Here is a 576,716-nt window from a genome sequence, read left to right as displayed (position 1 = left end):
TTAGTTCTTTTTCTGGAGTTTTATTCTGTTGTTTTATTTGGGCCCTGTGTCTTTGTCTCCTCATTTGGTAGCTTCCCTGTGTTTGTTTCTATGTATTAAGTACAGCTGCTATGATGCTCTGTCTTGGTGGTGTGGCCTAATGTAGTAGGTGTTCTGTAGTGTCCAGTAGCACAGCCTCCCCTATCACCCAAGCTGGGTACTAGAGGGGCACTTTTCACGTGGGCTGAGCATACTCTCCTCTTGTAGTTGAGAATTGATTGCTATTGGCAGGTCAGTGGGAAAGAGTTACCCAGGCCAGTCAGCTGCAAGGACTAGCTGTGACCACTGACCACCAACCTCCATCCTCCATGGAGGATTAGCTGTGCAAGGGTGGACAGTCATGCTCTGAAGTGGTCTATATCTGTCCACTGGGTGTGCATGCTGTGGAGTTTCCTGGGTGGTGCATGCCAAGGTCAGCTCTCTCCTGTGTTTTGTCTGGGGCCACCCTGCTTGAGCTATAAAGCAATCTGAGATGGCTACTACTTGTGCTGGGCTTGGAAATTCCCAGGCAAAGCTAAGCTGTGAATCTAGGCTGGTTGATGCCAGTGCCGTATCTGTGGCCATTTAGCAGGAGGTACCGGGGCTGGGGGCTCAGTGGGGCTAGCTGTTACTTGTTTGAAAGGATTTAGGAAGTTGTGAAGTATGAGATAAGACCACCCATTTATATGGAAAAGAAACTTGGATGAACCCATAAGTTGGGTGGGATAGAGTCTCTGGGGATTACTGAGGTGGGGCAAACCGTTAGCCAGGTTGATGGAGTCTCAAATATGGATCTGTCCTGCTGGTTCTGTGGCTCTGTGGGAGGAAGGTTCAGAAAAGTGACAATGGTTTCTGTCTGCCTTTCTGTCTGGGAGAAAGCCATACCACAGCTCTCACCTTGATGCCAGACACTTCAGTTTCTCCTTGTGTGCCAATGGTGCTTTTCAAGCTGCTACCCTGGTGCTGGAGCTCAGAGTGAGTGAATCTGAGTAAGTCTGTGTGTGTCTTTAAGAGGAACTGCTTGGGACTCCATAAGTTTCTTCCACAGATTCAATCCCCATTGGTTTTTGCAGCCAGAAGTTATGGAGACATATCTTCCTGGCACTGGAACCCTGGACTGGGATCCTGGTGTGAGGCTGGGACTCCTCACTCCAGAGATATCCTTCCTGAATTTTTAAAAAAGATTTTATCTATTTTTAAAGAGAGGAGAAAGGAGAGTGAAACGGAAACATCAATGTGTGGTTGCCTCTCATGCGCCCCCGCCCCCCAACTGGGGACCTGGCCTGCAACCCAGGCATGTGCCCTGACTGAGAATTGAACCAGAGACCCTTTGATTCACAAGCCAGCGCTCAGTCCACTGAGCCGCACCAGCCAGGGCTCCTTCCCAAATTTTTATCTATCACATGTGGATGTGGGACCAGCCCATTCCATGTCCCCCCCCTTCCTACCAGTCTGGATGGATGTGGTTTCTTTAATTCCATAGTAGTCAGACTTCCATTCAACGCAATTTCTGGTGGTGTTGAGTGATGGTTGCTCTATATTTTAGTTTTAATTAGGTGAGCCATGTTTACCTGCTTCTGTCTTGACTGGAAGTCACATTAGCTTTTTAAAATTTACAAATGGTAAAATTTCCTTTGTTCTTAGCTTTATTGTAGTACGACTAAGGAATCTGGTTTGCAGTATTTCTATTTCAAAATGCATTTGAATATGATCTCACACAAATTTGCATGTCTTCATTGCTAAAGAGCCAGGCTACCTTTTGTTTTCCCCCTGACACATTCTAATATAAGTAAAAATGAGGAGCTACTTGCCTTGTTCTAAATTGTTACTTGTAATTTACCATGGGTTAGGACACCAGAAAATATAGGGTAGGATATGTGGATTTCCTATAGAGAAAGTGCTTCAGCATTATTTCAAGTACTTTATGGCAAAAAATGTTGGATGTTCAGAGGCCAATTGTTTCTTTGGTTCATGTTATTGTTTCTGAGTTCCCTAAGATCAACACTTCCCAATATATCTTTAGAGACATTTTGTTTGAATAGTGGATCAACCAAGATCTCCAGGCTTACTTCCCACCAAGACACGGTATTGGGGTTTCTGGGATCTGGTAACACTCCACAGCTGACTAATTGTTTGACTATAGACACACTTGTCTGTGCATCAGCATCTTTCTCTTTACATGGGGGCAGAAGTGTTCTGAGTCTGATGGTCTGTGTGAACATTCTAGCTCTGACTAGGTGAGGCTAGAATGATGGTCAAAGCAAAAGGTACATGGAGAGGATCAGTGGTATAGAAGCAAGTAAGGGGATCAATAAAAGGGGGTGATCCATTTGATCAGTCTCTTCCTTTCAGTTCTGCACTGAGAGCACGTATATATGCATGCTTTATAGGTCTGCAGGTCATGGATGAGACAGGTAAATAGTCAAAGGTTTGGGTCATTTCTTTAAGATTTAAAACCTAAGCTGAGGACAAACTTGAATGCCCGAGAAACCAGTTACACCTTGCATGCTTTGCTGATATGTTTATTGATATATTTCCCCTTTCAAGTGATGCTGACAAAAAGCAGATGGAACCTCTACCCCCTCCCAATAAAATAGAGACACAGATTTCATTCAGCATATACAAGCATTGGGGCATGTCCAAATTCACCTCACTGGGTTACTAGAGCCAGGAGAAGTTGGATCTTGGGGGCAGTCGGAGCATCTGAGGTCCAGGAATCGAGTGAGCCAATGCTGAACAGAGGTTGCTACTCTGGGTCCTGCCACTGGGGTGCCAGCAGGAGCTATAGAATTGAATCATGGTAAACATAGATGCCTAACCCTGTCATGTAGTCTAGAGAGTGACAGTGGGCTCCTGGGTAGTTTCCAGTGAGTTCCACAGTCCCACAGAAATCTATGCCTCAGGGTTCTCATCTGCAAAACAGGGATAAGAATCCTTTGTAAAAGGTAAAGCTCTATACAAATTTAAGGGAATTCAATTGATTGATTGTGATTGTGAGAGTGCCCCAGGGATGAGTGGACTGGCTCATGGGTGCAGGGGTCAAGAAGGTGGAAGAATTCCTCTGGCGTGCTTTAAGTAGGCACCAATCAATGCAGGTAATGCCCATTGCAAAGCAGAGCTCCCTTAGTTCCTTGGCCTAGCACCTGGGTTGGGGCTTGGAAAGTCATTGGGGAAGTTACAGTAAGAGTCACAGGGGTCAAGGAGGGAGAAGGTGGCATATAAAGCAGGGATTATTACTATTACCACACACAAAAATAGAAACCCACTGGATGCAAGGTATTGAATTGGTAGTGCAGATGAGGGATGGAGGCTGGCATGGATTAGGGGAGAGAGAGGCATCACAGCAGCAGAAGGAGGGATATTGCTCCAAAGAGGCTCAAGTGCTATCTCTCCTCCTAAAGGGATAATACCAGTATCTATCTGCAGGGGAAGGGTGGGCTGGGAAATAGAACCAAGAATGTAATAATCTCACCTAAGGATGGCATAATCCCCCTCTCTTCATCATACTGCTGCCCAACATCTTAAGGAGATGTCAGAAAGAGGGAATCAGCTGATCTGTGCACTTTGAGGCTAAGGCCAAGCTGGGCCTAGAGGACCACAAAGGCAGTGTTAGGATTCTTGAAAAAAGCAGTGATTGTCAGAAATGCTGAGAGATAGCTTATCTGCTCATACATGGGCATAGTTGTAGGGATCTGGACACTGAAAGCCTAAGATTTTTAAGTCTGAGCATCAACAATGCCCCTTGGGGAATAGAGAGGCAGACCATTCTACTTGAAATGGACTGACAAAGTGATTCAGTGAAAGGGCCAGGCACAGAAAAAAAAAGATACTTTTAATTGCTCCTGCTGCTACTGGTGCTTTCTCCCAACTCCCTTGGCAAGGGGTGTGGGACCTCCTGGGGAAGTTGGGAGGCTGGCTTACAAGGTACCAGATAGTACCTACAAGTTAAGGCAAACAAGCCAGTAGAGCACATTGAAGAAGAAGGTCACTGGGAAAATAACTTGTGAATAGTTATCCAAGCGGTAGATGTGGATGAAAAGGTGGCCCTTCTGCCAGGTACTGCCCTCACAATTGGGGACCATACACAGGTACTTGCAGAACCTGCAGCAGCCAACAGGGCTCTGGGTGAGACTTGGGTGGAGGGACTGCTGAGCTGAGCAAGATGGGCCTTCCTCTTCCTCACTTTCTTCCTCAGTATCCTCGATCTCACACACAAAAGCATCCTGCTGCTGCTTATAGGCACAGACACGGGAAGCAGTAAGGACATGGGCACAGGTACAAGGCTGAAATGAACAAGGAAGGGGAAAAAATTCAAGGAAAGGTAAAACAAACCTAGGTGTCACTTCAGGAGTTTCTGGAGAATCTGTCTTTGGCACACAGTTTTAGCACCCCAGAATTCCCACCTTCATGTCAGAAAGTTTATTTAAATCCCCACAACATTCCAGGTTACCCCAACCACTCAGTGAGCTGGCCACCCATGGCCATGAATTCTAGTGCATGAATCCTCACTTGCATTTCTGAATATTCCAAAGTCTTGCTACCACTCCCATATCCAGCTCATACATGGCGAAGTCTCGGAGAACCATGGGTTTTCATGTGGTGGTAGGTCAGGAAGTTGAGCGTAGCAAACTCTATTAGAGCACAGAAGCAGAAGATGAAGCAAATGGCAATGTAGAAATCCAAGGCTGTAATATAGGAGACACGTGGGAAATTCTTCTGGGAATAGGAGCCCAATATGGACATGGTGAGTACAGAGGTGATTCCTGTGAAAGCACAGGAGTGGAAGCGGGCTCAGCTACTGATCCATATATCACACTCCTGAAAGGATCCCTGAGAAGGCAATTCTGTGCCCAGGTGGATGCCCACTGTACCCACTTACCTAAAGGGGTCATGGCTGGAGTAGAGTCTTTCTTGATCCAAAAGGAAATCCAGGAGATGATCGTGGTCACAGAAGAAGGGACATAGTTTTGAAAGATATTAAAGCGAAATTCCCTGCTCACATTGAAGAAAAGAGTTATGACCATGAAATCACCTGGAAGACATAAAATAATACCATTTCATTACAGCAATGATGTAAGGGTATCCCTCAGACAGGACATGCATATTAAAAGTCTCATTGTTTAGCTCATGGGATCCTTACCACAGTCTTAAGATAGAGGCATATTATTCCAGTACCACACACAGAAAATCAGAAGCACAGAAAGGAGACACCCTGAAAAAGCCATGGTCAGTTAAGAGCTAAGCCAGGACCAGAACCTTAATTGCTTCTTTCTCAGCTCACTGTCCTATACACTATGGATGTCCTTCCAGGGTATCAGAAGAGTCAGTTGACAGCGAAAAAAAATCAGCTAGCCTTCTAGATACCAGGACCACACAGGACTAATGTCCAGATGGCTGACTGGGGCCCTTACGTCCATTAAGTTACCACATCTAATCTGCAAAATCACAGCTTTACACATGCACTGCTCTCTCTTAAAATGAATGTTCTCTGGAAATAAGCCAAGGGTGGCGTGTGCTGTGGTGGAGGAAGCACAGAATCCATTAGGTCTCTTTCACATACATTCATATGCTATTGAAATGCCTTAACACTGCTCCATTGATGGCCAAAAGAAATCACTCGCCTACCCCAAACCCGTGGTTATCCCTGCTCCAGGAGAGCTACAGAATCAAGCCTACACTTTGTAATTTGACACTAAAGGACCACCATGGTCTGAGTCCTACAGATATCTGACACACATGTGCACACACCACCTTACCCTAAGCTAATTCTAACTATTCACAGATTCCCTGAAAAGCTTGCATATTTATACCAATATTCCAACCCTGGACACCCTGTTCTTAATCTATTATCCTAACACAAATTGAGTGTTCTGAAAAAACAGAAAAATAATCTGAAATTAAACATTTTTTATTTTTAAGAAGCCGATTTTTAAAATTTTTTAAAAATCATGTTTATTCTATGACAGTTGTCTCAACTTTTCCCCCTTTACTCCCGTCCACCCATTCTACCACCCCTCTCCAAGCCGACAGTCATTTCCCACGCTGCTGTCCATGGGTCATTCATACATATTCTTTGTCTAGTCCCATCCCCTTCTTTCTACCATTGTCCTCCTTGCCCCCATTGTCCTCCTTCCCCATCCCCTCTGGTCCCTTTCAGTCCGCTCCATGTTTCCTTGCCTGTGGTTTATTTTGTTCGTTAGTTTATTATATTCAATATGTTCCACTTATAGGTGAGATCATGTGGTATTTGTCTTTCGCTGACTTATTTCACTTAGCATAATATTCTCGTTTCATCCATGTGATCAAAAAAGGTAGGAGTTCCTGCCATCTTTCTTTTTTTTAAAACACAGATTGATTTTATTTATTTTTTAACAGTCAAAATCTATTATAAAATATTGAAAAATTTAAATCCATCATAAAGTCTCAGCAATTAAAACATGACACCAGCAGACAAATAATCAAGTAGATCAATGAAATATAATGAGCATTCTAGAAACAAATGTATATAAATCTCTAACAATATAATGTATGATTAAATCGATATTTCAAATCAATGGGGAACATAAGGCTCATTCAACAAATAAGGTACATGAGCCACTATTACTTGAAATAAAACAAATATAAAGCCCTATTTCATATTATATAAAAAATATTTGAGTTAAAATCAATATGTAAACTCTAAGAAGTTTTAGGAGAAAATACAAACTAATATTTTTCTTACCATGAAGTAAAATATACAAACCAAGAAGTTATGAAGTAAAATATTGACAATATGACTATATCAAACACTTAAGACTATACAGTAATATATATATTTAAAAAGTTAAAGGACAAGTAATAGAATAGGAAAGTATTTGGAACACATCTAAAAAAGGGTTAATAATTTTTTTTAGGGAAAAAATTCTACAAACATTTAATCAAAAATGGATGAAGACTACAAAAATCTCATTCGAAGCTTTCTAAAAGTAATAGAAATAGACAAGAAATATACAGAAACAGGTTTAGTTTCAACAAATAATAAAGTAACAATCAAATACATCATTGCCACACTCAGATTAAGAAGTATTAAAAATATTAGTAATATCAAGTATTGGTGACTGTGAAAGGAACTGGGTATTATTCATAGACTCTTTTTCTTCATCTTCCTAAAGCAGTCCCTTTAGCATATTTTGCAATATTGGTTTGTTGGAGGTGTATTCTTTTAGCCTTCTTTTGTCTCAGAAACTCCTTATTTAGCCTTCCATTTAACTAGAGGGCCTTGCTGGGTAGAGCAGTCTTGGTTGCAGGCATTGCTTTTCATGACTTGGAATATTTCTTGCCATTCCCTTCTGGCTTGTACTGTTTCTGTTGAGAAGCAACCTGCTAGCTGTATCAGGGCTCCCTTATATGTTACTACCTCTTTCTCCCTTGCTTCCTTTAGGATTCTGTTTTTCTTTGCTATTTGCCATTAAATTATTACATGTCTTGGAGTGGGCCTCATTGCACTCCTCTTGAATAGGACCCTATGCCTTCCTAGACTTGCGTGACTTTTTCTCTCCTCTAATTAGGAAAGTTTCCCATCATTACTTTTTCAAACAGGTTCTCTATCCCTTGCTCCTCTTCTCCTTCTGGTATCCCTATTATATGGATATTATTATGTTTCAGGTTGTCCTGCATTTCCCTAAATGTGTCTTCATTCTTTTTCCTTTTTCTTGCTTTATCTGGGAGCTTTTTTCTAGCTTATACTCAAGCTCTCAGATTTGATCATCTCCTTCATCTAGCCTGCTTTGATTCCTTCTACTGTGTTCTTCAATTCAGAAATTGAAATCTTCATTTCCTCTTGTCTCTTATGGGTAGTTTCTGTGTCCTTTTTCATGTTGATATAGTTAGTAGTAAGTTCCTCATAGTTTCCCTGTAGTTTTTAGTAATTCTCTCTGAGGTCACTAAGCTAATTGACCTTGCTTAGAACCTTTGTTGTTGTTTTCGGTTTTTTTGAACATTTTGTCCTCATTTATTTTCTTTTTTTTTTTTTAACTTTTACTGTTCAAATATATTTGTCTCCATTTTCTCGACACCATTTTCCTGTGCCCCACCCACCCCACTACCCACTCTCAATCCTTCCCCACTTTGGCTTTGTCATTGGGTCTTTTATACATGTTCATTGATTTGAAACTTCCCCTTCTTTTCCTTGTCACCCCCCTCTTTCCTTCCCTCTCGTTACTGTTGCTTTCTTCTTTCATTCAATGTTGCTGATTATATTTTCCTTCCTTGTTTTGTTGATTAGGGTGCACTTGTAGGGGAGATAATATTGTATTTGTCTTTCACTCCCTGGCTCATTTCACTTAGTACAATGCTCTCCAATTCCATCGATGCTGTCATGAAGGGTAGTTGCTCTTTCTTTCTGTTGTGTAGTATTCCATTGTGTAAATGTACCATAGTTTTTTGATCCACTCATCTGCTGATGGGCACCTAGGTTGCTTCCAGCACTTGGCTATTGTAAACTGTGCTGCTATGAACATGGGGTGTATAGGTTCTTTTCAATTGGTCTTTTCGGATCCTGAGGGTATATTCCCAGCAGTGGAATCACTGGGTCAAAAGGCAGTTTCATTTTTACCTTTTTGAGGAAATTCCAAATGGTGTTCCACAGTGGTGGCACCAGTCTGTATTCCCACCAACAGTGCACTAGGGTCTCTTTGCTCCACAGCCTCACTAGCACACATTATTTGTTGATTTGTTTATAATGGACATTCTGATCAGGATGAACTGGTATCTCATTGTGGTTTTAATTTGCCTCTCTCTGATGGCTGGAGATGCTGAGCATCCTTTTATATGTCTCTGGGCTCTATTTATGTCCCCCTTGGAGAAGTGTCTCTTCAAGTAGTTTGCCAACTTTTTAATTCAACTGTTCATCTTCCTGGAGTGGACTCATGTGATTTCTTCATATATTTTAGAGATCAAACCCCTGTCCAAGGTATGATTGGCAAATATATTTTCTGATATGGTTGGTTCCCTTTTCATGTTTCTGCTATTTTCTTTTGCAGTGCAGAAGCTACTTATTTTTATGAAGTCCTGTTTCTTTATTCTTTCCTTTATGTCCCTTGCTCTAGGAGACCTATCACTGAAAATATTGCTGCATGAAATATCTGAGAGTTTCCAGCCTATGTTCACCTCTAGGACTTTCATGGTGTCACGACTTATATTTAAGACTTTTCTCCATCTTGAGTTTATTTTTCTCTAAGGTGTCAGTGGTGGTCAAATTTCAATTTTTTGCAGGTAGCTGTCAAGTTCTCCCACCACCATTTGTTGAAGAGGCTATTTTTACTCCATTTTATGCTTCTTACCCCTTTGTTGCATATTACTTGACCAAAGTGACAAGGGTTTATTTCTGGGCTCTATTCTGTTCCATTGATCTATGTTGTTATGGCAGTACCGGACTGTTTTGATTACAGTGGCCTTGTAATATAGTTTGATGTTAGGGATTGTGATTCCTCATAGTTTATTCTTCTTTCTCAAAAGTTCTGTGGCTATTTGGAGTCATTCATGGTACCATGTAAATTTATTAAGTGTTTGTTCTATGTCTGTGAAATACGTCATTGGTATTTTAATAGGGATTGTGTTGAATCTATAAATTGGTCTGGGTATTACGGATATTTGATGATGTTAATTCCTCCAATCCATGAACACGGCATATGCTTCCAGTTTTTGTGTTTACATTAATTTGTTTCATCAGTGTTTTATAGTTTTCTGTGTACAGTTCTTTTACCTCCTTGGCTAAGTTTATTGCTAGGTACTTCATTTTTCTTGTTTCTATAGCAAATGGGATATTCTTCCTGATTTCTGATTCTGATATTTCATTGTTGGCCTACAAAAATGCCATAGATTTCAGATTATTGATTTCATATCCCACTGTTTTGCCAAATTCACTTATTAGGTTGAGTAGTTCTTTTGGTGAAATCTTTGGGGTTATTTATGTACACAATTATGTCATCTGCAAACAATGATAGTATTAATTCCTCCTTTCCAACTTGGATGCCTTTTATTTCTTTTTCTTGTCTGATTGCTGTGGCTAGGACTTCAAATACTATGTTGAATAGAATTGGCAAAAGCAGACAACCTTTTCTTGTTCCCACCCTTAGTGGGAATGCTTTTACTTTATCCTTGTTGACTATGATGTTGGTTGCAGGTTTTTCATATATGGCCTTTATTATATTGAGGTATGACTCCTTTATTCCTACTTTGCTGAGTGTTTTTGTCATAAATGGCTGCTGTAATGTATCAAATGCTTTTTCTGCAACTATTGATATTATCATGTGATTTTGGTCTTTCCTTTTGTTTATGTGATTTATTATGTTTCTTGATTTGGGAATATTGAACCATCCTTGCATCCCTGGGATGAATTCCACTTGATCATGATTAATAATCTTTTTCTTTTTTTAAGTGTATTCACAATATTTTTTTAAATAAGATTTTATCTATTTTTTAATTTAAAAATCATGTTTATTCTATTACAGTTGTTTCAATTTTTAACCCTTTACCCCCATCCACCCTTCCCACCCCCACCCCCCACTCCCACATGTTCTATTTTCCATGTTCATGGGCCACTCATACATGTTCTTTGTCTAGTTCTTTCCCCTTCTTTTCACCATTGTCCTCTTTCCACATCCCCTCTGGTCACTTTCACTCTGCTCCATGTTTCCGTGCCTGTGGTTTATTTTGCTCATGCATTTATTTTGTTGAATAGAGTCCAATTATAGTTCAGATCATATGGTATTTATCTTACATCAACTGGCTTATTTCACTTAGCTTAATACTCTCCAGTTCCATCCATGTCATCGCAAAAGGTAGTTCTTTCTCTCTCTCTTTCTTTCTTAAATGCAGATTGATTTTATTTATTGTTTTAGATGTCAAATTATAAAATATTAAAAAAATTTGAAACCATTATAAAGTCTCAGCAATAAAACCAACATGACATCAGCACAGAAATAATCAAGTAGATCAATGAAATATAGCGAGCATTCTAGAGACAAACATATATATCTAACAATATAATATATGATTAAGTTGATATTTCAAGTCAATGGGTAAAATAAGGCTTATTCAACAAATAAGGTACATGGACCACTATTACTTGAAATTAATCACATATACAACACTATTTCACACATTATACAAGAAATATTCAGGTGAGTTAAAAATCAATACATAGGGAAAATCAAGATGGCTGAGGAGTGAGTGGAAGTCACACTGACCTCCTCCCAGGACCAAACTGGAATTACAATTAAACTGGGGAGAAATAACCAAAACAAACAACAATAGCTAGAGAGGAGCCTTGTAACTTCAGAGACAGAAGAATTGGCATTAGCAGAAACTAACCAGTAAGGAGTGTGGTAGAGACCTGAGAAGGTGGGTGGGGTGCTCACAGGCAGTAGCACCAGAAGGGAATTGAAACGGCCAGCTGTATCCCCCTGAGAAGAGCGAGGTCTAAACCAAAAGCAAAGATCTCTAGCCCACAGCACCAGAGACCAAAAAGTACACAAAAAACAGCCAGCTGCAAAAAGTGGCAGGGTTGCTCTCTGCCAGAGACAGGCAGCTAGAGACGCAAAGAACTGTTTTTAAGGACCAATGCATAAATTTTCATTTGCAGCCAATTAACCCTGCTCTGGCAAGGTGGGGCAGAGTGGGCTAGAGACACATGAGGAGACACTGGGGAAGGGGGCTTTGGGGAGAAAACTAAGAATAGCCCGCGGGATCTCAGTGCTGACTCATTGCCCATGCAGCAGCAGCCATTTTCATCAGGCAGAGACCAAACCCTCCAGTGGCACCAGCATCAAAGGACCCAATAACCCCACCCCCAGGTGAGATTCCACTCCACCCTGGGCTCTCTAAGCTGCCTGCTGAGTGCAGAGTGGCAGCCACAGACAGTTGATCCCTGGCTAAAGGGGGTGCAGAGAGGAATGGTGACACATGAGGAGAGACTGGGGACAGAGGCTTTGGCGAGAGAATGCAAAGAGTATCCAGTGGGATCCCAGTGTGGACTCCTCCCCCTACAGCAGCAACATGAGAGGACCAAATAACCCAACCACCAGGAATGACTCCGCCCCACTGTGAGCTGTCTAAGGCGCCCTGGTGAGTGCAGAGTGAATTAATTAACAGCTGAAGGAGACAGACAGTAGACTCCTGGAAGTCTCAAACAGACTGCCTAAGGTCAGATAGGGAATACTTGATATTACCAATATTTTTAACACTTATTATTCTGATTGTGACAATGATGTTAATTGTTCCTTTACTATTTGTTGAAACTAAACCTTAGTATATTTCTTGCCTATTTCTATTTTTTTAAGAAAAAACTTTAAATGACTTTTCGGTATTCTTTATCCATTTATTGATTAAAGGTTTGTAGAACTATTTTCCCTAAAAACACACACACACACACACACACACACACACACACACACACAAACCCCACAAAAAACAAACAAAAGAAAAACAACCAATTAACCATGTTTTAGATGTGTTGCAAATACTTTTCTCTTCTATTCCTTGTCTTTTAAGTTTTTTTATATGTATATTACTATATAGTTAAATGTTCAATATACTCATATTGTCAATATTTACTTTATAGCTTCTGGGTTTGAATATTTTACTTCAGGTCATGAAAACAATTAGTTCTATTTTCCTCTAAAACCCCTTAAATTCTACATATTGATTTTTAACTCACCTGAATATTTCTTGTATAATGTGTGAAATAGGGCTCTCTCTATATTTTTTATTTCAAGTAATGGTGGTCCATGCACCTTATTTGTTGAATAAGCCTTATTTTACCCATTGATTTGAAATACCAACTTAATCATATATTATATTGTTATACAGATATGTACGTTTGTCTCTAGAATGCTCAGTATATTTCATTGATCTACTTGATTATTTCTGTGCTGATGTCATGTTGGTTTTATTGCTGGGACTTTATAATAGTTTTACATTTTTAAAATATTTTGTAATTAACTTTGACATCTAAAACAATAAATAAAATCAATCTGCATTTTAGAAAGGAGAGAGAGATGGAACTCTTACTTTTTGCGACAACATGGATGGAACTGGAGAATATTAAGCTAAGTGAAATAAGCCAGTTGATGGAAGACAAATACCATATGATCTGAACTATAATTTGACTCTATTCAACAAAATAAACTCAGGAGCAAAATAAAACACTGGCACAGAAACATGGAGCAGAGTGAAAGTGACCAGAGGGGATGTGGAAAGAGGACAATGGTGGAAAGAAGGGGAAGGAACTAGACAAAGAACATGTATGAATGACCCATGAACATGGACAACAGATTGGGAATTGACTGTGAGAGAGGGGGCTGGGGGTGGAATTGGTGGATGGGGGTAAAGGGGTAAAAGTTGTGATAATTATAATAAAATAAACATGATTTATAAATAAAATAAAGAAATAATAAATGTATAAAAATACCAAAAAGTCATTGAAAATTAAAAAAAAATAGAAATAGGCAAAAAATTATACAAAACAGGCTTAGTTTCAACAAAGTAAAGGAACAATTAAAATAATATTGTCACAGTCAAATAAATAAGTATTAAAAATACTGGTAATATCAAGTATTGGCAACTCTGAAAGGAACTGGGTATTCATAGAAACTTTTTCTTCATCTTAAAGCAGTCCTTTTAGCATATTTTGCAGTGCCATTTTGTTGGAGGTGTATTCTTTTAGCTTTCTTTTGTCTGGGATACTCGTTCTTTTGCCTTCCATTTTAGTTGAGAGACTTGCTGGCTAGAGCAGGCTTGGTTAGAGGCCTTTGCTTTTCATGACTTGGACTATTTCTTGCCATTCCCTTCTGGCTGCAGTGTTTCTGTTGAGAAGTCAGATGCTGGCCCTATAGGGGCTCCCTTATATATTATTACCTGTTTCTCCCTGGCTTCCCTTAGGATTCTCTATTTACCTTCGAAATTTGCCATTTTAATGATGATGTGTCTTGGAGTGGGCCTCATTGGATTCCTCTTGAATGAGACCCTCTGTGCTTCCTGGACTCCTGTGCCTTTTTCTCTCCTCCAATTGGAGAAGTTTTCCATCATTACTTTTTCAAACAGGTTCTCTATCCCTTGCTCCTCTTCTTCTCCTTCTGGTATCCCTATTATATGGATATTATTTTGTTTCAGGTTGTCCTGCATATCTCTAAATGCCTCTTCATTCTTTTTGAGTCTTTTCCTTTTCTTGCTCTTTCTGAGAGCTTTTTTCTACCTTCTCCTCCAGCTTGCTGATTCAGTCCTCAGCTTCATGTAGTCTGCTTTGGATTCCTTCTACTGTGTTCTTCAACTCAGAAATTGTATTCTTCATTTCCTCTTGTCTCTTAATGATGGTTTCTATGTCTTTTTTCATGCTGATATAATTTGCAGTAGGTTCCTCATAATTTCCCTGTAGTTTTGGTAATTCTCTCTGAGCTCACTGATATGTCATTGAGCTTCCTTAGAACTGTTTTTTGCAACTCAATACCTGACAGTTTACTTGCCTCTATTTATTTAAGTTTTCTTTCTGGGGATTGCTCCTTTCCCTTCGAGTGGGGCATATTTTTTTGTCTTCCCATTATTTGTGAGACTCTTCTCTTTTGCTTCTGATCCTTAAGTTGATCTGTCTTGGTCTCCTGGCTTTGTCATGTGAAATTCTATGATTGGAGACCGCTGTTTTTACTTTCTGGATCTGCCTCTGATGATCTCAGATGTTGATGCTCTTTTACTTAGACAGTCTGTTCAAGACTTCCAGTAATCTGCTGTTTGTGGCTTTCTCCTTCAACTGTTAATCTATTCACTCTGCACTCACCAGGGCTCCTTAGACAGCTATGGTCAGGGACGAGTCCTTCCTAGTGGTGGGGTTATTCGATCCTTTCCCACTGCTGCCGTATTGGGGAGGAGTCCACACTGGGATCCTGACTGCTACTCTCTCCGTTCTCTCCCCAAAAGCCTCCATCCCCAGTCTCTCCTCAAGTGTTACCAGATGTCTCTGCGCCCCATTTAGCCAGGGATCTACTGTCTGTGGCTGCCACTCTGTACTCAGAAGGCAGTTTAGACAGCACAGGGCAGGGGGAATCCCACATGGGGGTGGAGCTATTGGGTCCTTTGATGCTTGTACCACTCAGGGGGAGCAGTCCCTGCCTGAGCAAGATGGCTGCTGCCACAATGAGGGATGAGTCAGCACATAGATCCCGCCAGCTACTCTTTCAGTTCTTTCCCTAAAGCCTCCTTCCCCAGTCTCTCCTCAGGTGTCTCAAGCCCACTTTGCCCCAGCCTGTTCCAGAGACCAGGGTAAGTGGCTGCAAATAAAAATTTTGCGTTGGCCCTTTAAACAGTTCTTTGGGTCTCCAGCCGCCTGTCTGGCAGAGAGCAACCCTGACGCTCTTCGCAGCTGGCTTTTTTCTGTGTACTTTTTGGTCTTTGGTACTGTTGGCTAGAGAATCTGCTTTTGGTTTAGACCCTGCTCTTCTCAGGGGGATCCAACTGGCCATTTCAATATCCTTCTGATGCTGCCGGCCATAGGTGCCCCGCCTGCCTTCTCAGGTCTGCACCACACTCCTTACCAATTAGATTGCGCTAAAGCTGATTTTTCTGTTTCTGAGTTTTCAAGTCCTCTCTAGCTTTTGTTCAGTTGTTTGTTCCAGGTGATTTCTCCCCAATTTAGTTGTAATTCCAGGTTGGTCCTGGGAGGAGGTCAGTGTGACTTCCACTCACTCCTCCGCCATCTTCATTCTCCTTGATGATCTTTTTAACGTATTGCTGGATGCTGTTTGCCCATATTTTGTCGAGGATTTTAGCATCTATTTTCATCAGCAATATTGGCCTGTTTCCTTTCTTTGTTGTGTCCTTATCTGGTTTTGGGATTAGGATGATGCTGGCCTTATAAAAAGAGTTTATGATTCTTCCCTCATCTTGGATTTTTTTGATATAGTCTGAGGACAGGGGTTAGCTCTTCCTTAAGTGTTTTTTAAAAAAATCTCCTGTGAAAATGTGCTTTCCAGGGCTTCTGTGAGCCAGTAGTGTTTTGCTTACTGCTTCAATTTTAACAGCTGTTATCAGGCTGTTCAGATTCTGTGCTTCTTCTTCATTCAGTGTTGGAAGTTTACATTTTTCTAGAAATATGTCCATTTCATCCAGGTTTTCAAATTTTTCAGCATATTATTGTTCATAGTAATTTCTTACACTCATTTGTTTTGCTGTGATATCAGCTTTTGTTTCTCCTCTTTCATTTCTGATATTATTTATTTGGTTCCCCTGCTTTTTTTCTTGAGTCTGCTAAATGGCTTGTTGATATTGTTTACCTTTTCAAAGAAACAGCTCCTGGATTTCTTGATCCCTCGACTTGTTCTTTTAGCCTCTATGTCATTCAATTATCCTCTCATCTTCATTTTTTCCTTCCGTTTACTTGCTGTGGACTTTGGTTGTTGTTGTTTCTCCAGTTCCTGAAGTTGTAGGATTAGGTCATTTATATGAAATGTTTCTTTGTTTTTTAGGTAGGTTGTATTACTCCGAATTTCCCCCTCAACACTGCCTTTGCTGTGTCTCATAGATTTTTGACTGTCATGTGTTCATTTTCATTTCTTTCCAGAAACTTTTTGATTTCCTCTTTGATCTGATTATTGATCCATTCATTGTTTAATAGTATTGTGTTCAGTCTCCATGAGTTGATTGTTTTTGAGATTTTTCCTTGAGGCTGGTTTCTAGTTTCAAGCCCCTGTAATCCGAGAAAATTCTTGTTATGATTTCCATTTTTCTTGAATTTGTTGAGGCTTCTTTTGTGTCCTATAATGTGGTCTATCCTTGAAAAACTTCCATGTGCATTTGAAAAGAATGTGTATTTTGCTTCTCTGGGATGAAAGTTCCTATATATGTCTGTTAAGTCCATTGATCTAATGTGTTGTTCAGTTCTACCACATCCTTGTTTATGTTTTGTTTGGAAGATCTATCCATTTTTGATAGCACGGTGTTAAAATCACCTACAATCAGTGTGTTGCTGCCTATATCTTTCTTGAAGTCCTCCAAGATTTTCCTTATATATTTTGGTCCTCTTATGTTTGGTGCATATAGGTTTACAATGTTTATGTATTCTTGATAGATTCTTCCTTTGAGTATTATGAAGTGTCCTTCTGTGTTTCTTTTTATGGCCTTTGTTTGAAATCTATTTTGTTGGATATAAGTATTGCTACCTCTCCTTTTTTTCCCTGTCCAAGTACTTCAAATATTTTTTTCCATCCCTTTACTTTCAATCAGTGTAGGTTGTTTGTTCTGAGGTGGGCCTCTTGGAGTCAGCGTATGTGTGCATCATATTTTCTTATCCATTCAGCTATCTTATGTCTTTTTGTCCGGGCATTTAATCCACTTACATTTAAACTTATTATTCAGAAGTACTTATTCAATTTCCCCCATTTTCCCAGTGTTTCTCTCTTTCTCACGCTTTTTCTTCATCTTCTTAAAGAAGTCCCTTTAGCATATCTTGTAGTTCTGGTTTGGTGGAGGTGTATACTTTTAGTCTTTTTACTTTTCTGGGAATCTCGTTATTTTTCTTTCCATTTTAATTGAGAACCTTGCTGGGTAGAGCTGTCTTGGTTGCATGCTTTGCTTTTCATTACCTAGAATATTTCTCGCCATTCCCTTCTGGTTTCTAGTGTTTCTGTTGAGGAGTCAGCTGCTAGCCTTATTCGGGCTCCCTTCTTGCATTTAAGATCTCTTTGTCTTTGATATTTGACATTTTAATTATGATGTATTTTTCAGTGGGCCTCATTGTGTTCCTCCTGAATGGGACCCTCTGTGGTTCCTGGACTTGTGTGACTTTTTCTCTCCTCAAATTAGAAAAGTTTTCCATCATTATTTTTTCTAACAGTTTCTCCATCCCTTGCTCCTCTTCCTCTCCTTCTGATATGCCTATTATATGGACATGTTCATATTTCAGGTTGTCCTGCCTTTCCTTCAAGGCCTCTTTATTCCTGTTGAGTCTTTTTTTCTTTTTCTTGCTCTTTCTGGGAGCTTTCTTTCTACCTTGTCCTCCAGCTCGTTGATTTGATCTTCTGCTTCTTCTAGCCTGCTTTTTATTCCTTCTACTGCATTTTTCAATTCAGAAACTGTATTCTTTTCCTTTTGCCTCTTGTTGATAGTTTCTATGTCTTTTTCATGCTGATATAGTTTGCAGTAAGTTCCTCATAGTTTCCCTTTAGTTTTTGATAATTCTCTCTGAGCTCACTGAGCTAATTGAACTTTCTTAGGACCATTGTTTTGAACTCAGTATCTGATAGTTTGCTTTCCTCTAATTAATTTACTTCTCTTTGTGGAGTTTCCTTCTTTCCCTTTGATTGCAGGGTGATTCTTTTCTTCACATTATCTGTGAGACTCTTCTTTTTTGCTTCTGCTTCTTCAGTTGATCGGTCTTAACTTCCTGAGTTTGTTGTGCGAACTTCTATGGTAAGAGACTTCTGTTTTTTTTTTTTTTTTTTCTTTCTGTATCTGCCCCCGATGATGCCAGATACTGACCTTTTCTGACCTTAAACAATCTGTTTGAGACTTCCAGGAATCTACTGTCTGTGCCTGTCTCCTTTTGTTAATCCAGTCACTCTACACTCAGCAGTCAAGCTAAGCACCACTGGGCAAGGCAGAGTCCCTTTTGAGGAAGAGGTTATGGGTCCTCTCATGCTGCTGCTGCTCAAGATAGTGTTCTGCCTAAGTCAGATGACTGCTCCTATATGAGGGAGGAGTCAGCCCTGGGAAACTGCTAGCTACTCTCTCCATTCTCTCCACAAAGCCTCCATCTACATTCTCTCCTCAAGCATCTCTGGACCACTCTCCACACCTTTGTGAGGGGGTCTGCTATTTGTGGATGCCCTTCTGTACTCAGCGGTCATGCTTTAGGACCACTGGGCGAGGGATAGACCCTCCTGTGGGCAGTGCTATTTTGTCTTTTGACGCTATTGTCATTAAGGGGATGATCTGCCTAAGCAAGATGGCTGCTGCAGCATGGGGGATGAGTCAGCACCAGGATTCTGCTGGCTACTGTCTCAGTTCTTTCTCCAAAGCCTACTTCCTCAATCTCTACTTAGGCGTCACAAGCCCACTCTGGTCCTGCCTTTGCCAGATATCAGGGTAGGTGGCTGCAAATAAAAATTTATGCGTTGGTCCTTTAAACAGTTCTTTGCATGTCCAGATTCCCATCTCTTCCAGAGAGCATTTCTGCCTATTTTTGAAGCTGGCTATTATCTGTGGACTTCTTGGGTTTTGGTGCTGTAGGCTGGAGATCCCAGTTTATGGTTTAGACCCCGCTCTTCTCAAGGGGATCCAACTGGCTGTTTCAATATTCCTCTCTCACTGCTGTCCATGGGCACTGCACCTGCTTTCTCGAGTCTCTACCACACTCCTCACCAGTGAAGTTTTGCTAATGCTGATTCTTCTATCTGTCGGAAGTTATAAGGTTTCTGTCTTGCTATTGTTCAGTTGTTTATTTCAGGTGATTTCTCCACAATTTAGTTGTAATTCCAGATTGGTCCTGGGAGGAGGTTAGTGTGATTTCCATTCACTCTTCTGCCATCTTGATTTCTCCCAAAACTAAACAATTTATTCAATCCTCTAGATGTCAGTCTGCAGGGTATACACTCACCAGTGGCTTAGGTCTTCACATTCAATTGAGTATTATCTTCTTGATGTTGTATTTTTCCCTAGATGGTGATAGTTTCCATATGACATGACGACAACCTACCTTTCCACCTGGTATCTTCTGTTGTATACTCCATGATGCCTTATACTATGACATACTCAAACACCCTACAAGCCCATCATAACTCGAGGAATTTGAGGGGCTTCTGTGTGCTCAAAAGAGTCCTTTCAACTCTCAACATTACATGGAATGTGTAGTAGCTCAAATGTTGGCTCCTTAGTGACACTAAGCGCAAACTCCCACCTCAGTGATGTTGTAAAATTCCTTGGCCTTGAAACCCCTTTTAAACCCCTTGAGAGAAGGCTCATGTGAGTCCTGTGGTTTGACTCCCGCTCATCTAAGCCTGGCACAACCTGGAACCTAGCACAAGCTCAGCTAGTCTTGATGCTACCTTGCAATGCTTTGTGCAGCAGACTAGAATGCTAACCTGGACATATGTCCTGTTTTGGAAAGTAGATCACCTGTCACCAGGTCTGGGTATGCTGGAGATGAATGAAAACAGGAGCCTTTCCTACTGATCTTGGCAGCACTGACATTCAATGTATAAGCCTTCACAGAATATTTTGGAAAAAGGCAAGGAAGTGTTCCAGGTGTTAGTGGAATACCAGTGTCTAAAGTAGTATTTTGGGGTAGGGAACATTTCATCTTGGGTTGCTTCAGGGAGCACTCACACTTCCTTACTGCTCAGGATGTATTTAACAAGTTCGCTCTAACTTGCCTTGGAGTCTTGACTAAAATGTAAGACATTCTTATTTAGGTATAGCCACTCCCCACAAAACTTTGCTGAGTTTATGTATTCTCATTGCAAAAAGATTTATTATCTTACTGCCTCTATTTTTATTTTATTTATTTTAGCCAAAGAAGAACCTTTTCCACTTGTCAAAAAATATATATTTCTCTTTGAAGACTGATAGAAGGATACTATCACATAATACTTTCTTATTTCTGAGGAATGCAGGACCAGGGGTAAGGCAGAACAAAAAGGGAGAAACACATGGGATTAAGAAGCAAAAAATAATAAAGCTAAATATGTTTTCTGATCTTATTTACTTTGGCCAGACCCCAGTTGCTCATTGCACTGTCCGGGGAACACAATTAAAAAGACTGTGTCCATGGACTCCTCCCATAGAAGTTCACACCACAAAGCCAGGAAGTCATGACAGATCAATTTAAGAAGCAGAAGCAAAAAAGAAGAGTCTCACAAATAACAGAAAGAAAAGAAACACCCCCAAGTTGAACAGAAAGGAGAAATCCCCAAAAAGAGAAATCAATGAAATAGAGGCAAATAAAATATCAGATACTGAGTTCAAAATAATGGTCCTAAGGAAGTTCAATGAGCTCAGTGAGCTCAGAGAGAATTACCAAAAACTACAGGGAAACTATGAGAAACTTACTGAAAACTATATCAGCATGAAAAAGGATATAGAAACTACCAATTAGAGGCAAGAGGAAATGAGGAATACAATTTCTGAATTGAAGAACACAGTAGAAGGAATCAAAAGCATGCAGATGAAGCAGAGGATCAAATCAGTGAGCTGGAGAACAAGGTAGACAAAAGCTCTCAGATAGAGCAAGAAAATGAAAAGAGACTCAAAAAGAATGAAGAGGTGTTTGGGGAAATGCAGGACAATCTGAAATGTAATAATATCTGTATAATAGCAATATCAGAAGGAGAAGAGGAGGAGCATGGATAGAACCAGTTAGAAAATGTAATGATTGAAAACTTCCCCAATTTGAGGAGAGAAAAAGTCACACAAGTCCAGGAAGCACAGAGGGTCCCATTCAATAGGAACCCCAACAAGCCCAATCCAAAACACATCATAATTAAAGTGGCAAATATCAAAGACAAACAGAGAACCCTAAAGCAGCAAAGAGGAAATAGGTAGTAATACACAAGGGGGCCTGTTAACCTGATACAGTTAACAGGTGACTTCTGAAAAGAAACACTACAAGCCAAAGGAGTATGGTAAGAAATAATACAAGTAATGTAAAGCAAAGCATGCAAAGAAGGCTGTTCTACCCAGCAAGGCTCTCAATTACAATGGAAGGTGAAAGGAGGAGTTTCTCAGACAAAAGAAGGCTAAAAGAATACACTTCTACCAAACTAGCAGTGTAAGATATGCTAAAGGGACTGCTTGAAGTAGGTGAATAAAAAGAGTAAGAAAGCGAGAAACACGGGTACAAAGGGGAAAAATGAATAAGTACCTATCAATAATAAATTTAAATATGAACAGATTAAATGCTCCAATCAAAAGATATAGGGCAGCTGAATGGATAAGAAAACATGACCTGCACATATGCTGCCTACAGGAGACCCAGCTCAGAACAAAGGACCTACACAGAGTGAAAGCAGAGGGATGGGAAAATTATTTCAAGCAAATGAATGGGAAAAAAACCAGGGGTAGCAATACTTATATCAGACAAAATAGATTTCAAAACAAAGTCCATATAAAGAGATCCAGGAGGACACTGCATAATCCTCAAATTAAGAATCTATCAAGAAGGCATAAACACTGTAAAAGTATATGCACCCAACATAGGAACACCCAAATATATAAGGGAAATCTTGGAGGGCATGAAGAAAGATACAGACAGCAGAAACCTTATAGTAGGGGATTTTAACACCCCACTGTCAGGGTACTCCCTGACATCTTCTAGACAAACCATCAACAAGGATATGGTGTAACTGAACAATGCATTAGATCAAATGGACTTAACTGATATATATAGGACTTTTCATCCCAAAGAAGCAACATACACATTCTTTTCAAATGCACATGGAACTTTTTCAAAGGTACACCATGTGATAGGACACAAAACAAGCCTCCACAATTTCAAGAAAATGGAAATTATAACAAGTATTTTCTTGAACCACAAGGACTTGAAACGAGAAACCAACCTCAAAGAAACAATCCAAAAACATCCCAACTCCTGAAGACTGAGTAGCATGCTATTAAATAATGAATGGGTCAGTAATGAGGTTAAAGAAGAAATCAAAAAGTTTCTGGAGACAAATGAAAATGAACACACAACAGTTCAAAGCCGATGGGATACAGCGAACACATTCCTGAGAGGAAGTTCATAGCAATACTGACCTACCTAAAGAAGGTAAAAACATTTCAAATAAACAACCAAACACTACAGCTTCAAGAACTGGAGAAAAACCAAAAAGAAGGCCCAGAATGAGGAGAAGGAAGGAAATGACCATGATCAGAGAAGAATTGAATGATATAGAGACTTAAAGAACAATTGAAAGTATCAATAAATCCAGGAGGAGGTCCTTTGAGAAGATAAAATCGACAAGCCATTAAGCAGACTCATAACGATAAACTGGGAGACGACTCAAATAATTAATATCAGAAATGAAAGAGGAGAAATAAATACTGCAACCACAGAAATACAAAGTATTGTAAGAAATTACTATGAGCAATTATATGCCAAGAAATTTGAAAACCTCGATGAAATGGACAACTTTCTAGAAATATATAACTTTCTAACAGTGAATGAAGAAGAAGCAGAAAGCCTGAACACACCAATAACATGGGAGAAAGTGAAGCAGTAATCAAAAAACTCCTGGCACATAAAAGCCCTGGACTGGACAGTTTCACAGGAGAATTTTACAAAACACTTAAGGAAGAGCTAACCCCTATCCTTCTCAGACTATTCCAAAATATCTAAGTAGAAGGAAGACTCCCAAACTCTTTTTATGAGGCCAGCATCATCCTAATATCCAAACCAGATAAAGACACAACAAAGAAAGAAAACTACAGGCCAATATTGCTGGTGAACATAGATGCTAAATCTTCAACAAAATATTGGCACACCACATCCAAGCATACACTACAAAGATAATCCACCATGATCAAGTGCGATTCATCCCAGGGATGCAAAGATAGTTCAATATTCATAAATCCAGAAACTTAATATATCACATAAACAAAAGGAAAGACAAAAACCACGTGATCATATCAATAGATGAGGAAAAAGCATTTGATAAGGTTCAGCATCCATTTATGATAAAAAAAAAACACTCAGTAAAGTGGGAATGAAGGTGGTATACCTCCACAAAATAAAGCCCATATATGAAAAATCTATAGCCAACATCATACTCAATGGGCAAAATCTAAAATCTTTCTAAAATTGGGAAAAAGACAAGGTTGACATCTTTAAACACTTCTATTCAAGATAGTATTGGAAGTCCTAGCCACAGTCATCAGAGAAGAAAAAGAAATAAAAGGCATCCAAATTATAATATGGAAGTAAAACTTTCATTGTCTATAGACGACATGATAGCATACATAGAAAATTACATAGACTCCACCAAAAAAGTATTGAATCAGTAAGTGACTTGGTGAAACACCAGGATACAAAGACAATATTCAGAAATTGAAGGCAATTTTGTACACCAACAAAATATCAGAATCAGAAATCAGGGGTAAAATCCCATTTGCTATAGCAACAAGAAATATAAAGTACCTAGGAATAAACTTAACCAAGGAGGTAGAAGACCTGTATATAGAAAACTATACAACACTGAAGAAAGAAATTAAGGAAGACACAAATAATTGGAAGCATATGCCATTTTAACGGATTGGAAGAATTAACATCATCTAAATGTCCACACTACCCAAATCAATTTACAGATTCAACGCAATCCCTATTAAAATACCAGGGAAGGATTTCACAGCTATAGATCAAACATTTCAAAAATTTACATGGATGGAACTATAAACAACCCTGAATTGGTTCAGCAGTTTTGAGAAAGAAGAACAAAGTAGGAGGGATCACAATGCCTGAAACTCATGTATATTACAAGGCCACTGTAATCAAAACAGTCTGCTACCGGCATAAGAACAGACCCATAGACCAATGGAAGAGAATAGAGAGCCCAGAAATTAACCCATGTTTCTGTGCTCAGTTAATACTTGACAAAGAGTGCAGAAGTATAAAATGGAATAAAAATTGTCTCTTCAACAAATGGTGTTTGGAGATTTGGACAGCTACATGAAAAAAATGAAATTTGACCACCAACTTACACCATTCACAAAAATAAACTCAAGATGGATAAATGCCCTCAAGGAGAACATAAGCAGGAAACTCTCTGATATTCCATGCAAAAATATTTTCACAGATATGTCTCCTAGAGCAAGGGACATAAAAGAATAAATAAATGGGACTTCATCAACATAAGAAGCTTCTACACAGCTAAAGAAACCATCAGCCAAAATGAAAAGTGAACCAACCATATGGGAAAATATATTTGCCAATGATACCTTGGACCGGGGTTTGATCTCCAGAATATATAAAGAACTCATACGACTCCATTGCAAGAAGACAAACAATCCAATTAAAAAATGGGCAAAGACCTGAACAGACACTTCTCCAAGGAGGACATACACAGGGCCCGGAGACATATGAAAGGATGCTCATCATCACTAGGCATCAGAGAAATGCAAATTAAAACCACTAGGAGATACCACTTCACACCGGTCAGCATGGCCATCATAAACAAATCAATAAACAAATGCTGGCAAGGTTGTGGAGAAAAAGAAACCCTAGTACACTGTTGATCGGAATGCAGACTGGTGCATCCACTGTGGAACAGAGTTTGGAATTTCCTCAAAAAGCTCAAAATGGAACTGCCTTTTGACCCAGTGATTCCAGTGCTGGGATTATACCTTAAGGATCCCGAGACACCAATTCAAAAGAACCTATGCACCCCAATATTCATAGCAGCAAAATTTACAATAGCCAAGTGCTGGAAGAAACCTAAGTGGCCATCAGTAAATGAGTGGATTAAAAAACGATGGTACATTTTCACAATGGAATGCTGTGTAGCAGAAAGTTAAAAAGAGCTACTACCCTTTGCTACAGAATTGGTGGAACTGGAGAGCATCATGCTAAGTGAAATGAGCCAGGGAGTGAAAGACAAATACCATATTATCTCACCTATAATTGGAACCAAATCACGAAAACAAACAGGCAAGAAAAATATAACCAGCAACATTGAAAGAAAGAAAAAACCGACAGTAATGAGAGGGAAGGATGGCAGGCAGTAACAGAGAAAAAGGGGAAGGGTCAAATCAAGGAACATGTATAAAGGACCCATGGATAAAGCCAGAGTGGGGAAGGGTTGGGGCAGGGGAAAGTGGTGTGGGAAAATGGATAGAAATGTATTTGAACAATACAAAATAATTTATAAAAAAGACTGTGTCCAGAGGACTTGGAATAGTAGAATGAGCAGACCCAAACTTTTTATTAACAAGGGAACAAACATAAACTAGGGCTGTATAGCATATAACTCAATATGACTTTAAGGCTGGGAACATGATACTGGTTCTTTAATCTTGACACTGTGGAAAAGTGACTGGACTTACTGTACGTTCTATAGTTTTAGGGAGAAAAATACTTGGTCTGGTGGGTTGAAGATCCAATGACTCCAATTTCAGATGAACAGGGAGAGTTTTATGATAGATAGAATTGTCTACAGAAGGAAGGAACTCCATTTCAAGAAAGTGATGTCTTAATTACAGGAAAAATTCCATCAGAGGCTCAACATCCATCAGTGAAAGCGGCACTCTCTGAGAGACTTCTGAATCAGAAATTCTTGGGGTATAGGCCCAAGGTAGACAGAGTAGTGAGCTATGACTGCATTCTAAACCTTTAGGAGCTTAGTTCAGAAGTTTGCTACTTATGTAGAGAACTGCCTTTGTGCTGTTTGAAAGAGGAAGAGTTTGAGATCAGTCCAAAAGATAACGGATCCTGGGGAAACTGTGATTCCAGAACAACTAGTTTCTACCAGAAAATAAACAACCCTCCTTTTTTCTCCCCAAGAAGCTTCCTCTCTCCTATGGATGGCTGGTGCTTACCTACTGTCACTGTTTTGGTGATTATGCTGGCTCTGAGGCTTTGTGGTCACTAGGGTACAATTTTGAAACAATGCCCAACTATCTAGTAATTGGAACAATTAGTGACTTGAAAGCCCCTAGGCCTAGTCTCCTCTGCCACATTTGGTGATGGGTCTTATCTGTTTGGGGAAACTGAGGTGCAGAAAGGCAAGAGGCAGGTGATTATTTAGTTGGTAGAAGATCAAGGGTCCCAAGTCAAAGGTACCAAAACGGTTTACCCAGAATCCCCACAAAAAGAAAAGCATTTGTAAAGCAGACCTCTCCACATGCCTACTACTGTGCAATCAAAGCTCTAGCCAAATACAAATGTCAAAGACAAAGAGAGAATCCTCAAGGCAGCAAGGGAGAAGGAGAAAGTAACATACAAGGGGGCCCCAACACGCCTAGGAGCTGACTTCTCAACAGAAACACTACAAGCCAGAAGGGAATGGCAACAAATATTCCAAGCCATGAAAAAGCAAGGGCCTACAGCCAAGGCCGCTCTACCCACCTAGGCTCTCTATTAAAATATAAGGGGAAATATGGAGTTTCCCAGACAAGAGAAGACTAAAAGAATACATCTCTACCAAACCAGCACTCCAAGATATGCTAAGGGGACTGGTTTAAGAAGAAGAAGGAAAAGAATGAGAGAGAGAGGAAAACAAGTACAAAGAGAAAAGATGAGCAAGTTTCTATCAGTAATATCTCTCAGTGTGAATGGACTAAATGCCCCAATCAAAAGACACAGGGTAGCTGAATGGAAAAGAAAAAATGACCCACACATATGCTGCCTACAAGAGACCCACCTCAGAGCAAGAGACCTACACAGATAAAGTAAAGGGACGGAAAAAAAAATATTCCAAGCAAATGGGCATGAGAAAAAGGCTGGCGTTGCCATACTTGTATCAGACAAAGTAGATTTCAAAACAAAGGCCATAAAGAGAGACCCAGAGGGGCACTTTATCATACTTAAAGGAAGAATCTATCAAGAAGACATCAACATTGTAAACTTATACGCTCCCAATATAGGGGCCCCCAAGTTTATTAGGAAATTGTTGGATGACTTCAAAAAAGATATAGACAGCAACACATTGATAGTAGGGGATTTCAACACCCCACTGTCAAAAATGGACAGATCTTCCAAACAAAACATTAATAAACATACTATGGCGTTGAATGACACACTGAATCAAAGAGACTTAACTGAGATATATAGAACCTTACATCCCAAAGAAGAAAAATACACATTCTTTTCAAATGCTCATGGCAGTTTTTCAAAGAGAGACCACATGATAGGACACAAAGCAACCCTCAGAAAATTCAGGAAAATTGAAATAATACCATACTTTTTCTCGGACCACAAGGGATTGAAACTGGAAATCAACCTCAAAGAGAAACTTCAAAAACTTATAAACTCATGGAGACTGAACAGTAGACTATTAAACAATGAATGGGTCAATAATGAGATAAGAGAAGAAATCAAAAAATTTCTGGAAACAAATGAAAATGAACAGACAACAGTGCAAAACCTATGGGACACAGCAAAGGCGGTCCTGAGAGGGAAGTTCATAGCAATACAGGCTTACCTAAAAAAGGTAGAAACATTTCAATTAAAAGACCTAACACTACAACTTCAAGAACTGGAGAAACAACAACAAATAAATCCCAGAGCAAGTAGAAGGAAGGAAATAGTCAAGATCAGAGCAGAACTGAATGACATAGAGACAAAAAGAACAATTCAGAGGATCAACAAATCCAGAAGCTGGTTCTTTGAAAAGATAAATAAAATTGACAAGCCTTTAAGCAGACTCATCAAGAAAGAAAGGGAGAGGACCCAAATTAATAATATCAGAAATGAAAGAGGAGAAATAACAACGGATACCACAGAAATACAAAATATCATCAGAAACTATTATGAACAATTATATGCCAAAAAATTTGAAAATCTCATGAAATGGACAAATTTTTAGAAAAGTATAATCTTTCAACACTGAAGGAGGAAGAAAAGAAAGCATGAACAGACCGATAACAGCTGGGGAAATTGAAGCAGTCCTCAAGAAACTCCCAGCACACAAAAGCCTAGGGCCAGACGGTTTCCCAGGAGAATTTTACAAAACATTTAAGGAAGAGCTATCCCCTGTCCTTCTCAGACTATTCCAAAATATCCAAGAGGAGGGAAGACTCCCAGACTCTTTCTATGAGGCCAGCATTACCCTGATCCCCAAACCAGATGAAGACCCTACAAAGAAAGAAAACTACAGGCCAATTTCGCCGATGAACATAGATGCTAAACTCTTCAACAAAATATTGGCAAACCGCATCCAGCAATACATTAAGATTACCCACCATGATCAAGTGGGATTCATCCCAGGGATGCAGGGAAGGTTCAATAAACGCAAATCAGTAAACGTGATACATCACGTAAATAAAAGAAAAGACAAAAACCACATGATCATCTCGATAGATGCAGAAAAAGCATTCGATAAGGTAAAGCACCCATTTATGATCAAAATACTCAGCAAAATGGGAATAAATGGGGCATTCCTCAACGTAATAAAGGCCATATATGAAAAACGTACAGCCAATATCATACTCAATGGGCAAAAACTGAAAGCTTTCCCACTAAGATTGGGAACACGACAAGGATGTCCATTCTCACGGCTTCATTTCAACATCATATTGGAAGTCCTAGCCACAGCGGTCAGATAAGAGAAAGAGATAAAAGGCATCCAAATAGGGAAGGAGGAAGTAAAGCTATCATTGTTTGCAGATGACATGATAGTGTACATAGAGAACCCTGTAGACTCTACAAAAAAACTCCTCTACCTAATAAGTGAATTTGGCAAAACAGCAGGATACAAAGTCAACATTCAGAAATCAAAGGCATTTTTGTACACCAGCAATGCAATAGAGGAAGAAGAAATCAGAAAAACAATACCATTCGATATAGGAAGAAGAAACATAAAGTACCTAGCATAAATTTAACCAAAGACATAAAAGACCTGTATGCAGAAAACTACACAACATTGAAGAAAGAAATTAAGGAGGACACAAGTAAATGGAAGCATATACCGTGTTCTTGGATTGGAGGAATTAATATCATCAAAATGTCCATACTACCCAAAGCAATTTATAGATTCAACGCAATCCCTATTAAAATACCAATGACGTATTTCACAGAAATAGAACAGACATTTCAAAAACTTATATGGAACCATAAACGACCCCGAATAGCCGCAGCAATTTTGAGAAAGAAACACAAAGTAGGAGGGATCACAATACCGGACATCAAACTCTACTACAAAGCCACTATACTCAAAACAATCTGGTACTCGCACAAGAACAGACCCATAGATGAGTGGAAAAGAATAGAAAGCCCAGAAATAAGCCCAGGTCTTCATGGACATCTAATATTTGACCAAGGGGGCAGAAGCATAAAATGTAGCCATAATAGCCTCTTCAACAAATGGTGTTGGGAGAGGTGGACAGCTACATGCAAAAAATTGAAATTGGATCATCAGCTGACACCATACATAAAAATAAACTCAAGATGGATAAAAGACTTAAATATAAGTAGCAACACCATAAAAGTCCTAGAGGAGAACATTGGCAAGAAACTCTCAGATATCCCCCGCAACAATTTTTTCACTGATATGTCTGTTAAAGCAAGGGACATAAAGGAAGAAATAAACAAGTGGGACCTCAGCCAAATAAGAAGCTTCTGCACAGCAACAGAAAACTTCAGCAAAATGAAAAGGGATCCAACCCTATGGGAAAAGATATTCGCTAATGATACATCAGATAGAAGTTTGATCTTCAAGATATATAAAGAACTCACTCACCTCCACTCCAAGTAGAGAAACAATCCAATCAAAAAATGGGTAAAGGACCTGGGCAGACGCTTTTCCAAGGTGTAGATACAGAGGTCCCAGAGATATTTGAAAGGATGCTCAGCATCACTAGCCATCAGAGAAGTGCAGATCAAAACCACCATGAGGTGCCACCTCACGCCGGTCAGAATGGCCATCATAAACAGATCTACAAACAACAGGTGCTGGCGAGGCTGTGGAAAAAAGGGAACCCAGTGCACTGTTGGTGGGAATGCAGACTGGTGCAGCCACTGTGGAAAGCAGTGTGGAATTTCCTCAAAAAGCTGAAATTGGAACTGCCTTTTGATGCAGTGATTCCCCTTCTGGGAGTATACCCTAAGAACACCACAACGCCAATACAAAAGAACCTATGCACCCCAATGTTCATAGCAGCACAATTTACAATAGCCAAGTGTTGGAAGCAGCCTAAATGCCCATCAGTAGATGATTGGATCAAAAAATAATGGTACATATACACAATGGAATACTATGGAGCAAAAAGAAAAAAAGAACTACTAAACTTCGCGACAGCATGGATGGAACTGGAGAGCATATGCTAAGCGAAATGAGTCAGGGGGAGAAAGACAGATACCATATGATCTCACCTATAAGTGGAAACTAACGAACAATACAAAGATGCAAGGAAAATAAGATCTGCAACACTGAAAGGAAAAGAAGTCAACAGAGACAAGAAGGAAGGAGGGTGGGGGGCGGGGAAAAGGAAGGGAAGGGGCAAGTCAAGGAACATATAGCAAGGACTCAGGGACAAAACCAAAGGGGAAGAGCTGAGGGAGGGAAGGTGGGAGGGGGCAAGGGAAAGAGGTGGGGGGAAGGCAGAGACAAATGTATTTAAAAAGTAAATAAATTAATTAAAAAAATAAAAAAATAAAGTGAACTGTAGGGTATGTGAATTATTAAAAAAAATAAAAAAAAATAAAATGCTTAAAACCCTCTAAAAAAAAAAAAGAAAAAAAAGCTCTAGCCAAATAAACATGAGCTATCGCTCACCCAGTGACCAACTAAGCAAGTAAAGCAGGCTATCTGCCTAGCCTCATGGAAACAAAGCATGATGCCTCTCATCATACATGTCTGGTTGGGTGAGTGGCTCCATCTACATACTGCAAATGATGAGGGCAGTGCCTCTGCTGCCCTGACTTGGTCAGAATGTGCGAAGAGGCTTTCCATGGTTGCTTTGGAAAAAACCTTGAGTAGGTCCCTCGGCTCCTCATTCAAATCACCAAGGACAACAAGCAAAGATGCTCACATCTAGTTGGGAACTAAAGTTTAAGAGACCCAGGACCCTCCCTCTAGTCCCTTTTATACACTAGATCAGAAAACCAGTGGTCACAATGTATGCATATTGAATTTACCCTGAAGTCTTTGACAGTAATCTGCTTGTCAAGGCTGCTCCTTTCAAATAAATGATGCAGCAATCATTGTAGCTGCTGAAACCTCTTCCATATTACCCCAGCCCTTATCTAGCTGACATTAGAACTCTAGCCTACACCCACTGTTAGGAGACACTTTGCTTCCCACTCAGCCAACCTGGATTGGTTCTGGGTATAGAGAACTAACATGAGCTTCATTCCCCAAAGTCATTGTAGGAGGTCAGTGGTAACAGACTTGAAACTGAAGGGTCTTCATGAAAAAGCTGGTTGCAAATCCTGACAACAATATACTAGAAAGAACCCCGCAAAACCTTGAACTATCTTCTGGAGGGCAGGTCCCTTTCAGTACAAGCTTCCCACTACATGAGTGTTCTAGGAACCCATCTGTATCAGTGTACCAGATGACATTGTTGTGAGAGGATGTATTTGGCTTCAGTGAATTTTTTGAAGACTCTTTCAGCACATTTGCCCATTTCACAGTGGGTCATTTACAAATGCACCTGTCCACATTTTGCTGAGTGTTCAGCAGTTTTTGACCAAAAACAGCATGATCCCCATGCCACACCCTCCCTATTCACCTGATCTTGCCCTGAGTGACTTTTTTTTTGTTACCCTGGATGAAAAAATGTTCTCAAAGGGAAACATTTTGCTGATATGGAAGAGCTGAAACAAATGTTAAGAAGCGCTAAAAGGCATCAAAATTGATGAGTTCAAAAACTGTTTTGAGCAGTGGAAAAAAAAAAACATCTTGATAGGTGTATTGCATCAAATGGAGAGGTCTTTGAAGGTGGCTGAAATTTAAACATATAAGAATAAATACACAATTTTTTAATAATAAATTCTGTTTTTTGAGATGTGCCCTCCTTGTAACTTTATCTACTTACCTATCCTCTAGTTACAAAGTCTCTGTTTCCTCTGCAAACAGTTTTAAGTGCCTAGCATTAAAAAGACAGGAACCATGTTCTTCAATATGTCCATGGGATGATTACATAGCATTTGTATGTATGGATGACCAGCTCCACTCATCCCTACCACCCTCCAAAGCCTAGACTTGGTTCCAAAGAGTCACTAACCAGCTATGGTAGAGATAGTTCCAGTCTCATTGCTTACTCCTGTAAAATCAAACTGGAAGAGCTTCCAGGAATTACTCTTACTGATTTCAATCTTGAAATCTTTCCACTTGTATATCATCTCATTCTCAGGATAAGAAACTGTAAAGCAATGTGGGAAGGAGGGTGATATGAGACTGGGAAGCCCTGGAGAGGTCCTCATTAGCATGGAGTCTGAGAAATGCTTTAGAGTCATGACTCTGGCCTCACCAGTGTGGTATGTTGCCTCTCTTACTTCATTGTTGAAATCCATTCAATTAGTGTATTTATTGAGCATCCCCTCAGTACCAGGTCCTGTGCTGGAAATTCAGAGATGAACAAGGCAGGGACCTTGCCTGCAAGTATTCACATTTTATTGAGTAAGACAATGAGTATACATCTGTAATTCTTGCAATTGCTCTGGGAAACCTCTGCTATTGGAACAATAGGGAAACAGGGGAGGAAAGGTCACTTGGTGACATACCCAGAAAATACTTCATAAAGATGGTGACATTTCCAGTAAATTTTAAAGTTGAGGCAGTTTTCTCTATCTGGATGAGGCTGAAGGGGTGAGGAAGGTGTTGTATGCACAGAAAGATGAACATGTCTGATGTATTGTGGAAATGCTAAAAGTTCAGGGTGGCTGGCTCACAGAGGTTAAATGGCGTATGCAAGAGTAGGTAGAGGGGCCAATTTATGAAGGACCTTGAGGGACATTATAATGATTTAGAATTGATACATGAGAGTTAAGGAAAGACTAAGAAGTGACCTGGTCTAAATTGTTCTTCAGCTAGGTCACACTGGTCATAATATGAAGATGGCCTATTGACAGGGACACCAGTTATGGGAGGCCAGTGCAGTAATCCATGCATAATAAAAATAATGAAGGCAGGATTCAAAGCTGTGTCTGTGAAAATGCAGAGGAACAGACAGGATCAATAGAGATTTGGCAGGGAATACCAACATGATGTAATTGATTAGATGTAGCAGGTGAAGGAGAAGGAAGCATCCAAGTTCTTGGCTTAAACAACTGAGTTGGTAGTGATACCTTTCTTCAATGATATAGGTAGGGACACAGACACAAAACATTTGTTTTTGGGGTAGAGGTTAGGAGTAGACAACGTATTTAGTTTTGGACATGTTCAGTTTCAAAGTGAAGATATTGCAAAAGTCCAAGTGGAAGATGACAAAGACATAAACCAAGGTAGTAACAGTGAAGATGGAGAGAAACATACATATATGAGGTGTACTTCAGAGATGGGAGACAAGCTGGAGGTGGAGTGAAAGTGAGGAGGAACCCAACATGAGGCCCAGTTTGAGCAATACAGTGTTGTCAGCAGGAAAGGAGATGAACATGGAATAGAGGGTCATGGCCCACCTTGGCACCAATTTAAGAGAAATGTAAAGGGTAGGATGAGAAAAAGAAGGGGCCCAGAATGAATCTTGGGTACCAGAAACCTAAGAAGGTACTCACAGCTAGGAAAAGACAGAGGGCAAGAGTGGGAATCCATTGGAAATTTGAGCATATGTAGTGAACATCCAGCATCAATGGTCATCCTGGAAGGAACAAAGAAGCCTTATTAGGCTGACCTTGAACACTTAAGTATGTGCCTAACTTGTGCCTGGACACCACCAATGAGTGGTAACAGTGGGATTTGTGACAAAGAGCTCAAAGGAAAGACAAAAAGAGACGAAGAACAGCATGGAAATATCTGGCTGCTCTGGTCTCCATTATCAGAGAACTGTAGGGGCTGACTTAGATAGACTTTTGTTTATTGCCCATCCCAGCTTCCAGGACCTGTCATCACTCTCCCACTCTCTACCACCTCCCCAGCCTCACCCCACTCATTCACAACCTTTCTCTGCCATACATTCGGGTATCCAGCCTGGTATTTGCTACCTTCCCAATCGCTGTATTACTGCTCCAACTAGATAATTCTGCTACTGTGAATGTGTTTTTACATCTAGTGCCCACTTGGGCTGGAACTGTCCAGGAAATGCAGTTATACTGATACATTCTAGTGGAGTAGCTCTGGACTTGGAGCCAAGTAACTGGGTACCAGTCCCAGCTCTGCCACAAACTTGGTGTGTGGCCTTAAGCAATATCTTTTGATTTTGAGACCTTAGTGTCTGTGTCTGTACATAAAGGGGTTGTGTTCATGGTCTAATAAAGTTTGAAGAGACCCTTAGAAGTATCATCCATGATGAAATATCTGCCCATGTTTCTTTGGTGAAAATTCTCAGAAGGGGAGGAAAAGTCCCAAGAGATAAGACTCCAGAGGTTTGACATACCTAACTGTGTACAACACCTTGCCATCCTTGTGGATGCGGATCATCTGGTTGGGCATGGTGACTGCATACACTTGAGTCCTTTTGGAATACCTAAAAAAAGGTGTCTGGGATCCATAACTGGCTCACCATGTTGCCATTCAGAATAAAGCTGTCAAAGCTGCCATTGTGACGGAAGCGTTCATCATACCAAGTCTGGCAGAAGGTGATATCAATGGAGTATTCCTGGTGGAAAAAATAAAACATAGCACTTGGGACTGTGCAGTAAACATTCTTATGGCATCCTGTGACAGGCCTATGAAGCTGATAGGAACCCATTTTGCTTTGCATGGAGGAAAGCAGAGTGAGTTTGGCTGTAGGAGTTTTCTATTCCCAGGTATTCCAAAAGGAAAGGAATATTCCTAAATGGATGACAGTTTGGAAAGACATATTTCGTGTAGAAACAGACAATGGTGGCTTAATTGCATAGGCCGGGCTCATCACATCACCACTCCCTTCTAGGGATGTGGTGCTACTCCAGCCAGGTCAACACCCTCTCAGTCCCCATAGTTTCATGGCAAATAAAAAATCTCAGCTCAAAATCATTTCAAACATTCACAAACACACACAACTTTGATTATGTACATCAAAGTTTCCCCTTTCAGCTTTTATTTGGGGAATGCATGTGTTAATTTACCTAAATCCTTCACCCTCCTGAATTACATTAAAAAATGAAGTGCTCTGAGTCATGAGAGAAATGTCTATTTAGTCTCATTTTTTAAAATTATTTTTTGTTTTTCCTTTTAAACAAGGGCAACTAACCTCTGAATGGGGGGAGGGGCATGTGTGTGTGCACAGATTATATATATATATATATATATATATATATATATATATATATATAATTATTTGGTCTCCAGATATTGTCTATTCCATAAACTGTCTGTTAAACATCAAGATGGATGTTTAATAAGAAGAAGCATAAGCAGATAGAAATTTGCACTGGCATCGAAGGGAGAAAAACAAAAGGACTTAATAGAACTGCCAGCAGCTTGAACAACAAGTACCAGAACTAGACCAAGGTAGAAGAACTTCGAGGGCTGGCCCAACCATGTCCCAACTGAGGCTCAGACAGAAAGGGACCTGTCCAAAGTCACACAAATAGTTATTGACAGCACACTGATACTCAGAACACCCTTACCATAGCCTTGTCCTGGGACAACCCTCATGAATCTTCCTTTCTAGTGTTTACTTCACTTGCACCAACAATCCCATTGGGTACCAAGATCCAGTTTCCCTCTGCAGAACCCCTAGGTCTTTACCCTTAGTTATCCTTCATCAAACAATGAACACCAACCAGATACCCACCAACCTGGAGGCCAGTAGAGCCTGCAGGGGGATGGTCAAGACAATCCTTGCTTATCTTTGCTGCCTAGGCCAAATGGCAGTGACAACTGCTGCCAAATTGCTGGGATCCTGCCTCCCAGACTGAGAATGTTTCCTGGAGTAGTCCAAAGAGGCAGACAGAAAAAAAGTGGCAGGGCCTGCCTACCACTCACACGGGAGCCCTCAGCCCTGCCCCACCTGGCCTCTCCAGCCTTTATTAGTGGCCTTTGGAGTGTTTCTACAGTCCCAAGTGGCTGGCAGTTCCAACTTGGTCTGCAGAGCCTCCTTTGTTCTCAGCCATGTGAAGTGTTCCATAGTCAGGAGAAGCCTTCTCCTCCACAATCCATGCTGTGCTCATGCTCTATGTTACAGTGTTTCAAACAAGCATTTAATTTCCATTTAAGAAGATACCAAATGTAAGTTTACTACACATCAACTGAGAGTTAACAGTTCAATTTTTCCCTAGTTTGACAAGGGAGCTTGGGATGTCCTCTCTATTCACTCAGCTAAAAATAGAAATTCAGTGTCAGGAAACTGGCTTAATTAGAATAATTTGTAATAATTACCACAACAAGAAGCAACTTTATCAACTGTTAATATTGTGATGAGAAGTCATTCCCAGACTGGTCACTGTCTTCTATGCTCAGCCAGTGCAGGAGACTGGTAGAAACATCTGATTTAAATCCACATGCTGGATTAAGAAGGCGGAAGAGTGAATGGGAGTCACGATCACCTCCTCCTCCCAAGACCAAACTGGAATTGCAACTAAATAGTGGAGTAATCACCTGAAAAACAATGGAACAATAGTGGGAGAGGAGTCTTGGAGCCCCGGACAGACAGTGGATTCGACTCTCATGCATCCCAACGGGTGAGAAGAGCAGTGGAAGCTTGAGAGGGTGGGCTGGGTGCCCACAGGCACTAGCACCAGAGGGACATTGAAACGACCAGTTAGCTCCCCCCGAGAAGAACGGGGTCTGAATCATAAGCAGGGACCTCTAAACTACAGGAACTAAAACCAGGAAAATACAGATGAAATGCAACCCCGAAAAGCTTAGGGGCGCTCTGCCAGAGACAGGTGGCTGGGGATGCAAAGAGACATTTAAAGGGCCAACGCAAAAGTTGCAGTGACAGCCACCCTCCTTGACCTCTGGGTAGAGGCGGCAGCAGGGTGGGCTGGTGCCTGGGAAAAGACTGGTGAGGAAAACTTTGTGAAGAGAACTGAGACGGCGGCCGGTGGAGCCGGGTGATAACACACTTCCCACTCTGCAGCTACCATCTCGCTCGGGCATAAGGGAATCAATTAACTTGCCTTTTGTGCACTCCGCACACAGCTTGTGCATGTGAGCTGGGGGGCCGGGTGCAGACTGGCTGGGAGAGCCTTGAGGAGAGACTGGAGACGGAGGCATTGTGGAAAGAACGGGAGGATGAACGGGGGAGTCCCAACTCCCTCCCCATTCTGTAGTGTCCATTGTGGGCTGGAAAGGTGTGCCCCCAAAGAGGCAGAAGAGGGGAATGCACTAACAGACTGCCCGCGATTGAAACGCAGTCCGCACAGGTGGTGGATCCTTGGCCGAAGGGGTCACAGAACTGCCCAGAGACCCCTGAGGAGAGACTGGAAAAGGAAGCATTGGGGAAAGAACGGCAGGAGAAACAAGGGAGTCCCGACTCCTTCTCCTTTCCGTAGTGTCCATTGTGCGAGAAGAGGTCACACCCCCAAAGAGCCAAAAGCTGAAAAGCACACACAGACACCTCAAAACCACCCAGTGTAGGCGCACACAGTTGCGTCGAGTGGCCGGGGAGGGTTGGCGAGCATCTGTGTGGACCCATGTGGGCTGGCGAGGGCTCACATGGGCTGGCAAGGGGTCCCACAGATTGGCCCCGATATAGCCTGTGAGGCAGTGCGCGGAGCGGTAAGGGCAGGAGTAAATTGACCCCGTGGCCGGCGATTGCGGAGTGGCTCACTGAGTTAGTAGATCCTGGGCTGAAGGGGTCAGAGAGCTGCTGAGAGTCCCTGGAGGAGAGACCAGAGACAGGATTAACCTGAGAGTCATGGAGCTGACTTCCTCCCATTTCCGTAGTCTCCATTTGGTGAGGGACAGCAATACATCCAAAGAGCCAAAAGCAGGGAAAACACACAATAGAAGACCCTAAACTGACCAGTGCCGGGGTGCCTGCTGGCCAGGAGGGCCAGACGAGTACGCGAGGTCGCAACTAATCCCCCTGGTCTGGGGCAAGTAGGCGCACACCCAGGCGGGCGAGGGATCCTGCCGCGCCGCCTAGCGCACTCAAGGAGCCAAAGTGAGAGTGCAGAGAGATCCAAAGAAATAGTGGATCCCTGAGCAAAGGGGTCACAGAGCTGCCCCAAGCAGGAGTCAGACACAGACAGTAGACTCCTGGAAGGCTCAAACAAATGACCCAAGGTCATATAGGGTCAACAACTGACATCATCAGAGTCAGGCCAAGAAAGAAAAGTAAAGGGAAAAATAAATAAATAAATAAATAAATAAATAAATAAAAAGACCCACCTACTACCATAGAAGTTTAATCCACAAAGACAGGAAATCTAGACAGCCCAATTGAATCAGAAGCAAAAATAACTAAATAAGTAAATAAACTACTTAACAGACTCTCAAAAAAAGGGAAGAAAAAGAAGTTCCACCCCCCAACTGAGTGGAGAAGGGAAATCCCTACAGAGATTGCTAAATGAAATAGAGGCAAGGGGACTATCAGATATTGAATTCAAAAGAATGTCTCTAAGGAAGCTCAATGAGCTCAGCCAGCTCAAAGATAACTATGAGAAACTGCAGAGAAACTATCAGGATCTTACAACAAACTATCCCAGAAAAGGACATAGAAACTATCAAGAAGACACAAGAGGATATGAAGAATTCCATTTCTGAATTGAAGAACACAGTAGAAGGAATCCAAAGCAGGATGGATGAAGCCGAGGATCGATCAGTGAGATGGAGGATAAGGTAGAAAGAAGCTCCCAGACAGAACAAGAAACGGAAAAAAGACTCAAAAAGAATGAAGAGGCATTTAGGCAAATGCAGGACAACCTGAAACACAATAATATCTGCATAATAGGGATACCAGAAGGAGAAGAGGAGCAAGGGATAGAGAACCTCCTCGAAAAAGTAATGATGGAAAATTTCCTTAATTTGAGGAGAGAAAGGCTCTTATGGATCCCGGAGGCACAGAGGACCCCACTCAAGAGGGACTCAAGGAGGTCCACTCCAAGACACATCATCATTAAAATGGCAATTATCAAAGACAAAGAGAGAATCCTCAAGGCAGCAAGGGAGAAGGAGAAAGTAACATACAAGGGAGCCTCAATAGGGCTAGGAGATGACTTCTCAACCTAAACACTACAAGCCAGAAGATAATGGCGACAAATATTCCAAGTTATGAAAAGCAAGGGCCTACAACCAAGACTGCTCAACCCAGCAAGGCTCTCAATTACAATAGAAGGGGAAATTAAGAGTTTCCCAAAGATGGCTAAAAGAATACATCTCTACCAAACCAGCACTCCAAGATATGCTAAGGGGACTGGTTTAAGAAGATGAAGGAAAAGAATGAGAGAGAGAGAGGAACACAGGTACAAAGAGAAAAGATGAGCAAGATTTATCAGTAATATCTCTCAATGTGAGTGGACTAAATGTCCCAATTAAAAGACACAGGGTAGCTGAATGGATAAGAAAACATGGCCCACACATATGCTGCCTACAAGAGACCCACCTCAGAGCAAGAGACCTACACAGATTTAAAGTAAAGGGATGGAAAAAAATATTCCAAGTAAAAGGGCAAGAGAAAAAGGTCAGGGTTGCCATACTTGTATCAGACAAAGTAGATTTCAAAACAAAAGCTATAAAAAGAGACCCAGAGGGGAACTTTATGATACTTAAAGGAAGAATCTATCAAGAAGACATCAACATTGTAAACTTATATGCTCCCAATATAGGGGCCCCCAAGTATATAAGGAAATTGTAGGATGACAAAAAAGATATAGACAGCAACACACTGATAGTAGGGGATTTCAACACCCCACTATCAAAAATGGACAGATCTTCCAAACAAAACATTAATAATGATATTGTGGCATTGAATGATACACTGAATCAAAGAGACTTAACTGACATATATAGAACCTTACATCCCAAAGAAGAAAAATACACAGTCTTTTCAAATGCTCATGGCAGTTTTTCAATGATAGACCATATGAAAGGACACAAAACAAACCTCAGCAAATTCAGGAATATTGAAATAATACCAAACTTTTTCTCGGACCTCGAGGGCTTGAAACTGGAGGCTTGAATCAACCTCAAAGAGAAACTTCAAAAACTTGCAAACACAACGAGTCTGAACAGTAGACTATTAAACAATGAATGGGTTAATAATGAGATAAGAGAAGAAATCAAAAAATTTCTGGAAACAAATGAAAATGAACAGACAACAGTGCAAAACCTATGGGACACAGCAAAGGCAGTCCTGAGAGGGATGTTCATAGCAATACAGGCTTATCTAAAAAATATAGAAACATTTCAAATAAAAGACCTAACACTAAAACTTGAAGAACTGGAGAAACAACAACAAATAAATCCCAGAGCAAGTAGAAGGAAGGAAATAGTCAAGATCAGAGTAGAACTGAATGACATAGAGACAAAAAGAACAATTCAGGGGATCAACAAATCCAGAAGCTGCTTCTTTGAAAACATAAATAAAATTGACAAGCCTTTAAGCAGACTCATCAAGAAAAAAAGGGAGAGGACCTAAATTAATAATATCAGAAATAAAAGAGGAGAAATAACAACGGATACCACAGAAATACAAATGATCGTCAGAAACTATTATGAACAATTATATGCCAAGAAATTGGAAAACCTTGATGAAATGGACAAATTTTTAGAAAAGTATAATCTTCCAACACTGAAGGAGGAAGAAACAGAAAGCTTGAACAGACCGATAACAGCTGGGGAAATTGAAGCAGTCATCAAGAAACTCCCAGCACACAAAAGCCCAGGGCCAGATGGTTTCAGAGGAGAATTTTACAAAACATTTAAGGAAGAGCTAACCCCTGTCCTTCTCAGACTATTCCAAAGAATCTAAGAGGAGGGAAGACTCCCAGATGCTTTTTAGGAGGCCAACATCACCCTAATCCCAAAACCATATAAAGACCCTACAAAGAAAGAAAACTATAGGCGAATTTCGCTGATGTACATAGATGCTAAAATCCTCAACAAAATATTGGCAAAGCGCTTCCAGCAATACATTAAAAAGATTATCCACCATGATCAAGCGGGATTCATCCCAGGGATGCAGGGATGGTTCAATATAAGCAACTCGATAAACGTGATACATCACATAAATAAAAGACAAAAATGACATGATCATCTTGATAGATGCAGAAAAAGCATTTGATAAGGTACAGCACCCATTTATGATCAAAACACTCAGCAAAATGGGAATAAATGGGGCATTCCTCAACATAAGAAGGCCATATATGAAAAACCTACAGCCAACATCATACTCAATGGGCAAAAACTGAAAGCTTTCCCATTAGAATCGGGAACACGATAAGGATGTCTGCTTTCACCACTTCTTTTCAAAGATTGGAAGTCCTATCTTTGGACATCATATTGGAAGTCCTAGCCACAGTGGTCAGACATGAGAAAGAGATAAAAGGCATCCAAATAGGAAAGGAAGAAGTAAAGCTATCATTTTTTGCAGATGACATGATAGTGTACATAGAGAACCCTGTAGACTCTACGAAAATACTCCTCAACCTAATAAGTGAATTTGGCAAAACAGCAGGATACAAAGTCAACATTCAGAAATGAAAGGTATTTTTGTACACCAGCAATGAAATAGAAGAAGAAATCAGAAAAAATACCATTCAATATACCAAGAATCAAAATAAAGTACCTAGGAATAAATTTAACCAAAGAGGTAAAAGAAGTGTACGCAGAATAGTATACAACATTGAAGAAAGGAATTAAGGAAGACACAAATAAATGGAAGCATATACCGTGCTCAAGGACTGGAAGAATGAATATCATCACAATGTTCATACTACCCAAAGCAATTTATAGATTCAATGCAATCCCTATTAAGATACCAATGTCATATTTCACAGAAATAGAACAGACATTTCAAAAATTTATATGGAACCATAAACGTCCCCGAATAGCCGCAGCAATTTTGAGAAAGAAACACAAAGTAGGAGGGATCACAATACCAGACATCAAACTCTCCTACAAAGCCACTATACTCAAAACAATCTGGTATTGACACAAGAACAGATCCATAGACCAGTGGAACAGAATAGAAAGCACAGACATAAGCCCAGGTCTTCATGGACATCTAATATTTGACCAAGGGGACAGAAGCATAAAATGTAGCCATAATAGCCTCTTCAACAAATGGTGTTGGGAGAGGTGGACAGCTACATGCAAAAAATTGAAATTGGATCATCAGCTGACACCATACACAAAAATAAATTCAAGATGGATAAAAGACTTAAGCATAAGTAGCAACACCATAAAAGTCCTAGAGGAGAACATTGGCAGGAAACTCTCAGATATCCCACGCGGCAATTTTTTCACTGATATGTCTCCTAAAGCAAGGGACATAAAGGAAGGAATAAACAAGTGAGACCTCAGCAAAATAAGGAGCTTCTGCACGGCAAAAGAAAATATCAGCAAAATGAAAAGGGAGCCAACCCTATGGGAAAAGATATTCGCTAATGATACATCAGATAGTGGTTTGATCTCCAAGATGTATAAAGAACTCACTCAACTCCACTCCAAGAAGACAAATGATCCAATCAAAAAATGGGCAAAGGGCCTGGGCAGACGGTTTTCCAAGGAGGAGATACAGAGGTCCCAGAGATATTTGAAAGGATGCTCAGCATCACTAGCCATCAGAGAAATGCAGATCAAAACCACCATGAGGTACCACCTCACACCGGTCAGAATGGCCATCATAAACAGATCTACAAACAACAGGTGCTGGTGAGGCTGTGGAGAAAAGGGAACCCGGGTACACTGCTGGCGGGAATGCAGACTAGTGCAGCCATTGTGGAAATTAGTGTGGAATTTCCTCAAAAAGATGAAAATGGAACTACCTTTTGATCCAGTGTTTCCCCTCCTTGAACTCTACCCTAAGAATACCAGAACGCCAATTCAATAGAACCTATGCACCCCAATGTTAATAGCAGCACAATTTACAATAGCCAAGTGTTGGAAGCAGCCTAAATGCCCATCAGTAGATGATTGATTAAAAAAATTTTGGTACATTTACACAATGGAATACTACGCAGCAGAAATTAAAAAAGAACTACTATACTCTGCGACAGCATGGACGGAACTGGAGTGCATTATGCTAAGCGAAATAAGCCAGGGAGTGAAAGACAAATACGGTGTGATCTCTCCTATAAGTGGAACCTAACCAACAATACAAAGATGCAAGGAAAATAAGACCAGCAACACCAAAAGGAAATGAAATAAACAGAGACAAGAGGGAAGGAGGGAGGGGGGGTGGGGAAAAGGAAGAGAAGGGTCAAGTCAAGGAACATATAGCAAGGACTCATGGACAAAACCAAAGGGGAAGAGCTGAGGGAGGGCAGGATGGAGGTGGCAAGGGAAAGTGGTGGGAGGTGGGCAGAGACAAATGTATTTGAAAAAAATAAATTAAAATAAATCTAACATTTATTAAGAAAATAATAAAAAAAATAAATCCACATGCTGCGGGGTCAGATTTCTTTACTGAGGACAATTCCTGTCCTCTATATAACATCTGACTGAAGGGTGTCGTAACTCAAACAACCCTCAAACAGCCACTCCTACTATGTAACAGAATGCTAGGTACTCACAACCTTTCTGAGAGACTCAGTTGTCTCAAACTTAAAGCGAGGATTCCAGTGGCAACCTTGTCCACCACACAGGCTGTCATGAGGATCCAAGGATATAATTTATGCTGTTTATCAGCAAGGGGTGTGGCTATGTGAGAGCCACACCAACTAGTACTCTATAGTTTCTTCAAGGAAAAGTAGGCTGTATAACAACTGGGACCTTCCAAAGCTTGAAAGAGCAATTTGGAACTATGTAGAAGGCCAGACATCTCAGGAACTATAATACAACATAAGTTTTTAGAATCTTCTAAAGGCACATGGCTACAGCACCACCTTACTGGCCAAAGAAAATCAGGTTGTTAGCTCCTGTTTGGACCAGTTCTGTGCTAGATGCCAGAGGTGACTGCTTAGTTTAGACTGTATCACTTGGGGTTATCAGGTATCAGCACTTTCTGGTACTTCAGGTGAGGCCAATGCTACTACCAATATTAATAGGGCCAGAGCAAGAAAAGCTAGGACTTTCAGCTACTATGAGTGGAGCTAGTCCTCTACTGCCACAAGGGCTCTTGCAGATGATAGAAATTAGTTTCCTAAGTTTATATCTTACACATATCACAAGGAGGTTGTAGCCACAAAATTTCCACTATTCAGGCCACTTTCTCCATCCTCACATTAATAACCTGAGAGATCCATTTTCTGTTAAAAGTAAACAGTGACCTTAATGGTGGGACCACAAGATCTCGACCTCTGGGTCGTGCTCATAACCCAGTATTTCTTAGTATTCCAACAGCTTAAACTAATAGCTAAATTCATACTCATTTAGTGGTAAGCACATTGATAACAACTAAAAAGTAAATCTGACATCAAGCAAAGGGAAATAAACTTTAAAATGTCAACAGAAACTCGAAAAGATCTGTCTGCTCTCACACTTCTCTTCTTCCCTGTTATTTCCCAGAATTCCATTCTAGTTGGTATAGGCCTTTACTTGATCATGGCCATGTGTAGTAGGCAGACTCTAAGAAAGCCTCCAATGATCTTTACCTTCTAGTGTTCATGCCCTTGTGTAATACTCTCCACTTGACTGTGGGCTGGACTTAATGACTTGCTTCTAATGAACAGAACACCAAAGAAATAATGAGATGTCACACCCAAAATTAGATTACAAGTTTGTGACTTCCATTTTGAACACCTTTTCACATGCTCTTGTTCACTCTGACGGAAGCCACCTCTATGTTTTTAGCTATCCTGTGGAGAGGCCTACATGGCAAGGACTGTGGGAGACCTCCAGACAACAGCCAGAATGGACTGAATCCTGCCAACAAATATATGAAGGCTTGAAAATGGTTCTTCCCTCAGTTAAGCCTTAAGATGAGATGTCAGCCTCAATTGACACCTTACCTCTGCCTTGTGAAACCCTGAAACAGAGGACCCAGCTAAATCATGCCTGGATTCTCAACCCACATGAGCTGTGAGCTAATGACTATTTGTTATTTTAAGAGCTTGTGTTTTTTGGACCTGGCCAGTGTGGCTCAGTTGGTAGGAGTGTTATCTTGTGGGCCTAAGAGTTGTGGGTTCAACTCCAAGTCAGGGCACATGCCTGGGTTGTGAGTTTGATCTCCAGTCAGTGCATGCAAGAGGCATCTGATTGATGTTTCTCTCTCACACCCATGTTTTCCTCCCTTTTTCTTTCTCTCCCCCACCCCGCCATTTCCCTCTCTCTAACATCAATAAATATGTCCTCCGGTGAGGATAAAAAAATAAAATCCTGTGTTTTGGGGTAATTTTTTACATAGCAATACATAAGTGCACCATGCCTCAAGAACCTGGCAGCCAAACAAAGCATCACAGTGGGGAACATCATTCTTCTGCTCAGTTTATACAATTACCTTGATATACCATAAATTCTTACTGACCTTTGAGTGTCTATTTGCAAATCCCATCTCAGAACCTAGACTCTCAGCTCACCCAGTGATGCTTGCTGTATACCAGACACACTAAAACTGTGTCTGACCTGGACCAAGCCAAGATTATGGCTACAATGAAGTTGGTTACCACAGCTTTTTTCATTACCAGGCTAGGTAGATGAAAGTGACTTTCATAGAATATCTTTCATAATTCATTTGTTCAGCTAACATACACTGAGTCCTTGACATTAAGGAATACATAGTCAAGGGAGCAAGGCAGACATAGAGCACATAGCTACAATAAAATGAGGTGAGGACGATCAAGTGAACAACTGGGATATAAGCTGGAAAGATTTGAGTGCCAAAGAGAGGAGTATGATGTAAGAGAGGAGCAATAAATAGCTGTGGAGATCAGGGATAATGCCATGAAAAAGATGTTATGTGAGCTAGTAACTAAAGGATAAGGCTTATGACAAGTAGAAAACAGGAGCAATGGCATACCAAATAATAAATAGCTTGAACAATGACTCAGAGGCACAAGATAGTTTGGGAATGCCCATAGTCTAGTGTGAGTAGAACTTGTGGACTCTAAAGGGGTTAAAAGAAATAAAACCAGGTTCCTGAGTTGGTTCCAGCCATGAAGGACTTTGACTGCTAGACTATGGGATTAAACTTCATGCTTTAGGCAGGGTCAGAATTGCAGGAGGCATATCACTCAAGGGGCTGGGTTTGTAGGTTGACAGGTGTAGGCAGAAACCTTGAATTCTGTGCATTTCAAATGGTAGATAATGAAGGCTAACTGGGGGCAGTACTGACACATGAATGATAGCAGTGGAAAAAAAAGAGGGAACGAGGGAAAAATGAGAAAAACAGTCTTAGAGCAATAGTTGGTAACTCTAAATTTAAGTGCTTAAAAATCATTATCAGAAGAAATGAGCCATTCCATTGTGATATATGAAGTTGCTTTATTATTTTTATTGAATGAAAGACTGGAAGATGTAATCAGGATTCTGAAGGTCCTCTTCTGGTAGTGAGGAAACAAGTTACCTCTCCCATCTTCCTTTTCAAATCAATGTTGGTTAAAATATCTCCCCCTACACCAAACTTGTGTTACAGATGTACACAGCCCCCAAAAGCAAGTATTTAAAAGGCTTAATGGATCAGTTCCCTGGGTTAGGAGATACTATATCAAAGCTCAGTACTCACCTTGTCCAGGATAGAGATAGGACCAAGGTTGTTGACAGAGAACTCAACAGTGACCACAGTGGGCTTCTCTGTAAAGGATGCAGAAGTGGCAGATGTAAGTGTTCAACAGGGGCATAGGGCAGGGAAGGGTATGGTCAGAGGGGAGAAAAAGGGAGATGGATAAGGGTTAGATTATATGGTTTCAACAACCAATCTTATTTCTTTCTTTGTTCTTTCATGGCAAGAGCCATTTCATAGACTTATGTTAAGAGCCAGACATTCTTCAGAGGTCATATCAACTAGTCCAGCCACCTCATTTTATAGCTGGAAAAAGTGGGGCTGAGAGAAGGAAAAAGTCTATATCAAGGTCAACAGCATTGCTGAGACTATAGTCTACCTCTTTTACTTGACAGGTGAACAACATATATTCCTGCCCACATCATGGCACTCTCACCTATACCCTAGGCTAACTCTCCATTCTTATGCCCTTAAACACCCTACCTTCTCGGTGGGAAGAACTATGTTCTGTTACTCACTGCCAATACTAGGGTGCAGTTTGTAATCATACTTATTCAGGATACTGTCCAGGATTTGAGTGGCTGCTGGCAGTTTTCCAAGTCTGTGATGGGCATCAACAGTGGTGGGCTTTATTTCTTCAGGGGGGAGCTTCTTTTCGGGACCCTGGGGTTTGGGGCCAGAAACATCATCATGATGGACAGAAGGTCCCTTTTCAGATTCAACATGAGGTCCTTCAATCCTAGAACATAAAAACAAAAAAATGAAGCTCTGTCTTCCACTGTGTAGGGGCCTCAGTTGGTGCCTCTTGAGACAGAAGCAAACCAAAATAATCTGCAACCCAATGCACAAAGGGTGACTAGCAACAGTAAATTATGAGCCAGTAACAAATTATACTTATTTATTTCTTCTAAATCTTGCTGTTCTTTGGGAAGTTTCTATGCTTTCCCTTTTTTATGATTTTTTTAATTTAAAAAAATCAATAACAAAACTGAGCCCAATATTTTAAAATATTTTTTTCTGTAAAATGATGAAGGCATCAATGTATGAGTTCTGGCTAATCAACTTCAGTTATTAGGCATGGTATTTAATCTGCCTGACTAGCATCACAGGGGAGCAAAGGGGCTGGCACAGGGCCAGGACTGCTGAGGAATGTTCAAGAAAGCTAGAGAAGTCTCTCCCAGAGAGAGCTGGAACACTGTGGGAATATTCTGCATTTCTTTGCTTTTGTGATGCTCACTGCATTGGAGTTGGAGGCTGGGGGTTGGGGGAGAGCTCTAAGTGCAAAGAAAATGCAAGAGTCCTTCACCCAGAGACTGTTGTCCAGGAAATAGATGGTCAACAGAAATCCAACCTGAGAGCCACAGCCATGCACCACAGCCGAAGAAAGAAAAGAAGAAGAAGGAGAAGGAGAAGAAGAATAAGAAGGAGGAGGAGGAGGAGGAAGAGGAGGAGGGGGGGAGGAGGAGGAGGAGGGGGAGGGGGAGGAGGAGGAGGAGGAGGAGGAGGAAGAAGAAGAAGAAGAAGAAGAAAATGAAGAAGAAGAAGAAGAAGGAGAAGGAGAAGAAGAATAAGAAGGAGGAGGAGGAGGAGGAAGAGGAGGAGGAGGTGGAGGAAGAGGAGGAGGGGGAGGAAGAGGAGGAATAAGAAGAAGAAGGAGGAGGAGAAGGAGGAGGAGGAGAAGGAGAAGAAGAAGGAAGAAGAAGAAGAAGAAGAAGAAGAAGAAGAAGAAGAAGAAGAAGAAGAAGAAGAATTAAATTAAGTAAAACAAAAATTTTAGAAGCTACCTGCCAATGTATTTAGTAATGGTTGTGCTACCTTTGCTGTTAGGCACTGGGGAAGTGCGTGTCAGGGGGCTTCTGAGGTTCTTGTTGTGTTCTAGTTTCTAATGTGGGTGCCTTGATATCAGTGCAGTAATTTTCTGACAATTCATCAGCTGTACAGTTATAATTTGAGCACTTTTATGAATATATGTTCTGATGCAATAAGAAGTATTTTGAAAAATAAAAATGTTAATATATGGACCTTATTCAGACACTAATTTTAAAAGGCAGACTAAAAAACAAAACAGAACAAAACAAAAAATATTTATGACACAATAGGAGAGTTCTGGACACTGACTAGATAGTTTTTTCGGCATGAGGGAATTAATCTCAAATTTATTTTTGGTGTTAATAGTGGTATTTTATTATTGTTTTGAAGTACTTATGACTAGAAATACATGCTATAATAATTACACATAAAATTAATGTTTGAGATATGTTTTAAAATAATTTAATATGGAAATGGAGAATGTGCTGGGTACAGAGAAAACAAGAGTGGCCATGAGTTGATAATTAATGAGGCTGTTGATAGGTACAAGGAGATTCACTATATTGTTCCTTTTACTTTTATATATCTTAATTTTTTTTAAAAAAGCAACTAAAAAACTGCTCTGTGATACTGGAAGGCAGGAGAGTGGTTTCATTTGGGGAAGAGTGGATTGGGAGGGGGCATGTGGTGAGGTTTGTAGGAGGTAGGGATGAAAGTGACTAGAATGTCCTATTCCCTGCTCTAGTAGGGGTTACATGGGAATGTTTACTTTGTGAAAATCCACTGAGCTGTTCACTCAAAGTTCTATACTTTTATATTTGTATATTACACATACAAAATGATTATTTTTCATAAAGCCACCTGAAAACTAGTTTCCTAAAATAAGAGGTTCTCAGGGCAGGAGATATGGACATGGCCTCTGTACTACAGACCAAGAGACTGCGAACTGGAGCAGCAAAATGCATTTTCCTGTACTATTTCAAGCTTTTGGAATGCTTAACTGACATAGAGATGTGCTAAATCTATGCCATTTCTCATGTCCAAAGAGGCTAATTCCCATTGTGGGCAAGGAGAGAACTGGGTTTAGGAAAAGCAGTTTCCATTTCCAAATACTACATGCAGAGATGTTGTCTTTCCCTGAAGCTTTCCCCCCAGTCCCCTGAATAGATCATACCAACCACTTTCGGAAAGGAGGAGGGAGATGAGGGGCCTGAGACCCCCGGAAAATGAGTGACATGGCTGGAAGTATGGAACACCCAGGACTGGCAATGCCAGACAAGACATCCAAGAAACTGCAGCAGCCCCTCCCAGATGTCTTAAGCCAAATACAAAAATCCTGAGGTTCAAGAGGCAAATAAGTAAAAGCCTGGGATCACCCTCCTCCTAGACTAGTCTGCAATGAAAAATAGTATCAGAGGGTCTTGAGGTTTCCATAACCCTACAATTAGCTTTTTTCAGTAAAAAGCAAACAACAAAAACACTCTCATCCTGGTATCCTTGGGATTAAGGAGTTGCTACAATGCATACTTTCCTTCAGCCAGCCAGTAAGCCCACTTTCTGGGCAAGAAATAACAAAAGCTTGAAAAACACTCATGCAGTGGACTAGTGGGATCATTCCATGGGAGCTTTTCAGGCACCCACATCCCCCCTTTAGATGTGATGCTCTAAAATGAAGTTGAATTTCTGCACCCCTTGGCTGGGAGGATAGAAGGACCACTGGATTGTTGTTTTTTCAAATCAGCTCCCTTTTCCACCTTACAGATGGAGAAACTGAGGCACAGATGGGGGAAGGGCTATGCCCAAAGTCACAATTGATTCGAGGCTGAACCTGGACCAGAGCAAGTATTCCTAGTTTGATGTGGCCCCTGTTAGCACAACCCACTACCCCCTCCTCAGATTTTGGTTGACATCATAGGTTGTTATGTTGACAGTGTTTGAACATCAGTTACTGCAGCACTTCCTCCTGGCTAGGAAAGCAGTTTCCATCTCAACAGCCCATCTTCTTTGTTTCCCCCTCTGCTCCCCCTCTCTGCTTCTGCCCCCTTTCCAAACCTCTTTTATCCTAGCCAGTTATCATGTTAGCTCTCGCAACCAGTCTATTTCACATTTAGATAGATGTGGATAACTAGAAATTCTTAGCATTAATTCAAAAATATTTACTAAGCTTCTGCTGAAGCGATCCCCCTCTCCAAGTTAGGGCACCAGCAAGCCAGCAGGGAGCCATACAGCCCCTCCCTTGAGGAACTAAATCATTCTAAGGTGGTGAGAGAAGCCATCTTCCCTCACCCCAACACAGATAAGCCCCACACAAGCCCAGTGCCATGGAGACTTCGAGAATGCTCCACAGATGAGGAAGCTAGGAACACTCGACAGTTTGCAGTCAGTGGGAAACCCTCTCAAAAATTTGAAGCAGTCATCTTCCACCCTAAAAAAATCCAGAAATGCAGAGAACAACATTCTTAGCAAGGTCCCAGGGCCAGAAGAAGGTGCAAGGGAAGCTGGCTGTTCAAGGGAAACTTGCCGATAGCCTTTGGAAAAGTGAGGAGAGACTGAAATCCAGGACCCAAACCGCAGAGCATAACATTCCAGGCCTCTGGCTCCAGGCGGCTAAAGACCAGCAGGGTGCTTTGAGGGGCGGTTGAGGTGGGGTGAAAGAATTTTGAGGAACAAAGCAGGAGGCTGGCAGTGCAGGAGATGAGGTGGATGGCTTGGGTGGGAATCAAACCAGGGCTTGTGCCTGGGCCTGGCACCGGCACCAAGAGGAATTGAGGGAAGGGAAGCAAGCAAAGTGAGAGTTGATACTCTGTTGGAGATCAAGAAAAAAAAACTGAAGAAGGTAGACTAGTCACTCAAATACTTTAAGCACAGTTTTGCTCCCACAGCCCGCGCGCCTTTCCCAAAACCACCCCAACAACAGCAGCCCCAATGCTCAGAAGCACGAGCCTGCCCTGGCCGATTGCCCTGTGGGCCACTCTCCTCTTCCCACGGGAGACTCAGAGAGAGCGAGAGAGTGTGTGTGCTGGCTCTTGGCCGCCGCACGGGTTTGGAGAGGGGGGACTCCGGTGATAGGAGCTGCCAGGGGACATGCGCCCCCTTCCTGGGCGCCCTATCAGTGGTTCAGCGCGCCCGTCCTAGAGAAAGCGGTGTGAAGACTGGCCGCACAAAGGCTGAGGGTAAGGTGGGCTCGAGGATCCCGGGAGGTGGCTTCACTCCGGGGAGATGGCACAACCGGCTCCTGGGTTCCAGGATGGAGACTCACCTAGACAGGAGGATTATAGACATGCCCAGGAGTATGAGGAGAACTTTGGTCAACATCGTGGCAAGGACCTGCGCGACCACCTGTGCAATTGTCTGTGCGCACGGTCTAGCCGCACCAAACTTGATGTGCAGGGTTTTGTCGGGCTCCAACTTTCACTCCTCCCACTCGCCCCGCCCTGCGCTCCCCACCCTGACCCCGCCTCCTGAGCCTGTTGGAAATCTCCGATGCTGTGTTTGCTACTGCAGCTGAGTGGATGGGGGAGGTCGGCGAGGGCCACACGAGAAGGAGGAAATAGAGGGGGAGGGAGTCCCGTCGCCAAGGTACCCGCTTCCCTTGGCCGCTACCACTGTGACGCTGTCAGACAACCAGGGGTGGGGGACGGGAGAGGAAGGAGGAGGAGGGGAGCCAGCGGTGCACGGGAGCCTAGCGGGAGAACAGCGGTCCAAGGCTTTGGCTGCGAGGGCAGCCGAAGACTGGCCCCAGCAGGAACAAGATGAGTGCGCTGGATGGGCTGCTTCTTCTTCTATGACCCCCTTCAGCCCATCGACACGCCTCCAGCCATTGGCTCCCCACCACCACCTGTTGCACCCCATCGCTTCCCCAAGTCACTTGGCCTCTGAGATTTTTCCCCACCTTCACTCCACACCTTCCAATCCTTCAGAGCACATATCTTGGCATCAGAAAGAAACTGGGTAACTTAGCACCTTCCTTGGCACAGGAGAAGAAGAGAGACTTTGGGGTCCCTAGCAAGCTCTGATATGAGATACTTACACAGGCCAGTTTCCCAGGTATTTGGGGGCAGGAAAGGACCTGTCACAGCCAGGCTGAGGCAGTCACTGGCGGACTTGGACCGACACACTAACACAGTTGGCTCCTGGTTCAACCTCGGGGCCTGCCTGTGAGATGGACCACATGGGGTGGAAGGACCTTGGAAATCACCTCTGCAAAGTCAGCTGGTCAAATCTTTCTGGAGAATTGGCTCTCAGTGATGCCAGAAGAAGTGAGAAAGTACTGGGGATGGGGATGGGGGTCAGTGTTCCCATTCACAGGGGACATCTCAAGAGTCTCAAATATCCTTGGACTTCATCTTTCTTGCCTAGACCCTAGTGATTCACCTCAGAGAGGGAAGAATTGCAGAGATTTGCATATGAAGCTGATGCTGAACACTAACAGCATGCTCACCTGTTGCTCCAGAAGAGGCTGTGTGAATCCCAGCTCATCTGGTGACTCTTTGGAGAGGCTTTGCTGTACCACGCTAGTCTAATACACCCTTTTAATCACCCAACCCCATCTCATCACTCTGCTTTGTCATCTTCACAACACTGCTCAATAACTAATAATTTTCTTGGACAATTCTTTGTGAGTTTGCTTATGGTGGGTTCCCCCTACTGGAGTAAGCTCAATGACAAAAACAAAGCAAAACAAAACAAAAATGTGTCTGTTTGGTTTTTCACCACATCTCTGAAACTTAGATGAGTTATGGGCACACAGTAGACACTCAACAAATATTTGGTACTAGCCTTTGTGCAGCTGTGTGTCCTAGTGCCACTAAGTTCACTGAGATCTGGGCTCCCTTCAGACTCTATGTAAGAGAGAAGACTTCAGGACACATTCAGCTCTCCTGTGTGTATGCTTCCTAACCCTGTGACAGGGCCAGCTTCATGGACATAAGAACTGTGCAATCCCACAGAGTCCTGCACACAGAAGAACTACATGCTTTGTTTAATGCTTAGCTGTTGCCCTTTTGAAATTCTTAATAATTTTTGAAGAAGTGGCCTTGCATTTTCATTTTTTCCCTAAGCCATGCAGATTACGTAGGCATTCTTGCCCTGGGGATATATCCTTCAGATCAGGAAACAGACAAACATTACTGAGCCTCCAGACAGAGAAAGCTGTCTGGCCATCTGCCTGCCTTTCTGTCCAGCATCAGACTGCTGTGGAGACGGGCAATTCTGCATTTATTGTAGCCAGCCTTGTACTTGAAGTATCTTATATGCATGTCCCTTCCTCCAGTGACACTGGAACTCCAGGAGATGGAGGTTTGCCTGATGTACTTGTCTTCCGCTGGTTGAGCGCAGTGCTCTGATGACTGGTATTAGTTACATTTGCTGAATTAGCAACTAAATTCCAGGCAGCTAAGAAGCAAGTGGTTACAGATTCCTAATTGGAGGAGGCAGCCAGGGCACTTTTCTTTAAGGGATTTGATTATTCAGACTTTGTGGTTCTCCAAGTATGGTTGGCTAAAAAGTCTGTATTTAATTTTTTTTACTGTTTTCTAAATTAATTAATTTATTTTTTCAAATACATTTGTCTCTGCCTACCCCCCACCACTTTCCCTTGCCCCCTCCCTCAATCCTTCACCACTTTGGCTTTGTCCATGAGTCCTTGCTATATGTTCCGTGATTTTCCCCTTCCATTCATTTCCCCCCGGCCCCCCTTCCCTCTTGTCTCTGTTGGTTTCTTTTCCTTTCAGTGTTGCTGGTCTTATTTTCCTTGAATCTTTGTATTATTGGTTAGGTTACACTTATAGGTGAGATCATACGGTATTTGTCTTTTGCCCCCTGGTTTATTTGACTTAGCATAATGCTCTCCAGTTCCATGCATGCTGTTACGAGGTGTAGTAGTTCTTTTTTTCTTTCTCCTGCATAGTATTCCATTGTGTAAATGTACCAAAATTTTTTTGATCCAGTCATCTACTGGTTGGCATTTAGGTTGCTTCCAACACTTGGCTATTGTAAATTGTGCTGCTATGAACATTGGGATGCATAGGTTCTTTTGAATTGGCGTTTTGGGATTCTTAGGGTATAGTCCCAACAGGGGAATCACTGGATCAAAAGGCAGTTCCATTTTCAGCTTTTTGAGGAAATTCCACACTGCTTTCCACAATGGCTGCCCCAGTCTGCATTCCTACGAACAGTGTACCCGGGTTCCCTTTTCTCCACAGCCTCGCCAGCACCTGTTGTTTGTGGATCTGTTTATGATGGCCATTCTGACCGGTGTGAGGTGGTACCTCATGGTGGTTTTGATATGCATTTCTCTGATGGCTAGTGATGCTGAGCATCCTTTCAAATATCTCTGAGACCTCTGTATCTCCTCCTTGGAAAACCGTCTGCCCAGGCCCTTTGCCCATTTTTTGATTGGATCGTTTGTCTTCTTGGAGTGGAGTCGAGTGAGTTCTTTATATATCTTGGAGATCAAACCTCTATCTGATGTATCATTAGCGAATATCATTTCCTATAGGGTTGGCTCCCTTTACATTTTGCTGATATTTTCTTTTGCCGTGCAGAAGCTTCCTATTTGGATGAGGTCCCACTTGTTTATTCTCTCATTTATGTCCCTTGCTTTAGCAGACATATCAGTGAAAAAATTGCTGCGTGGGATATCTGAGAGTTTCCTGCCAATGTTCTCCTCTAGGACTTTTATGGTGTTGCTACTTATGCTTAAGTCTTTTATCCATCTTGAGTTTATTTTTATGTATGGTGTCAGCTGATGATCCAATTTCAATTTTTTGCATGTAGCTGTCCACCTCTCCCAACACCATATGTTGAAGAGGCTATTATTGCTACATTTTATGCTTCTGCCCCCTTGGTCAAATATTAGATGTCCATGAAGACCTGGGCTTATTTCTGTGCTTTCTATTCTGTTCCACTGGTCTATGGATCTGTTCTTGTGCCAATACCAGATTGTTTTGAGTATAGTGGCTTTGTAGGAGAGTTTGATGTCTGGTATTGTGATCCCTCCTACTTTGTGTTTCTTTCTCAAAATTGCTGTGGCTATTCGGGGACGTTTATGGTTCCATATAAATTTTTGAAATGTCTGTTCTATTTCTGTGAAATATGTCATTGGTATCTTAATAAGGATAGCGCTGAATATATAAATTGCTTTGGGTAGTATGAACATTGTGATGATATTCATTCTTCCAGTCCTTGAGCACGGTATATGCTTCCATTTATTTGTGTCTTCCTTAATTCCTTTCTTCAATGTTGTATACTTTTTTGCGTACAGTTCTTTTACCTCTTTGGTTAAATTTATTCCTAGGTACTTTATTTTTATTCTTGGTATATCGAATGGTATTTTTTCTGATTTCTTCTTCTATTTCATTGCTGGTGTACAAAAATGCCTTTGATTTCTGAATGTTGACTTTGTATCCTGCTGTTTTGCCAAATTCACTTATTAGGTTGAGGAGTTTTTTGGTAGAGTCTATAGGGTTCTCTATGTACAATATCATGTCATTAGCAAACAATGATAGCTTTACTTCCTGCTTTGCTATTTGGATGCCTTTTATCTGTTTTTCTTGTCTGACTGCTATGGCAAGAACTTCCAATACGATGTTGAAAAGACGTGGTTAAAGCGGACATCCTTGTCGTTTTCCCGATCTTAGTGGGAAAGCTTTTAATTTTTGCCCATTGATTATGATGTTGGCTGTAGATTTTTCATATATGGCCTTCATTACCTTGAGGAATGCCCCATTTATTCCTATTTTGCTGAGTGTTTTGATCATAAATGGGTGCTGTACCTTATCAAATGCTTTTTCTCCATCTATCGAGATGATCGTGTCGTTTTTGTCTTCTCCTTTATTTATGTGATGTATTACATTTATTGGCTTGCGTATATTGAACCATCCCTGCATCCCTGGGATGAATCCCCCTTGATCGCGGTGGATAATCTTTTTAATGTATTGCTGGAAGTGCTTTGCCAATATTTTGTTGAGGATTTTAGCATCTATGTACATCAGCAAAATTCACCTGTAGTTTTCTTTCTTTTTAGGGTCTTTATATCTTTTTGGGATTAGGGTGATTCTGGCCTCCTAAAAAGAGTCTGGGAGTCCTCTCTCCTCTTGGATTTTCTGGGATAGTCTGAGAAGGACAGGAGTTAGCTCTTCCTTAAATGTTCTGTAAAATTCTCCTGTGAAACCGTCTGGCCCTGTGCTTTTGTGTGCCGGAAGTTTCTTGATGACTGCTTCAATTTCCCCAGCTGTTATCGGTCTGTTCAAGCTTTCTATTTCTTCCTCATTCAGTGTTGGAAGATTATAGTTTTCTAAAAATTTGTCCATTTCATCAAGGTTTTCCAATTTCTTGGCATATAATTGTTCATAGTAGTTTCTTACAATCCTTTGCATTTCTGTGGTATTAGTTGTTATTTCTCCTCTTTCATTTCTGATATTATTAATTTAGGTCCTCTCCCTTTTTTCCTTGATGAGTCTGCTTAAAGGCTTGTCAATTTTATTTATATTTTCAAAGAACCAGTTTCTGGATTGGTTGATCCCCTGAATTGTTCTTTTCATCTCTATGTCATTCAGTTCTGCTCTGATCTTGACTATTTCCTTCCTTCTCCTTGCTCTGGGATTTATTTGTTGTTGTTTCTCCAGTTTTTGAAGTTGTAGTGTTCGGTCTTTTATTTGAAATATTTCCCTCTTTTTTCGGTAAGCTTGTATTGCTATGAACGTCCCTCTCAGGACTACCTTTGCTGTGTCCCATAGGTTATGGACTGTCGTTTGTTCATTTTCATTTGTTTCCAGAAATTTTTTGATTTCTTCTCTTATCTCATTATTAACCCATTCATTGTTTAATAGTCTACTGTTCAGACTCGTTGTGTTTGCAAGTTTTTGAAGTTTCTCTTTGAGGTTGATTTCCAGTTTCAAGCCCTCGAGGTCCGAGAAAAAGTTTGGTATTATTTCAATATTCCTGAATTTGCTGAGGTTTGTTTTGTGTCCTTTCATGTAGTCTATCATTGAAAAACTGCCATGAACATTTGAGAAGAATGTGTATTTTGCATCTTTGGGATGTAAGGTTCTATATATGTCAGTTAAGTCTCTTTTATTCAGTGTGTCATTCAACGCCACAATATCCTTATTAATATTTTGTTTGGAAGATCTGTCCATTTTTGACAGTGGGATGTTGAAATCCCCTACTATCAGTGTGTTGCTGTCTATATCTTCTTTGAAGTCATCCAACAATTTTCCTTATAAACTGTGGGCTCCTATATTGAGTGCATATAAGTTTACAATGTTGATGTCTTCTTGATAGATTCTTCCTTTAAGTATTATAAAGGGCCCCTCTGGGTCTCTTTTTATAGCTTTTGTTTTGAAATCTACTTTGTATGATACAAGAATGGCAACCCCGGCCTTTTTCACTTGCCCATTTGTTTGGAATATTTTTTTCCATCCATTTACTTTGAATCTCTGTAGGTCCCTTGCACTGAGGTGGGTCTCTTGTAGGCAGTATATGTGTGGGCCATGTTTTCTTATCCATTCAGCTACCCTGTGTCTTTTGGTTGGGGCATTTAGTCCATTTAAATAAGAATATTACCGGTAGAAACTTAGTCATTTTTTCTCTTTGTATCTGTGTTTTTCTCTTTCTCACTCTTTTCCTTCATCTTCTAAAACCAGTCCCTTGAGCATATCTGGAGTGCTGGTTTGGTAGAGATGTTTTCTTTTAGCCTTCTTTCGTCTGGGAAACTTCTTATTTCCCCTTCTATTTTAATTGAGAGCCTTGCTGGATAGAGCAGCCTTGGCTGTAGGCCCTTGCTTTTCATGACTTGGAATATTTGTTGCCATTCCCTTCTGGCTTGTAGGGTTTCTGTTGAGAAGTCAGCTCCTAGCCATATCAGGGCCCCCTTTTATGTTACTTTCTCCTTGTCCCTTGCTGCCTTGAGGATTCTCTGTCTTTGATAGTTACCATTTTAATAATGATGTTTCTTGGAGTGGTCCTCCTTGAGTCCATCTTGAGTGGGGTCGTCTGTGACTCCTGGATCTATGAGAGCCTTTCTCTCCTCAAATTAGGGAAATTTTCCATCATTACTTTTTCGAGGAGGTTCTCTATCCCTTGCTCCTCTTCTTCTACTTTTGGTATCCCTATTATGCAGATATTATTGCATTTCAGGTTGTCCTTTATTTCCCTAAATGCCTCTTCATTCTTTTTGAGTCTTTTTTCCATTTCTTGTTCTTTCTGGGAGCTTCTTTCTACCTTATCCTCCAGCTCACTGATTTGATCCTCAGCTTCTTCCAGCCTGCTTTGGATTCCTTCTACTGTGTTCTTCAATTCAGAAATGCTATTCTTCATATCCTCTTGTGTCTTCTTGATAGTTTCTATGTCCTTTTCCAGGTTGATATAGTTTGCTGTATGATCCTGATAGTTTCTCTGCAGTTTTTCATAGTTCTCTTTGAACTGGCTAAGCTCACTGAGCTTCCTTAGAACCATTGTTTTGCATTCAATATCTGATAGTCCCCTTGCCTCTATTTCATTTAGCGCTCTCTGTGGGGATTTCCCTTCTCCACTCAGTTCGGGGGTCGAACTTCTTTTCTTCGCATTTTTCTGAGAGTCTATTAAGTAATTTATTTATTGATTGATTTAATTTTGCTTCTGCTTTAATTGGGCCGTCTAGATTTCCTGACTGTGTGGAATAAATTTCTATGGTAGTAGGCGGGTCTTTTATTTATTTATTTATTTTTTTCCTTTATTTTTCCTTCCAGGCCTGCCTCTGATGATGTCAGTTTTTGACCCTATATGGCCTTGGGTCGTTTGTTTTAGCCTTGCAGGTGTCTACTGTCTGTGACTGACTCCTGCTTTGGGCTGCTGTGTGACCCCTTCCTCCAGGGATCCACTATTTCCGTGACTCGCTCTGCACTCTCAGGCCTCCTTGATTATGCTCCCCGCTCGGCAGGATCCTCTACTCCCCTGGGTTCGCGCATGTTTGCCCCAGTCCAGGGAGCTTCTGCACAGCCTCGTGTACTCGTCTGGACCCCATGCCAGCGGGCACCCCGGTACTGGTCCGTTTAGCGCCTTCTATTGAGTGCTTTCCCTGCTTTTGGCTCTTTGGATGCGTTGCCTGCCCTCGCCAAATGGAGACTATGGAAATGGGAGGAAGTCAGCTCCAGGACTCTCTGGTTAATCCTGTCTCAAGTCTCTCCTCCAGGGACTCTGGGCAGCTCTGTGACCCCTTGCACCCGGGATCCTCTATTTCTGAGGCCTGCTCTGCACTTGCAGGCCTGCGCAGGTCAATTTACATCTGCCCTCGCCGATCTGCGTACTCCCTCGCAGGTCCCATCGGTGCCAACCTGTGAGAGGCCTTGCCAGCCCGCTCAAGCCCTCACCAGCCCCTGCGGGTCCACACACACGCTCACCAACCCTCGCTGGCTACTTGGTGCAAGTGTGCGCGCCTGCACTGGGTGGTTTTGGGCTCTCTATTTTGTGTTTTTTGGCTTTTGGCTCTTTTGGGGTGTGTCCTTTTCCCGCACAGTGGAGACTAGGGAAAGGACAAGGAGTCGGGACTCCCCAGTTCCTCCTCCCATTCTTTCCCCAATGCCTTCGTTTCCAGTCTCTCTTCAGAGGTCTGCGGGAAGTTCTGTGACCACTTCAGCCAAGGATCCACCCCCTGTGTGGACTGCATTTCAATCGCAGGCAGTCTGGTTCATGCGTGCCCTGCTTCTGCCTCTTTGGTGCCGCGCCTTTCCAGCCCACAGTGGAGACTACAGAATGGGGAGGGAGTCAGGACTCCCCGATTCCTCCTCTCATTCTTTCCACAACGCTTCCGTCTCCAGTCTCTCCTCAAGGCTCTTCCAGCCAGTCTGCACTCGGCCCCCCAGCTCACATGCACAAGCTGTGTGTGGAGTGCACAAAAGGCAGGTTAATTGATTCCCTTATGCCTGATCGAGATGGTAGCTGCAGAGTGGGAGGTGCATTATCACCGGGGCTCCACCGGCCGCCCTCTCAGTTCTCTTCACAAAGTTTTCCTCACCAGTCTTTTCCCAGGCACCAGCCCACCCTGCTGCCACCTCTACCCAGAGGTCAAGGAGGGTGGTTGCCACTGTAATTTTTGCGTTGGCCCTTTAAATGTCTCTTTGCATCCCCAGCCTCCTGTCTCTGGCAGAGCGCCCCTAAGCTTTTCGGGGTTGCGTTTCGTCTGTATTTTCCTGGTTTTAGCTGTTGTAGTTTAGAGGTCCCTGTTCATGATTCAGACCCCGTTCTTCTCGGGGGAAGCTAACTGGCTCTTTCAATGTCCCTCTGGTGCTAGTGCCTGTGGGCACCCAGCCCACCCTCTCGAGCCTCCACCACACTTCTCACCTGATGGTATGCATGAGATTTGAATCCACTGTCTGTCCGCGGCTCCAAGGCTCCTCTCCCACCATAGTCCCATTGTTTTCCAGGTGATTACTCCACTATTTAGTCACAATTCCAGTTTGGTCTTGGGAGGAGGAGGTGAGCGTGACTCCCATTCACTCCTCCCCCATCTTTTCCTCATAAATACCTTTTCATAGTCTGTATTTCTTTCTGTAAAATAAAAGGCACATTTTTCATTTTCAACAATAACTTTGCTGATTTGGACATTTTGAGTATGTCAGCTGTCTTCCACGTGGCATAATATTGATTGTTCTCAATTAATGTCTTGATTTGATCACTATCAATGTCAACTGGTCTACTGGAGTGAGAAATCTCTGGCACAAAACTTCGCAAGCCACTTTTGACGCCCTCGATCAGTCACAGCATCTTCTCAATACACTGCACAAATCTTTTTTTCTGTTTCAGTTGTGTTTTTACCTTTCTTGAAATAATAAAGCATAATATGCTGAAAATGTTACATATTTTCTTCCATCTTTAATATAAAAATGACTTCAGAAAATTCACCTATTTTGCTATTTTTTATAATACACTCTGATATAACAGCCGTCACAATACAATCTAACAAAATTGTTTCAAATGAAGTTAAAGACAACCAAGCACTACTAGAGGTACCTTACAGGAAAAAAACATCAACAAATTTTTGGCACCAGTGTTTCACATGCGCCTTTCCTGTGCTGGTCCCTGGACTTGGTGATGGAGGAACATACAGCAGGGCCTTGGACATCGTCTAGGCTCTCACATATATGATACAAGAGTGGAGAGGGACCTTCTCTCAAAAATTATTATTAACACAAGTCACAATTGCCCTGCCATTCTCAGGGAGATGGGACTGTTTCTAACTGTGCATTCCTGGAATCTGCATACAGGCTGGAAGAAGGTTTACTTTGTATGGATTTGAGCTTGGCAGCAATAGCTAGGTCTCACAAACACAGGTACAGAGATAGGCATTACAGAGAGCCAGTCAAGGTGTTGAAATCAGAAATGTGTGGTGCTTGATAGAGAACAAGGAGGAATTTGCAGGGAGAATTTGAGTGAAGAGGTGCTATGGGAGATAAAACTGGGTCTTGTATGCCAGTCAAGAACTTTCACTTTATCTTGTAGGCAAAGGGGCAGTTACAGAAGAGTTTTGAACACAGACATTGCATGTCAGACAAGAATCGTTGCAGGAAAGAGAGACTGCAATCTCTTATATCCCGGAAAAGGAGTTATAACAACCTGAATTAAAGCACATTCACAAGAGTGGCTGGAAAGAAGGGGGCAATCTGGGGGAAGTTTAATTGATTCAATTGATGGCTACTTACATGGAGTGGAGGAGGAGGTGAAGTGGGGAGGGTTGCTGGAGAAGACATGGGGTCTTCCTCAGGTAACCATGGTGGCATAAGAGAAATATAGAAGGCAAGATGAGAGGGAGGAGCTTTTAGTCAAAGTTAAGAGAAATAGTCTTTTGCATTTTGCACTTCTCTTTCTAACGTTCCAAGAATCTTCACATTTACTCTCTACATATGTGTGTGTGTGCATGCGTCTGTCCACATCTCTATCCTGAGCCATTTGTACTTCAAATACATCTCTCTTCAAGATGATATTCAAGCTGGACATAAGGATAAGCCAGGAGCTGAAGTGAATGAAAGGACCAGCAGGGGAAAACCAGGCTTCAGAGCAGATAGACTGACAGTGGAGGCTGAGGCAGCTAGCACAGGGTAGTGATTATGCCTCTGTGTTTCACTACAGGCAGGGCTGGGTTTAAATTTCAGATCCTCCACTAGATACCAGCAAAATGGTCATGAGCCAGTTACTTAAAGCCACTTGAGTTTCATGTTTCTCATGTGTAAAATGGGAGTGATAATGCTTTCTACCTTGCATTTGTGATGATTCAATGGCATAGTCTATGTAAAGCATTTAGCACCGTGTCTGGCACGTGGTCAGTATGTAACAAAACTTATGTGCTGTTCTTAACATTACTATTATTAGATGACAACTGATAAATAACAGTGCATACACACTTGGTCTCCCTGAGGTTTTGAATAGCACCTAGGAAGTATCTGACCAAGGCTCAAGAGCCCATCCTCAGATATACATTGAAGAGCAAGGCTTCTATGCCAAGATAGTGGAAATGGAGTGGACAAAACAGGACTCCTGACTTCAGTGAACTGGATCACTGAGCGAGCTCCCCAGGCTGATGGCATTCAGGTCCAATCTACAAGGGAGGAGAGAGTCATGGCTGGGGATGGAGATTGAGAGTTACTAGCACATGGGTGCTATTCAAAGCCATTAGACTGGATCTGGTCGCTCACAGAAAGAACAGTCCTGAGAGGGCTATAACAGCAGCCAATAGAAGACAGGGACATTTCTATTAAGATGGTGAGAATTATCAACAATGTTTTGTTAAGATTAAGATTGAATAGTGCCCACTGGGTTTATCATCAAAGAGTTCATTGGTAAGCTTTGTACCAGCTGTTACAGTGGAGCAGTTGGGTTGGGGGACCAGTTCACAAAGGGTTGAGGAGTACAAGAGAGGGGTAGTGAGAGAAAGGAGAATGTGAATGTACACAGCTTATCTGATAAGTCTGGTTAGAAAGCAGGGAGAACTGTCACTGTCTCTGAGACCAAATGTGGGGAGGGCAGCGGGGCTTAGTGCAGAGGCCATATCTGATTCTTCTCTGTGATGGTGGAAGTAGTATATACCAAGAGGTGGGAAGGTGGAGGCATCTGTCTAATAGAGCAACATGCCAATGGGTTAGTGGGAGGTTTTGAAGGTGTGGAGAAAGTGCCAGAGTGGTGGGGTTCAATGGAAACTGCAGAAGCACAGAGTAGTGCAGGGATGAGTGTGGTAGAGAGCAATGAGCACAAAAGCTTATGGTAGAGAACTGGGGTTTGGGGTATGGTGGGTCTTGTTGGGGTATGAGTGAAATTATTACCTGCACCACTATCTTCTCTCCTCCAAATTCAGAGTAATTTAAAAATAAGATTCAGGGGTTTGACAGATGCCCTATATCCCCTAACAAAGGGGATGGAGGGTCCAAACTGGTTTCCAGAAATGCCACTCCATTCCTTACATTGGCCTAAAATTAAACTTAGCTATACTTCCAGAGGACAGGGAGCTGCAAAAGGCAGTTGATGTTCCTGTGTACCACAGAAGCCTGGCCCAGAAAAACCAAGTAACCGGGATCACTGAGTTTTCTTTGTTCTGTCTTACTAATTGTGTAAACCGCCACTTCTCCTCAGGGAGGAGTAAGACGAAGAACAAAAGTAACTGTTCTCTCGTATGGAAAGCAACAGATGTTTCCTATTATGTGGGCAAAGTGGAGAAACTAAATAAGAGAAGAATAATTTCTCTTTCAATCTCCAGGTTTTCATTCCTTTTAACTCCTTAAGCTTAATGATGAAGTCTAAGATTAACCAGAGATGAAGCTGTGATCCTCACGTGTGTAGCAGGGGATGGTGGAAATGAATCAATATATCAAAAGCCCCTGGTTACAGAGACCTGTTCTCCCCTTTATGGAAATCTACCCCATTACCAACACCTGCCCCCTTTATGTAGTGAAGGGGTAACACTTACAGTCTCCCCTTCCCTTTCTCCAAGATGCTGTTTTAGATGCTGGGGATACAGTGAAAAGCCAGAATAAGTCCTGCCTTCACACAGCTTATATTCTTATGCAAGGAAACATGCAATACACAGATAAGGAAATCTGATAATTTCCAGTATGAAGTGCCATTAAACAGTTAAAACTGATATTGTAGCCAAGAATGTCTACAGGAGAAGGATAGGGGATTGCCAGTCTGGCCAGAGGAGAAGAAATGTCCTGAGCTCCTCCTGGGCTTTCTGATCAGCTTGGAAATTCAGGAAAATCATCTCTGAAATCACTTTTGCCATCTCTAATTCTAATGTGGAATAAAGGGAGCGGGATGTAGGCAAAATGACAAGGTTATCAATGTATGAGATACTGCCAAGCCATTATCGTTTATTTCAAGTGGTGGTAAAAGCAGATGACTCATCCTTCAGAGCTGCAGGACTTTGCACCAAACAGTACAGTTTGTCTATTTTCCTGAGCCTGAATTTCAGAGGACAGGGCTTCTGAGCATGAAAAATCCTGAGGACCTGCATTGCTTCTCCCCAGTAGTCAAAGTTCTCAAGGGAACAAACACAGGCTTCAGTAATGACTGGGAACAGAGTGGTTTCCCAGTAGAGATGGAAAAAAGCAGTTACATTGAAGAGTCTATGTTTTCCTTGCACTCCCTCAGCCTTGTGTAGGTTAAGAAGAAAAAGAGGGAGTCTTTTGTTGGAATTCCCGGGAAGAACATCTTCTACCTGGTGCTCTGGGCAAGTGTGGTCAATTTATATGAAACACATTGCTCCTCCCAAGACTGTGGAAAACCAGTTGGTGAGTTAATAATGCCTGCTGGGCCCAGTTGTCAATCATCTGTAATAACTGGAGTGTTGAGTTTGGTCAAGTACTTCAAAAGGCTCCTTGGATGGAAGGTCTGCCATTGATTCTGCAATGTGAAGCAGTCTGTTCTACAAAAGAGATTTGCTTCAACATATTGGGAGGTGAATTCATCAAGGAAGTAGGCAGTATCAAAGTAAAAATGTCTTTGTAAAGAGCAGGTGCTCTCTTTTTTTCTGATGCATCATCAATAATATCATTGCTTGGGCCTAAGTTCCAAAATTTTTAGGGCTAGTACTCTTGTATAAAATATAAAGGGATTTGTGGTAAACTAAATAAATTTGAGACATTCTATTTCTATAGAAAACTTTGACAAGAAAAAAGACAGAATAGATGTTCATCTCTAAGAAGCTAGTATGATGGACTATAAGAGGAATCAGGATTTGGAAGAAACTGTAAAGGATTCTATGTAGCTGGTCCTAACTTCCTCATGAAGTAGGAATCTCTTTTATAATAAAATCCCCCTCACAAATAGGGCATTCAGCCTTAGATTGAACCAGGTATAGGGAGTCTACTACTCATAGGGAAGCCTATGTCACTTTTAGACTAGCTCTACAGCAGAGATGTCCTTTGACATGATAAATAAAGAATTTCTTGAGAGAAAGAAGAGTGGCCAATTAGACTCTCCTTGCTTTCAATTCTAAGTTGGCCAAGAAAAAAACATTTAAACTAGGACTTAGAGAGCCTGTCCCTACCACTCTTTTGCCTTGCCCATGAAATCCTACAGGCATGGTTTAAGCATCCACTGTGTGACAATCAGATGATTTGACTTTGGGGGGGGGTAGACACGCAATGCAATATACAGATCAAATTTCATAGAAATATACACTTGAAATCTATATGATCCTATTAGCCAATGTCACCACAATAAATTTAAAAAATGTATAGGAGACACATTATTTGAATACTTCTGGTATGATATGGATCAAAGATTAGCCAAGAATATAGAGACATCACCCTCATCTGGACATCCTAAAGTCAACACTAGGGCTTCTGCCATTTTTTCATAGGCAAGCCCTTAGGACTTCAATCAGAGCCTGTTTACACTTAGTCTATATACAATTCTAAACACCTTGCAGAAATCTGGTTACCCATCCCACAGCAGCTTAACAATTAAGAGGAAACAGGACTTATCCACTTGATAATCAAGGCTGAAAATAGTTTTATGTGTTTCCATAATAATGCAATTAGCCATATAATTTTCCATGTGTTCTTGAGAAAATTGCTTTTATTCTCAGAGCCTCAGTTTCTACTTTTGTTTGATTGATGTGAGAAAGATGCTAGTTCCCTATGCATACTTCATAGACTTGTTTTATTTCTCATCAGTTATTGTGTTGCATCATTTGTAGAGCTGTTACCTAAAAGTAATGAAAATCTTTACTTAGATTTATTGAGACAACACAAACATTTATAACAGGATATCTAAAGGTATGCAGGCTGCTGGGCTGCTTTACTCAACAGCTCAGCTATGTCACTAAGGACCATTTGGAGGACAACACAATGTATTTGTCTCTTTTCTTTAGTGGCAGAACTTGAACTAGAACAAGAACTGGACTTAAAGTCATCTAACAATTAATTCAACATTCTGTCTATCGCTTGTTCTCTTTTAGGATTGTGGATATTCCAAAGACACCAATTGCATTTTTTGTAAGGCTATATTGGGAAACAAATCACTGGAAGTTGAAGAAAGCTATCTTAGGGGAACTCTTGCTGTCCAATTGACTATAAAGTTCCATAAACCCATGAAGGATATAATTACATGTTCGGTTCAAAGTATATCAAAATTAATAAGGATCAAGAAAGTTGGGTAAAACAAACTGTTTAGGATGCTTCTGGTTAGGAATGGTGAGAATGTTGGATACTTAGAGGGATAGAGTGGGAAGTGAAACTGGCATGTATCGCTAGTGCCAAGGCACTAAGACTGTTTTTTTTTTCTTTTAAAAGATTTTACATGATTCAAGTAAAGGAGTTTGACATGGTCATATTTATGGTTTTGAAAAACTATTATGACTGTGATGCCGAGCATGGATTTGAGGAGGTGGGGCATGAGACCAGAAGTTGCTTTTTTTTTTAAGGTGTTGTTCCAATATTCCAGAACAAAAATACTGTGAATCTGACTTAAGTCAGGGCAAAAGGGATAGAGAAAAAGGGCTCAGAGTCCTTCAGGTATTAGTCTTTCCAGTAACTGGTGACAGATTTGACATGGTCAGTGAGGGAATGTTCAGCATATGGGGATCTTGAAGTTTCAGTTGTGGCTCCCCGGTATCTCTAGTGCCCTTCCCTGAGATAGGCTCCAGAGGAGAGACAGGATGCCTTGCAATAGAAGTTAAGAGTTTGGTAGTTTAAGATGTATTGACTCATAGGTATCTATGGGATGTACAAGTGAAAATTTCCAGGAGGAAGTTGAATATATAAGGATGGAACTTAGGAAAGAAGTTTAGGTTAGAGATGGACATTAATATTATGAATGATATTGTATAGTACTTAGTGTTATACAAAGCATCTTCATCTTCATGATTTTATTTAATCCTTACCCCAATTCTGTGAGGTAGACATTACTTTTTCTACTTCCAAGCTGAGGCAACTGAGTCCCAGAGAAATTAGTTGACTTGCCTAAGATCACACACTCAGTAAGTAATAGAGCTAGGGCTAGAATGCATGCCCTCTAATGCCAAATGTCACATGTTTCCCAATATTCTTCAAATAGCAAAGTCAGCTTCACAGAGATGGTGGGAGAAGCCATGGGAATTGCTGAGGTCACTCATAAAGCTTACAGAGAGTAAGAAGAGAGTTGGGCAGAAGATGGAACCCTGGAGTTTTCATGAAAGTAGATATGAGCTGCCTGCATCTGGGCCTGAAGAATTCTGATCAATGGGAGGTTATGACTCCACTTGCCTGTGGACCTTGCCTGGGCTCTTTGCCCTATGGATGCTGCAATTTTGTCTTCTCTGCTTTCTCCCATACCCACTTTATCCCCCTCCTGCCTGTACTTCTACTAAAGTCACTCAGTTTGTAGTTTGGATCTTGGCTCTGTTAACAATTACTTGAGGTTCTGAACCCAGGTTGCATCCCTAGATTGTTGACTCACAGGACACACCCCACACCTCCCTCTTTTGTTCTTGGACTTTGTTCAGGGCTTATGCTGGCTGAGTTTCTGCTTCTAGATGCCAAGTCCCAGTGAGTGTTACAGGGGAGGAATGAATTCAGACATACATCTTCATCCCCTCTCAGGCTTGCTTTCTTGCCCAGGAGATCATAAAGGAATGGCTGTGATTTGCTTGATTGGCAAACAATCCCCAGTGAAAGTTCACATGGAAGGTTAGTTAGCAATGAAGGCTTTGTAAACTGGAGAAAAATTCTCCAGATGGACCTTGTAGGGAAGCAATGAGAAAAATCCAAAAGGCAACTTTCAACTTGGGGGTAAGTTGGGGAAGGAGGGTGGCAAGGAAGACAACAGAACCTCTCATTCCTGTCTTCAGGGAAATTGGAGGCAATTTATTCCTGCCATCAAGTCAGGAGAAACTGAACAGGGAAACTATGCCAAGAAAAACTGTACTTTTACATCACATTTTCCAACCTGGGGAGTGAAGGATCTATATGTAGGTGTCCAAAGAAAGTTCAGCACTTCGAGCATCAGGGGTTTTAGAAAATAGTTTTCCCACTGCCCCAGCCTTGGGGCCCTCCTGCCTGTTGGCGGGGTAACAGTTACTGAAACTAGACAGAGCATTTCCCCACACAATAGGTTTTGTTTGTTTGTTTGTTTGTTTTTTGGGAAAGAAATCTACAAACATTTAATCAAAAATTGGATAAAGAATACCAATAAGTCATTTAAAGCTTTTTAAAAAAATAATAGAAATAGGCAAGAAATATACAAAAGCAGATTTAGTTTCAACAAATAGTAAAGGAACAATTAAAATATCATCATTGTCACAATCAGACTAATGAGTATTAAAATGATTGGTAATAACAAGTATTGGCAACTCTGAAAGGAACTGGGTATTATTCATAGACTCTTTTTCTTCATCTTAAAGCAGTCCCTTTAGCATACAGTGCTGGTTTGGTGGAGGTGTATTCTTTTAGCTTTTTGTCTCGGAAACTCCTTATTTCACCTTCCATTGAAATTGAGATCCTTGCTGGCTAGAGCAGTCTTGGTTGCAGGCCTTTGCTTTTCAATACTTGGAATATTTCTTGTCATTTCCTACCGGCTTGCAGTGTTTTTGTTGAGAAGTCAGATGCTAGCTATATTGGGGCTCCCTTATATGGTACTATCTCTTTCTCCCTCACCTCCTTTAGGATTCTCTGTTTATCTTTGATAATTGCCCTTTTAATGATGATGTGTCTTGGAGTGGGCCTCATTGGATTCCTCTTGAATGGGATTCTCTGTGCTTCCTGGACTTGTGTGCCTTTTGCTCTCCTCCAACTAGGGAAGTTTTCCATCATTACTTTTCAACCACTTCTCTATCCCCTCATCCTCTTCTCCTTCTGGTATCCCTATTATGCGGATATTATTTCGTTTCAGGTTGTCCTGCATTTCTCTAAATGCCTCTTCATTCTTTTTGAGTCTTTTCATTTTCTTGCTCTTTCTGGGAGCTTTTTTCTTCCTTGTCCTCCAGCTTACTGATTTGGTCCTCAGTTTTGTCTAGCCTGCTTTCGATTCCTTTTTACTGTGTTCTTCAATTCAGAAATTGTATTCTTCATTTCCTCTTGTCTCTTATTGATGGTTTCTATGTCCTTTTTCATGCTGATATAGTTTGCAGTAGGTTCTTCGTAGTTTCCCTGCAGTTTTTGGTAATTCTCTCTGAGCTCACTGAGGTCATTGAGCTTCCTTAGAACTGTTTTTTTTTGGAACTCAATACCTGATAGTTTACTTGCCTCTATTTCATTTAGTTCTTTCTGGGGATTGCTCCTTTCCCTTTGAGTGGGGCATATTTCTTTGTCTTCCCAGTATTTGATAGAGACTCTTCTCCCTTGCTTCTGTTTCTTAAGTTGATCTGTCTTGATTTCCTGACTTTGCAGTATGTACTTCTATGGTTGGAGATTGCTGTTTTTTTTTTTTGTTTTGTTTTGTTTTTTTACTTTCTGGATCTGCCTCTGATGATGTCAGATGCTGACCCTGTCTGACCTTAGCCATTCTGTTTGAGACTTCCAGTAATTTATTGTTTGTGGCTGTCTCCTTCAGCTATTAATCTATTCACTCTGCACTCAGCAGGCTGCCTTAGACAGCTCAGGGTGGGGCAGAGTCCCTCCTGGGGATGGGACGCTGGTGCTGCTCATGGGGAGTGGTCTCTGCCTGAGCAAGATGGCTGCTGACACATGGGAGATGAGTAAGCACCAAGATCCCTCCAGCTACTCTCTCAGTTTTCTCCCCAAAGCTTCCTTAGCCAGTCTCTCCTTAGGCGTCTCTAGCCCACTCTGCCCCCGTCTTTGCTGGAAACCAGGCTAAGTGGCTGCACATGAAAATTTACGCATTGGCCCTTTAAACAGTTCTTTGCTTCTTCAGCCACCTTTCTGTGGTAGAGAGCAACCCTGCTGCTTTTCTCAGCTGGCTTTTTTATGTGTACTTTTTGGGCTCTGGTGCTGTGGCCTAGAGATCCCTGCTTTTGGTTTAGATTCCACTCTTCTCAGGGAAATCCAACTGGCCATTTCAATATCCTTCTGGTGCTGCTGCCTGTGGGTGCCCTGCCTGCCTTCTCAGGTCTGTACCACACTCCTTACCAGTTAGATTGCGCTGAAGCTGATTCTTCTGTCTCCAAAGATACAAGGCTCCTCTCTCACTCTTGTTCAGTTGTTTGTTCCAGGTGATTTCCCCACAATTTAGTTGTAATTCCAGGTTGGTCCTGGGAGGAGGTCAGTGTGACTTCCACTCACTCCTCCGCCATCTTGATTCTCTATATTTCATTGATCTACTTGATTATTTCTGTGCTAGTGTCATGTTGGTTTAATTGCTGAGACTTTATAATGGTTTTAAATTTTTTAATATTTTATAATTAACTTTGACATTTAAAAAATAGATAAAATAAATCTGCATTAAAGAAAGAAAGAAAAAGAAAGAGAGAGAGAAATGGAACTCCTGCCTTTTATGACATCATGGATGGAACTGGAGAATATTAAGGTAAGTGAAATAAGCCAGTTGATGAAAGACAAATACCATATGATCTCACCTATAAGTGGACTTTACTCAACAAAATAAAATAATGAAGAAAATAAACCACAGGCATGGAAACATGTAGCAGACTGAAAGGGACCAGAGTGTATGGGGAAAGAGGACAATGGTGGAAAGAGGGGGAAAGGACTAGACAGAGAACATGTATGAATGACCCATGGACATGGACAACAGAGTGGAAATTGACTGTGGGAGTGGGGGGAGGGGTGGGATAGGTGGAGGGGGGTAAAGGGGGAAATAGAAACAACTCTAATAGAACAAACATGATTTATACATTTAAAAATCTATAACAAATAAATAAAATATTGAAAAATAAATAAGTAAACCACATATTAAGAGGGAAAACCCCCCCACAAATACCTGGAAAATGGCACATTTTTCTACCTTAGCAAAGCAAAGCATACCAGGTATACAAAACCTCTTTTTAATGGCTTCTGGTTCTTATTGTGAACTTTACATCATGTCCTTGGCCGTGACACTTATTTCCTTGGTTGCTGCTTAGATGTAGTGACTTTACTCCCATGGAAAATGACCCCAGATGGATTTTTTTGAGCCAGTTAATCTCTTTTTATAGAGTTTCTTTTCTTCATTCACTGTCAATCTGTCAACTGCCACTTCTCAGTTTTGTAAGAAAGCCTACTTATCACATAAAATCACTTTCTCATGCTTTTTCCCATTTGTTTTAAGATTGGAATTTAGATGCTTTAGATGAACTTTATGTAAACTAAAGTTTTTGGGCTCTGACTAAATTCCTGAGCCACTCCCCATAAAAAAGGTATGGGGCTTGGGACTTCATGATGACCATTTCAGTTGTTCTGAGTCTTTCTTTTTTTCCCTCCTCTCAGTTGTATTCTCATATAGCAGAGCTTATTCATTATTTTAGATAATATTTTCTGACATATTTCTACAATATGTCAGATTCCTTTAGAGGCTGAGGATACATAAGTAAGCAAAATAGAAAATGCCCCTGGCCTCATGGAGCTTGCATTTCAAGGGAGGAGACACTTTAAAAACTACATATATTACATATCATAAGATTTAAAACCCTATGAAGAGAAATAAAGCAAAGTGGGCAATGATATAATGCTGAGGATGCAGCTTATTATTTTAAATAGGATGCTGTGATTGATAAGGGGATTAAATGGAGGGACTGAACCATATGGATATCTGAGAGGAAAGCATTCCATGCAGAGGGGGAGGAGGAGGCCCTGAGGTGGATGGGTGTATGCATGTCTAATGTGCTGGAGAGATGGCAATGGGGCTAGTGTGACTTAAAGAGAGTGGGCAAGGGGAGAGTGGTAGAAGGATGAGGTCAGGGAGTTGTTGTGGGCTGGATCCTAAAATATCTTCAGGACCATTGAAAGGACATTGGTTTTTATTTTGAAATGGGGGATTATTAAAGAGATTTTGGGAAGAAAATTGGTGTTATGGACTGAATGTGTCCCTCCCAATTCATATGTTGATGTCCTAGCACACAGTATCTCGGAAAGTGATTGTTCTTGGAGATAGGATCTTTAAAAAGGTAATTAGGGTTCAATGAGGTCAGGTCAATAAAGTGGGGCCCTAATCCAGTATGATTGATATCTTTATAAGAAGAGGAGATTAGGACATAGACATGTACAGAGAGAAGCCCATGTGAAGACATGGACAAGATGGTCATCTGCAAGTGAAGGAGTTCTCAGAAGAAAATCCTGGCACTTCCAGTCAAGATGGGGGCATAGGTAAACACATCTCGCCTCCTCATACAACTATAGCAAAAATTACAACTAGACTAAAACAAATCATCCAGAATTGTCAGAAAATCAAACTGTATGGAAGTCTGACAACCAAAGATTTAAAGAAGCCACATGCATCCGGATGGGTAGGAGGAGCAGAGACACAGATGTGCATGGGGAGGCATGGAGAAGTGGAGAGGCGCCAAGAGGTATGGAGGGGTGGAAAGGCATGGAGAGATGCGGAGACATGGAGTGGGCTATCCCAATCCAAGTGTGGTAGATAAAAATCAGGAGGGATACCTCAGGAGCGAGGGATCTGAGACCCAAACCAGACCACCCAGCCCAGGGTTCCAGCACCAGAAACATAAATCCCCATAACTACTGGCTGTAAAAACCACTGAGGGTTTGGACAGCCATAGAAACTGTGGGATTCTCAAGAGATTCCTCTTAAATGGCCCACAGTGGACTTAGGGCACACACAGATCCAACCCTTCTGGGTTTCAACACCTGAGCAACAGCTGGAATGGCACCAGTGGCACACAGGGAGAAAGTGAAGTGACTGGTAACAGGGTGAGTGCCAGGAGACAGCTTCCTGATCTGAGAATCAGATCCATGATTTGGAACACAAGGAAGAAAAAACATTAAATCAGAACAGCAGGAAGATAAAAAGAGTTCAAGAAAATGAGGATAAGCTAAGGAGCCTCTGGGACATCTTTAAATATATCAACATCCAAATAATAGGGGTGCCAGAAGGAAAAGAGGAAGAGCAAGAAATTGAAATTTATTTGAAAAAATAATGAAGGAAAACTTCCTTAATTTGGTGAAGAAAAGAGATACACAAATCCATAAGCACAGAGAGTCCCAATAATGGTGGACGCAAAGAGGACCTCACCAAGACACATCATAATTAAAATGCCAAAGGTTAACCCTGGCTGGTGTGGCTCAGTGGATTAAGTGACAGCCTGCGAGCCAAAGGGTCGCCAGTTAGTTTCCTAGTCAGGGCATATGACTGGGTTGTGGACCAGGTCCCTGGTAGGAGGCATGCGAGAGGCAACCACACATTGTTTCTCTTCCTCTCTTTCTCCCTCCCTTCACCTCTCTCTAAAAATAAATAAAATCTAAAAAAAAAATAAGTAGCAAAGGTTAAAGAGAAAGAGAATCTTAAAATCAACAAGAGAAGACCAGAGAGTTACTTACAAATGAGTTCCTTTAAGACTCTCAGCTGATTTCTCAAAAGAAACTTTACAGGCTAGAAGGGACTGGCAAGAAATACTCAAAGTGATGAAAGGCAAGGACCTACGACCTAGATTACTCTGTCCAGCAAAGCTGTCATTTAGAATGGAAGGGCAAATAAAGTGCTTCCCAGACAAGGTAAAACTAGAAGAGTTCATCATCCTCTAGCATATGAAATGCTAAAGAGAATCATATAAGAGAAAGAGGAAAATCAAAACAATGAACATTAAAATGGCAATTCACAATTATCAATAATTGAATCCAATTATCAAACTAAACAAACAAGCAGAACAGGAACAGAATCATAGGTATGGAGATCATTTGAAGGATTATCAGTTGGAAAGGGAGAGAATGGAGAAAAAGGCGAAGGGATTAAGAAGCACAAATTGGGTGTAACTGGCGTGGCTCAGTGGATTGAGTGCCAGCCTGAGAACCAAGGGGTCACCAGTTCGATTCCCAGTGTAGGGATCATGCCTGGGTTACGGACTGGGTCCCCAGTGGGGGGCACACGAGATGCAGCCACACATTGATGTTTCTCTCCCTCTCTTTCTCCTTCCCTTATCTAAAAATAAAATAAATAAAATTTTAAAAAGAAGCACAAATTGTAGGTACAAAATAGGCAGGGGGAAGTTAAGAATAGTACAGGAAATGGAGAAGCCAAAGGACTTATATGTGCGCACTTATATAGGACACATCGATGTGAGCTAAGGGGGGGAAGTGCTGGAGGGAATGAAGGTATTGGGTGGAAGGGGGTAAAGGAGGAAAATTGAGACAACTGTAATAGCATAATCAATAAAATATATTTAAAATATAAATTAATCCTGCTGGCACCTTGATCTTGGACTTATAGCCTTCAAGATTGTGAGAAAATGAAAGTTTGTTGTTTAAACCACTCATTTTGTGGTACTTCAGTAATACAAGTGGTATGATCAGACTTAACTTTAAAAATAACACTCTGGCCTTGTGTGAAGAAGAAACTTTAGAACTATTGAAGCACAAGGGTGGCCACATAAGTGGCCTGCAGATCTGCATATTGAGGAAGCATAGTGAATGTTGTTTAGAAGTAGATATTGGACCCAGAGTTGAAGGTATTGGTAAATAAAGGCTTTAACAGAGTAGAATGGAGGGTATGCCAGGGAGTGTGAGCAACACGAGCAAAGTGATTGAGAACCTGTTTTAAGCAATAGTGGAAAAGACACAAAGCATCTTGGTCTTCCTATGCCTAGGAATCCCCATTGGGAACGCATACCATTGATCTGCCAAAATAAAGAAGGTTGTATCTTTGTGGGGCTTTAGCCATGTTCTGAGGAGTATTAGGAAGTCACATTAGACAAATCAGAAATGGAGTGGAGGTGAGTAGCTAAAAACTATATAACAAATAGTTATTATAAAGGAGGAAAGATAGAATACAGGATAGTAAAACAACTTATAGGTGCTTGGAGTTGGAAGACAGGGGTTAAGATCTCAGGTTTACCACCTGTGGGGCAGATAACTTATTCTTTGAGCTTTGCTGTATTTCTACTTCCATTGGAGCCCAAAATTTACATCTTGCCTTCCTCACAGTGCTATTGGGAAGGTCAAGTGTGATAAAGACTGTGGAAGTTCTGGTGTCTTTCCCCTAGCTCCTGTTGGTGGAGTGCTCGCAACAACATCCAGTTTGGCAGTGACTGATTTGAATAGATTTTTACTCAACTAACCTCTTAAAAATTTTAATATGCCTTAGTTTATCTTTTAACAGCTCTATTATTAGTCCTTTCTTTACTAGCTTAAGTTTATCATAACAAGAGATAAAGGTCTTCATTTTTTAAAAAGATTTTATTTATTTATTTTTTGAGAGAGGAAGGGAGGGAGGGAGGGAGAAAAATATCAATGTGTGATTGCATCTAGCGTGCCTCCTACAAGGGACCTGGCCTGCAACCCAGGCATGTGTCCTGTACTGGGAATCAAACTGATGACCCTTTGGTTAGTAGGCCAGCAATCAATACACTGAGCCACACCAGCCAGGGCAATGTCTTCATTTTTTTATGTTCTCTCTCAGCCACCAATCTGGAATTTGGATACTCACACTTAACCAACCTCACGGAAGAAGCAACCAATTCCTCAAGATTTATCGTCATCAACTTTTTAGCTGGCCTCATTCATAAAAATGTGCCTATGTGGAGCACTTTCTCTCATGCCAATAATTGGAAGCTGGCCTTCAAGGAAAGTCACTCTTACAGAAAGGCTCCAAGGACAGGAAACAACACTATGCAGAAAGGATTCATCTAACTTTGAGTCTGGGGTACTCACTGCAAGCCTGAAAGCTATCTTCCAGGCTTCCAGCTTTCTTGACTTCCCTGAGGTTGCTAAAGGCTTTGTATCCTTCAAAGTCTATGCTCAGGATAGCTCAGGCTTGGAAGTAGGGAAAACATATTCTTTCACTTATATGAAAACAATTATTTGGTGGTAGGAACACCCCAAGATGAAGACTACCTCCAAATTCCTCAGGCTGCTTTATATTTTCCAGGAACATTATGCTTTATTTATAGCTCCCTAAGCAGAAATATAGCAAAGCTCAAAGAATTTTATTTGCCCCACAAGTGGGTTTGAGGAGTTGGGGCCCATCCAACTCCTCCAGAAACAGGTATTCTCTTTAGTAAGACCATCTGAAAATCCAAGTAATAAAGAGAAATAATCCTCAAAGCTAGGGAAATTCCATATATGGGAAGAGAGGTGAAGGAGGTCTTGAATTTTTATGGCCATCAGAACCACTTGTTAAAATTCAGATTCCTGGACCTTGCCCTGGACATTTTGATACAGTATATATGGGAAAGTTAATTCTGTTGCTGGTGGTTCAAGGGAGGACTACGTGTTGGTAATTGGTCTCAATTATCAAAGTCTCACTTGAACCAGGATCAGGTGAGCTGGAAGATTCTTCTTTCCATTTCCAAATGCATATAGTTACTCCAGTTGGCCAGTTAATCTTTAGTCAATGTGCTACCTGAATCTGTGAATAATACCCTCTGATACAGACAATCTGTTTCTAAAATGTCTCCTGGCCATACATTAATCTGATCTTCATGTTAACCCTTGGTAGAGCTGACATACTGGCATGAGTATCTCATTTTACAGACCCAAGGCTTCATAGCCATAGTTGCCAAGATGTGATTCAGATGCTCTGCCAACCTGTAACATGTTCAACCGAGAGGCATCAAGCTTCTGATTTTATTGAACTACCAAAGATGTTTCAAAGATTTTGCCATTTATTCTAATCCCTCAAGGTATGTGAAAAAATGACTTAGAAAAGTTAGACTCATGGGTGTTTTTGGCAGTGAGAACTGTGCAGCAAAGGCTATATCTCAAGAAAATAGTCCTTTGTCACCAGTCTGCCAGTCCCCCTCTCATTACCTGAGGTCCAATATAGACCTCTGCCATCCTTCTTCATCACATGTCTTAGACCCCTACAAGGCTGTTCTCTCTGAACAATGCACCGTCTCCCACACCTACCCTTCTTTTTCTCCATCAAAGAATACTGTGCTGGGCTGCGTATCGTATCCCTATATCACCTGGTTTCTTAAAAAAATATTTATTTATTTTTAGAGAGAGAGGAAGGGAGGGAGAAAGAGAGGGAGAGAAACATCAGTGTGTGGTTGCTGCTCATATGCCCTCAGCTGGGGACCTGGTCCACAACCCAGTCATGTGACCTGACCAGAATTCAAATCGGTGACCCTTTGGTTCACAGGCCAGCACTCAGTCCACTGAGCCTCACCAGCCAGGGCTAATTCATCAGGTTTAGTGGTTTACACTAGTTTACTGAGATCATGGAAACCCAGGAGGCTTTGCTTAAAGCCCAGACTAGTCCTTAAAGAGTGCTTTTTTTTTCCATGTCTGCCAATCATCTTTCTTAAAGTTATAATCCAAATCCATATTTTAAGATATTGGCCTCCAAGATGGGCTTCAGAGTAGGTCTAGTCTCTCCCCTCAAACCCCTTTCTGAGCTCTGGGAAATTAAAGGCTTTCCTGTCCTTTCTCATTCAGAATGTCCAATTGGCTTATGGGAAAAGACTTTGGGGCTTATTTGGAGCCACTGGACATTTGTACAGAAGCTCAAATGATGTCACACTCATCAGATATGAGAAGACAGTTTGCCAATTGACCTCTCACATTCCTCTCTCCAAGATCTTCATTACATCATGTAGATTATTCCTTTGTTCAACAATTTTTTTTATTGAATCTAATATATCTCTTCCGAGTACTGTATCAATCTCTGGCAACACAGCAGTGAACAAAACAAAGGGAGATAAATGGTAATGGAAAAAAAAACAGTAAAAAATAAAATTATTTTTCACCCTGGCTGGTGTGACTCTGTGGATTGAGTGCTGGCCTGCATACCAAAGGTTTGCCAATTCAATTCCCAGTCGAGGCACATGCTGAGATTGTGGGCCAGGTATTCAGTTGTGGGTGTGTGAAAGGCAGCCAATCGATGTACCTCTCACACATCAATGTTTCTCTCACTCTCTTTCTTTCTCCCTTCTGCTCTCTCAAAAAATAAACAAATAAAATATTTAAAAATAAAGAACAAACACATAGACCAGTGGAACAGAATAGAGAGCCAAGAAATAAATCATGTCAATATGGTCAGTTAATATTTGACAAAGGGGGCAGGAATATAAAATGGAGTAAAAATAGCCTCTTTAATAAATGGTGTTGGGAGATCTAGACAAGTACATACAAAAAAAATGAAACTAGACCACCAACTTACACCATACACCAAAATAAACTCAAGGTTGATAAAAGACTTAAATATAAGTCATGACACCATAAAAGTCCTAGAGGAAATAATAGTCAGGAAAATTTCAGATATCCCATGCAGCAATATTTTCACTGATATATCCCCTAGGGCAACGGATATAAACATAAGAATAAACAAGTGGGACTTCATCAAAATAAGAAGCTTCTGCACAGCTAAAGAAAACATCAGCAAAATGAAAAGGGAACCAACCATATGGGAAAACATATTGGCCAATGATACCTCAGACAAGGGTTTGATCTCCAGAATATATGAAGAACTCACATGACTCCACACCAGGAAGACAAACAATCCAAATAAAAAATGGGCAAAGGACCTGAACAGACACTTCTCCAAGGAGGACATACACAGGGCCCATAGAATCATGAAAAAATGCTCAACGTCACTAGCCATTAGAGACATGCAAATTAAAACCACTCTGAGACACTACTTCACACCGGTCAGAATGGCCATCATAAATAAATCAACAAATAACACTTGGTGGCAAGGTTGTGCAGAAAAGGGAACCCTAGTGCACTGTTGGTGGGAATGCAGACTGGTGCTGTCACTGTGGAAAACAGTATGGAATTTCCTCAAAAAACTAAATATGGAGCTGCCTTTCAATCCATTGATCCCACTGCTGAGACTATACACTAAGGATCCTGAATCACAAATTCAAAAGAACCTATGCACCCCAATGTTCATTGCAGCATTATTTACAATAACCAAGTGCTGCAAACAGCTTAAGTGCCCATCCATAAATGAGTGGATCAAAAAACTGGTACATTTATACAATGGAATACTACACAGCATAAAGAAAGAAGGAATTCCTACCCTTCGTTATAGGATGGATGGAATTGGAGAGCATTATGCTCAGTGGAATAAACCAGGTGGTGTAAGACAAATACCATATGATCGATCTCACCTATAAGTGGAACCTAATCAACAGAACAAACAGATAAGCAAAATGGAACCAAAGACTTGGAAATAAAAAACAAAGGGACAGTGACCAGAGTGGAGGGGAAGAGGGGGTTAACAGTGGGAAGAAGGGGAAAGGGCAAGCAAAGGAACATGAATAGAGGACTCATGGACACAGACAATGGTGGGGGGGGATTGACTGTGGGAGTTGGGAGCACAAGGTCGGGGAAGAAGGTGGGAAAGCTGTAACTGAACAACAATACATTTTTAAAAAGTACATACATAGATAAAAAATCAACTGAGATTTTGTCTTTTTCTTATTGAGTTATAGTTGTCTTTTGTTTTTTTTTTATATTTACTCTGAATAACAGTCTTTTGAATAATATATGTTCGGGGCACACTTTCCATCTGTGACTTGCCATTAACTTTATTAATGTTGTCTTATTTTGAACAGAAGTTTGAATTTGACCTCGCCTATTTTATTAATTTTTGCTTGTGTTTATCTTTTATGTGGCCTAAGGAGTTTCTGCCTATACCCAATTCTTAAAGAACACTCTTCTTCATTTGGGGGAGGGTAGGCATTTTTATTTCTTTTGGTATTTTATTCTTGTTTATTCTATTGCAGTTGACCCTACTTTTCCCCTTTGCCCTCCTCTGCTCAGCCCACTCCTGTTCTCTTTACATTCAGCACACCATTGTCCAAGTCCATGGGTCATTCATACATGTTTTTTAATTAATATCTTTCCCTTCTTTTCACCATTCTTCCCTCTCTAACCTCCTCTGGTAGCTGTCAGTCTGTTCTGTGTTTCCATATTCTGGTTCTGTTTTGCTTGTTAGTTTATTTTGTTCATTAGATTCCTCTTATAAGTGAGATCATATGGAATTTTTCTTTCACTGACTGGCTTTTTTTCACTTAGCATACTAGTCTCTAGTTCCAACCATGCTGTCACAAAAGTAGGAGTCCCTTCTTTCTTTCTACTGCAGAGTATTCTGTTGTGTAAATGTACCACAGTTTTTTAACCTAATCTTGTTCTGGTGGGCACTTAGGCTGTTTCTAGAGCTTAGCTATTGTAAGTAACACTGCCGTGAACGTGGGGGTGAATAAGTTCTTTTGAATTGGTGTTTTGGGATTTTAGGGTACATTCCCAGTGATGGAACCACTGGATCAAAAGGTAGTTTTATTATTAATTTTTATAGGAATTACATACTGTTTTCCACAGTGGTTGCATGAGTCTGCATTCCTACCAACAGTGTACTAAGGTTTCCTTGCCAGCTCTTGTTTGTTGATTTATTAATCATGGCCATTCTGACCGATGTGAGGTGATATCTCATTCTGGTTTTAATTTGCATCTCTCTGATGGCTAGTGATGTTGAACATCTTTTTATATGTCTCTGGGTTATCTGTATGTCCTCCTGAATGGTCCTTTGCCCATTTTTATTGGATTATTTGTTTTCCTGGTGTTGGGCCTGTGAGTTCTTTATATATTTTGGAGATTAAACCCTTGTCCAATATATCATTGGCAAATACGTTCTTCCATAAAATTTCTTCCCTTTACATTTTGATGATGGAATCTTTGGCTGTGCAGTAGCTTTTTAATTGAATGTAGTCCCATTTGTTTATTTTTTCCCTTTATTTCCCTTGCCCTAGAAGATATATGGGCAAAAATATTGCTGTATGCAATATCTGAAATTTTACTGCCTATATTTTCCACTTGTACTTTTATAGTATCACAACATATATTTAAGTCTTTTATCCATTTTGAGTTTATTCTGATGTGTAGGGTAAGATGGTCGTCTAGTTTCATTTTTTTTGCATGTACACATCTAGTTCTCCAAATATCATTTATTGAAGAGTCTATTTTTATTCCATTGTATGTTCTTGCACCCTTTGTCAAATATTAATTGACCATAGAGACATGTGTTTATTTCTGGACTCTATCCTATTCCATTGATCTATGTGTCTGTTCTTATGCCAGTATACGACTGTTTTGATTACCATGGAGTTATAGTGTAGTTTGATATTAGGTATTGTGATCCCTCCAACTTTGTTCTTCTCCCTCAAGATTGCTGAGGCTATTTGGAGTATTTTTGATTACAATGCCAGTATTATCTGAATTCTAAATCCTAGTAAAGACATAAAAAACAAAAAAATGTACAGGCCAGTATCTCTGATGAACAGAAATGCTAAAATCCCCAACAAAATATTGACAATCTGGATCCAGCAATGCATTGAAAACATCATACACCATGATAAGTGGAATTTATTTCCAGGATGAAAGGATGGTACAATACTTGCAAATCAATAGATGTAATACACAGCTGGACAAGATAGAGGCATAGGTAGACATGCTTCGCCTACTTTCACAACCAAAAGAAGGATAATGACCAATTTAAAGACAAAAAACAACCAGAGCTGCCAAAATGTCTAACTTCTTGGAAGTCTGACAACCAAGGAGTTAAAGAAAAAACATCCAGACTGGTAGAAGGGTTGGAGATTGGCAGCCAGGACAGAGAGGCAGTGGCTGGCAGATTAGGTGGTCCTATATTAGCGTGTGGATAAAAACCTGGAGGAACAGCTGGGGAGTGAGCAATCCCAGCCCAAGACAGAAAGTACAATCCAGGGTTCCAGCAACTGGAAATTAAAGCCTCATAATCTCTGGCTGTAAAAACTTATGTGTGTTGCGGCAGCAGAAGAAATTGCCAGTCTCTCAGGGAAGTCTGTTTGAGGGTCCCATGGAGTCCTAGAATGTACAAAAGCCCACCCACCCCAGAATCAACACAAGGGCAGCACCTAGAAGGGTGTCATTCACTTGCAGAGAGTGGGGGGAACTGACTGAAAGTGGGGCAACAGCTGAGCAAGCAGCATTGTTCCTTCTCTGACGCCTCCCCCACAAACAGCACCACAATTTATTGAAACATGTTGCCCCACCCTGGTGAATACCTTAGGTTCTGTCCCTTACAACATAACAGGTACACTGAAACAAGAATTTTGACCTGTAGGGGAAACAGAGTCAGTCAGTCTCCCTCACCAGACTGGATAAGCAGTATTCTCATAGCCTTGAGAATGGGCTTGCATGTCCAGAATCAAGGTTTGTTATACAATATCTTGGCACCCCACTGGTTTTGTGTGCATTAAGTATATAAGGGAGTTGGGACTCCCTGCTGGCACAACACATAGCACAACATGTGGTACTACATGTGGTGAGAAATGCGGTGCAACGCACAGCTTGTGGTGGGCATGGATCACCCCACCCTTGAATAAAGGCACATCAGACATTCCCATAACTCTGAGAATATTCTTGAGTCTGCCTAAATCCCAAGTGAACCTGTCCAGCCTTGAACAGTTGCAACACAATTGGCGTAGTTGGCAGGATTTGTCACAGAATGGTATGGAGCCAACTCCACCAAAAGGGGGCTTGGTGGAGTGGTCGGCCACTGGCATGTAGTATTCAGTAGCAGCGCTCCTGGCAGCTTGGCCTCCCCCTAGGACTGGCCCAATGTTGGTGGCACACCCGACACAGTAGAGATGGCCCTGCAGATGGTAGGAGAGACTCTGTAGGTGCGAGCCCATGGGGGCTGTGGCCTGAGTGTTTCTTTCAGCATTGCAAGCTGAGACGGAGACTACACTTCACAATGCGGTGAAGTTACCTGAACTTGGAGGCAGAAAGGAAGCCTTGAAGGCTCAAATGTGCACCCTGGAGGAAGACCTCTAACAACAAAGCTGTGGCAATCCCCCTCCCCAAGTAGTGAATGATTCAGAGGGAATTGCCACTTCTCTACCCCCTTCCCTGACCCCACACCAAACAGATGTGGAACAAAGTTGCCAAGAGTGCCTGGGCCAGAGTACTGTGGCCCAGGTTGGGTGCTGTGGCTGTGGTGGCACTTGCACCTGGAAAGCCCTGCTCTGAGTACACTGATTGGAGAAGACAGCAGTGACAGAGCAGATGGTGGTGGTGGAGCAGACAGCAGTGGCCTGAGCCGCAGAGGTAGAAATGGCAGCAGGGAGGCCCATGGAAAAGTAGCAGCAGTTGGGAGGAACAGTGCCTTAAGCTCCCTCTGTCTCACAGTTAAAGAACAACCCCGTGTGGTTGCAAGCTAAACAACATTTTCTGTGGCCCCAGAAGAAAAAGGCGGTGAAGAAAAAACCCAGGGATGTGCCCTGAGAGGCCCATCCTGTGCGTCTGGAGTACCATATGGCTGTGACAACCTCCCAAGGAAAAGGAGGAAATATGTTTTAGAAATTTGAATAGGGGGAAGGCCAAAGAACCCATCTACAGGGGATGGGTGAGGACCAGAAAAGATGAAGGCATGTGTCTTTCCCTGGGTACTGGGCAACTGTCCCCCTGTGAGTATACTGTTCAGGTCTCCCCCATTCCTGAGTGGCCCAGGCTCTTTGCAGAAATATACTGAGCACCGTCCCCCTTTCAGTTGCCATCCCCATGAAGGGTGACAGTGGTTAAACAGACACTAGGTCAGAGTAGCCAGTGGGAAGAACTGCTACTCTGTGTGTGGCTCATGGCTGCCAATGAAGCACTGCTCTGACTACATGTACAGATAGTTGGGTGGTGTACCATGGGATAACATTATGGATCTCTACATAGTATGTGAATAAATGGATTGTTATACATAGGCAGTTATAGGGACAGGCCTTGTGGCAAGTCTTATGGAAGTGAGGCCACCAGAAACAAATCACGGTATATATCATGTGACTGGACATGCACCCCTTGCTTCCCCGGGGAATGATGAGGCTGATATACTAGCCAAGGTACAATGGCTGGAAGCTGTGCCTGCTGGCCCATCAGGAACAGAAGTAGCCCAGTGGCTATGCCATTGCCTCTTACATGCTGGACAGAAAACCACGTAGTCTACTATAAAAACTTTGTGGTTACATGTCATCTTAGCAGAGGTGCAGGAAACTTGTGAGACCTGTGTTGTCTGTTCATGAGAGCATCCCTGGAGGCCTGTGGGCACTACATGGCAGGTGGTGTTGGAATGGGTACCACTGACCTGGTGGCAGGTGGATGTAATTGGACCCCTACATAGTTCTGAGGGGTCTAAGTATGCAATCACATGGGTGGATATGGCTACTGGACTTTTAGCTGCTTACCCTACACAGCACTGGAATCAAAGGGTGGTGGCCACTGTGCTGGAGTGCCTGTGCACTGCCTACAGGTGACCCTTAATCATTGAAAGTGGTCAAGGGACACGTTTTGCTGAAACCAGTCATGGGAAAACAAGAAAATATTCTTTTGCCTGCCCCTGAGGGCCTGGAATGAAAGGCAACTTGGATGAGGCCTTGGGAAATAAAAGCCCCCTACATGTGTTGGATGGCTCTTGTTGCCCCTTCGGGACAAGGGGTAGAGAGAAGCTTGCAAATTGTGCCCTGGGTGATTGAGGCTTGGCCCCCAGTCTTAAAGGTGACATAACCAGGGCCAGAAGACCATGAAATTCTTCTTCGTGGCACCTTTGTGATTTCCTTATGGCCCATTATGAGTTCTCCACTGTTGCAAGTAGATGCTGAACCCCTAGTGAAGGTGTTCAAAGTATGGTATTCGTGCCCAGGAAGATCTCCTCTGCCAAACACTCTTATCGGCTGACCAATAACTTGCTTTTATCTTACCTGATGGTAGAAATTTGCCATTGTTAGTGCCTATAACTGCTTTGTTTCTTCTCTACCCCTAGGGTGCAAAGTAACACCTTAGTGGACTGGGCACATATCTCTATGCACCGTGGTTAACCAATCAGCATGCTGGGTCTACACTGAAATCCCCCTGAGCATGTCCACCAGCCTCCCATGACATATCTCTCCAGTGTCTGTCTCACATTTGACTTTGTTATAGCACCAGTGGAACAGTGCACATCCCTTATGGAACACGACCTGGACTGGCATCTACACTGGGGAGGAGCAGTGGTGTGACCAGCCTTGGCCACTGGTCGGCTGCTGCATGTGGGGTGGTTTGCAGTTGGCACATGCCTGGGGCTGTAGCATTGGCTGAGCCAGCCCCCCTCTGTATTGAGAACATCAAAGGACAAGCCCAGGTGGGCTGAACCGCAGGTCTGTGTCAGAGACATGCTCTTGGGCATTGCTGGGAAGCACAGAATGATGCTTGGATTGCAATTTCCACTGGGGCCCTCTGGGTGTATAGTTCACATGGGTGACCTTGCATGGGAATTGGACTGGATGCTATACTTAGGGGTGGTCCTATTTGTTGCTTGCTGCTGCAACTTGTACTGCTGCTGTGGCAGCTGGATGCAGGGTTTTGCCCTCCTCACCAAGGGACCATCATGGAAGAAACTCATGTAAATAGTAGTGAGGAAACCTGAAGGGGTGAGTTATACAGCAAAATTAGTCAGTCAGGCTCCATCACCCAGATGTCTGGGCAACTAAGATAAGCATCATTCCCATAGCCTTGAAAATGGGCTCATAGGCACTGAATTGCACTTTGTTATATAATATCTTGGCACCCTGAAGGCTTTGTGTACATTTAGTATATAAGGGAGTTGGGACTCCCTGCCAGTGCAACATGTGGTACATGAGGAGACATGTGGTGCGACACATGGCTTGTGGCATGCATGGATCACCACAACCTGAATAAAGGTATGTCAAACATTCCCATGGCTTTGCGAATATTCTTCAGTTTGCCTGAATCCCAAGGGAACTTGTCTGGCCTTGAATGGTTGCAATGCATACCTCAAATGAAAGAACAGACCAAAACTCCAGAAAAAGAACTAACCAATGAGAAGATAGCCAACTTATCAAATGCAGAGTTCAAAACACTGGTAATTGGTATGCTCAGAGAAATGATTGAGTACAGCCACAGAGTAAAGGAAGATGTGAAGGCTATACTAAGTGAAATAAAGAAAAATATACAGGGAACCTACATTGAAAGGAAGGAAACCAGACCTCAATATAAGAGGAATAAGAGGAAGAAATAAACTTTCAACTGGAACGGAATGAAGAAACAAGAACGCAAAAAAATGAGGAGAGCCCAGGCTGGTGTGGCTCAGTGGATTGAGTGCCAGGCTGTGAACCGGAGGGTTGCTGGTTCAATTCCTAGTCAGTGTACATGCCTGGGTTGTGGGCCAGGTCCCCAGTGGGGGGTGTGCAAGGGGCAACAACACATTGATGTTTCTCTTTCTCTTATTCTCCCTCCCTTCCCCACTGTCTAAAAACAAATAAATAAAATCTTAAAAAATAAAAGAATAAAAAGACCTAAAAAAAATCTACAAGTCCTTTAAAAAAAAATGAGGAGAGGCTTAGGGACCTCTGGGACAACTTTAAATTTTTCCACATAGGAATCATAGGGGTGCCACGAGGAGAAGAGGAAGAGCAAGAAATTAAAAACTCATTTGAAAAAATAATGGAAGAAAACTTCCCCAATCTGGTGAAGGAAATAGACATACAAGTACTGGAAGCTCAGAGAGTCTCAAAAAAGTTGGACCCATAGAGGGCCACACCGAGGCACATCACAATTAAAATGCCAAATAATAAAGATAGAGAGCCTTAAAAACAGCAAGAGAAAAGAAGAGCATTCCCTAAAAAGGAGTTCCCATAAGACTATCAGCAGATTTCTCAAAGGAAACCTTGCAGGCAAGAAGGGGTTGGCAAGAAAGTCAAAAGTCATGAAAAACAGGACCTACATACAAGATTACTCTATCCAGCAAAGCTATCATTTAGAATGGAAGATCAGATAAAGTGCTTCATAGATAAGGTAAAGTTAAAGAAGTTCATAATCATCAAGCCATTATTATATGAAATCTTAAAAGGACTTATCTAAGAAGAAGATAAAAAAAACTATGAATAGTAAAATGACAACAAAGTCACAACTATCAACAACTGAATCTAATAAAACAAAAAATTAAACTAAGCAAACAACAAGAACAGGAACAGAATCACAGAAAAGGAGATCACACAGAGGGTTATCATTGGAGAGGGGGAGGAGGAGAATGGAGGAAAGAGGTACAGGGAATAAGAAGCCTAATTGGTAGATACAAAATAGGCAGGGGAGGTTAAGAGTAGTATAGGAAATGGAGAAGCAAAAGAACTCATATGTGCAACCTGTGGGCATGAACTAAGGGGAGGGGTGGAGTAGTGGAGGAGAGCAGGGCAGCAGGTGATAAAGGGGAGAAAAATGGGACAACTCTAATAGGATAACCAATAGCATTTACTTTAAAAAATATAAATATACAATTGTTGCAGTACCATTTGTTGGAAAGTCTTTTATTGCCCAGTTGGATTACTTCCAAACCTTTGTAAAAAATCAAATGCCTTTGTAATCATGCTTATATTTCTGGGCTCTGATTTCTGTTCCATTGATCTGTGTCAATAATTATGGAATTTCTACACTGCATTGATTACTGTAGGTTCATAGTACATCTTGAAATCTTGGGGGAATCAAGATGGCGGAGGAGTGAGTGGAAGTCACACTGACCTACTCCCAGGACCAATCGGGAAATACAACTAAATTGGGGAGAAGTCACCTGGGACAAACAACTGAACAAGAGAGAGAGAGGAGCCTTGTAAACTCAGAGACAGAAGAATCGGCTTTAGTGCAATCTAGCTGGTAAGGAGTGCGGTACAGACCCGAGAAGGCCGGTGGGGCGCCCATGGTCAGCAGCACCAGAAGGATATTGAAAGAGCCAGTTGGATCCACCTGAGAAGAGCGGGGTCTAAAACAAAAGTGGGGATCTCTAGCCCACAGCACCAGAGCCCAAAAAGTACACAGAAAACAGCCAGCTACAAAAAGCGGCAGGGTTGCTCTATGACAGAGACAGTCAGCTGGAGATGCAAAGAACTGTTTAAAGCTCAACGCAAATTTTTTATTTGCGGCCACTTACCCTGGTCTCTGGCAAAGGCTGGGGCAGAGTGGGCTAGAGATGCCTGAGGAGGGACTGGAGAAGGAGGCTTTGGAGAGAGAACTGAGATAGTAGGTGGCGGGATCTCGGTGCTGATTCATCCCCCATGCGGCAGCAGCCATCTTGCTCAGGCAGAGACCACTTGCTCTGAGTGGCACCAGCGTCAAAAACCCAATAGCCCTGCCCCCAGGAAGGACTCTGCCCCACCCTGAGCTGTGTAAGGGGGCTTGCAGAATACAGAGTGAATGGATTAACAGCTGAAGGAGATAGACACAAACAGTAGATTACCAGAAGTCTCGAACAGACTGCCTAAGGTCAGACCGGGTCAGCATCTCACATCATCAGAGGCAGATCCAGAAAGTAAAAAAACAGTGGTCTCCAACCATAGAAGTTCACACCACAAAGTCAGGAAATCAAGAAAGATCAACAACTTAAGAATCAGAAGCAAAAGAGGAGTCTCACAAATAATGGGAAGACAAAGAAATATGTCCCACTTGAAGGGAAAGGGAGAATCCTCAGAAAGAGAAATAAATGAAATAGAGGCAAGTAAACTGTCAGGTATTGAGTTCCAAAAAACAATTCTAAGGAAGCTCAATAACATCAGTGAGCTCAGAGAGAATTACCAAAAACTACAGGGAAACTACGAAGAACCTACTGCAAACTATATCAGCATTAAAAAGGACATAGAAACCATCAATAAGAGAGAAGAGAAAATGAAGAATAAAATTTCTGAATTGAAGAACACAGTAGAAGGAATCCAAATCATGCTAGATGAAGCTGAGGACCGAATCAGCAAGCTGGAGGACAAGGTAGAAAAAAGCTCTCAGAAAGAGCAAGAACATGAAAAAGGACTCAAAAAGAATGAAGAGGCATTTAGAGAAATGCAGGACAACCTGAAACATAATAATATCCATATAATAGGGATACCAGAAGAGGAGAAGGAAGGGATAGAGAACCTGTTTGAAAAAGTAATGATGGAAAACTTCCCTAGTTGGAGGAGAGTGAAAGTCACACAAGTCCAGGAAGCACAGAGGGTCCCATTCAAGAGGAACCCAATGAGGCCCACTCCAAGACACATCATCATTAAAATGGCAAATATCAAAGACAAACAGAGAATCCTAAAGGCAGCAAGGTAGAAAGAAATAACAACATATAAGGGAGCCCCAATATGGCTAGCATCTGACTTCTTAACAGAAACACTGCAAGCCAGAAGGGAATAGCAAGAAATATTCCAAGTCATGAAAATCAAAGGCTTGCAACCAAGACTACTCCACCCAGCAAGGCTCTCAGTTAAAATGTAAGGCAAAATTAGGAGTTTCCCAGACTAAAGGAGGCTGAAAGAATACACCTCCACCAAAACAGCATGGCAAAATATGCTAAAGGGACTGTTTTATGATGAATAAAAAGTTTCTATGAATACCCAGTTCCTTTCAGAGTTGCCAATACTTGATATTACCAATATTTTAATACTTATTAATCTGTGAAAATGATGCATGATTTAATTTTCCCTTTATTATATGTTGAAACTATACTCATTTCTGTGTATTTCTTGCCTATTTCTGTTATTTTTAGAAAGCTTTAAATTACTTTTTGGTATTCTTTATCCATTTTTTGACTAAATGTTTGTAGAAATTTTTTCCCTAAGAAAAAACAAACAAACAATTAACCCTTTTTTAGATGCGTGGCAAATACTTTCCCATTCTAGTCCTTGTTCTTTAACTTTTTTAACATGTATATTACTATATAGTTAAATGTTTAATATAGTCATATTGTCAATATTTTACTTTATAGCTTCTGGATTTGAATATTGACCTTCAGGTTAAGAAAAATATTCTTTTGTATTTTCTCCTAAAATTCCTTAGATTTTACAGATTGATTTTTAAGTCACTTGAATATTTCTTGTATAATGTGTGAAATAGGGCTCTCTATTTGTTTTATTTCAAGTAATAGTGGTCCATGCACCTTATTTGTTGAATAAGCCTTATTTTACCCATTAATTTGAAATATCAGTTTAATCATATATTACATTGTTAGACAAATATATACATTTGTTTCTAGAATGTTCATTATGTTTCCTTGATCTACTTGATTATTTCTGTGCTGGTGTCATGTTGTTTTAATTGCTGAGAATTTATAATGGATTTAAATTTTTTATCATGTTATAGTGGATCTTGACATTAAAAAATAAATAAAATCAATCTGCATTAAAAAGACAGAAAGTAAGTAAGAAAGACAGAAAGAAAGAACTCCTACCTTTTGTGATAACATGGATAGAACTGGAGAATATTATGTTAAGTGAAGTAAGCCAGTCAGTGAAAGATGAATACTATGTGATCTTACTTATAAATGGAATCTATTCAACAAAATAAACAAACAAAATAAACCAAAGACAAGGGAACATGGAACAGACTGAAAGTGAATGATCAAAACCCACTTGCTTCCAGAGAGCCAACATAAATGGCATAAAGGGCATCCAAAGACGAGCAAATTCAGGAGATCAAGGATACTACACTACTGAATCTCACAGGTCTCCCACTGTAGAAGGTCACATCACAAAGCCAGGAAGTGAAGACAGATCAATTAAAGAAACAGAAGCAAAAAGGAAGAGTCTCACAAATAATGGGAAATCTAAGAAACATCCCCCAGTCAAAGAGAAAGGAAGAACCCTACAAAGAGAACTAAATGAAATAGAGGCAAGTAAACTATCAGATTTTGAGTTCAAAATAATGGCTCTAAGGAAGCTCAATGAAATCAGTGAACACATAGAATTACCAAAAACTACAAGGAAACTACAAGGAATTTACTGCAAACTCTATCACCATGAAAAACGATATAGAACTATCAAGAGGCAAAAGCTAATGAAGAATACAGTTTCTGAATTGAAGAACACAGTAGAAGGAATCAAAAGCATGCAGATGAAGCAGAGGATAGAATCAGTGAGCTGGAGGGCAAGATAGCAAAAAGCTCCCAGAAAGAGCAAGAAAATGAAGAACAAACAATCAAACAAACAAATAAACAAACAAAAAACCAAGAAAGAATTAAGAGGCATTTAGGGAAATGCAGGACAACCTGAAACGTAATTATATCCATATAATAGGCATTCCAGAAGGAGAAGAAGAGGGGGAAGGGATAGAGAACTTGCTAGAAAAAGTAATGATGGAAAACTTCCCTAATTGGAGGAGAGCAAAAGTCACCCAAGTCCAAGAAGCACAGAGGATCCCATTCAAGAGGAATTCCATGAGGCCCACTCCAAGGCACATCATAATTAAAATGGCAAATATCAGACAAGGAGAGAATCTTAAAGGCAGCAAGGGAGATACAAGTACACACAAGGGTGCCCCGATATGGTTAGCAACTGATTCTCAACAGAAACACTGCAATCCAGAAGACAGTGGCAAGAAATATTCCAAGTCATGAAAACCAGAAGACTGCAGCCAAGACTAGTTTATCCAGCAAGACTCTCAATTGAAATGGAGGGCAAAATAAGGAGTTTCCCAGCAAAAGGAGGCTAGAAGGATACACCTCCACCAAACCAGCACTGCAAGATATGCTAAAGGGACTGCTTTAAGAAGAGGAAGGAAAAGAGTGAGAGAGAAACACAGGTACAAAGGGGAAAATGAATAAGTACCTATCAATAATAACTTTAAATATAAATGGATTAAATGCTCCAATCAAAAGACATAAGGTAGCTTAATGGATTAGAAAACATGACCTGCACATATGCTGCCTGCAAATGACCAACCTCAGAACAAAGGAGTTATACAGACTGAAAGAAAAGGGATGGAAAAAATATTCCAAGAAAATTTATAGGGCAAAAAGAGCCATGGTAACAATATTTATATTAGAAAAAATTTATTACAAAACAAAGGACATAAAAAGGGATATGTCATCGTACTCAGGGGAAGAATACATCAAGAAGACATAAACACTGTCAACCTATATGCACCCAACATAGGAGCACCAAAATATATAAAGAAAATCTTGTAGGACTTCAGGAAAGATATAGATAGCAGCACATCAACAATAGGGGATTTTAATACTACACTGTCAAGAATGGATAGAACTTCCAAACAAAATATCAATAAGGATATTGTGGAACTGAACGACGCATGATATCAAATGTACTTAACTGACATATATAGAACATTTCATCCCAAAGAAGCAAAATATGCATTGTTTTCAAATGTACATGGAACACTTTCAAAGGTACACCACATGATAAAACACAAAACAACTCCCAGCAAACTGAAGAAAATTGAAATCATAACAAGCATCCTCTTGGACCACAAGGGCTTGAAACTAGAAACTAACCTCAAGGAAAAAACATATATATATAAAAAAAAAAACTCATGGACACTGAACAGTATGCTATTAAACAATGAATGGGTCAATAATGAGATCAAAGAAGAAATCTAAAAATTTCTGGAAATATACGAAAATGAACACACAGCAGTCCAAACCCTATGGGACACAGCGAAGGTATTCCTGAGAGGGAAGTTGATAGCAATACAGGCCTACCTAAAAGAGATGGAAATGTTTCATATAAGTGACCTATCCCTACATCTTCAAGAGCTGGAGAAGCAACAAAAAATACAGCCGTGAGTGAGTAGAAGGAAGGAAATAATCAAGATCAGAGCAGAATTTAATAACATAGAGACTAAAAGATAATATTGAAGGATCAAAAATTCCAGGGGCTGGTTCTTTGAAAAGATAAACAAAACCGACAAGCCCTCAAGTAGACTCAAAAAGAAAAAAAGTGAGAGGACCCAAATAAATAATATCATAAATGAAAGAGGAAAAATAACAACTGATATCACAAAAATACAAAGGATTGACAGAAATTACTATGAACAATTATATGCCAACAAGTTTGAAAACTTACGTGAAATGAACAAATTTCTAGAAAAATATAACCTTCCAATATTCAATGAAGAAGAAGCAGAAAGGCTGAACAGACCAATAACAGCTGATGAAAATGAAATAGTAATAAAAAAAACTCCCGGCACACAAAAGCCCTGGACCAGATGGTTTCACAGGAGAATTTTACAAAACATTTAAGGAAGAGCTAACCCCTGTCCTTCTCAGACTATTCAAAAAAAATCCAAAAGAGGGAGGACTCCCAAACTCTTTTTATGAGGCCAGCATCACCCTAATCCCAAAACCAGATAAAGATCTACCAAGAAAGAAAACTATAGGCCAATATCACTGCTGAACATAGCCACTAAAATCCTCAACAAAATATTGGCAAACCACATTCAGTAATACATTAAAAAGATCATCCCCTACAATCAATTGGGATTCATCCTCATTATACAAGGATGGTTCAATATTCCCAAATCAAGAAATGTAATACATCAAGTAAACAAAAGGAAAGACCAAAATCACATGATCATATCTCACTAGATGCAGAAAAGCATTTGCTAAGATACAGCATCCATTTATGATAAAAACACTCAGTAAAGTGGTAGTAAACCAGGCATACTTTCATGTAATAAAGGTTATATATGGAAAACCTACAGTCATCCTCATAGTCAATGGATAAAAGCTAAAAGCTTTCTTACTAAGATCAGGTAAAAGACAAGGTTGTCTGCTTTAACCACTTATATTCAACATATTGTTGGAAGTCCTAGCCACAGCAATCAGACAAGAAAAAGAAAGAGAAGGCATCCAAGTTGGAAAGGAGGAAGTAAAACTGTCATTGTTTGCAGATGACATGATAGTGCACATAGAAAGCCCCATAGACTCCACCGAAAAACTAAATGACCTAAGAAGTCAATTTGGCAAAACAGCAGGATACAAAGTCAATATTCAGAAGTTGAAGGCATTTTTGTACACCAACAATGAAATATCAGAATCAGAAACATGAAAAAAAATCCTGTTTCCTATAGCAAGAAGAAAAATAAAGTACCTAGGAAGAAACCTAACCAGAGAGGTAAAAAACCTGTACTCAGAAAACTACACAACACTGAAGAAATCAATTATGGAAGACAGAAATAAATGGAAACATATACCGTGCTCATGGATTTGAAGAATTAATATCATCAAAATGTCCATACTACCCAAAGCAATTTATAGATTCAACGCAATCCTTATTAAAATACCAATGACGTATTTCACAGAAATAGAACAGACATTTCAAAAATGTATATAGAATGATAAGTGATCCTGAGTAGCTGCAAGAACTTTGAGAAAGAACAAAATAAGAGGGATCACAATACTTGACATCAAACTATATTACAAGGCCACTGTATTCAAAACAGTCTGGTACTGGCATAAGAACGGACACTTAAATTAATGGATCAGAATAGAGAGCCCAGAAATAAACCCATGTCTCTATGGTCAATTAATGTTTGACACAGCATGCAAAAGCATAAAATAAAATAAAAACTACCAGTTCAGCAAATGGTGTTGGGAGCTCTGAACAGATACATGAAAAAAATGAAATTTGACCACCAACTTACACCATACACAAAAATAAACTCGAGATGGGAAAAGACTTAAATATAAGTTGCAACATATTAAAGTCCTAGAGGAGAACATAGGCAGGAAACTCTCAGATATTCCATGCAGCAATATTTTCTCTGATATGTTTCCTAGAACAAGGGAATAAAGGATGGAATAAACAAATGGGACTTCATCAAAATAAGAAACTTCTGCATGCTGAAGAAAACTTCAGCAAAATGAAAAGGGAACGAACCGTATAGGAAAATATATTTGCCAATGACACCTCAGACAGGGATTTGATCTCCAAAATATATAAATAACTCACATGACTCCACTCTAGAAAGACAAATAATCCAATGAAAAAATGAGCAAAGGACTTGAATAGACACTTCTCCAAGGAGGACATACACAGGACCCAGAGACATATGAAAGGATGCTCATCATCACTAGCCATCAGAGAAATGCAAATTAAAACCACAATGAGATACCACTTTACACCATTCAGAATGGCCATCATAAACAAATAAACAAACAACATTTGCTGTCGAGCTTGTGGAGAAACGGCAACCCTAGTGCACTGATGGTGGGGGTGAAGCTACTGTGGAAAATTATTCGGAGTTTCCTTAACAAGCTAAAAATGGAACTATCTTTTGACCCAGTAATTCCACTGCTGTGATTATATCCTAAGGATCCACTGGGGAGGAGGTAGTGGAGCAGGGGATAGTGGTGGTGGGTAAATGGAGACAAATGTATTTTTTAAATTTTTAAAAAAGAAATAAATAATCATTTAATGATCAAAAAATGGATAAAGAATACTAAGAGTCAATCGAAGCATATACCATGCTCATGGATTGGAAGAACTAATATCATCAAAAATCCATACTACCCAAAGCAATTTATAGATTCAATGCAATCCCTATTAAGATACCAATGACATATTTCACAGAAATAGAACAGACATTTCAAAAATTTATATGGAACCATAAACGACCCTGAATAGCCACAGCAATTTTGAGAAAGAAACACAAAGTAGGAGGGATCACAATACCAGACATCAAACTCTACTACAAAGCCACTATACTCAAAACAATCTGGTACTGGCACAAGAACAGACCTATAGACCAGTGGAACAGAATAGAAAGCCCAGAAATAAGCCCAGGTCTCTATGGACATCTAATATTTGACAAAGGGGGCAGAAGCATAAAATGAAGCAATAATAGCCTCTTCAACAAATGGTGTTGGGAGAGCTGGACGGCTACATGCAATAAATTTATTTTTATTTAAAAATATTTTATTTATTTATTTTTAGACAGAAGGGAAGGTAGGGAGAAAGAGAGGGAGAGAAACATCAATATGTGGTTGCCTCTCGCGTGCCCACTACCAGGGACCTGGCCCAAAACCAGGCATGGGTCCTGAATGGGAATTGAACCAGCAACCCTTTGGTTTGTGGGCTGGCGCTCAATCCACTGAGCCACACCAGCCAGGGCTGTTTTTTTATTTTATTTTTTAATTATTTCTTTTATTGTTCAAATAAATTTGTCTCCATTTTCCCTGCCACTATTTTCCCCTGCCCCACCTACCACCACCGCCCACCCTTAATCCTTCCCCACTTTGGCTTTGTCCATGTGTCCTTCATACATGTTCCTTCACTTGACCCTTCCCCTTTTCCCCATTACTACCTTCCCTCCTCCCCTCTGGTTACTGTTTTGTTTTGTTTTTTTTTCTTTCAATATTGCTGGTTATATTTTTTTTGCTTGTTTGTTTTGTTTGGTTAGGTTTCACTTACAGGTGAGATCATATGGTATTTGTCTTTCACCCCTGGCATATTTTGCTTAGCACAATGCTGTACCAGACTGTTTTGATTAGAGTGGCCTTGTAATATAATATAGTTTGATACCAGGTATTGTGATCCCTCCAACCTTGTTCTACTTTCTCAACATTGCTAAGGCTACTTGCGGTCTTTTTTGTTTACATATAAATTTTTGGAATATTTGTTCTAGATCTGTGAAATAAGCCATTGAAATTTTAATGAAACTTGCAATTAATCTATAGATTGTTTTTGTAGTATACATACTTTAATGATGTTAATTCTTCTGCTTATTTTTTTCTTCCTTAATTTCTTTCTTCAGTGTCCTCCAATTTTCTGAGTGCAGGACTTTTACCTCCTTGGTTAAGTTTATTTCTAGGTACTTTATTATTTTTGTGTTGTTATAGTAAATGGGATTGTTTTCTTAATTTCTCTTTCTTATAGTTAATCATTGGTGTATAAAAATGTCATTGATTTTTGAATATTAGCTTTGTATCTTTCTACTTTGCCAACTTCATTTATTAGGTCAAGTAGTTTTTTGGTGGAGACTATAGGGTTTTCTACATACACTGTCATGTTGTCTGCCAATAATGACAGTTTTACTTCCTCCTTTCCAATTTTGATGTCTTTTATTTCTTCTTTTTATCTGTTCGTTGTGGCTAAGACTTTCTTTACTATGCTGAATAAGAGTGGTTAAAGCAGACACCCTTGTTTTGTTCCTGATCTTAAGGGAAAAGTTTTTAGTTTTTGCCAATTGAGTATGAGGCAGACAGTAGATTTTTCATATATGGTTTTTATTATGTTGAGGTACGCTTCTTTTACTCCCACTTTGCTGAGTGTTTTTAAATCATAAATAGGTGCTGGATTTTATCAAATGCTTTCTCAGCATCTGTTGATATGATCAAGTGATTTTTGTTTTACATTTTCTTTACATAATGTATTACATTTATTGACTTGTGAATATTGTACCAACCTTGCATCCCTGTAATATGTCACATTTGATCATGGTGTATAATGTTTTTAATGTATTTCTGGATCTATTTTGTTGATATTTTGTTGATTTTAGCATCTATGTTCATCAGGGATATTGGCTTGTAATTTCCTTTCTCAGTTGTGCCTTGACCTTGTTTTGGAGTTACAATAATACTGGTATTATAAAAAGAGTTTGGAAGTATTCCCTCTTCTTGAATCTTTTGGAATAGTTTGAGAAAGATAGGTGTTAGTTCTTATTTGAATGATTGCTAAAATTCACCTGTGAGGCCATCTGGTCCAGGACTTTTCATTGCTGGGAATTTTTTGATTACTGCTTAAATTTCATTAGTTGGTATCAGTCTATTCAGGTTTCCTGCCTCTTTCTGATTCAGTTTTGGAAGATTTTATATTTCTAGAAATTTAATCATTTCATCCAGGTTGTCCACTTCCTGGGCATATAATTGTTCACATTAATTTCTTAGAATCCTTTGTATTTCTGTGGCATCAATTGTTACTTCTCCTTCATTTCTGATTTTATTTATTTTGGCCCTATCTCTTTTGTTGATTAATCTGGTTAAAGATTCAGCAATTTTGTTTATCTTTACAAAGAAGCAGCTCCTGGATTCATTGATCTTTTGAATTGTTTTTTTTTTTTCCTATCTCTATGTCATTTATTTCTCTTCTGATCTTGATTATTTCATTTCTTCTACTCACTCTGGGCTTTGTTTGTTGTTGTTTTTCTAATTCTTTTAAGGGTAGGGTTAGGTTGTTTCTTTGAGATTTTTATATCTTCTTAAGGTAGGCCTGTATTTCTATGAAATTCCCTCTCAGAACTGGTTTCACTGTGTCCCATAGGTTTCTGTGCTCATTTTCACTTGTTTCCATGCATTTTTTTATTTCTTCCTTGAACTAATTATTGACCCATTTATTATTTTATAACACGTTATTTAGCCTCCATGTATTTGCGGTTTTTTATTGAGGTTTTTTTTTTCTATTTTGAAACCATTATGATCCAAGAAAATGTTCAATATGATTTCAATTTTCTTGAATTTGTTAAGACATATTTTGTGTCCTACCATGTGGTCTATCTTTGAGAATGATGCACATGCACTTGAGAAGAATGTTTATTCTGTTGTTTTGGGATGAAACCTCTGTAAATGTTAGTTAAACCCATTGATCTAGCGTGTTGTTTAAGGTATCTGTTTCATTGTTGATTTCTTTTGTCTGGAAGATATATCCATTGGTAACAATGGGGTTTTAAAATCCCCTACAATGACTATATTTTTGTTGATCTCTTACTTAAAGTCCTCCGAGATTTTCTTTACATATTTAGGTGCTCCAGTATTGGGTGCTTATATGTTGATAAGGGTTATAGCCTCTTGTCAGATCGATCCCTTTAGTATTATGCCATGGCCTTTGTCTCTTGTTATGGCCTATATTTTGAAGTCTATTTTGTCAGATATAAATATTGCACCCTAGCTTTTTTGCCATCTCCATTTTCATGGATTTTTTTTTCCATCCTTCACTTTCGACCTATATAAATCTTTCATTCTGTTGGTCTCTTGTAGAAAACTAATGTATGGGTCATGTTTTCTTATCCATTCAGCTATACTATGTCTTTTGATTGGAGCATTTAGCTCATTTACATTTTATGGTTATTATTTTTAGGTACTTATTCATTTACATTTTTCCCCTTTCAACCTGTGTTCCTCTCTCTTTATTTCTTCTTTTTTTCTTAAAGCAGCCCCTTTAGCATCTATCGCAATGCTGGTCTTTAGCCTGTTTCTTTTTTTGGTCTGGGAATCTTGTTATTTCACCTTCATTTTAAATGAAAGCTTTGCTGGGTAGAGTAGTCTTGATTGTAGTACCCTGCTTTTTATTACTTTGAATACTTCATGCCAACACCTTGTGGCCTGTTGTGTTTCTGTTGAAAAATCAGCTGACAATCAAAACAGAGCTCACTTGTAGGTAACTAAATTTTTCTTGTTCCCTGTAAGATTCTTTCTTTGTCTTTAAACTTTGCCATTTTAATGGTGATGTGTCTTAGTTTGAGTCTCTTTGGATTTGTCTTGTTTGGGACTCTGTGCTTCCTGAACTTGTGTGACTATTTCCTTCACCAGTTTAGGGAATTTTTCTGTCATTATTTCTTCAAACAGTTTTTCTAGCCCTTGCTCTCTTTTCTCTCTTTCTGGTATTCCTATGAAGCAAATATTGTTGTGTTTCATGCTGTCCCAAAGCTCCCTTAAAGCATCCTCATTATTCTTGTTTCTTTTATTTTTGTTTTCTGACAGGATGTTTTTTACTTCCTTGTCTTCCATATAGCTTATTTCATCCTCTGCTCATGTATCCTGCCTTTTAATTCCTTCTAGTGTATTATTCATATTAGATATTGCATTCTTCATTTCCAAACAATTCTTATCCATAGTTTCTATGTCCTTTTTCATACAGATGTTGTTCTCCCTAAATTCCTTGAAGATCCTTATAACCATTACTTTGAACTCAGTGTCTGATCATTTGTTTGCCTCAGTATTTAGCTCTTTTTATGGGGATTCATCTTTTAATTTTGTTTGGAGGTTGTTTCTTTGTCTCTTCATTTTAGCTGTCTTTTTTTTTCTTTCTATGTATTTGATAGATATGTGTTGACTCCCTGTCTTTGTGGGATGGCCTTATGTGGTATGAGTCTTGTGTGAGGCCCAGTGGTAGTACAGTATACTTGGTCTCTTGAGCTGGATGCTCTAGGAATCCTTGGTGTGGCTTATGTGAGCTCTCCTGTTTTATTTAGGGCCTGATTGTTGTTGAGCCATTCATTGGTGGGATCTCCCCTCTATCTGGCTCTCTGAGATGCTCCATCCAACCACATCTTCTACTCTGTTGTACAGGTGCTGACAAAGCAAAGCAAAACAACACAAAAAAACAAAAGCAAAACAACACAAAAAAACAAAAACAAAACAAGAAAAACCTCCCCCCAACCGCAATAGCAAAGTAAATGACAAAAGCACAAAGAATAATAAAAGTGGAAAAACAAATAGAATAGTAGAAAAAGAGAAGAAGAAAGAATAAGAGAAGACCAAAGGAAAGAGAAGTGATTATGAGAAGACAAAAGGAAGAGAACTTATATGAGTAATGAAAAGAAAGAGGAAAATGGGAAAAAGGGACAAAGAAAGAAAAAATAACAAAAATAAGAAAAAGAAAGAAGGAAAAATGGAGTAAGCAAAAATAAGCAAAGGTAAAATAAGATATGAAAGAAAAAACAGAGCAATTAAAATGGAAGAAAATGTTTTAAATAAAAATAAGGTTATGAAAAAGAAAAAATAATGAACGTAATGAAGAAAAAACAAATTTGTTTTATCAGAGTTTAGTACTTGCCTGCTGGGTTCTTCCTTTGGATACACCTCTGATGTTGTCTGAGGCTGGTATAAGTCAGTGTCAGGTGCTGTCCACATATAGCCCTTGGTAGCCTTTTTCAAGCTACAAGTGATCCACAGTTTGTGGCTATTTCTTCCAGGCCTGGCCATGCATAGAATGGGCCAGACTGTGCTGAAAAGCTGACTTTTAACAGCTCTGGGTCCAGGGAAGGGTCAGCAAACATCCCAAGGCAATGAAAGATCCACCCCTGCCTGTCTCTGACTGCTGTCAATCTTAGACTAGTTGCTGACCTGATTGTTTCTGAGAAGGCTTCTGGATGAATCAAGGGGATAGTACTCCTGGATCTCCTGTGGGAGTTGCCTTTCAGACTTCAGGGACAATGGTGGGTGTGTTATCCCACCCCCAAACCACTCTCAGAGTCTGTCCAAGATTATTTCCCTGAACTGAATAGGGTAGAGCCCCTAGTAGGCTAGTGAGCTGGGCCTCCAGACCCCAGATGTTGGGTCTTCTGGAAACCAGGAGGGTTTTTCCATGGCTCTCCCATGAGGAGGAAGCACCAGTCTCGTTCTTGGGAAATGTATGGAATGGCTGCACCCTACGAGCTGTCTCTGACACACCCTGAGTCTGTATTTTGCTGTCTCCTTAGCAGGGATTAAGATGCAGGATGAGAGAAAGAAAAGAAGAAAAATAAAAAAGCAAAAAAAAAAAAAAACAACACAAAAAGAGATGGAGGTTAGGGTGATCAGGATTCCAGAGGGTGGCTTGAGTGGGAATCCACAGGGTGGGGCAAACAGGATTCCAGAGGGTGGAGCAAGCAGTATCCCACAGGGTAAGGTAATTGCTTTTCCTATGGGAAAGGCTTTCTCTTCTCAAGGAAGGAGACTGTTGCAGTTAAATTATATCCAGACACAGAAATCTCCACAGCCACTCCCCCACATCTCTTCCCAGTGCCTCCCACTCCAGGATCTCTTCATGCAACTCCAGCCCACACCATCTTCCCTTCCCCAAGTCCAAAGTAAATGGCTATAAACAAAAAAAATCTGTGTTTTGGTCCCTTTAAGAAAATGAAATAGTGGCTTTGTGTCTAGCGTGGTCTTTCTCTCTCCAACATACAAAAAACCCAAGGCCTTTCACAACTGGATGCCATGTAAATGGCTGATCCTGGCACTGGTGCTGCTCCATGCTTGGGAGCTAGTCTGGGGCCTAGGCTTCTCTCCTTTCAAGGGGAAGCTCCCACAACGGTGTCATAAACTTGGCCTGCCACCCATGGGAACAGAGCCATCCCCTTTCGCATTCCTGCACTACCTACTGGCCTCTAGTTGGTTTCTGGCTGTCCTTGGTTAAAAGTCTCTTTTTTAGGTTGCCTTCAGTTATTTATTTTAGGTGGCTGTTTTGCTCTTTAATTTTACTTCCAGTTTGGTTGTGGGACAAGATGTGTGATATATCCCCTTTTTTTTCTTTCTTTTAAGCTGTGAGTGTCTTAATTTTGTTTATAACCTTTTTCTAAATTTACAAATCATGTTTATACTATTACAGTTGTCTCAATTTTTACCCCTTTACCCACCTCCACCCATCCCACCCCCATCTCCACTCCCACAGTCAATTCCCACTCTGTTGTCCATGTCCATGAGTCCTTCATACATCTTCTTTGTCTAGTCCCTTTTCCTTCTTTCCACCATTGTCCTCTTGCCCCATCCCTTCCGTTCACTTTCAGTCTGCTCCATGTCTCTGTGCCTGTGGTTTCTTTTGTTCATTAGTTTATTTTGTTGAATAGAGTCCACTTATAGGTGATATCATATGATGAGGTATTTGTCTTTCATCAACTGGCTTATTTCACTTAGCTTAATATTCTCCAGTTCCATCCATGTTGTCACAAAAGGAAGGAGTTCCATCTCTCTCTCTCTTTCTTTATCTTTCCTTCTTTAATGCAGATTTATTTTATTTATTTTTTAAATGTCAAAGTTAATGATAAAATATTTAAAAAATGTAAAACCATTATAAAGTCTCAGCAATTAAACGAACATAACACCTGCACAGAAATAATAAAGTAGATCAATGAAATATAATGAGCATCCTAGAGACAAACATATATATCTGTCTAAAAATGTAATATATGATTAAGTTGATATTTCAAATCAATGGGTACAATAAGGCTTATTCAACAAATAAGGTGCATGGACCACTATTACTTGAAATAAAACAAATATAGAGCCCTATTTCACACATTATACAAGAAATATTCAGGAGAGTTAAAAATCAATATGTAGAATCTAAGGGGTTTTAGAGGAATATAGAACTAATATTTTTCATGACCTGAAGTAAAATATTCAACCCCAGAAGCTATAAAGTAAACACGGACAATATGACTATATTAAACATTTAACTATATAGTAATATACATATAAAAAAAGTAAAAGGACAAGGAATAGAATAGAAAAGTATTTGCAACACATCTAAAACATAGTTAATAGGTTGTTTTTTGTTTGTTTGCTTTCTTAGGGAAAAAAGTTCTACAAACCTTTAATCAATAAATGGATAAAGAATACCAAAAAGTCATTTAAAGCTTTTTTTAAAAAAATAGAAATAGGCAAGAAATATACTAAAACAGGTTTAGTTTCAACAAATAGTAAAGGAACAATTAAAATAACATCATTGTCACAGTCAGATTAATGAGTATTAAAAATATTGGTAATATTAGGTACTGGCAACTCTGAAAGGAACTGAGTATTCATAGAAACTTTTTCTTCATCTTGAAGCAGTCCCTTTAGCATATTTTGCAGTGCCATTTTGGTGGAGGTGTATTCTTTTAGCCTTCTTTTATCTGGGAAACTCCTTATTTTGCCTTCCATTTTAATTGAGAAACTTGCTGGGTAGAGCAGTCATGGTTGCAGGCCTTTGCTTTTCAATACTTGGAATATTTCTTGCCATTTCCTTCTGGCTTGCAGTGTTTCTGTTGAGAAGTCAGAAGCTAGCTGTACTGGGGCTCCCTTGTATGTTACTGTCTCTTTCTCCCTTGCTGCCTTTAGGATTCTCTGTTTGTCTTTGATATTTGCCATTTTAATGATGATGTGTCTTGGAGTGGGCCTCATTGGGTTCCTCTTGAATGGGACCCTCTGTGCTTCCTGGACTTGTGTGACTTTTTCTCTCCTCCAACTAGGGATGTTTTCCATCATTACTTTTACAAACAGGTTCTCTATCCCTTCCTTCTCCTCTTCTGGTATCCCTATTATATGGATATTATTATGTTTCAGATTGTCCTGCATTTCTCTAAATGCCTTTTCATTCTTTTTGAGTCCTTTTTCATTTTCTTGCTCTTTCTGGGAGCTTTTTTCTACCTTGTCCTCCAGCTTGCTGATTTGGTCCTCAGCTTCATCTAGCATGATTTGGATTCCTTCTACTGTGTTCTTCAATTCAGAAATTTTATTCTTCATTTTCTCTTCTCTCTTATTGATGGTTTCTATGTCCTTTTTAATGCTGATATAGTTTACAATAGATTCTTCGTAGTTTCCCTGTAGTTTTTGGTAATTCTCTCTGAGCTCACCAAGCTCATTGAGCTTCCTTAGAACCATTGTTTGGAACTCAATACTTGATAGTTTACTTCTGTTTCATTTAGTTCTCTTTGTGGGGATTCCTCCTTTCCCTTTGAGTTGGGCATATTTCGTCGTCTTCCCATTATTTGTGAGACTCTTCTCTTTTGCTTCTGATTCTTAAGTTGATCTGTCTTGATTTCCTGACTTTGTGGTGTGAACTTCTATGGTTGGAGACTACTGTTTTTACTTTCTGGATCTGCCTCTGATGATGTCATGTGGTCCCTCTCTGACCTTAGGCAGAATCTCCTGTCTGTGGCTGTCTCCTTCAGCTGTTAATCTATTCGCTCCGCACTCAGCAGGCCACCTTAGACAGCTCAGGGCAGGGCGGAGTCCCTACTGGGGGTGGGGTTATTGCGTCCTCTCACGGTGCTGCCATATGGAGGAGGAGTCTGCACTGGGATACCACTGGCTACTCTCTCCATTCTCTCCCCAAAGCCTCCATCCCCAGTCTCTCCACAAGTGTCGCCAGACCTCTCTGTGCCCCCTTTAGCCAGGGACCTACTGTCAGTGACTGCCATTGTGCACCTAGCAGGCAGCTTAGACAGCACAGAGTGGGGTGCAATCCCACCTGGGGATGGGGCTATTGGGTCCTTTGATGCTGGTGCTGCTTAGTGGGTGTGGTCTCTGGCTGAGCAAGATTGCTGCTGCCACATGGGGGATGAGTGAGCACCGAGATCTCGTTGGCTACTCTCAGTTCTCTCCCCAAAGCCTCCTTCCCCAGTCTCTCCTCTGGTCTGGCTAGATCACTTTGCCCCCACTTTTGCTGTAGACCAGGGTAAGTGGCTTCAAATAAAAATGTATGCATTGGCCCTTTAAACAGTTCTCTGTGTCTCCAGCTGCCTGTCTCTTGCAGAGAGCAACCCTGCTGCTTTTCCCAGCTGGCTGTTTTCTGTGTGCTTTTTGAGCTCTGGTGCTGTGGACTAGAGATCCCCGCTTTTGGTTTAGACCCCGCTCTTCTCAAGGGGATCCAACTGGCCATTTCAATATCCTTCTGGTGCTGCCACCTGTGGACACTCCAAATGCCTTCTCGGGTCTCTACTGCACTCCTTCCCAGTTAGATTGCGCTAAAGCCAATCCTTCTGTTTCCAAAGTTACAAGGTTCCTTTCTCACTATTGTTCAGTTTTTTTGTTCCAGGTGATTTCTCCCCAATTTAGTTGTAATTCCAGTTTTGTCCTGGGAGGAGGTCAGTGTGACTTCCACTAACTCCTCCACCATCTTGATTCTCCTTCTGATACATTCTCTTACTCTGCTGCCATTGTGTGACCTTCGTTTTTTCCTCATTGTCATCATTATCATATTTATTGAGCATGTACTATATGCAGGCACTATACTATTTAATATGCATTATGTCACTTCATCTTCATAATCAGTCTCTGAAATAGTTATCAATATTCTTATTTTTCAGAAATGAATCAAGTACAGAATGGCCAAATAACTTGTTCAGAGTGAATCATTTAGTAATGGGTTCACTTAGGACATAAGTCCAGGTCTGTCCTTTAAAACAGTAATCTTCACACTTTTGTCATTACCCATCCCATTAGTTAAATATTTTCAATCATCTAACCCCAATATATGAATATTTATTTAAAACTTATGTACATGTACCACTAGACAATCTTTATATTATAAAGATATTGTACATCTATATTATAAAACATTTAAATTTAGAATTTTGAGAAGGATAATATAAATATGAGCTAATACCTGTACATATTGTATAAATTCTGATGGCTTTATTCTGCAATTTGCAAATTTCTCAAAAACAATGAATATATTTAATGCAAGTTTCATCATTAATAATAGTCATGCCATATCATATTTCATATTGTCTTGATAATTTAAACTTTTTGCCAGTTTTTTTGTCACATATGATTGACTTGTCATGTATCTTATAAAGGGTTTGTTCCCAGATTTGTTGAAGTGTCAGTGGTGCCATTTTCTTGTTACTCATTTATGCATATATTGTTAGTGTTATTTCCAATGGGCTGTTCCTTTGCAGAAAACTTTTTAAAGGACTAATATACTTTGTGAGAGTTGCTTAGTTAAAATTAGGTGGTGTCTTTGTGATTTTAGTCATTCTGATGTGTGTGATTTAGTACCTTGTTGTGGGTTTGATTTGTACTTCCCTAATACCTAAAGTTGATAAGCATCTTTTCATGTGCTTTTTGTTTATCACCTTTGGAGAAATGTCTACTCAGATATTTTGCTCACTTTGTAGTTAGGTCATTTGTCTTTTTTGCATTGTAAAAGTTATTTTTATGTTGTAGATTAGTCCTATATCAAACACATATTTTCTAAATGTTTTCTCTCATTCTGTGTGTTGGAAAGGATGTGAAAAGATTAGATTCCCTCATACATTGCTGATAGGATTGCAAATTGTTCAGCCATTTTGGAAAATAGCTGACAGTTAATCAAAAATGTAAAAATAGCTTGCATTTGACCCTGCAATTATACTATTTGGTGTTTACCAAGAGAAATGAAAGAATAAATCTACACAAATACTTGTACACAAATGTTCATAACACTGTTACTCCTGATTGTCAAACAGTGGAAAAAACTCAGATGTTCATTAATAAATGAATGGATAAAGAAAATGAATGGATAAAAGAAAAATATCATACAATCTAATATTTGTCCATAAAAAGGAATGAAGTACTGATACATGCTACAATGAAGGGAAAACATTATATGAAGAGAAAGAAGTCAGACACAAAATGACATATATTGTATGAGTCTGTTTATATGAAACACTCCAAATAGGCAAATCTATAGAGATAGAAAGTAGTTTAGGGGACAGTTGAGGAGAAATAAGGAGTGACTGCTAATGGGTATGGAATCACTATTTAGGGTGATGAAACTGTTCTGTAATTAGATAATGGTGATGATAGTACAACTTTGTGAATATACTACAACCCACTAAAGTCTATAGGGGATACAATTTTATTGTATTAAAGGGTTGAATTTTATGGAAAGTTAATTACAAGGTCTGCCCAAAAGGTATCCAGCCATTTCATATGGAAAATAGAGGCATTTATTGAAGAAGATACAAGATTCAAGAAACATTGTACATAGGACAATGACAACTCAGTCTCCTTTAAAATAGACAACTTGGGACCTCACACAGTTCTCCCAATTGCAATAAGCCTCGCAATTGTTTTTTTTTTGGATATCATCGATGATCTGAGCTCTCTTCCCTTTCAAAAGTGACTTTGGTTTTGGGAAAAGCCTGAAGTTGCAGGGTGGCAAATCTGGGCTATAGGAGGGCTGGGTTATTAAGTGCTTCACCAAAAAACTCTGCATAAGACGTGATCCATGAGCAGATGTATTATCATGATGAAGCTGCCCATCACCAGTTGCCCATAGCTGTGGCCTTCTGAGTCATCTGAATAGCTTCCACGAAGGAATATTCAAGCTTCATGCAAAGTTTGATGCAGATTTGTTGCTCTACTCATTCAGTCATTTTGAATGCAATGGCCACACAGTACACATGCTCACTCAATGGCACCTACTGCCTCCGTGACTAGTACAGTGAAGTCGTCATTGTTCATGCATGCACATTCCAGCCCACTCTCCTTAGCTGTCAAGTTACATGATGTCATGCAAACTGTTCTCATTATATTGACAATGGCTGGACTTTTTCCGGACATATCTTCAAATACTTTTTACTTCAGGGTACTACTCCCATTACACAGGACTCAGGAATGTCTGGCACATGATTGACACAATGGGAAGATAAATTTCTGTCTCACTTTTTAAATTTGAAAACATAGAAGCAAGTTGTAGCATCTTCTTTCACACACCACAATAGATTTTTCCCTTGCACCTCATATTGGAGACCACTGTTATAAACACCATGTTTTAAAAGTACACTGAATTTGTTTCAAGTAAAAGTCAGTTACACAAAACAGCCTGACAAAGTCAGCAGAAGCCCAGCTCTGCCATTACTCATATTCCAGACAAAAGATAACAGTTGAACATGCACAAAAATAGAAGGGATAATTGATAGGGTAAAGCTATGAGAAGTTGAGACTAAGTGTGATCTAAACCAAGGGGGTCGGGATTCAAGTAAGATAGAGAAGTAGTCACCTTCTCTAACATAAATAAATGAAATAGGTAAAGAAGGGTGTTCACAAGGTAGTTCTGTAAGTTTGATATATGTAGCATAGGAAAAGTTCCTTCTATTGGCTTCTATTTTGTGTATGTGTGTGAATTGGGAAGTGAGGTCCTAGGTTGAGAGCAAGGGAGAGTTAGGGGAGAAAATTAGTTGTTTGAAGATAGTAGATAACATTTTAAAACAGTTATTGTGGATAAATATGAGGGTAAGTTGACCAGAAGCTTGTGGTAGAATTGCCAGGAAGTGCTGGAGGATTGTTTGAAGTTGATAACCGTGCATTTAGAATGAAATCAACCATGCTTAAGTGCAACCTTCTCCAGCATAATTCAGCTGCTGAGATTCAAACACAGAGAAAACATTGTTATGTTCATTCTGAGGTGGAGTTAACAAAAAAAAAAAAAACAGAGTCAAGAGAGTTTAGGCAAGATTTTGGCAAGAGTGGAACTAATGACCCATTCCATCCTAATAGGATAAGGAATCAAGCAGAGAGAAGGAAGGACAAAATATTGGGAGAGACAAGAATCAATGATTTGTGTGCCCCAAAATGATGAAGAACGGTCATGGTGGAACTTGTGGTCAGAGTGTAGGGTGCTTGAAACACTGGTTTGAGAGGTTGGAAAATAATAGGAAACAACAAGTTCTATTGCGTGACTGCAGAAGTGGGTGTCTAAACTAAAATGAGGAAAAGGTCTTTGGAAATAGTTTAAGGAACTGGGAAGTTGGGGACTTGTATGGATTCATAACATATATTGATGCTGAAGTCATTTATAATGGTAGAACTTAGGATGCAAAGGAACAGTGTGAGCAGGTACCAAGTCCTCAATAAGTGACTAAGAGATTCGCAAATTAGATAAGTAAGGAAAGAGTGTAGTATATCTAAATGACAAAGGACTCAAATAAATGGAAGTTTCTTTTTAAAAATTTTGTTACAAGAACATGGAAGAGTCATGATCTGACAAACATTGGAGGGAGGAACAGCAAAGGATAGGCAAAGAAACTGTAGCAAATAGTCATGAGAAATACAAAATGCATTATAAATTATGAACATTTTGAGCAGGGACAAGTATCACACTTCCAGAGCTTCTATATTGCAGTCAATGAATATCACACACTGTAGGCCATATACTGCAGGTTCTATTTGCTGCCCAAAATGTAGTGTAGGAATCATCACCACTATAGAGATTTTTTAAAAAGTAAGGCCAAAAGAGGAAAATGGACTTATCCAATGTTCCTAAAAGGGTCAATGTCAGATTTACAGAGCAAGAATTTTTTTTTCATATAGTGAGCCGCCACCGTTGTGTCCTTTCCAATGGTGTTTGAAGGATGCCATAAGAATTAGTCACAACTTTCATTTATTTTTCTGGTCACCAGGAAATGCAATGCGGACAGCTGTACCAACCAGGTTGGTTTATACTCTGTAGTCCTGTTATTCTGGTTTCCAAGAGCAGGCTCCTTGTAGTGAACCAACTTCTAGTTCAGCTTATTTGACTTTTGATCCACAAAGTAGAGAGAGCCAAGATCCAGGCAAGCTTTCCATGCCTGTTTTTTTTTCCTGGTAATCCATCTGTAGAAGTTTTAAAACATAGCTTAAAATTCTTTACACATTTATCATTGAGAGATAAGGTCTATACATCACTGTCCCACTTGAATCTGGGTTAGCCTGTGACTTCTAAAACCAATAGAGTACTGGAGAAATGATGCTATACCACTCCTGATGCTGGGCCGTAAAAAGCCATTCATCTTCTTCCTGGGTCATTGAAACACTAATTTTTGAAGCCTTGAGCAGCCACTTGAGAACTCCATGTGCTGGACCCCTGTGCTGATAAGGCCATGTGTAAGTGCTCTGGTCAACAGGCCCAGCTTAGCCTAGCATTCAAGACATTTCTGCCAAGGCACCAGATATGTAAGTGAAGCTGTGTTGGACATCACCAGCTGAATACCGCTGGGAGAGCTCTGAGAAGAATCACCCAGCTGAGCCCTACCTGGATTCTTAACTCATTGGATTGTGAGATATAATAAAATGACTGTTGTTTTAAGCCACTAAGATTTGAGACAGTTTTTTTGTACAATAACTAATCAGAACACAGGACCAGAAGATAAAAACACTCAGTTCCATCCCCCTGTTAATCTCATCCCCTGCCATATACCTTGTACTACTGGCTCTTCACTGAGCTTACCTTTCACTCTCCTGCCACTGTGACTTTGGTCTTGCTGTTCCATCCATTTGAACTTCCCTTCTCATCTCCCCAGCTGGACTCACACTAAGCACTCAGGGACCTGCTTCAAGGTCAGCTGCTTTATCCTTCCTTTATTGATTCCCTTGAGAGGTACAATAGCTCTTTTTGCTATGCATGGTTCCCTTTTGTTTACCCCTCAATGTATCACCTTATCTGGATTCACAATATTTTGTGGTCTGCCTGTATCCATTCCTAGACTGTGAGCTACATGAGGCCAAAGGGCTAGGTCTTGTTCTTTTTGGCATCATCTTCAGTACCAAACATGTTGACTAAGTGGATTTCCAGAATGTATTATGGATATGTAAGAAGTCTTGATAACACAAGCATCCATTTCTTAGAGGGAAGACAGCTTAGATAAGGGGAAATGGAAGTTATGGTATGATGAAATCAGGTTTATTTGTGTTTATTTACAGGAATAGTGGGCCATCTGTGTACAGGGTCCATTCTCATGACTAATGAATATGAATACCTTTTAAGGATTGTGTACAGATCAGGGATCATGGAGGCTCCTGAAGAAATAGACTCCTCAGAAAATAATCTACCATTTTTGTCATGTGGTTTACAGAGTTTTACCTGGTAGGAGATTGGCATCTCAGAGCTGATACATCAGAACAATTGGGCAGCTGTGGGAATATGCCACCATGTACCACTGGGTATTTAGAAGTTTGAAATGGTCTTTCACACATGTCCCCACCTTGTATGCCTGGAATGAGCCCTCAGGCTTGAACATATAGGTCTGTAAATCCTGGCATGAAGTTTATGGACTAAGGGAAGAGAGAGAGAGAGAGAGAGAGAGAGAGAGAGAGAGGAAATGAGAATAGGATAGAAACTACTGTTGTACTATTTATTGTACTGGCTCAATACCGCTAGTTAGTTTTTTCAATCTTGGGAACTTGATTTACAGTTTGGCATGGATTCTGACTTCTCCAAGAAATTCCCACTTCTAGCCCAGGATGCATTAAGGAACTATCAAACCTTCTGCCTGATTCCCAAGACATGACAGCTTGATTTGTTCACATGCTCAATAAGTCAGAATCTTGGTTTTTCTACCTGTAAAATGTGGGGCCTTGGCTGGCTGGTATCTTAGGGTTCCTTCTTTCCTGCCTCCATCAGCAGTAGCTTGAACTGACATGGAGCTTGTGACCTCTACTTCTAAGGGGGCTCTGGCTCCGGGTAACCCCTATGGAACTAGGCATTGGCAGGTTTCCAAGGACATATCAGGACTCCTGTACTTGGCAAAGTGGGGAGCAGGGAGACAATTAACAGTAGGTTAATTACAGTCTAAGATGCCCACTCTACTTATTTACTGAGTCATTACTTGATAAAGCCAATGATTAACTTTTAGATGAACTTTTAATTCCTGTGAGGCATCCACAATGTGAAGGTTACAATGTGCAATTAACAAGGTAACAAGTGATAAAAGGCAATGACCTTATAAGGAGAAGTAAGTCCTGTCTTCAACTTCTTTCTTCCATACACAGAGAAAGCATTTTGAGAAAGTCAGAAGTGGGGATAGAGAAAATGCCAAAAGAGAACATCACTTTCTTAACCTCATTATGACTGATGCAGCTTTAGAAAATCCAAACTTTTTTCATCTTTGTGGCATTATTAAGAAATAGAGCATGGAGACCAAGGAACTATCCAGTGTGCCCATTATGTTGAAAGCAATCAGACTCCTCCAGTCACTGTTTCTCAGAGAGATCCAAGGGTCAATCTGGAGCCTGTGCTGTGGGTATTTGAGGGGAGTACTGTGATACTAACATCTAGCTCACAGGGATTGGTGCCAAGGCAGCTCAAGTTTAGGGAGAACCAAGAACCTCCTCAGAAAGGTAATGCAAGGAGACAACTGAGAGGCTCCTAGTCTTAGAGCTCAGGATGCCCATGGCTTAGATTTTCTACTCCTCTTCTGGACTCCACTGAAAGCAGTGTCCTGGCTGTTCTGTTGATGGCAGCAAGTCTGGTGGGCTTGCCTGCCTTGCAATCTGAGAGTATTGCATGTGTGAGACAGCAGTTGTCAAGTCAGGCTCCAGGGGCAGAGTAGCTTAGGAGGCTTCTTATAGAAAGGTCACTAACCAGGCAAGCCACCATGAGGTCATTCAATTGGGGAGAGCCGGCTTGCATTTTGCCAATGACCACATATCTGTGCCTTAGTCCATCATAGCCTAACAGCTCCTAATCTGTGCCTAAGACCAGTTGGTTATACATATGCCTCAGACTAAATCCCAGGTAGGGGTATACGTCGTTTAACCTTTCTAGAAATTTGTTGCCAGATATTAATGAAAAAGCAGTTTCAGGAATTCCAAAATGAACCAGGTTAGTTTGACAAATTTGTGATAAAGAAATGCTAGATTTGCAGTGCATGTCACACTATAAAGTGCCTGTAAATCCCCTGAAGAATCTTGTTTAAATGCAGATTCTGAGTGAGAGGGTCTGGGATATACCTGAGATGCTGTACTTTCAACCAGCTCCCAAGTGACGCTGCTGCCAGTGGTCCCAGGCCACAGCTGGAACAGCCAAGGATAAACAAGTTCCAAGCCAAACCCTAGATGGCCCAGGCCAGGGCAGCTACCTGGTTCCTGATGAGAAATGCCCAGGTGGGTGTACCATCCTTGTGCACCAGGAAAATAATGGTCATGATAATGATCACAGTACTGGCTTCAGAGGTGTGACTCCAGGGGCCCAATCTATAGCATCTCCCTTCCTTTATGGAGTTCTGGACTGAAGAGGAAGACATCTGAGTCAGGCAGGTAGAGGTGGAAATAACAGTTCCACTGTTGGTAAAACCTGAATGAGAGCCCTTGGCTTAAGTGAGCAGTCATGATAGGCTTGCCAATCTCTCTCCCAATTGTGCAGATGAGCCCACCCAGACATTGACACAGCTGGACAATCCCTGATTTCTCCTGAGGGCCAGGTCCCTTTCTGCTTGGCAGACAGCAGATGATTAAAGCTTCACTGCATCCTGAATACTTTAAAATGTAATGTCCTCTTTCCTGAACAGGGCCCTAAAATAGTGAGGCAAGAGGGGCGTGCTCAGGAGAGAGGACATTACATTTTAAAGTTTTTACCATGCTTATCTGCCTGTCAACTGCATATACTCACTCCTCCCTACATGCACTAAATGGTAAGCTTTAAATGGTAAGGGTAGGGACTTAATCTTCCTTGTTCACCACAGTAGTTTCTGCTACACTATTGTCCGATGCCTAGTAAATGCTCAAATATATTTGATGAATGAACATAACCCCTATACAATTCTATAAAGTAGATATTTTATCCCCATTTTTCTGAAAGGAAACAGAGGAACAAAGTGGTGAAGCAACATGCAAAACAACCTGCCTTCTCCCAGCCTCTCAACCAAACAATCACATTGTTCTTTCTTTATAGCTTTCCAACTGCCACCACCTGAAAATGTCTGCTCAATAGATAAAACTCAGTATACATTCCCCCTTTCTTCCTTTATAACAACAACCTAAATTTTATTTATGTCCATTCCTTCTACATTGAGCACATGTGCCTTGAGTGAACTTGATGCTTTTTAAGAACCTGAGAGATACTTGATTAGTCTGAAGTAATACATGCCCCTCTGTCCTTAATTAATTCAGAAATGGATATAAGAAAAAAACATGGCTAAGGGATTCCAGGAGAGTTCTTGTGAATTCTTTTGGCAAAATTTTCACCAGTGATGTTCTCCCTTCTTCTTAACATAAGTAAAAAAGCAAGAAACACCATTTGATGATGTAACCTGTCCTATAATCCAACAGGAGCTGCAGTGGGATGAAGCCTATGGATTGAAGAGAGGAAAGAACTTGAACCACTGATGACATCAGTAAACCACTGGATTAACCAGTCCTAAAGCCCACCCTACCTATGCATTATGTAATTCAATTAACTTCCTTTTTTTTTGAGCTAGCTTAATTCAATTATTCTTTTATCTGAAGTCAAATGCATAGTAAATGATATGCAATGACCTTATTTCTGTCCCTTCCTAAAGGAGGAGGGTGAGGGAGGAACAGAATCTTACATACCATCCATGATTCATTCATGTCCCTCCATTTGTTGGGTTCCTCTACCAACACATATAATTCTGTCATCTAGAATTATAGGGTGACAAAAACTATCCTCTTAGACTTTTTAAAGAAACCTGCAGTCACTGAAAATAGATCTGGATGATGGAAAGGATGGTCAAAATCTCTCCAGCTTTATATGTCCATCGACCACCTGCTAAAATGTTTTAGGGGACTTCACCTTCAAGATACCTCATTAATAACTCATGTTTACCTCTCTTCCATCCCAAAATCTCATTGAAGTTGTGAAAAAATGTAAAAATAAGAATAATACCACAGCAGCATTATAAAACAGAGTGCCATGGATAATTTAGAACATAAAAAAAATTTTGGTAGCTAGAATTCAAATGGGATAAAATTAATGGTGGATCTTAACAGAACTAAATAAATTAAAATTTCATATAGGTGAAAAAGAGATCTCTAAAGTCAGGAATGCCAAAAATGTTAGAGGCAGCTATATGTGATTGTGGGAAAAGGTTAAAGAGAGATTCTTCACAGTAATTAAAAATGAGGGAGCATCTTCATTTGATAATCTGCTCTCATATCAACTAACTATGCTATTTTATTCAGTTAAAGCTGCTGTGGGAGAGTTCTGCAGTTATCTTCAAGGTGCACAGAGGATATAGAGCTACTGCAATGCTTGCCACCAACCCCAACATAGGATGCTGGAATCAGGATCCGGAGTCAGTGCATAGGGAATAGGAAATTTTACTAATTTTGTGGTAATACACACAGTTATTAATATTGATCAGTATAGATCAGTGATTCTCTATATTGGCTGCATATTGTAAGCACTTGCATAGCTTTAAATACTGACACTGAACAGTGGTTACCGTTGGGAAGATATGAACTGAAAGTGGCTAGTGCTTGGGTGCCACCTCCAGATAGTCTTATTTAATTGTTCTACAGTGTGGTCTGTACATCAGGATTTTTTAAAGCTCCCAAGGCAATCTAGTGAGCAAACAAGGTTGAAAACCACAGTCAGATCCTAATTTATATAAACAGACAAAGAAGGATCACCAAATATTTAAAGAAAACTTATCATATGCATGCAAGACACACACACAAAAAGAACTAAACCCTAAAGAAACAGTTAAAAAGAAAACAAAGAGAACTTGAAAATAAATTCATTATTATTCTCTAAAAATTTATGAAGACAACACATCCACTAAACAAGAATAGTCAGTTTTGAAAAAGAACTAATTACAGAAACCAGTTATTTTGAACTAATAATCATTATTGTCAAAAATCTCAGTAGAATGATTAAATAACAGAAAGATAATATATGTATCATAAATTATTAAACTGAAAGATGAATTGGTGGCATTCTTCCCAGAGCTGATGCCAAAGAAAAGGATAAGATTATAGCACCAGAGTTATGAGATTCAGGGGACAGATCTAAAAAGAGCAAAAGTCTATCTAATAGGAGTCCCAGAAGGAGGAAACAGAGAGAATGGAGAAAATGAAATAACAGTGAAAAAAATAATAGTGAACTAAATTTCCTTAAATTAGAGAAAGACTTGTCTTAAGATAGAAAGTTTCCACCTAATTAGATAATGTTGATTTGAGGGTAATACATCTATTGAGGAGAAAAACTGGAAAGGTTTGATTAATAAAACTAGAATGTTTTAAATTGGCAGATCAAAAGAAATCTACAGAGACAGATAAGGGCTGAAATGTGTCCTTATTCCTGTGACCAAGACAAGCCAAGAGCACAGTTGGACTTCAACTTGAGTGTCTATGCGAGACATCACAGCCAGGTGTTCTGATTTTAGGCTCATTTTTATGTGAATTATATTACAGTGAGAAGAGCCATGTGTAAGTAAAATAACAATAACTAGAGGATGAAAAACCATGTGATCTATATAGCTTCCCCTTAGAGGAAGGTTATGGCAAGAGGTATGGAGGAAATGGTGCAGTAGAGAGAGGATAAAATAATATATGTATATTTTGGGGCTAAATATAAAAGATTTACTGGGCCTGAGTGGGCCTATAGAGAAATAGTTTCTGTTTTTACACAGTTAGGGTTTCGTGAGATAATCTTACTGAGACTTAGAACCTGGGATAAAAGGGCAGCCTTTTAAGGTAATTTACAACTGTATAGATAGTGAAAGGACTCCAGAGGGAGTTATCATCAGATGTATATGTTATTTCATTTTTCAATTGTAAAACTGTAGACAATGGTCTTGTCTTTCCCATAGTGATATTTATTTACGTTCCAAACGGTTATAGTAAGAACACCAGATTCCTCCAAAGAAAGGATTTTCTCCCTCCTTTCAACAGGGACAGGGCTCTCTCTCTTCTATATAATTGTCCATATTTACATCTGCATTCCTTACAGACAATATAAATTCAGTTTGTGCAGGGTGACATCCCACTCTCATCTTGTCATCTGAAGGGTAAGAAATTGAGGTACAGGAAAACTACAAAGTTATTTGCTTGAAAGTAAGCACTTATTAATCTACTCTGCCCCCAGAAATCTTGTATGTGCATTCAGGATAATATTAATAAATAGGGATATTAAAACCTTAGCTTGCAAACTCTGGACTTTATTCACCTCTCATTTAATGGTTACAGTGAGTATAAATAGATCAGATGTTTGTTCACCAATATTATATTACTTCATGTATTTTGCCAATTGTTTTGTTACACAGGAGGAAATCTCAGACATAGAAGACAAAAGATATGGGGGATCTCATGAGATATCCTCCTCCTCCTAGCTTTTGTGGAATGCCTTCTATAAATAACAATTGTGGCACCTTTCTGTCTTGATCACTTAACATGTTCCTGACTGCCACTAAGGATAACTATGCTTACCTAGAGCAAAATGGGTAGAATGGCCAAGAGACAGTGCAGCAAAAATGAAAGAGCATATTGAAGAGAGAACAAGGTCCAAATTGTATTGGTCAGGCTAGTTTCTGCTATGTTGTGGTAGTAAAGAATCTGCAACCATAGAGCATAACCCAACAAAGGTTTATTTCCTTTTCAAACTATGTGTCCACTGCAGGTCAACAGAGGGACTTTGTTCATTATAATCACTCAGGGACCCACAGTGGTGGAGAGTTCATCACAGTACCTAATTACATGATTGCGCATTGGCTCTAAAAACTTGTCTTTGTGTGAAACATATAACCTTGGTTCGCATTTATTGGGCAAAACAGATCACATGGCAACACCTAAATTCAAAGGGTAGGGGAGAGTAATCCTATAGCAGAGTGAAATTCTCATTGCTCTACCTTAATTCTAGCCTTTATTTCTTCCATGGCCTTCAGTCTAATAGCTCCTACCTCATATAAGCTAATTAAATAGAGTAATTCTGCTTGATGTTTGAGCAGTCCTTTTTCAGAGGGTGCCTTTCCCTGAAGATGCAGGGAAATATGCACAAAGTAATGACTGTTTTTCAAAGGTTACAGGAGTCTCCAGAACCAGACTCAGATTAGTGGGGGTCAACAAACCTATTGGAAACAAAAGGATTTAGAAATTTTGTGCTCTTCCTTGGATCTTTTTCAGATGCCTAGCTGTCTAACTATCTGCAGCCCTCACCGACTTCTTGCCTCACCCTTCCATGCCTTAACATAAAGGATGCCTGAATTCCATAATCCCTTAAAATAAATTGGTGGAAACCATAAGGTACCCCCATCTTGGGCTTTGCAAATAAATAAACCTTTGCTGACTCCAAACTCCGACGTATTCAATATCGGCCTTTCTTTTGAAGCATGGTAGGTTTGTGAGTACAGGACGGCCAGGTGAAACAAAGCTTTGCCCAGTCCGGGGTTACATCAGTTAAGACTGTTGTATGAGATACATTATTGACTATTTTCCTTAAGTCATGATGTTTCAGATTATCTTTGTTACAAGAACTTGGGTTTAATATAGTTACATGATAGAGAGAGAAATAATATTTAGATATATAAAAATAGAAAAAGCTTTGTAACAAAATGACACAAAATATATCCTTTTCAAATGTTCATGAGACATTTGCAAAAGTTGATGATGTACTAGAGCACAAAAATTACCCAATTTTCCCAAATAAAAACATACAAGCCATATTCTTGCACAATAATGGACAGCAAAACTGGTACTAAGGTGGATGGATGGATTACAGATAAGGGATAGGTGGATAATTGATAAATAAATAAATAAATAGGTAGATAAATAAATTGACAATACCACTATCCTTTTAAATAACTCATGAGAAAGGGGAAATAAAAAATAAAATACCTGAATATGTGAGTATGGAAGATGATGATATCATGGCATATGAATACTTTCAAATGCATGTAAATAATAACATTCAGAGAAAATTTATACCCTTAAATACATTGGCTAGAAATTATTTATACTGCATGAAACACTGAAATTTAATAAATTAAGTATTTAATTTGAGAAGCTGGATAAAGGACAACAATACTAACCAAAAAACATAGGACAAAGGAAACAATCAATGTAATATCAAACACTAATTAAACACAATATATGCATACAAGAAAAAAAACTTGATAATAAATGCAAACATCAAAGTAGTTCTTTAAAATAATAAGACAAACCTCTGGCAAATCTTGAGAAATAAAACTCAAATAGACATGAAAAAGAAAAAGTGGCATACAGAAATGTACTAGAAAATTTAAATCTAAAGATAATACACTGGACAACCACATAAACATTGCAACTAAAATATAGAACAACCATCACTCTGAACCATCAGAAATTGAGTTGAATAGAAGTGTGACAACTATGAGTGCTGATTCCTCCCCCATACAGCAGCAGCCCTCTTGCTCAGGCACACAACTTCCCTGAGCAGCAGCAGCCAGACAACCCAATAATACCCTCCCAGGAGGGACTCTGCCCCACCCTGGGCTGTCTTACCTGGCCTGCTGAGTGCAGGGTAACTAGATTAACAGCTGAAGGAGACAGCCACAGACCTGGAAGCATATACCTGGAAGTCTCAACTAGACTGCCTAAGGGCAGACAGGATTAACATCTGACACCATTAGAGGCAGATCCAGAAAGAAAAAACACCCCTCTCCTAACGTAGAAGTTCACACCATAAAGTTAGGAAATCAAGACAAATCAACTTAAGAATCAGAAGCAAAAGAGAAGAGTCTCACAAATAATGGAAGACAAAGAAATATATCCCACTCAAAAAGAAAGGAGGAATCCCAGGAAAGAGAACTAAATGAAATAGTGGTAAGTAACCTATCAGATATTTAATTCCAAACAACGGTTCTAAGGAAGCTCAATGAACTTGGTGAGCTCAGAGAGAATTACAAAAAACTAGAGAGAATCTAGGAGAAACTTACTACAAACTATATTAGCATGAAAAAGGATATAGAAACTATCAATAAGAGACAAGAGGAAATGAAGAATACAATTTCTGAATTGAAGAACACAGTAGACAGAATCCAAAGCAGGCTAGATGAAGCTGAGGACTGAATCAGCGAGCTGGAGGATAAGGTAGAAAAAAACTCCCAGAAAGAGCAAGAAAATGAAAATGACTCGAAAAGAATGAAGAGGCATTTAGAGAAATGCAGAACAACCTGAAACGAAATAATATCTGTATAATAGGGATACCAGAAGGAGAGGCAGATGACGAAGGAATAGATAACCTGTTTGAAAAAGTAATGATGGAAAACTTCCCTAACTGGAGGAGAGAAAAAGTCACACAAATCCAGGAAGCACAGAGGGCCCCACTTGAGAGGAACCCAATGAGGCCCACTCCAAGACACATCATCATTAAAATGGCAAATTTCAAAGAGAATCCTAAAGCAAGCAAGAGAGAACAAGGTGGTAACCTATAAGGGAGCTCCCATCAGCTGGCATTGGACTTCTGAACAGAAACACTGCAGGCCAGAATGGAATGGCAAAAAATATTCCAAGTCATGAAAAGCAAAAGACTGCAACCAAGACTGCTCTACCCAGCAAGGCTCTCAATTAAAATGGAAGGCAAAATAAGGAGGTTCCCAGACAAATGAAGGCTAGAAGAATACACCTCCAACAAACTAGCACTGCAAAATATGCTAAAGGGACTGCTTCAAGATGAAGAAAAAGTTTCTATGAATACCTAGTTCCTTTCAGAGTTGCCAGTACCTAATATTACCAATATTTTTAATACTCATTAATCTGACTGTGACAATGATGTTATTTTCATTGTTCCTTTACTATTTGTTGAAACTAAACCTGTTTTAGTATATTTCTTACCTATTTCTATTTTTTAAAAGAGTTTTAAATGACTTTTTTAGTATTCTTTACTCATTTATTGATTAAAGTTTGTAGAACTTTATTCCCTAAAAAAACAAAACAAAATAAAAAACAAAAAATCCCCCAAGAAACAAAAAACCTATTAAACATGTTTTAGATGTGTTGCAAATACTTTTCTATTCTATTCCTTGTCCTTTAACTTTTTTTAATATGTATATTACTATATAGTTAAATGTTTAATATAGTCATATTGTCCGTGTTTACTTTATAGCTTCTGGGGTTGAATATTTTACTTCAGGTCATGAAAAATATTAGTTCTATTTTCCTCTAAAACCCCTTAGAATCTACATACTGATTTTTAACGCACCCGAATATTTCTTGTATAATGTGTGAAATAGGGCTCTATATTTGTTTTATTTCAAGTAATAGTGGTCCATGCACCTTATTTGTTGAATAAGCCTTATATTACCCTTTGATTTGAAATATCAACTGAATCATACATATATTAATCAGATATATACATTTGTCTCTAGAATGTTCATTATATTTCATTGATCTACTTGATTATTTTTGTGCTGGTGTCATGTTGGTTTAATTGCTGAGACTTTATAATGGTTTTAATTTTTTTTAATATTTTATAATTAACTTTGACATTTAAAAAAATAAATAAAATCAATCTACATTTAAGAAAGAAAGAAAGAGAGAGAGAGAGATGGAACTCCTTCTTTTTGTGACAACATGGATAGAACTGGAGAATATTAAGCTAAGTGAAATAAGCCAGTTGATGAAAGACAATTACCATATGATTTCACTTATAAGTGGACTCTGTTCAACAAAATAAACCACAGGCATGGAAACATGGAGCAGAGTGAAAGTGACCATAGGGGAGGAGGAAAGAGGACTATGGTGGAAAGAAGGGGTAGGGACTAGACAAAGAAGATGTATGAAGGACCCATGGACATGGACAACAGAGTGGCAATTAAATGTGAGAGTGAGGGATGGGGTAGGATGGGTGGAGGTGGGTAAAGTGGCAAAAATTGAGACAATTGCAATAGAATTAACATGATTTATAAGTAAAAAAATAATAAAAATTAAAAAAATACAACTCAATAAAAAACAAACAACCCAATAAAAAATTTGGACAAGAGATGTGAGCAAACATGGATGGCAAATAAGCATATGAAGCATATTAAAAGATGATCATCATTATTAGTCATTAGGAAAATAAAAATTAAAACTACAAATACCGTGATACACCTATTGAATGGCTAACATTATAACGACTGACCATACCAAGTGTTGACAAGGAGGCACAGAAACTTGAACACTTATATACTTCTGGTGGAAATATAAAATGGTACTACCACCTTGTAAACAGTTTGTCAGTTTCTTAAAATGTTATATGATCAAGATACTCACTCTTAGGTATTTACCTAAAAGAAAATAAAGCATATATCTATATAGACTTGTACATGAATGTTCATAGCATCTTCATTTGTAATCACCCCAAACTGTAAACAACCCAAATGTCCATCTATAGGTGAATGAATAAACAGACTGTGGTATGTGTACCCAATGAAACATTCCCTTCAAGTAAAAAAGAATGAACTATTGATACATTCAACAAGATAGATGAATTCCCAAATAATTATGGTGAGCAAAAAAGTGAGACCAAAAAAAGAGTGTGTACTGCCTGAGTTTATTTATATAACATCCTAGAAAATTCAAACTAATGTATACTAATAAAAAACAAATTGGTGTTTTTTTCTGGTGGATAAGAAGATGGGAAGATACAAGAAAAAGAGATTACAAAGGGCACAAAGGAACTTTGAGGTTTATGGATATTTAAACTATCTTGATTGTCATAATGATTTCATGGGTATATACATGTGTCAAAACATCAAAATTGTACACTTCAATCACCTGTTATTATTGTAAGTCAAATATACCTCATTAAAAATTAAAGTTAAAAAATGGATTTAAATTTTTAATATTTTATACTGGATTTTACATTAAAAAATAAATAAAATCAATCTTGAAAGAAAGAAAGGAAGAAAGGAAGAACCCCTACCTTTTGCGACAACATGGATGGAACTGGAGAATTTTATGCTAAGTGAAATAAGCCAGTTGGTGAAAGACAAATACCATATGATCTCACCTGTAAGTGGAACCTATTCAACAAAATAAATTAACAAACAAAATAAACCTCAGGCATGGAAACATGGAGCAGACTGAAAGTGACCAGAGAGGATGGGGAAAGAAGACAATAGTGGAAAGAAGGGGAAGGGACTAAACAAAGAACATGTATGAATGACACATGGATGTGGAAACAGAGTGGGAATTCACTTTGGGAGAGGGGGTGGGGGTAAGATGGGTGGAGGAGGTCAAAGGTGGAAAAACTGAGACAACTGTAATAGAATAAACATGATTTAAAAATTAAAATTAAATTAAATTAAAAGTGTGACAACTATGGAATTAAAGAAACCACATCAATTCAGACTGGTAGAAGGGTCAGAGACACAGAACAGGCTGGCCCCAGTTAAAAATTTAGGAGGGATATCTTGAGAATGAGGAGCCCCAACCCTACACTAGGCCCCCAAACCTAAAGTTCCAGTGCTAGGAAGAGACATCCCCATAACTTCTGGCTGCAAAAACCAGGAGTTATGAATTAGTGGAAGAGACTCCTGGAGTCCCAAGTAGTTCCTCTTAAAAAATCCACACATTGACTTATTCAGACTCACTCCCTCTGAGGTTCAGCACTGGGGTAGCAGCTTTAATGGCACCAGAGACATACAGAAAGGAAATGAAGTGTCTGCAATCCATCTGGGAGCTTGGAGACAGCTTTCTCCCAGACAGAAAGCCAGGCACAATCCATTGTCTCATTTCTGAGCCCCCCCCCCACACACAGAGCCACATAGCCAGTAAGTGAGTACCATATCTGAGATTCCATCAACCTGGCTAACACTGTTTTCCCTGTCCTGGAGATCCCCTGAGACTCCATCCCACTCAGCTTATGGACCCACCCAAGCTGTTAATCATGACTTTTACATATGAATGGCTGGTCTTGGCTTATGCTTCACAACTTCTTAAACCTTATCAGACAAGCAACAGCTGGCCTCAGTCAGTCCCCAACCCCCATACTTCTTGCTAATTGGCCCCAGACCTGGCACTCGCAGAAGCCAGCCTAGATTCAGAGCTTGGCTTCGTCTGGGAATCTCCAAGCCCAGCATAAGTAGCAGCCATCTCAGATGGCTTTATAGCTCAGGCAGAGTGACCACGGAGAGAACACAGGTGGGAGCTGACCTTGTCCTGCATCACTGAGGAAACCCTAGGGTCTGCACACCCAGTGGACAGCTACAGACCATGGTGAAGCCCCACAACCCTGCTGCTGCATAGCTGATCCTCCATGGAGGATGAGGTTCATGGTCAGTGGTCACAGTGAGTCCTTGCAGCTGACTGGCCTGAGTAAATCTCTTCCATTAACCTGACAACAGCAATCAAGTTTCAACTACAAGATGAGGGTGTACTCAGCCCACACAGAGGGCATACCTCGAGTACCCAGGTTGGTTGATCAGGGAGGCTGTGCCACTGGACACTACAGAACACCTACTACATTGGGCCACACTACCAAGACAGGGAGTCATGGCAGTTCTACCTAATACATAGAAACAAACACAGGGAGGATGCTAAAATGACAAGATAGGACACATGGACCAAATGGAAGAACAGAACAAAACTCCAGAAAAAGAACTCAACTAAAGAGAAATAAGCAATCTATCAAATGCAGAAATCAAAACACTGGTTATAAGGATGCCCGAGGAACTTAGTGAGGATATCAGCAGCATAAAAAAGACCCAGTCAGAAAAGAAGGATACACTAATTGAAATAAAGAACAATTTACAAGGAAACAACAGTAGAGTGGATGAAGCTGAGAATTAAATCAATGATTTGGAATATAAGCAAGCAAGCAAACAAACAAACAAACAATAAGAACAACAACAGGAAAAAGAATCCAAGGAAATGAAGATAGTATAAGCAGCCTATAGGACAACTTCAAGAAGCCAAATAGCTCATCATAGGGGTGCCAGAAGGAGAAGAGAAAGAGCAAGAAATTGGAAATCTATTTGAAAAAATAATGAAAGAAAGCTTCCTTAATTTAGTGAAGGAAACAGACATGCAAGTCCAGGAAGCACAGAGAGTCCCAAACAAGATGGACACAAAGAGGAGAACACCAAGACACATCGTAATTAAAATGCCAAAATTTAGAGATAAAGAGAGAATTTTAAAGCAGCAGGAGAAAAACAGTTAGTTACCTAGAGGGGAGTACCCTTAAGACTGTCAGCTGGTTTCTCAAAAATAGACTTTGCAGGCTAGAAGGGATTGGCAAAAAACAGTGAAAGTCATCAAAAGCAGGGACCTAGAGCTTAGATTGTTTTACCCAGCAAAGGTACCACTTAGAATTGAAAGGCAGATAAGGAACTTTCCAAGCAAGAAAAAACTGAAGGAGTTCATGTTCACCAAACCATTATTATATGAAATGTTCAAGGGATTTATTTAGGACTGGCAAGATGGCAGAGGAGTGAATGGAAGTCACACTGACCATATCCCAGGACCAATCTGGAATTATATCTAAATTGTGGAGAAATCACCTGGAATAAATAAATAAACAATAGCAAGAGAGGAGTCTTATAACATCGGACAGACAGGAGAATCGGCTTTAGCACAACCTGACTGGTAAGGAATGCGATAGAGGCCTGAGAAGGCAGGCTGTGTGCCAGAATGATATTTAAGCAGCCAGTTGGATCCCCCTGAGAAGAGCTGGGTCTAAACCATAAGTAGAGATCCCTAGCCTACGGCAACAGACCCAAAAAGGACACAGATAGCAGCCACCTACGAAAAGTGTCAGAGTTGCTCTCTACCAGAGACGAGACTGGAGATGCAAAGAGCCATTTAAAGGGCCAACGCATACATTTTTATTTGCAGCCACTTACCCTGGGCACTGGCAAATGAAGGGGAGGAGTGGCTAGAGATGTCTGAGGAGATACTGGGAAAGGAGGCTTTTGGGAGAGAACTGAGGAAATAACGAGTGTGATCCCAGTGCTGACTCATTCCCCACAAGGAGGCAGCCATCATGCCCAGGCAGACCAATCCACTGAGCGGCAGCAGCATGAGAGGACACAATACCCCTGCCCCTAGGAGGTTCTTCCATGGCCCGGTGATATGCAAGCCAGACGGTTGAGTACAGAGGGGCGGTGACATATGGTAGTTCCCTGGATAAAGGGGCTGTAGAGTGATCTAGAGATACTTGAAGACACTGTGGAGACGGAGGCGTTCAGGAGAAAACTGAGAGCAACCGGCAGGATCCTGATCCTGACTCCCCCATACGGCAGCAACCATCTTGCTCAGGCAGACAACTCCACTGAGCTTCAGCAGCCTCAGGGGACACAATATTCCTGCCCCCAGGGAGGACTTTGCCCCACCATGTGGTAAATAAGCCTGACTGGTGAGGGCAGAGTGACTAGATGAACAACTGAAGGAGACAGCCACAGACAGTAGATTCCTGGAAGTCTTGAACAGTCTGCCTAAGGACAGACAGGGATGACATCTGACATCATCAGAGGCAGATCCAGACAGAAAAAACAGCAGTCTCCTAACATAAAAGTTCACATCACAAATTCAAGAAGTCAAGACAGATCAATTTAAGAAGGAAGAGCAAAAAAGAAGAGTCTCTCAAGTAACATGAAGACAAAGAAACAACCCCTAATCAAAGGGAAAGGAGGAATCCCCAGAAGGAGAAATAAATGAAGTCAAGTCAAGTAAACTATCAGATATTGAGTTCCAAACAATCAAAAGGAAGCTCAATGAGCTCAGTGAGCTCAAACAGAATTACAAAAAACTACAGGGAAACTATGAAGAACTTACTGCAAATTCTGTCAGCATGAAAAGGGATATAGAAACTATCAATAAGACACAAGAGGAAATGAAGAATACAATTTCTGAATTGAAGAACACAGTAGAAGGAATCAAAAGCAGGCTTGATGAAGCTGAGGACCGAATCAGCGAGCTGGAGGACAAGATAGAAAAAAACTCCCAGAAAGAGCAAGAAAATGAAAAGGACTCGAAAGGAATGAAGAGGCATTTAGAGAAATGCAGGACAACCTGAAATGTAATAATATCCATATAATAGGGATACCAGAAGGAGAGGCGGATGAAGAAGGAATAGATAACCTGTTTGAAAAAGTAATGATGGAAAACTTCCCTAATTGGAGGAGAGAAAAAGTCACACAAGTCCAGGAAGCACAGAGGGTCCCATTCAAGAGGAACCCAATGAGGCCCACTCCAAGACACATCATCATTAAAATGGCAAATTTCAAAGAGAAACAGAGAATTCTAAAGGCAGCAAGGGGGAAAGAGGTAGTAACATATAAGGGAGCCCCGATATGGCTGGCGACTGACTTCTCAACAGAAACTCTCCAAGCTAGAAGGTAGTGGCAAGACATATTCCAAGTAATGAAAGACAAAGGCCTGCAACCAAGACTGTTCTACCCAGCAAGGCTTTCAATTAAAATGAAAGGCAAGATAAGGAATTCCCCAGACAAAAGAACGCTAAAAGAATACACCTCCACAAAAGCAGCATTACAAGATATGCAAAAGGGACCACTTTAAGAAGATGAAGAAAATAATTGAAAGACAGTAACAGGATCAAAGGGAAAACATGAATAAATACCTATCAATAATAAATAGGAAACATATTAAATGCTTCAATCAAAAGACATAGGGTAGATGAATAGAGAAGAAAATATGACCTGCACATATACTTCCTACAAGAGACCCTCCTCTGAACAAAAGATCTACACAGACTGAAAATGAAGGGATGGAAAAAAATATTCCAAGTAAATGAACAGAAAAAAGAAAAACAGGGGTAGCAATATTTATATCAGCCAAAATAGATTTCAAACAAAGGCCATATAAGGAGACAAGGAAGGACACTTCATAATACTCAAAGGAAGAATCCATCAGGAAGATATAAGCATTGTAAACATATATATACCTAACATAAGAGCACCCAAATATATAAGGAATACTTCGAGGACTTCAAGCAAGATATAGACAACCATACATTGATAGGAAGGGATTTTAACACCCCGGTGTCAATAATGGATAGATATGCCAAAGAAAACATCAACAAGGATATTGTGGAACTGAACAAGTCATTACATCAAATGGACTTGGCGACATATATATAGAACCTTTGATCCTAAAGAACCAAAACACGCATTCTTCTCCAATGCACATGGAATATGTGTTTTTTTTTATTTTTTTAAATTTTAAAATCATGTTTATTCCAATACAGTTGTCTCAATTTTTGCCCCTTTACCCCCTCAACCCATCCCACCTCAAACCCCTGCTTCCACAGTCAATTCCCACTCTATTGTCCATGTCTATGGGTAAGTCATACATGCTCTTTTCTTAGTCCCTTCCCTTTCTTTCTTCCATTGTCTTTTCCCCCATCTCCTGTGGGCATTTTCAGTATGCTCCATGTTTCCATGCCTATGGATTATATTGTTCATTAGTTTATTTTGTTGAATAAATTCCACTTATAGGTGAGATTATATGGTATTTGTCTTTCACCAACTGCCTTATCTCCCTTAGCATAATATTCTTTAGTTCCATCCATGTTGTTGAAAAAGGTAGGATTTCTTCTTTCCTTCCTTCCTTCCTTCCTCCCTCCCTCCCTCCCTTCCTTCCTTCCTTCCTTCCTTCCTTCCTTCCTTCCTTCCTTCCTTCCTTCCTTCCCTCCTTCCTTTCTTTTCTTTTCTTTCCTTCCTTTCTTCTTCTTTCTTTCATTTCCTTCTTTCTTCTTTCTTTTTTAAATGCAGAATGATTTTATTTATTTTTTAAATGAAAAATTCAATTATGAAATACTAAAAAAATTAAATCCATCATAAAGTCTCAGCAATTAAAACAACATGACACCAGCACAGAAATAATCAAGCAGATCAATGAAATATTCTGAGAATTATAGGAACAAATGTATATATCTATCAAACAATGTAATATATGATTAAATTGATATTTCAAATCAATGGGAAAAATAAGGCTTATTCAACAAATAAGGTGCATGGACCAATATTACTTGAAATAAAATAAATATAGAGCCCTATTTTTTACATCATACAAGAAATATTCAGGTGACTTAAAAATCATATGTAGAGTCTAGGGAGTTTTAGGAGAAAATACAAACTATATTTTTCTTACCCTGAAGTAAAATATTCAAACCCAGAAGTTATACAGTAAAATATTGACAATATGACTATATGATACATTTAAGACTATATAGTAATATACATATAAAAATGTTAAAGGACAACAAATAGAATGGGAAAGTATTTGCAAAACATCTGAAAAAGGGTAAACAGTTTTCTTTTTTTTTTTTAGGAAAAAAACTTCACAAACCTTTACTCAATAAATGGATAATAAATAGCAAAAAGTCATTTAAAGCTTTTAAAAAATAATAGAAATAGACAAGAAATATACAAAAACAGGTTTAGTTTCAACAAATAATAAAGGAACAATTGAAACAACACATCAGTGTCACAATCAAATTAATATATATTAAAATTACTGGTAATATCAAGTATTGGCAACTCTGAAAGGAACTGGGTATTCATAGTCTCCTTTCCTTCGTCTTAAAGCAGTCCCTTTACCATACTTTGCAGTGCTGGTTTGGTAGAGGTGTATTTTTTTAGCCTTCTTTTGTCTCGGAAACTCCTTATTTTGCATTCCATTTTACTTGATAGCCTTGGTAGGTAGAACAGTCTTGGTTGCAAGCCTTTGATTTTCATGACTTGGAATATTTCTTGCCACTACCTTCTAGCTTGGAGAGTTTCTGTTGAGAAGTCAGCCACCAGCCATATCGGGGCTCCCTTATATGTTACTACCTCTTTCTCCCTTGCTGCCTTTAGAATTCTCTGTTTCTCTTTGAAATTTGCCATTTTAATGATGATGTGTCTTGGAGTGGGCCTCATTGGGTTCCTCTTGAATGGGGCCCTCTGTGCTTCCTGGATTTGTGTGACTTTTTCTCTCCTCCAATTAGGGAAGTTTTCCATCATTACTTTTTCAAATAGGTTCTCTATTTCTTCTTCATCCGCCTCTCCTTCTGGTATCCCTATTGTACTGATATTATTACACTTCAGGTTGTCCTGCATTTCCCTAAATGTCTCTTCATTTTTTTTTTTAGTCTTTTTTTCATTTTCTTGCTCTTTCTGGGAGTTTTTTTCTATCTTGTCCTCCAGCTCACTGATTCGGTCCTCACCTTCATCGAGCCAGCTTTTGATTCTTTCCACTGTGTTCTTCAATTCAGAAATTGTATTCTTCATTTCCTCTTGTGTCTTGTTGATAGTTTCTATGTCCTTTTTCATGCTGATATATTTTGCAGCACATTCCTTGTAGTTTCCCTGTAGTTTTTTGTAATTCTGTTTAAGCTCACTGAGCTCATTGAGCTTCCTTTTAATGATTGTTTGGAACTGAATATATGATAATTTACTTGCCTTTATGTTATTTATTTCTCTTTCTCAGGATTCCTCCTTTCTCTTCAAGTAGGGGCGTATTTCTTTGTATTCCCATTATTTGTGAGACTCTTCTTTTTGCTTCTTCTTCTTTATTTGATCTGTGTTGATTTCCTGAATTTGTGCGTGTGAACTTTTATGTTAGGAGATCTCTGCTTTTTTTCTTTCTGGATCTGCCTCTGATGATGTCAGATGTTGTCCCTCTCTGCCCTCATGCAGTCTGTTTGAGACTTGTAGGATTCTGCTGTCTGTGGCTGTCTCATTCAGCTTATAGTCTAGTCACTCTGCACTCGGCAGGCTGGCTTAGAGAGCTCAGGGTGGGGCAGATTCCCTCCTGGGGATGGGGTAATTGGATTCTCTCATGTTGTTGCTGCTCAGGCGAGTGTTCTCTGCCTAATCAAGATGACTGTTGCTGTGTAGGGGAGGAGGCAGTACTGGGATCCCTCCACTACTGTCTCCATGATCTCCCCAAGGACTCCATCCCCAGTCTCTCCTCAAGTGTCTACAGAGCACTCTGCCCCTCCTTTATCCAGGGGTCTATAATCTGTGGCTGCCACTCTTCACCCAGCAAGGAGATCCGTCAGCTCAGGATGGGATGGAATCCTACCTCAGGGCAGGGTTATTGGGTCCTCTGATGATAGTGCCACTCAGGGGGAGTGGTCTCTGCATGAGCAAGATGTCTGCTGCTGCATGGGGAATGAGTCAGCACTGAGATTTTGCTAGCTACACTCTCAGTTCTCTCTCCAAAGCCTCCTTCCCCAGTGTCTCCTCAGGCATCTCTAGGCCACTCTGGCCCTGCCCTTGACTGAGATCAGGGTAAGTAGCTGCAAATAAAATTTATGCATTTGCCCTTTAAACTGCTCTCTGCATTCCGAGGTGCCCTTCTCAGGGAGTGAGCAACCATGCCACTTTTTGCAGCTGGTTTTTTTCTATGTACTTTTTTGGCTCTGGTGCTGTAGGCTGGAGGTCCCTGCTTTTGGTTTAGACCTCTCTCTTCTCAGGGGGATCCAACTTGCCTTTTCAATATCCTTCTGGTGCTGCCTCCTGTGGGCACCCTGCCTGCCTTCTTGAGTCTCTACAGCACTTCTTACCAGTTAGCTTGTGCAAACCTGATTCTTCTGTCTCTGAGGTTATATGGCTCCTCTCTCACTATTGTTCAGTTGTTTGTTCAAGATGATTTCTCCACAATTTCATTTTAATTCCAGTTTCATCCTGGGAGGAGTTCTGTGTGGCTTCCACTCACCCTTCCACCATCTTGATTCCATGTCTCCAAATGCACATGGAATATTTTCAAAGATACACCATGTGATTGGAAACAAAACAAAACTCAAAAAAATCAAGAAAATCGAAATCATAACAAGCATTTTCTCAGGCCAAAAGGGATGGGAATTAAAAATTATCTCAAGGAAAAAACTCAAAAACATTCAAATTCATCGAGACTAAATAGCATGCTATTAAACAATGAATGGGTCAATAATGAGATCAAGAAGAAATCAAAAAGTTTCTGGAAACAAATCAGAATGAACATATCACAGACACATGGGACACAGTGAAGGATGTCCTGAGAGGGAAGTTCATAGCAATACAGGCCCACCTAAAAGAGATGGACACATTTAAAATAAACAACTAAATCCTACAGTATCAAGAACTGGAGAAACAACAAAAAACAAAGTGCAGAGAAAGTAGAAGACAGGAAATAATCAAGATCAGAACAGAACTGAATAACATAGACACTGAAAGAACAATTCAAAGGATTAACCAATCCAGGAGCTGATTCTTTGTAAAGTTAAACAAAATCAACAAGTCTTTAAGGAGACTCATGGAGAAAAAAGAGAGAGGACCCAAATAAAAAAATATCATAAATGAAAGAGGAGTAATTACAACTGATACCACAGAAATATGAAGGATTTAAAGAATTATAAGAAATTCCTATGAACAATTATATGTCAACAACTTTGAAAACCTCAATGAAATGGAAAAATTTCTAGAAAAATATAACCTTTCAACACTGATTGAAGAAGAAGCAGAAAGCCTGAATGGACTGATAACAGCTAGTGAAATTAAAGCAGTAATAAAAAAAAATCCTTACACAAAGAAACCTTGTACTGAATGGCCTCAACAGGGAATTTTAAAAAAAATACTTAAGGAAGAGCTAACCCCTGTCCTTCTCATAGAGTTTTCCAGAACATCCAAGAACAGGGAATACTCCCAAACACTTTTCATGAGATCAGCATCATTCTAATATGAAAACCAGATAAAGACACAACAAAGAAAGAAAATATCAGGCCAATATTGATGATGAACATAGACACTAAAATCCTCAACAAAATATTAGCAAACCACATCCAACAATACATTAAAAAGATTATCAACCATAATCAAGTGGGATTCATCCCAGGGATGCAAGAATAGTCCAATATTCATAAATCAATAAATGTAATACCTCACATAAACAAAAGGGAAAACAAAAATCACATGATCATATCCATAGATGTGAAAAAAGTATTTGAAATGGTACAGTGTCCATTTATGATGGAAACACTCAGCAAAGTGGGAATAAAGGGGGCATACCTCAACATAATAAAGGCCATATATGAAGAACCTATAGACAACATAGTACTTAATGGGCAAAATGTAAAAGTTTTCCCACTGAGATCGTGAACAAGACAAGGATGTCTGCTTTCACCACTTCTCTTCAACATAGTACTGGAAGTCCTATCCACAGTGATATTACAGGAAAAATAAATAAAAGGCAATCAAATTGGAAAGGAGAAAGTAAAACTGTCAGTGTTTGCAGATGACATGATAGTGTACAAGGAAACCCCATTGACACCTCCAAAAAACTATTTGACCTAAGAAGTGAATTTGGCAAAACAGCAGGATACAAAGTCAATATTCAGAAATCAAAGGCATTTTTGTACACCAATAATGAAATACCAGAATCAGAAATCAGGAAAAAAATCCCATTTGCTATCGCAACAAGAAAAATAAAGTACCTAGGAATAAACTTAACTAAGGGGGTAAAATACCTATACTCAAATAACTACCCAAAACTGAAAAAAGAAAATAAGGAAGACACAAATAAATTGAAGCATATTCTGTGTTTATGAATTGGAAGAATAAACATCATCAAAATGTCCATACTACCCAAAGCAATTTATAGATTTAATGCAATCCTTATTAAAATACCATTAACATACTTCACAAATGTAGAACAAACATTTCAAAAGTCTATATGGAATGATAAAGGACTCCAAATAGCTGCAACAATTTTGAGAAAGAAGAATAAAATAGGTCGGATCACAATACTTGACATCAAACTAAATTACAAGGCGACTGTAATCAAAACAGTTTGGTACTGGCATAAGAACAGACGCAAAGATCAATGGAACAGATTTGAGAGCCTGGAAATAAACTCATGTCTCTATGGTCAATTAGTATTCGATAAAAGGGGAAAAAGCACAAAGTGGAGTAAAAACAGCCTCTTCAACAAATGGTGTTAGGAGAGCTGAACAGCTATATTAAAAAAAAAAATTGAAATTCGACCACCAACTTACACCATACACAAAAATAAACTCAAAATGGATAAAATACTTAAATATACTTCACTACACTATATAAGTCCTAGAGGAGAACTTAAGCAGGAAACTCCCAGAGATTCCATGCAGCAATATTTTCATTAATATGTCCCCTAAGGCAGGGTACATAAAGGAAAGAAGAAACAAATGGGACTTCTTCAAAATAAGAAACTTCTGCACTGCTGAATGAAACATCAGCAAAATGAAAAGGGAACCAACCATATGAGAAAATGTATTTGCCAATGATACATTGAAAAAGGGTTTGACTTCCAAAATATATAAAGAACTCACAGGACCCCGTTCCTGGAAGATAAACAATCCAATTTAAAAATGAGTAAAGAACCTGAACAAATACTTCTCCAGGCAGGAGATACACAGTGCCCAGAGACATATGAAAAGATACTCAGCATCACTAGCCATTAGAAAGATATAAACTAAAACCACATTGAGATACTACTTCACACCAGTCAGAATGGCCATCATTAATAAATCAACAGACAAGTGCTGGCGAGGTTGTGGAGAAAAGAGAACCCTAATACAGTGTAGGTGGGAATGCAACTGGTGTAGCCTCTGTGGAAAAGTTTAGAATTTCCTCAAAAAGCTAAAAATGGAACTGCCTTTTGACCCTGTGATTACACTGCTGGGATTATACCCTTAGAATCCCAAAACACCAATTCAAAAGAACCTATGGACCCCATTGTTCATAGCAGCACAATATACAATAGCTAAGTGCTGGAAGCAAAGTAGGTTCCCATCAATAAATGAGTGGAGCAAGTAACTATGATACATTTACACAATGGAATACTATGCAGCAGAAAGAAAGAAAGAGGTACTATCCTTCGCGGCAGCATGGATGGATCTGGAGAGCATTATGCAAAGCTAAATAATCCAGGAGGTGAAAGTCAAATATCATATGAACTCACCTCTAAGTGGTATCTAATCAACAAAACAAACAAGCAAGGAAAATATAACCAACAACATTGAAAGAAAAAACAAACCGGCAATAACGACAAGGTAGAACCTAACCAACAATACAAAGATGCAAGGAAAATAAGACCAGCAACACTGAAAGGAAAAGAAATCAACAGAGACAATAGGGAAGGAGGGAGGGAGGGTGGGGAAAAGGAAGGGAAGGGGCAAGTCAAGGAACATATAGCAAGGACTCATGGACAAAACCAAAGGGGAAGAGCTGAGGGAGGGAAGGAGGGAGGGGGCAAGGGAAAGTGGTGGGGGGTAGGCAGAGACAAATGTATTTGCAAAAATAAAATAAAATTTAAAAAAAAGAAAGAAGGAAGAAGATAATGGGGTAAAGAAGGGGAAGGGTCACATCAAGGAACACGTAAAAAGGACCCATGGACAAAGCCAAAGTAAGGAAGGATTGAGGGTGAGAGGTTGGGGTGGGTTGTTCAGGTGAAAGTGTTGGCAGGAAGATGGAGACACATGTATTTGAACAATAAAAGTTTTTTTTTTTAAGTGGGATTTATTTAAGAAAAAGAAGAAGATCAATACTATGACAATAAAATGGCAGTAAATACATATCTATCAACAACTGAATTTAAAAAAAGAAACTAAGGAAAGAAGAACAGTGACAGAATCATGCATACAAAGAGCATTTTGATTGTTGCCATATGAGGAGGCTTTGGGGGAATGTTTGAAGAGGTGATGGGATTAAGAAGTATAAATAGGTAGTTACAAAATAGCCATGGGGTTGTAAAGTACAGTATAAGAAATGGAGTAGCCAAAGAACTTGTACGCATGACCCATGGACATGAACAATGGCAATTGTGTGAAGATTGCTTGAAGGAGTGGGGAGTACTGGGTGGAGGGCGGAAAAAGGGGAAAAAATTGGAACAACCGTAATAGCATAATCAATAAAATGTAATTTAAAAAAGAATGTGTAAAATAGAAATAAAATATAATAATTGAAAGTGAAAAGAAAGATAATACAATGAACAATCTGTAACCAGAAGGCTTGACATTTTATATTACATAGATAATATTTTATGAAATCAATAATATATAACCAAAGTTGACTGAAGAGAAAATGAACATATCCTCTGATTTAGAAACATCCCACTACTATGAATTCTAAAGATGTACTCACATATATGTAAAATAACATGCATGCAAGGCTACTGGTAGTGCCAGAGTTCATAGCAGCAAAAGAATAGAAATAACTTAATGACCAATGGAGGCCATAACTTCCTCCTTGATAACACTGGGCCTCTCTAAGTTCAGACCCAAAAAGTTTTCAATAGAGTGACTGGACTGAGAATCCAATCTCAGCTCCTCAACTTAAACCAGAAACTGTGGTTATAACAATCTGTTCCAAATAAAAAATCTGGTAGTGGGTGCACAGGTGTGTGTATAATAATCTTGTACCTATTTTTAAAATTTGTCAAAATATTTTACCTGTTTATTAAAAATGTGATAGACTTTCCATTCCAGCTGTCACATGAGAAGTGCTTAAAAGTTTTCACTTTCATAATTACAGTAAGAAAAATGCTAAATAAACTGAAAATTAATGACTTATCTTGGACTCATCAGAGAATTGAGGTTGCATATAAAACTGCCACTCCAAAATTGGGAAAGACAGTTAAATAAAGAAAAGCACAGATAAGACCAGCTTACCAGTAGTGGAAGTTGGAACTATACACTGGTAAGAACATTTAAATCATGTTACATTAATTTGACAAGGAGGCCTTTAGCATCAGGTGGCTCTAATAACATGGTGGCCTTTATCAGCAATCCAAAATCTAAGCCTATAAATGCCTCATGGTTACACAATTGAAACCTATGGACAACCAATCACACACATCCAAATAGGCTTTAAAGTATAGCCAATCAACAATTTCCTTAGTCTGCTTCTGCCTTTTCTCTATTAAAAAAAAAAACCCAGATATGACAGAGATGTTGAAATTAGCAGACAAAGAATTTAAAATAATTATATGTGAAGAGATGACATAATAGAAAAGGTAGACAATATGCAAGACAGATATGCAGATGTAAGTCGAGATATGGAAACTCTAAGAAAATTTTGAAAGAAAGCTCTAGAAATTAAAAAAATGTAACAAAATAAAAGTGCTTTTGATGAGCTCAACAATAAACTAGACATAGCTAAGGAATGATTAATGAGCTTGAAAATATATCACTAGAAATCACCCAAATTGAAATGAAAGGGAAAGAAGGGTGAAAAAAAAGACAGAGCAGAATATTCAAGAACTGTGGGACAATTTCAGAAGGTAGAACAATTTAAATAATTGGAATACCAGAATAAAAAGGAGTAATTTAATTTGTAAATTAAACAACACACTTCCAAATATCTCTGGGTCATGGATAGAAGTCCCAATATAAATTTTAAAATATTTTGAATTAATTTAAAATAAAAATTATAAAAAAATTTGTGTAGCAAATGCAGTACTTAGGGGTGAACTGATAGCACTAAGTTTATTGGAGGAAAAAAATATCTAAAATCAAAACCTAAGATTACACCTTAGGATTCTAAGAAAGAAGAGCAAATTAAGCTTAAGGCACTCAAAAAGAAAAGAAACAAGAAAAAATCTGCAGAAATCAACAAAATTAAAAACAGGAAAACAATACAGAAAATCAGTGAAATCAAAACTAGATTTTGAAAACATCAACAATATTAATAATCTTCTAACAACATTAATTTAAGAAAAAAAGTTATAACACAAATTACCAATACCACACATGAGAAAGAAATCATTACAACTGATCTCATGGGCATTAAATAAATAATGAAGGAGTTGAAGGAATACTATGACAACTTTATGTTCACAAATGTAATAAATAAGATAAAATTATCTTCAGTGATGCAAACTCCAAAAATTCATACAAGGATAAAAAGATAACCTGAATAAACATAGATCCACTAAATAAATTAGATCAATAATTAACATCCTTCCAAAACACAAATCAATAGACCCAAATGGTTCCACTGGAGAATTCTATCAAACACTTAAAGAATTAATAGCAATGTGCACAAGCCCTTTAAAAAAATAAGGTGCAGGGAATTCTCCTAACTCATTCTATGAGATCATTACCATAACATTAAAACCAGTTACAGATATTACAAGAAAGAAAAATTACATGCCAATATCTCTCATGAACATAGAGGCAATGATATTTTTATTTATTTATTTATTTATCCTCACCAGAGGATATATTAATTGATTTGAAAGAGAGAGACATCGATGTGTCAGAAAAACATCAATCAGTTTCCTCCTGTACGTGCCCTGACTGGGATCGAACCCACAACCTAGGTATGTGCCCTGACAGGGGATTGAACCCACAACCCTCTGGTGTATGGGATGATCCTCCAACCAAATGAGCCACCCATCAAGAGCTAGGTCTAATGATCTTTAATAAAATATAACCAAATTAATTCAACATATATAAAATAATTATACACTATAACAAAGTGAGATTCATTCCAGGTATCCAAAAGTGTTTTAACATTCAAAAATCTATTAATTAAATCAATGGCATCAACGAGCCAATGGAAAATACCATATTAGCATATCAATTAATGGAAAAAATCATTTGATAAATCCAACACACATTCACAATAAATAAATTAATCTCAGTAAACTAGGAAAAGAAGGAAAGTTTCTCAATGCTTTCCTCCTAAGATCAGGAAAAAGTCAAGGACGTTTTCTCTGACAACTCCTATTCAACATTGTACTGGAGTTCCTAGCTAGTACAATAAGAATAGAAAAGGAAGTAAAATATGTACAGCTGGGGAAGGAAAAACATGGTTCCCTTTGTTCATCAATGAAATATTTGCCTATGTAGAAAAATCACATAGAATTATTGTTAACAACAAAATGCTCTTGAAACTAAAAAGTGATTATAGCAAGGTCACAGAAAATAGGGTTAATATTTTGAAAGGTGAATTGCTTTTATATATACTGCCAAAGAATAAATCCAATTTTAAATTAAATATACCATTTACAATACTTCCCCCAAAATGAAATACCAAAGTATAAAGCTAAGAAAAGCTAGGTATAAACCAAAATAAAATGTTACACCTTTGACAAAAATTAAACGAAAATAGCTTGTGAACCAAAGTGTAAAGTGAAGAAACTATTAAGTATCTAGAAGTAAACATAGAAGAGAAATTATATGGCATTGGGATTGGTGATGTGTTTTTAAATACAGTACCAAAGTTATCATACATAAAAGAAAAATTGGTAAACTGTATTATATTAAAAAATGTTTAAATGTGTACTCTGTGGAAGACACTATTAAGAGAACAAAAAGGGAAGCCATAGAAAGGGAGAAAATAGTTGCAAAACACCTTTCTGAAAAAGACTTGAATACAAAATACAAAGAGCTTAAAATTAACCATTGGAAAACAACTCACTTTTTTATTTATTTATTTATTTATTTATTTATTTATTTATTTATTTTCCTTTTCAAAGGCGATTTTATTTATTTTTTTTAATTTTATTTTAATTTATTTTTTTCAAATACATTTGTCTCTGCCTACCCCCCACCACTTTCCCTTGCCCCCTCCCTCCTTCCCTCCATCAGCTCTTCCCTTTTGGTTTTGTCCATGAGTCCTACTGAAAGGAAAAGAAATCAACAGAGACAAGAGGAAGGAGGGAGGGGGGCGGGGAAAAGGAAGGGAAGGGGAAAGTCAAGGAACAACTCACTTTTTTAAATTAAAAAAAAGCTAAGGTTTTATTTATTTATATTTAGGGAGAGAGGAAGGGAGGGAGAAAGAGAGAGAGAAACATCAATGTGTGGTTGACTCTTGAGGGCCCCCTACTGAGGAAACTGGCCTGCAACCCAGGCATGTGCCCTGACTGGGATCAAACCAGCAACCCTCTGGTTCACAGGTCAGCACTGAACACACTGAGCCACACCAGCGAGGCTACAAACAATTTACTTTAAAACTAGACTCAAGATTTAAGCAGATACCTCAAAATATACAGGTGGCAAATAAGCATAGGAGAAGATGTTGAACACAATTTGTTACTGGGGAATAGCAAATGAAACAAGAAGATACCTCTGTACACCTATTGGAATGTCTAAAATTGAAAAAAAAAACTTACAAGTCCAATGGCTGATGAGAATGCAGAGTAACTGGAGAGCATTATGCTAAGCGAAATAAGCCAGGAGGTGAAAGACAAATACCATATAATCTCACATGTAAGTGGAACCTAACCAACAATACAAAGATGCAAGGAAAAGAAGACCAGCAACACTTAAAGGAAAAGAAATCAACAGAGACAAGAGGGAAAGAGGGAGGGGGATGGGAAAAAGAAAGGAAGGGGCAAGTCAAGGAACATATAGCAAGGACTCATGGACAAAACCAAAGGGGAAGAGGTGAGGGAGGGAAGGAGGGAGGGGCAAGGGAAAGTGGTGGGCAGTAGGCAGAGACAAATGTATTTGAAAAAATAAATTAAAGTAAAATAAAAAAAAAGAAAACAGATAAAATAAAAATACAGAAAAATATATTTCTAAAATTTAATCAGGAAGAAAAAATCATTGAAAGATTAACATTAATGACATTAAATAAATAATAAAATAAAAAAGGAACTTTCATTTATTTATGGTAGAAATGAAAAATGGTACATCTGCTTTGGAAGACAGTTTGTAATTTCAAAAGTAACTGAACATATTCTCACCATAAGGTCTAGCAAGCACACTCCTAGATATTTATCTAACTAATTAAAAAACTTAGGTCCACATAAAAATGTACACATGAACATCTATCACTGTTTATTTGATAACTGCCAAAAACTGGAAACAACCAAGATGTTTCTTCAATAGATGAATGGGTAAACAAATTGTAGCACAACCTTACAATGCAACACAATTCATAAATTTTTAAAAATGACCTACAAGATGTGCAATGACATGTATGAATTTTAAATGCGTATTGCTAAGTGAAAGATGTCAGTTGGAAAAGGCTATATATAGAGTGTAAGATTCCATTTACATGACATTTTTGAAAGGGAAAAAATCATAGAGATGGTAAACATAGAAAAAGTTTTGAGTAGTTTAAGCATACGGGATTTATTAGGGCACTGAAGCTGTTTTGAATGATATAGTAATAGTGCATACATGACAGAATGTATTTGCCAGGTTGTATTGAAGATTGTTAATGTTGAATGTCAGGTATACTGGGTTCATTGAAGGCATACCTCAGAGATATTGCTGGTACAGTTCAGGTCCACTGTAATAAAGCAAGTAAGTATCTCAGTCAAGTGAGTTGTAATCTTTTTGCTGGTATAGAGGCTTGACTTCCATTTAAAAAAAGGTAGTATTTGTAAAGCACAATAAAGCAAAGAGCAACAAAACAAAGTATGCTTGTATGCTGTTCTCTTTACTGTTGTATATATTTAATAATTTCTGTAATAAAAAGTTCTTATTATAAATCATGCCATTGAATTTGAAATTCAAAGTGAAACTGACCACTTAAAAGTTAATCAAATGATACAATCTGAACTGTATTTAAAACTCAAGCCACCATCAGCTGTTTCATAACAAGGCAGTTTTAGAGGCTAGTTCTACAAAATAGGGAAAAACAAGTTACCAACTTATGTAAAGTCTTCTGATGCACACAAAAATGGGCAGTTATTCAATGCATTTTGCCAGGTTAGTGCTCCTTGATCCAAAAACCAGATGAAAACATCTTATAAAAAGAACACTTCAGTTAAACTCACTCACATAGCAACAAATATGCTAAATAATTTAATAGCATAGTTAATATAGCAGTGAATTAAATGAACAAACAGTTCATGTCTGAAGAATACAAATATGATTTAACATTATAAAAATCATTTAATTATAATTCCCTGTAAAAATAAGGAGAAAAAGCACAAAAGAAATTCAATTCAAGTTCATGATAAAATACACACACATAAACACACAAACAAGGTATATCTGGAAAAAAGTCCAGCCATTGTTAATATAAGGAGAACAGTTTGAATGATATTGATGTAATCTGGTGGCTAAGTAGAGTGGACTGGAATGCACATGCATGAACAATGAAGACTTCACCATACTAGTCAGTGGGGGCAGTAGATGCCATTGAATGAGCATGTGTGCTATGTGGTCCTCACATTCAAAGTGGCTGAGTGAGCAGAGCAATGAATCTGCATCAAATTTTGCATGAAACTTGAACATTCCTCTGTGGACACTATTTGAATGATTCAGAAGGCCACAGCTATGGGCAACCAGTGATTGGCAGCTTCATCATGACAATGGGCTCCCTCATTCATCACATCTCTTGCAAAGTTTTTTGAGGAATCATCAGATCACTCAGGTGACTCAGCCCCCCTACAGCCCAGATTTGGCGCTCAGCAACCTCTGGTTTTCTTAAAATTAAAATCACCTTAGAAAGGGAAGAGAATTCAGACCATCGATAAGATTCAGGAAAATACAATGGGGCAGCTGATGGCAATTGGAAGAACTGTGTGAGGTCCCAAAGTGCCTACTTTGAAAGGGACTGAGGAGTTGTTGTCCTATGTACAATGTTTCCTGTATCTTATACCTTATTCAATAAATGTCTCTATTTTTCATATTACATGGTTGGATACCCTCTGGACAGACCTTGTACATATTATATATTATGTATATATTATATATATGTAACATTAGAAGTCTATAACAAACACTTAAATGTGAAATGTTAGAAGAATTCCCATTAAAGCCATGGACAGACAAGAAAAAAAAAGTATGATCTCTCCTTTATTGTTCAAAACTGCACTGGAACACATAGGGCTATGAATGTCAAAATAAATAAGAGATCTGAATATTGAAAAAGATAATTATTTGATGACATAATATATAAAATATTTTTACCTATAATGTATTCTATATTGAAAGGAATAGGTATGTGAAATATCAAATGAGTAATGGATTTCAAAAAAATGTTATATAGCTCATCATAACAAAATCGAGTCTTGACACCTAAACCAATAACTAATTATTACATGTAAAATATCCCATTCACATGGCAACAAAGCCCAAGAATCATCTAAAAGGGATCTTAACAAAAACATACAAGATATAAATTGAGGCAAATATAAAAGTTTGCTGATAGATTAAGCTAAAAGAATTCCTAAATAAACAGAGCAGTAAAACCTTTTTTATTAATGGGTAGCAGGATATTATAAAGATGTAAATGCTCTTTAAATTATTTACAGATTCAGTTCTTTACCTGTGGATGCCAAGATGACTACAGTTCAGACTGCTGATTTCTTTTCCCAAAATCAACCCTCAATAACTATAGAGTTGTGTGAGGAGAATCAGCAACAAGCTCAGAACAACAAAATATAAGAAAGCCCTGGAGGAGACTAAAGACTGTGGTGAGCTGGAACTTGTGTTTGGGGTCAGGGTGTGGAAAAATAAGGAAATTTGGAGGGACTGCAGGATGCGTAGATGCAGGTGACAGGAAGAAAAGTTTAAACTTCTCTACCACTTCTTGTAGAAATCTGAGAAAGGCCCTCAGACTACACTTGCCAGTAGCCCTGGGATAATATAAGCATACCCCAGAGACATTGTGGGTTTGGTTCCAAATGACCATAATAAAGCAAATGTCTCAATGAAGCAAATTGAAATGTTTTTGCTGGTGGAGGGTTTTGTCTTCAATTTGTAAAGGAAAAAAGAAGCAGCATCTGTGAAGCACAATAAAGCAAAGTGCAATAAAGCAAAGTATGCCTGTATCAGGAGAGCATGAAAGTTGGAATGATTGAGGTAGGAAAGCCCCATAGTCTGTGCTAATAATCACCTGGAACAATTTTAGTGTGTTAAAAACTGTAAGACCAGCCTTGAAAATTTGGAACAGACAATACCAGCTTAGTCATATAAACAAAGCATAATTAAGCTTATTTTGCAAGACTAACTTGACTTGGGTCATTTCTTGCTTATGCTTTTGGAAATCATAAGGAAAACTTAAAATATTTCCAAAAATTGATTTGAGGTAACCCCTAACCAATTCCATATCATTTAAGAAAATTCTAATATTATAACAAATTTCTATGAAGAATAATCACTGCCTTCTCATTATATAAGCTGCTTTTTAATAATATACCCCTGAGTCTCATTTCATGTTTGGTTTGAATGCTTCTGGATCACAAACTGCCTTTTTGGTGTGTGTACAATAAACTTTTACTAATTACTATTTTAGTGATTCATTGGTTTTACTTCTATTGTTCCTGAACTTTTGACAATTGGGTGAGGACTGGCCTTTAAAAAATTATTTTAATAGAAGATAAAGATTGGAAATAGAAGTATCAGAGTGACCCACGCATAGTAAGTGTAGACATTCTTTCATGAAATTGCATGTATTATATATACTAAATCTATATCTATATATTATATATACTAAATATACACTTGGTAGAGATGTAAAATATATCTTTTACTAAGAATGGGGGTTAAGAAAATGAAAACCAAAATGATAAGCTTGAAACAGAAGGCGCTCCCCAAGTCCTGTTTCTCAGCCTCTGTGTAGAAAATACATCTTTTAGAACAGAATGTTTCCGAAGTCTGCTGGCTGGTGAAGAGACCCTTTTGGAAGGTATACTTCCTCTCTGATTCTGCTCTACAGTTACGGACACTGCAGCTCTCCATTTCGCACCTATTCTGGGACCCGGGGTCATTCTTTGCAATGGTTGCAGCTGGAAAAATGCTGAGCTGACAGGGAGGGGGCATTTATTTCAGGGGCCAGTAAACAAGATGAGGACCAACATGAATAGGGACTGAGGGACCCACGCTCCCCAGGAGGCCCAGAGATTTCTGCTCCACTCCCTAGGAGACCCGTGAGACCTGAGAGATCCCAGTGGAAAAACAGGTGGAGGGCCTACCTTATTTATGTCTGGGAAGGAGTGTCTCAGAGCAATGGTGGCCTTGGATGGAACTAGAGGGACTCGGGTCAGCAGAAAAAAAGTTTCAGGCCATGTCAGGTTTCATGGTGAGAATCTTCAAAAAGTATTGAGGGAACCTCCTAAACCAGAAAAGAGGGGTTCCAGCTACACCTTCTTCCTACAGTCAGTTCCTGGAGGCCCCTGACTTCCTCTCGGGGATACAGATCTCAGAGAAATGAAGCTTGAAAAGAGGGATGCATCTTCAGATCAGCAAAGAAATGAGTCCCAGTACCTGCCAAGAGTCAAGGTAAGGACCCTGACAAAGGACTGAAGAGACTGGACATTCAGTATAAGGATCAGGACCTCAGATCTGTAGAGGGAGAGCCCAGGACATGGAAAAGTCAAAATGAAGACCCTGAGGGAGGAACCAGGGATCGTGGAACCTAGAACACAGGCAGTCCTGGGAATCCTGGGCAGAGGGGTGGGAATTACTTGCACAAGAGATTGCATCTCCTGAGTTCTTTACTCTGGTCTTAGAGAGTCTGTGGTATTCGTGTGAGGAACAGGATCTCAGATATGTAGATGTTGGGAACAGAACCGGCCAGAAACAAGGCGAGGCCCCTGAATCCCACAGCAGAGGGAAACCCACAGAAGCCCACCTCTGCTCTCAGCCATGGGAGGCCCCATAACAGATGACCACGTGCAACATGTCCTGACTTCCACAGTGGGTCTTAAGACCGGGACACAGATAGAGAGTAGGGTTTCTGGTTTGCAGAGGGGAGGGCAGAAAAGCTGTCTAGAGTCAAGATGAGGACGCTGAGGAAGACTGACAGAACCTGGACCCCACAACAGTGTCAATCCATCAAGCCTCACGAGAGGATGACCATTGGGAGTGTTTTTACTTCCGCATCTGGGTCTCAGAAACTCTCAGGGTTTGATACAAGGAGTAGGACCCCAGATCAGTAGAGGGTGGGCCCAGAACTTGCCAGAGTCAAGGTGAGAACCTTGAAGGAGGATGGAGGAACCCTGGGCCTCAGAACAGAGGCAATCCTAAGAGTCCTTAGGGCAGGAGAACCACATGTGAAGTCTCTTCACTTGTGCATTAAGTATGAGAGAATCTCAGAGTTTGGCATAAGGATTAAGACCTCAGATCGGCAGAGGGCAGGCCCAGCACCTGCCAGAGTCAATCTGACAGGCTTGACGGGAGGATGACCACAGGGGGCGTTTTTTACTTCCGCATCCGGGTCTCAGAGACGCTGGGAGTTTGGTATAAGGAGTAGGACCCCGGATCGGCAGAGGGCAAGGCCAGGCGTTGTCAGCGTCAAGGTGAGGACCCTGAGGGAATACTGAGGGACCGTAGACCTGGAAACTAGAACAGATTCAGTCCTGGGAGTCCCGGGTGGGGGGCGAATTACCGCACAAGGCAGCGTCTCCCTACTTCTTTATCCTAGTCTTACAGACGGTGAGGGCTTCCTGTGAGGAGCGCAGCCTTAGTTCTACAGAGGGACCTCAGTTTGGCAGAGGGTGGAGTCAAGACCTTCCAGAAACAAGGTGAGGTCCCTGGATCCCACAACAGAGGAAAGCTCACAGAAACCCACCCCTGCTCTCAGCCGTGGGAGGCCCCATAACAGATGACCACGTGCAACGTGTCCTGATTTCCACAGTGGGTCTTAGACTGGGGACGTGGGTAAAGAGTAGGGATTCGGGTTTGCAGAGGGGAGGGCAGAAAAGCTGCCCAGAGTCAAGGGCACGGAGGAAGACCGAAGGAACCTGGACCCCCTACAAGAGTCAATCCATCAAGCCTCACAGGCGGCGTTTTTTACTTCCGCATTTGGGTCTCAGACTCCGGGAGTTTGGTATAAGGAGTAGGACTCCAGGTTGACAGAGTGTGGGCCCAGCACTTGCCAGAGGCAAGGTGAAGACCTTGAGGGATGGAGGGACCCTGGGCCCCAGAACAGAGGCAATCCTGGGAATCCCCAGGGCGGGGGACTGCACACGGAGTCTCCTCCCTTGTCCATCGAGTCATAATCTCAGGGTTTGGCATAAGGGTTAAGATGCCAGATTAGCAGAGGGAAGGCCTAGGATCTACCAGAGTCAATCCAGCAGGTCTCACGGGAGGCTGACCACACGAAGTGTTTCCTTCCTTCCATATATCTGGGTCTCAGAGAACCTGAGGGTTTGGTATAAGGAACGGGACCTTAGATTTCAAGAGGGCGGGTCCAGCTTTTGCCAGAGTCAAAGTGAGGACCCTGAGGAAGGACTGAGGGACCCTGGGCTCCGGAACAGAATCAATCTAACAAGACTCATGGGAGAATGACCAAACATGGGGTTTTCTTACTTCTGCATCTAGGTCTGAGAGAATCTCAGGGTTTGGCATAAGAATTAGGACCCCAGATCAGCAGGGCACAGGCCCAGGAACTGAGAGTTAATCAGACAGGCCTCACAGGAGGATGACCACAGGGAGTATTTTTTACTTCTGCATCCAAGGTCTCAGAGACTCTTGGGGTTTGTACAATATAAGCAGTGGGACTTCAGATTCTCAGGGGATGGGTCTAGCACCTGCCACAGTCAAGGTAGGGCCCTAAGGTAGGACTGAGGGGACCTTGGACCCCACAATAGTGAGGACCCCACAGAAACCCACAGTTGCTTTCATCCCAGGGATTTCCAGAATAGCTTTTCCATCAAGACTACCATTTTATTTGCTCTTGGGAATTTGACAGTGATAGAGTCTTATACTTAAGGGTGTGGCATATGGCCAGCAGAGCAAGGGCACTCAGGTACTACATTGAGTCAAACCATTGACCATGAGGTATAAATGAGGGTGAATTCTACTCCAGAACAAATTTGTTCCTCACAGAAATCTGTCCCACTTCCACTTTCAGCTCTGAGAGACACAAGACAGAACTGTTATACTGAGAGCATCCTCATTTTGGCTGGAGTGGTAGGCCTCAGGTAGGTGAGAGACTTGGACTGAGGGGGACCACATTTAAGTCAGAAAAGGGAGAAATCCCAGGCCGTGACTCCTTTTAAGGTGTGGACTCAGAGAGAAGACAAAAGTAATCCTGATGCCCAGAACATAGGGAGCCCAGATTTTCCCCTGCTCCTGAATCTTACTCCCTCATAAGACTCAGAATGAAGATTGAGGGAACATCTCACATCAGAACAGATGGAATGCCAGCCCTGCTTTGCCACTTCTGTAAGCCATGAGAGGAAGTGGAACATGGTGGCTAGCTATATTGTCCCTCGCTTCCTCCTTCAGTGTCTCATGAATGTGAGATTTTAGTCTAAAGGAAAGTGCCTAGTCAGTAGAGGGAGTAATCCTAGACCCTGTCAGATCAAAGTTAGGACTGAAGGAACTCCCCATCCCAGGACTGACCGATCCCAGAGTTCAGCCATGTTTTTCTATCCCTCGTGAGAGGTTCTTGGCAGGTGTGACTAGGTGTGGGCCCCTCTCACTCTCTTCTGTTAAGTCTCAGGGGTAGGTAGCCTTGTTCTGAGAGTTTTGTCTCATAGAAGCAAAGGGGAGGTCCCAGACCCTGCCAGGGAAAATGTTAGGACCCTTAGTGAGCACAGGGGAGACCACCTATTCCAGAGCAGTAGGGACCTCACAGAGTTTGAGCCTCTCTTTTGTCAGCACTGGAGGCCTGTGCTGTGAATGCCCTTTGGACACTGAAGCACTCCCTTGTTTCCTGTTACAGGGGCTCTGGGAACCAGAAGGTAAAGGCCTCTGTCTGAGGCACGGGAACATAGGTCACAGAGCTGAGAAGATCCAGACAGTGCCAGCAGTCAAGGTGAGATGCCTTCCCTGAATGTATCCCTAGAGTTTCCTCCATGCCAGAATAGGGGAGACCCCATAACACCTGACCCCACCCCACTGTCAGCCACAGAACTTAAGGCTGTGCCAAATGCACCCTGAAGAATCATCTGACTTCCTCCTTCAGGATCACAGGGGATAGTCCACTTAGGAGGAGAGACCCTGGTGAGGCCCAAAAACACCCCTAAAGAGGATACCTTTAGGTCACCTTTGTCAGAGCTGCCAAGGGTGTGCATCTCAGCTGAGGCGACTTACACTTCCTATCTCTCCCAGGCCTGTGGATCTTCATCACACACCTGCTGCTCACACTGCTGTGGCTGCCTGACACGAAGTCATTATGCCTCGAGCTCCAAAACGACAACGCTACATGCTTGAGGAACTTCCATCCCAAAGGGAGGCACAGGGTCTTGTGGATGCACAGATTCCCGAGGCTGAGGATGAGGATACTTCCTCATCTTCCACCTGCTCCTCCTCTTTCCCCTCCTCTTTCTCCTCCACTTCTTCTTCCTCTTGCTATCCTCTGATTTCAAGTACCCCTAGCACCCCAGAGAAAGTTCATGCTCTTGCTGGGACACCAAGTCCTTCCCAGAGCCCTCCTAGTGCCTGCCCCTCCACCACTTCCATGGCCACTGCCACTGCCACCCCATTGAGCCAATCCAGCAGCCAAAAAGAGGAGGGTCCAAGTACCTCTCAGGCCTTGCCACACATAGAGGTTTTGCCCAGATATGTGATTGATGATAAGGTAGCTGATCTGGTTGGGTTCCTTCTCCTGAAGTATCGCAAAAAGGAGCTGACCTCAAAGGCAGAAATACTGAGTAGCATAATCAGAGAGTACCAAAATCACTCTGCTGTGATCTTCAGTGAAGCCTTCGAGTGCATGACGCTGGTTTATGGCATTGATGTGAAGGAAGTGGACCCCACCAACCACTCCTATGCCCTAGTCACTAAACTGGGTCTCACCTATGATGGGATGGTGAGCAATGAGCATAGTATGCCCAAGACTGGCCTTCTGATATTTATCCTTAGTATAATCTATGTGGAGGGTGATTGTGTACCTGAAGAGAAGATATGGGAAGCACTGAATGTAATGGGGGTGCATGCCGGAAGGGAACATCGCATCTATGGGGAGCCCAGGGAGCTAATCACCAAAGATTGGGTGCAGGAACAGTATCTGGAGTACCGGCAAGTGCCTAACAGCCATCCTGCATGCTATGAGTTCCTGTGGGGTTCCAGGGCCCACGCTGAAACCAGCAAAATGAAAGTCCTGGAGTTTTTGGCCCAGATCAATGGGAGTGACCCCAGATCCTTCCCACACTGGTATGAGGAGGCTTTGAGAGATGAGGAACAGAGAAACAAGGCCAGAATTGACACCACAGATAATACTACTGCCATGGCCAGTTCAAGTTCTTGTGCCATGTCCAGTAGCTTCTCCTGCCCTGAGTGAAGTCCAAAGCAGAATATTTTGTATTTTAAGAGAGAAGTCAATGATATAAGTAGTGGAGGGCAAGACTGGGGTTGAAGGAATCACAGTGAAGAATATATTTGTGTTTCTGTTCCATTGGGGTGACTTAGAAATGTATCTTCTATTTTGGGTATTTTAAAATTTACTTTAAGTAGAATGTTTATTAGCTTCAGAATCTAAGTTTACACGTGACACAAGTCACACGTTTATTTATTTATCCAAGCTAAGAGAATTTTGTTATTCTGTAAAACAAATTGGGTAAACTTAAATTTTATTTGTAGTCTGTAATGAGGTAATATGGCATTGGAATAGGATTTTTTTAAATGTGAAAGAATAAAACAGAAACATATTAAATAGGTAATTTTTGAATTCTTGTATCATTTTAAGTCTTTCTGTAAAAAACACACACACACACACGTACACACACATACCTGGATTTTCTTAGCTTATTCAAGAATGTAGAAAAATAAACAGTAATATATAAAATCTATTCTCACTGACTCATTTATACCCTAAATCAGAGGTCCCAAACCTTTCTGGCACCAGGGACCGGTTTCATGGAAGACAATTTTTCCACAGATGGGGAGGAGGGGAAGGAGCCAGGTGGTAATGCCAGTGATGCTTTGCTTGCTCACCTCCTGCTTTGAGGCCTGGTTTCTAACAGGCAGTGGACTGGCACCAGTCCACAACCCAGTGGTTGGAGGCCCCTGCCCTAAACATTCACTAAGCCTTTGTCCTCTGGATGGCCCTGTGTTAGCAGTGGGGACAGACACTAGGATAAGCATGACACACCAACCCAAAGAATGACAGTGTAAGAGTCACAGTCATATAAGGAAAGCGGTGAGGTGTCCCCCAAGTCCTACGGAACAAGTAAAAGAAGGGGAGAGGTAGTGGGGTGCCAAGGGAGCACACTGAAGTGTATATGGCTTGAGCCAAGGCAGTTTGGAGTTTTGGGAAACTGCAAATCCCTCTGTGGGGGTTGATTGTAATGAAGCTGGGTAGTAGCAGTGGCAGATGATGTGTCTTGAGAATGAGAAGAAACCTGAAATGAAAAATTGCTCTGAAGTTCTTAATGGATAATGGATAAACCAGAGCGAAATCTCCACCTGGTTATGAAGAATGGGTTTCCTGCACACAGTCCCAGTGTCATTGGACAGTACAAAGACTAGGACTTTTATACCTATCATTTCCACAGATTTCTGCAGAAATATGGTTACTGAGCATTGAGTAACTGGATGGGCACTCTTTTTCTGGCCTGGGAGACTCAAATTCCACAGCACAGTTAAGTTTGAATGTTAATGATCTTGAATGTAATTTGACCAATTATTATCAAGGGCTAGATTTTGGGTGTGGGTGAATAAATGAAAGGATTTCTTTGCATGGAAGAGCAGCTTAGAGGGAGGAAAGGTGTTGTTCTTTGACTCTTTCTAACAGCTTTGTATTGCATCCAGCTGGGAAGATTCCCCCACACCTGAATTTGATCAGGCATTCTTTAATTGAGAAAATTTACTGAGTGTTATTTAGGGAACATCCTTTTTTGCCAATTGGGTATTCTATGCCCTATTGAGCTGCATATTCTCTAATATGACCTGGATAACTGACAGCTAAACGTAGTGCCAGAGGAGAAAGTGGAAGGGACTGGGATCAAAACAATATTAGAAATAACTGGCATTTATTGAAGTTTCAATATACACCAGGCACTGAGTGAGGTGCTTACAAACTCTCCATACATTCTTCAGTCTTACAAGACAGGGCTCATCAAACCCACTTACTTCACAGATGAAAAATCTGTTGCTAACAGGGCCTGGTAATATTCCCAGGATCACATAGCTAGTTGTGGCAGGGTGGAGACTAGACTCCTTGCCTTAACTAATCTAGAATCCATGATATCTCCACCCATCCCACCCTTGGCTCATCTTCTACCTTGCAATTCATTTCTCTTCTCAGTACTATATGAATGATGTCTTTCAGATGACAAATAGTAGGACCTTGAGACTAACATAATAAAAACAGGCATAAGCAAGGAAGGTGGCAATGAGAATCAAACACAATTTGGGGATTGTCTGAGGTTTGTTGAGAGCTGAGTTTGCCAGGTGCCTGCATTTCTGCCCAGTCCCAGCACTTTCCGCATGACAGCACCTTCCCCTGGTCTTCCCCTGTGTGCCCTCCTGACCAACACTGGAACCTGGTATGCTGACCTGCTCATCACTGCTGTCTCCTCTGAAGGCTGCACAGAATCTCCTGCCCTCGTCCTGACACAGAGGCTTCCTACTCCCTGCAGCAGTCCCTTGCTCTCCCATAGCTCACCCTCGATCCAGTCTGATAGCCACAGCCCTTTAACTGGAAAGTGGTACTTTAGGCCCTGATGTTTAGACACCTAGTCATCTCTCCTTGGGAGTCTTCCAACGCACTCTCTGTTTTCCAGCTGGGGGTGAGTAAAATCTGATTGTGCCTATAACCTACTGGGCCTTGTGATAGAACCTGAAGATACACGGAGGACTTATGAAGCCACCGTGGTGCTTGCAGCAGGACTGTAATGGGATTCTTATTTGAAGCTGGGAACGGAACACATGCACGGATTAAAGACCTTATACAGCTGGTCAGAAATTAATGCCTCAAAATAAATGATAGATAACGACTAAAGCCAAATTTCTTTAAAAAAACAATTTAAACCCTTCCTAGAGTTCTTGTAGGAGGTGAGAAATGGTTGCTTGGTGGACATGTTAGGTGAAATTTAAAAAGAAAAAAATAATAATTAGCCACCCTCCCTCGGTCTCTTTTCTGGTCCCTGCCCCACAGGGAAGACCTGGCTTTCAGTGAGTCTAAATGCATCTGTGCAGACATTCAGGCAAGTTCAGTCATATGGAGGGAAGCAGAGATTCACAGGTTAAACATTTACACATGCATCCAAAGGGAGGAGAACATTCTCAGCCTACTCACATTATAGACAGTATTGCATAGGGAAGTGCAGAAAGGTGCTGTTGAGTGAAGAAGGGGAACCCTCCCTGAGGAGATTTACATGACCCTCTTACAGTTAGATGTGGTTCTGTATTTGAAGGCACCTGACACATAGTAGGCACTTAAAAGTTCAGAGAATTTCAAGAGAAATCTGACCAAAGGAAGTCCTCCAAGCAGTGAAGATGGCTGTCATCACAACCAATTATGGTGGTTGCTTTCTTATGAGCACCTACAATGTAATGGTGCATGGAAGGGACTTCAGTGCCCACCTGTTTCTTCTCTTGCTCTCCTTCCTGGACACGGTGCACACTACATTGCCAGTCCACTTGTAGTTAGGAAGGGTCATGTGACAACCTTTTGCCACTGAGACATGAGCAGAAGCATTGGTTATCACATCTGCACATTTGAGAGCCAATATGCCAATTGCATGACATCTCCCTCAGTTTGCCAGCAAATACGGTGACTCCGTGTTGAGATGGGGGAACCACAAGATGGAAGCAGCCTAGATCCCTGGTCACCTAGAGCACAGGTCCCCCGCCAAACCGCATCAGAATTTATTTCTATTCTACTATTTCCCTTATTAGGTTTATATAAATATTTTAATATAAAGATTACTATATATTGCATATATTTTTATTCCCAAAAAACTCTAATGCCACAGATAAATCACAATTTCTCCCTTTTCAAAATTCCTGCCAAATTCAGCCCCCTCCTCAGAGGTCACCACAAATGACATATTGGTATATATGATTTCAAAGCTTATGCTAGCTCTTTTTCATACACAGATGTGCTCTGAAACATGGGGCATTACCCATGATGTACACATTGATCTGCCACGTGCCTTTACCACTTAATAATTTGAATACAGGATATTCCCAAGACAGCACACATAGACCTACCTCACTTTTGCAAGAAAAACAATCAACTCTATTCAAAAGTGGGCAATGGAACTGAACAGACATATCTCCAAAGAAGATATTCACATGGCAATAGGAAAATGAAAAGGTGTTCCACATCACTAATCCAAACAAGAAAACAAACAAATAAACAGGAAATCACAAGTGCTAGCAAAGATTGGGAGAAAGTGGACCCTTATGCGCTGTTGGTAGGACTGTAAAATGACAAAGGCACTGTGGAAAACAGTATGGTGGTGTTTCCTCAAAAAGGAAAAACAGCTACCATATGATCCAGCAATCCTACTTCTGAGTATATACACCCCAAATTGAAATCTGGGTCTCAAAATGAGATTTGTACGCCCATGTTCATGGCCGTATAGTTCATAATAGCTAAAATGCGAAAGCAGACCAAACATCTATCAATAGACAAATGGATAAGCGCAATGTGATTTAATGGAATACTATTCAGCCTCCAAAAGGAAGAGAATCCTGACACGTGCTGCAACACAGATGAGCCTCGAGGACATCATGCTAAGGGGAAGAAGACACACACACACACACACACACACACACACACACACACACACACAAATGCTGTACGAGTCCCCTGATAGGGGGTACTTTGAGTAGTCAGATTCCTAGAGATGGAAAGTAGAAAGGTAGGTGCCAGGGACTGAGGAGAAGGGGCAATGCGGAGTTATGGTTTAATAGGTATAGAGTTCCAGTATTGCAGGAGGAAAAGAATTCTGGAGATGGGCCGTGGTGATGGTTGCACAACAAAAAGAGTTGTACTTAATACCACTGTACTGTACATTTAAAAATGGTTAGGAGGGCAAGTTTTATGCTCTGTGTATTTTAGCACCATAAGAAAATATATTTTATTTACAAATCACACAATGTGACAGAAATGAACAGCAGCTTTTGTCAGCTCATCAATGGACTGGGCACAGCTGGGGACATGATGCGCAAGCTTGAAGAAGTGTCAACAGAAACTTCCAAAACTGAAATGTAAAGAGAACAAAGAATGAAAGTGATGGAAGAACATATCCAAGAAATGCTGGACAAGTACAAAAGTTGTAAGGTATGCATAAGTGGAAAGGAGAAAAGGAAGAAGGAGGAAGAAACAAGAAAAATATTTGAAGTGGTCATGGCTGAGGATGTGCCCAAATCAATTAGTGACATGAAACCACACGTTCAGGAAGCTCGGAAAACACCAAGTAGGATAATTAACAACAACAACAAAACATCTGCATTAGGCATATTATATTCAAAGTACAGAAAATCAAAGAGAAAGGAAACAACAGAAGCTGCGTTAACCAGAAGTGTGAGAGGAATCCATTCTGTTACTTCTCTGTCTGTGCCCCTGCCACTTGGCCAGCGAGTCAGATGCATCGAAGGGAAGTGCGCAGTAGTGTGGGGAGTCTGAAGTCCCAGCTTCAAGCTAGAGGACCAGAAATGAGTCCCCTGGGAGTCAGGGAGAGTGGTGAAGGCAGTCAGCTGCAAACAGTTTAGGCTGTCTGTGGCCAGTGGGGATGACCTGTACAGGTGCTGTGTGTGTGGGAAGTGCCAGAGCTGGGCCCACCTGGGTGTGTCCTAGTCCACACTGTGAGGTGTGCTCCCAGGCTCAGCAAGTCAGTTTGGATTCCTGGCACTTGCAAAAGCAGCAAGGGGAGTTTTCCTCAGGAGGACAAAAGCTCTCAGGAGCAGCTCTGGAAAACCTAGATCCTTAAGCCTAGGTGTCGGGTTGCGTTTTCCCTCCATCCTTACTGAATCAGTGGGTCCCATTCCCTTAGCAAACTCTACAGTGTCTTCGTCGATCATCCTCTGATCATCCTCTCTTCTCCCCTAGTCTCCTTCAGCTGGAAGGGCTGCGTGCAAGAGGAACAAAAAGCATTTTCGCAAACACTGTCATTCAAGCGAACCGGAAAAACATGCCATGTTCGGGAAGTGCTCAGGATGAAATTCTGAATTTTCCAGTTTCAAAATGGGTTTCCATAACCCTTTTCATCCTGCCTGCGTCTCCACTGCAGGGTCAGGAAAAGGGCAACGCCTCCCTGGAGTCTGCTCAGTGAGTACCGGTGCAAGCACCAGGAGAGAGGTGAGGAAGCAGACAATCAGCCCTGGGTGCAAACTGCAACTAATCGGGCCAGTCCTGCCCAACAAGTCAATGCAGAAGACCCTCCCTAGAGGGGGTCCAAGTCAGAGTGTGTGGAGGGCTCCCAGTCCCTGGGAGGGGCCCTGCTACCACGTGAGGCCTCCACGGGCATCTTGAGCGAGGAGTGCAATCGACTGCATCAGAAATGCAGTGTCCACGACCAACTCTGACTCACTGGGTCCCATGAGAGATCAAGCCCTTCATCCCCGGCATCGGCAAGGGACCCAGGTGGCACAGGACAGCACTCAGGATGCTTTGACGGATTCAGACTCCACAGAGCGGTATCTCAAATCTGCAACAGTGCCAGAGTCGAGAGCGTCTGTTCACTGAGCTTTGCTGGCTTCCATTCAACACCCAACCTGCTGAAGCTCAAACAGCCTGTAGTGGACAGGTTCAGGTTGTAGATTAGCGTGAAAGGCAGTCAATCAGGATTTGTGAGTTTGGGGTCCAGAAGCTCAAGGGTGTATTTTTCTGCCTTGTCAGCCTTTTAAGTCCCTCCACAATGGACCCCTGAAAAACATGCACCTCAGGTCCGATAACCATCAGCCTCTAAGGGGCAGCCATGTGATTGCAAGAGAGCTCATTAGCAAACTGTAAGGTTCCAGGGATTGGGGGCTGATCGGGGAAGAAGATTATCACCAGCAGAGGCAGCAATATGCAAGGGGCTTTATTGCATTGGGCCTGAACTGGGCGGAGGTAGAGGGGAGTCCCTCACGGCAGGAGTCCCTCCATGGGTTTTTGGGTCAGGAGGGCGCTGTGCAGAAGGGAGTGCTATGGTTTCAATGTTCGTGTGGCCCCTAGCAGGCTGATGTTGAAATCCTCACCCCCAAAGATGACAGCATTAGGAGGCTGGTCCTTTGGGAGGTGCTTAAGTCATGAGGGCTGACCTCCCAGGGGTGGGAGTAGCAGCTTATAAGGTGCTGAGGCTCCTTATAAGGCTCCAGAGAGATCCCAGCTCTTTCTGTGATGTGAGGATTGCAGCGAGGAAGGCCCTCACTGCAGCAGGCTGGCACCTTAGTCGTGGACTTCCAGCCTCCAGAATGGTGGGAAATAAATGCCTGTGGTTGATAAGCTACTCACTCTGTGGTATTTTGGTATGGCAGCCTGATTGGACTAAATTAGGAGGAAGGCAAGGGAACAGCTGGAAGAGTGGCATCAGAGAGGGGCTCACCTGTCCAACTGATGTTACTCAGCAGCTCGGGGGAGTGGCTTGGGGTCTTAGAACCACAAGGCTCTATCGTATCTACTCTTCGAAGCCGGGCTAACCCCCAGGGCCCCAGAGCCCAGAGCTCAGTGCTTTCTCTATGGCTGCGAGGCTGTGCAGAAGCCACAGACTAAGACTCTGAGAGACCAGTTAATGTCAGATATATTTTCTCCCAGAATGACTAAAACCATTAATTTTGTTTCAGATCTACTGCAACTCCAACTTTCAAAGAGACCAACTTTGGCTCATTGAGAACATTAAGAGAAAAGGCAACCTGATAACTACTGTGGCTTGGCCAGGGACCGGTGCAACACCTCCAAAGAGGAAGCAGCAGCAGGTGGCCCCTACAGGACACTCCCCAAGAATGAACCATAGAGAAGGCAGCAAAGCAGCCGACACAAAGACCCAGAAGGCTCCAAGTGCTCAGGGACCCAGTGGCACCCGGTCATTCAAGTTCTCGGGTCTGCGGTCCACAAGCAGTGCCATCATGGTCCAGGGCCCAAGTAAGCCAGGTGGCCCAAGTGGAGAGGGCACACCCGGGAGTGTCACGTTTGCGCCCACGGCTCCTGCCGGAACCGATGGCACAGGGGAACTGCCCGCCAGCCACCCAGGTCACTCACTGTACGATCTGGTGACGTCTTTGTACACCTGTTCACCTGTTATTCCATCCTGATGGCTGCCCTTTCAGTCATGGCCCCACCCACAGACCCTGACGAGGTTGGGGAGGAGGAGGGCTCCTCAGATTGCTCATGTGCACTCTGTGAGCAATTCAAGGACAGTAAAGGCCCCTAAGCCCCCAAGTGACAGGAAACAGTCACCACTTTATACCCACAAATCCATTTTCGGCTTCAATGAAGAAAAGCACAGCTCCATGGTAGTAAATTAACAATGAGATTTGTGAGTCCATGCCCTTCTGTTTCCATGCTACACACACCTCGTCAGACGAGCCCCAGGAGGCTAGTAATCCTGGCCTGAGACAGGCTTTTGTCCCCATTGTCCTCATTCATTTTCACACACTCAGCCCAGGGTCTGGCTAGGGAGCTCTGAAGCAAGCTCAGGAAGATTGGGTCCCCTGAGCCTCGCCTGCTGGTCAGGAGAGAGAGCTGCCTGGCTCCTGACCTTGGGGGGAAGGCGGAATCACCTTACAATAGTCATGTACCTTAAAACAGGAGGGTCTTTCCTCACGAGTTCCCCTGTGATGCCAGGAAGTTTCTGACCAGCAGCTGTGCATCTCTAGCCCCATTTCCAGGGACCTTCCAGAGAGACCCACATAAAACTAGGGCCACCTTATCTGCTCAGCCATCTCTGACCAGGACAGTCTGGCTCAGAAGACGGGCCATTCCAGTCAACCCCTGGGAGAAAGCCCATCATCCTCACAGCTAACAACCACTAGTAACTGCTGGAAGGGGCCCAAATAAATAAAAGGTTGCCCACAAAACAAACAAACAAACAGACAAAACACTACTCATCACTTTTCCATCAGAGCTGGATTTCAGATCCTTTCTTTGGTCACAAAGTAGCTGTGTGACATGTCTAACACACGGCTTCATGAGCCAAGGGACACTTTTACAACAGAGCAAGCATCACTTGCCAGGACAGGCAGGTGCTGTGTTTCAAAGTCTGACGTCCCCTTCATGGTGCACGAGGCCGTCCCTGGCCGGTCACCCTCGGGTAACCATTCAGCGGCCACTCCCAGCCCTCCCACAACATCCCCTGCCTGCTGCTAAAGCGTTCTCTGAGTTTGACCAGAACGAAGAGAGAGGAGAAAACATGTAAGGGAGCCCCGAACACTAACCCGTTCTCTTAAAACATATTTGTCTGTACAACCCAGGAATGAGCGGGACCTAAATGAGTGACATCACCAAGATATTCAGGGGACACTTTCCTTTTTTCCTGAAGGTCAAAGCCCTTGAGAGTGTCAGTGAGCCCAGAGAGGCATCTCCCGAGGAAAAGCCGCTGCATCTGAGCACAGAAGGCTGTCTACATGAGCAGCAGGTGGCGGGCAGCCCTCTCCACTGTGCTGCCGCTTCAGACTGAGCCTGATTTTTGCGTCCGCGGCATGATGGCGTCCCGATAGTCAGGAGTCAGCTGGTTTCTCGGTAACCTTCCTGTGAGGAGTCCTCTTGCCCCGAGGGGATCAGGTACTCTGGGATGTCCACCTGGAAGATATCCTTCCCACCTGTCCTGGGTATGGGCTCCAGTAACCACCTGGGGTTTGAAAGTGCAGTCAGGTACTTCTGCTTCAGGTTGGTCAGTACAGCTTGATTTTCCAGCTCCACAAGCTCATCAGGAGCTAAGTTTTCCGGGCACTGCAAAGTTTCCCCAATGTCAACGAGCCCTGCGCACCAAGAGAGAAGCACAGAGATGTTTTTCCTTCCATCGACCAAGGCCTGCCTGCGAGAGAAAACGGTTATTCAAAGTTACAGCCGCTAGAGACTAAGCTGATATCACCACACGGACACGGAGTGAACTGGGTCCCTCTCACTGAGCACTTCCGATGAGTCCAGCTCTGTTCAGGGCATTGTGGGTGAGGCCGCAGCAGAGAGAGAAATGAAGAGGACAGGGCCTTGTCCTCAACAACTCCACCCAGGAACAGGCAGGTTCCAGGCAGACTGCTGAGGGCAGCACGTACAGGTCAGAAGGGCCCCGGCTGCCGCGGGGAGCCCACAGGCCATCGGGTCCCAAGCACGTCACCAGGTGAAAGGAGCTGATGTGGGACCTCAGCCACTGAGGGGTGAGGGAACTTGCTCAGGTGCCCATGGGCAGTGAGGGTGGGGCAGGTGTGTGACGCCTGAGTCTGGAGGTCACCCGGCCCTCTCTGTGTGCTGTGCAGTCTCTCGCGGCCGGCCCCGCATGCGGGCACACGTATGCACACAGACACACACGTGTACACACAGGCAACACCACATGCCGCCTTGGACTGGTCCCTGCCTCTCAGACCACCAACGGGAACTGAGGCCCAGGGTGGACAAAAGGGTTCACCCAAGGTCCTGGAAACTTGTCCCACGGACGCCCAGCCCGGGCGCCCCGGGGCCCCCTGCTGCCCCTTTGAAAGTGTGTTGCTTATAGAAACCACAGCCCCACTGCAACAGGTTCTAAAGAAAACGAGCCCCAAAACTCCTGAGCAAGGTCCTGGGGGGTGCCCCTGGAGATGTCTGAGCAGTGCTCGGGGTGTCGCCACTTGCCGGCTATCACGCCACGGCCATACTTCTCCCCTTCCCGGAGCAAGGCCTGAATCTGAGCAGGGCTCCTCCCCAGCCTCTGCAGCAGCAGTTCCCTCCAGGCGGCATCTTCCCAGTCCCTGTGAGCAATGTGGACGGCGATGGTACAATGCCGGTGGCTGCTCAGCAAAGGACGCCAATGAGTCTCCAGAGTCTTGACCCCATTTAAGACAAAACCTGCATAAGGCTGCCGGAAGGACAGGCAGCAGAACTTCATCTCCCCGGAGATCCGTGGGCCTCACGTGGCCTGCGGAAAACACAGAAGCACCAATGTCGGTAAGCGTTGTGCACCAGCCCTCCAAGCTCATGGCCTGTGGGCTGACCTCCGCCCACTGTCCTCTGGGGACTCAGGAACCCCACTGACAGGGATGGAAGGGGAGCAGAGGGCGTTGGCTCCTTCTTCCTATCACCACGCAGTCAGCTGACAGGCCCAAGGAAAGAGGCTGGTGCTGGGAGTGCCTCATCCATTAGATGGCGTCTTTTGGGGGCTCAGGGAAGAGGGTGGGGGCAGCTACAGAAAGGAAGTCAGGACAGGGTGTGGTCAGTTCTACAGAGGAGGTCACTGAGGCCAGGGGAGCACAGAGCGGGGAGGGAGGGACCTTTGGCTTCACCCCCGGGTGGGTGGGTGGGCTCTAGTCCTCTCCCAGCAATGGGCACCCTGGGCTTTGCTTCTTCTCCCCACCCACCCCAACACTCTCAGCTCCCTGGCCCAGCCACTCGCAAGACACTGCAGGTCCCCAAGCACCCTGGCCCCTGCCCCAGGGCTGCTGAGTGCAAATCCTCGGGATCCAGCCTCAGCTGGGCCCCGGGGACACCGTGTGATCTCAGATAACCCTCTCAGGTATCTCCTCCGGACCCCTTTGGGTACCACCCTCCTCTATCCCCTTGCTACCCCACGGGTATCGACTGTCAGCAGACACCCCTGGCACCCACCCGAGCTCAGAGAAATGGAAAACAGGAGCAGGAACAACTGCCCCTGGTACGCACGCCCCGACCCCATGCCTGGCCCTGGGATGAGTGTGATCCACGGATCCTAGAATTGAATCCTCAAATAACTGGGTAGGGGTGGCGCCACTGTCACTCCACTCTGCAGTTAGGAAGGTGGCACCGAGGGTGAACGGACGACCCACGGTCACGGGGAACCTGACTGCGTGAGCCCCTGCCCTTGCCGCCTTTCCTCGTACCTAGGACAGAGGTCCTTCCTCCTCGTTGGAGGACAAAGCTGTGCTGTGCGAGGAGCAGGGCCCTGGGCCGGAGACTCAGCTGGGTCAGAGTACCTGGCGGAGCCTCAGTCTCCAAGGGGTTGTGAGTACCTGGCACCGACCTAACAGGACAGCCACAACCGGTGGCTGCCCATCACCATCATCATCATGGGGCCTGAGCCTCGCCTCTGCCCTCCATCCATGAGCACACCCACTCTCGTTTGTCTCTCCCCTCCTGTCTTTAAAGGACATAAACCTCACCTCAGCTCTTATGTCCTTGTGTTTATGAGAACACATCCACTCTCAAAGACAACACCTGGGGGGACGAAGCTGCCTCGTGTTCACTCCCTTCCCAGCCCACTGTCTTGCCAGTCCCTGTGCCCAGCTCGTCTACCTTCCTTCCCTGTCTCTGGCTGGGCTGTCTTCCTATGTGCTCTGGACCCTACCCTTCTTATATCCATTAAGAAAAGGTCTTTACAGAGGTAATCAAGTTAAAGTGAGACCCCATCCAATGACTGGTGTCCTGTCCTCACCTAAAGGGAGAACTTACAGACAGACACACACGCCAGAGAATGAATACCTTGTGAAGATGAAGGCCGAGATCTACAAGCCAAGGGATGCCAAAGCTTGCCTGCAGACCACCAGAACCCTGGGGACCAAGATGGGAAGATTCTCTCTCAGTCCTCAGAAGAAGCAAACTCGGCCAACACCTCGATCTTGGACCTCCAGCCTCTGCAGCTGTGAGATAATACCTGTCTGTTGTTCAAGCCACTCGGGCCGCGGCTCTTTGATGTGACCAGCCGGACAAACGACTACAGAGGCATAGGCTCTTTCCCCGCACATCTTTACAGGGCAGAGAATGATTCTGCCATTGGCAGCACTTCAAGCACACTCCTTCATGTGCCTGCATTTTCTCCTATCCTATTTTTTGCTGCCTGCATGGTACCCCATTGTTGGCTGCCCTACGATTTACTGAGTTTCCCCTACTGATGAAAGGTCACAGGCTGCTTTGCACTTTCTGCCACTCTAAAGGGCACTACCACAAACACTCATTGACTGAAGACTTGTTAGGAGGACACCTGGGTCACATGCATGCACATCTGAGATGCTGATACATGCCAGCAAACGGCCATCCACCGAAGCTCACCCGTGCATGCTCTACCAACCACGGTACTGGTGCCATGTCCTCACACGCTTGTCGGCCCCGAGCACCGTCACTGTATTTAACCTTTACCCACCTGACGGGTGACAAAGAGTGTCCATAGTCATTGGGTTTGGATTATTTAGGACAGAGTCTGGATGTCCCCCTGTGGCCTGGCCATTTCCACTTCTTCTTCTGGGGTATATGCCTAGGTTCCGCCGTTGAGTTTCTTGGCTCTTTGCTCATCAAGGTTCCCCCAAAACCACAACAAGGAGACCTGAACTGTGTGGCTGGCACCCCCAGGGAGAACTGGCGTAACTGTAGAGGCACAGAGGGGGCTGAGTGCCCTGCTGCCACACAGTGCAGAGTACCTGCTTAGTGGCCTGAGGAAGAAACACTCTTCCACTTGTCTCTGCTTCTTCACCTGCACAAGGGCAAGAGGGATAATGAGAAAAGGTCATTAGGGACAAGACAGCAATGTTGGCTAATATACCAGAACAGTCTTCTACTCTGCAGGGATTGGAAACCACCAGGACTGAGGAGGTTCCAACTGATGGGAAGCACACATGGCCATGGCCCTTCACTCATGGTTTGTTTCTCCAACTGGGGTTTGATATAAGAAGCAGAGTCTCAGGTTGGCAGAGAGAGGGCCCAGGACCTGCCAGAGTAAATGTGAGAATCCTGAGGAAGGGTAGGGGGATCCAAGACTCACAAGAGAAGGGATGCCACCATAGCAGGCCCCTGCCTTCAGCCATGAGAGGCCCCATGGTCCATGACTAGGTGCAGTATGTCCTGACTTGCTCCTCCAGTTTTGACAGTGTCTGGGGAGTGAGTGTACCCTGAACCTCAGAACAGAAGTCACCCAATGGGATTACTCCCTGCTGTCAGCCCTGGGAGACACCTTTGGAGCTATTAATCACATGTGTTTTTTCCTAACTTCTGCATCTGTGTCTAAGAGAGACTGGGAACTTGGTATAAGGGGCAGGACCTCAAGCAGCAGAAGACAGGATCCCAGGTCCTGTTAGAGTCAAAGTGAGGACCCTGAAGGAGTACTGAGGATCCAGGACCTCAGAACAGTCAGGAGGCCCAGAGGGCAGGATGACAGCACATAGTATGTACTGACTTCTGCATCTGGATCTAGGAAACCCTGTAGATTTGTATAAGGACCAGGGCCTTAGGTCACTAGAGGGGAGGGTCCAGGTTCTGGGGAGAGTCAAGGTGGGGACCTTTAGGGAGGACTGAGGGTCTAGAACCCCAAAGCAGAGATGGATTCAGTGTCCATGCACTTGGTCTCTAGAGGCTCCAGAGCAGGATTGCTGCATGAGATGCTTCTGCATCAGAGGTCTTCAGGAGCTGAAGGCCTTGATCTGGGGAGTGTGGCTTCAGGAGAACAGAGAGTAGCTTTGGCCTGCAGTATGCAGCCTCAGGGTAGGAGAAGGGATAGATCTAGGCTCTGCCTTGAGGTCGCTGATGGGGCTTGCACTGCAGACCCAGAGGTCTCACCAAGAAAAAGTCCTGCCCCTGCCATACCTGAAGTCCCCAGACAAGGATGGCTGCAGGTGGTGCACCTTTACTTCCACCTGGGGCTTTTAGCAAGGGGAGGCCTTGAGGGGCAATTTCAGATCAGTAGAGTGGGGCACCTCTGTTCAACAGAGAAAGGAGTCACAGGATCTTCCAGGTTGGGGAAAGGACAACCTGGGAGGGTGAAAGGTATAAAGGTCCATACCTTAAAAGTGACTGTACAGAGCCTAGCTTGTCCTGTTCTCAGACCTGGGAGGACCCTGGCAGGGATGGTTGGGTGTGGAAAGTTCCAAATACCACCTATGGCTTGGGAATGGGGGATCTTGGGGATGTGATGATCTTGGTCTGAGAGGAAAGGCGAGATGAGCAGAGGGAAGAGTCCCAGGATCAGCCATTATGAAGGTGCAGGCCACTCATTAAGCCTGAATGTGCTCCCCACCCTCATCTCAGAAAAGAAAGGACAACACAGAGCCCAGTTGCCTTCTGTCCTTAGCCCTGAAAGTAACAGTCACTGGTGGCCCTACGTGGCATGCTGGTTTCTACCATGAGCATGAAGGTGAGGTAAGGTGAGGTGAAGTCTTGGCCTAAGGAAGAGGAGTTGACTATCCCAGGTTGGATGACCAGAGGAAGCGCAGACCTTGGCAGAAGTAAACATGAATTACCTACAGGAGGACTTAGAACTTCACCCTAAGACAGAAGGCCCAGCCCCTGCTGCCAGACATTTGTAATCTTGTGGCTCTTCTCTCAGGGCTTTCAGGGTGGTAAGATCCTTTGCCTGAAGGGGTGAAGTTAGATCATCTGAGGAAGCATTTTTTTAAAAGATATAATTTTTTTGACATTTTTTTATTTTAAATTATTTATTTTTTCAACTACATTCTGACCAATAGTAAGAAGAGTCCCAGGTCCTGGAAAAGTCAAGATGAGGACCATGAGGAAGGAGTGAGTGTACCCCATTCTGTGGAACAAAGAAGGGACCCCACAGAAATCTAGCCTGTCCCTACTGTCAGCCCTGGAAACCCCAGGCAGGGCTCAGACTGAGTCCTCCCTCATTTCCAGATCAGTGGTTTTAAGTACCAGGGGACCTTGGTCTGAGGGCCTGGACTCAAGTCAACTGAGGCAGGGTCTGAGGCCCTGGTAGGGGACCCATTGAGGGCTAAGCAGTCTACTCATCCCAGGACCACTGGGAGGCCCTAGTCAGGTGTGGCCAGGTACAGAGCCCCCTCAATCCCTTCTGTTTAGTCTCAGGGATGTGTGACCTTGTTCTGAGAGTTTTGCCTCAGGCCAGAAGAGGATTGGGGCCCAGGCCATGCCAGTGAAAAAGTGGGGGCCCTGAGTGATTAGTGAGCGGACCATTCACCCAAGAACAGAGGAGGGCAAGCAGTTCATAACCCCAAACAACCCTACTGTCAAACCAGGTGCTTTAGGCTATGCCAGCTTCACCCTGAGTTGTGTCACTTCCTCTTTGAGGTTCTTAGTGAACAGGCTGCCCAGTAGGGAAGACCCCTGTGAGGCCAGAGAGCATCCCTGAAGAGAAGACATGTAAATCACCTTTGTCAGAAACACCTAAGGTGCATTTGTTAGCTGAAGCCACTCACACACTCTCCCAGGCCCATCGGTCCTCATCACCCACCTCCCACCCACATACTTGTTGCTACCCAATACTAGTCATCATGCCTCTGGGTCAAATGAGTGAGCTCTGCAAGCTTGAGAAAGACCATCAGGATCAAAGAGAAAATCAGGGCCTGTTGAAAATGCTGCTGATTAGGGCTGTGGAGGCGGTGACCATGTCTCCCTCCTCCTTTTCTCTCTTTCTCTCTCTCTCTGATTTGTTACCAGACAGCCTAGAGGAGGTGGCTTCTTCTGGGACACGTAGTCCTCCCCAGAGCTCTCAGATTTCCTGCCCCTTCCCTGCCATGGCAGCCCCTCCATGGAGCCAATCTGAGGATGAAGGCTCCAGAAGCCAGGATGAGGAGGGGCCAAGAAACAATGATGATTCAGAAGATGCTGAGTCTTCATTCCAAGATGCCTTTTGTTTGAAGATGGCCAACCTCCTGGGATTCCTCCTGAACGTCATGCAAAGGACCCCACCACAAAGGCAGAAATGCTGAGTAACATCATCAAAGAATACTAGTACCACTTCCCTGAGACCTTCATCACAGCCTCTGAGTGCATGCAAATGGTCTTTGGCATTGATGTAAAGGAAGTGGACCCCAGCAAACATTCCTATATCCTGGTCACCACCCTGGACCTCACCTATGATGAGATGTTGAGCAATGGGCAGACTATGCCAAAGACCAGCCTCCTGGTAATGCCCCTTGACTTGATCCTCCTGGAGGGTGATTGTGCCCCTAAGGAGAAGGTCTGGGAAGCACTGCATGCCTTTGGGATGCATACTGGAAGGATGCCTTAAATCTGTGGGGAGCCCAGGGAGCTCATTATCAAACTTGGGTCCAGCAACAGTACCTGGAGTACCAGCAAGTGCCCAACAGCAATCATGCATGCTATGAGTTCCTGTGGGGTCCCAGAGCCCATGCTAAAACCACCAAGTTGAAAGTCTTGGAGTATTTGCTCAAGGTCAGTAGAGAGCCCAGTTCCTCCCTAATCCCAGTCTGAAGAGTCTGAAAGCGATAAGGAAATGGCTGCCTGAACCAGAGTTGCATACAGGCACATTTCAGACCCACATTCATCCAACAGCTCCTCCTGCTAGCCATGATGTGAGGCCCATTCTTCACTCTGTGTTTGAAGAGAGAACAGTTAGTATTCTAGGTAGTGAAGGCCAGGGGAATGTGTGTGTAGCATCTTTGGGCATCTATGATGGTTTAAAAACAAAAAAAATCTTTGTTTCCTTCAGGGATTTTTCAAATGTTTCATTTAATAGAAGTTTTCATAAATTTCAATATCTATGTTTTGGAATTACATTGGTCACACATGTGTTTGTACTTGTCCAGTTCAAGAGCAAGAGTTATGCTACTGTGTCACACAAAGTGGGACACTCTCCATCCTAGTCTGTGATCTCGAAGTAGATAACATGGCATTAGAACAGCATCTTCTCGGAGATGTAAAAGAAAGTAGCAGTGCAATTGATGAAGTCAATAGAGAAATAAAAGCAAATGGTTGTTCATTCTGGTTTTTGATCCTCTCTCATCTGTCATTCCATGAAACAATTATAGACGTATCTTTGGATTTACTTGGTTCATTCAAGAAAGCAGAAATATTTCATGTGAATAAAGATGACACCCATAAGAATGACAGTGTGGGAGCTACCGTCATATAAGGAAAGAGGTGAGGTGTCCCCTAAGTCCTACAGAACAAGTAAAGGAAGGGGAGAGGTGATGGGGCTCCAGGGGAGGGCACTCAAGTATAAATGGCCTGAGCCAGAGCAGTTTGTGGCTTTGGGAAACTGTGATTTCCTCTGTATTGGTTGATTAATATATCTGGGTGGTGACAGAGGCTAGACTCTCAGATGTTGTGCCAAGCACCCTTTTCCATGGCTTCAGATAGCCAGAGCTGACTTCATTAGAAGATATTTTAATTACCTTTAATGTAATTTGGGTAATTCTAAGCAATGTACAGATTTTGTTGGGAGTAAAATGAATGAAAATAATGGTGTTGATGGAAGAACAGCTTTGAGGAATAGTCTTTGACTCAAGTTCATCCAGCTGAGGAAGACTACCCCACATCTAAATTTAAAAATGTATCCTCTAAGAAGAAAGGAAAATTTACTGAGTTTTATTTACAAAGCAGCATCTTTGGCTGGTTTAATGTTCTGTGTCCTATTGAGCTGCACATTCTTTGAGATATACTAGATAACAACAACAACAACAAAAACCTGGCCAGAGTACAGGGTAGTAGGGCTTGGGGTAATATAATACTGGAAAAAAACCTGCCATTCATCAAAGTTACAATATGTACTAGGCACTATGTGAGGTGCTTTGCAAATTCTCCATGTGTTTGGTTGGTGACTGGAGACTGACAGCTGAGTTAGGTCAGGAATACCCATGATAAGTGGAGGTGGGTGTTCAGGTACAAGGAGAATGAAATCAGAAGGGGAAAGTTGCAGGACTAATCACCTCAGACTCTACATATAAAGGGATGTGTGTGGACATGCTTGGAAAAACTGTCCGTTTCCTGTATCCCACTGCCCCAGGGGTTTCTGAGTTCTTGGCACAACAGGGGCAGGTGTCCTGTGGCTACGACAGTTGGCCTATGTTGCTACCAGATATTGTATGGGATACAGAATTGGCCCCAGGTCCAGATGTTTTCAAAGTATATGAAAAATCCATAGAGATGGCACGTTAACGTGAGATCTTAACTTGGGGATATGTGGGGTCCGGTGCTGGAAGCACCATGGACCATCCTGTTGAGAGAGCCTCCTCCTCCAATATGGTATTTGGGCCCAGGGAAGAGGTGTCCATAATGGCACCTTCAGTATAGATTCCCATAGGGATTTTAAAGCTATGTGAGCATGGTCCTGGCTGAGTAGCGTAGCTGCTTAGAGCATCATCTTGATACGTTAAGGTTGCCGGTTTGATCCCTGGTCAGGACACATGCAAAAATTAACCAGTGAATGCATAAATAAGTGGAACAACAAATTGATGTCTCTCTATCTTACTTTCTCTCTCCCTCTCATCAGTAAAAATAAAATAAAAATAAAATGTTATGTGAGCAGTTGGAATACTGTGGGTTTCTTCCATGGAGACAGAAGGCCCAGGCAGTAGGCAGCCTCCACATTTTGAATCAGTGAATGGTCCCCTCCAGTCATTATATCATATAAAACAGAAAGAATTCTGATTGGTGGGTTTCTGGTTGAGTACAGGCACATATATGCCATCTCAGGTTACTTCTAATGCTCTGCTCCTGGCATCCTTGTCAAGGCCAAGCATACATCCACCAGTAATCAGACACTTACTTTCTCTAACCTTGTTTAGGCAGCTGGCAGTTCTGCAGTAACTAAAGTTGCTTACGCGAAATAGTGCAAGGGGCTGAAGGCAACCTTGATTCCAGGAGGCTAGGATTCTATGAATCCATCCTATACCTCCTATATCTCAGTGGAACTTGTCCCTAATGCATCCTGTATCTACTGGTAGCCTATTGTCAAAATTTTAAAGGTAAAATTTCATATTCGAATGAAAGCTTTCCATGCTAATCCATTCCATGAATGTAAGGAAGGCAGAGTAGTCTTGTTGAAATGAGGACTATAAACTCAGAGCCCTGTTAGTTCAGCACCCTTTCTTCCCTTTTTGGGGCAGTGGATCCTGGCACCATCCATAGAACTTCAGGATTCTCCATGAGCACAGCTGAGAAAGTTCTATGCCAGAAGACCTTTCTTCAGACATGGACTTCCTCATGCCCCTGCACTGGTGTATAGATGTAGACTCCATTCTGTTCAATATACTGGATGCCAATTTTGCTGTCTGGCTTTCCAGCAGTGCCAACAACACATGGTCCTAACCCTCTGTAGCCTGAGCACATTTTCCCATCCCATTTCTTGCTTCACCAAGTCCTCATTAACCATGACCTCTGAACTAGATACACATAGGCCCACACTGTCCTCCTACCTACTTGTCTATTCTATATTTTCAACACAAGGCTGGCTATTCTTCCAATCCAGCAGCCCCTTTAGAATTTTATATAGACTCTTCCCTCCTACTGATCCCAAACCCTGTCTCTATGTTCCTAGGTTGGGGGGCCTGCTTGAAATTCTCTTCTGGGAAAGAGGTCCTTGCCTTGACATAGTAACCTCTCATAACTCGGTAATTTGGCAGGTTCTCTGTTTTTCCACTTGTACTTCCTTCTTCTGAAATTATTTTTGGATCACGTTGAAACACCCTCAACCAAAACATGGCTCTTGGCTCATTTCACTTTCACCTGTTGCCTCTGCTCCCAAACTGACACACAATCTCCTTGACTGATGTTTAGCTTCCCTAATCTCAACCAAAACCTATTAAAGCTGTGTTGCTAAATCTACTTTAAGAACATAGGGAAACTCTTTTCTAAAAGAGTTTCTTACTCAATAGAAAAAAGAACAAAGGGTAATTTGTATCTAGAATTCACAGCAACCCTTCCAGTTACACTATGTTCACATTTAAATGATGAATATGATTTAAGTGTCTGGTATAAGTGGGCTCACCTGGTTTCTCTGCTAGGGTTTTGGTACAAAAAGGAAAACAGCTAGCCATACCCACTGGATCAGAATAGTCAAACACACAAAAACCAACAGTAAATATATGAGATCTGTCCCGAAACAGTACAGCTATTGTTAATACAACAAGAATGGTCTGTGCAACATCGATGAAACCTGGCAGCCAAGGAGAGTGGATTGGAATGTGCATACGTGAACAAGACAACTTCACTGTACTAGTGAGTGGGGGCCATAAATGCCATGGACTAAGCATATGTACTGTGTGGCTGTCACATTTAAAATGACTGAGTGAGTAGAGGAATGAATCTGCTTCAGACTTTGCGTGGTTTGAACATTCTTCCACGGAAACTATTCGGGTGACTCAGAAGGCCACAGCTATTGGCAACTGGTGATTGGCAGCTTCATCACGACAACACACCTGCTCGTGCAACATATCTTGTGCAGAGTTTTTTTGACGAATTATCAAGTAACCCAGGTGACTCAGTCCCCCTACAGCCCAGATTTGGTGTCCTGCAACTTCTGGCTTTTCTAAAAACTAACATCACCTTAGAAAGGAAAGAGATTTCAGACCATCGATGAGATTCAGGAAAATACAATGGGGCAACTGATGGAAACTGGGAAAACAGTGTGTGGTCCCAAGATGCCTACTTTGAAGGGGACTGAAACATCATAGTCTTATGTACACCGTTTCTGGTATCTTGTATCGTCTTCAATAAATGTCTCTATTTTTCATATTACATGGCTGGATACCTTCTGGACAGACCTCATATACTTCTGTTTCTCCGCTCTTAGCCTTTTGTCTACTGTTGGCATACATTTCACTTCTACTTTGCATTATGTTATAAACTTCACCATACATTGTTACTAGTTTTACTTTAATCAGTTGTCTCTTAAAGACATTCACATCAATAAGAAAATCACCTTTATATTTATCCATGAAGTTGCAATTCCTGGTGGTCTTCATTCCTTTTGTAGATCTAAATTTCTATCTGCTATCACTTTCTCTATGCCTCTAGGACTTAAATATTTCTTACAAACACTGTTTAACATTTTTTATACTGCATGTGTGTTGGTGATTAATTCTTTAAGGTTTTTTATTGTTGTTCAATTACAGTTGTCCCCATTTTCCCCCATTACTCTTCCCCACCCGAACCACCACTTTCTAAATTCAATACTTCTTGTTTTCTTTGTCCATGGGTCCTTTATACATGTTCTTTGGCAACCCTTCCCCTTCTTTCCTGTGACACACCCCGCCACAATATCCTCTGGTTACTGTCAGTTTGTTCTTTATTTCCATGTCTCAGGTTCCATTTTGCACCCTTGTTTGTTTCATTGATTAGGTTCCACTTATAGGTGAGATCATATGGTACTGGTCTTTCACCTCTTGGCTTATTTCACTTAGAATAGTGCTCTCCAGTTCCATCCATGCTGTCATGAACAATAGGAGCTCCTTCTTTCTTTCTACTGCATACTCTTCCATTGTGTAAATGTACCACAGTATTTTGATCCACTCACCTACTGACAAGCACTTAGGCTGTTTCCAGCACTAGGCTATTGTAAGTTGCACTGCTATGAACATTGAGGTGCATGGGTTCTTTTGAACTGGTGTTATGGGATTCTTAGTGTATAATCCCAGTAGTGGAATTGCTGGGTCAAAAGGCAGTTTCATTTTAGTTTTCAGAGGAAATTCCATACTGTTTTCAACAGTGGCTGCACCAGTCTGCGTTCCTACCAACAGTACATGAGGGTTCCCTTTCCTCCAAGTACTTGTTTGTTGATTTGTTTATAATGGACACTCATACCAGTGTGAAGAGTTAACCCATTGTGGTTTTAATTTACATCTCTCTGATGGCTAACAATACTGATGCGTTTCTGGGCCCTCTGCATTTACTCCTTGAAGTGTCTGTTCAGGTACTTTGCACATTTTTTTAAATTGGATTGTCTTCCTGGTGTAGACTCATGTGAGTTCTTTATAAATTTTGGAGGTCACACCCTTGTCTGAGGTATTGTTGACATATATATTTTCCTATATGGTTGGTTCCCTTTTCATTTTGCTGCTGTTTTCTTTAGCTGTACAGAAGCTTTTTAATTTGATGAAGTCTCATTTGTTTATTCTTTCCTTTATGTCCCTTGCTCTAGGGGACATATCAGCGAAAATATTAATGCTTGGAATATCTGAAATTTTCCTGCCTATGTTTTCTTCAAGGACTTTTATTGTGTCATGACTTGTATTTAAGTCTTTTGTCCATCTTGAGTTTATTTTTGCATATGGTGTAAGTTGGTGGAGGAGTTTCTTTTTTTTTTATTGCACGTAGCTGTCAAGATATCCCAACACCATTTGTTGAAGAGGCTACATTTACTCCATTTTATGCTCCTGCTCCCTTTGTCGAATATTAATCAGCCATAGAGGCATGTGTTTATTTTTGGGTTCTCTATTCTGTTCCATTGATCTATGTGTCTGTTCTTATGCCAGTACCAGACTATTTTAATTAAAGTGGCTTTGTAATATAGTTTGATATCAGGTGTTGTGATCCCTCTTACCTTGTTCTTCTTTCTCAAAATTGCTGAGGCTATTTGGGGTCATTTATGGTTCCATATAAATTTTTGAAATGTTTGTTCTATATCTCTGAAATATGTCATTGGTATTTTAATTACGATTGTGTTGAATCTATAAATTGCTTTTGGTAGTATGGACATTTTCATGATGTTAATTCTTCCAATCCAAGAATAGGGTACATGTTTTCATTTATTTATGTCTTCCTTGATTTCTTTCTTCACTGTTCTGTAGTTTTCTGAGTACAGGTTTTTTACCTCTTTGGTTTGGTTTATTCCTAGATCATTATTTTTTTTCCTGCTATATCAAATGGGATTTTTTTTTCTGATTTCTGGTTCTGTCATTTCATTGTTGGTGTACAAATATGCCTTCAATTTCTGAATATTGATTTTGTATCTATTTTGCCAAATTTGCTTATTAGGTCAAATAGTTTTTTATTGGAGTCTATGGAGTTTTCTATGGATAATATCATGTCATCTGCAAACAATGACAGTTTTACTTCCTCGTTTCCAATTTGGGTGCCTTTTATTTCTTTTTCTTGTCTGACCACTGTGGCTAGAACTTCCAATACTATGTTGAATAGAAGTGGTGAAAGCGCACATCCTTGCCTTGTTCCTGATTTTAATGGGAAAGCTTTTAGTTTTTGCCCATTGAGTATAATGTTGGCAGAAAGTTTCTCATATTGGCCTTTATTATGTTGAGTTATGCTCCCTCTACTCCCACTTTGCTGAGTGTTTTTATCATAAATGGGTGCTCTGCCTTATCAAATGCTTTTTCTGGATCTATTGATATGATCATGTGATTTTTGTTTTTCTTTTTTATGTGCTGTATTATGTTAATTGATTTGCAAATATTGAACCATCCTTGCATCCCTGGGATGAACCCCACTTGAGCATGGTGTGTGATCTATTTAATGTATTGCTTGATACGATTTGATAATATTTAGTTGAGGATTTTAGTGTCTATGTTCTTCAGCGATATTGGCCTGTAATTTTCTTTCTTTATTGTGTCTTTATCTCGTTTTGGGATTAGGATGATGCTGGCCTCACAAAAAGAGTTTAGGAATCTTCCCCCTTCTTGAATTGTTTAGAATATTTAAGGATAGGGCCTAGCTCTTCCTGAAATATTTTGTAAAATTCTCCAGTGAAACCGTCTGGTCCAGGGATTTTGTGTGCCAGGAGGTTTTTAATTACTGCTTCAATTTCTGTAGCTTTTACCAGGCGGTACAGGCTTTCTGCTTCTTCTTGACTTAGTTTTGGAAAATTGTTTAGTTCTAGAAATTTGTCCATTTCACCCAGGTTTTCAAATTTCTTGGTTGTTCATAGTAATTTCTTACAATCTTTTGTATTTCTGTGGTGTAAATTGTAATCTCTCCTCTTTCATTTCTGGTTATTTATTTGGGTACTCTCACTTTTTTCTTGACGAGTCTGGTTAAAAGCTTGTTGATTTTGTTTATCTTTTCAATGAATGAATTCCTGGATTTACTGATCCTTTGGATTGTTTTTTAGTCTCTATGTCATTTAATTCTGCTCTGATCTTGGTTATTTCCTTCCTCCTTCTCACTCGGGGCTTTGTTTGTGGTTGTTCCTCCAGTTCTTGTAGATATAGGGTTATGTGGTTTATCTGAAATGTTTCTGTCTTTTTAAAGTAGGCCTGTATTGCTATGAACTTCCCATGTAAGACTGCCTTTGCTGTGTCCCATAGGTTTTGGACTGTGGTGTGTTCATGTTCATTTGTTTACAGAAACTTTTTGACTTCTTCCTCGATCTCAGTATTTACCCATGCATTGTTTAGTAGTATGCTATTCAGTCTCAATGAATTTGAGTCATGTTGAGTTTTTTTCCTTGAGGCTCGTTACTAGTTTCAAGCCCTTGTGGTCTGAGAAATGCTTGTTATGATTTCAATTTTCTTGAATTTTTTGAAGCTTGTTTTCTGTCCTATCATGCGGTCTATCTTTGAAAATGTTCCATGTGCATTTGAAAAGAATGTGTTTTGCTTCTTTGAGATAAAACGATCTATATGTATCAGTGAAGTCCAATTGATTTAAGGTGTTGTTGAACGACACAATATCCTTGTTGATATTTTTTTGGAAGACATATCCATTGCTGACAGTGGGGCGTTAAAATCCCCTACTATAAGTATGTATTTGTCTATATCTTTCTTGAAGTCTTCCAACATTTTCCTTATATATTTGAGTGCTCCTTCATTGGGTGCATATAGGTTTAAAATGTTTATGTCTTCTTCATGGATTCTTCCCTTGAGTATTATGAATGCCCTTTTGTGTTCTTTTTTATGGCCTTTGTTTTGAAGTCTATGTAGTTTAATATAAGTATTGCTACTCTGGCTTTTATTTTTTCCTGTCCATTCGCTTGGAATATATCCTTCCAACTCTTCAGTTTCAGTCTGTGTAGGTCTTTTGTCCTTAGGTGGGTCTCTTGTAGGCAGCATATGTGAAGGTCTTGTTCTCTTATTTATTCAGCTACCCTATGTCTTTTTATTGCAGCATTTAATCCATTTAAATTTAAGGTTATTATTGACAGGGGCTTGTTCATTCCCCCTCTTGTACCTGTATTCTTGTCTCTTTTTCATCATCTTCTTAAAGCAGTCCCTTTTGCATACCTTGTAATGCTAGCTTGGTGTATTATTTTAAACTTCTTTTGCCTAGGAAACTCCTTATTTTGCCTTCCAGTTTAGTTGAGAGCCTTACTGGGTAGAGTAGTCTTGGTTGCAGGCCTTTGTTTTTCATTTACTTGGAATATTTCTTGCCATTCCTTTCTGGCTTGTAGTGTTTCTGTTGAAATCAGCTGCTAAACTTATTGGAGCTCCTTTATATATTACTTCCTGTTTCTTCTTTGCTGCCTTTAAAATTCTCTCTTTGTCTTTATAATGTGGTAGTTTCATTATGATGTGTCATGGAGTAGGCCTCTTTGGGTTTGTCTTGATCGGGACCCTCTGTGACACCTGAACTTGCATGGCTTTTTGCCTCTCCAGGTTAGGGAAGTTTTCTGTCATTATTTTTTTAAACAGGTTTTGTATCCTTATCCCTTGCTCCTTTTCTTCTTCTTCTGGTATTCCTATATTTCAAATGTTGTTGCATTTCATGTTGTCTTGTAGTTCCCTTAAGCTATCTTAATATTTTTTTCAGTAATTTTTCGTCTTGTTGCTCTACCTGCATATTTCTTTCTACCTTGTCTCCCAGCTCACTAATTCAGTCCTCTGCTTCATCCAACTTACATGTAATTCCTTCTAGTATATTTTTTATTTTAGGTATTGTATTCTTCATTTCTTCCTTGTTCTTGTTAAAGGTTTATATTTCCTTTTTCATATTGTTGTTGTTCCCACTCAGTTCCTTGTAGTTGTCAGTGAGTTCCTTGAGCATCTGTATAACCATGTTTTTGAATTCTATGCCTGATATTTGCTTGCCTCCATTTCATTAAGCTCTCGTACTGTGGATTTTTCCATTTCTTTCTACTCTGAGTTCTTTATTTGTCCCCCCATTTTAGGTGACTATTTTTGTTTGTTTTTGTGATTCCAGATGCTCTTCTTTGCCTGCTGTCTTTGTGGGGCAAACTTCTGTGGTAGGGGTTCTGTGGGACTCAGTGGCCCAATCTCTTTCATCTCCTTCTCTGGATGTTCTAGGTTTGTCCTTTCTCTCATTTACATGGGATTTCTCATTGTACTTGGACTTTACCTGTTGATGGCTTCTTTGTTGGTAGGTTCTCCCTTCTGTCAGGCTTGCTGGTAGTTCCAACTCCCACCTTGTCTTCTATGTTGCTGTACAGGTGTTGGTTAACAAAGCAGTATTACCAGACAACCAAACCTATTTCAGCAAAAAGAACTCCCCTACCACACCAGCAATCTCCACTGCAATTGAACTAAGATTAATAAAGGTGAAGAGAGATTGTCGATGTTATAAGACATGACAAAGGCAATATGAGATGACTAAAAGAGGGAAAAATGTTATTGAGTGGTAAGAGGGAGGAGAGTTGATAAGTGTTGGCAAAGAACAGAGGAAAAGAAAGGGAGAGAACAAAATTTGCAACTTAAGGAAAACTCAAAAGTGCAATGCAAACAATAGCGTTAGAAAAGGGAAGAGTGTACTATGAGGTTCAAAGTAAAATTGAAGAGGTACTGGACCAATGGGAGCAAAATGGCAGGAAAACCATGGCAGAGTTGATAGCAATGACAGCTGAGTGAATGTTAATAAAGGTGGACTGGGAATAAGAATATTGCAGAAAAGCAAAAGTGAATATTAAATATTTACAATAAAGAAAAATGATTTTGAGAGGATGAGGGGAACAAACTAATGACAGTAGGAGTAAAGTACAGGTTGAAAGAGGGGGGAAAATGGGAGAGAAAAAACAGTGAAATAAAATTCCTCACTTAACTGATCAGGGGCAGGGGGAAGGCAAAATGGAGTTAGACAGTGGGAAACTGTTTTGTGGGATTTAAAGTACAAACAAGTACTGAACAAATAGGAGTCCTTTTGGAGAAGTACAACAATAACCACAATATTTTCCCTAACTAGCCACTGTTTATAAAAGGTAGAAAAGAAATAAGACTCTTATTCTATAGGAAAAAAAATGCAAGCTGACTTAAGAAAGAAGAGTGCTTATGCAAGGTTAGATGAAGGAGGAAGAATGACAGTAGGGGATAAAAACTTGGCTTAGTGTGAGAGAAAGTAAAGTTAACCACAACAGTAATAAAGATCAGGAATATGGAGAAATGGATTAAGGCCAGGGAAGGGTGCTGTGTGGGAAATGGAATAACAATAGCATGATAAGAAATATATAATTTGAATAAAAAGAATAAAAAGTAAAAGACCAAGAGTAATGAGTTATTTGTAATACAAGTGAAGTGAAAGAGGAAAAATTAAAATGCAATATGAAAGGAAGAATTAAAAAACAAAACAAACCATAAAAACAAACAAAAAATTGAATAAATGGAAAAAAGAAACAAAAATTAAAAAAAAAAAACATGGAAGTTGTAATGAAGAGGAAAGTTAAATTTGTCTCAGCTGTTGGTGTTCACCTTCTGACTTCTTTGTGGATCCATCTGTTGTTATCTCTCAGCTCCAGGTCTTACTCTTTTACTCTTGGGGAGTGGGGGGAAAGCTCTCTGTTGGTTGTTAAACCTACCCTACTGGTTTTGCAGATCTTCTTGGTTTCTGCAGGCAGAGAGGGGGCTGGGCTCCATTTTTTCCTTTCCTGTGGTTCTGCAAGATTGGGAGCCCAGTCTGGGCTTCAATAATCACAGGTGCCCAGTTTCCAGCCCACGCCCTCAGAGCATTGTGCAGCCCACACTGTCCACTCTGTGCATTTGTGCCAGGGCAGCACTGATGAGCCACCTCGCTTTGCCCTGCTTTGATCAGTCCGTGAGGTGCACTAAGTGGAAGCAAATCACACTCACACTCCTCCCTCTGTGTTGGCTGGGAGCTGAGCAGGAGGTCCCTGCACTGTGCTCTTCCATTCTACTTTTGAAAAAAGTCTCTTAGGATGCTATTGTTGCTCTGAGTCACTGCCCAACTTTCCACACACTCCAACTCTCTCACAGGTCCAGAGTCTATCCGGGTCATGGCCAGTCGCAGCTCAACTCCTCTCACAGCTCCAGTGTCACCAGGACCTCCCATATTCTCTGCCAATCTCTAACAGGTGAGTCCCACCCCATTCTGAATTGCTTGCTGCCTTTCCAGACCTTGTTCACCAGAGACTTTATGAATCCAGGTCTCTCCTGGCATGGGTCTGGGACTTCCCCCAATTCTTTAATCCTTTGTATTTCAGAAAAAGCCACCTTTGTTTTTACAATACATTTCATTGTATAGAGAACTCTAGGTTGACAGTTTAATCTTTCAATACTTTGAAGATATTGCTTCACTCTCTTGCTTTCATTGTTTTTGAGAAGAAATCTATTCCTATCCTTGTCTTTGCTCTTCTGTAAAAAAGTGTCTTTTTTCTCTAGGTACTTTCAAGACTTTGCCTTTATCACTAATTTTTAATAATTTAATTATTATGGAATGGACCTTGGTAAAATTTTCTTCATATTTCTTGTTCTTCACATTCTTTTAGCTTCTTGGTTCTCTGGGTTTAGAGTTCTCATCAAATTTGCAGATTTTTATTTTTTTATATTTTTATTGTATTTTTTCCATTGCCATTTATGCCCCTTATACCTCTTTCCCCTGCAATCACCACATTTTCGACCGTGTCTATGAGTCCTTTTTCTTTTTCAGTCACTCTCTCCATCCTCTATCCTCCCTGCCCCCCTCCATAGATGTCATCCTGCTGTCTATATTTGAGTTTGCCTCTGTTTTGCTCGTTAGCTGAGTTTCTTCATTATATTAAATTTGGAGAGTTTTCATTTGAATACTTCTTCATCCCCTCATTTTTCCTCTTCTTTGAGGTCTCCAAATGCATGTATGTAAGTTACTTGAGGTTGCCTCACAACTCACCAATGCTCCTATTCATTGTTTTCAGTGTGTGATTCTGTGTGAGATTTTGGGGGAAAGACTTCAGTCTTTTACTATTGAATATAATGTTAACTTTTAGCTTTTCATAAATGTTCTTTATCACATTAAGATGTTCCATTCTATTCCTAAGTAGCTGAATATTTTATCAGGAAATGTTATTAGATTTTTTTTAAGAGAAAAATATTTTTTAAATTATTTTTTATTGTTCAAATGCATTTGTCTCCACCTTCCTGCCACCACTTTCCCCTGCCCCCTCCACCACTCCCTCCCTCAATCCTTTTCCACTTTGGCTTTGTCCATGGGTCTTTTATACATGTTCCTTGACTTGGCCCTTCCCTTCCCTTTCCCCACCCCCCCTTCCCTTCTTCCCTCCTTCCCTCTTGATACTTTTGCTTTCTTTTTTCTTTCAATGTTGCTGGTTATATTTTCCTTGATTGTTTGTTTTGTTGGTTAGGTTCCACTCATAGGTGAGATCATATGGTATTTGTCTTTTGTCCTCTGGATAAACATTATTAGATTTTATCAAATACTTTTTAGCATCAATTGAGATGATTGATCACATTTTTTTTCATTATTTTATGTATGTTGTGTATTGTATTAACTTATATTTGTATGTTGAACCACATTTGGTCATTCTGTATAATCCCTTTCATATGTTCCTGAGTTCAGTTTGTGAGCATGTTGTTGAGTAACTTTGCTTTAATATTTATAAGGGATATTGGCATATTGTTTTCTTCTAGTGCCATGGTTTTGCTTTGGTATCAGGTAATCCTGGAAATTCATAGAATAAGATAATAAGTATTCCATCTTCTCTACACAGGAGAAAGAAAGAAAGAGCTCCTACCCTTTGTGACAGCATATAACTGGAGAGCACTATGCTAAGTGAAATAAGTCAGGTGGTGAAAGACAAATACCATATGATCTCACCGATAAGTGGAACGTAACCAACTAAACAAATAAGCAAGAAAAATGTAACCAGTGACATTGAAATAAAGAACAAACTGAGAAGAACCAGAGGAGGGGGAAATGGGAGAAAGAAGGGAAAAGGTAGTCTAACATGTTTATCTTGTATAAAGGACCCATGGACAAAGCCAAAGGCGGGAAGGACTGAGAGAGGGAGGTGGGGACAGGTGGGGCAGAAGAAAGTGGTGGTGGGAAAATGGAGACAACTGTACTTGAACAATAATAAAAAGGAAAAAATGTATTCCATCTTCGGTTTGTGGAGAGAATTTGAGAAAGATTGGTTTTACATCTTCTTTAAATGTTTGGAAAATATTCTTTTCTTAATTTTTTTCTTAATTTTTCACATAAATTGTTTCCATTTACCCACCAACACTTCCCCCTGCCCCTTCTACGCCCAGTTCCCCCCCCCTCAATCCTTGCCCACCTTGGCTTCATTCATGTGTCCTTCACACATGTTCTTTGATCTGACCCTTCCCCTTCTCCACCCCTTTTACCCCTGCCCTCCCTTCGTCCTTCCTTCCCCTTTAGTTTCTTCTTTCTTTAAATATTGCTGGTCATATTTTCCCTGCCTGCTTGCTTTACTGATTAGGTTCCACTTATAGGTGAAACCATGCAGTATTTGTCTTTCACCGCCTGGCTTATTTCACTTAGAATAACGCTCTACAGTTCCATCCATGCTGTTGCAAATGGTAGTAGAGCTTTCTTACTTTCTGCATCATAGTATTCCATTGTGTAAATGTAACACTGATTCACTCATTTACTGATGGGCACTTAGGTTGCTTTCAGCACTTGACTATTGTAAATTCTGCTGCTATGAACATTGGGGTGAATAGGTTCTCTTGAATTGGTGTTTTGGAATTTCTAGGGTAAAATCCCAGCATTGAAATCACTGGGTCAAAAGGCAGTTCCATATTTTGTTTTTTGTAGGAAATTCCAAATGGATTTTCAGTGGCCGCACCAGTCTGCATTCCCACCAACAGATTACTAGGGTTCCCTTTTCTCCACAACCTCGTCAGCCTTCGTTGTTTGTTGATTTATTTATGATTGCCATTCTGACTGGTGTGAAGTGGTATCTAATTATGGTTTTAATTTGCTTTTCTCTGATGGCTAGTGATGATGAGCACCTTTTCATATGTCTCTGGGAACTGTGTATGTCCTCCTTGGAGAAGTGTCTTTTCGGGTCTTTTGCCCATTTTTTAATTGGGTTGTTTGTCTTCCTAGAGTGGAGTCGTGTGTGTTCTTTAGGTGGAGATCAATCCCCTGTCTGAGGTATGATTGTCAAATATATTTTCCCATATGGTAACCCCCCTTTTCATTTTGATGATGTTTTCTTTAGCCATGCAGAAACTGCTTATTTTGGTGAAGTCCCATTTGTTTATTCATTCCTTTATGTCTCTTGCTCTAGGGGACATGTCAGTGAAAATATTGCTGCATGGGATATCTGAGAGTTTCCTCTATATGTTCTCCTCTAGGACTTTTATAGTGTTGTGACTTATATTTAAGTCTCTTATCCATCCTGTGTTTATTTTTGTGTATGCTGTAAGTTGGTGCTCAAATTTCAATTTTTTTCATGAAGCTGTCCAGCTCTCCCAATACCACTTGTTGAAGAAGCTATTTGCACTCTATTTTATGCTTTTGCCCTCTTTGTTGAATATTAATTGACCAGAAAGACATATTTTTATTTCTGGGCTCTCTATTCTGTTCCATTGATCTATGTGTCTGTTTTTATTCCAGTACTAGACAGTTTTGATTACAGTTGCCTTGTAATATAGTTTGATGTCAGGTATTGGGATCCCTCCTACGTTGTTTATCTTTCTCAAAATTGCTGAGGCTATTTAGGGTCATTTATGGTCTCATATGAATTTTTAAAATGTTTGTTCTATGTCATTGGTATTTTAATAGGGATTGCATGGAATCTAAAAATTGCTTTGGGTGGTATGGACATTTTGATGATGTTAATTCTTCCAATCCATGCACATGGTATATGCTTCCATTTATCGGTGTCTTCCTTAATTTCTTTCTTCAGTGTTGTATAGTTTTCTGCATAGAAGACTTTTACCTCCTGGGTAAAGTTTATTCTTAGGTACTTTATTCTTATTGCTCTAGCAAAGGGGATTTTTTTCCAGATTTCTGATTCGGACATTTCATTTTCGGTGTGCAAAATTCATTCAATTTCTGAATATTGACTTTGTATCCTGCTGTTTTGCCAAATTCACTTCTTAGGTCAAGTAGGTTTTGGCAGTCTATGAAGTTTTATATGTACACTATCATGTCATCTGCAAACAATGATCGCTTTATTCCTCCTTTCCAATTTCTTTGCCTTTTATTTCTTTTTCTTGTCTTATAGCTGTGGCTAGGACTTCCAATACTATGTTGAGAAGAAGTGGTGAAAGAGGACTTCCTTGTCTTGTTCCTGAACTTAGTGAGAAAGTATTCAGTTTTTGCCCATTGAGTATGATGTTGGCTATAGGTTTTTCACATATGGCTCTTATTATGTTGAGATATGCCCCCTTTATTCCCATTTTGCTGAGTGTTTTTATCATAAATAGGTGCCATACCTTATCAAATGCTTTCTCCACATCTCTTGATATCATCATGTGCTTTCTGCCTTTCCTTTTGTTAATGTGATGTGTCACATTTAATGATTTACAAATTTTGAACCATCCTTGCATCCCTGGAATGAATCCCACTTGATCATGGTGGATGATCTTTTTAATGAATTGCTGAATGCGGTTTGTCAATATTTTGTTGAGGATTTTAGCGTCTATGTACATCAGTGATACTGCCCTGAAGTTTTCTTTCTTTGTTGTGTCTTTATCTGGTTTTGGGATTAAGATAATGCTAGCCTCATAATAAGAGTTTGGGAGTCTTCCCTCTCTTTGATTTTTTGGAGTAGTCTGAGAAGGACAGAGATTAGCTCTTCCTTAAATGTTTTGTAAATTTCTCCTGTGAAAGCGTACAGTCCAGGACCTTTGTATGCAGGGAGTTTTTTTTATTATTGCCCCAATTTCACCACCTGTTTTCATTCTGTTCAAGCTTTCTGCTTCTTCATTCACTGTTGAAAGGTTATTTTTTAAAATAAATTTGTTCATTTCACCCAGGTTTTCAAATATCTTGGCATATATTTGCTCATAGTAATTTCTTACAATCCTTTGTATTTCTGTGGTATCAGTTATTATTTCTCCTCTTTCAATTCTGATATTATTTATTTGGGTCCTGTCCCTTTATTTCTTGATGAGTCTCCTTAAATGCTGGTTGATTTCATTTATCTTTTCAAAGAACCATCTTCTGGATATGTTGATCCTTTGAAATATTCTTTTAGTCTCTATGGCATTCAATTCTGCACTGATATTGATTATTTCCTTTCTTCTGCTCAATCTGGGCTTTGTTTGCTGTTGTTTCTCTAGTTCTTGAAGCTGGAGGTTTAGGTTGTTTATTTGAAATGTTTCTATCTTTTTGAAGTGGGCTTGTATCACTATGAATTTCCCTCTCAGGACTGCTTTCACTGTGTCCCATAGTTTTTGGACTGGTGTGTGTTCATTTTCATTTGTTTCCAGAAACCTTTTTCTTTCTTCTTTGATCTCACTGACCCATTCATAGTTTCATAGTGTGCTATTCAATCTCCATGAGTTTAAACATTTTTGAGTTTTTTCCTTCAGGTGGGTTTCTAGTTTCAAGCTCTTGTGGTCCTAGAAAATGCTTGTTGAGATTTTCTTTTTCCTGAATTTGTTGAGGCTTGTTTTGTGTCCTATCACCTGGTGTATCTTTGAAAATCTTCCATTTACATTTGAAATGAATGTGTATTTAGCTTCTTAGGGATGAGTGGTTCTGTATAATGTCAGTTTAGTTCATTTGATCTAATGTGTCATTCAGTTCCACAATATCCTTGTTGGTGTTTTGTTTGCAAGATCTACACATTTTTGACAGTGGCATGTTAAAATCTTGTACTATCAGTGTGTTACTGTCCATATCTTTCTTGAAGTCCTCCAAGATTTTCCTTATATATTTTGGTGCTCCTATTTTGGGTGCAGATAGGTTTACAATGATTATGTCTTCTTGATGGATTCTTCCTTTGTGTATTATGGTGTCCTCTGGGTCTCTTTTTATGGCCTTTGTTTTGAAATCTATTTTGTCTCATAAGGTATTGCAACCCCTGGTTTCTTTCACTATCCATTTGCTTGGAATATATTTCTTTCATCCCTTTACTTTCAGTTTGTGTAGGTCCTTTTTTTGAGATGTATTTCTTGTAGGCAGCATATGTGTGGGTCATGTTTACTTTTCCATTCAGCTATCCTACATCTTTAGATAGGAACATTTAATCCACTTACATTTAAATTTATTATTGATAGATACTATTTATTTTTTCCCTTTGTACCTGTGTTCTTCTCTTTCCCACTCTTTTTCTTCATCTTCTTAAAGGAGTTCCTTTAGCATATCTTGCAGTGCTGGTTTGGTGGAGCTGTATTATTTTAGCCTTCTTCTATCTGGGAAATTCCTTATTTCCCCTTCCATTTTAATTGAGAGCCTTGCTGAGTAGAGTATTCTTGGATACTGGGCCTTGCTTTTCATTACTTAGAATATTTCTTACCATTCCCTGCTGGCTTGTAGTGTTTCTGTTGAAAAGTCAGTTGCTAGCCATATTGGAGATCTCTTGCATGTTATTACCTCTTTCTCCCTTGCTTCCTTTAAGATTCTCTGTTTGTCTTTGATATTTGCCATCTTAAAGATGATGTGTCTTGGAGTGGGTCTCATTGGGTTCCTCTTGAATGGGACCCTCTGTGCTTCCTGGCCTTGCGTGACTTTTTCACTCCTCCATTTAGAAAAGTTTTCCATCATTAATTTTTCAAACAGTTTTTCTATCCCTTCCTCCTCTTCTTCTCCTTCTGGTATCCCTATAATATGGATATTATTACATTTCAAGTTGTCCTGAATGCCTCTTCTTTGTTTTTGAGTCCTTTTTCATTTTCTTGCTCTTTGTGGGTGCTCTTTTCTACCTTGTCCTCCAGCGCATTGATTTGATTCTCTACTTCATCTAGCCTGCTTTTGATTCCTTCTAATGTGTTCTTCAATTCAAAAATTGTATTCTTCATTTCCTCTTGCCTCTTTTGGATAGTTTCTATGTGTTTTTTTCATGTTTATATAGTGTGCAGTAAGTTCCTCATAATTTCCATGTGTTTTTTCGTAATTGTCTTTGACCTCACTGAGCTCACTGTGCTTCCTTAGAACCATTGTTTAGAACTCAATCTCTGATTGTGTACTGCCTCTATTTCATTTAGTTTTCTTTCTGTAGATCTGCCTTTCCCTTCAACTGGTGGGTGTTTCTTTGTCTTCCCATTATTTGTAAGACTCTTCTTTTTGCTTCTGCTTCTTAAATTGATCTGCCTTAACTTCCTGACTTTGTGGTATGAACTTCTATGGTACGAGACCACCTTTTTTCTTTTCTTTCTAGATCTGCCTCTGATGATGTGCTGTTGACTCCGTCAGACCTTAGGTAGTCTTTAAGAGACATCTAGGAATGTACTCTCTGTGTCTGTCTCCTCCAGGTGTTAGTCTAGTAACTTTGCCCTCAGCAGTCAGGCTTGGGCCCCACAGGGTGGGGCAGAGTCCCTCGTGTGGCCAGGGTTATTGTGTCCTTTCACGCTTCTTCCACTCAAGGGAGTAGCGTGCCTGAGCAAGATGGCTGCTGCCATATGGGGGAGGAGTCAGCTCTGGGATCCCCCCAGCTACTCCCTCTCCTCTGTCCCCAACACCTCTGTCTCCAGACTTTCCTCAAGCATCTTTACACCACTCTGTGTCCCCTTTAGCCAGGGATCTACACTCTGTGACTGCTGCTCTGTACTCTGCAGTAGGGCTTGCCCAACATCAGACCTGGGCCGAGCCTCCTGGGGGCAGGATTATTGTGTCCTTTCACACTGCTGAGGCTCGGAGGAGTGGTCCACTTGAGCAAGGTGGCTGCTGCTGTATGGAGGAGTTAGCACCATGATCTCCCTGGCTACTCCTCCAGTTCTCTTTCCAAAGCCCCTGTCTCCAGAGTCCCCTCAGACATTTCTAGACCACTCTGTATCCCCTTAAGCCAGGGACCTACTATCTGTGACTGCTGCTCTGGTCTCCTCTTCCAGGTCTGTGCAACACAGGGCCAGGGCAGAGCTTCCTGGGTGTGGGGCTATTGTGTCCTTTCACACTGCTGCTGCTCAGAGAAGTGACCTGCCTGAGCAAGATGACATCTGTGGAATTTAGGGTGAGTGAGTGCTGGGTCCCCACCAGGCACTTTCTCAGTTTTTACCCCACAGCCTCCCTCCCCAATCTCTCCTCAGGTGGCTCCAGTCCACTCTGCCCCTGCCTTTGCTGGAGCCCAAGGTAAGTAAATGGTGCCACTACAAATTTTTGTGTTGGCCCTTTAAATGGCTATTTGAGTCTCCCGCTGCCTGTCTTAGGCAGAGAGCACCCCTATACTTTTAACAGCTGGCTGTTTTGTGTGTGCTTTTTGGTCTCTGGGGCTGTAGGCTGTAGATACCCTCTTATGATTTAGACCCTGCTCTTCTCAGGGGGATCCCACTGGCTCTTTCAATATCCCTCTGGTGCTGCCACCAGTGGGTGCCTATTGCACTTTCTCGAGCCTCTGCCTCACTCTTTACCAGTTAGATTGTGCTAAAGCTGATTCCTCTGTCTGTCTGAGTTTTTAAGGTTCTTCTTTTGCTATTGTTCAGTTGTTTTCCAGGTGATTTCTCCAAAATTTAGTTGTAAGTCCAGATTGGTCCTGGGAGGAGGTCAGTGTGACTTCCACTCACTCCTCTGCCATCTTGAAGTCCATAAAATATTCTCTATATCTCTGCTTTTTAATTGGAGAATTTAACATATCTATATTTAAAGTACATACTGAAAAGAAGGACTCCTAGCATTTTGCTATTATTCTATATGTCCTATATCTTTTTTGTTCATTAATTCCTTCATTATTATTCTTCCAATTCCTCCAAAACATTCCAATGTGCTGATTTTTTCCTAACATACCATTTTATTCCCTATTCATTTCCTTTCCCATATATATTTAAAATCATTTTCTTAGTGCTTATATTTAATATTCTGGTTATAACAATCTTCTTTGAATTGATAGCAACTTAGCTTCAATAGCATTCAGAACTCTGCTGCTATTCATCTTTATACCCCTATTATACTGTTATTATTACAAATTTTGCCTTTACACATTGTATGTCCATTAACAGGCTTATTAAAATGTTTTATGCATTTGTATTTAACATTATATAAGGGAAAGGAGAAGAGTCACAAATCAAATATACAAAAATTTATATGTTATATATATACTTATGTATTTACCTTTTCTAAAGTTCTTTCTGCCTTAGCTGGTGTGACTCAGTGGATTGAGCACCAGCCTGTGAACCAACATGCCACTGGTTCGATTCCCAGTCAGGGCACATGCCTAGGTTGTGGGCCAGGTCCTCAGTGGGGGGCATGGGGGAGGCAACCACACATTGATGCTCCTCTCCCTCTCTTTCTCCTTCCCTTCCCCTCTCTCTAAAAATAAATAAATAAAATCTAAAAAAAATAAAGTTTTTTCTTTACATAGTTTTGAATAACCATCTATTTTCCTTTCATTTCAACCTGAAGAACTGCCTTTAACATTTCTTGTAGGGCAGGTCTACCAGGAATAATTTCTGTCAGCTTTTTCTTCCTTTTTTATTTTAATTCTGGAAATGTGAGAATTACTTATCCATTTTTGAAGGATATTTTTGTGAAATATGATATTTTTAGTTGACAGTTCTTTTTTTCCCTTTAGCACTTTAAATATGTCATCTTGCTGCCTTCTGACCTCCAAGATTTAGAATAAGAAGCCAACTGTTATTCCTCTTAAAACTCTCTTGTATGTGAGAATTCACTCTATTTTGTTGTTTTCAAGATTCTGTTTTATGTTTCACTGCTTAAGCTATTACAGGTATTCCAATTATTTCCCCCTTTTTCCCTTCCACCCTGTTTGCCCTCCAATTCCATAGTCAATTCCCACCATATTTTCCATGCCTGTGAGTCCTTCATATATGTCCTTGACTAATCCCTTTACCTTTCTTCAAACAGTCCCCAACTCACTCTTCCCCTCTTACCACTGTCAGTTGATTCTGTGATTCTATGCCTCTGGTTCTATTTTGTTCATTAGTTTATTTTGTTCATTAGATTCTTCTTATTAGTGAGATCATATGGCAGTTCTCTTTCACTGACTGGTTTATTTCACTTAGCATGATAGTCTCCAGTTTCATTCATGCTGTGGAAAAAGATGGGAATTCCTTCTTTTTTCTGGTACATAGTATTGCAGTGTGTAAATGTATCACAGTTTTTTTTTTATTTTTTAAATTTGTTTATTTATTTATTTTTAAATTTTTCACATATATTTGTCTCCATTTATACCTGCCACCACTTTCCCCTGCCCCCCCCCCCAGGTCATCCCCTCAATCCTTCTTCACTTTGGCTTCATCCATGTGTCCTTCACACATGGTCCTTGATCTGACCCTTCCCCTTCCCCTTCCCCTGCTCCTAACCCCCTCCCTCCCTCCCTCCTTTCCCTTCGGTTTCTTCTTTCAATGTTGCTGGTCATATTTTCCTTGCCTGCTTGCTTTGCTGATTAGGTCCCACTTATTGGTGAGATCATATGGTATTTGTCTTTCATTGCCTGGCTTATTTCACTTAGCATAATGCTCTGCAGTTCCACCCATGCTGTCGCGAAGGGTAGTAGCTCTTTCTGCTGCATAATATTCCATTGTGTACCACAGTTTTTTAATCTACTCATCTACTGATGGATACTTAGGCTGTTTCTAACTCTTGGCTATTGTAAATAGTGCTTCTATGAACATAAATGGCATAAATTCCTTTGAATTGACATTTCTGGATTCTGTAGGGTATATTCCGAGCAGTGGAATCGCTGGACCAAAGGCAGTTCCATTTATAGTTATTGAGGAAATTCTATATTGTTTTCTATAGTAGCTGCACCAGTCTGCATTCTCACCAACAGTGCATGAGGGTTCTCTTTTCTCCATATCCTTGCCAGTACTTGTTGTTTGTTGATTTATTAATGATAGCCATTTTGGTAGGTGTAAGGTGGTATCCAATTGTGGTTTTAATTTGCATCTCTCTGATGACTAGTGAATTGAACATGTTTTCATATGTCTATGGGCGTTCTGTGTGTTCTTCTTGGGTAAGTGCCTATTCAAGACCTTAACTCATTTTTAATGGGATCATTTGTCTTCCTGGTATTGAGTCATATGAGTTCTTTATATAATTTGGATATTAAACCCTTGTCTGATGTATCATTGGAAAATATGTTCTCCCATACTGTTTGTTTCCTTTCATATTGATGATGATTCCTTTAGACATGCAGAAGCCATTTAATTTCATGTAGTTCCATTTGTTTATTTCTTCTTTTATTTCCCTTGCCCTAGGAGATATATTGGTAAAAATATTGCTGAATGAGATGTCTAAAATTTTATTGCCTATGTTTTCTGCTAAGATTTGTATGGTATCACAGCTTATATTTAAGCCTTTTATCCATTTTGAATTTATTTTAGTGTATGGTGTGAATTGGTGGTCTAATTTTGTTTTATTTATTTATTTTTGCATGTGTCAGTCCAGTTCTTCCAACACCATTTATTGAAGAGACTGTTTTTACTACTTGTATGTTCATGTCCCCTTTATCAGATATTAATTGACTATAGAGACAGGGGCTTATTCTGGGCCAAGGTTCTTTATTGTTGGAATTTATTGAGCTTCTTAGATGTGTAGATTCATGTACTTCATCAAATTCGGAATATGTTGGCTATTTTATATATATATATTTTTTAAATTTAAACTTTTTATATTGAAATAATTTGACACTTACAGATGAGTTGAAAAAGGAGTCATAGTTTGCAGATACTTTTTCCCCAGTTTCCCCAAATATTAATCTTTCATAATCAGAGTACACTGATCAAAACCTTGAAATTAATATTGATATAATACTGTTAACTACATGACAGACCTTATTTAAATAGTTCCTTTGTCTTTCTTTTTTTAAATTTATTTACTTTTTAAATACATTTGTCTCTGCCTCCCCCCCACCTCTTTCCCTTGCCCCCTCCCACCTTCCCTCCCTCAGATCTTCCCCTTTATATTTTTAATTTCTATTTATTTTTAGAGAGAGAAGAAGGAAGGAGAAAGAGAGGGAGAGAAATGTCAATGTGAGAGAGAAACATCTATTAGTTGTCTCTCATAGTTGGCCTGACCAGGGACCAAATCCCTGATCCTGGTATGTGCCCTGACTGGGAAACAAACCAGTGACTTTTCACTTTGCGGACTGATGCCCAACGAACTGAGCCACACCAGTCAGGGCTGACTGTTTTATATTTAAATATTCTTCCCATTTCTCTTTTCCCTCTTCTTCTGGGACTTCTGTAATGCAAGTGTTGTTTACTTCATGATATCCCACAGGTCCTTTAGGTTCTGTTTATTTTTCTTCATTCTTCCCCCCCCCCCCCGCTCTTTGGGAAAATTTCAATTGGCCTATCTTCACTCACTCGACTTTACTCCAAGAAGACAAACGGTCCAATCAAAAAATGGGCAAAGGACCTGGGCAGACGCTTTTCTAAGGAGGAGATACAGAGGGCCCAGAGGCATTTGAAAGGATGCTCAGCATCACTAGCCATCAGAGAAATGCAGATCAAAACCACCATGAGGTACCACCTCACACCGGTCAGAATGGCCATCATAAACAGATCCACAAACAACAGGTGCTGGCGAGGCTGTGGAGAAAAGGGAACCCTAGTCCACTGTTGGTGGGAATGCAGACTGGTGCAGCCACTGTGGAAAGCAGTGTGGAATTTCCTCAGAAAGCTGAAAATGGAACTGCCTTTTGATCCAGCAATTCCCCTGCTGGGACTATACCCTGAGAACACCAAAACGCCAATACAAAAGAACCTATGCACCCCAATGTTCATAGCAGCACAATTTACAATAGCCAAGTGTTGGAAGCAACCTAAATGCCCATCAGTAGATGACTGGATCAAAAAATTATGGTACATATACACAATGGAATACTATGCAGCAGAAAGAAAAAAAGAAGTACTAAACTTTGGGACAGCATGGATGGAACTGGAGAGCATCATGCTAAGTGAAATAAGCCAGGGGGCGAAAGACAAATACCGTATGATCTCACCTATAAGCGGAACCTAAGCAACAATGCAAAGAAGCAAGGAAAATATGACCAGAAACACTGAAAGGAAAAGAAATCAACAGAGACAAGAGGGAAGGGGGGGCAGGGAAAGGGAAGGGAAGGGGAAAGTCAAGGAACATATAGCAAGGACTCATGGACAAAACCAAAGGGGAAGAGCTGAGGGAGGGAAAGTGGGAGGGGGCAAGGGAAAGAGGTGGGGGGAAGGCAGAGACAAATGTATTTAAAAAGTAAATTAATTAATTAAAAAAATTTAGATATTTAGATTTCAAAATTAAAAAAAAGTTTAATGAGTCTTCTGTCTGCTCAAATCTGTTGTTGAATCCCTCTAGTAAATGTTTTCATTTCAGTTTCTGCAGTATTTTTCCCCCAAGAATTTCTATTTGGCTACATTTATGATTTATAATTCTATTTATTTATATTTTTTATTTTGTGAGACATTGCTCTGTTGGTTTTCTTTAGTTCTTTGCCTATTGTTTTCTTTAGCACTTCAAGCATAATTAAGACAGTTGATTTAAAACCTCTGTCTAGCAAGTCCAATGTCTGGACTTCCTCAAGGGTCAAAGTCAATGACAAACAGTAGATTTCCATGTCTTAGATTCCCTAGGCCCAACACAGATGTGGAACAATGAGAGCCCAGGGAGGCCTGGCAGTGGATGATGTGACTCAATAAGCCTGGGTAATGGGTCCAGCAAGCCCATTCCTACAGCAACTCTCGGGGACAGTTTCTATTAATTTATTTGTTTTTACCATGAATGCCCCCAAATTTCTGTTTCTTTGCATACTTCATAATTTTTGTTTGAAATTTGACTTTTTAAATATTAAAATGTTGTAACTCTGGAAATAATACTCTTTTGCCCTCCTCAAGACATGTTCTTGTTGTTTCTTGTGGGTTGTAGTTGTATGTGTTTGAAGATTGGCTTTGAGTTGGTGCACCTCTTCAATGCTCAACCAGGTGCAGCAATTTTTCCTTAGTCTTCACTTCGTGCTTATGTGGAGGCTAACTATTGGTCAGAGTGAGAACTTAAGGTTGTCTCAGGTCTCTTCTGAGCATGTATATGTCCCAGGGTATGAGCATGCCTCTCTGGATTATGGGACATATATAGAAACTTTTCAAAGCCCTTATTTACCTATGTATCTTCTACCCTGGCCTCTTCAGTGCTAGGCTTTCAGTTTCTCTTTTGCTTGTCCCATCTGCTCTCTCTTGCCATAGGCAGTTGTGGAGTGTATATGCCTTTAAGTGCTTTCCAAAAATACTATTCAGGAAGCTACTGCAGCCATGAGAGGATTCTGAGGGGGGAGTTGGGGTAAAACAAAGGAAACCCCTGAATCAATCATTTAGGGAGCCACCAGGCAGGAAAAATGCACAACTAAAATTCTTTGAAAATAAGCTCTGTATTGCTTCTTCTGGTATGAGCAACCTCCTGTACCATGAATGTATGTGGACCACCATCCCCATAGCTGCTCCTGAGCAGGGCAATGACAATGGTAAGTAGGTAAACAGGAATGTTATCACATATTTTTACCAAAACGTAACAATTTATTTCCTTATTTAGCACTCCCCTGGTTGTTGTGTGTCATCAATTAGATTCCAGAATTTAAAACAAGAGTTGATACTGAAAGATTTTTGTCAGGTTAGCCATTGTTTCAGTGGAGGAGATAGATCCTTGAAACTTCCTGCTCTATCATTTTTCCTTCATTCCTTAATATATGGGAGGAATCACAAGGAAAGCAATTTGATACTGAAGCTTTATTTCAGCAAGCATTTCATGCATTTCTATTCTCATGCAAGCTCCATTTCCCAGGCAAAGAACATGATTCAGGGCAGATCACCACAGACCAATGGCAGTAGAATTTGTAGGAGGGCCAAGATCCCAGAGAGACTGACCAGATTTGAAATATGTAATCTTGGGAGAGACTGTTCAATGGAGCAGTAAATGATGGAGAGTCTGGCTATTTCTACCTACAGCCAACAGGACTGAGGTATGAAAAAGTAAGTAAAGGAAGATTCTTGAGCTTAATAATCAAGAGATCAGAAAAAGTTTTCCAGGCCTTACCTTGCAGGGGGAGCTCCCAGACTTTGTTACATCTTAGAAGGGATCCTCTTTGAAAGGGCACCCTTGTCTCATTCATGCCTGACCTACTCTTGTTTTCTAACATTAGGGAGATATAAATTTCACTCTGGAGGATAGGCAGGAGGCACAGGAAAATATTTCTCAAGGGAAATAATCTGTGCACAAGTCTTGTAGTTGAATTTTAGCAGGCAGAAGAGAAGGGACAACCCCAGGGGTGGAAAAACAAGTATATTCAACTGAATACACAATGATAAATACCATAAACAAAGAAAAGTGGGAGTTAAAGGGAAAAATGTGAGGGAGGTATGTTAGAGTGTGCACCTGTCAGTTTGAGGGGATGACCTTTGAGAAGAAACCTGAGGCAAGGGTACACAGGCTCAGGTGGTTAAAGTGTAGTGAGCAGGGTACAGACCATGGTGAGACTTACTGATTTTGCTGAAGGATTCAGACTTCATTACCCCTGTGGTTTAAAGCCAGTGGAAGGTTTTAAACAGAGATGTGTCATGATCTGATCGTGATTACAAAAGCTACTCTGGCCACCATGAGGTAAATAGATTGCAGAGGGAGAGAAAGAGATCCAGGGGTGGGGTGCAACATGAATGTTGTTGCTTCTCAAGGCCCCACATATTGTCTGGCTCACAAAACCCATTCAAGCTTGACTGAGGTTAGCAAGAATACCCATATTCTTGGCTTAATGGTAACAAGTCAAGGAATTATAGAGGTGACATTCCTGTCCACTTTCCTCCACTTTTCCCTCTCTCCTCCACATGTATGCAGAGCTTAAGAAAAGGAGCTGAATACATTCCTCCCCCAGGAGCAGGCCCCTCTTTTCTCTCTGTTCTAGGGGCCAGCCCTCATTCAGCATGCAGTGAAGCTTTAATGATCTGCTTTGTGCCAATCAGAAAGGGACGTGGACCTCAGGAGAAAGCAGGGATTGTCCAGCTGTGTCAATGTCTGGGTGGGCTCATCTGCACAATTGGGAGAGAGATTGGCAAGCCTATTATGACTGCTCACTTAAGCCAAGGGCTCTCATTCAGGTTTTACCAACAGTGGAACTGTTATTTCCACCTCTACCTGCCTGACTCAGATGTCTTCCTCTTCAGTCCAGAACTCCATAAAGGAAGGGAGATGCTATAGATTGGGCCCCTGGAGTCACACCTCTGAAGCCAGTACTGTGATCATTATCATGACCATTATTTTCCTGGTGCACAAAGATGGTACACCCACCTGGGCATTTCCCATCAGGAACCAGGTAGCTGCCTTGGCCTGGGCCATCTAGGGTTTGGCTTGGAACTTGTTTATCCTTGGCTGTTCCAGCTGTGGCCTGGGACCACTGGCAGCAGCATCACTTGGGAGCTGGTTGAAAGTACAGCATCTCAGGTATATCCCAGACCCTCTCACTCAGAATCTGTATTTAACAAGATCCACAGAGGATTCACTAATACATTATAGAGTGAGGAGCATGGACTTTAGACACTTGCTTTCAGTCTATGTGAAAGCAAGAGCAGTTTAAGTGGGAAATGAGGCTCTGCTGAATCCTCATGTCTACCTTTAGTGTTGTATTTATTATCTTTGTGTTCTGCAGTTACTGTAACAGAAAAAAATATATAACTTAATATTAGCATTTCTACCTACTAGTGTAATTATTTTTGTTTGTTTTGTGTTTTTAATCCATAGCAATAATATTTATTCTTGAAAATTGTGTTGCAATTATTTATGTCTATAACCCTTACCAAAAGTGACATCAGAATAATAGGAAATCAATAAACAGATGGCTGTGCTACTGTGAAATGCAGTGTTTATGTTTCAGATTTGGTGAACCCAGGGCCCTGTGACAAAGATTTGGAGTGTGTTGAAAACCTTCTCAGAGCAGGAGGCCCTGCCTTCTTGTAGAATGAGACCTATGGAGGGACAGCTCCATCCTTAATTTCCTCTAACAGGAACCAAAAGAGCAAACACTCCCAAGTCCTTTGATTTAGCCAGGCCAAGAGGTGTGTGAATACAGAGAACAGGGGTTTCCAGGATTGTACAGTGGGTGTCTCTGTCTTTTTCCAGAGTCTAACCTGCATAGACTTAGACTCATCAGTGCTCTCATGGCAGGCTTTGAGCAAGGTCTTGTAATAGGGTTCAAACTATAATTACCAGTTCCAAGGCTAATGTTGGATAAGCCCTTGAGGACTTAACTTACTTCTTTTAGGAGGACTGTGGGATTTTTCTGAAAGCACCTATCTCTACCGTGTGGAGTATAAACATGCTTTATAAACATGGTTCTGAAACAAAAATCATTTTAATTGGGTCTACCATTTTTCTAGGAAGACTCAGAATCCTTTAGATTATTAACTCATTTATTTATCCATTCATTCATTCATTCACTCATAACCTTACTCTTTGTCAGGCCCAAACCTGGAAACTGAAGATATAATAATTGTTTGAATTATTTGGTTATCAGTGCTGGTTACCTAGCTGTCTCCTACAGCACTGTGAGTTCAGAATCAGAATATGTTGGAATCATAATCGAGTCAGGGCATAAGAAATAAGGGAGGGACAGTTTATGTCTGTAGATTGCAGGTCCATGCAATTGCCAGGCACAGAATAGTCACACAGAATGTTTCTTTGCTTCTGGGAGGAGTGGGGCAGAGAGACACACAGAGACTATAAGCTACGGTGTAAGGAAAGATAACCCTGAAAAGGAGGCAAGGAGGGAGCCAGGAAAGGAGGAAAGGGTCATCCTTTTTGACCTTTTTCACTTTCACTGCCAACCCTCCAAACCTCCTGCTGAATTATGGAATTTTTCATTCTGTCCACCCACCTCCTCAAGGGATTGACAACTAAATTAAACTCACTTTAAAGGTATCTCCAGTGAGCCGTCATGGAGAGGAATTCCAGTAACTGAGGGTTTGTGGAAACAGGGATATCTGCATTTAAGTTCCTATATGTGAGCTATCAGCCCCTGAGCTCTGGCTTCTGGGCAGGATGCTCACTTCTTAAGGAATCACTTGGGACTTCATATTACCCTTTTACAGCAGACCCAGGGATTAACAAGAGACAGTCCTTGGCAGCAGTGTCTCAGCAGAGCCTCACTGAAATCTTGATACAGGAAGGACCCCGAGTTTGTCACACAGTATCAACCGGGAAGGTGAAACACTTCTTTCCACATTGGAGAAAGGGATTCCCTTGAAAGAGAGAACTGATTCCACTGCCACAGGTACCAGTTTTTATCCATAGCCTTGTCTCATCGGCCTTGTTACCAGGAAAACATTAAATTGAAGCCAATAACTGCTTCATTTTATGACAGCCACTCAATTTATCATAATTATTCATATCTGAACATTTTGTCTAGTATAACTAATATAAACACACATACACAATTTAATGCAGAATGAATTTTTAAATTGTCTCTTATAGAGTGTATAAATCAGCAAATCAGACCAAGGCTACTGCATTAATAATTTTTTTTCATCAGCCTCTGTGGATCTCATGCTTCATAGCTAGCAGAAGTTTCCCTGTTTTCCTGGGTGGTTCAAGTTAGGGAAAGTGTATGCAGAACCAGGGGTGAAAAATGTAATTTGAAATCAAGAAAGAAGAGTAGTATAGCTGTGTCCAGAAGCTAGGTGGAAACATCTTGCAAACAACTATTGTAGTCACTAAGAGAGAACTGTTCAGAGGACATGAGCCATGGGCAAGGCATATTTCACAGCTTCTAGCCTACTCTGTGGGCCTTCTTTATGATCTCCAGAACTTCTGGATGTCAGGAGATACACACCCAGACACAAACCCACAGCCAGGCCCTGGAACAGCAGTGCTTCCACGTCTCTCAAGTCAACCAGCCCAGCTTAACCTGCCTCACAAAGTCAGCAAATCCCAAGAGGCAACAAGCTTTCCCTAATTACAAATGCTATATCAATGATATGGAGCTTTGTCTGGCCCATGAGGCCTTAAGTATATCCTGTGAGCTCCCTGAGCCTCAGTTTTATAATCTGTAAAATGTAGACAATCATGGTATCCACTCCAAGGGGTTGTTGTCAATGCTTGGCACAGAAACCGGCACCTGGGAAGCTCTCAGTGAAGGATAACTCTCAGTGTTAGTCTTGTTATTACTGTCCTTTACAACTCACTCATTTATGTAATTTGGCCTTCTGATCCTCTGTACATCTTTCATTCTCTCCCAAATTGTTCTAGGTTAGGATTTTGGGGAAAGAGTTCCCATCATAGTCATTTATTTATTCAACAGTCATTTCCTGAGAATTTTACTATGCTCTAGGCACTGTGTTGATGTCTGTGACAGTGGAGGGGGGGGTGAAAAGAAGGAAACATATGCCTACTATATGCCAAGTGTTTAATACATATTATCTGCTCTGTTAAATGCCAGTATCTCTCCTTCCACAAGAGCAGACTTCTTCCAAAGGAAGTAATTTTGTTCCCAGAAAACAACCAAGATGAAATTTTAAAAATTCAAAATAAGAAAGTCACAAATTACCAACACATATTGGAAAACATATAATTGCATTGAGAAATGTGATAATACCTTACACTTTGTTCAGATCTGATGACAGCAAAAAAGATAAACACAAATATGGCAGTCAGTATTTATACTGCTGGGATCCGGGACTCTGGGACTTCAGGAACACTGGATTTCCCTCCCTCTAATGCTTACTTTGCAGCTATTTATACTAAAATGTATAACACACATTACCTTTATGTAAACAAGAAAAATTATTTCAGACTTTCTTGTATACAGACACAATAAACTTTAAAAAAATTAACAAGAATCCTGTCCATCAGGCCCAGAAGAACCTTTAAACACACACAGCTCAATATCCTCATTATATAGGGGAATACGTATTTGAGACCCAGAAGTGTGGAGGGCCTACCCAAAGTCAGTAACAATGTTTTTGTTTGTTTGTTTGTTTGTTTTATTTCTTCCAAGTCTTATTGAGTGAGATATAATTGACATGCATCACTGGATAAGATTAAGGTGTACAGCATAAAGGTTTGACTTACATATATTGTGAAGTGATGACTGTAATAAGTTTAGTTAGCATCACACACACACACACACACACACACACACACACACAAAGAAAAAGCAAAATAAAATATTTTTGTTCTTTTGAATTGGCGTTTTGGGATACTTAGGGTATAGTCCCAGCAGGGGAATCACTGGGTCAAAAGACAGTTCCATTTTTAGCTTTTTGAGGAAAATCCAAACTGTTTTCCACAGTGGCTGCACCAGTCTGCATTCCCACCAACAGTGTACTAGGGTTCCCTTTTCTCTACAACCTCGCTTGCACCTGTTATTTGTTGATCTGTTTATGATGGCCATTCTGACCGATGTGAAGTGGTACCTCATTGTGGTTTTAATTTTCATTTTTCTGATGGCCTATTGATGCTAAACATCCTTTCATATGACTCTGGGCACTCTGTATCTCTTCCTTGGAAAAGTGTTTGCCCAGGTCCTTTGCCCATTTTTTAATTGGATTGCTTGTCTTCTTGGAGTGGGGTCGTGTGAGTTCTTTATATATTTTGAAGATCAAACCTCTACCTGATGTATCATTGACAAACATATTTTCCCATAGGGTTGGCTCCCTTTTCATTTTGCTGATGTTTTATTTAGCCCTGTAGTAGCTTCTTATTGTTTAAACCACTTTGTTTTGTCCACCACAGTCTGATTCTTCTCCAAACTTCATCAAAGCATATCACTATTATGAATATTTTTATAATTATAATATGGCTTAATATTTATAACTTATATGTATGCATATATATATTAGAAAATAATATATCTATTAGGTTTTGGTATTTGTGTATTTTAAATATATATTAATAGCATTAAAATATTTTTGTGATGAGAATTCTTAGCGTTTACTCTCTTAATAACTTTCATATATATCATATAGCAGTATTAACTATAGTCATCATGTACATTACACTCCTAGTGTTTGTTTAACTTATAACTGAAGTTTCTACCTTTTGACCACGTACCTGCCTCTGGCGACCACAAATCTGATTAGTGGGTCTATGATTTTGTTTTTTTTCCTGATTATACATATATGTAAGATCATAATGTCCTCAAGGTCTTCAAGGTCTATCCATATTATCATTAATGTCAAGAATTTCTCATTTTTATGGCTGACTAATATTCCATTATATATAACCATTTCTTTATTGATTAATCCAATAATTACCACTTAGGTTGTTTCTATGTCTTGGCTATTGTAAATAATGTGCTGTGGACATGAGGGTGCAGGTGTTTTTTCAAATTAGTGTTTTCATTTCTTCTTGATATAGTCCTAGAAGTGAAATTGTTGGATCATATGGTAGTTCTATTTTTAATTTTTTGATGATCTTCCATATTGTTCTATAGTGGTTGCACCAATTTACATATTTACCAACAGTGTACAAGGGTTCCCTTTTCTCACCAGCAAATGTTATCTCTTGCTTTTTAAATTTTTTAAATAATTTTTATTTTTCAATTACATTTGATGTACAATATTATATTAGTTTAAAGTATTCAACCCAGTGATTACACATTTATATAACTTACCAAATGATCAACCCAATAAACCTACTACCCATCTGCCACCATACATAGTTATTATAATGCATATTATTGACTATATTCCTTATGGTGTAGTTTACATCCCCATGATTATTCTATAACTACCAATTTGTACTTCTTAATCCCTTCATTCTTCACTCATTGCCCCTCCCACCTGGAAACCATAAAAATGTTCTCTCTGTCTATGAGTCACTTTCTCTTCTGCTTGTTTGTTTAGTTTGTTTTTTTAGATTCCACATATAAGTGAAATCATCTGGTCTTTGTCTGTCTGGATTATTTCCCTCAACACAATGCTTTCTAGGCCCTTCCATGTTGTTGCAGATAGCAAAATTCCATTCTTTTTTATGGCTGAGCCATATTCCATTGTTGGGAAATGCCTGGCCTGGTTTCAGAAGCTGTAACCCTGCCAACAGGATAGAGAGCTCCAAGGCTGGAAATATTCAGGAGGCCTTGGGAAAGCAGGCTCCTAGGGAGACTTGGCCTGTCCTCCCCTGGCAAGGGTGTAGCCCCTGCCTCTCTGCTTTGCCATGGATGGTCAATTAGCCAATGACAGGTAGGTGACCTCACGCTGAGGTTAACGACCTAAGACAGGCATTGGCCCGATTTTGGTAGCAGACAAGAAATTGGGGGGGGGCGGGCACGGAGAAGGGGCAAAAGGCCCTCATCACCTCTCAGCTTGGCTTGGACATGGCCGGAGTCCTCATTGCAGCCGAGAAGCAGTCTCCTTAACCCTTGGTGGCTCCCTCCCCCGGCCTGGCTCAGGCTTGAAACAGTGCAGGAAAAACAGATCTGGCATGTCCCGGGGTAATCACGCCTAAAAGTAAATTCCTTGGGGTGCATTCTGTTCCTCCCTCAAATCTCTGGTCAGCTCATGCTGTGAAGGAGCTTTTTTTACACCCTTTACCTTGTTAAGACATTTGCTTTATTTACACCTTTTACCCTATATCTTTAAGGCGCCTTTAAGTCTACTTTCCCCTTATCTATAGTCTCTATTGTTGATTCTAGTCTCCTCTCGGACTCATGTAAATCAGTGTACTCCTGTCACTTGTCTTGTTAAAAGCATCATATATTCACTGTGAAACTTACCATATGGATGTAATGAGATAACGTATGCATTCCTGTTACATACCCCACTGATAAAATTTTCAATAAAAGCCTTGAAACAAAGGACAACAGGGCTTTCTTCACTAAAGGGATGTGCAATGGCCTTCTCTGGTAGAGGGAAGTGCCCCTGTCTGCTCTCCCAGCAAACAGAGAAGTGTTTGTGACATTTTGTGTTTATTCCCTCCTCATCTGTGACAACCCCAGGATGGACTCTGTGGGTTTCAGAGCCCTACCCCCACCTCAGCTGGCCCCTGCCGATTTCCCTCAGGTTTTAGGGAACAATGGGCTCTCTGTTGTGCTCCCCCATGACGGCAGGCCCCCTATAGCCACCCCACAGTGCGACATTCCTTTGCATATATGCGCCACTCCTTCTTTATCCATCTATCTACTGATGGACACCTAGGTTGCTTCCATATTTTGGCTGTTGTAAAAAATGCTTCAATGAATATATGGATGTACGAGGTCTGTCCAGCCATGTAATATGAAAAACAGAGACATTTACTGAATAAGATAAAGATACAAGAAATATTGTTCATAGGCCAATGATGCTTCAGTCCCTTTCAAAGTAGGCACTTTGGGACCTCACACATTTCTTCCAATTGCCTTCAGCTGCCCCATCATATTTTCCTGAATCTCACTGGCAGTTTGAAACTTCTTCCCTTTCAAAGGTGATTTTAGTTTTAGGAAAAGCCAGAAGTTCCAGGGTACCAAATCTGGGCTGTGGAGGGATGGACAAGTCACCTGGGTGATTTGATGTTTTGCCAAAAAATTCTGCACAAGAAGTGATGCATAAGTGGGTATGTTGTGTGATGAAGCTGTCAATCACCAGTTGTCCATAGCTGCAGCCTTCTGAATCATCCCAATAGTTTCTGCTAAGGAATATTCAACCTTCATGAAAAATATGATACAGATTCATTGCTCTCCTCCCTCTGTCATTTTGAATATGACAGCCACACAGTGCACATGCCCACTTAACAGTGTCTACCACTCCCACTGACTAGTACAATGAAGTCATCATTGTTCCCGCATGCACAATCCAGTCCACTCTCCTTGACTGCCAAGTTACACCAATGTCACACAAACCATTCTCGTTATGTTAACAATGGCTGGAATTTTTATGGACAGATCTTGTATATGTCTTTTTGATTTAGTGTTTTGGGTTTCTTTGAATAAATATCAAGATGTTGAATTGCTGGGTCCTTTGTCATCTCTTGTTTTAGTCTCTGTTTTAAAAGTCTATTTGGTCTGGTGTGAGTATTGTGATCCCACCTTTTTGTTGTTGTTGTTTCCATTTTCATGAAGTATCTATTTCATCCCTTTATCTTCTATCTGAGTATGTTTTTCAATCTGAAGTGAGTCTCTTGCAGACAGCAGAAGTATGAGTCTTTTTTTGTTACCCATTCAACCACAATATGTCTTTTGATTGAAGCATTTATCCATTTGCATTTAAAGTAATTTTTTATTTATTTTTTCAAATACATTTGTCTCTGCCTACCCCCCACCACTTTCCCTTGCCCTCTCCCTCATTCCCTCCCTCAGCCCTTGCTCTTTGGTTTTGTCCATGAGTCCTTGCTATATGTTCCTTGACTTTCCCCTTCCCTTCCTTTTCCCTGCTTCCCCCTTCCCTCTTGTCTCTGTTGATTTTTTTTTCCTTTCAGTGTTGCTGGTCTAATTTTCTTTGCATCTTTGTTTTGCTGGTTAGGTTCCACTTATAGGTGAGATCATATGGTGTTTGTCTTTCGCCCCCTGGCTTATTTTGTTTAGCATAAATGCTCTCCAGTTCCATCCATGCTGTCGCGAAGTTTAGTAATTATTGATCAATATGTATGCATTGCCATTTTATTATTCATGTTTTCCTCCCCTCCCTCTTCCCTCTTTCCCCTACATCTCCTCATCCCCTGCCCCTCCTCCTCCCCCTTGTTCTTCTTCTTCAAAATTACTCTTTAACATTTCTTGTAATACTGGTTCAGTGGTGATGAACTCCTTTAGCTTTTTCTTGTCTAGGAAGCTTTTTATCTTTCCTTCAGTTCTAAGTGGTAGCTTTGCTGGGTGGAGTATTTTTTGTTGTAGGTCTTTGCTCTTCATCACTTTGAATATTTTGTGCCAATCCCTCTGGCCTGCAATGTTTTTGATGAAAAATCAGTTGACAGTCTTATGGGAGCTCCCTTGTTGGTTGTAGAAAAGCAACTAACTGCTTTTCTCTTGCTGCTTTTAAGATTCTCTCTTTTTATTTAACCTTTTGCATTTTAATTGTGATGTGTCTTGGTGTGGACCTCTTTGGGTTCACCTTGTTTGGGACTCTCTGTGCTTCCCGGACTTGTATGTCTATTTCATTCACCAGGTTAGGAAAGTTATCTATCATTTTTTCAAAGAGTTTCAATTTCTTGCTGTCTCTCTTCTCTTTCTGGCACCCCCATAATGTGAATTGCTTTAAGTTGATATGCTTTAAGTTGTCCCAGAGACCTCTTAAATTGTCTTCATTTTTTGTATTCATTTTTTCTTTTTTCTGCTCTGATTGTGTGTTTTCTACTTCCTTATCTTCCAACCAACTGATTTAATACTCTGCTTCATCTGCTCTACCATTGATATTCTGTAATATATTCTTCATTTAATTTATTGTATCCTTCATTTCTGACTGGTTCTTTTTCATGTTTTGTATCTCAATCTTTAAGTTTCCTATTTCTTTGTCAGAGTTCTCACTAAGTTCATCTACTTTTCCTTTAAGTTCCTTGAGCATGCTTATAACAAGTGTTTTGAACTCTGCATCTAGTAGATTGCTTGTCTCCATTTTAGGAGGTTTTTTTTTTTGGAGTTTTGTTCTGTTCTTTCATTTAGGACATATTTTTTTGTCTCCTCATTTCAGCTGCACCTTGTGTTTCTTTTTATGTACTAGGTAGAGCTGCTACATCTTCCAGTCTTGATAGAGTGGGCTTATATACTAGGTGTATAGTAAGGCTCATGGCACAGCTTGCCCACTCACCTGAGCTGGATGCTCCAGATGCACGTCTCTTTGTAGGCTGTGTGCATCCTCCTGTTGTAGTTGAGCCTTAATTGCTGTTGGGAAGTCAATGGGAACGATCTTCCCCCAGGCCAATCAGTTGTGAGGATCAGCTATGACTACGGAGGTCTGACCCTATGGAGTAGGACTCACTTCAGTGAGTCACTTGTGGAGGTGGTTGGGTTATAATATGGTATGATCTGAAGCTGTCCACTATGTGCTTTGGTTCTGGGGCCTCCCAGGATTTTCAGGCCAATGTCAACCACCACCAGTCCCCTGTCTGGGGCCACCTGGCATGATCTACAAAGCAATCTGAAGATGACTGCTACTTGTGCTGGGTTTGGGGTGCCCAGGAATAACCAACCTGTGAAACAAGGCCAATAGCCACTAAAACTAGGCTACGGGCCACTCAGTGGAAAGTATAGTGCAACCTAAGGCCACATGTTGCTTATTTGACAGATTTTAAGAAAGTCTGTTGCATAATCTCTTTGTATGTAAAAGCCATGGGAAATGACTTGGGTGGGTCTGCAAGTTGGGTTGGGTGGGGTCTCAGGGGTATCACCAGGGCTTGGGTGATTAGCAGGTTGATTGAGACTTATATATAGCACCTGCACCCCAGCTCTGTGCACGGAGGGCTCAACAAAGGAAGAACAAATGGCTTCTGCCTGCATTTCTGTTTGGAAGACAACTGTTCCCTCCAGAACTTGCCCTGATGACAAACAACTCATTTCCTGCCAGTATGTCCCAGGCCCCTTTCCAAATATTTCCCTGGAGTTCCAAGCAAGTGAGTCGAAGTAAGTCTGAGTGTGGGCCCTTTAAGAGGAAAACTTGGGATTCTAGGAGCCCTCTATCTAACTTATCCACAATCTTTGCTGCTCTTTACAGCCAGAAGTTATGGGGACTTCTCTCCCTCATGCTGAAACACTGGGCTGGGAGCCTGGTGTGGGTCTGAGAACCCTTATCCCTCAGGAGGGGGGCTTTGCAGCTGAGATAACACTCAGTATTTTTTATTGTTGTTCTACTACACTTGTCCCAATTTCCCCCCATTTCTCTCCCCTTTCCCACCCAACTCTTGCTCCAACAATCAATACCTACCCTCTTACCCATGTCCATGGGTCATATGTACTTGTTCTTTAAAGAGACACTTTCCTGTCTTTCCTCCCATATTCCCATCCTCCCTCCCCTCTGATCCCTGTCAGTTAGTTCCTTGTTTCGATGCCTCTGGTTCTATTTTGCTCATTTGTTTTTTTCGTTCATTAGGTTCCTGCTATAGCTGAGATCGTATGGTATTTCTTTCACTGCCTGGCTTATGTTACTTAACATAATACTCTCCAGTTCCATCCATGCTGTCGTGAAAAGTAGGAGTACCTTCTTTCTGCTGTGTAGTATTCCACTTGGTAAATGTATCACATTTTTTGACTTACTCATTTACTGATGGGCACTTAGGCTGTTTCCAGCACTTGGCTATTGTAAAAATCACTGCTATGAACACTGGGGTGCATAAGTCTTTTTGAACTGGTGTTTCAGGAATCTTAGAGTATAATCCCAGGAGTGGAGGCACTGGGTCACAGAGCAATTCCATTTTTAGTTTTTGAGGAAATTCCATACTGTTTTCCACAATGGCTGAACCAGTCTGCATTCCCATAAACAGTGCACTAGGGTTCGCTTTTCTTCACAGCCTCACCAGCACTTGTTGTTTGTTGATTTGTTAATGATGGCCATTCTGACAAGTGTGAGGTGGTATCTCATTGTGGTTTTTATTTACATCTCTCTGATGGTTAGTGATGTTGAGCATTCTTTCATATGCCTGTGGGCTCTCTATATGCCTCCCTTGGAAAAGTGTCTGTTCAGGTCTTTTGCCCATTTTTTAATTGGATTTTTTGTCTTCCTGGCATTGAATTGTATAAGTTGTTTATATATTGTGGAGAACAAACCCTTGTCTGAGGTATCATTGGCAAACATGTTTTCTCATTTGGTTGTTACCCTTTTCATTTTAATGATGCTTTCTTCAACCCTACAGAAGCTTTTAAATTTTATGTATCCCCATTTGTTTATTTTTGGCTTTATTTCACTTGCCCTAGGAGATATATCAGCAAAAATATTGCTGTGTGGGATGTGTGAAATTTTACTACCTATATTTTACTCTAGGACTTTTATGGTACCATAGCTTATGTTTAAGTCCTTTATCTATTTTGAATTTATTCTGGTGTATGGTGTCAGTTGGTGATCTAGTTTCATTTTTTTGCATGTACCATTCCAGATCTCTCAGCTCCATTTGATGAAGAGGTTATTTTTACTCCATTTCATGCTTCTGCCAGCTTTGTCAAATATTAATTGACCATAGAGACATGGGTTAATTTCTGGGCTCTCTATTCTGTTCCATACAACTATGTTTCTGTTCTTATGCCAATACCAGAGTGTTTTGATTACAGTGGCCTGATGGTATGGTTTGATATCAAGTATTGTGATCCCTCCTATTTTTGCTTCTCTCTCAAGATTGCTGAGACTGTTGTTGAGTGAAGCTATTCTGGGTCATTTTTTTCATTCCACACAAATTTTTGAAATATATCTTCTCTAGATGTGAAATATGTCATTGGTATTGTAATAGGGGTTGTTTTGAATCTATGGATTGCTTTGGATAGTGTGGACATTTTAATGACTTTCATTCTTCAAATCCATGTGCACGGTATATGCTTTCACTTCTTTGTATCTCCTTTAATTTGGTTCATAAGTGTTGTGTAGTCTTCCAAGTACAGGCACCTCCTTGGTGAAGTTTATTCCTAGGTACTTCCTTTTCTTTTTTTTCTTTTGTAAGGTGATTGTATTACAAAAAAGACTAGTAGCAAGACTACACTTTAGGTGCACATAATCAAATTTGAATGGCACAAGGATAATATACATCAAATAATTCTTCTAAATGATTTTAAATCATATGGTAATATTATAATAATGTATGTCTGTGTACATATATGCATATATTGAGAGAATGAATGAATAAGTATGTGAATGAGTGAAAAAATGAGGATGTACTCATATTTTCCTTGTTGCTCTACTAATTGGGATTTCTTTCCTAATTCCTGTTTCTGATATTTCATTTTAAGTGTACAAAAATGCCTTTGATTTCTTTTTTTAATAATATATTCTTTTTAAAAATTTTCTTTATTTTTTTTTGCTTTTTTGTTTTTATGTTTTTTGTTTTTTTTTAAATTAATTTATTTACTTTTTAAATACATTTGTCTCTGCCTTCCCCCCACCTCTTTCCCTTGCCCCCTCCCACCTTCCCTCCCTCAGCTCTTCCCCTTTGGTTTTGTCCATGAGTCCTTGCTATATGTTCCTTGACTTTCCCCTTCCCTTCCCTTTCCCTGCCCCCCCTTCCCTCTTGTCTCTGTTGATTTCTTTTCCCTTTCAGTATTGCTGGTCATATTTTCCTTGCTTCTTTGCATTGTTGGATAGGTTCCGCTTATAGGTGAGATCATATGGTATTTGTCTTTCGCCCCCTGGCTTATTTCACTTAGCATGATGCTCTCCAGTTCCATCCATGCTGTCGCAAAGTTTAGTACTTCTTTTTTTCTTTCTGCTGCGTAGTATTCCATTGTGTATATGTACCATAATTTTTTGATCCAGTCATCTACTGATGGGCATTTAGGTTGCTTCCAACACTTGGCTATTGTAAATTGTGCTGCTATGAACTTTGGGGTGCATAGGTTCTTTTGTATTGGCGTTTTGGTGTTCTGAGGGTATAGTCCCAGCAGGGGAATTGCTGGATCAAAAGGCAGTTCCATTTTCAGCTTTCTGAGGAAATTCCACACTGCTTTCCATAGTGGCTGCACTAGTCTGCATTCCCACCAACAGTGGACTAGGGTTCCCTTTTCTCCGAAGCCTCGCCAGCACCTGTTGTTTGTGGATCTGTTTATGATGGCCATTCTGACCGGTGTGAGGTGGTACCTCATGGTGGTTTTGATCTGCATTTCTCTGATGGCTAGTGATGCAGAGCATCTTTTCAAATGCCTCTGGGCCCTCTGTACCTCCTCCTTAGAAAAGCATCTGCCCAGGTCCTTCGCCCATTTTTTGATGGGATCGTTTGTCTTCTTGGAGTAAAGTCGAGTGAGTTCTTTGTATATCTTGGAGATCAAACTTCTATCTGATGTATCATTAGCAAATATATTTTCCCATATGGTTGGCTCCCTTTTCATTTTGCTGATGTTTTCTTTAGCCATGCAGAAACTTCTTATTTTGATGAGGTCCCACTTGTTGATTCTTTCCTTTATGTCCCTTGCTTTAGGAGACATATCAGTGAAAAAATTGCTGCGTGGGATATCTGAGAGTTTCCTGCCAATATTCTCCTCTAGGACTTTGATGGTGTTGCGACTTATATTTAAGTCTTTTATCCATCTTGAGTTTATTTTTGTGTATGGTGTCAGCTGATGATCCAATTTCAATTTTTTGCAAGTAGCCATCCAGCTCTCCCAACACCATTTGTTGAAGAGGCTGTTATTGCTCCATTTTATGCTTCTGCCCCCTTTGTCGAATATTAGGTGTCCATAGAGACCTGGGCTTATTTCTGGGCTTTCTATTCTGTTCCACTGGTCTATGGGTCTGTTCTTGTGCCAGTACCAGATTGTTTTGAGTATAGTGGCTTTGTAGTAGAGTTTGCTGTCCGGTATTGTGATCCCTCCTACTTTGTGTTTCTTTCTCAAAATTGCTGCAGCTATTCGAGGTCGTTTATGGTTCCATATAAATTTTTGAAATGTCTGTTCTATTTCTGTGAAATACGTCATTGGTATCTTAATAGGGATTGCGTTGAATCTATAAATTTCTTTTGGTAGTATGGACATTTTAAGGATATTAGTTCTTCCAATCCATGTGCACGGTATATGCTTCCATTTATTTGTGTCTTCCTTAATTTCTTTTTTCAATGTTGTATAGTTTTCTGCATACAGGTCTTTTGTGTCTTTGGTTAAATTTATCCCTAGGTACTTTATCTTTTTTCGTGCTATATCGAATGTTATATTTTTCCTGATTTCTTCTTCTTCTATTGCATTGCTGGTGTACAAAAACGCCTTTGATTTCTGAAGGTTGACTTTGTATCCTGCTGTTTTGCCAAATTCACTTATTAGGTTGAGGAGTTTTTTGGTAGAGTCTACAGGGTTCTCTATGTACACTATCATGTCATCTGCAAACAATGATAGTTTTACTTCCTCCTTTCCTATTTGGATGCCTTTTATCTCTCTCTCTTGTCTGACCGCTGTGGCTAGGACTTCCAATACCATGTTGAAAAGAAGCGGTGAGAGCGGACATCCTTGTCGTGTTCCCGATCTTAGTGGGAAAGCTTTCAGTTTTTGCCCGTTGAGTATGATATTGGCTGTAGGTTTTTCATATATGGCCTTTATTACGTTGGGGAATGCCCCATTTATTCCCATTTTGCTGAGTGTTTTGATCATAAATGGGTGCTGTACCTTGTCAAATGCTTTTTCTGCATCTATCGAGATGATCATGTGGTTTTTGTCTTTTCTTTGATTTATGTGGTGTATCACATTTACTGATTTGCGAATATTGAACCATCCGTGCATCCCTGGGATGAATCCCACTTGATCGTGATGGATAATCTTTTGAATGTATTGCTGGATGCGGTTTACCAATATTTTGTTGAGGATTTTAGCATCTATGTTCATCAGCGAAATTGGCCTGTAGTTTTCTTTCTTTGTAGGGTCTTTATCTGGTTTTGGGATCAGCATGATGCTGGCCTCATAGAAGGAGTCTGGCAGTCTTCCCTCCTCTTGGATTTTTTGGAATAGTCTGAGAAGGACAGGGGTTAGCTCTTCCTTAAATGTTTTGTAAAATTCTCCTGGGAAACCGTCTGGCCCTGGGCTTTTGTGTGCTGGAAGTTTCTTGATTACTGCTTCAATTTCCCCAACTGTTATCGGTCTGTTCAAGCTTTCTGTTTCTTCCTCCTTCAGTGTTGGAAGATTATACTTTTCTAAAAATTTGTCCATTTCATCAAGATTTTCAAATTTCTTGGCATATAATTGTTCATAATAGTTTCTGATAATCATTTGTATTTCTGTGGTATCAGTTGTTATTTCTCCTCTTTCATTTCTGATATTATTAATTTGGGTCCTCTCCCTTTTTGTCTTGATGAGTCTGCTTAAAGGTTTGTCAACTTTATGAATCTTTTCAAAGAACCAGCTTCTGGATTGGTTGATCCTCTGAATTGTTCTTTTTGTCTCTATGTCATTCAGTTCTGCTCTAATCTTGACTATTTCCTTTCTTCTACTTGCTCTGGGATTTATTTGTTGTTGTTTCTCCAGTTCTTGAAGTTGTAGTGTTAGGTCTTTTATTTGAAATGTTTCTATCTTTTTAAGGTAAGCCTGTATTGCTATGAACTTCCCTCTGAGGACCGCCTTTGCTGTGTCCCATAGGTTTTGGACTGTCGTTTGTTCATTTTCATTTGTTTCCAGAATTTTTTTGATTTCTTCTCTTAGCTCATTATTGACCCATTCATTGTTTAATAGTGTACTGTTCAGTCTCCATGACTTTCCAAGTTTTTGAAGTTTCTCTTTGAGTTTGATTTCGAGTTTCAAGGCCTTGTGGTCTGAGAAAAAGTTTGGTATTATTTCAATTTTCCTGAATTTACTGAGGCTTGCTTTGTGTCCTATCATGTGGTCTATCTTTGAAAAACTGCCATGAGCATTTGAAAAGAATGTGTATTTTTCTTCTTTGAGATGTAAGGTTCTATATATGTCAGTTAAGTCTCTTTGATTCAGTGTGTCATTCAGCGCCACAATATGTTTATTAATGTTTTGTTTGGAAGATCTGTCCAGTTTTGACAGTGGGGTGTTGAAATCCCCTACTATCAGTGTGTTGCTATCTATATCTTTTTTGAAGTCATCCAACAATTTCCTTATAAACTTGGGGGCTCCTATATTGGGAGCATATAAGTTTACAATGTTGATGTCTTCTTGATAGATTCTTCCTTTAAGTATGATAAAGTGCCCCTCTGGGTCTCTCTTTATGGCCTTTGCTTTGAAATCGACTTTGTCTGATACAAGTATGGCAACGCCAGCCTTTTTCTCATGTCCATTTGCTTGGAATATTATTTTCCATCCCTTTACTTTCAATCTGTGTAGGTCTTTTGCTCTGAGGTGGGTCTCTTGCAGGCAGCATATGTGTGGGTCATGTTTTCTTATCCATTCAGCTACCCTGTGTCTTTTGATTGGGGCATTTAGTCCATTCACATTGAGAGATATTACTGATAGAAACTTCCTCATCTTTTCTCTTTGTACTTGTGTTCCTCTCTGTCTCATTCTTTTCCTTCATCTGCTTAAACCAGTCCCCTTAGCATATCTTGGAGTGCTGGTTTGGTAGAGATGTATTCTTTTAGCTTTCTTTTTTCTGGGAAACTCCGTATTTCTCCTTCTATTTTAATGGAGAGCCTAGCTGGGTAGAGCAGCCTTTGCTGTAGGCCCTTGCTTTTCATGGCTTGGAATATTTGTTGCCATTCCCTTCTGGCTTGTAGTGTTTCTGTTGAGAAGTCAGCTCCTAGGCGTATCGGGGCCCCCTTGTATGTTACTTTCTCCTTCTCCCTTGCTGCGTTGAGGATTCTCTCTTTGTCTTTGACATTTGCCATTTTAATGATGATGTGTCTTGGAGTGGACCTCCTTGGGTCCTTCTTGAGTGGGGTCCTCTGTGCCTCCTGGATCCATGAGAGCCTTTCTCTCCTCAAATTAGGGAAATTTTCCATCATTACTTTTTCGAGGAGGTTCTCTATCCCTTGCTCCTCTTCTTCTCCTTCTGGTATCCCTATTATACGGATATTATTGCGTTTCAGGTTGTCCTGCATTTCCCTAAATGCTTCTTCATTCTTTTTGAGCCGTTTTTCCATTTCTTGCTCTTTCTGGGAGCTTTTTTCTACCTTGTCCTCCATCTCACTGATTCGATCCTCAGCTTCATCCAGCCTGCTTTGGATTCCTTCTACTGTGTTCTTCAATTCAGAAATGGTATTCTTCATATCCTCTTGTGTCTTCTTGATAGTTTCTATGTCCTTTTCCAGGCTGATATAGTTTGCTGTAAGATCCTGATAGTTTCTCTGCAGTTTCTCATAGTTATCTTTGAGCTGGCTGAGCTCATTGAGCTTCCTTAGAACCATTGTTTTAAATTCCATATCTGATAGTTTCCTTCCCTCTATTTCATTTAGCTCTCTCTCTGGGGAGTCCCCTTTTCCACTCATTTGGGGGGAACTTCTTTTTCTTCCCATTTTTGTGAGAGTCTGTTAAGTATTTTTGTCCTTTACTTTTCTTTCTGGGCTTGCCTCTGATGATGTCAGTTGTTGACCCTATAGGGCCTTGGGTTGTTTGTTTGAGTCTTTCAGGAGTCTAATGCCTGTGTCTGACTCCTGCTTGGAGCAGCTCTGTGACCCCTTCGGTCAGGGCTGGGCTATTTTTTGATATCTCTCTGCACTCTCACGAGAGCTCCTTGAGCGCGTTCCCAGCGCAGCAGGGTCCCCCACCTGCCTGGGCTCGCATGTGTTTGCCCCAGACCAGGGGGCTTATTCGCGACCTCCCATACTCATCTGGCCTCCCTGTCACGCGAGCTTCGCGGCACTAGTCAGTTTAGGGTCTTCTATTGTGTGTTTTCCCCGCTTTTGGCTCTTTGGGTGCGTTGCTTTCCCTCGCCAAATGGGGACTACGGAAATGGGAGGAAATCAGCTCTAGGACTCTCCGGTTAATCCTGTTTCTGGTCTCTCCTCCAGGGACCCTGGGCAGCTCTACTTATTTTGTGGGCCGCTCCGCAATCGCGGCGGGGAGGTCAATTTATGCCTGCCCTTGCCCCTCTGTGCACTCCCTCGCAGGCCGTATGGGTGCCAGTCTGTGTGAGGCCTTGCCGGCAGGTGCAAGTGTTCGCCAGCCCGCGTGGGTCACACACACGCTCGCCAACCCTCGCCAGTCACTCGGCGCAAGTGTGCGCGCCTGCTCTGGGTGTTTTGGGGGTGTCTATGTTTGCTTTTCGGCTTTTGGCTCTTTGGGGGTGTGGCCTCTTCCCGCGCAATGGAGACTTCGGCAAGGAGAAGGAGTCGGGACTCCCCGGTTCCTCCTCCCGTTCTTTCCCCAATGCCTCCGTTTCTAGTCTCCCCTCAGGGGCCACTGGGCAGTTCTGTGACCCCTTCGGCCAAGGATCCAACCCCTGTGCGGACTGCGTTTCAATCGCAGGCAGTCTGGTTCATGCGCGCCCCGCTTCTGCCTCTTTGGGGTCGCGCCTTTCCAGCCCACAATGGAGACTACCGAACGTGGAGGGAGTCGGGACTCCCCGGTTCCTCCTCCCGTTCTTTCTCCAATGCCTCTGTCTCCAGTCTCTCCTCAAGGCTCTCCCAGCCAGTCTGCACTCAGCCCCGTAGCTCACAGGCCTACAAGCTGTGTGCGAGCGCACAAAAGACAGGTTAATTGATTCCCTTACGTCTGAGCGAGATGGTAGCTGCAGAGTGGGAAGTGCGTTACCACCGGGCTCCACCGGCCGCAGTGTCAGTTCTCTTCACAAAGTTTTCCTCACCGGTCTTTTCCCAGGCACCAGCCCACCCTGCTGCCGCCCCTACCCAGCGATCAAGGAGGGTGGCTGCCGCTGCAACTTTTGCGTTTGCCCTTTAAATGTCTTTTTGCATCCCCAGCCACCTGGCTCTGGCAGAGAGCACCCCTAAGCTTTTTGGGGTTGCGTTTTGTCTGTATTTTCTCGGCTTTAGCTGCTGTAGTTTAGGAGTTCCTGTTTATGATTCAGACCCCGTTCTTCTCGGGGGGACGCTAACTGGCCGTTTCAATGCCCCTCTGGTGCCAGTGCCCGTGCACACCCGGTCCACCCTCTCGAGCCTCCACCGCAATTCTCACCCGTTGGGATGTGTGAGAGTCGAATCCACTGTCCGCGGCACCAAGTCTCCTCTCCCACTATCGCTCCACTGCATTCCAGGTGATTACTCCATTATTTAGTTGCAATTCCAGTTTGGTTTTGGGAGGAGGTCAGCGTGACTCCCTTTCACTCCTCCGCCATCTTTCTCTCTCCTAAAAATTTTATTAATTTTTTTTTTAGACAAAAGGGAAGGGAGAGAGAGGGAGAATCAAGATGGCGGAGGAGTGAATAGAAGTCACACTGTCCTCCTCCCATGACCAACCTGGAATTACAACTAAATTGTGGAGAAATCACCTGTAACAAACAACTGAACAAGAGCAAAAGAGGAGCCTTATAACCTTGGAAAGATTATCCAGAAGGATCAACTTTACTACAACCTAAATGGTAAGGAGTGTGATACGGACTCAAGAAGGTGGGCAGGGAGCCCATGGACAGCAACACCAGAAGAATATTGAAATGGCCAGTTGGATCCCCCTGAGAAGAGTAGGGTCTAAACCAAAAGTGGGGATCTCCAACCTACAGCATCAAAGCTCAAAAAGTACACAGATAACAGCCAAGCTGCAAAAAGCAGCAGGGTTGCTCTCTGCCAGAGACAGGTGGCTGGAGATGCAAAGAACCGTTTAATGGGCCAACACATTAATTTTTATTTGCAGCCACTTACCCTGAGTCCCAGCAAAAGAGTGGAGAGAGTGGGCTGGAGATGCTGGAGGAGAGACTGAGGAAGGTGGCTTTGGAGAGAGAACTGAGAGAGTAACTGGGGCAATCCAGGTGCTGGCTCATCCTCCAGATGGCAGCAGCTATCTTGCTCAAGCAGACCACTCCTCTGAGCAGCAACAGGATGAGAGGACACAATAGCCGTGCCACCATGAGGGCCTTGGACCCATCCTGTGGTGTCTGTAAGCTGGCCTGCTGAGTGGAGAGTGGCAGCCACAGATAATAGATCCCTGGCTAAAGGGGACACAGACTGGTGTAGAGACACTTCAGGAATGACTGGAGACAGAGGTTTTGAGGAGATAATGGAGAGAGTAGCTGGCGGGATCCTGGTGTGGACTCCTCCCCATTATGGTAGCAGCCATCTGGTTCAGGCAGACCGCTCCCCTGAGCAGCAGCAGTGTGAGGGGACCCAATAACCTCACCCCAAGGAGGGACTCTCCCCTGCCCTGTGGTGTCTCTAAACCAGCCTGTTGAGAGCAGAGGGATTAGCTTAATAGCCGAAGGAGATAGCCACAGCAAGTAGATTCCTGGAAGTCTTGAACAGAGTGTCTAAGGCCAGGCAGGGTCAGCATCTGACATCATCAGAGGCACATCCAGAGAGAAAAAAAATACAGCAGTCTCCTACCATAGAAGTCACAGAACAAAATCAGGAAATCAACACAGACCAACTTAAGAAGCAGCAGCAAAAATCAAGGGCCCTACAAATAATTGGAAGCCGAAGAAACACCTCCCAACTGAAAGGAAAGGAGGAATCGCCCGAAAGAGAACTAAATGAAATAGAGGCAATAAACTAATAGATATTGAGTACAAAACAAAGGTTCTAAGGAAGGTGAATGAGCTCAGTGAGCTCAGAGAGAATTACAAAAAACTACAGGGAAACTATGAGGACCTTATTGCAAACTATATCAGCATGAAAAAGGACATAAAAACTATCAATAAGACACAAGAGAGAATGAAGAATACACTTTCTGATTTGAAGAACACAGTAGAGGGAAACAAAAGCAGGCTAGATGAAGCAGAGGATCGAATCAGTGAGCTGGAGGATAAGGTAGAAAAAAGCTCCCAGAAGGAGCAAGAAAATGAAAAAAGACTCAAAAAGAATGAAGCTTAGCACAGGGAAATGCAGGACAACCTGAAATGTATTAATATCCATATAATAAGGATATCTGAAGGAGAAGAAGAGCAAGGGATAGAAAAACTGTTCAAAAAAGTAATGATGGAAAACTTAACCAATTGGAGAAAAGCAAAAGTCACAAAAGTCCAGGAAGCACACAGGGTCTCACTCAAGATGAACCCAATGAGGCCCACTCCAAGACATAGCATCATTAAAATGGCAACTATCAAAGACAAACTGAGAATACTAAGGGCAGCAAGAGAGAAAGAGGCAGTAACGTATAAGGGAGCCCCGATATGGCTAGCAGCTGACTTCTCAACAGAAACACTACAAGCCACAAGGTATTGACAAGAAATATTCTAAGTAATTAAAAACAAAGTCCTGTAATGAAGACTACTCTACCCAGCAAGGGTCTCAATTAAAAATGAAGGCAAAATACAGAGCTTCTCAGACAAAAGAAGGCTGAAAGAATACATTTCAACCAAACCAGGATTAAAAAATATGCTAAATAGTCTGCTTTAAGAAGATAAAGAGTCTAAAAATACACAGTTCCTTTCACAGTTGTCAATACATTTTATTACCAATATTTTTAATACATATAATCTAAATGTGACAATGTGTTATTTTAATTGTTCCTTTATTATTTGTTGAAACTAAAACTGTTTTTCAATATTTCTTGCTTATTTCCATTATTTTTAAAAAGCTTTAAATGACTTTTAGTATTTTTTTTAAACTTTATTTTAATTTATTTCTTCAAATACATTTGTCTCTGCCTACCCCCTACCACTTTCTCTTGCCCCCTCCCTCCTTCCCTCCCTCAGCTCTTCCCCTCTGGTTTTGTCCATGAGTCCTTGCTATATGTTCCTTGACTTTCCCCTTCCCTTCCTTTTACGTGCGCCCCTCCCTCCTTCCCTCTTGTCTCTGTTGATTTCTTTTCCTTTCAGGGTTACTGGTCTTATTTTCCTTCCATCTTTGTATTGTTGGTTACATTCCGCTTATACATGAGATCATATGGTATTTGGCTTTTGCCCCCTGGCTTATTTCACTTAGCATAATGATCTCCAGATCCTTCTATGCTGATACGAAGTTTAGTAGTTCTTTTTTTCTTTCTGCTGTGTAGTATTCCATTGTGTATATGTACCAGACTTTTTTGATCCAATCATCTACTGATGGGCGTTTAGGTAGCTTCCAACACTTGCCTATTGTCAATTCTGCTGCTATGAACATTGGGGTGCATAGGTTCTTTTCTATTGGAGTTTTGGTGTTCTTAGGGTATAGTACCAGCAGGGGAAACACTGGATTAAAAGGCGGTTCCATTTTCAGCTTTTTGAGGAAGTTCCACACTGCTTTCCACAGTGGCTGCACCAGTCTGCATTGCCATCAACAGTGTACTAGGGTTCCCTTTTCACAACAGTCTCGCCAGCACCTGTTGTTTGTGGATCTGCTTATGATGGCCATTCTGACCGGTGTGAGGTGATACCTCATGGTGGTTTTGATCTGCATTTCTCTGATGGCTAGTGATCCTGAGCATCCTTTCAAAGCCTCTGGGCCCTCTGTATCTCCTCCTTGGAAAGCGTCTGTCCAGGTCCTTTGCCCATTTTTTGATGGGGTCATTTGTCTTCTTGGAGTGGAGTCGAGTGAGTTCTTTATATATCTTGGAGATCAAACCTCTATCTGATGTATCATTAGCGAATATATTTTCCCATAGGGCTGTCTCCCTTTTCATTTTGCTGACGTTTTCTTTTGCCATGCAGAAGCTTCTTATTTTGATGAGGTCCCACTTGTTGATTCTTTCCTTTATGTCCCTTGCTTTAGGAGACATATCAGTGAAAAAATTGCTGCGTGGGATATCTGAGAGTTTCCTGCCAATGTTCTCCTCGAGGACTTCTATGGCGTTGCGACGTATATTTAAGTCTTTTATCCATCTTGAGTTTATTTTTGTGTATGGTGTCAGCTGATGATCCAATTTCAATTTTTGGCATGTAGCCAACCACTCTCCCAACACCATTTGTTGAAGAGGCTATTATTGCTCCATTTTATGCTTCTGCCCCCTTTGTCAAATACTAGATGCCCATGTAGACCTGGGCTTATTTCTGGGCTTTCTATTCTGTTCCACTGGTCTATGGATCTGTTCTTGTGCCAGTACCAGGTTGTTTTGAGTACAGTGGCTTTGTAGTAGAGTTTGATGTCCGGTATTGTGATCCCTCCTACTTTGTTTTTCTTTCTCAAAATTGCTGCAGCTATTCAGGGTCGTTTATGGTTCCATACAAATTTTTGAAATGTCTGTTCTATTTCTGTGAAATATGTCATTGGTATCTTAATAGGGATTACATTGAATCTATAAATTGCTTCGGGTAGTATGGACATTTTGATGATATTAATTCTTCTAATCCCTGAGCACGGTATATGCTTCCATTGACTCTTAGTGTTCTTTATCCATTTTTTGATTAAAGATTTGTAGGATTTTTGCCCTAAAAAAACTATTAATTCTGTTTTAGATGTCTTGCAATTACTTTTCTATTCTATTACTTGTCCTTTAACTTTTCTATAGGTATATTACTATATAGTCTTAAATGATTAATATAATCATATTGTCAATATTTTACTTCATAGGTTTTGGGTTTGAATATGTTACTTTAGGGTAAGAAAAATATGAGTTTGAAATTTCTCCAAAATCTCTTTAGATTTTACATATTGATTTTAAGTCACCTGAATATTTCTTGTATAATGTGTGAAATAGGACTCTATATTTGTTTTATTTCAAGTAATAGTGGTCCATGCACCTTATTTGTTGAATAAGCCTTATTTTCCCCATTGATTTGAAATATCAATTTAATCATATATTACATTGTTAGACAGAGATATATGTTTGTATCTAGAATGCTTGTTATATTTCATTGATCTACATGATTATATCTGTGTCAGTGTCATGTTGTTTTAATTGCTGAGATTTTATAATGGATTTAATTTTTTTAATAATTTATAATGGATCTTGACATTTATAAAAGTAAGTAAATTGAATCATCTGCTTTAAAAAAGAAGAAGAAGAAAAAAAGATCTCCACATGATCATCTCGATAGCAGCAGAAAAAGCATTCGATAAGGTACAGCACCTATTTATGATCATAACACTCAGCAAAATGGGGATAAGTGGAGCATTCCTCAACATAATAAAGGCCATATATGAAAAACCTACAGCCGATATCATACTCAACAGGGAAAAACTGAAAGCTTTCCCACTAAGGTCAGGAACACGACAAGGATGTCCACTCTCACCGCTTCTTTTCACCATCATATTGGAAGCCCTAGCCACAGGGGTCAGACAAGAGAAAGATATAAAAGGCATCCAAATAGGAAAGGAAGAAGTAAAGCTATCATTGTTTGCAGATGACATGATAGTGTACATAGAGAACCCTGTAGACTCTACCAAAAAGCTCCTCAACCTAATAAGTGAATTTGGCAAAACAGCAGGATACAAAGTCAATATTCAGAAATCAAAGACATTTTTGTACACCAGCAATGAAATAGGAGAAGAGGAAATCAGAAAAACAATACCATTCGATATAGCAAGAGAAAAATAAAGTCCCTAGAATGAATTTAACCAAAGACGTAAAAGACCTATACACAGAAAATTATACAACATTGAAGAAAGAAATTAAGGAAGACACATATAAATGCAAGCATATACCGTGCTCATGGATTGGAAGAATTAATATCATCACAATGTCCATACTACCCAAAGCAATTTATAGATTCAATGCAATCCCTATTAGGATACCAATGACATATTTCACAGAAATGGAACAGACATTTCAAAAATTTATATGGAACTATAAACGACCCCGAATAGCTGCAGCAATTTTGAGAAAGAAACACAAAGTAGGAGGGATCACAATACTGGACATCAAACTACTACAAAGCCACTATACTCAAAACAACCTGGTACTGGCACAAGTACAGATCCATAGGCCAGTGGAACAGAATAGAAAGCCCAGAAATAAGCCCAGGTCTACATGGGCATCTAGTATTTGACAAAGGGGGCAGAAGCATAAAATGGAGCAATAATAGCCTCTTCAACAAATGGTGTTGGGAGAGTGGTTGGCTACATGCCAAAAATTGAAATTGGATCATCAGCTGACACCATACACAAAAATAAACTCAAGATGGATAAAAGACTTAAATATACGTCGCAACGCCATAGAAGTCCTCGAGGAGAACATTGGCAGGAAACTCTCAGATATCCCACGCAGCAATTTTTTCACTGATATGTCTCCTAAAGCAAGGGACATAAAGGAAAGAATCAACAAGTGGGACCTCATCAAAATAAGAAGCTTCTGCATGGCAAAAGAAAACGTCAGCAAAATGAAAAGGGAGACAGCCCTATGGGAAAATATATTCGCTAATGATACATCAGATAGAGGTTTGATCTCCAAGATATATAAAGAACTCACTCGACTCCACTCCAAGAAGACAAATGACCCCATCAAAAAATGGGCAAAGGACCTGGACAGACGCTTTCCAAGGAGGAGATACAGAGGGCCCAGAGGCATTTGAAAGGATGCTCAGGATCACTAGCCATCAGAGAAATGCAGATCAAAACCACCATGAGGTACCACCTCACACCGATCCGAATGGCCATCATAAGCAGATCCACAAACAACAGGTGCTGGCGAGACTGTGGTGAAAAGGGAACCCTAGTACACTGTTGATGACAATGCAGACTGGTGCAGCCACTGTGGAAAGCAGTGTGGAATTTCCTCAAAAAGCTGAAAATGGAACTGCCTTTTGATCCAGTGATTCCCCTGTTGGGCCTATGCCCTAAGAATACCAAAACGCCAATAGAAAAAAACCTATGCACCCCAATGTTCATAGCAGCACAATTGACAATAGGCAAGTGTTGGAAGCTACCTAAATGCCCATCAGTAGATGACTGGATCAAAAAAGTCTGGTACATATACACAATGGAATACTATGCAGCAGAAAAAAAGGAACTACTAATCTTTGTGACAGCATGGATGGAACTGGAGAGCATTATGCTAAGTGAAATAAGCCAGGGGGTGAAAGACAAATACCATATGATCTCATGTATAAGCGGAATGTAACCAATAATACAAAGATGCAAGGAAAATAAGACCAGCAACACTGAAAGGAAAAGAAATCAACAGAGACAAGAGGGAAGGAGGGAGGGGGGCGCGTAAAAGGAAGGGAAGGGGAAAGTCAAGGAACATATAGCAAGGACTCATGGACAAAACCAAAGGGGAAGAGCTGAGGGAGGGAAGGAGGGAGGGGGCAAGAGAAAGTGGTAGGGGGTAGGCAGAGACAAATGTATTTGAAAAAATATAATAAAAAAATAAAGTATTAACTTTCAAAGTAAAAGCAAAAATAAAGGAAATATTTCTTTAAAAAAAAAGAAAGAATGATCTCCTACGTTTTGCAACATCATGGATCGAACTGGAGAATATTATGATAAATGAAATAAAGCAGTCAGTGAAAGACAAATACCATATGATCTCACCTTTTAGTGGAATCTACTCAACAAAATAAACTAATGAACAACATAAACCACAGGCAAGGAATCATGGAGCAGACTGAAAGTGACAAGAGCGGATGGGGAAGGAGGACAATGGTGGAAAGAAGAAGGGACTAAACTAAGACATGTATGAATGACCCATGGACATAGACATCAGAGTGGGGATTGACTGTGGGGGAGGGGGGCGGAGTGGGATGGGTGGAGGAGGGCAAAGGGGAAAAAATTGAGACAATTTTAATACAATAAACATGATTTAAAAATAAAAAAAAGAAAGTAAAAAAAGAAGGGAAGGGAGGAGAAAGAGAGAGAAACATCAATGTGTCATTGCCTTTTATGTGCCTGTTTTCTTAATATTGACTTTGCATCCTGCTATTTGCCAAATTCACCTATTAGATAGTGTATTATTTTGGAGGTGGATCCTATACAAGTTTCTGTGTACACTATCATGTCATCTGCAAATAATGTGGGTTTTATTTCCTCCTTTGCAATTTGAATGCCTTTTATTTCTATTTCTTGTCTGACCACTGTGACTAGAACTTCCAATAATATGTTGAATAAAAGTGGTGAAAGTAGACATCCATTTCTTATTCCTGATCTTAGGGTGAAAGTTTTTAGTGTTTTTCCCATTGAGTATGATGTGGGCTATAGAATTCTAATATATGGTTTTTACTATGTTGATGTATGCTTTCCCTATACCCACTTTGCAAGCGTTTTTATCATAAATTGGTGCTGAATTTTGTCGAATGCTGTTTCAGCATCTATTGCTATGATCATATGATTTTTGTCTTTCATTTTATGTATGTGGTATATTATGTTTATTGGTTTGTAAGTATTATAGCATCCTTGCATCCCTGGGATGAATACCACTTGGTTATGGTGTATGATCTTTTTAATTTATTGTTGTATGCATTTGGCAATATTTTGTTGAGGATTTTAACATCTATATTCATCTGTGATATTGGCCTGTAGTTTTCTTTCTATGTGACTTTACCTGGTTTTGGAATGAGGATAACCCTGGTCTCCTAAAAAATGTTTGGCAGTCTTCCCTCTTCTTGAATTTTTTGGAATAGTTTGAGCAGGATAGGAGTTAGCTCTTCCTTAAATGTTTGATAAAATCCTCTTGTGAAGCTGTCCAGTCCAGGGCTTTTGTGTGCTGGGAGTTTTGTTTTTTTTTTATTACTGCTTCAATTTCACTAGTTGTTATCAATCTATTCAGGATTTCTGCTCCTTCTTGATTCAGTTTTGGAAGACTAGATGTTTCTTGAAAATTGTCCACTTTAACCAGGTTGTCAAATTACTTGGCATATGGTTGTTCATAGTAATTTCTTACAATCATTTGTATTTCTGAGGTATTGCTTGTAATTTCTGCTCTTTTGTTTCTGATTTTATTTATTTGGTACTATCTCTTTTTTCTTGATTACTGTGCTTAAAGACTTGTCGATTTTATTTATCTTTTCAAAGAATCAGCTCCTGGATTTATCGATCCTTTGAATTGTTCTTTTAGTCTCTATGTCATTTAATTCTGCTATTATCTTGATTATTTCCTTCCTTCTACTCACTCATGGATTTGTTTGTTGTTCCTCTACTTCTTGTAGATGTAGTGTTAGGTTGTTTATTTGAAAATTATCTATCTTTTTGAGGTAGGCCTTTATTACTATGGATCTCCCTCTGAGGACTGCCTTCACTGTGTCCCATAGGTTTTGGGCTGTTGTGTGTTCATCTTCATTTTTTTCCAGAAACTTTTTCATTTCTTCCTTGATCTCATTTTACTCCATTCATTATTTCATACCATGTTATTCAGGCTAAATGTATTTGAATATTTTTGAGTTTTTTCCTTGAGGTTGGTTTCTAGCTTCAAGCCATTGTAATCTGAGACGATGCATGATATAACCTCAATTTTCTTGAGTTTGTTGAGGCTTGCTTTGGGTCCTATACTATGTGGTCTACCTTTGAAAATGTTCCATATGCATTTGAAAAGAATGTACATTTGATTCTTTAGAGTGAAAGGTAATATACATATCAATTAAGTCCATTGGATCTCATGATCCATTGTTAGAGTGATAGACACTCATGAAAGAGTATTGTTCAATGTCACAATATCGTTATTGATTCTTTGCTTGGAGGATCTATCCTTGTTGACAGTGGGATGTTAAAATCCCCTACTATGAGTGTGTTGTTGTCAAAATCTTTCTTGAAGTCCTCCAATATTTTCTTTATATATTTTTTTGCTCTTATGTTGGATGCATATATGTTTAAAAGGGTTATATGTTCTTGATGTATTGTCCCCTTAAGTATTATAGTGTCCTCCTTTGTCTCTATTTATGGCTTTTGTTTTGAAATCTATTTTTTCTGATATAAGCATTCTTACCCCAACTTTTCTTTCTCTCCATTTGCTTGGAATATTTTTTCCATCCCTTCACTTTCAGTCTGTGTTGATCTTTTGCTCTGAAGTAGGTCTCTTGTAAACAGCATATATGTCGGTCATGTTTTCTTTTCCATTAGCTACCCTATGTCTTTTGATTGGCACATTTAATCCATTTACATTTAATGGTATTATTGATAGGTACTTATTCATTGCCATTTTCCCCCTTTGTACCTGTGTTCCTCTCTTTCTCACTCTCTTTCTTGATCATTTTAAAGCAGTCCCTTTAGAATCTCTTGCGAACCTGGTTTGGTGGATATCTGTTCTTTTAGTTTTTTTGTTTTTGAATGTTTGTTTGTTTTTGTTGTTTTTGTTTTTGTTTTTGTTTTGGCTGTGAAGGTCTTTTTTTTAAAGTTTTATTTTTATTTTTTTACCATGATTTCCTTCCTGTAAAGGTCTTTATTTTGCCTTCCATTTTAAATGCAGGACTTGTTTGTTAGTGTAATCTTGGTTGCAGGCTTTTGCTTTTCATTTCTCGGAATGTTTCTTGTCATTCCCTTCTGGCTTGTAGTGTTTCTGTTGACTAATCAGGTGATAGCCTTGTCTGGGCTCTCCTGTATATTTCTAGCCCTTTCTCCCTTGCCGCCTTTAATATTCTCTCTTTGTCTTTAAATTTTGCCATTTTTATTATAATGTGTCTTTGAGTGGGTCTCTTTGGATTCTTCTTGATTGGGACCCTCTGTACTTCCCAGACTTGCATAACTTTTTCGCTCATCAAGTTAGGTAAGTCTTCTGTCATTATTTTTTCAAACAGGTTTTCTATCCCTTGCTCCTCTTCTTCTCCTTCTGGTATTCCTGTGATAACAGATATTATTATGTTTCAGGTTGACCTGCAGCTCCTTTAAATCCTCTTCATTCTTTATCTTTCTTCATTTTGTTGTTCTTTCTGGGAATTTTTTTCTACCTTGTCTCTAGCTTGCTGGTTTGATCCTCTGCTTCATCTAGCCTCCTTTTGATTCCATCTACTGTATTCTTCAATTCAGAAATTGTATCCTTCATTTCCTCCTGGCTCTTTTTGTTAGTGTCTATGTCCTTTTTCATGTTGATGTAGTTTGCAGTAAGTTTCTTGTTAATTCTCTGTAGTTCTTTGTAGTTCTGAATTAACTCATTGCACTTTCTTATAATCATTATTTCAAACTCGATGTCTGATAGTTTACTTGCCTCTATTTCTTTTAGCACTCTTTCAGGAGATTCCTCCTTTCTTTTCAATTGGGTGTTTTCTTTGTCTCCCAATTTTCGATACTCTTTTGCTTGTTTCTGCTTCTTAGATTGACCTGCTTTGACTCTCTGTCTTCATGGTGTGATCTTCTATGGTAAGGGACCTGTGGGATTCAGTGGTGCAGCCTCCTTGATCTCCTAAACTTGATGCTCTTGGGATTCCCTTTATGCATTTATGCTGGCTCTCTGGTTGTAATTGGGTTTTGATTGTTGTTGGATCATTCTTTGTTGGGTCTTTTTCTCTGGCTGGATGACTGAGAGTCACTCCGCCCACCATGTCTTATATACTGTTGTGCAGGTGCACAGTGTTTTCTTTCTGGATCTGCAGCTTGTGATGTCAGATGGTGTCTCAGTCTGGCCTTAGGCAGCCTGTTTGAGACTATGAGGATTCCACAGTCTATGGCTGACTCCTTTAGTTGTTAATCTACTCTTTCTGTAATCAGCACTCAGGTTTAAGCATCACCGGGGGGCTGAGTAATTCCTTTAGGGGGGGCTATTGCTTCCCCTCAGGCTGATGCCACTTGGTGGGGAGTTGTCTGCTTGAGCAAGATGGCTCCTGTTGTATGGGGGATGACTCAGCACCATGATCCTGTCGGCCGCTCCCTCATTCTCTCCCCAAAGTCACCAGCTCTAATCTCTCCTCAAGCATCTCTAGTTCACTCTGCCCTGCTTTTGCCAGAGCCCAGGTTAAGTGGCTGCAAGTGAAATTTTATTCATTGGCCCTTTAAATGGCTCTTTGTGACTCCAGCCATCTGCCCCTTCCAGAGAGAAACCATGCCACATTTCTCAGCTGGATATTATCTGGGTATTTTTTGGTATGATGCTGTGGCCTGTGAAGCCCAGCTTGTGGTTTAGATCCCACACTTCTCAAGGGGAACCCCCTGGCCACTGAAATATTCCCCTGGCACTTCAGCTGCACACCCATGATAGCCCAGCCAGACTTCTCGCATCTCCCCTGCACTCCCTACCCGTCCTGTTGTGGTGAAGTGGTTCCTTCTATCTATCTTTCTGTGGTTATAAGGCTTATCTCCATCTATTGTTCATTTGGTTATTCAGGATGATTTCTCTACAATTTAGTTGTAATTCCAGATTGGTCCTGGGAGGAGGTTAGTGTAGCTTCCACTTATTCCTCTACCACCTTGGATCTCCCTCTCAGTTTTTAACTCCCTGCGTGTTGTGGGGCCTGCTCAGTCAGTGTCTCTGCCTCTCCTACCAGTCTTGATATGGCTTCTTTATATTTTAGTTATAGGTCTTCTCTGAAGCTAGATTTTAGGTGGTTCTGAATGGTGTTTTGTTTGTTTGTTTGTTTGTTTTTTTAGTTTAGCTGTAATTTTGATGTGATTGTTGGAGGATTTGCATGCAGCATTTACTTATGCCACCATCCAGGCCAGAAGCTCTGCCCTCTCTTGGTTATTGAGCATTGTCTTTCTAACAAGCATGAAGTGACATCTCAGTGTGATTTTGATTTTCATTACCCTTATGACTAGTGATGTTGAATGTCTTTTCACATGTCTATTGGCCATTCATAGATCTTTGAAAAATGTCTACTCAGGTCTCTTGTCCATTTTAATTTTTTTGCTACTGAGTTGTATCAGTTCATTACATACTTTGGAAATGAACCTCTTATCACATATATGGTTTGCAAATATTTTTCAATTCTGTAAGTTTTCTTAATTTCTTCTATTTATTTTCTTGTGCAGAACCATTTTAGTTTGTATTTCCATTGCTTATTTTTGGTTTTGTTACTTTTTTAGCTGTCTTATTCAAAAGTATCATTGTGAAGACCCATGTGAAGGAGCTTTTTTCCTATGTTTTCTTCTAGGAATTTTATGGCATTAGGTCTTACATTCAAGTGCGTTATCCATTTTGAGTTGACTTTTGTGTGGTGTAAAATGTTGGTATATTTTCATCATTTTACATATGAATATACAATTTTTGTAGCACTCTTATTGAAAACACTGTCTTTTGTTACTTCAGTATTGTTCGCTCCCTTGTCTACTATCACTTGACCATATATGCTTGGGTTCATTTGTGGGCTTTCATTTCTGTCCCATTGATCTATTTGTCTGTTTTAGTATAACTTGAAATCAGAAACTGTGATGCCACCTTATTTTGTTCTTTTCAGGATTATTTTGATTATTCAGGGTCTTTTGTGCTTCCACATAAATTTTAGGATTCTTTTTCTTTACTTTTGTGAAAAATGCCATTAGAATCTTGATAGGGATTTCAGGGAATCTATTGATGGTTTTTAGTAGTATTGACATTTTAACAATTTAATTCTGTCAATGCCTAAATATGGGATACCTTTCCACTTACTTGTGCCTTCAATTTCTTTCCTCAATATCTTGTAGTTTTCAGAGTAGTGATCTTTGACCTCCTTGGTTAAGTTTATTCCTAAATATCTCATTATTTTGATGATATTATAATTGAGATTATTATTTTATCTTATTTTTCAGATAATTCATACCATTGTGGTCAAAGAAGACACTTGGTATGATTTCAATGTTCTTGAATTTACTAAGACTTATTTTGTGGGCTACATATGCTCTGGTCTAGAAAATGTTACATGTGTACTTTAGAAAAATGTATATTCTGCTGCTGTCAATTGAACTTTCTCTATATATCTGTTAGATCCATATGTTCTCTCATGTTATTCAAATTTGCTGTTTTCTTGTTGGCTCTCTGGATGATCTATCCGTTATTGAGAGTGAGGTATTAAAGTCCCTTACTATTATTGTACAAGGGGGAACACCAAAAATGGAATTTATTTGTAAAAAATGTATATTTATTTGTACATGTTTAAATTTCAGAAATCTTCAAGGTACTATCTCTTTGATGGAATACATTTATCGATACATTTTTTTTCCACTGCTCAAATCAGTTTTTGAATTCATCAATTTTGATGACTTCTAGTGCTCCTGCCATTTTTTGTTTCCCGTCTTCCACATTGGCAAAATGTTTCCTTTTGAGGACTTTCTTCATCCAGGGAAACAAAAAAAGTTTGCTTGGAAAAAGTTTGGGTGAATATGGAGGACAGGACACAGGGGTCATGCCTTTATTGGTCAAAAACTGCTGAACATTCAGCATGGTGTGGGCAGTTGTGTTCATAAATCACCCATCATGAAATGGGCAAATGCATTGAAAGAGTCTCCAAAAAAAATTCACTGAAGCTGGACACAGCCTCTCACAGCAGTGCCTGCTGGTACACAGATACAGATGGATTCCTAGGACACCCACCTAGTGGAGGAAGCCTGTACTACAAGGGTACCACCATTCAGAAGACAATTCCAGTTTCTTTGAGTCCTCCGTATTGTTGATTATTTCTTCTTTTAGCTATGTTAGTATTTACTTTATATATTTCAGTGCTTTGAGGTTAGGCACAGAGATATTTACAGTCGTTTTATTTTCCTTGATGAATTGAGCCCTTTATCATTATATAATGTCCTTATCTCTTTTTACTATTTTTAGTTTAAATTCTATGTTGTCTGATATAGCTACCCTGCTTTTTCTTTGGTTACCATTTGCTTAAAATATCTTTGTCCATTCCTCCATCTTCAATCTTTGTAGATTTTTAAGTCTAAAGTGAGTCTCTTGTAGGCAGCATATCATTGGATCTACATTTTTTAATCCATTCAGCTATTCTGTACCTTTTAATTCAGAATTTAATCCATCTATGTTTACAGTAATTATTGATATATAAGGACTTATTATTACCATTTTGTTTATTGTTTTCTGGTTGTTTTGTAGATCCATTGTTCCTTGTTTCTTATCCTGCTGTCCTTTTTGTGTTTTGATGTCTTGCATTATCAATGTGCTTTGATTTCTTTACCATGTTCTTTTGTGTAATAAGTACAGATTTTGCCCTTGTAGTTACCATGAGTCTTACATAAAACTCTTAAAATTATAATGACCTATTTTAAACGAGCAACTTAACTTTAATAGAATTTCTAAGTTTTACATTTTTACTTTTCCTCCCCCTCACATTTTAGGTTATTGATGTTATAATCTACATATTTCTTATATTGTATAACTAATACCAGATTATTGTAGTTATAATTATCTTTACTACTCTTGCTTTTTTACTTTTGAACTAGAGTCGTAAGTGAATTATGCACCACCATTATCATGTTACAGATTCTAACTTTGACTATGCATTTACTATAACAAGTGAGTTTTGCACTGCCTTCTTGTGTTTTTATAATGTTAATAAGAATCTTTTTTAATCTCCACTCAAAAAAAAACTACCTTTAGCATTTCTTTAGGGCATATCTAGTGGTGATGAATTGCCTCAGCTTTTGTTTTTTTTGGGGGGGGGTCAGGGGGAAGAAGCCTTATATCTCCTTTTTATCTGAAGGGCAAGCTTAGCCAGGTATAGTATTATTTGTTGATGGCTTTTTCTTTCAGTATTGGAATATGTCATCCCATTTTTTTCTGGCCTGAAAAGTTTCTATTGAGAAATCTACCTATACACTTATAGAGGTTCCCTTGTATGTAACTTTTCTCTTGCTGTTTTTAAAATTCTTTACCTTTGCCTTTTGACAATTTAATTATAATATGTCTCAGTGTAGCCCTATTCAGGTTCAACCTATTTGGGCCTCTTGGATACGATGCCTGTTTCTTTCCCCAGGTTTGGGAAGTTTTTAGCCATTATTGCTTTATACAGGGTGGGGAAAAAGTAGGTTTACAGTTGTTCATGTGGGAAGTAATACATTAATTAATCAATAATAATACAAAAATAAACTCTGTGTTTCATGTACTCACTACTGTAAACTTATTTTCCCCCTACCGGGTGTATACTTCCTGTTCTTTTTTCTTTGTCTTCTCCTAAAATTCTCATACTAATTCTTTTCATTGTGTTTCATAAGTCCCATAGGCTTTCTATACTCTTTTTCATTCTTTTCTTTTTCTTTTTTTCCTCTGACTGGGTGATCTCTTACCTATCAGGTCACTGATTCTTTCTTCTTCATGGTTGAGTCTGCTCTTGAAGCTCTCTATTGAATTCTTCAGTTAAGTTATTGTGTCTTTCGGCTCTACGATTTCTGTTTTTCTTTTTCTTTCTTTCTTTCTTTCTTTCTTTTTTGATAGCTTCTATTTCTTTGTTGAACTTCTTTTGGTCATGCATTGTCTTCCTAATTTTGTTTAGTTACCTGTCTGTGTGTCCTTATAGTTCACTAAACTTCTTTAAGAGGATTATTCTGAGTGATTTGACACTTCACAGATCTCCATTTCTTTGGGTCAGTTATTAGAGCTTTATTAGTTTTCTTTGGCAGTGTAAATATTTACTTGACTTTTCATGATCTTTGATTTCTTTCATTAGTATTTTCACATTTGAGTAAGTGGTGTCCTCTTCAAGACTTCACAAGTTCACTTTGGAAGACAGTTCTTCATCAGTTAGCTCAGTCTTGTTTTCTAGATATGACTGCTGGTAATGTACTTGGTCAGGTGGGACCTGCTATTAAGAGTCTATTTTTCAGTGAGGCAACTGTTTGAGCTTTGAGGTCAGGGATGTGGGTGTGCCACTGGCTGAGAATAGCTAGATAGGACCGCTGGCCTTGTTCCCTGCTCAAGAGAGGCTGCAGAATAGACTCTGTGGTTGCCTGGTTTCTCTAGTCAGGCTTAATAGATGGTTGGAACTTTGTGCTATATTAACTAGTAGATGGGGCTGAGAATTAGCTTTCATGCCCTGGTGGGTGACAGGACGGGACTCCAGACTTACATGGTTTATTGTTTGGGGATGTAAATCACTCAAGAGTGTGAACCAAATATCCTGGTTATGTGAAGCCATTGATTTTGCTTAGAAGACATGGGCTACTAACCTGGTTTACTGTTTCAAAAGCTAGCTCTGTAGTGATCCAGGTGAGAGATTAATGTGGATACTTGGACTGGGTGCTGTAAATGGAAGTGAGGAGGAGGGGGTACAATATGGTCTTCAAATTAGAGGCTGAGCACATGAGATCGTCAGATGTGCTGGATGTGGGAATGAGAAAAAGGCATCAGTAATTCCTGGTTTTTGGCTTGAGCATCTATGTAAATGGTGCTTCTATTTATTGATAAATGAATGATCAAGGGAAAAATTGTATGGATTAAGGAGTCAAGAGTGCTGCTTTGAACACGTTAAATCTTACATGAAAGAACTAGGCTAGAAATGGCAATTTTTCAGTCATCAGCATAAAAGAAGTATGGCAGTTTTCATATATGTCTACAAATTCTTAAGCACTTCTACCATTAAGAGGTGAAGTCTATGCCCCTCCTCTTGAATTTGGGCTGGTTTACTGACTATGTTTTAACCTATAAAATGCAGATACTTCTCAAGTTGGGACAGTAAACACCATTTGGCTTCCACCTGGTTCTTTTGGAATGCTTGTCTTCCAGAGGCTCCTTCTGGAGAAGGTCTCTTCCAGTACTCAGCTGCCATGCTGTGAGATGCTCTAAGGAAAGGCCATATAGAGTTGAATTTGGCCTTCAACCATCACTGCCCAGCTGCAAGACATGTGAAGAACCCCTCTACTTGGCCTGGCACCCATAACCTCCTTCATCATCTCAGGTTAGGACTCAATATTTTCCCAGCCAAACAGGACTGGAGGCTGGGCGACTACTACATCTGCATCTCATCATAGAATTCCCTTCCAAGGGAGTTTGGAAGTGGATCTTCCATCCTCAGATGTTTCAGTCAGTTATCTCCACTTGTTTGAGTCTTCCTTTCTGAGGTCCTTGGCATTGTGGAACAGAGACAAGTCATCCCTGCTGTGCCCTGTCCACATTCCTGAACCATGGGAATAATTAATGGTTGTTGTTTTTTTCCACTAAATTTGGGAGTGGTTTGTTATACAACAAATGATAATTGAACTATACAGTAACTGAAGCCATTGGGACAAATGAGATCATTCAGAGAGAGTGTGTAGAATGAAAAAAATAAGAGAGAAAACATTGTAGGGAACCCCAGCCTTTAAGAGATGGAAGAAGTTAAATAATAAAAACACAAGAAACAGAATGGTAGCAAGGAAAAAAACAACAGGGATATCAGGGGATTGTGGTGTCATGAAAACCAAAGAATAAATTTATTGTAAACAGTATCAAATTATGCTTATGGAGCAAGTAAGATAACTGAAAAATGTCTTTATGTTTTAGTAACCAGAGGAGTGGTGACTCAACAAGAGCAGCTTCACTCACAGAAGATAACAAAAGTAGGATTCTTACAGAAAAGAGAAGCAGGGATGAAGAACAAAGGAGGGACTGGTCTCAAACAGAAGGGAAGCCACCTTCTGCTTGACAGAAGGGAAAGCAGAGGTGGTATGTGCAGATCCCATGAATTCTTTTGTGTTGATGACAAAAAAGTTTAGGGAATTCCCTTCTGAGGGTTTTTGTTTTTCCTTAAGCTGAACTTTTGGAGGAAAAAACAAAGTGTGAAATGTTTTTTGTTCCCAATCTGTGCCCATGGCTTACCTGGGGGCCTCTGCCTGACATCAGTACATCTTTAGTACTTTCAATTTAGAACCCAACTTCACCCATGCTGAGGCTGGAGCTGGACAACTAATAATCCTACATCTCTTCACACAAGGCACTGCCACATGAAGCTCAGGCCAAGCTTCATGCCCCAGCATATGAGGAGGTCACTACTGGAACTGAGCGTTTGTCCTCTGCATTCCCAGGTTTATCCTCTTAGCTGCCCTTACTTGGTGTTCAATCAAAAATTTTTTTGCACCTGCTATCCCATCTGAGCCAAAGGATGACATTTGTGTTCCTGGGTTGAGCTTTTTTGAAAAAAACAGTTTTATTTATTTATTTATTTTAGAGCAAGGAGAAGGAAGAAAGAGAGGGAGAGCGAGAAACATCAATGTGAGAGACATCAATCGGTTGCCTCTCGTTCATGCCGCAACTGGGGACTGAACCCGCAACCCAAGCTTGTGCCTCACCAGCAGTCAAACTGGCGACCTTTCCCTCTGTGGGACAATGCCCAACAACCTGAGCCACACTGGTCAGGGCCCTCAGTTGAGTTTCATGGGGGCTCCAGTATGTAGTGATATTCAGGTGTAGAGTGGCATACCAGGGCAGCTGCTGGAAAGGTACTGGGTTGACTTGGTTCTGATAGGAACCCCATTTTACTAGTGGGGAAACTAAGCCTCAGCTTAGGGGAGGGGCTTGCCCCACATCACATAGCATCTATGGTGGTATGAAGCTCTGGCTTAAATCCAGGTATTCATTTTTCTGAATAAGTTTCCAACTCTAGGGGAATTCATCAATGGAAGTGTTGATGGGAACAGCTTCAACTTTTCCCTAAGACTACGGGAATATTTTTCAGAAGCAAAGTGGCTTCAGAAGCTTCTCAAGGAAACAACACTGAAATATAGGTACTGATACCTTTTGCTAGGGAGGCAGCCATATGTGCTTCATGCATTTTTTTATGGGGGTATAGTAGAACTGTACAGGGACTATGGAATTCCTGCAGTAGAAAGGCATCCATCAGATGACCACAGGGCTGGAACATGCATCAAGGGTCAGATTGTCCAAGTCCCTAATGTTATTTCACACAAGAAAACTTTTATATGATTTGAAATGCTCTCCCAAGGAGACCCTCCATCTCTTCGAGTTCAGATGATTTCCTCAAGCACATCTCATGAAGTTATTCCCTAGAATTTTCCTAATTCTAATAAATAAGGGTCATACATTTCCCAACACATGGATCAACCAACCAGACTCTCTCTCTCTCTCTCTCTCTCTCTCTCTCTCTCTCTCTCTCTCTGCCTAAGGGAACTATTTCCTAAGGGAAACAGTAATCAATGGAAAATGAAAGCCTTTAGAGTTGCAATGAAAATATCACTCTATTTCCTGGAAGTGTGTGAATTTTGCAAATGAAGCAATACATGTTGGGTAATAAGACCCCTGAGTTAATCAAGCTGTGTTTTCACCTGGGTTCCATTTTGGACCACTGTAATAGGTCTCTTGCTCAGGATATGTATTTGTCCATCATATTCCAGTGGTGGTAAAAGTATAAAAGAAAGGCAGTACAAGAATGGGGGTGAAAACCAAGAACAGAGTACCACCTATGTTAGGCAAAGAGTGATCAAAAAAGTTCTCCAGCCTAAGTACAATTCAGAAAGTTTAATAAACAGCCACTAAACATTGCACCAAAGCATTTGGAAACAAAATTTCTACAAAGAGGCAAAGGTCAGGCTTTCATTCTAATACCTTAATACGATCATTAACAGCCCCACCCCACCCCCATCCCCATCCCCACATATCCACAACACTACACTCTTCTAGTCATGAATTTACTTACAGACACAGTCTTAGGAATAATGGGACTGGCATGCATTATCCCAGCAATGTCAAGGAAGCAGAGGATGGGGAAAGGATGGGTGAAAAGGCAACCAGCAGCTAATGATAGACCCCTTAAGAGCTTTGTTCAGGGGTAGACAGGGAAAATTTGTTTTTGGTACCATCTGTGACTTTACTTTGGACTTTGGACCCCCAGCACTGGGGCTGTCACTTAATCTCATTCCCTTAAGCCATGACTATTAGAATCGGTCTCCTTAGGTAACACATTGTGACTTTCTAAAAATCTTTTTGGTGTCCAAGCAAACTGCATTCAGGACCCATCAAGCCTGTTAAGATTGTGTTGATTCTGAGGTTAACGTGGACTGCCTTCTCAATCTTTTCTTCATTTTGGCCTTTAGAAATAGGCACATGATGATTCTGTATTACAGACACACTTGTAAGGAGCCTAGGCAAGTCACTCAAATGTCATAAATACTTAGTTTATCTACCTTATAAAAATTTTATAATTATAACTATCTCTTTTACTCACATTAAGAACAAATTAAATCAAACGTCCCCTAAATAATATATTATCAAACTGATAATAAAATTAATGATTTAGTTGATTCATAAATTGACTAGACTCTGATTCACACACACACACCCCTTAGAATCAGCATTAATAGAGGACCAGAGTTCCCTGACTTAGTAGGAGCAAAGTTCTTGGGCCTGGGCTAGGGTGTGGAATGTGGAGGGTATGAAAGGAAGAATTTTATTTTTATCTGCCAGCAGCTCTATCTTTTGAGCAAGAATTCAAGCACCAGCTACCACCCAGTCCAAATCTATTGCCCCATCTTGTACTTGACTAGTTACCTTGGCACTATCTCTTGAAAATTATCACTCTTATCACGTAAGTCCTAAAAATTATTTGTGTAGGTATTTGATATAGATCTTTTTTGTTTCTATTTTTACATTTTTAGTATAAATTTTAAAAATACTTGTTCCTTTTTTCTGAAGAATTTTCAGGTGGCAATGAGACCAAACTAAACAGTGTCCAGGTGGCTACAGGTTGAAGGCTTGAGCAAAGAGGGTTTTCCTGGAGGAGAGAGATACCAAAAAAAAAGTTACCATTTTCCTGAGGGGCTACACATGGCAGGGCACCAGCCACATTGGTGTCAGTCTGGCCCAGTTTGTTCTATTGGTTTTGGCTATACATAGTAGACAGTGGTGAGCCTCAATTGTCCTCACTAACCTCCAAGCCAATAAAGAGGCTGGGAGCCATGTTCAGAGGATAGCACTGACACCTGCCTTTGCTATTAATACTTATGCCTAGTTGGTAAGATGGTGAGCAGGACCACATAGGATAGCCCTGCCTGGCTCCCTGCTTAGTCAGAATCATCTGATCTGGACCAGTCAACAATACTCCTTGGCCTGGACCTTTCAAACAGCCAAGGCTCCCACTACAGGTAATAGAGTCTCTGTTTTGCAGTGGGCAGAGTGCAATGAAATACATGCAGTGCCTTCAGCTGGGGTGACTGGCAGACTAAGATGAGCATCTGGATAACTGGCAGTGTTTGGTTCTGATGAGAGTACACTCAGCAATGTTAGAGGGACAAGTAATTCTTCTGTTAATTTTTTTTTTCATTGAGATTCATAAATAGGAATTGAAAGTCACAGCTTGGTAGAGGGTTAAAAAGAAGAATCCTGAAACACATGAAAGGGAGTCCTGGGGTATGGGTGCCTAGATGCTTCCTAGGGTATACTGTGCTCTGGTTGCTGCACTGCCACTATCTACTGTTTGCGGATCATGCCCTTGATAGCTGACTCCCGGTTGACATATGTGGCCCAATAGACCAGATTGAAAATGGCAAAGAGCACAGGAAAGATGATGCGGGAAATTTTGTCAACTTTGCTGACACTGTTGTAGGTCTTGGTCTCAGTTGGGATGTCCTGCACGTAGGTGGTCTTGGGTGAAGCAATGATTGTCGGGGTTGAGGAAGCACTGGAAGCAGCGCCCTTGGAGATGGAGGAGAACTCAGTATCCTTAGCCAGGTTGATGGGATAGGTGGTTCCCACGATGTTGAAGGTGGTGCTGGTTTTCTTTGTCGGGGCTGCTGGTGTTTTCTTCTAGGGGCCAGAAAAAAGTAGGGGAGAAGAGGGAACAAAAAAGCTAATTAATTCTTTACACTGAGCACCTTCAGAGGCTATGGAAAGGAGGAACCCTGAGGGAAGTTAAGAAACAGGGACCCTGAAGCCAATCACACTGAATAGCCAGGTTTGTGTCTCGAAAACTTGCATCATCCTGGTTTACTAGCTATGTGGCTTTAGCCAAGTAACTTCTCTTTGAGCTTTAATTTCTTCCTCTGTAAAATGAGGATCAAAATATTTGGCAGGGCTGTTGAGAGAATCAGATGAGAAAATGGTGGTAGAAATCACTTGAAAACTGAAATGTTGGTCACAGGGTCCTATATCATCATGTGATTTGATCCTCACAGTAACCTTATTGAGGTAGGTGGGTGAGATTATTCCCATTTGACAGATGAGAAAAAGCCTCAGACTGAGTGGCAGAGCCCACAATAGCCACCTGGGCTCCTGACTTCTATCCGGGGCTGCTCCATGCTGCTTTCTATAGGCACAAGACACTTTTTGTTACCCGAGAAATAACTCCAAAAGGCTTCAGCCATCAAGTGGCACATCTCCTGTGGGGAAGAGAGCTCAGTGAGTTTGAAAGTCATTTTGTCTTAAAGACACAACACGTACTACTGCATGTTTATAGACATCATTATAACAGTATCTCACCCTTCATGCACAGTAAATGTGTTCAGCAAGCTAGGGAGCACTCCAGGGTCTATCACTCTTGAAAGGCTGCAGGCCAGAGCCACAGCCTCCCCAGGGAACTATGCAAATGCTCCCCTCTGACACAGTAAGGGCAGAGATAGCTAAAGGCTTCCTATGACATTCTCCTTTGGATTTTTTTTTCAGAGTAAAAAACTCAATGGGAAACAAGTATGCACACATGTACCCATTAGTTCTCACATATATAACTTGTGTATATATGAACCTTCCATGTATAAAAGAGAAGAGACAAAGCTCAGGCCTCAGTTAGAAGAGCGAGGCTGAGGAATGTGAAGCCAATGGAACAGGCCAGTCCCAGACTCAGGCCAAAGTCAGTGGCCAAGTTCATAGTCTGTAGTATTTGCTGCCTCACTCCCCACCCTGGCCTTTCTTCTTTCCATTCCTCTTTGTTTCTAGGGATAAGTGGGGATAGATGAGCTTCAGAAATGCCCAAGAGTATCTGATAAAAAGTAATGACTAGTTGTATTGCCCTAATTTCACACACCTCATATTATTCCCTTTCCCGGTGTTACTTTGCTTCCCAGCATCTGTGTTTCACCTCTTTACTCCTCAACTTCATATGTGTTTCCTTCCTGGGTTTTCCTATTTCCACTCTCTCTTATTGACCCCTTTCTCCTGATATCTTTCTCTTTCTTTTCTTTTTTACTTAAGAGTCCCCATCATTTTGATATTATTTTCCCCTTTAGACCACACTGCCATTTACCTTCTTGATCCTAATAATAACTTTTGCCAAATATTTACTGAGTATCTAGTGGACCAAGAACTATGTTAGGTATTTGTGGATAAGTAGAAAGATTAAGAAATAAGTCAGTTTTAGTCCCTGTTTTCCGGGAGTTAATAATCCAGTGGATAGACTTGTGAACACATTATGGCCATATAATGTGATCAGGAATCTAACAGATATGAGCAGAGTGTGATAGGAATTCAATAGAGAGCGGGAGAAGGTACCTACAGGTGTTGGAAATGGTGGCTTGGAGAAGGCAATGAGGATTATGAACTGGGTTGCAAAAAAGAGCAGGAGCTCATCAGATAGAGATGCAGCACAGCCAGTGAAATAGGCCAAAGTGACTGCTTGTTTGAGGGCTGACAAGGAGTCTGCTGCAGCTGAATCACAGTGTGCATGGCAAAGGCCTTGGGTATCATGTCCTCCTGTTCTTCTTTCCTGTGCTAGCTTCAGGGTTTTCGATCAGAAAGGGAGAGTGGGGCAAATGAAGGGGTGTTGGTTTAAGTAAATGAGTAGTCTGACTATTAGAACCTTTAAAAAGCAATACTGGTCTTTCTCTTTAAGGATTACACTTACATTGCTACAAGTAGAAGGGGGAATAATTATAAGGCTTCTAAAGTTCTTTTAAATGCTTTAAATACTACATGGGACTCATTTATAATTAGCAAATTAATTATGTGAATTAGGCTGCTGCTAAATGTCCCTCAGCTGTTAGATAAAAGTGCACATTACATGTTTGTCTGCTTACTTATTAATTTGCTTAGTAATCTCTTTTTCTCATGTGTAGACACAAAAAAATAAAGAAAAAGAAAAGAAGGAAAACAACCTACTACCCTAATGTTGCTGGAAGCTTTCATGTGTTATTTCATTTAGTCATCTTATAAGCTAGTTATGACCAAGTCTCCAAAACATTAATTCTTAACAGCAAACACTTTCTTTAACTTCATAGGTGCTCTGTGTTCTATGGGTGGGGAGAAGCAGCATTTGATTTAATTGCAGATTTTGTTAATAATAAAGGAAAATTATGTTTTAATTTAATTTGCCCTTTCCAATATAGCACATTTTAATCAGCCAGCATACTTTTTACCATATTGTCAAAGAAGGATATCAAAGCAAATATTGTGGTGTCAATAAGACAGGAGTAGGAGTCGAAGATTATTGGTTTATACTTCTGCATTTAGCTTTCTACTATTTCTCTATGCTCTGGAATTTGATAGATACAAACTAGATTGACTTAACCTTGACCAAGTTGCAATTTTGTTCTTACCTCCTTAGCCAAATGCCTAGATCTTAAACATGAAATAGGTGATTACTAAATAATAAAATGACAGACACACCCCCACTGAAAATTCTCCCTGTGATTTGAAGTTTGTTCTTCCCAGTCTTGACCTCTCCTATACAGAAAGCACACCTCTATAGTTCAGTAATTCCCATGCCACAAAACTGAAATTTACTTCTCAAAGTTGACCCCAGGACAAGGATAACTTTCCTTCTAGAAAGATACCTCATGTGGGTTTTGAGATGAGGCAATGAAGACTTTTATGGACCAATACATGTACTACTCATGAGTCTTCCTCAAATGGCACTCCTGTCTATTTCCAGAAATACAAATTATAGGGTTAGTTATAGCCCTGAATGTACTTGACACCCAGCCAGGATTACATTGTATATGTAGATATGGCCCAGTGCCTCTGTGTCTACCCCCTAATAGCCACCCAGCTTTCCTGAATCCGTTTTTAGAAGTAGGGCAAAGTAATTGAGTATATCATAACTGGAATTCAAAGAAGGATCAGAGCAATGAAAAAACAATGAGCATCACAGTTTTTAAAATGGGAAAAGGACATGAATAAGCATTCATCCAAAGATGATATACGAATGTGCAAAAAGCACATGAAAAGATGCTTAACATCACTGGACATTAGGGAAATATAAATCAAAACCCACAATGAGATATCACCTCATACTCATTAGGATGCCTACTATCAAAAATAATGACAAAACCAGAAAATAACAAGTGTTGGAAGGGTGTGGAGAAATCGGAACCCTTGTGCAATTTGAGGAATGTAAAATGGTGTAGCCTCTATGGAAAAAAATGGTATGATGGTTCCTCAAAAATTTAAAAATAGAATTAAAATATGACCTAGAAATTCCACTTCTCAGTATATACTTCCCCAAATTGAAAGCTAGGTCTCAAAGAGATATTTGCAAATCTATGTTCGTAGCAGCATAATTCCCAAATGCCAAAGTGTGGAAGCAACCCAAGTGTCCAAAGAAAAATAAGTAAACAAAACATGGTCTATCATACAATGGAATGTTATTCGTTGTTAAAAAGAAAATAAATTCTGACACATGCTACAGTATGAATTAACCTTGAGGATATTATGTTAAGTAAAACAAGCTAGACACAAGAAGACAAATACTGTATTATTGCACTTATGTGAAAGTACTTAACAGTAGTCAGACTCATAGAAATAGAAAGTAGAATGGTGGTTGCCAGTGGAAAGGAGTATGGGAATTTGTTACTTAATGGGTACAGAGTTTCAGTTTTGCAAGATGAAGAGTTTTGGAAATTGGTTGTAAAATATTGTGAATATACTTAACACTACTGCACTGTACACTTAAAATGGTTAAGACTGTAAATTTTAGGCTAGACTGTAAATTTTAGGCTGTGTAATGAGGAACATTAATTAAAATAAGAGGGAGAGAGAGGCAAAATGGTGGAGGAATGAATGGAAGTCACACTGACCTCCTCCCAGAACCAATCTGGAATTACAAAAAAAAAAAAAAAATAGTGGAGAAATCACCTGGAACAAACAATTGAACAATAGTGAAAGAGAAGCCTTATAACCTTGGACAGACAAAAGAATAAGCTTCAGCACAACCTGACAGAAAAGGAGTGTGGTGGACTTTCAAGAAGGGGGATGGGCACCCATGGGTAACAGTGACAGAGGGATATTAAATGGCCAGTAGGATTCCCCTGAGAAGAGTGGGGTCTAAACCATAAGCAGGGATCCCCATCTTACAGCACCAGAGCCCCAAAAGTACACGGATAACACCCAGTTACGAAAAGCAGCAGGGTTGATTCTGCCAGAGATGGGAGGCAGGAGATGAAAAGAGCCATTTAAAGTGCCAAAACATAAATTTTTATTTGCAGTCACTTATACTGGGCCCTGGCAAAAGCAGGGGCAGAATGGACTATAGACACCTGAGGAAAGACTGGGGAAGGAGGCTTTGGGGAGAGAACTGAGAGAGTAGCCAGTGAGATCCTAGTGTGAAATCATCCCCCAAACTGCAGCAGCCACCTTGCTCAGGCAGACCACACCTGAGTGGTAGCAGCAAGAGAGGAAACTATAGCCCCAGCCCCAGGAGAGACTCTGCCTCACCCTGTGGTGCCTAACCTGACTACTGAGTGCAGAGTGACTAGATTAACAAATGAAGGAGACAACCACAGACAATAGGTTCCTGAAAGTCTGGAACAGACAGCCTAAGGTCAGATGGGGTCAACTTCTGACATCATCAGATGCAGAAACAGAAAGAAAAAATAGTGGTAAATACAAGAGGCTATCAAGGTGAAATCCACTGTGGTCTTCTCCATCATTGGTGACATTTCCTTTACTATATAGCTTTTTAATGTCCATTTCGGGTTCATCAAGTTTGTGCATATTAAGTCATTAGATTTTACACTAATAGTTGATCTCTCCTTTCTTATAATAGTCTTAATCTCTTTACAATATTATTAATACTGGTTCATTTAGTGTTGACAGTGGGATTGCAGGGGAGGACTTATTTTTGCAAATGTGGGTTTGTTTCCTGGGCTTTGTGATTTTGTTCTAGCAGCACCTGCACAAAAACACAAGACATGGTGGAAAGAGTGACCCTTAGTCAACCAGCTGGAGGTAAGGACCTACCAAACAATGGCCAAACAATGAAAACCCAATTACTTCCAGGGAGCCAACATTAACGGCAAAAATGGCATCCCAAGAGCAGCAAGTTCAGGAGATCAAGGAGATGGCACCACTGAATCTCACATGTCTCCTACCACAGCAATTCCCACTACAAAGTCAGGAAGTCAACACAGATCAATTTAAGAAGCAGAAGTGAAAAAGAAGAGTCTCACAAATAATGGAAAGATAAATAAACACCCCATAATTGAAGGGAAAGGAGGAATCCCCAGAAAGCAAACTAAATGAAATAGAGGCAAATCAGATATTGAGTACAAAACAATGGATATAAGGAAGTTCGATGAGCTCAGTGAGCTTAGAGAGAATTACAAAACTCTACAGGGAAACTACAAGGAACTCACTGAAAACAATGTCAGCCTGAAAAAGGACACAGAAACTATCAACAAGAGGAAAGAGGAAACAAAGAATACGATTTGTGAATTGAAGGACAAGGTAGAAGGAATTAAAAGCAGGCTAGATGAAGCAGAGGATTGAATCAGTGAGGTGGAGGAGGAGGTGGAAAAAAATCTCAGCTCCCAGAAAGAGCAAGAAAATGAAAAAAGACTCAAGAACAATGAAGAGGCAGTTAGGGAAATGGAGGACAACATGAAATGTAATAACATTCATATAATAGTGATACCCAAAGTAGAAGAAGAGGTGGAAGAAATAGAGAACATGTTTGAAAAGAAATGGAGGAAACCTTCCCTAATGTGAGGGAAGAAAAAGACACAAGTCCAGGAAAACAGAGGGTCCCAATCAAGGGGAAACCAAAGGGGCACACTCCAAGACACGTATTCATTAAAATGGAAAATTTCAAAGACAGAGAATCCTAAAGCAAGCAAGGGAGAAAGAAGTGGTAACATAAAAGGGAGCCCTGATATGGCTAGCAGCTGACTTCTCAACAGAAACACTATAACACCGAAGGGATAGGCAAGAAATATTCCAAGTAATTAAAAGTAAAGGCCTGCAACCAAGACTGCTTTGCCCAGCAAGGCTCTCAATTAAAATGTAAGGCAAAGCAAGGAACTTTCCAGACAAAAGAAGGCTAAAAGAGTACACCTCCACCAAACCAGCATTGCAAAATATGCTAAAAAGACTGCTTTAAGAAGATGAAGAAAATAGTGAAAAATAGAGGAAAAGAGGTACAAAGGGAAAAAATGAATAAGTACCTATCAATAATAAATTAAATGGAAATGGATTAAATGCTCCATCAAAAGACATAGGGTAGTTGAGTGGATAAGAAAACATGATTTCCACATGTGCTGCCATCAAGAGTCCTACCTCGGAAAAAAAGACCTAAACAGACTGAATGTAAAAGGATGGAAAAAAAAATATAACAAGCAAATGGACAGGGGAAAAAAGGCGGGGAAGAAATACTTATATCAGAAAAAAATAGGCTTCAAAACAAAGGCCATATAAAGAGACACAGAAGGACAATTCATAATACTCAAAGGAAGAATCCATCAAGAAGACATAAACATTGTAAATCTATATGCGCCCAATTTAGGAGCACCCAAATATATAAGGAAAATCTTGTAAGACTTCAAGAAAGATCTATACAGCAACACAATGACAGTAAGGGATTTTAACACCCCACTGTCAACAATGGATAGATATTCCAAACAAAATAACAGGGATATTGTGGCACTGAAGGAAATGTTAGATCAAATGGACTTAACAGATATATATATATATATATATATATATATATATATATATATATGGCATCAACAAATTCAAGAAAATTGAAATAATAATGAGCATTTTCTTAGACCACAAGGGCTTGAAACTAGAAAGCAACCTCAAAGGAAAAAACTCAAAAAACATTCAAACTCATGGAGACTGAATAGCATGCTATTAAACAATGAGATAAGAGGAGAAATCAAAAAGTTTCTGAAAACAAATGAGAAGGAACACACAACAGTCCAAAACCTACAGGACACAGCAAAGGCAGTCCTGAGAGGGAAGTTCATACCAGTACAGGCCTACCTAAAAAAGATAGAAACATTTCAAGTAAATGACCTAACCCTATATCTTCAGGAACTGGAGAAACAAAAACAAACAGATCCCATAGTGAGTATAAGGAAGGAAATAAGACCAGAGAAGAGCTGAATGACATAGAGACTAAAAAAACAATCCAAAGGATCAATAAATCCAAGAGCTGGATATTTGAAAAGATACAGAAATGACAAGCCTTTAAGCAGACTCATCAAGAAAAAACAAAGTGAGAGGATCCAAATAAATAATATCAGAATTGAAAGAGGAGAAATAACAACTGTTACCACAGAAATACAAAGGATTGTAGGAAATTACGATGAACAATTATATAACAAGAAACTAGAAAACCTCAAACAAATGGACATATTTCTAGAAAAATATAACCTTCAACAACGATTGACTAAGAGGCAGAAAGCCTGAACAGACCGATAACAGCTGGAGAAATTGAAGCAGTAATCAAAGAATTCACGGCACACAAAAGCCCTGGACTGCACTGTTTCACAGGAGAATTTTATAAAATATTTGAGAAAGAGAAATTGCTGTACTTCTCAGACTATTCCAAAAAATCCAAGAAGAGGGAAGACTCCCAAGCTCTTTTTTTGAGGCCAGCCAAAAATACCAATATCAATATTTTTTTATAACACCAAAATCAAATAAATACACAGCAAATAATGAAGACTACAGGCCAATATCACTGATGAACATAGATGCTAAAACCCTCAACAAAATATAGGCAAACTGCATCCAGCAATACATTAAGAAGATCATCCACCATGATCAAGTGGGATTCATCCCAGGGATGCAAGGACGGTTCAGTATTTGCAAATCAAGAAATGTAATGCATCACATAAACAAAAGGAAAGACAGAAATCACATGATCATATCAATAGATGCAGAAAAAAGCTTTTGATAAGGTATAGCATCCATTTATGATAAAAACATTCAGCAAAGTGGGAATAAAGGGGGCATACCTATACATAATAAAGGCCATATATGAAAAAACTACAGCCAACATCATACTCAATGAGCAAAATATAAAGCTTTCCCACTAAGATTGTGAACAAGAAAAGTTGTCTGCTTTCACCACTTCTATTCATCATAGTTTTGGAAGTCCTAGTCACAATGTTCACACAGGGGAAAGAAATAAAAGGCATCCTAATGGGAAAGGAGGAAGTGAAACTGTTATTGTTTGCAGAAGTCTTGTGAGTGTACATAGACAGCCTTATAGACTCCAACAAAAAAATACAGGACCTAATAAGTGAATTTGGCAAAACATCAGGATAGAATAAAAATATTCAGAAATTGAATGCATTTTTGTACACCAACAACAAAATATCAGAATCAGAAATGAGGGGGAAAAATCCCTTTTGCTATAGCAACAAGAAAAATAAAGTATCTGGAAATAAACCTAACCAAGGAGGTAAAATACCTGTACTCAGAAAACTACACAACACTGAATAAAAAAGTTAAGGAGGACAGAAATAAATGGAAGCATATACCATGTTCATGAATTGGAAGAATTAACATCATCAAAATGTCCATACTACCCAAAGCAATTTATAGATTTCATGCAATTCCTATTAAATACCAATCACATAAGTCACAGATATAGAATGAACAGTTCAAAAATTTATATGGAATCATAAAGAACCCCACATATCCTCAGCAATTTTGGGAAATAAGAAGAAAGTAGTAGGGATCACGATACTTGACATCAAACTATATTACAAGGGCAGAGAAATCAATACTCTCTGGTACTGGCCTAAGAACAGACACATAGATCAATGGAACAGAATAGACAGCTCAGAAATAAACCCATGTCTCTATGGTCAATCAAGATTCAAAAAAGGGGGAAGAAACATAAAATGGAATAAAAATAGCCTCTTCAACAAATGGTTCTGGGAGAACTGGACAGCTATATGCAAAAAATTAAATTTGACCACCAACTTACACCATACACAAAAATAAACTCAAGATGGATAAAAGACTTAAATATAAGTCGCGACACCCTAAAAGTCCTAGAGGACAACATAGACAGGAAAATCTCAGATATTCCACACAGCAATATGTTCACTGATATGTCCCCTAGAGCAAGGGACATAAATGGAAGGATAAACAAATGAGACTTGATCAAAATAAGAAGATTTGCATGGCTAAAGAAAACATCAGCAAAATGAAAATGAAGCCAAGAGTATGGGAGAATATATTTGCCAATTATATCTAGAAAATATATTTTTCTAATTTTGTCTATTGCACCCAGGTTTTCAAATTTCCTGGTATATAGTTGTTTGTAGTAATTTCTTACAAGCTTTTGTGTTCTGTGGTATCAGTTGTAAATTTTTTTCATTCATTTATGATTTTTTAAAATTTAGGTCCTCTCTTTTTTTCTTGAAGAGTCTGCTTAAAGCCCTCTCAATTTTATCTTTTCTAAGAACCAGCTCCTGGATTTTTTTGACCCTTTGAATTTTTCTTTTACTCTCCATGTCATTTAATTCTGCCGTGATCTTGATTATTCCCTTCCTTCAACTCACTCTGGGCTGTTTGTTTTGGCTCCTCCAGTTCTTGTATGTGCAGGGGTAAGTTGTTTATTTAAAATGTTTCTATCTTTTTTAGGTAGGCTTGTATCACTGTGAACGCTGTAATGCATTAATATTTAAGATTATTATTGCTAGGAACTTATTCACTTTTCTACATTTGTATCTGTGTTTCTCTCTCTCACTCTTTTTCTTCCTTTTCTTATAGCAGTCCCTTTAGCATGTCTTGCAATACTGGTTTGATGGAGGTGTATACTTTTAGCCTTCTTTTGACTTGAAAACTCCTTATTTCACCTTCCATTTCAACTGAGATCCTTTCTGGGTAGAGCGGTCTTGGTTGCAGGCCTTTTTTTTACTGTTATTCTAGTACAGTTGTCACCATATTCCCACCACATCTATCCCCAGCCCCACACACTCCCACCTTCCACCTCCCGCATCCCACCATCAATCATGCCCTCTTTGGCTTTGTCCATGGGTCTTTTATACATGTTTCTTGATGAAACTTTATCTCCTTTCCCACTTTATCCCCTTACCCCACTCTTCTCACCATCAGTTTGTTCTTTGTTTCACCCATGTGCTCCCTAGTGAAGTCCTGGCTGGCAACCCAGGCATGTGCCCTTACTGGGAACTGAACCAGTGACCTTTGGGTTTGCAGGCCAGCACTCAATCCACTGAGCCACACCAGCCAGGTCTTGTTCTTTATTTCAATGTCTCTGGTTCTATTTTGCTTACTGGTTTGTTTTGTTGATTACGTTTCACTTACAGGTGAGATTATATGGTATTGGTCTTTCACCACCTGGCTCATTTCACTTAGCATAATGCTCTCCAGATACACCCCTGCTTTCGTGAAGGATAGGATTCCTTCTTCTTTCTTATGCTTAGTATGCCATTGTGTAAATGTACCACAGTTTTTTGATCAACTCATTTACTGATGGGAACTTAGGTTGCTTCCAAAACTTGGTTATTGTAAATAATGCTACTATGAACATTTGGGTGCATAGGCTCTTTTCAACTGGTGTTTCAGGAATTTTAGGGTATTTTCCGAGCAGGGGAATTGACAGTTCAAAAAGCAGTTAGATATTTAGTTCTTTTCTTTTTTTCTGCAGAAATTCCATAATGTTTTCCACAGTGGCTTTATCAGTCTGCATTCTTACTAATAATGCACTAGGTGTTGGGAGATATGGACAGCTACATGCAAAAAATGAAACTCAACCACCAACTTACACCACACACAAAAATAAACTCAAGATGAATAAAAGACTTAAATAAAGGTTGCAACACCATAAAGTCCATGAAGAGAAGGTAAGCAGGAATATCTCAGATATTCAATGCAGTAATATTTTCATTGATATGTCCCCCTAGAGCAAGGGACATAAAGAATAAACAAATGGGACATCATAAAAATAAAAAGCTTCTGCATGGCTAAAGTAAACATCAGTAAAATGAACAGGGAAAAAAACTATTGAGAAAATCCATTTGCCAATGATACCATGGACAAGGGTATGATCCCAAAATATATAAAGTATTTTGCTTTTCATTACTTGGAATTTTTCTTGCCTTTCTCCTCTGGCTTGTACTGTTTCTGTTGAGAAATAATCTGTTAGTCTTATCAGAGCTCCCTTGTATGTTACTTCCTGTGTTTCCTTTGCTGTCCTTAAGATTCTCTCTTTGTCTTTACAATGTGGCATTTTAATTATGATGTGTCTCAAAGTAGGACTCTTTGGGTTCATCTCAGCTGGGACACTGTGTGCCTCCTGAATTTGCTTGGCCTTTCTTCTCTCCAGGTTAGAGAAGTTTTCTGTCATTATTTTTTCAAACAGGTTCCCTATCCCTTGCTCCTTTTCTTCCCCTTCTGGTATTCCTATGCTTCAAATGTTGTGGCATTTCATGTTGTCCTGAAGTTCCCTGAAGATACCTTCGTATTTTTTGAGTCTTTTTTTCGTGCAGCTGCTCTACCTGGGTATTTCTTTCTTCCTTGTCTTCCAGCACACTGGTTCAGTCCTCTGCTTCATCCAGCCTACTTGTAATTCCTTCTAGTGTATTTTTTATTTCAGATGTTGTATTCTTAATTTTTTCCTGGTTCTTCTTTATAGGCTCTGTTTCCTTTGTCAGACTGTTGTAGTCCCCACTCAGTTCCTTGTAGTTGTCAGTGAGTTCCTTGAGCATCCTTATAACCATTCTTTTGAATTCTATAACTGATAGTTTGCATGCCTCCATTTCACTTAGCTCTTTTACTGGGGAATCTTCCATTCCCTTGAATTACGGGTTCTTCCTTTGTCTCCTGATTTTAGGTGACTCTTTTTGTTTGTTTCTGCAGTTCCCAATGCTCTGCTTTGCCAGCTGTCTTCATAGGGCAAAATTCTGCAGTGTGGGTTCTGTGGGACTCAGTTGTGCAATCTGTTTGATCTCCTTGTCTGGATGCTCTACGGTTGCCCTTTCTTCCATTTTTGTTGGTTCTCATGTTGTACTTAGGCTTTACCTGTTGATGGCTCCTTTGCTGGTGGCTTCTCCCCTCCAGTGGGTTTACTAGTATTCACAACTCCCACTTTGTCTTGTATGCTGTTGTACAGGTGTCGGTTAACAAAGCAGTATTACCAGACAACCAAAACTATGCCAGCAAGAAGAACCCCAATACCACATCATCAGTCTCAAGTGCAATTGAACTAAGATTAATAAAGGTGAAGAGAGATTATGGGCATTACAAGATATGACCAAGGGAATATGAGATGGCTAAAAGACGAGAACATGTTGTGTGTAAGAGGGAGGAGAGTTGATAAGAGTTGTGATGGAACTGAGGTAAAGAAAGGGAGGGAGCAAAATTTACACTGTAAGGAAAACATGAAAGGATGATTGGAACGGTCATGTAAGAAAAGGGAAGAGTACACTATGAAGTTTTAAGTAAAAATGAAAAGACAATGGACCAACCAGAGCAAAATTGCAGAAAAACCACAGCAGGGTCAATAGCAATGACAGCTGAATGAAGTTGAATAAAGGTGGAATGGGAATAAGAATATCATAGAAAAGCAAAATGAATATGTGATGTCTACCGTAAAGAAAAATGATTTTGAGAGAATGTGGGAAGCAAACTAATGAGAGTAAGGATTAAAGTCCAGGTTGAGAAAGAGGGGAAAAAAGAAAAGAAACGGAGGAAGAAATAAGTGAAATAAAATATCTCACTCAATTGATCAGGAGCAGGGTGAAGGCAAAATGGAGAAAGAGAGAGGGAGAGTATTCTATAGGATGAAAGTTCAAACAAGTGCCCTGGAGGGCATGGCTCAGTAGAGTGACTGCGGCCTATGAATCAAAGGGTCACTAGTTCGATTCCTAGACAGGACACATGCCTAAGTTGCAGGCCAGGTCCACAGCAGGGGGCTCCCAAGAGGCAACCACACATTGCTGTTTCTCTCCCTCTCTTTAAAAAAAATAGGAGAGGGAGATTTTCAACATGGTGGAGGAGTAAGTGGAAGCCACACTGACCTCCTCCCAGGACCAAACTGGAATTACAAATAAATGGTGGGGAAATCACCTGGAATAAACAACTGAACAAGAGCGAGAGAGGAGCCTTGTAACCTTGGAGAGAGAAGAATTGGCTTTAGAGCAATCTAACTGGTAAGAAGTGTGGTACAGACTCGAGAAGGTGGGCGGGGCACCCATAGGTGGCAGCACCAGAAGGATATTGAAATGGCCAGTTGGATCCCCCTGAGAAGAGCGGAGTCTAAACAAAAAGCAGAGATCTCTAGCCTAGAACAACAGAGATCAAAAATTACACAGAAAACAGCCAGCTGTGAAAAGTGGCAGGATTGCTCTCTGCCAGAGACAGGTACCTGGAGAGGCAAAGAACTGTTTAAAGTAACAATACATAAATTTATATTTGCAGTGACTTACCATGGCCTCCAGCAAAGCTGGGGACAGTGTGGGCTAGAGACCCTGAGGAGAAACTGGGGAAACACGTTTTGGGGAGAGAACAGAGAGAGTAGCTGGCAGGATCTTGGTGTTGATTCATTCCCTACGCAGCAGCAGCCATCTTGCTCAGGCAGAGACCACTCCCTCTGAACAGCACCAGCGTCAAAGAACCCAATAGCCCCACCCCAGGAGGTATTCCACCCCGCCCTGTGCTGGCTAAGTCACCTGCTGAGTCCAGAGTGGCAGTCACAGAGAATAGATCCCTGGATAAATGGGGCACAGAGAGTTCTCAAGACACTTGAGTAGGACTGGGGACAGAAGCTTTGGGGAGAGAACCGAGAGAGTAGCCAGCAGGATACCAGTGCAGATTCCTCCCCCATACAGTAGCAGTGGGAGAAGACCCAAAAAACACACCAACAGGAGGAACTCTGACCGACCCTGAGTTGTCTAAGGTGGCCTGCTGAGTGCAGAGTGAATAGATTAACAGCTGAAGGAGACAGCCACAGACAGTAGATTCCTGGAAGTCTCAAACAGACTGCCTAAGGTCAGACAGGGTCACCATCTGACTTCATCAGAGGCAGATGCATAAAGTAAAAACAGCAGTCTCTAACCATAGAAGTTCACACCAGAAAGTCAGGAAATCAAGACAGATCAACTTAAGAATCAGAAGCAAAAGAGAAGAGTCTCACAAATAATGGGAAGACAAAGAAATACAGACCACTCAAACGGACAGGAGGAATCCCCACAAAGAGAACTAAATGAAATAGAGGCAAGGAAACTATCAGATATTGAGTTCCAAACAATGGTTCTAAGGAAGCTCAATGAGCTCAGTAAGCTCAGAAAGAGTTACAAATCATTACAGGGAAACTACGAGGAACTTACTGCAAACTATATCAGCATGAAAAATGACATAGAAACTATCAATAAGAGACAAGAGGAAATGAAGAATACAATTTCTGAATTGAAGAACACAGTAGAAGGAATCAAAAGCAGGCTAGATGAAGCTGAGGACCAAATCAACGAGCTGGAGGACAAAGTAGAAAAAAGCTCCCAGAAAGAGCAAGAAAATGAGAAAAGACTCAAAAAGAATGGAGAGGCTTGAGGAAAATGCAGGGCAACCTGAAACGTAATATCTGTATTATAGGGATACCAGAAGGAGAAGAGGACGAGGAAGGGATAGAAAACCTGTCTGAAAAAGTGATGATGGAAAACTTCCCTAATTGGAGGAGAGAAAAATTCACACAAAATCAGGAAGCACAGAGGGTCCCATTCAAGAGGAACCCAAAGAGGCCCACTCAAAGACACATCATCATTGAAATGGCAAATATCAAAGACAAACTGAGAATCCTAAAGCAAGCAAGAGAGAGATAGTAACATATAAGGGAGCCCCGGTACAGCTAGCAACTGACTTCTCAACAGAAACACTGCAAGCCAGAAGGGAATGGCAAGAAATATTCCAAGTCATTTAAAGCAAAGGCCTGCAACCAAGACTGCTCTACCCAGCCAAGCTCTTGTTTAAAATGGAAGGTGAAATAAGGAGTTTCCCGGACAAAAGAAGGCTAAAAGAATACGCATCCACCAAACCAGCACTGCAAATTACGCTTAAGGGACTGCTTTAAGGTGAAGAAAAAGTTTCTATGAATATCTAGTTTCTTTCACAGTTTCTAATACTTGATATTACCAATATTTTTAATACTCATTAATCTGACTGTGACAATGATGTTATTTTAAATGTTCCTTTACTATTTGTTGAAAGTAAACCTGTTTTAGTATATTTCTTGCCTAGTTCTATTATTTAAAAAAAAAAGCTTCACATGACTTTTTAGTATTCTTTATCCATTTAATGATTGAAGGTTTGTAGAACATTTTTCCCTAAAAAAAAAAAAACAAAAACAAAAACAAAAATAACCTATTAACCATGTTATAGATATGTTGCAAATGCTTTTCTATTCTATTCCTTGTCCTTTAACTTTTTTTCTACGTATATTACTATATAGTTAAATGTTTAATATAGTCATATTGCCAATGTTTACTTTATACCTTCTGGGTTTGAATATTTTACTTCAAGTCATGAAAAATATTAGCTCTATTTTCTTCTAAAACTCCTTAGATTTTACATATTGATTTTTAACTCATCTCAATATTTCTTGTATAATATGTGAAATAGGGCTCTATATTTGTTTTATTTCACGTAATAGTGGTCCATGCACCTTATTTGTTGAATAAGCCTTATTGTACCCATTGATTTGAAATATCAACTTAATCATATATTATTTGTTAGACAGATAAATACATTTGTCTCTAGAATGCTCATTATATTTCATTGATTTACATGATTATTTCTATGCTGGTGTCATGTTTGCTTAATTGCTGAGACTTTAATGGTTTTTAATTTTTTAATATTTTATAATTAACTTTGACATTTAAAAATAAATAAAATCAGTCTGCATTTAAGAAATAAAGAATGAGAGAGAGAGAGAGAATTCCTTCCTTTTGTGACAACATGGATGGAACTGTAGAATATTAAGCTAAGTGAAATAAGCCAGTTGATGAAAGACAAATACCATATGATCTCACCTATAAATGGATTCTATTCAACAAAATAAACTAACGAACAAAATAAACCACAAGCACGGAAACATGCAGCAGACTGTAAGGGAACAGAGGGGATGGGGAAAGAAGACAATGGTGGAAAGAAGGGGAAGAGACTAGACAAAGAACATGTATGAATGACCCATGGACATGGACAAGAAAGTGGAAATTATCAATGGGAGTAGGCGTTGGGGGTGGGATAGGTGGAGGGGGTAAAGGGGGAAAAATTGAGACAACTGTAATAGAATAAACATGATGTATAAATTTTAAAAAATAATAAAAAAGAATAAAAATTGAAGGGTAGGGAAGACTCCCAAGCTCATTTTACAATTTCAGCATTATCCTAATTCCAAAACCAGATAAGGATACTACAATGGAAGAAAATTATGGGCAAATACCTCTGATGAATAGATGCAAAAATCTTCCACAAAATATTAGAAAACTGAATCCAGTAATACATAAAAATGATCATACACCGTGATCGAGTAGGATTTATTCCGGGTATTCAAGGCTGGTACAATATCCACAAGTCAATTGATGTGATGCACCACATAAACAAAATTAAGGACAAAGATCATATGATGTTATGAATAGATGCAGAAAAAGCATTTTACAAAATCCCACACCCATTTATGAAAAACTCTTAGGAAAGTCAGAACAGAACATGACTCAATGTAATAAAGACCATATATGACAAATCTACAGCTAACATATACTCAGTGGGTAAAAATTAAAATAATTTCTCTTAGAATCAGGCACAGAACAAAGATGTCTACTATCACCACTCCTGTTCAACACAGTACTGGAAGTCCTGGCCAGAGATATCAGGGAAGATGAAGAAATAAATTGGAAAAGAAGAAGTAAAACTATCATTATTTGCAGATGACATGATATTCTATGTAGAGAACCCTAACGACTACACCCAAAACTACAGGAACTGATAGATGAACTCAGTAAAGTAGGACACAAAATAAATGTTTAGAAATTGTTTGCATTTTTATACACCAATAATGAACTATCAGAAATGGAAAGTATGGAAACAACCTATTTACAATTATATCAAAAAATAAAACACCTAGGAATATTTAATCAAGGAGGTGAAAGACTTATATCTGGAAAGTTATAAAACATTGAAGAAATAAATCTAAGAAAATACAATTAAATGGCAGCACATACTGTGCTCATGAATAGAAAGAATTAACATCATTAAAATGTCCACACTAGCCAGAGAAATCTGAAGATTCAATGCAATTCTTATCAAAATACCAATTGCATATTTCACAGAACAAGAACAAATAACCCAAAAATTTATATGGAAACAAAAAAGACACTGAATAGCCACAGCAATATTGAGAATGAAGAACAAAGTTGGAGGCATCATGCTACTTTATATCAAACCATACTGCAAAGCTATAGTAATCAAAACAGTATGGTATCACCATAAAAACAGATACATAGGCCAATGCAACATAATAGAGCCCAATAAATAAACCCACATCTTCATCATCAATTAATATTTGACAAAGGGGCACAAACACACATACTGTCTGTGGTAAAGACAGTATATTTAATAAATTGTGCTGTGAAAATTGGACAGATAGATGCAAAAAAATGAAACTAAACCACCTTCTTACACTCTATACAAGAATAAACTCAAATAGAATTAAAGACTTAAATGTAAGACTAAAGACCATAAAACTTCTAGAAAAAATATAGACAGTAAAATGTCTGACATTTCTTTTAGCAATATTTTTTCTGATATATCTTCTTGGGCAAGGAAAACAACAAAAATAAGCAAGCAGGACTACATCTAATTAAAAAAAGTTTTGGCACAGCAAAGGAAAACATCAACAAAACCAAAAGACAACTCACTAAATGGGAGAATACATTTGCCAATGAGATATCTGATACAGGGTTAATATCCAAAACTTATAAAGAACTCATATAACATGATACCCAAAAGAAAAACAAATCCAATATAAAAATGGTCCAAGAACCTGAATAGATACTTCTACTAAGAGGACATACAGTTGGTTAACAGACATATGAGAGGATGCTAAACATCTCTAATTGTCACAGAATGCAAATTAAAACCACAATGAGCCACTTCACACCTGTCAGAATGGCTATCATCAATAAATCATAAACAAATATTGGCAAGGATGTGGAGACAAGGGAATCCCCATCACTGTTGGTGGGAATGCAGATTGGTGCAGCTACTATGGAAAATAGTACAGAGGTTCCTCAAAAATTTAAAAATGGAACGTCTTTATGACCCAGCAATTCCACTTCTGTGTATATGTCTGAAGAAACCCCAAACACTAATCCAAAAGAGTATGTGCATCCCTGTGTTCATTGCAGTGTTATTTAAAGTAGCCAAGATATGGAAGCAACCCCAGTGTCCATCAGTAGATGAGCATATATAAAAGCAGTGGTATATTTATACAATGGAATGTTACTTGTCCATTAAAAGGATAAAATCTTACATTTGTGTTAGCATGGATGGTCCTAAAGGGTTTTATGCTATGTAAAATAAATCAGTCAATTAAAGACAAATACCATATGATTCCACTTATTTTTGGAATCTAAAGAAAATAAATGGAAAAAAATAGAAACAGACTCACATACAGAGAACAGAGAAAAGAGAACAGATTGAGGGTTCTCAGACAAGAGGTGCTGAGAGACTGAGTGAAAAAGGTAAAGGGATTGAGAAGTGCAGATTGGTAGTTTCAGAATAGTCACAGGGATGCATAGGGAATATAGTCAATAATATTGTAATAACTACATGTATTGTGCCAGCTGGGTCATGGAAATATCAAGGGAATGCTTTCTAAATATGTGATTGTTTAACTGCTGTGCTATACACCTGAAACTAATAAAACGTAATTTTTAATTTAAAAAAGAGAGAAAGAAAGAAAAGAAAAATAATACTACCATAAAAACAAATGTGAATAGATGTTAAAACCTGGTCAGAGACATGGAATGAAATGGAAAATAACAGAGTTAAATATTATTAGATAATTGTTAGATAGGAAAGACAAATGTCTATGATATATATAATTTGTGCTTCTAGAAATAGAACAGAACAAAGATACGTTTTAGGAAATTTTTCCTAAAACAAAGACAACTATAAATCTATTGGCTGAACAGTTAACATGTTGTCTTAGGAAAAATTCATACAGATGGAACAAGATATATCCTTGTCAAGTAACTGAAATTTATAAATAAAACAAACACGCATATTGGCTTCTAGGCCATAAAATGAAGTCCTTTGTTATATGCAAGATACACAGGCTGTTTTGAAATTTCTTCATAACCACATTTAGTGCTAGAGTTGAGTATAACAATCAATATCTACATGTACATCAGAGAAAGAGATTGTGACCTCTGAACTGCAAAACAGCCCATGTGTAATTCAGGTGTACACATAATTGACAGATGATTTTATATATGCAAGATAGTAGGAAATATGATTCCCATGAACCTAAGTTAACTAAGCAATGAATAGAAAAATGAATAAAAGGACTATTTTCAGAAGAGAATTCATTTAAATGTATGACTAATCAGCTATAAGAAATATAGCTGCCTAATAGCATGTAAATGACATAAAACTTGACAATTCTGAAAGGGAGGAAAAACAAACAAAATTTGGGACATGACATGGACTGGTAGAAAGACAAAGTAAAAGATAGGACAAGTATACTAATTTCCTCATATCCTTGTAGTAAGTGAGAGGTCAATAGACCCTGTTAACAACTGATAAATCAAGTATTAGATGGGTAAATATTTTAAGGACACAAGGGTAGCAACTAGTCTAAGTATTATAATAAAACCAACCAAAAAATCTTACGTTAGAGTAGATAGAGGGAGTAGAAACATGCTTATTTCTTCCTAATTTATAGGAAGGAGTCAATAAAGTTTTATCTAAATAAACAGTTAAAGTCTATTTTAAAATTTTGCTCACTCACCAGTATGTATTCTATATTTTCCTCCTGTTTGAAAAAAAAAACAAAACTTCATTATCTCTTCTCTTCTCCATGATTCTACACGGAATGGTTTTGTGACCACATCTGCCAGGTTTTGTTTAGCGTCTTTGAATAGTCTTCATCTAGATCTAGAGTTCTGAACTCTTTGAAATTGGCCAAGGACAAAAATCTTGATTTCACTATATTCATGTTTTATTCCTACCAATTCCAGTTAATTTATTGTTTTTTTCCCTCCTTTCCCATCCATCCACCAATGCAACTAACAGTTGTTCAGTTTTTACTATGAGTAAGATGTTGTGTGAGGATGCTAGCTAATTAAAAAGGTGATGCAGACAAGCCTCTACCCCCAAGAAGTTTGGTTTAGGGAGGAAGCAAATAACCCTGATACAAATATGCTTTTAATATCAAGAGCACCTCCTCCAAGAAAAGCTAAAGCTAAAGCTATCTTGATGATTCTGGATAGGCTCTATGAAGAAAACAGCATTTTCTCTGGGTCTTAAAGAATGAGTAAGTCTTCACCAGGCAGGGAAAAAAGACATTTCAGAGAGAAATAAATAAGCAAAGACACAGAAGGAATGATGATTACTTTGGTTTGACTGTAATGGGAACATACGAGAAGGTGAAGGGCAGAGGTGGCCCTAGATATTGTTCTCTGGGTTGAAAATAGAGTTCACTCTTCTGGATGACTTTGTAAATACAAAGGGTTCCCTTTGATTCTAGCAGTATCACACTTAGGTTTGGTCTTCACCACAAGACATCAACCCTCCATGATACCTATCCTCTTTTCTTAGCCCCCATCAAACATTCCACATTGCCAAGAAGCACTCCAGTTGAGAACTGGATTGATGACCCCAGTGAATAGCACACAGCCCTGGCCAGTTCCCACAGGCTGCAGGCTGCCCACTCCTGGTTCCAATACAGTTCTCTCAGGGAGGGCTTCCCAGCCACACCCTTGCTGTATCTTACCTTCATCTCCAGGGCCTCTGGCACCTTCTTGCCTTCCCAAGCCCAGCTCCGCTTGGTGAAGTAGTTGACAGTGGCAAATTCAATCAGTGCAGAAAATACAAAGGCATAACAGACGGCTATGAACCAATCCATGGCCGTCGCGTATGCCACTTTAGGTAAGGAGTTTCTGGCACTGATACTCAGGGTGGTCATGGTCAGAACAGTGGTGACACCTGGGGACAGAGAAGATAAGAACCAGTTACCATTCAAAGACACTTAGAACATATTCGATAAGAGCACCAACTTTCTACTTAAAAGGAGGATATATACCCCACTCAAATGGTCCCTTTAAAGAAATCAACAGAGACAAGAGGGAAGTGGGGGCAGGGAAAGGGAAGGGAAGGGGAAAGTCAAGGAACATATAGCAAGGACTCATGGACAAAACCAAAGGGGAAGAGCTGAGGGAGGGAAGGAGGGAGGGGGCAAGGGAAAGTGGTGGTGGGGGGAGGCAGAAACAAATGTATTTAAAAAGTAAATAAATTTAAAATAAATAAATAAATAAATAAATAAATAAATAAAAATAAAGTAAAAAACAGAGAATGTCAAGGTGGGATGGTTCCACCTACTAATCACTCCATCCCAATTCTCACTCTAAGAGGGATTTCCAGTACAACATTTCTAAAAGTTGTCCTTTAACCTCTGCTTAAACATTTCCATTAAAGAGTAGGTAATATATTTTATTGTAATAGAGCATTTTAATTAGGAAAAAAACCCTATCTTATAAGCTGAAACCTTTCTTTCTCTAACTCCTAGTCTACTGACTGATCTCAGAGTTCTTTCTCTGGCAACACAGGAAAGAAAAGCCTGTTCCCTCTTCTTCAAGACAGGCCTTCAGAGACTTGGAAAGGGTGGCTATGGTTCCTCATGAATCTGTTTATCTCCAGAATGAAGGTAGCCAATTCCCTTTCTTGTTTCTCTTCCTCCCTTATTCTGGTAGGTCTCTTCTGAACAGCCCAGAACTGAACCCAAGACTGAGGACATGGTCTGAGGTCAGTAGGATATTTACTTCCATTATTATGAACACCATTGTCTTTACAATGCAACTATTGTGGGAAATGGTTCTTTAGTTTCATCACAATCTAGGTCCTGTTGAGGTTCATGGACAACTAAAGCTATTCCACTATTTATTTCTTGTGAGTTTTTGCCAAATGACAGCTTGCTTTAGTTCAATTGATTCTTTTTCTTGATGTTATTATCACCATAAATTTAAGACTTTCCTTTACTCACTTTTAAATTCTATTTATTTTTTTCTATTCTGTTCAAATTGTAGATATAAATTTGAGCTCCATAGTGTTGTGGTTAACAATATTAGCTTTAGAGTCAGACTGAAATAGACAGAAAATCTGTCAATCCCATTTACTAGTAATATAACCTTGAACAGAGTGTTTTACCCCACTCAGCTTCAGTTTTTATCATGTGTAAAATACCAGACTCAGAGATTTTGAGGGGGATCCACTGAGATGATGTTTACAAAGCCCATAGCACAGTATCTGTCACATGGTAATCAATCAATAAATAGTAGCTTCTATAATTAACATCACTCCTAATTTTACTATAATTATAAAAGCTTTTTAAACAAAGTTATAATAATTCTATAATTGTTAGCAATAGTATTCTGGTCTCAAATGCATACATACCTACACTAGAAGTTAGAAGTCTTGAGTTCTGCCAATTACTTGTTTTTTATCTTGGGCAATTTCCTTAATTTCCACATGCCTTCATTTTTCCCTTCTATGAATATTCCTTACAGTCTCTATTCCCCAGAGTGGTGATGAGGCAGTTACTTTGTCAAAAGTCATTCAGACTTACAGAAGGGAGGGTAGTCAGAACCGTTAAATGCCGGCATGCTCAAGAGGATGGGAATGTGAGCCTCATAAACTAGGTCAAATAGGGCATGGAAGGAAGTCCTAGTGGGGTGAGATATATTATATTAAAAAAACAAGCATATAAGGCCTATTTACTCTCAGCTCTACCTAGAAAGCCAGTCATGTGTACTGGGAACTTCTGGGGCCTTCTCTCATATCTTGCTTCCTTGAATACCTTACTGATACATTTGCTATATAAATGAAAATATAGACTGGGAAATACACTACAATTTCAAGAGAGACACTTTAAAGGATTACCTTTGAACAAACTAGACAGAGGGTAATCAAGGCTGATTAGCGAAAACACATATTAAGCCCTTTCAGGAATCAGCCACATAGTTAGTACATATTAACAAGCTATCTGAATCTATAGCCTTATAAGCTCTAAGAATAGACCCAAGATTCAGTAACCCACTGATCACAATGAGCAAGGAGTAATTCATGGCAGAAACAAGTCATCTCATTTATCGTTATCATTATTAGCAGTTGTCCACCCTTGCCACATTCACAGCTCTGAGCCAATGCATGGATGGAAAGAACTACACTGGAACACAAGCATTTCTGTACCATATCTCAGTAGAGACGTTTAGAACTCTAGCCTCTAAGGCTTAATTAGAACTGTCATCTTGTGAAGAGCTCTTAGCTATTCTAAGCTGGTAGCATCCTCAATAAAGCATTTGATATACTTCATGGATGGACAAAAAGTTTGGACATTTTAAAAGAGATCCAGGCCTGCCACTTAGTGCTATTCTTTAAAGACTCTTCTAGAAAGTCTTGTTTTGGGACTGCCCTGCCTCACTTCCTTTGAGCACTTCTAAAAGTGTAGTACAGTTCTTTGATAACAAGTCTGTTACACCAAACTGAGAGTCACTTAAAAGCAGGAACCATGGGTAATGTTCCTATTTACTCAGCCTTGAGCACAATAGAATAGGCCATTAGTGTATGTGTAATGAGTGCAACTGCTCTGCCCAGTCTACAGCCCATGGACTGCACCACATTTGCTCCCATCAAAGTGAATAATGTACTTTTTATAGTAACTATAGTGTTGTTATTATCAATAACAGAGTTCTTATTCTCTTCTTTTCCCCAACATCAACTGTCTATTCCATGTCTTAAAGAGTTAGGTCTTAGTGATACAAAAATTAAAATATTTCAGACTACAGAAATAAGAATAAACACTCATTTCTCCCCAGGAGATAAATAAAAATTAATCAGTTGAGCTCAGATACCACAAGGGCAAGACTTTTTGTTAATTCATTGAGAGTCAGTTTTAATCCTGTTTTATGAAGTACATTACTAAGTATAACCAACTAGCCAATTCCTTCTTTATGGCCCCTTTCTCCCAAACTCTTCCAACTCCCCAACTCTGCTGATCTATGACAAATTCACCTGTCTTCTCAACCTCTTCTCCGAATGCAGATTCTTCTTTCAATCTTAACTGAAACCTGATTGTCCTATTGAGTATACTATTTTGGTTCCAAAAGGTGGTTGATCATTCAGAAGCAATTCCACTGCTGGGATTATACCCTAGGAATCCCAAAACACCAATTCAAAAGAACTTATGCACACCAATGTTCATAGCAGCACAATTTACAATAGCCAAGTGCTAGAAGCAACCTGAGTGCCCATCAATAAATGAGTGGATAAAAAGACTGTGGTACATTTACACAATGGAATACTATGCAGCAGAAAGAAAGAGAGAATTACTACCCTTTGTGACAGCATGGATGGAACTGGAGAGCATTGTGCTAAGCAAAATAAGCCAGGAGTTGAAAGACAAATACCATATGATCTCACCTATAAGTGGACCCTAATCAACAAAACAAACAAGCAAGAAAAATATAACCAGCAATATGGAAAGGAAAAACAAACTGACAGTAATGAGAAGGAAAGAGGGAGAGGGGTAATGGGGAAAAGATGGAGAAAGGTCAAATCAAGGAAGATGTATAAAGGACCCATGGACAAAGAGAAAGTGGGGAAGGATTGAGTGCGGGAGTTGGGGTGGGTGGTGCAGGGGAAAGTGGTCATGGGAAAATGGAAACAAATATATTTGAACAATAAAAAATAAAAATAAGAAAACAGAGCCCAAGTGGTAAGGGTTCATATTTTCCTTGCTATCTATTATCCTTTAGTCCATTACATTATCATATTCATGTGATAAAATGTGCTCCCGTGGAATTTCTACTATCTGGTAATACACTACTCTACTCTTTTTCCCTTTTTATTGAATTTATTGGGGTGACATGGGTTAAAAAAATTATACAGATATCAGGCACACAATTCTATAACATATCATCTCTATACTGTACTGTGTATTCACCATCCCAAGTCAAGTCTCCTTCCATCACCATTTATCTCCCCTATACCCTTTCTCCTAAGTATCATCTATAGAATACTTCCATTACCTCAAAGGTTCTTTTGAGACAATTCCAGCCCATGTTTATCCCCAGGTAACCACCTCACTCTTTTTTAATGCCCTGCTCTGCTTTCTTTCACTACGGATTAGATTTTCCCCTATAGTTTCATATAAATATCATACAGAATGTACTCATTTGTGTCTTACTTCCTCCACTCAGCTTAATATTCTTTAGGTTCTTTCATGATGTTTTATCTATCTTTAGTTCATTCCTGTTAATTTTAGAATAGTATTCCATTGTATGTTTTTCTATACACCTATTAATGGACATCTGGATGGTTTTCAGTGTTCAACTATTTTGAAAAAAGCTTCTGGGAATTATGCAAGTCTTTGTGTTAGCATATGCTTCCATTTCTCTTGGTAAATACCTAGGGATAGAACTTCATAATTACATCATAAGCATACTATGTTTAACTTTATATGAGGCTGTCAATTTTTTTTTACATTTCTATCAGATGTATGAGAGTTTTGGTTAGGATACACCTTTGACTTATGAAAATTAAATATTACTTGGTACTTTCACAAATTTTCTTGACAATGAAAGTCCTTAGAACATTTTATCTCCATATATCCACGTCTCAACTTATATAGATTGCATTATGGTCTAATCTATTATTCTAAATATATTGTATGCCACATTAGTCACTATTATCATTTACACATTTAATAATCATTTAACATTAACCATATATTTATTAATTTAATTCTTTTTAAATGCATTTTAAACCTTCTTCTTTGGATAATTTTCCTTTTGCTTAAAGATGTCCCTTTAGTGAGGGTTTGATGATAATGAATTTTTAGTGTTTGATTTTTTTTTCTCTGAAAATGTCTTTACTGTTTCTGTTGAAGACAGCTGATATTCTACTTACTATGAATTTAAAGGCAATGTTTTTTATTTTATTTTCTTTCTTTACATTGGTTTTTAATTAATTAATTAATTTATCACAATACATTTCTCTCTGCCTTCCCCCCGACCACTTTCCCCTGCCCCCTGCCCCCTCTATCTCTCCCAATCCTTCCCCACTTTGGTTTTGTCCATGAGACCTTGCTATATATTCCTTGACTTGCCCCTTACCTTCCTTTTCTCCCACTCATCCCTCCAACCTTCCCTCTTGTCTCTGTTGGTTTCTTTTCCTTTCCGTGTTGCTGGTCTTATTTTCCTTGCATCTTTGTATTGTTGGTTAGGTTCTGCTTATAGGTGAGATCATATGGTATTTGTCTTTCACCCCCTGGCTTATTTCACTTAGCATAATGCCCTCTACTTCCATCCATGCTGTCGTGAAGTGTAGTAGTTCTTTTTTTCTTTCTGCTGTGTAGTATTCCATTGTGTAAATGTACCATGATATTTTGATCAAATCATCTACTGATGGATAATTAGGCTGCTTCCAACACTCGGCCAGTGTAAATTGTGCTGCTATGAACATTGGGGTGAATAAGTTCTTTTGAATTGGCGTTTCGGGATTCTTAGGGTAGAGTCCCAGCAGGGGAATCACTGGATCAAAAGGCAGTTCCATTTTCAGCTTTTTGAGGAAATTCCACACTGCTTTCCACAATGGCTGCACCAGTCTGCATTCCCACCAACAGTGTACTAGTGTTCCCATTTATCCACAGCCTTGCGAGCACCTGTTGTTTGTGGATCTGTTTATGATGGCCATTCTGACAGGTGTGAGGTGGTATCTCACTGTGGTTTTGATCTGCATTTCTCTGATGGCTAGTGATGCTGAGCAGCCTTTCAAATGTCCCTGGGCCCTCTGTATCTCTTTCTTGGAAAAGTGTCTGCCCAGGTCCTTTGCCCATTTTTTGATTGGATCATTTTTCTTCTTAGAGTGGAGTCAAATGAGTTCTTTATATATTTTGGAGGTCAAACCTCTATCTGATGTGTCATTAGCAAATATATTTTCCCATGCGGTAGGCTCCATTTTCATTTTGCTGATGTTTGTACAAAACCAGATTGTTTTGAGTGTAGTGGCTTTGTAATATAGATTGATGTCTATTGTCTTTAGCCATGCAGAAGCTTCTTATTTTGATGAGGTCCTACATGTTTATTCTTTCCTTTATGTCCTTTGCTTTAGGAGACATATCAGTGAAAAAATTGCTGCGTCGGATATCTGAGAGTTTCCTGCCAATGTTCTCCTCTGGGACTTTAATGGTTTTGCGACTTATATTTAAGTCTTTTATCCATCCTGAGTTTACTTTTGTGTATAGTGTCAGCTGATGATCCAATTTCAATTTTTGGCATGTAGCCTTCCAGCTCTCCCAACACCATTTGTGGAAGAGCCTATTCGTACTCCACTTTATGCTTCTGTCCCCTTTGTAAAATATTATTTGCCAATATACACCTGGGCTAATTTCTGGGGTTTCTATTCTGTTCCACTGGACTATGGGTCTGTTCTTGTGCCAGTACCAGATTGTTTTGAGTACAGTGGCTTTGTAATATAGATTGATGTCCAGTATTGTGATCCCTCCTACTTTGTTTTTCTTTCTCAAATTGCTGGAACTATCGGGGTTGTTTTTGGTTCCATATAAATTTTTGCAATGTCTGTTCTATTTCTGTGAATTATGTCATTGGTATCTTAATGGGGATTGCGTAGAATCTATAAATTGCTTTGGGTAGTATGGACATTGTGATGATATTAATTCTTCCAATCCATGAGCACGGTATATGCTTCCATTTATTTGTGTCTTCCTTAATTTCTTTCTTCAATGTTGTATAGTTTTCTGCATACAGATGTTTTACCTCCTTGGTTAAATTTATTCCTCGGTACTGTATTTTTCTTGTTGCTATATCGAATGGTATTTTTGTTTTTGATTTCTATTTCTTCTATTTCATTGCTGGTGTACACAAATCCCTTTGATTTCTGAATATTGACTTTGTATCCTGCTGTTTTGCCAAATTCACTTATAAGACTGAGTAGTTTTTTGGTGGAGTCTACAGGGTTCTCTATGTACACTATCATGTCATCTGCAAACAATGATAGTTTCACTTCCTCCTTTCCATTTGGATGCCTTTTATTTCTCTTTCTTCTCTGACCACTGTGGCTGGGATTTCCAGTACCATGTTGAAAAGAAGTGGTGAAAGCAGATTTCCTTGTCGTGTTCCTGATCTTAGTGGGAAAGCCTTCAGTTTTTGCCTGTTGAGTATCACGTTGGCTGTAGGTTTTCATATATGGCCTTTATTACGTTGAGGAGTGCCCCATTTATTCCCATTTTGCTGAGTGTTTTGATCATAAATGCGTGTTGTACCTTATCGACTGCTTTCTCTGCAACTATCGAGATGATCATGTGGTTTTTATCGTTTCTTTTATTATGTGATGTATTACGTTTATTGACTTGCGTATATTGAACCACCTCTGCATCCCTGGGATGAATCCCACTTGATCGTGGTGGATAATCTTTTTAATGTATTGCTGGATGCAGTTTGCCAATATTTTGTTGAAGATGTTAGCATCTATGTTCATCAGTGAAATTGGCCTGTAGTTTTCTTTCTTTGTAGGGTCTTTATCTGGCTTGGGGATCAGGGTGATGCTGGCCTCCTGAAAAGCGTCTGGGAGTCTTCCCTCCTCTTAGATTTTTTGGAATAGTCTGAGAAGGACAGGGGTTAGCTCTTCCTTAAATGTTTTGTAAAATTCTCCTGTGAAACCGTCCGGCCCAGGGCTTTTGTGTGCCTGGAGTGTCTTGATGACTGCTTCAATTTCCCCAGCTGTTACCGGTCTGTTCGAGCTTTCTGTTTCTTCCTCCTTCAGGGTTGGAAGATTATACTTTTCTAGAAATTCGTCCCTTTCATCAAGGTTTTCAAATTTCTTGGCATATAATTGTTCATAGTAGTTTCTTACAATCCTTTGTATTTTGGTGCTATCAGTTGTTATTTCTCCTCTTTCATTTCTGCTATTATTTATTTGGGCCCTCTCCCTTTTTTTCTTGATGAGTCTGCTTAAAGGCTTGTCGATTTTATTTATCTTCTCAGAGTACCAGCTCCTGGATTGCTTGATCCTTTGAATTGTTCTTTTTGTCTCTATATCATTCAGTTCTACTCTCATCTTGATTATTCCCTTCCTTCTACTTGCTCTGGGATTTATTTGTTGTTGTTTCTCCAGTTCTTGAAGTTGTAGTGGTGGGTCTTTTATTTGAAATGTTTCTATCATTTTTAGGTAAGCCTGTATTGCTATGAACTTCCCTCTCAGGACTGCCTTTGCTGTGTCCCATAAGTTTTGGACTGTTGTCTGTTCATTTTCCTTTGTTTCCAGAAATTTTTTGATTTCTTCTCTTATCTCATTATTGACCTATTCATTGTTTAATAGTCTACTGTTCAGTCTCCATGAGTTCGTAATTTTTTGAAGTTTCTCTTTGAGGTCGATTTCTAGTTTCAAGCCCTCGAGGCCTGAGAAAAATTTTGGTATTATTTCAATTTTCCTGAATTTGCTGAGGCTTGCTTTGTGTCCTATCATGTGGTCTATCTTTGAAAAACCGCCATGGGCATTTGAAAAGAATGTGTATTTTTCTTCTTTGGAATGTAAGGTTCTATATATGTCTGTTAAGTCTATTTGATTCAGTGCGTCATTCAGCTCCACAGTATCCTTATTGATGTTTTGTTTGGAAGATCTGTCCTTTTTGACATTGGGGTGTTAAAAATCCCTTACTATCAGTATGTTGCACTGGTATCTTTTTTGAAGTCGTCCAAGATTTTCCTTATATATTTGGGTGCTCCTATATTGGGTGCATATATATTTACAATGTTTATGTTTTCTTGATGGATTCTTCCTTTGAGTATTATAAACTGTCCCTCTGGGTCTCTTTTTAGGGCCTTTGTTTTGAAATCTATTTTGTTTCATATGAGTATTGCAACCCCTGCTTTCTTCTCTTGTCCATTTGCTTGGAATATTTTTTTCCATCCCTTTACTTTCAGTCTGTGTAGGTCTTTTGTTCAGAGGTGGATCTCTTGTAAGCAGCATATGTGTGGGTCATGTTTCGTTATCCGTTCAGCTATCCTGTGTCTTTTGATTGGGGCATTTAGTCCATTTACATTGAGAGTTATTACTGATAGAAACCTATTCATTTCTTCTCTTTTTACCTGTGGTTTTCTCTTTCTCACTCTTTTCCTTCATCTTCTTAAGCCAGTCCCTTTAGCGTAAAATGTAATGCTGGTTTGGTACGGATGAATTCTTTTAGCCTTCCTTTGTCTGGGAAACTCCTTATTTCCCCTTCCATTTTAATTGAGAGCCGTGCTGGGGAGAACAGTCTTGGTTGCAGGCCTTTGCTTTTCATGACTTGGAATATTTCTTGCCATTCCCTTCTGGCTTGTAGTGTTTCTATTGAGCAGTCAACTCCGGGGCTCCTTTGTATGTTACTCCCTCTTTCTTCTTGCTGCCTTGAGCATTTTCTCTTTGTCTTTGATAGTTGCCATTTTAATGATGATGTGTCTTGGAGTGCGCCTCCTTGTGCCCCTCTTTAATGGGGCCCTCTGTGCCTCCTGGGTCCATGAGATCTTTTCTTTCCTCAAATTGGGGAAATTTTCCATCATATCTTTTAAAAGAGGTTCTCTATCCCTTGCTCCTCTTCTTCTCCTTCTGGTATGCCTATTATGCATATATTATTGTGTTTTAGGTTGTCCTGCATTTCCCTCAATGCCTCTTCATTCTTTTTGAGTCTTTTTTCCATTTCTTGTACTTTTGGGAACTTTTTTCTACCTTATCCTCCATCTCACTGATTAGATCCTCGGCTTCATCTAGCCTGTTTTGGATTCCTTCTACTCTGCTCTTCAATTCAGAAATTGTATTCTTCATTTCCTCTTGTATCTTCTTGATAGCTTCTCTGTCCATTTCCAGGTTGATATAGTTTTTTGTAAGATCCTGATAGTTTCTCTGCAGTTTCTCATAGTTATCTTTGAGCTGGCTGAGCTCATTGAGCTTCCTTTGAGCCATTGTTTTGAATTCAATATCTGATAGTTCCCTTGCCTCTATTTCATTTAGCTCTCTCTGTGGGGAGTCCCCTTTTCCACTCAGTTAGGGGGAACTTCTTTTTCTTCCCATTTTTGTGAGAGTCTATTTTATTTATTCATTCATTCATTCATTCATTCATTTATTTTTGATTCTGCTTAAATTGATCTGTCATATTTTGTGACTTTGTGGATTAAACTTCTATAGTATTATGCGCATTTATTTATTTATTTATTTAGTCTTTTCTTTGTGGGTCTGCCTCTGATGATGTCAGTTGTTGACCTTATCTGACCTTGGTTCATTTGTTTGAGCCTTCCAGGAATTTACTGTCTGTGTCTGACTCTTGCTTTGGGCAGCTCTGTGACCCTTTTGGACAGGGATCCATTATTTCTGTGGATATCTCTGCACTCTCAAGCCGGCTCCTTGAGCGTGCTGCCCGGCACAGCATTATCCCCCGCCTGCCTGGGTAAGTGCACTCGCCCCAGCCAAGGAAGGCTTACTCGCCCGACTTCCCGCACTCGCCAGCAGGGGTCAGTTTAGGGTCTTCTATTGTGTGCTTTCTTTACTTTGGATCTTTAGGGGCGTGGCTTGCCGGCACTAAATGGAGACTAGGGAAATGGGAAGAAGTCAGCTCAAGGACTCTCCAGTTAATCCTGTTCCCAGTCTCTCCTCCAGAGTCTCTGGGCAGCTCTCTAACCCCTTCAGCTAGGGATCCACTCTTTCTGCTGATCGTAATTGCGTGCCTTCTGGCTTCCGCACCTACTTCTGCCTCTTTGGGTGCGTGGCCTGCCTGTGCAAATGGGGACTACAGAACGGGGAGGGACTCTGCTCTGGGGATCTCAGATAATCCTCCAGTTCTTTCCCCAACCTCTCTGTCTGCCATTCTCTCCTCAAGGGTCTCTGTGCAGCTCTGTGTCCCCTTTGGCCAGGGATCCTCTATTTCTTACAGCCAGTCTGCACTCAGCCCCTAGCCCACACGCGTACAAGCTGTGTGCAGAGTGCACAAAAGGCAGGTTAATTGATTCCCTTATGCCTGGGCGAGGTGGTAGCTGCAGAGTGGGAAGTGCGTTATGACCAGGGCTCCACTGGCCACTGTCTCTGTTCTCTTCACAAAGTTTTCCTTTCCAGTTTTCCTCAGGCACTAGCCCACTCTCCTGTCATCTCTACCCAGAGATCAAGGAAGGTGGCTGCCACTGCAAATTTTTTCGTTGGTCCTTTAAATGTCTCTTTGCATATCCAGCCACCTGTCTCTGGCAGAGAGCGCCCCTAAGCTTTTCAGGGTTGCATTTTGTATGTGCATTTTCCTGGTTTCAGCTGCTGTATTATGGGGGTCCCTGTTTATGTTTCAGACCCTTTTCTTCTCAGGGGGATCCAACTGGCCGGTTCAATGTCCCTCTGGTGCTGGTGCCTGTGGGTGCCCAGCCCACCCTCTCGAGCCTCCACCGCACTTCTCACCCGTTCGGATGTGTGAAATTTGATTCCACTGTCTGTCCGCAGCTCCAAGGCTCCTCTCTCTCTGTTGTTCCATTTTTTCCCAAGTGATTTCTCCACTATTTAGTCACAATTCCAGTTTGGTCTTGGGAGGAGGTCAGCATGACTCCCTTTCACTCCTCCGCCATCTTTTTTTTCCAAGATATTGTCTTATATTTAGTTCTAAGAGCATTATATTTTTAGCTTTTATATTTAAGACTATGATAAATCTCAAATTAATTTTCTGCAATACCATCTCTGTCATAAATTAAACTTTCATATATGTAAATATACTTTTATTCTCTCTATGGTGTTTCATTTATTTATTTTTTTTACCTTGTGCCAGTAACACAGTAACCCAATTACTATAGGTTTAATTAATTTTTGACATTTTGCAGGGCAAGTCCCTCTACTCTGTTCTTCTTCTGTAGGAAGATATTGACTATTCTTGGATCTTTGTTCTTCCATAAAAATTCTACAATCGCTTTTTAAATTAATGTTTTTTCTTGGAGGTTCACACCAATAGATTTATTGTAAATATTAACTCTAAACTCACATTAGGCCATGTTTGAATTAAAAAATAAATTCTTAAGGAATCCTATATTTTACATAACCCACAGAAAAACAGACATGCTTCCTTATTCTCTCCCTGTACTGATTACTATGTTTTTCTAGTGCTCTTTGGCATTGAGGGCATAACCCTTCCATTGTATTAGATTTATGGGACAAATCCTTGTATTTGTTTCTTATGACTGCTGTTAACTAATTACCACAAATTTAGTGACTTAAAACAACACAGATATATCCTCTTACAGTTCTTGACATTAGAGGTCAGAAGTCAGTTTTACTGGGTTAAAGTTTAAGTGTCAACAGGGCTTCACTCCTTTTTGTGGCTCTAGAGGGATAATCTATTGCTTTTTCCAGTTTCTAAAGCTTTACTACTTGCTCATGGGCCCCCTCCTCCTCTTTCAAAGCCAACAGCATAGCTTCTTCAAATCTCTCCTGTTTCCTTCATCTCATTGCTTTCTTCTCTGTAGTCAAATGTCCCTCTGCCTTACACTTACAAGAACACTTGTGATTGTATTTAGGGCCCATCCAGATAATCCAGGACAATTTCTCCATCTCAAGATCCTTAACTTAGTTTCTATCTGCAGTCTCTTTTGCTACATAAGGTAACACTCACAAATTCCAGGGATTAGAACATGGATAACTTTTCTGATCATTATTCAGCCTACAACAGTCCTAACTTGTAACCCTTAACTTCACTCAGGATCAAAGCCTTTCCTGTGTAACTTTAAAACTCAAACTCTTATTTACCAAATCTAGTGGATAATCCACCCATATTTCTGCTACAACAGTATCAGCTCATGTGATTAACACTCCAGTCTTCATTTCTTGATACTGCTTGGGTCCCTGTGTATTTCCTTTAATTTCTTATGAGCTCAGATATATTTAAAAATGTTTTCTATGTTTTAACTAGCTTTTCTAAGATTTTGTAAAGAAAGATTGTTCAGAGTATCTAGTTTGTTTTATTTTTTTAAGTGGGCATCTTTAATATACTCCTGTATAGATTCTCCTCCTTCTACTTCACTAGAACTGTTCTTTTCAAAATCCTAACAACCAAGCATATCACCATACCCAACAGACAGTTTCTGTCTGTATCTTACCTAAACACACAGCAGAATTCACACCAGGTTATTATTCCCTGCTTCTTGAAACACTGTTCCTCTCTTGACTTCCATAATAATATACTCTAGTTTATTTTTCTTTTTTCCTATTTTATAGGTTATTTTTTTCCTTTTTCTCAATTGCTATCTCCTTTCTACCTGACCAAAAATGCTGCTTCTTTCTGAAACATTATTTACTATTGATCTGCACAGAATTGCTTCAGAATATTGGTAGGAAATATTGGCCTTCTGGGTCTGTACACAGAAAATCCAAGTATATGACAGCTACCATGCTATGGAGGAAGGTTAGTAGGCTAAAAGAGTCAATTGATATTTATCTCCTAAAATATCTTACACTGGAAAAAATAGACAAAAAAATGTTTTATATGTTATAAGTCTCCCAGGGAAAAGTGCTAAAGATATGCAAGTTTCTCCCTAGACATCAGTAAATTCATACTGAAGAAAACTTCTCAGTATTGTATGTCCTATTGAAAAACCCGTTAAACTCTGTGTACCCTTTACTAAATATCATATAATTCATACTTTCAAAAAGGCTAGAGGAGAAACAACAAAGTTATATGTGCATACAAAAAAATGGGTTATAAAAATGCCCCCAATCCACCCATCTGTTGTCAACTTAGTTTCCTACCCTTTACGTTCCTGAGCTCTGCTCACTAATTTCCTCTTTTTTTACTAAACTCTCTGACCTTCCCCAGCTCCTGGAGCAAACCTGACTGAGACATGAAGCATTTCACTAACTTTAGTACTCCAGCACTCTTCTTATTCCCACTTTTTTGTAAGAATTCAGTCTCCTGAAATACCAGGATCCAATGATAATAATGCTGGGCTCAGGTGTTACTCCCATTATCTCTAGTAATGGTTCTTCTACCTTCCTCACACCTACTCAGAGTGTCCATCACAAAATTTTGGAAATATCTCCCCATCATTCTCCATAAAACAACACTCACCAAAGACCGTGCGGGCAGGAACAGACTCTCTGTTGAGCCAGAAAGACACTTGTGACAGAATGACAGTCATGATACATGGCAAGTAGGTCTGGATCACAAAGTAGCCAATTTTTCGCTTGAGATGAAAGTGGGTCGTCATGACGACATATTCTCCTGGAGAGAGAGAGATTAACATTAGGTAGTATGTAGCCAAAAAATCATTGTTGGATCGAGGTGGGCTCCAATTCAGTTCACAAAGCTCCTTAACCTTACATTCAAAACAAGACATCGTGGCACCTGCCAAGTCCATGAAGCCAGATCTCATGAAGAGGTGAGGATTTTTTTTTGGAGGGGGGGAAATATATACTAACAGTGTACCAACAGATCTTCCTCAGAGTGCTTTTGATATAAAGTTATTCAAATAAAGTAGTGTCTTCATTTAAATAAATTTAATAAGAAACCATCTCTTCTACAGCATTTGCTATGTGATTAGCAGTCTTCTAGAATTTTTACATCCTTAAAATACTTAATTTTAACAACAGCCCTATGAGGTAGGCACTATTGTTATCCTCATTTTATGGGTTAATAAACTGAAGCAAAGGGAGACTGAGCAATTTCCACCAGGTTACCCAGCTTGTAAGTAGTGGAGCCTGAATTCAAGGACAAATGGGTTGGCACCACACTTTATGCTTTCTAACCAGTATGCTCTGCTGTTCAAATGGATTTATTGGGTTACAACCAAAAGTTCTCATAGCAGAATATAGGCTGGCCTACATCACCCAACTCCAAAATAAGAGTAAACACTTATTAATATCTTACTGTATGCCAAACAACTTTAAGTGTTCTTGGAGTATTTTCTTTATAGCCTCCCAACAACCCTGTAAGGAAGGTACTAATTACCCCTTATTGTTAAATCCAATAGTTTGTCACTCTTCCTGGATTTCTCAGAAGCATTTTACACAGTTGAGCACTCCATTCTCCTGGAATAGCTCTCTTCACTGAATTTCTAGGCCATGATGTTCTTCTGATTTCCCTCCTATCTCATTACCTCTCCAGTCTCCATTGCTGATTCCTTTAAATTTCTGAATACTTGAGGATGTCAGGGCTCATTCTTGTACTCTTTTCTGACTTATTCACTGCCTTTATATTTTCAGTCCATATCTTTAAATAATACCTTAAACTCTGATTACTCCCCAATGCATATCTTTTGACTGAGCTTCCTACTTATTATGGGCTGAATTGTGTCCCCTGGAAAGGTATGACAAAGTCCCGACCTTGAGTACCTCAGAATGTGACCTTCTTTAGAAATAGGATTGTTGAAGATATAATTAGTTAAGATGAGGTTATATCTTAACCTCGTAGGTAGGTAGGTAGGATAGGTTATCACCCATTATGACTGATGCTCTTATAAAGACAGACACACAGGGTAATAACTGATGACATGTGATGACAGAGGCAGAGATTGGAGTGACAAATTACAAAGCATGGAATGCCAAAGATTGACAGTAACCTTCGGAAACTAGGAGAGAGAGGTACAGAACAGATTCTCCTTATGAACCTCCAAAAGGAACCAACCCTCCCAATACCTTTGTTTCAGAGTTCTAGCCTCCAAAAATGGGGGGGGGGTAACTTTTTATTGTTTTTAGCCACCCAGTTTGTGGTATTTTGATACATGGGCCTAGGGTTCCCTAAATGACTCTAGACCTATGTATTCAATTACCTATCAGGCTTCACCATTTGGGGATCTAATAGATATTTTGACCTAAGGTGTACAAGCCATAGCTTTTATTCACCTTATCTCCCATCCCCTCCAACTGGTTCCTCCAACAGTTTTTTCCCATCTCAGTAAATGGTAGCCCCCAGGAGCACAGGCCAAAATAAAATTCTTCAAAAATTTAGCATCATCATTGACTTCTCTCTCTGTCTCCCTCCCTCCCTTGCATATGCCTTCATGTGTGGACATGCATGCAAACACAGATACCCAATCAATTAGCAAACCCTGACAGTTCTTTCTTCAAATACTATACATCCATAATTTGACTACTTATCACCACTTCCACCAATACCATTCTGGTCTAAGCCACTAGAGTACTGTAATAGCTTTATAACTGGTCTTCTTTTTATTCTTGCCCTATTCAATGCATTCTTTGCACAGTAGCCAAAATGATCCTATTAAAACATAGGTCAAATTTGGTCTCTCTTTTGTTTTACTCCCATCACTGAAAGAGTAAAAGCCAAATTTCCCTAAATGGTTCCCCCAAATCCATGTAATCTGACTGCTCTCCTATAGTTCTTGTTAAAAATTCTTATTTTTTACCTTTTTCCCTCCACCCACTTTTGGTTTTGTCAGGTCTTCTAAATGAGGCAATTTCCCACTTTCCTACCTTACTCATTTTCTTGTACCTAAGTCAAGAAAGCACCATCTTTCTACCCAAAGTTCAATATACAATACATATTGTGTGCATAGTCACACTCTAGTTTTTTTATGTGAAAACAAAAAATATAAGTAGGCTTATTTTTAATTTAGCTAAGAATTTTCATACATAATTATGGAACGTGTTCACTATAACTTAGGAGTTTCTCTCTTTTCTTTCTCTCTGCTTCTTTTTCAATCTTTTTATTTGTCTTTGTTCCCCATTGCCTCCCACTCTCTCCTCTCTCTCCTTCTCCACTTCTTTCCTTTCTTTGTCCATTTCTATTCCTTTTTCTCCCTGTCTTTCCTTTCACTCTCTTTCTTTACTGAGAAAGCATTTGAGGATTTATTTTAAATAACAGTAGGACTCCAATTAGCTTGGGCAATTTTCCCTCTTCCGCATCTTAGTTTCACACCCCTAAACTTATATCTATTGACCTGTATTTCATCATTTTAAATACTTAATATGTAAAATATACAGTAAATATTATTTATAAATTAGTTATATTCTGTATAACTAATTCTACATGAAAGGCAAAGCAAGTTGATTTTGCAAAAATTTATCAAATTATCCATTTGTTTTAAATAACTAGATATATTTTATTCAATCCTCTCCTTTTATACCCTTTTTTCCTTCAATTTCTTTCTTTCTGTCTCTCTTCCAAAGAAACCAAGAGCGTGACCGAGATCAGCAAGATAATAGAATAAGACACTCCAGCTCTAGTACCCAGTCACAAAAATATGCATCAGCAACTATCCACAAACAAGAATGCCTTTTTGAAAGTCCTAGAACCAGGACGTAAGGCTGAAGTACCCCCTTGGAGCATAAAACAAAGCGACATTAAAAGCGTAAGAGAAGTGGTTCTCTTTGCTGCCTTCTTCCCGCCCACAGGCCAGCTCCCTTAAGCACCTGGGGGTTCTGCTGGGTCTACAGTTTACCCAGTAGGGAAAGGAGAGTGAGTGGCAGATACGGGCTTCCAGCATTCTGGGGCATTCCTCTGGAGACCTACTTCTGTCTTGCTTCATGGGGAGCACTGGAGAAATTGGCAGCGATAAACCACTTGTGGTCTGCTAAGAACAAAGAAGAGAGGAACGATGGAAGTTACAGCCATCAGTTCGCAAAGTTGTCAGTGGTACCAAGTCCCTGCCAGCAATCTCTTCTGATCAGAGTCCAGCAGTCTGGCCTTACTTTCTTAGAAACTCAACCTCTGAGAGCAGCCTGCAGCTCTGGCAACTGGATAAGAACAGACAGAGGCCCCGCCCAACAGCAGATCTCTGACCAACAGCAAAACTCCAGCAGATGCCTTGCCCAATGGCAGTGGGCCAATGGAATGGGTCACATTCCCTGGTGCCCTGATGTGGTCAAAGAGCGACCTCTGGTGGTTAAAACCTGCCAGCTGCGCAGCCTAATAGCGACAATGCTCCCGCCCACCAACCCATGCCATCCCTGGGAATCAAGAAGGTGAGGGGATTAAGCAAGGTGGGGAAAAAATAACTCATGGATACATACAACTGTGTGATGATCACCAGAGGGTAAAAGGGGTTGGTGGGGTAGAATCCGGTAAAGGAGGGAAAAATGGTGACAGAAGGAGACTTGACTTGGGGTGAACACACAATACAATATACAGATGCTGTATTATATGATTGTATACCAGAAACCTATATAATTATATTAACCAATGTCATCCCAATAAAACAATAGAAAAAGGACATTGGCCACATGACCTGCAGCTCCTCTGTCCACTGACAAGATGATCCCTGGGGGTCAATACCAGCTGGTTGAAAACCCTCCTGGTGGTGACGACACCTGTCACTGATACTCCTATATGCCAACACAGCAATCCCTGGGGTCAAAATCAACAGGTCATGAAGCCTGGGGGTGTGGAAGAACACCCCTGCCCACCCACAAGGGATTCCTGGAGATCAAAACCCTCCAGCTGTACAGCATGGAGGTGACAACCACTCTGTCCACCTATATGGCAATCCCTGGGAGTCAAAATGGTTACTCAGTCTGGAGGCAGAGATGCCCCCTACACCCATGCACAAGGTGATCACTTAGGGTCAAAACCCTTGGTTGTGCAACCTAGGGGCAGCAGCAACTCCCATCTGCACGCACAGTGACCTTGCCTGCTGACAAGGCAATCCCTGGGGAATAAAACTCATCTGTCACCAGCCTGGGATAAATGGTGTCTCCACCCACCAACAAGGTGATCCCTGAGGATCCAAACCCACAGGCTGTGCACCTGGGGGCTGTGCTGTCCCCCTGCCCTCCCACTAACCAGAAAGTGATCCCAGGGTAACAAATCACGCTGACCACACTGCCTGGGTGCAGCAGCTCCAGAGGTCAAATCTGCAGGCTGCCCAGCCTGGGGGTGGTGGTTATCCTGCCAGCCAACACAGTGACCCCTTGGAGTCAAAACCCACTGGCCACATGCCTAGGAGCAGCAAGGCCACCTGCCAATTGCAGACAAAGCAAATTCCCTTGGAAACAAAACCTGTCAGACAAACCAGTGGAATTGCCCCATGCACGGCAATTCCTAGAAGTCGTATCTGGGGGCTGTGCGCAGCCTGAAAGTGGAGGCAACCTTCCCCACCAAAACAGTGACTCCTGGGAGTCAAAAACTGCTAGCCGCATGGTCTGGAGTTGTCAGTGTCCCCACCTACCCAGAAGGTGATCGATGGATTCCTGGGGAACATTACAAGCTGGCTGCACAGCCTGGGGCAGCGTCTCTGCTGTTCGTATATATGGCAACCCCTGGGTTTCAAACCTGCCAGCCCTGAAGCCTGGGAGTGGCAGTGAACCCTTTCTGCAGACACAGCAACCCCACCCACCAAAACAATGACCTCCTGGGAATCAAAACCCGCTGCCTTTGCTGCCTTGAAGCGGCAATGCCACCCACCCTCAGCAGACAGGGCAATTCCCCGGGAACAAAGCATGCCGGAAAACACAGCCTGGGGTGGCATTACACCGGCCTAACAACAAGGCAACCCCGGGTATCAAAACCCACCATCACAGCCTGTGGGCAGTAGCTCCACTGTCCTTCCACAAGATGATCTCTGCCTGGAGAGTGGTGACTACCTTTCTCTGCTAATCATACAGAAGGCGATCTTTGGGGAACAAACCCCGCTATATGTATGGACTGGGGGCAGCAATGTTCCCGCTTTGCCCACAGACAATGTTATCCCTGGGTGGTGATGTCCCTATCCTCTGACAAGGTGTCCTCTGGAAGTCCAAACCCTTTGGCTGTGTGGCTTGGGGGTGGCAGCGCCCACTTCTGCAGCCACGGTGACTCCTGGGGGTCAAAACCTGCAGGAAGAAGTACTCTTACCCACCAGAACAGCCCATGGCCAGGCCATTGTGTTGCTTGAGGGTCCCCTCAGCACACAAAAGTACAGCATGCCAAAGGTAACCTATGGTCCAAAGCAGCTGGTATGGTGGGGATGCCCAATAGCTTAAAATAGCTAGTCCCCTATCCAAGAGAGAACACATAAATAGCCAACAAGTTACATGAAAAGGTGCTCAGTATCACTAATCATCAGGGAAATTAAAATCAAAAACTAGAATGAGATGTCACCTAACACCCCCTAGTGGTCCTGCGGAACAATGGAGCATCATAGCCCACTGAATTGAGAAGAAATATGGCTATCATGTAAGGTGATATAATCAGTAATTAACAGTTAATGAAAGAAGACAAACGATCCAATCAAAAAATGGGCGAAGGACCTGGGCAGATGCTTTTCTAAGGAGGAGATACAGAGGGCCCAGAGGCATTTGAAAGGATGCTCTGCATCACTAGCCATCAGAGAAATGCAGATCAAAACCACCATGAGGTATCACCTCACACCGGTCAGAATGGCCATCATAAACAGATCCACAAACAACAGGTGCTGGCGAGGCTGTGGAGAAAAGGGAACCCTAGTCCACTGTTGGTGGGAATGCAGACTGGTGCAGCCACTATGGAAAGCAGTGTGGAATTTCCTCAGAAAGCTGAAAATGGAACTGCCTTTTGATCCAGCGATTCCCCTGCTGGGACTATACCCTGAGAACACCAAAACGCCAATACAAAAGAACCTATGCACCCCAATGTTCATAGCAGCACAATTTACAATAGCCAAGTGTTGGAAGCAACCTAAATGCCCATCAGTAGATGACTGGATCAAAAAATTATGGTACATATACACAATGGAATACTACGCAGCAGAAAGAAAAAAGAAGTACTAAACTTTGCGACAGCATGGATGGAACTGGAGAGCATCATGCTAAGCGAAATAAGCCAGGGGGCGAAAGACAAATACCATATGATCTCACCTATAAGCGGAACCTAACCAACAATGCAAAGATGCAAGGAAAATATGACCAGCAACACTGAAAGGAAAAGAAATCAACAGAGACAAGAGGGAAGGGGGGGGCAGGGAAAGGGAAGGGAAGGGGAAAGTCAAGGAACATATAGCAAGGACTCATGGACAAAACCAAAGGGGAAGAGCTGAGGGAGGGAAGGTGGGAGGGGGCAAGGGAAAGAGGTGGGGGGAAGGCAGAGACAAATGTATTTAAAAAGTAAATAAATTAATTAAAAAAAAAAAAAAGAATATAAAAAAAAAAAAAAAAAAACAGTTAATGGATTAAAGACTTAAATGTAAGATCCAAAACCATGAAACTCCTAGGAAAAAATATAGGAAAGAATCTCCTTGACATTGGTCTTGACAATGAACTTTTGGATATGACACAAGAAGCTCAAGCAACAAAGCCGAAATAAACAAATGGGATTATATCAAACTAAAACCTAAATGTCCATCAGTAGATGATTGGATCAAATCGTTATGGTACATATACACAATGGAATACTACGTAGCAGAAAGAAAAAAAGAACCACTAAACTTCGCGACAGCATGGATGGAACTGGAGAGCATTATGCTAAGCGAAATAAGCCAGGGGGTGAAAGACAAATACCATATGATCTCACCTATAAGTGGAACCTAACCAACAATACAAAGATGCAAGGAAAATAAGACCAGCAACACTGAAAGGAAAAGAAATCAACAGAGACAAGAGGGAAGGAGGGAGGGGGGGCGGGGGAAAAGGAAGGGAAGGGGAAAGTCAAGAAACATATAGCAAGGACTCATAGACAAAACCAAAGGGGAAGAGCTGAGGGAGGGAAGGAGGGAGGGGGCAAGGGAAAGTGGTGGGGGGTAGGCAGAGACAAATGTATTTGAAAAAATAAATTAAAATAAAATTAAAAAAGAAAACAATGCACAAAATGAAAAGGAAATCTGCAGAATGGGAAAAATATTTGCAAACCATATATCTGACAAAAATTATTATTGAAAATATATAAAGAATACCAATAACTAAATAGCAAAACCCCCAAATAATCCAATTAAAAAATAGGCAAAAGGCCTGAAAAGACATTTTTCCAAAGATAACATACAAATAGTTAACAGGTACATAAAAAGGTCCTCAACAATACTAATCATCAGGGAAATGAAAATCAAAACCTGAATGGGATATCACCTTACATCTGCTAGAATGGCTTTTATCAAAAAGACAAGAAATAACTAGAATAACAAGAATAAAGGGAACATTTGTCACTGTTAGTGAGAATGTAAATTGGTTCAGCTATTATGGAAAATAGTATGGAGGTTCCTAAAAAATTAAAAATAGAACTACCATATGATACAGCAACCCCTCATCATTCTTCTGTGTATATGTCCAAAGAAATAAAATCAGTATCTAGAAGAAATATATGCAGCCCCATGTATATTGAAGCATTATTTACAATAGCCAAGACATGGAAACCTAAGTGCATAACAACAGATGAATAGATAAAGAAAAAGTGAATACACACACACACACACACACACACACAAACATACATACAATGGAGTATTATTCAGCTATAAAAAATAAGAAACTCCTGCCATTTTTGACAACATGGATGAATCTGGAAGACATTATGCTAAGTGAAATAAGCCAGGTAGAGAAAGACAAATACTGCATGATATTATTTGTATGCAGAATAACAAAAAAGTTTCAAATGTATTTAAAAAAAATTAATTAATTAATTAATTAATTAATTTTAAAAATGTAAAAAAAAGTTGTACTCATACAAACAAAGAGTAGAACAGTAAAAAAACAAACAAACAGAGTAGAACAGTGATTTTCAGGGGCTAAGGGGTAGGGAAAATGGAGAAATGTTAATCAAAAACTACAAACTTTCAGTTTTAAGATTAACAAATGCTAGGTATCTAATGTACAAAATGATGACTAAAGTTAATAAAATACTGTATCATATACTTAAAATTTTCTGAGAGTAGATCTTAAGTGTTCTCATCACACATGCACACAAAAGATAATTGTGAGGTGAGGGATACTGGATGTTGTGATTTTATATTTATATTTATACAATTACACTGTAAAATTAAATAGGTACAGCTTTATTTTTCACTTGTAACTTAATAAACTTGGAGGAGGAACAGAAGCAAAAATATTTCTCCTGAGTGATAACTGAAATCTTTTACTCAGTTGGGGAGATTTCCCATTTATACTCTGGCACTGCAGACTATCTTGAGTCCACTGTGGAATAGACAAAGGGACAATGGAAAGCTACTTTAGCAAATCAATACATATTCATAGCCAAGATATTTTCTCTGGGGGAAATTATAAGTAGATGTTTAGAAGGCTTAGCAAATAAATTCATTGCATTAATTAATTGAATAAGTTCTGTTAAATACAACTCTGATATTTTGTTTCTTGCTGCATCTTCTTCTCTGCCAAGTGGGAACCGAAGCTTTGATCAGATTAGAAGATCTTTTTCCAAATTTCCTTGTGTCTCAGCTTATTAATATTATTAAGTACCATCTGTGTTGTGTATGAAATATAAAGAGTACAATATAAAACAGCAATATCAAAGGTACAAATATCAAGGGTAAAATATAAAACATATAATGTATAAGTATTTACTAATTATTATCTATGGATCAAAATTACAAAACAGCTTAGCAAATTAAAGCTTTACAAAACTACACATATTTTCATAAAGTAGATCATTGTATTTATCCCTCCTTTTCTTACCTCTATTGCTGCCTCTCTCTGTGTGTCTTTTTTTTATTTTAATTGTTCTTTTATTATTTGTTGAAACTAAACCTGTTCTTGTACATTTCTTGCCTATTTCTATTGCTTTTTAATTAATTTGTTTTTTCCAAATACATGTGTCTCTGCCTTGCCCAGAACACTTTCCCCTGTACCCTCCTCCCTTTCCCTCCCTCAATCCATCCCCGCTTTGGCTTTGTCCATGAGCCCTTGCTATATGTTCCTTGACTTTCCCCTTCCCTTCCTTTTCCCTGACCCCCGCCCCCCCTCCCTCCTTCCCTCTTGTCTCTGTTGGTTTCTTTTCCTTTCAGTGTTGCTGGTCTAATTTTCCTTGCATCTTTGTATTGGTTAGGTTCCGCTTATACATGGGATCATACGGTATTTGTCTTTCACCCGCTGGAGTATTTCGCTTCACATAATGCTCTCTAGTTCCATACATGCTGTCGCAAAGGGTAGTAGTTCCTGTTGTCTTTCTGCTGCATAGTATTCCATTGTATAAATGTACCATTGTTTTCGCATCAAATCATCTACTGATGGGCATTTAGGCTGCTTCCAAAACTTGGCCAGTGTAAATTGTGCTGCTATGAACATTGGGGTGAATAAGTTCTTTTGAATTGGCGTTTCGGGATTCTTAGGGTAGAGTCCCAGCAGGGGAATCACTGGATCAAAAGGCAGTTCCATTTTCAGCTTTTTGAGGAAATTCCACACTGCTTTCCACAATGGCTGCACCAGTCTGCATTCCCACCAACAGTGTACTAGTGTTCCCATTTATCCACAGCCTTGCGAGCACCTGTTGTTTGTGGATCTGTTTATGATGGCCATTCTGACAGGTGTGAGGTGGTATCTCACTGTGGTTTTGATCTGCATTTCTCTGATGGCTAGTGATGCTGAGCAGCCTTTCAAATGTCCCTGGGCCCTCTGTATCTCTTTCTTGGAAAAGTGTCTGCCCAGGTCCTTTGCCCATTTTTTGATTGGATCATTTGTCTTCTTAGAGTGGAGTCAAATGAGTTCTTTATATATTTTGGAGGTCAAACCTCTATCTGATGTGTCATTAGCAAATATATTTTCCCATGCGGTAGGCTCCATTTTCATTTTGCTGATGTTTGTACAAAACCAGATTGTTTTGAGTGTAGTGGCTTTGTAATATAGATTGATGTCTATTGTCTTTAGCCATGCAGAAGCTTCTTATTTTGATGAGGTCCTACATGTTTATTCTTTCCTTTATGTCCTTTGCTTTAGGAGACATATCAGTGAAAAAATTGCTGCGTCGGATATCTGAGAGTTTCCTGCCAATGTTCTCCTCTGGGACTTTAATGGTTTTGCGACTTATATTTAAGTCTTTTATCCATCCTGAGTTTACTTTTGTGTATAGTGTCAGCTGATGATCCAATTTCAATTTTTGGCATGTAGCCTTCCAGCTCTCCCAACACCATTTGTGGAAGAGCCTATTCGTACTCCACTTTATGCTTCTGTCCCCTTTGTAAAATATTATTTGCCAATATACACCTGGGCTAATTTCTGGGGTTTCTATTCTGTTCCACTGGACTATGGGTCTGTTCTTGTGCCAGTACCAGATTGTTTTGAGTACAGTGGCTTTGTAATATAGATTGATGTCCAGTATTGTGATCCCTCCTACTTTGTTTTTCTATCTCAAATTGTTGGAACTATCGGGGTTGTTTGTGGTTCCATATAAATTTTTGCAATGTCTGTTCTATTTCTGTGAATTATGTCATTGGTATCTTAATGGGGATTGCGTAGAATCTATAAATTGCTTTGGGTAGTATGGACATTGTGATGATATTAATTCTTCCAATCCATGAGCACGGTATATGCTTCCATTTATTTGTGTCTTCCTTAATTTCTTTCTTCAATGTTGTATAGTTTTCTGCATACAGATGTTTTACCTCCTTGGTTAAATTTATTCCTCGGTACTGTATTTTTCTTGTTGCTATATCGAATGGTATTTTTGTTTTTGATTTCTATTTCTTCTATTTCATTGCTGGTGTACACAAATCCCTTTGATTTCTGAATATTGACTTTGTATCCTGCTGTTTTGCCAAATTCACTTATAAGACTGAGTAGTTTTTTGGTGGAGTCTACAGGGTTCTCTATGTACACTATCATGTCATCTGCAAACAATGATAGTTTCACTTCCTCCTTTCCATTTGGATGCCTTTTATTTCTCTTTCTTCTCTGACCACTGTGGCTGGGATTTCCAGTACCATGTTGAAAAGAAGTGGTGAAAGCAGATTTCCTTGTCGTGTTCCTGATCTTAGTGGGAAAGCCTTCAGTTTTTGCCTGTTGAGTATCACGTTGGCTGTAGGTTTTCATATATGGCCTTTATTACGTTGAGGAGTGCCCCATTTATTCCCATTTTGCTGAGTGTTTTGATCATAAATGCGTGTTGTACCTTATCGGCTGCTTTCTCTGCATCTATCGAGATGATCATGTGGTTTTTATCGTTTCTTTTATTATGTGATGTATTACGTTTATTGACTTGCGTATATTGAACCACCTCTGCATCCCTGGGATGAATCCCACTTGATCGTGGTGGATAATCTTTTTAATGTATTGCTGGATGCAGTTTGCCAATATTTTGTTGAAGATGTTAGCATCTATGTTCATCAGTGAAATTGGCCTGTAGTTTTCTTTCTTTGTAGGGTCTTTATCTGGCTTGGGGATCAGGGTGATGCTGGCCTCCTGAAAAGCGTCTGGGAGTCTTCCCTCCTCTTAGATTTTTTGGAATAGTCTGAGAAGGACAGGGGTTAGCTCTTCCTTAAATGTTTTGTAAAATTTTCTTGTGAATCCGTCCGGCCCAGGGCTTTTGTGTGCCTGGAGTGTCTTGATGACTGCTTCAATTTCCCCAGCTGTTACCGGTCTGTTCGAGCTTTCTGTTTCTTCCTCCTTCAGGGTTGGAAGATTATACTTTTCTAGAAATTCGTCCCTTTCATCAAGGTTTTCAAATTTCTTGGCATATAATTGTTCATAGTAGTTTCTTACAATCCTTTGTATTTTGGTGCTATCAGTTGTTATTTCTCCTCTTTCATTTCTGCTATTATTTATTTGGGCCCTCTCCCTTTTTTTCTTGATGAGTCTGCTTAAAGGCTTGTCGATTTTATTTATCTTCTCAGAGTACCAGCTCCTGGATTGCTTGATCCTTTGAATTGTTCTTTTCGTCTCTATATCATTCAGTTCTACTCTAACCTTGATTATTCCCTTCCTTCTACTTGCTCTGGGATTTATTTGTTGTTGTTTCTCCAGTTCTTGAAGTTGTAGTGGTGGGTCTTTTATTTGAAATGTTTCTATCTTTTTTAGGTAAGCCTGTATTGCTATGAACATCCCTCTCAGGACTGCCTTTGCTGTGTCCCATAGGTTTTGGACTGTTGTTTGTTCATTTTCATTTGTTTCCAGAAATTTTTTGATTTCTTCTCTTATCTCATTATTGACCTATTCATTGTTTAATAGTCTACTGTTCAGTCTCCATGAGTTTGTAAGTTTTTGAAGTTTCTCTTTGAGGTCAATTTCCAGTTTCAAGCCCTCGAGGCCCAAGAAAAATTTTGGTATTATTTCAATTTTCCTGAATTTGCTGAGGCTTGCTTTGTGTCCTATCATGTGGTCTATCTTTGAAAAACCGCCATGAGCATTTGAAAACAATGTGTATTTTTCTTCTTTGGAATGTAAGGTTCTATATATGTCTGTTAAGTCTATTTGATTCAGTGCGTCATTCAGCTCCACAGTATCCTTATTGATGTTTTGTTTGGAAGATCTGTCCTTTTTTGACATTGGGTTATTAAAATCCCCTACTATCTGTATGTTGCACTGATATCTTTTTTGAAGTCGTCCAAGATTTTCCTTATATGTTTGGGTGCTCCTATATTGGGTGCATATATATTTACAATGTTTATGTTTTCTTGATGGATTCTTCCTTTGAGTATTATAAACTGTCCCTCTGGGTCTCTTTTTAGGGCCTTTGTTTGTTTGATATGAGTATTGCAACCCCTGCTTTCTTCTCTTGTCCATTTGTTTGGAATATTTATTTCCATCCCTTTACTTTCAGTCTGTGTAGGTTTTTTGTTCAGAGGGGGATCTCTTGTAAGCAGCATATGTGTGGGTCATGTTTCCTTATCCCTTCCGCTATCCTGTGTGTTTTGATTGGGGCATTTAGTCCATTTACATTTTTATTACTGATAGAAACCTATTCATTTCTTCTCTTTTTACCTGTGTTTTTCTCTTTCTCACTCTTTTCCTTCATCTTTTTAAACCAGTCCTTTTAGCATTTCTTGTAGCGCTGGTTTGGTTGGAGACGTATTCTTTTAGCCTTTCTTTGTCTGGGAAACTCCATATTTCCCCTTCTATTTTAATTGAGACCCTTGCTGGGTAGAGCAGCCTTGGTTGTAGGCTCTTGCTTTTCATAACTTGGAGTCTTTCTTGCCATTCCCTTCTGGCTTGTAGTGTTTCTGTTGAGCAGTCTGCTCCTAGCTGTATCAGGGCCCCCCTGTTTGTTACTTTCTCCTTCTGCCTTGCTGCCTTGAGGATTCTCCGTCTTTGATAGTTGCCATTTTAATGATGATGTGTCCTGGAGTGGGCCTCCTTGTGTCCCTCTTGAATGGGGCCCTCTGTGCCTCCTGGATCCATGAGACGTTTTCTCCCTTCAAATTGGGGGAATTTTCCATCATTACTTTTTGGAGGAGGTTCTCTATCCCTTGCTCCTCTTCTCCTTCTGGTATCCCTATTATGCAGATATTATTGCGTTTTAGGTTGTCCTGCATTTTCCTCATGCCTCTTCATTCTTTTTGAGTCTTTTTTCCATTTCTTGTTCTTTCTGGGAGCCTTTTCTAGCTTATCCTGCATCTCACTGATTCAATCCTATGTCCTTTTCCAGGTTGATATAGTTTGCTGTAAGATCCTGATAGTTTCTCTGCAGTTTCTCATCATTATCTTTGAGCTGGCTGAGCTCATTGAACTTCCTTAGAGCCATTGTTTTGAATTCAATATCTGATAGTTCCCTTGCCTCTATTTCATTTAACTCTCTCTGTGGGTGTTCGTCCTTTTCCTTCATTTGTGGGGAACTTCTTTTTCTTCCCATTTTTGTGAGAGTCTTTATTTATTTATTTATTTATGTATGTATTTATTTATTTGCTTCTGCTTCAATTGATCCGCCTAGATTTCCTGACTTTGTGGCTTAAACTTCTATGACAGTAAGCGGGTCTTTTTATTTTTTTGTTTTTTCTTCACTTTCTTTCTCAGTCTGCCTCTCCTGGTGTCAGTTGTTGACCCTATCTGAACTTGGGTCATTTTTTTTGAGTCTTCCAGTATTCTGCTCTCTGCGTCTGTCTCCTGTGATTGTCCATCTGTTCACTCTGTCCTCATCTGTCAGGCTTAGGCACCACAGGACAGAACAATGCCTCCTGATGGTCGGACTATCATCCCCTTATAAGCTGCTGTCACTCAGGGGAGTAGTCCGCCTGAGAAAGATGGAGATTGTGGACTAGGGAAGAGTTAGTACTGGGATTCCTCAACACCTCTGTCTCCAGTCTGTCCTCAGGGGTCTCTGGGCAGCTCTGTGACTCCTTTGGCCTGGGATCCACTATTTCTGCGGACCGCTCTGCACGCACAGGCCCGCGAGGGCACCAGTTCACTTGTGCCCTCATCAGTCTGTACACTCCCTCTTAGGCCCCATGGTCGCCGGCCTGCACACATCCTCTCCAACCCTCACCGGACCCTTGAGTGTGTGTGTGCGCAGCTGTACTGGGTGGTTTTGGGTTGTCAATTGTGTGCTTTTCAGCTTTTGGCTCTTTGGAGGCGTGGCCTGCCCATGTACAATGGAGACTACTGAAAGGAGAAGGAGTTCGGACTCCCTAGTTCCTCCTCCCGTTCTTTCCCCAATGCCTCTGTCTCTAGTCTCTCTTCAGGGGTCTCTAGGCAGTTCTATGACCCCTTCGGCCAGGGATCCACTATTTCTGCAGATCGCGTTGTATTCGAAGGATGTCTGGCTCCCGCAGGCCTGCTTCTGCCTCTTTGGGGGCATGGCCTGCCTGCGCAAAATGGAGACTATGGAATGGGGAGGGAGTCGGGACTCCGCGGTTCCTCCTCCCGTTCTTTCTCCAATGCCTCCATCTTCAGTCTCTCCTGAAGGCTCTCTATGCAGTGGTGTGTCCCCTTTGTCAGGGATCCTCTATTCCTTCCAGCCAGTCTGCATTCAGCCCCCCAGCTTACATGTGTATAAGCTGTGTGGGGAGCGTGCAGAAGGCAGGTTAATTGATTCCCTTATGCCTGAGCGAGATGGTAGCTGCAGAGTGGGAGGTACGTTATCACGGGGGCTCCACTGGCCACAATCTCAGTTCTTTTCACAAAGTTTTCCTCACCAATCTTTTCCCAGGCACTAGCCCACTCTGCTGCTGCCTCTGCCCAGAGATCAAGGAAGGCAGCTGCCCCTGCAAATTTTTGCGTTGGCTCTTTAAATGTCTCTTTGCATCTCCAGCCACCTGTCTCTGGCAGAGGGCATCCCTAAGCTTTTTGGGGTTGCATTTTGTCTGTGCATTTTCCTGGTTTCAGCTGCTGTAGTCTAGGGGTCTCTGTTTATGATTCTGACCCTGTTCTTCTCAGAGGGATCCAATTGGCTGGTTCAATGTCCCTCCGGCGCTGGTGCCCGTGGGCACCCAGCCCACCCTCACGAGCCTCAATCACACTTCTCACCCGTTCGGGTGTGTGAAAGTTGATTCCACTGTCTGTCCACAGCTCCAAGGCTCCTCTCCCTCTATCGTTCCATTGTTTTCCAGGTGATTTCTCCACTATTTAGTCACAATTCCACTTTGGTCTTAGGAGGGGGTCCGCGTAACTCCCATTCACTCCTCCGCCATCTTTTTTTCCTCTCTGTGTGTCTTATGAAGGATGAGCCTTTGAGTGGTTTGGGGAATTTTCCCCTACCTTTGCACGCATCCTGCTATGGTCCATCTGTGTTAAGTGTGAAATGTTTGAGAATACATTGTGAATACATTTACAATTTACCCAGTTTCTAAGACTGTGAAAGACAGAAGAGGCTTCTTTAAGAGCTTGGCAAAGTAACTCATACTAAGTTAGTGGATATATTTTCTTAAATTCATGTTTGGTATTCTTGCAACTCTCTGTGTTCCTTGAACTCTTTACCTCCTGTAGCTTTTTAATCCTCATCTCTCTGACTTGCTTGTTTCTCTTTCACTCTGTTATTTTCTGCTTTTTCTTTACTTACCTAGGCTATATGCCTTAAGAAATAATATATACAATGACAGTAATATACATTTTCTAACAAGTGGTCAAATTTCTAGGAAAGATGGAAGAATAAGATCATATATACAAATTCTCCTCTTAGAAAATTAATTCAATCATTTTCCAAATGAGGGAAAATAGAATCAGTGCTGAAATAGGGAATAGTGTGAACAATTAGCCACATATTTGGAGAAATTTTATTCATTTATTTAACATGTTTGAATCTGGAACAAAGAGCAGGAGCCCTCTTAGAATTACTTCATACCGAGGACTGACAGCATTAGAAGAGAAAGCTACTCATACAAAATAGAACTTCCATGAATTTTAGGTCTTTCCTTGGCCCAGCTTCCCATTAATATGCTGTACCCCATTATGTACATAGAGTAGCATATTCAGAATTCATAAAGGAATATTCAGAATTTTAATGACATAAAAATAATATGCATATATGTAATAATATTTATATGGTACTTAAATCAAAAAGTATCAAATGGTGTGCAGCAAAATCTCCCTCTCATAGCTGTCCTAAACCATCCATCTCATTTCTCCCTCCTTTAACTACAATTAACATTTTCTTGTGTATATTTATAGAAGTATTATCCCTATATTAACATATATCCCTTTATTCTTCAGTGTTCTATGCTTTGCTTTTTTTTTCACTCAACAATGTATCCTGCAGATATTTTCAATGAAGAGTAACAGAAAGACCTTCCTCATTACTTCTTACATAGTGCTGAATTGTGCAAATGCATTTTACTATGTTAAATCAGCTTTTACTGATGTACATCGTATCATGTTTTTAAAATAATCTGTGATGTAATCTAATTATATCTACAATGGCCCTATTTTCAAATAAAGTCACATTCTGAGGTACTAGGGATCAGAGCTTCAACATATAAGGGATGACAATTCAACCAGTGACACATACATTGCCAAGAGTGAAGGGAAATGTGTATGCTTATACACTGATAATGGCAATGTGAATTGTTTAACCTTTTAGAGTGGCAACTTGTCAATATGTATTAAAAATTTAAAAATGTGTCTTCTTTCTAAAATAACAGTCTTGAAAATTCTGTCTCTATCTTAGGCAGATAATTACACAGGATCAAAATATATGGAAAAAGGTCTACACAGTGTTGATTTAGCATTAAAACACAGAAAATAAGAGTAAATAATTGGTTAAATGGATTATGATTCACATATATCCATTATTAAGGTCATTAAAAATGAAGATATTATTTTACTGAGTTTCACAATGTTTTCACTTCCCAGTGATAACAATATATCTCATCATTATCAAGAATGCTGTGGGCTTGAAGGAGGTTTTTCTTTTCAAATTTAAAGTAACAAAAATAGGTAATAATTAATGTATGTACAGTCTAATTATTAAAACATTATTATTTATAGCTAACAGGAAACAACAAGTATTGGCAAGGTTGTGGGGAAAAGGGAACTCTTCTGCACTGTTGGTGGGAATATAAATTGGTGCAGCCACTATGTAAAACAATGTGGGAGTTCCCCAAAAAATTAGAAGTAGAACAACCATATGATGCAGCAATTCCACTTTTGGGTATGTGTCCAAAAAAGAAAAACAGAAACCATTAACTCAGAAAGATATATGCACTCCCATGTTCATTGAAACTTTATTTACAATAGCCAAGATATGGAAGCAATGTAAGTGTCCTTGGATAGACATATGGATAAAGAAGATGTGGCACAAATATTCAATGGAATGTTATTCAGCCATAGAGAGAAGAAAATCTTGCTATTTATGACATGGGTGGACTTTGAGAGCATTATACTAAGTAAGTCATACAGAGAAAGACAAATATTGAACAATATCACTTATATGTGGAATCTAATATCACACACACACACACACACACACACTCACTCACAGATACAAAGAGGAGGTTGGTGGCTGTCAGAGACAGGAATGTGTGTAGGGAGGGGGGATGTGGGTGAAGGTGGTCAAAAGGTACAAACTGCCAGTTATAAAATAAATAGGTCCTGGGGTAATGTACAGCATGATGACTGTAGTTAATAATGCTGTATTGCTTGTTTGAAAGTTACTAAGAGTGTACATCCTAGAAGTTCTCATTACAAGAAGAAACAATTTGTATCTATGTATGGTAATGGATGTTAACTAGACTTACTATGGCAATCATTTGGCAATGTATACAAACATCCAATCACCATGTTGGATATAATATAATACAAAATTAATATAATGCTATCTCAATTATATCTCAATTAAAATATTACTAACTTGTGTGTACATTTATTGATAAGAAAACATGCTTATAATATAAAATTAAATAAAAAGTTACAAAACAGTATCAGTAATGTGGTCCCATTTATGTAAAAGTTGCAAACGGAACATTTTTAAATGTTATACACCAAAAAGTACAATAATCAGTTAATGCACCAAATCTTCTAAGAATATTTTTTCTAGATGGTGGAATTAAAGAATATTTTAATTTTTAGTTTTTGCTCCTCTGTATTTCTAATTTTAATGAATGTGCATTGCTTGTGTGATAAAGACTAAACAAACAAGATTTAAGCAAATGAAGTGGGAGCTGGGGCTACTTTGATAACTAAACTGATACTAAGTGAGACATGCCAAGGAGGGACTGGATGTGAGGAGAGTGCATGCATACAGCTACAGTGGCCCTGGGAATTCTCTCCTTCTGGCCAGGTGGACATCTCAAGTGTGAGTAGCGGGAGGGGAGGATGATGCCTTGGACAGCTAGGGGCCTCCTGTGCTGTGCTGCACTGTGCAGAACCTTGCCTCTGGCATATATGTCCTTTTCCAGGAGCTTCAGTCTTCTTTGCCCACAAGCTCGGGGTGGGGGAGAAAGAAGGTGGTATATTTAGGGTCTGACCTCAGTCTGATCTTAGTCTCGAGGTCACAGCAGCAGCTGCCCCAGCAGCACAATGCAGACGCACCCCAGGGAGCAGGAGGCCAGCTTCCCTCACAAAGGCAAGGGACACAGTAGGACAGAAGGTATGCACTTTGCAGGTGCTGAAGACAACTCCCCATCCGCAGGCCTCTTCCCTCCCACCGCCCCCACACCCAGGCTATCTAGCACTGTTCCCAGGGAGAAGGAGACTGTGGGGGAGGGGGTGCTCTGAGCCTGGATGTTGGCAGTGGTGGTGCAAGAAGACCCGAGTTCCAGGATGAGGGCCTCGGCCCTTCCTTTCCATGGGGCCCCAGGACATGGGTCAGGAGCATGCTAACAAGGCAGGCACCCAGTCCAGAGGTCAGGATGTGCAAGCCCAGCAGCAGGTCAGCAACCAGAAGCTGTAAGTGTACTGTCATCCCTGCTTCACCATGAGCAAAGGAGCCCAGAGAGGTTGGGCAGCTGGCCCCAGGCCACATTTCCAACATGTCTAGAGGGTGGAGGGTGCAGCCAGGATCTGAGCCGCAGTCACGTAATAGCCCTGCTGGCACTATGCTCCATGGCTTGGAGTGCTCCTTGGAGCAAAGTGCCAGGGTGCAGGTGGCCCAGGCACACCCCCACTGGCACCTGTACACTTCCTACAAAGTCAGGCACTTGGCCTCAGCAGCTGACTTGGACTGGCTGGAAGGAGGGGCACTTGAATACCATACACACAGTGTCCATCTGGCCACTCGGCCTGGTCCAGCCACTACTGACTATACACATGGGACCCCAGAATCCTCTCTGAGAAGGGCATCCCACACACCTGAGGCCCCAGACTTTCCATCTCCTCCAGCTTTTCCACCAGGCCATGCTCTCATGTATCTCTGCTTTCTTTGGCTGTATTGCCTTTCTCAAGTATAGCCTTTCCCCATACCAAATACCAAATCTTTAAATCCTGTTGTCCTTTAAATCTACTTCAAATACTGATTTTTTTTTGTGTAATCTCCTCTGATACAGGGGTGGGAGGAGAACATGACATAGACAAAATGACATATTACAACATCAGAAGGAGAGGGAACAGCGGTGTCCAGATAATGAAATAAAGGGACAGGCGTACCCTAATTCATTTATAATTTTGGATTCAGAGATCTTATATGGAGACAAGTGTTGAAGGCTCCCATCCCTTCATGCAAAAAATATTGTAGGATATGTGGGCCCCATGATATATGCAATTTTGCCAAGTACTCTAAGGTTAGTCAGGAATAAGGATTTCTCCTTCCTCAGTCCCCTGTATCTTGTCAGTTTCTAAATATACAGGACTTTAAGGCTATGGAATGTATTTCTATGTTCTGTTTATCAATATCCAAGGATGAGCCATTGATTGGACTTGGTAACTTTGACAGACAGACTTGTTTCTGAGATGGGTAGTTTACTTAAGAAAATAATTCCAGGCCTGACCAGTGGGCTCAGTTGGCTGGGCATCATTCTACAAAGCCAAACGTTTCTGGTTCAGTTCCTGGTTGGGCACATACCTGGGCTGCAAGTTTATTCCCCAGTGGGGCGCATGCGAGAAACGGCTGATCAACGTTTCTCACATCAATGTTTCTCTCCCTCTGTTTCACTCTCCCTTCCCCTTTCTCTAAAATTAATTAAATAAAAATCTTTTTAAAAATAAAGGAATTCATGACTCATCCATGGACCTCCTGGATGTGTACCTGGATTCTTTTGGTGTTAATAACTTGTCACCTCAGCATTGGTAGAGTTAAGCAAATGTATGCATGAAACCTTTAGGATCCATTCCATCTATCTTCTCTTCTGCTACAGTCCAGCCCGAATATCTTTGACTTTCTAACCCACTCCCCAAGAGACAGCAGAACATGGTAGTTAAAAGCATGGGCTTGGGAGCAAATCTGCACAGGCTAAGATCTTGGCTCTGACATTACATAATTGTGACATGCCATATACTACCGAATATCTCTATGCCTCAGTTTCCTTACAAGTCTATTTGGAGGATTACATAAATTAATTATAAACACTTAGAATAGTGACTGGTATGTGGTACATGTTACCAAAATGCTTGTTAAATATAATAAATACCTGTACTAGAGCGGATGATCTCTGTCCCAACAACATGGCCCAGCAAGTCATACTGATTTAGGCGAGAGCCATCCTGTGCTACTTCCACAGATTTGTTCTTCCCAAGAGTCCAAGAATAAACCACTTCGGCTGTTGTATAGGCATCTAAGGCAGAAAAGGGTCAAGAAGAGGAAGTTGAAGGGAAAGAAAAATGATTATCCTTAATACTAAACTTGCATGAGATTGAAATATAACTTCCATCCCAAAAGAGTCTTTGGTAGGTGCTCTCTCTTCAACTGAAGTACATTTATCTATCCATCTAATAAACAATCATTGTATAATTACTATAAGTTATTCCAGAAACAAACCCAAAGTGGTCTCTTCCTTCAGTGACTCACAGTGTTTTGGACTGTCAATAAATTGTTAAACTTTTCCTTCTCTTGGAGTATAGACAGTAGGGACAAGGAAAGGGATGGATAGAATATTATCTAATGTAGTTATCATAAGTTCAAATGCCTGCAGGAGCTAGAGAGATACTTTAAATGAGTAAATCAGGCTACTTGGAAGAAAAATTAACTGCCAGAAATGTAACTAATTTATAAATTAATTATAGGGTGACCATATGAAATAAAGAAAAAGATCATACTAGGAAGATTTTAAATTTTAAAAAATAAAAAATTTGAAATGAAAGTAGCAACAATTAATAACTGCTATTTTCTTTTAATACATATTACCACTCTGATTTGCAGAACATAAACCTGCCACCTTTTTTTTCTGCACCAGGATGTCAGTGTCAGGTCTTGTATTGAGAATTCCAATGGCAAGTACAGAATTTAGTACAGGTTAGTTTTAACAGGGGTGTGGGTAAGGGGAATGGATTGGGAATGAGGGGTGGGGCTATTTGATTTTAGCATTTTAAAGGAAGAGAGAGACTCCTTTTCTTTCCAGACATGCATTGACTTTTTGCACAGTGGATTTTATATTTGAGATGAGCATCTTGCCTTAACTCTGGCACGTAGAGTCATATACTGTTCACCCATTTCATCCAAGTTTTTGGCTGTCTGTTGTTAAAGTCAGTGGAGGGTCTCCAGCTCATGGTGGCACCTGCTATGTTCATAATATATTCTATTTAAATTACCACAAAGTGAATAATTCCTAGTGAATTTACCAATGAACAAATATAAACTATGTGTCCCTACAAAATCTTGCAACTTGGATACATATTTCATAACAGCCTGACATTAACACTTACTCACACATACTAATTGTTGTATGTTTATATTACATTTCTTCAGACTTTCTAAAATATATCAAAGTAAACCATTTCCTGATGTGCTTGTAATGGAAAATACATGAAAAAAGTCTTCATTCACATAAAAATTCTCATTAAAATCACGAAAAACATAAAACTTTATAGTATTTTTATATTTGTGCCCTCATAACCTACAAAAGAAAATACCATATGAAATATAGTTTTTCCATATAATATGCCCTATTTGGTTTCAGTCATTTCTTCAAAACACTGGCAGAAATATTTCTAGTTTAACATAAAGTTTCTGTTGTAATTAATAAACATTTCAATAAGATAGCATCTGTAAAATATTTTGATGCTTGGGAAGGTTTTTTGTTTAATGCACAACTGCATTTCCCAGTAGCACACTTACTGCATGTGTTCAAACACAAAACCTATTGAACTTTCAGGTTTAATAAACAAATAAACAATAAACACAATAAATAAACAAATCTTGAATTTTATGTTACATTTCCCAAATTTCAAAACTTGGAAAATAGTTTTAAAAGTTATAAACACTGCATATATCAAGTAAATCACATCTGCAAACTACCAATGTGCAACTTGTGGTCTAGAGACTTTCTCCTATAGATGGCTATTGTCTTTTGTGATTCAGCCTTGGAAAAAAAGCATCCTCTGCTGCCGATAGGGTATCTGGAGCTCCCAACTGGAATTGTAGATCATTAAACTACTATCACCATGAAGAAAATTCTCCTCACAATTCTTCTCACACCCTTACTCAAAATTGATTCTAAGACTATTGAGGACTGAAACAGGGCTATTAGTGAAATGTGATTTCATGTCCTCTCATTTTCCCCAGTGCCTTCCATCTTTAGTATACATGGGGGACCTAAAAAATCCCTTGAGTTATTTTCTGGAGGGTGGGCCCCTTGTAGTATGGGCTTCCCCAACTAGGTGAGTGTTCTAGGACCCCATGGAACCCATATGTATCAGTGTACTAACTGGTGTTGTTGTGAGAGGCTGTGTTTGGCTTCAGTGAATTATTTTTAAGACTCTTTCAATGTGTTTGCCCATTTCATGATGAGTGATTCACGAGCACACCTGCCCACACCACACCGAGTGTTCAGCAGTTTTTGACCGAAAACAGCAGGATTACTGTGCCCCACCCTCCTTAATCACCTGATCTCACCCCGTGTAACTCTTTTTGTTTGCCCAGATGAAAAAATCCTCAAAGGGAAACATTTTGCCGATGGAAGAGGTGAAACAAAAAACAGCAGAAGCACTAAAAGGCATCAAAATCGACGAGTTTAAAAATCTGTTTTGAGCAATGGAAAAAACATCTCAATAGGTGTATTGCATTAAATGGAGAGTACTTTAAAGGTAACTAAAGTTTAAACATGTAAGAATAAATACACGATTTTTAATAAATAAATTCTGTTTTTTGGGGTCCCACCTTGTATGTGCTTGGGTTCCACTGCTTCAGAGAATCACCTGTATATGTCTCATCTTTGCTATGTAAGTGGTTATAACTCCCTATGTTTTAAAGGACAATGCAATGTTCTGCCTAATATACCTAAGAGTTTGAAAATGTAAAAACTAGAACAGGTTTGTTCAGGGAAAGGATAGGATATAGAAGATATTTTCCATCCCTAAGAAAGAAAAGGAATTTCTTGCTTGATTTCAGCTTAAGCTGAGTACCTTGAGCAGACAATCCTGAGTGTTAGCCCCAAAATCCAAACATGTCCTAATATAGATTTGACAATAAATTTTGCAGCTACCAGTACCTTAGAAATTTAACTGGACTCAGAGTGGTAACTTGCTTAATACAAAAAGCAATGCTTTAATTTATTTGACAATAATATATGGAAACAGAGTGAATTATGGAGGAAAATATTCTCTTCTCCTATGATTGAGGTCAAACCAGTAAAGACATGAAGTAATAATGGAAGACAAAGAAGAAAGAGATTTTTTTTTAAATTGAAAACTACTTGACTGTCTTCCCACAATCTGACACTGTAGTGGTAAACAAATGTTAATAGGCACAGAATGGCCATCAGGGTGCCCACAATTTATTGGGGGAGACATAGATCTTACTATAATCATAGTTCAAGCCTGAACATGAAAAGTATGCACACTAGTGGAACAAAACAAGAGTTAAAGGAAACCAGAGGAGGACACTATAGCTTCTGTTCCAAGTTGGGTGTTAGAGAAGGATTTATAAGGTAGATACTGAATGAGGCCGCCTTTTGTACCTAAAAGGATATTCCTAGCAAAAGAACAACACAGCATAGGCAAAAAGCATATCAAAACATGGGGAGTTAGGGAATCCATGGTATCCCTGACTTAAAGGCTAGAGAAAAGTTGAGGTAATATTATGACGTATCCTAATTGCCCACACTAAGAAATAAGGGATTTAGTCCATAGGCTGTAAGTTATTGTGACCTGACTGAAGTAGAGAGATATTATATCCAGATATATGCTTTGGAAGGCTTACCCTAGTTACAGTATGGATGACTAGATGGAAAAAGTGCAACTGTAGCTTAGACAACAGTTAAAAGGCCATCACAATGTTTGGAGTGAGTGATCCTTAGGGCATAATATGTAGTAGTAGACAGTGGGCTGAATTGAGTGGGATAAAGAGGAAATTTCAGAGGTAGAACAAATTATAACTGATGGTTAAGGAAAGGGGGACGTTTAAAGAAGGATTCTAGATGACCCTGAGAGTGTAGCCTTTGCAGGCAGATAAATGATGGAATTCATTCACCCACCTGATAACAGATCTCTTTCCCTTCAGGCCTTCTCTTTCATCTATCCTTCCCCCCATGCCTCTTTGGCTTCCATTCACCCCTCAGCTTCTCTCCCATAGAGTCCTTCCTTTTATTTTCAGTTCCAATCATTGTATTTTCATGGAGGAGCAGAGGTAGAGTCGGGAGTGGTGGATATTGCAGAAAGGATATCTACCAAACCATAAAAACTACTGTACTCCCAGAATGTCTCCCTCAATATACAGGGTCTGGCAGAAGTAAGGCCTGCTTGAGCGTGGTTGGTAGGCTAATAATATAGGTGTAATAATTTATATTTTTAATGTGAACATTTCACCTAAAATGTCATATTGCATGCTTGAGTATGATATTGTTATGTTACAGAATTACATGTTTATGATTTTGTAATAAAATATTTTGTAATAAAAAGGGGCATTATTTGTGCTGGACCTTGTATGTTGTATGGGCTATAATGGCACAAGCATGTCATTGCCTTTGTTGCTTTGCCAAATGTCTCCTTCTGTTCGTTGAGCCTTGGTACATGTCAGGCTCCAGGAAAATGGGATGTAAAACACAATCCTGCCACAATAGCATCATGAGAAAGCATTCCCTTTGAACTCATATTGTCAAGGTTTATTTGCTTGCTTGCTTGATTTAGCCAGTCACTTATTCAACAAATATTGATGTTAAGACATTTATTTTTGATAGTTAAAGCACAGAGGTCAAAAGACATTTGAGGTCACATCCCTTCATTGAGCTTATAGTCTATTGGAGAAAGAAAGAAAATAGATACTTAAATAAGGAAGATAATATCAGACATTAATATGTGCTCTAAAAAATGAAACAGTTTATGAGGTAGGGAGAGGTTTCATTAAACACAGTGATCAAAGAAGACTTCTTTGATGGAGTAGCTTTTAAGCTGCAACATGGAAAAGGAAAAAGACCCAGAGCTTGATGGAGAATATTTCAGGTCAAAAAAGAAAAGAAAAACAAAAAACAGCAAGTGCAAAAAGTTTTCTAAGTTGGAAAGGTCCTGAAGTGTTCTAGAAACTGGTAGAAGGCCAACATAAAAGTGAGAGAGGTATGCAATGAGGTTGAAGAGGTAAGTAACAACCAAAATACAGCATCTAAATCAAGACAGGGAACAGAAAAGAAGGTTTTACAGAAAAAAATAACCAATTTAATTTGAACATACTCAGTGAAAATACAAGGGTATTATGAATCTAACAACTATATCCTAAGGTTGGCATACAAAACATAAGCACACTATGTTCATTGTATCGTTATTTACAATCATCAAAATATGGAAACAGCTCAAGTGTCCATCAGTAGATGAATAAATAAAACAACTATGTGACGTTTACACAGTGGAATACTACTCAGCTGTAAAAAAGAAGAAAATTTTACCCTTTGTAGCAGTATGAATGGACCTAGAGAAAATTATGCTAAGTGAAATAAGCCAGAGAAAGACATATACCACATGATTTCACTCATATGTGGAATCTAATGAACAAACTGAACTAACAAGCAAGACAGAGGCCGACTCATAGATGGAGAGCAGATCATAGCTAGTGGGGGTGGGGAAGGTTAGAGTGTGGAGAGATTGAGCAAAAAGGAAAAAGGACTCACGGACATGGACAACAGTGGTGATTTCTAGGGTATAAAGGAACTAAATGGTAATGGAAAAATACAATAGAGATTAAATTAAAAAAAGAAACCAAATGGAAACAGATACTGTACAGGTTTATAAGTAATACATTGATAATTCTCAGGGCTTTAAATTATTCAATGTGACAGGTGTTATAGGCATTAGTTACTGGAAAATCAGGAAAAAATTTTGGATTTCTTGCATGAGTTATGTATATATATTTGCATCAATTGAGATGACCACGTGTTTGGGGTTGTTTTTTTTTTTTTTTTGCCCTTTATTAATATGGTGTATTAGATTTACTGATTTTTGGGGGAAAGTTTTCAGTTAGCAATATTTGCAAGTTGCATAAAGCTAATTGGCTGAGATATTGCCACTGCTCAAAGCTACATTCACTAACTTTTGGATGGTAAGCCAAATTTATATTCCTAGAATAAATTCCACTTAAATATAGTGTATAACCCATTTATAAATTGCTTGATATTTGCCTGTGATTTTCTTGTGATATTTGGTTCTGGTACCTGAGTAATAGTTATCTAGTGGAATGAGTTAAGAAATGTTACTTCCTCCTCTATATTTTGCAAAATTTTGTGAAGACTTAGTATTAATTGTTTTTTAATGTTCGGTAGAATTCAATGGTGAAGCCACTTGGGCCTGGGATTTTCTTTGTGGGAAGTTATTAAATTACTAATTTAGGTTTACTGAAATTTCTATTTATTCCTCAGCCAATTTCAGTAGCTAGTGTGTTTTCAGGATTTTTCCCATTTCTTCTGGACTATCTAATTTGTTGGTGTATAGCAGCGCATAGTATTTCTGTATAATCTGATTTATTTATGTGAGGTCAATAGCAATGCCACCATTTTTTGGTGATTTTGGTAATTTGACCCTTCTATTTTTGTTCTTACTTTGTCTGTCTAGCTAAAGGTTTATCATTTTTGTTATTTTTTTTATCTTTTCAAATAACCAATTTTTAGATTCTTTCATTTTATTTAATTTTTTCTATTTTCTATTTCATTTAATTTCACTCCAATATTTATTATTTTCTTCCTTCTTGTTTTGAGTTTGGTTTGCTCTTCTTTTTCTAGTTTCTTAAGGTGGAAACTCAGGCTATTGATTTTAGATCCTTCTTCCTTTTAATATATGCTTTACAGTTATAAATTTCCCTCTAAACACTGCTTTAAACTGATGCATTCCATAAATTTTGGAATGTTGTGCATTATTTTCATTTATATTAAAATATATTTTAATTTCCCTTGTAATTTATTCTGTGATCCATTGTTTACTTAAAGTAAACATGTTTGTGAATTTCCCAAATTCCCTTCTGTTTTCTAATTTCATTCAATTGAGGTCAGATAACACATTTTGTATGGTTTCAATATTTTCAAACTTATTGAGTCTGGTTTTATGATCTGCCCCAGAAAATGTTTCATATGCACTTAAGATTAATGTGCATTCTGGTGTTGTTTGGTAGAGTGCAGTATAAATGTCTGTTAGATCCAGTTGGTTTATAGCAGCAGTTTTCAACCATTGAGCCACAAGAGCTTTTAAAACATGCAATATCTGACTATTTAGTCAGGGATACTGTCCTCTTTTCCCTTAGTTTGTGAAATAAAAAATGACACCATCTAACACAGCATCAACTGTCTGGTGTGAAAGAATTAAAACTATGCCTATTTTTTGTCAGATCACCAAAAAATATATTTTTTGGTGTGCTGCAGAATTTTGGTAATTCGTTTATGTGTGCCATGAGATGGAAAAGGTTGCAGATCATTGGTTTATAGTGTTATTCATATCTTCTATTTATATGCCGATGTTATGTCTAATTGTTTTATTTAAAGTAGAGCATTGATATCTTCAGCTATTACTGTTGAATTATCTTTCTCCCTTCAATTCTGTCAGTTTTGCTTCATGTATTTTGAGGTTCTGTGGTTAGGTGCACATGTATCTTTGTAATCGTTATATCTTCCTGATGGATTGACCCTCTTATCATTACAAAATATTCAAGGCTTCTACAGAGTGGGAAAGAAGAGGATGAGAATAGGACTCCTTGGTCTTACTGGAAATCAGGGTTTTGTTTGTTTGTTTGTTTGTTTTTAGTGCTCCTTAGAATGTTGTGAGACTTTGGTTAGAGTTTAGAGAAAGTTTATTTTGACAATTTATGGAGAAGTGAATTTTCAGAAGTTCTTCCTCCATCATTCCAGAATTACGTTTTCATTAAAGATTTTTTAAAGGCTTATTTTAACTGCACACTTAGGAATTTAAATCACTTTCTCCTTGATGCATTTTGTCTTCCAGGACACCACATTATCTTATTTTTTTCTTAAGTGCTCATAATTAAAGAATTTAAGTCACTCTGTCCTTCTTGATGCACTTTATTTGTCTCGCAGGACAACAAGTTCTCTTAAATTTCCTCATAATTCATTTGTCTTGTACTTCAATATACTGAGTTACTATTCTCTTCTCTGTAGCCTCTAAATGTTATAGTGACTTAGGAAACAGTCCTTGATACCCTTATCTATATACAGTATTTCCCAGTGATCTCCAGCCTATGGCTTTGAATACTTTCTATATGGATGACACTTAAATTAAATCTTCAGTTCAGATATCTTTTCCAAACACCACACCTACATACCATATCATCAGTATCCAGAAGCACTACTTGTGTCCCTTATCAAGTACAATCCCCGCCAAGGGGAAACGCTATCCTGACTATTGTTTCTATGTAGAAATTCCTTCCTAGAATTTATCATGAAATTTATATATTTTCCTGAATATTAAATACTGAGAAAGAAGTTGAGAAATCAAACAACGAAAAAAGTATTATAATTTTACTGTAAGAATTAAAGCTTAATAATAGACATAGAGACTTTACTAATTTGAAGGAATCTAGTAATGTCAAGTCAAAAACAGGAAGAGATGGCACATTGAATCAAGCAGGAAACGATAGCAGATTGAGTTAAAAGTTTTGAAATTTCTAGGTGTCAGTAAAGAAGTACATACTGATATGATCAGTGATTTTGCTTATTATAAGTTTATGCTTGTGGCCCTGTGTGCTGCTAATGGTGAGCCATTCTTAAAATTATACATTAATTAATCTATATGCACAGTATACAATATAAAAATCTTGTGAGTGTTCTTTTAAGAAATAACAAGTTTGAGAAACAAAATAAACCCTCAAGTTGGCCATTTTGACTTTTAATTTTGTATAGTGCTATTTACCTAGCTAAGAGATCCAAATGTCATTATTCAAATACTATCCAATATGATTTTCTGGTGTTTTTCAGTGTTTGAGTATCTTTTAAGCACTAGTGGTCTCCATTGTACTTCTAAACTTACTCTGTTATTTATTTTAAAAAAAGTGAAGGGATTAAGCATATATGTATATACGTAAGCATATAAGCATATATTTATATAAGCATACACATATACAGATACAGACAACACTATGGTGATATCCAGAGGAAAAGGGGATGGGGGGAGTTGGAGGACAGCAAAGGAGGGATAAAAGGAGACAATGGGCACACCATGCTGTGTGTAGATGATGTTTCATTGAGTTGTACATTTGAAACCTGTATGGTTTTGTGAACCAATGTCATCTCACTAAAGTCAATTTAAAAAGTTGGACATACAGCCCTGGCTAGTGTGGCTCAGTGTATTGAGCACCGGTCTGTGAACAAAAGGGTTGCCAGTTTGATTCTCAGTGCAGGGCACATGCTTGGGTTGCAGGCCAGGTCCCTGGTAGGGGGCACGTGAGATGTAACCACACATTGCTGTTTCTCTCCCTCTCTTTCTCCCTCCCTTCCCCTCTCTAAAAATAAATAAATAAAATATTTTTTAAAACGTTGGACATATATAATAATGAGTAAAGAGTATTAAGTTTGAAGGCAGAGACAAATGTATTTAAAAAGTAAATAAATTAATTAAAAAAAAAGAGTATTAAGAAGGTTGGGGTGTTTTAAGAATAACATTAAACTTATAAAATTCCTAGGATTACAACTCTTATTCTTGAATCCCACAGTTTAATATGTCAAGAATTTGGAAATACTGCCAATTGCAATGACAGGTGAAGTATTAAAGACTTCTAACACCACAGATTAGTTTTGCCTGCTTTTGTATATGATATAAATAGTATAATGTAATATATATATTTATGTGTCTGATTTTCGCTCAGCATTAACTCTGTGATCTCATTCATGTTCACAAATGTAATATACTTATTGATGATAACATTTCATTTTGTAAATATGTTACAGATTCTTAACTCATTCTCATGGACATCAGGGTAGTTCCCAGTTTGAGTCTACCAACATTAGTTCTGCTACAAATACTTGTTTATTTGTTTTTTGGTAGGCATGCTTGGGGCAAGGGAGCATAAGGGGACTAAATGATTATGGAAGAAATACAATAAATATTAAATTTTAAAAATATACTGATTTATGTTTGGAAACATACTCAGGGCTAGACATGCTAAGTTATATATGATATGTGTATGTTTAGCACTAGTAGATAACAACAAATAATTTCCCAAAACCTTTGTATAAATTTGTATTCCTATCAGCAGCACATGAGAGTATAGTTCTGTTCCACATCCTCACTGACATTAGATATTTGCTTTTTTCATTTTATTTTATTTTATAATTTTTAACTTTTTTGCATGTGGATTTTATTTTCTTTTTCAATTAATTTATTTTATTATTGTTCAATTACAGTTGTCCCAATTTTCCCCCCTTACTCTCCCTTACCCTGCCCTCCTGCCTACTCTCACAGTCAACCCACCCTGTTGTCTACGTCCATGGGTCCTTTATACATGTTCCTTGACTACACAATTCTTCCTCCCATTATTCCATTCCCCCTCCCTTCTGGGCACTTCTTATTTCCATGTCTCTGGTTCTATTTTGCTTGCTTGTTTGCCTTATTCATTACTTTCCACTTATGGGTGAGATTACATGGTATTTGTCTTTCACTGCCTGGCTTATTTTACTTACCTTAGAGCTCTCTAGTTCCATCCATGCTGACAAGAAAGATAGGAATTCTTCTTTTTGCTGTGTAGTATTCCATTGTGTAAATGCACCACAGTTTTTGGATCCACTCATATACTGATGGGAACTTAGGCTGTTTCAAGCACTTGGTTATTGTATGTAGCACTTCTATGAACATAGGCATGCATAGGTTCTTTTGAATTGGTGTTTTTGGATTCTTAGGGTATAACCTCAGCAGTAAGATCAATGGAGCAAAAGGCAGATCCATTTCTAGTATTTTAAGAAATTATCATTCTGTTTTCCACAGTGGTTGCACAAGTCTGCATTCCCACCAACAGTATACTAGGGTTCCCTTTCCTCCACAACCTTGCCAGCACTTGTTGTCTGTTGATTTGTAAATGACGGTCATTCTGAATGGTGTGAGGTGATATCTCATTGAGGTTTTAATTTGCATCTCTCTGACAGCCAGTGATGTTGAGCATTCTTTCATATCTGCGTGGGCCCTGTATATGTCCTCCCTGGAGAAGTGTCTGTTCAGGTCCTTTGCAAATATTTTACTTTATTTTTTTTTTGTGAGTCATATTCTGAGTTCTTTATATATTGTGGAGATCAAACCCTTCTCGAAGGTATCATTGGCAAATATGTTTTCCCATATGGTTGGTTCCTTTTCCATTTTGATAATGTTTTCTTTAGCTGTGCAGAAGCTTTCTAGTTTCATATAGTCCCATTTATTTATTATTTACTTTATATCCCTTGCCCTAGATATATAGGCAAAAATATTGCTATGTGGGATATCTGCAATTTTTCTGCTTATGTTTTCCTCTAGGACTTTGGTGTCATGACTTATATTTCAGTTTTTTATCCATCTTGAGCTTATTTTTGTGTATGGTATAAGAGGGTGGTCTGGTTCTATTTTTTTTGCACATACCTGTCCAGCTCTCCCAACACCATTTATTGAAGATGGTATTTTTATGTCATTTTATGCTATCCTCCCTTTGTCAAATATTAATTGACCATAGAGACATGGGTTTATATCTGGGCTCTCTATTCGATTCCAATGACCAATGTATCTGTTCTTATGCCAGTACCAGACAGCTTTAATTACAATGGCCTTGTAACATAGTTTGACATCAGGTATTGTGATCCCGCCTACTTTGTTCTTCAGTCTCAAAATTGCTAAGATATTTGGGGTTGTTTATGGTTTCATATAAATTTTTGAAATATTTTTTCTATATTTGTGAAATATGTCATTGATATTTTCATAGGGATTGAGTTGAATCTATAAATTGCTTTGGGTAGTATGGACATTTTAGTAATATTAATTCATCCAATACATGAACATGGTATATGCTTTCATTTATTTGTGTCTTCCTTAATTTTTTCTTCAGTGTTCTCTACTTTTCTGAGTACAGGTCTTTTGCCTCCTTAGGTAAGTTTATTCCCAGGTACATTATTTTCTTGTTCATATAGTAAGTGGGAAATTTTCCTACTTTTTTCCAGATATTTTATTGTTAATATGTAAAAATTCCCTTGATTTATGAATATTGACTTTGTATCCCACTGTTTTACCAAATTCACTTATTAGGTTGAATAGTTTCTTGGTCGAACCGATAGGGTTTTGTATGTACACTATCATGTTATCTGCAAACAATGACAGTTTTACTTCCTCTTTTGCAATTGAGATGCCTTTTATTTCTTTTTCTTGTCTGATCACTGCATCTATAACTTCCAATACTATGTTAAATAGAACTGGTGAAAGTGGACACCATTGTCTTGTGCCTCATCTTGGGAGGAATGCTTTTAGATTCGCCCATTCAGTATGATGCTGACTAGTTTTCCCATATGTGGCATTTATTATGTTGAGGCATGCTCCCTCTACTCCCATGTTGCTGAGTTTTCTTATCATAAATGTGTACTGTACATTATCAAATGCTTTTTCAGCATCTATTGATATGATCATGTAATTTTTGTCTTTCATTTTGTTGATGTGTTACATTTATTGATTTGTGAATATTGTACCATTGTTGCATCCCTGAGATGAATCCCAACTGATCATTGTGTTTGATGTTTTTAATGTGTTTTTGGATCTGGATTGCCAATATTTTGTTGAGGATTTTACCATCTATGTTCATCAGGAACATTGGCCTGTAGTTTTCTCTCTTTGTTGTATCTTTAACAAGTTTTGGGATTAGGATAATACTGGTCTCATACACAGACATTGGGAGTCTTCCCTTGTCTTGAATTTTTTGGAATAGTTTGAGAAATACAGGAATTAGTTTTTTCCTAAATGTTTTGTAAAATTCTCCTGTGAAGCCATCCGGTTCAGAGCTTTTGCATGCTGGGAGTTTTTTGATTACTCCTTCAAATTCACTAGCTGTTATCAGTCTTTTCAGGCTTTCTGTTTCTTCTTGAGTCATTTTGGAAGATTATATGTTTCTAGAAATTATTCCATTTCCCCAGGTTGTCAAATTTCTTGCATATGGTTGTTCGTAGTAATTTCTGATAATCCTTTGTATTTCTGTGGTATCAATTGTAATTTATCCTCTTTTGTTTTTGATTTTAGTTATTTGGGTCCTCTCTCTTTTTTTTTCTTCGGGAGTCTGCTTAAAAGCTTTTCAACTTTATCTTTTCAAAGAACCAGCTCCTGGATTTGTTGATCCTTTTAATTGTTCTTTTAGTTTCAATGTCATTTAATTCTGTTCTGACCTTGATTATTTCCTTTTTTCTACTTGCTCTGGGATTTGTTTGTTGTTGTCCATCTAGATTTTGTAGATGTAGGGTTAGGTTGTTTATTTGAGAATTTTCTATCTTTTTTAGGTTGACACATATTGCTATGAACTTCCCTCTCAGGACTACCTTTGTTGCGTTCCATACATTTGGGTTGTTGTGTGTTCATTTTCATTTGTTTCCAGAAATTTTTTATTTCTTCTTCTCATTGCAGACCTTTTCATCGTTTAATAGTATGTTATTCAAACTCCATGAATTTGTATGTGTTTTCAAAAAGATTTTTATTTATTCATTTAGAGAGAGAGAGGAAGGAAGGGAGAAAGAGAAGGAGAGAAACAGCAATGGGTGGCTGCCCCTTTTGCTCCACCCACTGTGAACCCAGCTCACAACCAAAGCATATGCCTTGACTGGGAATGGAACCGGTGACCCTCTGGTTTGCAGGCTGGCACTCAATCCACTGAGCCACTCCAGCCAGGGTTGAATTTATATGTTTTTGAGTTTTTTTCTTGAGGTTGGTTTCTGGTTTCAAGGCCCTGTCATCTGATAAAATGCTTGATATGATTTCAATTTTCTTGAATTTGTTGAGACTTGTTTTGTGTCCTACCATGCAGTCTGCCTTTGAAAATGTTTCATGCACATTTGAAAAGAATATATATTTTGCTTCTTTAGGGTGAAAGGTTCTGTATATATCAGTTAAGTCCATTAGATCTAGTATGTCATTCAGTGTCACAATATCCTTGTTGATATTCTCTTAGGAAGATCAATCCATTGTTGAGAGTGGAGTGTTAAAGTCTCTAGTAAAAGTGTGTTCCTGTCTATATCTTTCTTCAAATCCTCCAAGATTTTCTTTATATGATTTGGCATTCCTACTTTGGGGCATATATGTTTACAAGGGTTATATCTTCTTGATGAATTGTTCCCTTAATTATTATATACTGTCCTCCTTTGTCTCTTTTTATAGCCTTTGTTTTGAAATCTATTTTGTTTGATATAAGTATTGCTACCTCAGCTTTCTGTTTCTTCTTGAAAGCTGTTTTTTCCTGTCCATTTGCTTTGAATATTTTTTTCATCCCTTCTCCTTCAGCTGTTTTTTCCTGTCCATTTGCTCTGAATATTTTTTCCATCCCTTCTCCTTCAGTCTATGTAGATCTTTTGTTCTAATGTGGATCCCTTGTGGAAAGCATATATGTGGGTCATATTTTCTTATCCATTCATCCACCCTATGTCTTTTGATTGGAGCATTTAATTCATTTACATTTAAGGGTATTATTGGTAGGTACTTATTCATTGCCATTTTTTCCTTTGTACATGTGTTCTCTCTCTCTCTCTCTGTTCTTTTTTTTTTTTAAGCTAAAAGACAAGTAAAATTCATTAGAGTTGTCCACAGTGAGTAATGGTGATCTTCTTGCTGTTCTTGCCATTACTGGACCCCTAGCACTCCATGGCTGTCACAACATCCATGCCATCTTTTCCCTGGCCCAAGACCACATGCTTGCCATCCAGCTACCCAGCCTTGGCAGTGCAGATGAAAAACTGGAAACCATTTGTGTTGGGTCCAGCATTTGCCATGAACAAGAAGCCAGGACCTGTGTGTTTCAGGATGAAATTCTCATCATCAAATTTCTCCCCATAGAGGGATTTGCCACCTGTGCCATGTGGCACATGAAGTCACCACCCTGGCACATATATCCTGGAATAATTCTGTGAAAGCAGGAACCTTCATAACCAAATTGTTCCTCCCCAGTGCTCAGGGAATGAAAGTTTTATGCTGTCTTTGGAATTTTGTCTGCAAACAGCTTGAAGGATATGGGGTCCAGGGGCTCTTCATCAGCAGCAATGTCGAAGAACACGGTGGGGTTGACCATGGCTGGACATGGGAAGAACTGAGGCGGTGGTGGCATCTGCAAGGCACTTCATCTTCTTAAAGCAATCCCTTTAGCATGTCTTGCAATGCTGGTTTGGTGGAGATGTATTATTTTAGCCTTCTTTTGTCTGGGAAACTCCTTATTTCACCTTCCATTTTAATAGAGAGCCTTGCTGGGTAGAGTGGTTTTGGTTGCTCCCTTTGCTTTTTATGACTTGGAATATATCTTGCCTTTCCCTTCTGGCTTGTAGTGTTTCTGTTGATAAATTAGCTGATAGCCTTATCAGAACTCTCTAGTATGTTATTATCTGTTTCTCACATACTGCTTTTGAATTTTTCCATTTTAATTTTGATGTGTCTTGAAGTCAGCCTCCTTGAATTCTTCGTAATTGGGAAACTCTGTGCTTCCTGGACTTGTGTGACTTTTTCTTTCATCATGTTAGGGATGTTTTCTATCATTTTTCCAAACAGGTTTGCTATCTCTTGCTACTCTTCTTCTCCTTCTTGTATTTGTATGGTACAGGTACTATTAAGCTTCATGTTGTCCAGCAGACCCTCAAACCCTCTTCATTCTTTTTGAATTTTTTTTTTCATTTTGTTGCTCTGTCTGGGACTTTTTCTCTGCCTTGTCATCCAGCTTGCTGATTTGATCCTCTGCTTCATCTATCCTGCTTTTAATTCCTTCTACTGTATTCTTTATTTCAGATATTGTATTTTTCATTTCCTCCTGGCTCTTATTGATAGTTTCTATGTGCTTTTTCATGCTGATGTAGTTCTCAGTATGTTTCTTGTAGCTTACCTCTAGTTTTCTGTAATTCTCACTGAGCTCTTTGTGCTTCTTTATAAACGTTGTTTTCAATTCACTATCTGATAGTTTACTTGCCTCGATTTCATTTAGTGGTCTTTCTGGGGATTTCTCCTTTTCTTTTTATTGGGGTTTGTTTCTTTGTCACCCCATTTTAGGAGACTTTCATTGTTTGTTTCTGATTCTTAGATTGGTCTGTTTTAATTCCTTGTCTTTGTGGTGTGACCTTCTGTGGTATGAGACCTGTGGGATTCAGAGGTGCAGTCTCCTTGTTCTCCTGAGCTTGATGCTCCTGGGATGCCCTTTAAAACATTTATATGGGGTCTCTAGTTTTAATTGGGTTTTGGTTGTTGTTGGGCCTTTCTTTGGTGGGTCCTTCTTCCAGCTGGCTGACTTAGATTCACTCTACCTACCACATTTTATATCCCATTGTACAGGTGCTGCCAGAACAAAACCAAACATCCCAGGAAACAAACCCACATTTGCCAAAATAATCCCCACTGACAACCACAATGTTAACAGCATTTTAGCCAATATTAATAAAGATGTAAAGAAATTAAGACTAATACCCTGGCTGGTGTGGCTCAATGGACTGAGCATCAGCCTGTGAAACAAAGGGTTGCCAGTTCGATTCCTAGTGTAGGGCACATGCCTGGATTGCAGGCCAGGTCCCCAGTAGGGGATGCATGAAATGCAACCACACAGTTTCTCTCCCTCTCTTTCTCCCTTCCTTCCCCTCTCTAAAAATAAAGAAATAAAATCTTTAAAAATAAAGACTATTTATTATAAGAAAGATAAAATGAATATGAGTTGACTAACTGGAAGAAAAGTGATTTTGAAAGGCTACAGGGAGGAGTGATAAGAGTAGGAAATAGAGACAAAATGAAGAGAGAAAGAAAATAAAGTTCCCATCATAAATAAAGGAGGAGGGAATGTGGAATGGATCAAGAGAAAGGAGCATATAGTATTAGATTTAAACTGAAATTTAAAAAAAAGATTGTATTTATTTATTTTTAGAGAAAGGGAGGGAGTGAAACATCAATGTGTGGTTGCCTCTTGTGCGCCCCCAACTAGGGACCTGGCCCACAACCCAGGCATGTGTCCTGAGTGGAATTGAACCAATAACCCTTTGGTTCACAGGCCAGCACTCAATCCACTGAGCCACAACAGCCAGGGCTGAACTGATATTTTAAATACACACACACACACACACACACACACACACACATATAAACATATGTAATCTAGTGAGAGAAAAACAACAAAAAATAATATATTTTAAAAATATTAGGGACATCTGGCCAAGATGGAGGCATAGGTAGATATGCTTCACTTGCTTGCACAACCAAAAGAAGGATAATGACAAATTTAAAACAAAAAACTACCAGAACTGACAGAAAATCAAACCGTACAGAAGTCCAACAACCAAGGAGTTACAGATGAAACATTCATCCAGACTGGTAGGAGGGGTGGAGTTGGGCAGCTGGGGTGAAGTTGGACTTGTGACAATTTGGTAACTGGTGGACCTGCAGTCCCACATTTGCATACAGATAAACCGGGAGGAACAGCTAGGGAGCTAGAGATACCATGAAACCCAGGGTTCCAGCGTGGGAAAATAAAGCCTCAAAACCTCTGGCTGTAAAAAACCTGTGTGGGGTAGTGGAAGTGGGAAAAACTGCCAGTTTCAAAGAAGAGTCCTTTGGAGGGGCCCACCGGGTCCTAGAACATACACTAGCCTGCCCACCCAGCAATCAGTAGCAGGGCAGCACCTGAAAGGGCACAATGTGCTTGTAGAAAGCAGGGGAAGTAAGTGAAGGCAGAGTGAGAGTTCAGCAGGTACTCCCCCAAATACAGTGCCAAAATGCAGTGAAATGGGTTGCCCCACCCCAGCAAATACCTAAGGCTCAACCCCTTACAAAGTAACAGGTGTCCTGAGACAAAGAAATATGGCCCACATGAAAGAACAAATCAAATCTCTAGGAAAAAAAAGAACTAAGCAACAAGATAGCCAACCTATGAGATGCAGAGTTCAAAACACTGGTAATCAAGATGCTCAGAGTAATGACTGAGTATGGATGCAAAATAAAAGAAGAGGTGAAGGATATACAAAGTGAAATAAAGGAAAATATACAGGGAACCAACAGTGAAGGTATGGAAACTGGGACTCAAATCAACAATTTGGAACAGAAGGAAGAAATAAACATTCAACCTGAACAGAATGAAGAAACAAAAATTTTTAAAAAATGAGGAGAGGCTGAGGAACCTGTGGGACAACTTTAAACAGTCCAATATCCAAATCATAGGGGTTCCAGAAGGAAGAGAGGAAGAGCAAGAAATGGAAAACTTATTTGAAGAAATAATGAAAGAACACTTCCCCAATCTACTGAAGGAAATAGACATACAAGTCCAGGAAGCTCAGAGAGTCCCCAATAATTTGGACCCAAGAAGGAACACATCAAGGCACACAGACACATCACAATTAAATTGCCCAAGATTAAAGATAAGGAGAGGATCTTAAAAGCATCAAGAGAAAAGGAGAGAGTTACCTAAAAAGGAGCTCCCATAAGACTATCAGCTGATACCTCAAAGGAGACCTTGCAGGGAAGGAGGGGATGGAAAGAAGAATTCAGTCTTGAAAAGCAAAAACCTATATCCAAGAATGCTCTATCCAACAAAGCTATCATTTAGAATGGAAAAGCAGATAAGGTGCTTCCCAGATAAGGTAAAGTTAAAGGAGTTCATCATCGCTGAGCTCTTAGTATATGAAATGTTAAAGGAACTTATCTAAGAAAAAGAAGATCAAAACTATAAACAGTAAAATGACAACAAACTCACAACTATCAACAGCCAAACCTAAAAACAAAAACAAACTAAGCAAACAACTAGAACAAGAAGAGAGTCACAGAAATGGAGATCACATAGAAGGTTATCAGCTTGGAGCAGGGTTTGGGACAGAATGAGGGAAAAAAGCACAGGGAATAAGAAGCATAATTGTTGGGTATAGAATAGATAGGGGGAGTTAAGAATAGTATAGGAAATGGAGAAGGCAAAGAACTATGTGTATGGACCATGGACATGAACTAAGAGGAGGGGGGAAATGCTGGAGGGAGTGGGAGTACCATGCCAAGGGGGAAAAAGAGAAGAAAAAACGGAACAACTATAATAGCATAATCAATAAAATATACTTTAAAAAATAATAGGGGCCTAATTGGAGACAAATATGTATCACAGCAATATATACAACAAATGACCTAAGATTTATATAGGTGGCATGGGAATAAGAGAGAAAAAAGAAAAAAAAAAGAATAGCTTACAAGATGTCCAGAGGAAAGAAGAGTTATTTTGAGAGGATAGAGGGATAAGGAATGCTAAGAGTGAGGAATGAAAACTAGGCTAAGACAGAGAAAAATTAACTTTAAAATGAAAATGAAGAAAGGACAGGAGGAAGTTGAAATGGAGTAGGAGAGAGGAATGGTACAATTTGGGATTTGATATTCAAAAATAATAACTATCCAGAAATAAGACTGAAGAAATGAAACAATAACCACCTCATCCACAATCAATGAGAGAAGACGGATAAAGGTGGAGAAAGAATAAGGGTATTTTAAGAATGGGAAAAAGAATGTGAGATGACTAATAGAAATAGTTTTGAGAGTCTGAATTGGGGGAAAATAGTACAAGTACAGAATAGAAAAAGGTTGTGTCAAGAGAAAAAAAATAGAATTTAAAACAAAAATAAGAGAAAGGAAGAAGGTAAAATGGAATAGGAGAAGGGTAGAGCAAAATATGGGATTTGAAATAAACTATAATTAAAACCTGGTGATATATCAGGCACAAATGTGAAGGATTAAGAAATGAATGTTGAACAGCTATGCAGGAGAGAAGATAGCACCTTGTTGTGCCTGTCTCTATTGTCTCTGCTTTGCTGGGTTTAGTAGATCAGGGCCTGAGGAACTATGTAGCTCATGGTGACTGGCAAAGGGCCCTATCAGAGCTTTTTCTTCTTTCCTTTGCGGAAATGTACTCAGCAGAAGACTCCTGAGCCTGGTGTTACTGATCTGTGAGGGCCTATATTCCTCCAGGTGGGGGTTGGCTGGCCTCTCTGTGAGAGGATCTGGCTGCCCACAGCAAATCCCTGGCATTCAGCTTCTGCTTTCCAGTCCCGAGCCTGCTGCTCTCTTGCCAGAGGTTCAGCCTGATTTCTCCACTCTGAACAGCCCTCTATTCAGGAGCCATGCTGGGTTGGTTCCTACCGTTCCTTCAGTATATTCTAGCACTCTGAGCTTTTGGTTAGCAGAGCCAATGTGCCAGTGTGCATAGGCACACACACAGGCATGGGAGTCCCTGGTCCCTGCCTAGTCCTGGGTCTCCTTTCAGCTCCCCTTTTAAAAGGGTTTCTGTGTGGCTTCCATGCTGTAGCACCAGTCCCTGAGGGACCTGATCTTCATGCACTCCCTCACCCCAAACATCAGTCTTTCATGGTCAGGGTTGGCCACTGCCCTTCAGAGCCTCCAACAATTTTGGATAAAGATTCTCTCTGGATCTTTCCCAGATGGCATTGGGAAGAGCCCTGTAACTATATTATAACACAGAGCAGTGAAAGAGTGGTGACCCCGCTCCCTCCAGAGATATTGAGCCTTGAGCAGGCCTGCTCCAGCCTCACTGTTTCTGGAGACCACGCCTCCCAGGCCTTCTTTCTCTGCCCCAGTAGCTTTCAGCTACTGAGATGATCTGCCGCAACCCCAACTCTGCTCAGCCAGAAGTGCTGGGCTGGGTTTGGCAGCTGTGGTGGCTCCATTTATAAATCCCAGTCCTCCAGCTCCTGAGTACCCTGTAGGCGAGCCAGCTATTGCCCACTGCCAAGCATTCCCCATGGTCTAGTACATACATAAATGTGCTCACTCACAGACACTCTCACTAACTCCGCTCTGTGTTTTGATTGCAGCTCTGGTTGAGGTCTAAGAGCAAGTGGACAGAGCTACCAGCTATTCTGCCTCCATCTTGCACCCTCTCTTTTTTCATTTTAGTCATCCTATTGGGTGTGGAGTGGGCAACTTACATCAGTTTTAAAAATGGTTGCCTTTTGCCCTGGTTGGTGTGGCTCAGAGGATTGAGTGCCAGCCTGTGAACCAAAGGGTCATCAGTTCGATTCCCAGTCGGGGCACATGCCTGGGTTGCTGGCCAGACCCCTGGTAGGGGGCATATGAGAGGCAACCACACATTTATGTTTTTCTCCCTCTCTCATTTCCTTTCCCTCTCTCTAAAAATAAGTAAATAAAATATTTTTAAAAAAGGGTTGCCTTTAGCTATTTAATTATTGCTTTTGCTCCCTTCTTTTTCTGTTTTTTCTTCTTCTGCAGAATTACATATTACACTTTATTTTACTCTGTCTCACATTTTCCTTACTCTTTTCTGTATTTTTATCTGTCTGTACATCAGTTTTGCTATTTTCTATTTGTCTACTTTTAACTTCTCTAATCCTTTCTTCTGCTTTGAATTGAATTCTGGATTTTCGATATTGTACTTTTCAATAAGTAATTTCCAATTTATTCTTCTTTATAAATTCCAATTTTCTGTTGAAATTCCCTATCTTTATCTATTTTATTAATCTGTTTTTCTCTTTTAATTAAACATATTAACCATAGTTTTTAAAAGTTCTTATCTATAAACTTTGATACCTAGATTAACTACCTGTTGGTCTGTTTCCATATTCTGGTTTTTTGTTCTTAAATCTTAGTTTTAGGTCATATGACTCTACCTATTGCTATGCCTAATGATTTATATTGAATTCCAGCTACTATGTAATAAAACTGAAGAGTTTTCAGATGATGCTGACTTGTACTAGAGAGGCTTCATTCTTTCCTTTGCTATGTAGATAGTATGGGAGAATTATACCTAAATCTCATAAGGGACTGAGCTGAGTTATAGTTTTGGCTAAACCTGGTCTGTTTGTCCTCTTACCTAATAATTAGGACATAGCTTCTCTAGGATTTTAAACTGATAACTTGGTGTGTCTTCTTTTTTTATAGCATTGGAAGACTGCAAGAAAGCCAGTTCTGCTTAAGGTTTTTACATTACTTTTTAGTTTTGTGATTTTTGCAAATTCAAAATTCAGCAATAGAATTGAGAGGGGGTTTAGCCAAGAGTTTGAACCCTTCTACTTTTATCACTTTAGTTCTGTGTGACCATCAAAACTATTGTTTTTTTCCCCCTATCATCCAGAAGCAGGCTTATGCCTGGTGCCAAATTTGCAATTCCAACATGCAATCCATGATCAGAATTGGCAAGTGCCACTGTACCTCCAGGTGTCAAGAAGCTGCAGATCATAATTTCACCAATGAGAGGTTCAACCCTTTCTCCAGAATTTTAGTCTTTTCAATCCTTGTTTCTTCTAAAGATCTAGGTTTTCTAATTGTTCATGAGGGGAACACTGGTCACCCACAAACAACTCTGTCCTACCTAGATTGAAATATACTCATCTAATTTGATAGTATATCCATTAAAACAAAAATCTACCAGTCACCCTTGAGTTTTATCTTTTTCTAATATTTCACATATAATTTATTGGAGGATCCTTTTGGATCACTCTTCACAATAAATCCAGAATCAAGTTACTTCTCACCACTTTTGCCCCTAACACTCTGATCCCACCCATTATCAGCTGTCATCTGAAATATTAATAACCTCTTAACTGAACTCCCTGATTCTATTCTTCCCATACTTATATCGTTAACATAGTATCCATAATGATTTTTTAAAAACATAAGCCAGATCATGTAATTATTTTGTTCAAAATATTCCAATCATTCCCTATTTTTCCTCTGAATAAAATTCAAAGCCTTTTAATGTCCTACAAGACTCTAGATGTCCTGGCCTCCTCTTTGATCACATCCTCTCTTAGTGCTTTCTCCCTTCCTTACTCTGCCTAGCCACACCAGCCTCTTTTATGCTTAGAACAAATCAGACACTTTTGTAATTAGGATCTTGCCCCTGACTGTTCTCTATACCTGATCATGACTATCTCGGATATCTTTGTTAACACTTTTATTTCCTTAAAATTTCTGCTCAAATGTTAGAGTTTCAAAGAGGCCTATGCTGATCACCCTATTTTTAAATTTCACTGGCAATACCTATCCTCATTGTAGGTGTGACTTATCCCCCTTATTCTGCAGTGCTTTCATGTCTTTCCGTGGTGCTTCTCACTTTACAACATACTTTATACTTTACTCCTTTATCTGTTTGTTTTATCTTCCACCATCACTGTCTCCTCTATAATATAAGCTCTACAAGGGCAGGATCTTTGCTTTATTCATGGATGCATTCCAAACTCCTGAAACACAGTCTGTAAATATTTGAAAATGATTGAGCAATTATGTCACACATAATTATTTGGGTCTTTTCTAATGTGCTGTTTACTTCAAAATATAGAGCTAAATCTAATTTAGACATGATCAACACAGACCTTGATGTATTTCTCTGATGACTCATATAAAACTTTCACTGAAATTTTTAGAGTAAGAAACTCATTCAAATTCTGTTTAATTTTTATTTTTCTAATTGATTTGGAAATGCCTATATGTCTACTCATTTCTCTGTCAGATTTAAGCTACCAATAAAGACAATACTCTAAAAAATGAGAAAATCTCCATAGTATCTTCCTGCCTACATTTTACTGTAGAGAACTGGATAGAAGTATATGAGGAGGCAGGTAAAATAGGACTTTCAAAAATATAATAACATTCTATTCGAGGGATATTGCCCTTAGGAAGTTGCTATTATACTCTATATCAGCTCTGTCTTTTGGACAATTTATTTTTTTAAATATTTTACTGTTTATGCTTTTACAGTTGTCCCACTTCCCCCCCCTTTGCTTCCCTCCACCCAGCCTTCCCCACCCCACTTCTGTAATCAGTCCCCTAACCATTGTCCATGTTCATGATCTTTCACATATGTGCTTTCTGGACACTTTAAAAAGAGATGTTAATATTTCAATCTAATGACAAAGAAATTAGTTTGAAATAGTGAAATAAGTTTTGCTATCAAGAAAAAAATTCCATTAAAGGCTAAGACTCATTCTCCTGATGAGTTAGTACTGCTCAAACCCACATTCCCTTCTCCATTTTCATACCAGCATAGATTAAAGTCCTCAGCTTTAGAAACTACTAAGGGTAGAATCAAGATGACAGAGGAGTGGGTAGAAGTCACACTGACTCCACCCAGGAGGAAGTCCATGCCTCCTCCCAGGACCAACCTGGAATTACAACTAAATTGTGGGGAAATCACCTGGAACAAACAACTGAACAATAGGGAGAGAGGAGCCTTGTAACCTCGGACAGACAGAAGAATCAGCTTTAGTACAACGTAATCTGTAAGGAGTACCATAGAGACTTGAGAAGGCGGGTGGGACACCCATGGGTGGCAGCACCAGAAGAATATTGAAAGGTCCAATTGGATGCCCCTGAGATGAGCAAGGTCTAAACCATAAGCAGGGATTTCCAGCCTACAGCACCAGAGTCCAAAAAGTACACAGATAACAGCCAGCAGCGAAAAGCAGTAGGGTTACTCTTTGCAAAAGATGGGCTACAGGAGACACAAAGAGCTGTTTAAAGGGCCAATGCATAAATTTTTGTTTGCAGCCACTTACTCTGGGCTCCGGCAAAGGTGGGGGCAGAGTGGGCTGGAGACGTATGAGGAGAGACTGGGGAAGGAGGCTTTGGGGAGAGAACTGAGAGAGTAGAGAGCAGGCAGGATCCCTGTGCTGACTCATCCCCCATGTGGTAGCAACCATATTGCTGAGGAAGATCACTCTCCTGAGTGTTAACAGTGTGAGAGGAACCCAAAGTCCCAACCCCAGGAGGCTCACCTAGGCCCGGTAGTGCTAAAACCTGATGGCTGAGTACAGAGTGGCAGCCACAGATGGTAGATCCCTGGCTAAAAAGGGCACACAATGGTCTAGAGATAGTTCAGGAGAGACTGGAGATGAAGGCTTTGGGGAGAGAACAGAGAGAATAGCTGTCAGGAGCCTCGTGCTGACTCCTCCCCATTATGGCAGCAGCCATCTAGCTCAGGCAGACCACTCCCCTAAGCAGCACAGTGTGAAAGGACCAATAACCCCACCCCAAGGGGGACTCTGCCCTGCCCTGTGGTATTTCTAAGCTTGACTGCTGAGTGCAGAGTGACTGGATTAAGAGCTGAAGGAGACCACCACAGACAGTAGATTCCTGGAAGACTTGAACAGACTGCCTAAAGTCAGACAGAGCCAACATCTGACATCATCATAGATGGATCCAGAAAGAAAAACAAACAAACAAACACTGGTCTCTTACCATAGAAGTTCACACCACAAAGTCAGGAAATCAAGACAGGTCAATTTAAAAAGTAGAAGTAAAAGAGAAGAGCCTCACAAATAATGGGAAGACAAAGAAACACCTCCCAGTTGAAGGTAAAGGAGGAATACCCAGAAAGAGAACTAAATGAAATAGTGGCAAGTAAACGTCCCTCAGATATTGAGTTCCAAACAACGGTTCTAAGGAAGCTCAATGAGCTCAGAGAGAATTACAAAAAACTACAGGGAAACTATGAGGAACTTACTGAAAACTATATCAGCAAGAAAAAGGACATAGAAACTATCAATAAGACACAAGAAGAAATAAATAATACAATATCTGAATTGAAGGACACAGTAGAAGGAATCCAAAGCAGGCTAGATGAAGTTGAGGACCGAATCAGCGAGCCATTGAGGACAAGGTAGAAAAAAGTAACCAGAAAGAGCAAGAAAATGAAAAAAGACTCAAGAAGAATGAAGAGGCATTGAGAGAAATGCAGGACAACCTGAAATGTAATAATATCCATATAACAGGGATACCAGAAGGAGATGAGAATGAGGAAGCAATAGAGAACCTTTTTGAAAAAGTAATGATGGAAAATTTCTCTAATTGGGGGAGAGAAAAAGTCACACAAGTCTAGGAAGCACAGAAGGTCCCATTCAAAAGGAACACAATGAGGCCCACTCCAAGACACATCATCATGAAAATGGCAAATATCAAAGATAAACAGAATCCTAAAGGAAACAAGGGAGAAAGAAGTAGTAACATAGAAGGGAGCCCAGATAAGGCTAGCAGCTGACTTCTCAACAGAAGCACTAAAAGCCAGACAGGAATGGCAAGAAATATTCCAAGTAATGAAAAGTAAAGGCCTGTAATCAACGCTGCTCTACCCAGCAAGGTTCTCAATTAACATGGAAGGTGAAATAAGGAGTTTTCCAGACATAAGAAGGCTAAAAGAATATACCTCTACCAAACCAATATTGCAAAATATGTTAAAGGAACTGCTTTAAGAAGATGAAGAAAAAGAGTCTATGAATATCTAGTTCCTTTCACAGTTACTAATACTTGGTATTACCAATGTTTAATACTTACTAATCTGATTGTGACAGTGATGTGTTATTTTAATTGTTCCTGTATTATTTGTTGAAACTAAGCCTGTTTTAGTATATTTCTTGCCTATTTCTATTCTTTTTTAAGAAAACAGCTTTAAGTGACTTTTTGGTATTCTTTATCTATTTTTTGATTAAGTATTTGTAGAATTTTTGCCTAAAAAGACAAAAACAAACAAAAAAACCAAAACAACTATTAATCCTGTTATAGATGTGTTGCAGGTAGTTTCCTATTCTGTTACTTGTCCTTTAGATTTTTTTACATGAATATTACTGTATAGTCTTAAATGTTTAATATAGTCATATTGTCAATATTTTGCTTCTAGGTTTGAATATGAATATGATACTTCAGGGTAAGAAAAATATTATTTTGTATTTTCTCCAAAAAGTCTTTAGATTTTACATATTGATTTTTAACTCACCTGAATATTTTTTATATAATGTGTGACATAGGGCTCTATATTTGGTTTATTTCAAGTAATAGTGATCCATGCACCTTATATGTTGAATAAGCCTTATTTTCCCCATTGATTTGAAATATCAATTTAATTACATAATTACATTGTTAGAAAGATATATGTTTGTTTCTAGAATGCTCATTATATTTTATTGATCTACTTATTTCTGTGCAGCTGTCATGATTGCTGAGACTTTATAATGGATTTAAATTTTTTAATATTTTATAATGGAAACTGGCATTAAAAAATAAATAAAATCAATCTGCATTTAAAAATAAAAAGAGAAAAAGAAGGAATTCCTACCTTTTGAAACAACATGGATGGAACTGGAGAATATTATGCTAAGTGAAATAAGCCATCAGTGAAAGAGAAACATCATATGATCTCACCTATTCAACAAAATAACACTAAGGAATAAAATAAACCACAGGCAAGGAAACATCGAGTAGACTGAAAGTGACCAGAGCGGCTGGGGAAGGAGGACAATGGCATAAAGTAGAAGGAACTAAACAAAGGACATGTATGAATGACCCATGGACATGGACAAAGGAGTTGGAATTAACTGTGGGAGATAGGGGTGGGGTGGGATGGGTGGAGGGAAAAGCAGGGGAAATGAGACAGCTGTAATAGAATAAATATGATTTAAAAATAAAAAAAGAAAAAATAAACTACTAGGGGTACAAAACAGGAAACATTCAATTTGTTTTGGAAAAAGCTCAAGCAAACAGAAAGTGAGAAAATACGTACAGCTTCCAAACTTCAGTGGGCAGGCATGTACATCCATGGGAAAATCTTCCAAATGCATAGGACACTCAGCATGAATTGTTAACCTAAAAGTAAGAAGACCAGAAAATGAAGCTGAGCCCCCATTTATCAGCAATGTAGTGCCCCTAAGAATAATGGGATTTTTTGTTTGTTTGTTTAGGTTCACCAAGATCCAAGTCTTTATGAACTCAAAAAGATGGAGTAAATGAACTAGATAGCCTCTCAAAGCAGCATTCAGTATTTAGATTTTTTATCAGATCTGAATCCCACCTTACCACCTTTAGAAAAACATACATAACTTATCTCCGCTAGCTGAGCTCCCATAGCTACTATCCTTGTCCAATGAAGCCTAGAAACAGAAGGTCTGGACTCGTTTACTGATGGTAGCAATTTAAAAATTTAAAAAATAATTTTCATTAGTAGGTTACAAGGTACATTAACTAAATTAAAGATTGCATTGGAGAGGAGATATGTGTAGAAAGATTATCTTTATCTTGATAATGAACAAGTACAAAAGATGGCTAAGATGCTCACAGCAACTATTATAGCTTCCTGAACACACACATACACATACACACACGGAGCAGCTGGCCATAAAAATACAAAGCTAATGGAAGGCATCAAAACCTCAGGGGTCAAATCTGAAGAGATCATGATTTCTTAACAGGGACAGCATAGGGGAGAGATTGTGCATGGATTCCTTAATAGAAATATGGACGGGATATGATTTGCCATGCCCCAAACTCATTCCCCTGCCATTAGTCTGTCCAAATAATCTATTCTAGGTGACCCATATAGCAAAAATCAGAGTTCTTTGGAACCTAGCTTTGATGAGCTATGTCTAGCTAACCTGTATAGATCCTGCTTGTATTGGATTCACTCACTACCATGCTCTTGGAGTTGTAAGTTGCCAACTGATAAGTATCTCCAATCCCAGCAAATTGTTAAATCAGATGAATATGTGACACCTCACAAATGATAGGAGCAGCAACACTAGATATTGCTCAAAGCATGCTGACTAAAGCAAACATACTCAGGTATGTATTAGCAATAACCCTACCTAGGCTTGTAGGCAGAAAACAACTGTGTGTTCTTCATAAAATATTTACTCTCCTTTTATTTTCAGTTTCCCTATCTAAGCAGTAAAGGTTGGAACTAGACAGCAAGAATCCTTGCATCTCTAACTAAACCCTTAGATATTTACAAAATTTCTTATGTGTCCTGGAAAAAACCCTCAATTCTCAAATTAGCCTATAAAATCTCACCAATCCACCCTTTATTCCTTTTTAAAAATATTTTATTTATTTACTTTTAGAGAGAGGGGAAAGGAAGGAGAAAGAGAGGAAAAGAAATATCAATATGTGGTTGCCTCCAACACAATCCCTACTGGGGACCTGGCCCACAACTCAGGTATGTGCCCTGGCTGGGAATCAAACCAGTGACCTTTTTGTTCACAGGCTGGCACTCAACCCACTGAGCCACACCATCCAGGGCACACCCTTTATATTTAAGGCATAAAGGGGGTTTTATGACTCAAAGAGTTTGACACAAGATAAATGTATTTCACTGAGAAATCTGGTCTTTGTGCTGGATACTTAAAAAATTCCACGAATTTAATAAAATAAATTGTTTCTTATCTCCATTTATATTAGTATTTTTAAGGCACTGCCTCTTAGGAGTAATTCCAAGGGGAAATTATTTTATATCTACTCTGCAGGCCTGAGCACATGGAAAGTAAGACCAGGACAAATAGATAATAAAGGCAAAATGCAACAGTTACACATTTCTGATTAGGAGCAGAACTGATTTATAATAACTTTCCGGTCTTCTTACCCATTCACTTCCTGCTTAGGAGGGATGGGCACTGATGAGGATGTGAAGGAAAGGAAACCCTTGTGCACTGTTGGTGGGACTGAAAATTTGGGCAGCCACTGTGGAAAACAGTATGAGATTCCTCAAAAAATTTAGAAAAGAATCGCTGTCAGATCCAGTAATCTTGCTTCTGAACATGTATGTTCAGGGAGTTGAAATCAGGATCTCAAAGAAATACCCACACTCTCATGTTTATTACAGCATTATTCACAATAGCCAAAACATGGAAACAGCTTAGAGTCCATTATCAGATGAATGGACAAGAAAATATATATTCATATAATGGAATATTAGCTAGCCTTAGAAAAGAAGAAAATCCTGCCATTTACAACAACATCAATGAAAGTGGAGGCCATTATACTAACTCAAATAAGCCAGACAGAGAAATATAGTATGATCTATATTTCAGAAAGAAAAATATAGTATGGTCTAATTTATAAATGGAATATAAAAGAGTCAAACTCATAGAACTAGAAAATAGAATGGTGGTTTCCAGGATGTGGGGGTTTGGGAGAGATCACACTAAGTTATGCAAGATGAGTAAGATATGCATGATGAATAACTCCTAGAGATCTACTCTACAGCAGTCTTTTTTTAAAAAGAGGCAGAATGTTTTTATTTTATTTTTAAATTTTATTTTTCAATTACTTTTTTTAATTGTTGAAATACATTGGTGTCCATTTACCCACCACCACTTTCTCCTGCCCCTCTCACCCCCACCTCGCTCCCTCAATCCCTCCCCACCTTGGCTCTGACCATGAGTCTTCCGTACTTGTTCCTTGAAATGACCCTTCCCCTGCCTTTCCCCACTATGCTCCTCTCTCTTTCCCTCTTGTTTCTGTTGGTTTCTTTTTTCTTTCAATGTTGCTGGTTATATTTTCAGTGCTTGTTTATTTTGTTCATTAGGTTCCACTTAATAGGTAATATCATATGGTATTTGCCTTTCACCCCCTGGCTTATTTCACTTAGCATAATGCTCTCCAGTTCCATCCATACTGTAGCGAAGGGCAGTAGCTCACTCTTTCTTTCTGCTGTGTAGTATTCCATTGTGTAAATGCACCATAGTTTTCTGATCTACTCATTTATTATTGGGCACGTAGGATGCTTCCAACACTTGGATACTGTAAATTGTGCTGCTATGAACATTGGGGTGCATAGGTTCTTTTGAATTGGTGTTTTGGGATCCTTAGGGTATAATCCCAGCAGTGGAATTGCTGGGTCAAAAGGCAGTTCCATCTTTACTTTTTGAGGAGATTCCAAACTGTTTTCCACAGTGGTTTCACCAGTCTGCATTCCCACCAACAGTGTACTAGGGTTCCCTTTTCTCCACAACCTTGCCAGCACCCATTGTTTGCTGATTTGTTTATGATGGCCATTCTGACTGGTGTTAAGTGGTATCTCATTGTAGTTTTTATTTGCATTTCTCTAATGACTCATGATAAAGAGCATCCTTTCATATGTATGTGGGCCCTATGTATATCCTCCTTGGAGAAGAGTCTGTTTACATCCTTTGTCCATTATTTAATTGGATTGGTTGTCTTGCTGGAGTGGATTCATGTGAGTTCTTTGTATATTTTTGAGATCAACCCCTGTGTGAGGTATCATTGGCAAATATATCTTCCCATACAGTTGGTTCCCTATTCATTTTGCTGATGATTTCTTTAGACGTGCAGAAGCTTCTTATTTTGATGAAGTTCAATTTGTTTATTTTTTTTCCTTTATGTCCCTTGCTCTAGGGGACATATCAGTAAAAATATTGCTGCATGGGATATCTGAGAGTTTCCTGCCTATATTATCCTCTAGGACTTTTATGGTGTCACTACTTATATTTGTCTTTTATCTATCTTGAGGGTTTTTTTGTGTGTTTATGGTATTAGGTGGTGGTTAAATTTCAATTTTTTGCAAGTAGCTGTCCAGATATCCCAACACCAGTTGTTGAACATGCTATTTTTACTCCATTTTATGCTTCTGCATGCTTTGTCAAATATTAATTGACCTTAGAGACATGGGTTTATTTCTGGGCTCTCTATTCTGTTCCATTGATCTATGTGTCTATTCTTAAGCCAGTACCAGACTTCTTTGATTACATTGGCTTAGTAATATAGTTTGATATCAGGTACTGTTATCCCTCCTACTATGTTCTTCCTTCTCAAAATTGATGCGGCTATTTGGGATCATTTGTGGTTCCATATAAATTTTTGAAATGCCTGTTCTATGTCTGTGAAATACATCATTGGTATTTTAATAGGGACTGCATTGAATCTTTAAATTGTTTTGGGTAGTATGGACATTTTTATTATGTTAATTCTTCTTATCCATGAACACTGTATATGCTTCCATTTATTTGTGACCTCCTTAATTTCTTTCTTCAGTGTTGCATAGTTTTCTGTATACAGGTCTTTTACCTCCTTGGTTAAATTTATTTCTAGGTACTTCATTTTTCCTGTTGCTACAGCAAATGGGATTTTTTCCTGATTTCTGCTTCTAGTATTTCATTGTTGGTATGCAAAAATGGCTTTGATTTCTGGATATTGCTTTTGTATCCTTCGTTTTGCCAAAATCACTTATTAGTTTGAATTTTTTGGTGGAGTCTATCAGTTTTACTATGTACACTATGATGTCATCTGCAAACAATGATAGTTTTACTTTCTCCTTTCCAACTTGGGTGCCTTTTATTTCTTTTTCTTGTCTGATCACTGTAGCTAGGACTTCCAATACTATGTTTAATAGAAGTGATGAAGGCAGACAATCTTGTCTTATTCCTGATCTTAGTGGGAAAACTTTTAGTTTTTGCCTGTTGGGTATGATATTGTCTGTAGGTTTTTCATATATGGCCTTTATTATGTTGAGGTATGCCCCCTGTATTCCCACTTTCTGAGTGTTTTTATCATAAATGGGTGCTGTACATCATTAAATGCTTTTTCCCCATGTATTGATACGATCATGTGGTTTTTGTCTTTCCTTTTGTTTATATGATGTTATGTTTACTGATTTGTATCAATTACATTTTTTATTCAATAATATTTTGTATTAGTCATGTGTACAACATAGTGGTTAGACAATCATATACTTTACAAAGTGTTCCCCCAATATTTTCAATACCCACCTGGCATCATACATAGTTAGTACAATAATATTGACTATATTCCCCATGCTATACTTTACATTCCCATGACTATGTTGTAACTACTGACCTGTACTTCATAATCTTTTCATCTTTTTCACACAGTTCCCCAACACCACTTATCTCTGGCAACCATCAGTAAGTTCTCTGTGTCTATGAGTCTGTTTCAATTTTTTTTTGTTTAGATTTCACATATAAATGAAATTCTCTGGTAATTGTCTTTCTCAAACTGACTTATTTCACTTTGCATAATATCTTCTACCTCCATCCATGATGTAGCAAATGGTAAGATTTTATTCTTTTTTATGACCAAGTAATATTCTATGGTATATATGTATGACTGCTTTTGTATCCACTTGTCCATTGATCAGCACTTGGACTGCTTCCCCATCTTAGCTATTGTAACTCTGCAATGAACATGCACAAATTCTTTCTGAAGAGTGTTTCTGGATTCTTAGGATATATTCCCAGAAGTGAAATCGCTGGTTCACAGGTAGTTGCATTTTTAAATTTTTGAGGAAACCCCATACTGCTTTCCACACTGACTGCACCAGTCTGCATCCCCAGAAACAGTGCAAAAGGGTTTCTTTTTCTCCATATCCTTGCCAATACTTGTTGTTTGTTGATTTATTGATGAAAGCATTCTGACAGGTGTGAGGTGGTATTTCATTGTGGTTTTAATTTACAAAAAAAGTCTTTTGTGGGATTTTCAATAATGATCAGAGACCCCTCAAAATGTAACATTCAAATTATAGTGTCTCAGTCCTAGTCTATATTGTGGCCTTCTGATTTTCATGCAAAGACAAGACAGGAACTAGGAGACAATCCAGGAAATTCCCTTCTTTGGGAGTAAAAGGTACAGGGGAGAGCATTATGCTAAGTGAAATAAGCTAAGCGGCAAAAGAAAAACACCATATGATCTCACCTATAAGTGGAACCTTATAACAAAACAAACAAATGAGCAAAATAGAACCAGAAACATGGAAATAAAGAACAAGCTGACAGTGACCACTGGGGAATGGGAAGAGGGATAATGGGGGAAAGGGTATAGTCAAAGAACATGTATAAAGGATAGCAGGGTGAGGATTAACTGAGGGAGGGGGGCAGGGCAGGGGAGAGCTATGGGGGTAGAAAATTCTGACAGCTCTGGTTGAAAAGTAAAAAATATATATATATATATAAAATAGAAACAGGCAAAGCAGCAAATGAGAGTGCTTTGAAGTGCTATAGGAAAAAAAAAACTCCAGGAGACTTCAATATGGCAGAGGAGTGAATGGAAGTCACACTGACCTCTTCCCAGGACCGAACTGGAATTGCAACTAAACTGTGGAGAAATCACCTGGAAAACAATGAAGCAATAGCGAGAGAAGAGCCTTAAAACCTCGGACAGACAGAGGAATTGGCTTTTGCACAACCTAACTGGTAAGCAGTGCAGTGGAGGCTCGAGAAGGTAGCAGCACCAGAAGGATATTGAAACGGCCAGTTCAATCCTCCTGAGAAGAGCAGCGTCTGAGTCGTAGGCTGGGATCTCCAGCATATAGCGCCAGAGCACAAAAAGCGCACAAACAGCCAACGGTGAAAAGCGTAGTGGTGCTCGCTGCCAAAGACAGGCGGCTGGAGACGCAAAGAGCCATTTAAGGGGCCAATGCAAAAATTTGTAGCGGCAGCCACTTACCTTGGTCTCTGGGCAAAGGCGGGGGGAAAGTGGGATGGAGCCACCTGAGGAGAGATTGGTGAGGGAAGCTTTGGCGAGAGAACTGAGATAGTGGCCAGGGGGCCCCAGTGCTGACTCACCTCCCATTCTGCAGCTTCCATCTTGCTCAGGCATAAAGGAAATAATAATCTTGCCCTCAGGATACTCTGCCCCAGCCAGGTGTTGCGCACGGGCCTGGGTGCTGAGTACAGAGCAGCTGGCACAGATAGTGGATCCCTGGATAAATGGGACACAAAGCTGTCCAGAGTCTCTTGACAACAGACTGGAAATGGAGGCATTGGGGAAAGAACTGAGGGAGTACTTATGGGGGTATCCCAGTGCTGACTCCTCCCCCATTCCACACCTTCTATCTTGCTCAGGCAGGCCACACCCCAGAGTGGCAAAAATGTGAAAGTAAACAATAGACCTGCCCTCAGGATGCTCTGCCACAGCCAGGAGTTGCATGCAGGCCTGGGAGCTGAGTACCCAGTGGCAGTCACAGATAGAAGATTCCTGGATAAAGGAGACTCAGAGTGGTCTAGTAAAACTTGAGCAGAGACTGGAGAAAGAAGCTTTGGGGAGAAAACTACAGGAGTAGCTGGGGGGATTCCAGTGCTGTCTCCTCTCCCACTCCTCAGTGTCCATCTTGCTCAGGCAACCACTCCCCTGAGTGGCAGCAGCCTGAAAGGACAAAATAGCCCCACACTCAGGAGGCTCAGCCCCACTCTGTAGGGGCAGACTGACTAGATTAACAATTAAAAAAGACAGACACACACAGGAGTTTCCTGGAAGTCTCGAACAGACTGCTTAAGGTCAGACGGTGTCAACATCAGAAATCATCAGAGGCAGACACAGAAAGGAAAAAAAAAAAGAGTCACCTACTACCATAGAAGTTCACACCACAAAGTCAGGAAATCAAGGCAGATCAATTTAAGAAGCAGAAGCAAAAAAGAACAGGCTCAAAAATAATGGGAAGAAAAAGAAACACCCCCCAATCTAAGGGAAAGGAGGATCTTGACAAAGAGAACTAAATGAAATAAAGGCAAATAAACTATCAGGTGTTGAATTGAAATTAATGGTTCTAAGGAAACTCAAGGAGCACAGTGAGCTCAAAGAGAATTATGAAAAACTGCAGGAAAACTATGAGGAACTCACTGCAAACTATATCAGCATGAAAAAGGACATGGAAACTATCAATAAGAGACAAGAGTAAATGAAGAATACAATTTCTGAATTGAAGAACACAGTAGAAGGAATGAAAAGCAGGCTTGATGAAGCAGAGCACTGAGTCAGCGAGCTGGAGGACAAGCTACAAATAAGATTCCAGAAAGAACAAGAAATTGAAAAAAGACTCAAAAAGAAGAAAGAAGCATTTAGGGAAATGCAGGACAACCTGAAATGTAATAATATCCGTATAATAGGGATACCAGAAGGAGAAGAAGAGGAGCAAGGGATAAAGAACCTGTTTGGAAAAGTAAAGATGGAGAGAGGGAAGTGGGGAAAGGGGGCAGGTGAAAGTGGTGGCAGGAATGTGGAAAAAAATGTATTTGAACAAAAAAGTAAAATAAAATAAAATAAACATAAAATATAAAATAAAAATATAAAGTTAATAATTTAAAAATAAAATAAATTAACATTCATTTTTTTCTATTTCAGTTAATTAATTTAACTAATCAATATGTTTTGCATAGAGTATATATATTACATACATAAAAAAGAGAGAAACAAGCTAGAAGTGGTAAACAATTCTGAATAATGAATAGAAGCTTAAATATCATATAAAAATAAACTGAAAACACACACACACAGACAAAAGTCATGATGGTAAACTTCCCTAATTGAAGGAGAGCAAAAGTCACACAAGTACAGGAAGGACAGAGGGTCCCCTTCAAGAGGAACCCAATGAGGCCCACTCCAAGACACATCATTAAAATGGCAAATACCAAAGACAAAGAGAGAATCCTCAAGGCAGCAAGGGAGAAACAGGGAGTAACATAAAAAGGAGCCCTGATACAGCTAGCAGCTGACTTCTCAACAGAAACACTACAAGCCAGTAGGGAATGGCAAGAAATATTCCAAGTCATGAAAAGCAAGGGCCTACAGCCAAGGCTGCTCTACCAAGCAAGGCTCCTGATTAAAATGGAAGGGGGAATAAGGAGTTTCCCAGACAAAAAAAGGCTAAAAGAATATGTCTCCAACAAACCAGCGCTGCAAAATATGCTAAAGGGACTGCTTTAAGAAGATGAAGAAAAAGAGCGAGAAAGAAAAGAACACAGGTACAAAGGAAAAAAATGGTTAAGTACCTATAAAAACAACTTTAAATGTAAATGGACTTAATGCCCCCCCAAAAAAAGACACAGGATAGCAAAATGGATAAAAAAACATGACCCACAAATATACTGCCTACGAGAGACCCACCTCAGAACAAGGGATCTACACAGACTGAAAGAAAAGGGATGGAAAAAAATATTCCAAGCAAATAAACAGGCAACAAAAGCAGGGGTAGCCATACTTATGTCACACAAAAATAGATATCAAATCAGAGGCCATAGAAAGAGACCCAGAAGGACACTTTATAATACTCAAAGGAAGAATCTATCAAGAAGATATAAACATTGTAAACCTATATGTACCCAGCATAGGAGCACCCAAGTATATGAGGAAAATCTTCCAGAACTTCAAGAAAGATATAGACAGCAACACACTGATAGCAGGGGATTTTAACACCTCAATGTCCAAAATGGATACATCTTCCAAATAAAACATCAACAAGGATATTGTAGAATGAAACCACACATTAGGACAAATGGACTTAACTGACATATAGGCAGAGACAAATGTATTTGAAAAAATAAATAAATAAACAAACAAACAAGAAAAGTACACATTCTTTCGAATGCAAACAGAACATTTTCAACGATACACCACATGATAGGACACAAAAGAAGCCTCAACAAATTCAGGAAAATTGAAATCATAACAAGCATTTTCTCAGACCACAAGGGTTTCAAACTGGAATCCAATCTCTAGGAAAAACCTCAAAAACATTCAATCTAATGGAGACTGAGTAGCACATTATTAAATAATGAATGGGTCAAAGTGAGATAAGAGAATAAATCAAAAACTTTCTGGAAAGAAATGAAAATGAACACACAACAATCCAAAACCTAAGGGACACAGCAAAGGCAGTCCTGAGAGGGAAGTTCATAGCAATACAGATTTACCTAAAAAGATAGAAACATTTCAAATAAATGACCTAACCCTCCAGCTTCAAGAACTGGAGAAACAAGAACAATAAAGCTCAGAGCAATTAGAAGGAAGGAAATAATCAAGATCAGAGCAAACTTGAATGACATAGAAACAAAAATAATAATTCAAAGGATCAACCAATCCAGGAGCTGGTTCTTTGAAAAGATAAACAAAATTGACAAACTTTTAAGTAGACTCACCAAGAGAAAAGGGAGAGGACCCAAACAAATAATATCAGAAATGAAAGAGAAGAAATAATAACTGATCCTGCAGAAATACAAAGGACTGTAAGAAACTACTATGAACAATTATATGCCAAGAAATTTGAAAACCTTGATGAAATGGACAAATTTCTAGAAAAGTATAATCTTCCAAGACTGAATAAAGAGCAAGCAGAAAGCCTGAACAGACCAATAACAGCTGGTGAAATTGAAGCAGTAACCAAAAAACTCCCTACACACAAAAGCCCTGGGCTGGATATTTTCACAGGAGAATTTTACAAAACATTTAAGAAAGAGCTAAGCCCTGTCCTCTCAGACTATTCCAAAAAAATCCAAGATGAGGGAACACTCCCGGACTCCTTTTCATGCGGCCAGCATCCTCCTTATCCCAAAACCAGATAAAGACACAGCCAAAACAAAAACAAAAACAAAAACAAAAAAAAAACTACAGGCCAATATCAATGATGAACATAGATGTTGAAATCCTCAAGAAAATATTGGCAAAGTGCATCCAGCAATACATTAAAAGGATCATCCACCATGATCAAGGGGGATTCATTCCAGCGATGCAAGGATGGTTGACTATTCACAAATCAATATACATAATACATGACATAAAAAAATAAAAAACAAAAACCACATGTTAATATCAAGAGATGCAGAAAAAGCATTTGATAAGATCGATACCTATTTATGATAAAAACACTCAGCAAAATGGGAATAAAGGGAGTATTCCTCAACATAATAAAAGCCATATATGAAAAACTTACAGCCAACATCATACTCAACAGGCAAAACTAAAAGCATTCCCATTGATATCGGGAACAAGAGAAGGATGTCCGCTTTCACCACTCTAATTCAACATAGTATTGGAAGTCCTACTCACAGTGATCAGACAAGACAATGAAATAAAAGGCATCCAAATTGGAAAGGAGGACGTAAATCTATCATTGTTTGCAGATACCACGATAGTGTTCATAGAAAACCCTATAGACTCCACCAAAAATCTACTCAAACTAATAAGTGATTTTGGCAAAACATGAGGATAAAAAGTCAATGTTCAGAAATCAAATGCATTTTTTTTACACCAACAATGAAATGCCAGAAGCAGAAATCAGGAAAAAAATCTCATTTGCTATAGCAACAAGAAAAATAAAGTACCAATGAATAAATTTAACCAAGGATGTAAAAGACCTGTATGAAGAAAACTATACAACATTGAAGAAAGAAATTAAGGAACACACAAATGGAAGCATATACCGTGTTCATAGATGGAAGTATTAACATCATCAAAATGTCCATACTAACCAAAGCAATTTATAGGTTCAATGCAAACCCTATTAAAATACCAATGATTTATTTCACAGACATAGAACAGACATTTATTTCAAAAATTTATATGGAACCACAAATGACCCTGAATAGCTGCAGCAATTTTGAGAAAGAAAAACAAAGCAAGAGGGATCACAATACTGGACATAAAACTATATTACGAGACCATTGTAATCAAAACAGTCTAGTACTGGCACAAGAACACAAAGAGATCAGTGGAACAGAATAGAGAGCTCAGAAATAAACCCATGTCTCTATGGTCAATTAATATTTGGCAAAGGATGCAGAAGCATAAAATGGAGTAAAAATAGCCTCTTCAAGAAATGGTATTGGGAGAGCTGGACAGCTACATGCAAAAAAATTGAAACTCGTCCATCAGCTGACACCATACACAAAAATAAACTCCAGATGGATAGAAGTCTTAAATATAAGTCGTAACACCATTAAAGTCCTAGAGGAGAACATAGGCAGCAAACTCTGAGATATCCCACACAGCAATATTTTCACTGGTATGTCCCATAAAGCAAAGGATATAAAGGAAAGAATAAACAAGTGGAAACTCATGAAAATAAGAAGCTTCTGCAGGGCTAAAGAAAACATCAGCAAAATGAGTAGGGAACCAACAGTATGGAAAAATATATTTGCCAATGATACATGAGATTGGGGTTTGATCTCCAACACATATAAAGAACTCGCATGACTCTACTCCAAGAATACAAAGAATCCAATTAAAAAATGGGCAAATGATATGAACAGACACTTCTCTAAAGAAGAGATACAGAGGGCCCAGCGACATATGAAAGGATGCTCAGCATCACTAGCCATCCAAGAAATGCAAATTAAAACCATAAAGAGATACCACTTCACATCCTTCAGAATGACCATCATAAACAGATCAACAATCGGTGCTCACGAGACTGTAGAGAAAAGAGAACCCCAGTACACTGTTGGTGGGAATGCAGACTTGTGCAGCCACTGTGAAAAACAGTTTGGAATTTCCTCACAAAGCTAAAAATGTAACTGCCTTTTGACCTATTGATGCCACTGCTGGGATTATATGCTAAGGATCCCAGAACACCAATTCAAATGAATCTATGCACCCCAATGTTCATAGCAGCACAATTTACAATAGCCAAATGCCAGAAGCAACCTACGTGCCCTATAGTAAATGAGTGGATCAAAAAACTATGGTACATTTACGTAATGGAATACTACATGGCAGAAAGAAAGAGCAAGCTACTACTCTTTGTGACAGCATGGATGGAACTGAAGAGTATTATGAAATAATACATAGGTAGGATCAAATACGATATGATCTTACCTATAAGTGGAACGTAATCAACAAAATAAAGAAGCAAGGAAAATGTAATCAGCAACATTGAAAGAAAAAAGAAACCAACAGAATCAAGAGGGAAGGAGGGAGGATAGGTGCAGGGAAGGGGAAGGGAAGGGTCAAGTCAAGGAACATGTATAAATGACCCATGGACAAAGCCAAAGTGAGAAAGGATTAAAGGAGGGCAGGGGCAGGTTGGCAGGGGAAAGTGGTGGGGGGAAGTTGGAGACAAATGTGTTTGAACAATAAAAAAGGAAAAAGATACAGGCGCGAGTACAGTTGGGAATACAGATTAGAAAGAGGACTTTTTCAGCTTTATACACACACACACCTTCCTCAGTTATTGCCCTCATTTCACTATGCTTTAGCACCCTGGCTCCCTTGTCACCCTGCCCTTTTCTGTTCAAAAGTTGGTTTTTTTATTTCACCACAGGAATAACTTAAAAGTTTACTACTGTCATGGCCCCCTAACTGGTCTCTTTGCTTTTACCCTTTGCCCTTACAGTATATTCTCTATTCAACAGTCTTCTAGTGCTTACTTATCTTATACAAAGTAAAAGGCAAAGTCCTTGCCATGGCTTACAGGGTCTTGCATGATCTTGTGTTGTGTTCCTCTCTGGCTTACCTCTTACTATGCCCTCTCATGCTCATTCTGCTCCAGTCATGCTGGCTTCCTTAGTGCTCTTTCTACATGCCAGTCTCTCTTATATCAGGGCTTTTGTACTCACTATGCTTTCATATCTCTTTCAAATCTTTAATTATTATCTTCTAAATGAGGCTTACCCAGACCTTCACTCAGTTTACTACCCACAGTATGGTTAGCAAACCATACTATGCTATTTCTTTTTTTTAAGGTTTTATTTATTTATTTATAGAGGGGAAGGGAGGGAGAAAGAGAGGGAGACAAACATCAATGTGTGGTTGCCTCCAATGCATCCCTTACTGGGGATCTGGCCTGCAACCCAGGCATGTGCCCTGACTAGGAAGTGACCCTAACTCTCTTTCTTTTTCCATAGCATCTAACATAACATCATAAAATTTATTTCTTCTATTTATTAACATTTTTTCTTACTATATAGTTATGCAGTTTTGTCTAGTTCTCTCTTTGATGTATGCCAAGAGCCTAGCACATTAACTAGAGCATTGTAGGTGTACAACACATATCTATCAAATGGATGAATCAATGAATGTGTTTTCTTTCTTAAAAAGCATGTATTTCTATAGGGGCCTTGCAGACAGGAGGTGTGGCCTGGGGAAGACAGAATTTAGGTTTTCCTAAGGTTTCATGCAAAATAGCATCTTAATATGATTTCTTAATAAAATAATACCTCAATCTGTCTTTTCAATGGGCATATAGTCTCTTTCCTAGAAATTGAGAGCTGGAAGAGCCTTACAGAGTTTTACTCCCATATACACTTTATATGTGATACAACAGAAGGAAAAGTAATTGCCCAAATCACCCAACCAGTATAGGACAGAACCAACTAAAAGTTTCCTAACTCGTTGGTGTAAATAATTGTGATCATCTACTATGTGTCAGGTATTATTCTAAGTAATAAGAGTACATTAGCAAGCATATGAAGATTGTTGAACTTATATTTGAGTAGCAGGAAGAAAAAAATGTAAAAAGGTAAGTAAATTATAGTGAATTAAAAAGCAATATGCCTCAGGAAGAAAAATAAGATGTGAATAAAAGTATTGGGGAAGGATTGCCCATTTCAATAGGGTGTTTGGGAAATAACTTACTGAGAAGGTGACCTTAAGGGAATGACAGTGAGCCCTGTGGATGCCTCAAGAAAGGACATTCAAAGTAGTGGGAGTAGAAAATACAAAGGCCCTGAGGTACATTTGTGCCCAAAGTATTCAATCAATAGCAACTAGGCCACTGTGGTTGTCATATAGAGATCAATGGGGAAGATTAATAGAAGACGCATTCAAAGAGGAAACTATGGGAAATGGTCTAGGTAGTGTAAGGCCTAGGATATTTTGGCTTTCACTCTAAGTAAAATGTGGAGGTATTGAATGATTTTTAAGTAGACTAGCCTTGGTCTGACTAATATTTTAGGGTTAGCGAGGCAGCTATGTGAAGAATAAATTGAAGGAGGGCAAGGGCAAAAGCAGAAAGATAAAACCCAACATCCATTTGTGATATAAAACTCTCAAAAAAAACACACACACACAAAAAAAAACTAGGAATAGAAGGGAAATTTCTCAACTGGCAAAGCCCATTTAGGAAAATGTTACATCTAGCATCACACTTAATGATGAAAGACCATCTCCCCTTAAAATCACAAATAAGACAAGAATTTCCACTCTCTCTTATTTAACATTGTCTTGGATATTTTAACTAGTACAAGAAGGCAAGTAACAGGGAGTGACTACTAATGGGTATAAAGTTGTTTTTTTGGCGTGACTAAAATCTTCTGAAATTGGATATTGGTGATGGCTGCACAATACACTGTAAATACACTGAAAAACATTTAGTTGTATACTTTAAAAGGGAGAATTATATGACACTTAAGTCATATCTCAATATAGCTGTTTAAAAATTTAGGCAAGCAAAAAAAATTAAAGACACAAAAATGAAAAGCAAGCAAGAAGCAAAATTGTTTTTAAAATGCAAATCGCATATTCAGACGTTCCATTATCATAGATATCCTAATATCATTAAGGTTTCCTTCAATTTAATCTATAGATTCAACACATTCCTTACCAAAGTCTCAGAAGCTGTTCTCTTTTTAAGAATGGCAAATGGATCTTAAAACTTATATGGGCATACACAAGATGTAGAGTAGCCAAAACATCTTTCAAGACAAAAAAAAAAAAAAAAAAAAAAAAGGTGAGTACTTCACTTCCCAATTTTAAAACATACCATAAAGCTACAGTAATCAGTATGGTGTGGGTTTGGAATAAGATAAACAATGTAGACCAAATAAAAGGATAGAAAGTCCAGAAATAAACTTTCACATTTATGGTTAGTTGATTTTTTACCAATGTGTCAAGGTAATTCAATGGCAAAAGGATAGCTTTTTCAGTAAATCATGCTGAGAGAACTTAATATCTACATGATAAAAAAAGAAGCTAGACCCTTACCTCACATTGTAAGCAAAAAAAAAAAAAAATCAACTCCAATTAATCATAAACAAAAATATAAGAACTAGAACTTCTATAAAGAATCATAGGATAAAATCTTTGTTACCTTGAATCAGGCAGATTTCTCTAGATAGGATGCCAAAAGTATGATCCATAAAATAAATATAAGTAACACTTACCTCTCAAAAAATGAGAAGAGAAACAGCCTGACTTGAAAATGAGCAAAATATTTAAATATGCATTTAATAAAATGATATTTTATTAACTAGTAAGAACTTGAAAAGATACCCAAGGTTATTGGTCATTAGAGAAATACAAACTAAAATCACCACTACATTATGTGTGTACTATAATGTCTAAAATAAAAAAAAAAGACTGACAATATCAAATGTTGCCAAAAATTTGGAGAAAATGGAACCTCATAAATCACTGGTGGAAATATATAATGCTAAAGAACACTTTGGGAAACATTTTGGCATTTTTTTAAAAATTCAACTTAAACTTCCTCAAAAGTCCTAAGGTTCCATTCTAATTCTTCATTATCCAAGAGAACTAAATACAGAAAGACCTGTTCATAGCAGAATTATTTATGATAACCAAAAGACAGAAATGACCTCAGTGTTCATCAAATGATGAATGAATAAACAAAATGTGATATATCCATATGATGGAATATTAATCATCCATAAAAACAAACACACAACAACATAGATGAATCTCAAATGTACTATGCTAAGTGAAAGTAACCGGACACAAAAGGTCACATATTGTATGATTCCATTCACATTAAGTATCCAGGAGAGGAAAATCTAGAGATGGGAAGTAGATTAGTGGTACCATAGGGCTGGGGTTGAGAATGGATGGTAACTGGAAATTTTTGAAGGGATTTTTGGAGGTGATAGAAATGTAAATTCAGATTTGGTTACTGTTGCACAACTCTGTACATTTACTATAAATATCTGAATTGTATGTTTAAACAGATGAATTTTATCATAGGTAAATGATAGTTGAGAAAAATCTCTTATAAAAATAAAAAAGGAAAACAGGCATTTAATCATGTCCTTTAAGATCATGGGTTCCAAAACCAGACTACCAGATTTACAACACAGCTCTGCCTCTTAGTAGCAGTGTTTAAGTTGTTCCCATTCTCTGTGCCATGTTAACTTACATTTTATAGATGCTAATTAAAGCTCTAAGACAGGATGGTATTATGAAGGGAGTTATGGTAGATAGGGAAGACAAGAAATCTGAGGACTGAGATTCAGGGTAAAATAACTGGTTTAATGTCTTTGCCACTAAATCCCAAAACAATGATGATTCTCAAGATTTCATTTATTTCCTACAATATACACTACCCATGGGAAATATCGCCTTTACTTCAGGCAAAAGATGCATGTATCAGAATCTCAAAGTAGTAAGCAGACATAAAATAAGGAATAAACAGTAAACTGAATATGATAGTTTGAAAATATTTACACCAGTGATTGTGCTATGCTATCTCGTTGAGTTAAGAATCCCTGCTACTGAATTGCTTTCCAGAGGCACTAGAGGAGAATCTGCTTCCTTGCCTTTCTAGCTTCTTAGTTGCTGCCTCTATCCCTTGGTTCATGATCCTTTTCTCCATCTTTAAAGTTAGCATGTTGCAGCTCTCTGATCTTTTTTCTACAGTCATATCTCCCTCTCACCACAGCTAAGGAATGTTCTTAGCTTTCAGGGCCCTTGTGATGATACTGGGCTCACCTAAATAATCCACGATACTGAGGGTCCTTAATTTAATCATATATATAAAGTACCTTTTGTCACATATATTTTCAGGCTAGGACATGGATATCTTTTGAGGGCTCTATGTCTACCACGCATAGCAAAACCAAAACAAAAATCTACACAAAGAATAAAAAAAAACTCCTGACAAGCTGGGAGAAAATATTTGTAATATATCATAAATAAGGGATAATATTGCTGATACACAAAGAACTCTTAAAATAAAGGGGAAATGCCAAAAACAAAATGAAAACAAATGTGCAAAAATCATGGGCACACAATACACAAAATGATATGAAAATGGCTTTTGAACACATGAAAAAATATTCAAGCTCACTTTTACCTAGAGGAATGCAAATTAAAACTACACTGATTTGAATGTATACATTGCTTTGGGTAGTATGAAAGAAGGGGAAGGGTCAAGTCAAGGAACGTGTATAAAGGACCCATGGACAAGGTCAATGCAGGGGAGGATTGAAAGAGGAAGGTGGGGTGTGGGTAGGGCAGGGGAGAGTAATGAGGGAAAAATGGGGACAACTGTAATTGAACAATACTTTTTTTTAATTTAAAAAACTACACTGAGATACCATTTCTCATCTATTGGATTGGAGAAAATTTACACATTTAATAATTCATTCTTTTGGTGAGGCTGCAAAAACAGTCTCATACATGGCTGGTGAAAATATAAATGGGTAAAACCTTCCTGGAAGAAAATTTGGTAACATACAACAAAACTCCATATGGATTTATGATTTGAGTGAGCATTCTCACTTTTTGGAATTTACCCTGAAAGTACACTTCAAAAATACAAAAATACATAGGCATGTGGTGATTCATTGCTACGTATTTTTACAATCGTAAGTTGTTTCTTAAAATGTCTCTAACTTTTGCTTGCTCTACATATATCCCTTTTTATCCCTATTCTATGGATTTTCCTATCTTTTCAGTCAGATTATAAAGTGCTATTAAATTTTGTAATCCTTCATGGGCAGTTTCTACATTATTGCCTACATCATACCACCAAGTATATGTTTGCTGATTTGAAAATCACTAGGGCTAAACAATCATTTGTTATAAGAAATATCCTTTTGGAATAAAGCTCTGATATAACTTTTTTAAAAAGGGATCTCTACTATTGAGTTAAAGTCACTGAGTAAATAGCTTCTTTTCTATTCCTTTGGAATTGAGACAAACTAGTGACTTGGTTATTTGCAGCCCTTATCACAGCCTCACTGGAAATATCTCAGCACATTTTCAAAATGAGCACATATAGCTATTTTATGATTATTTTTATTGTATTATATAATTGATTAAAGAACAGTATTTATTTAGAACTTATTGTACAGTGCTTTTCATTTTTAGGATTTTGGGGCACATATTTCCTGAACTAGGTTGAATACCATGTAAATCAGCTGTTTAGACTGGGGAATTCACCAAATTCACTTACATAAAAGAAAAAATTCCCAACTCAGAATTTATTACATCCATGTCCTCAGTGCCCATTTGCTTTTGACCTAGTGAAAGTGATGCTTCTGGAAAATGAAGCTCTTCCTTTTTTTTTTAATTGATGTTCAAGAAGAGTTGTCTTCATTTCCCTCCCACCACTACCTACCACCCTAACCATCTCCACCTCCCACCCTCAAACTTACCCCTTTGGCTTTCTCCACATGTCCTTTATACATGTTCCTTGACAGCCCTTACCTTACATTCCCCCATTATCCCTCTCCCTGCCCACATCGGTAACTATCAATTTGTTCTTTATTTCAACATCTCTGGTCCTATTTTGCTTGCTTGTTTGTTTTGTTGATTAGCTTCCAGTTGTAGGTAAGATCATATGGTACTTGTCCTTCACCGCCTGGCTTATTTCAATTAGCACACTGCTCCCCAGTTCCATTCATGCTGTTGCAAAGGGTATGAGCTCCTTCTTTCTTTCTGCTGCATAGTATTACATTGTGTAAATGTACTATTGCTTTTGATCCACTCACTTACTGATGGGCACTTATGTTGCTTCCAATACATGGCTATTGAAAAATGTGTTGCTATCAACATCAGGGTACACAGGTTCTTTTGAATTGCTGTTTTGGGATTCTTAGGGTATAATCCCAGCAGTGAAATTGCTGGGTCAAAAAGCAGTGACATCTCTAGCTATTTGAGGAAATTCCCAACTGTGATCCACAGTGGCTGCACCGGTCTGCATTCCCACCAACAGTGTACTAGGGTTCCCCTTTCTTCACAACCTCACCAGCACTTGTTGTTTGTTGATTTATTTATGATGGCCATTCTGACCGGTGTGAGGTGGTATCTCATTGTGGTTTTAATTTGCATTTCTCTTATGGCTAGTGATGGTGAGCATGCTTTCATATCTCTGGGTCCTATGTATGACCCCTTTGGAGAAGTGTCTGTTCAGGTCCTTAGAACATCTTTTAATTGGATTGTTTGTCTTGCTGGTGTGGAGTCATGTGAGTTTTTTATTTATTTTGGAGATCAAACTCTTCTCCAAAGTATCATAGACAAATAAATTTTCCCATATGGTTGGTTCCCTTTTCATTTTACTAATATTTTCTTTAGCCATGCAGAAGCATTTTATTTTGATGAGGTCCCATTTGTTTATTCTTCCCTTTATGTCCCCTGTTTCCTCAAAGACTTTTATGGCATTGCAACTTATATTTAAGCCTTTTGTACACCTTGAATTTATTTTTGTGCATGGTGTAACTTGGTGGTCTAGTTTCATTCTTTTGCATGGAGCTCTCCATATCTCCTAACACCATTTGATGAAGAGGCTGTTTTTACTCTACTTTATGCTTCTTCCCCCTTTGTGAAATATTAATTGACCATAGAGACATTGGTTTATTTCTGGGCTCTCTATTCTGTTACTCTGGTCTATGTGTGTTCTTATGCCAACACCAGATTGTTTTGATTACAGTGGCCTAGTAATATAGTTTGATTTCAGGTATTGTGATCTCTCCTACTTTGTTCTCTCTCAAAATTGTTGTGGCTATTCGAGATCATTTATGGTTCCATATAAATTTCTGAAATGTTTGTTCTATGTCTGTGAAATATGCCATTGGTATTTTCACAGGAACTGCATTGAATGTATAAATTGTTTTGGGTAGTATGGACATTTTGATGATGTTAATTCTTCCAATCCATGAACACATTATATGCTTCCATTTATTTGTGTTTTCCTTAATTCCTTCCTTCATTGTTAGCTTAGGTTTTTTTCTTCTTGCTATAGCAGATGGGATTTTTCCTGATTTATGATTCTGATATTTCATCGTTGGTGTAGAAAAATGCTGTCAATTTCAGATTATTGACTTTGTATCCCACTGTTTTCCCAAAATTAACTTATTAGGTCATGTAGTTTTTTGGTGGAATCTACAGGGTTTTCTTTATACACTACCACATCATCTGCAAACAATGACTCTTATTTCCTCCTTTCCAATGTGGATGCCTTTTATTTCTTTTTCTTGTCTGATTGCTGTGGCTAGCACTTCCAAAACTATGTTGTGTAGAAGTCATTAAAGTGGGCATCCTTGTCTTGTTCCTGATCTTAGTGGGAAAGCTTTTAGTTTTTTCCTGTTTATTATAATGTTGGTTATAGGTTTCTCGTATATGACCTTTATTATGTTGATGTATGCTCCCTCTACTCACAATTTGCTGAGTATTTATGTCATAAATGGGAGCTGTACATTATCAGATACTTTTTCCACATCCATGGATATGATCATGTGATTTTTGCCTTTCCTTTTATGTGATGTTTTATGTTTATTGATTTATAAATACTGTACCCTCCTTGCATCCCTGGGATGAATCCCACTTGATTATGGTGGATGATCTTTTCAACATATTGCTGGATGCAGTTTGCCAATATTTTGTTGAGAATTTTAGCATCTATGTTTATCAGTAATATTGGCCTCTAGTTTTCTTTCTTCGTTGTGTCTTTATCTGCTTTTGGGATTAATATGAGGCTGGCCTCATAAAAAGAGTTTGGGGGTCCTCCCTCTTCACCAATTTTTTGGAATAGTCTGAGAATGACAGGGGTTAGCTCTTCCTTAAATGTTTTGTAAAATTTTCCTGTGAAACTGTCCAGCCCAGGGCTTTTGTGTGCTGGGAGTTTTTTGGTTACTGCTTCAATTTCACCAGCTGTATTGGTCTGTTCAGGCTTTCTGCTTCTTCTTCATTCAGTTATGGAAGATTATATTTTTCTAGAAATTTGTCCATTTCATGCAGGATTTTAAATTTCTTGGCATTTAGTTGTTTGTAGCAATTTCTTACAACCTTTTGTATATCTGTGGTATCAGTTGTGATCTGTCCTCTTTTATTCTGATATTATTTATTTGGGTCCTCTCACTTTATTTCTTGATGATACTATTTAAACACTTGCCAATTTTATTTATCTTTTCAAACAACAAGCTCCTGGATTTGTTGATCCTTTGGATTCTTCTTTTAGTCTCCATGTCACTCAATTCTGCTCTGATCTTGATTATTTCCTTCCTTCTACTCGTTCTGGGCTTTGTTTGTTGTTGTCCCTCGAGTTCTTGTAGATGTAGGGTTAGGTTTATTTGATATGTTTCTATCCTTTTTAGGTAGGCCTGTATCAATAGGAGCTTCCCTCTCAGAACTCCCTTTGCTGTGTCCCATAATTATGGTATGTTGTCTGCTCATTATCACTTGTTTCCCGAAGCTTTTCGAGTTATTCCTTGATCTCAGTATTAACCCATTCATTGTTTAAAAGCATGCTATACAATTTCCATGAATTTGAGGGTTGTTGAGTTTTTTCCTTGAGGTTAGTTTGAAGTTTCAGGCCCTTGTGGTCCAAGAAAATGCTGATATGATTTCACTATTTTTGGATTTGTTGAGGCTTGTTTTGTGTCCTGTCATATGGTCTATCTTTGGAAATGTTCCATGTGCATTTGAAAAGAATGCATATTCTGCTTCTTTTGGCAGAAAGTTTCTGTATATGTCATTAAGTCCATTGTATCTACTGCATCATTCAGTGTCACAATATCCTTGTTGATATTTTGTTTGGAAGATCTTCCTATTTTGACAGTGGGGTGTTAAAATCCCCTTGTATAATTGTGTTGGTGTCTATATCTTTCTTGAAGTCCTCCAAGATTTTCCTTATATATTTGGGTGCACCTTTTTTGAGTGGATATATGTTTACAATGTTTATGGCTTCTTGATGGATTCTTCCCTTGAGTATTCTGAAGTGTTCTTCAGAGTTCTTTTTTATGGCTTTTGTTTTAAAGCAGAACCTAACCAACAATACAAAGATGCAAGGAAAATATGACCAGCAACACTGAAAGGAAAAGAAATCAACAGAGACAAGAGGGAAGGAGGGAGGGTGGGCAGGGAAAGGGAAGGGAAGGGGAAAGTCAAGGAACATATAGCAAGGACTCATGGACAAAACCAAAGGGGAAGAGCTGAGGGAGGAAGGAGGGAGGGGGCAAGGGAAAGTGGTGGGGGGGAGGCAGAGACAAATGTATTTAAAAAAAATAAAGTATGTATTGTCTAAGTATTGTTACCCCAGCTGTTTTTTTTTTTTTTTACATTTGCTTGAAGTATGTTTTTCCAACCCTTCTTTTTCAGTCTGTGTAGATCTTTTGTTCTGAGGTGGGTCTCTTGTAGGCAGCATATGTGTGGCTCATGTTTTCTTATCCATTCACCTACCCTATGTCTTTTGATTGGAGGATTTATTCCATTAACATTTAAGGTTATTATTGATAGGTACTATTCATTTTCCCCTTTTGTACCCATGTTCCTCTCTTGCTCACACTTTTTCTTCATTTCTTATAGCTGTTCCTTTAGCATATCTTGAAGTGCTGGTTTGATGGAGGCATATTCTTTTATCCTTCTTTTGTCGGGGAAATTCCTTATTTTGCCTCTATTTTAATTGAGAGCTTTTCTGGGTAGAGTTGTCTTGGTTGGAGGCCTTCGTTTTCATTACTTGGAATATTTCTTGCCATTCCTTTCTGTGTTGTAGTGTTTTTGTTGAGAAATCAGCTGCTAGTCATATCAGAGCTCCCTTGTATGTTACTATCTGTTTATCTCTTGATGCTTTTAAGGTTCTCTCTTTGTCTTTAACACCTTGGATTTTAGTTATGATGTCTCTTGGGATGTGCCTCTTTGGGTTCATCTTGATTGGCCTCCTCTGTGTTTCTTGAAATTGCATGGCTTTTGCCCTTTCCAGGTTCAGGAAGTTTTCTGCCATTATTCTTTCAAACAGGTTTCCTACCCCTTGCTCCTTTTCTTCTCCTTCTTGTATTCCTATGATTCTAATGTTGCTGTGTTTCATGTTGTCGTGCAGTTCTCTTTAGCTATCTACATATTTTTTTAGTCTTTTTTTCATGCAGCTGCTCTACCTGGGTATTCCTTTCTACCTTATCTTCCTTCTCACTGATTCAGTCCTCTGCTTTATCCAGCCTGCTTATCGTTCCTTCTAGTGTATTTTTTATTTCAGAGATTGTATTCTTCATTTCTTCCTGGTTCTTGTTTATAGTTTGTTTCCTTTTTCGTACTGTTGCTCTCACTCACTTCCTTTAGTTGTCTGTGAGTTCCTTGAGCATCCTTATAACCATTCTTTTTAATTCTATACCTGATAGTTTGCTTGCCCCTATTTCCTTTAGCTCTTTTAGTGGGGAGTCTTCCATTCCTTTTGATTGCAGGTCCTTTCTTTGTCTCTCTATTTTAGGTGACTCTTTTTGTTTCTGCTATCTCTTATGCTCTGCTTTTCTAGCTGTCTTTGTAGGGTGAACTTCTATGGTAGGAGTTCTGTGAGACTCAGTGGTGTGGTCTCTGGTCTCTGGATGCTCTAGGTTTGCCCTTTCTTCCTTTTGTGTGGGCTCTCTTGTTGTACTTGGGTTTTGCCTGTTGGTGACTCCTTTGTTGGTGTGTTCTCTCCTCCAGTGAGTTTACTGGTATCCACAACTCCCACCTTATCTTGTATCACATGATCAGGGGCAGGGTGAAGGCGAAATGGACAGGATAGCAGGAGAATATTCTATGAGATTTAAATGTACCATCACATAGAGAATAGATGGAGTTACTTTGGAGAAATACAAAAATAACTATGATATTTCACCCAACTAGCCACTTTTTATTAAAGTGAAAAAGAGATAAGACCCTTATTAGAGAGGAAAAAGAATAAAGAATGTGAACTGACTCCATAAAGTAATGAGTTTATATGAAGTTAGATTGTGAGATATAGCCAGAGTACAGGATAGAAACTTGGCATATTATGCAAGAGAATAAAGTTAACCACAACAGTAATAAATCTCAGGAAGATAGCAAAATGAACCAAGACCAGGGAAGGGTGCTCTGTGGGATTTGGAACAACAATAATATGACAAGAAATATATAATCTGAATAAAAAGTAAAAGACAAAAGATCTGGGTGTACAGATAGGGATGGTGGCGAGGTAGGGGGAGCTGAACCCACTTGTTTATGCACCCAACTGGGACACATAGCTGATCTTCTGAAGAACAAAGTGAACAGCCAATGCAATCCCAGCTTATATGAAATTTGGAAGCCAAAGATTGTAAAGGCTGTTTAAAAACGGACTGCAAGGAGATTTTGTAGGCTGGTGGGAATGTCCCTGGGCCATGTGCCAGGGGCCATGGCTTTGACTGGAGCTTTGCAGGAGATCTGGGTCAGTGACTGTAACTTTGCAGTGCCCTCTTCTCCCAGAGCATGGAAGCTAGACCTATGCCAGGAGAGACCTGGATGCTTGAAGTCACTCAGGGGATAAAGACAAATTGGGAGACACACAGCAGGTGGCATTCCCCAGCTAGAACTATGGTCACCAGTTGAGACCAGTTTTCTCTGGAACTATAGTACCAGAGAAAATGAGGAGCCAGGTGACACCTGGAGATGGGAGAAGAGTTGGGCCATGACTGGCCATGACCCAGATAGTCTCAGGACTGGTCAGAAAGTTGGGCTGTGTGAAAAACCAGGCACTTGTTAGGAACAACTGCCTGTAACCAAGGGGAATTCGCTCAAAAAAAGATTCTCAGCTGCTCTGCAAAGACCTTTCACACAGAGCAACAAGGCCAGTAAGAGGGAGAAGGAAGAGTGTGATTTGCTCATACTTGGCGTACCTCACAGACTAATCAAAGGATTGCACAATGAGGTGGATTGAAGGCACCAGTCTAGCAAATATGGACCATGTGGGCTGCACAGTGCTCTGAGGGCTTGGGCTGGAGTCTGGGAACCTGTGAATATTGTAGCCCAGACCAACTTCCCCGTCCTCAGCAGAACCCCAGGAAAGGAAAAAATGGGGCCCAGCCCCCCTCTGTCTGCAGCATTCAGAAAGACCATCAGAACTTGTCTGGAAGGTTTAAAGTCAGCAGGAGGCTTTTTTTTTTTTCAAGTGAAAGACAATAAAACATGGAGCTGTGAAAGGACCAAATACAGATCCAGAGAGTGATCAAAAGGCTAATGCCAACAACTGAGATGAATTTCACTTTGCTATCCTCAGAACTTCATTTTATTTTTTTTGTTATTTTCATTTATTTTATTTCTCTTCTTTTCATTTACTTTTCTTTGATTTCATTGTTTGACTGGTTTTCTTTGTTGTTTCTTTCATTCTGCATTTTACTTTTTTTTCTTTCACTTCACTTGTTTTCATATCTTGACAGTACCTCTCACTTTACTAAGCTACTTTCCCATTTCTTTACCCATCTACTATTGTAATGTCTAGAACACATTCCTTACCCAGAATGCTGTGGAGCTATTCACATTTACAGTTGCACACCTTAAAATATACATGCTATACCTCAATTAAAGAATTCAAAAAATTATAAAATAAATATGAAAAATAAATCAACTAGTTCTTAACAACTGCTCTACAGAAAAAAACATAAAATTATTTCTAAATTTTTGCATATAGAATAAAATTGTTTTAATGTTGAGGCACAAAATAGGGAAAAAAGTTTAGAGGAAAACAATGTTACTGAACTAACTGGAGCTCTAAAATATATATATGTATAATTTTATATATATTACATTTTATATATTATATTATATATATATTTATTATATTATATATATTTTACAATATTATATATATTTTAGAGCATATATATTTTATATATATATTTATATATATATTTTTTATATATATATATATGATGCTTCTATTACTGTTGTTCCAAATTTGCCCTTTTTGCGCCCCTCTACCCCCAAGTCCCTCCAGCAATCCACCCAACCTCAGTTCATGCCCATGGGTCATGCATATAAGTTCTTTGGCTACTCCATTTCCTATACTGTTCTTAAAATCCCCTGTCTATTCCGAACCTACCTATTTGTACTTCTGAGTCCCTGTACCTTTTCCCCTATTCTCCTCTTTCACTCTCCCCACTGATAACCCTCCAAATGATCTCCATACTTATCATTCTGTTTCTGTTCTGCTTGTTTTCTTAGTTTGCATTTTAGATTCAGTTGTTGACAGTTGTGAATTTATTGCCATTTTAATGTCCACAGTCTTGATCTTCTTTTTCTTAAATAAGTCTCTTTAACATTTCATACAATAATGGCTTGGTGATGATAATGGCTCTGTCATCCCTATGATTTGAATGTTGGTACTCCTTTAGCTTTACCTTGTATGGGAAGCACTTTATCTGCCTTTGATACTAAATGACAGCTTTTCTGGGGAAAGTAATCTAGGTTATAGGTCCCTGTTTTTCATCACTTTGAGTACTTCTTACCAGTCCCTTCTAGCTTGTAAAGTTTCTTTTGAGAAATCAGCTGATGGTCTTATGGGAACTCCTTTGTAGGTTACTCTCTACTTTTCTCTTGCTGCTTTTAATAGTCTCTCTTTATCTTTAACCTTTGGCATTTTAATTATGATGTTGTCTTGGCATGGTCTTCTTTGGGTCCAGCTTGTTTGGGACTCTCTGTGCTTCTTGGACTTGCATGTCCTGTTTCTTTCACCAAATTATGTAAGTATTCTTTCATTATTTTTTTTCAAATAAGTTTTCAATTTCTTGCTATTTTCTCCTTATGGCTCCCTTATAATTCGAATGTTGGTACATTTCAAGTTGTACCAGAGGCTCCTTAGACTATCCTTGGTTTTTCTGGATTTCTCTTTTCTTTTTGTTGTTCAGATTGATTCTTTTTTCCTCTTTATGTTCCAAATCATTAATTTGATTCTCAGCTTCATCCATGCCACTGCTGCTACTCTAACTTTTTAGTTCACTTAGTGTAACCTTCATTTCTGCCTGGGTCTTTTTATGTTGTTGAAGTACTCAGTGAGATCCTTGAACATCCTAATAAGCTGTATTTTGAACTCTGCATTTGATAGATTGCTTATCTTCATTTTATTTAGTTCTTGTTCTGGGTTTTGTTCTGTTCTTTCATTTGGGTCATATTTCTTTATCTCCTCATTTTCACATGCTCCCTGTGTTTGTTTCTATGTATTAGGTAGAGCAGTTTTGACTCCCTGTCTTAGTAACGTGGCTTATTATAGAAAAGCACACCCATAAATTGGATGGGGCAAAGCCTTAGGTAATTTCCAGGATAGGGCAATCCATGTGAATGAGGTTGATGGAGTCTCAAATACGGTGTTTCTGCTCTGTGGCTCTGTGTGGGGGAGGACTCAGAAAAGGACAATGGCCACTGCCTGGCTCTGGAGTTTTATCATGGAGGAAGCTGTTCTCCAGCACTTGCTATGATGCATGACACTTTTGTTTCTCCCCATATGTACTAGATCCCTTCAAGCTGCTGCCTTGGTGCTGGAGCCCAGAGGGAGTGAGTCTGCATAAGTCTAAAGTCCTTTTTTGGTCCTTTAAGAAGATACACCTGAGAATCCCACAGTTTCATCCTCCATCCCAACCCCCACTGGGTTTTATAGCCAGAAGTTAGGGGAATTATCTTCCTGGCACTGGAACCCTGGGTTGGGTGGTCTGGTATGGGGCTGGGATCTCTCACTCCTGAGGTATTCCTTCCAAATTTTATCTACCACATGTTGTTGTGGGACCATCCATTCCAAGTGTCCACATCTCTTTGTCTCTACATCTCTGCCTCTCCTATTCATCTGGATGAATGTTACTTAATTCCTTGGTTGTCAGACTTCCATACAGCTCAGTTTTAGGATAATTCTGGGTAATAGTTGTTTTGTATTTTAGTTGAAATTTTTGCTATGGTTGGGTGAGGAAGCAAGCTGTGTTTACCTATGCCTACATCTTGACCAGAAGTCTTAAAGGTTAAACGTCTAAATTTTGTTGAGTATATGCACTTGTTGTTCAGTTAGACTGTCAAAACATTGAGAGTAATGGGGGAAGGAGCAGCTTAAATTTATACGGGACAAAGGTCTATGTAACTCAGTATGAACCCCTAGGCAATATGTCACCTAGGCCTTTTAGAAGTAGAACAACCTGCTCTGTATCCTGAAGAATGTTCTTTCTAAAAACTTTAGGGTATAAAATATTACTTCAGGAGTGGTTGATGTGCCCGACAGGCAATTTCTATAATCATGGAATAAAGGGCAGGATCTGGGATTTATGCTGAAAGAGACAAGATAGTAAATCATTAATAGCCATTATCAGTAGAGGAGTAGAAGATGAGTCACTTGATATATAATATCATCAAACACCCAAAACAACCAGCACATTATCACAAGAATCCCAGTTGTCTGCGTGTTTCCCTTTAAATCCTGGAACTACAGGCAAATGGCTTCAGTACACTGGAAGACCAACATTATACCATTGCATTTAGTCTTTAGAGGGAGCACAACTCAGTTTTAACAATTACCTTAGACATGTATCTCCAGCCTCATTTTGTGACATTCACACTGTCCCCCACTCCCCAGACATCTGCAAATACTTGTGATATCACCAAACAAAGCTTTCATGCTTTTGTGTCTTTGTATACATTGTTTTCCACCTGCCTGAAATGCCCTTTCTTATTTATATGTACAACAAATTTCCTCCAAGTTTTTGCTCAAATATTACCTCTTCCATGATGCTTTATATGTGCCCTACAGGAATAGTGAGTTGTCTGCCTCACAGAAATCCCAAAGCCTTTTGGAAAAATACTTTAGTTTTTACCACAGTTGAAATAATTTTCTAGCCCCAAGATGAAACTACTCCTGTCTGGAGGCCTATGTCAACAAACTGAAACTTAAAAAACTTGTATCCCCATAAAAGCTCTGCTCACCAGAAACATAACAGCCAGCCAATCCCCAAACACTAAGTCAACTCTGGGCCTTCTCATCCCAAACATTGTTGACTATGTGGCCACTGCCAATCAGGTATTTTTAATTTTTCTCTTCTTTGTTGTTTATCCTTTATCCTGTAAAAGCTTCCTGCCTTTTGCCCCATTTTGCAGTTCTTCCAATGGAGACTGTTCACTTCATGAAGTGTTAAACAGAGTTTGTTTGTATCACCTAAATTGTTTTCTTTAATCATTTTTAAAGAGATTTTATTTATTTTTATAGAGGAGAAGGGAGAGAGAAAGAGAAGGAGAGAAACATCAGTGTGTGGTTGCCTCTCCTGCACTCCCCACTGGGGACCTGGCCTGCCACCCAGGTATGTGCCCTGACCGGGAATCGAACTAGCAACGCTTTGGTTCACAGGCTGGCACTTAATCCACTGAACCACAATGGCCAGGGCTCTTTAATCACTTTTACTTTTTTTTCTTTAATCATTTTTAATAGCATATAATATTATCAGTCCATTTATGTGTCTGTCTTCTGCATTGGACTATGAGAAACTTGAAAGAAAGGTCTTTTTATTATTGTAATCCCATCCCTAGTATAGTGGTTGGATAGTTAATGAATGTGTCTTAATTTGATCCATATTTCTGGAAGATGGACAGAGCAGGTATTTTCATCCCATTTTCCAGAAAAATAAACTGAGGGCCAGAGAGGAGAAATGCCTTATACTGTTGCTCTGTGTCAGAGTTGGGACACATAACCAGAGCTCTTAATTTTTATTATAGAATCCATTTCACTACAACATAAGCCTCCACTCTATCTAGGGGTAGCATCTAAAATAACTTTGTTCTTTGGAACTAGAGGGAATCTTCTGCTGATCTGTAAATTCCCTTTGTGTTAGAATGAGCTTTTAACACAATCTGTTTTGAGAATAAAGGAAATTCTTGTTATTTCCAGGCCCCAATTTCATCTTGCAGCTGGCAAAAATGAAACAAATATGAGAATACCTGTTGGGAGTATATTCTTTCTTCCCTCCCTCCAACTTAAATACCAGTTCCCCTGTGATGCCCTCCCATATCTAAGCCCATGCTTCCAAGTTGTGATGAAACCTGTAATTTTCAGCTCACAGCACTTCATTGTTAATTATTTGTGAAACTTCTATTAAACATTATGGTGAATAATGTGCCTTATCTTTCCTGCAAGACGCGAGCTCTTGGAGGGTAGGGGTTGATATCATCAGATGGAGTGCACAGAGTAATTTGTGATTGACTGAGGACTTATACTATTACTTGCTTCTCATCTCATTGCAAGCTTTCTCGGAGTCCAAAATGAGCCACTCTATCTTCTATGCTCTTCTGTTCATTAGAGTGAGGTTCACTATGTGTGATTCTGAGTCTGTTTCTAGCTTAATGAATAAGGAACTATAGGTGGAATCTCCTACAGCCATTACAAAAAAGAAAGGACCATGTGAAACAAAGGTATGAATGCTATATTGATTTGATTATATTAAATACTATACAACTAACAATGTGACCCAAAAGCTTTCCCTGGTTTCTGACCATTTCAGAAGTAGTCCCTTATAGGGACTTCATTATATGAAGACTCAAGTATAAGCTATTTCCATGTAAAAATGAAAGAGAGGAGCTTTACTGTTAGCTTTTGAGGTGGAAGAGGCCTGGCATCATGCACAATTTATCTTTCAAAACATTTGTGTTTGGAACATCCCAAGTATATAAGCAAAACTGACTCATTCATACAGTCAAAGAAAAAAGGAAGGCATAAAGGTTTGAATATGACAACAGATCTCTTAATTGGCTCAAAAAATACCACTTTATTCTTGATGATGCAAATAGATAATAAATACTAATTTTCTTTAATTTTCAATTAAATGCAAGACATTATTACTGTGTAGCCTAACACAAAGAAGACACTTTGTTCAGAGTATTCAATTTTACAAAATCCCATTGTATCAAAGATCTGAATTCCACACCTGAATTTCCAACTTCAGCTTGTCATGTCCATCTCAGACTCATTATGCTTAAAATTAACAGTGGTGGGATATATGCGGAGGATTTGAATTAACACAAGAGTGACTTCGGCTTCTGTACCAGCACTGCCACTTATTCGTGGTTTGCTTTTGACTCTATTGAAACTTCAGTTTAGTAATTATATGAGGACATTAACACAAACACGGCCACAAAGTAGACATGTTCAAGGACATGTCAATTGACATGGCTTATTGCAGTTACTCCCCACAACTGCCTTGTGAGGCATGTATTGTTATGATTTACTTCATTTTATAGAGCAAGGTCCAGGAGTAGTCTTACCAGAGAACCTACATTCTCTTTTTTATTTTTAGATTATTTATTTATTTAGTTAGTTTTTAAGTATATTTTATTGATTATGCTATTAAAATTGTCCAAATTTTTCTCCCCTTAATCCCCCTCCACAATGCACCTCTACACCCTCCAGCATTCCCTCGCCCTTAGTTCATGTCCATGGGTTGTAGATATGTTTTTCGGCTTCTCCATTTCCTATCTTATTCTTAATCTCCCCCTGTCTATTTTGTACCTACCAGTTATGCTTCTTATTCACTGTACTTATTTCCCCCATTCTCTTCCTTCCCTCTCATGACTGATAACCATTCATTTGATCTCCATTTTTGTGATTCTGTTCCTGGTTTAGTTGTTTCCTTAGTTTGTTTTTGTTTTTAGGTTCAACTATTGATAGTTTTGAGCTTGTTGTCCTTTTACTGTTCATAGTTTTGATCTTCTTTTTCTTTGATAAGTACCTTTAACATTTATTTTTAAAGATTTCATTTATTTTTAGAGAAGGAAAGAGAGGGAGAAAGAGAGGGAGGAAAACATCAATGTGTGGTTGCCTCTCATGCGCTCCCCACAAGGGACCTGGCCTACAACCCAGGCATGTGCCCTAGACTGGGAATTGAACAAGCAACCCTTTGATTTGCAGGGCAGCACTCAATCCACTGAGCCACATTAGCCAGGGCTTAATATTTCATTTACTAAGAGCTCGATAATGATGAACTCTTTTAACTTTACCTTATCTGGGAAGCACTTTATCTCCCTTCCATTCTAAATGATAGCTTTGCTGAATAGAGTCATCTTGGATGTAGGTCCTTGCCTTTCATGACTTCAAATACCTCTTTCCAGCCTCTTCTTGCTTGTAAGATTTTTTTGGACAAATCATCTGATAGTCTTATGGTAACTCCTTTTAATGTAACTCTCCTTTTCTCTTACTACTTTTAGGATTCTCTCCTTATCTTTAATGTTAGGTAATTTAATTAGGATGTGTTTTGGTATGTTTCTTCTTGGATCTACCTTCTTTGGGACTTTCTGAGCATCCTGGACTTGTATGCTTAGTTCTTTCACCAGATTGGGGAAGTTTTCCTTCATTATTTTTTCAAATAAGTTTTCAATTTCTTGCTCTTCCTCTTCTCCTTCCGGCACCTCTATGATTCAGATCTTGGACTGTTTAAAGTTGTCCCAGGGGTTCCTCAGCCCCTTCCCATTTTTTTTTGTATTGTTGTTTCTTCATTCTGTTCCAGTTGGATGTTTATTTCTTCCTTTTGTTTCAAATCTTTCATTTCAGTCCTGGTTTCCTTCCCTTCACTGTTCGTTCCCTGTATATTTTCCTTTGTTTTATTTTATATAGCCTTCATCTATTCCTTCATTTTGTGGCCAAACTCAATCATTTCTGTGAGCATTATGATTACCAGTGTTTTTAACTCTGCACCTGATAGGCTGTCTACCTCCTCGCTGCTTAGTTCTTTTACTGGAGTTTTGATGTGTTCTTTCATTTGGGGCATATTTCTTTGTCTTGGTGCACCTCTTATGTTGTAAGAGGTAGAGCCTTAGGTATTCGTCAGGGAGTGGGGCAACCCACTTCCCTACATTGTGGCACTATATGTGGGGGAGGGGTCAGAGAGTGAACAATGCCACTTGCTCACTTGCTTGGCTCTTGCCCATTTTCTGTCACTTCCCTCACTTCCCACAAGTGGGTTGTGCCCTTTCAGGTGCTAACTCCCAGGTGGGTGGGCTTACGTTCTAGGACCCTGTAAGCTCCTCCAACAGACTCTCCTGTGATACTGGGAGTTTCTCCCACTACCACACTCCCCACAGTTTTCTTATAGCCATAGGTTTTGATGATTTAATTTCCCACGGTGGAACCTGTGCTGGTTGTGCAGTTTGTCTTGCTCTCCAGTTATTCCTTCAGGTTTATCTGCACATGAATGTGGGACCACCTGGTCAGCCAGCCACCACATCACCCACTTAGTCTGCCACCTTGCTGCACATCTTCTCTGCCCCAGCTGCCCATCTTCACCCCTCCTACCAGTCTGGATGAATGCTTCTTAACTCTTTGGTTGTCAGACATCTATGCTGTTTTATTTTCTGGCAGTTCTGGTTGTTTTTTGTTTTTAAATTGGTTGTTATCCTTCTTTTGGTTGTGCAAGGAAGTGAAGAGTTTCTACCTATGCCTTCATCTTGGCTGGAACTCAGAACTTACATACTTATCTGTCATGTTTGAACTGTAACATGAATGATCTGATCATGTTTCTCACTTTTTAAAAATATTTTTATTGTTGACACTATGACAGATGTTCCCATTCCCTTCCCCACACTTTGCCCACCTCCACCCAGCCCTCAACCTCTTACACTCCAGTTATCACCACACTGTTTTCTTTGTCTATGAGTTATGCATATATGTACCTTGGCTAATCCCTTCACCTTTTTTATCCAGGAACTGCCTTCTGACCCAGGAATCCCACTTTTTGGAATATATCCTAAGAATCCTGAAACAGCAATAAAAAAGAATAATAGCCAAGTGCTGGAATTAGCTAAAGCACCCACCAGGAAATGAGTGAATTAAAAAAGCTGTTGCTCATCTATAGATTCAATGTAATTACTACCAACATTCCAATGTCATATTTCTTTTCATTTTCTAATCATTTTATTGTTATTCTATTATAGTTGTCCCAATTTTTCCCCCTTTGCCTTCTTCCACCCATCCTTTCTCCACTCCCCCAGTTAAATCCCACACTGTTGTCCATGTCCGTAGGTCATTCATACATGTTCTTTGTCTAGTCCCTTCCCTTCCTTTCCATCATTATCCTCCTCCTCACTCTCTTCTCATCACTTTGAGTCTGTTCCATGTTTCAATGTTTGTGGTTCTATTTTGATCATTATTTTGTTCATTAGATTCCTTTTATAGGTCAGATCATATGGTATTTGTTTTTTACCAACAACAAACAAGCACTGACAAAGATGTGGAGAAAAGGGAACCTTAGTGCTCTGTTGGTGGAAACACAGATTGGTACAGCCACTATAAAAAACAGTGGAACTAAAAATGGAACTGCCTTTTGACCCAGTGATTCTGCTGTTGGGATTATACCCTAAGAATCCTGAATCACCAATTCAAAAGAACTTATGCACCCCAATGTTCAAAGCAGTGTATTTTATAATAGCCAAGTGCTGGAACAGCCTATGTGCCCATCAGTAAATGAGTGGGTCAAAACACTGTGGTATATTTACACAGTAGAACATTGCACAGAAGAAAGAAAGAAAGAACTCCTACCTTTTGCGACAGCATGGATGGAACAGGAGAATATTATGCTCAGTGAAATAAGCCAATGCCATATTTCATAGAACTAGAACAAATATTTCAAAATTTTTATGGAACCATCAAAAAGCCCCATGCAGTAACAGTGATCCTGAGAAAAGAGCAAAGTTGCACTAATCACACTATCTAATATCAAACTGTACTCTAAGGCCATAGTAATCAAATCAGCATGGTACTGGCATAAAAACAACACATACATAAATGGAACAGAATAGAGAGCCCGGAAATAAACCCACAACTTTAGAGTCAATTAATATTTGACAGAGGAAGAAAGCACATACAATGGCTAAAGAGAGTTTATTCAATAAATGGTATTAGAAAAATTGGACAGATACATGCATAAAAATGAAACTAGACCATCTTCTTATTCTATACACAAGAATAAATTCAAAATGGATCAAAGACTTAAGTGATACAGCCGAAATGATTCAATTCTAGAGGAAAACAGGCAGCAAAGTCTCAGACATTGCTCATAGCAATTTTGTTATCAGCTATATATCCTAACACAAGGGAAACAAAAGAAAAAATCAAGAAATGGGACTACATGAAACTAAAAAGTTTTTGTACAGCAAATGAAATCATCAACAAAATGAAAAGACAATCCACAGAATGGGAGAACATATTTGCTGATACATCTGATAAAGATATAATATCCAAAATTTATGAAGAACTTACAAAACTCAACACCAAAAAACAACCAACTAAAAAATGGCCAAAGGACCTGAACACACACTTCTCCAAGGAGGACATGCAGATGGGCCATAGACATATGAAAAGAGGCTCAGCTTCACTAATCATCAGAGAAGTGCATTAAAACCACAATGAGATACCATCTCACATCTGTCAGAATGCCTGTCACCAAGAAATTAACAAACAAGTGCTGGCGAGGATGTGGAGAAAGAGGAACACTTTTGCACTGTTGGTGGGAATGCAAATTGGTGCAGCCACTGTGGAAATCAATAAGGAGAAAAATTAAAAATGGAACTTCCTTTTGACATAGCAATCCCACTTCTGGAAACCTATTTGAAGGAATCCAAAACACGAGTTTGAAAGAACATAAGCACCCTTATGTTCATTGCAGCATTATTTACAATTGCCAAGATATGGAAGCGGCCCAGTATCCATCAATAGATGAGCAGATAAAACAACCATGGGACATTTACATAATGGAATACTACCCGACCATAAAAAAAGGAAATTATATCCTTTGTGATAGTATAGAAGGACATGGAGAACATTGTTTATAAAAAATAAACAAATAGGACTACATCAAATTAAAAAACTTCTGCATGGCTAAAGAAAACATCAGAAGAATGAAAAGGGCACCAATCATATGGGAAAACATATTTGCCAATTTTTCTTCAGACAAGGGTTTGATTTCCAAAATATATAAAGAATTCATACAACTCCGTGCCAGGAAAATAAACAATCCAATTAAAAAATGGGCAAAGGACCTGAACAGATGTTTCTCCAAAGAGGACATAAAGAGAGCCCACAGACATGTGAAAGGATGTTAAATATCACTAACCATCAAAGAGATGCAAATTAAAACCACAATGAGATACCACCTCACACCGGTCAGAATGGCCATCATTAACAAATCAACAAACAACAAGTGCTGGTGAAGCTATGGAGAAGAGGGAACCCTAGTATACTGTTGGTGGGAGTGCAGACTGGTGCAGCCACTGTGGAAAGCAGTGTGGAATTTCTTCAAATAGCTAAATATGGAACTGCCTTTTGATCCAGTGATTCCCCTGCTGGGACTCTACCCTAAGAATCCCGAAACGCCAATTCAAAAGAACTTATTCACCCCAATGTTCATAGCAGCACAATTTACACTGGCCAAGTGTTGGAAGCAACCTAAATGCCCATCAGTAAATGAGTGGATCAAAAAACAGTGGTACATTTACACAATGGAATACTATGCAGCAGAAAGAAAGGAGCTCATACCCTTCACAACAACATGGATGGAACTGGAGAGCATTATGTTAAGTGAAATAAGCTAGAAATACCACATGACCTCATCTATGAATGGAATCTAATCAACAAACAAGCAAAGAAAATATGACCAGCAACACTGAAATAAAAAACAAACTGACAGTAACCAGAGGGGTGGAGGGAGGGGGATAAGGGGGGAAAAGAAGGGGAAGGCATGTCCATGAAGATGTATAAAGGACCCATGGACAAAGCCAAAGTGGGAAAGGATTGAGAGTGGTAGGTGGGGGTGGGTGGGACAGAGGAAAGTAGCAGCAGGAAAATGGAGAAAACTGTACTTGAACAACAATAAATTAAAAAAAAAACAAACAGAAATAAGGCAGTCAGAGAAAGACATACACCATATGATTTCACTCATATGTGGAATCTAATGAACAAACTGAACTAACAAGAAAAATGGGGACAGACTCATAGATGGAGAATAGATGACAGTCTGTTGGGGAGGGGGTTAGGGTGTGGAGGAATTGAGGAAAATGGAAAAGGGACTCAAGGACATGGACAATAGTGTGGTGATTGTTGGGGGGTGGTTTTAAGGGAACTAGATGGTAATGGAAAATTGCAATAAAGACTAAAAAATTAAAAAATAAACAAAAAAAATTTAAAAAAAAATAGCCACTGCTCACTTTTTACAAACACCAGTAATGTTTCCTTGTAACTACAGGGTAAACATATGGTGTATACCTTCTAGACTACTATCCCCTCTCTGTCATGCGGAAATCTTTCCAAAATCTTTCCAAGTAGGTACTATGTTCTTTTTAGCTATATTTCCCACTACACTGCCTTATCACTGCCATTTTCCAAAGGCTTATTTATTCCTCCACAATCCATGATTATGTTAATACTTGTATTATTATTTTTCCTAACCCTTAGTATTTCCGTTAGCCTAGGGGGAAATTTTTACTTACAGAAAGCACTCATACAACATCCTGACTACTACCAACTTCCAGTCAAGCACCAAATACTATCAATGCTGCCTTCTGTCAATCCATATACTTCTAAAAAACCTTAGTTAATGGATAAAGCAATAGTATCAAGGCTGACAGTCCTGAATTTGTCTAATAACTACAGCATATTGGGCAAGTCATTATTAATTTTTAAGCTTTACTTTCTGAATCAATTCAACAAAAATATTGGGTGGGCCAAAAGGTTCATTTGGTTTATTCCATAAGATGGCTCTTGTAGCATTTAGCTGTCTTTAACATCATTTGAAAGAATTTTGTTTGATTGTATTGTGATAGCTGTGATATCAGCATGTATTTTAAAAAATAATAAAAACTTGTGAATTTTTGTGTGGCCATTTTAATATTGAAGATGGAAGAAAATAAGCAACATTTTCAGCATATTATGCTTTATTACTTCCAGAAAGGTAAAAACGCAACTGAAAGACAAAAACAGATTTATGTTATGTATGGAGAAGGTGTTGTTACTGATAAAATGTGATAAAAGTGATTTGTGAAGTTTTGTCCTGGAGATTTCTCACGGGATGATGTTCCACAGTTGAGTAGACCAGTTGAATTTAATAGCAATAAAATTGAGACATTAATTGGGAACAATCAGTGTTATACCATGAGGAGACAGTGTACATACTCAAAATATCCAAACCAATAAAATTATTGGTAAAAATGGAAAATGTGTCACATATTTTACAGAAAAAACCAAAGGGATTTTTTGGCCAACCCAATAATAATACCTATTTTGAATAATTTTTGTGAAGATTAGAGATGCTTTATGCAAAGTTTCTGACAGATAGTAGGTGTCTAATACACAGTAATTGTTACTAATATTATCAGTGTATTGTACCTTATAAAACTAGGCACTTCACCCTCATCCTTGCTTTCCTCTAATCTACTTCGCACACTGTTTCCAGAGTGACCTATCTAAAATGCAAATCTCTTCGTGTCATTCCTTTGCAGCAAACTTTTCAATGGATCCCTATCATTTTTATGTCAACATATCTCATAAGAACCCCTTCTCCAACCCAGGCCACTTTCCTGTACTTTACTTTGTGCTGCAGTCACACTGAACTTTTAGTTTCTTTAATATATTATCAACACCTCCCCTTCTCATTGCCCTGGATTCCTTCATATTTTCTCTTTTCTTTTTTTTTTGTTTTCTCTCTCTCCCTCTCCCTCCCAGCTCTTCCTTATCCCCCCTCCATGAAACATTTACTCCCTATCTTTTACTCTAATTTACTTCTACACTTCTTTAAGTCTCAGTTGTAAAGTGATTTCCTGTGTAATTTATTGTGGCTATTCCCCGTAGACTACTATTGTCCATGCTAGATGCTCCCTTACTACTCTGTGCTTCCCCAATCATCACACTTACTCTATCATTATGATTTGTTTTCCCCACTAGTATGTAAGTTGTGTGAGCGCAGAGATCTCATCTATTTTTGCTTATCACTTCATCTCTAGTTTTCTGATGCATGATGTCTATTCATGAATACCTGCTTTTGTGCATGCTGTTTCCTTTGCCTGGAATGTCCTCCTCATCTGTTTGATAGTTACCTACACTTTCTTCAAGATTCAAGATACAGGATAAGCATTGCCTCCTTTCTACAACTTTCTGTGATGCCCCCACATGATTTTGGATGCTCCTTACACCATAATTCCATCACACTGTATACCTCCCTTTGTTTAAGGACTATTTATTATTGTGCAGCTATCTGTGCACATATCTACTTTAATGACTAGGCTGTAAGGTCATTAAGACATGGTCTGTCTTAATTATCTCTGTAGCTTAGCACATATTCCAAAGCCATAAACATAATAAGCACTCATAAATGTGTTGAACAAATTCAACACATTTCAAGTCAATGGGAAAAAATCTAGTTAAATTCAATGAGTACTTGTCTTTCTTAAATAATCAATCGGTGGAACTGTTTTACTGTTATATATTATGCAACATTTATATACAATAGGTATAAAGAGAAATATAGTGAACCTATTTACCCAAGTCTACATTAACAAATAAAATGTTGGGGGAAGATGGCAGCAAAGTAGGTGTGAGCTGAGCCCACTTGCTTGTGCACCCAACTGAGACACTTAGCTGATCTTCGATAAAACAAAGAGAAGAGTCAACAGAATCTTAGCTGATGTGAAGTTTGGAAGGGAAAGTGTGCAGAGCACACTTCAAAATGGGTTGTAAGGAGGTTTCATATGCAGACCTGGAAAGTCCCTGGGAGTGAGGCCAGAAAGCGTGCTGCCACGGGACAACAGGGGACATCAGACATCCTAGGAGAGCTGGGTCAGTGATAGCAGCTTAGCAGCTCCCTCCCCTCCCATGGCAGGGAAATCACAGATTCTCTCATTGGGAGTGACTTGAATGCAAAGTCCCTGGTGGGGGTGGTGCAAAAAAGGCAGCAGGCACACACACAGCTGGTGGAGCACCCAAGCTGGGGCGGTGGTCACCAGCCAGGACAGTGCCAGAGTATGTGTGTCGGGGGGGACCCTAGTGGCACCTGGAGCTGGGAGAAGAGGTGGGCTGTGCCTGGCTATGACTGAGACAGAGAGTTGGACTTGTGGAAAGCTGCATAGTGACTTGGAGCAGCAGTGGCACCCACAGAACCTTCTGTTGAAAGTGGAACTGAGGCACACTGGGCAGGGACCTCACCAGTGCAGCTGCCAAGTCAACAAGGAGGAAGGATTGTGGGTATACTTTGCACCCACTAGTGTACCTCAGTGATTTATAAAAGGGGTGCAAAGCAAAGTAGTTAATTGGTGCCAGCCGGGCACAACTGCATGGAGTGAAGACTGCAGGCCACACAGTGCTCTGACGGTGTAGGCTGGAAACTGGATACCTGTGATTACTGTAGCCCAGAATGAGCCCCCTTCCTTGCCAAACTACCTGAAAGGGAAAACAGCCCATTTCCCAAACACCAGCAGTAGCTAGGAAGATTTGAAAAAGCATCTGGGCAAGCTGAACAACCAGCAGGGGGCTTTTTTCTCTTTCTTTTTTCAGGAGTGAGATATTAAGAGCTGGAGCTGAAAGAAAAACAGAGATAGATCCAGAAAGAAGTGAGAAGGCAAATACCAACAGCTGATAAAAATTTCACCTTGTTCTTCATCAGAAATTGCATGTTTTTAATTTTTTTTTAGTTTTTTGTTTGTATGTTGGGTTTTCTCCCTTTAATATTGCATTTTAATTTTTCTCCTTTCACTTCACTTGTATTCCAAATACGTCACTATTCTTGCTCTTTTACCTTTTATTCTTTTTATTCAGATTATATATTTATTATCATACTTTTGTTATTCCAAATCCCACGCAGCACCATGCCCTGGTCTTAACTCACCTCACCATCTTCCTGGGCTTTATTACTGTTCTTATAAACTTTATTTTCTCTCAACTATGTCAAGTTCCTATCTGTTACTCTAATTATTTCTCCTCCATCTAATCTTCCATAAGCACTCTTCTTCCCCTCTTATAAGACTCATTTCTTTTCCACTTTTTATAAACAGAGGCTAGCTGAGCAAAATACCACGATTATTGCTGTACTTCTCCAAAGGAACTCTCATTTGTTCACTATTTCTTTGTATTTTCATTTATTTTTTTTAATTTTTCACATACATTTGTCTCAATTTACTTGCCACCACTTCCCCTCCCCGACCAACCCCAGCCTCCCCACCTCAATCTTTCCTCACCATGGCTTCGTCCTTCACACCTGTTCCTTGATCTGACCATTCCTCTACCCCTCCCCTCTAACACCCTCCCTCCTTTCGCTTCAGTTTCTTATTTTGTACAATGTTGCTGGTCATACTTTCCTTGCCTGTTTGCTTTACTGATTAGGTTCCACTTGTAGGTGAGATCATATGGTATTCGTTTTTCATCACCCGACTTATTTCACTTAGCATAATGATCTCCAGTTCCATCCATGCAGTAGTGAAGTTTACTAGCTTTTTATTTCTGCTGCATAGTATTCCATTGTGTAAATGCACCATTGTTTTTGACTCACTCATTTACCGATGGGCACTTAGGCTGCTTCTAGCACTTGGCCATTGCAAATTGCGCTGCTATGAACATTGGGGTGCATAGGCTCTTTTGAGTTGGTGTGTTCAGATTTTTAGGGTTTAATCCCAGCAGTGGAATTGCTGGGTCAAAAGGGAGTTTCATTTTTAGCTTTTTGAGGAAATTCCAAACTGTTTTCCACAGTGGCTGCAACCTCACCAACAGTGTACTACAGTTCCTTTTTCTCCACAACCTCACCAGCACCCACTGTTTGTTGATTTATTAATGATGGCCATTCTGGAAGGTGTAAAGTGGTATCTCACTGTGCTTCTAATTTGTATCTCTCTGATCACTCATGATAAAGAGCATCCTTTCATATGTCTCTGGACCTTGTGTATGTCCTCCTTGGAAAAGCGTCTGTTCAGGTCCTTCGCCCATTTTTTAACTGGATTGTTTGTCTTCCTGGAGTGGAGTCCTGTGAGTTCCTTAAATATTTTGGAGATCAAACCCCTCTCTGAGGTATCATTGGCAAATATATTTTCCCATACGGTTGGCTTCCTTTTCACTTGGCTGATGTTTTCTTTAGCTATGCAGAAGCTTCTTATTTTGATGAAGCCCCATTTTTTTTTCAATTATGTCCCTTGCTCTAGGGGACATATTGGTGAAATTATTGCTGAGTGGGATATCTGAGAGTTTCCTGCCTATGTTTTCCTCTAGAACTTTTAATGTGTCACAACTTATATTTAAGTCTTTTATCCATCCTGAGTTTATTTTTGTGTATGGTATAAGTTGATGGTCAAATTTCAATTTCTTTTTTTTCATATTTTTTTAAATTTATTTACTTTTCAAATACATTTGTCTCTGCCTACCCCCCACCACTTCCCCTTGCCGCCTACCTCCTTCCCTCCCTCAGCTCTTCCCTTTGGTTTTGTCCATGAGTCCTTGCTATATGTTCCTTGACTTTCCCCTTCCCTTCCCTTTCCCTGCCCCCCCTTCCCTCTTGTCTCTGTTGATTGCTTTTCCTTTCAGTGTTGCTGGTCATATTTTCCTTGCATCTTTGCATTGTTGGTTAGGTTCCAATTTCTTCCATGTAGCTGTCTACATTTCCCAACACGATTTGTTGAAGAGACAATTTTTACTCCATTTTATGCTTCTGTCCCCTTCTGTTGAATATTAATTGACCATAGAAACATCGGTTTATTTCTGGGCTCTCTATTCTGTTCCATTGATCTATGTGTCTTTTCTTATGCCAGTACCAGACTCTTTTCTTTACAGTGGCCTTGTAATATAGTTCGATGTTAGGTATTCTGGTCCCACCTGTTTTGTTTTTCTTTCTCAAAATTGCTGTGTATACAATGGAATACTATGCAGCAAAAAGAAAGAAAGAACTACTATACTTCGCGACAGCATGGATGGAACTGGAGAGCATTATTTGAAGCGAAATAAGCCAGGGAGCAATAGACAAATACCATATGATCTCTCCTATAAGTGGAACATAACCAACAATACAAAGATGCAAGGAAAATAAGACCAGCAACACTGAAAGGAAAAGAAACAACATACACAAGAGGGAAGGAGGAGGGGGTGGGGAAAAGGAAGGGAAGGAGAAAGTCAAGGAACATATAGCAAGGACTCATGGACAAAACCAAAGGGGAAGAGCTGAGGGAGGGAAGGAGGGAGGGGGCAAGGGAAAGTGGTGGGAGGTAGGCAGAGACAAATGTATTTGAAAAAATAAATTTAAAAGAATTGTTGTGTATATTTGGGGACATTTATGGATCCATATACATTTTTTAAATGTTATATGTCTGTGAAATACACCATTGGTATTTTAATAGAGATTGTATTGAATCTATAAATTGCTTTGGTTAGTATGGACATTTCAATGATATTAATTCTTCCAATACATGAACACAGTATATGCCTCCATTTATTTGTGTCTTCCTTAATTTCTTTCTTAATTTCTTTCAGGGTTGTATAGTTTTCTGTGTACATGTCTTGATTAAGTTTTTTCCTAGGCACTTTATTATTCTTGTGGCTATAGCAACAGGGATTTTTTTTTCCTTATTTGTGATTCTGATATTTCATTTTTGGTATACAAAAACACCTTAAATTTCTAATATTGACTTTGTATCCAGCTGTTTTGCCAAATTCACTTATTAGGCCAAATAGATTTTGGAGGAGTCTATGGGGTTTTTCCATGTACACTATCATGTCCTCTGGAAAAGATGATAGTTTTACTTCCTCCTTTCCAATTTGGATGCATTTTATTTATTTTTCTTGTTAGATCACTGTGGCTAGGACCTCCAATAGCATGTTGAGTAGAAGTGGTGAAAGTAGACATGCTTGTGTTGTTCCTGATTTTACAGGGAAAGATTTTAGTTTTTGCCCATTGAGTATGAGGTTGGCTGTAGGTTTATCATATATGGCCTTTATTATGTTGAGGAGTGCCCCTTTAATTTCCACTTTGCTGAGTGTTATTCTCATGAATGGGGGCTATACCTTATCAAATGCTCATTCTGCATATATTGATATGATCATCTGATTTTTGTCTTTCCTTTTATTTATGCAAAGCATTATGTTTATTGATTTGGGAATATTGAACCATCCTTGCATCCCTGTAATGAATCCCACTTGGTCATGGTGGATGACCTTTTTACTGTATTGCTGGATGCGGTTTGCCAATATTTTGATGAGTATTTTAGTGTCAATGTCCATCAGTGATATCAGCCTGTAGTTTTCTTTCTTTCTTGTATTTTCATAGGTTTTGGTATGAGGAGAATGTTGGCTGCATAAAAAGAGTTTGGGAATCTTCCCTCTTCTTGGATTTTTTGGAATAGTCTGAGAAGGACAGGGGTTAGCTCTTCCTTAAATGTTTTGGAAAATTTTCCTGTGAAACCTTCCAGTCCAAGGCTTGTGTTTGCTGGAAGTTTTTTTTTTTTTTTTTATTACTGCTTCATTTTCATGATCTGTTATCGATCTGTTCAGGGTTTCTGCTGCTTCTTCATTCAGAATTGGAAGGTTATATTTTTTTCTAGAAATTTGTCCATTTCATTGAGGTTTTCAAATTTCTGGCATATAATTGTTCACAGTAATTTCTTACAATCCATTGTATTTCTGTGGTATCAGTTGTTCTTCTCTTTCATTTCTGATATTATTTATTTGGCTCATCTCCCTTTTTTTCCTTATGAGTCTGCTTAAAGGCTTGCCAATTTTGTTTATCTTTTCAAAGACCCAGCTCCAGGATTGGTTGATCCATTGAATTGTTCTTTTAGTCTAAATGTCATTCAATTCTGCTCTGACCTTGATACTTCATTTATTCTACTTGCTCTAGGCGTCTTTTGCTGTTGTTTCTCCAGTTCTTTAAGGTGGAGGGTTAGGTTGTTTATTTGAAATATTTCTGCCTTTTCTAGGTAGGTCCGTACTGCTATGGACTTCCCTCTCAGGACTGCCTTCGCAGTGTCCCATAGATTTTGTAGTGTTGAGTGTTCATTCTCATTTGTTTCCAGGAACGTTTTCATTTCTTCCTTGATCTCAAAACTGACCCATTCATTCATTCATTCATTCATTCATTCATTTATTTATAATTTATTTTTTCAAATACAATTGACTCTGCTTACCCTCCACCATTTTCCCTTGAGCCCTCCTTCCTTCCCTCCCTCGGCTCTTCCTCTTTGGTTTTGTCCATAAGTCCTTGCTAAATGTTCCTTGACTTTTCCCTTCCCTTCCTTTTCCCCGCCCCCCTCCCTCCTTCCCTCTTGTCTCTGTTGATTTCTTTTCCTTTCAGTGTTGCTGGTCTTATTATCCTTGCATCCTTGAATTGTTGGTTAGGTTCCGCTTATAGGTGAGATCATATGGTATTTGTCTATTGCTCCCTGGCTTATTTCACTTAGGATAATTCTCTCAAGTTCCATTCATGCTGTCACGAAGTTTAGTAGTTCTTTTTTTCCTTTCTGCTGCGTAGTATTCTATTGTGTATATGTACCAATGTTTTTTGATCCAATCATCTACTGATGATGATTTAGGTTACTTCCAACACTTGGCTATTGTAAATTGTGCTGCTATGAACATTGGGGTGCAGAGGTTCTTTTGTATTGGCATTTTGGTATTCTTGCAGTATAGTCCCAGCAGGGGAATCAGTGGATCAAAAGGAAGTTCCATTTTCAGCTTTTTGAGGAAATTCCACACTGCTTACCACAGTGGCTGCACCAGTCTGCATTCCCACCAACAGTGTATTAGAGTTCCCTTTTCTCCACAGCCTCGCCAGTACCTGTGGTTTGTTGATCTGTTTATGATGGCCATTCTGACCGGTGTGAGGTGATACTTCATGGTGGTTTTTTGTGTTTTTTTTTTTAATTTTATTTTAATTTATATTTTCAAATACATTTGTCTCTGCCTACCCCCCACCACTTTCCCTTGCCCCCTCTCTCCTTCCCTCCCTCAGCTCTTCCTCTTTGGTTTTGCCCATGAGTCCTTGCTATATGTGGTTTTCAATTGCATTTCTCTGATGGCCTGTGATGCTGAGCATCCTTTCAAATATCTCTGGGCTCTCTATATCTCCTCCTTGGAAAAGCGTCTGCCCAGGTCCTTTGCCCATTTTTGGATTGGATCATTTGTCGTCTTGGAGTAGAGTTGAGTGAGTTCTTTATATATCTTGGACATCAAACCTCTATTGGATGTATCATTAGTGAATATATTTTCACATAGGGTTGGCTCCCTTTCATTTTACTGATGTTTTCTTTAGCTGTGCAGAAGGTTCTTATTTTGATGAGGTCCCACTTCTTTATTCTTTCCTTTATGTCCCTTGCTTTAGGAGACATATTGGTGAAAAAATTGCTGCGTGGGATATCTGAGTTTCCTGCCAATGTTCTCCTCTAGGACTTGTATGGTGTTGCAACTTATATTTAAGTCTTTTATCCATCTGGAGTTTATTTTCGTGTATGGTGTCAGCTGATGATTCAATTTCAATTTTTTGCATGTAGCCGTCCAGCTCTCCCAACACCATTTGTTGAAGAGGCTATTATTGCTCCATTTTATGCTTTTGCCCCCTTCGTCAAATAGTAGATGCTCATAGAGACCCGGGCTTATTTCTGGGCTTTCTATTCTGTTCCACTGGTCTAATGGGTCTGTTCTTGTGCCAGTACCAGATTGTTTTGAGTACAGTGGCTTTGTAGTATACTTTGATGTCCGGTATTGTGATACCTCCTACTTTGTTTTTCTTTCTTAAAATGGGTGCGGCTATTCGAGGTCATATGGTTCCATATAAATTTTTGAAATGTCTGTTCTATTTCTGTGAAATACGTCATTGGTATCTTAATAGAGATTGGATTGAATCTATAAATTCCTTTGGGTAGTATGAACATTTTGATGATATTAATCTTCCAATCCATGAGCACGGTATATGCTTCCATTTATATGTGTCTGTCTTAATTTCTTTCTTCAATGTTGTATAGTTTTCTGCATACAGTCTTTTACGTCTTTGGTTAAATTTATTCCTAGGTGCTTTATTTTTCTTCTTGCTATATCGAGTGTATTTTTTTTCTGATTTCTTCTTCTATTTCATTGCTTTTGTACACAAATGCCTTTGATTTCTGAATGTTGATTTTGTATCCTGTTGTTTTGCCAAACTCACATTAGTTTGAGGAGTTTTTTGGTAGAGTCTACAGGGTTCTCTATGTACACTATCATGTCATCTGTAAACAATGATAGCTTTACTTCCTCCTTTCCTATTTGGATGACTTTTATTTCTTTCTCTTCTCTGACCGCTGTGGATAGGACTTCCAATACGATGTTGAAAAGAAGCGGTGAGAGCGGACATCCTTGTCCTGTTCCCCATCTTAGTGGGAACGCTTTCAGTTTTTGCCCATTGAGTATGATGTTGGCTGTAGGTTTTTCATATATGGCCTTTATTACGTTGAGGAATGCCCCATTTAATCCCATTTTGCTGAGTGTTTTGATCATAAATGGGTGCTGTACCTTATCGAATGCTTTTTCTGCATCTATCAAGATGATCATGTGGTTTTTGTCTTTTCTTTTATTTATGTGATGTATCATATTTATTGACTTCCATATATTGAAGCATCCCTGCATGCCTGGGATGAATCTCACTTGATCGTGGTGGATAATCTTTCTAATGTATTGCTGGATGCGGTTAGCCAATATTTTGTTGAAGATTTTAGCGTCTATGTACATCAGCGAAATTGGCCTGTACTTTTCTTTCTTTGTAGGGTCTTTATCTGGTTTTGGGATTACAGTGATGCTGGCCTCATAGAAAGAGTCTGGGAGTCTTCCCTCCTCTTGGATTTTTTGGAATAGTCTGAGAAGGACAGGGGTTAGCTCTTCCTTCAATGTTTTGTAAAATTCTCCTGTGAAACCTTCCGGCCCTGTGCTTTTGTGTGCCCAGAGTTTCTGTTTCTTTGGATCACTCTGCACTCTCATGGCAGCTCCTTGAGCACGCTCCCCGGCACAGCAGGATCACCTGTCCTCCAGGGCTCACAGGTGCTTGCCCCAGTCCAGAGGGCTTACTGGTGACTGCGCATACTCATCTGACCCCCCAGGCTGGTGGGCACCCTGGCACTGGACATTTTAGGGTCTTCTATTGGGTACTTTCCCCGCTTTTGTCTCCTTGGGTGCGTTGCTTGCCCTCGCCAGATGGAGACTACGGAAATTGGAAGAAGTCAGCTCCAGGACTCTCCGGGTAATCCTGTCTCCCCTCTCTCCTCCAGGGACTCTGGGCAGCTCTGTGAACCCTTTGGCTGGGGATCTACCAATTCTGTGAGCCACTCCGTAATCGCGGTCCACGCCGGTCAATTTACACCTGCCCTTGCCGCTCTGCGCACTGCCTTGCAGGCCATATCGGTGCCTACCTGTGCAAGGCCTTGCCAGCCAGTGTGAGCCCTCGCCAGCCTGCGTGGGTTCACACACACACTCGCCAACCCTCGCCGGCCACTCCGCGCTAGGGTGCGCGCCTGCATTGCATAGTTTTGGGATGTCTATGTATGCTTTTCAGCTTTTGGGTCTTTGGGGGTGTGGCCTCTTCCCGCACAATGGAGACTACGGAAAGGAGAAGGAGTCGGGACTCCCTGGGTCCTCCTTCCGTTCTTTCCCAAACACCTCCATTTCCAGTCTCTCCTCAGGGGTCTGCTGTCAGTTCCGTAACCCCTTTGGCCAAGGATCCACCCCCTGTGCAGACTGCATTCCAATCGCAGGCAGTCTGGTTTATGAGCGCTCTGCTTCTGCCTGTTTTGGGGGCACACCTTTCCAGCCCACAATGGAGACTACAGAATGGGGAGGGAGTCGGGACTCCCTGGTTCTTCCTCCCATTCTTTTCTCAATGCCTCCATCTCCGGTCTCTTCTCAAGGCTCTCCCAGCCAGTCTGCACTCAGCCCTGCAGCTCACATGCGCACAAGCTGTGTGTGGATATAACAGAAGGCCGGTTAATTGATTCCCTTATGCCTGAGCAAGATGGTAGCTGCAGAGTGGGAGGTGTGTTATCACCGGGGCTCCAACGGCCGCTGTGTCAGTTCTCTTCACAAAGTTTTCCTCACCAGTCTTTTCCTAGGCACCAGCCCTCCCTGCTTCCTCCTCTACCCAGAGATCATGGAGGGTGGCTGCCACTGCAATTTTTGCATTGGCCCTTTAAATGTCTCTTTGCATCCCCAGCCACCTGGCTCTGCCAGAGAGTGCCCCTAGGCTTTTCGGGGTTGCATTTTGTCTGTATTTTCTTGGTTTTAGCTGCTGTAGTTCAGGGGTCCCTGTTTATGGTTCAAACCCCGTTCTTCTTGGGGGCAGCTAACTGGTTGTTTCAATGTCCCTCTGGTGCTGGTGCCCATGGGCACTCAGCCCAGCCTCTCGAGCCTCCACCGCACTTCTCACCCGTTGGGATGTGTGAGAGTCTAATCCACTGTCTGTCCGTGGCTCCAAGGCTCCTCTCCCACTATTGTTCCATTGTTTTTCAGGTGATTACTCCACTATTTAGTTGCAATTCCAGTTTGGTCTTGGGAAGAGGAGGTCAGCGTGACTCCCATTCACTCCTCTGCCATCTTAATCCCATTCATTTTTTAATAGTGTGCTATTCAGTCTTCATTATTTTGAACTTTTTTGTTTTACCGTGAGGTTGGTTTCTAGTTTCAAGCCCTTGTGGTCTTAGAAAATGATTTGTATAGATTTTGATTTTCCTGAATTTTTTTATGCTTTTTTTGTGTCCGATCATGTGGCCTATCATTGAAAATGTTCTGTTTGATTTTGAAAGGAATGTGTACTTTTTTTTTTAGGATGAAAGGTTCAATATATGTCAGTTAATTCCATTTGATCTAATGCATCATTCACTTTCACAATATCCTTGTTGATGTTTTGTTTGGAATATCTATCCATTTTCAACACTAGGGTGTTAAAATCCCCTACTATCAGTGTGTTCTTGTCTATATCTTTCTTGGAATCTTCCAAGATTTTCCTTATATATTGGGGTACTCTTATGTTGGGTGCATATAGGTTAACAATGTGTATGTCTTCTTAATAGATTCTTCCTTTCAATATTATAAAGTGTCCTTCTGGGTCTCTTTTAATGGCCTTTGTTTTGAAACCTATTTTCTCTGACATAAGTATTGCTTCTCCTGCTGTTTTTTCCTGTCCATTTGCTTTTGCTGGGAATACTGTTTTCCATAACTTTTCTTTCAGTCTGTGTAGATTGATTGTTCTGAGGTGGGTGTCTTGTAGGCAGCATATGTATGGGTCATCTTTTCTTATCCATTCAGCTAACCTATGTCTTTTAATTAGGGCATTTAATCCATTTACATTTAAAGTTATTATTGATAGGTACTTATTGATTTTTTCCCCTTTATACCTGTTATTCTCTCTTTCAAACTCTTTTTCTTTATGTTCTTAAAGCAGTCCCTTTAGCATATCTTGTAGTGCTGGTTTGGTGGAGGTGTATACTTTTAGCCTTCTTTGTCTGGGAAACTCCTTACTTTGCCTTCCATCTTAATTGAGAGCCTTGCTGGGTAGAGTAGTCTTGGCTGCAGACCTTTGCTTTTCATTACTTGGAATATTTCTTCTGGCTTGGAGTGTTTCTGAGGAGAAGTCAGCTGCTAGGCATATCATGGCCCCTTTGTATGTTACTGCCTGTTTCTCCCCTTCTGCCTTTAGGATTCTTTCTTTGTCTTTGATATTTGCCATTTTCATGATGATGTGTCTTGGAGTGGGCCTCATTGGGTTCCTCTTGAATGGGACCCTCTGTGCTTCCTGGACTTGCATAACTTTTTCTCTCCTCCAATTACGGAAGTTTTCCATCATTACTTTTTCAAACAGGTTCTCTATCCCCTCCTCTTCTCTTCCTTCTGGTATCCCTATTATACAGATGTTATTATATTTCAGGTTTTCCTGCATTTCTGTGAATGCCTCTTCATTTCTTTGAGTCTTTTTTAATTTTCTTGCTGTTTCTGGAAACTTTTTGATACTTTGTCCTCCATCTTACTGATTCGATATTCTGCTTCATCAAGCCTGCTTTAGATTCCTTCTACTGTGTTTTCTAATTCAGAAACTGTATTCTTCATTTCCTCTGGCCCCTTATTGATAGTTTCTGTGTCTTTTTTTCATGTAGATATAGTTTGCAATAAGTTCCTCGTATCTTCCCCTTAAGGTTTGGTAATTCTCTTTAAGCTTACTGAGCTCACTGAGCTTCCTTTGAACCATTGTTTTGATCTGAATATCTGATAGTTTACTTACCTCTATTTTATTTAGTTATCTTTGTGGGTGTTCCTCCTTTTCTTTCAATTTTGTAGTGGTTCTTTTTCTTTCTATTATTTCTGAGACTCTTTTTTTTTTTTTTTGGCTTCTGCTTCTGCTTCTTAAATTGATCTGTCTTGACTTCCTGACTTTGTGGTGTGACCTTCTTTGGTAGGAGACCGCAATTTTTTTTTCTTTCTTCTGGATCTGCCTCTGATGATGTCAGCTGTTCACCCTGTCTGACCTTAGGCAGTCTTTAAGAGACTTCCAGTATTCTGCTGTATATGCCTGTTTTCTCTAGTTGTCAATCTAGTCTCTCTCCCCTCAGCAGTTAGGGCAGGGCAGAGTCCCTCCTGTGGCGGGGGGGCTATTGTGTCCTTTAATGCTCATGCAGTGTAGTCATCTGCCTGAGCAAGATGGCTGCTGCCATATAGGGGAAGATTCAGTACCAGGATCCCCTGGCTATTCCCTCAGTTCTCTCCACAATGCCTCCATCGCCAGACTTTCCTCAAGTGTCTCTAGACCACTCTGCATCCCCTTTAGTCAGCGATCCACTATCTGTGACTGCCACTCTGCACTCAGCACTCAGGCCTGCGCCATACCATGCTAGGGCTGAGCCTACTGTGAGTGTGGCTATTGTTTTCTTTCACGCTGCTGCTGCTCTGGGAAGTGATGCACCCAAGCAAGATGGCAGCTGCTGAATGAGGTGTGAGTCAGTACTGGACCCCGTCATCCACTTTCTCAGTTCTTTCCCCCAAGCCTCCTTCTCCAGTCACTTCTCAGGCAGCTCCAGCCCACTCTGACCCCACCTCTATTGGTGCCCAGGGTAAGTGGCTGCCACTATAAATTTTTGCGTTGTCCCTTTAAAGGGCTCTTTGTGTCTCCAGCCACCTGTCTCAGGCAGAGAGCACACTGCAACTTTTCACAGCTGGCTGTTATCTGTGTGCTTTTTGGGCTCTGGTGCTATAAGTTGGAGATCCTTGCTTATGGTTTAGACCCTCCTCTTCCCAGGGGGATCCAACTGGCCGTTTCAATATCCTTCTGGTGCTGCTGCCTATGGGTGCCAATTCCACCTTCTTGAGCTTCTACCACACTCCTTACCAGTTATGCTGTGCTAAAGCAGATTCCTCTTTTGGTCCAACTTCTCCACAATTTAGTTGTAATTCCAGTTTGGTCCTGGGAGGAGGTCAGTGTGACTTCTACTCACTCCTCCACCATCGTGAAGTCCCCACATCAAAATTCCTTTGGATGTTGAAGAACTTAATCCCAGTTTAAAGAATGCTGGTTTATATCCCTTGGCACACCACTGCCCTTTCCTGTATACATTTCACTTTCTGTATCCTCTGAATTGTGCCAGCGACCAGGCAGAACCACTCAGGTACCAGTACTAGGGTCCATTTCAGGCCCTGCACAAATATCCACGTCCTGATGGTAGGCGGAGTAGCCATTTGTTTGTATTTTCAGTCCCATATAATATTCTCCCCCTGTCTTACTCCATTTCACCTTCCCCCTGCCCCTGATCAATTGAGTTAGGAATTTTATTTCATTTTTACCCTCTCTCAACCTGGACTTTACTCTTTAATCTTATTAGCTTGCTTCCCGCATCCTCTCAAAATCATTTTTCTTCCACATAGACATCTCATATTCACTTTTTACTTTTTTACAATATTCTTATTCCCATTCTACCTTTATTAAATTGTACTCAACTGTCATTGTTATCTACCCTGCTGTGTTTTCTGCAATTTTGCTTCTGTTGATCCAATACCTTTAAATTTTACTTCAAACCTCATAATATACTCTTCCCTTTTCTTACACCATTGTTCCCAATGCCGTCTTGTGTTTTTATTATATTATTTTATTATTTCCCTTAGTTCACCTTGGTTCTATCCCCACTCTTACCAATTAACGTCTTTCTTCCCACTCAATAACATTTTCCCTTCTTTGAGCCATCTCATATTCCATCTCACAAATCTTATAATATCCCAAATCTCTCTTCATCTCTATTAATCTTTGGTCAATTGCAGTTTAAGAGATGATGTGGTAAGATGGTTAATTTGCTGGTGCAGATTTGGTTGTCTGGTAATCCTGCTTCATTAACCAATACCTGTACAACAGTATGCAAGACAAGGTAGGAGTTGTTACTACTAGTAAGCTTGCTAGAGGGGAGAACCCAACAAAAAGCCACCAAAATGTAAAGCAAGAGCCCACACAAACAGAACAAAGGACAACCTTAGAGCATTTAGACAGGGAGATCAAAGAGACCACACCACTGAGTCCCACAGAACTCCTACCACAGAAGTCCACCCACAAAGGCAGGAAAATCTGAGCACCCTGAGACACAGAAACAACAACAAAAAAAGTCACCCAAAATGGGGAGAAAGCCGTGGCTGCCAGTGCTCAGTGGATAGAATGCTGGCCTGTGAACCAAAGGGTTGCCAGTTTGATTCCCAGTGCAGGGAACATGCCTGGGTTGCAGGTCCGGTCCCTGGTAGGGGGTGCACAAGATGCAACCACACATTGATGTTTCTCTCCCTCTCTATCTCCCTCCCTTCCCCTCTCTAAAAATAAACAACTAAAATCTTTAAAAAATAAAATAAAATGGGGAGACAAAGAAAGAACCTGCAATCAAAATGAATGAAAGAATTCCCAGTAAAATAGCTAAATAAAATTGAGGGAAGCAAACTGTCAGACATAGAATTAAAAAAATAACTATAAGTGTACTTAAGGAACTCAGTGACAACTACAAGGAACTGAGTGGGAACAATAACAGCATGAAAAAGATAGAAACTATAAACAAGAAGGAGGAAGAAATGAAGAATACAATATCTGAAATTAAAAAATAAAATACACTAGAAGGAATTACAAGCTGCCTGGATAAAGCAGAGGACAGAATCAGTGAGCTGGAGTACAAGGTAGAAAGAAACTTCTAGTAAGAGCAAGAGAATGAAAAATACTCAAAAAGGAAGAATAACATTTAAGGGAATTTCAGGACAACATGAAACATAACAACATTCTAATCATAGGAATAACAGAAGGAGAAGAAAAGAAGCAAGGGATACAAAACCTGTTAAAAATATGAGAGAAAACATCCATACCTTGGACAAGGGAAAAGTCATGCAAGTTGAGGAAACAGGGTCCCAACCAAGACCTACCCAAAGAGGCCCACTCTAAGACACATCAAAATTAAAATGCTGACTTTTAAAAACAAAGAGAGAATCTTTTTTCATGTCAACTTTTTTTTTCTGCTGACAAATTATTTTTTAAATTATTTATTTCTTAAAATTATTTTATTTTTTTAATTTATTTTTTGTTCAAATACATTTGTCTCCACCTTCCCATGACCACTTTCCCCTGCCCTCCTCCCCTATCTCCTTCCCTCAATCCTTCCCCACTTTGGCTTTGTCCACGGGTCCTTTATACATTTTCCTTGACGTGACCCTTTCTTTCCCATTTCCCGCCCCCCCCTTCCCTCTTGACTCTGTTGGTTTCTTTTTACTTTCAATGTTGCTGGTTATATTTTCCTTGCTTGTTTATTGTTGGTTAGGTTCCAAAGCACCAAGGGAGAAACAGATAGTAACATACAATAGAGCTCCAATAAAGCTAGCAGCTGATTTCTCAACAGAAACACTACAAGCAAGAAGGGAATGGCAACAAATATTCCAAGTAATGAAAAGCAAAGTCCTGAAAACAACACTAGTCTACGCAGCAAGGCTGTCATTTAAACTGGAAGGTTAAATCTGGAGTTTCCCAGACAAAAGAAGGTTGAAAGAATACACCTGTACCAAACAAGCACTGTAAGACATGTTACAGGAACTGCTGTAAAAAGGTGAAGGCATATAGTGAGAAAGACATAGAAACAGAGGTATAAAATGAAAAAAAAAATGACAAATAAGTACCTGTCAGTAGTAACATTAGATATAAATGGATTACATGCTCCAATCAAAAGGCATAGGGTAGCTGAATGGATAAGGAAACATGACCCACATATATGCTGTCTACAAGAGACCCACCTCAGAACAAAGGACCTACACACACCAAAAGTGGAGAGTTGGAAAAAAAATATTCCAAGCAAATGGACAAGGGAAAAACAGCTGGGATAACAATATTTATATCAGGGAAAATAGATTTCCAAACAAAGACCATGAAAAGAGACAAAGAAGGTCACATCATAAATCTAAAGACAAGATTCCATCAAGAAGATATGAACATTTTAAACTTATATGCACACAACATAGAGACAAGTAAATATATAAGGAAAATCTTGGAGGACTTCAAGAAAGATACAGATAGCAACACACTCATCATAGGGGATTTTAACACCCAACTTTCAAGAATGGATAGCTCTTCCAAAAAGGAATCATCAAGGACACCGTGGCACTGAACGACACACTAGATCAAATGGGCTTAACAGATAGATGCAGAAACTTTCATTCCAACGTAGCAAATATTCATTCTTTTCAAATTCACATGGAATATCATCAAAGACAGATCATATGATAGGACACAAACAAAAGCCTCAACAAATTCAATAAAAATGAAATTGCATAAAATACTTCTCAGTTCACAATGGCTTGAAACTAGAAATGAACCTCAAGGAAAAAAACTAAAAAACTGTCAAATACTTGGAGACTGAATAACATGTTATTTAATAATAAATGGGTAAACAATGAGATCAAGGAAGAAATCAAAAAGTTTCTGGAAACAAATGAGAATGAACACACAACAACCCAAAACTTATGGGGCACAGCAAGAGCAGTCCTCATATGGAAGGTCATAGAGGAACAAGCTTACGTAATAAAGATAGAAACATTTCAAGTAAACAATTAAACCCTACATCACCAAGAACTGGAGGAACAACAACAAACAAAGCCCAGAGCTAGAGGAAGGAAGGAAATTAGCAAGATTAGATCAGAACTGATCTAATCCCTTATGTCCATTTATGAATGACATAGAGAATAAAAGAACAATCCGAAGGATCGATAAATTCAGGAACTGGTTTTTGGAAAAGATAAACCAAATCAACAAGCCTTTAAGCAGATTCATCAAGAAAAAAAAATAAGAGGGAGACTTGAAGATGGTGGAGTGAGTGGAAGATACACTGAACTCCTCCCAGGAACCATCTGGAATTATACCTAAATTGGAACAATCTGGAATTACACCTGGAACAAAAAATTGAACAATAGCGAGAGAGGAACCTTAAAACCTCATACAGACGGAGGAATCGGCTTTACCACAACTTGACTAATAAGGAGTGCAGTAGAGACTCAAGAAGGTGGGCTGGGCTCCCACAGGCAGCAGCGCCAGAAGGATATTTAAATGGTCAATTGGATATCCCTGAAAAGAATGTGGTATGAAATATATATGGGGATTTCCAGCCTACAGCAGCAGAACCCAAAAAGTACACAGAAAACAGCCATTTGCGCAAGCAGTAGGGTTGCTCTCTGCAAGAGATGAGCAACCAGAGATGCAGAGAGCCATTTAAAGGGCCAACGCATAAATTTTTATTTACAGCCACTTACCCTGGACTCCAGCAAACGCAGGGGCAAAGTGGGCTGGAGCCATCTGAGGAGAGACTGGGGAAGGAGGCATTGGGAAGAGAGTAGCCGGTGAGGTCCTGGTGCTGACTCATCCCCCAGAGCAGCAGACATATTTCTCAGGCAGACCACTCCCCAGAGCAGCAGCAGCATGAGAGAATGCAATAGCACCACGCTCAGGAGGGACTCTGCCCTGGCCCAGTGGTGCACAAGCCTGAATACTGAGTACAGAGCAGCAGTCGCAGATAGATCCCTGGCCGAAGGGGGCGCAGAGTGGTCTAGAGATGCTTGAGAAGAGTTTGAAGACAGGGGCTTTGGGGATAGAACTGAGAGCAGCCAGAAAGATCTCCATGTTGATTTGTCCCCCATATGGCATCAGCCATCTTGCTCAGACTGAGCAGCAGAAACATTAAAGGACACAATAACCCTGCCCACAGGAGGGACTCTGCCCTGCCCTGTGGTGCTTAATGCTGACTGCTGAATGCAGAGTGACTAGATTAACAACTGAGGGAGACAGTAGATTTCTGGAAGTCTCCAAAAGACTGCCTGAGGTCAGACTGGGTCAACAGCTGACATCAACAGAGGTGGATCCAAAAAGAAATAAAAAGTAGTCTCCAACCATAGAAGTTTAAACCACAAAGCCAGAAAATCAAGACAGATAAATTTAAAAAGCAGAAGCAAAAAAGAAGAGTCTCACAAAAAATGGGAAGAAAAAGAAACACCCCCAATTGAAGGGAAGGAGGAATCCCCAGAAAGAGAACTAAATGAAACAGAGGCAAGTAAACTATCACATATTGAGTTCAAAACAATGGTTCTAAAAAAGCTGAATGAGCTCAGTGAGCTCAGAGAGAATTACCAAAAACTACAGGGAAACTATGAGGAACTTACTGCAAACTATATGAGCATGAACAAGAACAGAAATTCTCAATAAGAGACAATTTCTGAATTTAAGAACAGTAGATGGAATCAAACACGGGTTATCTGAAGCAGAGGATGGAATCAGGGAACTGGAGGACAAGGTAGAAAAAAGCTCCCAGAAACAGCAAAAAAATGAAAATGTGCACAAAAAGAATGAAGATACATTTTGGGAAATGCCAGACAACCTGAAGTGTAATAATGTTTGTATAATAGGGATATCAGAAGGAGAAGAGGATGAGGAAGGGATAGAGAACCTGTTTGAAAAAGTAATACCATAAAACTTCCCTCATTTGAGGAGAGAAAATTCATGCAAGACCAGGAAACACAGAGGGTCCCATTCAAGAGGAACCCAAAGAGGCCCACTCCAAGACACATCATAATTAAAATGGCAAGTATCAAAGGCAAAGAGAGAATGTTAAAGGCAGCAAGGGAGTAACAGGTAGCAACATACAAGGGAGCCCCGATATGCCTAGCAGCTGACTTCTCAACAGAAACACTACAAGCCAGAAGGGAATGGCAAGAAATACTACACATAATGAAAAGAAAAGGCCTGCAGCCAAGACTACTCTAGGCAGCAAGCTCTCAATTAAAATGGAAAGCGTAATAAGGAGTTTCCCAGAAAAATGGAGGCTGAAAGCATACACCTCCACCAAACCAGCACTGCAAGATATGCTAAAGGGACTGCTTCAAGATGAAGAGAAAGAGTTATAAAGAGAGGAACACAGGTACAAAGGAAAAAAATGTATAAGTACCTATCAATAATAATTTTAAATGTAAATGGATTAAATGCCCAAGTCAAAAGACATAGGGTAGCTGAATTGATTAGAAAACTTGAGCCACACATATGCTACCTACAAGAGACCCACCTCAGAAAAAAGGACCTACGCAGCCAGAAAGTAAAGGGATGGAAAAAAATATTCCAAGCAAATGGACAGGAAAAAAAGGAGCAGGGGTAGCAATACTTACATCAGACAAAATTGATTTCAAAACAAAGGCCATAAAAGAGACACAGAAGGACACTTCATAATACTCAAAGGAAAAATCCATCAAGAAGACATAAACATTGTCAACGTATATGCACCAAACATAGGAACACCCCAATATATAAGGAAAATCTTTGAGGACTCGAAGAAAGATATTGACACTAACACACTGATGTAGGGGATTTTCACAACCCACTGTCAACAATGGATAGGTCTTCCAAATAGAATATCAATAAGGATATTGTGGAACTGAACAACTCATTAGATCAAACGGACTTAACTGACATATATAGAACCTTCCATCCCAAAGAAGCAAAATACACATTCTTTTCCAATGCATATGGAACATTTTCAAAGATAGAACACATGATAGCAATCGAAACAAGACTCAACAAATTCAAGAAAATTGAAATCATAACAAGCATTTTCTCAGACCACAAGGGCTTGAAACTAGAAGCCAGCCTCAAAAAAGAAAACAACTCAAAAACAATCAAACTCATGGAGACTTAATAGCTTTTTATTAAATAATGAATGGGTCAATAATGAGATCAAAAAAGAAATAAAACAGTTTCTGGAAACAAATGAAAATGAACGCAGAACAACCCAAAACTTATGGGACACAGTGAAGGCAGTCCTGAAAGGGAACATCATAGCAATACAGGCCTACCTAAAAAGGATAGAAACATTTCAAATAAATGATCTAACCCTATATCTTCAAGACCTGGAGAAACAATAACAAGCAAAGCCCCGAGTGAGTATAAGGAAGGAAACAATCAAGATCAGAGCAGAATTGAATGACATAAGGACTAAAAGAACCATTCAAATGATCAACAAATGAGCTGGTTCTTTGAAAAGATAAAATCAACAAGACTTTAAGGAGACTCACAAACTAATCACGACCAGAGGGGTCCGGGAGTGGATAATGGGGGAAGGAAGGTGACAGGGCAAGGCAAGGAACATGTATAAAGGACCCATGGACAAAGACAACAGAATGTGGAGGGTTGAATGTGTGAGGTATGGGGTGGGTAGTGTAGGGGAAGGTAGTATGGAAAAAATGGAGACAACTCTTATTGAACAACAATAAAAAATAAAATAGCTTTAAAAATCCAGTTTCTTAAGAAGTTTATAAATAAATAAATAAATAAAGTCATGAATGGAAATACAGTTTCCTATATGTTCTTGTCGGAAAAAAGATAACACATAGAGAGAGAGAAGATAGCAGAGGAGTGAATGGGAGTCACGCTGACCTCCTCCCAAGACCAAACTGGAATTGCAACTAAATAGTGGAGTAATCACCTGGAAAGCAGTGCAGTGATAGTGGGAGAGGAGCCTTGGTGCCGCGGACAGTGCATTTGACTCTCACACATCCCAATGGGTGAGAAGTGCAGTGGAGGCTCGAGAGGGTCGGCTGGGTGCCCATGGGCACTGGCACCAGAGGAACATTGAAACAGTCGGTTAGCTTCTCCCGAGAAGAACGGGGTCTGAATCATAAACAGGGACCTCTAAACAACAGCAGCTAAAACCAAGAAAATACATACAAAACACAACCCCAAAAAGCATAGGGGCGCTCTCTGCCAGAGACAGGTGGCTGGGGATGCAAAGAGACATTTAAAGGGCCAACGCAAAAGTTGCAGTGGCAGCCACCCTCCTTGATCTCTGGGTAGAGGCGGCAGCGGGGTGAGCTGGTGCCTGGGAAAAGACTGGTGAGGAAAACTTTGTGAAGAGAAATGACAGGGTGGCTGGTAGATCCCAGGTGATGGAGCGCCTCCCACTCTGCAGCTGCCATCTCACTCAGGCATAAGGGAATCAATTAACCTGCCTTTTGTGCGCTCCACACCCAGCTTGTATGTGTGTGAGCTGCAGGGCTGAGTGCAGACTGGCTGGGAGAGCCTTGAGGAGAGACTGGAGACAGAGGCATTGGGGAAAGAATGGGAGGGGGAACCGGGGCATCCCAACTCCCTCCCCGTTCTGTAGTCTCCATTGTAGGCTGGAGAGGTGCGTCCCCAAAGAGGCAGAAGAGGGGCGTGCAGGAACCAGACTGCCCGCGCTTGAAAAGCAGGCCGCACAGGTGGTGGATCCTTGGCCGAAGGGGTCACCGAACTGCCCAGGGACCCCTGAGGAGAGACTAGAAACGGAGGAGTTGGGGAAAGAACGGGAAGAGGAACCGGGGAGTCCTGACTCCTTCTCCTTGCCATAGTCTCCATTGCGCGGGAAGAGGCCACACCCCCAATGAGCCAGAAGTCGAAAAGCACACATAGACACCCCAAAAACACCCAGTACAGGCGCGCACACTTGCGCCGAGTGACCGGCGCGGGTTGGCAAGCATGTGCGTGACCCGCCTGGGCTGGCAAAAGCTTGACCGGCAGGAGAGGCCTCCTACAGATTGGCACCGATACAGCATGAGAGGGAGTGCACAGAGAGGCAAGGGCAGGCATAAATTAACCTGCCCGCCCGCCCGCGATTGTGGAGCGGCCCACAAAATTAGGAGAGCTGCCCAGAGTCCCTTGAGGAGAAAGCAGAGACAGGTTTAACCAGAGAGTCCTGGAGCTGACTTCCTCCCATTTCCGTAGTCCCCATTTGGCAAGGGCAAACAATGCACCCAAAGAGCCAAAAGCAGGGAAAACACACAATAGAAGACCCTAAACTGACCAGTGACAGGGAAACCGCCGGCCTGGGGGGCCAGATGAGTATGCGAGGTCGCGAATAAGCCCCCTGGTCTGCGGCAAGCACATGCGAGCCCAGGCAGGCGGGGGATCCTGCCAAGCTGGGAGCGCGATCAAGGAACCTGCATGAGAGTGCAGAGAGATCCCAAAAAATAGCCCAGCCTTTACTGAAGGGGTCACAGAGCTGCGCCAAGCAGGAGTCAGACACAGACAGTAGACTCCTGGAAGGCTCAAACAAACAACCCAAGGTCATATAGGGTCAACAACTGACATCATCAGAGGCAGGCCCAGAAAGAAAAGGACTAAAATACTCAACAGACTCTCACAAAAATGGGAAGAAAAAGAAGTTCCCCCCAAATGAGTGGAAAAGGGGACTCCCCACAGAGACAGCTAAATGAAATAGAGGCAAGGGAAATATCAGATACTGCATTCAAAACAATGGTTCTAAGGAAGCTCAATGAGCTCAGCCTGCTCAAAGATAACTATGAGAAATTGCAGAGAAACTATCAGAATCTTACAGCAAACTCTACCAGCCTGGAAAAGGACATAGAAACTATCAAGAAGACACAAGAGGATATGAAGAATACCATTTCTGCAGGGAAGAACACAGTAGAAGGAATCCAAAGCAGGTTGGATGAAGTCAAGGATCGAATCACTGAGATGGACAATAAGGTAGAGAGAAGCGCCCAGAAAGAATAAGAAATGGAAAAACGGCTCAAAAAGAATGAAGAGACATTTAGGGAAATGCAGGACAACCTGAAACGCAATAATATCCATATAATAGGGATACCAGAAGGAGAAGAAGAGACGCAAGGGATAGAGAACCTCTTTGAAAAAGTAATGATGGAAAATGTCCCTAATTTGAGGAGAGAAAGGCTCTCATGAATCCAGGAGGCACAGAGGACCCCACTCAAGAGGGACTCAAGGAGGTCCACTCCAAGACATCATCATTAAAATGGCAAATGTGAAAGACAAAGAGAGAATCCTTAAGGGAGCGAGGGAGAAGGAGAAAGTAACATATAAGGGGACCCGGATACGCCTAGGAGCTGACTTCTCAACAGAAACACTACCAGCCAGAAGGGAATGGCAACAAATTTTCCAAGCCATGAAAAGCAAGGGTCAACAGACAAGGCTGCTCTACCCAGCTAGGCTCTCCATTAAAATAGAAGGGGAAATATGGAGTTTCCCAGACAAGAGAAGGCTAAAAGAATATATCTCTACCAAACCAGCATTCCAAGATATGCTAAGGGGACAGGTTTAAGCAGATGAAGGAAAAGAATGAGAGAGAGAGGAACACAGGTCCAAAGAGAAAAGATGAATAAATTTCTATCAGTAGTATCTCCCAATGTGAATGGACTAAATGCCCCAATCAAAAGACACAGGGTAGCTGAATGGATAAGAAAACATGACCCACACATATGCTGCCTACAAGAGACCCACCTCAGAGCAAGAGACCTACACAGATTGAAAGTAAATGGATGGAAAAAAATATTCCAAGCAAATGGGCATGAGAAAAAGGCTGGCGTTGCCATACTTGTATCAGACAAAGTAGACAAAGGCCATAAACAAAGGCCATAAAGAGAGACCCAGAGGGGCACTTTATCATACTTAAAGGAAGAATCTATCAAGAAGACATCAACATTGTAAACTTATATGCTCCCAATATAGGAGCCCCCAAGTTTATAAGGAAATTGTTGGATGACTTCAAAAAAGCTATAGACAGCAACACACTGATAGTAGGGGATTTCAACACCTCACTATTAAAAATGGATATATCTTCCAAAGAAAACATTAATAAACATATCGTGGCGCTGAATGACACTCTGAATCAAAGAGATTTAACTGACACATATAGAACCTTATATCCCAAAGAAGAAAACTATACATTCTTTTCAAATGCTCATGGCAGTTTTTCAAAGAAAGACCACATGAGAGGACACAAAGCAAACCTCAGCAAATTCAGGAAAATTGAAATAATACCAAACTTTTTCTCAGACCACAAGGGTTTAAAATTGGAAATCAACCTCAAAGAGAAACTTCAAAAACTTGCAAACTCATGGAGACTGAACATTAGACTATTAAACAATGAATGGGTCAATAATGAGATAAGAGAAGAAATCAAAAAAGTTCTGGAAACAAATGAAAATGAACATACAACACTCCAAAACCTATGGGACACAGCAAAGGCAGTCCTGAGAGGGAAGTTCTTAGTAATACAGGCTTACCTAAAAAAGATAGAAACATTTCAAACAAAAGACCTAACACTACAACTTCAAGAACTGGAGAAACAACAACAAATAAATCCCAGAGCAAGTAGAAGGAAGGAAATAGTCAAGATTAGAGCAGAACTGAATGACATAGAGACAAAAAGAACAATTCAGAGTGTCAACCAATCCAGAAGCTGGTTCTTTGAAAAGATAAATAAAATTGACAAGCCTTTAAGCAGACTCATCAAGAAAAAAAGTGAGAGGACCCAAAATAATATCAGAAATGAAAGAGGAGAAATAACAACTGATAGCACAGACATACAAATGATCATCAGAAAGTACTATGGACAATTATATGCCAAAAAATTTGAAAACCTTGATGAAATGGACAAATTTTTAGAAAAGTAAAATCTTCCAACACTGAAGGAGGAAGAAACATACAGCTTGAAAAGACCGATAACACCTGGGGAAATTGAAGCAGTCATCAAGAAACTCCCGGCACACAAAAGCCCAGGGCCGGACAGTTTCACAGGAGAATTTTACAAAACATTTAAGGGAGAGCTAAACCCTGTCCTTCGCAGACTATTCCAAAAAATCCAGGAAGTTGGAAAACTCCCAGACTCTTTCTATGAGGCCAGCATCACCCTGATCCCAAAACCAGATAACGACCTTACAAAGAAAGAGAACTACAGGCCAATTTTGCTGATGAACATAGATGCTAAAATCCTCAACAAAATTTTGGCAAACCGCATCCGGCAATACATTAAAAAGATTATCCACCCCAATCAAGTGGGATTCACCCCAGGCATGAAGGGATGGTTCAATATACGCAAATCAGTAAACGTAATACATCACATAAATAAAAGACCAAAACCACATGATCATCTCGATAGATGCAGAAAAAGCATTCTATAAGGTACGGCACCCATTTATGATCAAAACACTCAGCAAAATGGGAATACATGGGGCATTCCTCAACATAATAAAGGCCATATATGATAAACCTACAGCCAACATCATACTCAACAGGCAAAAAGTAAAAGCTCTCCCACTAAGATTGGAGCACGACAAGGATGTCCGCTCTCACGGCTTCTTTTCAACATCGTATTGGAAGTGCTAGCCAGAGCAGTCAGACAAGAGAAAGAGATAAAAGGCATCCAAATAGGAAAGGAGGAAGTAAAGCTATCATTGTTTGCAGATGACATGATAGTGTACATGGAGAACCCTGTAGACTCTACCAAAAAACTCCTCAACCTAATAAGTGAATTTGGCAAAACAGCAGGATACAAAGTCAACATTCAGAAATCAAAGGCATTTTTGTACACCAGCAATGCAATAGAGGACGAAGAAATCAGAAAAAAAATACCATTGGATATAGCAAGAAGAAAAATAAAGTACCTAGGCATAGAGTTAACCAAAGACGTAAAAGACCTGTACGCAGAAAACTATACAACATTGAAGAAAGAAACTAAGGAGGACACAAATAAATGGAAGCATATACCGTGTTCATGGATTGGAAGAATTAATATCCTCCTAATGTCCATACTACCCAAAGCAATTTATAGATTCTACGCAATCCCTATTAAGATACCAACGACGTATTTCACAGAAATAGAACAGACATTTCAAACAATTATATGGAACCATAAACAACCCCAAACAGCCTCAGAAGTTTGAGAAAGAAACAGAAAGTAGGAGGGATCACAATACTGGACATCAAACTCTACCACAAAGCCACTGTACTCAAAACAATCTGGTACTGGCACAAGAACAGACCCATAGACCAGTGTAACAGAATAGAAAGCCCAAAAATAAGCCCAGGTCTGTATGGGCATCTAATATTTGACAAAGGGGGTGGAATCATAAAATGGAGCAATAATAGCCTCTTCAACAAATGGTATTGGGAGAGCTGGACGGCTATACGCAGAAAATTGAAGTTGGATCAGCAGATGACACCATACACAAAAATAAATTCAAGATGGATAAAAGACTTAAATATAAATCGTAACACCATCAAAGTCCTAGAGGAGAACATTGGCAGGAAACTCTCAGATTTCCCATGAAGCAATTCTTTCACTGATATGTCTCCTAAAGCAAGGGACATAAAGGAAAGAATAAACAAGTGGGACCTCATGAAAATAAGAAGCTTCTGCACAGCTAAAGAAAACATTAGCAAAATGAAAAGGGAGCCAACCATATGGGAAAATATATTCACTAATGATACATCAGATAGAGGTTTGATCTCCAAGTTGTATAAAGAACTCACTTGACTCCCCTCCAAGAAGACAAACGATCCAATCAAAAAATGGGCAAAGGACCTGGGCAGACGCTTTTCCAAGGAGGAGATACAGAGGGCCCAGAGGCATTTGAAAGGATGCTCAGCATCACTAGCCATCAGAGAAATGGAGATCAAAACCACCATGAGGTACCACCTCACACCGGTCAGAATGGCCATCATATACAGATCAACAAAGAACAGGTGCTGGCGAGGCTGTGGAAAAAAGGGAACCTTAGTACACTGTTGGTGGGAATGCAGACTGGTGCAGCCACTGTGGAAAGCAGTGTGGAATTTCCTCAAAAAGCTGAAAATGGAAATGCCTTTTGATCCAGTAATTCCCCTGCTGGGACTATACCCTAAGAATCCCAAAACACCAATACAGAAGAACCTATGCATCCCAATGTTCATAGCAGCACAATTTACAATGACCAAGTGTTGGAAGCAGCCTAAATGCCCATCAGTAGGTGATTGGATCAAAAAGTAATGGTACATATACACAATGGAATACTACGCAGCAAAAAGAATAAACGAACTACTAAACTTTGCGACAGCATGAATAGAACTGGAGAGCATTATGCTAATGAAATAAGCCAGGGGGCAAAAGACAAATACTATATGATCTCATCTATAAGCGGAACCTAACCAACAGTACAAACATGCAAGGAAAATGAGACCAGCAACACTGAAAGGAAAAGAAATCAACAGAGACTAGAAGGAAGGAGGGAGGGAGGGCGGGAAAAAGGAAGGGAAGGGGAAAGTCAAGGAACATATAGCAAGGACTCATGGACAAAACCAAAGGGGAAGAGCTGAGGGAGGGAAGGTAGGAGGGGGCAAAGAAAAGTGGTGGGGGGGAGGCAGAGACGAATGAATTTGAAAAAATAAATTAAAATAAAATTAAAAATAGATAACACATAAACATGCATATCATTTTTATCTAGGCTCTGTTCATCTTCCTGAATCATTCTAATTCTAGTGTGTGCTGCTGATGTAAGCAGTAGGTAATGAGCTGTGGCCTGCATTTTTATGGTTGTCTTGAGGTCTCAAGTGAAGATAAGACAAAGCTTCATTCTAAACTGTCCTAGTTACATAGCCATGCAGTCCTCGGTAAGATTTTTCTAAGAAGCTGTCCTGTATTTTTCCTTTGGAATCCAGAGAAGATTTCTAGATGTCAAAATAATAATAGGAATGTTGTGGTATAACAAACACTTTCTGAAAAATTTTAAGTGTTCTTCAGACCTTATCCAACTTGTGCTATTTAGTGTCTGCAGAATGGCAGCATCTACATTGTTACCTGGATGAAAAAGCAAATACTTTATATCTTGTAAAATGTCTCCAGATGAATAAATTGTGGGGCCCTAAACAGAGCCAAGTGTTTGTTTTTTTTTAACTATATAGAATCAAAATTTTATTTATGAGGATTCTGAGGGTCAGGGAATGTAAGTGACTTACCCCAGACCACAAAGAGTTAGTGGAAGCTACTGAGGATAAGGCCAGTTTGACCTTATTCTCAGATATTTTTCCATCTTGCCCACCACAGTTCCCTCTTATGACTGATCACCCTCTTGTTCTCTGCTTGAGTCCATATCTGCAAACTGTCTCACACCCACAAAGCCCTCTTATCATTACATGCACAGAGCCAAGGTATTAGGTTCCAGGTTTATTTGAATGAGATGTGCATCTCATTTCTACTTCACTGATTGACTGAAGTTTAACCTGGGATGGGATTGTGAAGTCGTCCAAAGTTCACCATGTTGTAATCTGCAGGTACATGTAAGAGATGAGCCTCGAGTCTGGCATATGTGGGCTCTGCGATTGTATCTTTGTTTTCTACCCACAGTATTTCTCTGGTAACCCCTGTTGGTTCAGTTGCTTGGGCATCATCCCACAAAGTGAAAAATTGCCTGTTTAATTCCTGGTCAATGCACATGCCTGGTTTCACATTCAGTCTCCAGTTGGGGTACGTAAGCAATCAATGTTTCTCTCTCACATCAGTGTTTCTCTTCCTCGCTCTTGGTCTGAAAACAAACTGCCACTCCATGCTTCTGAGAAAGGCCTAGATCCCAGCTTTTATTTTCAGTCTTGAACCTTGTTCTCTCTCCAGACCCATTTCCCTGGGTCCAGTGTGAATTAGATACTGTGTAAGGGAACCAATGGCTTCATCATACTTCTAACTTCTGTACCACCTCTATTCTGTACTTAAGAATAAGCACAAGGACATTCTTCATCGACTCCTATCTCCCCAAACTCCATTTTCTTGTCCAATTCAGATCAAAATGAAGGACCCAATTGTCATCTACCTCCATCTCATCCAATTGTATTTTCAGGTGACTAATCCTTTGGTCAGCTTCATCTTCTGCCCTCCTGAGTCTGCATCCTCAGTCTTCTTCATAGTTCAACATCCCTATCCCAACTTTCCTTTCTTCTTTCCTTTCTACTGCTCCTCCAAACCTCAAACTTATCCTCCATAGATTTTTTTTCTTTTATGTCCCGTGTTTCCACTGTCCTGTTCTTTTATCCATTATCTTTTCTTTCATTTTTTTAATTTTTCACTTTTTAAATTGATGATCAAGTACAGTTCTTCAGTTTCCCACTATCACTTTCCCTCCTGCCACCCCACGTCCCCTATTCAACCCTCCCTTCTCTGTTGTTTTTGTCCGCAGGTCCTTTATACATGTTCCTTGACTTGACCTTTCCCCTTCTGTCCCCCATTATCCACTCCTGGCCCCCTCTGGTAGCTCTCAGTTTATTCTTTATTTCCACATCTCTTGTTCTATTTTGCTTGCTTGTTTGTTTTTTTTTGTTTAGGTTCCAATTATAGGTGAGATCATATGGTATTTCTCTTTCACTGCCTGGCTTATTTCACTTAGCCTAATTCTCTCCAGTTCCATCTATTCTGTAGTGAAGTGTAGGAGATCCTTCTTTCTTTGTGCTACATAGTATTCCATTGAGTAAATGTACCACTGTTTTTGACCATCTCATTTACTGATGGTCACTAAGGCTGTTTTCTAGCACTTGGCTAGTATAAATTGTGCTGCTATGAACACTTGAGTGCATAGGTTCTTTTCAATAGGCAATTCAGGATTTTTAGGGTATAGTGCCAGCAATGGGATCACTGCATCAAAGGGCAGTTCCATCTTTAGTTTTTTGAGGAAATTCCACACTGTTATCCACAATGGCTGCAACAGTCTGAATTCCCACCAACAGTGTACTAGGGTTCCCTATTCTCCACAAACTCCCAGCACTTCTTGTTTGTTGATTAATTAATAATGGCCGCTTCACACTGGTGTGAGGTGGTATCTCACTATGGTTCTATTTGCATGTCTCTAATGGCTACTGAGGTTGTGTATTTTTCCCTGTGTATACAGGCCTTTGTGTGTCCTCCTTGGAGAAGTGTCTGTTCAGGTCATTAGCCCAGTTTTTAATTGGATTGTTTGTCTTCCTAGAGTGGAGTCATGTGAGTTCTTTGTATATTTTGGAGATGAAACCCATATCCAAGGTATTTTCCAAATATATTTTCCCATATGATTGGTTCCCTTTTCATTTTGCTGTTTTCTTTAGTCATGCAGAAGCTTTTTATTTGGATGAAGTCTCATTTGTTTATTCTTTCCTTTATGTCCCTTGCTGTAGGGAACATATTGGTGAAAATATTGCAATGTGAAATGTGTGAGAGTTTCCTGTCTATGTTCTCTTTTAGGGCATTCATGTCGTTACGACTTAAAGTCTTTTATCCATCTTGAATTTATTTTTGTGTATGCAGTAAACTGGTGGTCAAGTGTCATTCTTTTGCATGTATTTGTTCAGATCTCCCAGTACCATTTGTTGAAGACGCTATTTTTAATCCATTTTATGCTTCTACACCCTTTGTTGAATATTAATTGACATTAGAGACATGGGTTTATTTTTGGGTTCTCTATTATGTTCCACTGATCTATGGGTCTGTTCTTATGCCAATACCAGACTGTTTTGATTACAGTGGCTTTGTAATGTAGTTCAATATCAGATATTATATTCCTCCTACTTTATACTTCTTCCTCAAATTTCTGCAGTATTCAGGGTCATTTATGTTTCCATATGAATTTTTCAAATGTTCTGTTTCTGTGAAATATGTCATTGTTGTGCACTGTTCTGAATACAGGTCTTTTACCTCCTTGGTTAAGTTTATTCCTAGGTACTTTATTTTTCTTGTAGCTATAGCAAATGGGATTTTTTCCTGATTTCTGTTTCTCATTTTTTTATTGGTTGTACATAAATGACTGCAATTTCTGAATATTGATTTTGTACCCCACTGTTTTGCCAAAGTCACCAATTAGGTCAAGTATTTTTTTGGTGGAGTGTATAATGTTTTCTAGGTACACTATCATGTCATGTGCAAATAATGACAGTTTTACTTCCCCCTTTCAAGTTTAGATGCTTTTTATTTCTTTTTCTTGCCTGATCATTGTGGCTAGGACTTCCAATACTAGGTTCAATATAACTGGTGAAAGTGGACATCCTTGCTTGTCCCGATCTTTGTGGGAAAGATTTTAGTTTTTGTACATTGAGTATGGTGCTGGCTGTAGGTTTCTCATATATGGCCTTTATTATGTTGAGGTATCCTTCCTCTGTTCCTACTTTGCTGACTGTTTTTCTCCTATGGGTTCTGTATTTTATGAAATGCTTTTTCCTCATCTAATGATATGATCATGTGATTTTGTCTTTCTTTTTATGTGATGTATTATGTTTATTGATTTGTGAGTATTGTACCATCCTTGTATCCCTGAGATGAATCCCATTTGTTTGTGGTGTATGATCTTTTTAATGTATTGCTGGAAAGGATATGCCAATATTTTGTTGAATATTTTAGCATCTATGTTCATCAGTGTCATCGGCCTGTAGTTTTCTTTCTTTGTTGTATCTTCATAGGTTTTGGGATGAGGATGATGTTGGCCTCATAAAAAGAGTTTGGGAGTCTTCCATCGTCTTGGATTTTTGGAATAGTCTGAGAAGGACAGGGGTTAGCTCTTCCTTAAAAGTTTTGTAAAATACTCCTGTGAAACCATTTAGTCCAGTGCTTTTGTGCACTGGGAATTTTTTTGACTACTGCTTTGATTTCATCAGCTGTTACTGCTCTCTTCAAGCTTTCTGTTTCTTCTTCATTCGGATTTGGAAGATTATATTTTTTCTAGAAATTGGTCCATTTTCACCCAGGTTTTCACATTTCTTGGCACATAGTTGTTTTTAATAATTTCTTACACTCCTTTGTATTTCTCTGGTATCAGTTTTAATCTTCCCTCTTTCATTTCTGACTTTATTTATTTGGGTCCTCTCCCCCCATCCTTTTTTTTTCTGATGAGTCTAATTAAAGGCTTATTAACTTTGTTTATCTTTTCAAAAAACCAGCTCCTGGATTCATTGACCCTTTGGATTTTTTTTCCTTTAATCTCTATGTCATTCAATTCTTCTCTGATCTTGCTTACTTCTTTCTGTTTACTCGCTCTAGACATTTTCATTGTTGCTTCTCCAGTTCGAGAAGGTGTAGAGTTAGGTCATTTATTTGAATTGTTTCTATCTTTTTTAGGTACACCTGTATTAGTATAAACTTCCCTCTCAAGGCCACCATTGTTGTGTCCCATAGGTTTTGGACTGTTGTCTGTTCATTTTCCCTTGTTTCCAAAAACTTTTTGATTTCTTCCTTGACCTCATTATTTATTCATTCATTGTTTAATATCATGTTATTCAGTCTCCATGAGTTTTAATATTTTTGAATTTTTTCTTTGAGGTTGGTTTCTAGTTTCAAGCCCTTGTGGTCTGCAAAAATGCCTGTTATGATTTCAATTTTCTTGAATTTGTAGAGGCTTATTTCATGTCCTATCATGTGGTCTATCTTTGAAAATGTTCCATATGCATTTGAAAAGAATGTGTATTTTGCTTCTTTGTGACAAAACGTGTGTCACACGTTTTTGAATATATATTCAGTTAAGTCAATTTGATCTCATGTTTCATTCAATTCCACAATATCCTTATTGATATTTTATTTGGAAGATCTATTCATTGTTGGCAGTGGAGTGTTAAATTCCCCTACTATAATTGTGTTGCTGTCTATATCTTTCTTGAAGTCCTCCAAGTTTTTTCCTTACATATTTGGGTGCTCCTATGATGGGTGCACACATTTTTACAATATTTATGTCTTCTTGAGGGATTTTTTTCCTTCAGTATTTTGAAGTGCCCTTCTGTGTCTCTCTTTATGGCCTTTGTTTTGAAGTCTATTTTGTCTGATATAAATATTGTTGCCCTGTTGTTTTTTTTTCCCCCTGTCCATTTGCTTGGGATATTTTTTTCAACCCTTTACTTTAGGTTTGTATAAGTCTTTTTTTCTGAGGTGGGCCTCTTGTAGGCAGCATATATTTGGGTCATGTTTTCTTATCCATTCAGCTATCCTATGCCTTTTGATTGGGGCATTTCATCCATTAACATTTTAAGTTATTATTGATAGATACTTATTAATTGCCATTGTTCTTCTTTGTACTTGTGTTCCTCTGTCTTTCACTTTTTTCTTCATATTCTTAAAGCAGTCTGTTTAGCATGCCTTTAAAGTCTGGCTTGGTGGTGGTGTATACTTGTCATCATTTTTGTCTGGGAAATTCCTTATTTTACCGTCCATTTCAATTGAAAGCCTTGCTGAGTAGAGTAGTCTGATTGCAAGCCTTTGATTTTCATTACTTGGAATATTTCTTGCCATTCCTTTCTGGCTTGTAGTGTCTCTGTTGAGAAGCCAGCTGCTAGCCTTATTGGAGCTCCCTTGTATGTTACTGCTTGTTTCTCTTGTGCTGCCTTTAAGATTCTTTGTCTTTGAATTTTGCCATTCTAATTATGTTGTGTCATGGGATGGTCCTCATTTGTTACCTCTTGATTGGGGCCTTCTGTGCTTCCTGGACTTGTGTGGCTTTTTCTCTCACCAATTTGTCTTCCTATTATTTGTAAGAGTCTTCCTGTTTGCTTCTGCTTCTTAAATTATCTCTTTTGACTCCCTTATTTTGTGATGTGACTTCTATGGTAGGAGAACTGTGAGATTCAGTGGTGTAGTCTCCTTGATCTCCTGAATTTAATGCTCTTGGGATGTTCTTTATGCCGTTTATGTTGGCTCTTTGGATGTAATTGGGTTTTGGTTGCTGTTGTATCACTCTTTGGTGTGTCCTTTCCTCATGTCAGTTGGCTGAGGATTCCTCCACCCACCACATCTTTTATGCTGTTGTGTAGTTGCACTATTTTTTTTTCTGGATCCGCCTCTGGTGATGTCAGATGGTGATCCCAGCTGACCTTGGGTGGCCATTTCCAGACTTCCAGGGATCTTCTGCATGTGACTGTCTCTTTAAGTTGTTAACCTAGTCAATCTGCACTCAGCAGTCAGGGTTAAACACCATAGGGTAGGGCCAAATAATTCCTGGGATTGGAGCTATGTTTCCCCTCAGGCTGCTGCTTCTCGGAGGGGAATTTTCTGCATGAGCATGATGACTGCTGCAGTATGGGAATGACTCAGCACCAGAATCCCAAGGGCTAATGTCTCAGTTCTCTCCCAAAGCCTCCTCATCCCTAGTCTCTCCTCAGGTGCCTCCACCTTTGCCAGAGCTCAGGATAAGTGGTTGCAAATGAAAATTTGTGCATTAGCCCTTACATGGCTCTTTGTGTCTCCAGCCGTCCATCTCCAGCAGAGAGCAACCCTGTCTCTTTGCAGCACTGGTTGTTATCTGTGTACTTTTTGGGTTCTCGTGCTCTAGGCTAGGGATCCCAGCTTGGGGTTTTGACCCCACTCTTCTCAGGTAATCCAATTAGTCACTTAATTATCCCTCCGGCGCTACTGCCTGTGGGCATCCAGCCCACCTTCTTGAGTCTCCAGTGCACTCCTTCTCTCTCAGGTTGTACTGAAGCTGATTCTTCTGTCTTTCTGAGGTATAAGGCTTCTCTCTCACTATTGTACATTTGTTTGTTCAGGGTGATTTCTCCACAATTTAGTTGTAATTCCAGATTGGTCCTGGGAGGAGGTCAGTGTGACTTCCATTCATTTTTCCTCCATTTTTCCTCCACCGAGCCATCCATTCTCTATTCTTTCTCATGTATTACTCTCATTCTGTGTTTATTTCCTTTTATGCCCATCATTCTCTTTTCCCTCTACCTACCCTTCCGTTTTCTTTTTTTAAAAGAGTTTATTTAATTTTTTAGAGAGAGGGGAAGACAGGGAGAAAAAGAGTGAGAAACATCAATATGTGGTTGCCACTCAAGCGCCCCCTACTGGGGACCTGGCTTGCAACCCAGGTATGTGCCCTGACTGGAATGTGAACCAGTGACCCTTTGGTTCACAGGCCAGTGCTCAATCCACTGAGCCACACCAGCCTGGGTTACTCTTCCATTTTGTTACTGCTTTTTACCCATCATACCTCCTCATCATCATTCCATCCCTCCAACCACCTCATTCCTCTTCTTCTCTTTATATCCACTGCACTCCATTCTTTCCACAATTGTGTACACCCTCATCTCTTTAAGCTTTTTTCTTTTATGCACTTTATTACAAGAGTGTCTATATCTAGTTCTTTACTTATATTCTATTCTCTCGAAATTCTTCCTCACACATTATAACCACACTTTTGTCCTCCCCAACTCCTTTTAAAAATTTATATCTATTGATTTATTTTTCTTTAAGTGTTGCTTGTCTTATTTTCCTTGCATCACAGAGACAAGAGGGAAGGAGGGAGGGGGGGTGGGGAAAGGAAGGAAAGGGGAAAGTCAAGGAACATATAGCAAGGACTCATGGACAAAACCAAAGGGGAAGAGCTGAGGGAGGGAAGGAGGGAGGGGGCAAGGGAAAGTGGTAGGGGGGAGGCAGAGACAAATGTATTTGAAAAAATAAATTAAAATAAAATTTAAAAAAACCTTAATAGAATACCATAAAAAAATTTATATCTAACCTCATATCCCCTCATGTAGTGTGAAGATAGGTGTCCTTAATTCCTTTGCAAGTTAAACTTTCATTATCATTTTGATATCATCTCCTTATGTTTTTCTCTGAAAACTTGATTTCGGCAAAACCCTGTTTCTACTATATGTTCAATCTTTGTCTTTCTACTAGCCCCCTTCTGCTATCTCACAAATATGTACCAGTCTTTCCATTCAAAATAACATAGGAAATATTTCTTTTACTCCTGGATGTATCTATCATATATCCATCCCTTTCATTTAAAAAAAAAAAAAAACACCTTTATTTATGTATTTATTTATTTATTTATTTACTTACTTACTTATTATTGAATATTGAGATGACATTGTTTCACTAAATCATAGAGTTTTTAAGTGTAAAACTAATAAAAAATCATCTGCACACTACATTGCGTGCCCATCACCCCATGCAAAGTATCTTTTCATCCCTATCTGCCCCCTTTTGCCCACCTCCAACTACCCCCCATCACCTTCCCTCTGGCTATCACCACACTGTTGTCTGTGTGTCATGTATATATGTTTATGGATAAAAGAACATAAGGGGATTAACCAGAAACTATTTTCTATGTTTACTATATCCACTACCTCTATGTCAACTCCCAAAAACTTCACATTACACTGACCACTACATTGAAACAGTGTATGTAAAGAACTCCAATGTCTTCCATGTTACCAAATGTAATACATACTTAATTTTTTTCTTTTATTGATTCTAGAGAGAGAGGAAGAGAAGTATCAATGTGAGAGAGAAACATCAATCAGCTATCTCACCACACGTGTCCCAACTTTGGACTGAAACCACAACCCAGGCATGTACCTTGACTGGGAATCAAACCAGCGAACTTCCAGTTTGCAGGACAATGTCCAACCAACTGAGCCACACTGGCCAGGGCCATACTTTTTAATTCTCTATATTAATTCAGCTCTCTGTAATAGCCAACAATGTTGTACAAATGTATAAATAATAATAAATAGCATGGAATTGCAATAAAACAGGCCAAGGACGAATGCTGACTTGATATTTACCACCCAGGTGGTCTTGGAGAATTTTCTTACCCAGTCTGTCTCAGATTCCTCATCTGTAAAGTGGGAATAATAGTACCTATCCCACAGAGTTATAAAGATTATAAAAGTAAAATCATTAGAAGAGTGCTTTGGACATTGCAGGTACGATATTGATGTTAACTATTGTACTTATTATGCTATGATCAGTATTATTACTATTACTGTCATCTTTTTAACAAATCTTTGCTCTTCATATATTAGTTATAATAGATTAGATTAGTATGCAATAACACACAATCCTAAAATCTCAGTACCCTAAAGCAATAAAGGTTTATTTCTCACTCACACTATTTTTCTCTCTGAGGTTGTGATGAGGGTTACTCTCTTCTATATTATCTTCAATAAGGAACATAGAGTAATAGAGTCAAAAACCACCTGGTCTAATGATACTCACTGTGTCCAGGGGAGAGGAACATGGAAACACATGTACTGGTTCTTAAAATTTTCCTATCCTCCCTCAGAAATAACATGTTATTTTTACTCATATTTGGTAAGACAAAGCAAGTCATTTGTTCTTGCATAAATCCAAGTCTCCAAGGAAGTGCAGTGCTACCAGATACCCAGGAGTCTGGAAATATTAAAAGTAGCAGTATTGACTACCACACTTAGCTTTCAAGACATTAATATCAGTGGTCCTGTGAACACTATCCTTATTTTAAATTTGGTCTCCACAGGTTTCTCTTTCCCCCTTTTGCCTCAATGATAGTGATACTGCATGACTGGATCCTTGGCATGATTATTTTATCACTCTAACAATTTTCCTGAAGTGATCACACTCATGCATATACATATAATATACATATATAATATCCGGGAAGAGATCGATAAAATAAATGTTAATTTTATTTAATTTAACTTTTATTGTTCTTATCTCTAGATTATTTTCCCTTCACCTCTCTATCCTCTTTATTTTTCTCCACCATTCTCTCCTCTCCTCTATTCTCATTTGTCCTCTAGTCAATCAGATTCTCCTATATAAATTCAAATTTTCTCTTAAGTATCCATCTGCTATTCATTCTTCCTGGGCCACCCTCTTGCCTCCCAAATACTTTCAAGAAAAACATCAATAAATCTCAAGTTTAAAGTAATAAAGGACTAGCATATAGCCAAACACATTTCATGTATTTACCACATATTTATCAGGCATGCATTATTTTTTTACTTCATATATTAAAAATAACAAATACATAAATTTTGAATATCCACAGAACCTGCACTAAAGGATCACATTTTTCTATTAAATAAATATTCACTCAGTTACTTAACATTGACACTAATTAATGGGAAAGGAAGCTTCAGGAAGTGGCAGCTGACAGCAGAAGAACCAGAAAAAGCATAAAACAGGAACCAAGAAAGTTTTTAGTGTTGGGACATAGAATCTTATTGAACTAGAAATCCTTTTAAAGTCATTCTTTTTGAAAACATGATTCAATACCTAAAAACTCTAATGATAATAATGAATCATAAAAAGCATAAAATAATGATGTTTTTATGCTTTTGGGGTAGAAAATTATGATATATCTTTTAACCAATTAAAAGATATAATATAAGGTTAAGCAAAAGTAAGCTTACAATTGTGAGTATGCAAGAGTTTATTCTTGTACTATTATTTATTAATTATTATATGGCTTTCCACATGAACAACTGTAAATGCACTTTTGCCCAACCCTGTATAGCATACTTTCTACCCCTCAAAACATAAAAACCAGCACAATTTTATATTTTTCATAAATCATTTTATACTGCTTAAAAGGTAAATTCTTAAGTTCTTCAGAAACTTCACTTATATCAAACTCCTCAGCATTCCCATACAATATGGTATTAAATATATATTGCTGTAATTTTATTGTGTGTAATTTTATTGTATATTGTGTGTGTAACATTGTACATTTCAGAAAATATCCACCATTATCTCATTTCATTATCATAACTCTGCATCACAGGAGTAGTTTGTGGCTACATTTAAATCTAGCCTATTCTGACTGCCACAGTGTTCATACATCTGTATATGACTGTGAATATGTGTATTTAAATGTTCTTGAATTTGTAGATACTTCTGTATTAGTCCACATATGTCTTGGAGTATGCATACATTTATACATCATGAATATATATCTTGTTTATGAGTATGTTCACATGGTTGTTTCTCAATTTATATGTGTGTCTATAATAGATATGTCTGTGAGTGTGTATATCTGAAAATATGTCAGGTAGTATGCACCTATATGTGCATTTATAATTTGTAAACTTGAAAGAATTTTCAATGGATAGCTTAAAGCATGCTGTTTTCAACCTCAGTCCTACCCCCAAGTATACTTTAGATAGGAGTGCCACTTTCTGACCTCATTGTGTAGAGGAGGGTTCCATTGTCCACCAGTCTGAGCAACTTGTTAGGTGTGGTCATGTTATGGGCCACTGATTTCTTGCCATTGTGAAAGAATGTGTCAGGGGTCCAGATCTTACTAGCCAGAAGATTGTTCAGTGGAAGGATCTTCATGGGTCCATCAAATTTCAATCTTTCATCATGCCATGTCTGTCGAAAAAATACATCAATGGTGTACTCCTAGGGATAAAATAAAAAAAAAGAAGAATATTTGAATAGAGTTCTAGTAAGGACCCATAGTGTCCTCAGCAAATTTCCTTCCAATATTGCAAAACCTTGCAATATTTCCTCTGATGCAGAGATGCAGCAGCCTATTAACAATAGTTGTGGATGAGTACAACAAATAACTATGATTGAAAAATGGACATAATTGAAAACAGAGATAATATATACGATCAAGTTTTGCTTAGGAAGGTCACTCCAAATACTGCCCTGGGTATCATAAAAGCTAACCATGAGACCTTGCCTTATAAAAAAGGCAAGAGCACCCTTCTCTATGAAGCACAATCCCTAGTAAGAACAAATTCCTTACATTGTCTATTCTATTAAAAAATCCCATATGAACATGAAAACTCCATATAGCAATCATAAATCCAAAACCTTAAATTTTAAAACTTATTTGAGCCTCAAAATTAGAATGTTTAATGAATTAATATCTTCAATAAATGAGGAACTCCTACAGATAAGATAAAAACACAGAAAGAGGACACTCAAGATGGCAGAGGAGTGATTGGAAGTCACACTGAACTCCTCCCAACACTAGTCTGGATTTATACCTAAATTGTGGAGAAACCTCCTGGAACAAACAGCTGAACAATACAGAGAGAGGAGACATATTACCTGGGACACACAAAATACCCAGCTGTAGCACAACCTAACTGGTAAGGAGTGCTGTAGGGACTTGAGAAGGCAGGCAGGGCACCCATGGGTGGCAGCACCAGAAGGATATTGAAAGAGCCAGTTGGATCCCCCCTGAGAAGACTGGGGTCCAAACCAAAAGTGGGATCTACAGTCTACAGCATCAGAGACCAAAAAGTACACAGATAACAAGGAGCTGCGGAAAGTGGCAGGGTTGTTCTCTGCCAGAGACAGGTAGCTGGAGATGCAAAGAGCCATTTAAAGGGCCAATACATAAATTTTTATTTGCAGCCACTTACTCTGGTCTCTGGCAAAGGCGTGGGCAGAGTGGGCTAGAGATGCCCGAGGAGAGACTGGGGAAGGAGATTTTTGGGAGAGAACTGGGTGGGATCCCTTTAAGGAGTCATCCCCCATAAGGCAGCAGCCATCTTGCTTAGGCAGACCACTCCTCTGAGTGTCAGCAAAGTCAGAGGACACAATAACACTGCCCCCAGGAGGGACTCTTTCCCTCCCTGAGCTGTCTAAGCCTGACTGCTGAAGGCAGAGTGACTACATTAACAGCTGAAGGAGAGAGCCACAGATTGTAGATTCCTGGAAGTCTCGAACAGACTGCCTAGGTCAGACAGGGACAACATCTGAAATCATCAGAAGCAGATCCAGAAAGAAAAACAGCAGTCTCCTACCATAGAAGTTCACACCACAAAGTCAGGAAATCAAGACAGGTCAGTTTAAGTAGCAAAAGCAAAAAAAGAAGTCTCTCACAAATAATGTAAAGACAAAAAAACAAAACAAAACAAAACAAAAAAAAAACGCCTCCCAGTTGAAGGGAAAGGAGGAATCCCCAGAAAGGGAACTAAAGGAAATAGAGGCAAGTAAACTATCAGATATTGAGTTCCAAAAAACGGTTCTAAGGAAGCTCAATGAGCTCAGTGAGCTCAGAGAGAATTACAATAAACTACAGGGAAACTACGAGGAACTTACTGCAAACTCTGTCAGCATGAAAAAGACATAGAAATTATTAATAAGAGATAAGGGGAAATGAAGAATGCAATTTCTGAATTGAAGACCACAGTAGAAGGAATCAAAAGCAGGCAAGATGAAACAGAGGATCGAATCAGTGAGCTGGAGGACAAGGTAGTAAAAAGCTCCCAGAAAGAGCAAAGAAATGAAAAAGGACTGAAAAAGAATGAAGATGCATTTAGGGAAATGCAGGGCAACCTGAAACATAATAATATCTGTATAATATGGATACCAGAAGGAGAAGAGGAGAAGGAAGCAATAGAGAACCTGTTTGAAAAAGTAATTATGGAAAACTTTCCTAATTAGAGGAGAGAAAAAGCCACATAAGGCCAGGGAACACAGAGGGTCCCATTCAAAAGGAACCCAATGAGGCCCACTCCAAGACACATCATCATGAAAATGGCAAATATCAAAGACAAACAGAGAATCATAAAGGCAGCAAGGGAGAAACAGGTAGTAACATACAAGGGGGTCATGGTACAGCTAGCAGCTGACTTCTGAACAGAAACACTACAAGCCAGAAGGGAATGGCAAGAAATATTCCAAGTCATGAAAAACAAAGGCCTGCAACCAAGACTGGGCTCCCTCCCAGCAGGGCTCTCAATTAAAATGGAAGGTGAAATAAGGAGTTTCCCAGACAAAAGGAGGCTAAAAGAATATACCTCCACCAAACCAGCATTGCAAAATATGCTAAAGGGACTGCTTTATGATGAAGAAAAGGAGTATATGAATATACACTTCCTATCACAGTAGCCAATACTTGATAGTACCAATATTTTAATACTTATTTATCTGATTATGATAACGATGTGTTATTTTAATTGTTCCTTTATTATTTGTTGAAACTAAACCAGTTTTTGTATATTTGTTGTCAATTTCTACTCTTTTAAAAAATCTTTATAAATAAGCCAGGGGGCGAAAGACAAATACCATATGATCTCACCTATAAGCGGAACCTAACCAACAATTCAAAGATTCAAGGAAAATAAGACCAGCAACACTGAAAGGAAAAGAAATCAACAGAGACAAGAGGGAAGGAGAGAGGGGGGTGGGGAAAAGGAAGGGAAGGGGAAAGTCAAGGAACACATAGCAAGGACTCATGGACAAAACCAAAGAGGAAGAGCTGAGGGAGGTAAGGAGGGAGGGAGCAAGGGAAAGTGGTGGGGGGGGGGGCAGAGACAAATGTATTTGAAAAAGTAAATTAAAATAAAATTTTTACAAAATTGAAACAGAAAAAAAAATCTTTAAATGACTTTTTGGTATTCTTTATCCATTTTTTGATTAAAGGTCTGTAGAATTTCCCCCCCAAAAAAACTATTAACTCTTTTTTGATGTGTGATAAATACTTTCCTATTCTATTATTTGTCCTTTAACTATTTATATGTGTATTACTATATAGTCTTAAATGCTTAATATATCTATATTGTCAATATTTTACTTTATAGCTTCTGGGTTTGAATAGTTTACTTCAGGATAAGAAAAATATGTTTTTATTTTCTCCTAAATCTCCTTAGATTGTACATATTGATTTTTAAGTCACCTGAATATTTCTTGTATAATGTGTCTAATAGGGCTCTACATTTGTTTCATTTCAAGTAATAGTGGTCCATGTACCTTATTTGTTGAATAAGCCTTATTTTCCCCATTGACCTGAAATATCAATTTAATCATATATTACACTATTAGACAGATATATATGTATGTTTCTAGAATGATCATTATATTTCATTGATCTACTTGAAAAAAACACAAAGAAAAAAATGGATAAATGACATGAACAGGAATTTCATGAAATTGATATAAATGGCTAATAAACATGAACATTTTCAAAATTGCTGTTAATATCAACACAAATTAAAATAATAATAAATGTTACAGTTTTGGTAACAGCAGACTAAATTATGTACATATGCCTTCTTATAGTTTTTAATTATAAACTTTAAATAAATATATAGATTAATATAAGGTTACATAGAATGAGATTATTTGAAAACAATGGAAAGTGAGTGAAAGCAGACAAAACTTGAAGAAAGTTTATCCTTGAAAGATGGTAAGAGCAACAGATTAAAATTATGCTTGCGGCTTTTCTTTCTTGAAGGCACTCCTCCAAACCTATAACTCAAATGCTATGATAACAGCCTTACTGGCACAAAGTTGCAGATAATCTGGAAATTTAGAGTTGGGAGTCCTAGAAGCAAGAGAGCCACCATAGAGATGGTACTCCAAATCTGAGCATATACTCTGTCCCAAATCCTAGCTAACAACTACACTATATAAACATGAGGAAGACTGCATGTTTAGAAAGTGCAGACAGAAACAACAGGGGAGTCTTCCACTAAATCACAGTTAAAAGAACTGTTCTGTGTGATTATTGGGAATTTGGCAGAAATCAGAAAACTTATTGGTTTAATATCAAAGAGGATATAGCTCAAGGCTAGCCCCAAACCTGAAAATTCCGGCGGAAGGCCCAGGAAGCAAGACAACTACTGAGTAGGTTAGTCTCAAAATCTGAGTACAAACTCTGCCCAAATCCTTGACTGACCACTAAACTACAAAGTTTGCCATGTATAATGTAAACTTTTTGCCCACATTTTTGAGGGACAAATAAGCATGCACATTATACATGGGTAGTACTAATTCCATATCTATATAAATGCTTTCTAACTTTTAATTCTTTTATTTATGCTTATGCATTATAAGTATAACTCTAGAATGCAATAAAAATATCTATAATACCTTGTAATACAATAATCAGTTTTGTTTCTAAATATAAGTAAATGAAAAATTGATTTAAAAAATTAAACAAAAGAGTTATTTTCCTGAAAGTTTGGCAAAATAGGTTGATAAGGCATGGGGATACATCTAGGTTGCCAGAGAAAATAAATAAACACTCAGAAGCTGCTTAAAATCCTTTGGCTTAAAATCTATTAATGGCCTCCAATCATACCTGGAACGAATTCTAATATCCTTCCCTTGCCTAGCAGGAACTTCTTAAACTGGTTTCTGCCTTCTTCTCTGAGATCTTACTTTTTAAATGTTTTATTTTAAATTATATTTATTTGGGGCAATGTTGGGTAATAAAATTATATAGGCTTGTAGTGTTTATTTCTATGATACATGATTTATATGTTGTATTGTGTGCTCCCAACTCAATGGAATATTACTCAGCCATAAGAAAAGATGAAATACTGCCATTTGCAGCAACATAGATGGACCTTGAGAGTATCATGCTATGCAAAATAAGTCTAAACTCTTCTTTAACCATTCTTCCATCTACAGATTACCCAATCTAGCTTTTCTCTTCCTCTAGCACACCCAGCACACTCCTGCCTAAGGATTAGGATATTATATACTTTATTGTCTAAGCTGGAAGACTGTGAGGGGGCTTTATAAATAATTATAGCAGGACAACAGATGTAAAGCAGGACTATGCCAGGTAAAATCCTAGAACTAGACTCCCACATAAAACCAAAATCCTGAAGGGCCCAACCTCAGCAAAAGGATTAATTAGATAAAATGAAGTAGACAAAACTAGTCCACAACATTAAAATTCAAAAAGGAAACTTGTATATCCAAGCAGGAATTCTGAATGAAGAGATGTTTAGGGGAAGCTTTTCTACTGAGATTTATTTAGCAACCTCAGACCTAATCTTATATGGAACTAATGTTAAATGTACACCATTTGCCTGATTTGGAGTTTATAAGCAGAGAAATTAACATAAATTGGTCTAAAAATGAGGATACCTCTAGACTGACTTACAAAAGCAAACACAAAAACATGCTGGAGGGATATGACCACAAATAAATGCTTGCTGAAAATAAGCTCACAATCTACAATAACAAAATGCTGAAGAAAATGGTCAACTGATATAACATATAGCTAAATTAGATTCTTTCCAAGAACTTAACATAACAGAATAATCAAATATATCATAAAGGAACTATAATTAAGATGATAAAGACATCAAAGGAGAGATTGAGAACATGAGAAAAGATCCAGAGATTATGGCATAAGAGCCAGAAAAAGCAGATTTTTAAAAGATCTATTTTAAGTAGACCTTCTGTAAAAGAAAGTCATTCAAAATAAATTAATGTTACATAGAATATTAGATATCACTGAAGAGAGATTAATGAACTGAAAAATACATATGAAGAAGAATTGCTCAGTATAACTTTCAGACAGAAAAAATGATTTTTAAAAACATGAAAGGGTATGTACCAAGGAGCATAAAAGGGGAAGTTTCAGTATAATCTAATGAAATTCTAAAGTGAGTGAGAAAATGGGAAACAAAATAATTGTCTATCAACAGATGAGTAGTTAATACTATGGGACATTTACACAATGGAATGCTACATGGCCGTAAAAACGAAGAAAAGGTTACCCTTTGTGAAAGCATGGATTGACCAGGAGAACATTATGCTAAGTGAAATATACCAGTCAGAGAAAAACAAATACCGTATGATTTTACTCTTATTTGGAATCTAATGTACAAATTGAATTAACAAGCAAAACAGAAACAGACTCATAGATGGAGAGCAGATGACAGCTACTGGTGGGGGTTATGGAGTGGCGAGATTGAGCAAAATGGAAAAAGGACTCATGGACATGGACAACAGTGTGGTGATTGCTGGGGATAATGGATAAAGGGGTGTTAGGAGAGTAAATGGTAATGGAAAAATACAATAAAGATTAAATAAAAAATAAAATTCTCAAAAAAGCACTAATGGATGATAGCTTCTCAGAATTGTTGAAAGATATGCATCCTTAGCTTGAAGAACCTACTGAAACTCAATAATGAATTGTGATCTCAATATAATAAAATAGGTTCAAAACAACACAGTGAATTTGAAGAGTACCAAAGATCTTTAACAAAGCAAAATAGAAAAGGCATATTACCTACAAAGAAATAACATTTTGGTTGATAGCAGACTTAGTGAAAACAACAATAGGATCCAAAAGAATTCTATGGCCAACTAAATTATCATTTAATATCAGGTCAAATAAAGATAATTTTAAACAAAATTAGTTTTTCACATGGCTGGGTAATGCACACCATTCATGTCTCATTCAAAAGTCTCCATATCAGAGAAGCATTCTTTGATTATCCTATCATAAATAGTAATGCCGCTTCTCATTAGCATGCATTATTTTTCTTTATGCATTCTTTTGTCAGATATGACAAAATGTATTTTTATTTGCTTGCTGTTCTTTTTTTTCAGTCTACTAACCTGGAACCTCTGTGAAAGCAGAGACATTGTTCTGTTTGCTGCTATATCCTTAGCACCTAAAACTCTACCTTGCATATAGTAGGTGTTCTATAAATATTTCAAATAAATTAGTGAGTGAATCCTTAGGAAAAGAACTAGTAAAAGAAGTTCTTCATGTAGCTGAAAATGAAACCAGCAGGAAGATGCAAGAAGGAAGGGTGAGCACAAGTGTTGACAAACTTAAAGGTGAAATAAACAAATAATGGCTCTATGTAAATTAGAATAAGTGCTATAATAACGAGGTGGAACAAATAACTAGAGTAAACCAAATAGAAGGAGGGAATAGCAATATGTGGGTTAATGTGTTTTTCTGTTATTTGGGATGGGAGTGGAAATGTCAGAGGTCAAGTATGTATGTTAACATTTAAGGTAACCACTAAAGAATATACTAAAAACATAATTACTAACAGTACAGTGGAAAAAAACAAATGGGAATAAATGAGATGTTCCAATTCTATAGAAGGCAATAAAAAAAAGCATAAACATAGGGAAAATAATACATAAAAAATAATAAAACAAAATTAATATATTCTAAGGGTAAATAAACAATGTAGCTATATGCTATGTAAATACTGGAAGCAGCCTATATATACATTGAAAAGAGAATTGGATGCATGTATAAATAAATATTCACACACTGTGATAGTCTATAGCAGTTAAAATAAATTCATTAGAATTAAATGTATCAAAAATAGCTTTCAATACATGGTGGAAAAAACAAGCTGTAAAATGATACACAAGGTATGATGCATTTTATAGAGTTGAAAACATGAAAACCACTATTTGCTATTTATTATGATATTTTCTGTTGCATGTTATATATACAACCTCAGCTATAAGTCTAGAGTATGCATTGGACTGACTCACAAAGCAGAAAATTCAGAGAGACTTCAAGATGGCAGAGGAGTGAGTGGAAGTCACACTGACCTTCTCCCAGGACTAGCCTGGAATTACAACAAAATTGTGAAGAAACCTCTTGGAACAAACAACTGAACAATAGCAAAAGAGGAGCTTTAAATCTTCAGACATACAGAAGAATGAGCTTTAGCACAACCTAATTGGTAAGGAGTGCGGTAGAGGCTCGAGAAGGTAGACTGGGCACCCATGGGCAGAAGCACCAGGAGGATGCTGAAATGGCCAGTTGGACTACCCTGAGAAGAGAAGGATCTAAACCATAAGTAGGGATCTCCAGCCTACAGCACCAGAGCCCAAAAAGCACACATATAACAACCATCTGTTAAAAGTGGCAGGGTGCTCTCTGCCAGAGACAGGCAATTGAAGACACAAAGAGGCATTTAAAGGGCCAACACAAAAATTTGTAGTGGCAGCCACTTTCCCTGGGATCCAGGGGAGGTGGGGGTAGAGTGAGCTAGAGCTGCCTGAGGGGAGACTGGGGAGGGAGGCTTTGCGGGGAGAGCTGAGAAAGTGGATGGCGGGGTCCAGGGGTGGAATCACCCCCATCCCACAACTGCAATCTTGCTCAGGCAGACCACTCCCTTGAGCAGCCGCAGCAAGAAAGGACACAATAGCTCCGCCCCCAGAAGGCTTTGCCCTGCCAGGAATTGCACAGGTCTGGGAGCTGAGTACAGAGCAGCCGTCACAGATAGTAAATCTCTGGCTAAAGTGGATGTAGAAGGGTCTACAGATGCTTGAGGAAAGTCTAGTGATGGAGGCTTTGTGCAGAGAACTGAGGGAGTAGCCAGGTGGATCCCAGTGCTGACTCATTTGCCATATGGCATAAGCCATCTTGCTCAGGCAGACTACTCTCCAGAGTCGCGGCAGCAGGAAAGGACAAAAAATCCCTGGTCACAGAAGGGACTCTTCCCTGCCCTAACAGCTGAGGGCAGAGTGACTAGGTTAATAACTGGAAGAGACAGATACAGACAGGAGATTCCTGGAAGTATCTTAATGACTGCCTAAGATCAGAGGGAGTAAACAGCTAACATCATCAGAGGCAGATTCAGAAAGAAAAAAAGAACTGTCTCATACCATAGAAATCCACACCACAAACTCAGCAAGTCAAGACAGATAAATGTAAGAAGCAAAAGCAAAAATGAAGAGTCTCACAAATAACAGGAAGAAAAAGAAACTCCTCAAAGAAGGGAAAGAAGGGTTCCTCACAAAGAGGACTAAATGAATTAGAGGTAAGCAAACTATCAGAAATTCAGTTCAAAAACTGGTTCAAAGGAAGCTCAGTGAGATCAGTAAGCTCAGAGAGAATTACCAAAAACTACAGGGACACTATGAGGAAATTATTGCAAATTATGTTGACATAAAAAAAGACATAGAGATTATCAATAAGAGGCAAGAGGAAATAAAGAATTCAATTTCTGAATTGAAGACCACAGTAGAAGGAATCAAAAGCAGACTAGATGAAGTAGAGGATTGAGTCAGTGAGCTGGAGGACAAGGTAGAAAAAAGCTCCCAGAAAGAGCAAGAAAATGAAAAAAAGACTCAAGAAGAAGGAAGAGGTGTTTAGGGAAATGCAGGACAAACTAAAATGTAATAATATCTGTATAATAGGAATACAAGAAATAGGAGAGGAGCACATGATAGAGAACCTGGTTGAAAAAGTAATGATGGAAAACTTCCCTAATTGGAGGAGAGAAAAAGCCACACAAATCCAGGAAGCACAGAGGGTCCAATTGCCTCTGTGGAACCCAATGAGAACCACTCCAAGACACATCATCATTAAACAGTCAAATATCAAAGACAGATAAGAGAATCCTAAAGGCAGCAAGGGAGAAACAGAAAGTAACATACAAGGGAGCCCCTATACAGCTAACAGCTGACTTCTAAACAGAACCACTACAAGCCAGAAAGGAATGGCAAGAAATATTCCAAGTAATGAAAAGAAAGGGCATGCAGCTAAGACTAATCTACCCAGAAAAGTTCTCAATTACAATGGAAGGTTGAATAAACAGTTTCCCAGACAAAATAAGGCTAAAACAATAGAACCCCACCAAACTAGAACTAAGATTTGAAAGAGATACTGCTTTAAGAAGATGAAGAAAAAGTGATAAAAATGAACATAGGAACAAAGGAAAAAATGAATAAGTACCTATCAATAATAATTTTAAATGTAAATGGATTAAATGTCCCAATCAAAAGACATAGGATAGCTGAATGGCTAAGAAAATGTGAGCCACGCATATGTTGCCTATAGGAGACCCACCTCAGAACAAAGGACCTACACAGACTGAAAGTAAAAGGATGGGGAAAAAAATATACCCAGGAAATGGGCAGGAAAAAATAGGGTTAGCGATACTTATATTAGGCAAAATAGATTTCAAAATAAAATCCATAAAAAGAGACCCAGAAGGATACTTTACAATATTCAAATGAAGAATCCATCAAGAAGACATAAACAAACAAAAAAAAAAGATGGTGGAGGAATGAGTAGGAGTCGCGCTGAACTCCTCCCAGGAACAAACTGGAATTGTGACTATATAGTGGAGAAATCACCTGGAAAATGGTGGAAAGAGAGAGGGAGAGGAGTCTTGGAGCTGCGGACAGACAGACAGTAGAATCAACTTTCACACATCCGAAAGGGGGAGAAGTGTGGTGGAGGCTTGAGAGGGTGGGATGAGCTTCCACGGGCATCAACACCAGAGGGACAGTGAAACGGCCAGTTAGTGCCACCCAAGAAGAACGGGGTCTGAACCATAAACAGGGACCGCTAGACTACAGCAGCTGAAACCAGGAAAACACACAGACAAAATGCAACTCCAAAAAGCTTAGGGGCGCTCTCTGCCAGAGACAGGTGGCTGGAGATGCAAAGAGACATTTAAAGGGCCAAGGCAAAAAATTGCCATGGTAGCCACCTTCCTTAATCTCTGGGTAGAGGTGGCAGGAGAGTGGGCTGGTGCCTAAGGAAAGATTGGCGAGGAAAACTTTGTGAAGAGAACAGAGACGGTGGCCAGTGGAGCCCCCGGTGATAACTCACCTCCCACTCTGCAGCTACCACCTCACCCAGGCATAAGAGAATCAAGTAACCTGCCTTTTGCGCACTCCACATAGTTTGTGCGCATGTGGGCTAGGGGCTGAGTGCAGACTGGCTGGAAGAAATAGAGGATCCCTGACCATAGGGGACACGCATCTGCATAGAGACCCTTGAGGAGAGACTGGCAGACAGAGGTGTTGGGGAAAGAACTGGAGGATTAGCCGCGATTCCCGGAGCTGGCTCCCTCCCCTTTCCGTAGTCTCCATTCTGTGGAGGCAAGCCACACACCCAAGGAGGAGAAGCTGGGCCGTGATCACAACTCAGTCCACAGAAATAGTGGATCCCTGGCCCACGGGGTCACTGAGCTGCCCAGAGACCCTCGAGGAGAGACTGAAGACAGAGGCATTGGGAAAAGAACAGGAGGAGTGGCCGGAGAACCCCGGAGCTGACTCCTTCCTTTTCCCATAGCCTCTATTTTGTGTGAGCAGGCCACGCCCCCAAAGAGCCAAAAGCGGGAAAGTGCATTATCCACAGCCCTAAACAGTCCAGTGCCTGGGCATGCTCGCCAGTGGCTGGGGGGTGCGCGCACGTGGGCTGGAGACAGGGAGGGCCGAGCGTGTGCCTGCATGGGCCAAAGCAAGGGTGGGCCCAGTGGGTGCCTGCATGGGCCAGCAAGGCTTGAGTGGGCCGGCGTGTGAGTGTAGAGCGGTCCACAGAAATAGTGGATCCCTGGCCAAAGGGGTCACAGAGCTGCCCAGAGACCCTCCAGGAGAGACTGGAGGTGTAACCGAGGAGTCCCAGTACTGAATCCTCTTCCAGTCCACGTTCTCCATCTTGCTCAGGCAGATTACTCCCCAGAGTGACAGCAGCCTATAAGGACACGATAAGCCCACCATCAGGAGGCACTACTCCGCACTGTGGTGCCTAAGCCTGACAGATGAGGACAGAGTGACCAGATTGACAATTACAGGAGACAGACACAGACAATAGATTGCTGGAAGGTTCAAACAAACGACACTAGGTTAGATAGGGTCAACAACTGACATCATCAGAGGCAGGCCCAGAAAGAAAAGGACTAAAATACTTAACAGACTCTCACAAAAATGGGAAGAAAAAGAAGTTCCCCCCAAATGAGTGGAAAAGGGGACTCCCCACAGAGAGAGCTCAATGAAATAGAGGCAAGGGAAATATCAGATACTGAATTCAAAACAATGTTTCTAAGGAAGCTCAATGAGCTCAGCCTGCTCAAAGATAACTATGAGAAACTGCAGAGAAACATTCAGAATCTTACAGCAAACTCTACCAGCCTGGAAAAGGACATAGACACTATCAAGAAGACACAAGAGGATATGAAGAATACCATTTCTGCAGGGAAGAACACAGTAGAAGGAATCCAAAGCAGGCTGGATGAAGCCAAGGATCAAATCAGTGAGATGGATGATAAGGTAGAAAGAAGCACCCAGAAAGAATAAGAAATGGAAAAACGGCTCAAAAAGAATGAAGAGGCATTTAGGGAAATGCAGGACAACATGAAACGGAATAATATCCACATAATAGGGATACCAGAAGGAGAAGAAGAGGAGCAAGGGATAGAGAACCTCCTCGAAAAAGTAATGATGGAAAATTTCCCTAATTTGAGGAGAGAAAGGCTCTCATGGATCCAGGAGGCACAGAGGACCCCACTCAAGAGGGACTCAAAGAGGTCCACTCCAAGACACATCATCATTAAAATGGCAAATGTCAAAGACAAAGAGAGAATCCTCAAGGCAGCGAGAGAGAAGGAGAAAGTAACATACAAGGGGGCCCCGATACGCCTAGGAGCTGACTTCTCAACAGAAACACTACAATCCAGAAGGGAATGGCAACAAATATTCCAAGTTATGAAAAGCAAGGGCCTACAACCAGGCTGCTCTACCCAGCTAGGCTCTCCATTAAAATAGAAGGGGAAATAAGGACTTTCCCACGCAAAAGAGGATAAACGAACACGTCTCAGCCAAACAAGCACTACAAGATATGCTAAAGAGACTGGTTTAAGAAGATGAAGAAACAGAGTGAGAAGAAGAAAAACACACGTACAAATGGAAAAAAGAAAAAAATGAATAAGTTTCTATCAATAATAACTGTCAATGTAAATGGACTAATAGCCCCAATCAAAAGACACAGAATAGCTGAATGGATAAGAAAACATGACCCACACATATGCTGTCTATAAGAGACCCACCTCAGAACAAAAGAACTACACAGATTGAAAGTAAAAGAATAGAAAAAAAAAGCATTCCAAGCAAATGTGCAAGAAAATAAAGCAGGGGTTGCAATACTTATATCAGACAAAATAGATTTCAAAACAAAGACCATAAAAAGAGACCCAGAGGGGCACTTTATACTACTTAAAGGAAGAATCCATCAGGAAGACATAAACATTGTACACTTATATGCTCCCAACATAGGGGCACTCAAATATATAAGGAAAATCTTGGATGACTTCAAAATATATATAGACAGCAACACACTGATAGTAGGGGATTTTAACACCCCACTAACAAAAATGGAATAATCTTCCAAACAAAACATCAATAAAGATATTGTGGAGCTGAATGACGCATTAAATCAAATGGGCTTAACTGACATATATAGAACCTTACATTCCAAAGAAGCAAAATACACATTCTTTTCAAATGAGCATGGACATTTTTCAAAGATAGGCCACATGATAGGACACAAAGCAAGCCTGAGGAAATTCAGGAAACTTGAAATAATAATAAGCTTTTTCTAGGACCACAAGATGTTGAAAATGGAAATCAACCTCAAAGAGAAACTTCAAAAACTTGCAAACTCATGGAGACTGAACAGTACACTATTAAACAAGGAATGGGTCAATAATGAGATAAAAGAAGAAATCAAAAAGTTTCTGGAAACAAATGAAAATGAACATACAACAGTCCAAAACCTATGGGACACAGCAAAGGCAGTCCTGAGAGGGAAGTTCATAGTAATACAGGCCTACCTAAAACATACAGAAACATTACAAATAAATGACCTAACACTACAAGTTCAATAACTGTACAAACAACAACAAATAAATCCCAGAGCAAGTAGAAGGAAGGAAATAATCAGAGTCAGAGCAAAACTGAATGACATAGAGATGAAAGGAACAATTCAAAGGATCAACCAATGCAGGAACTGGTTCTTTGAAAAAATACATAAAATTGACAAGCCTTTAAGCAGACTCATCAAGAAAAAAAGGGAGAGGACCCAAATAAATAATATCACAAATGAAAGAGGAGAAATAACAACTGATACCACAGAAATGCAAAGGATTGTAAGAAACATCTATGAACAATTATATGCAAAGAAATTTGAAAAGCTTGATGAAATGGACCAATTTCTAGAAAAGTATAATCTTCTAACAATGAAGGAGGAAGAAACAGAAACAGACTGATAACAGCTGGGGAAATTGAAGCAGTAATCAAGACACTCCAGGCACACAAAAGCCCTGGGCCGGATGGATTCACAGGAGAATTTTACAAAACATTTAAGGAAGAGCTAACCCCTGTCCTTCTCAGACTATTCCAAAAAATCCAAGAGGAGGGAAGACTCCCAGACTCTCTTCATGAGGCCAGCATCACCCTGATCCCAAACCAGATAAAGACCCTACAAAGAAAGAAAACTACAGGCCAATTTCGCTGATGAACATAGATGCTAAAATCCTCCACAAAATATTGGTAAACTGCATCCAGCAATACATTAAAAATATTATCTACCACGATCAAGTGGGATTCATCCCAGGCATGCAGGGATGGTCCAATATACACAAATCAGTAAACAAGATACATCACATAAATAAAACAAAAGACAAAAACCACATGATCATCTCGATAGATGCAGAAAAAGCATTCGATAAGGTACAGCACCCATTTATGATCAAAACACTCAGCAAAATGGGAATAAATGGGGCATTCCTCAATGTAATAAAGGCCATATATGAAAAACCTACAGCCAATATCATACTCAATGGGCAAAAACTGAAAGCCTTCCCACTAAGATTAGGAACACGACAAGGATGTCCGCTCTCACCGCTTCTTTTCAACATCGTATTGGAATTCCTAGCCACAGCGGTCAGACAAGAGAAAGAGAAAAAAGGCATCCAAATAGGAAAGGAGGAAGTAAAGATATCGTTGTTTGCAGATGACATGATAGTGTACATAGAGAACCCTGTAGACTCTACCAAAAAACTCCTCAACCTAATAAGTGAATTTGGCAAAACAGCAGGATACAAAGTCAATATTCAAAAATCAAAGGTATTTTTGTACCCCAGTAATGAAAGAGAAGAAAAACAAATCAGAAAAAAATACCATTGGATATAGCAAGAAGACAAATAAAGTACCTAGGCATAAATTTAAACAAAGACATAAAAGACCTGTACGCAGAAAACTATACAACATTGAAGGAAGAAATTAAGGAAGACACAAATAAATGGAAGCATATATCGTGTTCATGGATTAGAAGAATTAATATCATCAATATGTCCATACTATCCAAAGCAATTTATAAATTCAATGCAATCCCTATTAAGATACCAATGACGTATTTCACAGAAATAGAACAGACATTTCAAAAATTTACATGGAACCATAAATGACTCCGAATAGCCTCAGCAATTTTGAGAAAGAAACACAAAGTAGGAGGGATCACAATACCGGACATCAAACTCTACTACAAAGCCACTGTATTCAAAACAATCTGGTACTGGCACAAGAACAGATCCATAGACCAGTGGAAAAGAATAGAAAGCCCAGACATAAGCCCAGGTCTCTATGGGCATGTAATATTTGACAAAGGGGGCGGAATCATAAAATGGAGCAATAATAGCCTCTTCAACAAATGGTATTGGGAGAGCTGGATGGCTACATGCAAAAAATTGAAACTGGATCATCAGCTGACACCATACACAAAAATAAACTCAAGATGGATAAAAGACTTAAATATAAGTCGCAACACCATACAAGTCCTAGAGGAGAACATTGGCCAGAAACTCTCAGATATCCCATGAAGCAATTTTTTCACTGATATATCTCCTAAAGCAAGGGACATAAAGGAAAGAATAAACAAGTGGGACCTCATCAAAATAAGAACCTTCTGCACAGCTAAAGGAAACATCTGCAAAATGAAAAGGGAGCCAACCGTATGAGAAAATATATTCGCTAATGATACATCAGATAGAGGTTTGATCTCCAAGATATATAAAGAACTCACTCGACTCCACTCCAAGAAGACAAACGATCCAATCAAACAATGGGCAAAGAACCTGGGCACATACTTTTCCAAGGAGTAGATACAGAGGGCCCATAGACATTTGAAAGGATGCTCCACATCACTAGCCATCAGAGAAATGCAGATCAAAAACCACCATGAGGTACCACCTCACACCGGTCAGAATGGCCATCATAAACAGATCAACAAACAACAGGTACTGGCGAGGCTGTGGAGAAAAGGGAACCCTAGTCCACTGTTGGTGGGAATGCAGACTGGTGCAGCCACTGTGGAAAGCAGTGTGGAATTTCCTCAAAAAGCTGAAAATGGAACCGCCTTTTGATCCAGTGATTCCCCTGCTGGGACTATACCCTAAGAATCCCAAAACGCCAATACAAAAGAACCTCTGCACCCCAATGTTCACAGCAGCACAATTTACAATGTCCAAGTGTTGGAAGCAACCTAAATGCCTAATTTTTTGATTGGATCAAAAATTGTGGTACATATATACAATGGAATACTATGCAGCAGAAAGAAAAAAAGAACTACTAAACTTTGCGAGAGCATGGATGGAACTGGAGAGTATTATGCTAAGCGAAATAAGCCAGGGGGCAAAAGACAAATACCATATGATCTCATCTATAAGTGGAACTTAACCAACAATACAAAGATTCAAGGAAAATAAGACCAGCAACACTGAAAGGAAAAGAAATCAACAGAGACAAGAGGGAAGGAGGGAGGTGGGGTGGGTAAAAGGATGGGAAGGGGAAAGTCAAGGAACATATAGCAAGGACTCATGGACAACAGCAAAGGGGAAGAGCTGGGGGAGGGAATGAGGTAGGGGGCTAGGGAAAGTGGTGGAGGGTAGGCAAAGACAAATGTTTGAAAAAATAAATTAAAAGAAAATTTAAAAAAATTATAAAAAAAGAAAAAAAGAAAAATGTTAGTTTGTATTTTCTCCTAAAACTCCTTAGATTCTATTTATTGATTTTTAACTGACCTGAATATTTTTTATATAACGTGTGAAATAGGGCACTTTATTTGTTTTAGTTCGAGTCATAGTGGTCCTTGCACTTTATTTGTTGAATAAGCCTTATTTTACCCATTGATTTGAAATATTAACTTAATCTTATATTACATTTTTAGATATATATTTTTGTCTCTAGAATTCTCATTATATTTCATTGATCTACTTTCTGTGCTGGTGTCATGTTGGTTTAATTGCTGAGATTTTATAATGATTTTAAATTTTTAATATTTTATAATTATCTTTGACATTTAAAAAATAAATAAAATCAATCTGCATTTATGAAAGAGAGAAAGGAAAAGAAAGAAAGAAAGAAAGAAAGAAAGAAAGAAAGAAAGAAAGAAAGAAAGAAAGAAAGAAAAAGAAAGAAGAAAGAAAGAAAGAAAAGAAAGAAAGAAGAAAGAAAGAAATAGATGGAACTCCTACGTTTTGCGACAACATGGATGATCTGGATAATATGAAGCTAAGTGAAATCAGCCAGTTGATGAAAGACACATACCATATGATCACACCTATAAGTGGACTCTATTCAACAAAATAAACTAATGAACAAAATAAACCACAGGCCTGGAAACATGGAGCAGGCTGAATGTGACCAGAGGGGATGGGGAAAGAGGACAATGGTGGAAAGAAGGGGAAGGGAATAGACCAAGAACATACATTTATGACCCATGGACATGGACAACAGAGTGGGAATTGACTGTCCGAGTGGGGGGTGGGGTTGAGATGTGTGGAGGGGGTGAAGGGGTAAAAATTGAGACAACTGTAATAGAATAAACATGATTTAAATAAAGAAAAAAATCTATAAATGGAACTGCATTTTGAATCAGTGATGCCATGTCTGGGATTACACCCTAAGAATCCCCAAATGCCAATTCAAAAGAACCTATGCTCCCCAATGTTCATAGCAGCACAATTTACAATAGCCAATTGCTGGAAACAATCTAAATGCCCATCACTAAATGAGTCAGTGAAAATGATGGTATATTTACATAATGGAATACTACACAGCAGAAAGAAAGAAAGAGGTACTATCCTTGTGACCACATGGATGGAACTGGAGGTTATGCTAAGTGAAATCAGCCAGGGTGTGAAAAGCAAATACCATATGATCTCACCTATGTGTGGAACCTAAACAGCAAAGCAAGGAGGCAAGGTAAATACAACCAACACCACTGAAAGAAAGAAGAAACTGACAGGGATGGGAAGGATGGAGGGAGGGGGTAGCAAGGAGGGGAAGGGCAAGGGTCAGATCAAGGAACATGTGTGAAGTACACATGGATTAAACAAAGGTGTGGAAGGACTGAGGGTGGGAGTTGGAGGTGGGTGCAGCAGGTGAAGGTGGTGGTCAGTAAATGGAGACAAATTTTTTTGAACTATTAAAAAAAGAAATAAATGAATTTTTTTAAAAAAGCAAATTCATTGCTGTGATTATCTCTGGGGAGGGAGAGAAATGGGATTAGCTTAAGGTACACAGGGAACTTCATGTGTATCTTTAGATTTAAAAAAATAAAAGAAATATGGAAAATTTTTTAATATTTAAAAATTTTGGGTGATAATCACTTTATTATTGTTGACATAGTAAAAACTCTTGGGGAAATTCACATCGTTATTATTTGTTCCATAAGTATCCCATGGCCTTTAGCCAAAAGCAATCTGCAAGAAAAAGACAGAAATGCAATCAATTCTTTCCTTAACAATTGACTCCATGTATACTTTCCAAAATGATTGCCTCCAAATTCACAAATGAATATTGGTGTTGTGTGAACCATTTAAATCCCATCTTCCACATAATAAGCCTAAATCTGCCTCCTGGGAAAGACACTTAATACATTTCCTACACTGGTCAAAGATGTCATGTAGCTCTTGGGGAATAATTTTTGGCTTGGTGTTAGAGCTTGAATGTGTACAACTCTGACACTGCACAGTGTTTCAAAGCACACTCCCAGAACGGGTCTGCAACACTGATTGTAACAGAATATGGGGCCAAGGAACTTGACAATTGCATTACAGTAGAGTCACTGTCGTTGTCCCATAAGCAGGCCACATACATCCCTTTATTTTGTCCATCCAGTCTTCCCTTTGTTTTTTGCCTTCTCTCCATCATTCTCTATTTTGGGGATTCATAACCCACATGCCTCTTTTAGTTGCATTTAGCTCTTGAGATTGTCTTATTAGCATTGTTTATGTGTCCTGCATGTCTACTTTACATAAAATAGAAAGGAAATTCATGGTCATGGAATCCAACAGACAGTGGATTCTTTCTATATAGAATTTGGGAATATGGTATCCAATGGAGTAATAGGAAACTGACAGCCTAACAGGCTTCCAAAATAGACAAAGTTTATTTTCTAATGTGTCTGGGACCACCAGTAAGTCAGGACTTGAAGTGGACATAACCACTTTTTCCAGCACTAGTGAGAAAACAGGTATAATAACTTCAAGCCCCCTGCCACCAGGAAAGAGGTCTCTCTGCTACAATTATTTTTTAATTAACACCATTTTTTCTTGTATGGTCTTTGTATACTCTGATAACTTTGCACGATTGTCAGATAAAAATGTATGTCACCTGAATATGTTACCAAGAGTTATGATTATGTCTTTTATGGATTCTTATTCCCAAGCCTCTATTTTATTTTTCTAATCAGCTAGACTGTTAGTTCTCTTATTGCATCATCTGCTTGTCAACTGCATACCCTAGGAAGTTTCTCAGACAAGTGGCAGCTGGCACTTGTTACCTAGGAGATATCTAAGCAGTAAAAGTAACCCTGGAAAAATGGTGAGGATGACAATACCTACAACTGGAATTTAAGTTTCCCAGTTATTCTCTCTGACTCTACTAACATTACCGCTCTTTATTGTTTTTGTCATTATTTTTCTCACTAGCTTTATCAGTACATTCAGATAGATAATTGTTGAACACATAACTCAGCACCTTGGGTGTCTGCACCACTGGCATGCTCAAGGACCAGGGCAGATCCTGAAGCCTTAGCAGGAGAGCTAGAATACAAGATTTGTCAGAAGGTGGTTCAGATAAGGTGAGTACCCAAAGTTTTTCTCAGCTGTTACATTTCCTTTTTGCCACAGCTTTATTGAGGTAGAATTAATAAATAAAAATTGTATATATTAGGTTTTACAACATGATGATTTGATTTAATATGTGTGTACATTGTGAAATTACCACAGTTAATTAATACATCATCTTAACTGACATTTTTTTCATGCATGTGGTAAGAACACTTAAGATCTACTCTCAGGATGAGAGGGGGAAAGTTGGCAGCAAAGTAGGAGGATCTGTCTCACACCAACTACCAGCACCAAATACCAGAACCAAACTGGAAAGAAATATAATAGAGGGGAACAGCTACCTGAAATGGACAACTAAAGACTACTTGAAAAGGAGTCTCTTAACCAAGGATGGGCAGAAACCACTGCGAGAACAGTAGGAAGGGTGAGAACATGAAAGGGAATGGCCCCTTTCCCACCAGCTGCAGGCTGAGATTACAGCATGACTGTGGGAGCTTCCCTCTGAGAGGTGTGAAGCATGGGCCCTGGACTGGACCCAGCTCCCAAGCATGGAGCAGCACCTGTGCCAGGATCAGCCACCCACATAGCGTCCAGTGGCGAAAGGACAGGTGAGGAGAGATGGAGCCCGCTGGAGACAAAACCACTATTTTTTTTCCTAAGGGGCTAAAGCACAGGTTTTTTGTTTGCAGCCACTTACCTTGGGCTCAGGCGAAGGAAGGGTGGTTCGGACTGGAGTCACAGGAGGAGAGTCAGAAATGGGAGGTCTTGAAGAGAGGCATAGGGGAATGGTTGCTCAGTTCTATGTGCTAGGACACACACAGATAGCAGAGCAGCCATTTTTCTGGAGAAGAGTAAGCCCCTCCCAGGGAAAAAACAATTACCTTACCCTGTGGGAAAACTGCTAAACCAACCCTCTGGAATCCTGCTTGCCCCATCCTCTGGATTCCCACTTGCCCCACCTTCTGCAATTCTGCTCATGCCCCAGACACATCTTTTTTTTTTTAATCTTAACCCCTGAAGAGGAGACAGCAACATATGCAGACTCAGGTAGTGCTAGGGACTGGCTTTAGGGAATGGCCATTCCATACACTTTCCTGGGAACCGGGCTGGCATTTCCTCCTCAAGAGAGCCATAGAAATACCATCTGGGTTTCTGGAGGACAAAAATTCTGAGTTTGGAGGCCCCCAATTGATTTCCCACTAGGGCTTTGCTCTGCTGAGTTCAGGGAAATAATCCAAGACAGACTCAGATGTGTGGTGAGGGGACTGGGGAACACACCTACTACCTTCCCTAATGTCTGAATGGTACCTCCCATGGGAGATCCAGGGATCACATCCTCCTGATTCTACCAGAATCCCCCTCAGAAACAGTTAGGTCAGTGGCTAGACCAAGACTGAGAGCACCCCAGCAGGCAGAGGCAGGTGGAGGTGGATCCTGCAGTGCCTTTGATTATTTACTGACCCACCCCTGGGCCCTGTGCTGATACAAGCCAGCCTTGGAGTACAGGGAGGCCCATCCCAGGTGCAGCCAAGCCCAGAGGAGACAGCCACAAACTATGGATCACTTGTAGCTTTGAAGAGATTGCTGAGGGCTAGATGTAGACAGCATCTAATATCAGTCTACACTGGCTTCAGACAACATAGAGCTGTATCCAGGCAAGCACAAAACTCTGCTGAGATGAATTCCATTTTATTCTTTTTCATTATTTTTCTTTTGCATTGACCTTGTATTTTTCTTTTTCTTCAATTTTTTTCTTTCATAATCTTTATTTTACTCTTTTATTACTCCATTTGTTCCTTCTTCTTTCCTTTTTCTTATTTTTTAATTTTTTTCCCATTTTTGTTCTCTTCTGGTGATTTCCTCTTTCTATTCCTTACTCTTTTTTCTCTTCTTTGTCTCCTCTTATAATCTTTTTTATTTCATTTGATCTTCTGATATTCTTTTTTCCTATTCTATTTCTCCTTCCACTTCTATTATCCTTTGCTTTGTTTGTTTGTTTTGCTGTTGTTGGCGATCTTTCTTTTTTGATTGTTTTGTTTCTGTTTTTTGTTTTGTTTCATTCTGTCAGCACCCAGACAACAGTGTACATGATTTGGAGGGGATTGAGCTCCTCAGTCAGCCAGCCATAGAAGAGATACCACCAATGAACAGGCTATCAACAATCAAGAGCCAATTCAACAGGAGAGCCCACATAATCCACACAAGGGACATCCCTCAAGTATCCAGCTCAGGAGACCAAGGAAGCTGCACCACTGGGTCCCAGAGGACTCCTACCACATAAGGCAGCCTCATGAAGACAGGGAGTCAAAGCAGATATATCTAATATATACAAACAACAAAAAGAGTCAGCCAAAATAGGGAGACAAAGGAACAACCTACAAAGAAAAGGGTGAACCCACATAAAAAGAGCTAAATTAAATTGAGGCATGCAATTTATCAGATATAGAGTTCAAAGTAATGGTTGTAAGGATGATCAGGGAACTTAGTGAGAAACACAAGGAACTTAGTGGGAACTACATCAGCATGAAAAATGACATAGGAACTATGAATAAGAACCAGATGGACGTCCTGGTTGGTGTGGCTCAGTGGATTGAGTGTTGGCCTGTGAACCAAAGGGTCACAGTTCGATTCCCAATCAGGGTATATACCTGGGTTTTGGGCCAGGGACCCAGTAGGGGATACATGAGAAGTAAGCACACACTGATGCTTCTCTCCCCTCCTTCCCCTTGTCTAAAAATAAACAAATAATATCTTTTAAAAATATATCAAAGAACCAGATGGAAATGAAGAATGAAAGATCTGAAATGAAGAATATACTAGAAAGAATTAAAAGGCTAGATGAAGCAGAAGATCAAATCAGTGATTTGGAAGACAAGGCAGAGAAAAACACCCAATCAGAGAAACAAAAAGAAAAAAAAAAGACTTAAAAAGAACAAGGATAGTTTAAGGGTATTTTGGGACAACATGAAACTTAACAATATCCACATCATAGGGATGCCAGTAGAAGAATAAAGTGATCAAGAGATATAAAATGTGTTAGAAGAAGTAATGACAGAAAACTTCCCTAAGCTGGTGAAAGAAAAAAAATCACACAAGTTCAGGAGTCACAAAGAATTCCAATTAAGATGAACCCAGAGAGACCCATCCCAAGACACATAATTAAATGGTAAAGTTCAAAGATAAATACAGAATCTTAAAGGCAGCAAGAGAGAAACAGTCAGTTACCTACAAAGGAGTTTCTAAAAGACTGTCAGCTGATTTCTCATCAGAAACACTTCAGGCCAGAAGGGATTGGCATGAAGTATTCAAATGATGAAAAGCAAGGATCTGCAATGAAGAGTATTCTATTCAGTAAGGCTATCATTTAAAATTGAAGGCAAAATAAAGAGCTTCCCAGACAAAAAAAAAGGTTAAAAGTGTTCATTAACATCAAAGCAGCATTGTAAAAGATGTTAAAGAGACTGCTTTAACTCTGCAGAGGTCATAGCTGATCTAAGAGATACAAACAAACTCTTTTCTTAAATATTGTTACATATATCAATAAATGTATAAGAAAACATGACCCATGCATATGCTGTCTACAAGAGACCCACCTCAGAACAAAAGATTTAGGCTGAAAGTGAAGGGGTGGAGAAAAGTATTCAATGTTAATGGAGAAGAAAAAAAAAGCTGGGGTAGCAACATTTATAACTGACAAGATAGACTTCAAAAAGAAGGCCATAACAAGAGACAAAGAAGATCACTATAGAATACTAAAGGGATCTATCTGACAAGGGTAATATATAAAGAAAGTACAGGTGAACTTAAAGAAGAGATCAACAGCAATATATTAATCATAGAGGTTTTTAACATGCCACTATCACCAATGGATAGATCTTCCATGCAAAAAATCAACAAGGAAACAATGTCCTCAAACAACACACAGTCAAAAGGATGTAATTGATATTTACAGAACGTTCCATCAAAAAGCAGCAGAATACACATTCTTCTCAAGCACACATGGATCATTCTCAAAAATAGACCACATGGTAAGACACAAAATATGTCCTTACAAATTCAAGAAAATTGAAATCAAATGAAGCATTTTCTCAGATCACAATGGCTTGAAACTAGAAAACAACCTCAATAAAAAAAAAAAAAACCTTGAAATACATGGAGGCTAAATAATATGTTATTAAATAATGAATGGGTTAACAATGAGATCAAGAAAGAAATCAGAAAACATGGAAACAAATTAAAATGAACACAAAACAACCCAAAGCCTATGGGACACACTGAAGGCAATCCTGAGAGGGAAATTCATAGCATTGGAGGCCTATCTCAAGAAGATAGAAAAGTCTCAAAGAAACATCCTAATCCTATACCTAAAAGAAAACATGAAACAGCATACAAAGACCAGAATGAGTTAAAGAAAGAAATTAATAAAGATGAGAGAAGAAATAAATGACATAGTGACTACAAAAATAATTCAAAAGATGAATGAATACAGGAGCTGGTTCTTTGAAAATGTAAACAAAGTTGACAAACCTTTAACCAGACTCATCAAGAAAAAAAGAAAGAAGACCTAAATTAATAAAATCAGAAATGAAAGAGGAGACGTAACAGATACCACAGAAATACAAAGGATTGTAAGAATATGGACAAATATATGACAAGAAAGTGGACAATCTGGGCAAAATGGATAAATTCCTAACAACATAAAATCTTCTTCAGAAAACTTGAATCTACCTATAACAATGAATGAAACTGAAGTAGTAACCAAAAAACTCACAGCAAACAAAAGTCCTGGACCAGATGGTTTCACAGGTGAATTTTACCAATCATTCAAAGAAAAACTAACACCTATCCTTTCAAACTGTTCTGAAAGATTCAAGAAGGAAGAGTTCCAAACTATTTTTACAATGCCAGAATTATTATAATTCCAAAACAAGATCAAGACACAACAGAGAAAGAAAATTACAGGCCAATATCCCTGATGCACATAGATGCTAAAACCCTCAACAAAATATTAGCAAGCTGGCTATAACAATACATTAAAAACTTTATACACCATGATCAAATGTGATTTATCCTAGGGATGCAAGCTTGGTACAATATTTACAAATCAATAAATGTGATGCATCACATAAACAAAATGAAAGATAAAAAATCACATGATTATATCAATAGTGCAGAAAAAGTATTTGATAAAATCTAGCACCCATTTATAATAAAAACTCAGAAAACTGTGAATCGAGGGATCATACTTCAAAATAATAAAGGCCATATATGAAAAACCTACAGCCAACACCATACTTAGTGGGTAAAATCTAAAAGTGTTTCTCTTAAGATCAGGAACAAGTCAGGGGTGTCCACTTTCACCATTTTTATTCAGCATAGTACTAAAAGTCCTAACCACAGCAATTAGACAAGGAAAATAAATAAATGGTATCCAAATTGGAAAGGAGAAAGTAAAACTGTCATTATTCAAAGACAACATGACATTATACTGAGAAAACCCTGTAGGCTCCACCAAAAAAAAAATTATTAGACCTAATAAATAAATTCAGAAAAATAGCAGGATACAAAATCGATATTCAGAAATTGATGGCATTTTTATATACCAATAACAAACTATCAGAAAGAAAAACTAATAAAACAATCTTATTTACTATTGAAAGAAAAATCATGATACCTAGGATTACATTTATCCAAGAAGGTAAAAGACATGTACTATGAAAACTACAGAACACTGATAAAAGAAATTAAGGAAACACAAATCAATGGAAGCATATATGGTGTTCATGGATTGGAAGAATTAACATCATCGAAATGTCCATACTACCCAAATCTATTTATGGATTCAATGCAATTCTTATTAACATACCAATGGCATATTTCACAGATCTAGAACAATATTCCAAAAATTTATATGGCCTCCAAAGAGGCCCGAAATAGCCTCAGCAGTCTTGAGAAAAAAGAATAAATTTCGAGGGATCAAAATACCTGATATCAAACTATATTATGAGGCCACTGTAATCAAAACACTCTTTCACTGGCATAAGAACAGATGCATAGATTAATGGAACAGAACAGAGAGCCCAGGAATAAACCCACCCTTTTATGATCAATTCATATTCAATAAAGTAGGTAAGAGTGTACAATGGAGTAAAGTCAGTCTCTATTCAGTGGAGTTGGGAGAACTGAACTAGTACTTTTAAAAAAATGAGTACTGGCTTGTGTGGATGAGTGGATTGAGTGTCAGCCTGACAACCAAAGGGTCACTGGTTTGATTCCCTGTCAGGGCACATGCCTGGGTTGTGGGCCAGGTCCCCAGTAGGGGGCATGTGAGAAGCAACCACACACTGATGTTTCTCTCTCTCTCTGTCTCCCTCCCTTCCCCACTCTCTAAAAATAAACAAATAAAATATTTTGAAAAAGAATGAAGATAGACTACTAACTTACACCATATATCAGAATAAAATCAAAATGGATAAAAGACTTAATACAAGTCATAATACCATAAAAATCCTAGAAGAAAACATAGGCAGTAAAATTTCAGATATCTTACAAAGCAATATTTTTGTTGATATATCTCCTAGGGTAAGGGAAACAAAGGGAAAAAAGCAAATGCGACTACATCAAATTAAAAAACTTCTGAACAGCTAAAGAGACAATCATGAAAAAATGGGGGTCCCACTGTATAGGAGAACATATTTTCCAATTACATATCAGACAAAAATTTAATCTCCAAAATATATAAGGAACTCATAATACTAAGCACCAGGAAGACAAACAATCCAATTAAAAATGGGCAATGCACATGAATAGACACTTCTCCAAAGAGGCCATACAGAGGGTCCATAGACATATGAGATGATGCTCAACATCATTAGCCATTGGAGAGATGTAAATTAAAACCTCAATGAGATACCATCTCACACCTTCCAAAGTGTCTATCATTAATAAATCAACAAACAACAAGTATTGGCGAGGATGTTGAGAAAAGGGAACCCTAATGGACTGTTGGTGGGAATACAGACTAGTGGAACTACTCTGGAAAACAGTATGGAGTTTCCTCAAAATGTTAAAAATGGAGTTGCTTTTTGACCCAGCAATTACACTTCTGGGAATATATGTTAAGAATTCTGAAACACCAATTCAATATATATATATATATATATATTCCTTCCCTATATTCCTAACCACATTATTTACAATGGCCAAGATTTTGAAACAGCATAAGTGCCCATCAGCAGATGAGTGGATAAAAAAGATGTGATACATTTATGCAATGGAATACTATATAGCAGAAAGAAAAAAGGAACTCAACTTTTGTGACAGCATGGATTAAACTGGAGACTATTATGCTAAGGGAAATAAGCCAGTCAATGAAAGACAAATGCCATATGATCTCACTTATAAGTGGAGTCTAATGAACAAAATGAACTAATGAGCAATATAGACTCAGAGGTGTAGAAACATGGAACAAACTGACAGATCTCAGAGGGGAGGGGGAGTTGGTGACTGGTTAAAAGAAGGTGACGAGATTAATCAAAGAACATAGAGGGTCCAGCCAGCCATAGAGAAATAATGCCTGCTTGAGTGTGGCGGACAGGCTCATAATATGAGTGTAATAATTTATAGTTTTAATTTGAATATTTCACCTAAAATGCCATATGCTGTGCTTGAGTTGATATTGTTGTTACAGAATTACATGCTTATGCTTTTGTAATAAAAGATTTTGTAATAAAAAGGGGTGTTATTTGTGCTAGACCCTGTATATACATGAGACATAGACATGGACAAAGATATGGGGATTGACTGAGAATATGGGGAGGGCTGAGTGGAGGTGGGGAAGAGGGGGAAATTTGGGAAAACTGTAATACTGAAATAGCATAGCCCAGGCTGGTGTGGCTCAGTGGATTGAACACCAGCCTGCAAACCAAAGGGTCGCTGGTTCGATTCCCTGTCAGGGCACATGCCTGGGTGTGGGCCAGGTCCCCAGTAGGGGGTGCACAAGAGGCAACCACATATTAATGTTTCTCTCCCTCTCCTTCTCCCTCCATTCCCCTCTCTCTAAAAATAAACAAATAAATCCTTAAAAAATGAATAGCCATTCTGTTTCTTCTGCTTAATTCTGAGGAGGAAAAAAAAAAAAAAAACAAGCAAGAGGAACATGAAACTTCAAAAGAGATAGAAAGTCTGGATTGTTTGAAATGACTCCAGACCTCTGAACACCGGTGTGTGCCTCCTTGGGTGGGGGAAGAAGGAAGGAGAGGAGCTGGTTTGGGCAGGGTCTGTGTGTGTGTGTTTGTAGTATCTCTGTATTTAGGTGTCTATTTGCACATGTGTGTTTATGAAGTGCCTAGGATAACATGTGGGCTGTTATTCTGTGTGTATTTTCTTACATGCATGTACCTTTTTCTGAATGTATTTGTGGATGTTGGTCCATGAGTAAGAGTGAATGTGTGTGTATAGTCAAACAGTAGATTCAGTTGCTTTTTTATAAAAATTCTAATCCATCACTGGTGAATCTGATTACCCCCAATGGCCCATGAGCTCTGTGAATACAGGGGTCCCTAGAACCCCTTAATGCAGATTTTGGCTTCTAAGGAATTCTTGTTGAATTAACAGCTGGCAATAGTTTTAATGTATACCTGGATCTTAAGCTGTGGGAGTAGTCAACAAGTTGAGAAGGGGCAAGATAGACATAAAGGTTTTCCTGCTAACCCTATGAAAGGCCTGTCTCCTCTGCCCCTTGTATGTCAAACACTCCCCTCACTGTGTTCTCCCTATGTGTCAAGTATTCTATTAAGTTCCAGGGACACCAGGAAGACTTGGTACTTGCCCTTAAAGAGTATACATGGAGTCTATTATATGTTTGTACCCTTCTCTTTATTCCACACTTGAAAGACAAATTTCAGGTCTCTACCTTCCCCTTGACTGGCCTCACAACCACACATGACTCCCTCTTCTGAGAACTAGCCTGTTTTTCTAAGTGACTCCTATACCTTGTCTTATTGAAGGAAGAGTCATGTAAAAATCAATGTGCTTGAATGAATTTTACCTTGTAGTCTTTTGCCCCTTGAAGTCCATCATGTTCACAATGCCAGATCATTCTAATACAAAACACAGTTTTACTGCCCTACTCAAATCTACTGAATGGTTCTGTATTACCTACAGGGAAAACTCTATCGTGTCCCTATGTAAACATTTGTATTTACTCAAGAAGTTTAAAGAAGCCTCGTCCCTTGCTAAGCAGTGTCTCACTCATGATAGAGATACAGAGAAAAATCTAAGTAATGAACATGGACATTTCATATATTAAAATATATTTTTTCTGATTTAAACAATTTTATGTTCAGCCTTGGCTGGTGTGGCTCAGTGGATTGAGTGCCATCCTGCAAACCAAAGGGTTGTTGATTTAATTCCCAGTCAGGGCACATGCTTGGATTGTGGGCCAGGTCACGAGTAGGGGGCATGTGAGAGGCAACCACACATTAATGTTTCTCTTCCTCTCTTTCTCCCTCCTTTCCCCTCCCTCAAAAAGTAAATAAATAAAATCTTCTAAAAATATTATTTTCAACAAAAATTCACTAATTCAACAAAAATTTATTGAGTATGTAATAACTGCCAGACATACTAAGAACATAATGCTTTTTTTTCATATATAAAAATTATTCAATCAAATATCTGACACTTAGTAAATATTAACCAGGTGGTCCATTAAGATGGAGGTCTCCTCTTTCAACTCTCTTCTGCAGTCTTTGCTTTGGCAGCAAAGGAGAATGACAGGAGATGGGAAAGTCCTTGCAAATGACTCATGAGTCATCCCCTTTCTAGCTCTACTATGTTCTCCCCTACTCCTTGAATCTGCTCCAAAGCTCTCCCACTGCTTACATCTATAGAAGGATCAGTTTCCAGAAGTGGTTTTTACTCTTCCTCCAAACACTTTTCATCACCCTGGTCAGTCCATGTCCCCAGTGAATGCCCCTGGGCCTGTTTGAAAGGAACAGAATTGTATAACACCACTGGCTGCTTGACTGGGAATTCCCACCACAATGCTTTCTTCAAATGACCCATTGGTAATAATATGTGTGTGGTGATGGAAAAATGTGAAGGAAGAGGTCAGGGAAAGTTTAACTGAGGATAGGGAGCCAAGTTGATTTTTGAAAGATGTGTTGGGGAAAGAAGGGTCTGGTACTACCAGTGAGGGTATATGCTTTTATGTAAATAGGTAGGAAGAGGAGGACAAGAGATAAATTTGGCTAAATGTACAATGGTGAGGGTAGGGAATTCATCTGAGACAAAACTTCTCCATAAAACACAGCTTCAAGGCACTGCCACAAGAAAAAAAAATACATTTTATTTAATCTGTTGTATCATCTTGCACTTTTACTATATTAGGAACTATACTTACCATGTCAGTGTCTGACACAGGGCCAAAACTGGTCACATAGATATCAGTCTTCACTTCAGTTACTGCATCTGGGCCAAAGAAAGTAGAAAAGCAGAGTGTCATGAAAACTTGTTGCCTTAGCTCTGAGAGAGACCAGTGCAGTACTCTGAATGATAACCAACTTGCTACTTCTGAGGAAGGATATTTGACACCGTTGGAGGGAAACCCCTGAAAAATCTCTCACTTGTACAATTTCTTCATGAAGAACATGCTAGGTACAAGTATGAAATCCATCCCTTTAGGTATCATTGAAAATGACAGCAGAATCCCAAAGCTTAGGGAGAGCCTTAAGGATCTCTGGCATTCATGTCCAGTAGGCTGTCACACTGGGATTACCCTTACCTGCAGTAGATTACAAATATTCCAGCATCCAACTCTTTTCTACTCCCAAGAAGATAGGATGATTGCACTCCCATTTACCTGCCCACTTAAAGTATGGAGGGACCAGGTGACTGGTTTTGCTTATGGGAGGAAGTAATATGTGTTCTTCTATGGCTGGAATAATTAATGTCACATACAAGCCCCTGCCTGCCATGGTTGTCATGGAAACATATGTTGATGTGGAGCTACCATAAGACTGAAACAGCCTGGAATGATAAGCCAACACATGGAGGACAACTGCCCTAAAGAGTTGCCTGGATCTGCAACAGACTTTTCAATAATGAAAAATAAATTTTTCTTGGGTTAAGTGACTGAAATTTGGAAATGACTGATACCACCTGATAAACCCTCTGCATTTCTTTTTCTCTCTTGTAACTTTCTGCTTACTTATCTGCCTTCCTACTTAACTTAAGAATCCCATAAAGGCAGTTTCCCTGTTTTGTTATCTCTGTATCCTCAGTACCTAGAAAAGGAACATAGGAAAGGTATGTAGGCATACTACCCGAGGGAAGAATATGGCAGAGAAGTAGGTATGAGCTGAGCCTACTTGCTCGTGTACCCAACTCAGACATTTAGCTGATCCTCTGAAAAAGAAAGTGAACAGCCAACAGAATATTAGCTGATTTGAAGTTTGGAAGTCAAATTGGTGCACAGGACTCCTTAAAATGGGCAATAAAGTGGTTTCATAGGAAGACAGGGAAAGTTCCCAGATGTGGCACCAGAAACTGCAGCTGCTGTGGGGACAGCATCCAAGGAGAGCCTGGAGGAGAGCCTGGTAAGGAATAGCAGCCTAGTGGCTCCCTCCCCTACCAGGCTGGTGGGGAAATCACAGACCCACACCAGAAGCAACTTGAACTTGTAAAGTCACTGGGGTGGAGAAAAAGGCAGCAGGCACACACACAACTGGCAGCACAACCAAGCTGAGGCAGTGGTCACTAGCCAGGACAGCGCCAGAGAGTGGGTGGGGGATCCTGGCAGCACCTGGAGCCAGGAGAAGAGGTGGGCTGTGACTGGGTGTAACTGAGACAGACTCTTGACTTGACAGAGAGTTGGAGTGTGTGGAAAGCCGGAAAGTGGCTTGGAGTGGCAGTCGCACCCACAAAGACTTTTTTCAAAAGGGGAACTGAGACGCGTTGGTCAGGGACCTAACATGCAGAGTAGCCAGGCCAAAAAGGAGTGAGGCTTGTGGGAGCAATTTGCTCCCACTCAGTGCAACTCATGGATTGATCAAAGGGGTGCAAAGCAAGGTGGATTATCAGCACCAACATGGAGCAATTGCACAGAGTGGAGAGTGTGGGCTGCAGAGTGCTGTAAGGGCAGTGGGCTGGAAACTGTGCACCTGTGACTATTGTAGCCCAGACTGAACCCCCCCTTCCTTGCACAACCACAGGTGAGGGTTAACTGGTCCCAACCCCTCACCACTCAGAGGATCTGCGAAGGTCTGAGAAACTGGCTGGGCAGGCTTAACAACCAGCATGGGGCATTTTTTTTTTCAAGAGTAAGAGAGCAAGGCTAATGCCTAAAGGGCTCATTTTGAACTCCCCACAGAGAGACAAAGTACACTGGGTCTTAGTGCCCTATTTCACTGAGGCCCTCAAAATAGGAAGTTAAGAAAGGGTACAACAAGGGGATTCAGGACACCACCCAGACTTGACTCACATAGAGAGCTGCAGGCTACACAGAACAGGAGAGAGCTGACACTCTTACATGGATAGTCTCCTGCTCCCCGTGAAATGGGTAGCTTTTAAGCAAAAACTATCCATTATTGGAGATAACTGGGCACAGACTAAGACTGAAAGTATAGGTATAGGGCCACACCCACGATTTTTCTGGAAGACTAAACAGTGCCTCCCAGGTGAGACACAGACTTCACGAACTCGATCGTAACAGAAGCTCCCTCTAGAGGCAGCGGAAGGAGGTACAAGTAGTGTGGCCAAAAGTTGGAAGACCTACCTCCTCTCCCTCTTCCTCCTGGAACTGGAACTGAGAGAAAACCAGAGACAGATCCAGAACAAACACCAACAGCTGAGACGAATTTCACCTTGCACTTCATCAGAACTTGCGTGTTTTTATTTCTCTTCTTTTTTTTTTAGTTTTTTGTTTGTTTCCTTTCATATTGCATTTTAATTTTTCTTCTTTTATATCACTTGTATTCCACCTAAGTCACTACTCATGATCTTTTACTTTCTATTCTTTATATTCAGCATATATATTCCATATTATTGTTATTCCACATCCCACACAGCCCCCTTCCCTGGTCTTATTCCATTTTGCTATCCATCTTCCTGAGCTTTATTACTATTGTCGTAAACTTTATTTTCTCTCATACTACACAATGTTCCTATCCCTTGCTATCACTATTTCTCCTCCATCTAACTTCATATAAGTGCTCTTCTTTCTTAAATCAGCTCATATTATTTTTCCTCTTTTATAAGAGTCTTATTTCCACCTTTTATAAACATTGGGTAGTTGGGCAAAATACTACGGTTATTGCTGTACTTCTCCAAAGGAACTCCTATTTGTTCACTATTTGTTTGTACTTTAAACCCAATAGGATACTCCCACCATCTTACTCCATTTCGCCTCTGCCCTGCCCCTGATCAGTTGAGTGAGGAATTTTATTTCATTGTTTTCTCTCTCCTTTTTTTTCCCCCTTCACTCAACCTGGGATTTACTCCTTACTCTTATTAGTTTGCTTTCCCATTCTCTCAAAATCATTTTTCTTTAATGTGCACATTTCATATTCACTTTTCTACAATATTTTTCTTCCCTGTCCACCTTTATTAAACTTCATTCAGCTATTGTTGCCATCAATGCTGCAGTGGTGTTTCTGCGATTTTGCTTCTGTTGGTCCAGTACCTTCTCAATTTTACTTTAAACCTCATAGAATGCTATTTCTTTTTCTTATCCTATTGTTCCCATCACCCTTTTATGTTTTACTTATGTTGTAAATTTTGTTCCCTCCTTTTCTTCACCTCTGTGCTATCCCAACTCTTATCAATGTTCTTCCCTCTTAACACTCAATAACATCTTCTGATTTTAGTCATCTCTGACTCCCTTTTTCATATCTTATAATATCTGAAATCTGTCTTCACCTTTATTAATCTTAGTTCAATTGTGGTGGAGTTGCTGTTATGGTTGGGGGGTTCTTTTTGCTGGTGTAGGTTTGGAATTCTGGTAATATTCTCTTGTTAAACAACACATGTGCAACAGCATATAAGAAAATGTGGGAGTTGTGACTACCAGTAGGCCCACTGGAAAGGAGAACCCACAAACAAAGAAGCCACCAACAGGTCAAGCCCAAGTACAACAAGAGAGCCCAACAAATGGAAGAGAGACCAACCCAAAAACATCCAGACAAGGAGATCAGAAGATCAAAGAGACTGCACCACTGAGTCCCACAGAACCCTTACCACAAAAGTCCACCCCATGAAGACAGCTGGCAAAACAGAGCACCCAGAATCAGAAAATAAAAAAAAGAGTCACCAAAAATGAGGAGACAAAGAGTGCACAATTGAAAGGAATGGAAGAATCCATAGTAAAAGATCAAAATGAAATTGAGGCAAGCAATCTATTTGACATAGAAATAAAAAAAAGGTTATAAGGATGCTCAAGGAACTCAGTGACAACTACAAGGAACTGAGTGGGGACTATGGCAGCAGGAAAAGGAAATAGAAACTATAAAAAAGAACCAGGAAGAAATTCAGAATACAATATCTGAAATAAAAAAAAAAACACTAGAAGGAATTACAAGCAGGGTAGAAGAATCAGAGGACTGAGTCAGTGAGCTGGAAGACAAAGTAGAAAGAAATGCCCAGGTACAGCACTCAAAAAGTAGGAGGATAGTTTAAGGGAACTTCAGGACAACATGAAACATAACCATGTTCACATCATAGGAATACCAGAAGAAGAAAAGGAGCAAGGATAGAAAACCTGTTTGAAAAAATAAGGATAGAAAACTTCCCTAACTAAGAGAGGGGAAAATCCATGCAAGTTCAGGAAGCACAGAGGATCCCAAACAAGAGGAACCAAAGAGGTCCACTCCAAGACACATTACAATTAAAATGCCAAATTTTAAAGACAAGGAGCAAATCTTCAAAGTATCAAGGGAGAAGTGGATAGTAACATGCAAGGGAGCTCCAATAAGGCTAGCAGCTGATTTCTCAATAGAAACATTACCATCCAGAGGGGAATGGCAAGAAATACTCCAAGTCACTAAAACCAAAGGCCTGCAACCACGGTTACTCTACCCAGCAAGGTTATCATTTAAAATGGAAGGTGAGACCAGGAGTTTCCCCAACAAAAGAAGGTTAAAAGACTACACCTCCACCAAACCAGCATAGCAAGACATGCTAAATGGAATGCATTAAGAAGATGAAGGTATAGAGTGAGAGAGAGAAGAAATAGGTACAAAAATAAAAAATGGTAAAGAGTAAGTACCTATCAGTAGTAACCTTAAATGTGAATGGATTAAAAACTCCAAACAAAAGGCATAGGGCAGCTGAATAAATGAGAAAACATTACCCACATATATGCTGTCTAAAGAAAAAAAAAAACACCTCAGAAAAAAGACCTAAACAGACAGCCAGTGATGAGTTGGAATAAAAATATTCCAAGGAAATGGAGAGGAAAAAAAGCTAGGGTGGCAATGCTTATATCAGATGAAATAGATTTCAAAATAAAGGCCATAAAAAGAGACAAAGAAGGTCATTTCATAATTCTAAAGGGAAAAATCCATCATAAACTTATAAACATGTAAACATATGTACCCAACATAGGAGCATCCAAATATATAAGTGACATCTGGGAGGACTTCAAGAAAGATATAGACAGCAGCACATGAAAGGGAAGTTCATAGCAACACATGCGTACCTAAAAAAGAGAGAAACATTTCAAATAAAGGAACTAACGCTACATCTCCAGAATTAGGTAAACAATACCAAACAAAGCCCAGAGTGAGTAGAAGGAAGGAAATAATCAAAATCAGAGCAGAATTGAATGACATAGACACTAAAAGTACAATCCAAAGTATTAATAAATCCAGAAGCTGGTTCTTTGAAAAGATAAACAAATCAAAAAGCCCTTAACTGAATCATCAAGAAAAAAAGAAAGAAGACCCAAATAAATAAAATCAGAAATGAAAGAGGCAAAATTACAACCAATATCACAAAAAAGGGGGGGATTGAAAGAAATTACTATAAACAATTATATGCCAAGAAATTTGAAGACCTGGGTGAAAGAGACAAATTTCTAGCAACACATAATCTTATAAAACTGAATCATGAAGAAGTAGAAAGCCTGAACAAACCAGTAACAGCTGGTGAAATTGAAAGAGTAATAAAAAGCTCCCGGCACACAAAACCCCTGGACTACATGGTTTTACAGGAGAATTTTACAAAACATTTAAGGAAAAGCTAAGCCCTGTCCTCCTCAGACTATTCAAAAAAAATCCAAGAGGAGGGGAGACTCCCAAATTCTCCTTATGAAGCCAGCATCATCCTGATTCCAAAACCAGTTAAAGCCACAACAAAGAAAGAAAACTACAGGCCAAGATCACTGATGAACATCGATGCTAAAATCCTCAACAAAATATTGGCAAACCATATCCAGCAATACATTAAAAAGATGATACACCATGATCAAGTTGGATTCATCCCACAGATGCCACGATGGAACAATATTATCAAATTAATAAAACTTACACATCACATAAACTAAAGGAAATACAAAAATCACATGATCATATTAATAGATGCAGAAAAAGCATTTGATAAGGTACAGCACCCATTTATGAAAAAAACACTCAGCAGAGTTGGAGTAGAGTGAGCATACATCAACACAATAAAGGCCATATATAAAAAACCTACAGTCAACATCATACTAAATTGGCAAAAACTACAAGCTTTCCCACTAAGATCAGGAACAAGACATGGATGCCCGTTTTCACCACTTCTATTCAACATAGTATTGGAACTCCTAGCCATAGGTATCAGACAAGAAAAAGAAATAAAAGGCATCCAAATTGGAAAGGAGCAAGTAAAATTGTCATTCTTTTCAGATGACATGATACAGCAGGATACAAAGTCAATATTCAGAAATTGAAGGTATTTTTGTACACCAACAATGAAATATCAGGAACAGAAATCAGGGAAAAAAGTCCCATTTGCTATACCTACAAAAAAAATTAAGTACCTAGGAATAAACATAACCAAGGAGATGAAAGACCTGTACTCAGAAATCTGTAGAACATTGAAAGAAGAAATTAAGGAAGAGACAAATAAATGAAAGCATATACTGTGTGCATGGATTGGAAGAATTAACATCATTAAAATGGCCATACTACCCAAAGCAATCTATAGATTCAACACAATCCCTATTGAAATACCAATGACATGCCACGGGGAACACCACACAGGGCCCTCCTGGATCTGAGGGTTACTGTCTGGAGCCCACTGAGAAGGGAATGGGGCTCTGAATCCCACAGAGCCCATCCCAGGGTTGTCATGGAGAGGGAGAAGAAACACGAGTCGTTGCAAATACTTCTCTGTTTGCCAGGAGAGTGGACATGTTTCTTCCCTCTAATGGAGAAGGCCCTGAGCCCCCATGTCCAAAGGCTTTTATTGAGAACCATATGGACATGGGTAGGGATGCAAAGCTCATCAATCAATGTCAAAAGGCTATGTATACAGAAAACAGATAGAGATCATAGATAACAATTGAAGGAACACCAGAGATCTGCCTCAGGAAATAGTCTATGAATAATGTAAATCTCTCGCCCAGTATGAGTTGGTTATCATATCTTTTTGAGGGAAAAACAAAGCATGCTTCAAGGAATATACTTCTAGGCTTGATTGATCCCTGGGAACTGCCTGATCCAGTTTAGGGCTGTCCCTGCCTTTAGTGTTGTTTCAAGCCTGATCCAGTGGGTGGGGCAGAGCCACCAAGAGATAAGAAGACTTCTTTCAGATAGAATGAGGACTCCAGCCATGTCCAAGCCAAGCTGGTTGCGGGCCTTTTTGCCCTTCCTCCATGTCCCTTGAGTGCTTGTTTGCTCCCCATATCACCATATCGGCTGTGTCTGGCTTAGGTTGTCCCTCCTCTTGAGGAATCTTACCCATCATTGACTACCAACCATCACAGGGCCAAGCAGGGTGATGTGAGGGACAGGTTTCATCTCCTAGTGACCTGATTTCCCAAGGCCTCCTTGATTATTTCCAGCCTTGGGGCCCTCTTGCCTATTAGCAAGTCTACAGTCCCCGAAACCAGGCAAGACAGTTCCCAACAATGACATATTTCTCAGATATAGAATATATATTTCAAAAATTCAAATGGAACCATAAATGACCCTGAATAGCAGCAGCAATTTTGAGAAAGAAAAACAAAGGAAGAGGGATCACAATACTGGACATAAAACTATATTACAAGGCCACTGTAATCAAGACAGTCTGGTACTGGCACAAGAACAGACACGTAGACCAATGGAACAGAATAGAGAGCCCAGAAATAAACCCATGTTAATGCGGTCAGGTAACATTCAACAAAGGGGGCAGGAACATAATGGAGTAAAAATAACCTCTTCAATAAATGGTGCTGGGAGATCTAGACAAGTACATGCAAAAAAGAAAAAAGAAAAAAAAAGAAAGAAACAAGACCATCAACTTACATCATAAACCAATATAAACTCAAGATAGAGAAAAGACTTAAATATAAGTCATGACACCATAAAAGTCCTAGAGGAAAATATAGGCAGGGAAATTTCAGATATTCCACACAGCAATATTTTCATTATACATCCTCTAGGGCAAGGGATATAAAAGAAATGATAAACAAATGGGACTACCTCAAACTAAAAATCTTTTGCATACAGCAAAAGAAAACATCCACAAAATGGAAAGGGAACCCCCCCACATGGGAAAACATATTTGTCAATGATATCTCAAACAAGAGTTTGATCTCCAAAATATATAAAGAACTTACATGACTCCACACCGGGAAGACAAATGACCCAATTAAAAAATGGGCAAAGGAATTTGACACACACTTCTCCAAGGAGGACATACAGACGTCCTAGAGACACATGAAAAATGCTCAACATCAGTAGCTATTAGGGAGATGCAAATAAAAATCACAAAGAGAAACCGCTTCACACTGGTTGGAATGGCCATTATAAACAAATAAGCAAACAACAAGTGCTGGCGAGGTTGTGGAGAAAAAAGAATCTCAGTACACTGTTGGTGGGAATGCAGGCTGCTGCAGCCACTGTGGAAAGCAGTGTGGAATTTCCTCAAAAAGCTGAAGATGAAACTGCTTTCTGATACAGCGATCCCACTTCTGGGAATATACCCTAAGAATCCTGAAACATCAATTCCAAAGAACCTATGCACCCCAATGTTCATAGCAGCATTGTTTACAATAGCCAAGTACTGGAAACAGTCTAAGTGACCATTAGTAAATGAGTGGATCAAAAAACTGTTGTACAGTTAGACAATGGAATACTACTCAGCAGAAAGAAAGAAAGAGCTACTACCCTTCGCGACAGCATGGATAGAACTGTAGAGCATTGTGCTAGATGAAATAAGCCAGGCAGTGAAAGACAAATACCATATGATCTCACCTATATGTGGAGCCTAATCAACAAAACAAACAAATGAGCAAAACAGAACTGAGACATGGAAATAAAGAACAAACTGATAATGAGCAGAGGGGAGAGGTAAGGTAAGGGGGATAACCAGGGATAGATGGGGAAGGGTTAAATAAAGGTGCATGAATAGAAGACTCAGGGGCATGGACAATGTGGGGTGATTGACTGTGGGAGAGGGTTGGACAGGGTAAGGGAGAAGAATAGGGAAAAAGGCAGGACAACCGTAAGTGAGCAACAATAAAAAAATAAAATTGAAAAAAAAAGAAATGGTACATAGAAAAGTACCTATAAAGGTACACAGAAAAGGATTGTTATTCAGATAATGAAGAGGGAGCAATTTGGTATGAATGGATGAATCTCATCACATATTTGCCAAGGTGGAAAATAATACTCAAAATTGTAAAGTTATTCCACTCTTAAGTTTCTATTTTCTTGTTTGTGTCAGCCCTGTTTACCTCTTTGCAACAAGACTAGCACATCTACTCCAGCATACCTCAAACAGAGTACAGGACAGTCTATTGCATCCTAACAAAGCCCATTCCAGCCTAGCAAACATCTCATAATTACAGTAAATCCCAACAAATGCCACTCCAGCATAGCACACCTGACCCCAATAGAGCATACTAGGAACACAGCTAATACCAACAAAGCTGACATAAAACTTGATGTATATAATGAGACTCATTAATGCAGCCTATAGCACTACTTTTTTTTCCTTCATGCAAAATACTCTCCATCTGTAGCACGTTTACTATATTTATCCAGTCCTGGGTTCTTGCCCAGATGTATTTTAGGTCTGCATGTCTTCCCAGTTTCCAGAACCATAACTTAAGCTTACTACACCGTCCCCCTACTCAAATGCTGAGTATACTCAAGGTCACTGCATGCATCCACAACATTTTAATTTCAGAAGAGATACTAAGTATCATTTAATAAATATCAACATTATAGTCAATTCACCAAAACATATTTTGTTTGTTTAATCAGCAAATGCCATGTCTCTGAAACAAGAGTTATGCTTTAAATAGGCTTTCATCTAGAACACAGCCATCTCTTGGAGCCATTTCAGCACTTGAAGAAGAGAAAACACTTCAGAATTGAGAGCTTGCACCCTAAAGACTTGGCCCTTTCAGATACAATTCCAGGCTCATTGGCTGGAGAAGCATTGCCCTTCCTTCAAGTACATAAAAGAAAATTCATTAATTAATGAGAGAGACCACAATTAGATTTGAATCCAATATTCCAGGCAGGACACAGTTAGATAGAGAACAACTTTCTAAACCAATATAATTGTAAAGTTATAAGATAGTTATGGAGCCTAAAAATAGGACCCAGACTACAGGGGGAAAATGGAGAAGAGAGATAGTGGTGACAAAGTCAAGTGGCAGGAGACTGCTTTAGTTTCAAGGGAAGAGTAGAATTACTGGAGGGAGAAAGGGAAGTGGCTATAATTAAAGAGTCTTGAGCTGGAATGGGAAGGCTTCTGTTCTGAATTCTGCCCCTGGCTTGCTGAATGCATTAAACAAGACTGTTTACTTTTGGCTGCTCTCTTTTACAGCAAGGGTTTGGGACCAGCCAAATTCTGAATTTTCACTCTTCTAACTAGGAACTCTTCTGACTGTAGCATCAAGCAAAAAGCATCTGACAAAAGTTGTCCAATGGTAACATCAGACAAACTTTCTCAACTGCCTGAGGAAGATGAGAGGTTTTGTGAAAATCCGATGCTCTTTCTCTCTCACAACTGTTAACTCTCATTTAAAAGGCACTGATTAATTGCTAAGAAATACAGTTTGGGGAGAGGCTGGTTTCCCAAATTAAGGATTAGCTAAGGTGCAGAACTTTCTCCGGCTTTACTGCAGGGAAAGAGAGTTGGAAAATTTATTTTCAGTACCCTGAAGACTAAATTCCTTTTTATTGTTTTCTGTCCAATTTGGAAAGAATCTGACAGAGAATTAGGGGAAGTAGTGTAAAATTAAGGGGAAGGAGAAAAAAAGAAGCGGGAAAGAAAAGAATAGTAGAGGGATAATTAGAAGAGGATTGGAGGGAAAATCAGGAAAGAAAGGAAAAACAGGAAGAAGTAAATAAAACTAAACAGAAAGAGAGCATGAGATAGAAAGAGTAGAGAGAGAGAGAGGTGGGAAGAGAGAGAGAAATGCTAAGAGAAAAAGAGAGGTAATGCTCTGTTTACCAAAAGAACTAGAAATCTCTCACGTAGTATGATATGGAGAAAGGGAATATTACTTATATCCTAGCAGCACTAATGAGGGATGATTCTGAGTTTATGTTAACATCCTTAGATCTCTGGCCCTCTACCTTAAGGCCAGGCAAACACAGGGATATTTACAGTGCTCCAGGGACCACCAGCCCTGATGGCTAAATTCCACTTTTAAACTAGCAAATCAAGCTTCCTTGAATCAGGGTATATGACAACACTCAGAGAAGTACCCTGCAAAAGCATGGTATAGTGGTTAAAAGCATGACTAACTGGATGCTGGCTGGTGTGGCTCAGTGGATTGATGCCAGCCTGTGAACCAAGGAGTCACCAGTTTGATTCCCAGTCAGGGCACATGCCTGGGTTGCAGGCCAGATCCCCAGTTGGGCGCAAACGAGAGGCAACTACACATTGATGTTTCTTTCCTTCTCTTTCTCTCTCCCTTCCCCTCTCTATATAAAAAAAAGGAAATAAAATCTTTTTTTAAAAAATCATGACTAACTGCATTTCAGTTAGGTTCTGCCATTTATTTTTCATGTGCCTTTTGTCACTTCTCTGTATCTGTTTCTTCATCTGGAAAATTGGGATAATGATAGCACCTACCTCAGAGTTGTTCAGAGGACTTAAAAAGATGGTACTTAGGCCAGTAGTCAGGACAGATCCAGTGTTCAGTATATATTAACTGCTGCTGATGCTTAATAATGTTCCAGAGATGAGACAACATGAGCCACCCATAAGGCCATGTGGACAGAACTCACCAAGAAGTTTAAGGCCTTGGGTTCCAGACGTAGAAGAGAGTATCCATCCCCCACTACAACCCCTCTGTGTGAAGGAATAATCAGGACTTTACTATTTCATTTAACTAAATTAAAAGATAAGTAAATTAGACTAAAATTGGTAATGGCTACAATTTATAATCTAGCCCATGACCACAACCTTCTTAATAGAGACAAATGTAAAACAAATTACTAGGTAGATAAGAGGAATATAGTCCCCTTGTTTTAAAAAGTGTTTTCAGATGTTCCTTAGTTCTTTCTTTTGTTGCTTTGGGGACCCAATTTCTTTCCAATGCTACTTTCTGAAACCAAAGGTAAATAATATCATTTCCTTTGGTAAATTTACTATGGCTTTAGAAGTGCTTGAAAGCTCCTGTATTTACATTAGCCCTAAATGGGTCTCCCATTGGTGGGGCACTCATCAACCAGTCCATATGTCATTTCTGCTTGCTTTCAATATAAAAGAATAAAGATAAGCCAATAAGTAACCACTAAGATTATATTAAATATCTTGCTCATAACAAACTGTATTTTCTAGTTTAACTTCAATTAGGTCCTCCAAGAAACAATTTTCTCCTTTGAGTGGACGCCAGAAACCAGAGTAGGTTCCCCAACTGTAGTGGCTCAATCCCAGCATATACATAAAAACTTGTCTTAGCACTGTCCTTTGGACCCAAATAACAAAGATGGCTTCCAGTGTTTTTTTGTTTTGTTTTGTTTTGTTTAGATATAAAGACCTGCAAAAATCAAAAGAAAGTGACTATGGTACCCCTTAGTCTGTTCTTGTTCCTTTTCAGATTAAATATCCTGACTTCTTTTCACTATGTCTCCCCTCTTTTGACATGATATTAAGCACCCTTACTATTCCACATTCACATTTCTCCACTCAAGTCTGAATTTTTACTGCCATTCCTGAAATACATTTTGTAGAAAAGTTTGTTACAATTCCATTAGACACAAGGTCCTAAGATAAATATGTGAACAAAAGCCAGTGTTAACACTTTATGTCATTATAGCCATGATGAACTTTCCAGTCCTTCCAAATGACAATCTTTATAAGAATAGTGAGTTCAAACATCTATCTGATCTCCAAGATATACAAAGAACTCACTCGACTTTACTCCAAGAAGACAAACGATCCAATCAAAAAATGGGCAAAGGACCTGGGCAGATGCTTTTCTAAGGAGGAGATACAGAGGGCCCAGAGACATTTGAAAGGATGCTCTGCATCACTAGCCATCAGAGAAATGCAGATCAAAACCACCATGAGGTACCACCTCACACCGGTCAGAATGGCCATCATAAACAGATCCACAAACAACAGGTGCTGGCGAGGCTGTGGAGAAAAGGGAACCCTAGTCCACTGTTGGTGGGAATGCAGACTGGTGCAGCCACTATGGAAAGCAGTGTGGAATTTCCTCAGAAAGCTGAAAATGGAACTGCCTTTTGATCCAGCGATTCCCCTGCTGGGACTATACCCTGAGAACACCAAAATGCCAATACAAAAGAACCTATGCACCCCAATGTTCATAGCAGCACAATTTACAATAGCCAAGTGTTGGAAGCAACCTAAATGCCCATCAGTAGATGACTGGATCAAAAAATTATGGTACATATACACAATGGAATACTACGCAGCAGAAAGAAAAAAGAAGTACTAAACTTTGCGACAGCATGGATGGAACTGGAGAGCATCATGCTAAGTGAAATAAGCCAGGGGGCGAAAGACAAATACCATATGATCTCACCTATAAGCGGAACCTAACTAACAATGCAAAGAAGCAAGGAAAATATGACCAGCAACACTGAAAGGAAAAGAAATCAACAGAGACAAGAGGGAAGGGGGGGCAGGGAAAGGGAAGGGAAGGGGAAAGTCAAGGAACATATAGCAAGGACTCATGGACAAAACCAAAGGGGAAGAGCTGAGGGAGGGAAGGTGGGAGGGGGCAAGGGAAAGAGGTGGGGGGAAGGCAGAGACAAATGTATTTAAAAAGTAAATAAATTAATTAAAAAAATTAAAAAAAAGAATAGTGAGGATTTAAGAATGGAACTGGAGAGTATTATGCTAAGTAAAATAGACCAGGCACTGAAGGACAAATGTCACATGATCTTATCTGTAAGTGGAACCTAATCAACAAAACAAACAAGTGAGAAAAATAGAAACACAGACACTGAAATAAAGAACCAACTGGAAAATCAAGATGGCAGAGGAGGGAGTGGAAGTCACACTGACCTCCCAGGACCAATCTACAAACAACTGAACAATAGTGAGAGAGGAGCCTTGTAACCTCCCAGGACCAATGTACAAACAACTGAACAATAGTGAGAGAGGAGCCTTGTAACCTCAAACAGACAGAAGAATCAGCTTTAGCACATCCTAAATGGTAAGCAGTGTAGTAGACATTCAAGAAGGTGGGCCCATGGGTGGAAGCACCAGAAAGATACTGAAATGGCCAGTTGGAGCCCCCTGAGATGAATGGGGTCTAAACCATAAGCGGGGATCTCCAGCCTACAGCACCAGAGCCAAAAAAAGCACACAGATAACAGCCAGCTGAGAAAAGCAGCAGGGTTGCTGTCTGCCAGAGACAGGCAGTTGGAGACACAAAGAGCCATTTAAAGGGCTAGCACATAAATTTGTATTTGCAGTCACCCTGTTTTCCAGCAAAGGTGTTGGACAGAGTGGGCTAGAGAATCCTGAGAAGAGAATGTGGGAGGAGGCTTCAGGGAGCGAACTGAGAGAATAAGTGACAGGATCCTGGTGCTGACTGCTCCCGCATATGGTAGCAGCCATCTGGCTCAGGCAGACCACCCCTATGGGCAGCAGCAGTGTGAGAGGACCCAATAAAACTGCCCCCAGGAGGGACTCCATCCCTCCCTGAGCTGTCTAAGCCTGACTGCTGAGTGCAGAGTGACTACATCAACAGCTGAAGGAGACAGTCACAGTTAGTAGACTCCTGGAAGTCTCAAATGGACTGCCCAAGATCAGACAGGGGTAATATCTGACATCATCAGAGGCAGATCCAGAAAGTAAAAACAGCTGTCTCCTACCATGGAAGTTCACACCACAAAGTCAGGAAATCAAGACAGGTCAATTTAAGGATCAGAAGCAAAACAGAAGAGTCTCACAAACAATGGGAAACAAAGAAATACCCCTCAGTCAAAGGGAAAGGAGGAATCCCCAGAAAGAGAACTAAATGAAATAGAGGCAAGTAAACTATAAGATATTGAGTTCAAAACAATGGTTCTAAAAAAACTCAATGAGCTCAGTGAGCTCAGAGAGAATTACCAAAAACTACAGGGAAACTATGAGGAACTTAATGAAAACTATGTAAGAATGAAACAGGATATATAAATGATGAATAAGACACTAGAGGAAATGCAGAATACAATTTCTGAATTGAAGAACACAGTAGAAGGTATCAAAAGCAGGCTAGATGAAGTAGAGGAATGAATCAACGATCTGGAGGACAAGGCAGGAAAAAAAAAAAAAAGCTCCCAGAAAGAGCAAGAAAAGGAAAAAAGACTCAAAAAGAATGAAGAGGTGTTAAGGGAAATGGAGGACAACCTGAAACATAATAATGTCTAATGTCTGTATAATAGGGATACCAGAAGGAGAAGAAGAGGGGAAAGGAAGAGAGAACATGTTTGAAAAAGTCATGATGGAAAACTTCCCTAATTGAAGGAGAGAAAAAGTCACACAAGTCCAGGAAGTATAGAGGGTCCCATTCAAGACAACCCAACGAGGCCCACTCTAAGATGCATCATCATTAAAATGGCAAATATCAAAGACAAACAGAGAATCCTAAAGGCAGAAAGGAAGAAACAAGTAGTAACATGTAAAGGAGCCCCAATATGGCTAGCAGCTGACTTCTCAACAGAAACACTAAAAACCAGAAGGGAATGGCAAGAAATATTCCAAGTCATGAAAAGCAAAGGCCTGTAACCAAGACTGCTCTACCCAGCAAGGCTCTAACTTAAAATGGAAGGCAAATTAAGGAGTTTCCCAGACAAAAGAAAGCTAAAAGAATACACCTCCCCCAAACAAGCATTGCAAGATATGCTGAAGGGATTGCTTTAAGAAGATGAAGAAAAAGAGTCTATGAATATCCAGTTTCTTTCACAGTCACTAATATTTGATATTACCAATATTTTTAATACTTATTAATCTGATTTTGACAGTGATGTGTTATTTTAATTGTTACTTTATTATTTTTTGAAACTAAATCTTTTTGTATATTTCTTGTCTATTATTTTAAAAAGCTTTAAATGAATTTTTGTTATTTTTTATCCATTTTTTAATTAAATGTTTGTAGAGTTTTTTCCCTAAAGAAAAAAATAAAAAGTATTAACCCTTTTTTAGATGTGTTGTAAATACTTTCTTATTCTATTACTTGTCCTTTAACTTTTTTATATGTATATTACTGTATAGTCTTAAGTGCTTAATATAGTCATATTGTCACTATTTTACTTTATAGCTTTTAAGTTTGAATATGTTACTTCAGGGTAAGAAAAATAGTGTTTTGTATTTTCTCCTAAAACTCCTTAGATTTCATATGTTGACTTTTAACTCACTTGAATATTTTTTGTATAATGTGTGAAATAGGGCTTTATATTTGTTTTATTTCAAATAATAGTGGTCCATGCACCTTATTTGTTGAATAAGCCTAGTTTTCCCCATTTATTTGAAATATCAATTTAATCATATATTACATTGTTAAACAGATATATATGTTTGTTTCTACAATGCTCATTTTATTTTATTGATCTACTGGATTATTTCTGTGCTGGTGTCAAGTTGTTTTAATTGCTGAGACTTTACAATGGATTTAAATTTTTTAATATTTAAAATGGATTTGACATTTAAAAACAATAAATAAGTTAAATCAATCTTCATTTTTAAAAAGGACAGAAAAAAAGAACCCCTACCTTTTGTGACAACATGGATACAACTAGAAAATATTACGCTAAGTGAAACAATCCATTCAGTGAAAGATAAATACCACATGATCTCACCTATAAATGGAATCTATTCAACAAAATAAACTAACAAACGAAATGAACCACAGGCATGGAAACAAGGATCAAACTGAAAGTGACCGGAGGGGATGGGTAAGAGGACAATGGTGGAAAGAAGGGGAAAGGACTAAACAAAGAACATGTATGAATGAGCCATGGACATGGACAACAGTGTGGGATTTGACTGTGGGAGATGGGGGAGGCAGGGTGGGATGGGTCACGGAGGGAAAAGGGGGAAAAATTGAGACAACTGTAACAGAATAAGCACCATTTAAAAATAAAAAAAATATGAAAAAGAACAGACTGACAGTAACCAAAGGGGAGGAAGAGCAGGTATATAAGAGAAAGAAAGGGAAGCGTCAAATTAAGGAACATGTGAAAGAACCCATGGTCAAAGATAACCGGGGCAAGGAGGACTGAATGTGAGAAGTGGGGGATGGGTAGGACAGAGAAGAGCAATGGGAGGGAAATGGGGACAACTGTAATTGAACAACAATAAAAATTTTTTAAATAAATAAATATGAAAGATTTGGGGTTAAAGAAATGGATTGGGACATTAGCAAAAAAGAAAAAGAAAAAGAACACCTTTGTCTTTTCTGTTTTCTTACTTCCGGACCACTGAAAATTTTGGAAAATAAGTGTTTATTATTTTGTATACTTTTCATCTTTAAGAGAAACTAAGATGCTGGAAATGGCCTCCCATATGACCAGCTGTCTGGGTCTTCTAGCTACATGAATTTAGGGAGTGGGTTACAATGACTTTGACAGGCTCTCTCAGATTGGAGAACTGGATCGCTTTGTTTCATGCTAATGATCTTTCCATTTGTCTTTGACAATCCTTGGGGGATGAGATACCATAAGTAATCAGTGACTCATCTCCAAAGAGCATTAATTACAGATAAGTCTCTGGAGGCATCAGAAACAGGTAGCTTAAGGAAAGAGAAATTACAAGACTCTGTATCAGAGGTCCTGAGCTATAACTTAAACTTTGCAATTGGCTCACACCATCTTTTCCAGACTGTTTAGATAGAACTCATGACTTCTAATATTTGGTAGGCTAGAAATCTAGCACTGCATTTATGCTATTCCATCTAGTATCTGGTACATCAAATGTATGGCAAATCTTTAATAGCTAGCTTTACAATGTATGTTTATAACACACCAGTAAAAAATACGAGATTTAAGAGACCATAATCACCCTCAACCTAAGCACTGTTGATTATCATTAACTCCACTATTGCTAGAATCTTGACCCTCCCAAAGGTAATACAAAATAAAATTCAGTGCCCATTTCCAAAAATTTTTAGGAATTTAAGTCTTTTTGAGGCCCCAAAATATGCCTTTCAGTCCCAAGCCAGATACAGTTATGGTCAGCAGACAATACTTAGATCACTGCTTTTCCTGGTTCCTCAAAAACAGTGATTCCTATTCCATCACCTTCAGCATTCCATCTTCCTTTTAATCTGGCTTTTAATAATTAAATTGTAAAGCACCAACACATATTTCCAGTGTCCATTCAAATGATTGCATTTGTCTTTCACTCATTCTAGATATTTTCCCCCTGCAACCTTTCCCTTACACCTATTTTTTTAATCTAACCCAATACTTACCCAAAATATAATGCAAAAGGCATTGAATCTTATTTCAGAAGATCTCGTACAAACCCAAGCAGTACTACCAACAAGCTCTATTATCTTGAATGACATGTATATCTCCCCAAAGCTCAGTTTCCTTATCTAGAATATCAAGGGTTTCAGCACAGAGATTTCTGAAGTTCATTTAAAAAATAGTATATGAATCTTTGGTTTCCTGGTTTCTAAGCCCAGAGTAGATCAAAAGCATCAAATTAGAATGAAAGACATAGGCCCAGTAGTATAAACAAGAAATAAGCACTAATGTATTAAAGAAGGAGATAGAAAAAATAATAATATCAAGGCTTTGATCCATGGAAAAAAATACTCAAATGATATTTTGACTTTTCTCTAGAAAGGATGCTGTTCTCAATGCTCCCAGTGGTGTTACTATAGGTCTACAGAAGCAACTTCTTAGAATATCTTCACCTTCAGACTTTTCTAGTGGCATTCCTTTTTTGTGATGGATATCAGTAACAGGTGTAGAAGAAATAAAAACATCAGAGAGCAGCCTCTTCAGCAATTCATACCCCTTCACTGCAAATAGAGTCCATTCCCAAGAGCTAATAGGGTTTCTATGGGGCAACATTATATAAATTAGAGAGGGAAGTTAATGCAGTGCCCAAATAATGACCAAGAAATAAGTTAGAGGCTCACAACACAATGTCTTCTCCTACTCTTGAGGCACGTCCTTGAGCCACAACAAGCTGAGAGCCAAGGAGAAGCAATAAAATCTTTAAAACAGCTAAAATATTAAAAAATGTTACAGGATACTCTGGTATTTTTCAGGACCTACTGATATTTAGCTTAAACATAAAATGAGTAAATGGTGAAACAGTTGGTATAGGAATCTGGAACTTGGATTAGTCCTGGTCCTCCTTCAAGTTAATTATACCTTAATTTCCTTATATATAAAAATAGGAATTGCTTTTGTTGCAATTCCAATATTAAAAACTCTATAGCTTCCAAGGCCATAATAAATTAGAAAAGACTACCAGAGTCACATATGCTGCCATCCTTAAGAAGTGTTTGGGACTTCCAGATGAGATGGCACAAGTAACTTAACATCTTAATATAACCCCTCTGCTCCAAACACACAATAATGACAGATAAAATACAAAATATATAACAAAAAGATACAGTTGTTTCAAATAAAGGATCAAAATATTATGGAATAGAAACAGAACAAAGGTTTAAGAAATGAGGAAGCCAGAGTTCTGGGTCTGAAAGTAAGTGTAGTGAAAGAGGAGACTGGAAACAGGTCAAGTACTCATTGGTCAGAGCTGAAGCTCTACTTTTAAAAATGATTTAAAAAACAAAGCTAATCTATACATAGGATGTTTAGACTAGATGAGTGCCTGCTTGCAGCTTTGTGCTGTCTTTCCTAAATAAACTTGCTATCTCATTTGCAAAAAAAAAAAAAAAAAAAAAGCAAAGCTAAGCTGATGCCTAACAGGACTCTCTTTGTGGCTACAAGCTTTGGTTGGGGGAATGGATGGGGATGACATGATATACAAAGACATACTTTTGGGATTAGGAATTGAGCCAAGTAACTTGTTGGGCCAGAAACAGATAAGCAATATCACAATGGAGAAGAAAATTCAAAATATTATTGAAAGTCCAGTTTGGAATAAGGATCAGAATAGAAGCAAACCACAAAACCACCAGGGGTGTCCAAACTTTTGACATCTCTGCACCACACTAGAAGAGTTGTCATCTTGGGTCACACTTTAAATAGATTGAAACACATAACCAGAAAAAAAACTCATAATATTTTAAGTAAATTTATGATTTTTTGTTGGGCTGTATTTATACACATCCTGGGCTGCATGCAGTCCACAGGCCACAGGTTGGGCACACCTGTGACTAGACAGTAAGAAAAAGAGGGTGAAAAACTAAAATTTAAACTGGTTTCTGAGCATGGTGGATTAAGTGCATTACAGCCTTTCTCTTCCACTAATTCTAAATAAAATCTCTGAACAAAGCATAAAAGCAACTACTCAAGGAATCTGAAAGGTAAAAAAAAAAAAAAAAGTGGATTATGGAGAGGATTCAAAATTTAACAAAGCAACCCACAAGGGAATAAGGGGTTTTTTTTTTCTTTTCTCTTGCAGTTCAGTCTCAAAGGCAAAGCTGCATAAAGAGACAGTGGCACAAATAGTCAAAATTGTGATTTAAAAAAAACAACAAACTTACCTATCTGTCTTACCAGAAAATCAGAGTAAAAATCCCTGCAGGCCAGAGAGTAAGGAGAAACCCAGAACGCAGTTATATGAACTCCCACAAATCATAGGCTCACCCTTGAGCACATACATAGGAGAGACCCAAGACAGCATAGCAAAGACCTTGAGAAGTATGCTATGATTTAAACCACCACCTAAATTTCAGACTAATCCAGAGTAGCACAAGCATAGAACAGACTCAAAGTACCATAGCAAACATTTTGATAATCAAACTACAAACTAATATATAAAACCATGGCCCAAGACTTACACTATCCACCAAGTAATAGATGTGTGAGATAAGCCAAATGTAGCATAGGAAAATCTTTGAAAACTTAAAGAGATAGGTATCACAACCCACAGAAAGCAAGAAAGGCCTTGTGTACTGAGTTTAACCAAGTTTATTGTCTGCTAAAACAAGAAAACTAAAACACTGTCCGCAGCATTATAACAGGTCTCAGACTTCTCATACCATAATCCATAATACAATCCAGCATTATTTGACTTACAAAGAATCAGAAAAATAATACTAATTTTCAGGAGAAAAGACAATAAAAAATGTCAACCATAACATGATTCAGAAGTCAGAAGTATCAAAGACTTTAAGCAGCTTTTTTTTTAATGTTTTTTAATGCATCCTTATATGACAGCTGTTACAATACAATCTAACACAGTGTTTCAAAATCACTGTAAGAGCCATGGTACAGAAAAACTAAATGAACTTTTTGGCCAACCTGGTTGTTTCACTATTAAGCAGCTTTTTTAACCATGTTTATGAAGTAAATGAAAACACATCTAGGGGATGGGAAGATGGCGGAGGAGTGAATGGGAGTCACGCTGACCTCCTCCCAAGACCAAACCAGAACTGGGACTAAATAGTGGAGAAATCACCTGGAAAACAATGGAACAATAGAGGAAGAGGAGCCTTGGAGCCATGGACAGAGAGTGGATTCAACTCTCACACATCCAATGGGTGAAAAGTGCAGTGGAGGCTCGAGAGGGCGGGCTAGGTGCACACAGATACCAGCATCAGAGGGACATTGAAACGGTCAGTTGGATCCCCCTGAGAAGAACAGGGTCTGAACCATAAACAGGGACCCCTAGACTACAGCAGCTGAAACCAGGAAAACACACAGACAAAACGCAACCCCGAAAACCTTAGGGGAGTTCTCTGCCAGAGACAGGTGGCTTGGGATGCAAAGAGACATTTAAAGGGCCAACACAAAAATTTGCAGAGGCAGCCGCCCTCTTTGATCTCTGGGTAGAGTTGGCAGCAGAGTGGGCTGGTGCCTGGGAAAAGATTGGTAAGGAAAACTTCGTGAAGAGAACTGATACGGTGGTTGGTGATAATGCACCTCCCACTCTGCAGCTACCATCTCACTCGGGAATAAGGGAATCAATTAACCTGCCTTTTGTGCACTCCGCACACAACTTGTGGATGTCTGAGCTGGGGGGATAAGTGCAGACAAGCTGGAAGAAATAGAGGATCCCTGGCCAAAGGGGTCACACAGATGCATAGAGCCTTGAGAAGAGACTGGAGACGGAGGCGTTGGGGAAAGAACGGGAGGAGGAACCGGGGAGTCCTGACTCTCTCCCCATTCCGTAGTCTCCATTTTGCATAGGCAGGGAGGGCCCCAAAGAGGCAGAAGCAAGCGCATGGGAGCCACATGGCCTGCGAATACAACGCGATACACAGAAATAGTAGATCCCTGGCTGAAGGAGTCACAGAACAGCCCAGAGAACCTCGAGGAGAGACTGAAGACAGAGGCATAGGAGAAAGAACAGGAGGGGGAACTGGGGAATTCCAACTCCTTCTCCTTTCCTCAGTCTCCATTGTGCTCAGACAGGCCACACCCCCAAAGAAACAAAAGCTGAAAAGCACACAATAGACAGTCCAAAACCACAGAGTGCACAAATATACACCAAATGGCCTGCGAGGGTTGGCGAGCCTGTGTGCGGACCCGCGTGGGCTGGCAAGGGCTCCCCAGGTTGGAGGGCACGGGGCCTGTGAGGGAGAGAACAGATCGGCGAGGGCAAACATAAACTGGACCACACGGGCCGCGAGTGCAGAGTGGTCTGCAGAAATAGAGGATCCCTTGCCGAAGGGTTCACAGAGCTGCGCAAAGCAGGAGTCAGACATAGACAGTAGACTCCTGGCAGTCTCAAAAGAATGACAAAAGGCCATATAGGGTCAACAACTGACACAATCAGAGGTAGGCCCAGAAAGAAAAGTCAAGATAAATAATTAATAAATAAATAAATAAATAAATAAAGACCCGCCTACTACCAGAGAAGTTTAATCTACAAAATAAGGAAATCTAGACGGATCAATAGAAGCAGAAGCAAAAATAATAAATGAATAAATAAATAAATAATTTAATACACTCTCACAAAAATGGGGAAAAAAAGAATTTCCCCTCCCCCATGAGTAGAAAAGGGGAATCCCCACAGAGAGAGCTAAATTAAATAGAGGCAAGCGAACTATAAAATACTAAATTCAAAACAATGGCTCTAACGAAGCTCAATGAGCTCAGCCAGCTCAAAGATAACTACGAGAAACTGCAGAGAAAGTATCAGGATCTTACAGCAAACTATATCAGCCTGGAAAAGGACATAGAAACTATAAAGAAGACACAAGAGGATATGAAGAATACCATTTCTGAATTGAAGAACACACTAGAAGGAATCCAAAGCAGGCTGGATGAAGCCGAGGATTGAATCAGTGAGATGGAGGATAAGGTAGAAAGAAGCTCCCAGAAAGAAAAAGAAATGGAAAAAAGACTCAAAAAGAATGAAGAGGCATTGAGGGAAATGCAGGACAACATGAAACGCAATAATATCCGCATAATAGGGATACCAGTAGGAGAAGAAGAGGAGCAAGGGATAGAGAACCTCCTCAAAAAAGTAATGATGGAAAATTTCCCAAATTTGAGGAGAGAAAGGGTCTCATGGACCCAGGAGGCACAGAGGGCCCCACTCAAGAGGGACTCAAGGAGGTCCACTCCAAGACACATCATCTTTAAAATGGCAACTATCAAAGACAGAGAATCCTTAAGGCAGGAATGGAGAAGGAGAAAGTAATATATAAGGGGAACCCCGATATGGCTAGGAGCTGATATCTCAACAGAAACACTACCAGCTAGAAGGGAATGGCAACAAATCTTCCAAGTCATGGAAAGCAAGGGCCTACAACCAAGGCTGCTGCACCCAGCAAGGCTCTTAATTAAAATAGAAGGGGAAATATGGAGTTTCCCAGACAAAAGAAGACTAAAAGAAAACATCTCTACCAAACCAGCACTACAAGATATGCTAAATGAACTGGTTTAAGAAGATGAATGAAAAGAGTGAGAAAGAGAAAAACACAGGTACAAAGAGAAAAAAAAATAAGTTTCTATCAGTAATAACTCTCAATGTAAATGGACTAAATGACACAATCAAAAGACACAGGATTGCTGAATGGATAACAAAACATGACCCACACATATGCTGCCTACAAGAGACACACCTCAGAACAAAGAACTACACAGATTGAAAGTAAAGGGAAGGAAAAAAAATATTCCAAGCAAATGGGCAAGAGAAAAAAGCAGGGGTTGAATACTTATATCAGACAAAATAGATTTCAAAACAAAGGCCATAGAAAGAGACCCAGAGGGGCACTTTATAATACTTAAAGGAAGAATCTATCAAGAAAACACAAACATTGTAAATTTATATGCACCCAAATATATAAGGAAAATGCTGGATCACTTCAAAGTGATATAGACAGCAACACACTGATAGTAGGGGATGTCAACACCCCACTTTCAAAAATGGACAGATCTTCCAAACAAAACATCAATGAGGACATTCTGGAGCTGAATGACTCACTGAATCAAATACACTTAACTGACATATATAGAACCTTACATCCCAAAGAAGAAAAATACACATTCTATTCAAATGCTCATGGCAGTTTTTCAAAGATAGACCACATGAGAGGACACAAAGCAAGCCTCAGCAAATTCAGGAAAATTGAAATAATTCCAAACATTTTCTTGGAACACAAGGGTTTGAAACTGGAAATCAACCTCAAAGAGAAACTTCAAAACTTGCAAACTCATGGAGACTGAACATTAGACTATTAAACAAAGAATGGGTAAAAAATGAGCTAAGAGAAGAAATCAAAAAATTTCTGGAAACAAATGAAAATGAACAGACAACAGTCCAAAACCTATGGGACACAGCAAAGGCAGTCCTGAGAGGGAAGTTCATAGCAATACAGGCCTACCTAAAACATACAGAAACATTTCAAATAAAAGACCTAACCCGTCAGCTTCAAAAATTGGAGAAATAACAACAAATAAATCCTAGAGCAAGTAGAAGGAAGGAAATAGTAAAGATTAGGGCAGAACTGAATGACGTAGAGACAAAAAGAACAATGCAAAGGATCAACCAATGCAGGAACTGGTTCTTTGAAAAGATACATACAATTGACAAGCCTTTAAGCAGACTCATCAAGAGAAAAAGGGGGAGGACCCAAATTAATAATATCAGAAATGAAAGAGGAGAAATGACAACTGATAGCACCGAAATACAAAGGAGTGTAAGAAACTACTATGATCAATTATATGCCAAGAAATTTGAAAATCTCTATGAAATGGACAAACTTCTAGAAAAGTATGATCTTCCAACACTGAAGAAGGAAGAAACAGAAAGCTTAAACAGACCAATAATAGCTGGGGAAATTGAAGCAGTAATGAAGAAACTCCCAACACACAAAAGACCTGGGCCTGATGATTTCACAGGAGAATTTTACAAAACATTTAAGGAGGATCTAACCCCTGTCCTTCTCACTATTTCAAAAAATCAAAGAGGAGGGAAGACTCCCAGGCTCTTTCTATGAGGCCAGCATCACCCTAATCCCAAAATCAGATAAAGACCCTACAAAGAAATAAAACTACAGGCCAATTTCGCTGATGAACATAGATGCTAAAATCCTCACAAAATACTGGCAAACCACATCCAGCAATACATAGAAAAGATTATCCATCACGATCAAGTGGGATTTATCCCAGAGATGCAGAGATGGTTCAATATAACCAAATCAATAAACGTAATACATCAAATAAACAAAAGGAAAGACAAAAACCACATGATTATCTCAATAGATGCAGAAATAGCATTCAATAAGATACAGCACCCATTTATGATAAAAACACTCAGCAAAATGGGAATAAATGGGGCATTCCTCAACGTAATAAAGGCCATATATGAAAAACCTACACCCAACATCATACTCAACGGGCAAAAACTAAAAGCTTTACCACTAAGATTGAGAACACAAGGATGTCCGCTTTCACCACTTCTTTTCAACATTGTATTTGAAATCCTAGCCACAACAGTCAGACAATAAAAAGAAATAAAAGGATCCAAATAGGGGAGGAGGAAGTAAAACTATCATTGTTTGCAGATGACATGAGAGTGTACATAGAAAACCCTGTAGATTCTACCAAAAAACTCCTCAACCTATAAGTGAATTTGGCAAAACAGCAGGATACAATGTCAATATTCAGAAATCAAAGGCATTTTTGTACACCAGCAATGAAATAGAAGAAGAAAACATAAGAAAAAAATACCATTCAATATAGCAAAAAGAAAAATAAAGTACCTAGGAGTAAATTTAACCAAGGAGGTAAAAGACCTGTATGCAGAAAACTATACAATATTGAAGAAAGAAATTAAAGAAGACACAAATAAATGGAAGCATATACTGTGCTCATGATTGGAAAAATTAATATCATCACAATGTCCATACCTCCCAAAGCAATTTATAGATTAAATGCAATCCCTATTAAAACACCAATGACGTATTTCACAGAAATAGAACAGACATTTCAAAAATGTATATGGAACCATAAACGACCCCGAATAGCCTCAGCAATTTTGAGAAAGAAAAACAAAGTAGGAGGGATCACAATACTGGACATCAAACTCTACTACAAAGCCACTGTACTCAAAACAAACTGGTACTGGCACAAGAACAGACCCATAGACCAGTGGAACAGAATAGAAAGCTCAGAAATATGCTCAGGTCTATATGGTCAACTAATATTTGACAAAGGGGGCCGAAGCATAAAATGGAACAATAATAGCCTCTTCAACAAATAGTGTTGTGAGAGCTGGAAGGCTACATGCAAAAAATTGAAATTGGATCATCAGCTGACACCATACAAAAAAAATAAACTCAAGATGGATAAAAGACTTAAATATAAGTCACAACACCATAAAAGTCCTAGAGGAGAACATTGGCAGCAAATCCTCAGATATCCCATGCAGCAATTTTTTCACCGATATGTCTCCTAAAGCAAGGGACATAAAGGAAAGAATAAACAAGTGGGACCTCAACCAAATAAAAAGCTTCTGCACAGCAAAAGAAAACATCAGCAAAATGAAAAGGGAGCCAACCATATGGGAAAGTATATTTGCTCATGATACATCTGATAGAGGTTTGATCTCCAAAATCTATAAAGAACTCACTCGACTCCACTCCAAGAACGCAAATGATCCAATCAAAAAATGGGCAAAGGACCTGGGCAGATGCTTTTCCAAGGAAGAGATACAGAGAGCCCAGAGACATTTGAAAGGATGCTCAGCATCACTAGCCATCAGAGAAATGCAGATCAAAACCACCATGAGGTACCACCTCATACCGGTCAGAATGGCCATCATAAACAGATCCACAAACAACAGTTGCTGGCGAGGCTGTGGAAAAAATGGAATACTAGTACACTGTTGGTGGGAATGCAGACTGGTGCAGCCATTGTGGAAAACAGTGTGGAATTTCCTCAAAAAGCTGAAAATAGAAGTGCCTTTTGATCCAGTGATTCCCCTGCTGGAACTATACCCCAAGAATCCCAAAATGTCAATTCAAAAGAACCTCTGCACCCCAGTGTTCATTGCAGCACAATTGACAATAGCCAAGTGTTGGAAGCAACCTAAATGTCCATCAGTAGATGACGGGATCAAAAAACTATGGTACATTTACACAATGGAATACTACACAGCATAAAGAAAAAAAGAACTACTACACTTCACAACAGCATGGATGGAACTGGAGAGCATTATGCTTAGCGAAATAAGCCAGGGAGCAAAAGACAAATACTATATGATCTCACCTATCAGCGGAACCTAACCTATAATACAAAGATGCAAGGTAAATACGACCAGCAATACTGAAAGGAAAAGAAACGAAGAGAGACAAGAAGGATGGAGGGAGGAGGGATGGGGGAAAATTAGGGGAATGGTAGGGTCGGGGAATGTGTAGCAAGGTCTCATGGACAAAACCAAAGTGGAAGGATTGAGGGAGGGAGGGGGAGGGCGCAGGGGAATGTGGAGGGGAGAAGGCAGATACAAAAAATAAACAAACAATTAAATAAATAAAAGGTCCATAAAAAATAAAATAAAGTAAAAAACATCATTGAAGCAAAAGAAAAAAAGAAGACGATATTTCTTAAGAATTGAAAAGCACTATAAATATTTTAAAACATAAATAGAAAACCCATCTAAAATAAATTCTCTGCAGATAATTAGAAATATAAAAATAACCAATTTGAAATTTTAGAAATGAAAAATAGAGTTATCCAAAGAAATTCATTGGACTGCCTCAATAATAGAATGGAAATGACAAAGGAGAATCAGTGATCTTGGGGAATAGTTGATATAAATTATAAAGTTTGAAGATCATCAGGAAAAATGACTGAAAATATCAACAGAGCCTCAGAGCCATGCTGGACAACATACTAAGGTCTAAAACATAGAACACTGGAGTTCCCCATGGACAAAACCAAAGGGGAAGAGTTGAGGGAAGGAGGGAGCAAGGGAAAGTGGTGGGGGGAAGGCAGAGACAAATGTATTTGAAAAAATAAATTAATTAATTAAAAAAGATACAAACATTATAAATCAATATTCACGCAACATAGGAGCACCCCAATATATAAAGGAAAATCTTGGAGGACTTCAAGAAATATATAGACAGTAACACACAGATAGTAGGGGATTTATCACCCCATTGTCAAAATGAATAGATCTTCCAAACAAAATATCAACAAGGATATTATGAAACTAAACAATGCATTAGATCAAATTGACTTAACTGAATATATAGAACCTTTCATCCTAAAGAAGCAAAGCACACATTCTTTTCAATGCACATGGAACATTTTCAAAAATAGACCACATGATAGGACAGAAAACAAGCATCAACATATTCAGGAAAATTGAAACCTTAACAAGCATTTTTTCCAAACACAAAAGCTTCAAATTAGAAACCAACCGCAAGGGGAAAACCTCAAAAACATTCAAGATCATGAGGATTGAATACCACACCATTAAACAATGAATGAGTTAATAATGAGATCAAAGAAGACATCATAAAATTTCTGGAAACAAATGAAAATGAATACGCAAAACTGAAAAACCTATGGGACACAGCGAGGGCAGTCCTGAGAGGGAAGTTCATAGCAACACAGACCTACCTAAAAAAGATATAAACATTTCAAATAAAAGACCTAACCCTCCAGCTTCAAAAACTGGAGAAACAATAGCAAACAAAGCCCAGATCAAGTAGAAGAAAGGAAATAATCAAGATCAGAGAGGAATTGAATGACATAGAGACTAACAAAACAATTCAAAGGATCAATGAATCCAGGAGCTGGTTCTTTTAAAAGACAAACAAAATTGACAATCTTTTAGCAGTCTCATCAAGAAAAAAAGGAGAGGACCCCAAAAATAATATCAGAAATGAAAGAGGAGTAATAACAACTGATAAAACAGAAATACAAAGGATTGTAAAAAATTACTATGATCAATTATATGCCAAGAAATTTGAAAACCTCCATGAAATGGACAAATTTCTAGAAAAGTATAACATTCCAATAGTGAATGAAGAAGAAGCAAAAAACCTGAACAGACCAATAACATGATGGCTGGTGAAATTTGAAGCAGTAACCAAAAAGCTCCCGACACCCAATAGCCTTGGACTGGATGGTCTCATAGGAGAATTTTACAAAACATTTAAGGAAGAGCTAACCCCTGTCCTTCTCAGCCTATTCCAAAAAAATCCAAGAAGTGGGAAGACTCCCAAACTCTTTTTATGATGCCAGCATCATCCTAATCCTAAAACTAAATAAAAACACAACAAAGAAAGAAAACTACAGGTCAACATTGCTGATGAACGTAGATGCTAAAATCCTCAACAAAATATTGCAAACCGCATCCAGCAATACGTTAAAAAGATCATCCACCACAAACAAGTGGGATTCATCCCAGGGATGCAAGGATGGTTCAATATTCACAAATCAATAAACATAATATATCATATAAACAAAAGGAAAGGCAAAAACCACATGATCATATCAATAGAGGTGGACTAGGAATTTGATAATGTATAGCACCCATTTATGATCAAAACACTCAGCAAAGTGGGAAGAAAGTGGTCATATTTCAACATAATAAAGGCCACACATAAAAATCTTAGAGCCAACTTAATTCTCAATGAGCAAAGACTAAAAGCTTTCCCACTAAGAAAAGGAACAAGACAAGGATGTCTACTTTCACCACTTCTATTCAACATACTATTGGAAATCCTAGCCACAGCAATCAGACAAGAAAAAGGAATAAAAGGCATCCAAATTGGAAAGGAGAAAGTAAAAGTATCATTGTTTGCAGATGTTATGATAGTGTACATGGAAAAACCTTTAGACTCCACCAAAAAACTTTTGACCTAATAAGTGAATTCTGCAGAACAGCAGGAAATAAAATCAATATTCAGAAATTGAAGGCATTTTTGTATATCAAAAATAAAATATCAGAGTGAGAAATCAGCGAAAAAATCCCCTTTGCTATAACACCAAGAAAAATAAAGTATCTAGGAATAAACTTAACCAAGGAGGTGAAAGACCTGTATGACCTGTATGCAGAAAACTATACAACGCTGAAGAAATTAAGGCAGACACAAATGAATGGAGTCATACACCATGTACATGGATTGGAAAAATTAACAGCATCAAAATGTCCATACAACCCACAACAAACAATGGGTGCTGGTGAGATTGTTGAGAAAAGGGAACCCTAGTACACTGTTGGTGGGAATGCAGACTGGTGCAGCCACTGTGGAAAACAGTTTGAAATTTCCTCAAAAAGCTAAACATGGAACTGCCTTTGGACCCAGCAATTCCACTGCTGGGATTATATCTTAAGAATCCCAATACACCAATTCAAAATAACCTATGGATACTGATATTCATAGCAGGACAATTTACAATAGCCAAGTGTTGGAAGCAACCTACCTGTCCATCAGCAAATGAGTGGATCAAGAAACTATGGTACATTTACAGAATGGAATGCTGCGCAGTATATAGAAAGAATGAACTAGTACCTTTCATTACAGCATGGATGGAACTGTAGAGTATTATGCTAAGTGAAATGAGCCAAGGGGTGAAAGACAAATACCATATGATCTCACCTATAAGTGGAACTTAATCAGAAAAGCAAGCAGGCAGGGAAAAATATGACCAGCAACATTGAAAGAAAGAAGAAACTGACAGGGATGGAGGGGAGGCACAGAGTGGGTGGCAGGTAGGGGAAGGGGAAGGGTCATATCAAGGAGTAGGTGTGATGGACACATGCACAAAGCCAGGCAGCAGAAGGATTGATGGGGGGTGGGGAGCTGGTGGTGTGTGGGTCACAGGAAAATGGTGGTGGGTAAATGGAGACAAGTGTATTTAAAAAAAATTTAATTAAAAAAGAAAGAAAATGAAGCAATTAGAATTGGAAATTAAAAATAAAGAAAATCATTGAAATTAAAAATGAATTCTTTGAAAAAAATTTAATTGTTAAAACTCTAGCCAGACTGATCATAAAGCTGAAAGACCAAACCTATCAATATCAGGGAAAATATAAATGTCACCAAAATGTCAGACTAAGAAATGTTGGGGCTCTGTCTCTCCATAAAACAACTAATAAACTTGGGAAAATTGTGAAAATCAACTTTTAAAAACCTCTAGAATCTAATAAAAAATTTACAGCCACCAGGAAAGAATGTAGTGAAAAGTACTACTGCATTGAGGTAAAAGAGCACTGTGGCATTTTACTTGTCCTACCTATATTGCACAAGCCGAAGATTGGCAGCACTCATGAAGATGGCAGTCTACAATTCTGTTGCAGGTTACTAATACCGGAGAGAGCAATACAAATTTTAATCTCAAAGAAATGAGGTTCATTGTTTCTACCTGAATGGCAGCTCCCTGAAAGAGTGATGCAATGGCTTGCCTTTTTTTTTTAACCCAACTGACAGAATTCCCAGTGCTGGCGCTACTTCCTGAATGGCATTCCCAAAAGTATTTAAAGGGAAAAGTATTCACAGAAGCAATGTGAGGCTAAAGATAACCATTGGGGAGAGCAATATACAGATTAAAAATCCTAAGAAGAAAAAGTTGGAAAAGGAGATACTCAGGTCAATAAGGATTTTTACAAAGCTCTAACTTATATGAGAGAATTGATAAGGACATACACGACCCAGGTTTGACGTATGCTTAGAAAAAGTCTGAGAAGAACCTAAGTTTTCACATCTGTCTTAGTTTCAGACTTAATGGAAAACAAAAGTGGAAGTTCAGGAAGAGCTGATTCTCCCTAAATAGATCTGTAGGTTAAACACAATTGTAAATAAATCTAGTTGTTTCATTTTTGGTAGAAATTAACAAATTGATTCTTAAATTTATATGGAAAGGAAAAGGAGCTAAAATTGCCAAGACAAAATTTTTAAATGTGTTTTTAATTTGAAGAACTGAAGTGCAGGATTTTAATGTTTCAAGATTTACTATAAAACTACATCAATCAAAACAGGAAAAGTATAGACACATCAATTATTAGAATAGAAAGTAGAGTTTAAAAAAATATGCCCAGACAGACACAGTCACTTGAATTTCCATGGTGGTTCTATGATGATTTTCAATCATTCTGCTAATGCAGTGTAGAAAGTAGATTCTTTCAATAAATTGTGTTGGAACAGTTGGATAGCCATAAGCCAAAACATGAACTCCAACCCTCATTTCACCCCTCATACAATAATTAACTCAAAATGAACCATAGCCCTATTGTTAATAATGTTGCAATGAACATACAGATGCATATGCCTTTTAGAATTTGTGTTTTGGGTTTCTTTTGATGAATACTCAGAAGTGGAATTGCTGGATGATATGGCAGTTCTATTTTTAATTTTTTTCAGGAGCTTCCATACCATTCCCCGAGTGAATGCACCAATTTACATTCCCACCAACAAGGCACGGGAGTTCCCCCTTCTCTATATCCTCATCAAAACTTGTTAGTTGTTGATTTATGGATGATAGTCATTCTGATAGGCTTGAGGTAGTATGTAATTGTAGCTTTAATTTGCATTTCCTTGATGATTAGTGATGCTGTGCATATTTTCATATATCTATTGGCCATCAGTATATTCTTTGGAGAAATGTCTATTTAGATCCTCATCCCATTTTTAAATGTATTTTCTTGATTATGGCAATACAGTTGTCCCAATGTTCCCCCTTTATCCCCCTCCACCCAGTACCCCTCTTCCTTCCAGAAATCCCCCCTTAGTTCATGTCCATGGCTCATGCATATAAGTTATTTGGCTTCTCCATTTCCTATTCTATACTTAACATCCCCTTGTCTATTTTGTACCTATAAATTATTCTTCTTAATCCCTGAACCTATTCCTCCATTCTTCCCCTCCCCACTCCCAGCTGATAACCCTCCAAATGTCTATCTCCATGTCTATCATCATGTTCCTGTTCTGGTTGTTTGCTTACTTTGATTTTTTAGATTCAGTTATTCATAGTTGTGAATTCGTTGCCATTTTATTGTTAATAGTTTTGATCTTCTCCTTTTTCTTAAATAAATCTCTTTAACATTTCATGTAATAATGGCTTGGTGACGATGAACTCCTTTAGCTTTACTTTGTCTGGGAAGCACTTTATTGGCCCTTCCATTCTAAAGGATACCTTTGCTGGATAGGATAATCTAGGTCCTAGGTCCTTGCTTTTCATTACTTTGAATACTTCTTGCCAGTTCCTTCTTGCCTGTAAAGTTTCTTTTGAGAAATCAGCTGATAATCATATGGGGACTCCGTTGTAGGTAACGCTCTCCTTTTCTCTTGCTGCTTTTAATGTTCTCTATTGCTCTTTAACCTGTGGCATTTTAATTGTGATGTGTCTTGGTGTTGTCCTCTTTGGGTCCAACTTGTTTCAGACTCTGTGCTTCCTGGACTTTTTTGTCTATTTCCTTTGCCAAATTAGGGAAGTTTTCTTTATTTTTTCAAGTAAGTTTGCAATTTCTTGTTCTTCCTCTCCACCTTCTGGCATCCCTATGATTCAGATGTTGGCATGTTTAGAGATGTCCCAAGGGTCCTTATACTATGCTCATTTTAAAAAATTTTTTTCCTTCTTGCTGTTCTGGTTGAATGCTTATTTCTTCCTTATGCTGTAAGTTGTTGATTTGAATCCCAGCTTCTTCCCTTCCACTGATGGTTCCCTGTAGTTTTATTTATTTCACTTAATGTAACCTTCATTACTTCCTTTATGTTTTTGCCACACTCAATGAGTTCTTTGAGCATCCTGATCACCAGTGTTTTGAACTCTGCATGTCATAGGCTGGTTATCTCCATTTCGTTTAGTTCTTTTGCGGGGGGGGGGGGTTGTTCTGTTATTTCATTTAGACCATATTTCTTTATCTGCTCAATTTGGCATCCTCCCTGTGTTTGTTTCTATTGTTTAGGTAGAGCTACTTTGACCCCTTGTCTTAGTAGCGTGGCCTATTGTAGAAAAGGCAGCTGTAAGTTGTGTGAGGCAGAGCCTTAGGTAATCACCAAGGTGGAGCAACCCATTTAATTGCTTTCTGGCTCTGTGTTGGGGGAGGGCGGGTAGAGGGGACAATGTTGCTGCTTGTCTTCTGGAGGTTTGCCCAGGAGGAAGCTGCCTCCTAGCACTCACCCTGTTTCCAGTCTCTTCATTTTCTCCCTGTATGCCACTTGAGCCCTTCCAGCTTTTGTCCTGGTGCTGAATCCTAGAGTGGGTGGGTTTATGCATGTTCTTAGTCCATGTGGGCCCTTTAAGTGTAGTCTCCTGAAAATCCAGTCATTTCTTCTGCTGTCCCAACTCCCACTGATGTTTACAGCCAGAAGTCATGAGGATTTATCTTCCTGGTGCTGTAACCCTGGACTGTGTGGTCTGGCCTGGGGCTTAGATTTCTAGCTCCCAAGGTATGCCTCCCAATTTTTATCTACCATATGTGAACATGGGACTGTCTTTTCCACCACCACTACCACCTCTTGGCACCACACTGTGTCTCTTTGTTCTTCTGCCCATCACTGTGAGTCTGCACCCTCCTACCCATCTGGATAGATGTGGATTCTTTAAATCTTTGGCTCTAGGACTTCAATACAGCTCAATTTTCTGAAGGTTCAGGGTGTTATTTGTTTTGAGAACTAGTTGTAAATTTTTGTGGTTGCATGAGGAGGTGAAGCATGTCTACCTATACCTCCATTGCCTTCCTCTGCCCCCTTTTAACTGTATTATTTGTGGGGATTTTTGGTGTTAAGTTTTATGAGTTCCTTATATATTTTGGTTATTAACCCCTTATTGAATGCATTATTGGTGAACATCTTCTCCCATTCAGTCAGTTGTCTTTTCGTTTTGTTGAAGGTTCCCTTCACTGTGCAAAAAAAAAATCTTATTTTGATGTAGTTCCATTTGTCTATTTTTTTTCTTTTGTTTCCTTTTCATGAAGAGGAAACATATCCAAAAATTTATTAGTAAGAGTGATATCAAAGCATTTACTGCCTATGTTTTCTTCTATGAGCTTTATGCTTTGGGGTCTTACATTTAAGCCTTTAATCCATTTTGAGTTCATTCCTGCATGTGGTATAAGAAAGTGATCCAGTCTCATTCTTTTGCATGTATCTGTCTAGTTTTGCCAACACCATTTATTGAAGAGACTGTTTTACTGCACTGTATATTCTTGTTTCCTTTTGTCATAGATTAATTAACCATAGAGACTTGGGTTCATTTCTGGGTTCTTTATTCTGTTCCATTGATCTATGTGTCCGTAAGTGTCCATAGATAGATTCTTAAACAAATGTGATACATATATACAATGGAAAATTACTCAACCACGAAAAAAGAATGAAATCTTGGCATTTGCAACAACATAAATGGACCTAGATGGTATTGTTCTAACTGAAATAAGTCAGTGAAAGACAAATACCATAGGATTTCACTTACATGTGGAATCTAAAAACAGAATAAATAAACAAACAAAACATACTCATAGATATAGAGAACAAATTGATCGACACCAGATGGTAGGTGGGTTGGGAAATGGGCAAAAGGGATTAATATGTACAAATTGCCAGTTATAAAAACAGTCATGGTGATGTAAAGCACAGAATAGGGAATATAGTCAATAATATTGTAATAACAATGTAGAGTGTCAGATGGGTACTAGACTTATTGGGGATGATCACTTCATTACATGTATATGTTTATGTATATGTGTGTGTGTGTGTGTGTATATATATATATATATATATATATATATATATATATAATATATGATGTCTGATCACTATGTTGTATACCTGAAACTAATATAGTATTGTATGTTAACTGTAATTATATATTGAAAAATAAATGACATAATGATAAATGATAAAAAATAAATGATAAAAAATGATAAAAAAATAAATGAATAAATAAATAAATTATGACATTGAAATTCACATTCCTTTGTAACATTGTATATTATAGATTATCGCTGGAAAATCACTTATTATCTGTTTAACAATGTTCATATTTATGCTAAGTTATCACAGATAGTTTAGTATATGATTGCTCACAGTGTGTGATAATACATCAACCATAAATAACTTTGTAACTATGCAAAAGTGCTTCATATTTAACATTAAAAGTAATACAATACTTGATTAGTAAGGGAAAAAATCAAATAATGCTGTTCATTTGGGACTGCTACCAACATCCCTCCACCAAGCATTCAGCAACTAAAGTGGAGTTGTCCCTTCAGAGATGTATACCATTGTTCTCATCCCCAGAACTGGAGCTGTGACTCAGAGATTTTTGCCTCATTAATTCTTGCTCTTGTATTTATTATATTCTATTATTATTGTTAGCTGTTTCTTCCCCCCCACCCAAGTTTCTTAAGGTAAAGGCTCAAGGCATTGATTTGAGGTTAATCTTCTAACTTTTCCATATATTGTTACGTTTTCCTCTTAGCACTGCTTTATATCATTTTTTACTTTGTTCAACTGAAAAAGCTTAATTTTTTTTACATTTTTGATGTTTTATTATTTATGCTATTTCAGATGTCCATTTTGTCCCCCTTAACCCTCCACCACCCTACCTGCCCCCCAATTCCACAGTCAATCTCATCCCATTGTCCATGTCCCCAGGTCCTTCATGTAAGTTCTTTGGCTAATCCCTTCACCTTCTTTCAACCAGTCCCCATCTACCCGCTCCCTTCTTAGAGCTGTCAGTCTATTCCCTGCTTCCATGCCTCTGGTTCTATTTTGCTTATTAGTTTATTTTGTTCATTATATTCCTCCTATACATGAGATCGTATGATATTTGTTTTTCACTGCCTGACTTATTTCACTTAGCATAACAGTCTCCAGTTCTTTTGAGTTCTTTGACTCATGGTTTATTTATAAGCATATTATTTAGTTTCCAAGAACTTGGAATTTTGTAGATGTATTTTATTTATTTATTTATTTTACTTCTAGAAGTTTTCTTTTAATATTTATTTCATTTTTGTATTATTGCTCAATTACAGTTGTTCCCATTTCCCCCATTACGCTCCTCTGCCCTACCCATCCCCACCTCCCACATTCACTCCTCCCTCCCCTCCCCATTGTCTTAATCCATGAGTCCTTTATACATGTTCCTTGACAACTTTCAGTTATTGATTTTTATTCAATTTTGTCAAGAAAACATATTTTGTATGCTGTTGATTCTCGTGATTTTTTTATAACACAGAATATGATCTGTCTTGGTAAAAGTTGTACATGTACTTGAAAAGAATGTATATTTTGCTGTTATTGATTGAAGTATTCTATAAATGCCAATGAAGTCCCAGGTCTCCTTGGCTTGCACTTTCTGCCATGGACTACTACCCTATGAGCCAAATCAAGGGCACTTGAGGCCATAGCACTCTCAGTAGTGCCATGCCCAAGTTAGGGACTTGATCCCATTAAGTTGGGGCTAGATGGATGAAGGGATCTCCTAACTCTCAGCCAAACTTGCTCAGAATTTAGCCTCAGTAATGAGTAGCTAGCTTGCTCTAGGGGGGCTGCACCAGTCTGGAGCACAGTTTCTGTCTCACTTAGCTGGGAAGGAAGAAGGTAGAAACAGGTCTTCTTTTAAATATCTGGACTCTTGATTACCTTACTGAGTTGTATTAGATTTTCTTAAATAAATAGTTGTTTTTCTTTTGTTGGATATGCAGAAACTTTAAATGGTTGTTTTAAAAATAAATTTCACCAGTTTCACTGAAAGGATGATTTACAGAGCTCATCATACTTTCATTACAGAAGTGGAAATTCTAATAACTTTTATTTACATTTCATCAGATTATATACATAGACTATTATGTCACATAAGAAGAAAGTTTTAATTCTTCCTGAGCAATATAGATGCATTTTTTTCTTGTTTTATTGCATTAACTAGACCTCACATATAATGTTGAATAGCTAGGGTGAAATCAGATGCCATTGTCATGATCTTGCTCTTAGGGGGAAAGCTTCAAGGTTTTTTTTATTAGAAAGTATGATGTTAGGCATAAGTTGTTCTAAGATATGCTCATATCAAGTTCAGAGAGTACTACTCTTACTTTGTTGAAAGTTTTTAACAGGCATGAAAGTTTTTAACAGGGTCTTTCAAATGCTCTTGCTGTGTCTACTGAGTTGATTATATGGCTTTTCTGATAAGAGATTAATTTCCAAAATACATAAAGAATTTATACAACTCAACATCAAAACAAGCAAACAACCCAGTTAAGAAATGGGAAAGGACCTGAATAGATACTTCTCCAAAGAAGACATGCAGATGGTCTATAGACATATGAAAAATGCTCAACATCACTAATCATCAGAGAGATGAAATTAAAACCACAATGAGATATCATCTCACACCTGTCAGAATGGCCATAATCAATAAATCAACCTACAACAAGTGTTGGTGAGGATGTAGAGAAAAAGGAACCCTCATGCACTGTTGGTGGGAATGCAGGTTGGTGAAGCCACTATGGAAAACATTATGAAATTTCCTTATAAATTAAAAATGGAAGTTACTTATGGCATAACAGTCCCACTTCTGGGAATATATCCTAAGCATCCTGAAACACTAATTCAAAAGAATATATACACCCTTACGTTCAATGTAGCATTATTTACAATAGTCAACATCTGGAAATAGCCCCAGTGTCCATCAGTAAATCACTAGACAAAAAAAGCTGTGGCACATTGACACAATGGAATACCTTTGTTATAAAAAAAGAAGTAAATATTACCCTTTGCAGCAGCATTGTTAGGCCTAGAGATTGTTATACTAAGTGAAATAAGTCACTCAGAGAAAAACAAATATCTTATGATCTTACATATGCTTGTATGTGGACTCTAATGAACCAAATAAAGTGATGAACAAAATAGAAACAGAGGCGTGGATACATGAAACAGACACAGTTGTCAGCAGGGAGGGGGTTTCAGGGATTTGGATGCAACAAAGTGAAGGGATTAAGCAAACACACATACATAAAACATATAGACACAGACAACAGTGTAGTGATAGATGAAAAAGGGATTGGGGGTAAGTGGAAGAGGGCAAAGAAGAGATAAGTGGAGACAGAAAGAGACTTAGCTTTATGCAATGAGTTCATGATGCAGTGTGCCAATGATATTTTGTTGAGTTGTACCCTTAAACCTATATGGTTTTGTGAACCAATGTCACTCCAATAAACTCAATTAAAAAATGAAGAGAACATATCAAAAAGAAACAGAAGCCAGCATGAGTGGGCTCCCACTTAGCAAATGTGGAAAATTATGAATAAAACTTTTAAACAAAATTAATTAACCAAAGAACTTTTATGCACAGTCCATGGACATGAACAACAGTATGGGGATTGGCTTGGGGTGGGGAGAGGGTGGGTCTTGGTGGAGGTGGAGAAAAGGAGATAAAGCAAGAACAACTGTAACAATAAAATAATAATAAACAATAAAAACAAAACAAAAATAATATTAATGGATTTCAATTCATTGAATAAGAATCCATCTGTTTATGCCAATAAATCCCTCATTTTTAGAAAATAAATATTTTTTCTTACAATAGAATGCCATGTCATAAATATAGAGAAATAATAGATTTAGAAAATCACCATTTTGCAATGTAACAGTTACTATTTATGTAATAATCAATAGTTGTTAAAATTATTAAGACTATTTGGTGCAAGAATGTAATAATCTTAAAGCACTTCCTCACAAATTATTTATTAATTATATACTGAAAACATGGCAATTTTATGTGTAATAACCTGATGAATATCAAAATTAATAGTACTTACAATGGGGCAAACAGACATCATGTCACTTTTTTGAGTAATGCACTGAGAAAAACACAATTAACTCTTGTGTTTCTTCCAAAAATGAGTATGGAAAATCAAATCAATGCCATGAAGGACAAAAAGAGACTGAGTAACTATACCAGACTATAAGCTAATGAGATGTGAAAAAAAATGCAGTACATAATCCTGAACTGAATTCTGTATCATGGAAAACTGCTATAAGGAACAGTCTGGAGTTCCTTATCTGAATATGGACTACAGATTAGAAAATAGTTTATTTCAGGTTATACTTTCTGAATTTATAATTCCATTGCAATTTTACAAAATAATTTTTTTCTAAAGAAATCCACACTGAAGCATTTATAGACAAAGGGATATGATATCTGCAACTAAATCTCGAGTGGATCAGGCAAAAATTAAACATATATACATTTGCATATTTCATCTTTCAATACAGCCATGATGTATTATAATGCATTTACCTCACTGTGATCATATTGATGATCATGCTATACTGATAGCCAACTAAGATTCAACTTAGAAATTAAATTGCTTCTATTTACAATGTCAAGATGATATGTTCTTAGGGCTTTGAGAACAAAGGTATGTTTCCCAGCTGTTCCTGGGTCACACCTGATGTCCAGCCATAGACTGGTATTTCATTACCAGAAATGGGCTTGGCCACTGTGGTATAATACCCCATATGTATTTATAGCCTAAGTGAAATTCAGAAACTCCAAATCCAGACCAGAGACTGACAATTGAAATAAAGGATTAGAAATAATTTCCAGTGCTCAGAAGGAATAAATAGCTTATATTAACCTTCAGACTACTAAAGGCACTCTAAGAATTTTTGAGATGATAAAAGCCAAGTAGAACTTCTTAAAATAGTAACTGACCTCCAAGCCCAGGTCGCAGCCGGTTGTCATAGCCATCCAGAAGACGATCCAAGATTCTTGTGAAGATAGTGATGTTGTCAGTGCTGTCATCAGGAATATCTGGGGCATGCTTGGGAGAGAGTCTGGGAAGAATAAGAAAAAGAAATGAAAAATAATAGGAAACAATTATATGTCTCAACACTTTAAATCAAGATTTCAATCAATAGACTGAGTCAACTAAATAGCCCTGTATCTTAACCAAACCAGGAAGCACTTTCTATTTGTCACAATGATTATCTGTGTAGTAGGCAGACAGTGGTCCTGTACTTGAGCTCTTACTCCAGCATTGACATTAACTTTCCCAAACACATGGTCCAGCCCCAACAAAGCAGTGGAGAAACACAAGCAGAAATTCTGAACAGGATGTTCCTGGAAACTGTACCTGGCATAAAGTTGGTTTAGCAAATTCTGTTGCTTGAATGAAAGGACCTCAAAATAAAACAAGGAAAACTTTGTCACTAAGAATTTATCTCTCCATTAGCCTAGAGAAACATAGGTCCACTGAACAAGAGAATCAGACAAATCTTTTAATTGCAACTACTCTATCTACCTCTCACCCTATAGAAGAAGGGCAAAAAAGCAATAGTAATCCATTAAATATCAAAGCTACCAGGACTCTTTTATAAATTATATTTTATTGTTTATGTTATTACAGTTGTCCCAGTTGTCCCACTTTGCCCTTCTATACCCAGCCCCCCAAATCCCACAGGCAATCCCTACACCCTTGTCCATAGGTTATGCATATATGTTCTTTGGTTACTTTATTCCTCATGCTGCACTTTACATCCCCATGACTATTCAATAACTGAAATTTTGTACTTCTTAATCCCTCATATTTTTCACTCATCACCCCAAACCCTCTTCTATCTGGCATCAAAAAGTTCTCTGTATCTATGATTCTGTTTCTGTTCTAATGGTTTGTTTTTCAGATCCAATTATTGATAGATATGTATTTATTGCCATTTTGTTGTTCATAGTTTTGATCTTCTTATTTAACAAGATCCTTCAACATTTCATATAATACTGGTTTGGTGGTGATGAACTCCTTTAGTTTTTTCTGATCTAGATAGCTCTTTATCTGTCTGAATTATATATGATAGCTTTGCAGAGTAGAGTAATCTTGGTTGTAGGCCCTTGTCTTTCATCACGTTGATTATTTCTTGCCAATCCCTTCTAGCCTGCAAAGTTTCTTTTGAAAAATCAGCTGACAGTCTTATGGGAGGTCCATTGTAGGAAACTAACTGCTTTTTTCTTGCTACTTTTAAGATTTGCTCTTTATCTCTAACTTTTGGCATTTTCATTATGTTGTGTCTTGGTGTGGGCCTCTTTGGGTTCACCTTGTTTTGGACTCTGTGCTTCCTAGACCTATTTGTCTATTTCCTCCACCAAGTTAGGGAAATTTTGTTTCATTATTTTTTCAAATAGGTTTCTAATTCCCTACTTTCTCTCTTTTCCTCCCAACACCCCCATGACATGAATGTTGGTGCACTAGAAGTTGTCCCAGAGGCTCCTTACACTGTCCTCATATATTTTGGATTCTTTTTCCTTCTTGCTGTTTGGATTGGTTGTTTATTTCCTTATATTGCAAATCACTGATTTCATTCATGGATTCACCCACTCATCTGATTTTTTAAGTACATTTTATTGATTATGCTATTAGAGTTGTCCCATTCTTTCTCCCCTTTATTTCCCTCTGCCCTGCACCCTCCTCCCACCAGCATTCCTCCATCTTAGTTCATGTCCATGGTCATACCTATAAGTTCTTTGGTTTCTCCATTTTCTGTACTATTCTTAACCACCTCCTGTCTATTTTGCACCTACCATTTATGCTTCTTCTTCCCTGTACCTTCCCCCCATTTTCCACTGCCCCCTCCCCACTGATAATCCTCTATGTGATTTCCATTTCTGTGATCCTGTTCCTGTTCTATATGTTTGCTTATTTTATTTTTAGGTTCAGTTGTTGATAGTTGTGAGTTTGTTATCATTTTACTGTTCATAGTTTTGATCTTCTTCTTCTTAGATAAGTCCCTTTAACATTTCACGTAATAAGGGCTTGGTGATGATGAACTCCTTTAACTTGACCTTATCTGGGAAACACTTTATCTGCCCTTTCATTCTAAATGATAGCTTTGCTGGTTAGAGTAATCTTGAATGTATGTCCTTGTCTTTCATGATTTCAAATACTTCTTTCCAGCCCCTGTTTCTAGCCTCTAAGGTTTCTTTTGAGAAATCAGCTGATAGACTTATGGGAACTCCTCTGTAGGTAACTCTCTCCTTTTCTCTTGCTGTTTTTAAGATTCTCTCCTTATCTTTAACCTTGGGTAATTTAATTATGATGTGTCTTGGTGTGTCCTTCCCTAGGTCCAACTTCTTTGGGGCTCTCTGAGCTTCCTGGACTTCCTGGAAGTCTATTTCCTTTGCCAGATTGGGAAGTTCCCCTTTGTTATTTTTTCAAATAATTTTTCAATTTCTTCCTCTTGCTCTCCTCTTTCTGGCACCTCAGTGACTCAGATATTGAAAAATTTAAAGTTTCCCAGAGGTTCTTAAGCCTCTCCTCATTTGTATGAATTCTTGTTTCTTCATTCTGATTTGGTTGAATGCTTATGTCTTCCTTCTGCTCCAAATTGTTGATTTGCGTCCCAGTTTCCTTCCGCTCACTGCTGGTTCCCTGTATATTTTTCTTTATTTCACTTTGCATAACCTTTACTTTGTCCTCTATTTTGTGACCATACTCGATCATTTCTGTAAGCAACCTGATTACCAGTGTTTTGAATGCTGCATCTGATAGGTTGGCTATCTCTTATTTGCTTATTTGTATTTTTTCTGGAGTTTTGATATGTTCTTTCATTTGGGACATATTTCTTTGCCTGGGCACTCCTGTTACATTGTAAGGGGAGGAGCCTTAGGTATTGACGAGGGCAGGGCAACCCATGTGGCTGAGCTGTTGCACTGTATATGAGGGAGGGGCCCAAGAGGGAACAGTGCAGCTTGCTTGGCTCTCAGCCAGCTTTCTGTCACTTCTCCTGCTACCCACAAGTGAATTGGGCCCTTCTGGGGTTGATTCCTAGGTGTGTGGGTTTGTGTATGTTCTAGGACCCTGTGGGTCTCTCCAACGAACTCTTTTGTAAGGCTGGGAGTTTCTCCCAATGCCACAACCCCTACAGGTTTTTACAGTCAGAGGTTTTGAGTCTTTCTTTTCTCGTGCTGGAACCCTGGGTTGTGTGGTCAGTCTTTCTCCCCAGTTGATCCTCCCAGTTTATCTTCATGTTAGTGAGGACCACCAGTTGCTGCCTTGCCATGCATCCTCTCTGCCCCAGCTGCTCATCTCTGCCCCTCCTACTGGTCGGGATGAATGTTTCTTCTATAATTCCTTGGTTGCCAGACTTCTACACAGTTCAATTTTATGCCAGTTTTGGTTGTTTTTTGTTTTTAAATTGACTGTTGTCCTTGTTTTGGATGTGTGAGGAGGCAAAGTGTACTTATCTATACCTCCATCTTGGCCAGAAGTCCGAGGATATGTTTCATCTGTTGATTCCTTGTAATTTGTTCTTTCTTTCAATAAGTGTATCCTTTATTTCTGACTGAATTTTTTGTAATTTTTTTATATTGTCGTTCTACCATAGTTGTCCCAATTTTTCCCTGTTGATCTCCCCCTTCTCTCTCCTGCCCACCCACTGCTCCCACAGCCAATCCTCACCCAGTTGTCCATGTCCATGGTTCATTTATAATTCTTTTTTAACTAAGCCCTTCCTCTTGCTACCTCCCTTATCACCCTCACCATATACTCTTGTCCCTAGCCATCTGTCCCTTGTTTCCATGTCTTTGGATTTACTTTGCTCACCTATTTGTTTTGTTCACTACGTTCCACTTATAGGTAAGATCATATGGTATTTGTCTTTCACCACTAGGCTTGTTTCATTTAGAATACTCTACAGTCCCATCTATGTTGCCACAGAAGGTAGGAGTTCCTACTTTCTTCCTGCTGCATAGTATTCCATTGTGTAAATGTACCAAAGTTTTTTAATCCACTCATTTACTGAGGGGCACTTGGGCTGTTTCCAGCACTTGGCTATTGTAAATGGAAAAACATATTTGTCAATGATATCTCGGACAACGGTATGATCTTCCAAGTATATAAAGAACTCATGTGACTTCACACCAGGAAAGCAAGTAATCCAATTTAAATGGGTAAAGGACCTGAACAGACATTTGTCCCAGGAGGATACAGAGGGCCCATAGACACATGAAAAAATGTTCAACATCACTAGCCATTAGAGAGGTGCAAATTAAAACCCTAACTACATCACACCAGTAAGAAGGGCCATCATTAATAAATCAACAAACAACAATAGCTGGTGATGTTATGGAGAAAAGGGAACTCTAGTGCACTGTAGGTGGAAATACAGACTGATGTAGCCACTGTGAAAAACAGTATGGAATTTCCACAAGAAACTAAAGGTGGAACTGCCTTTTGATCCAGTAGTCCCACTACTGGGATTATACACTAAGAATCATGAATCATGAATTAAGAAGAACCTATGCACCCCAATGTTCCTAGAAGTTTTATTTACAATAGGCAAGTACTGGAAACAGCCTAAGTGCCCATTAGTAAATGAGTGGATCAAAAACTGTGGTCTAAAAAAAGATGGCAGAGGAGTGAATGGGAGTCACGCTGACCTCCTCCTCACAACACCAAACTGGAATTGCAACTAAATAGTGGAGTAATCACCTGAAAAACAATGAAACGATAATGGTAGAGGAACCTTGGAGCAGTGGACAGACAGTGGATTCAACTCTCACACATCCCAATGGGTGAGAGGTGTGGTGGAGGCTCGAGAGGGTGGGCTTGGTGCCCACAGGCACTAGCACCAGAGGGACAATGAAACAGCCAGTTAGCTCCCCCTGAGAAGAACGGAGTCTGAATCATAAACAGGGACCTCTAAACAACAGCAGCTAAAACCAGGAAAATACAGACAAAATGCAACCCCGAAAAGCTTAGGGGTGATCTCTGCCAGAGACAGGTGGCTGGGGATGTAAAGAGACATTTAAAGGGCCAACGCAAAAGTGGCAGTGGCAGCCACCTTCCTTGATCTCTGGGTAGAGGTGGAAGCAGGGTGGGCTGGTGCCTGGGAAAAGACTGGTGAGGAAAACTTTGTGAAGAGAACAGAGACGGTGGCTGGTAGAGCCCCAGTGATAACGCACCTCCCACTCTGCAGCTACCATTTTGCTCAAGCATAAGGCAATCAATTAACCTGTCTTTTATGCACTCCGCACACAGCTTGTGCACGTGTGAGCTAGGAGGCTAAGTGCAGACTGGCTGGGAGAGCCCTGAGGAAAGTCTGGAGACAGAGGCATTGGGGAAAGGATGGGAGGAGGAACCAGGGAGTCCCGACTCCCTCCCCGTTCCTTAGTCTCCATTCTGGTCAGGCAAAGCGAGCCCCCAAAGAGGCAGAAGCAGGGCGTGCACGGACCAGATGGCCCGTGATTGAAACACAGTCCACACAGGTGGTAGATCCTGGGCCGAAGGGGTCACAGAACTGCCCAGAGACCCGTGAGGAGAGACTGGAAATGGAGGCATTGGGGAAAGAATGGGAGGAGGAACCAGGGAGTCCCGACTCCTTCTCCTCTCCGTAATCTCCATTGTGCGGGAAAAGGACAGACACCCAAAGAGCTAAAAGCTGAAAATCACACAATAGAGAACCCAAAAACACCCAGTGCAGGCGCGCACACATGCGCCGAGTTGCCGGCGACGGTTGGTGAGTGTGTGTGTGGACTCGTGGGGGCTGGCGAGGGCTCCCTCAGCTTGGAACCGAGGGGGCCTGCAAGGGAGTGTGCAGATCTGCGAGGGGAGGTGTAAACCAACCTGTGCGGGCCCGCGAGTGCAGAGTGGTCCACAGAAATAGTGGATCCCCGGCCGAAGGGTTCATAGTGCTGCCAATAGTCCCTGTGGGAGAGACTGGAGACAGGATTAACTGGAGAGTCCTGGAGTTGACTTCCTCCCGTTTCTGTAGTCTCCATTTTGTGAGGGCAGGACACGTGCCCAAAGAGCCAAAAGCAGGGAAAGCACACAATAGAAGACCCTAAACTGACCAGTCCCGGGGTACCCACCGGGTGTGGGTGCCAGACGAGTGCCCGAGGTTGGGCGAATAAGGGCCAAGGCAGGCTGGAGATCCTGTCGGGCCGGGCAACGCGCTCAAGGAACCGGCGTTAGAGTGCAGAGCAATCCACAGAAATAGTGGATCCTTGGCCGAAGGAGTCACAGAGCTGCCCAAAGCAGGAGTCAGACACAGACAACAGACTCCTGGAAGGCTCAAACAAATGACCCAAGGTCATATAGGGTCAAAAACTGACATCATCAGAGGCAGGCTCACAAAGAAAAGTAAAGGAAAAAATTAAATACATAAATAAAAACACAAGCCAACTACCAGAGAAGTTTAATAAACAAAGTCAGGAAATCTAGACAGATCAATTAAAGCAGAAGCAAAAATAAATAAATAAATAAATAAATAAATAACTTAATAGACTCTCACAAAAATGGGAAGAAAAAGAAATTCCCCCCACATGACTAGAAAAGGGGAATCCCCATAGAGAGAGCTAAATGAAATAGAGGCAAGGGAACTATCAGATACTGAATTCAAAACAATGGTTCTAAGGAAGCTCAAAGAGCTCAGCCAGCTCAAAGATAACTATGAGAAACTGCAGAGAAACTATCAGAATCTTACAGCAAACTCTACCAGCCTGGAAAAGGACATAGAAACTATCAAGAAGACACAAGAGGATATGAAGAATACCATTTCTGCAGGGAAGAACACAGTAGAAGGAATCCAAAGCAGGCTGGATGAAGCCGAGGAATGAATCAGTGAGATGGAGGATAAGGTAGAAAGAAGCTCCCAGAAAGAACAAGAAATGGAAAAAAGTCTCAAAAAGAATGAAGAGGCATTGAGGGAAATTCTGGACAACTTGAAACGCAATAATATCCGTATAATAGGGATACCAGAAGGAGAAGAGGAGCAAGGGAGAGAGAACCTCCTTGAAAAAGTAATGATGGAAAATTTCCCAAATTTGAGGAGAGAAAGGGTCTCATGGATACAGGAGGCACAGAGGGCCCAACTCAAGAGGGACCCAAGAAGTTCCACTACAAGACACATCGTCATTAAAATGGCAACTATCAAAGAAAAAAGAGAGAATCCTCAAGGCAGCAAGGGAAAGGGGGAAAGTAACATACAAGGGGGCCCCGATACGCCTAGGAGCTGACTTCTCAACAGAAACACTACAAGTCAGAAGGAAATAGCAACAAATATTCCAAGAAATGAAAAGCAAGGGCCTACAACCAAGGCTGCTCTACCCACCAAGGTTCTCCATTAAAATAGAACAGGAAATAAGAAGTTTCCCAGACAAAAGAAGGCTAAAGAATGCATTTCGACCAAACCAGCACTCCAAGATATGCTAAAGGAACTGGTTTAAGAAGATGAAGGAAAAGAGTGAGAAAGAGAAAAACACAGGTACAAAGAGAAAAAAATGAATAGGTTTCTATCAGTAATAACTCTCAATGTAAATGGACTAAAAGACCCAATCAAAAGACAGGATAGCTGAATGAATAAGAAAACATGACCAAACACATATGCTGTCTACAAGAGACTCACCTTAGCCAATAGACCTACGCAGATTGAAAGTAAAGGGATGGAAAAAAATATTCCAAGAAAATGGGCAAGAGAAAAAAGCAGGGGTTGCAACACTTATATTAGACAAAATAGATTTCAAAACAAAGGCCATAAAAAGAGACCCAGAGGGGCACTTTATAATACTTAAAGGAAGTATCTATCAAGAAAACATAAACATTGTAAACTTATATGCCCCCAATATATGAACACCAAAATATATAAGGAAAATCTTGTATGAATTCAAAAAATATATAGACAGCAACACAGTGATAGTAGGGGATTTCAACACCCCACTGTCAAAAATGGTCAGATCTTCCAAACAAAACATCAATAAGGATATTGTGGAGCTGAATGACACATTAAATCAAATGGGCTTAACTGACATATATAAAAATTTACATCCCAAAGAAGCAAAATGCACATTCTTTGCATAGGCTCATGGAAGTTTTTCAAAGACAGACCACATGATAGGACACAAAGCAAGCCTCAGCAAATTCACGAAAATTGAAATAATACCAAACTTTTTCTCAGCCCATAAGGGCTTGAAACTGGAAATCAACCTCAAAGAGAAACTTCAATAACCTGCAAACTCATAGAGACGGAACAGTAGACTACTAACAATGAATGGGTCAATAATGAGCTAAGAGAAGAAATCAAAAAATTTCAGGAAACAAATGAAAATGAACACAGGATAGTCCAAAACCTACGGGACACAGCAGAGGCAGTCCTGAGAAGGAAGTTCATAGTAATACAGGCTTACCTAAAAAAGATATAAACATTTCAAATAAAAGACCTAACACTACAACTTCAAGACCTGGAGGAACAACAACAAATAAATCCCAGAGCAAGTAGAAGGAAGGAAATAGTCAAGACGAGAGCAGAACTGAATGACACAGAGATGAAAAAAAACAATTCAAAGGATCAACCAATCTAGAAACTGGTTCTTTGAAAAGATAAATAAAATCGACAAGCCTTTAAGCAGTCTCATCAAGAAAAAAAGGGTGAGGACCCAAATAAATAATACCAGAAACGAAAGAGGAGAAATAACAACTGATACCACCGAAATACAAAGGAGTGTAAGAAACTACTATGAACAATTGCTGATGAACATAGTTGCTAAAATCCTCAACAAAATATTGGCAAACCGCATCAAATACATTAAAAAGATTATCCATCATGATCAAGTGGGATTCATTCCAGGGATGCAGGGATGGTTAAATATAAGCAAGTCAATAAATGTAATACATCACGTAAATTAAAGAAAAGAAAAAAACCACATGATCATCTCAATAGATTCAGAAAAAGCATTGGGTAAGGTACAGCACCCATTTATGATCAAAACACTCAGCAAAATGGGAATAAATGGGGCATTCCTCAACGTAATAAAGGCCATATATGAAAAACCTACAACCAACATCATACTCAACGGGCAAAAACTGAAAACTTTCCCACTAAGATTGGGAACATGACAAGGATGTCCGCTTTCACCACTTCTTTCAACATGGTATTGGAAGTCCTAGCCACAGCAGTCAGACAAGAACAAGAAATAAAAGACATCCAAATAGGAAAGGAGGAAGTAAAACTATCATTGTTAGCAGATGACATGATAGTGAACATAGAAATCCCTGTAGAGCCTACCAAAAAACTACTCAACATAATAAGTGAGTTTGGCAAACAGCAGGATATAAAGTCAATATTGAGAAATTAAAGGCATTTTTGTACACCAGTAATGAAAGAGAAGAAAAAGAATTCAGGAAAAAAATACTTTTTGATAGAGCAACAAGAAAAATAAAGTACCTAGGAATAAATTTAACCAAGGAGGTAAAAGGCCTGTACACAGAAAACAATACAACATTGAAGAAAGAAATTAAGGAAGACACAAATAAGTGAAAGCATATACCGTGCTCATGCATTGCAAGAACTAATATCATCAAAATGTCCATACAACCCAAAGAAATTTATAGATTCAACACAATCCCCATTAAGATACCAATGACGTATTTCACAGAAATAGAACAGACATTTCAAAAATGTATATGGAACCATAAACGACCCCGAATAGCCGCAGCAATTTTGAGAAAGAAACACAAAGTAGGAGGGATCACAATACCGGACATCAAACTCTACTACAAAGCCACTATACTCAAAACAATCTGGTACTGGCACAAGAACAGACCCATAGGCCAGTGGAACAGAATAGAAAGCCCAGAAATAAGCCCAGGTCTCTATGGGCATCTAATATTTGACAAAGGGGGCAGAAGCATAAAATGGAGCAATGATAGCCTCTTCAACAAATGGTGTTGGGAGAGCTGGACGGCTACATGCAAAAAATTGAAACTGGATCATCAGCTGACACCATACACAAAAATAAACTCCAGATGGATAAAAGACTTAAATATAAGTCGCAACACCATAAAAGTCCTCGAGGAGAACATTGGCAGGAAACTCTAAGATATCCCACGCAGCAATTTTTTCACCGATATGTCTCCTAAAGCAAGGGACATAAAGGAAAGAATAAACAAGTGGGACCTCAGCCAAATAAAAAGCTTCTGCACAGCAAAAGAAAACATCAGCAAAATGAAAAGGGAGCCACCCTTATGGGAAAATATATTTGCTAATGATACATCAGATAGAGGTTTGATCTCCAAGATATATAAAGAACTCACTCGACTCCCGTCCAAGAAGACAAATGATCCAATCAAAAAATGGGCAAAGGACCTGGGCAGATGCTTTTCCAAAGAAGAGATACAGAGGACCCAGAGACATTTAACAGGCTGCTCAGCATCACTAGCTATCAGAGAAATGCTGATCAAAACCACAATGAGATACCACCTCACACAGGTCAGAATGGCCATCATAAACAGATCAACAACAGGTGCTGGCGAGGCTATGGAGAAAAGGGAACCCTAGTACACTGTTGGTGGGAATGCAGACTGGTGCACCCATTTTGGAAAGCAGTGTGAAATTTCCTCATAAAGCTGAAAATGGAAGTGCCTTTTGATCCAGTGATTCCCCTGCTGGGACTATACCCTAAGAATACCAAAACGCCAATTCCAAAGAACCAAGGCATCCCAATATTCATAGCAGCAAAATTGACAATAGCCAAGGGTTGGAAGCTACCTAAATGCTCATCAGTAGATGATTGGATCAAAAAACTATGGTAGATTTACACAATGGAATACCACGCAGCATAAAGAAAAAAAGAACTACTACACTTCGCGACAGCATGATGGAACTAGAGAACATTATGCTAAGCGAAATAAGCCAGGAGGCGAAACACAAATACCATATGACCTCACCTATAAGTGGATCCTAATCAACAATACAAAGATGGAAGGTAAATAAGACCAGCAACACGGAAAGGAAAGGAAACCAACAGAGACAAGAGGGAAGGAGGCGGGAGGGGTGGGGGGAAAGGAAGGGAAAGGGAAAGTCAAGGAACATGTAGCAAGGACTCATGGACAAAACCAAAGGGGAAGGGTTCAGGGAGGGAGGGAGGGGGAGGGGCAAAGGGAAAGTGGTGGGGGAAGCCAGAGACAAATGTATTTGAAAATAATTAATTAATTAATTAAAAAACTTTAAAAAAACCTATAACAGGTAAACAAGTGGGAAAAAAAGAGTAAAATTAACTTCAACACAAAATAACCCAATCACAAAGAACAATTGTAAGAGAGAAAGGAACTGCTGAAAATAAGAAAGCAGTTAACAAAATGCCAATAATAAGTCTTTATCAATAATTACTTTAAATTGAAATGGTTTCAAATTTCTAATTAAAAGACGCAAAGAGGCTTGAATGGATAACAATAAAAAGACCTGATTATATGCTGCCTACAGGACGCTTGATTAAACATTAAAACCACTCATCGGCTCTAAATGAAGGAATGGAAAAACATATTTCAAGCAAATGGAATTCAAAATAGAGCTGTGTTAGCTATACTTGTATCAGACAAAATACACCTTAAGTCAAAAAACAACAAGAGATGAACGGTTATTATATAATGATAAAAGGGTCAATTTATCAGGTTGTAACAATTCTAGATATATCCACACCCAACATTGGAACACCTAAGTATATTAAACAATTATTAACACATATGAAGGGATACACAGACAGCAATGCAATAATATGAAGATTACAATTCCACACTTTTTATAATGGATATATCACCTAGATATAAATCAGGAACTAATGGATCTGAATGACATTTTATACCATAAGAACCTAACAGATATATTTTTACCATGAAACAGTCAGTCAGAGCTCCAGGGGAATCTCCACCCATTGAGCAAAATAGCAGCAGGGGAGGTTGTTATAGCGAGTGCTCTGAGAGCTAAAATGATGAATAGATAAGGCCTGAGTACACTGAAAGCTAGAAAGATGAATGGATAGGACTCCAAGCATGCCAAAAGCTTGAAAGATGGATGAATAGGGTCCTGAGCATGCCAAAAGCTAGAAAGATAACTGGATTGGGGAAAAAGTCCTCCCCTCCTTATCCCTATGAGAACTGCATGCTTGAGCAGGAGGTTTGAGGTGGTCTTTGAGACAGAAGTCCACCATTCTCCCAGGTTGTGCAGCACCTGAATATACCACATTCCTTTTGCTATAGGACCTGCCTTACAAGTTTGGCTTTTTGTGGCGACAAGCAGCTGAACCTCCATTTTTGTTCCAGAACAATATATGGAACGTCCCATCGAACAGGAGCAAAATACAGGTACATTCTTCACAAGTACACATGGAACATTTTCCAGGATAGATTACATGATAGGTCACAAAACATGCCTTAGAAAATTTAAAAGTACTAAAATCATACCAACTATCCCTTCTGACCTCATCAGCAGGAAACTAGAAATTAATAACAGGAGACAGATGGAAAATTCATAAACGTGGAGATCGAAAAATATGTTCCTGAATAAACAGTGAGTGAAAGAAATAATCAAAAGGGAAATAGAAAATATCCTGAAATAAACAAAAATGGAGGCACAACATATCAAAACAGATGGGATGTTGCAAGAGCAGTTCCAAGAGAGAAGTTCAGAGTAATAAATGTCCATATTAAGAAACAAGAAAGACTACAAAAAAACAATCTCACTTTACCCTACAAGGAACTAGAAGTAGAACAAACTCATCCTAAAGTTAGCAGAAGGAAGGAAATAACAAAGATCATAGTGAAAATTTAAAATAGAGTCCAGAAAACCAATAGAAAAGAACAATGAAACTAGGAGCTAGTTTTTGAAAAGTTAAACAAAATTGACAAACCTTTAGCTAAATTAACTAAGAAAACAATAGTGAGAATTCAAATGAATAAAATAAATAAATAAAAGAGGAGGCATTACAACTGATACCACAGAATTGCAAAGGGTTATGAGAGATTACAATTATATGCCAGCAAACTGTATAACCCAGAAGTGGATAAATTCCTGGAGACATATGACCTTCTAACAAGGAATCACTGAGAAATATAAAACTAACCAATAATGAGTAAGGAGATTGAATCAGTAAATCAAAACCTTCCAACAAAGAAAAGCCTATGACCAGATGATTTCACCAAACATTTAAAGAAGAATTAATACCAATTCTCAAACTGTTCCAAAAAGTTGGAGAGTAGGGAATACAACCAAACTCATTTTAAGAGGCCAGCATCATCTGATACCAAATCAGATAAAGATACTCTAAGTAAAAATTACAGATTAATATCCCTGCTGAATATACAGGATGGGGCAAATGTAGTTTTATAGTTTAGGTTACACAAAACACAGTTTATTCTTGCATTATTATTTATTAATTAGTGTATTATTTTCCATATGAACAACTGTAAACCTACTTTTCCCCACCCTATAGATATAATTCTCAAAAAAATATTACGAAACTGTTGTCAAAAGCACATGAAAAAATCATTCACCATGATCAAGTGGTGTCTATCCCTGAGATACAAGGATGATTTAACACACACATAAAAACAATAGATCTAATACACCATATTAACAGAATGAAAGATAAACACCATATGATCATCTCAATACCAAATAAAAGAGGCAGAAAAAAGTATTCAACAAAATACAGCATCCTTTCACAATAAAAAATGTTCCACACATTGCATAGAGAAGGAATGTTTCTTAGCATAATAAAAGCCATTTACAAGTCCACAGCTAACATAATGAATGGTGAAAAGTTAAAATCCTTTCCTCTAAGATCAGGAACAATACTGTGGTGCTCACTCTCACTATTTCTATTCAACATAGTATAAATGTCTTAGCCAGAGAAATTAAGAAAAAATAAAAGGCATTTATATCAGAAAGGATGAAATAAAATTATCTCTGCTTGTAGATGACATGATCTTATGCATAGAAAACCATAAAGACTCCACTAAAAACTGCTAGGATAAATGAGTAAAGTTTCAGATTTCAGATACATTTGTTTTTATTATTGTTCTTTTTTTACTTTCTTTTTTTTAATTTTCCACATATATTTGTTTCCATTTACCCACCACTTTCCCCTGCAGCACCCACCCCGACCTTCCCCCTCAATCCTTCCCCACCTTGGCTTCATCCATGTGTCCTTCACACCTGTTCCTTGATATGACCCTGACCCTTCCCCTTCCCCTCCCAGCTACCCTCCTCTCTCTCTCCCTCCCATCCCCATAGGTTTCTTCTTTCTTTCAATGTTGCTGGTCATATTTTCCTTGCCTGCTTGCTTTACTGATTAGATTCTACTTATAGGTGAGATCATATGGTATTTGTCTTTTACCCCCTGGCTTATTTCACTTAGCATAATGTTCTCCAGTTCCATCCATGATATCATGACGGGTAATAGCTCTTTCATTCTTTCTGCAACGTAGTATTCCATTGCACATAGTACCATAGTTTTTTGATCCACTCATTGGCGGATGGGCACTTAGGTTGCTTCTGGCATTTGGATATTGTAAATTGTGCTGCTATGAACATTGGAGTACATAGGTCCTTTTGAACTGCTGTTTTGGGATTCTTAGGGTATAATCCTAGCAGTGGAATTTATAGATCAAAAGGTAGTTCCATTTCTAGCTTTTTGAGGAAATTCCAAACTGTTTTCCACAGTGGCTGCACCAGTCTGCATGCCTACCAATTGTGCATTAGGGTTCCCTTTTCTCCAAAACCTTGCCACCATCCATTATTTGTTGATTTATTTATGATAGCCATTCTGACCAGTGTGAAGTGGTATCTCATTGTGCTTTTAATTTGCACTTCTTTGATGGCTAGTGATGCTGAGCTTCCTTTCATATGTCTCTGGGCCCTGTGTATGTCCTCCTTGGAGAAGTGTCTGTTTAAGTCTTTTGCCCATTTTTGTCTTCCTGGAGTGGAGTCATGTGAGTTCTTTATATATTTTGGAGATCAAACCCCTGTCTGAGGTATCATTGGCAGATATATTTTCCCATATGGTTGGTTCCCTTTTCATTTTGCTGATGTTTTCTTTAGCCATGCAGAAACTTCTTATTTTGATGAAGTCCTGTTTGTTTATTTTTTCCTTTATGTCTCTTGCTCCAGGGGAACCTATCGGTGAAAAACTTGCTGCGTGGGATATCTGAGAGTTTCCTGCCAATGTTCTCCTCTAGGACTTTTATGGTGTTGCAACTTATGTTTAAGTCTGTTATCCATCTTGAGTTTATTTTTGTGTATGGTGTAAATTGATGCTCAAATTTCAATTTTTTGCATGTAGCTGTCCAGCTCTCCCAACACTATTTGTTGAAGAGTCTGTTTTTACTCCATTTTATGCTTCTGCACACTTTTTTAAATATTAATTGACCATAGAGACATGGGTGTGTTTCTGGGCTCTCTATTCTGTTCCATTGATCTATGTGTCTGTTCTTATACCAGTACCAGACTGTTTTGATGACAGTGGCCTTGTAATACAGATACATTTCTATACATTAAAAACAAATTATCTGAAAGAGAAATGAAGAAAACTATCCTTCATACAATAGCATTGAAAACAATAAAATATTTGGGAATATTTATTTATTGTTGTGAAATTCCAGTTGTCCCCCGTTTTTCCCCATTATATCCCCTGCTGTACCCACCCCCACCTCCCCCATTCAACTCTTCCAATTCTCTTTGTCCATGGGTCCTTTATACCTGTTCCTTGACTTTCTCCTTCCCCTTCTTTGCTGCACTATTCCCCTCCCCCACCCGTCTGGTTAATGTCAGTTTCTTCTTTATTTCCATGTCTCTGGTTCTATTGTACTCACTTGTTTGTTTTGTTGATTAGGTTCCTCTTATAAGTGAGACCATATGATATTTGTCTTTCACTGCCAGTTTTGCTTCACTAGGCATAATTGCTTCCAGGTCCATCCATGTTGTCACAAAGGGTAACAATTCTTTCTTTCTTTCTGCTGTGTAGTATTCCATTGTGTAAATGTATGAGTTTTTTGATCCACCCATTTATTGATGGTAACTAAGGCTGTTTCCAGCACTTGGCTATTGTAAATACTGCTGCTATGGACATTGGCGTGCATAGGTTCTTTTGAATTCATGTTTTGGGATTCTTAGGGTATATTCCCAGCAGTGGGATCACTGGATCAAAAGGAAGTTCCATCTTTAGCTTTTTGAGAAAATTCCATACTGTTTTCCACAGTGGCTGTACCAGTCTGCATTTCCACCAACAGTGTACTAGGAATAAATTTAATTAAGGAGGTAAAAGACCTGTACACTGAAAACTAAAAGGCACTGTAGAAAACGATTAAAGAAGCCGCAAATAAATGGAAAGGTATCCAAGGTTTCTGGATTGGAAGAATTACTATTGTGAAAATGTCCATACTATCTAAAGCAATATACAAATTTAATGAAATCCCAATCAAAATTCCAGTGACTTTTTTTTCAAAAATAATAAAAACTATTTTAAAATTTGGGGGGTACCACAAAAGACCCTGAAGAGCTAAAGCAACCCTGAGAAAGAACAGAACTGGAAGCAATCACAATAACTGATTTCAAGCTAAATTACAAAACTGTAGTAATCAAAACAACATGGTACTGGCATAAAAACATGCATGTAGATCAGTGGAACAAAATAGGGAGCCCAGAAAGAAATCCACTTACTTAGGGTGCACTGATCTTCAACAATGGTGCCAAGAAAACACAAGGAGAAAATAATGTCTCTTCAATAAATGGTGTTGGGAAAACTGGATATCCACTTGCAAAAAAAATGAAATTGGACCCTTAACCTTATACCATTGACAAAAATTAACTTGAAATAGGTAAAAAAAAATTACATGTAAGACTTGAAACCATAAAACCTAGAAGAAAACACAGGGAAAATGATCCTTGACATTGATCTCTAGGCAATGATTCCTTGAATTAGCCACCAAAAGCAAAGGCAACAAAAACTAAAATAAGCAGATGGGACTATATTAAACTAAAAAGTTTCTGCACAGCAAGATACATCAATAAATTGAAAAGGTAACCTACAGAATGAGATAAAAGATTTGCAAAGCATATATCTGATAAGGGATTAATATCCAAAATGCATTAAGGACTCTTATAACTCAATAGCAAAAGAGAAGATAATGAAATAAAAATTGGCAAATAACCTAAGTAGACATTTTTCCAAAAGGACATACTAGGTCTGTTCAGAAGGCATCTGTCTGTCATGTAATATGAAAAATAGAGACATTTATTGAAGAAGATACAAGGTATAAGAAACACTGTACATAGGACAATGACACCTCAGTACCCTTAAAACTAGGTACATTGGGACCTCACACAGTCTTTCCAAATGCCATCAGCTGCCTCATTGTATTTCTGAAATCCCTCCCCTTTCAAAGGTGATTTTAGTTTTGGGAAAAAACAGAAGTTGCAGGGTGCCAATTCTGGGCTGTGGCAGGGCTGAGTTACCTAGGTGATTTGATATTTCACCAAAAATCTCTGCACAAGACATGATACATGAGTAGGCACATAATTGTTATAAAGCTGCCAATCACCAGGTGCCCATAGCTGCAGCCTTCTGAATCAACTGAATACTTTCCATGGAGGATTGTTCAAGCTAAACACAAAATTTCATGCAGATTCATTGCTGTACTCGCTCAGTCATTTTAAATGCAATGGCTACACAGTACACATGGTCACTCAATGGCATCTACCACCCCCACTGCCTAGTAGAGTGAAGTCATCATTGTTCACACATGTGCATACCAGTCCACTGTCCCTGGCTGCCAGGTTACATTGATGTTGCACAAAACATTCTCATTATATTAACAGTGGCTGGACTTTTTCTGGACAGACTTCATACAAATGGCCAAAAAGTATATAAAAACATGCTCAGCATCACTAATCATCAGGGAAATGCAAATTAAAACCACAATGAGATATCACCTTACACAGATAAGGATGTCTTTTTACCAAAAAGACAAGAGATACTAAATGTTGGTGAGGATGTAGAGAAAAGAGAACACATGCTACTGGTAGAAATGTAAATAAGTACAGCCATTATGGAAAACAGTATGGCAGCTCCTCAAAAAAATGAAAAATTAAAGTACCATATAATCCAGCAATTCTGCTGCTAGGTATATATCCAAAATAATTGAAATCAGTATCTCAAAAGGCTATCTGAACCTCCACATTTATTATAGAATTATTCACAATATCCAAGATATGGAAACAACCTAAGTGACTATCAATGAATGAATGTATAAAAAATATATGTTTTGTACACACACACACACACACACACACACACACACACACACAATGGAATATTATTTATCCTTGAGAAAGTAATCCTGCAATTTACAACAACATGGATGGATCTTGAAGGCATTATGCTAAGTGAGATAACTCAGACAAGAATGACACATACTATATAATATCATTTCTTTGTAGGATATAAAACAACTGAATTTGTAGAAACAGAGAGTAGAATGGTAGTAAACAGGACCCCAGGGGTGAGGAATTGGAGAGATGTTTAAGGGTACAAAACTTACAACTCTTAAATAAATGAGTTCTGGAGATCTAATGCACAACATAGTGATTATACTCAACAATATTGTATTATAAACTTTAAAGCTGCTAAGACACTAAATCTTAACTGATCTCAACACACAAAAAAATGATATCTAATGGAACCAAACCTATGGGAAAATACACTTGCCAATGATATTTCAGACAAGAGTTTGAGCTCCAAAATATGTAAAGAACTCATACGACTCCATACCAGGAAGACAAACAATCCAATTAAAAAATGGGCATAAGGCCTGAACAGACATTCTCCAAGGAGGACATACAGAGGGCCCGTAGACATGCTCAGCATCACTAACCATCAAAGAAGTGCAAATTAAAACCACAATGAAATACCACTTCACGCTAGTCATAATGACCATCATAAACAAATCAACAAACAAGTGCTGGTGAGGTTGTGGAGAAAAGGAAACCCTAGTACACCGTTGGTGGGAATGCAGACTGGTGCAGCCACTGTGGAAAACAGCATGAAATTTCCTCAGAGAGCTAAAAATGGAACTGCCTTTTGACCTGGCAATTCCACTGCTGGGATTATATCATATAAATCTTGAAGCACCAATTCAAAAGAACCTATGCACCTCAATGTTCATAATAGCGCTGTTTACAATATCCAAGTGCTGGAAACAGTCTAAGTGCCCATCAGTAAACGAGTGTATCAAAAACACTGTGGTACATTTACACAATGGAATACTACACAGCAGGAAGAAAGAAGGAACTCCTGCCCTTCGCGACAGCAAAGATGGAACTGGAGAGTATTATGCTCAGTGAAATAAGCCAGGCAGTGAAAGACAAATGCAGTATGATCTCACCTATAAGTGGAACCTAATAACAAAACAAAGAAGCAAGCAAAATATAACCAGAGACATGAAAATAAGGAACAAACTGGCAGTAACCAGAGGAGAGGGGGAGGGGGATAACGGGGAAAGAAGGGGAAGAGTCAAGTCAAGAAACACATATAAAGGACCCAAGAACAAAGACAAGGCGGGTGGAGGAGGATTGAATGTGGGAGGTGGGGGTGGCTAGGGTGGGAGAGAGTAATGGAGGAAAAATGGATACAACTAAAATTGAACAACAATCAAAAGTGATATGTGACATCATAAAGCTAATACTGCTGTAGTAACACTATTGCAATATACAAATATATCAAGCCAACATGTTTTACACCTTAAACTTACACAATGTTATATGTAATTGTATCTCAATTTTTTAAAGTACTTTTAATTACTTTTCAGATCATGTCTCTGCACTAATCACAAACATTCTATAACTCCCTGGCTTACCAAATAAAACCCAGCTACTTAGCCTGAAGTTCATGGCCTGCCATAAATCTTCAATTTGTTCCCAATCTACTTTTACAGCTGCAAATGTTACTACTTCTCCCTCTAACCAGAAGTAATAGCCAAATCAGATTACTCTCCACTTCTCAATATTCTCCAAATTTTCACTTTCTCAGTCATTCCCATAAGTGGAAAAGTCTAATTTAAGATTCAGCATGAGGAATGCCAGTTACATACTGGAAGGATTTGAAAAACAGCTGGAATTCAATAATACACATTCTAACGTCTTTACCAAATCCACCTAAAAGAAGAAACTTATTTTTTGCTAGACTGTGCCCAATGCATCTCAAAAAGACAGCTATTTTTTTCTCTTTTATAAAAAGATTTTTCTTTATTTTTAGGGAGGGGATAGGAAGGAGAAAGAGAGGGAGAGAAACATCAATGTGTGGTTGCCTCTTGAGCACTCTCTACTGGGGACCTAGCCAGCAACACAGGCATGTGCCTTGACTGGGAATCGAACCAGCAACCAGCAACTGAGCCACACCAGCCAGGGCTAAACTTTTCTTAAATAACTTCCATAGACTGGTAATAAAACTAAAGAAGTATTGGCTTAAGACACATCTACTCAACATGTGCCCCTGTTCACACTATTTGCTGAGTTAAAGTAAAATAAAAACCAAGTTTTTCATGCCTTCTAAGTAACTGACAGCCACTACTTCATAGACTTCACAACACAAGGGAAGATTTGACTAATATGTTGTGAATGATTAAATAACAAGGTACTAGACCTAGAGGTATGATTCCATATGTAAACATAACTGGGCCTACCTGAACTTAAAATGTTGTTCCAAAGCTTGCAAAAAATTAAAGGTACATTATTTCTTTGAAACAGTGCCATATAAAGGGTAGCTAATTTTCCAGGCAAGGCTACACAAGTATTTATTTCTCATAACATATCTGAATGATTGTAACCATATTGCCAATGCATTAGCACTATTTTATCAATACTTCTTGTTAAGTGGACTTTCATAGGCAAGTCTGAGAACCATTTATGTGAAGAAAAGAATTATGACACAAAAAAAGGGAAACTGTAATATTAGAAATTGTTCCTTCCCCACTATTATTTACTCTCTACCCGATTCCCAAGGCTAGCAACAGAAATATCTTAATCAATGTTGGTGGCCGGTGTCCTTACAATGTAGAATCCTGATAATCATCACCTTAACCAAAAGATCACAGTTAGCGTCAGTAATACTGAGACAACCTTGCCTTCTGACATGATGCAATGGGAATTCATAGCATCACCTATCCAGTATTCTTGAACCTGGTTTCAAGTGCCCATCCATGCTCTGTGTCACAAATGCTACATTTCTACTGGATTGGCCAAAAAGTTAACATTTTTCCATATGATGGCTCTAGTAGTGGTTAGTTGTCCTTAACTCCATTCAAAACCATTTTGTTAGGTTATAGTGTGACAGCTATCATATCTGCATGCATTTTTTAAAAAACTTATTAAAATTGGTGAATTTTTGTGCAGCCATTTTAATACTGAAGATGGAAGAAAATATGCAACATTTTTGGCATATTATGCTTTATTATTTCAAGAAAGATAAAAATGCAACTGAAACACAAAAAATGATTTGTGCAGTGTATGAAGGCACTGTGACTGATTGAATGTATCAAAAGTGGTTTGCAAAGTTTCTTGTATTAACATTTTGGCCAAATAATTCTTTGCTGTGGGGTTGTCTTATGCATTGGAAGATGTTTAAAGATGTTTAGCAACATCCCTGGCCTCTACCCACTAGAAGCAAATAGTGGCAGGTAGCCGTCATAACTCAAAATATCCAAATCAATTAAGTTATTGGTGAAAATGAAACGTGTCTATTATTTTATGGAAAAAACCTAACAGACTTTCTGGTCAACCCAATACTTCAGAAGGGAAATGTTTTCTTATTCCCCCAGGTACTATAAGCAAGTTGCATCTGTCCCATTTTAGCACAGGCCAGCCAGTCGTGTGGCTGAGATATTATGTATTCAGAGATTGAGGGATTACTATATATAACTAAATGTTCATGTACAAAAAGAAATGGGCATGTACCTAATTCTTCCTTACAAGTGACCAAATAAATGAAGTGCAATGTATTGTAGCAGTTGATAGCATGGATTCTAGAACCAGGTTGTCTGTGTTTCAGTCCTGGCTCTAATACTTTTTAGTAGTGTGAGCTTTGGCAAGTTATTTGACTTCCCCATTCTCCCATATTTCATCTGTAAACCAGGAAAAATAGCAGCACCTAGCTAGCAGGTCTGTAATAAAACTTATATGGATAACCCTATGTAAAGGGCTTAGAATAATGTTTAATACATACTAAGAATTATTTAAATATAAGCTTTTAACGACCATGATAGAACATGAAAAAAACTATAAATAAAAATAAAGTCTTGGACTGAGTTAAAAAAAATCTAATTAGAGAACAAAAGAAAGTGTTCAATTTGAAGCAATATATGGAAAACCATATCATGTAAGAATAGTTGAAAGTAGTGAAAGTTATACTGTAGACAAAAAAGAAAAAGAAAAGCACGGAGTAGCTCTGAGAGTTCTTATGTGGAAAAGGAAGTAAGTAATACAGGGACATATAACTGGTAGACATTAGAGGAAGGACTTCTGCTCGATATAGGAAACACTTTCCAACCCCTAGAGTTATACCCTGTGGTAGAAGTGCAGTTTATCACTGGAGGGATTAAAACTGGTAGGTCAATCATCAAGCATAATGTAGGAGGGATTCTTGACCAGGATAGGAGCTTAGGACTGAGAGCCTCTCAGGACTCAGATCTGGTTCTGAAAATGTAAGCCTTGATGACTGAATGGTAAATGTGTTAATGCATTTATTCCATAACAGAAATTGTATATAAATGGAAAGGATTGGACTTTTCCTTCTTATACTTCAAATCACAATTGGCTTGAGACATACCCACCCAACATGCACCATGTGTGTTCACACTATATGTTGAATTAAATTAAAATAAAAACCAAATCCTTCATATCTTCTTAGCATTTACACATGTGGCCACAGTTACCAGTTTATTCTGGCATTAAGAGGACTGAGAAGATATCTTTCAAGATGAAAATAGACACAAAGACTGACACATTTGGTACAGTGGCACCAAGTCAGGCTATAGAAGTGACAAGGAAACAAATAAGCAACCCCTCCAACCATTTCCTCTTAAGCCCACAGTATCTGTTGTCACCACTGACACCATCATATAATTCTGATACAGAAAAATTATTGATATGGTGTCACATTCCTCCAAAACCATGTTCTCTACTGTACTCTTTTTAAAATATTTTTATTGTTGTTCAAGTACCGTTGTCTCTATTATCTCTCCACCACTCTCCCCCACCCCACCGATCCCCACCTCCTGCCCTCAATCCTACGCCCCTTTGGCTTTGTCACTATCTTAAATGTGTAAATATGAGGCCTAGTACCAATGTCTTTCATTTTCCCTTCCTTACATGTTCTCCACTCTTCTCTACCCTGTTGTCTTTCCTATAAAGCTGACCTGTATGAACTACATAAACAGAGCTCCCATTTCTTCTGGCTTCAACTTGGGTTTGACCTCTTTGCTGAAGATCAGAATGAAGAAGAGTACAGTCTGTCCATGCAACCCCCTGGTGCATGCTCACTCTTTCTCTGAAATCTCCTCCACTAAAGGTCCCTCCACTTCTTAAGAAAACTTGTTTTATAGGACATATCTGCTGTTTAGTTTCTTACTTTATGCCTCAGTGTGCTTCTATACTCAGATCATTTTGTACAATTAGTCCCTTTGCTAATCCTCAAATAATCTTAATTAAAATGCTTCACTTTTTTTTTTGACTCCTTGCTGATAAACATTTCAACAAATTTCAGTCTGACATGATCAGGAGATCCATTTGGCACTTGCTACTTAGGTTGTACCATTATAAAATTGTTTACATTCTACTATTTTGACCCAGGAATTATGGATTCATAATGGTCCAACTTAACACTGTTCATACATAGAGTTATCATTTGTTGATGGTCAACAGGAAGCAGAACTATAAGAAATGTCTTTATTACATGAAGCTGAAATTGTTCTCTGCTTTTCCATAAGATTATGGGACTAGGAATCAGACACTAGTGTTTGAGACTTACCCCTACTATTACCTTGCTATAAGCACATATACAAGTCTATTTCCCTTTATGGACATTGATTTATTCATGTACAAAAGGAGGGACCAAACTACATGCTCTCTATGAGTTTTCCCATGTCTAATATTCTAAAACCAGAATCCCATATTGCTAACTGTACTGATAGTTCCTGGAAAACAAAATTTGTGCCCCAAAGTACTGTCCAAAGATTTCTTATATCATAATATTCTGGAGTATTTAATAATATGCATACTTCAGGTACTATCCCCAGAGATGTTAAGTAATAATCTCCAGGTATGGAACCTACTTCCTTGCTTACACATACTGAATGCTGAGAATTATTGCATTCAGGACGACTTATACAAAGTACTGGCCAATAAGCCACCAGATACTTGAGTAGCCAACCCAAGTTATTTAAGTGAATAAACCACAAAATGTGGATAAAATAATGCAGCACATAGATTTTTTTCCAACACACAAAAAAAAACATCATCACAGCAACACTGAAAGGAAAAGAAATCAACAGAGACAAGAGGGAAGGAGGGAGGGGGGCAGGGAAAAGGAAGGGAAGGGGAAAGTCAAGGAACATAGAGCAAGGACTTATGGACAAAACCAAAGGAGAAGAGCTGAGGGAGGGAAGGAGGGAGGGGGTAAGGGAAAGAGGTGGGGGGTAGGCAAAGACAAATGTATTTGAAAAAATAAATTTAAAAAAACCGCATGTAGATAAAAAGACTTCTTTACCATTGTTTTTGAAAATCATACGACATTAGATCATTGCTATTATCTGTAAAATGATGCTACCCTTTCTGTTTAATAGATACTTAAGAACTCAGGTGGATAACACATATCTTTGAATCAAAAATGGATTCACCCTTAAAATTACTTCTATGATAACTACACCTTTGATTTTCCAGGCCATCCTTCTTAATGAAAACATTCCTTTGTAGTATATCAAGCAGGTGCATGTTTGTACATCGTTATCAGTAAGCTCATCTAGATACATCATAATAAACTTGTTTTGTGTTAAAAAACATCATCAAGAAGGTACAAAAACAAATAAGCAAAAAAAAAAAATTAGCTGTTTAGCTAAGTAATACAACTACCAGTAAATACCATATCTTTTAAAGTTGTATTAGTTCATGGATAGGAAAGATTAACACCATTAAAATGTCTATACAACCCAAAGCTATCTATAGATTCAGTGCAATCACTATCAAGATACCAATGGTGTATTTCACAAAACAAGAACAAATAATTAAGACATTTATATGGAACTACTTTTTTTGTGCTTCAGTAATACTGAGAAAGAACAAATTTGAAGGTATCACACTACCTGATATCAAACTATACTATAAGGCCATAGTTACCAAAACAGAATGATACTGGCATTAAAACAGACATATAAATCAATGGAACAGAATAGAAATCTCAGAAATAAATTAACACATTTATGGTTGATTAATATTTGAAAAAGGAAGCAAGAATATATAATGGAATAATAAGAGTCTGTTCAATGAACGGTGCTGGGAAATTGAACAGGTAGATGTAAAAAATGAAATGTCCACCTCCTTACACCATGTAAAAGAATAAACTTAAAATGGATTAAAGATTTTAATGTAAGACTTGAAATAATAAAAAGGCTATAAGAAAATATAGGCAGTAAAATTTCTGACATTTCTCTTAACAATATTTTTTTTCTGGTTATTTCCTTGGATGAGGGAAAAAGAAGAAAAAAATTAACAATTGGGACTACATCAGACTAGAAAGGCTTTGCACAGAAATGAAAATCATCAACAAAATAAAAAGACAGCTTACTAAATGAAAGAACATATTTTCTAATAATACATCTGATAAGGGGTTAATATTCAAAATTTATAAAGAACTCATACTATTCAACACTGAGAAAAGAAACAATCCAAATAAAAATTGGTGGAAGACCTGAATAGACACTTCACCAAAGAGGACATAGAGATGGCCAACAGACTAATGGAAAAACGTTTGATGTTATTGTCAGAGAAATGTAAATTAAAACAACAATGAGATATCATCTCACACCTGTCAGAATGGCTATCATCAGCGAGCAGAGGGATGAGGGTGGATACTGGGGGAAAGAAGGGGAAGGAGCACATCAAGGAACATGAAGAGTACTCAGGGGCATGGACAATGGGGTGGGGATTGATTGTGGGAGCAGGGAGAGGGGACAGAGCAAGGGAGAGCAACACGGAAAAAGGTGGGAAAACTGTAACTGAACTACAATTAAACAAACAGACAAACAAATAAATAAAACAAGTGTTGGTGAGAATATGGAGGGAAAGAAATCCAGCAGCACTGTTGGTGGGAATGCATGTTGGTGCAGCCACTGTGGAAAACAATATGGAGGATTCTCAAAAAATTAAAAATAGTGCTGTCTTATGACCCAGCAATTCTATTTCTGGGTATATATTTGAAAAAGCTCGATCATAATTAGGGGAGGCAAGATGACAGAGCAGTGAACAAAAGTCAGACTGACCTCCTCCCAGGACCAATCTGGAACTACAAATAAACTGGGGAGAAATCACCCTGAACAAACAGTTTAAAAATAGCAAGAGGAGCCTTATAACTTCAAGTGGACAGAAAAATCAGCTTACAATCTGACTGGTAAGGAGTACGGTATGGACTCGAGAAGGCGGGCTAGGCACCCAAGGGTGGCGGCCCAGAGGGATATTTAAACCACCAGCTGGATCCCCCTGAGAAGAGTGAGGTCTAAACCATAAACAGAAATCTTCAGCCTACAGCACCAGAGCCCAAAATGTACACAGATAACAGCCAGCTGCGGAAAGTGGCAGGGTATCTCTATGCCAGAGACAGTCAGCTGAAGTTGCAAAAAACTGTTTAAAGGGCCAATGCATAACAATTTATTTGCATGCACTTATACTGGGATCCAGCAAAGGCAGGGGCAGAGTGAGCTAGAGATGCCTAAGGGGAGACTGGGGAAGGAGGCTTTGGGGAGAGAACTGAGAGAATAGCCCGTGGGGTCCTTGTGCTGACTCCTCCCCCATAGGCAGAAACCATGTTGCTCAGGTACACCACTCCCCTGAGTGGCAGCATGAGAGAGGATACAATAGGCCTGAACCCCAGGATAGATTCTGCCCTGGCCCTGTGGTGCTTAAGCCTGACTGGTGAGTGCAGAGTGTAAGCCATAGATAGTATATCCAAGGCTAAAGGGGGCGCAGAGTGGTTTGAGGCACTTGAGGAAAGACTGGAGATGGAGGCTTTGGGGAGAGACTTGCGACAGTAGCTAAAGGGGTCCCAGTGCTGACCTCTCCTCCATACAATAGCAGCCATTTAACTCAGACCACTCCTTTCACTGTCAGCAGCTAGAGAGGAAACAATAGCCCTATCCCCAAGAGAGACTGTGTCCCACACTTTGGTGTCTCAGCCTGACTGCTGAGTGCAGAGTGACTAGATTAACAACTGAAGGAGACAGCCACAGACAGTAGATTCCTGAAAGTCTCCAACAGACTGCCTAAGGCCATATAGGACAACATCTGACAACATCAGAGGCAGATCCAGAAAGAAAAAACACAGGTAAATACTAGAGGCTATTGAGATGAAATCCACCAGGACTTTATCAATTATTTCTGATATCTTCTTCACTACATAGCTTTTTAACGTTCAATTCTGGTCCATGAAGTTTGTGCATATTAAAACATTAGGTTTTATACAAATAGTTTATTTCTCTCCTTTCTTATAATGCCATTAATCTCTTTACAACCTTATTGATACTGGATCATTTGCTGTTGACAGCGGGATTTTGGGGGTGGGGGGTATTTTTGCAAGTATGGCTTTGTATCCTGGGCTTTGTGTTTTTTTTTCAGGAAGCAACTGCACAAAAACACACAAGACATGGAGGGCAGAGTGACCCTCAATCAACCAACTGGAGGGTAGGACTCACCAAAGAAAACAAACAACAATCAAATCCCAATTATTTTAAGAGAGCCAACATAAAAGGCATAAACAGCATAAACGGCATCCAAAGAGCAGCAAGTTTAAGATATCAAGGAAACTGAACCACTGAATCTCTCAGATATCCTACCACAAAAGTTCATACCGCAAAGTGAGGAAATCAAGACAGATCAACTTAAGAAGCAAATGGAAAAAAGAAGAATATCACAAATAATGGGAAGACAAGCAAACAGCCCCTAATTGAAGGGAAAGGAGGAATCCCCAGAAGGAGAACTAAGTGAAACAGAGGCAAATTAATTATCAGAGATTGAGTAAAAAACAATGGTTCTAAGGAAGTTCAATGAGCTCAGTGAGCTCAAAGAAAATTACCAAAAACTAGAGGGAAACTATGAGGAACTTACTGCAAACTTTATCAACATGAAAAAGGACATAGAAAATATCAATAAGACACAAGAGGAAATGAGTATAATTTCTCAGTTGGAGAACACAGTAAAAGGAATCAAAAACAGGCTAGATGAAGCAGAGGAACAAATCAGTGAGCTAGCTGACAAGGTACAAAAAGCTCCCCAAAACAGCAAGACAATGAAAAAAGACTCAAAAAGAATGAAAAGGCATTTAGGAAATTGAAGGACAACCTGAAACGTCATAATATTCATATAACAGGGATACCAGAAGAAGAGGAGCAAGGGATTGAAAACCTGTCTAAAAATGTAATTATGGAAAACTTCCTTAATTGGCAGAGAGAAAAAGTCACACAAGGCCAGGAAGCACAGAGAGCCCCATTCAAGAGAAACACAATGAGGCCCACTCCAAGACACAGAATTAAAATGGCAAATATCAAAGACAAACAGAGAATCCTAAAGGCAGCAAGGGAGAAAGACATAGTAACATACAAGGGAGCCCCAGTATGGCTATCAGCTGGCTTCTCAACAGAAACACTACAAGCCAGGAGGAAATTGTAAGAAATATTTCTCATAATGAAAAGCAAGGGCCTGCAGTCAAGACTGCTCTACCCAGCAAGGCTCCCAATTAAAATGGAAGGTGAAATAAGGACTTTCCCAGACAAAAGAAGGCTCAAATTAAACATCTCCACCAAACCAGTACTACAAGATATGCTAAAGGGACTGGTTTAAGATGATGAAGGAAAAGAGTGAGAAGGAGAAGAACACAGGTACAAAGGGAAAAAATGAATAAGCACCTATCAATAATTTTAAATGTAAATAGACTAAATGCCCCAAACAAAAGACACAGGATAGCTGAATGGATAAGAAAACATGAAGCACACAAATGCTGCCTACAGGAGACCCACCTCAGTGCAAAGGACCTAATCGATTAAAGGGATGGAAAAATTCCAAAAAAATGGAAAGGGGAAAAAAAGCAGGGGTAGCAATACTTATATCAGACAAAATAGATTTCAAAACAAAGGCCATAAAAAGAGACCCAAAAGGACACTTTACAATACTCAAAGAATCCATCAAGAAGACATAAACATTGTAAACATATATGCACCATAATATAGGAGCATCTGAATATATAAGGAAAATCTTGGAGGACTTCAAGAGAGATATAGGCAGTAAGATGATGATAGTAGGGGATTTTAATACCTTACTGTAAAAAATGGGTAGACCTTCCAAACAAAACATCAACAAGTATACTGTGGAACTGAAAGATGCATTACATCAAAAGGACTTAAATGACATATATAGAACCTTTCATCCCAAAGAAGCAAAATACACATTCTTTTCAAATGCATGTGGAACATTTTCAAAGACAGACCACATGATAGGACACAAAACAAGCCTCAGAAAATTCAGGAAATTGAAATCATAATAAGCATTTTCTCAAACTAGAAGGGTTTGAAGCTGGAAATCATCCTCAAGTAAAACCCTCAAACACATTGAAACTCATGGAGAAAGAATAGCATACTATTAAACAATGAATGGGTCAATAATAAGAGAAGAAAACAAAAAGTTCCTGGAAACAAATGGAAATGAACATACAACAGTCCAAAACCTAAGGGACACAGTCAAAGCAGTCCTGAGAGGGAAGTTCATAGAAATACAGGCCTACCTAAAAAAATAGAGAAACATTTCAAATAAATTACCTAACACTACAACTTCAAGAACTGGAGAAACAACAAATAAATCCCAGAGCAAAAAGAAGGAAAGAAATAATCAAGATCAGAGCAGAACTGAAAGACATGGAGACTAAAAGAACAATTCAAAGGATCAACCAATCCAGGAACTGGTTCTTTGAAAAGATAAAAAATTAGACAAGCCTTTAAGCATACTGATCAGGAAAAAAAGGGAGATGACCCAAATAAATAATATCAGAAATGAAAGAGGAGGAATAACAATTGATACCACAGAAATACAAATGATTATAAGAAATTACTATGAACAATTATATGCCAAGGAATTTGAAAACCTCGATGCAATGGACAAATTTCTAGAAAACTATAACCTTCCAACACTGAATGAAGAAGCAGCAGAAAGCTTGAACAGAGTAATAACAGCTGGTGAAATTGAAGCAGTAATCAAAAAGCTCCCAGCACACAAAAGCCCTGGACTGGATGGTTTCACAGGAGAATTTTAGAAAATATTAAAGAAAGAGATAACCCCTGGCCTTCTCAAATTATTCCAAAATTCAAGAACAGCAACGACTCCCAAATGGTTTTTATGAAGCCAGAGTCATCCTAATCCCAAAACCAAATGAAAACATATCGAAGAAAGAAAACTACAGGCCAATATCGCTGATGAATATAGACGCGAAAATCCTCAACAAAATATTGGCAAACCAAATCCAGCAATATATTAAAAAGATCATCCACCATGATCAAGTGGGATTCATCCCAGGGATGCAAGGATGGCTCAATATCCACAAATCAATAAACGGAATACATGACATAAATAAAAGGAAAAACAAAAACCACATGATCATATCAATAGATGCTGAAAAAGCATCTGATAAGATACAGCACCAATTTTTGATAAAAACACTCAGCAAAGTGGGGATAAAGAGGAACTACCTCAACACAATAAAGGTCATATATGAAAAACCTACAGCCAATATCATACTCATCAGGCAAAAACTAAAAGCTTCCCTACTAAGATCGGGAACAAGACAAATATGTCCACTTTCACCATTTCTAATCAACATAGTATTGTAAGTCCTAGCCACAGCAATCAGACAAGAAAAAGGAATAAAAGGCACCCAATTAGAAAGGAGAAAGTAAAACTATCATTGTTTGCAGATGACATGATAGTGTACAAAGAAAACCCCATACACTCTACCAAAAAACCACTCGACCTAATAAGTGAATTTGGCAAAACAGCAGGATACAAAATCACTCTTCAGAAATCGAAGGCATTTTGGACACCAACAATGAAATATCAGAAGCAGGAATCAGGAAAATCCCAGTTTTTATAGCAACAAGAAAAAGAAAGTACCTAGGAATAAACTTAACCAAGGAGGTAAAAGACAGATATGCAGAAAACTATACAACACTGAAGAAACAAATTAAGGAAGACACCAATAAATGGAAGCATATACCATGTTCATGAATTGGAAGAATTAATATCATCAAATGTCCATACTACATACAGCAATTTATAGATTCAACACAATCCCTATAAAAATACCAATGCTGTATTTCACAGAGATAGAACCAACATTTAAATATTTATATGGGACCATAAATGACCCTGAATAGCTGCATCAATTTTGAGAAAGAAGAACAAAGTAGGAGGGATCACAATACCGGACATCAACTATATTAAAGTCCACTCTAATCAAAACAGTCTGGCACTGGCATAAGAACAGACACATAGATCAGTGGAACAGAATAGGGAGCCCAGAAATAAACCCATGTCTATTAATATTCAAGAAAGGGTGTAGAAGCTTGAAATGGAGTAAAAATAGCCTCTTCAATAAATGGCTTTGGGAGAGCTGGACATCTTCATGTAAAAAATTGAAATTCGACAACCAACTTACACCATACACAAAAATAAACTCAAGATGGATAAAAGACTTAAATATAAGTTGCAACACCATAAAAGTCCGAGAGGAGAACATAGGCAGGACACTCTCAGATAACCTATACAGAAATATTTTCACCAATATGTCCCCTAGAGCAAGGGGCATACAAGAGAAAATTTAAAAAGGGGACTTCATCAAAATAAGAAGTTTCTGCATGGCTAAAGAAAACATCAGCAAAATGAAAAGGGAGCCCAGCATATGGGAAAATATATTTGCCTAAGATACCTCAGGAAGGGGTTTGGTCTCCAAAATGTATAATGAACTCATATTACTCCACTCCAGGAAGACGAACAATCCAATTAAAAAATGGGCAAAGGACCTGAACGGACACTTCTCCAAGGAGGACATACACAGGGCCCAGAGACATATGAAAGGATGCTCATCATCACTAGCCATCAGAGAAATGCAAATTAAAACCACAAGAATATACCACTTCCCATGAGTCAGAATGGCCATCATAAACAGAGCAACAAAGAATGGGTGGTGTAAAGGTTGTGGAGAAAAGGGAACCCTAGTACACTGTTGGTGGGAGTGCAGACTGGTGCAGCCACTGTGGAAAACTGTTTGGAATTTCCTGAAAAATCTAAACATGGAACTGTCTTTTGATCCAGCGATTTCACTGCTGGAATTACACCCTAAAAATCCCAAAACACTCATTCAAAAGAACCTATGCACCCCAATGTTCATAGCAGCAGAATTTTCAATAGCCAAGTGCTAAAAACAACCTATGTGCCCCTCAGTAAATGAGTGGATCAAAATCTATGGTACATTTACACAATGGAATACTATGGAGCAGAAAGAAAGAGCTACTACCCTTTGCAACAGCATGGATGGAACTGGAGAGCATTATGTTAAGTGAAATATGCCAGGGGGTGAATGACAAATACCATATGATCTCACCTATAAGTGGAATCTAATCACAAAACAAACAATGGAAGTATAATCAGCAACATTGAAAGAAAAAAGAAACCAACAGAAACGAGAGGGAAGGAGGGAGGAGGGTAGCATGGAAAGGAAGAGGAAGGGTCCAATCATGGAACATATATGAAGGACATATGGATGGAACCAATTGCGGAGGGATTGAGGGAGGGAGGTGGGGGTGGTAGGGGCATGGTAAAGTAGTAGTGGGTAAATGGAGACAAATGTATTTGAACAATAAAAAAATAAAAAAAATTCGAGTGGATAAATTGTGATGATTATATATATATATTTTATATATATATATATAATCATCACAATTTATATATATACTCTGCCATAAAAAAGAATGGTATCTTACCATTTGTTCCAGTATGAATGGACCTAGAATTTATTGTGCAACACAAAATAAGTCAGTCAGATAAAGACAAATACCATATGATTTCAGTCATATGTGGAATGTAAACAACAAAATAAATGAACAGACAAAATTAAAACAGACTTGCTCTGGCCAGGTCACTCAGTTTGTTAGAGCATCTTCTTAATATGTAACGGTTGCCGGCTCAGTCTCTAGTCAGGGCACATACAAGAATGAGCCAATGAATGCATAAATAAGTGGAACAACAACCTGATCTCTCTCTCTCTCTCTCTCTCTCTCTCTCTCTCTCTCTCCCCCCCCCCTCCCTCCCTCTCTCCCCCCTCTTTCTCTCCCCCTCCCTCCCTCCTCTAAAATCATTTTTTTTTAAATGAAAGACTCATAGACACAGAGAGCCAACTGGTGGTTACCAAAAGGGAGGTGTGTTGGGGGACTGGGTAAAAAACGTGAAGGGATTTAAAAGTACAAAGTAGTAGGTACAAAAATGTCAAAGGATGGAGAGTAAAGCATGGGGAATACAATCAATAATAGTTCGATAATTATGTATGGTATCATGGGTACTGGAAACATTGAGGGGAACACTATGTAAAGTCTAACCACTAAGCTGTACACCTGAAACCAATACAAAATAATACTGAAAATAAAATGTAATTGAAAAAAATTCAAAAATCATGACAAAAAAAGAGAAAGACAAAGCAGAAAAAATAAAGCTGGTTTGATTACTTTATTTCTAGCCAATGTAAATACAGCACCAACCCCAATATTAGGATCCAGGCTTTTAGTAGTCTCATCCCTCAAAAGCATGAATTGCATTGGACTTGGGAGTAAGTAATTCACCCCAAGGACAAAAACAATGGGGGGGGAGATTGAATGTGGGAAGTGGGGGTCGGTAGGGCAGAGTAAAGTATGTGGGTGGGGAAATGGGGACAACTGTAATTGAACAACAATTTTTTAAAAGTTTCTAATGTCCCTGTATTAATTCCAAGTTATTCTCCCTGGTTCTTCAACAAGGACCTCTTGGCCCCCTCTTTAGTAAAATTATTAAAAACCTTGGTAATCTGATTTTCTAAGCACCCAAAAGATGTAAACCATCCAATGAAAACAGGAAAAGTGACAACACTAAGATGCACCAAAAGAAGAAAAAGTAGAGAATTAAGTAATATAATGAATTTTCTTTATAAGGATCATATAGTCATTAAGAAAATAAACTATTTTATTTAGAATCCTTGTTTCGGATTATAAGAAAAGATACCATATACTTTCAGAAAACTTTATTATCAGAGTTAAAATTAAAACAGCTCTAATACTTGAAGAGGTGAGGTTCATGTATTTGGAAATTCCATCTTATTTAGAACATCTATCATTACCCAATGAAATCAAATACATGAAAAGTTAATAAAACAGAATTCATCCGTGTTTCTAGACTGGGGTAAGGTAAAGTAAAAAAGGAGGACCTCATGGGCCAAGTTTTTAAAGATATGTGAGTCCAGTTCTATAGCCCTCTGCCCAGAGATTACAGTTGAAAATGTGTATTAAAGATGGAAAGACTCAGAGTATGTTAAGATAATAAACTCTGCAAAACTAATTAGGAAGAAATCTTAATGCTTCTAAGAATATAGGACAGTAGCCAAATGTAAAACAACAAGAGAAAAGCCACTATCAAATAATAAAGTATCCTGTGTAATACTGAAATATTTGAAGGCTAAAGAGATCATTTCTAGTAATAATATGCTTTGAATTAAATGGAATTTTAAAGTCAAAAGAAGTTCACTATAGCTGAAGAAACAGAAGTTGGTAACAAAAGTAAGAAATAAGGCTGACAAGATGGGTGGAGCCTGGGTAAAAATGGACCTTATAAAAACATGTTAAAGAACTTAGATTTTAATCTAGGGACAATAGAAATCCATTAATTACTCTAAACAGGATAGATATGATTTGATACACATTGTAGAAGAAACACTGGCTACAGACTGATGGTTCCTTTGGATAGGAGCAAGACTTTAGAAAGTGAAACCAATTAGAGACTCTTGTGGTGGTCCAAGTAGAATAAAATATGAGGTTAAAGTAAGGTTGTAGCAGGAAACTTGGAAAAAAGTATATGAATTCAAGGGATGTGGCAGGCAAAAATGACAAATCTTGGTGATTAATTCAATCTGGAGAGTAAAGGGCAGAAAACTGGCAAAAATGGTTCCAAGTTCCTGGCTTGAGTAATGGGATACATGGTGGTTCCCACTTTCCATTCCATGAAACATGAAGAAAATGGAAAACAAATATATTTTATTTGTTTGTTGTTTGTTTTTAGAGTTGAAGGAGGGAAGATGGAGATCATGAGACTTCTTTCGACATGCTTAGTTTAAACAGTTTATGGAATAGTCAAGTGGGCATGTTCAATACATAGTTGGATTTAGAGGTCTGACACTCAAGAGAAGTTAGAAACAGTGATTTAGATGAGTCATTGGTATATATGTAAGATAACAATGTCATTGGGATGGATCAAATCACTTAGAATCTGTATATTAAGGAGAGTACCTATTACCAAAAAAATACTTGAGCAATGAACATAGGAAGAGAAGATTACCAAAGAGATTAAAGATCTCTATATCACAGAAGCTTTGATATAGCTGTGTAGTATTGTAGAGAATATTGTAGAAAACATAGCCATAAAAGTACAAAGAAACCCTGGTGTAGTATTTACTGTTGGTACTATATGTCCAGATCTCTTTCACTGGGCCAGTGAAATCATCTCCCAACAATTTGAGAATATTGCAATCAGCCGAAGGGAGCCTAGGAGGTTATACCTTACTCCAGTCAATCCTCAGGAAATGACTGATGGAGATAAGGCTACAAAAGTCTAAGTTCACTGCTTCGAAGTGGGCCAAATCTTTAGTGCTAATCATGTTCCATATCTCCCTGAGGGGTCAAGTGGAAGCTTTAGTTCTTCCCCTTCCCAGCTCAGTTCTCTTACCTCCATATAACTTCCTCTGAAAGCACTTTCTCAATAAATCATTTGCTTAAGGCTCCTTGTCTCAGGTCCTGCTTCTAGAGAACATAATATGAGAACCAGGGCATTGTGGTATCCCTGAAGTTAAAGAAGGAATTATGTTTAAATTTACATTTATTTTATGCACACATATATGTTTTATTTCATAATAAAAAGGAGTAAAAGAGGGAGGAAAGAGTCAACAATGCTGAAAGTTGCCACATGATACTAAAGAAATTAAGTTATATAAGAACAGACAACTCTTCATTTTAGCAACAGAGCCAACATTGGCCATACTGGTTGTTTAAGTTGCCTTAGAGTTCTGGGGTTGGAAATCAGACAGCAGCAGTGGTGTAATAGTAGAACAGAATGAGAAGTAAATAGGGAAAATAAATAAAACCACTTCTTCAAGATGTATGACTGTAAAGAGGAAGGAAAATTTTAAAATATAAGATGGAAGATTCTTGATCACATTTAAATGCTAATGGGACAGAGCCAATAAAAAAGGACAGGCAGAAGATCCAAAAGAGATAGAGAGCAAATAACTTGACAGAATTGCTATTAAGATGTTACAGAGAGAATTCAAACATGGGAGTTGCCCAAGAGATCATTTTCTACATTGAGAGTCTGAGTTAATGATGCTTTTCCAAATATAATGCAATGTTTAGTATCAAGGACCAGAGTACATTAGTTAATCTGGGAAAAAATTAAAATATTTGATCCAAGGCAAGAATTTATCACAGGATTCTTTTGTTCTAGAAGTTAAGGGTTCTTACCCGCCAATATCCTGCTTCACAAATTCCCCAGGTTCTTGTCGTCTTGATTCCCCTTGGCCAGCTGTTCCAGGGAGAATATTAATCAGGAAGAGAAACCCAAGACTGGTCATGTAGAAGTGACTCATCTGTGTGATTATCATCTTCTTAGGCATCAACATGGAGTGTCCTGTGAGATCCATGTTAAGGGAAAGAGGAAGGGGAAAGGAGTAGACAAAGGAAAGGAGAAAGAAGAAATTTCAAAAAAGATTTTATTTAACTCTGTTAGAATCACTTAACTTCCCTAGTATCTAATTACTAAGTGTGTAATATGACAATACCCTTTCTTCAGTTAATCAATATTACCAAAATTCATTCCCAATGTACCCCTCTTTAAATGTACTAGAACCCATCCAAGTAAAGGTAATGTAAAGTGCTCTAAATCAGGAATCAGTGGTCTTAGGTTGCAGTTCCATTTTTTTCCCTGTCTTCCTATGATGAGGTTACTCACAAATCTTCTCTCAGTCTCAGTTACCTCTTATAGTATAAAAATTTAAAATAATCTCTCATCTTCATTTTATTTTCCACCACTACTGTCTGATCTTTACTATCACAAATGTCTTTACCATAGTTAATGATAGTATTGTAGAAGATACCAGAATATTAAGACCTGGAGTCTCTTCAGAGCATATTTAGGATTAATTCTCATCTTGATACAGTTAAGCAATTTTCCTACAAACATTGTATGGGTGGCTTGTGCCTTCTTATTCAGCAGGTTACATAATCTGGATATTCTTAATTTCAAACACTAGCTACAGGTTCCCCAACACAATCTGGTACAGGCATAGAAAGACATAATATTGGAGAAGATGAACTTCTGCCATGAGGAAATGTCCACATTATAAATAGAAAAAGTCATAGTATTAGGTTGTATCATATAAAATTATGGGCCAATACATAATTTTTTTTCACAAAACAATTTCTTCTTTAATGTATTTTATTGATTGTTATTACAGTTGTCCCAATTTTTCTCCCTTTGCCTCTCTCCACCCAGTACCCCCCTTCCCTCCAGCAATACCCCACCTTAGTTCATGTCCATGGGTCATGCATATAAGTTCTTTGGCTTCTCCATTTCCTGTTCTATTCTTACCCTCACCCTGTCTATTTTGTACCTATCAATTTTGATCCTTAATCCTTGTACCTTTCCCCCCATTCATTTCCTTCCCCCTCCCAGCTGATAACCCTCCAAATGATCTCCATATTTGTTATTCTGTTACAGTTTTCATTGTTTGCTTACTTTGATTTATTAGATTCACTTGTCAATAGTTGTGAATTTGTTGACATTTTAATGTTCATACATTTGGTCTTCTTTTTCTTAGATAAGTCCCTTTAACATTTCATATATTAAAGGCTTGGTGATGATGAAGTCCTTTAATTGTATCTTGTCTGGGAAGCCCTTTCCTGCCCTTCCATTCTAAATAGTAGCTTTGCTGGGTAGAGTAATCTAGGTTGTAGGTCCTTGCTTTTCATTACTTTGAATACTTCTTGCCCGTCCCTTCTTGCCTGCAAAGTTTCTTTTGAGAAATCGGCTTATAGTCTTATGGGAATTCCTTTGTAGTAATTCTCTGCTTTTCTCTTGCTGCTTTTAAGGTTCTCTCTTTATCTTTAAGCTTTGGCATTTTAATTATGATGTGACATGCCGTGGTCTTCTTTGGATCCAACTTGTTTGGGACTCTCTGCTTTCTGAACTTGTATGTCTATTTCCTTTGCCAAATTAGGGAAGTTTTCTTTCATTATTTTTTTGAAACTTTTTTTTCTTTCTTTATTTATTTATTTTTAAATACATTTGTCTCTGCCTCCCCCCCACCACTTCCCCTTGCTCCCTCCCTCATTCCCTCCCTCAGCTCTTCCCCTTTGGTTTTGTCCATGAGTTCTTGCTATATGTTCCTTGACTTTCCCCTTCTCTTCCCTTTCCCTGCCCGCCCCTCCCTCCTTCCCTCTTGTCTCTGTTGATTTCTTTTCATTTCAGTGTTGCTGGTCATATTTTCCTTGCATCTTTGTATTGTTGGTTAGGTTCCGCTTATAGGTGAGATCATATAGTATTTATTCAAATAAGTTTTCAATTTCTTGCTCTTCCTCTTCTCCCTCTGGCATCCCTGTGATTTCAATGTTGGCACATTTGGAGATGTCCCAGAGGGTCCTAAGCCTATCCTCAATTTTTAAAATTCTTTTTTCTTCTTCCTGCGATGGTTGAATGCTTATTTCTTCCTTATGTTCCAAATTGTTGATTTAAATCCTGGTTTCCTCCCCTCCACTGATGGTTCCCTGTAAATTTTTCATTTCACCTTCATTTCTGCCTGGGTCTTTTTTATGCTGTTGCCATACTCAATGAGTTCTTTGAGCATCCTGATCACCAGTGTTTTGAACTCTGCATCTGATACGTTGGTTATCTCTGTTTCTTATCTTCATTTAGTACTTTTTCTGGAGTTTTGGTCTTTTGTTTCATTTGGTCCATATTTTTTTATATCCCCAATTTAGTAGTCTTCCTGCATTTGTTTCTGTGTATTAGGTAGAGCTCCTTTGACTCCCTGTCTTAGTAGTGTGGCCTATTGTTAAAAAGGCATCTGTAATTGTGCAGGGCAGAGCCTTATGTAATTGCTAGGGTAGGGCAACGCACTTCACTGTTCTGTGGCTCCGTGTGGGCAGAGGGTGGGGATAGAGGACAATGCCACTGTCTGGCTTCTGGAGTTTTGCCCCGTACTCACCCCATTTTCAGTCACTTCATCCACTTCCTCTATGCGACTGGCACCCTTCCAGTGGTTTCCCTGGTGCTTAATCTCAGAGTGAGTGGGTTTGCATATGTTCTAAGTCCAAACAGCCCCTTTAAATGGAGTCTCCTGAAAATCCAGCAGTTTCTTCAGTTGCCCCACCCCCACGGGTTTTTACAGCCAAAAGTAATGGGGGTTTATCTTCCTGGCACTGGAACCCTGGACTGTGTGGTCTAGCCTGGAGATAGGTTTGCTGGCTCCCAAGAAGGTATCCCTCCCAATTTTTATTCACCATGCATGAATGTGGGACCATCTTTTCTGCTGCCCTCACTGCCACTCCATGCCACACTGTGTCTCCACACCTCTCTACCCATCTCCATGATTCTGTTCCTTCTACCTATCTGACTGAATGTGACTACTTTAAATCCTTGGTTGTCAAACTTCCATACAGGTCAATTTTCTGATGGTTCAAGGTGTTATTTCTTTGGATACCTAGTTGTAATTCTTTCTACGGTTGTTCAAGGAGGCACACATGTCTACCTATGCCTCTATCTTGAACAGAAGTCCTCTTGACTACAAATCCCAGATGATTTGGCTCCAAACAGCAGTTTCTTATGGTCAGTCTAATATGCGTGCTGTGACAAACAAGATTCATAAGTTGTACAAGAGTTGATGGTCATGTTACAAAAATTAACAGAAAGAGAACAGTTCAGAAAAACATGGTGTATCTATAAGAAAATATCATATGTGAGCAGACAACCTTAGAGCATGAGAAACATCCATAGTATAGGCAGAAACCATGATATATACATGCTCAAACATCTACAGTACTTTGGCAGACCCCAATGTTGTATGATCATATGATAGAGATTAATGCTTAGATAATCATGATATATGATTGACAACTACTCTACAGGAATAAAGAAAATTGGTACAAGATATAAAGTCCAAATTACAGAAATTATCCACAGAATATAAGACAGAACCATGGTGGGTGTTCAGCAACCATGAATGCATAAGTAATGATCCTGGATATAGGAAAATATGGCCATGCTGCATGAGCAAAGAGATTCATAGTGTGTGTTCAAATATGCTATTCTAGTATTAAGTATGGGTTATGTTCAAACAGTCATGATAAACAAGCAGCAACTCTTCACACTAAGAATAGGTGCCAATGAACAGAAGCAAATACCATGATTTGGAAGGAAAAACTATGATATATAATATGATGCATAAGAAAACAAGAATGTTATATGAACTTATAACTAAGGTAGATGTTCAAATAACCATTATGCATGAGAAGAAGACTGCTATTATATATAGAAGAGTTTCAATATAATACATGCCCTCCAACTACCATGACACTTTGTTAGCAAATATCATTATTATAATGCATGTGGATACATTTATGGTATAAAACAATTTAACCATGGTAAATGTCAGAAAACCATAACACATGAGCATAATAGTCACTGAACAAGAGAAGGAGGACTTGGTACTCACTCCATTAAGACATTGTACATGATCAAAACATGCCATTGGGCTATTGCTCAACAGTATGAATATACATGACATTACTAAAATGTATATTTAAATTAAGATTTGCTAAGTTTTTCTACCATGGTTAAATTTTTAATTAAATTTATTGGGATGATATTGGTTAATAAAGTTGTATATGCCACTGAAACACGTAGCCTTAGCAAGTTAGCAAATTTCTGCCAAGCAGGCCTCAACTCTGGTAATATGTACAGAGAAATGTAGCACATTAGCAGATGTTAGCATTAAGTGAACATACATACATCAATGTTACATGCTCAGATGGCCATCAAACACTTGTAGATAAGCAATGTAGGGGAGAGCAAACAGCCAAAATTCTCATGAGAAACTTGGTGAATTTTCAAGCTACTGTAGTGCATACACTGAAAGCCATGACACTTGAACAAAGAGCCTTCAAACATGATAAAGTACACATGTATCTTGAGAAAACTATGGTATAAGCTTAGACAACCATGATGCATGTGAAGTATTTGATATATAAGTCCATAACCATGATGTGTGCACATACAATGTATGCATTATGACAACCCTGATACAGGATTAAGCAATATAGTTTAGGAGAAGATGGCCATGCTAGGGGAGCAGACTGCTACAATGCAGGAACTGAGGGCCATGGTCTAAGAGAAGGCAGAAATACTCAAAAAAAATTGCATGGGTGGGGATAAGAAATTTTTTTATTGGTTACTTTCTATTATACTTATGGTAACAAACTGATGTACACAAGCAGGGGCCACCAAATACATTAATAAATGGAATAATGGCTGTTATGGCAAAATATTTTTGAGCACTGTAAACCTATGTCACTCTATGTTTGTGATGCCTCAATTTCTCCCCCAGCGTTTTTATTTTTTTAATATATGAATTAAATTAAACAACAATGAAAAAATAAAAAACTGCTGTGGCTGGTGTGACTCAGTGGATTGAGTGCTGGCCTGTGAACCAAAGGGTCGTGGTTTGATTCCCAGTCAGGGCACATGCCTGGGTTGCAGGCCAGGTCTCCAGTAGAGGGCGTGGAGAAGCAACCACACATTGATGTTTCTCTCCTTCTCTTCCTCCCTCCCCCGCTCTCTAAAAAAAATAAAATCTTTAAAAAATTTAAAAACTATATATGAATTAGCAATTTTTATTATTAATTTACAAAAATATGTTACATACAAATAAACCAAAACCTGTGTTCTTTTTATTAAAAATGTAAACTTGTTACTTTCTCTTTGCAATAACATTCCCTTTTCTCTGTGACTTTATTTTTAAATAATCCTGTTCTAAAATGAAACTTAAACCTAATCCTAGATGCAACTTTAGCCTTAACCTTGATTTAAAACTAACCCTAAGCCTACCCTCAATCTTAAATCTAACATTAATTCTAACACTAACTTTAAATCCAACCTTAATCCAAATGTTAAGCCTAACCCTTACTCTAACCCTAATCTTAACATCAATCCTTTTTTTAATTGTTAAATTTAAAAAAATTCCAGCAAAGCTATCATTTAGAATGAAAGAGCAGATAAAGTGCTTTACAGATAAGGTAAAGTTAAAAGAGTTCATCATCACCAAGCCCTTATTATATGAAATGTTAAAGGGACTTATCTAAGAAAAAGAAGATCAGAACTATGAACAGTAAAATGACAACAAACTCACAACTATCAACAGCTGAACCTAAAAGACAAAAACAAAAGCAAACTAAGCAAACAACTAGAACAGTAATAGAATCACAGAAATGGAGATCGCATGGGGTGTTATCAGCAGGGACGGGGAGGGGAAAATAGGGGAAAAGGTATGGGGAATAAGAAGCATAATTGGTAGGTACAAAAAAGATAGGGGAAGGTTAAAAATAGTATAGAAAATGGAGAAGCCAAAGAACTTACATATACATATGACCCATGGACAAGAATTAAGGGAGTAATGATGGTGGGAGGTAGGGTGCAGAGTGGAAGGGAATAAAGGGGAGAAAAAAATGGGACAACTTCAATAGCATAATCAGTAAAATATACTTAAAATAAAATAATAAGAAATTATTTCTCAATTACAAGTTACATTCAATATTATTTTGTATTAGTTTCAAGTGTACAGGTTAGTGGTTAGACTATAATATACTTTATTAAGTGTTCTTCCTAATATTTCCAGTAACCACTTGGCACCATACAGTTATTACAATATTATTGACTATATTCCCTATGTTTTATCAACACTTTACATCCCTGTGACTATTTCAAAACTACCAATCTGTACTTCTCAGTTCCTTCACCTGTTTCATCTAGTCCTCCAATCCCCTCCCTGCTGGCAAACACGAGTCTATCTCTTTACGTACTAAACTTTGTTTTGTTTGGTAGTTTATATTGTTCTTTAGATTCCACATACAAATGAAAACATACGATAGTTGTCATTCTCTAACATATTTCACTTAGCATAATACCATTTATGTCCACTCATGCAGTCACAAGGGTAAGATTTCATTCTTTTAATGTAAGAGTAATATTCCATTGTATACAGGGTCCAGCACAAATAACACCCCTTTTTTATTACAAAATCTTTTATTACAAAATCATAAGCATGTAATTCTGTAACATAATATTGCACTCAAGCACACAATATGACATTTTAGGTGAAATATTCAAATTAAAACTATAAATTATTACACTCATATTATTACCCTACCAACCACACGCAAACAGACTTTACTTCTGCCAGACCCTGTACATGTGCTACCACTCTTTTAACTATTCATCTATTGATGGGCTCTTGGGTTGCTTCCATGCTTGGATATTGTAAATAACTTTGCAATAAACATAGGGGTGTGTATATTTTCATGCTAGTGTTTGAGTTTCATCAGATAAATCCCCAGAAGTAGAATTTCTGGGTCATAAGGCAGTTCCATTTCGAATTTTTTTGAGAAACTCCATACTGTTTTCCACAGAGGTTGCATCAGTCTGCATTCCCACCAACAGTGCATGAGGATTCCCTTTTATTCGCATCTTCGCCAGCACTTGTTTGTTGATTTATTGATGATAGTCATTCTGAAAGGTGTGAGGAAATATCTCATGTGGTTTTAATTTGCATTTCTCTGATGCTTAGTGACATTGAGCATCTTTTCACATGTGTATAGGCCACATATATGTCCTCCTTGCAGAAGTGTTGATTCAGGTCCTTTACACATTTTTAAGTTGGATTGCTTGTTGTATTGGTGGGTGTTGAGTAGTATATCTTCATTATAAATTTTAGATATTAAACCTTTATCAGATGTATCATTGGGAATATGTTCTCCTATTTATGAGGTCATCTTTCCATTTTGTTGATGATTTCCTTTGCTGTGCAAAAACTTTGTTTTCTATAGTTCTATTTGTTAATTTTTTTCTTTTGTTTCCCTTGCCTGAGGAGATATATCATAAAAAAATATTAAAATACATGTCTGAGATTTTAGTGCCTATCTAAACCTTACTTCTAGAAGTTTTATGGTTTTGGTATGTCTTATGGTTAAAGACATTTTAGCCTTTAATTTTTTTTGAGTTTATTCTTGTATATGGTATAAAAAGATGGTCTAATTTCATTTTTTGGCACATATCTGTCCAATTTTGCCAGCACCATTTATTGAATAGACTGCCCTTACCCATTATATGTTCTTGCCTGCTTTGACAAATTTTAATTGACCATAAAAGTGAGGGTTTGTTTCAGGGCTCTCTATTCTGTCTCATTGTTATGTATGTTTTCATGCCAGTATCATCATGTTTTGATTACTATAGTGTTGTAGTATAGTTTGATATCAGGTAGTGTGATACATTCAACTTTGCATCTGTGACCATGTGGGGTCTTTGGTGGTTCCATATAAATGTTCGGATTATTTCTTCTTCTGTAAAATATGTCATTGGTATTTTGATACAAATTGTATTGAATCTATAGATTCCTTTGGGTAGTATGTACATTTTAACGGTGCAAATTCTTCCTATCCATGGTATATAATTTCACTTACTTGTATCTTCTTCACTTTCTTTCTTCAGTGTTTTATAATTTTCTAAATACAGGTCTTTTACCTTCTTGGTTAAATGTATTCCTAAGTATTTTATTTTAGTTGGGTGCAACTATAAATGGGAATGCTTTCTTAGTTTCCTTTTCTGATGGTTGATTACTGGAGTATAAAAATGTAACTGATTTCTGAGTATGTATTTTGTATCCTGTTACATAACTGAATTCATTTATCAAATCTAATATTTTTCTGATGGAATCTTTAGGGTTTTCTACACACAGCATCATATCATCTGCAAATAATGACAGTTTTACTTTTTTCTTTCCAATTTGAATTCCTTTTATTTCTTCTTCTTGTCTGATTGCTGTGGCTAGAACTTCTAGTATGATGTTATATAAAAGTGGTGAAAGTGAACATCTCTGTCTTGTTTGCAATCTTAAGAAAACTTATTTGAGTTTTTCGTAATTAAGTATGATGTTAGTTGTGGGTTTGTCATACATGGCCCTCATTATTTTGAGATTTGTTCTCTCTATTTCCACTTTGCTGAAAGTTTGTCATAATAAATGGATACTAAATATTATCAGAAGGTTTTGCTGCATCTTTTGGTATGATCATGATTTTTATCCTTCACTTTGTTTATGTGATGTATCACATTAATTGATTTATAGATATTATACCAACCCTTCATCCCAGGCATAAATCCCATGTGACCATGGTCATTGATCTTTTTAATGTTGTGATAGATTGGGTTTTATAATTTGTTGAAGGTTTTTTCAACTGTATTCATTTGGGATATTGGTTTATAATTTTCTTTCTATTGGCAATTGAAAAAAAATGTATATTCTGCTACTTTGTGGTGAAATGCTCTGAGAATATCAATGAAATCAACCTGGTCTATTGTTTTACTTAAGGCTGCTTTTTTCTTGTTGATTTTCTATCTGGTTTTGGAATGAAGATAATGCTGCCTCATAAAATGAAATTGTCTTTCCTCTTCTTGAACTTTTGGAATAGTTTGAGAAGGATAGGTGTTACTTCTTCTTTGAACATTTGGTAAAATTCAACAGTGAAGCTATCTGGTCTAGAACTTTTGTTTGTTGAAAGTTGTTTTACAAGATTTTAAAAAACTTATTTTTAGGCAGAGGGGAAAGGAGAGAGGGAGAGAAACGTCAATGTGTGGTTGCCTCTTGACCGCCCCCAACTGGGGACCTGGCCCACAACCCAAGCATGTGCCCTGACTGGGAATTGAACCAGCGGCCCTTTGGCTTGCAGGCTGGCACTCAGTCCACTGAGCCACACCAGCCAGGGTGAAAGTTTTTTACTACTGCTTCAATTTCATTATTTGTAATATGTCTGTTCATACTTTGTTTCTTCTTGATTCAGTTTTGAAAGATTATGTTTCTACCAATTTATCCATTTCTTCCAGATCGTATACTTTGTTGGCATATGGTTATTTGTAATATTTCCTTATAATCCTTTGTATTTCTGTGGTGTCAGCTGTTACTTCTCTTTCATTTCAGATTTTATTTACTTGGATCCATTCTTTTTTTTCTTAATAATAGTTGTTAAAGATTTAGCAATCTTGTTTATTTTTTTCTAAGAACCATGTCTTGGTTTCATCAATCTTTTGTGTTTTTTTTAGACTCTATTTTATTTATTTCCACTTTTACCTTTATTATTTCCTTCCTTTTACTCACTTTGGGGTTTGTTGTTGTCCTTTTTCTAATTCTTTTAGGTGCAAGTTTAGATAATTATTTTTTAAATAATTTTTGTTGTTATTCTATTACAATTGTCCCAATTTATTTGAAATGTTTCTTGTTTTTTGAGGTAGGCCTTTAGTGCTATGAATTTCTCTCTAGGTCTGCTTTTGCTATGTCCCATAGATTTGGGGTTGTCATGCTTTCATTTTCATTTCTCTTGAAGCATCTTTTGATCTCTTCCCAGATCTCATTGCTAACTCATCCTCTTTTTAGTAACATGTTTTTTAGCCTTCATGTGTCTGTGTGTTTTTATATTTATATTAATATTATATTTATAAATATATTTATATTATTTTATTGTAATTGATTACTACTTTCATACCATTGTATCTGGAGAAGATACTTGATATTACTTCAATATTCTAAAATTTACTGAAACTTGTTTTTGTCCTAAAACATGGTATATAATCAAAACTGTTCCATGTACATGTGAAAAAAAAGTATATTCTGCTACTTTGGGATGAAATGCTCTGAAAATATCATCTGGTCTTATGTGTTATTTAAGGCTGCTGTTTTCTTGTTGATTTTCTGTCTGGAAGATCTATCCACTGGTGTCAATGGAGTGGTAATATTGCCTACTACCTTCCTTTATGTCCATCAAGATTTGCTTTATATATTTAGTGCTTCTATGTTGAGTACATAAATGTTCACTAGGGTTATATTCTTTTACTGGATTGATCCATTTATCATTATGCAGTGTCCTTTGTCATTTATTTTGGCCTTTGTTTGAATGTCTATTTTTTCACATAAGAAATGTCTATTTTTCAATTTTTTGCATGTAGCCGTCCAGCTTTCCCAACAACATTTCTTTTTTTTTAATTTTTTTATTTACTTTTTAAATACATTTGTCTCTGCCTCCCCCCAACCTCTTTCCCTTGCCCCCTCCCACCTTCCCTCCCTCCGCTCTTCCCCTTTGGTTTTGTCCATGAGTCCTTGGTTTATATTCCTTGACTTTCCCCTTCCCTTCCCCTTCCCTGCCCCCCGCCTTCTCTCTTGTCTCTCTTGATTTCTTTTCCTTTCAATGTTGCTGGTCATATTTTCCTTACATCTTTGCATTCCAACACCATTTCTTGAAGAGGCTATTATTGCTCCATTTTATGCGTCTGCCCCCTTTGTCAAATATTAGATGACCATGGAGACCTGGGCTTATTTCTGGGCTTTCTATTCTGTTCCACTGGTCTATGGGTCTGTTCTTGTGCCAGTACCAGATTGTTTTGAGTATAGTGGCTTTGTAGTAGAGTTTGATGTCCGGTATTGTGATCCCTCCTACTTTGTTTTTCTTTCTCAAATTCTTGAGGCCATTCGGGGTCGTTTATGATTCCATATAAATTTTTGAAATGTCTGTTCTATTTCTGTAAAATATGTCAGTGGTATCTTAATAGGGATTGCGTTGAATCTATAAATTGCTTTGGGTAGTATGGACATTTTGATGATATTAATTCTTCCAATCCATGAGCACGGTATATGCTTCCATTTATTTCTGTCTTCCTTAATTTCTTTCTTCAATGTTGTACAGTTTTCGGCGTACAGGTCTTTAAACTCTTTGCTTAAATTTATTCCTAGGTACATAATTTTTCTTCTTGCTATATCGAATGTTTTTTTTTTCCTGATTTCTTCTTCTTGTATTTCATTGCTGGAATACAAAAATGCCTTTGATTTCTGAATATTGACTTTGTATTGTACTGTTTGCCAAAGTCACTTATTAGGTTGAGGGGTTTTTTGGTTGAGTCTACAGGGTTTTCTATGTACACTATCATGTCATCTGCAAAGAATGATAGCTTTACTTCCTCCTTTCCTAGTGGATGACTTTTATTTATTTTTCTTCTCTGACCGCTGTGGCTAGCACTTCCAATATGATAATGAAAAGAAGTGATGAAACAGGACATCCACGCCATGTTCCCGATCTTAGTGGGAAAGCTTTTAGTTTTTGCCCATTGAGTATAGTACTGGCTATAGGCTTTTCATATATGGTTTTTATTACGTTGAGGAATGACCCATTTATTCCCATTTGCTGAGTGCTTTGATCATAAATGGGTGCTGAACCTTATTGAATGCTTTTTCTGTGTCTATCGAGATAATCATGTGGTTTTTGTCTCTTCTTTTATTTATGTGATGTATTACATTTACTGACTTGTGAATATTGAACCATCCCTGCATCCCTCACATAAATCTCACTTGATCATGGTAGATAATCATTTTAATGTATTGCTGTATGTGGTTTCCCAATATTTTGTTGAGGATCTTAGCATCTATGTTCATCAGTGAAATTGGACTCTAGTTTTCATGCTTTGTAGGGTCTTTATCTGGTCTTGGGATTAGGGTGACGCTGGCTTCACAGAAATAGTCTGGGAGTCTGCCCTACTCTTGGATTTTTTGGAATAGTCTGAGAAGGACAGAGGTTAGCTCTTCCTTAAAAGTTTTGTAAAATTCTCCTGTGAAACCGTCCAGGCCTGGGCTTTTGTGAGCCATGAGTTTCTTGATGACTGCTTCAGTTTCCCCAGCTGTTATTGGTCGGATCAAGCTTTATGTTTCTTCCTCCTTCAGTGTTGGAAGATTATACTTTTCTAAAAATGTGTCCATTTCATCGAGGTTTTCAAATTTCTTGGCATATACTTGTTCATAGTAGTTTCTGACGATCCTTTGTATTTCTGTGGTATCATTTCTCCTCAGTTGTCATTTCTCCTCTTTCATTTCTGATATTATTAATTTGGGTCCTCTCCCTTTTATTCTTGATGAGTCTGCTTAAAGGCTTATCAATTTTATTTATCTTTTCAAGAACCATCTTCTGGATTGGTTGATCCTCTGAATTGTTCTTTTTGTCTCTATGTCATTCAGTTCTGCTCTAATCTTGACTATTCCCTTCCTTCTACGTGCTCTGGGATTGATTTGTTGTTGTTTCTCCAGGTCTTGAAGTTGTAGTGTTAGGTCTTTTATTTGAAATGTTTCTATCTTTTTTAGGTAAGCCTGTATTGCTATGAACTTCCCTCTCAGGAATGCCTTTGCAATGTCCCATAGGTTTTGGACTGTTGTCTGTTCATTTTCATTTGTTTCCAGGATTTTTTTGATTTCTTCTCTTAGCTCATTATTGACCCATTCATTGTTTAATAGTATACTGTTCAGTCTCCATGAGTTTGCAAGTTTTCGAAGTTTCTCTTTGAGGTTGATTTCGAGTTTCAAGCCCTTGTGGTCCAAGAAAAAGTTTGGTATTTTTTCAATTTTCCTGAATTTGCTGAGGATTGCTTTGTGTCCTATCATGTGGTCTATCTTTGAAAAACTGCCATGAGCATTTGAAAAGAATGTGTATTTTTCTTCTTTGGGATGTAAGGTTCTATATGTCAGTTGATTCTCTTTGATTCAGTGTGTCATTCAGCACCACGATATGTTTATTAATGTTTTGTTTGGAAGATCTGTCCATTTCTGAGAGTGGGGTATTGAATTCCCCTACTATAAGTATGTTTCTGTCTATATCTTTTTTGAAGTCATCCAACAATTTCCTTATATATTGGGGACTCCTATATCGGGGGCATAAAAGTTTACAATGTTGATGTCTTCTTGATAGATTCTTCCTTTAAGTATTATAAAGTGCCCCTCTGGGTCTCTTTTTCTGGCCTTTGTTTTGAAATCTACTTTGTCTGATACAAGTGTGGCAACCCCGGGCTTTTTCTCTTGCCTATTTGCTCGGAATATATTTTTCCATCCCTTTACTTTCAATGTGTGTAGGTCTCTTGCTCCGAGGTGGGTCTCTTGTAGGCAGCATATGTGTGGGTCATGTTTTCTTATCCATTTAGCTACCCTGTGTCTTTTGATTGGGGCATTTAGTCCATTCACATTGAGAGATATTACTGATAGAAACTTACTCATCTTTTCTCTTTGTACCTGTGTTCCTCTCTCTCTCATTCTTTTCCTTCATCTGCTTAAACCAGTCCCTTTAGCATATCTTGGAGTGCTGGTTTGGTAGAGTTGTATTCTTTTAGCCTTCTCTTGTCTGGGAAACTCCATATTTCCCCTTCTATTTTAATGGAAAGCCTAGCTGGGTAGAGCAGCTTTGCCTGTAGGCCCTTGCTTTTCATGGCTTGGAATATTTGTTGCCATTCCCTTCTGGCTTGTAGTGTTTCTGTTGAGAAGTCTGCTCCTAGGCGTATCGGGGACCCCTTGTATGTTACTTTCTCCTTCTCCCTTGCTGCCTTGAGGATTCTCTCTTTGTCTTTGATAATTGCCATTTTAATGATGATGTGTCTTGGAGTGGACCTCCTTGAGTCCCTCTTGAGTGGGGTCCTCTGTGCCTCCTGGATCCATGAGAGCCTTTTTCTCCTCAAATTGGGGAAAATTTTCCATCAATACTTTTTCAAAGACGTTCTCTATCCCTTCCTTCTCTTCTCCTTCTGGTATCCTTATTATATGGATATTATTGCGTTTCAGGTTGTCCTGCATTTCCCTAAATGCCTCTTCATTCTTTTTTAGTCTTTTTTCCATTTCTTGTTCTTTCTGGGAGCTTCTTTCTACCTTATCCTCCATCTCACTGATTTGATCCTCAGCTTCATCCAACCTGCTTTGGATTCCTTCTATTGTGTTCTTCAGTTCAGAAATGGTATTCTTCATATCCTCTGTGTCTTCTTGATAGTTTCTATGTCCTTTTCCAGGTTGCTATAGTTTGCTGTAAGATCCTGATAGTTTCTCTGCAGTTTCTCATAGTTATCTTTGAGCTGGCTGAGCTCATTGAGCTTCCTTAGAAACATTGCTTTCAATTCAATATTTGATAGTTCCCTTGCCTCTATTTCATTTAGCTCTCTCTGTGGGAGTCCCCTTTTCCACACATTTGGGGGGAACTTCTTTTTCTTCCCATTTTTGTGAGAGTCTGTTAAGTAATTTACTTATTTATTCATTTATTTTTGCTTCTGCTTCAATTGGGCTGTCTAGATTTCCTGACTTTGTGGATTAAACTTCTATGGTATAGGTGGGTCTTCCTATTTATTTATTTATTTATTTATTTATTTTCCCCTTTTCTTTCTGAGCCTGCCTCTGATGATGTCAGTTGTTGACCCTATATGACCTTGGTTTTTTGTTTGAACCTTCCAGGTGTCTACTGTCTGTATCTGACTCCTGCTTTGGGCAGCTCTATGACCCCTTCATTCAGGGCTGGGCTATTTTTTGGGACCGCTCTGCACTTTCACGCCAGCTCCTTGAGCGCGCTCCTCAGCGCAGCAGGATCCCCCGCCTTCCTGGGCCCTCGCATGCTTGCCCCAGACCAGGGGTCTTATTTGTGACCTCGCGCACTCGTCTGGCCCCCCTGGCCAGCAGGCTCCCCGTAATTGGTCAGTTTAGGATCTTCTATTGTGTGCTTTCCCTGCTTTTGGCTCTTTGGGTGCGTTGCTTGCCCTCGCCAAATGGAGACTTCGGAAATGGGAGGAAGTCAGTTCCAGGACTCTCTTGTTAATCCTGTCTCCAGTCTCTCCTCCAGGGACTCTGGGCATAGTGTGGCCCCTTCGGCCAGTGTTCCACTATTTCTGCAGACTGCTCTGCACTCGCGGGCATGCGAGTGTCAATTTACACCTGCCCTCGCCAATCTGCGCACTGCATCGCAGGCCCCATTGGTGCCAATCTGTGGGAGGCCTCACCAGCCCGCGCGGGTCCACACACATGCTTGCCAACAGTCGCCAGCCACTGGCGCAAGTGTTCGCACCTGCACTGGGTGGTTTTGGGCTGTCAAGTGTGTGCTTTTTGGCTTTTGGCTCTATGGGTGTGTGGCCTCTTCCCGCACAATGGAGACTACAGAGAGAAGGAGGAGGGAGGAGTGACTCCTTGGTTCCTCCTCCCGTTCTTTCCCCAATACCTCTGTCTCCAGTCTCTCCTCAGGGGTCTCTGTGAAGTTCTGTGACCCCTTGCGCCAAGGATCCACTATTTGTGCTGACTGCACTTCAATCACAGCAGTCTGGTTCGTGCGTGCCCAGCTTCTGCCTCTTTTGGGGCGCACCTGCCTCCCCAAAATGGAGACTACGGAATGGGGAGGGAGTCGGGACTCCCTGGTTCCTCCTCCCGTTCATTCCCCATCACCTCCGTCTCCAGTCTCTCCTCAAGGCTCTCAATGCACCTGTGTGACATCTTTGTCCAGGGATCCTCTATTTCTTCCAGCCAGTCTGCACTTAGCCCCCCAGCTCACACACGCACAAGCTGTGTGTGGAGCACACAAAAGGCAGGTTAATTGATTCCCTTATGCCTGAGCATGATGGTATCTGCAGAGTGGGAGGTGCGTCATCACCGTGGCTCCACCGGCCGCCCTCTCAGTTCTCTTCACAAAGTTTTCCTCACCAATCTTTTACCAGGCACCAGCTCACTCTGCTGCTGCCTCTACCCAGAGATCAAGGAGGGTGGCTGCTACTGCAATTTTTGCATTGGCCCTTTAAATGTCTCTTTGCATCCCAGCTGCCTTTCTCTGGCAAAGAGAACCCCTAAGCTTTTTAGGGTTGTGTTTTGTCTGTATTTTCTTGGTTTTAGCTGCTGTAGTTTAGAGGTCCCTGTTTATGATTCAGACCCCGTTCTTCTTGGCAGGGGAGCTAACTGGCCGTTTCAATGTCCCCCTGGTGCTAGTGCCCGTGGGCACCCAGCCCACCCTCTCGAGCCTCCACTGCACTTCTCACCCGTTGGGATGTGTGAGAGCCGAATCCACTGCCTGAGGCTCCAAGGCTCCTCTCCCACTATCGTTCCATTCTTTTCCAGGTGATTATTCCACTATTTTTTTAAATTAATTTATTTACTTTTTAAATACATTTGTCTCTGCCTTCCCCCCACCTCTTTCCCTTGCCCCCTCCCACCTTCCCTCCCTCAGCTCTTCCCCTTTGGTTTTGTCCATGAGTCCTTGCTATATGTTCTTTGATTACTCCTCTATTTAGTCGCAATTCCAGTTTGGTCTTGGGGGGAGGAGGTCAGGGTGACTCCCATTATCTCCTCTGCCATCTTAATCCCTCTCCAAGCCATTTACATTTAAAGTGATTATTGATAGGTACATATTTATTGTCATTTTATTATTTATATTAATGTTCCTTTTTTTTCTCTTTCTTATTCTTAAAGAAGACCTGTTTACATTGCTTGTAATTTAGTTTGGTGGTGATGAACTCCTTTAGCTTTTTCTTGTTTGAGAAACTCTTCATTTCACCTTCAATTTCAAATGATAGCCTTGTTAGGTAAAGTGGTCTTGGTTTAACAGGTCCTTGCTTTATATCACTTTGAATATTTTGTGCCAATCCTTCTGGCCTGAAATATTTCAGGTGAGAAATCAGCTTGACAGCCTTGTGGGAGCTCCTTTGTAAGTAACTGTCTTTCTCTTGCTGCATTTAAAATTCTCTTTGTCTCTAACCTTTGCCATTTTAATTTTGATGTGTCTTTGTATGGGCCTCTTTGGGTGCTTCTTGTTTGGGTCTCTCTTTGCTTTCTGGACTTGTGTGTCTTTTTCCTTCACCAGGTTAGGAAAGTTTTCAGTCATTATTTCTTCAAATAATTTCTCAATCCCTTACTCTCTTCTCCTTCTGGTACCTCTATGATATGGATGTTTTTACACTTCATGTTGTCCCAAAGATCCCTTAAATAATCTTTTTTTTTTCTTTTGGCTGCTCTGATTGGGTTTTCTGCTACCTTGTCTATCAAACTGGTGACTCAATCCCCTGCTCTAAGCTACTATTTATTCCTTCTAGTATATCCTTCTTTTCATATATTGTATTCTTCATTCCTGACTGTTTTTACATGGTCTCTATGCCCTCTTTTAAGCTTACTATCTTTGTTTAAGTTCTCACTGAGTTCATCCATTTTTTCTATAAGTTCCTTAAGCATTCTTATAACCATTTTTTAAAATGTGTATCTGGTAGATTGTTTGCTTCCATTTCAATTCATTTTTTTTCTGAATAATTCTCCTGTTCTTTCATTTGGGGCATATTTCTTTGTTCCCTACTATGATTGCTTTTCTGTGCTTGAATTAGGTAGATCTGCTATGTATCACAGTCTTTGTAGGGTGGCCTTATGTAGTAGATGCCTTACAGGACCTAGGGGTGCAGTCTCCTTGATCACTTGAGCAGGGTAATGTGTGGGTAATATGAGCCCTCTTCTTGTAGCTGAGTCTTGATTACTGTTGACCTATTTGTGCACAAGGTTAACCCTTAGACTGGCTGAATGTGAGGATCAACCCCAATCACAGTATATGAGCTGCTATGCAGGTGCTGATAACCTGAAGCAGAATTTGCCTCAGGAGGGTCTGGTGCCTGCTGAGATCTCCCTTTGAATGTGCCACTTGTGGACCTAACTGGATTTTGCTCTGATATTGTCTGAAGCTGAACACTGGATATATTTTTTTTTCTGGAACCTCCTACAACCAACTCTGTTACAAATAAGCGTCAGGTGCTGCTTCAGGTTGGCCCTGGGCAACCTGTTTGGAGCTACAAAGTGATCCAGTTTGTGGCTGACTCTGCTAAGCCTGAGTGTGCATGTGAAGGTCCAACCTGCCCACCAAGGTTGGCTTCCACCAGCGCTGAGTCCAGGTGGAAAGTCAGAGAAAGGCCCAAGGCACCTTGAGATCTGCCTCCACCTGCAAGCTACCTGTTAGGCTCAGTTGCTATAAGAGCCTCTGACAGTACTCAAGTTGTTTGAGGTAGGTTCTTAATAAATCACCAGGTAGGGGAAATCACTGTTCTACTTACTAATATTGATTCATACTCAGTGCAATTGCTGAGTCTGAGTCCACTCAGTAAAAGTCCCAGGGTATGCCGTGCTAGCTGCCACCTGCTGGGTGATTACAGAGCTTTGTAGTGGGGTGGGGTCTCAGGGAGTTTATTGGGCCAAAAACACCAAGATTTGGCCATGTGAAGGGAATGATATGCCTTTGTTGGTTGTTTCAGGGAACGTGGACCCCTGTACTAGAGCCACACAAATTAGTCTGTCCTGGGGTCTATCTGGACCTCTTGGAAAGCCAGAGCTCAGCAAGGTGGGGCTACAAGCAGTTGGGAGGGTGGAACTACCAGATCTCTTGTGAGGGTGTGGTGCTGGTCAGGATGGTGGGAGAGTAGATGGAATGACCTCCTCACCAGAGACAAAAAACACAGTATATGATACCCCGTGAGTCTGCTGGGATTTCTATACCCTGAGTCCAGGCAGCTGTCTCCTTCAAAGGGAATAAACTCTGTAGGGAGGACAACAGGGAGGCTGGTGCCATATGGAGAGGAGCGCTGGACCCAAGAAAGATGGTGTCTTCAGTGTGGGAGAGGGATTCAAGACAGAGATGCTGGTGGCTATTCCTTCAGCTCTCTGTAGCCACACAACTCAGTCTCTCCTAATAGGACTCCAGTCTACTCTAAGTCACCCTCCCTCTGCTGGAGCCCAGAGTGAATGGCTGAAAATGAAATTTTGTGGGCTGGCCCTTTAAAAGTACACCTGTGTCTCTAGCAGCTTTCTGTCTCTACCTGATAGACAGAATACCTACTAATTTTCATGGCCAGATGTTATGTGGGAGCCTCTTCTCAGCTCTAGTGCTCTGGGCTGGGGGCCCAACATGAAGTTGAGACCCCATGCCCCTCAGGGGGTACCTTTGCAGCTGAGATACCCCATTGGAATTGGCTACCACACATGGGAGCAGAGCCAGCCCTTTTCACATCTCTGTCATTCCTGTCAGGCTTAGTGTGGCTTCTTCTGTAAATCCTTGGTTAAAAGATTTCTGTTTAACTAGTCTTTAGTTGGTTATTCATGCTGATTGTTCTATATTTTAGTTAAAATTCCAGTTTGGTCTTGGGAGGAGGTGAGCATAATTTCCACCTACTGCATTTCTTTGCCTCATTTTGTCTTCAGTGTTTCATTTGAGGCCACCTAATTCTACCCATCCTGAAAGCACTGTCATTGTTAAAGGTTTTGGTGTCATAACATCTCGGTTCTAGTTCTTGATATTCTACAAAGAAATCTCACATTGGGTGAGTGATTTGATTCCACATTCTCAACCTTGATTTCTCTCTTCCACATCCTACATCCCAACTATCAGCTTATACTGTTGACAAGAATAGATTCAGAAGCTGACCACTTCTCAGCATCTGCAATGTTCACAAGCTGGTCTAACCTTCTTGACTGCAGTGAATGGCCCCCTAAATTGCCTCTCTGCTTCCTCTCGTGCCCACTAGAGTCCAATTTATGCACAGCAGCCAGAGTGAGATTTTTAAAATTTAAATCATATTATATTACCCAATTCTCAAAATTATCCTGTATATTTTCACTGTATCCAAAGTACCTGACATGGTATAAAAGGTTCTATATGATTTGACCACTGGCTACCCTCTAAATCTCACCTATTTCTACTTTCCCTCTCCTCTGCTTACATCCAAGTTAAACTGATTGCCCTAATATTCCTTGAAAACACCCAGCATGCTCCTGCCTTAGAGACTTTTCACTGGCTCTTCCTTCTGTCGTTAATGTTCTTCCCCCATATATTAGTTTGCCTCACTCCCTCACTTTGTTTAGGAATCTAGTCCTGTGTTACCATCTCAGAGAAACTTTCCCTGTTCACTCTTATCTACATGCTCCTTCTTCTCTCTTTACTCCCTTACTCAATTCATTTTTTTTATTATAGAATGTAGCACTACCTAAAATTACATTATATATTTATTTGTTTATCCCCCCCCTAGATATAAGCTTCATTAGTACAGAGACCTCATCTCTATTATAAAACCATAAAACAGTGCCTGGCATATAGTTAGCCACCCAATAAAATATTTCTGCTTTTTAAGTGGATACTATCTGGAGTTCATGCTCATGCTACTTTAGACATCCTTTCAGAGATATATTCTCTAGACTGCCTTTCCCTTATAAACCTTTCCCCTATGACTCTTTTAATGAAGATTTTATTTATATAATTATTTATTTTAGAGAGGGGGAAGGAAGGGAGAGAGAGAGAGAAACATCAGTGTGTGGTTGCCTCTCACTTGCCCCCTACTGGTGACCTGGCCCACAACTCAGGCATGTGCCCTGACTGGGAATAGAACCTGTGACCTCCTGGTTCATAGGCCTTCACCCAGTCCACTGAGCCACACCAGCCAGGGCTCTCCTATGACTTTTTAATCCTTCCTTTTATGGGAAACAAATGTTCTTAGCCTTAAACAGAAAACTCCTTCCTTCTCCTTGCCTTGAATAAATTGGGGTTTATATCAAAGATATTACTTTAACTTTCCTCTGAAGTGTAGCATGTGCATATTTCAGAAAATGAGGTTAACCTGTCTACTTTAACTTTAAGGATAACCCCTCAATCTAAGCTCCCAATCTCGTCAACTCCTTTCCCCTCCATCAACTCTCCTATTCCTATTTACTTGTTTTTTAAATCTCTCCTTCTCTAATGACTCCCTTCCTTAGACTATAAACATAATCAAGTTTCTCCCACTTTAAAAATATATTCTACTGATATCATTCTTTATAATTATCCTTTTTCATTTCTCTGTCAATCAATCTTCTTCAATAAGCAATTTATAATTGTTAATTCCACCTTACTCAGGTTCTATTCCTTCTTTTATAAACTTCGTTCTTCCTTCTTTCTTGATCATTTTAACGAAACTATTTTGTCAGTGATTACCAATAGTTTTGGTATTAAAAACATAGCCCACTAGGATGAGGATGGGTATTGGGGGACTGGTAAAAAAGGTTAATGGATTAAAAAGTACAAATTTATATTTACAAAACAGTCATGGGGATGTAAAGTATAGGATAGGGCATATAGCTAATAATATTGTTATCAGGGAGAACACTTCATAAAGTATATGAGTTTCTAATCACTATGCTATGAACCTGAAACTAATACAAAATAACATTGCTTGTAAAGTATAATTTAAAAATTTTTTAAATTAAAATATTATAATAATATTGTAATAACTATGTATGGTGTCAGGTGTATACTAGAATAAGAAGAAGAATCACTTCATAAGTTATATAATTGTCTGACCACTATGCTGTGTACCTGAAACTAAGATAAAAATAGCATTGCATGTCAACTATAATTAAAAGGAAACTTACAATTAAAACTTACAGCTAACATAATTCATAATAGTGAAAGTCTGAATACTAAAAATGCACATATAAGAACTCTCACTTTAAAGCACTCCTAGGGTTGAACTTTCTCTTTTTATTTTTTTTATTTCTCCTGATAGCACTGACCACAACCTCCTTTGATATTCCTTAGGTTCCATGTTATCATCCTAGTTATATTATACCTCTATCTATTTCTCCTTCACTTTCTTTGTGGGCTTCTATATGGATATCTGTAAAATTTTGGGTTCCTTGGCTTTAGATTAATACAATTCAAGATTTATGATCATTCAATTTCTCATTAAAAGAGATTAGTAGCAAAATAAAACATTGGGAGAAGGGAGGTTTTTGGTTGTCAAAGGTAATAGAAAACACGCAAAATCCAATAACTAAGACAAATTTCATTATACATTGCTATTGAGAGTAAATTAAGAGAAACATTCTTGGATTATACATGTTTCATCCTCTAAAATATATATACCCAAAGGCCGTTAAGGGAAGACCAACTAATATCACATAAATACCATAACTTGGAACCTTAGGGGCTAGCCAAAGTATATTTTGTTGTCCTGTATTCTTTGAGGTATATACTGGTATAGGTGCTATTCTTCCCCACTCCTTCTATTAGCAGCAACTCACAAAATTGCTGCTTTCAATAATACTACTTCACAATAAATAAAGTAAAAACTTAGAAACAAAAGATAAATTAAAGAAACTGGATTGTTGAGATAAATTAACACCCTAATTAGTTTGCAATAATTAAGCTATATTTCTCAGTTTGCAACAGATTAAGCAGAAAAAATGAAGACAAATGCAAAAATCATAATTAATACAACTAAGAAATTAACATTTGTTCACAAAATGACACAAAATACTACTTCTTTTCAAGCACCATCTCAAAGGAAAATTAAAGGGGTAAACTATAAAACAAAACCTTATTTGGGGAGCATAAACCCAACACTGAACAGATATATAAATTCATAAACTGACATTCTTTAATGCCTTTATAATTAGTCAAAGTAGAAAAGCATCTCAAGAAAATAAAAATAATGACCCAAGGAAAAATTAAGAGAAAAAACAGTTCCAAAGGTAAGATTTGGCAGACATAAACCAAAACTTAGTATTTTCCAATGACAATACACACACACCTGCATGAATTCAAATGCTCCAAAAATTACAATTTCAGGTTATTAACAAATCATTAGTGAGTCTGTATCTCTTCTTCAGCACTGGAGGATGCAGAAGAACTGCTTCAGTTTGAACTGAATGTGAAGGAAGACACAAAGAAGACAGACAGACTCCCCTCCCCAAAGGTTTTAAACCATAGGCAGTCTTGTCTCTCAGGTTTGCAGCCTAAATCCACATTAATGTTTGGTCCAAGATACCTGAAGTCATAAATTTAGCTTAAAGCGACTGCAAAATGTGCCCAAAGTAACCTAAAGAAGTAAATATAAATAATCTCTGGAATAAAATATATTCCTATTTGGCTTTGTAGAAACTGCATAAATAACATTTTCAGAGACATCGGTCAGTATACATACAAAGATAACCAAGAACATGAAGAGTCTAGGCACTATGAGAAAGAAACAACAAAAACCAAGTAAAAGAGAAACCAAACCCTACATACTTCAGATGCTAAATTTTCAGACACAGATAAACAAAAGAACTATGACCTCCACAAAAACATACATATCTACAGAGAACAAGACATAATGAACCATAAACAAGGAGACTTGAAAAAGAACCAAATACAACTTCTGGAAGTAAAAAGACTTTGAAAATTAAAGTGTATGTCTTACTAGGACACACACTAAATAGAAATAGAAACAGAATTTATATCTTCTACTTTTAAAGGAGAAAAAGAAAATGATTTGAGTAATATCAATCCAAATAAAGCAGAAATGAAAGAAAAATTAACGTAAAATGGACTGGCTAATTAGAAGAATCAAGAGAAGTACATCAGAGATTTTATTATATTATGTAAATAAAATAAAGGCCTCAGTTCAAATCAAAGTTATCGTAATAGATTAAAAATAATATCAAAATAAATTAAGTGCATGTATTTTACATATAAAACATAAGGGAAGAGAAAAGTTGAAAGTAAAAACAAAAGGATATGATATGAAAATATTAATCAAAACATTATTTTAATATTCAGTACATAAAGACAATAATTTAAAGGTGTTACTAGAGATAAAGAAAAAAATTTCATATAATAAAAGATTCAACTTACTCAAGGGTATAATAAAGTCCTATAACATAGCTTCAAAATGTATAAGGAAAAAACTAACAAAGCTACAAATAAAAATAGATGTATCTAGAGGGACTTCAAGATGGCAGAGGAGTGACTGGAAGACACACTTACATCCTCCAGGACCAATCTGGAATTACAACTAAATTATGGAGAAACCGCCTGGAACAACTGAACAATAGCAAGAGAGAAACCTTATAACCTCGGACAGACACAAGAATCTACTTCAGCACCACCTGACAGGTAAGGAATGTGGTGGACATTAGAAAAGGTAGGCTAGGTGGCCACAGGTGGCAGCACCACAAGAAATGGCCACTTGGATCCCCTGAGAAGAGTGGGGTTTGAACCATAGGTGGGGATTGCCAGCCTACAGCACCAGAGCTCATAGAGTACTCATAAATCGACCAGCTGCAAAAAGAAGCAGGGTTGCTCTCTGACAGAAATGGGAGGCTGGAAACACAAAGAGCCGTTTAAGGGTCAACACATTAATTTGTATTGGCAGTCACTTACTGTGGGCTCTGGAAAAGGCAGGGGCAGAGTGGGCTGGAGCCACTTCATGAGAGACTGGGGAAGGAGGCTCTGGGCAGAGAACTGAGAGAGTAGACAGTGGGGTCCCAGAGCTGACTCATCCTCCATTCCGCAGCTTCCATCATGCTCAGGCAGAACACTCCACTAAGTAGCAGCAGCGTGAGAGGACACAATAGCCCCGCCCCCAGAAGTCTCTGCCCCTGCAGTAGTGCGCAAATCTAACTGCTGAGTACACAGTGTCAGAGGTAGTAGATCCCTACCTAAAGAGGGCAGAGTGGTCTAGACACTTCAGGAGAGACTGGAGACACTGGCTTTGGAGAGATAGCTAAGGGAGTACCTGGCAGGATCCTGGTGATGAATCCTCCCCCATACAGCAGCATCAATCTAGCTTAGGTAGACCACTCCCATGAGCTTAAGAAGCATGAGAGGACACAATAGGCCCATCCCAGGAGGTTCTCCCTGCCCTCTGGTGCCTAAGCCTGGCTGCTGAGTGGAGTGACTAGATTAACAACTGAAGGAGATAGCCACAGACAGTAGATCCAAGGAAGTCCCTAAAAACTGCCGAAGACCAGTCAAGGTCAACATCTGAAATCATCAGAGGCAGATCCAGAAAGAAAAAAAAAAAAAAAAGATCGGTCTCCTACCATAAACCTTCACACCACAAAATCAGGAAGTCAAGACAGATAAATTTAAGAAGCAAAAGCAAAAAAGAAGAGTCTCACAAATAATGGGAAGACAAAGAAAAAAAAACCAATTGAAGAGGAAGAAGAATACCCACAAAGAGAAATAAAAGAATTAGAGACAAGTAAACCCTAAGATATTGAGTTCAAAACATTGGTCCTAAAGAAGCTCAGGGAGCTCAAAGAAAATTGCCAAAAACCACAAGAAAAATATAAGGAACTTACTGCAAACTATATCAGCATGAAAAACAACATAGAAATTATCAATAATACACAAGAGGAAATGAATACAATTTCTCAATTGAAGAACACAGTCGAAGGAATCAAAAGCAGGCTAGATGAAACAAAGGATCGAATCAATGAGCCGGAGACAAGGTAGAAAAAAAGCTCGCAGAAAGAGCAAGAAAATGAAAAAAGACTAAAAAAGAATGAAGAGGCATGGAGGGAAGTGCAGGACAACCTGAAAAAGTATTAATATCAGTATACTAGGGAAACCAGAAGGAGAAGAGGAGAAGCGAGGGATAGAGAACCTGTTTGAAAAAGTAATATAGGAAAACTTCCCTATTTGGAGGAGAGAAAAAGTCCCACAAATCCAGGAAGCACAGAGAGTCCCATTCAAGAAGAACCCAATGAGGCTCACTCCAGACACATCATCACGAAAATGGCAAATATCAAAGACAAACAGAATCCTAAAGGCAGCAGGAAGTAAGAGGTAGGAACATAAAAGGGAGCCCTGATACGGCTAGCAGCTGACTTCTCAACAGAAACACTACAAGCCAGGAGGGAATGGCAAGAAATGTTCCAAGTAATGAAAAGCAAAGACCTGCAACCAAGACCGCTCTACCCAGCAAGACTCTCAACTAAAAAGGAAGGTGAAATAAAGAGTTTCCCAGACAGAAGAAAGCTAAAAGAATACACCTCCACCAAACGAGCACTGTTAGATATACTGAAGAGATCACTTAAGAAGATGAAGAAATAGAGGAACATAGGTACAAAGGTAAAAAATGAATTAATACCTCTCAATAATAACTTTAAATGTAAATGGATTAAATGCTTCAATCAAAAGATAAAAGGTACCTGAATGGATAAGAAAACATGATCTGCATATATGCTACCAACAAAAGACCCACCTCAGAACAAAGGACCTACACAGATTGAAAGTAAATGGATGGAAAACAATATCCCCAGCTAATGGACAGGAAAAAACATCAGGGGTAGAAATATTTATATCACACAAAACAGATTTCAAAACAAAAGTCATAAAGAGACCTGAAGGACACTTCATAATACTCAAAGGAAGAACCCATCAAGGAGACATAAACATCGTAAACATATATGCATCCAACATAGGAGCACCCAAACATATAATGAAAATCTTGGAGGACTTCAAGAAAGATATAGACAGCAACACACTGACAGTAGGGGATTTTAACACCCCATTGTCAAAAATGGATAGATCTTCCAAACAAAACATCAACAAGGACACTGTGTAACTGAACGACACAGTAGAGCAAATGGACTTAACTGACACATATAGAACCTTTCATCCAAAAGAAGCAAGTTAAACAAAATTTTCACATGCACATGGAACATTTTCAAAGATAGACCACATAACAGGACAAAAATCAAGCCTCAACAAATTCAGGAAAATTGATGTAATAACAAGCATTTTCTCAGACCACAAGGGCTTGAAACTGGAAAACACCCTTAAGGCAAAAACTCAAAAACATTCAAACTCATGGAGACTGAATAGCATGCTATTAAAAAATTAATGGGTCAATAATGAGATCAAAGCAGAAATCAAAGTTTCTGGAAACAAATGAAAATGAACACACAACAGTTCAAAACTTATGGGACACAATGAAGGCAACCGTGAGACAGAACTTCACAGCAGTAAAGGCCTACCTAAACAAGATAGAAATATTTCAAATAAACAACCTAACTCTACATCTCTAAGAACTGGACAAACAACAACAAACAAAGACAAGAGCAAGTAGAAGGAAGGAATTAATCAAGATCAAAGCAGAACTGAATGACATAGAGACTAAAAGAACAATTCAAAGGTTCAACCAATCCTGGAGCTGGTTCTTCGAAAAGATAAAAAAAAAAAAAAAAAAAAAACCCAACAAGCCTTTAAGCCGACTCATCAAGAAAAAAAGGGAGAAGACCCAAATAAATAATATCAGAACTGAAAGAGGAAAAATTACAACTGTTATCACAGAAATACAAAAGATTGTAAAAAATTACTCTGAACAATTATATGCCAAGAAATTTGAAAACCTGGGTGAAATGGAAAAATTTCTAGAAAAATGTAACTTTCCAATATTGAATGAAGAAGAAGCAGAAAACCTGAACAGACTGATAACAATGGTGAAATTGAAATAGTAATCAAAAAACTCCCGGCACACAAAAGCCCTGGACTGGACAGTTTCACAGGAGAATTTTGCAAAATATTTAAGGAAGAGCTAACCCCTGGCCTTCCCACACTATTCCAAAAATCCAAGAAGAAGGAAGACTCCCAAACACTTTTTATAAGGCAAGTATCATCCCAATCCCAAAATCAGATAAAGACACAACAAAGAAAAAAAACTACAGGCTAATATCACTGATGAACATAACTAATAAAATCATCAACAAAATATTCGCAAACATCTAGAAATACACTAAAAAGGTCATCTACCAATGTCAAGTGGGATTCATCCTAGGGATGCAGGGATGGTTCAATATTTGCAAATCAATAAACATAATACATCACATAAACAAAAGGAAAGACAAAAACCAGTTGATCATCTCGATAGATGCAGAAAAATCATTCTATAAGGTACAGCACCCTTTTATGATCAAAACACTCAGAAAAATGGGAATAAAGAGGACATACCTCAACACAATAAAGGCCATATATGAAAAGTCTACAGCCAACATCATACTCAATGGGCAAAAACTAAAAGCCATCTCACTAAGATCAGGAACAAAACAAGAATACCCATTTTCACCACTTCTAATCAATATACTATTGGAAGTCCCAGCCACAGCGATCAGACAAGAAAAAGAAATAAAAGGCCACCAAATTGGATAAGAAGGAAGTAAAACTATCATTGTTTGCAGATGACATGATAGTGTACATAGAAAACCCCAAAGATTCCACCAAAATCTACTCAACCTAATAAGTGAATTTGGCAAACAGCAAGATACAAAGTCAATATTCAGAAGTTGAAAGTATTTTTGTACACCAACAATGAAATATCAGAAAGAGAAATCAGGAAATAAATCCCATTTACTAGAGCAACAAAAATATATATATAAAGTACCTAGGAATAAACATAACCAAGGATATAAAGATCTGTACTCAGATATCTGTAGAACACTGAAGGAAGAAATTATGGAAGACACAAAAAAATGAAAGCATATAATGTGTTCATGGATTGGAAGAATTAACATCATTAAAATGGCCATATTACCCAAAGCAATCTATAGGTACAACACAATTCATATTGAAATACCAATGACATACTTCACTCATATATATATATATATATATTTCAAAAATTTATATTATACCATAAATGACCCTGTATAATCTCAGCAATTTTGAGAAAGAAGAACAAAGCAGGGGTTCACAATACCGGACATCAAACTATATTGCAAGGACCCTGTAAATCAAAACAGTCTGGTCCTGCCATAAGAACACACACATAGACAAGTGGAACAGAATAGAGAGCCCAGAATAAAAACATTATAATGTGGCCAGTTAATATTTGACAAATGTGGCAAGAATATAAAATGGAGTAAAAAGAGCCTCATCAACAAATGGTGTTGTGAGAGCTAGATAACTACATGCAAAAAATTGAAATTCAACCATTAACTTACACCATACACAAAAATAAACTCAATATGGATAAAATACTTAAATAGAAGTCATGACACCATAAAACTGTTAGAGAAGAACATAGGCAGGAAAATCTCAGATATCCCATGCAGCAATATTTTCACCAATATGTCCCCTAGAGCAAGGGACATAAGGGAAAGAATAAACAAATGGGAGTTCATCAAAATAAGAAGCTTCTGCATAGCTAAAGAAAACATCACCAAAATGAAAAGGGAATCGATCATATGGGAAAATATATTTGCCAAAGATATCTCAGAAAGTGGTCCCCCAAATATATAAAGAACTCACACGACTCCACTGCAGGAGACAAATAATCCAATTACAAAATGGGCAAAGGATCTGAACAGACACTTATTCAAGGAGGACATACACACGACCTGGAGACATATGAAAGGATGCTCAGCATCACTAGCCATCAGAGAAATGCAAATTAAAACCACAATGGGATACCACTTCACACCAGTTAGAATGGCCATCATAAACAAATCAACAAACAACAAATGCTGGTGAGGTTGTGGAGAAAAGGAAACCCTAGTGCACTGTTGGTGGGAATGTAGACTGGTGCAGCCACAGTGGAAAACAGTTTGGAATTTCCTCAAAAAGCAAAATACGGAACTGCCTTTTGACCCAGTGATTCCACTGCTGAGATTTTACCCTAAGAATCCCAAAACACCAATTCAAAAGAACCTATGCACCCCAATGTTAATAGCAGCACAATTTACAATAGCCAAGTGCTGGAAGCAACCTAAGTGCCCATCAGTAAATGAGTGTATCAACAAACTAAGGTGCATATACAAAACGGAATACTATGCAGCAGAAAAAAGAAAACTTCTACCCTTCGCGACAGCATGTATGGGACTAGAGAGGATTATGCTAAGTTAAATAAGCCATGGCATGAAAGACAAATACTATATGATCTTACTTATAAGGGGAACCTAATCAACAAAACAAACAAGCCAGAAAAATATAACCAACAATATTGAAAGAAAAAAGAAACCGACAGTAACGCAAGGGAAGTAGGGAGGTGGGTAACGGGGATAGGAAGAGGAAAGGTCAAATCAAGGAACATGTATTAAGGACCCATGGATAAAGCCAAAGTGGGGAAAAGTTGAGGGTGGGGGTGGTTGGGGCAGGGGAAGTAGGTGGCAGAAAATGGAGACAAATGTATATGAACAATAAAAAAGTTTTTTAAATAAAATGTAAACATAGACATATCTATAAGTTTATAATGGGATAGTATAGCACACATCTCTTAGAAATTGACAAATTAGACAGATTTTTATAATAAGGACAGATATAGATTTTATTTTATTTTTGACTTTTATACATTTTTGTTTATTTATTTTTATTAAATAGCATTATGCTAAGCGAAATAAGCCAGGGGGTGAAAGACAAATACCATATGATCTCACCTATAAGCGGAACCTAACCAACAATGCAAAGATGCAAGGAAAATAAGACCAGCAACACTGAAAGGAAAAGAAATCAACAGAGACAAGAGGGAAGGGGGGGTGGGGCAAAAGGAAGAGAAGGGGAAAGTCAAGGAACATATAGCAAGGTCTCATGGACAAAAGTAAAGGGGAAGAGCTGAGGGAGGGAAGGAGGGAGGGGGCAAGGGAAAGTGGTGGAGGGGGAGGCAGAGACAAATGTATTTGAAAAAATAAATTAAAATAAAATTTTTAAAAAATCATTTTTTACTGTTATTCTGTTACAGTTGTCCCAATTTTCTCCCATTGCCCTCCTCCACCTATCCCTTCCCCTGCTCCCACAGTCAATCCCCATCCTGTTGTCCATATACATGAGTCATTCATAAATGTTCTTTGACTAGTACCTTCCCCTTCTTTCTATCATTATTCCCTCTCCCCTCTCCTGTGGTCATTATCAGTCTGTTCCATGTTTCTATGCCTGTGGTTCTATTTTGTTTGTTAGTTCATTTTGTTCATTAGGTTTCTCTTATAGATGAGATCATATGGTATTTGTCGTGGCCCACCTGGCTTATTTTACTTATCTTAATGCTCTCCAGTTCCACCCATTCTGTTGCAAAGGGTAGTAGTTTGTTGGGTACTGTCCTACCTGGTTTCAGGGACTGTAGCCTCACCGACAGGTGAGAGGGACCCAAGACTGGAACTGAGCAAGGAGGCCTTGAGAAAATAGGCCACTGACAAGATAAAACCTGTCCTCCTGGCAGGGGCTGTGCCCCTGCCTCCCTCACATCACCCTGCTTGGCCCCAAAGAATAGCTGGTTAGTCAATGATAGGTAAGACCCCTCGATTGCAAGGGCAACCTAAGTGAGGCACAGTCACATGGGGACCATAAGGGAAGGACTTGGGGGACATGGAGAAGGGGCAAAAGACCCTCATCCCTTGGCTTTGTCATGGCTGGAGTCCTCATTTTATGTGAAAGAAGTCTCCTTATTCCTTTGCTGCTCTGTCTGCTGCCTGACTGGGTCAGTGAAACAATACTAAAGGCAGGTACAGCCCTAAACTGGACCAAGCGGTTCCTGGGGGCAATTAGACCTGGAAAAGGAATACATTAAATCCTATGAAACTTCCCTTGCTAAGAATGTCCTACTGATGTTTGGGGTCTAGCATAGAATGAGATCAGTCTCCCAGGTTTCAGGGATTAATGGGGACCATGCTGTCTACTAGACCCTGACCTGAGGCAAATCTCTTTGTTCTTTCAATTGGTATCTATAATCTTTATCTGTTTTCAGCTAACATAGCCTTTTGACATTGATTGATGAGCTTTGCATCCATGCTGTACACCCCTGTGCATATAGTTCTCAATAAAAGCCACTTCAAGAGACGGGCTTTGGGTATTCTCCACTACAGGTCCTGGCAGAACGAGAAGTGTCTGGAATGACTTATTTTATTTTCCTCCATCCAGAGACCTGGGGGGACTCTGCATGGGATGCAGTACTCCCATCAGTAGTTCCTTCTTTCTGCTACATAGTATTCCACTGTGTAAATGTACTACAGTTTTTTGTTCCACTCACTTACTGATGGGCACTTAGGCTATTTCCAGCACTTAGTTGTTGTAAATAGGGCCCCTATGAACTTTGGGGTGCATAGGTTCTTTTGAAATGGTGATTTGGGATATAGAAGATTTTAACAAAATGAGTAACAAACTCTACCTAGTGGAAATATATAGAATAACTGCACTCATTGTTGGCAAAAATGCACATTATTTTTAATCTCATAGATATATTTATGTTTATAAAGCAAATCCTGACAAATTTCAAATAATTGAAACAATATAGGATATATATAACTCATGGTAAATAAAATCAAAACACAAATTAGAACACCTTAAGGGTATAGTAACAAAATCACTATTAAAACTTACAGCATGTATCTAAGAGTATTTAAGGAAAACCATGTGGCCTATATATATTAAGAAGGAAAAACACTTAATGAGCTAAGCACATTTCCCAATCACTTAAAAAAAGATCAAAATAAGTTCATAGAGAAGAAAGGTATTAATAAAGATATAAATGTGTATCAATTTTTGAAGTAGAAAAAAACATAATAAGAGATGATTAAGTAAACCAAAAATTGATTCATTGAAATAATTAACATTAAGTAGAACATTGGGAGGCTGGGTAAAAAAGGTGAAGAGCATAAACAAAAAATTAAGAGAAAAACTTGTAGACACAGACAATAGTTTTGTGATTACCAGAGGAAAAGAGAGGTGGACGGGGAGTAGAAGAGGCTAAAAGGGGGCTAAATGGTGATGGAAGGAGACTTTATTTAGAGTGGTGAACACATAGTATAATATACAGATGATGTATTCTAGAATTGTACACCTAAAACCTATATAATTTTATTAACCAATGTCAACCTAATATATTCAATTAAAAAAAAGTGCAGTTGAATGAATTTATGACAACTCATTTGAATATTTAGAAAAAAGAAATCAACAGAATCAAGAAGGAAGGAGGGAGGGGGTGGGGGGAGGGAAGGGAAGGGAAGGGTCAAGTCAAGGAGCATGTGTGGAGGACCCATGGACAAAGCCAAAGTGGGAAAGGATTGAAGGACGGAAGTGGGGGAGAAAGGCAGGAGAAAGTGGTGGCAGGAAGGTGGAGACAAACATATTTGAACAATAAAAGAAAAATTAACAAATTCCTAGAAAAAAATACCTCACTAAAAAAGAGAACTGAGAAGAAATTAGAGAAAATAAGTAGCCTTATGAGCAGTTAAATAATTGAAACAGTAGTAACAACTCTGCCCACAAGAAACACTCAAGACCAGATGGCTTTAGCAGAGACTTTTGCTAAATATTCAAGGAAGAAACAATGTAAATTAAATATGAATTTATCCATAGAATAATGAAAGATGCAGCATCCTTAATTTGTGTTACAAGATTATCATATCCTTATTACTAAAACCTGACAATTCCAGGAAGAGAAAAGAAAATCATTAGCAAAATGCAAAAGAAATTCAGCAAATTATATCTAACATCTAAAATAAATACTACATCATGGTCAAATTTGGTTTATACTAGGAATTCAAGGTCAGTTAAATATTAGAATATCAATTAATATAATTCTTCACCAACAACAAATTTTTGAAAGTTATGATATCAATATAAGTAAGAATAGAAGGGGATTTCTTTGATCTAATTAAGGATATCTACAGAACAACCTACAGAAAACATATCAAAAGGAGAAATTATGAAAATTGTTCCTTTAATATCAGAAGCATGATGCAACTCTTACCTTCTATTGAAAGTCCCAGATAATAGGGTAAAATAACAGCAAGAAAAAAAAAGAATAAGGAAATAGATAGTTTGGAAAGAAAGAAAACAATGCTTTAATTATCTGCATCTGATATGAATGTACATATAGAAAATCCTAGATAATCAACAGGTAAATTATTAGAATTTATAGGTTTATCAAAGTAGATATATAAGAAAGTAATATCCAGAAACCAATTAAATTCTAAAAATAAATAATTATATACTGAATATTAAAAATCACATCTATAATAGAAAAAAATTAAATAGTACCTTGGCTTAGGAATATAAATCTAACAAATAATATAGGCAGCTTATGAAGGTAGAAGTATAGAACTTTATTTACAGAGATGATAAAGACCTAAATAAGTGCAGAAATACAATTTTAAACACAATATTGTCAAGATGCCAATACTGCTCAACTTGATGCATTTTGATTGCTTGATTGATTAGGCAAAACAAGATGATACTAAAAATTAAGTGGTAATACAAAGGGCCAAGAATAGCATTTTGAAGTCTTTTCAAGAAGAATAAGGTAAAGGGGGTTTATTCTACTGATATCAAGACCATTTTTAAAAATTGCAACTGGGGCCCTAGCTGGGTGGTCTGTTGGTTAGAGTACAGTCCCATGGACCAAAAGGTTGTGGAATCGATTCCTGGTCAGGGTACATTCCTAGGTTGTGGGTTCTATCACTGTTGGGGTGTGTATAGGAGGCAACCAATCAATGTTTTTCTCCCACCACTTTCCTATCTCTCTAAAATCAATAGAAATATCCTCAGGAGAGGATTTTAAAAATTGCAGTTGGGAAAGAATGATATTGATTCCAGGAAAAATAACCAATGAAATAGAACAGAGTTTACAAACAAATAGAGACACAGATGAACAGTTGATAACTGACAAAGGTAGCACTGAAGAAATGTCTAGTAAATATAGGATTTTCAATAAATGCTGCTAGGACAATTGGTTACCTTCATACCTCTTACAACAATTGGAACTTTATCTATAGCATATAAAAATTATTACTGGTGGGCTGAAGATCTATGAAAGTCAAAACTCTAAATACTACATAACAGAAGTGAACTTCACAAATTTGGAGAACGTATATCTTATACACAAAGTGCTAACCATATGAGAAGCAATTGGTAAAATAAAGTACAATAAAATTCAGAACTCCATTTATCAAAAGATACAAGAAAAAGTAAATAACAAGCTTAAAATGGTATATTCTGGTCACACACCATACTTATATGTGCTAAAGAAATATTATCCAAAATACATGAAGAATTCCTACAACACCATAAGAAAATCAAAGAAAATTTAACAGCAAAAATGAACAAAAGACTTGAGGAGGTACTTCAAAAAGAGGAACTCCAAATTGTCATTAACCTTAAGAAAGATGTTTATTTCATTTGTAATAATGGAAATGAAAATTAGAGCCACAAGCTCTCATTACATTTTCATCAACTGACAAAAATCTTAATGTCTCATAACATCAAATTTGGCAAGGATATGATGCAACAGGAATTCTCCTGCACTGTTGGTGGGAGTACAAAAATGGTACAACCTCCTTGGAAAACAGTTTGGCATTAAATTGTAAAGTTTATGATACACAGGGGCATTATTGATGATCCACTATTTCTTCTGTTAGACATATGCCTTAAAGAAACTTAGGTACAAATACACCAGGATAATTGCAAATGTAAATGAATGTTCATAGCAGCACTGTTCTAAAAAATAACTGGAAACAACTTTAATGTTCATCTTAAAATAAAATAGATAATTATGGTACATTCATACAATTGAATACTATACAACAATGAAACAAAATGAAGCACAACTTCATGAAACAACTTGGATACATCTAACAAACTTAATGTTAAGGAAACAAAGCAAGACACAGAGTAACACCATATTGTTCCATTTATATAAAATTTAAAAAGAGGTTAAACTGAGCCATATTAACATATACATGTGATAAAGCCATAAAGAAAAACAAATTAGATCCAGGACAGTGGTTACTTCCAGAGGGGAAATAATAGATTGAGATAAGTAATGGGTTAATCACAGGCTTCAGCAGTGCCAACAATGTTGTAGACCTTGATTTGGATAGTGGTTGTACACATGTTCACTTTATACTTATAATTACTATATTCATAACTATTCTTAAACAGTGTGAATTTTTCTTTTTTAATTAAATTTTTGGGTTGAAAATAGTTAATAAGATTATACAGGTTTTAAGTGTACAATTCTGATACATTATCTGTATATTGCATTGTGTGCCCACCACCCAAAGTCAACTCTTCTTCTGTAACCATATGTTTGATCCCCTTTACAATTTACTACTCTCTACTCCCCTTCTCTATGGTAACCACCATATGTTGTCTGTGTGTGAGTTTTTCTTTGCTTTTCTTGTTTGTTCATTTGTTGTTTTCAGTTTTATATCCCACATATTAATGAAATCATATGGTTCTTAACTCTTTCTCTCTGACTTCAGTTAGCATAATAGTCTCAAGGCCCATCCATGTTGTCACAAATGGCAGCAATTCATCTTTTCTTATGGCTGAACAGTATTCCATTGTATATATGTACCACATCTTCTTTATCTAATCATCTAGCAAAGGACACTTCAGTTATTTCCATGTCTTGTTCACCATGAATAATGTTGCAGTGAACATACGGATGCATATATACTTGTGGATAAATGTTTTCAAACTTTTCAGGTAGATACCCAGAAGAGGGGTTTGTTCGGTCATATGGTAACTCTAGTCTTAATTTTTTGAGGATCCTCCAAACTGTTTTCCACAGTGGCTGTACCAGTTTACATTCCCACCAGCAGTGAACTAAGGCTCCTTTTCCTCCACCACCTCTCCAATAATTATTATTACTTGTCTTGATGCTAAAGCATGCCAACAGGTGCAACAGGCGTGGGGTGGTATTTCATTGTAGCTTTGATTTTCATTTCCCTAATAGCTAGTAAAGTTGAGGATCTTTGCATATATATGTGTGTGTATATATATACATATATACATGTGAGTGTATACATATATGCTATTTGTATGTCTCTTGGGAGAAGTGTCTGTTTATGTCCTCCACCCATTTTTTAAATGGATTTTTTGTTTCTCAGGTGTTGAGTTTGATGAATCCTTTATATATTTTGGATATTAAAATATCCTTGACAGAGCTGTTGTTTGAGAGAATCTCCTCCCATTTGGTTGGTTGCCTATTTGTTCTGTTGGTGATTCATTTTGATATACAGAAGTTTTTTGTTTGACTGTATGCATTTTATATATTTGCATGTATATATGTTATATCTCATACTTTAAGTTAAAATTCAGAAAAATAAGTCCTGTGCAGTTAAATCCTAAAAATTTCAGAAAATTGATTATATTGATATATTTCTTTAAAAACTCAGTCTTAACACTGATTCAAGAAATGCAACTATTTTTAGCTTTTAGAGGAAATAATATGATCTCACCTATAAGTGGACTCTAACTAGCAAAGAAAGCAGGCAAGGAAAATATGACCAGCAACACTGAAAGGAAAAAGAAACTGACAGGGACCAGGGGGAGGGAGGGAGGGAGGAAGGAAGGGAGGAAGGGAGAAGGGTCAGATCAAGGAACAGGTGGAAGGACACATGAACAAAGCCAAGATCGGGAAGGGGAGAGTGGTGGCAGGTAAATGGAGACAAATGTATAGAAAAAAATTTAAAAAATTAAAAAGAAATGCAACTAAAGCAATGAGGCACAACTTCACTTATCAAACAAATAAAATCTTTTAAAAATGCTAAACAAGAGGAATTAAGATGGTGGAGAAGTGAGAGGAAGTTACACTGACCTCCTCCCAGGATCAACCTGGAATTACAACTAAATTGTGGAGAAATCACCTGGAACAAACAACTGAACAATAGCGAGAGAGGAGCCTTGTAACTTTGGAGACAGAAGAATTGGCTTTAGTGCCATTTAGCTGGTAAGGAGTGCAGTAGAGACCTAAGAAGGCGGGCAGGGTGCCCATGGGCGGCAGCACCAGAAGGATTTTGAAACAGCCAGTTGGATCCCCCTGAGAAGAGCAGGGTCTAAACCAAAAGTGGGGATCTCTAGCTTACAGCACCAGAGCCCAAAAAGTACACAGAAAACAGCCAGCTGTGAAAAGTAGCAGGGTTGCTCTCTACCAGAGACAGACAGAGGGAGATGGAAAGAACTGTTTAAAGGGCCAATGCAAAATTTTTATTTGTGGCCACTTACCCTGGTCTCTGGCAAAGGTGGGGGCAGAGTGAGCTAGAGATGCCTGAGGAGAGACTGGGGAAGGAGGCTTTGGGGAGAGAACAGAAAGAGGACCCGGCAGGATCTCAGTGCTAACTCATCCTCCATGCGGCAGCAACCATCTTACTTAGTCAGAGACAATGTCCCCTGAGTGGCACCTGCATCAAAGGACCCAATAGCCCCACACCCAGGTGGGATTCTGTCCTGTGCTGTATAAGCTGCCTGCTGAGTGCAGAGTGGCAGCCACAGACAGTAGATCCCTGTCTAAAGGGGACACAGAGAGGTCTGGCAACACTTGTGGAGAATCTGGGAATGGAGGCTTTGGGGAGAGAATGGAGAGAGTAGCCAGCGGGATCCCAGTACGGACTCCTCCCCCTTAAGGCAGCAGCGACAGAGGACCCAATAACCCTGCCCCCAGGAGAGTCTCTGCCCAGCCCTGAGCTGTCTAATGTGGCCTGCTGAGTACAGAGAGAATAGATTAACAGCTGAAGGAGAAAGCCACAAACAGTAGATTGCTGGAAGTCTCCAGCAGACTGCCTAAGGTCGGACAGGGTCAACATCTGACATCATCAGAGGCAGATCCATAAAGTAAACACAGAGATCTCCAATCATAGAAGTTCACACCACAAAGTCAGGAAATCAAGGCAGATCAATGTAAGAAGACGAAGCAAAAGAGAAGAGTCTCACAAATAATGGGAAGACAAAGAAAAATGCCCTATCAAAGGGAAAGGAGGAGAACTGAATGAAATAGAGGCAAGTAAACTATCAGATATTGAGTTCTAAACAACAGTTCTAAGGAAGCTCAATGAGCTCAGTGACCTCAGAGAGAATTACAAAAAACTACAGGGAAACTATGAGGACCTTACTGCAAACTATATCAGCATGAAAAAGGACATAGAAACTATCAATAAGAGGGAAGAGGAAATGGAGAATACAATTTCTGAGGTGAAGAACATAGTAGAAGGAATCTAAAGCAGGCTAGATGAAGGTGAGGACCGAATCAGTGTGCTGGAGGACAAAGTAGAAAAGAGCTCCCAGGAATAGCAAGAAAATGAAAAAAGACTGAAAAAGAATGAAGAGGCATTGAGGGAAATGCAGGACAACCTGAAACGTAATAATATCTGTATAATAGGGATACCAGAAGGAGAAGAGGATGAGCAAAGGGATGGAGAACTTGTTTCAAAAAGTATTGATGGAAAACTTCCCCAATGGGAGGAGAGAGAAAGTCACACAACTCCAGGAAGCACAGAGGTCTCATTCAAGAGGAACCCAATGATGCCCATTCCAAGACACATCATCATCAAAATGGCAAATATCAAAGACAAACAGAATCCTAAAGCAAGAAAGGGAGAAAGAGGTAGTAACATATAAGGGAGTTCCAATATGGCTAACGTCTGACTTCTCAACAGAAACACTGCAAGCCAGAAGGGTCCGGCAAGAAATATTCCAAGTCATGAAAAGCAAAGGCCTGCAACCAAGACTGCTCTAACCCAGCAAGGATCTCAATTAAAATGGAAGGCCAAATAAGGAGTTTCCCAGACAAAAGAAGGCTAAAAGAATACACCTCCACCAAACCAGCACTGCAAAATATACTAAAAGGACTGCTTTAAGATGAACAAAAGGTTTCTATGAACACCCAGTTCCTTTCAGAGTTGCCATATCTGATATTAAAAATATTTTTAATACTCATTAATCTGATTGTGACAATGATATTATTTTAATTGTTCCTTTATTATTTGTTGAAACTAAACCTGTTTTAGTATATTTATTGTCTATTTCTATTATTTTTTTTAAAAAGCTTTAAATGACTTTTTGGTATTTATCCATTTATTGATTAAAGGATTGTAGAACATTTTAAAAAAACAACCTATTAACCATGTTTTAGATGTGTTGCAAATACATTTCTATTCTATTCCTGGTCCTTTAACTTTCTTATATGTATATTACTATATAGTTAAATGTTTAATATAGTCATAATATCAATATTTACTTTATAGCTTCTGGGTTTGAATATTTTAGTTCTGGTCATGAAAAATATTATTTCTATTTTCTTCTAAAACTCCTTAGATTCTACATATTGGTTTAACTCAGCTGAATATTTCTTGTATAATGTGTGAAATAGGGCTCTATATTTTTTTATTTCAAGTAATATTGGTCCATGCACTTTATTTGTTGAATAAGCCTTATTTTAACCATTGATTTGAAATATCAACTTAATCATATATTGTTAGATATATACATTTGTCTCTAGTATGTTCATATATTTCATTGATCTACTTATTTCTGTGCTGGTGTCGTGTTGGTTTAATTGCTGAGACGTTATAAGGGTTTTAAATTTTTTATTATAATTAACTGACTTTTAAAAAAATAAATAAAATCAACCTGCATTTAAAGAAGAAAGAAAGAGAGAGAGAGAGATGGAACTGCTACATTTTGTGACAACATGGATGGAACTGGAGAATATTAAGCTAAGTGAAATAAGCTAGTTGATGAAAGAAAAATACCATATGACCTCACCTATAAGTGGAATCTATTCAACAAAGTAAACTAACAAAATAAACCACAGGCATGGAAACATGGAGCAGACCGAAAGTGGCCAGAGGAGATGGGGAAGGAGGACAATGGTGGAAAGAAGGGGAAGGGACTAGACAAAGAACATGTATGAATGACCCATGGACATGGACAACAGAGTGGGAAATGATTGTGGGAGCGGTGGGTGAGGGTGGGATGGGTGGAGGGGGGTAAACATGATTTAAAAATAAAAAAAGAAAAGAAATGTGCCCCCCAAAAGTACAAAAACCAAAAAGAAAAAAATGCTAAACAATTTTGTTGAAGATGAGAGAGGAATTCCAAATATATACAAATATATCTACTAATTAGAGCATGAAATTTATGAAACCGTCCTTGAAAACAGTCTGGCAACATGAATAAAAAGCCTACAAAAACTTTTCTGACTCCGTATATCTACTTGTAGGAATCTGGACAGAAAAAATCATAAAGGAAAAAATAAATGTTTTCAAAGATATTTATCACAATAGAACATTATATTAGTGAAATTTTAAAAATAATTGAAATGTGCATATTCAGAAAATTGTGAAATAAATAATGGTCATTGATATATCTGAATATCATATAGGTTAAGATCAAATTTTAACACTTCATATATGGGGAAAATATACGTTATATAAATATGTGCACAGATCAGGATATATAATCCAGAAAGATATGTGTTCACACAAGGAGAATGAGTGACTTCCTAAAGGTCACCATACTTGTTAAAACAGAGAATGGAATTGAACCCAGAAATGCTCAAAGAGAATAACTATGGTACAGGAGCATATAACGAATGTGAGTGCCCACCTGACCATATTGAATTACCTATACAAGATTGCTACATTGGATAAATAGGCATTACTAAGAGCTTAGACATAGAATCACATGTGGTCTGCAATGATCATCAGGACCCAACCATGAGTTCTTAACTTGTACATATTCAGACATCTGTGACCACAAAGGAGCAGATATCCACATGCATATGTTGACACCCATTATGTCTGAGTAGACATCAATATTCCAAGAACACTCAGACAGGATGTGTGATAAGGTGGCAGTGTAAATAAGTAGACAGCCATAGTAAAGGAAAAATCTATAACATTGCCACTAATACTATGAAGTCATTCAATCATGGAACATGTACTAATGCAAAAGAGTACACTGGTACATGCTCAAGAACCTATGGTGCACTACTTAATTTTGTGCAACTGGTCATGATAAACAAACAAAGAAGCATGAAGCAGTAGACATTTGGGTATGAAAAGAGCAGAATAATGATAAAAGAATAGGTAATCATGGTATATGAGCCAATTAACTAATGCTTATAATACTTCATTCTCAGTACTGATGTAAACATCACAGTTCAGGCCTAGATACACATAGAAAATAAGTACACCCCTAAAACTTAAGACATAAAGAAATGGTAACTATAATTGAAAAAATAAAATTAATAAAAAGAGGTATCACCCCATGCCTGTGAGAGTGGCTATCATCGAAAAGGCAAGAGATTACATCCTGGTGAGGATGTGAAGCAAAGGGAACTCTTATGCACTGTTAGTGAGAATGTAAATTGGTGCAGCCACTATGGAAAACAGTATGGAATTTCCTCAAAAAAATTAAAAATAGAACTACCATATGATCCAACTCTTCTACTTCTGGGCATATATCTGAAGGAAATTAAATCACTATGTAAAAGAGATACCTGCATCACCATGTTCACTGCAGTATTATTTACAATAGCTAAGATATGGAAACAATCTAAGTGTCCATCAACAGATAAAGAAAATGTATTATATATACAAAATGGAATGCTATTGAGCCATAAAAGAAAATCCCGCCATTACAACATGGATAGATCTTGAGGGCATTATGCTAAGTAAAATAAGCCAGACAAAGACAAAAACTGTCTGATCTCACCTGTATATGGAACCTAAACAAAATGAAAAAGATATTATATTTGTGGTTACTACAGGTGTGGAGTTGGGGGCGTGTGTGTGGAATTGGATGAAGACAGTCAAATATACACACTTCCAGCCATAAGATAAATAAGTACTGGGGATGTAACATACAACATGCTGGCTATAGTTAATATTGCTGATTGGTATATTTGAAAATTCCTAACAGAGTAGATCCTATAAATTCTCATCAAAAGGAAAAAACATTTTTTAATAAATAGCTCTATGAAGTGATGGGTATTAACTAAACTTTTTGTGGTAATCTTTTCACACTATACATATGTCAAGTCATTGCGCTGTACACCTTAAACTTACACAGTGCTGTATGTCTGTTATAATGCAATAAAACTGGAAACAGGAGGAAAATACATAAGGAAATAACACTAATTATCTTCTCATTGAAATATATGTGTTGCATGAATTAAACACACACTAACTATGGAAAGAAATGATTTTGGTCCAGAAATAGGTGTTAATAGTGTAAAAGGGCATAGATCAAAAAGGCACATGAATACCCACCAAGGGCTTTGACAATTTAACCATGATGTATAACAAACAATCTCAGAACAAGAATTGAAACTTATGGAACAGGAAGAAGCAGCCATGGTGCAGGAATAAATGGACAAAGTACAGATGCAATCACAAATGTTATGTCATATAAAAAAGACATGGAGCATGAGATTTTTTTAAAAAAATATCTTTGGTCCATGAGCTAAAGGAATCAAAGCAAAAGAAGATCCCATGGCACATGTCCAAATGACCTCAGCATATGACAAAGAGGCAATATTAGAATCTGAGCATTTGAATAGATGCATAATCAGAAAGCCCTGTGACATAAGCTTAAAGCCAATATATAGGAAGAGATAGCACAGATAAAGAGGAGATCTATGTGGCCAAAGTGCAGGCAGTAATTGCTATATGAAGGAAAGAGCAGATGACAATGATGCAAAAGGAGGCTACAAACACCATATGATTACAATGCACCCTCAGATAACTGCAAAATGAGCTCTTAACCACGATATGGGTAGATGGCATAGGGACAGATAGCAGTGATGGAAGTGAAGAACAACTCAGTGCATGATATAAAAAACAACATGCATTAGTTAATGCATGGTTCAAGATACAAAAGATGGCATTCTCAGTACAGGATCAAACTATAATGGTTCAAGCTAAGAAAATTGTGATATATGCTATGCAGTATGTTCAGGGAAGCATGGTGAATGATCAAAAACTGAAAGGAACCAAAAAACATGATTTAGAGCTTGTTCACATGGACATGGTATGAGATCAAAAAACTGTAATACCAGAACAATGATTTGGAGGTAAAAGCAGATGGAAATAATGAAAAGCAAAACACAGTACATGCTTAAATAGCAATGGGGTAAGTACAAATATAACTTGTATTTGAGCTAATGTACAATCAACTTCAAAATATACACTGAGATACAGGATACACAGTCAAAAGGATTTAATACAGAAACAGTCAGCAATGATGGGAAACTAAAAAAGGGAGTTCAAAACTTTAAAAAAAATTGATACATAAACTTTATTTCTTTTTAAATATGCTTTATTGACTATGCTATTATAGTTGTCCCAATTTTCTCCCCTTTTCCCCCTCCGCTTGGTACCCTTCTTCCCTCCAGCAATACCCCCCTTAGTTCATGTCCATGGTCATACATGTAAGTTCTTTGGCTTCACGTTTCCTACACTATTATGAACATACCCCTGTCTATAGTGTACCTACCAATATATGCTTCTTAATCCCTGCACTTTTTCCCCCGTTCTCCCCCCTCCCGCTCCCAGCTGATAACCCCCCAAGTGATCTCCATATCTATGATTCTATTCCTGTTCTGGTTGTTTGCCTACTTTATTTTCTTTTAGATTCAGTTGTTGATAGTTGTGAATTTGTTGCAATTTTAATGTTCATACTTTTGATCTTCTTTTTCTCAAATAAGTTCCTTTAACATTTCATATAATAACGGTTTTGTAATGATGAACTCTTTTAGCGTTACCTTGTCTGGGAAGCACTTTATTGGCCCTTCCATTCTAAATGATAGCTTTGCTATATAGAATAATCTAGGTTCTAGGTCCTTGCTTTTCATTACTTTGAATACTTCTTGCTCCTCCCTTCTTGCCTGTAAAGTTTCTTTTCAGAAATCAGCTGACAGTCTTATGGGAACTCCTTTGTAAGTAACTCTCTGCCTTTCTCTTGCTGCTTTTAAGATTCTTTCTTTAAAAGTCAAGGATCATATAGCAAGGACTCATGGACAAACCAAAGGGGAAGAGTTGAGGGAGGGAGGGAGGGAGGGAGGGGGCAAGGGAAAGTGGTGGGGGGTAGGCAGAGACAAATGTATTTGAAAAAAATAAATTAAAAAAATAAATAAATAAATTCTATCAGTTAATATTTTTTTTGTCATATTTAATGTGCTTTTATTTATTTTTTTTTCTTTTTTAAAAAATTTTTTATTTTTAAATCATGTTTATTTTATTACAGTTCTCCCTTTGCCCTCCCCTTGTTTTTAAAAAAAGATTCTTTATCTTTATCCTTTGACATTTTAATTATGATGTGTCATGGTGTGGTCCTCTTTGGGTTCAACTTGTTTAGGACTCTGTGCTTCCTGGACTTGTATGTCTATTTCCTTTGCCAAATTAGGGAAGTTTTCTTTCATTATTTTTCTCAAGTAAGTTTTCAATTTCTTGCTCTTCCTCTCCTCCTTTTGGCATCCCTATGATTCAGATGTTGGTACATTTGGAGATGTCCCAGAGGCTTCTTATTCTATCCTCATTTTTTAAAATTGCTTTTTCTCCTTGCTGTTCTCATTGAATGTTTATTTTTTCATTATGATCCAAATCATTGATTTGATACCAAGTTTCATCCCTTCCACTGTTGGTTTCCTGTATATTTTTCTTTATTTCACTTAGTGTAACCTTTATTTCTGCCGGGGTCTTTTTTATGCTATTGCTGTACTCAATGAGTTCTTTGAGCATTCTGATCACCAGTGTTTTGAACTCTGCATCTGAAAGGTTGGTTATCTCCATTTTGTTTAGTTCTTTTGGGGCATTTTATTCTGTTATTTTATTTGGGCCATATTTCTTTATCTCCTCAATTTAGCACCATCCATGTGTTTGTTTGTGTATTAGGTAGAGCTGCTTTGACTCCCTGTCTTAGTGGTGTGGCCTATTATAGAAGAATGGACCCATAAATTGTGTGGAGCAGAGCCTTAGGTGATCCCAGGACAGGGCAACCAGCTTAATAATGGTATTAATAATAGTAGCAATTAGAAATGGTAGGTAGAGAAACTATAGAATGATACTGACATGGACATGGTATGATACTTAAGAAATTATAAAATAAGATGACATGGCATGGTCCATGAGAAGATGATAATAACACAATGGTAACATCATGGCAAATGTTCAGACTACATTTGTATGCTGTAAAGACACCACCAGTGTTTAAGCATTTTACAATAATGTAAACAAAGACAATCTCAAAACATAGGCTGTCACTCATGACAGAGAATGAAGAAAAACATTACTAGCTTAATAGTAATGAAGATGTTGATGATGATAGTCTATACTTACACAGTATTTATTATATGCTAGGAACTAAGAACTTTACATACAGTAACTCTTTTACTCTCACAAGTATTTGAGGTAAGTATTATTATTACTAGTATTTTAGGATTAAGGAAACTAAAGCAGAAAGGTAGGAAGTAACTAGTACATCAAACAATCTAACAACACTGCATCAGTGGTGCTGTGCTGCCTCTGATGGACATAGTAGGAGATATAAACACACACACACACTAAAGGAACTGACAGCTATATTGTTGATACAAACAGCAAGCACTGTTGTATATGTAGATATATATTTCATCATCAAACATCCATGGTGCACAAGCAGCCACCACAGTAGTCAGAACATTTGACCACAGGCACACTTCAATGATCTTGCATTATGAACTGATATCTTGGATAACGGGGGTATAGGACAATTAGATGCTGTCACAATTAGTAAACTAGTATTCATGATACAGAAGATTCCATTCTCAATTCAGAAGTAGACAATAACTGCATTTTCACAGAATCAAAGTGTATGAGTATAAATTTATATACAACCCCAAACACATTAGATGAACAGAAATTCCCTATGCATGTTCAGACTAATACAAAAAATGAACCAACACCCATACGTAAGAGAAGACAGAATCATAAAAAGAAAACAGTCACATGGTAGAAATTGCATAGATAGTCACAATGGATGTTCAAAAGCCACAATACAAGAAGGAATTACTTGGTCCAGGAGTAGATAGTAATGGTGGGAGACACCATGATCTATGCTCAGATGACCACAATATAAAAAAAACATCACTGATGTTTGAGTATTTGAACATGATACATATCAATATACCTTGAAACATGAACTATCAATTATGATCCAGGTACAAGTGAAAATGGTACAGTAGTCATCTATTATGCTATTCTTGCTCTGGGAGATATGATAAGTAATGAAAAACACAAGAACACAATGAATGACTCTGTTGAAAGAGTAGAGGCATTATTGAAAAGGAAAAATCAAAGCATAACATCAGATGATCATGTTGTAAAGACAGCTACCACCATCAATTTAACATGTGACTAAGATGTACAACCAGATGTGAGTTGACAATCATAATAAAGAAGAGACATAGTAATATAATTCTATCAGCAAATACTTAGCATTTACCATGTGCCAAGCAGTAATCTAAGCATTTTACTTTTAATGCTGAATCCTCACAACAACCCTATGAGGTAGGTATTATTATCATTATCATCATCATTTTGCAGCTGAGAAAACAGACACAAAGGGGTGAAATGGCTTGCTGAAGGACACCAAACTATTAAATGGAAGAACTGGTATTAAACACAAGAACTCTAACTTCAGAGTCTGCACTGTGTATATACACTGATGGTGCCATGCTTCTTCAGTTGGATGTGGTACAAGATTAAAAACACAGAATACAGGAACAAATGGCTTTGGTCCAGAAGTAGACGGCAATGTAGCAAAAGTAGACACCATAGCACATGCTCAAACATCCGTGGTGCATGAGCAGCCACCACAGGAGTCTGAGCATTTGACTACGATGCACACTCAGAAGGTCCTGCAACATGAGCCGACATCCAGTGTATAGGAGCAGATACTGAAGACAAAGGAGGAAGCCAACGAATTGAGGTAACAAATAATCATGGTGCATAAAGTGACATTTATGATCAGAAATGTCCATTCTTAGTACAAAGCAGACAATGAGAATACATTTTCACACACAAGGTAAATGAACAGAATATTGTAGTAAAATATCAAACACAGCAAAAGAGCAGAATGCCTTATGAACATTCATATAACCATGCATAATGAGCCAAACCCATTTAGAGCCAAGAAACATGGTATTGTAGAAAATAGACATGAGTGGACATATCACAGATGAATATGGTACATGACCAAAACACCTAAAAATATTAATGATTGTTTTAGAAGCAGATGGCAAAGGTGCACAAAGAGATACCATGTAATAAGTTCAGGCAACAACAGGTGATAAAAGTCATCAGTGGTGTTTGATCATTTGATCATGATGTACAAAAAGAAAATCACTCTACACTGTATCACAGCAGTCATGACACAGAAGCTAAGAAACATGGCTTATGGTACACAAAATTGCTTTCTGAGAAGAAAACCATGTTTGGTGCTCATGACATGTGGTACTCAGATATTGCGCTGTACAAAAAAAGGCCATGGTACAGACTGAATAGTTTGGTCCATGAGTAGATGTCAAGTATGACAAAGGAGAACTGACTCACAGAAATAGAGAATAAACTGATGGTTTCCGGAGAGGGGAGCAGGGAATGGGTGAAGGGGAATTTTTTAAAGGATAAATAAATAAAAAACTTAGCAGTTTTGCAGAGAGAAATAGTGAAAAGTTTAAAGAACAATTTGATGATCCAGAACTTGTGTAAGAAATACCAGGCTTGATTTCCAATGCCCATTACAAAATAATTATCTACCACTCTTGGAAACCTTAGTATTTACTAGATAATATTTTAAAAGTTCTCACTTGCATAAAATTTGGAACCGTGCCTAGAACACAGTCCTCATTAATTTGAAAAGAAAAAAAAAAGAGACCTGATGCCAAATATGCAGACAACCATGTCACATTAACAGCCACAACTAGTATTTGAGCACTTGATTATGATGGTTACCCACACAACTCTATGACATGAACTGAAAGTGATGACAGAGAAGCATGTCATTATAATTCCTGGAATGAATGTGGTTGGTGATTTTAAAAACACAGCAAATCCCTTTAGTTTTAGAAGTAGATTGTAATAATGAAACAGATGAAATCATGGTACTATTTAAACAACAAGTTGTGTGAATATCCACCACAGGCATCTTGGCATTTGATTTTGATGCACATTCAGACAAGCCAATGACATGCAATAACATATATCATTTGGGAATATATAGACTCAGTGCAGGAAAAGGCAGGAATGATTGAGAAGCAGAGAGTGATGGAATAGGAGCAAATTACCATAAAGCACAAAATGATATACATGATATATAAAACATTATTTCCACACAAAACAATAGGCAATGATGGTTCCTTCTCAGGAACCATGGGGTATGAACAGACAAGCATGCTGCATGCTCAGATAACCATGGTGCATAAGCAAAAACCTATAATTCAAAAACACATGAATGTGTTACAAAATCAACTAGCATGTCATGGAATATATTCAGATGAAATGAACATATGAATAAAGGAAACAGCATGAATACATTTTATTCAGACCAGCAGTGTATGGCAATAATTCTAGACAGGATACCATGACACATGCTTAGACAGTCATGGTGCATGAACAACTACCACTGATGTTTGAATATTTTACTGTCGTGTACACCCACACATCCAAAAAAATGAGCTGATGACTGCAATATAGGGGCAAATGAACAAGGATATTAGGGAAGATAGTGATGATAGAGGAGCAGAAAACAATAGTGCAGGAGCTAATAGGACAGTACGGATGGCAATAATTCAAAGGGAGACCACATGGCATATGCTCACATCATGGTTCTTTAAATACTATCAAAAGTTTCTAAGCATTTTACCATAATGCATGCCTAGAGAACCCCAGAGCTTGAGCTGGCAATCATGACACAGAATCAAGTTATACAATATCATCTTCACCATCATTATCATCGCCACACACTTCTTAGTGCATGCTAGACAGTGTTTGAAATAATTGTATATAATAACTCATAATACTCACAACAAACTTATGAGGTGTTATTTTTGTTGTTTTGCAAGAAAATGAAGTATGTAGATGTGATTTGATATGGCAAATATCTCACAGCTAAATTCAGTACTCAAATCACTCATTATGGCTCCACTACCATTGTCTTAAATACAATGATAAATGACGATATGCTGTGATTCTTGTAACTGACATGATTCAAGATTTAAAACCAGGGTAACAAATGGCTTTATTCCAGAAACAGATGGTAATGTTGCAAAAGTAGAAACTGTAGCACATGCTCAAACATCTGTGGTACATAAGCAGCCACCAAGGAGTCTGAGCATTTGACCATGACACACACAGAAGATCCAGCAACATGAGCTGACACCCAGGTAATAGGAGTAGACATTAATGAAAAAGGAGAGAAAACTCACAGCAATAGCAAAACCATGGTATGCAAACTAAAATACAGGATAAAAAATATTAATTTTCAGTACAAGAGTAGACAATATTTGTGTATTCTCACACAAACATAGTATTTAAGTGGAAATCCATAGTATAACTTTGAACAAAGCATATAAACAAAAATTCATTATATACATTTAGACTATCATGGAGAATGAATCAATTCACTTATAAAAGAAGGGACTTATAAGGGAGACCAGGAAAAAAAAGCAGTAAAAAAGTGCTCAGATAACTTTTAAAAATTACTAGACCATATGGAATTGGTTCAAGAGAAGATTACCCTCACATATCTAGAGGACATAGGTTACAAATTATGATAAAGGTGAAGATGAGCATGGTAAAAAAAATAAGCTATGATGTAATTCTTGCTCAGATATAGTGTATAATAAAAAATCACCATGCAAACAATAAATGACTTTGGTCCAGGAAAAAATGGCAATGGTACAAAAGGAGACTCAGGTGGATATAATGGTTAATTTAAAATAATCATGGTCAATAAGTACCCAGAGTTCATGTTTAAGCCTTTTATGTACTCAAACTATGTCATTAAAAGAGTTAACAGCTATGATACATACAGGTAGCAGACACATTATAGGAAATATGGTGTAAACAACCATTGTGCAGGAGCTAATGGCCACAATCCAAGAGCTAATATCACCATTAGTATAGAAATCACCATTCTCTACATAGATTATGATGCTTATCTTTCACAATTCATGATAGATGAGCAATATCCATCACATCATATACACATACACATACACATACAAGGGGGACCCAAGAAAACCAGAATTATCTTCTGGAGGATGGGCCCCTTGTAGTACAGGCTCCCCCTGCAAGATGAGTGTTCTAGGAACCCATCCATATCAGTGTACCAGCTGGCATTGTTGTGAGAGGCTGCATTCAGCTTCAGTGAATTTTTTTGAAGACTCATTCAACAAGTTTGCCCATTTCATGCTGGGTGATTTATGAGTGCACCTGCCCACACTGCACTGAGTGTTCAGCAGCTTTTGACTAAAAACAGCATGATCCCCATGCCCCACCCTCCCTATTGACTCAACCTCTCCCCAAGTGAATTGTTTTTTGATTCCCCAGATGGAAAAAGTCCTCAGAGGGAAATGTTTTGTCAATGTGGAAGAGGTGAAACAAAAAAACAGCAGAAGCACTAAAAGGCATCAAAATGGATGAGTTCAAAAACATTTTAGCAATAAAAAAAGTCTCAATAGGTGTATTGCATCGAATGGAGAGTACTCTGAAGGTGACTTAAGTTTAATCATATAAGAATAAACACACAATTTTTAATAAATAAATTCTGGGCTTTTGGGGTTCCCCTTATATACCTATACATACATACAACAATCATCAATGAGTAAATAAGTATAACTCACAAAGAGTTTGATATACTATAAGAACAAATAAATATTGAATGATGATTATTCAGATGCACATCACTATCCAATACCCACAATATAGAACCAAGTTATTCAGTCACAGATAAAATGAAAATGATACAAAATGAAACCCCCATGCCTTGTACTCAGATGGCTATTGTACATGAACAGCCACCTCTTGCGTTTGAGCATTCGATCATGATGTACATCATGCCAACACCAAAAGGTGAGGCACAAATGATGATACAAAAAATATATCATGAGAAAATATCCAAAATACAGGGGAAAGGATTAAGCAAAAAATTATACAACCTAACCAACAATACAAAGATGCAAGGAAAATAAGGCCAGCAACACTGAAAGGAAAAGAAATCAACAGAGACAAGAGGGAAGGAGAGAGGGGGTGGGGAAAAGGAAGGGAAGGGGAAAGTCAAGGAACATATAGCAAGGACTCATGGACAAAAGCAAAGGGGAAGAGCTGAGGGAGGGAAGAAGGGAGGGGGTAGGGGAAAGTGGTGGGGGGTAGGCAGAGACAAATGTATTTGAAAAAATAAATTTAAAAAATATTATAATAAAAAATACACAAATACACAAATAGACACAGAAAACAGTGTGGTGATAGCCAAATGGAAGGAAGGTTGGGCGGTAGATGGAGGTGTGCAAAGGGGAAGAAGCAGGGACAGAGTTTTTGTTTGGTGCAATACCCATTACAATACAATACAGCGTGCAGATGATGTTTTGTTGAGTTGTACAATTCAAGCGTGTATGCTTTTGCAAACCATCACCCCAGTAAATTCTATAAAAAATAATAAAAAACACAAAATACAGGGGAAGTTGGACACGGTACAGAAGCAAAGAGCAATGTTGGAGTAGGAGGCAGATGTGACTGATGTATGAATTACTAATAATATTGTCCAATATGATAATTATGACATAGAAGATGGACACAGATGAAGATTAAACATATATGTGATATAAACATATTGCAGTGCTTACTCAGATGGACATAATGCCTAGTTGAAAATCCAAAATAGAGAAGATAAGATGGTGGAGGAGTGAATGGGAGTTATGCTGACCTCCTCCCAAGACCAAAGGAATTTCAACTAAATAGTGGAGTAATCACCTGGAAAACAATGGAACAATAGTGGGAGAGGAGCCTTGGAGTGGTGGACAGTGGATTCAACTCTCACACATCCCAACAGTTGAGAAGTGTGGTGGAGGCTCGAGAGGGTGGGCTGGGTGCCCACCGGCACTAGCACCAGAGGGACATTGAAATGGCCACTTAGCTTCCCCCGAAAAGAACGGGGTCTGAATCATAAAGAGGGACCTCTAAACTACAACAGCTAAAACCAAGAAAATACAGACAAAACACAACCCCGAAAAGCTTAGGGGCACTCTCCGCTAGAGACAGGTGGCTGGGGATGCAAAGAGACATTTAAAGGGCCAACGCAAAAGCGGCAGTGGCAGCCACCCTCCTTGATTTCTAGGTAGAGGTGGAAACATGGGGGCTGGTGCCTGGGAAAAGACTGGTGAGGAAAACTTCATGAAGAGAACTAACACGGCAGCTGGTGGAGCCAGAGTGATAACGCACCTCCCACTCTGCAGCTACTATCTCGCTCAGACATAAGGGAATCAATTAACCTGCCTTTTGTGCACTGGGCACACACCTTGTGCATCTGAGCTGGGGGACTGAGTGCAGACTGGCTGGGAAAGCCTTGAGGAAAGACTGGAGACGAAGGCTTGGGGAAAGAACGGGAGGAGGAACCAGGGAGTCCTGACTCCCTCCCCGTTCTGTAGTCTCCATTGTGGGCTGGAAATGTGTGCCCCCAAAGAGGAAGAAGTGGGGCCCACGATTGAAATGCAGTCCGCGCAGGGGATGGATCCTTCGCGAAGGGGTCACAGAACTGCCGAGAGACCCCTGAGGAGAGTCTGGAAAGGGAGGCATTGGGGAAAGAATGGGAGGAGGAACCAGGGAGTCCCAACTCCTTCTCCTTGCCATAGTTTCCATTGTGCGGGAAGGGGCCAAACCCTCAAAGGGCCAAAAGCAGAAAAGCACACATAGACACCCCCAAAACACCCAGTACAGGCATGCACACTTGCGCCGAGTGACTGGGGAGGGTTGGCGAGCTTGTTTGTGATCCGCGCGGACTGGCGAACGCTTCCTTTAGCTGGCAAGGACTCCCAGAGATAGGCACCGATACGGCCTGCGAGGGAGTGCACAGAGCGGCAAGGGCAGGCATGAATTGACCAGCCCGGCCCGTGATTGCAGAGCGGCTCACAAAATTAGTAGACCCCAGGCTGAAGGGGTCACAGAGCTGCCCAGAATCTCTGGAGGAGACACCGGAGACAAGATTAACAAGAGAGTCCTGGAACTGACTTCCTCCCATTTCTGTAGTCCCCATTTGGCGAGCGCAAGCAATGCACCCAAAGCGCCAAAAGTGGGGAAAACGCACAATAGAAGACCCTAAACTGACGAGTGCCAGGGAGCTCGCTGGCCAGCAGGGCCAGATAAATACGCGAGGTCGCGAATAAGCCCCCTGTCTGGGGCAAGCACATGCGAGCCCAGGCAGGCGGGGGATCCTGCCGCACCGGGGAGCACACTCAAGGAGCTGGCGTAAGAGTGCACAGTGATCTCAAAAAATAGCCCAGCCCTGACCTAAGGGGTCACAGAGCTGCCCCAAGCAGGAGTCAGACACAGACAGTACATTCCTGGAAGACTCAAACAAACAACCCAAGGTCCTATAGGGTCAACAACTGACATCATCAGAGGCGGGCCCAGAAAGAAAAATAAAGGACAAAAATACTTAACAGACTCTCACAAAAATGGGAAGAAAAAGAAGTTCCCCCAAATGAGTGGAAAAGGGGACTCCCCCCAGAGAGAGCTAAATGAAATAGAGGCAAGGGAACTATCAGATACTGAATTGAAAACAATGGCTCTAAGGAAGCTCAAGGAGCTCAGCCAGCTCAAAGATAACTATGAGAAACTGCAGAGAAACTATCAGGACCTTACAACAAACTATAGCAGCCAGGAAAAGGACATAGAAACTATCAAGAAGACACAGAGGATATGAAGAATATCATTTCTGAATGGAAGAACACAGTAGAAGGAATGCAAAGCAAGCTGGATGAAGCTGAGGATCGAATCAGTGAGATGGAGAATAAGGTAGAAAGAAGATCCCAGAAAGACCAAGAAATGGAAAAAAGACTAAAAAAGAATGAAGAGGCATTTAGGGAAATGCAGGACAACCTGAAACGCAATAATATCCATATAATAAGGATACCAGAAGGAGAAGAGAAGGAAGGGATAGAGAACGTCTTTGAAAAAGTATTGATGGAAAATTTTCCCCAATTTGAGGAGAAAAAGGCTCTCATGGATCCAGGAGGCACAGAGGACCCCACTCAAGAGGGACTCAAGGAGGTCCACTCCAAGACACATCATCATTAAAATGGCAATTATCAAAGACAAAGAGAGAATCCTCAAGGCAGCAAGGGAGAAGGAGAAAGTAACATACAAGGGGTCCCCAATACACCTAGGAGCTGACTTCTCAACAGCAACACTACAAGCCAGAAGGGAATGGCAACACATATTCCAAGCCATGAAAAGCAAGGGCCTACAGGCAAAGCTGCTCTACCCAGCTAGGCTCTCCATTAAAATGGAAGGGGAAATACAAAGTTTCCCAGACAAGAGAGGCTAAAAGAATACAACTCTACCAAACCAGCACTCCAAGATATGCTAAAGGGACTGGTTTAAGAAGATGAAGGAAAAGAATGAGAGAGAGAGGAACACAGGTACAAAGAGAAAAGATGAGTAAGTTTCTATCAGTAATATCTCTCAATGTGAATGGACTAAATGCCCCAATCAAAAGACACAGGGTAGCTGAATGGATAAGAAAACATGACCCACACATATGCTGCCTACAAGAGACCCACCTCGGAGCAAGAGACCTACACACATTGAAAGTAAAGGGATGGAAAAAAGTATTCCAAGCAAATGGGCATGAGAAAAAGGCTGGGGTTGCCCTGCTTGTATCAGACGAAGTAGATTTCAAAACAAAGGCCATAAAAAGAGACCCAGAGGGGCACTTTATCATACTTAAAGGAAGAATCTATCTAGAAGACATCAACATTGTAAACTTATATGCTCCCAATATAGGAGCCCCCAAGTTTATAAGGAAATTGTTGGATGACTTTAAAAAAGCTATAGACAGCAACACACTGATAGTAGGGGATTTCAATACCCCACAGTCAAAAATGGACAGATCTTCCAAACAAAACATTAATAAACATATCGTGGCGCTGAATGACACACTGAATCAAAGAGACTTAACTGACATATATAGAACCTTACATCCCAAAGAAGAAAAATAAACATTCTTTTCAAATGCTCATGGCAGTTTTTCAAAGATAGACCACATGATAGGACACAAAGCAAACCTCAGCAAACTCAGGAAAATTGAAATAATACCAAACTTTTTCTCAGACCCTAAGGCCTTGAAACTGGAAATCAACCTCAAAGAGAAACTTCAATAACCTGCAATCTCATGGAGACGGAACAGTAGACTATTAAACAATGAATGGGTCAATAATGAGCTAAGAGAAGAAATCAAAAAATTTCTGGAAACAAATGAAAATGAACACACAACAGTCCAAAACCTATGGGACACAGAAAAGGCGGTCCCGAGAGGGAAGTTCATAGCAATACAGGCTTACCTTAAAAAGATAGAAACATTTCAAATAAAAGACCTAACATTACAACTTCAAGACCTGGAGAAACAACAACAAATAAATCCCAGAGCAAGTAGAAGGAAGGAAATAGTCAAGATTAGAGCAGAACTGAATGACATAGAGACAAAAAGAACAATTCAGAGGATCAACCAATCCAGAAGATGGTTCTTGAAAAGATAAATAAAATTGACAAGCCTTTAAGCAGACTCATCAAGAATAAAAGGGAGAGGACCCAAATTAATAATATCAGAAATGAAAGAGGAGAAATAAAACTGATACCACAGAAATACAAAGGATCGTCAGAAACTACTATGAACAATTATATGCCAAGAAATTTGAAAATATTGATGAAATGGACAGATTTTTAGAAAAGTATAATCTTCCAACTCTAAAGGAGGAAGAAACATACAGCTTGAACAGACTGATACCAGCTGGGGAAATTGAAGCAGTCGTCAAGAAACTCCTGGCACACAAAAGCCCAGGGCCGGATGGTTTCACAGGAGAATTTGACAAAACATTGAAGGAAGAGCTAACCCCTGTTCTTCTCAGGATATTCCAAAAAATCCAAGAGGAGGGAAGACTCCCAGACTCTTTCTATGAAGCCAGCCTCACCCTGATCCCAAAACCAGATAAAGACCCTACAAAGAAAACAAAACTACAGGCCAATTTCACTGATGAACATAGATGCTAAGATCCTCCACAAAATATTGGCAAACCGCATCCAGCAATACATGAAAAAGATTATCCACCACGATCAAGTGGGATTCACCCCAGGCATGCAGGGATGGTTCAATATACACAAATCAGTAAACGTGATACATCACATAAATAAAAGTAAAGACAAAAACCACATGATCATCTCGATGGATGCAGAAAAAGCATTCGATAAGGTACAGCACCCATTTATGATCAAAACACTCAGCAAAATGGGAATAAATGGGGCATTCCTCAACGTAATAAAGGCCATATATGAAAAACCTACAGCCAATATCATACTCAACACGCAAAAACAGAAAGCTTTCCCACTAAGATCGGGAACACGACAAGGATGTCTGCTCTCACCGCTTCTTTTCAACATCGTATTGGAAGTCCTAGCCACAGCGGATAGACAAGAGAAAGAGATAAAAGGCATCCAAATAGGAAAGGAGGAAGTAAAGCTATCATTGTCTGCAGATGACATGATAGTGTACATAGAGAACCCTGTAGACTCTACCAAAAAACTCCTCAACCTAATAAGTGAATTTGGCAAAACAGCAGGATACAAAGTCAATATTCAGAATTCAAAGGCATTTTTGTACACCAGCAATATAATAGAAGAAGAAATCAGAAAAAAGATGCCATTCAATATAGCAAGAAGAAAAATAAAGTACCTAGGCACGAATTTAACCAAAGACGTAAAAGACCTGTACACAGAAAACTATACAACATTGAAGAAAGAAATTAAGGAAGACACAAATAAGTGAAAGCATATACCGTGCTCATGGACTGGAAGAATTAATATCCTCAAAATGTCCATACTACCCAAAGCAATTTATAGATTCAACACAATCCCCATTAAGATACCAATGACGTATTTCACAGAAATAGAACGGACATTTCAAAAATGTATATGGAACCATAAACAACCCCGAATAGCCGCAGCAATTTTGAGAAAGAAACACAAAGTAGGAGGGATCACAATACCGGACATCAAACTCTACTACAAAGCCACTATACTCAAAACAATCTGGTACTGGCACAAGAAAAGACCCATAGGCCAGTGGAACAGAATAGAAAGCCCAGAAATAAGCCCAGGTCTCTATGGGCATCTACTATTTGACAAAGGGGGCAGAAGCATACAATGGAGCAATGATAGCCTCTTCAACAAATGGTGTTGGGAGAGCTGGACGGCTACATGCAAAAAATTGAAACTGGATCATCAGCTGACACCATACACAAAAATAAACTCCAGATGGATAAAAGACTTAAATATAAGTCGCAACACCATAAAAGTCCTCGAGGAGAACATTGGCAGGAAACTCTCAGATATCCCACGCAGCAATTTTTTCACTGATAGTGGAACGTAACCCACATACAAAGATGCTAGGAAAATAAGACCAGCAACACTAAAAGGAAAAGAAATCAACAGAGACAAGAGGGAAGGAGGGAGGGGGCGGGGAACAGGAAGGGAAGGGGCAAGTCAAGGAACATATAGCAAGGACTCATGGACAAAAGCAAAGGGGAAGAGCTGAGGGAGGGACGGAGGGAGGGGGCAAGGGGAAGTGGTGGGGGGTAGGCAGAGACAAATGTATTTGAAAAAATAAATTAATATATAATTTTTAAAAATCCAAAATAAAAAAGCAAATGTCAAAAAGTTGAATGTCAGATGATAGTGATGGGCTCAAAATCTATAATTCAATAGTCTAAATATTTTGGTAGTTTAAAAATTCTGTATGTTTAATTATGTCAAAAATTTTATATTTGAAGTAAATAATATATATTATTCAAATATATATTTAAATAAAATATCCTCAAGTGTAGATGCTCATACTGGTTGCGTTATGCCACACCCAAAGAGACATTTATGTTCTAATTCTATCTTGTACATGTAACCTTTTTGGGTAATAGAGTCTTTGCCTGTATAAAAGTTATGATGATGTCATTGTAGATTAGGGTGAGCCATAAATCCAACAACCGATGTCCTTATAATACTGGAAAAATTTAGACACTGTAATACAGGGAGAGAATGTTATATGAATACAGAGGCAGGGATTGGAGTGATGCTGCTGCAAGCCAAGGAATACCTGCAACTACCAAAAACTGGAAGATACAAGAATAGTTATTTTTCTAGAGCCTTCAGAGGGAGTACTGTTCAATCAACACCTTCATTTTGGACTTCTATCCTCCAGAACTGTGATAAAATATATTTCAGTTATTTTAAGCTACCTTGTTTGTTGTACTTTGTTAGAGCAGCCATAGAGAACAAATAAAAAGTCTGGTTCTTGCGCACCCCTCTTCTGCCTCTTTGGGGGCACACCTTTCCAGCCCACAATGGGGACTGCTGAACGGGGAGGGAGTCAGAGCTCCCTGATTCTTCCTCCCATTCTTTCTCCAATGCCTCCCTTTCCAGACTCTCCTCAGGGACCTCCAGGCAGTTCTGTGACACCTTCGGCCAAGGATCCATCCCCTGTGCGGACTGCGTTTCAATTGCGGGCAGTCTGGTTTATGCGTGCCCCACTTCTGCCTCTTTGGGGGCACGCCTTTCCAGCCCACAATGGAGACTACAGAACGGGGAGGGAGTCGGAGCTCCCTGGTTCCTCCTCCCATTCTTTCCCCAAAGCCTTCGTCTCCAGTCTCTCCTCAGGGCTCTCCCAGCCAGTCTGCCCTCAGTCCCCCAGCTCACATGCAGAAGCTTTGTGTGGAGTGCACAAAAGGCAGGTTAATTGATTCCCTTATGCCTGAGAGAGATGGTAGCTGCAGAGTGGGAGGTACGTTATCACCACGGCACCACTGGCCACTGTCTAAATTCTCTTCACAAAGTTTTCCTCACCAGTCTTTTCCCAGGCACCCGCCCACCTTGCTTCCACCTCTATTCAGAGATCAAGGAGGGTGGCTTCCACTGCAACTTTTGCGTTGGCCCTTTAAATGTCTCTTTGCATCCCCAGCCACCTCTCTCTGGCAGAGAGCACCCCTAAGCTTCTTGGGGTTGCGTTTTGTCTGTATTTTCTTGGTTTTAGCTGCTGTAGTTTAGGGGTCCCTGTTTATGATTCAGACCCTGTTCTTCTCGGGGAAGATAACTGGCCGTTTCAATGTCCCTCTGGTGCTAGTGCCCGTGGGCACCCAGCCCATGCTCTGGAGCCTCCACCGCAGTTCTCACCCGTTGGGATGTGTGAGAGTCATATCTGCTGTCCGTGGCTCGAAGGCTCCTCTCCCACTATCGTTCCATTGTTTTCCAGGTGATTACTCCACTATTTAGTCGCAGTTTCAGTTTGGTCTTGGGAGGAGGTCAGCGTGACTCCCATTCACTCCTCCGCCATCTTCTCTCCCCATCAAAACTTGCTTTCTATGTGTTAATACTACAGTTCTAGCTGTTGACAATGTGAAGCAAGCATGGATGTTGCTGAGGCTCATGTAATTACATGAGTATTAACTCATGTAATGCTCATAGTAATCCTGTGCTCCTAGTAACACCCTTTATACACGAGGCCCTGGTACTCAGAGAGCTCTTTATCCATTTTTTAATTTTGATTAAATGTTTGTAGAATTTTTTCCCTAAGAGAACACCAAAAATCTATTATTCTTTTTTTAGATGTTTGGCAAATACTTTCCTGTTCTATTACTTGTCCTTTAACTTTCTATATGAATATTACTATATAGTCTTAAATGTTTAATAGAGTCATATTGTCAATATTTAGTTTATCACCTCTGGGTTTGAATATTTTACTTCAGGTTAAGAAAAATATTAGTTTATATTTTGTCCAAAAACTCCTTAGATTTTACATATTGATTTTTAACTCACCTGCATATTTCTTGTATAATGTATCAAATAGGGCTCTATATTTGTTTCACTTCAAGTAATAGTGGTCCATGCACCTTATTTGTTGAATAAGCCTTATTTTCCCCATTGATTTGAAATACCAATTGTTAGACAAATATATACATTTGTTTTTAGAATGCTCATATTATATCATTGATCTACTTGAATATTTCTGTGCTGGTGTCATGTTGTTTTAATTTCTGAGACAGTATAATAGATTTAAATTTTTAAATATTTTATAATGGATTTTGATGTTTAAAAAAATGAAAATAAAATCAATCTGCAATTTAAAAATAAGAAAAAAAGAAAGAAAGAAAAAAAGAAAGAAAGAAAGAAAGAAACTCCTACCTTTTGAGAAACATGTATGGAACTGGAGAATATTATACTAAGTGAAATAGGCATGTCAGTGAAAGAAAATACCATATGATCTCACTTATAAGTGAATCTATTTAACAGAATAAACTAAGAAACAAAACAAACCAAAGGCATGGAAACATGGAGCCGTCTGAAAGTGACCAGAGGGGATGGGGAAAGAGGACAATGGTGGAAAGAAGGGGAAGGAACTAGACAAAGAACATGTAAGCATGTATGACCCATGGACATGGACTACAGAGTGGGAATTGACTGTAGGAGCGGGGGTGGGGGTGGGATGGGTGGAGTGGGGCAAAGCAGGAAATACTAAGACAACTGTCATAGAATAAACATGATTTAAAAATTAAAAAAAGAACAAAAAAGAATTTAAAAAGTGAAGATAGTTTAAGGAACCTCTGGGATAATATCAAGCATACCATCATTGATAGCATATGGGTCCCAGGAGGAGAACAGATAGAGAAAGGGACATAAAAACCTATTCAAAGGAGTTATGACTGAAAAATTCCCTAACCTCGTCAAGGAAACAGACATCCATATCCAGGAAGCATTTAGAGTTTCAAACTAGATGAACTCAATAACCCCACATCACAACACATCATAATTAAAATTCCATAAATTAAAGACAGAAATCCTAAACGTATCAATAGAAGAGAAGCCAGTTACATTAAACCAACCCCCTCTAAGAGTATACACTGATTTTTCAGCAGAAATTTTGCAAGCCTAAATGGAATGCCATGATATATTCAAACTGATAAAATGAGGAAAACCACAACCAAGAATAATTGATAAATCAACAAACAACAAGTGCTAGCAAGGATGTGGAGTGGAAAGAACCTTAGTTTACTAGGGAATGCAGTATTGTGCAGCCACTGTGGAAAGCAGTATGGAGTTGCCTCTCTGGGAATATACCCAAAGAAACCTGAAACACTAATTCAAAAGAATATGTGCAGCCCTGTGTTCATTATAACATTACTTACAATAACCAAGCTATGAGAGAAACCCAAGTGTTCATCAGTAGATGAGTGGATAAAAATGCAGCGATACATTTACACAATGGAATATTACTCAGCCATAAAAAAGAAGGATATCTTTCCCTTTATTACAGCATGGATGGAGCTGGAGAGCATTATGCTAAGTGAAATAAGCCAGTCAGGGAAAGACAAGCACCATATGATTCCACTTACATGTGGAATCTAATAAACAAAATAAACTAACAAACCAAGTAGAAACAGACCACAGATACAGAAAACATCTGTTTTCTGTCAGAAAGGAGGCAGGAGGGGGGACTAGGGGGCTAGGTGAAAAAGATGAAGAGATTAAGCAAAAACAACCCTCACAGACACAGACAACAACATGGTGATTACCAGAGGCAAAAGGGAGTTGGGGGAGGTAGAAAGGGGTAAAGGGGGGTTAATGATGACAGAAGGAGACTGGACTTTGTCTGGTGAACACACAATACAATATACAGATGAGGTATTATAGAGCTGTACACCTGAAACCTATATAATTTTATTAACCAATGTCAGCCCAATAAATTCCATAAAAAGTATTCAAGGAGAGATGAAGAATTTCATAGCAAAAGCTAAGAGTTCATCTTCACTAAACTGGCACAACAATTTTTTTAATTTTATAAATTAAAAAAATATTTTCTATTACAGTTTACATTCAATATAATTATATATCAGTTTTGGCTATACAGAATAGTTGTTAAACAATCATACAAAGGGACTTTTTAAATCAGAAAAGCAAAGGCCAAAACTAAAAATAAGAAAGTGCAGGAAAGAAAAAAAATCACTGATAAAGGCAAACATTAAATAAAAGTAGTGGGTCAAACACTCAAACATTAGTATGAAGGTTAAAAGACAAAAGTAATAAGATCATGTATAACTACAATAATAAATTAAGAGATAAACACATGCATACGCACAAAGTAAAAAAATGATGTCCACAGTAGAAATAAATGAAATACAAACTAAAAAAAAGCAATAGAAAAGATCAATAAACTGAGATGATTCTTTAAAAAGATAAACAAAATTGATAAACCTTTAGACTGACTCATCAAAAAAATGAAGAGAGAGAAGGCCCAAATAAATAAAATCAATATCCATGCATATGTTCCCTACAAAGTCTCACTTCAGATCAAAAGACACATGTAGACTGAAAGTGAAGGTACAAGAAAAGACATTTTATGCAAATGGAAACAGAAATGAAGATGAGGTAGCAATAATTATCTCAAACAATACAGACATCAAAACAAACAGTGTAATAAGAAACAAAAAAGGACATCACATAATGACAATCCACAATCGAAAAATGACATCTAACTCCACAGAAATACAAAAGATTATAAGATTGCTATGAACAATTATAGATCAACATATTGGACAACTTACAAGAAACAGATAAATTTCTAGAAACATACAAAATTCCAAGACTGAATCAGAAAGAAACAGAGAGATTACTAGTGACAAATTTGAATGAGTAATCGAAAAACACCCAACAAATAAAATTCCAAGATCAGCTGGATTTACACTTAAATTCTACTAAAAATTCTAAGAGGAATTAATACCAATCTTCTGAAACTATTCCAAAAATATGAAGAGGTGAGAATGCTTCTAAACCCATTCTATGAGGCCAACATTACCTTAATATCAATACCATACAAAGATAGAATTAAAAAAAATTAAGGGCCAATATCCTGGATGAACATAGATGTAAAATATTAGCAAACTAAATTCAGAAATACATTCAAAAGTTCATACAACATGATCAAATGAGATTTATTCCAAGGATATTAGCATGGTTAAAAAACTGGAAATTGGAGAATCAAGATGGCACAGGAGTGAGTGGAAGTCACAATGACCTCCTCCCACGACAAACCTGGAATTACAACTAAATTGTGGGGAAATCA

The 576,716-nt window shown here is 39.2% G+C and overlaps 3 protein-coding genes and 2 pseudogenes across 3 annotated transcripts; 2 read left to right on the top strand and 3 right to left on the bottom strand.

Annotated features, from left to right (window-relative positions):
• Positions 1-3,956: 3,956 nt before the first annotated feature.
• Positions 3,957-52,662, bottom strand: GABRE (gamma-aminobutyric acid type A receptor subunit epsilon). Its single transcript, XM_054581817.1, is given in 10 exon segments — positions 3,957-4,301; positions 4,582-4,781; positions 4,898-5,050; positions 32,914-33,051; positions 34,403-34,485; positions 35,221-35,318; positions 35,320-35,442; positions 47,542-47,609; positions 48,057-48,277; positions 52,607-52,662. Coding segments are annotated over 10 exon segments (1,485 nt in total).
• A 98,090-nt stretch (positions 52,663-150,752) lies between these two features.
• On the top strand, positions 150,753-151,859 carry LOC129077426 (melanoma-associated antigen 10-like). Its single transcript, XM_054581816.1, has one exon. The coding sequence runs from the start codon at positions 150,753-150,755 to the stop codon at positions 151,857-151,859; it is 1,107 nt and encodes a 368-aa protein (XP_054437791.1).
• A 15,986-nt stretch (positions 151,860-167,845) lies between these two features.
• Positions 167,846-168,788, top strand: LOC129077415 (melanoma-associated antigen 8-like; annotated as a pseudogene).
• Positions 168,789-238,170: 69,382 nt separating this feature from the next.
• GABRA3 (gamma-aminobutyric acid type A receptor subunit alpha3) lies at positions 238,171-512,320 on the bottom strand. The gene is made up of 9 exons (XM_054581798.1): positions 512,166-512,320; positions 475,010-475,131; positions 433,537-433,604; positions 402,701-402,921; positions 323,600-323,682; positions 295,944-296,087; positions 274,238-274,390; positions 259,880-260,091; positions 238,171-238,506 (listed from the first exon to the last, which is right to left on the bottom strand). Exons 1-9 carry the CDS (start codon positions 512,315-512,317, stop codon positions 238,171-238,173), a joined length of 1,491 nt encoding a protein of 496 aa, XP_054437773.1. The 5' UTR covers positions 512,318-512,320.
• On the bottom strand, positions 310,624-311,155 carry LOC129077403 (peptidyl-prolyl cis-trans isomerase A-like; annotated as a pseudogene).
• Positions 512,321-576,716: the final 64,396 nt, after the last annotated feature.

This window comes from Pteronotus mesoamericanus, unplaced genomic scaffold, assembly GCF_021234165.1.
Source record: "Pteronotus mesoamericanus isolate MK-2021 breed Mesoamerican mustached bat unplaced genomic scaffold, CSHL_Meso_final contig_66, whole genome shotgun sequence".
Classification (NCBI taxonomy): domain Eukaryota; kingdom Metazoa; phylum Chordata; class Mammalia; order Chiroptera; family Mormoopidae; genus Pteronotus; species Pteronotus mesoamericanus.
Note: the sequence above shows the minus strand (reverse complement) of the source record. Positions and strands in the feature narration are given on the sequence as shown.

What these genes read in the sequence shown, in the direction of transcription:
- GABRA3 (XM_054581798.1), bottom strand. Translation starts at nt 512,317, where the DNA reads ATGCCTAAGAAGATGATAATCACACAGATGAGTCACTTCTACATGACC. An exon ending in GTGAAGCAGGATATTGGCGG is followed by an intron (nt 475,132 to 512,165) that starts GTAAGAACCCTT and finishes TATTCTTCCCAG; the next exon opens with ACTCTCTCCCAAGCATGCCC. An exon ending in ACCCTCCTCTACACAATGAG is followed by an intron (nt 323,683 to 402,700) that starts GTCAGAAAGTGG and finishes TCTTACTTTTAG; the next exon opens with GTTAACAATTCATGCTGAGT.
- LOC129077426 (XM_054581816.1), top strand. Translation starts at nt 150,753, where the DNA reads ATGCCTCGAGCTCCAAAACGACAACGCTACATGCTTGAGGAACTTCCA.